Source organism: Cucumis sativus, chromosome 2, assembly GCF_000004075.3.
Source record: "Cucumis sativus cultivar 9930 chromosome 2, Cucumber_9930_V3, whole genome shotgun sequence".
NCBI lineage: Eukaryota > Viridiplantae > Streptophyta > Magnoliopsida > Cucurbitales > Cucurbitaceae > Cucumis > Cucumis sativus.
Window position 1 is genome coordinate 17,050,027 of NC_026656.2, and position 540,895 is coordinate 17,590,921.

Consider the following 540,895-nt stretch of genomic DNA (forward strand, 5'->3'; position numbering starts at 1 on the left):
TATCATTAAATGCCATTGCCATAAACATGAAATGATGGATGCAGAGCTTGGGTTGTGACCCAGTTGAAAAAGTTAGATGTTGTCTCAATTAATTTCTTAAAACTACTTTGAATGCTTTCATTTCCTAGGGAAGGAACAATAGCTATTTAACTACATTAAATTAATTGAAACAACGTGTTGAATTTGATTTGATTCCCCTTTTCAAAAACTCTACATTTATAATTATCTGAATAAGAAAAAAGACCAAAGTCAAATTATAATTATCTGAATTGGCACAATAACATAATGCACGTGATCTCACATGCCACACCCTCTCCCATTTTCGAGTGTAAACTAATGAACTTTAACCCCAATGAAAATTTGAACGATCCTGTTTTTTCACATTATTCCACCAACTAAAAGTCTCTAATAACAACGCCTCTCTTCAAAAAAAATTTCCCAGTCTGATCAGTCAGAGTGATTGTTTAAATAAATCCTTTCATTTTCATTTATTTGCTTCTCAATTACTATTATTATTATTAGAATAATTGTCAAAAATAACAAATTTGACAAAATATTTATAAGTTATAGTAAAATTTTACATTTTATCAATAATAAACATTTGTTGTATAGTGATATCCTTCAGCATTGATAGCTAGTGATATCACACTGATACTCCAAAACTTTTGTTATTTTTAAAATGTTTTTATTATTATTATTAAATAAAAACTTATTATTATTATTGAATAAAAAAAAGTAGGAAAAGAAAGAAAGAAATAAATATACAGTGTGCTGATGATAATGATCTGCTTTTTCATAAAACTGGTCGCTAACTATCATTGGATTTAATGATTCATCATGTGGGAGTCGTTGAATTCTTCATAAAGTTTCCGTCTTTGGATCCCAGCCAATTTTTCCTTTGCTTTCCAATGGATCAAAAGAAGTGCATTTTCAAAAAAGTTGTTCCCCAGTTGATAATAACGTTTCACCATATTTGATTCTATTTTATAATAATATGACACTGATAAGAAAATTTAAAAGGCATTTTGCATATGCCAATTGGTAAAATGACAAACAAAAAGTTTGTGGATCAACTTGGAGTCTTTGGATTACTTTTGTGTTTAGCATGTTGTTTATTGGTAGAATGATCATATTGAACTGAAAAACGTGGTGTTTCTTTACAGATGAAGTAAATAAAGCGGACAGCTGAGTAAGATAATGTATTTATTATGTGAATGAGTGCAATAGTAGAACCCGCCGAGAGCTTTCAAATCAAGTTTCCTGCATTCAGAAGCATGTCCAGCTTATGATTGTTGGGGGTAGCTTTAACTTTGTTACCACAAAAAAAACTTTAGCAAAGCATTCTTGCACATGCTTGAGCTTTTCGTTTTGACATAGCATTCATTACAGCTTGCCCGGATGGAGAATTATTTGTCGATGTACAATACGTCCAACAGTCTTACACAAATATCCTCTTCTGAGTAGAGAATTTATAAAATCTCTTTGGATTGATGTTCACATTCACATTAGTAAAATCAATTTGATCGAGGAAAAGATAACTCCACTTATTAAAGTGTTGCCAACCAACCATGTAACCAATAACAAAAGGGAAGAGAAGAGCACCCAAAGTGGATGGGATAGTGGGAACTTCAATCATGGCCGCACGACCTTTGCTTTCATTTTGAAAGAATAGAGCATGGCATACAAGTAATTTAGCTCATCCTCCACAGCCGTGAGATTCGTGGAAGGAGATCAGAGTAAGCCAATCAGGGCTTGGTATTAAACATTTCATAACACCTCCCAACTTCTAGTTAAGAATCCCATAGACACTACTACTAATAGAATTTACAAACATCAGGTCGACCAAAAATATAAAGACGAAACTACAAGTGCCCTGGTTTCGAGTAGAAACATGATCATAGCCAAAAGAAAGATTAAACTAATAGGGCAGGCAATACGTGGGTCAGCAGAAGGCCTCTAGCCGTCCAATCATTTGAATGCTTTATGGTGTTGGAGAACAGAGGTATTTTGAAATAGGGAAAAAAAAGAGATAGAGGTAAGTGACATGAGATATTAGGACTTCAAATGTACACACTTCATTTCAAATGATGAATGTGCATGACGTCAAAGAGACGCAATGCAATTAATTAAACAAATACATTCATATGATCGCCACTTTCCCGGAAGCCTTGCTGATTCTCTTGTGAATTTATGATGCCTTTTCCATTACTTCCACTGCTTTCCTGTCTCATTCCGGGGACTCCACATTAGAGGCAGTCATTCTAAATGAAACAGACAAGTTTAGAATATACTATTGTGGAGCAAACCACCGAAATTGATGATTAACAAGAAATATTTCCTTCCTTCACGAACATATAAACGAATTGCAACATACATTAGAGCTAGAGGCTTAGCCATGTTAATTCTGACAGTAGATCACTGTTCCTTCCAACCTCCAACAGTAAAACCATTTTTAAGTACAAAGATTCCAAATTTCTCAATTTGACACTAGATCAGTTATTCCCTAAACTATTGCACATGAAATCCACACATTTTTAGGTAATCAAAATCATTTGAGCATTAGATTCGACACTCCAAAGCAGTTAAGTTGGCATGGACCTTGAATTATAAAAATAAACATAAGTTTTAACGGAGCAAGGCCAGTGTTGTCTTCTGATGATTAGTTCAAGAACATCATAAACCGTGTTCACAAGCAATAAAATACTAGACAAAAGAAGAATAAAAAAGCCAGCTAAACCTTCTTCCATCAACTAAGCCATTACCCATCTGTTTGTAGATTCCAATAACGGTTCCACCAATAGGCTGCAGGAATGAAAATCAACTTTCGTACTACTGGCCTCCAGAATTCTATTCCCTAATAATGAACTTTTGCGAGCATTTTCAGTACCCCAACGGAAACTTGTGATTTTGAAGCTTGATTGTTTTATTTTTTGGTCAGGTTGCAGCAGGAAAATGAACACGATCACAAAAATTCACTCTTCCACAACATTCACGAGCTCATATTCAATGAGCGAAAGATTGTTATCTTCCTTAACAGTGAAATTGGCAGGCTCAGTAACTTCAACTCGACCCCACCTGTCTACAGCAAGCCTCATTGATCCTTTAAACATGTCTATCTTAGCATTGCGCAGGGTTATAGTAGCACCTTCTTTCATCAAATCCACTACATGAAAGATATCAAAGACATACGAGTAAATGAGTTATGGAAACTTTATGCCATTTAAAATATGTCCACCAACACATTCAACTCCAAGGACTGGTTAATCAAACAGTATAGGGATCACTTGGAGCTAAAATCGTGTACAATGAACTAATAAAATTTTCGTGACCTTTAAAGTGAGTTCAAGATGAGGTAATTTACTAATCTCATGAACAAAGATAGGGTATATGTAAAAGTTAAAAACGGATATATTTAACAACAATGAGTTTGATCTAAGAGAAAAACCATCTATATACAACTATCCCATTCCAGGACCACTCATTCTCCTCTGCCATACCATGAACCTAGCCTGAAAAAAATTCCATTCTTGTCCACCTCTTTCACCTGCCTATGTAAGAGGAATAGTTCTCTTTGCAACTAGAACTACAACGTTATGGTGTTATTAACCACTTTTCCATTCAACAATTCACAACTTTTATCTATTCTTGTTCAGGAGGAAAGAAACAAAACCACAACAACAGCTTCTTTTATTCTCATTCTTCTTTATTTTTGATAGCTTGGTAATAACCAAGTATAGCAATCTTCTACTCGAAGGATAATAAATGTAATGTCAAAAAAAGTGACAGAAAATGAAAATGAAAAATTAACACATGATTAAAAAAAACATAATTTAATACAATTTAAATAAGGTAATAAATATTATAGTAAAACAAGTTATAGAACATTGCACGTGGAAAACTCTAGGAAAATAATTATTAATATGATGTTTTTTTGGCACAAATGGGGAAAAAAGTGTAATAGAAAATGAAAAGGATTGACGCATGATGAGAAACCACTCAACTAATACAATTTAAATGAGGTTATGGATACTATCGTAAAATAAGTTTTAGAACATGGCAAGTGAATAATTGGAAGGAATCTATATATGAAAAAATGATAAGGTTGGTCAATATAACTAATAGACAATAAGCGTAATTGAAACAGGGGTTAGTTAAGATGCACTTGATAGACACTGTAACAAACATAACAATCACACAACGTATATTTCTAAGTGGAGCTGTCTAGAGTCCTAGGCGCTGACAGTTTCTCCAAAATTACTAAAGCATCTACATGTTCTTAGGAATTCAATTAACATCTATGAAGCACGGACATGAGATATCGACACAACATGGCGACGCAGCAATTTCTAAAAATGGACACGACACCCACACACTGTTTTTTTAATACACACCCATATATGTATGTATATCTATCTATATATACATATAAACATACACACACACATAATATATATAATACAAGTGTTATTGATTATTAAAAATAACTGACTTACTAAAAGACTACAAAAGAAAAATACAAGAGCATTAATTTTTTAAAAAAAGAAGGAAAAAAAATGAAATAAAAACCTGTTCATGAGAAATAAACCCACGACTTGGAATGGAAAAGCCCATTTAAGTTTTAAAAAGGGCCCCAAAGCCCATTTAAAATTTAAAACCCTAATCCTAATATTTCCCTTTCTATCCTTCACTGCTCTCCTCTTCTCCCACACAACCACTTTCTCCCCCGATTCTGCTCTTCCCCCTTCTCCCACACAGTCACGCATAGCCAATCACATGAAATGGATGTAATAAGGCTCTCCCTTCACCGCTCGATCTCAAACATGCCAATGCCGACCACCATCTCTCCGCCACCTACTGGTTTGAAAGGTTTGGGTTTCTTATGTGTCTATGTGTGTCTGATGCAGGGTCTTTGTGTGTCTTCACGTGTCGAAAATTGGAAAATAATAAATAAAAAGCAACATGAATTTCGTGGCATGGACGTGTTGGGACGTATCGATGTCGGACACATGTCCGGCACTGACACTTACATCATTTTGGACGTGTGCATGCTTCCTAGATTAACATACAGTATTGACAATAGTGCGCACTCAGTGACATGCAACAACCTAATCAGATCCTAACATGAAAATATACATATGAAACCAACAGATAAAATAAGTCAAGATAGAAATAACATTTACTACAATTGATGGATCTTCCAAAACCAAAATTTCCCTAATCTTAAATCACCAACTGACCCAAAAACTTAAGCTGATGGGTGAGTCCAAATTTAATATTATATCATTCAACTCCCCCTCACTTGTGGGCTTGATATATGAAAAAGACTCAACAAGTAGAAACCAATTTTAGTTAGGAAGGAAATAAAACCTCCTTGTAGTCCTAGATCACCTGCTCCGATATTAAATCACCAATTGACCCAAAAACTTAATTTGATAGATGCAAGGAAAAATAAATATTATATCATTCAACACCTAATAAGATCATAATCGAAGCAATACAAATGATTCCTCCAAAATCTATTATTCTCAAGACTCAGCAAAGAGCTTATTATTTCAAATGGGAGACATATACATTAATCCATCGCTATGTAACAGAACTATTGAAGTGATTATCCAACTATTATTATAAGCCATTACGCTAACTAATATATATAACAAACAAAGTAGGCACTCAGTTCTTTAGATGGTAATATTTGTATGGATGACTTATTTCAATTGGCTTAGTATCTCAGCCTCCATATGTGCCAGCATTTAGATAAAGTCTAGTTTCTTGTCTGAAAAGGAAAGGTCCACGATTTTATAACAATAAAATGTCTCCAACCTTTATGAAATATTGCTAGTAGGAAGTTGATATATCATAACAGCTTACAACTTTTTACAGTGAGATATGTAAATACATTGAGGACAGGGGGTGAGACAAATCAGTTATGAAAACTCTTGCATGCACCAGCAGCAGGTGGATATAAAGAACCTAACTAACGACAAATATTTAGTATTATGTACAGAAGTAAGCATAAAGAAGAAAGTTCGCATGCTTCATACAAGATACAAATAAACACAAATGGTGCAGGCTCCTCAAATATTGTGGAAATTTACCTTGATCATTTCTGGCGGTAAATATGATCATTCCAGTTTCATCACCCACTAAGCATTCGGCAATTCGCATCTGACGGGCTTGAGGACCATCAGGACGACCCTTCTGCAATACCATCTTCGTATTCACAACTTTGACTGTAAGAGTATGGCCACTGGTGCCTGGCCGAAGTTGGTCAACCTTGGTAAATACTGGTTTCCTTAGTCCTGGTTTTGATTCTGCCATTTCCCCGAATACGAATACCTAATCCCTAATTGTGCCAATAACAAACAATAAGAAAACAGTTAGACAACATGTAGTCTATAAGAATACAGTTAGATAACAGAATGAAGTTGTGATTTTTTTAAAAACGCACACACACACGCTATCAGTATATCATCGAGGTGGATGGAACGCCAGGGATTGATAAAATATTCATGACTGACAGAAAATAAATAGATAATGGACAAAAAATTCAAATTGTCGATTCAACGAAACACACAATAAGATTGAAAAGCAAAGTGCCAAATTATTATTTATATTTTGAATATCGTCAAATCTCCGAGCACCTCCGACTAATCTCGATGCTAATTATCACATCCAACGACATAAATAGTTTTTCATAACTTGTCTTTCCGAAAATTTTCGTGAATCAAATGAAAGATAATCAAACAACTAGAGGCTTAATGTGGGACTTAAGGAAATGGAGCGTACTAAAACGATGCTTATTAGCATCCTTAAACCTAAAAACAAAATATAGTATTAAGTCATCGAATTTGATTTTCAGCAAGTACCTCTCATCATTCTCTATATAAAATTTCACACTCGAATGTCGTAAATTAGTATTAAATGAGAATCATTAAAAGAATATGCAAAACAAACGATTACCACAAAATCGCAACCTGAGTGCCCATAAAATTAGAGAAGCGAGGAGAAATACAAATTAGAAAATAAAAGGTATAAGAATAAACGAAGCTGAAATTTTAGGGTTTAGAAATCACCTTTTACCAGTGGTGGACGGAGGCAAAGACGAAGGGGGAAAAGGGAAGCCGATCTGATTTGAGAAACGTAGCCGTCAAACTCAAGCTTCGAGGAAAGAAATAAAGTTGCTGTGAAAATATCAACCGTCGATTATTGATCGCCAGAGGACTTTAATCGTGATCGACCACGTGTCTGACCCGTAAATTTAACCTTCGATGCTGTAACTCGGGGTTTCAAAAAATAAAATTGGCAAAAGATTCAAGTCGTTTTAACTTTTATCGTTTAAAATAATGGGAAAATTATTTTTTTAGGGAACAACTGCAACCACAACTACCCACAACAAAAAAGAGAAGACAAAAGCGAAAATATCTTTCCCAAAAAAATGCGAAACTAGCTAACGTACGAACATTGCAAGAAAGATTTGAAGGTATTAGCTAACATACAAACATTACAAGAAAGATTCATAACACAAACAGATCATGATCCAGGTTCAACAAAGCATAAATAGTGTCGTATGAGCTAGATTTTTAGTCACCGATGGCACCAAAATACTCGAAATGCATCAACAAAGCTCCCACGTTTAGTGTTTATACAACTTTTGAAGTCCACTTCGATCAAGGACTCGAGCCCACGAATAATCTAGTTCGCACCATTCCACTCAACATTATCACACCAAGAAGCATCAACACTTAATTTTTAATTACGGGGAGGATGCACCCACAAATAGTAACTTGACATGCATTTCACGCATAATTAATACAAAATTCTAACTAGAAGAGGTTGTTCTCAAAACCCACCAATTTCAACCCAACCAAATTCACCCACCAAATAAAAAATAATCTTCTTAATATCATTCGTACAACAACAGAGGATCCTCACTATTTTTGCAATAAAAAATGGGCCACCATAAGGATGAAAAAATGATTCCAAATCTTTGAACCTCCTTTCCTTTGGACGTAGAAGGACTTGCACTTCTTCTCACAATTCTTGCAGAAGAGACAACAATGATCGCTAGAGATTCCCTTCCTCTATAAATTCAACTTGAAGGAAATAACATATTTTGAAATTCTCCATGCACAGATTTTTGTTTTAGGGAGGGCTCTGAATTCCAAAGAACTTTCCATCTCTTCTTTTGATTTTTCTGATTTGATGAAGAGGCCTCAAAAGAATCTCTAGCACCCATGCTAAGGTAATAAGCAATTTTCTTTAAAAAAAAACATGCCTTTAGAACTCAAAACCACCAAAAATTATATTCGAGATTCCTTAAAAAAATAATAATAATAGAAATGACATCCGTCTAGATGAAATAAGATTTTATTAAATGTTCATTTCAATTTCCACTTGAATCAATAGGCACAAAACTCTCTATCCCCTTAAAATCATCATTAACCAACATTGAACCTCCCGAATCTTCATGAAAAAGTCATTTATCTCATCTATGATGATGTGCCTACCATTACCAATTTTCCACCTTACGCATTTCTCAAAGAGACTTCTACCTCATAAAATGCTTCTCAAAGTGAATGAATGGTTCTTACCCAAAGAACCGTAAGAAATGACTTGCTGGGGAAGTACCACTCTTTTGGAACTTTGCCTGAGAGATTATCAACATTTCTGCACATATGCCAGCTTGGCTTCGCAGGCATAGCTTGATTGAAGTCTTCGAACCCCTTTCCATCTCCCTTGTTGCTTTTGCACTTCTTCTTCCAACTAACACAATTAATTACTCGAGTTGGGAATCCCACGAGAATTGAGCACAACTCTGGTTAAGATCCTTGCAAGTGGATATAGGAAGCATGAAACAACTCATCGTATAACTTGGGATAACATGGACTTCAATCTTTATAAAGATTCTCTTCTCCTTGCTGAAAAAAAGTAAGTGTTTTTTTTTTAAAAAAAAAAAAAAATTTAAGAATCAAAACAGAAGTCTTAAAAATTTTAGGAAGTAATATAGAGAATACAAAGTTGCTGAAAATTAATTAGAAGTGTGGACTGTGGATAAGACGTGTCGATGCCTACCGCGTTTTTGTGCTCCAAGTCGTGTTCTTATCTGACCACTAATTTTACAAACGGTATTTGACGGAGTTGGGTGCGGGGCATCTGGCCCTCCTTGTTCCTTCTACCATTCTCTCCCACCGGCAACCACAAGCGTAAGATGCAGTCGGCATCGCTCCGATTTTTGAGGAATGCGACGTTCGAGATTTGAGCTCAGCTGCGATGGTGGAATGAACGTGCAATTCCTTACACTTATTGAAGATTGAATTTCTTGTTTTCTCTATAGTTTTCACGACCCTTCTCTGTGCATAATCAGAGACTTGACGGAGTCTTCTTCGTCGTGGACTTTTGTTCTCCCGTTTTCACATCGTCGACTCCGTGACAGCCACTTTTAGCTGACACAGATATGTAGCAAATTCTGGCCAGTTTTACTTCTTAGCTTACCTGAATCTCAACTTGCTGTGTCTTTTATCAGAAATTTATAATCAAAATTTTCAACCCCAAAACTCCCGAAAGTCTGGGAATCTCAAAATCCATGTCATAATTGGGAAACTTCAGTTTAGTATGTTGATAGGCATGTATTTATGAAGTATATTTGACATTGAAAGAATTCGAGAGGGGGAGAGAAGGACACCAGATTGATCTGAAATCAAACGTGCTCCGGGATCTTACTGGAGAGCTAGTGATGACGAAAACAAGTACAGAAGTCTCCAAGAATGAGCGTAATGATGTTCTGGAGGCATTAAATCCTGCAATTTCTAATTTTCTTGGGCAGCTTTCTCAGAAACTTCAAAAGTCTCTCAAGGTTAGCCATCTCTGTGTGATCCTGAAAAATATAAGAAAATTTTTAACTTTCATTTGGAACGAATATTTACTTTAAAAAAAAAAAAAGGCCCGTTGGACAGAAATAAATAGAGAGGAAATCTGGAAATTTTAGACTGAGTTACAATTTTTTTACGTAGAGGTTGACTTGAAACAAAAAAGCAATTCATTATCAAATGTATTGTTGAAAGTTCTCTCTTTCCCGCTCTGTTTTCATTTTGTTTGTTCATTTATTTTCGGTTGCAACCTCAGCTTAAGAAATTGGCTAATGACGGTCAGAAGTTAATGTCAATGACAACGAGCCCTTTCACAAAAGGGGAAAAGAAGGGACCTTCTACATCCTGGGAGCTTGATGTGGAGAAGCAACTACAGGCATGGAGAGAGAACCCTTCATGGACCGACAAACCTCCACAAATAAAGGTGCACAATGACAATCATAATATCAAGATAGAAGGGCATGCTTTCCATTTTAGATATGATGTTCGATGAACAAGAAAATTGATTCTCCTATCATAACTTCTTGGAATTAATGAAATGCACAACTAATCAAGTGTTGTGTGTGGTGAATGCGGAAGGGGATGCGTTTTACTCTTTTAAGCTCTTCATCTGCTTTAATTAGGATTTCATTAAATTGATTATGATATATCCTCAATTACAGAACTCAAGTTTTGAAGTGCCACGTTTTCTTCCTGTAACTCTATAACTTTAACTTTAAGTCTCGTTCTTCCGGTCACACTTTCATCTTTATTTTTACATTTGATTCATTAAGGATGAAGTCTGTTGAACTTAATTCCTGCTTTACTATTTTAATCTATTGATGGCTTTTTAGCTAAAGTCAAAGATGAAAAAAGATGCACTCATTTTTAAATTATAGATTTTAAATATTGCCATCGACAAGTAAAGTTACAGTAGTTCGTTGGATGCGACGTGCCTATTTCCAACACGAATGTGATTGATGTAAAGAAGTAAAAGTTCAAGGACATGGTTAAAATTTTTATAAAAATATAAATTCTAGAAAATACGATTGATGGAAGATATGAAACAAAGTTCTTCGCCTATTTCAGCAGTAAATATGCACTTGGTTTCTGTATTTAGGCTTTTCGAAAATTAAGTTAAATGTATGCATTTCGCAGTAGTTGCTCATAAATACTTCTGAACACTTAAGCTTGAAGATTCATTGTTAGTGATGGTTAGTAAGAAATATATCAGGTCCCCGTATAAGATATTTTTCACCAGAGAAATATACTGAGGCTGATTGAGTTTAAACGGGACTCATTGTAGGTCAGTGTACCAAAAGATACCCTTAGCAGACTCAATGTAAAAGTTGATGTTGGTTTGCCACCAGACGCTGTATATAATATTGTGACAGACCCTGATAACAAGAGAGTCTTCAAGAATATCAAAGTAAGTGATTTCCTTTTATTTCAATTCCAAGCTTTTCACTCTGGCTATTAGTCACACTGATTTTCATTCAATATTTATTGATTGTCAGAATCAAATATTTATACCATCTTTCTTTAATACACATCAAAACAGTGTCTGCTTGATTAGTGCAATTGTTATTGCTCTGTTGCCATAACGAATAACCAAACCACTGATGTCAAGGAAGTGAGGGGAGACCTATGTTAATTGCTCCAAGTCCTAAACCTTTGTGGTTAACTAATAGCGCTGAAGCGGTGTTAAATTTTAGGATTGGTTGGGAGAAAATAAGTAAATTCTGAAAGCAGTTAGGAAGATGTCTTCTTAAAATATTCAAATTTTGTATGGTATAAGTTTAAGACTGTTATTTATAAACCTCAAAACAAAGAAATACGAGGTAGAGGCTAAAGGTGACTTTTGATGAATACACTAACACAAGGTCCATGCTAAACACAATCACAAAAACTATTTTGGAATTTCACAAAAAATACTTTGGTTTCTGTCTATTTAGATAAGAGCCGAGCTATATATCAACGTCAGCTACCGTTCTGCATCTTGCTGTAACTGTATCATCTGCTGAGTTTGGAAAATTTTTCGTTTCAGGAGGTAATATCCAGACGGGTTTTGATCGATGAAGGTTCGAGGCAGGTGGTTGAGCTGGAGCAAGCAGCTTTGTGGAGATTTCTTTGGTGGTCAGGGACAATTTCAGTCCATGTTCTAGTAGATCAAAACAGAGCAGATCACTCAGTAAGCACTGGACACTTTCTTCTTTTGTTCATTATTGTTCAGAACAATAAGAAGATTGTTTCTAGGATATTTTGTAGGAAAAAATCAGATTCTCGATTTCCTAGTATGTATGAAATTACATGTCTATTCACTTTTGGGAGTTATTTTATTTGAACATTTGCTAGTTCAATATGTGATATTAATGCTCCAATTTGAAAGTTTTATATCCAAGGTACACAAATAGTAATACTGCTCTATGGTCATATCTTGTTGTGACTTGGTTGATGATCATTGGCCTCACAATTGAAAGATTGGTGAGAAGAAATTTCTCGATTTTAATTATCGATTCGATGTTGTTAGATGATGTTCAAGCAACTGAACGCTGGATTTATGAAGAGATTTGAAGGGTGCTGGAGAGTGGAGCCTCTATTTGTTGATGAAAGAATGTGCTTCCCAGTAAAACCAAAGAACTTGGGAGATTATCATGCTTGCACGAAGGGCAAGGGAAGAGTAGGGTCAAGGGTGAGCCTGGAACAGCTAATTGAGCCAGCTATTGTTCCACCACCGCCCATCTCCTGGTATCTACGTGGAATTACTACGAGGACCACTGAGATGCTCATTCTTGATCTGCTTGCTGAGGCTGAAAGAATAAGGGGAGACGTGAAAGGCGAAGTCTTGAACAACGAGCTTGAAATTTCTCACGAAATGTCTGATAGCAACTTATTAGATAGTGTTCTTGATATTAAAGAAAGATGGGCAATGCGTAGAAGATATGCGAAGCAATGTCCTGGGGCAAGAAGGCGCTCTGCAGCCAAATGAATAGCCCCAGTCCCTTTAAAGCAGCACGTTGTATGTATTAACCGCTGATATTTCATTCTACTTTTTCCAGCTATTCATCACAAAGTAGATTACCCAGACATCTCTTTTGTCATCGTGATTTTGCATCAGTTTCTGTACTCTGAAGTCTGGAAGTAAGCCTCAGATTCTTGGTCACGCTTTCACAGGGAATGACAAAAGCCTTTTTTCTTTTTTGTTAGATTTGATGGCACATGAAAACTTGCTCAATTATGGCAAATGACTAATTTCTTTTCTTTATAATAATCTCTTAACATTCACTAACTAAATGTTTGGATGCCACTTCTTTGGAGGAAACCATAGATGTGAAGAGCATTATGCACTACGAAATTAGAACAAATTTCGAGTAATCTGAAAAGTAGAATCATCCTTGATAAGAAATTAAACAGAACATTATTTCTAAAGCATTTCTAATATTGACCTCAGTCCTACTTTCTTTAAGTATAAATATGAAATCTAGGAGTTTCTCTTGTCTTCATGCATTTCACTTTTACACGCTTAAAAAATGAATTGAAATATTTTAAAAAGTATGAATAATTTATAATTATCAAATTAAAAATTGAATTGTTTGTAATTATTATTGATATTTTTTAAACTGAAAAAGGGATGCATGAGATTTTGAGATTAGGTGATTGCTGCCAAAGAATAAAAAAAGTTTGTTCTTAAGCCAGGCTCAACTTGAAGCATATAAAAATGAGATTTGAATTGGAAACCGTCGTGCATGGTTTTATTTACGAGAGTGCGGGAGTTGGTTTTAGTGTTCTCTCAAATCTGCAATCATGGAGTTTGCTTCTCTTCAAGATCTCTACCTACATGTAAGATCAATCTTGTGGAACTGAGACCGATTTTTTTCTTTTTTCTCTCCCTGAGACTCAAAGCATGAGTATATTTTAAAGAAATCTCGTCCTGAGCTTACGAATTAGTGCAGCTAATTTCTTCGGCAATACGGAGGTGCATCTGTTCCGAACGACTTTGCAGACTCTCAGTTCTTCTTCAACGCTCTCCCGCTTCCGATCCTCCACTTGTTCGTATTTCCAGTAAGTGATCTCCCACGCTCTTTCTCGCCGGCGATTCCGGAAGTATTTCGTAAGCTCGTTAAGTCAGTTTCAATTTTGGTTTATCACACATTTTCACGATTTTCTTCTCAGTCCGTAGTTTGTTTCAACAAATTTGAATGAAGCACCAAAGCTTAAAAAATTACAATACAACTTAGAAGTAGAGTAAAACTCTTGATTATTATCATTATTATTATTTTAATGTAGTTTCAGATACCGGCCATGGAAACTGCATACAGGAGTTTCAGGATTTGAAGTGCCCCGTCGAAGGTATCCTTGCCGAAACGTGGGGTGAGTAATTGAAATTGCTCCTCTTGCACTCTGGCAGCACCTGATGAATAGTAAAATGCTTTGATTAATACCTTTACATTATTTAATTACCGTTCGTGTTATTGTTTTATTGATTTCTTAGCCTGCGTTATGTTCAATGCAGTAGCTCATGTATAGCAGTAGACAACTTTGTTGTTTTCCTGAATATACTTAACTTCTCTTACCGTTAGCTACCGATGGAATACCTTAAATTGTTATGTGGTGGTTCGAATGACTAAGTACGAAGGTGTCACTGTCGATTATTCTGTATTCTAGCCCTAGAGGCACCACGTAAATTTGTATGTGTGTCTATACTCTGTAGTTTATGTTTTCTATATTTGTTATTTGTCTATTTCATTATAGTTACCTTCTTACCTGTAAGGCAATTGGTGCGTACATTGTTCGACAAACGATTCCTTATATTTTCTCCTTAGTCAAATAAGCTAAGACAGTGAGTCTGACCATCGTCCTCTCAAAAAGCTGCATTCTGCAAACCTAACTTCATCAAAGTTTTATCTCCATTATGTATCTATCTTCATATTGAAAAATCTTTTAAATACTCTGCACTAGGGTTTGTTATATGGATTAATACATTTCCGGTGTATTATGCAGATGGAATTGTTTACGTGAGAACGACCAGTAAGTTCCATTTTCTCTAAATTACTTCAGTTTGAATTAATAGACTGGGGAAGAATGAAATTAACATCTGCATCGTCTCCAAGGGAGAGTCAATAACTTATAGCCGTATGCTGTATCCAAGAATTAGAGATTGTTCATAATCATTCAACACTTCCTGTACTCTTTTAAAGTAATAGAATTTCTATTTCACTTCCCATATGCCAGCAGAATAGGTGTAGGATAAGTTTGGTGGGAACGGAAGATTCAGAAAACAAGATGGAATTCTTTTGATGGGGAAAAAATTGATTTATCGACAATTTGCCAGCCCTTCTAGCACATTTTTATACATTTTCAGTTGCTTTGCCCCATAAAGTTGTATTCTGTTCTTTTAAATGTTGAGAGCATTGTATATATACTGACGGCCATTTAGAGATTGCAGATATTTCTGATCCTGAGATAAGTTGCTATCAGTTGAATCTGAAAGAGAATGTCACTACCAGGAAGCCAATTCGGCTACCATCAAACATTAAGCATGCTGTGAAATTCAGGTATGAAACCGTTATTAACTTGTTGGTCACTTCTCTTTATTTTTATTTGAATTAGGCAGTAATTGGGCTTTTTTTAAAATAAATTAACTAGTGGAACCGAAGTGTGTTTGTTTGTTTCTGAAAGTGTTGATGTTTTGCTGGCGGAGATCAACTGCTTATTTCATCAGGTCTCTTTCTTCTTTATTGCCGAACGTATTGCTAATTGCTATCTTAGGAAAAAAATTGATTGAATCTTAACTATTTTGTTTGCAGTATGCCTGCTATTTTACCGCTTTAATATTTTTCACACATCTTCTCGTCCTTGTCACCTTTGCTGGAATATACGGTCTTAGTTACTATTTGCACAAAATGATAAGTCAATATGCGCAATGCTTTCATGTGGGGCACTGGTCGGTTGCAATTTGCTAGAAAGCCTCTTTTATACAAAACAAAATGAATTAGTCCTCAGATGAAATATCAAGTTTGGAGTGGAGGGTAATTATGAATTTTGCTGCTCTTGCACTCCTATCATGGATATGTGACCATTACTCAAACCACTTGATGGCCAGCCATTACTCATAGTGAAAACGAAGAAAATGTAAATGAATAGAAGGGGGATTCATATGCAGTCAAACCAAGAAAATGTAAATGAACTGTTTGTTTCTCTGGCTTTCTTTTAAGCATTCAAAACAACAGGGTGGGTTCAATGAATAGAAAGTGAAAGTGAAAATGAAGCTTTTTATTGAAAAGATATTCTTTGCTCTTTTAAATTCTATAATGGAAGTTTACGAGGGCTTTAGGATACTCTCCTATATTCTCAAAATATGCACTGCATTCTCGACTCTCATCTTGGGGATAAGATTTCAAGAGACTAAAGCAAGGAGATCAGTTTTGTCATTAACTTGCCTTCTATTATTTCTGACACTAGTGATATTGAGAAGTTTAAAATCATCTCAAATCAACATCATTTGGTGTTTCAAATCAACTATGGAATTTATATTTCTCAACTTGTTTCTCTTTATTGAATTATAGTCACATCTTACCTGAGTGTATCTCGCTTTATTTTGCAGATCCTTATTCTAAAGGTCCCAGTAAGTTGAATCGCTGCTCTATTTACATTTCCAATAGCATATGCTGAAGACAAAATTCAGTAGAACTCTGCAAAACGAACTGCAATTTATTGCCCTCTTTATCTGGTTTTTGATCTACGTATTTCTAATTAGGACTGATTTGGTCAATATGGTCTATCTCATATTGCTATATACTTAATCGTGCATGACTTGACAAGGGTATCATATTTAGAAATAACAGATGGTATCATGTACAAGAAATATGCATCCAGAAACCTGAACTATAAGGGAACAAATAATCTACATGAACACACACACAAATAATTTTTTCAATTTACCTTAACTTTCTCTGGCGATGACTTAGAAATAAAGGAACTCATAAGCCTTTTTGAATTTCTCAAGAATATTGCAATGGAAGTTGTGGCCGATGGCCAGGATACCTCAGGGTCACTTAATGATGCTGTTTTCCTAGAAAACTTGTTCTCGGGTTCCTCTTTCACAGCCTCAACCCTTGATCTTTTGAAATTGGGCCTTGAGGATTTTGTATTAAGGCATGGATCTAGTTCGATGTGCAACTCTTGTTTCCCTAACAGGTGAGTTTGTGACTTCAGTTTACGCCAGTCGTTGTTAGAGTAAACTTCTTCGGATTTAGGTGGTTATAAAGAGAACAAATAATTTCTTATTGAGATGCAAAGATAATTCGTTCCACATTTTTGCCAGGTTTAGGGAAGCTTACCCCAACTCAGCACTCATGTATTTGTTTATTCTTTCTTCCAAATTTCGAACTTTAGGGATGAACTGAAGAGTGGGGGTGGAATGGTTTGTGAAGACAAGCATAAAATTACCAAACTGGTAGTGGAGGCAGCAGTTGTGATTGGTGAAATATCAAATCTGACCAATAATTGCTTTGGAGCAGGATGCTCTGATACAAAGGTTGTTTGAACTGTTACACCCCTTCCTTCCTGTTCTTTCCGCTTCAGAAAGTATAATGCAAGTTTTCCATATAAGAAGTTTATTTGAGGAAGTTTCCAGAAACAAGTGTTACATAAATGTTTCCCTGGTTTTTCTTTGATTGTTACAACTCTGGCTTAACTTAAATTACGGCACATGGTTATGTAGGTTCTTTGTTTTAAAGATTTTGCTCCTTGTTCGATCTCGGAGGCATTTCTAAAGGCATTAACATTCATTGACTGGAAACGTCATGGATTGACTTTGGAATGTGCTATCAATCAAAGAAGGCATGCACTATTAAAGTGGGAACAGACGCCCTTATCTTTTCATATTCATATTGTTGTCCACTACTATCATAAGGTAATATTCATTAAATCTTATGTTTAAAAGGTTAATAATGAACTTTTATTTTGTTATTTTATCCAAATAGTGGTTTAAAATCCGTTTTCCACGTTAGCTTGTTGCCAATGCCACACCAGTGGTGCAGCAGACTCGATTCGATAAAAAACTCATAAGCAAAGCAGTTCAACTTGCACTGGAAGACTTCAAGAATAAACATGCGGGATTTCTTCTCAGTGTTGATAACCTCAAGGTAGATCTCTATTTCATTGTCAGGAGTGCATAGACTAAATTAATCATGAAGCCGGTGCATTTTCTTTTAGTTTTTAAGTGAAAATCCTTCTTGAGGGCGTAACTAGGAATGCCACTACATATTCATCTTTGAAAAATGATTTTGTTACAACGAGTTATTATTTTCTTGGAAATGCAACAAATATTATACACATTTCCTTTTGCATGTGCACTTGTTTGCTGCAATGAATCTGAACCTTTTTCAAAGTCGCATAGGTATTTTAATTTTCTTTTTTTTTTAGGACATCAAGTTCGGTGAGTAATTTTCACTCTATTAGGATACAAATGTGATAGACCCTCTATTTTACACCAATATAGTAGGAGAGGGAAAAAGAAGTAACACGTGAGAATAATGGGGGGTTGGAAGTTAGTATAAATAAAAGTCAGTGGGAAGGCGGGAAAGTTAGATTTGAGAAGTAAGAAGTCTTTTATGTTCTTCCTTGAAAGATAGGTTAGCAAAAGAAGGAGAGTGTGTGAAGCATAGTTCTGATTTTCACTCTTGAGTAGAGATTGTAACGAGATTAGAGATTGTAACGAAGAATCATTCCTATATTGCTATCAAATAATACTAGAATTTCACTATCACATCCAATTTCCATCAAATTGGTATCAGAGCGTGTGATCTCGGGCAAGAAGGACGAAAATGGTGCAGACTCGGATCGAAGAGAAGATGGAAATGTTCATTCAGGAATTACATGGAATTAAAAAAGAAATCAACAAATTACCTACGATCGAGAAAACGTTGAATGTATTATCGAAGAATATGGAGACAAAATCAAATGATGTTGCGATTCATGGAATCGGCAGTGCAAGATAGATCGAAGCACAAAAAAAAACCGAGTTATCAATGCGGAATTTTCCGACGAAGAATGATAACGAAGACGAAGGATCTTCAAGACGTGAGAGCAAAACAAAGAAAGAAGAAAAGAAAGCGGACGAAGAAAGCAACAAGTTTAAGAAGGTGGAGATGCCGATATTCAATGGAGATGATCCTAATTCCTAGCTCTTCCGCGCTGAAAGGTACTTCCAAATCCATAAACTCATTGAATTTGAGAAAATGACTGTTGCTACCATTAGTTTCGAGGGACCAGCACTGAATTGGTATCGTTCCCAAGAGGAATGGGAGAAGTTTGTTAGTCCGATTTCGATCCATGAGGGAGGGATAGTTATATGGAGGATTTTTAGGTATACAACAGAAAACAACGGTGGAGGAATACCAAAATTTGTTCGACAAATGGGTACCACCTTTTCAGATTTACCAGAGAAAGTGGTGGAAGAAACGTTTATGTCTAGATTAATGCCATGGATTCAGGTTGAGATGGATTTCTAGGAACCGAAAGGATTGGCGCAAATGATGAGATTAGCACAAAAAGTGGAGAATAGGGAGGATATTTGGCACAAAGCAAATCTTTCCAGATATTGTGGGGGAAACTAACTAATTCGTATAATAGTACTAAGTCTAATACGAATGCGAACACCAGAGTAAATAAAGGGAGTACGAGTTGGCCGATGAGAACGATCACCCTACGGGGAACATCAACGAGAGAAGTTTGGAAAGAAGGATCAACGAAGCAGCTGTCTGATGCTGAGTTTCAGTCTCGAAAGGAGAAATGCATGTGTTTTCGTTGTAATGAGAAATACTCTCACAATCATAAGTGCAAGGCTAAAGAGCAGTATGTTTGTAATGCGGGGAGAAGACGAGGGGTTCGAAATTATTGAAGAAGGAAGTGTTCAGAAGGAATTGAATGTCATTGAGGTCGCAGGGGAAAACCAAACTGTAGTGGAACTATCTATCAATTCAGTGGTAGGCCTATCCAATCCAAGAACAATGAAGGTGAAAGGATTGATACAGGAGAAAGAAGTTATAGTGTTGATAGACTGCAGAGCGACACATAACTTCATCTCAGAAAAGTTGGTGAAGGAATTACAGTTGAATACGAAAGAGACATCAAATTATGGAGTCATATTAGGCTCAGGTATTGCGATTAAAGGAAAAGGTATTTGTGAGGCCGTAGAGTTGATGTTGGGGGAGTGGAAAGTGATTGATGAATTTTTACCCTTAGAATTGGGAGGCGTGGACGCTATATTAGGAATGCAATGACTGTATTCCTTAGGCACGACTGAGGTAGACTGGAAGAACCTGATACTGACATTTATGCATCGGGGGAAGAAGGTTATCATACAAGATGATCCAAGTCTGACCAAGTTTGATAATTTTGATGAAAACTTGGGGAAAAGAAGATCGGGGGTTCTTAGTGGAATGCAGAGCCTTGGGAAGGAGAGAATCATCTAAGAAAGAAGATTCGATAGGAATTAACTGTGGAGGAATCAGTAGCGGTAGTATTGAAGAGTTTTGAAGACGGTTTTTAGTGGCATGAGACACTACCTCCCTGGAGAACGATAGAACACCATATTCACTTAAAAAAAGGGTGGATCCAGTGAACATGAGGCCATATCGTTATGTGTATCAGCAGAAATCCGAGATGGAAAAACTGGTGGAGGAAATGTTGTCTTCAGGAATAATACGACTAAGTACGAGCCCCTACTCAAGTCATGTGTTGCTGGCAAGAAAGAAAGATGGAAGTTGGCAATTTTGTGTAGATTATCGAGCCTTAAACAACGTGACTATACCAGATAAATTTCCTATACCTATGATCGAGGAACTTTATGATGAATTAAATGGAGCTACCATGTTTACCAAGATTGATCTGAAGGCAGGTTATCACCGGATTAGAATGTGTGTAGAAGATGTTGAGAAGACAGCATTTAGGACTTATGAAGGCCATTACGAGTTCATGGAGATGCCATTTGGACTAACAAATGCATCATCTACATTTTAGTCATTGATGAATGTTGTATTTCGATCGTATCTTAGGTAGTTTGTCCTGGTACTTTTCGACGACATACTAATCTACCGCAGTGACTTAAAGGCTCATTTGAATCGTATGAAGGTAGTGCTCGAGGCGTTGAGAAAGAGTGAGTTGTATGCAAATAAGAAGAAATGCAGTTTTGCTAAGCCGAGAGTGGACTATTTAGGGCACATCATTTCCGGGCATGGAGTGGAGGTAGGTCTGGAGAAAATTCGAGCCATCAAGGAGTGGCCCATACCAACTAATGTGAGGGAAGTTCAGGGGTTCTTGGGCTTAATCGGTTATTACCGGAAGTTTGTGCAATGTTATGGTACGATTGCAGCTCCATGACACAACTACTGAAGATAGAAAGGTTTAAGTGGTCTGTGGAAGCTCAAGAAGCTTTTATCAAACTACAGCAGGCTATGATGTGTCTTCCTGTTTTAGCATTACCAAATTTCAGTATACCGTTTGAAATAGAGACAGATGCATCTGGGTCTGGATTGGAGGCAGTACTGGTGCAAAACAAGCGGCCAATTACCTATTACACCCATACTTTAGCAGTTAGAGATAGGGCTAAACCGATATACGAAAGAGAATCAATGGCAATGGTCATGGAAGTTCAGAGGTGGCGTCCCTATTTGCTTGGAAGAAACTTCATAGTGAAAACTTACCAATGGTCATTGAAGTTTTTGTTGGAGCAGCGGGTGATTCAACCCCAATATCAGAAGTGGATATCCAAACTCCTTGGTTATTCATTTGAAGAGGTATATAAACCAGGACTTTAGAACAAAGTTGTTGATGCCTTGTCTAGAATGCCCCCTACAATTCACTTAAACAATTTGAGAGCTCCAAATTTGATTGATGTGGCAGTCATAAAGGAAGAGGTAGAGAAAGATGAGTCGTTGCATAAAATCAAAGTAGAGTTAGAAGGAAAAGAGGAGGATCATAATAGTAAATATTTAGTAAAGTAGGGGATGTTGTTGTATAAGAATCGATTGGTGATATCCAAGTCATCCAAACTGATTCCTATGATTCTACATACTTACCATGACTCGGTATTCAGAGTACATTCAGGATTTTTGCGGACATACAAAAGATTAACTGGGGAGCTTTTTTGGGAAGGGATGAAATAGGAGGTAAAAAAATATTGTGAGAAGTGTATGATTTGTCAAAGGAATAAAACATTGGCACTATCTCTAGCTGGGTTACCGACACCTCTTGAAATTCCTAGTAGAGTATGAGAAGAAATTTCAATGGACCTTGTAGAAGGATTGCCGAAAGAAAACGGGTTCGAAGTCATCTTTGTTGTGGTTGATAGATTCAACAAATATGGGCACTTTCTACCGTTAAAACATCCATATACTGCAAAGACTCTCTGAATTGTTTGTTAAGGAAGTAGTACGGTTGCACGGCTTCCCTAAATCTTTAATCTCAAATAGGGATAAGGTGTTTTTAAGCCATTTTTGGAAGGAGTTGTTCAGATTGGCAGGTGCAAGATTGAACCACACTACCGCATACCACCCTCAATCTGATCGGCAAATGGAAGTAGTTAATCGTGGAGTGGAAAGTTACTTGCTTTGTTTTTGTGGTAAAAAACCAAAGGAGTGGATAAGGTGGTTGCATTGGGCGGAGTATTGGTATAATACCACGTACCAAAGATCACGTGGGGTCACCCCATTTCAAGCAGTTTATGGTTGGTTGCCCCCTTCATTGATATACTATGGGATAGAGATACACCGAACTCAACGTTGAATGAACAACTGAAGGAAAGAGATTTAGTGCTTGGGGCTTTGAAAGAGCATTTAAGAGTGGCACACGATAACATGAAGAAATATGTTGATTTAAAGAGGAGAGAAGTGTATTATCAGGTGGGAACTTGGTCTTTTTGAAAATAAGACCTTACCGGCAAGTATCCTTGAGAAAAAAGAGGAATAAAAAACTTTCTCCTAAATTCTTTGGGCCTTACAAGGTAGTAGAGAAGATTGGGCCAGTGGCATATAAGCTAGATTTGCCTAATAATGCTGCTATACATCCAGTTTTTTACGTATCTCAATTGAAGAAAGTAATGGGATAGCACAATGAGAACCAGCACGACATTCCCTATTTGACAAAAAATCACGAGCGGAGGCTGTACTTGAAGAAATCTATGGATATTTGAAGAACAAAGCTGGAGGGTGGGACGTGTTAGTGAGTTGGAAGGGACTGCCTCGGCATGAGGCGACATGGAAGCTGATTGAGGATATGCAACAACGTTTTCGAGATTTTTACCTTGCAATTTGGAGGAGTACAATGATAGACCTCCTATCTTACACCAATATAACCAATATAGTAGGAGAGGGAATAAGAAGTAACATGTGTATAAGTAACACGTGAGCATAATAGGGGGTTAGAAGTTAGTATAAATAAAAGTTAGTATAAATAAAAGTTAGTTAGATTTGAGAAGTAAGAAGTCTTTTTCTGTTCTTCCTTGAAAGATAGTTTAGCAGTAGAAGTGAGAGTGTGTGAAGCATAGTTCTGTTTTTCAATCTTGAGATTAGAGATTGTAACGAGGAATCATTCCTATATTGCTATCAATAATACTGTAATTTCACTATCACATCCGATTTCCATCAAAATGACCTGCCATGCACCAAGACCAGTGCTTTGACGCCAAAAGGATAAGAGCTTGCTTTCTGTAGATTTTAGGTGTTCATGATCAGTTCTTTGCATGTTTATTCATGGAACTGTCTTGTACGCTTCTCGTAGTAATTCAGTGTAACTTCCTAAACATACTTCTATGTTCATTTTCAGATCAGTAGGTTTGCCCCTGATTTAGCCAAAGCGATGGCTGGCCTAGTTTTATACTCCAACGACATGGATTTCAAAAAAGAATGCCTTGCAATTCTTGGATTGCAACCTCACCAATCAGGGGGCGAAGTTGTTGAAGAAACTATAAAGAAAAAAATAATTTCAGTGATAGAGAAGAATGATCAGAGGCCACAAGGAATTAAAGAAGTTGCCCATCTTTTGTTTAAGGATGGTCGCCAAAAATTACAGGTTGTGGACAATGACAACGAATATTGCATGGATGATTTTGATCCAATGAATTTGTAAGTATAAACTTTGTGTTGAATAAAAATGAAACTCATACTTTAGGTGAAAAGAGAACTTCATGTTGTGGCCACTTTAAGCCAAGATGAGGTAGATATTTTTCAAAAGAATGCAAGGATAAAATGAATTTCAGCTGAAGAAGTGAGGGGTTAAATTTTGAATTACATCAGCTCATTAAACACACACAAGCCCAGATGAGTACACGAACAACCATTACAATTATGACTGTAGATCCACACTACGAAAGATCAATCCCTAAAGAAAAGGCAAGAAATACTAAACAAGAAAAAGTAGATAACGTTCACCCCTGCATCCAGGATTGCCAGTCGATAAGACAACTCTTTTAACAGCTTTTACGCCTGCATTGCACACACAACATTCAACACATATGTCAGTGTTCAACAACTACCACACATAAATTCAAATTAATCGCAACTCATTACCTTTTTAGTGTTCTTTAGATGCATTGAGTCTTTTTTACTATTTAGACCATTCAGTGTATAATTATAGATATAATTTTTTTTTAAAGATATAAAACAATAGTAAGATAAGAAAAGTTACAATAATGTTTGTCCATGTTTCTTCTTCAATTACAATATAAATTCGTTTGAAGTTTCTCTGATTTAAACTGAGGAGAATGCAGAATCACAGTAACTAAATTTCAAAAGGCTAAATACTTGAAACCATATTGTTCTTTACTTTTAGGTTTAAGTGATGAAGTTCAATCCATAAACTTCTCTATACTCTTAAATCTATTTAATCGATCTGAAATATTTGATAAATGTTTACAATTTGATTAAATGTTTAATAAAACTTTTTTAGCTTTCACTTTTGTGTCAAATAGGTCTGACTTATTTAGCATTTATTTAAAATTTACAAACCTACCTGTTCTAAACTTGCATATCTTATGAGACAAAATGTTCAATTTTGTCTATTATTTTGTAAACTTCAAAAGTTAATCGTTCCACACAATTTAACCTTAGAAAGTTGATAATTACAAAATCAAGTTATCTATATCTTAAAGGTTTACAAACTTACTATTACTATATACTCTTTCAAGGTTCAAGAATCCTTTCAACACAAATAAAAAAATTTAAAAGCTATTAACCTTTTTATTTTGGAGCTTTTTCAAATATACCATAATGAATTAAAATATTTAAAAAAAAAAAAAAAAATTCTACCAAGATGGACAATAATAGATACCCATGTCTATAGATGTTACTATTAATAAAATTTGAAAATTTGCTATATTTGGTAAATATTTTCACCAATTTTATCCCTTACTAATTTTCTTTTATTCACTATTAATTTTGTGATTTAACTTTAAGTATAGAAAGCTTTCGACATTTTCTTAAAAATGTTATCCGGTCCTTGAAGAAAACTCAATTTCCCTTCCAATACCAGTATGCTTTTCTTAATCTCAATTAAATATTAAAAAGGAAAAAGAGTAACAAAATTATAATAATAAAACCCATAGGAAAAGGCTGAGTACCAAAGGAGACGGGGGGGCGGGGGGGGGGGGGGGGGGGGGGGGGGCGCACGTACCTTGTTAGCAATGTTGTTCGAAAGCCAATCTAATCCCTCATAAAGCCCTTCCCCGGAGGTCGCACAAGTGCTCTGGATATACCTATAAACATCACAGACGTTCATCCGACTTTAGAACAGTATTGCATGAAGCAAAAGTGGTAATGTATGGAAGAACACAAAGATTACCAGTGGCGCTGCCGAAGAGAGTGAAGACCAAGCTTGTCTGTAATCTCAGCGGCATTCATTGCATTGGGAAGATCTTGTTTATTAGCAAACACTAGTAGTACTGCATCTCGAAGCTCATCCTGTAGTCGGTGGAAAAAAATAAAAAAGCTTCAGTCGCAATTCAATCTTAACATATATGTATTTAACCCAATAAAATAATTGACCAATTCAATTCAAGGAGCAAACGAGTAAAATAAATGATCGGGAGAAATATAAAGGAATGACTTGTCTGGCTGGAAATGGGGTGGCAGTCCAAGCTGCATGAAATGTTAGTATCTTTAATCAAATGCCAACAAATTTCAGGTGCTATTACCCTTGCTCGATCCTTCTTTAAGTATCATTAAGTACTAAGCGTAGTTCTAACTTCTAACCAATGTCGTCTAAGAGGCATTAGAGAATTGTGACCTCCTCACAGTCATCTTGAATTATAAATTATCTATCCCATAGATTATTAGAAGAAAAAACCTACAAAGCACAAAGAAGCACAACTATTCGCTATAATTATGTACAAACCATTATTGTCTGGTTTTCACTGGACAGGGAAAAAAAAAAAGAATTTCATACGTCTGGCATTGCAATAAATATAATCACATCTAGCCACTAAAGTTCAAATTGTCGTATTTAACACTAAACTTGATAAGTCTATTGACAAAGTGGATAGCATGAAATCTACAATTCCAACAATTAAAGTTAATGAATGATGCAGACATTCAGCACACCTCATTCAACATTCTATGCAACTCATCTCTTGCCTCAACAACACGGTCTCTATCGTTACTGTCCACCACAAATATAAGACCTTGAGTGTTCTGGAAATAGTGCCTCCACAATGGACGAATCTGTGGAAAGACAAATTTCATTTTTTGGTTGTGCAAAAACAACAGTTGTTCATGAATGGATTATACTAGAGATAGAAAAATGCATCGAAAAGCTTGTACACAGCTAACAAAAGATAAAAAAAAAAAAAATATTGTAATTTCATACTTTGTCCTGACCACCGACATCCCAGACAGTGAAGCTGATGTTCTTATATTCCACAGTCTCCACGTTAAACCCTGCAAATAAAGATAAAAACCAATTATAATTTCAAATGACTTGTCATGGAATCCAACCACATCAATGAAAACATACTGAGCCTAGTAGCTCCTCTGGAATGATTACACAACCTATTAAGTTGCGTAAAAACAGGATTACACACAAAGAATGAAAGGAAGGGAGGGATAATACCGATGGTAGGAATAGTTGTAACGATCTCTCCAAGCTTGAGTTTATAGAGAATGGTCGTCTTACCAGCGGCATCAAGACCAACCATCAGAATTCTCATCTCTTTTTTAGCAAACAGCCGACTGAAGAGCTTTCCGAAGGTGAGCCCCATCTCTGTTCGTAACGCGGAAGTTCCTGCTAAAGCAAAAGTATTATACTCAAAGAGAAATGTCAATGATTACGAAACCGCACGATCGGTGAAATTATTTAGAACACTGATAATTCGAAAAAGTAAGTTTAAATCTACAGTAAAAAAGAGGCAGCATAAGAAATCCAGAGAAGTTTTACCATGCCCTTAATTGCACGGAGAAGAAAGCGAGTAAATGAACGACATAATGCATGTGACAAAGTGAGATCGCTATTGTGATCATCCGAAGCACCGGTTGACTCATACAGTACCTTTAAGTAACTAACATTTTATTACCAGGATCTATGAGAAGCAAACAATCAAGGCCCAAACAAAACAGATCGGAACCATAGATCCGCCAAACACGTCAAGAAGTTCGAAATCGAAAAAGAAATCCTTCAACAGAAGTAAAAGTGGTCGAAATTCTTATAAAAAAAAACGATTTAAACATCCTAAGAACCGATGGAAACATATCAGAAGTATCTTACTCCGACGTAAGATCAACAGTAGAGAGAGGGAGAAACACAAAAACGGAATGGAACGAATCTATCGCTATTATCTGAAGAAGTGTAACTCAGAAACAAGCAGATCGAGATTCGGAAGATTGGGATTACCTCTGAGAGCTGCACAGAGGTGTATTGAAGGGTATGAAGAGAGCAAGAGAAATGGACCTTCAGAGCGACGCGTAATATGGCGGTAGAGGTAGAATGTTTGCTAAGAATGGCCTAATAAAGAAGCGATCAAGTTAGCGCGGAAATACGATTTTACCCCTGAAATCTTTCTAGTGTCCGTAATTCTACCAATCAAAACCGCCCACGTCATGAAATCAGGTTACGCTATCTGTCCAACTAATAGGCGCCAAGTGTCCAGTAGTACTCATTTATTTTGATTTTTAGTTTTTGTCGACTCGGCCAAAGCTTTCCCACTCGCATGTGTTTGAACTTAAAAATACCATTTCCCCAAATGCAAAAGGGGAGAAGAATGAGATGGAAACCTTAAATCAACCACAATACAATCTGTATTTCTCATCCCTCCTATCAAATAATAAGAATTTGAAGGTGTTAGAGATGTGTTTTACAATTGGAGGATTAAACTCTCAAGCTTGAAATCTTTACAATTTAAACATGCTGCTATAACTCATTATTCACCAACAAAACTCAAATCACCTAAACACACTAAATCATTGTAGTTAAAACTTTTGATTAGTTTCAACTAAATTCAGGGTTTACATTCTATTACCTATGCAAAACTTGTCTTTTTCTTTAACCAAAAAGTTGTCTTATTTGGTAACAAAAGTACAAACCGTGAAATCTAAATTTTGTTGACTAAATAATAACCACAATGAGGCCAAACCTAAAACAGAGGGGATCTAGAAATTTTATTCACCCAACTTTATAGATTAGTCAAAATAAAAGAGATGAAAGACAATTTTACCATCAAACTAACTTTTGTAATTAATGTTATTTTAGTTTTTTATAATATAAAGAGCATCAAGTTAAGGGAGAACTTGAACCCTTAACTTGTGCTAAATTCATCGGTATGTCCACCATAATTGTAACATTATAGTGTTATGATCGTTCTTATAAGCAAGAAGTTGAAAGATGATTTGAGATTAACAATTAACCCTGTTGTATATTTACAGATGAAATAATCTGAAAAAGGTTTATTAGTCTCAATTATTATATTAATAAATAATATATTTTCTAAAAGTAACAATTTTTTTAAAATAATTATAAATATAAAAAATAGCACAAACTATTTATCTATAATAATCCACGAAAGTGTGATGTTTTGTAAATATTTTAATTTATTTTTCTATAATATATATAAAGTGTGTAAACTACTTTTCAATATATTAATTGATATCGATATCAACACTAATACGTTGGCGGTACGCTTTGATTTTTCTCATTCTTATATAGTCTCTTTAAAATTTGATATTGTTTGGATTTTTCTGTTTCTGAAGACATTTTTGGAAATTTTAGTTATATGTGAATAACTCCTCATTTCAAACGAATGTGGGTAAAAGTTAAGGTTCCATACACTACACATTTATGTTTCTATTTCCAATCTTTGAAGAGTAAGCTCATTTCTCTTCATTTCTTCTTAACATCTTATTTAGATACAATAATTGTATATTTAGTCAAATTTCAAAAATAAAAATGAAGTTTTTAGAAATTACAAACCCGTTTAGTTTTATAAACTTGCAATAATGGTCCTGTTGTTTTTTGTTTCTAAAACTGAAGTTTCATACATATGGTTGAATCACAACTATACATATATCACTTACACTTAAAAGTTGTCAAGTTGTATTGGGATAAAAGATGTTCACTGGTAAATTACATGAAAGAATACACCAAGTCTCTGGCACCTCAGGTTAAATTACTACCGTTAGATCTTGACCTATTTTATATGTAGTATAATACTCGTTTATTAAATTCGTTTCTCCTTAGTCCCTCTCCACTTCATAAATTATTAGAAAAAGCTAAAAGAATATATACCTAACAATTTTATATCATTAGATGCAATGCAACTGAGAAAAACTAATACACAATGTGTGGTTGCATCGAATAATTCTCCTATGGTCTCACTAATTACCCATCTCTTTCTACCCGCCTACTTCCAGATTTTCTTTCTTATAAAATCTTGCTCTTTAATTTCCATTCTTATTCTTTTAAGAGAAAATATATTTAATTGTTTAGATAAAAGTAATATACATACATATATGTGTCTTATATTTGTAAACATAAATACGTCCTTACCATACTCTCAAAATCAAAATGAAATACATATAACTATTCATCCATATATTTCACTTTAGTTTCTCTCTTTTGCTCTTTCAAGAATTAGAAGTTACGAAAATACATCTACTACATAATAAATGCGAAGTCCGACGGACTAGTTAAACAGAAAAAGAAGCTATGCGGCTACCAATCATGGTCCTTGTTCTTTAAATTTGAATATTTACAGTGTCATAATATAGAACCTCAGCCACTTTTCTGATGGAGAAGTTTTATTTTTCTATTTAGTAGGATGGGGAAGAAGAGGCTGAACATTGCTGGCAGAGAACTTCGAACAACTAAAAATATTTTTCAGAAAAAAAAGAAGGAAAAACGACTGTAAATAACTACCAAACTACTCTACTCTGACCTTGAAGTCCAACAGTTCGCTCACCGCCAGTATTGCGCCCAGCGATGAATTGTTTCAACCATTTGAGGAAATAGCGCACTAACGCTCTCGTTAATAAGACCTTGGAAGAAATGTACACATGCTTCATCATCTAAATCTAGGCGAAATTTCTCCTGAAGCTGTGCCACCACCATCTTTAAGATCAGATCAACAATAGAAATACTTTAGTTTAGGAGTCGAACCAAATGGAGCAAGAAACTCACCTTAAGAATGCCCTTTTCAGGATCAGAAGCAATGTCAGGAATATTGGAACCCGCCATTAGGTGAAATAAATTTAAGATAAGATTACTCGACTTTCGAAGAATATTGTATGCTTCGCAACAATACGATTTGAACCTTGTGTAGTATTGGCTGAAGGAAGAAATGGTTAGCAATTAGTTTCTCGTGCATGGACCAAGGACTTCAGGGAAAAGGAAAATCTACACATTTTTGCTAACTACTAAACACTTGTATACCTTTCAGCCCCGCCCATGGCCTCAACCATCTCCTTGCACAGCTTCATGGGAGGTGGAAATGGCTTGGGATCTTTGCCGAGGATAAAGCCAAAATCAACATGAAAAAGACGCCCATCATCCCTTAAGAGAAGATTGTCCAGATGCCTGTATAAAACCAAGATCAGTGTCCGAGTACAACCCTGGTGATAGGGGTGCGGATAATTTGAGCTTCAATCCAATTAAAGGCAAAGTTCTATGTTATGAATCAAATTACCAACACTAAAACAGATAAAAATCCTTAAAAAAGCTAGATGAGAGAATTTCTACTTAAGCTCATTCCGGAGGTGGCCTCCTTGTTGCTGCCACCCTCTTTAGTTCAAAGATACAGACACATCTACATGCTCAGCAATTTAAAATTTTATCAAGAAAATAATGAATTCTCAGCTATCTTCCTTGACGGAAACAATCGATTAAACGGGGATTTTAAGCTCTTCGTTGTTGGGTATTAAGTTACACAGCTCAAGAATAACCACCTATCTCCAATGCCCAATATGTACGTAATGACAGAATATCCAGCACAGCTTTTAATAAATGTTTCAAGACAGGTAGCTGTGATTCCAAAGGGCCCATGCTCATCAGGATGAAACTTCTGCAGATAGCTTATAATGCTCCGATGTTCTGAAAGTATCTAGAAACAAGAACAATACATCTTAATTGACCTATCACAAAATCATGCAAGCGGCAAGCAAGCTAAATATTGTTATAAGCCAAGTAAATAATACTAACCTAAAAGAATTGGCAGGGAAACTGTTTAAAATCAAAGATAGTATACATGTTTTAGTTTTTCTTTTTTTTATTTTTTAGTTCTTTTTAGGTACTACTAAAAGAATCCTGATTCCTCGAGGTTGTGTGCGTCAACCTTGCCCAGTATTGAGAACTAAGAAAGTTCTCCGAATAAGGTTGAAACAGTTTTCTAATTTCTTGCTGAGGATTTTTTAAAAGACTAAATATCTGCAAAGAAAAATGAACTGTTTTGGAGGTGCTTGGTACCTGTGCCAAAGATCGAGATGGGATGAATTCCAACATGCCTTCATCTTGTCCAGTTGCCAAAACTTTGTAAGGAGTCAAGTAAAGATCAAGATTTTCCAATTTAAGCAAGCGATCCATGAGCCAAACCATTTGAACGACCTATAGATACCAAAAATTCATGATGACAAATGAGGTTTGCAAGAGCCAGGAGAGGGAGGGAGGAGATCATTTAACTTTACCAATTGGTCTTGCCTAATATCATCTCCTTTCTTGAATATGATTTTGCAGCTTTCGCCATTTTCTGTTCGGAAAGTAAGACGCAAAGGATGCAGTGCACTTTTAAATATTGATGACTCTGCTGGCACAATCCCAACAATGAGCACACCTGGAGCCAATGGCGATCGTATGGGCTAGGAATGAGAAAAGCCCATGAAGTTAGTAATATAAACAACCAGAAACATCATGCAACTAAGAATGAACTTTGTTGAATCAAAATGTACACACAAGGCCCTGCAGGTTGCTCATAATTCTAAGATCCGCAGTAGGCACCATCCATTCTATAATGTACCTCATCAAAGTATGTAAGTTCGCTCAAAAGACCAGAAAGCAGCTGTCGAAGCTTCTCTGTCTTTTTTTGAGTATTGCCGCGTACATTTCTTACATCCTTCATTATTGAACACAATTGAGCTGTCAGTTCAGTTTGTCGCACCAAACCATGCCATAGCTTAAAACCATCTTCATCCCCATTGACACCAGCAGTCAACTGCAATGAACAGTTCTAATTATTTTTAATTGTGCATAATTAATCCACTCCCAGGGAACCATGTTACTGTCATCTGTATGCTCCAAAGAAAGGATAAGTTGCTTGGGAGATACAGATCCAAGCACAAATTTATCAAACTCCCACCATTATAACGCAATTAATAATTCTTCAATTTGCATCTTTGCATATTACATTTATATAACTGTACTTCATGAGACTACTATAATGCACCTTCATCATATTCTCTTCCAGGATCTCATAGGTACAATAGAAACGTTTTGCATATGCCGGATCATGAAGCTCAACGGCAACATACCAGCGGAGAAAGCTAGCCAACTCAATATTGCGAAGTGCTGCTAAGTTCAAAGGAATCTTGGGTAAAATATGGTAAAAGATAAAATTGGCTCTGAAATACATAGACATAGTTAACTAGAATGTAAACAAGCATTCACATACCACGCTGCACAAGAAAATGTGAAAGTCGAGATTTATCAGATCGCTCAAATCTAAGAGCCTGAACCAGTTGAAGCAAGTAACACTGGAGCTCCTCATCATCTGCTCTTTCAAGAACACTGACAGCATATGCACGAACCTGTTAAGGCGGCAATTATATATTTATCCAATTCATTTTGATTACTATACTACGATGCTCAGTGCAAATACAAGACACTTTCCAGATTTTCAGTTTCTTTCATAAAACTTGCAAGTAAAATGTCAGATAGAAGAATTCCTAACCGGAGTGAGATGATACTCACCACCTTACCGAGAATTTGATTAGAAAAATTCCTAATACCTCTTTAATTATGTATCACAATGATCCTCCCTCAAATGTGCAGGTGTACTCATATCTATTCGCACAGCCCTTAGGAGCAAAGAGTGGGCAAGAGGCAAGGGGCTTTCACTGACATTAAGGCACATGCCTCAGCCTTTCCTTAAGCTTTTTTTTTCCCTTCCTTTTTGAAATAAATAAGAAAGACACTACATTTAAGTCTATATCTTTGAACAATATCTTCTTTTAGATAAAAAATGATCATTATATTATTATTTATTATTCACAGTATCATACATTTATCTATAAATTTCCTTTTTATCATTCAATTGTAAAACTTTTTAAAAAAAAACTTACTTTGGTTTCTTTAGATATTGGGTGTTAATTAAAAATAGAGAATTTGACATATTTTTGGAACTTGTGCAACATGCTGCCTTCTCAAGCGAAATTACACATCTTCTTTTGATGCACCACTCAGTATCCATACATTCTTGGGAGGAGATGCCTCGTCTGCCTGCCTTGTCTGTGTAGTCTTTTGACATGGTACTAATAGAGGATGTATTGGAAACATTCGTAGGAGGAATTGGTTGTAACCAGGAGTTAGGAATCTTAGAAGAGATGATTATTCTACCTCAAAAGGTTATTGACGTAGTAACTTTCTCTTTGATAATTGCTATTAATTATTAGCTGTTTTTCTCGTAACAGAGAGATCCTAACATTTATCCTTTTTTATAATTTATAATGAAATTTTTGCCTCTTATACAATTTTTTAAAAAATAAAAATTAAAACAAAAAACAGAATTTTCCCTTGACATTTAAGCCCCCGATTGCTTGCACTATGTGTCTTAAAAACTTTATTCACATACATGTGAAAGAACAAGTAACAATGATTACAAGGTTAAAGAATGAAAATATTGACTTTTATTTTAATAAGTGAGTACCTCTTCACTTTCAAAAACAGGAGAGAGAAGCTCTAATGCATCACAGACATCAATTGTTTCCCATTTATGCATCAATTCTAATGCTTGTTTTGCCTCCTGCACTTGTAAATTCACAGAAACAATAATTTTATTTTGTCGTTTTTTCTTAGAAAAAGATGAATCAGGTTTTCTACTAACAAATTAGTGTATATTCAGGAAAGGAAGCCAAAATTTCTTTAGATTCAAATAACTAAGTAGATCAAGAATCCATGATGATGCGCTCAATCATCCAGGATATCAACAGAGATGATGGGAGTAGGGTTGAAAAATAGCTAACCTGAATATCACTCCACTCAACACATCGAAGAAACTTTGTGAGAGCTCTCTTCTCTGACATCAATGAAAAACGAAATTTCCAGAGGAGCTGTCTTTCATCTCCACTCAAACTTCTTGTAGGTGGGTACTTTAGTATCATTTGTATCGATCTACCAAAAATAAGAGAGCATATTCAACATAGTTCGATGATAAAAATTGCAGTGACATAGTAACCAAAAAAGATAATAAATATGCAATTGATCCACATAATTTATAGCACACCCAGGGGTAAGAGGGGTGGACAGAACAGCTTACCTTCAACTTAAAAAGTTGCAGTAACATGACAATGCAATGTAACTAAAAAAAGACATCCATTGAAAATAATTTGTAAATTGTAGAAATAAATATGTACAAAGCCTAAAACTCCAAACATCGTTGAAAGATAAGTGTGCTGTTAATTCCAAGGGATACAAATCTTCGACTCCAGTGAATCACAATCTAGTAGAAAAAGAACTACAACTCATAAAAACTCAGCATATAAAAAAACTAAACATAAACTTATTTTTGCTTGAGAACATAAAAGAATTATGCCATTATTCAATTAGGAAAATATAGAATACAATAATTCTATACCATGTGCAAATCATTAATTTGTACTTCTCAATGGTTTTCAATTTTCATTTTGTAGCTTATTTGGTCATATTATTCTTCAAGTTTTATTTTCATAAATTGGGATGTTTTTATTCATTCTTCCTAATTGTTCTTTTTTGGTTCAGCATGTTTTGTTCTGTTTTTCTCTTTTCCTTTACACTCTTTCAAGGGTTCACGTCCTTGAGCGTTTAAATTTCTTCTAATTAATTAATGAAAACTTTGTATCTTGCTTAAAAAAAGACTATACATTCATGGTTCAACCACAGCATTTGGGAGAATTCATCTCCCTACAAGATAAAACAGAACAGAAGTGCATGAAGCAGGTCCGGGTCATATTTATATAAAGGTTCAATTAATGCTAATATCTAGGAGACCTGCAAAACTGGTTCAATTAAATAAAGATAGCAAGACAATTTACAATTTACTGTTTGTTCACTGCGTTAGCCAATGAGGATCAAAATCATTGGTCGTTCACTTTTTCCATTGTCTCTACTCAATGATTTTTGTCAATATACGTTCAAAGAACTGTGATTCTAAACACAACATAACCTAGTTGCTTTATGAACCTTTTTTCTCTTTGGATATTTGTGAGAATTCAAGCTAGTTTTCCCACACCTCAACTATTCTCACAAGACAACTTGCTGACCCTACAACTTGTAGAATACTAAATCCTCAGTAAGTGGCCACCATGGCTCTAACCAGTACTATCTAACCCCTTTAATACTTATAGTGGCCCTTACTGACCCTGGGACAACTCATGGTGGTTCTTTATTAACCTTATCTTGGAACCTTAGGCTCAATTGATTTGGATTTATGTTGTCAAAGTAACCAATTTTAGACTTGGTATGAATGGAATCGAAAAACCTTTTTAAGACAAGCAGTTAGTTTCAGGAAAATGGTAACTAGGGGCTTTTAATTCTCCTCTTCTGGCTATTTCGTTTTATTGTTTCTTTCATCACTTCCAAAAAGAATTGGTATCCTTGAAATACTACTGCTCACAGCAGTGAACCACACAAAATGTAATAGCCAATTCACTGGTATAGGATCCTTCTTCAGAAACAATTTTTTATTTGAAGACTTCCAAAAGGAACCTTCTAAAAATGTATCTACAACATCAATTCCATCATCAAGAAAGGTCATCTTCTAACTTTTTATTTCAAGAGAACTTCATTTGATAAGAAAATTGTTAATTTGTCCTCTTGCTTAGACCAGTATTCAGAAGTCACTCTTCTTTCCAGTTAATCAAAGCCTTATTGTAAAAAGTATTTTTTGTTTTAAAAAATGATGATATGTCTTCTTCTACGACCTTAATAGAGGATTTCTGGTTCTTCATGTTCCAGGATGCAGGGATCATGTCTGAAATCTTATCATATAGCTCCTTCTGCAGAAGATGGTTAAGGTCTTCGTCCATCTTCCGAGAAAGGATACAACAGAAAGATCCGAGGTTCTCCTCCTAAAAAGCCTATCCACAATGTTCACATGATCAAGCAAAACTTGCCAAATAAAGAACCTAACTTTCTTAGGAATTTTAATCCTCTAAAACACATAAAAATAGACTCTCTAGTGGGAGAGGAATCCAACAAGGAGAACAAGGACTTGCATGAAAAACCCTGACTAGGGTTGGGACTCCAAATACAGACATCCTTTCCCCCTTCCCTGAACAGCCCACAAGCAGAGAAAGAAGAGATGCCACCTCCATTGTTTCCCTATTGTTTGGCTTCTCTGTTGCTTGTTTGAGGATTAAAATCTGTTAGACCACCAATCATACACACCTATGCAAGGAAGGGTAGAAATAAGACTTCAGCATATCCTGCAACAAACTAATGGGTGATTTCCGTTGTTTAATATTTTGCGGTAAATGTGCATTATCTACTGCATCAACCTAATGGCTTTTTTCAGTTGTTTAATATTTTGTGATAAACGTGCATTATCTACTGCACCAAGCTAATGGGTCTTTTGAGTTGTTTTATTGTTTTGAGTTAGGCGTGCAGCATCCCATCTCTTGTAAGGCAGTATATGGCACTATTTAATAAGTTAGGATGTTGTTTGTTAGGTGGGCTGAAGTTATCCTAGGTTAAGTATTTTGGAGAGACCATCCTCTTGAATGGTAAAAGTGTAATAGTTTCTACTAATCAATCTATCTATTTTCTTAGTGTTTTGGAGAGAGTATCTTACAAAATCACGGATACCACCTAGAGGAGTTACTTTTTGTTGCCTTCATCAGTATGACATATGTAGAAATGGCTTGAAGGATCAGAATCGTGGCCTTTGACTTTGTCCATTTTCGGTGAAGATTTGGTCCAGGCTTTCCTAATGATATGAGTTTCTGTTTTTTTTTTTTTTTTTTGTATGTGTGTGGCCTACATTTTCTCTGTGCTTCCTTTCTTCTTAGTCAAAGATAATTACCAGTAGAACACACGAATTATTTTGAAAAGGGAAAAACAAGAACAGCAAGAAGGACAGTCCCCTAAGAAAAGACTTGCTCAAAAGTCTGTATAAGAGAACCCAAACTTCAGTTGGGCCTGCTATGTTAGCTATCAAGAATAGTGGAATCTTTAAAATATAAATAGCTAAAGGCACAGCATGAAGTGATTAAGTGATCCAGACACCTTTTATCTTATTCATACCCTAAACAATTCAAGTAAAAATTCTCCATCTGGAATACAAGGTAACAGATGAAAACATGATGTAAAGGCTAAAAAGGTTAGCTTCGTGCTTTTATTTTCTACAGTTACTCTTAAGAAGAGTCTTTTTTAGTGACATGTAAGAATTAAAGTTGCTGAGAACTTGAAATTGTGATTCCCAGATCTGTAATTTTGGAAGGAAAACAACTTCCATTATTCTGAAAGATAAGTTATCTGTTATCAGTGAGAAAAACTAAAATAATATTTTACTGGTTACTTTCTCTCGTTGGAGCTCAGTTTTAGATAAGACATTTAGCAAACCTCAAATTCAAAAGGCAGTTCAACCACAACAATATTGAGTGGTTAACTGGTATCTTAATTTACTGCTTACTTTCTCTCGTTGGAGCTTGGTTTTAGATCCTTATCAATGATACCGCGAGTTAAGCTCCTAGCCAGCTTCAGCTGCTTGTGCTCGGAGGGATTGAACTTCCCTACTTCAGGGTCCCACACATTTACGATTTCATTTGTTGAAGCTATTGGAGAGGGTAACAGGAAATTTGCTCCAGATTCCTTCATATCATAAAACCTAGGATCAGCATAATGTATTCACAAATTAAATCATCCTACACTGACATTCAAGACCTTTGAAACCACACAAAAATACCACAAGCAATAAAGAAATTATCAGTACTATCAGATAAGAATGTGTGACCAACTATTATTTGTCCCTTTTTTTTTTTGTGTGTGTGGGTGTGGGTGGGGGGAGGCAAGCATCATGGTTGATCAAGATGTTATATGGAAACACACAACTTAAAATAAATCCACTGACAATAACTTGAGATCACCGATCTTCTACAATCATTCAATATCAAATACAATACTTAATCACTCAGATGGAGCACAAAGATTTGATAAAACTATATAATATAACAGATACAAATTTAGATATACATTACCTGAAAAACTACACGATGTTCAAACCCAGAGAAATCAACAATCAGATACAATTTAGAATTCCCATTTTTAGAGCTTTCTTGCTCCCTAATTTCCTCCAGGGCTTTAAATGTTATGCGGTCTAGCCAATCAACATGTAGAATCTGTCCCCTCTCGTACTTATTCACTACCTTTTCTAGACGTTCCAACTCACCCCGCTCAAGTCTAGGGACCTGTACACACACAGCTTTGGTTGAATAAAATGATCAATTCAAGAGCCACTTGAACATTTGAAAGTTTTCTTCTCACGATATGTAACAGTCTCAAACCTTTCCAGGAGTTGTTGTTGGGAATGATCCATCTGCTTCTCTTCCCAACCAAAGTCGAAGCTTCTGCTTTCCTGTTTTCAGTTGTTTCTTCCTATTAAACAGAAGGATTGTGGCTCCCCCAATCAGTTCCTCTTCTTTCCCACGTGACACATCCCAGACCTAAAAATGTATGAGAAACTGAGAAAACTTGAACAAAAAGTAGAATATTCACAATGTTCGTTGGTGATGACAATGAATATAGGAGTTCAATAGTCTAAATAGAGGGGAAATGCAACAAAAACAAAGATATCATAAAAAATTTGGCAAACCGTCAAGGCTAGTTGCGAGTGAGCAGTTAAGTCCCGATATTTGGTACTCAATGTGATGAGTTCACTCCAGGTATATGAAGGTCCTGATGACTCCAATCTAACACAATGCAATAAAATCCAGGTAAATATCTATAATCATTTTCAATCAGAAACAAAATGTAAAATAATAGTAGTAAATAAATAAGTCAAAAGGTGCTAAAACATAAAATGTACCATATGAAGTTAAGAAGGTATTCCATCCTACAAAATCCTTTTAAAGATTATATTCTTAATTTGAAATGAACACTTGATTGACATTCTAGTGTTTTTAAATGTGAAAATAACTACATTGGGAAATCCTAGGGATCTTGAAAGTTCGAAAAACAAGCTTGCAAAAGTCATCTTTAAAAGAACGGAGAGGAATATGAATACAAGGCGTGTCCATACAAGGAACCGTGAAATCAATAATAGTTATGGAGAAACCTTGTTCTGGTTGGGAGGCCAAACGGAGCACCGTCAATGTACAGAGCACACTCAACAAATAGCTCAGCTCTTCTCTCGTCGGATGCAGAATCAATATCTGAAGAAGTAAATGGAATACATCACGAGATAAGAAAAATTAGTAACTATAGTACAGCGTACACAAAATAATTCATGCTGCAATCCAGCACCCAATAAATCAATCGGCAGTCAAGTAGTCTTACGAGTTACCGAATAGGTATCCGAGGAGTCAAATTTGAAATATGGTGGCGGGTTATTTAGAGCGATAACTTGGAAAATAAAAAATATGGACGATCAAAAAATAAATTGAAAGAATTAAAAGGGCACCTGAATCAGAAGACTTAGCGGGAGGCAAATTACCCTCCAATCTTTCAACCCGAAAGGTGACGGGGAGATTGATGTCGCAGGACAAGAAGAATCGGAATTCGTTTCCACTCATCTCCGCTAAACGGCTTGGAAAATAAAGCTTCTCATAGTCAATTTCGTCTGGTGAATGAATGAAGTTCTGCGGATTAAGAGCTTAGCGAAAAACACAGCTAGGCTGGCTGAGAATTTTGCGCAAGGAAACATATGTTGCGGCATGGCATCACTCCCATCATATATCGGATTCTCTACAAACAAAGCATACCTCTTTTTTTCTAAGAACTAATTCAACTAATCAACATTTTAAAGCATAATAAAACGATATTTTAAAATAAAATAAAAACCGACGCATTTGCAAAATTGATAAAAATAGGTTTACTTTTTAAAAAATGTTAAAATATTGAAACTATTTCTAAAATATAGAAAGATGATTTTTTGTAAATAGTTTTTTTTTTTTTTTTTTTTTTGCTATTTATAACCATTCTTCATGAAAATAAAATCTTAAGAAAGCGAATGGACTATTTTGTTTGATAATTTTAATTCCTTTTGTAATTAGGCTAATGAAAAAAGAAAAACTTACCTCAATTATGGAACACTAGAACTACATAGAAACAATTATAAATGTGGCTGATTATTTGTCTTAGCCTTGAAATTTCTTTAAAGAAAATAGCCTTGAAATTGTTTCTTTCTCAATTTCATTGTCCATCTCTTTCTACATTTCAAAATATTTCTGTCTCTAGTCTCCCAAATTATTAATCTATCTCTCTTAATCTCTTTAACTCCCAATTTCTCTCTTTATTTTCCAGATTTTCTATCAATCTTTATTCGTAATCTTATTTTATCTCTCTTTCGCATTTCTATTTTCCAATGTTATCAATCATCAATGAAGTGGTTCTACGACGATGGCTTTACCAAACATTTTCCTTTTATCAGTTATCAACGAAAATTGCCCTTTGATGGTTTTATCAATTATCAATCAAGCGGTTCCTTGATTTAGATATCTCACCTTCTTTGCTGATTGTGAAGTAACTTCTCATGACGATGGTTGTAACAAATAAGAGAAGAAATTGAGAGAGGGGCAAAGGGGGGGAGACAAAAGGAACTCTAGTTTAACAAAAGAAAAATTAATTATCTATCAAATCACCATATCTACATAGTTGACTAACGGTCAATCGTTAAAAATAACTATTTTGCAAATTTGGAAGACTAAAAATTGTATTGCATTTTTACCTAATAGTCAGGTATCTTACAAGAGGTATGAGTCCTAGTTTTTTCAACTCTCAACATCTCACCAACTTGACAGCCACTTTGGGCGATTGGAGTTCTAGCAACATCAAACTTATTTGGCTTCAGATTTTTATGGAATTGATACTGATTTGGCTAGATCCTTTTTAGCGAACAACAATTTATCTGATTTGGGTACTTTTTGACTAATACGTTTTCTTCTTATTAATGTAAATAAAGTAGGCTTAGTTATTTTGGGTAATGATGTTAATGTAAATAAAGTAGGCTTAGTTTATTTGGGTAATTACCCTTGTATAAATACACTCCCTTTGGTCAATAAACATATTAAGAGAATATTCTTCAGAATATACTTTCACATGATACCAGAGCTAGGGTTTTCATCTTAGCCGCCGCCGCCGCCGCCGCCCACCCGTGAAAGTCTCCGTCTCCGTCATCCTCATCGCGCCTCGCAGTCGTTCCGTCATCGTCATCCTCATCGCGCCTCGCGTCTCGCAGACAGCTCCGATCTGTCTCCAGCCCTTCCGCGCGCCTCGCAGACAGCTCCGATCTGTCTCCAGCCATTCCACCACAACATCGGCGTCGCGCCGATCAGTCGCAGCCTCGGCATCGCAGGTGGCCGTTTCCGCTCCGATTCGTCTCCATCCGCGAGGCAGCCGCGCCGTTTCCGCTCCGATTCGTCTCCATTCGCGAGGCAGCCGTACGCGTCACCTTGCGGCCGCCGTCCAGATCTGTACCGCAAGACCTTCCGCCGCTGCCGCCATTGCTCTTCCGCCGCTGTCCAGCCGTCTCAGCCGGTTCTGTCTCCGTTGAAGCCAAGGCCGCCGCGTGAACTGACGAATCCTTCAGCCGTTTGTCTTCAGATCTGACGAATCTTTCAGCCGTTTGTCTTCAAGTTTTTTTTTTTTGTTTGTCTCCGTTCCCAGCCGTGCACCCCTGAATCCAGTCGCCGCAACCCAGCCGTGCACCCCTGAATCCAGTCGCCAAATACAGTGAAACCCATATCTGACAAATCCAGTCACGAATCAGTCAAAACTCGGCCGAAAATCCGCATTGTTAACCCCAAATCAAAATGGAGAGAGACCATATCTTTAGACCCATTTCTACCATACTTGATGGTACAAATTATATCACATGGGCAAATCAAATGAAAAGTTTTCTTATTGGAAGAAAACTATGGCGCATTGTAACTGGCGACATCACCAAACCAACTGCAAAGGAAGGGGATAACACATTCATTGAACGTCTCGAAGATTGGGACAGTAAAAATCATCAAATTATCACCTGGCTTGGTAACACCTCTATTCCCGCTATACATGCACAGTTTGATGCCTTTGATGATGCTAAAATATTATGGGATTTTTTGTCTACACGCTTCAAGTCTATTGGTTTAGCCCATTATTACCAACTGCACAGTACACTTGTAAATCTAAATCAAGATTCTGGTCAGTCTGTTAATGAATATTTGGCAGTTCTTCAACCCATTTGGACTCAACTTGACCAAGCGAACATCAGCAAAGATCATCTTCGCCTTATTAAAGTCCTTATGGGATTACGTCCAGAATATGAATCTGTTAGAGCTGCTTTACTACACCGGAATCCCTTACCCTCATTAGATGCAGCTATTCAAGAAATTCTGTTTGAAGAAAAGCGTCTTGGCATCAACTCTACTAAACAATCTGATGTTGTCCTTGCTAGCACATACACTCCCAACAGAGCCGCAAATATGTTTTGTAAGAATTGTAAGCTCTCTGGTCACAAATTTAGTAACTGTCCTAAAATAGAGTGCAGGTACTGCCATAAACATGGCCACATTCTGGATAACTAAGCCTACTTTATTTACATTAATAAATTAATGTAAATAAAGTAGGCTTAGTTATTTTGGGTAATGATGTTAATGTAAATAAAGTAGGCTTAGTTTATTTGGGTAATTAGCCTTGTATAAATACACTCCCTTTGGTCAATAAACATATTAAGAGAATATTCTTCGGAATATACTTTCACACTTCTAATGTGAACATGTATTATCTTCCCCTTAAGCTTTTAGTTTCTAGCTGACATGATGATGTTTGCGTTTCATGGCTAATGTTGTTTCATAGAGGCCCTATTTTCAATTCGCATGCTCTGCAATATCTCATCATAGTTTTAATTTCTAAAATTGGAGAGTAGCTACGCACCATTTTATCCATATTTTTTATAGTTCAATTATATAGTTTCGTTAGGCCAATATTCATATTATATAGACTATAATTGGTAGTAACACAACCACCTTTTTAGCATCTCGCACAATGGAAATCTGCATCATCAAACATCTGCTTTTTAATTACTAACTATAAAGTTCGAGGTAAACATTGACTCCTATATACTATATTATTCAGATATATTTAACCCTATATGGAAAGATTCCTGTGAACTAGATCTTTCCAGAATATATGCTTTATCTAACCATCTAGAAGTATAGAAAGGGGTCACAAATGCCGACCACACACGTAAACACTACTAAAAATCTATTATTATACTCTAGGCTTAACAAGAATCGTTTTCTTCATATTGAACTCTGTTGCTAGATGGCTTGCCAATTTGTAAGCATCCAATTGGAGGTGAAGTAGGAGTTCTCAATTCTCCAAAAGTTTGCCAGCAGAAAGGATCATATAAGTGATAGCGCTCTTGTAGTGGTTTTAGCTCTATAGTAGTCAGTGTTACATCTGTACATGGTAGGTTGTCGCTACAGGCAAAGTGTACAGGCTTGACTGTGTAAGTTCCTCTGATTCTTTCATAATTGATTCCTGATAGAGCCACGGCTGAAGTCTGGTTGCTGCATTTGGCTTTATCACAATAAAATTGGTCAATCACAATTGGCAATTGAACTTCAGACATTTGAATGTTTGAGAAGAGAACGTTTTGAACAGAGCCGGATCCACCCTGTAAAGATATCATTTGACATTCTATCAATACTCAAGGATATTCAATTCTTAACATTATAGATGACATGTGGGGACTCCCAAATTTGAAAAAGTACGACCATCCATGGACGGTGGTTAATTAAGAATTTGTTAAGATATTTGATTTTAGCATATGAGTATCAAGAGGACATCCAAATTGAAACTATAACAAATTGAAGGGTTGACAATATTGGCCTATACAGTTTTTCTTTTTTGTTATGATCTATTATTAGAGCTTGTTCATTTTTGAGCGACATGTTTTCCTTTAAATAGAAGTACCTGCCATGTTTTGATTCTAACGCCGTTCATCGTGTCATGCATTGTGACATCTCGAACTGTTATATTTGAAACACAAGCTTTAGTATGATCCTTTCCTAGACTTCCAATGCTGATTCCATGTCCTGGCCCACAGTTCACATTGTGTATGTATATGTTTGAGCATCCGGTTTGAATGGAAACACAATCATCTCCTGAAATGATCAGACTAAATATTATCAGTCACATGTTTAGTTCAACTTCCAACTTTTATCTAAAGATTTTCTCATGTGCTGAATAGTGTGGTTGGGGTCATACCAATGGGGCTGAATAGTGTGGTTGGGGTCATACCATGGAAAGGGGAATTATTGAATCAAAGAGAAAAGGAGAGTCTGGATTAACTTTAGGATCTATCTGATGACATTATTCAATATGAAGATCCTATGTCAGCACAACCAGACACAAGGAGGAGGGATAGAAACAAGTTACGTGCCCATAGAGACAATAAAAATTGGGCGATGCAAACAAAATAAGCATTATGGACACGGAACATATGATTGTAGTTCAACTTCGAATGGTTGCGAATTCCTGTAGTGAAAGACTCAAGTCTCTTGACAAGATAAGGTTGCATGTGTTCAGGACCCTCCACATTTAACGCAAATATTTATAATTTTATCCATCAAATTATCCTGTTAAGTGGCCATGGTGATTGAATGTTGACTACTGAGTTTGTCTCAACTCTCGAGAGTTAAGTCGTGCTCACTGTTAACCATTTAAGTAGATAATATTTAATAACAGGATCAGTTGATTAGAAGTGACGTAATTACCACAAGATAGACTGGTGCTATGGATTAGAACGTCTTTGGAGTTTTGCAAGTGAATTCCATCAGTATTGAGACTGTCTCCAGGAGATGAGACGCTGATATCATGCACCAGGACTCCCACACAGTTGTCAAACTTGAGGTGGCATTGGGGACTGTTTTGGATTGTTATGCCCGTGACCGTGGCATTGAAGCTTCCATAAAACCTAAGTGCCTGTGTAACATAACATTTCAATAATTCTACAGGATGAGAATGATAATGGCCATCATGAATTCAAATCATCTTAGAAGTTTTTAAGCAAGCGATTCTTACAGTTGGCTTGATACTTGGCATTTTCCCTTCTAGATTGCTTCCTATCTGCCAAATATTTTAGGAGTGAACTACGATCATTTCCCTTTTCCATTTTACAATAGATCAAAACTAGATATATTGAGGAAGAAAACCATACTATAGAATGGTATTCATTACCGGCGTTGGTTTTGTTTCATTTATGGTATTGTTTACGGGTATAATGAGTTTCATCTCATCGTCTATGGGCTCATCAAAAGAAGAATCTTGCCACCAAACGGATCCTCTTCCGTCAATTATGCCATTTCCTCGTATGGTAATCCCTACCAGCTTTGTAAATTGGATCCATTGTAAGAGTCCTTTCCCCCAGGTTTGGTGGTCAGTGGGTGCGATAATTGTTCCATCCAGCTGCAAATTAAGTTTAATTAGATTGTACAATAGCAGAGGGGGGATTGAAAGTTTCTCTAACTAGGTTGTTTATGCCCATTTAATAACCATTTGGTTTTTTCAATTGTGTTTATGTTTTTGCAATTTCTTCTTTGTCATGGTTTTCATATTTGGAAGTAACAGTTTGAATTTGTATCCAAATTCTAAAAGTAAAGATAACTGTTTTTCCCCCCCATGCTGTAAGAAAATATAAATTATAAAAGAAGAAAGAAATAAAAGACACTTTTATTAGAGATGAGTAAAAGATGCTTTTGTGGGGAAACCGAGCTTGTGGATTCGATAATGTTTACCTGAAATATAATGTCTGGCTGGCAATATGGGCCAGAGAAAGAAATGGGTCCTACGAAGAACACGTAATCTGCCGGAACCATGACCGTCGATCCCTCAACCTTACACGCTTCCGCCCAGGCGTCTTCAAATGCCTGAAATGGATGATACAAGTTTCAAAAACCAGCGTTTGATGGTTTCTTATTGGTTCTGCCCAAGCCCACATTACCTTATCATTGTTTCAAGAAAACTGCCATAACTAAATTATTTTCTATTCTTATCTGTGGGTCCCGCCTTCCCTGGTACTTGGTCCTCAAGTCCGCCTTACCACCACCTACCTTTTCTTTTTCTATGTATATCTACAGTTTTCTACACAACATGTTAATGGGTAGTAGAAAATTATTAAGAAATGTTACAGTTTTCATGCTCTACCGTATACTAATGTTTAAGTCAATTTGGAGATAAATTAAGAAGACCTAAAATATTAGATTCTCATGTTTACTATTATTTGTTAGTCTTGCTGCCATTATCTTGATTTTGCTTATTCCTTCACAATAGCTGCACTTTGTCCCTTGTGAGTTATTCCAAAAGTAAACAAAAAAGGGGGTGATTTAAGCTGGTCTTTCAACAAAAAGGATGATCAATGCAACTGTTATTACTTTCTTTACCAAGTTTCCTCATAATATTATTTTTAGCACCAAAGTTTGTCCATTTTCAGGTATGTAAGATATGTGCTTGAAGTTTCTGAAAGTTACAACTACTCAACAAGCAATATAAATTTATTTGTTTGTACAGTTGTTGGAAGCTTATTCTTTTTCAATGACTCGAATCATTGTATAGTAGGAAAAAAGGTTGAATATGGGGAGAATTGAAGGTACCTTAGTGTCATCAGTCTCTCCATTGCCTTTAGCACCAAAATCTAGAACGTTGAATATGGCAGAATCACCAGCACTGGGGCCTTTCTTGGGTGGAGTTTGAACGATCTCTTCTTTTGGTTTAGGAGGAAGTGGAGATGGAGGGGCACCAGAATGGTGATTCTTGCTACCGCCATGACTGCCTTTCTTTTTGGATAGAGAAGCAGAGGCATCCCTGTTCTGTCTCCAGTGTTTTCCTCTCCTTGCAATGCAGGCTTCAAAGTTTGAAGACCAAACGAGGAAAGCAATAAAAACCACAAGTGTTAAGCTTTTGGAACTCATTTTCAGTGGCAATGTGGAGAGAGAGAAAGAGCTAAGTGTGTTTGACATTGCCAAAGCAAGTGGATGCTGAAGCGCGGTTAAATAGGTAGAGACTCTAAAAGTTTCAGGAGACTGTGCAGACAAATGCTAACAAACATACTATTTTGATAATGTCCTGAGGCATATTTATTTTTTTCATTCCCAATCTCCCTGTTTTTCCTGCTCTCTTTTATTAATTAGGAAGCTTTCTTTTTTGTGAATTCTGGTAGGAATTGTTTAGCTGAAAAACAGCGACATAGCGTTTTGGCCACATGTTGATATGTCATTGCATGTGACTCATCCAGTTGCCTCTTAAAAACTCATCTTAAATCACTCATCTACCATCATCTACGTATGCTCCCCTCACCCTTACTCTCTATTCCCTCTTCTTTGCCTCATTTGAATGTGGACCTGCTAATTCATTCATTTGTTATTATTATTTATAAAATAAAAAATTACTTATATATATATATATATATATATATATATATATACATATCGTTTCTCACTCAGAATTATTTATAAATTTGCCTTTTCTTACATCACAAGAACACCACAAAATCTTTCTGTCCTGTAATTTTGTATACATTTTTACTACATTTATTTACCTCCAAATGTGAAGATTGAGAAATGGAAATGAAGCAAATTTTGTTCATCTTTGTTTGTGTTGGGCTATGTTTTCGGGGTTCAATCATTTGTATGGTTAAGAAGCGAAGTTGTGAATATTATTTTAGTAGGTGATGTAAAAGCAAAAAAGACACACGTGAGTAGTGGGTCTACAAGGTATCGAGGTCAGGCCAGCGCTGAATATAACAGCAGCTCTTTTTGGTCACATGCAATCTTCACGGGCCTAATCTTCTCATTTCTTCTTTCCTTTTTTTTTTCCCTTCCATTAACTACAAACATACAAAACCCCTCTGTTTGCTTGGATTTGCTATTTCCCTCCTCTTACAATAGGCACTTCAATTCATCTCTTATCATTACATTTTCTTTTTTTCAGAAGAAAAAAAAAAGGATGAAGAAAGAATCAAGTAAAAGAAAAGCTTTAAATTTACGGTTCCCACGACAAACTGGTTCTTCGTTTCAACTATTTTGGTGCTGTTTTGGCACTGTGTTTGTAATTCTTATCTTATCAGTTTATACTTTAATTTATTAAAAACGTACAAAAATGATAAAGGAGTGAAGATAGATAGAAAGCAACCCATCAAAAACTTCTTTCATCACCTCCCAAAAATAAAGTTAGCGCCCATTGTTTTCCGTCAATAATGTTTTTCTTTTTTTGAAAAAAGAAACCAGAAAAACGACTGTACCAGGCTACCAATAATTAAATCGCATAGTTAACACGTACACTAACTTATTATCAAATACCACTATCAGACTTCACGTGTGTAATCCTATACCAAAATATTTACAATAACAACAATACAGAATTAGAAAAAGAAGAAACTAAATCAAAGATGACACGAATCCATTGGTTACAAGATAAAAGGCATAGGCAGTTCCTTTTTCTTTTACTATGTATTCAAGTTTAATAACCATGGAAGATTTGAGCCTTTTATTTCAAAATCTGGAAATGGACATTGCGTCTCTCTGATCATGAGTGGTTTGGTCTGTGCTTTGAATAAATGAGTTCATTCTTTTCCTTGAGAAAAATAGGTTTTAGGAGGATGATAATATGAAGGTATAAAGGACCTTTTTTTTTCTTCCTTTCATCCTTTTAGTGTAGCGTAGATAACATCAAATATAATTGTAGAAGAGTACAAATGCCATGTGATTATAGAGAGAGATTATATATAATTGCAATAGAAGTAACTGCAGGAAGGTCCCCACACCTAGGGAGAGAAAATCTGACTGAAAACTCTCTTCATTTAATTATACTTAAAAAACCTAATACATTACTACTTTTGAGTCGTTATGATGAAGTAATATGATGATAAATTCCAATAAAATGGTTCTGACAGCGATGGGAATGCTGTAGAGTGCTAAAGCACGAGAAAGAAAGAGAGAATTTATTTATTTTTCTCTTGAAATGAATTTTGGAAAAAGTGGAATACATAAAAATACAAGTCGTTTAGGGAGTGAGAGATTATATAAGATGTGTGTGGCTGTTGAGGGCTCCCTTCCCCTTGAAAATTTGAATCAGACCAAAGCCACAACTTTTGTAAATACCTATCCAGAGAGGATTTAACCGGAAGGCGAGGGTAGCTTTTAACGTCTTCCACCTGTCATTTTCCGTCGTAATTGCTCACCAAGCAAACAGAATCTCCATCTCCCTTCCCATTTAATTCACAATGGACACCGATACTCTTTTTTTTTAATATATAAAAATAAATTGTCCATATTATATCAAAACTGCTGTTGTGGTTGCTGGATCATCTTCGTCTTCTTCATTGGCTCACCATCCAACATTCTCACTGCAAACAACAGACAACCAAACACTATAACCGACGCCAACGTTCCTCCCCCTGCCTCTGCCTCTGTCATCCAATCAAATTCCACTGCATTATGCCACCACTAACTCCACTCTCATTCCTTTTCAAACTATTGCTTCATCAAACTGAAAATAAACAATGTTGGATAACATCATGAATCCTTCAATTGACAAAATTCAAAGTGGAGATTCACCCATCAGTAAGCACAATAATGACACAAAAATGATTTTAATGCTCAATATTCTTATGGTAACCTTTGGAGCAGACAATTCAAAATGTACCTAATATATGTAATATATATTTTGTTGTGTTGTTGATTGATTGGTTGATTTAAAAGGCCCCCCCTTGTATGTACGAGCACCCAGAAGAAAGGAGAAAAAAAGGAAAAACAAATTTATTATTTGAGCCGTCTTTTTGTGCGCGTGAACTTTGGTTTGCAGGTGTTCTCCCGTGAACTCATTTAATTAATAGATATAATATAACTTTAAATAATTCTAGCTTCCATTGTTTTCTTCTGCTTTATTTTTTTAATTTATTAATTATGAATGAAATGGCCAACATCACCAATCGAGAAACCATAACTCTTCAGGCAAATCAGCTGCACATATACAATCAATCCATTTTTAAACATACATTTATCTCCGTGCATTTCACTCCTCCTCACATTCACACAAAATAGTAAATAAATATTCAAACACAGATCACTTGCCAAATTACCATTAAACAATTCAATAGGATCCACCCAATATATTGTAGCCACCTAACTATTTTGCTTTCATTTTCCCCATTATACCCAGAAACCATGGTGTGTGGTGTGGTGATTCTGGTGATGTGTTCGGTTAGGTTCACCAAATCACATTTTTGGACATAAAAAATAATAATAAACAATAAAATAAAATACAAACTGACCCAACTACCTGCTCACCTATAAACAATTGCACATTCCAGATGGCAAAATTTCATGAATATATTCTGTTGTTTCTGTAATTTGATTTTTTAAAGTGGGTTTTAGAGAGATCTCAAAAATTGCTCCTTTAGGAACAAGGGTGTTCACGGATCATTCTAGAATTTGAAGTCAGGACAAACCAAACACAAAAGTTTTGTCCATATCATTCACGAAGAATAAAGTAACTGATATGGAAAAATTCCCACCTTTTGAGGTTTTTACGGTTGTGGCTGAGGCTGGACTGCTGCTCCAGCGCCAATTCCGTCTTCTCTGTGGCTATTAAGTGCGAATTTACATTTCGGCCAAACCTTTGTCCTGCACGTGAATTCTTCAGCTATATGATCTTTCTTTTATTGCTACTTTTACTATATTATATTATTAACTCCAATGACGACTTAACATCTAAGATTATAAAGCATATAACTAATAACCATATGCTGCATAAAAAAATCGGAAAATTAATGACATAGACCAGAAAGAATCCTCGTTCTCCTTGGATTTAACTTTCTTTTCCGTCATTCTTCAGAAAAGAACAGTCCAGACTTTTACCGAGTAATATCGTTTCATTTTAATGTGAACTTTGTTGGATAAATATTGTGGCATTTGAGAAAGAATTAAAGTGAAAGGAAAAGCATTATCTTTTTGTGAAAACAAAAGAAAGTTATGATTTACTTGACTAAAAAAGTTGTGGTAGGAAGAGGTCAAGACACAGAACAGTTAGAAGAAGAAGAAAAGATCAATAGCTAGAAAATTTTAAAATTTGAAAGATTTGAGGAGGAAAATGGTTTGTCCCCACATGGTTGGTGTGTAAGAAGTGTGCAAGTTTTAAGCTTCCAATTCACAGTGTACATACAAAAAGCCATGCTGGCTAAAATTCACGGACGAGAGTTCCATTCCAACAGAGAGAGAGAGAGAGAGGTTTGTTTCTGTAGGACAAGATCTGAGGGCTAGGAAGAGACACAGAAGTGTGAATTAATAAATTTGTGGTGTGATCTCTCTAATGAGCAACACTTCAACAGGCCAAGCCATATGACCCATAAGCTATAGTCACATTCAATATTTTCATCATGTTCTTTTGTTTTTTCTCTCATCTCAATATTCACATCGCTCTAGAAACCAATCCTCCACTAATATAGTCACGTTCTCATTGTTATAAATTATAAAGTATATATGAAATGATTTGTCAAGTACTTAAAAATAAACCAAAACAACCACTCAAGCTATTGGATTGTGCAAAATTATAAATCTTAGTTACATGCAAAAGACAAGTTTATTTTATCAATGAAATGACTTGGGCGTCTGTAGGATTTGCTTTTAAAAAATTTCTTGTATTGGACAAACAGCACATCTATCATATAGAATTTGGTAGAAACTTTAGCTGAAGGGTTCACGAGACTTAAGCAGGAAGAAATTTGTGGGCAGCTGACTTTATACGTTTCTCACTATGTTAGGATACTAACAATAATTTAGACTGAAAGGACTGTATAAATGGCTTAAACAGAGGCGGTACTCTGGTTTACTTTATTTATATATAAAGCCAAATGATCCAGATTCACAAGATGAAAAGAAATAACAAGAAACAACAAGGAAAAATGCAGAAAAGATCATACCAGCCTCTTGGTTTTAAGAGACCCTGGTGGCTGCTGTAGCCCTACCTCCTAAAAGTTAAAAATACCCTAGCTACTCCAACCTAATAATCCTATTTATAGACTCACATATTCCTCAGCCCAGTGGGCCCTACCACTCAGAACGTCCTTCCAATCATTTCTCCATAATAATTCCCTGTGCAGTTACTTTTCTACCCTTCCTCCTATAAGTATGGATAATTGGGGGTCTTACAATACCCCTCGGTTCCAAGTTCACCTTGTCCTCAAGGTGGAAGGTGGGAAACTGTTGATTCATTTGGTACACTGCTTCCCAGGTAGCCTCGTTCTCCGGTAGTTCTTTCCATTTCACCAACCACTCGTTGGCCCCCAAGTCCTTATTCCATCGAATGCCCAGTACGGTTTCTGGTTGTAGCTGTAGTTCAAACTCTTCCGTTAGTACTGGTTGTTGGATTTGTACTACATGTGTTTTTCCCAATTTCAGTTTCAGTTGGGAAATATGGAAGACGTCATGAATGGAAGCTTCGGGCGGTAACTGCAGCCTATACGCCACTTCTCCAATTTCTTCAATTATGCGGTAAGGTCCATAGAATTTAGGGGCCAACTTCTCCGACCTCTTTCGTGCTAGAGAATGTTGCCTATAGGGTCGAAGCTTGAGATATACCTCATCTCCCACCTTGAACTTAAGTTCCCTCCTCTTAGAGTCTGCCATTTTCTTCATTCGGTTCTGCGCCACGTTCAGGTTCTCCTTTAGAGCAATCAGTGCTAAATCCCTCTCTTTCAGCATTAGTTCCACCTCATTGTGAGGAGTCTTGTGATTGCCGTATGATAGCAGCGGAGGAGGTGATCGTCCATATACAATCTGGAAGGGATTTGATCTTGAGGAGGCATGGAAAGTTGTATTATACCATAGTTCTGCCCAGGGAATGAACTTATTCCACTTTGTCGGCTGCTCATTACAAAAACACCTCAGATAAGTTTCTACACAACGGTTTACTCTTTCAGTTTGTCCGTCCGTTTGAGGGTGGAATGCCGTACTTCTTTTTAGAAGGGTTCCCATGCTAGCAAATATTTCTTTCCAAAAGTTGCTTATGAAAATTTTATCCCTATCGGAAATGATTGACTTAGGTATTCCATGTCTACTCACTACCCGGTCAATAAACACTTCAGCCACTTGCCTTGCATTGAAAGGATGCCTCATGGTGATAAAATAGGAGTATTTGCTCAGCCTGTCCACAATTACCATTATTACATTCATACCTCCTGCTTTAGGTAGCCCTTCAATGAAGTCCATGGACCAGTCTTCCAAGATTCTTTCTGGAATTGGAATTGGCTGCAGAACTCCAGCTGGTTTAGTTGCTTCCAACTTATTTCTCTGGCAAACCTCGCATTCTTGCACATATTTTTTTACATCCGCCTTCATACCCTTCCAATACAATTCCCCACACATCCTTTTATACGTCCTTAAGAACCCGGAATGGCCTCCCAAAATGGAGTCATGAAATGTATGTAGTAAGGTGGGGATCAGAGTGGATTCTTTTGACAACACAATCCGCTTCTTATACCATAGGTTTCCATTCACCCATTGGAATTTACTAGGCTCATCAGGATTCTGTTTTAATTCTTCAATGATTGCCTTAAGCTCTTCATCTAACTCAACCTCTTTCTCTACCACCTCCATGTTGACAATACCCGTGGTGGACATATTCTTCATTTCCACTGGTTGTTCTATTCGGGAGAGGGCATCGGCTGCTTTGTTTTGTAGTCCGGGTTGGTAAAGTATTTCGAAGTCATACCCGAGGAGTTTAGTCAGCCACTTCTGGAATTGGGGTTGCACTTCCCTTTGCTCTAAAAGGAACTTGAGGGCCCTCTGATCTGAGATGATTGTAAACTTCCTTCCCAAGAGGTAATGTCTCCACTTCTGTACTGACAGAACCACAGCCATCAATTCCCTCTCATATATGGACTTGGTTTTTGCTCGGTTTGATAGTTTTTGACTGAAAAAAGCTATGGGATGGCCATTTTGAGATAGAACTGCCCCTAAAGCAATCCCCGACGCATCTGTTTCAATGATGAAAGGCAGGTTCCAATCCGGTAGAGCTAGTACGGGTAGGGTTGTCATGGCTAATTTCAGCTTATCAAACGCCTCTGTTGCTTCTTCCCCCCATAGGAATGAGTTCTTTTGTAATAATTTGGTCAGCGGTTCTGCCATCTCCCCATACCCTTTGACGAATCTTCTGTAGTAACCTGTCAACCCTAAGAACCCCCTCAATCCGGTTACATCTTTGGGTTGGGGCCAATTTACCATGTCCTTGATCTTGTCTCCATCAGCTTCAACCCCTCTACTGGATATTAAATGCCCCAAATACTGAATCTGTGAATGGGCTATTACGCATTTTTTTTTGTTAGCAACTAACTGGTTATCCCGCATTACTGCAAAAACCATGGCCAAATGCTTTTCGTGTTCTGTGAGATTCGTGCTGTATATCAATATATCATCAAAAAATACCAGTACACATCTCCTGAGGAAGGGTTTAAAGACCAGATTCATTAAAGATTGGAAAGTAGCTGGTGCGTTAGTGAGGCCGAACGGCATGACCAGAAACTCGTAGTGTCCTTCATGGGTTCTGAATGCTGTCTTTTCCACATCCTCCTCCTTCATCCGTATCTGATGATATCCAGATTTGAGATCCAGTTTTGAAAAAACAGTGGCCCCATGCAGTTCGTCTAGCAATTCCTCTATCACGGGTATTGGAAATTTATCCGATATGGTTACTTGATTTAATTTTCTGTAATCAACACAGAATCTCCACCCTCCGTCTTTCTTTCTTACCAGCAACACAGGACTCGAGTAAGGGCTGTGACTGGGTCGTATTATCCCAACTTGGAGCATTTCAGATATTAACTTCTCGATTTCTTCTTTTTGTGTGTGGCCATATTTGTAAGGTCTCACATTGATAGGTTTCTGGCCGGTTACCAGCAAAATACGATGGTCACACTCCCTTTTTGGTGGTAATCCCTTCGGTTCTTCGAATAAATCCGTGTACTGCTGGAGTAAGACTTGAATCATTGGAGATTCTTCCTCATCCCCCTTTACTCTCTGTACTTCATCCAATTCCCCATCTTCCTCTGCCTCATAGTTCTGCATTTCGAGTAAGAAGCCTTGGTCGTCCTCTTCCCATGTTTTTTCAATAGTTTTCAGAGAGCACTCTGCCCTAATAAGTGAAGGATCTCCTTTTAAGATAAACTGTTTTTTTTCCCATCCGAAATGTCATGGTCAAGGATGGCCAGTGTATCTTCATGGTTCCCGTTGTGTTTAACCATTGCATCCCTAGAATCACATCTACACTCCCCAGTTCAATTGCTAAAAAATCAGCCACGATTGTGATCTCTTTAAGTTTTAGTTCTAACCTGTTACACACGCCTCTTCCTTGGCATCTTGTACCATCTCCGATAGTGACTCCAAACGGAGTATGATTCTCTAACTCCAGTCCCACTTCCTCCACAATTTTGTTGTGTATGAAATTGTGGGTGGCCCCACTGTCAATCAGTATCAATACTTCTTTCCCTTTAATTTCGCCTTTGATCTTCATCGTTCCTTTACTTGTTAGGCCATGTATTGCCTTTAACTCAATTTCGGTTCCCTCCTCCAGTGTAAGCTGATTCAACTCTAATACTTCTTCATTAGTTTCCTCTGTTCTGTCTTCGTCTTCCAGACTTTCTTCTTCATTCATGATAAACAGCATCAGCTCTCTTTTGTCCTTCATTTTGCATCGATGTCCAGGGGAGTACCTTTCATTGCATTTAAAACACAGACCCTTGTCAAGTCGTGCTCTGAATTCCGCATCCGATAAGCGTTTCACTGGTGGTTCACTCTTCTGGTAGTTGCCTTTAATGGGAATTGTCACCTGTTTCAAAGGAAACTCTGTTTTCCTGGTGATTCCCTTCTCCCCACCTTCTGGACCCTTGTTCGTGCTTCCTTCGCCTTTTTTGTAATTCCGTCCTCCCCCTTCTGCCTTGGACCATTGCAGGGCTAAATTTCTGTCGTTGACCAGCTGTGCCTCTCTCATACACTCCTCCAATGTTAGTGGATTGCGGCTCACGACTTCAGCTTGCAGGTTCGGCTCTAGCCCAGTCAGGAATGCATCCCTTAACACACTCTCTGTCATGTGGGGCAGGGGTGCTGAATAATTAACAAATTTCTTTACATAATCATTGTAGGAACCGTCTTGTTCAATCCTGATCAGTCTCGCCACTAAACTCTTCTGCCCTGTGTCTTTAAAAAAATCAAACATCCTTTCTTTTAGATCCTCCCACGACTCCACCTTCCTCCGATTGTGTGACCATCTGTACCAGTCTACCTCATCTTGTCCAAAGCTGACTACTGCTACCTTGACCTTTTCGGTCTCGGGTAGATTATTGATCTCAAAAAAATGCTCTGCCCTGTAAACCCAAGATTCCGGGTTTTCTCCCAAGAACATTGGCATCTCTAATTTCTTATATTTACTACGGTCACCCATGGTCAAGTTCCCTTCGTTATGAACATCGGTTTCCTCAGCTTTTCCCTTCAGTTTCATTACTGAACCGTCGGAGGTCCCAGATTCCTCCCTTCTTTTGTAGCTATGGTTCTCTCTTAGATCCTCAGCCATTCGTTCCATTGCTTTTTTCATTTCTAACAGCATCTCTTTCAGACCCATTATTTCCTTCTCAGTTCCATCCACTCTGTCTTCTATTTGTCTCTGCGCCATTAGTCTAGTAACCACCCCCAGTTTTTTCGGGCTCTGATACCAATTGTTAGGATACTAACAATAATTTAGACTGAAAGGACTGTATAAATGGCTTAAACAGAGGCGGTACTCTGGTTTACTTTATTTATATATAAAGCCAAATGATCCAGATTCACAAGATGAAAAGAAATAACAAGAAACAACAAGGAAAAATGCAGAAAAGATCATACCAGCCTCTTGGTTTTAAGAGACCCTGGTGGCTGCTGTAGCCCTACCTCCTAAAAGTTAAAAATACCCTAGCTACTCCAACCTAATAATCCTATTTATAGACTCACATATTCCTCAGCCCAGTGGGCCCTACCACTCAGAACGTCCTTCCAATCATTTCTCCATAATAATTCCCTGTGCAGTTACTTTTCTACCCTTCCTCCTATAAGTATGGATAATTGGGGGTCTTACACACTATCTCCCAAGTCTATTGAGTTCGTCAAAATCATGAAAAACTTGTATTAGTTCACTAGAAGAACTAACTCGAGAAAGTTTAGAGATACTCTGATGGAAGGAAAATAGACCAATTCTTCTTTGGAGATGTAGAGTCTAGTAAATCGATTGGACAAGCTAAAAAATCTTAGGCATTTCATTTGATGAGTCGCATCATAATAGGTAAAAAGATAATTTGTTTTAAAATTTAATTGTCTAATATGAATCAAAACAATAGTTATTTCAATGTCTAATATGAATCAAAACAACAGTTATTTCAATCTTTAATATGAATCAAAATAACCATTACATTCTAACTAAATCAGAGAATCAACACAACAGCTACTAGTTGGTACTACTCAAACCTCGTTATTTCAATCTTCTCTCTTTCTTAAGAACATGGATCGCACTGCAGTCCCAAAATCCTCTTCCCTTCTCATGGATTTTCCAAAATCCAATAAAAGAGTGGTCTACTTTTCACGATGATTATTCTCCCATTCTGTGTTCTTGAAAATAAAAAATAAAAAATAAACTCCCAATTTTATCCGATGATTCCACAAGGTTCACTTACTCTCTTCTAGGAATCTGCTTTTCATCTATCTTCATGTACAAGGATTCATTGTCCTTCAGCCTTAAAATTAAGTTTTACGGAGATGTTGTTCAAGTGTAAATTTAAGGAACTCGCATCTAGCCTTTATCATTGTTCACATCGATCATTGTGAAGTGAAGCCTATTTTGACAGTGTACGTAGTCTAAAATTTGCCTTCAAGACAATTTCAAAGTATGGTTATGACAGGGACGCCCACGATACTCTTCAAGCCCAATTCAAATTCTCTCACCTAGTCCATAGGCTCCTTGATAGTAATATGGTTTTATTAATACACTGTCTATTTCAATCGCCTCAGTCAAATGATTTTAACTTGAGTGCTTAGATTGTGCTTTGTTAACGACTGGTCCCTGGAGTTTTTCATTTCCATTTAGTTATGGCTAATTGTTTACAATATTCATATATTCTATAAGTGTGAATCGTATGATCAATCTTTCGGTTAATGAGTTAGTGATGTCAGTTGGTTAGCCTCATTAGACCGTCATTAGACAATTTTATGTTTATGCACTTTTCTAGTTGACCATTTATATTAGCAATCCTATGTCGTGTGACTTAATTTTACTCCAGTTGCAGAGTCTGCTTCATTTTAATTCCATTTTTCACCCCACCACAAAGCCAAACTAATAGACCACCAATTATTTTACAATATAGTAGGAGGAAAAAGGGAACAGTTGCACGTGCACAAGAGAAGGGAAATGAAGAAAGAAGTGGAAACCATCTTGGCAAGGACCACGGTTAGTTACATGGGAGGGAGTTAAAAGGGAAAGAAGGAAGGGAAGAGAGGGGCAGTTAATCAGTTTCTGGAAGTGGAGGGCTGTAATTTCCTGGAGAACAGGGAATGCAGAAAGTGTTCAGTTTTGGTAGTTTGTAGCAAATTATTTCCACTATCGTGAAGTATTTTTCTGTTTTGATGTTTTATGTTGAATTCAATTAATTTTTGTATTAGTTCTTGTGTTGTTCTTTGTTTTCAAGGTTGCGTTTGTACTGTTTTCTGTACCGATGTATTCTAAGAATCCGGTAACCTCGTTCCCTATTTTATCTTTTTACTATGTGAGTGAGAATGCTAGTCCAACCACACTTGGAGCTATTGTCCAATCAAGTATACCTCAGTCCTTTAGTCTCATTAGTATTGATGGTAAGAACCTTTGGATCTTGGACTCTGGTGCCACAAATCATTTAATCGGTTCCTCTGAACACTTTGTGTCCTACATTCCGTGTGTCGAAATAAGAAGATAAGAATTGCTGATGGCTCCTTGGCTCCCATTGCCAGGAAAGGGCATATTTCTCTTTTTGACGGGTTCTCATTACACAATATGTTGCATGTGCCACGAATTTCATATAATCTTCTGTCGATTAGCAAGATTACTCGTGAACTAAACTGTAAAGCAACATTCTTATCCGATTCAGTTTCTTTTCAGGACTTGAGCTCAGGAAGGATGATTGGCATCACCCGACACAATAGGGGTCTTTACTTACTTGATGATGATGCCCCCTTTAGTAGTATTTCTAGGAACAATCTTTTATCATCCTACTTTACAACTTCTGAAAAAGACCTTATGTTGTAGCATTTCCGTTTAGGTCATCCCAACTTTAAATATATGAAATATCTATTTTCTCATCTTTTCTCCAAAGTTGATGTTTCTTCTTTATCTTGTGATATATGCATACAAGCTAAACATCACCGAGTCTCGTTTCCTTTACAACCCTATAAGCCAACTCGACCTTTTACTCTTGTCCATAGTGATGTTTGGGGACCATCCAATGTCACTACCTCCTCTGGAAAACGATGGTTGGTGACCTTTATTGATGACCATACTCGTCTTACTTGGATTTTCCTGATCTCTGACAAATCTGAAGTTACCTCCACATTCCGAGACTTCTATCACATCATAGAAACGTAATTCAATATTAAGATTGCAATTCTGCGAAGTGATAATGGTCGTGAGTTTCAAAACCACTCTTTTAACGAGTTCTTATCCTCTAAAGGAATTGTTCACCAAAGTTCCTGTGCTTACACCCAAAAAAAAAAAAAGAGTTGCCGAACGAAAAAATCGTTACCTTTTGGAAGTTGCTTGTTCTCTTATGTTCTTCACTTCTCTTCCTTCCTATCTTTGGGGTGATGACATTCTTACTACCGCTCATCTCATAAATCGCATGTCTTCTCGTGTCCTTCACTTCCAGACACCGTTAGATTGCCTCAAAGAATCCTATCCCTCCACTTGTCTCATCCCTGATGTTGATGTTCCCCTTCGGTTGTTCGGCTGCACTAACTATGTCCATAGCCATGGTCCTACCCAAACTAACTTTACCCCTAGGGCTCAGGCTTGCGTGTTTGTTGGATATCCTCTACATCAATGAGGTTATAAATGCTTTCATCCATCTTTACGTAAGTACTTTGTTACCATGGATGTCACATTTATTGAAGATCATCCTTTTTTTGCCCGTTAGCCTACTTCAGGGAGAGAATGTGAGTGAAGAGTCTAACTATATACTTCCCTTAAAGTCTTCTTATCCTACTATGGTTACCTTACCAGACCCTAGCCCTCATAGTACAGTCCTACCAACAAATCAAGTTCCTTGGAAAACCTACTATAAGAGGAATCTCAAAACGAAAGCTAAGTCTCCTATTGTTCAGACGGCTCCGGTGTAGAATTCTGAACCAATAAGAGATCAAGGTATGACTGATTCAATTAATTCATATAGTAATAACAGAACATGTGAGAATGACGAGTCTGAGACAACTGTTATGAAAAATATGGGTGAGCAAGGCAGTATTGAGGAGGCCGTTATAGACAGAGAGGACATAATTATTGAGAACGAGGTTGTTGCTGAACATACTGAAAATAGTAGCAGGTATGATTCATCTTTTGATCTTCCTATTGCACTGAGGAAAGGTACAAGGTCATGCACAAAGCACTCCATATGTAATTATGTGTCATACAAGAATCTCTCACCACAGTTGAGAGTTTTTACTGCCAGCCTTGACTCTAGCACAATACCGAAAAATATTCACACTATTAAAGTCCAATCTATTGTTGTAAACAAAGATTGGCCTCTATGCCAGTTGGATGTTAAGAATGCTTTTTTGAATGAAGACCTTGTGGAAGAAGTCTACATGTGCCCTCGCCTGGATTTGAAGCCCAGTTTGGTCAGCAGGTGTGTAAACTCCAGAAATCCCTATATGATCTAAAACAGTCTCCTAAAACATGGTTTGACAGATTCACTACATTTGTCAAGTCCTAAGGGTATAGTCAGGGGCACTCTAATCATACTTTATTTACAAAGGTTTCCAAGACAAGAAAGATTGTTGTTCTAATAGTTTATGTGGATGACATTGTTTTGACTAGAGATGACCAAGCAAAAATCAGTCAACTAAAGTAGAGAATGGATGATGAATTTGAAATCAAGGATTTGGAAAATTTGAAATATTTTCTTGGAATGGAGGTGGCCAAATCTAAAAAAAGTATTTCCGTGTCTAAGAGGAAATACACCATTGATTTGCTAACCGAGACAGGTATGTAGGGATGTCGTCCCGCTGACAATCCTATTGAATTTAACTGCAAACTAGGAAACTCTGATGATCAATATCAGTGCCTTGTGGGTAAATTAATTTACTTATTTCATAATCGTCCTGATATTTCCTTTGTTGAGTATTGTCAGCTAGTTTATGCAGGCTCGATGCTCCTTATGAGGAACACATGGAAGCGGTCAACCGAATTTTGAGATATTTGAAATCAACACCTGGTAAAGTGTTGATATTTAGAAAGACCATTGAGGCATATACTGACTCGAATTGAGCAGGATCTGTTGTTGACAGAAAGTCTGCCTCCGGTTATTGTACCTTTGTTTGGGGCAATCTGGTAACTTGGAGAAGTAAGAAGCAAAGTGTTGTGGCCATTAATTTTCTTATTATAGAAATTTAAGCAGTATAGGGACCTGTTTGAATCTTGTTCTTCCTGTACAATTGCATTGGTTGATCCAGGGATGTGATTTTCGTCAGCTTTAAGTTGCAGCTGTGACTTGTACAGTTGAGAGAAATCCCAAGGTATCCAGACCTAGTGATGACAAATTGCAGATGATGCTTCTAGCTTTGAATTGGACATTGAACCCATGGCAGATACCTCGACGGAAGATCACATGAATTTGGTGTCCCAATTCTGCAATATTAGATCCATCGTTTTTCTTTGAACTGGTTGTTGCTGTACATGGTCCTCTGCCTAAAAGGGGAAGAGCGCTATCAAACATTCAGGCAAATGTTGAATGTATTTCTCTTTTATTTTATAGACAATGACGCTGCTCACCATTTGCTTCCTGAACCACCAATGACAACGAACCCTTCAATGCAAGGCCGTTAAGGAAACGTTCTGTCTCAGCCGGGGGAACCTGCAAATCGAGCTGAGAATCAATTGGTGCCACAAATTTTGTCCGTCGAGCTAATATTTGCACAGTGATGGAAATAAGAAAGAATACGTTGCATTAACAAAATAAAAAACTAAACAGATACAGTTTGTAGTAACTTCCAAATCAAATACATACTTGACCTGTCCATTACGACAACGAAAAAGATAAACCACTTACCACACAAACCTCTAACTGAGATGCAACTACTCATAATATCCAACATTGAGGAGAAAATTGTGTTCATCGGCTAAAAGTGATCCTATCTATAGTTATTAGCACAAGCACTTTTTCCTCAGTATCGAGTAACATCAGGCAACCCAGTCTCAATAAAATGGGTTAATATCAGCTCGAAAGAAATTGCAGATAAATTAAGCTTTTACTTACTGTCAGACTACTTGAGAGTAGATAAAATTTGCCTTAATCTCCGTTAATGAGAAATGGCAGTATAGATATCCAATGGGAGTTACAAAATGTGAGGTGGCAATGATTTAACCACCAATAACAGAATTAATATTCAACTGATTGACAATATCCTAAAAACTCCCCCTCAAGATGAACTTAATATATTCAAAATTCCCATCTTGGACAATACAAGTTTAAAAGAACATGAAGGTAATGCCTAGGTGAAAATGTCAGCAAGCTGGGAAGAACTTTGAATAGGCATCAGTCTGACGTCTCCTTTTGCTGTATGGTCACAGATAAAATGGCAATCAAGCTTGATGTGCATCGCTCTTCCATGAAAAGTTGGATTTGAAGCTATGTGAATAGCAGCAGAGCTATCACAAAACAACAAGGGAGGAGCTGGTATGCTGACTTGTAAGTCTTTAAGTGATCGAACAAGCCAAGAAACTTCACTGACAGTGGCTGCCAATGCCCTGTACTCAGCCTCAGCAGATGAACTTGAAACTGTCGTTTGCTTCTTTGACTTCCATGAGACCAAAAAATCACCAAGAAATACACAAAATCGGGGTGTACACTTGCGAGTATCAAGGCAAGAAGCCCAATCAGCATCACTAAAGGCACTAATCTGAAAGAAGCTTAAAGCTTATAGGAAAACCCCTTGTCCAGGAGTTCCTTTGAGATACCAAACAAAGTGCGAGCTGCTGCAAGTGTGACTGTCTTAGGTTTGCAACATATTGACTGAGCTTATGTACTGCAAACATGATGCCAGGGTGACTAACTATAAGATATAATAATCATCCAATGAGACGCCTACAGAAGGAAGGATCCTCGAGTGGTTTGCTATATTCAGCTCGTAGTTTTATGTATCCACAGGAAGAGATGCTGGTTCTGAGGCAAGAAAGCCACTGTCTTTTAGAGAATAACCAACAGTGAACTAATAATATTCAACTGAGTAACAATATCCTAAACTTACCTTCCAAAGATCCAAGAAAGAAACCTCCAGGTGGCAGGCAATGGCATCACTGTACTCAGTTGTAGCAGTCTGTCCGTGCTATTGATTCCACTATTCGGAAGTCCCAAGTTAACAGTGACTTTTTACTTCTATTAAACTGTGACCAATTTCTCTTACCACTTTTTTTGTCAATGCAATTTCTCTAAGTTGCTTTGAAGTTTCAAAATCTCCAATATCAGAATAGAAATTTGAAGCCTGCAAAAGAATGGCAGGATCTTCAGCTTCGAGGTCCACCAACCACTTTACAATTTTCCTTCCGATTGTTTCATTTCTATGGACTCTACAACTTCTTAACATGGAGCTCCAGATTACACCGTTGACCTTTTCAGGCACCTTTTGAATCAACTTTTCAGCCTCATCCAGTAGACCTGCACGACCAAGAAGATCAACCATACATGAATAGTGTTTCCAGTCTGGTTCAATTCCGTAAAGGGTTTTCATCAACTCAAACACAAATCTTCCTTCTTCGACCAGTCCTGAATGGTTGCACCCTATCAATGCACACAAGAAAGTCACTTTGTCAGGTTTCAGGCCTCTCTGGATCATCATCTTGAGTATTTCAACACCCTCCTTCCCGAGTCCATTTCGAGCATATCCATTGATGATCGAGGTGAAACAAATGACACCAGGGGAATAGATTTCCTCAAAAACTTTCCAAGAGAGCTCAACATGACCACATCTTGAATAAGAATCCATTAAAGAACAAGAAACCACGGAGCTAAATTCAAAGCCTGATTTTATGGCACAACAGTGGAGCAATCTACATCTGCTCAAGTCTGGTGAACATATTGATATTGCTTTTAATGTTGTAGATAGAGTAACCTCATCAAGTCCAATTCTCTCGTCAACCATCAATCCAAACATCTCGATCACATCTTCAATGACACCACAGTGTAACAAAGATGTCATTAAAGAGTTGCAACACTCCAAAGTTCTCACAGAAATACTTTCATAAACGGCCACTGAACTCTCAATATCAAGGCATCTTCCGTACATATTTATCAAGGCCGATTGAAGGTGGCTACTCTCATGACCAAAACCCAGTTTCAGAGCACAAGATTGAATCTGTTTCCCCAACTGGATATTCCTTGTCCGACTAGATAAATTCAAAAGAGCCATTAACGACCGAATTGAGGGCCTTTTCCCCCAAAACTGCATCCGAGAAAACAGCTCAAGTGATTCAGACAAGAAACCGACGTCTGCATAAACTGCAACAATAGAATTCCAGGAAATAACATTATCTAATGGAATACATTCAAATGCATTTTTTGCTTCTGTTAAACTTCTGCAATCAGCGTAGAAATCCACCAAAGCATTTTGAACAAAAATATTTGATTCTACCAATCCGATCTTAACAGCACGGTTATGTAGTTGCTTCCCTTCGTCTAAGAGCTTCTCGTTACCAAATCCTCGAAGCAAATAGGAAAAAGTAAGACCATTTGGCTCTAAGCCTTCCAACTGCATTTTCGAGAAAAATCCCTGAAGCTTTTCGAATTGCCTCAGTTCACAGCACCAACGAAGCAACAAGTTCCAAACAGCTATATTTCGCTGCGGCAACTCATCGAACAGCTTCAAAGCTACAGTATGAAGACCCATTCTCATATAGAAACCAATTAGCGAGCTGGCAATAAACAAATTCAAAGTAAATCCAAAAAGAACAACCCTGCAGTGAATTTGACTTCCTTCTTTGAAAAAATCCATGTTGCTACAAGTACCCAAGACTGAAGTAAATGTTGACGCACTTTCTCTAATACCTCGTAAAACCATTTGGCTGTATATACCAAATGCGCGCTGTGGATATCCATTGTGAAGACACCCAGAAATTAGCAAATTGTATGTAACAACGTCATGAAGAGGCATTTCATCGAACAATTTAATAGCAGAGTCGAGATGGCCCAGTTTTATGAGTTTATTGATTTGTCGATTCTTAAGGTATATAAGATCACGAGCATGGACATGCAGACCCAAAGGAGAGTATGGATGTGGTAAATGGATTGGTGATGTTGTGGCTACAAATTCGGATTTTACAGGAGTAATAGTTCTGACGAAGGAAGCGAATTTACTGACCATTCGCATCACAGTTTCAGCTTCTCCGAAAGCCGAACAAGGGCTCTAGCTCTACTATACAACTTAGAAAGGTTTGATGTGATCCGTGACCGAGAGGGACCAAAGAAATGGCGCTTAAATTGTTGTTCATAAACAACAGGATTGTCGTTGATATATTTTAAGTTTTAATTAAGAGATTATCAGTCCTTATCCACGTCCACAGAGTGAACAGAAGACGGCTTTCTAAATCTACACTGACAACAGAAAAAAATAATAACCCTACCACTTTATTTCTTCACAAATAGAAAATTTTACAAACAACATTGTAAATTTTATCAAGGATCAAACTTAAAAAATGTTGGTATAGTTTGTAAATATTTTAAATATTTATTATTTTTTTATCTTAACAAATTTATAAAATATTTTGAATTATATTGTTGATTTTATAATTATTTTTTAATTTATTGAAAATTTGATGGGGTAATTATAAGTATTACCCCACGGATAATTCTGCAATTTACCAAAAGAAAAACCAATTTAAAAAAAAATTAAGCTTATTTTTAAAAACTCAATAACTAAAAAAACCTACATTAAAAAAGAAAAAAAAAGGCGTACTTTTTGTTAAGCGTCCGATGGGAAGAAAATCCAACGGTGGGTGTTAGTATTGAAATACGCAGTTCTCTTGACTGAGCCTGGCTTAGATTTGGGAACAAGAGCCAACCCCTTTCGACCGAGAAGCCGTCGTCTTCACCATATTCGCCTGAGCCATTCGATAGCCACGTTTGAGGAAGAATTAGGACTGCCATGGGGAAGCAACCGGTTCGTATGAAGGCTGTGGTCTACGCTTTATCGCCATTCCAGCAGAAGATCATGTCAGGGTTATGGAATGACTTGTCCGGCAAGATTCACCATAAGATCTCCGAGAACTGGATCAGTGCCGCCCTTCTAATTACTCCTGTCGTCGGCTCCTACACGTATTCTTTTTTAAACTCCTTGTTCTTTTCCTTAATTTTCTTATTTTTTAAATTTAGAATTTAGGGTTTGCTTGTCGAATGGTTTCATCCTTTCATATTTCTAGCTGTTATCATTTAAAAATATGGAAAAATAAAATGAAATCATAACTTGTTTTTCGATGAGCTTGGTAGCTTTGTATTTTGATAACTCTTGGTTGGGTCCAATTTAGATAAGATTTTATTTCTTGATCAGATACAAACTGGAAAGGCATAATTCGGCGACGTAGAATTCCTGTAATGATTTGGTCTTTTCTGGACTTAGCCTTAGATCGAAAGTGAAATATTTCTCCCGAAGCTATCATATTTGAAATATTCGCCTATACGAATTTCTACTGAACTGAGGGCATTTTTTTTTATAGATTTCATCTTATTGAGCATACAGGTTTGATTGATTGTTTATTCTTTGGAATGGAATAGAAAGCTGTGTTGTTTTTTTTAAAAAAAAAGTATAGGCATTACTTTACCTTATTGAAATTGTTCCTAGGTCATGTCAATCAGATCTTTGATCACCCTTCTCGGGTATGTGTATAGTTTCAATTGCTTTAGTCTGTCTTTAATTAGCAAAACTAGTTCTGTATTTTGCATAGGTTGGAAGTAATAGTATTTTAGATATAGATTACAGAAAAGACATTAAGAAGTACCATCCCCTAATCCAAGATTGATCCGGGCAAGAGGTTTAAAAAAACAATCCCAAACTCGTGTTGGATGATAATCCATGTTATTTAAGTGGGGCGTAAGAATAATTTTTTTGGGCATTTCCATGCACGAGAAAAGGTATTTATATAAGAATTTTGAGCACTAGATGGAAATGGAATGGTTTGAATTTTTGTTTTGGTTTTGGTTTTATGTTTTTGAAAATTATTCTTGTTTCTAACAACTTTCTGAAAGCTTTTCACCTTTCTTGAAATGCCTAAAGTTTTCCTTTTTATCTAAAGCGTGCACATTGCATCAACAGATAAAAGATGTCTCTCATGCGGTGTTAGTGTTAGACAAGGCCTAATCTTTCATGGATGTTTTTTCCTTCTATTTTCTTGAATTTTGATTGAAGTATCGTTTGTGTATATATTACATATTACACGCATAGGATAGATGAGTTCATGAAAATGTTGAAGCATATCTTGATTTTGATCTCCACGCAATGAAGGCATGATCATGTCTGTAAATGGACGCAGGTACGTACAGCAGTACAAGGAGAAGGAGAAGTTGTCTCACAGGTACTGAGCGCCTGGTCCCTTGATGTGATATGCCATCCCTCTACCTTGAAGAACTTTTGATCTTTATCTATTTTTTTGTTATATGCAAATGGAGCTCTGGTTTGTTAGACTATGAGGATGTGCTTTTATTTTGAGGAACATTTTCTCTCTTGTTTGTTGGAATAAATTACAACATTTTTTTGTTGTCAATGTGAACTATTATATAAAGATCAGTGTTATATTCCGTGATATCAAAGTATGACAAAAGCAGGACAGGACCAACATATTCATCCTTTCGTCTACTGATTAACTTTGTTCTATTTATTGTTTTCCCAATTCCTGCAAATCGTTTATCTGGCTTGGCATACAGATGGAACAGATACACTAATAAATATGATAAGTTCTTATTACCTCTTTCGACTGGTTTTTTGGAGAAATCAATCAATTTTTTCTCTTGGCATGAACTAAAATTGATTAAGGAAAATCTAAAATCATTTTGAATTTATTTTGGTTTAATTAGTTGATTGGTGATTTTTGTGTAAAATATTGTTGGGTTGCTATTTGTGATTTTTTTTTTTAAATTCTAGATATTGAAATAAAAGGGGTATGTCATTAAGTTTTTAGTAAAACACACAATTATATATGTTTTGAATCTTTTTCATTATCTGTTGTAAACATTCACTCCACTCAAAATATCAATAATGTATAGAAGAGTTAAGCAACAAAATTAAAGGCAAATATCAAATTATACCTTTACACTTCAGTGTTGTATTAACTTTCACAAATACATCAAAACCATGTACATTCATACAATATAATTTAAACCTTCAATTTTAAAGGGTAAAAGATAATGTATGGTTTAAATAGGTATACAATTATCAATTATCAATTTAATTTGATATAAACTCTAAATTAAAAGTTTTCATAAAATAAATAGAAATAGATATTGGTTATATCGATTTTTTTTACCGTAAAGATTTGAGATATTACTTTGTTTTAATGTTACTGACTTCTATTTACTCTTGTTTCAAATATTTGATTATTTTTTATTTAGCATGCTATTCAACAGACAAACTGATATACTTTATCAATCGGCATACTTATTTTTATCATATTTGGCTTCTTCTTTTTTTCTTTCTTTTGTACTAAAAAACTTTCAACTAATCTCGATAGTATATACTAACTGCATGGTGTCAACTAATATGCCAATATGAGGTACGTTAATTGATTTTAAGTTTTGCTTAATTAGAAATTGGTTGGAGCCTGTGTGTTTATTTATAGTTTTGGAATTTTTTGTGTAGATGCCACAAATTCCACCTTCATCGATGGATCCCTTATTCCTTCAATCATCTCGAGTTGGACGCCGTAGCCTCAAGCCAAGCATCTGATCTGAATTTGACGACAAATCCGACCCACAGGTCTTGAGGAGTTCCACGAGCACAGCGACAACGACTATACAGCAACAACGACTGCAACTTAAAAAAAAAGGACGCTCGATCGGAAAGGCAAGCTAGGGCATTCGAATCAGTTGAGGGTTTTGCCGGAAGCCTCGTGTGCTTAATTTATGATTGTGCCAATTGAGGTAACTAAATGGTTTAACTTAAAAAATATTTTTTTAAAAAAAAACAATTTTTTTAAACAACTATGTACAAAATGTAGAAAAAGGGCGGAGTTAGATTAGATAACTGGAAATTGGAAATCGGAAGTCGAAATTGGGAGAAGACGGGTTGTTGGGGGATGCCTTGTTTTAGAGACGAGTCCCTTGCGGTTCGCGCCTATACAGTTTGCGATGAGTCAAGGTCCACTCCACCTCTGTTATTTCTTCTCCGCATGATCGAAGGAAGATCTATTTAGCTTGTTCATTTTGAAATTCAACAGGTATTTGATTGTGAGGAACGTCCCGGCATTGGGTTGTGGAGATGACTTGCACAAACTGTTCTCCTCCTACGGGAACCTTGAAGAGTAACTTCAATCCTCGTTTCCCCTTCTTAATTCCCGTACTTTCTTTTCTAATTCCTCAGATGGGATGATACTTTTTTACCGCTCCCTCGTCACATGCTTCCCCCATGTTTGATTGGATTAGCTTCTCATAATTTTAATAACTCACTCAGGTGTAAACCCATGGATGCAGAAGAATGTGATGAATTCACAGACGTTTATTTTGTCAAATTTCATTTGGTCACCAATGCCAGGTATTTGCACCTTTCTACTGGTTTTTCTTTTGTTTTAAAGAATGCGTTATTGTGCCCCTGAGTTTGGACCATAACAATTTAGCTTTCAGGTTTGCAAAAAGAAAATTGGATGAGTTTGTTTTCCTTGGTAATCGGCTCCAAGTCTCTTATGCGCCTGAGTTTGAAAGCTTGCTTGATACAAAGGAAAAGCTGGAAGTTAGGAGACGGGAAGTTTTAGCACGATTGGATTGTAAGTTATGCTTTGGCATATATATGTGTGTCTGTGTGTGTGTATGATAGGAAGTTGTTGCTTTGGGTACATTTGGAAGATAGTAACTTAAAAATCCAACAAAACCCACGTTATAGTTCAGAAATGCCGTTTCCTTCCAATAGTTCATTTTTTTTTTTTTTAAGCATGTAATAACTTTTGTATCAGCTGGCAGACCAAGAGGAACTGCAGTTAGTTCAACAACCGCAAAGCTTACAAATCAATCTCGCTCTCATTATACTCTTAAACAGAAGAACTCCCTTGAAAAGAGGTTTGAGCCAAATTAAAAAATTTGCAGTTCCTGCAAACTTGACAAGTTTGTTTAAACTCTCTCTCTCTCTCTAGTAGGAATTATGGAGACGCAGCACTCATTTCCAATCCCCATGTTTCTCAAATAACAAGAGTTTCCTCTGACCAGGTTTGTCACCATGGCTGTTTTCCTTCCCTTTTCATGTCATCTTTTATGTTACAGTAATTATTAACAATGCTAGCAAACAACTATTCTGTTTTCTTTTAGTTTAAGCTTCTCTTGTACACGTGATATTTGAACATAATTCTGTGCTGCAATATGGGTGCAAGTAGTTCAGTCCAACAGATTGCATGATTATGTCAAGTACTTAAGCACCTTGGAGAACCACACCCCAAAAGCTAGCTATTGGGGTGGGAGAGCCAAACCACTTAAGTGCCACATTGATCATTAGTAGATTTCTTTGAAAGGTCAATGCAATGTGATAGGTTGCAAGCACAAAATTAGGAAGCTAGATGATTTCTCTTTATTTGTTATGTTATTAGGCACAAAAATTCTGAGGCATTGGAGAAGTCTAGGTTCTCCCAACCATCTGTGAAAATACTAGTCGGGGATATATTAGGAATCTTAGTTAGGATAGTAGAACGGGGATAGTGGTATTTAATTGGTGGTGTCGTGGTTATCAGTAAGGAGAATTGGGGACCTTAGAGGGGAAATGATTTTGGTATTATCGAGTGTAGGACTTTAGAGAGAGACACGGTCCCTCGAAAGGCTATAAATATTGAAATTTCTTTTGATATTGCAATATATTCCTATCTTTGTGTTTTCTATTTTGTTCACCATTAGGAGAATCCTAACGCCATCTCCTGATTTTTCCTTTGTTTCCTTGTACTTTCCTTGCCCTTTTACTAGTCCGTTCAAATAAAATAGTGGAGTGATCTGCAATCAACCTAGTGGTATTTTATTTTATTCGACTCCTGTACACACCATATACACATACATGAAACAAGCACTTCTTGGTGTCTATAGTGCAACTGAATCACTAATGAGCCCGTGGATGGAAATTATGGGTAGGGGTCTTGATTTTCTTTAGATGAAGCTAGAGCTTCTTGGTGGCTACTGGCTAAATGGTGTGGTACGTTGTCTGAAGTGAAGTGCATAGACGTTTGAGAATGTGGTTTTGCATCCAAGTGTTGAGAAAAGAATTTTTTTGGTGACAGGTGAGCAAAAGCCAAAGATGGAGGTGATGGAAACAATATCTTAAGAAAGAGATTGTTGTAATCACTCCACCCCTAAACCCTAATCTCCATTCTTCGTCATTCCTCTTTAGGAACAACCAAGAGCTTTGGTTCCGGATTCGTGCAATAAGTTTTTGTGGTTTAAGTCAAATTTATCACAAGGGGAAACCATCAAACCTCTCTGAAGTTTAAATTCTTTAAATGTATAAAAGAATTCCACGATAAAGCAAGTATTGGGATTTAACTTGTATGAAAGATGAGAGTAACTTATAAATCTCAGTCTACGATTGGACTAATCAATAGAATTAACTAACTGGCATTAACAATTTGACTAATTATCTTAATCAAATTAGCTAATTAGACAAGTCATAGAATTATGTTTCCTGCGCTTGCTATCTCCGTTCTTTCTTGTCATAGTAGTTGATTACCTCTGTAGACATCTAACGAAGGGCTTAAGAATAATATATTTCTCTCATTATGTTCCTGCGATGTGTTTTTAAAAGGTAATATTGTTTTATCACATCTATGATAATTGCCTTGCACTATCCACTCAAGAAGTGCAAAGGTACGGTTTACCAAGTATTCTAGATCACCTATTCTAGGGGAGACCATTCTATATGCTACCTTTTGGTATACTTTCAATTTTTTTCAGTTTCAGGTTATTGACAATTTTCTTTTTTCCTTCGATTGTTTTGGAAGTTTTATTTCACTTTTGTTTGATACAGAGCAATGAAGTCTTTGGTTGTCTATAGTAAATTTTGTCTATCCTATTGAATTTTTTTTTTATGATGTACGTGTCTTAGTGATGTTGGTTGGCTCATTTTCACTAGGTTGGGCAAAAGGTAACGAAGGTTAAAGGAACATTCTTGATAATGGCTTTTGAACCTTCTTGTGCCTAGGTGTTCATATTTGCATGTTACTTCTTTTTCTATTTTTATTCTTGTCCTTGTTGCGTAGTCTCTCTCTCTCTCTCTTTTCCTTTTTTCTTTTTTTGTGGCGGAAAATGTCACTTTATTCTTGAGTACAGGATTACTTCGCATCTGAATCTATGAATCAAACTGTGCATCTCGTCAGGGAAAAGCTTGATAAGGTTATAAAACTTATATTCATATAATTTATTCTCTACATTTGAGCGCATTTGTTATTCATATATTGCTTCTTACCTTTGTGTTTTAGATTCAATCAAGCAGCGAACATCTGCAAGCTGGACCTGCGAGCAAGAAATCACGTATGGACAATAGGAGGAGAATCTAATGCTTGCCGACCTCTTTATAGAGACGGTTAATAGGTGTTTCAACGTTGTATCAAAAGTTATTATTTTGACATGTCGCATATAGGCAGATTTGCAGTGTACACAAATTAAACTGTTTGATCTTTTATTCCAAAGGTGGAAAAGGAATAGCGCATGCAACAAACTTCTGTAGAGGAGTGTTTTATTGTCATCACTATAGCACGCATTGCTATTAGCAGTTCTTCTCACACGAGGATCGTGATTGTAGATTTATAGAACAACTTTTTACCAAAATTTCATACCGACTTATTAATTACTCCGGGAAGATGGATGGAATGACCACTCCTAGAACATTAATAATAGTTTTAGAAAAAACGGTGGGTATTGTTAAAAAATTTTTAACGACAACAATGAGTAAAGAATCCATCAACCAGAAGAAGATCAGAGATGTGGGGCGTGAAAAGAGAATGTAATTGTTCTTCATGCTAAGACGAGTAAACTTTCAAATGAGCAACTTTAACGTTCACCTTAGTGATTAAAACAATGCAGGTATATATCATACAGACAGAAGGAAAACGTGATTTTGTTTTGCCCTTTGGTAAGATTCTTAATTTAGGACAAGTAGACTTGGATACCAGCCGTTTTGATCAAGTGACAGACAGGACAGACATTTACAAGTCCATCGCAATCTTTACACAAACATAAATGTCTACAAGGCATAAGTAGGATGGAAACCTCTTTTGCCTTGCATGCTCTGCAAATCATGTATTCTTTGCTGGTTGAAGGTTTTATTGTCCCACCTGGAACATTTACGTAATTGTTTGGATCGATGTTTGAGGCAGCATCATCCACTTCACTATCTCCAAACCCTTCCTTCGCTTGGTCAGCACCCTGCGAGATGGCATGCTGAAGATTGTTTTTCAGGACATTTACAACTGACTCGTTGTACTTTGCTCTGCAATGCCAATTTTGAGCTTCCGTGGCCACATGCTTTATTCTCTCCACTAGCTCTCTGTTTTTACGGTTCATGCTCTCAATTTCAACATCCTTTTCATGTAGTTTCTTTTCGATGCCTTTCTCAACCGCACTAAGAAAGGAAGCCATATGTCTTTGCTTCATGTCCCTAATTCCCTTTGCCAAATGTTCTTCCTGTTTGCCAGGCAGATGGAAAATCTAACACATTAGACGCAATTGAATCAACCGCATTGAAGGTTACTTAAACATGAGCACCCCATTTACAGGCATCACGTGCAAGTGATTGTAATTGCTATAGAGAGAAATAAGCTCTTAATGAACTAATTAGGCCACAATCGCAAACATCTTCAAGGAAATAATATCACAAACTATTTTAGTTTTATCCCTATGCAGCATGCACTCTTGTTAAAATCCAGAAGAGCAGAATGTCCTAGAAGCTCTGAGGAGATTAAAGTACCTGAATTTTAATATATTGATCAAATTCTTCCTTTTGTCTATCAACCTCAGTCCTGATATTATCACCAAGTGAAAAAATGATTGAAGGTGCAGCTGTTATACTTCCACTGGCAGTGGTAACAGAGGAATTGTGTTCATCATCATCATATGATAGTCTTAAGCCTGTTGATACAGCATTTGGGTTTCTAATGCTTGTTGAACGATTAGCGTCATCTTGACAAGCATAATTTAGGGAAATCTGAAGCTTCTGCTGTCTTGAGAAATCTTCTGTTTCCCTACTTCTTTTGTTAGGGCGAAGCATTGGAACCATTTGCTCGTTTCCAAAATAATTTACAGGCTCGATTCCACAACTAACGGGCACTACAACATAAATTGTGAATTCTATGAGACAGGACAACTGAAGAACATTTAACAAGATCTGATTAATCTTCCAAATACGGATCAGACTTGCATTGTTATTCAAATCATTTACTCTGGCTAGACATACTTATAAATAAAAAATTACGGAATGCAGTAAGTTGAAATCAGATATTTTAGAGACAAGAAACTCACAGTTCCCAAATAACTGCAGCTGACCAGAAGCATTATTTTGATACTGAGTTCGTTTTTCATCAAGGAAAACGGGAAGCAAACCATTTCCATTGTTGCCACCCAACATTTTCCAGAGAATTGAATCGATGACCTTCAGATAAAGAGAAAATTAAAATACGGACAGCACGGAAGGCTCACTGCCTGCAAAAGGAGACAGCAGTCTTAATCATTCTATTCACTGATGGGAAAAAAACAGCGAGGAAGAAAAAGGACAATAATATGAATTTTTAAGTACGAGTGGAGTATGGAGATATGAAGCTCCAACCTCAAATGAAAAAAATTCATATGTCAATTAACCTTGGGCTATGGTTACTTTGGCATTACATGTAGACAAGCAAGAAACAAGGCTTAGAGTATTCTGTGAGTCGGTTCTCAAAAATGCCAAAAATCTTGGATGGATTAAGTTATTGAACAGACATCGCATTGCCACAAAAGTTTCATTGTTAATAAAACAAAAGGGGGCTCATCTTCAACAGATCCTATTATGAAACATGGGTATGATATTCCAGGACTGAATTCAGTATTTGAAACCCCATAATGGGCAATCAATATTCCTACAGAATCCAGATATCCGTAGCATTTACTATGAATAACAACCCATCCAAATAGGTGAAAATACGAGAAACTAACCACCATCACGTTTTCGTTAGAAAGTCAAACCTAAACATAAACATAAAATTCAAGGGAAGCACGAATTCAGAAATAACAATAGAGGGAGATCAGATCAGAAGAAATAGCAGGAGTTGAATCAATCATAAAACCATGTAGCGATAGTCAGAAAAAACATCAACAGGGATGGGGACGCGGCAAAAGGAACGGGAAAAAGCTTAGTGTATCAGAAGTGGGGATATCTAAACGAGGAAAGTTAGGGAGATTGATGAGCAGGTTTGACCGGAATCGCATAATGAAGGAAGAGGCAATCAAACAATTTTGACAAGGAACAATGTTTAGTTGAGATCATGATTGGAAGTTTTCCTTATGAGGCACGACTTTAGCAACGATGCAAACATGAAAGTAGGGGAAGAAAAGGATTACCTTAAGAAGAAGTCATATGGGCAGTGCGAGATGAGAAGAAATATCATCTCCAGATCCTGCCATTCAACAATCCACACAGATTTATCTACATGATTCACAAGCAATACATATACACACATAGTAATAGCGAAAAGAAGAAGAAATATGTATAATATTATAAAAGATAGAAATACCTTGAAGATTGTATATGTAGAATCGAATGTTGAAGGAGGAGGAATAGGATCTAGAAATATGTGTGTGCGTGTGTGTGTGTGTGTGTGTATAGAGAGAGAGAGAGCGAGAGGAAAGGGAAAAGATTGATGGAGGGTTCTGGAGAGGTAAGGTAACCGACGAAAAGGATGAGGAAGAAGAAGAAGACGATGAAGATGAAGAATTATAGGAGAGAGAGGAAGAGGAATTGTAGGGAGGTGGTGCGGTGGGAGTGGAAAATTTATTAGAATGAAATGAATGAATCGGTGGTAGTGGTTACGCAAACGGATTTCCGTTCCCTTTATATATATATAATAATTTTATTATTTACGAAACACAAATTAATGAATTATGATGGAAGGGAAAGAAGAAGAAGAAGATGAAGAAGATGAAGAAGAAAAGAGAAGAGGGATGAAAGTTAATATCACATTTTCAACTCTGGACCCCACCCACTTTTTATTTCTCTTTTCTCTTTTTAAATTTCATTGCATTTCCATTTTTCCATTACAAATTTGGGTGCTTCGGTGGCAACACAACACGGTTTCTAATTCAAATTTAACTTCCTAAATAAAATCAATTTCTTAAGGCTTAAACTACACACTCTTCCAATTGGATTATCTATTTATTGATTTTAAAGATATGTTAATTATTGTTGGAATATGGAATATTGTGGTGTTTTTAAAACAATACTACCGTTACTTATGTTTTTGTCTTTTGATTTTGAATTTGTACAGGAATGGCCATTTCACGTAACTGCCCCTGCATCTTTATTTTAGAATATTTGGTAATATCATAATTTTTCAATCCATCCAAATATAATTAAAATGAAAATTGAAATGATGAGCGTAGCCCGTAGGATGTAGGATTAGGAGGTTGTGTAGGAGATAGGGAGAGTTAGGAGTGTGAGTGTGAGTGGGAGTGGGAGCATTATTATTCATTCATTTACCAATGACCATAAAAAATAAAAATAAAAATCATAAAAGGCGGGGGGTGGGGCGGGAAACAAGGCCTTGTGTTGCGTAATTACATTGCCTTAATGTGTTATTCAATATTCAACGTGCATCCTTCCCTCCCCTCGCTGCCTCGGCCCCACGTCTACTTTTTCTTTTCTTTTCTTTTTGGCGCGCAATTCCTTTGCATTTGTAGCGATGAACCCCCCCCCCCCCCCCCCCCCCCCCCCCCACACCAACCTGCCCTCCTCACGGATCTCCATTCCCCGATTTCCGGGTCACCATTTCTCCGTTTTTCCATTTTCTTTTCATCTCATTCCCATCTTTACTTTACTTCCCACCCTCACTTATCCTTTTCTTTTTCCCCCCCTCCCTTCTAAATTCAAATTTAACCCTCCATTTTCCTTCCTATTTTTAATACCCCTTCCTTTTCCAACAATCTCATCTTTTATTCCACTCTTTCAATTACTATTTCATCACAATATTAAATAAATAAATAAATAATTGTTACCAACATATATAGAAATGGAAATGGAATACACTTCTAAATTTATTACACCTTATGCTATATACAATAATAATTCTTAATGTAACAAGATTAATATCCACATGGAGATCTAATATGCATTTTAGAATAAATCTTGAAATGCTAAAGTTCGATACTTCTTTTTAGTTTGAACAAGTCAAATGAAAAAAAAAAAAAAAAAAAGAGGTTGACAAATAAGCAGTGGTTTAAATTTGAAAGATTTGTTTGTGAAGGTTGGAAAGGGCTTTGTGTGTCTTGCAGCATATGAAGAGAGGAAAGGTCAATTTTGTTGACCAACATGCGGAAGGAGAAGAGGACGAAAGGGGACGGCGAAGGCAACGCGGTGAGTGGGCCTCAAAATAGATAACCTCTCTCTCTCCCTATATCTATATTTCTTTGAAAATATTGTTCAATTTTTCTTTTTAAATTGAAAAAATAATAAACACGTTTTCTTCATTCCTTGTTAGCTCTGAGCCATTGACTAATCCAAACCCAAATACACCAACAATTCTAAAACTGCTTCCTTAACCTCCAATTCCATACTAACTATCTAAACCTTTATCCCCCATCCTCATTTGTATACTTATATATAATTCACGCATGGGTGGGTTGAAAAAAGTTGAAGAAGAATCAAACCAAACTTAGATCAATCATAATAGATATAATCTCATACACATACATATTTATATTTCCCATTTTAGGAACGTATCATAATTTTCCTATTATTTAAGACGTTGGGTCATGAAGGGAATGGGCATTGCGAAAAGGGCTGGTGTGGTAGGTCAAAGCCCAAAGTTTTCTTCTTCTTCTTCTTCTTCTTTTTTTAATTAAAATGGAAAAGAAATACCAAAGGGGTCAAACCCTGGTTGGGATCGAGGCACGTAGGGTTGTGCAGAAAGCAGAAAGCGAAGATGATCATCCCAGTGCGTTGCTTCACTTGCGGGAAGGTAAGCTATGGACAACCATATTCAACATTGAGTTAAAGTTTCTTCTCAGAATTCCATTTTCCTGTTTTCTCTATCCTTCTATGTCCCACTGTCTTTGGGTTCTTGCCTACCCACCACCCCCAAAGTTTTCAATTACTCTCAACTCAACTCACCTCTTAGAACCCTTCGGTTTATATTTTTTTTAGGTGATTGGAAACAAGTGGGATCATTACCTTGATCTTCTACAGGCCGATTATTCAGAAGGGCAAGTGAGTGCAACACGTCACTTCATTTACATTTTGATTTCCGTCTTGGTTTCTTACAACATCCAAAAGCATACCTGTTTTACCTTGCCTTTTAGAAGAGATCCTAATGCATTTACTTTTCCCGTATTAGGGATGCACTTGATGCACTGGGTCTGGTTCGCTACTGCTGTAGACGAATGCTCATGACTCATGTTGACCTTATGAAAAGCTTCTTAATTACAATAGTAATCCCTTTTCGCTTTCCTTCTCTTCCTTCATGCACGAGCTGTTTGCCTACTTCAGTTTTTCGCTGCCCTTTCACACATTTATCGCTTTCTGTTTCAGCTCTGGATAAGTCTGATACCAGTTAGGCGGGGGAAAAGTTTTCTGCTTGTTCATGTGCTGTGCTGTGCAGGAGTCAGTATTGGCGTTTACTTAAAGAGAAGATTCAGTGCATGACTCGAGTTGAGCTGTGTCTTGGTGTCCCGCTCTGTTTAATTGCTGATTTTATCAAGGGTTTACTAGCTTGTAGGAATTACATATCAGAACTGTGTACTATCATAATGTTGAAAGATGGTTAGAAAGAAAGGATGTAGTTAGTATGCTGGAAGGATTTCCCTTCTCTTAACTAACTGCCTTTGTGAAATGGTGTTTATACCTGGACTATCGCTAACAAATTAATACAACTATCATCAGATGTTTACACTGCGTCATTTGTTCAGTTCTAATTGCTTATGGTTTTCGGTTTCTCATTGTTGATTAATGGATGTGAAAGTCATTTGACAAAACCATAAGAATGCTTTGTAATCTTCCTAGATGCTTCAAGCACAAAAGTGCCTTAATTTGACCTGCATATTGTCTCCCCTATTCTTTTGACACCGAAATTATTATTTTGAACCTTTTCTTTGATCTGCAATATATTTCACTGGCTGTTTAGAAATATGAAACGAGTTTGTAAAGACCGACTTAGTCTTACAGCCATTTTTTTAGGTTTTGTTGTTCAATTTGATGTTTGACCTGGAAATTATTTCTAGACTACACTTTCAAGGATGTCTTCAGGAAAGACTTCTTTTTTTTTTTCTTTTAAAAAAATAGAAATGAATGGTGGGGATTTGAACTACAACTTGTTGGTCCTTAGGAAATACATACATTAGTTGAGTGAAGTTTTTGTTGGGAAAACTAATATTTTTATGTTTGACGTTCTATATATTGCATGTTTTGGGTCAGTATCATGTTTTGCACATTTGGTACAAGTCAAACTTAGAATAAATGGCAACAGCAAGGGTATAAGTGAAAATTTCTAAAACATGGTAGAACTATTTGAAAATTTCCAAACTTAACATTATGGACTAAAGCATATATTTAGCGAAAAAAATTATCTCACCCAGGATCTGGGCAAGTTCATATTGCCCTTCTGCTCAACATTCAATCAAAATGTTCATAATCCCAAATCCAGTTGACCCACTTCAAAATAACCAAAATGGTGAGATTTGGTGGTGTCCAGACTTCAGAGTTCATTAAGACGTGGATTTAGAGGAAGGGAGAGTGTATAGTCTTGAGATTCAAATTTGACGAGGATGTCCTGGGAACAACAAGAGAGAAGGTACTCCTTTGAAATCGTACGCCTAGCACCTGCTGCTGAGTACTTTAATTTGTCTATTGACTATGAGTGTGAGGAAAGGTTGGGCTTTGAAAGAAACGAGAAAATGCAAGTTACAGTCAAGAATGTGGTGTGGGTCGGATCATATAAAAATCACATCACCATTGGCATTCATTCAGCAATATAATCGAAGATTTCATCTCTAGTCCTTCGGGTCATGAGGTTTTCCAGTTCATTTCTCTGTTATTTCACGTTAACTACTGTCCTACAAAGAAAGTATGTTATACTTTCAGTACTCAATATGTTGATGGTTACTTATTGACCCTTCAAGTTATCCACCTATAGCATATAGCCTATAGCCTATACCTTGCTTTTCCTTTCCATAGTATTAAAAAAGGGAGAAAAAGATCAGCTCCATGCCATTCCTTTTCATATGTATGTTAAATTAGGAGACAACGTGGCATATGAGTGTACACTAAAAACTTTATTTATCGTAAGGCTCACAATTGAATCACCGCATGCATATGATTATGTTTCTGTATGTTACCTAGTGGAGCAGCTACCTTCTCTCTCTCAATATTATTGTGGGCAATTTATTTTGACATAAAATATAATAAATAATGGGATCTACAACATCACTTCAATTTCAATTTCACCTATCAATAATCTATAGTACTGTTGTAATTTGAATGCCACTTGGAATACAGTAGATGAATAATGAGTTATTGGCAGTGACATGAATTTAAAGAGGTTGTTCATTGTTGGGGCCAAAGCAAGGGGTGGAGAGATTTGTCAAAATCAGTCACACCGTTAGGAAAAATATACATATAAATATACCATATATGTGCAATAACCATCCATTCCATTCTGCTACTTTCTTATCTATTTAGAGATGGGTTTTGGATTGCTTGTGCTGTTTTGGCCCTTCACTTGGATATCTGTGGATAATATTTCTTCTTTCCTCTTCTTTCATTTGTTCCCCCTTTTTCTGCTATAAAAAAGCTCACAAATATCTTCTCCTGATCTTTGGCGCTTGTGAGGGCTTTTGATTTGTTCTCTTCTCTGTTTTTTCAGCAATATTTCGTCCTTGGGTTTTCGCTGAATGTACTTAACATTATTCCTGGGTTTTTGACCAAACACTATAGCTAATTTCTAAAAATAGATATACATAAAATAGATAAGTCATAGTATCAGTATGTACCGCCCCAACAGCCACCACTTTCTTCCTTGTTTTCATTGCCAACCCCATGCCTATATCCGGATGGTACTGCTTTTCTCTTTCTTTCACCAATTGTAACGGTTAAAATCTTGGATTTTTCTTTTTTATCATTTCAATTAATTTTGCAGGTCCAGCATCTGATAGAGAGATGCTTGCTGCTTCATATGAGTCGAGATGAGTGCGTGAAGGCATTGGCTGACCATGCAAATATCCGTCCTCTCATTACACTTACAGGTCCGTATATACAAATACTCCTTTTAAACTTTGTGAATCAAATTTTAATTTGTTATTCAATTATCTAAATTAAGCTATTCTGGGGCTTTTTTTTAATTAACCTGCCAGTGTGGAAGGAGCTCCAGAAAGAGAACTCTGACTTCTTCCGAGCATATTTCCATACCATTTCTCCCAATCCATTCCTCGGTATGATCCCTTATCTTATGGTCACTTCAAAATAAAATAATGTCATTTGATTGTGACGGCCTTTGCCTATATGATCATTTCATTTAGTTCCTATTTAGCTTGATTAATTATTCACCTTACACACAAACCTACAGCACTATTTTAAGTACTTCAACTCTTCAGTTTGGTACAAACAAACAAAAAAAAAAAAAAAAATGCAGTTGAATAGGTTTTAATTTTAAGAATCGACATCTATATATTTATTTGTTTAATTAGTTAAATATTTGGGTCCATTTACAGCCAAATTCACGGGGAGTGAGCGGTGCATCATGAGAAGACAATATCTCTACTGGAGGTGATCCATTAAGAATTTGTAATGCTAATATATATGACGACGGCGACGACGATTAATTAATTCGAACCCAGTTGTTTGTAGATCAAGTAAGCTCTTTTATTATTATTCTTAATTTGTTTTGGAATAAAAAAGAAAAAAGAGAGTGTGAATGCTAAATTTAAAGCCTGTTTACACAACGGATTACATTTTTTTATTTACCAAATTGATAAATGGGATACCCTTGAAGTGCAGTCTCCAATACCACCCTCTGATCCCTATGCTATATATATATATATATATAAAGAAATGTTAACAGAAGATCATATTTTCTCATAGCTTTTCAGTTTGGTTGCTGATCTTAAAAGGAGCTAAAATATATTGTTTAATGTTTATCCCGCGGTTGGACTTGGGGAACATTGTTCAATTGGTAAATCAATAGAGCGAGAGGGAGAGGGAGAGGGAGTGAAGCATTTTACGTGGACTGCAAACTTGGGCCCTTTTATTGGCCGCCTGAGAAAAGAAACTCCAGCCCATATATGTGTTTTGAAATGCTGGAGACTACTTAGAAGTAGAAGTAGAAGTACCCCAATGTCAACTACAAATACACACCAACTCAAATATTATAAACTTTTCAATATTTTAATGTCATTTATTTTAGTCTAACTTCAATATGGTACTCAGTGTTTTAAATCACTTCATTTATTACTTTTTATGATACATGCTTCTTTGTTACTCAATTTACTTTAACCCCACTCATGTTTTGTTTTATGTATCTCATTCCATCTTCAACTCTAATACAAACCATTATCCCCAACTTTTTAAATTATGAGTTAAATTTCTAATGTAATCCTCATTTTATTTATTTTTACCATTTTCTATATTTCATACTACTCAACAATTTTTTTCCTTCTGTATTATTTTTATATTCAAGGTTATTTTATATGAATTTAGTCTATTACGTTTTAATGATTACATCTAGGACAATATTTTATTTATGGTTCTAAAATTTTGATATTCTGAAACTTAGATCGTATAGGATGAGTTCTTTTTTTTTTTCTTTTTTTTCTTCAGAAAAGGAAGTTTATCTGTAGTGATGAAGGACAAAACAAAGCAGGCAATTGGACAAAATAAATATATAGTATTGGAAATACCCTATTTTGATCATACTAACATATCAAACCCATTTAATAACCCATGTTATTCTACTATCATATATTTATAGCTATTCATTTTATGATATTTTATTCCCATCGAAAAATAAAGAATTCTAAACCTTTTAGCTTTGGAATGGCGTTTTGCAATAATAATAATGGTAAGCATTGTTAATTAGATATAGGACATTTATTCCGATCCTCTTTAACATAATTGTGAAGTTTTTTAAAATTTTTAAATTTTAAAATGGTTGATAATTAAGGTTGATCAGTTTGGTTATGCATCTCATATAAGACAACAAAACTCAAGGAAAAAAGAATAGTAGTAGAGATAATTATGAGTAGGTAGTAGTTAGAGAAGTTATAAAATCTAAAATATGGTCACAGTAAGCATAATATAAATCACAATATATTATAGGTTGAATCGAAAAGGACGAAATAGAAAAAATGGTGATGAAAGAGTTTTAATGAAAGTTGTTTTGTATGTCGTGATGCCCTTTTAATTATATACACCAAGTTGTCAAGCTTTTTAATTAATGCACTCATTAAATAGAGAGTGCCCATGAATTTATTATTACTTTTTTAAATGGGTAATATAGATCTTCGATACCCTATTAAACAGCATCTTTTTTCAATTTTTCAAACTGGCTTTTCTTATCTCGTCTTAAATATTATTTATGATCAACCAATCTTTTCAAATTTCCTCTCTCTCTAAAAAAGTAATAACAACATTTTTTCTTTTAAAAAATAACAAATTATGTCCTCTAATTAACTTATAATGTATAATACCCTAGTTGAATAACTATTATCATTTATTAAGGAATTACAAACTTTACTTTTCTCTCCCACCTTTATTTTCTTCTTCTCTAATTAATATTGTCTCTAATAATATACACATCTTGTCTTTCAATTCTTCCCTCTCTAAATCATTTCCTTTTGTCTCTACTAAATCTATCTCTAGGGTCAAATATATATATATATATAATTTTATTTTCAAGCTTTAATTTAATTTCTTTCCATTGCTTCTTAGAAAACATCGACCAAAACACACTATGCTTCTAGCACGTCTCTTAATTTACTTTTTACTTCACTGCATCCTCACATTGATATTTAGTTAATACAACAATGGGAATTAATTAGAATCATTAAGTTTATAATTAGAAGACCACATCAACTGTTTTTTTGAGCTATAAAATCATTTTGGTATGGGACTGCATCTCTTATAATCCTTTTAGGGGGAAAAATTAGCAAAAAAAAAAAATTATTTTGGAAAATATTAACAAAATAAAATAAGTATTAATTGTTGTTATTGGATTAATTCTTCGAGTGCCGCCGTTAAGAAGGCTTTTGGAAACCCTTTTCTTCTTCTTCTCTTTATATCGTATTTCTTTCCTTCTTTACCTTTCGATTTTTTTTTTTAAAAAATTTTCAACCAGTTTTATTTATATTTTAAAAATACTAAATTAAGAATTAATGGTTTATAAATAAAATTGTTGATTTGTTTTAATGTAACATTTTCCTTTTTTTTCTTTTCAATTCAATTGTTGTCTTATTCTTTTAATTCTTGTTTCATTTAGGTGATACTTGTAAGCCAAGAAGAATGGAGGAGGATTAGTCAATTATGAGTCAAAAAATAAAGTCGTGACACCAACTATATTTCTATTGGTATGATGTGTTGTGATGGTGTATATATTAAAGTTAACAGTATTGTAGAAATATTAAAGGACTCGTTTTCTTAAAAAAAAAAAAAGAACACATTTGCAAATTTCACCACATATGTGTGTGTGTGTGTGTATATATGATGGGAAATTAAAAGTAGATTTAGTTTGGACATATATATATATATATATATATATATAATCTCTAAGCTTTGTTTCATTGAAAGCTAAAATTCATACAAAAAAATATAAATAAAAAATAGAGAAGAAGAGGGAGGGAAGGATGGAGGGGTAGGGCATTACATGAGTTTTATTATAATATATTAAATGAAAAGAAAAAAGTGATAGAGAAACGAGGGAGGGGAGGGGATCGGGGGGGGGGGTGTTGTTGTCTTTATGTCAGGATGGAATTAATATCTTTCATTGTCGTTGGGCGCAGATCCAAAGCACAGGCAGTAAGGGAGTTTTTCTTTTTTAACTTCTAAGAACCACACTTTGACCTCTGAAATCATAAATATAAAATAACAAGTAAGGATAAAGAAATAAAGGGAAAATTAAAATAAAAAAGGCATTATTGAGCTTTTAAAATTATCTAAAATCTCAATCTCAATCTCAGTGGCATCCGGGCATTCAATTACTGTAAACAATGAGAATAGAACTAATTATTCATAAATTCTGTATTTAAGTCTCATTCCATTTCAAGAAAATCGACTTGGATGTGGTCGTTGGCTTATTACCCCCCCCTACTTTCTATTTTATTTTTTTATTTACCCTTTAATTAAATTCTAAATCATCATAATACACACACACACACACATACACACCACCACCACCACACCAAACATAGTAGGGGACCGGAAATATATACTTGCCAATCCCATATATATTTACTCTCTCAAATTTATTATTCAACATTAATGTTTTGTCTACTCATATATAATATATGATTAATCAATGAAGGTAGCTAATTTTAAATATAATTACCTGATTTAAGTTAATTAATATGACGCTCTCCCTCCTTTGGCTACATTACGTTTTTCTTTCTCAGCATCATATGATCAGCTCCTTCAGCATTGACTGGCGGAAGATGAGCCCACTGCACCTCCCCAACACCAATAACAATCATACAATTTCTTTCCTTCATATTATACATCAAAACTAACTTACGCTTAAATGTAATAATAATATATAACCAAAACTCTCTCTCTCTCTCTCTCTCTCTCATCAATGTTATCATGAATCCAACGACGTAACACACATAAAGCTTACATTTTTTGCAGCTGTCTTGAATGCTTCTTTATGAGCCATCGCTGGATTCTCTGCCTTCAGCCTCCGAATCTCTTCCCTGCATATATACATATATATATATATATATTTAAAACTTTTAAATTTTAATACAAATTATAATGATTTGCATGTGAAACCCCAATTCACACCCTTTCTTAAACTCTCTCTCTCTCTCTCTCTTACGTAATTTGAATTTGAAGTTTAATTAATTATAAATATATATCTTACTTGATGAATTGGTTATAAGCTGATGGGGCTCGCTGTTTCTTCTCCGGGGCTAATTTTCACAGACAATATATTAGAAAATTTTAAAAAAGAAATTTCACATATACAATAATATGAAGAAAAAAAAGAAATTTATAGACATCATGAAAGGGCCAGATTACGCTTGTTAACAACTGGAGTGGGTGGAATAATGATGACGTCATCATCTTCATGATTTTGAATAATGTTATGGTACGAGGTTAGGAGGTCGGACGACGATGATGAATTGCTGAGGCTGTCCAAGCAGTAGTGTTTCTGGACGTTAAACTCTTGACCAAAACCCTCCTTTGGCTGACCAAAAAAGAAAAAAAGAAAAAAAAAAAGAACATTTTGTAATAATAATTTCTAGTTAGGATCAGTTCATGTACTGCTGACAGTGTGATTTCAAAACTAGAAATGTTAAGAGAGAAAAAAGAGAAAAATAGGTATAGATACCAAGTTATGAGAGAGGGAGGTGAGAAGATCAAAAGGGATAAAAGAGGGCTTAGCCATGTTGACAGAGAGAAGACCAGCACAGTTTCCGCATCTTACACTCACCACCATCGACAAGTTGCTGTATGGAACATTTACCTGTGCGTATAGAATAATACTTAACACTACTTGAATATATCTGAGTTATAAATTAAAATCATCATCAAACAAAACCATATAATAATAAGACATACACACACACACACACACATATATATATATTCTCACTAATTTAATTACTACTTAATAAGGCTTGCTGTTTTAATTATATGATATGATCTTAATTACGTACGTACCAATAATATGGTGCTACAAAGACCACATTGCACATAGCGAATCTGTTCAGAGGAATCGGCAAGGAGCTGCTCCACTGTCGACATATCAACACCTCCTTTTAATTTATTTCTAACACAAAACAGATAAAAGAGAGTGATGAATAAGACCTAATTATATATATATATTTGTCTCTCAGGCTCACACCAATTTATATGCAAGTCCAATTTATATATACCTCTTTTTGCTTCCCTTTATTATCAAATATAATATATCATACTTCCCTTTCAATTAATGATTTCCCTTCTGTCGTTTTCTCACACTAAGATTCTTTTATATATGATGTGGTATACTAAAATTATGCACAAATGTGCTTTTTACAAATTTATCTACTTACTTGGTTTAAAGTGCAATGATTAGATACATCATATCTCATTTTATATATTATGGAATGAGAATTTGAACCCGATACCTCTTGTCAGTTGAGCTAACCTCATGTTGGCTATATTAATTTTTTTAATGTTAACTGAAGACTGCACACTGATAATAATAAACTGCCATATTTATTTTTATTTATTTAGAACTTTTTGTTCCATTTGATCATTGACTATTAAAAGGTATATTTTAGATTTATATATTTTGGGCATTATTACAGCTTTCATCACGTCTCTAGGTATATTTGATATTATCACAATTTAAAACTACGTGGGCTTGTTGATATATCAAATGAAAAAAAAGGAATGCAACACTGATCGTTTTTGTAAATTATTTTAAAGAAATTAAAGGAGTAAAAGTAAAAGGAAAAGGAAAATTGAAAGTTTATGATGAATGTTAAGAGACGAAAAGGACTATATTAAAAGTCAAAGTAGCAAAATAAAACAACTTGAAAGTTGAATTAACTTTTGGTAGTGCATCCACAAGGGAAGTAAATGGTTACTATTTTTAACGCAACAAAAGAAAGAAAACCATGCACTTCTCGCCTCTTTTTTTCCCTATAATTTTTCATCTCATTTCCCAACATTTCATTTTAGTAGAATTCAGAACGTACATAAGATTATGTGAGGGTCTCTTAGGCTTAGTTAAAAGTGGCTGGTTAAATGTATATAGATTTACATATTGGGTGGAGCTGGTTGAGGGAAAATGAATTATAATTTAGGTTATCACACTCGGACAGGTTTCAAATGCCTTCTTAATTATCATTAGGAGACACATTCTGACTGTTGTATTCAGCAAACTGCATGATCTATCACTAAAATTAAAGAATTAACACTTATGATTGTGATCAATTCATAAAACATTTTCTACTCATTGGGTAAAAACAAGGTTAAAGTATAAATTCAATTATAAAGTATGTGTATTTGATCTAATTTCATCTTACAAAATTATAAGTTTAGTTTTCAATTCTTAAAGTTTCGTACAAAGTTGAAAATTTTGATTTATTAGGCATAAAGTTTAAACGATCGATTACTTAAAAAAAATTATTAAAAATGTCAAAAACCTATTAGACATGAAACAGGGGCATAATGTATTGAACACTTTTGAAGGTTGTGAATCAAATGAACACTAAGGAATATCTACTGCATCCGTCCATCTCAACAAAATTATATAAGGAAGCACCAAATAATAACATTTCATGAAAATTTGTCACTAGCATTCATTCTCTAAAAGTTATTACATAATATGGGGTATGGGTCTTGAACATTAGGCAGTTGTTGATGCATCATCCTATAAGAACATATGGGTTCTTCGATGGTGCAAACTCCCCTAATCTTCTTTTGGCCAGAGAAAATATCGAGTGCAAGTTTGAAACCAAAAGCTAATTGCTAGGAGAAATATCTAATTTGATAAACGGTAACAGGAATCAGCCTCACCAATTGCTCGAAAAAACATATCAGACATCAGAAACTCAAACCTAGTAAAAAAAAGAAAAAAACCTACCATTGTTGAAGTATCAACAATTGCCCAATGTCAGAGGACATTCCCAAACTTGATTGCCCAAGTCAGCAGTAGATAACTGCAATAAATCTTATTCACAGTATTTTCGCTTATCACTTATCAGTGACATGGAAAATGAAGAACCTAATAATAGTTGCATTGAGGTACAGCTAAACTAATAAGCGGTCCAAGACTAATTTCAAATCCATTATGGATAGGCCAAAAAAGCATAAATAGCAGGGTGCCAGTCCAAAGAATTGAAGATTTTTCAATGACGTAATTAGCACACTGATTCGAGAGTATGAAACTGCATAAAATTTCCAGCAAACAGGCAGTATATGAAAGATGCTTAAAAAATATTTAACCAAAATTGAGCATTGATTTGATTGTTTCCAAATGTAAAACAGTTCATGAAAATGGACCCATTTGACCATTTGTAATCCTAACAATTAATATTATCCCAAAATGATGATCATCATAAATAAAAAAAATCTCTATCAAAATGTAAATATAAAAAAAAAGACCTAATCACCGCCGGGCTTCTGATACACGTATGTCAAACCGCACTTGCCACAGTAATGACGATCAAAATGATTGGCCATAAATGTACCCGCTCCGCATTCAGCGTTAGGGCACTCCTTCCTGAGCCTCTGAACCTTTCCTGAATCGTCGACCTTGTAAAACTGAAGAACAGAGAGCTTGACCTTCTTCTTCTTGTGCTTGATCTTCTTAGGTTTGGTGTAGGTCTTCTTCTTGCGCTTCTTAGCACCACCACGGAGCCTTAAGACAAGATGGAGCGTAGATTCCTTCTGGATGTTGTAGTCGGCAAGTGTTCGACCATCCTCCAGCTGCTTACCGGCGAAGATGAGACGCTGCTGGTCAGGCGGTATTCCTTCCTTGTCCTGAATCTTTGCCTTGACATTATCGATGGTATCAGAACTCTCGACCTCGAGAGTTATGGTCTTCCCGGTAAGCGTTTTCACGAAGATCTGCATAGTGTGGGAGTGGAAGGTTTACGGAGTCGAGGAGAGTAGATTGACAGATTAGGGCTAACAATGGTTGCGAAAGTTTTATATTTGGGAATTAGGTTTGTTGGGCCAACCCAAGGCCCAATATATTCATGAATCAGGGCCCGTTTCACCGCTCATTTTATATACATCAAAACTTTAGGTTAAAGCTTAAAAACCAGAGGTAATAAATTGAAGTATAAGAAAAATCAACAATTAATTATGAGATTTCCAAAAAGTACAGATTGAACTAGTTTGAGACTGATGTTTCTTCTTCTTCTTCTTCTTCTTCTTGTTTTTATTATTATTACTATTATTATTTTGTTTTGGCCACTTGTGAGTTCAAAAGATAAATAAGAAAATTCACATAAATCTATCTGATTGTACAGGTGGGCATGAGAGTGGTAGGCTGTTCAGGTTTGAGTTTAACTAAATTTGTATCACGTGCAAACTTCTAAGCTTATGTTGATTTGTATACGTCTTTTTTTTGAAATTTCGTAAAGAAAAAACAAGAGATACGAAACCAACTCTAATTCATTTAAAAATCTATTTAATTTAGTTGATAACTACATTTTGTTTTGATTTATATTTTTACAAAACCTCGAAAAATAAAAAAGGAAATCTACTTTTAGGATCAGTTTTTATTTAAGCACATTTTAGGGTTAATCATGGTTAAAAAAAGAAAAAAAGAAAAAAAGAAAAAAAGAAAAGTGTATTTGTATTTATTAAAGGCAAGAATTGAGTTTTGGGAAAAGTGGGTACAGGTGGCGGGTAGATTGGGGTTGTGGTGTGGAGAAATTGGAAGTTATTAGACCAATCTCGTGTCATCCCAATCGAAAAAAATATCGATTTGATTCTGCAGCAGGAAGGGAGGGTGTGGACCCAAGAACAGAAGAGTCTTCTCCTTCCACCGGAAGGAAGGAAGGAAGGAAGGAAGTGTGATTTTGTGGAGTTGGAGGTACGGAGATTTTGCTTCTCATCAAATGGTCGTAGGAAGCAAAGAATTTTCCTTTTATTGAACTCTCCGTTTCCTTCCGACGCCTTCCATTTCTAATTGGTACCTACCAATTCTACTTTAGCTCTTTTCTTTTCTATTACTGATTTCATTGCATCCCTTTCCACTCCATTGGACCATTCTAGAGTAACGAATCTGGGAATCTCTCTCTCTCTCTCTATTTTTTTTTTTTAATGAAATGGTTGTCTTGCTTCTTGTTGAATTAGCTAGTTTTAGATGTTGGGATTTTGCATCCTTCTTCCTCTGCTCTTTATTGCATTTCAACTCCTCCTTCTCTCCTTATTTCTTCAATATATTATTGCTGAATACAAACTCATTTCCTCAGAATTTTTCTGCCTAATAATTTTATGTTCCCTCTCTTGCTTTCTTTCCTTTCTCACATTTTTTTTTTTAATTTTCCCATGACTGGACTTCATTTACTTGCTCTTCCTCCTCCTTTGGCCCTCATTTTTTCTTCCATGCTTGCTCATTGGAATCCATCATTCTACTTTCTGCTTTCCCTGCTCTAAAATGTTTTTTTCCTTCTTTTTCATAGACCATTCATTTAACTGATTTACTTCAAATTTAGACTATCTTTTCAGACACAGCTGATTTTTTTTTTTTTTTCGTTTAGTATATTATTATTAACTCGAAATGAGTTTCTTAGCAGGACTATCAGACTCCTGGAAGCCTGTCATGACTACCGATACTAATACTTTAAGCTATTGGCTGAACTGGAGATTTTTTCTATGTGCTTTGTTCCTATCAACTGTTATGATTGTGGCAGCCCTATTAATATGGAAATATGAAGGTTCTAAAAGATCGAAATCTGGTTCGAGAGACGATTCACAAGTTTCAGTTGGGTCATTGTACGAGGATGAACTCTGGCGGACGTGTCTAAAAGAAATACATCCACTTTGCCTCTTAGCTTACAGAATGCTTGCTTTTGCTCTGCTTTTTGGATTGATATTGAGTGAAGCTATTGTTTCAGGAGGCAGGATTTTTTTATTTTATACTCAGTAAGTCATTTATTTTGTATTGTCTCGCACTCTTCTATCACTCTAAACTGAATATTTTGTATTGTTCGTTTAAGTGAGGAGGACAGTAGCTCTTAACTCAATTGGGACCCTGTGAAACTATCTTGTTCTTCCCATTATTCCCATGCTTGTCAAAGCTTGGTAATGATTATAGTTCTGATGGTTCATTTTTGGTTCAAATCTAGAAATATTTACATTGTGGGGCGCTGGAGTTTGTTCAATTAGTAGTCCGATCATTGTATCAGTGCTTGCATCATTGCATAGGATAATTTTCATATTCTTCTTAAAGATCTACTGTTAAGGATTATAAATATTTCCTGATTCGGTTATGTAGCCTTTATATCACTCTTGCCTAGTATAACTTTGTGCCAGATGTGGGAGAAATGCCCCAAACTTGTTAATTATGGCCACTTTCTCATCTAACAGTCATATATTTAGGGAAATTTGCAATCATTGATTTAGATGGTATCTTTCCAAGGTATATCTCGTGTATTGCTAGAGAGAAGTTGTGAATTATGTAGTTTACTACGGATTATCAACCTACCGTTTCAGGTCATGTTTATCTATTAATCATCTTGACAGTGCAGAAAACAAGTTACAAACTACTTTGACAATTTAGGAAATAAAGTTATATCCCAGACTAACATACTTTTTTTGTGCAGGTGGACGTTCACATTGGTCACACTCTACTTTGGGGTATGTTTTATAACTTCAAAAAAACTGCTTGTTTGCCTGCTGATGTGGTTATACTTCGCTCACATTTGGTTGATCCAAAGTAGGATGGTGTATCCATGAATTTTGGTCCTGAGATATGGGGGTGACCCTAACAGGAAAATAGTAATCCAGAGTTTGATATATGTAGCAACATCTAGTTATATATAAAATATTTTTGGCTGTTGAGAACAAGGGTAACCAGGAATACAACCAAACTTACCTAACATTCAATGAATTATTAAAATTCATGGCTTTAGTTTCCCATTATCCGTAAGTTATTAACTAAGCTAAAATATTGCTATCTTGCAGCTTGCAACTTCATTCTCCATTTATGGTTGTTGTAGAAAACGTGATGATAATGGCAGCTCAACCGAGCATACAAGTTTAGATGCAGAGCGAGGCACTTATGTGCCCCCAACTCTTGGTGTGAACAGCCTCGATGTGGATAATTCAGCTAAGAGTTTGAGCTCCCGTGAAGGTTTTCATACTCGCAAAGCTGCTGGTGTGGGGGGATATGCATTTCAAATTATTTTTCAGGTGACTATTTTCCTCCTAAAACTGAGTAGAAACAGCTTTTATGTTGAAAGGTATGGATAGGCTTAGGTTGGCGAAGGCTATTACATGCTATTAGTTAACCTTCCTAGTACATTTTTGAGTTATGTTGTCAATTTTTTAGTGTTATATTTCTCTTAACATCTAGAAAATATCTTGCTCTGTTTTCTTTTCCTAGGTATCCGCAGGTGCTGTGGTGCTTACCGACATAGTATTTTGGTTCATTCTTTATCCATTTATTCTATCTCGAAGTCGTGGGCTAAGTTTTGTAAGTATTTGATTTTCTGCCCCCTCTCTATATGGCTAATATTAAGTCATTTACAATGCTTATTTTAGATTGGGGGGAGATGCATTTTGTTTTGTGTGATTGATGTTGTGATGTATTCATCATTTGGCCACAGTTTATTGTTACCATGCACTCGGTGAATGCTGTTTGTCTTCTTGGAGAAACAATCTTGAATGGTTTGGTAAGTTGGGAAGCTTCAATAGGCTTCTTTTCTTTTGGTATTCCATAGAGTATGGGCAATGATTTAAGATTGGTTTGAACTGCAGCGATATCCGTTCTTTCGGATTGGGTATTTTGTACTGTGGACAGGGATATTCGTCATTTTTCAATGGATTCTCCATGCTTGTGTTTCAATGCCGTAACTTTCTACTCTGCTCTATCACAATTTCTTGCAATGATTTTATATTGAACGTATATGAATAAGATTGTTAAAATTATTTTGGCCCGCTTCATTGTAGGTGGCCTTATCCATTTCTTGACTTGTCACCCCCATCCGCGCCATTATGGTAAAGTTTGAAGTCCCTGGCTTTGACTCCAATGCCTTTGTATTCTTGTTTTCGAATTTTCAGTGGTTATGGACATTCATTTTGCAGGTATGTTGGGGTTGGGTTGATGAATGTACCTTGTTTTGGTGTCTTCGCTCTACTGATCAAAATGAAGCAATCTCTGTTGCCAAAATTGTTCCCGAGGTCTTTTCAGGAGTTGAGCTAACAATCGAATCAGACGATCATCAAACCAGTGGGTTATGAAGCTGTGTTTTCCTGTGATCCCCATCATGTTTGCTTCAAATTATTCAGTGTTGAGAACGTAAATATTACACATATACAGAACATAAAGCATGATGACGCAGGCAGTTGGATGGAAACATTACCCTAACAAAGCTCAAATCTAGGCGGAGGATGCCAGATTCTGTAAGCCTGTTTTCATATTCAATGCTCCTTTGAGATTCTGGCATCTTCCGAATTACTTATTTTCATTTTCTTTTGTTCGAGTCACTTTGATTTTCTCCCAACTGCCCGTATAATTTATTTGAAGCATTTATGGTATGGAATGTACCTCCTGCAATGACTTGTGCATACTTTTTTTCAATTATTTGTTCCAATAAATTTAAAATCTTCTTGTGTTCTAAATTGTAATGTTCACTTTTAATCTTTCACAAAACGTGAACATTAACATTAGTATCCATAACATAATACTTAGAATGTTGACAATTTCTATAAAACCTTGTTAGGCTAATTACAAAATAAAATCAATTTTGTTTAATAAATTATGTTTCGGAACACTAAAATGTGTTTGGTAATGTGGTGTCTCATCTCAAGTAATAGATGAGTACAAATGTTCTGGAAAAGTTTGCGAGTATTAAGTACGTGTTTGTATATTATAAATTTCAAGTAAACTAACATGTACTGTGACTAGTAGACTCAGTTTTAGATATAGAGTAAGCAAACAAAATTGTTACTGAGATCACTTAAAATAACTTCTTTTTTTTTTTTTTACCTATTCAAACAATTAATTTAAACCTAAAATTAATTAAATAAATAATACTAATAATAAAAATGTACTCAAAATAATAATAATAAACAAATAAATGTCCAAGGGATGAGTGTCCTACGTGATTTTTAAACACGTTATTCATTTTGTTATATTTTCTATAAGGAGTGTACATTTAAACATGATAATTATTTATGTTCGATAACAATTTAAAAATTAATATCTGAGTATACGTAACATTTTCTTTTAAAAAGTTGTAAATATATATGGAGTCAATTTTTTACACTTGTGTGGTACTAAAAAAAATTGGTGGTTCTATGTATGTATAAATATTAAAATATTATAAATAGAAAGATTTGATGGGTGACCCTTTTGTTTATTAACCTAATTTGAGTAAGGTAGATGAGTTTACCCGTTATTAAAAGCATATAATTAATTAAGATTCAATAAATTAAAGTAGCACCTCGAAACCTTACCTAAATTTGTTGATTTGTTCCCATAAAAAAAAAAATAATGTACCTAAGTTGGTTGAACTGGTCTTCTTTTTGCTCTCTCATTTTTCTTCTTTTATTAATTAAAGTATTATTTGTTGGAAAATTCACAAAACTCTATTCATAACTATTCTAAAAGAAACCATACATGAAAAAACAAAATCTATCGTAGATTAAAATTACGTAGATGGACTTAGATTGATTCTAATGAAAAATAGAAGGCTAAGGCGACATAGTATGAATTGATTTTATGATTTTCCCTAATTGATCTCTAGAATCATCAAACTAGTTGGTTTCTATTGATGCTCGTGCCCAATATACTAATTAAATAGTTAAATTAATAATTAAAGAATTAGTTGGAAGGATGGTTGTTTTCATATCTAAATTATTGAAGCATCAAAGTTTAGGGGAGAGGTAATTGGTATGCATTTGTTGTTTGAAGTCAAATGTTGAACCTCCAATTCTATTATTTGCACACACACACACAACAAAAAGAAAAAGTCAACAAATTGGGTGTGTGTGTGTGTGGCCATGAATGGAATGGGATGTATTCCAACCAAAATAAATAAATATATAGTCCTCTACCTTATACGCCAACTCCTCCAGAGTTGTCCAAGGCTGTGTGCATCAAATTTTGTAAACACCATCTCCTAAACTTAACTTAGAGTTGTATTTGTAATGCACCCAACTCTTTTCCCAAACACATAGTTTATAGTTTGTGTGTATATATATATAGGTTTCAATTGATTTTATGTCCAACCTCATGAATTCGCTATCAAAAATTGATATAAATAATAACAGAAGGTATGAAAGTGAGAAGGGGGATGGTTTTTAAATTTTAATTGTGATTAAACAAAGGGCATTGAAAAAGCAGGCTGTCAGATTATTGTTTAAAATCTCACAACTTGCCTCCTTCACTATCATTTCATTTTATACACTTTTAAAATCCACCTCATAAAAACATTTTTAAAAAGCTTCGTCAACTGCTCTATTTTGATTTCAATATTTTAACCATTTGTAGGTAAAAATAAAAAATTGGTCGTTGGTACTACAAATACTCCTAAACCTGAATTATGCTAATTTAATTTTAGCAGCATTTTATTTTAATTAAAAAATCTTTTACGTAGTTAATAGTATTGGGAAAATAAAGTGACTGTGTTGGTTAATGGGTGGAATTAATTTTTTAAAAAATGGAGATGAAGTCACAAAAAGACAACCTAAACATCTTCTTCTTCCCTTTTGTTTTATTTGTTTCATTGAAATAAAAATAAAATGCCACGCGTATCACATGGTACACCAACGTGATTCATAATATATCATAAATAATCCATATTTTTTTATGTTTTTTAAGTTTTTATTACACTTTCCTCGTCTATGAATGATTTCTACTCCAAATTTTATCGAATCTGATTATTTGGATATTGAATTTTAAAGTTTGAGTTTTAGTTAGATTAAGTTTTCGAATTATTTTTTATTAATTTAAAATGTATAAATTGTCTACAACACATTCACGTAAAACTCAAGTGTTACATGATATCTATGGTAGACCATTGATCATAATATACCTATAAATTGATTAGGGTGAGTCAACAAATTTATTGAACGTGAGACCCAATCCAACTTTTATAATAAATAGTTTATGTTGTATCTTCAAATTGTTAGATGATTTAAATATAATATTAAATATTTGTAGGTAGGAATGTGGATGGAGAAAGAGAGTCAAAATTGGTAAATGTTGGATAGATAAGGAGGTTATAAAAAGAGTGATTTTGAGTTGAAAGAACATTGATTGTATTTACATTAGAAGGATGGCATTGGATGGTAGTATGGTGGAAACGGAGAGTAGCGGCAAAAACGTCCCACCGGTTGGTTGCCTACTCCTGCCCCCATTGTATTGTATTCTATTGTCCTTGGGATTAAAGCAAATTGAGGTTCCCGCCGTCTGAAGCCAACGAACCAAACTCATATTTTCTTTTTTATTTATCGCTAATTTTCTATATAAAAAAAGAAAGAAAGAAAATTATTTTAAAAACGTCGTGCAGCTATAAATACGAATAGGAAGTTGGTTGGGAAGGCATTTATTTTGTGCAGGCGAACCCAATTCCCCAACTTTCATCCTCCTCCTCCTCCTCCTTCTACTTCTAATCCAAAGGTAACAACTCAAACTACTTCTTTTTGCTTGCATTTCTCTGGAATCATTTTTTCTAGATCTGTCACTGTGACTGCCTCTTTGTTTCCATTATCAAATATGGAATGTTTTTAAACTTTCTCTTTCTTCTACCCACCAAATCTATGTGTCTGATCTGCCTCTCTTCTTTCAATCACTGCAGGCTTTACAAAAATGGCTCGCAAGAAGATCAGAGAATACGACTCTAAGAGATTGTTGAAGGAGCACTTCAAACGGATCTCTGGTAGACAACTCCCCATCCAATCCGCTCAAGTGAGTCCTGCTTCACTCTTCTTATAGATCTCCATATTCTTAACAATTTTCTTCTGCCTCATTACCATTATATTCACCTTCTTCTCTCTTGACGTTTCTTCTTCCCTTACACTCAACACATTCACTGATAATTGTTTTTCTTCCTTTCTTTTTTCCTCTGGACATTACCAAATCTGAAGCCACTTTTGTTCACCCGTTTGAATCCTTGGATATGTTAAAAGAAGTCTGATCTAACGTTGCTTTCCCTGTCTCTGCACCACCACTGACTTGAAATCTCTTTCTATGCCTTCGTTATTGATTTAATGACCATATTTAAAATCTGGCTCAGGTCACTGAATCAACTGATTTCAATGAGCTTGTTGAGAAGGAACCTTGGCTTTCTTCATCAAAATTGGTCGTGAAGCCCGACATGTTGTTTGGAAAGCGTGGCAAAAGTGGTTTAGTCGCCTTAAATCTTGATCTGGCTCAGGTTGCTGCATTTGTGAAAGAGCGCCTTGGGAAAGAGGTGTTGTTTTATTTTCTTTCGTCTTTTGGATCAATCTGCTTTTTATAATTGTTCGTTTTCTCATCATCCCATTCCATTTCCTTCTCTCGCTTATTGATCCTTTTACTATGCTATTATTCTCTTTCATGACCAGGTAACAATGGGTGGATGTAAGGGACCTATCACCACATTTATTGTGGAGCCCTTCATACCGCACAAGGAAGAATACTATCTCAATATTGTCTCAGAGAGACTTGGGTGCAGTATTAGCTTCTCGGAGTGTGGAGGAATTGAAATCGAAGAGAATTGGGATAAGGTATTTTTTCTCTTGATACTATTTGGTGTTTTTAATTAACAATCTGTTAGGTTCAGGAATTACTCTTTGTTTGAATTCTATCACCCCCAAATTTTACTAAGCTTCAATGGAATTCTCTTTTGAATCAGGTTAAAACCATATTTATCCCCACAGGAGTGTCCCTCACTTCAGAAACATGCGCCGAGCTGGTGGCAACCCTTCCTTTGGAGGTAAATTTTCATTGATGAAAATTGCTTTTCCTTTTTAGAGTTTTTTTCTCTGGTGATACCTATCACATAGTTTACACTGACTCAACCAAGAGGTTAGAGGTTCAAAACCTCATCGCCACATATTCTTCAACTAAAAAAAATGTATATTATAGTATTCTTGACTACATAATTTGTGGAAGCCTAAAACTGCTTAAGACCTTACATACACTATATACTTATGAGGCTTTAATTTATCTGAAATGGTTATCTGTCACGGAAAGTCAAGAAACCCTTTGCAAGATCAGATAGTTAACATAAATTTGTTCTTCAATCCAGATCAAAGGAGAAATCGAGGAGTTTATCAAGGCAGTTTATACCCTATTCCAAGGTATGCTATTTTTTTTGGATGTGAACTTAACTGCTAAATTATTGGTAGATTAAAAAACTGAAGTTGTTAGTTTAATATCAATATATTTCAATATCATTATTAGGCTTGTCTGTCTTGTCATCTTGCTAATCATCACTAGACTATAATCCTGAAGTCTAGTAGTCCTAAAAATATATGAAGTTAGGTTCGAGTAAATCTAATTACTTATTTTATTTCGTGAATGGATCAATTAAGTCAATTTTTTGTGAGACAGATCTGGACTTTACTTTCTTGGAAATGAATCCTTTTGCGCTTGTTGATGGGAAGCCCTATCCTTTGGATATGAGGGGTGAACTAGATGATACTGCTGCTTTCAAGAACTTCAAGAAGTATGTCTGACACCCTTGGTTATAAATTGCATTACATCCATTGCTCGCGCATCAAGTACAAGCGTAATAAATTATATTTTCTGATATGTTTTTGCCCTTGTAGGTGGGGAAGTATTGAATTTCCAATGCCATTTGGTAGGGTTATGAGTCCCACTGAGAGCTTTATCCATGGCCTAGATGAAAAGGTAATGAACCTATCTGTAGTTTTTTCTCCATATTTATGATGTCTTCCTTTAACAATTCTTTTCATTAGTCGACTGGTTTGTGTATATTCTTTTATTCTGGAAATTCATGGAAAATGTTTGAATTCGAAAACCCTTTTTGGCGTAGAGCTAATGAATAATGATATTTGAGGGTTTTCTGTTTTCTTACTGCAAGTTGTCTGTATGTTGTCAGTGTTAAGTCTTCCGGACTTGCAATTATGAAAATACGATGGGTTGAATTTTTCTTTTTTAATGAACAAAGGGAATGCTTGGGAAGTTGGAATGGAATCAGGATCACTAGAAATTAGAAGGGTGCTGAAATTCATGTCGAATAGAAGGCAGAACAAAAATAGGATCGTAAAGCGTAAACAAATGGAAAATAGGGTTTAATTGAAAACTATAGGAAGGAAATGAGTTTAGTATTACAATTTAGGCTCAAAACAGTCTATCCAAACCTGAATTTTGGATTTCATTCCAATGAATTCCAATTCCATTGCGGGTGCCCGAACACCCACTAGTCCCTTATTCTTGTATGGTAGTTAATTTTTTAGGGAAAATAGATAGAAAAAAGCAGCCCCAAAAGGGTATTCAGATAAGAAAAGGACTCCAATCAAGGAGAATTAAGACCTAGGGAATAATTAAAAAAAGACTTTGTCACCGAAGAAGCATAAAACCTATTGGGTGACCATATATCATAAGGCCCTCTCTCAACATGTGCAAAATGCATAAAATACCTAAATGCGAGTCCGTTTTCTAAGTATGTTAGTTATTTTATTCAACACGTGCAAATTGTGTTTTTTTTTTCTGAGGTTTGCATGTCCTTGCAAATCCGCTAGTTCAATGCTTATGTGACCATCCTAAACTAATTTCATTCCATTCATTTCATCAGCGAGTTTGCTGAAATTTTACTTCATACTGGATCTAATCTGCTGGAATAAAAATTTGTTATAAACTAATTGAATCAACTATTTTTATTTTCATCTATGCAGACCAGCGCATCTTTGAAATTCACAGTTTTGAACCCCAAGGGACGTATTTGGACCATGGTGGCTGGAGGTGGTGCAAGTGTCATATACGCAGACACGGTAAGCTTTAATTTGTCCACTCCAATACTTGAGTTTCGAGATTCAGCTTTCACTTCTATTATTTTGGTTTATTGATAGAAAAATTCGTTTTGTAAAGGTTGGAGATCTTGGTTATGCCTCTGAGCTCGGAAACTATGCAGAATATAGTGGAGCGCCTAATGAGGAAGAGGTGTTGCAGTATGCCAGAGTTGTTATTGATGTAAGCATTGTTTATTATCAAGTTACATGTGATCAACATAATTATCATATAGAATACAAATCATGAGCATGTCAAGATACTCGAATGTGTAATTGAACATCTTCTATTTATTGGATGTAGAGGATGATACTTTCACTTCTGTTTCCTGTAGTGTGCAACTGCAGATCCCGATGGCCAAAAGAGAGCACTCGTGATTGGAGGAGGAATAGCGAACTTTACTGATGTAGCTGCTACATTTAATGGCATAATTCGGGCCTTGAAGGAGAAGGTAAAGCAATCTCTGTCCAGTTTCAGGTAGTCCATTTTCCCGATATAAAGTATTTTTGTACTGATGGATAGGCACATATTGTTGTTATGACTCAGGAATCAAGGCTAAAAGCGGCTAGGATGAGTATTTATGTGAGGAGAGGAGGCCCCAACTACCAGAGAGGGCTTGCTAAGATGAGGGCAGTTGGTGAAGAACTTGGTGTTCCCATTGAGGTAGAGTGCAGACCAACTATATATTGTTAAAAGGGCTTCATAAAAACTGGTATTGAGAAACCTTGGCTTTGTAATACAGGTCTATGGGCCAGAGGCAACCATGACGGGCATATGCAAGCAAGCAATTGAGTGCATAACTGCAGCTGCATAAATCGGGATACACCATCCGCATCGTTCTTGTCATAGATATCTTATATTATGTGTAGTTTTATTCGCCTTTGACTGATTTGTGGTGATAGTTCGTCAAGTTTTTAATAAAAATCTCTATCTGTGATGTACCTTCGAACAAGGATTTGAGTGAATAATGATAAAGCAGAGGGGATGGTATGAATTGAATGTAGATGCAAGATGGGTGTAACGACTTGGGGCTATTTTGTTTCTTTATCAGTATAAGCTCACTGCTTTTGTTACATTTAAGATGGTAGCTATTCAATCGAGTTCGTCAATTTCTCGACACTCTTTCAACTATATTAATGTACTGGTACTTATCCCTGCTTCCATTCCAAGTGATATTATTTCTATCTTCTACAAGTGTTAATTTTTCCTTTTAAAACAAATCCCTCTTCCTTTTGTCTAGAGACCAAGAATTGTATAATTCACACTAATCACTACTTCTCTTCTTATCCTCCCACTCGGTATCCCTCACCTATGTTTGAGCTTGTGGAAAAGCTGAAGGCCGGGGAGAGCGGGTACCGTCTATTCTACATGCCCATGAATATAAACGGAAATTTTGTTTGTGTGGACAACCCCTAATTTAGAACAATGTAGAGACATCATTGAAGCAAGGCTAAGGAGAATGCCGCTTGGGTTGTCCAAAAAGTGTGGTTCAACTTCGATCGCAGTTGTGAAGATGATTAGATTGAGTTGGAGAACCCCAAGGCCCAAAGGCCATTAATAGTACATGACATGAATGACCCATCCCAAATCAAGTTTCCCACTTCTACGGCCCGCCCGCCCTTCCATTTCTCCCAACCCACCGAACCAACGGGTTTTATTATTGTTTTTCTCTTTCTTTTTAATTATGTGGAGTAAGCTCAACGAACATCTACAACTATTTTTCATAGAAATTTAAGCATGGTCTCCCTAGCAGTAGTATTAGTAAAATGAAATTATTATAAATTTGAGAATTTGAGATGGGTGAATCGGATCTTTCAAAGTATGCCCTAGAATGGGCCTACCACTGGCACTCCTTTCCAATTTCCATGGTTGATTACCTGCATTGAAATAAATAATTTTATTGATATTTTGGATAAGACGAAAGAATGTGAGGCGGTGGGTAATGGTAGAGATGGATGGTGATTGTTCATTGCATGACATGCTCATACATATCCCACCCCCATCTACTAATACTCTCATTTTCTTCACCCCCAGTACTTCCATTATTATTCTTTTTCTCTTTTAATTCTTCTCATCATTCTTATTACCATATTCCACCAATTATATTTATAACTGGTGAGAACAAACCAAGGGGAATTAATTAGGATGTGGCTTAGAAGATGATTGTTTGGGACATGGTGGACCAATCACGCCAGCAGCTTATTATCATGCTGTTCTGCGAGAGGGGATGGACTCGATCTTCAAAAGATGTTCTCCATTTGTCCAATTCAAAAGTAAATATGTAAAGTGTGTGTGTGTGTGTATATATAGTTTCAATCATGTTCTAAAATTGTATTTACTTTCAACTTGTTGGAATAGAAGTACTGTTTCTTTTTAATTAATATGGTTGATTCTACATATTATTGTAGAGGATATTTCAAAAAATTTAATTATAAACAATTTAGATTAAGTTTGTTGTAAGGAGATTAAAATAGGAGAGATGTTAGAAAGTTGTTTGTGTGATGACTACCATATATCATCATTGTATAACCAACCAATTTAAAAGAGGAAGATAGATTGATGAGGAAAGAAAGAAAAGAAAAGTCATAATCATTTTGATAAGAAGAAAAATAGAAACAAGTAGGAACCAGTAAAGTAGTAACACACTTAAACTTTCCCGTAAACAATCATGATTGGATATTGCAATAACGCTTCTCCCTATGAGTAAATAATTAAAAGTTGTAAGTTTGTATTATAGTTATGGGTTAGTAATAGTAGAAGAAAATGAAGAAGGTAGAGAATGAGGGAGGAAAAGAAAAGTAAAAGGAAGGTGTAGTTTTGAAAGAAGGAGAATGGAGTGAATGGGACAGGAAAAGGGAAGGCATGTGAGTGGAAATAATGGAATATATTAATAGAAATAGAATTTGGTAATTTGGATATTTTAATGGGAAAAATAAAAAAAATTAGAAAACCTGCAGCTGCAGTGTTTATAAGCATTATTATTATTCTACGGAATTGTGGTTTTCCCAAAGCAAACACCTCTGGCCTCTTCTCTTCACTCTTCACACCTTCCCTACACAATAATTCCCATTTTTTCTTTTTCTTTTTAATAAATAAATATAAAATTAAAAAAAGAAAAAGAAAAAAGGAGATGAATTTTTGAAAAGTGAGAGAGCATATTCAATTTTCCCAATGCGACAAAAATACCAAATGCATCGGGATTCTATTCCACTTTATGGCCTTTTAGTACCAAATTAAATATAATACACACTCTCTTCCTTATTAAATTAATACTTCGCTCCCCCCCCCCCTTTCTATTTATTTATTTATTAATAATTACAATTACAATTATTTATTAATTTATTACGGGGAGTTATCCTTTTATCTCAATTTCCCCACAAATCTTTGTCTATGCAAAAAACCCTTTCTCATTTTCAATTCCAGGATACTGTTTTACTTTCATAAAACTTGTTTATAATGCTACTAAGGAACTCTGTTTTCATTTTCAAAGTTATGCTAATAATATGACAACCAGTTCATACTAACACCTATTCTATATATATATATATTGCCATTTGCACTGTAGATAAAAGAAACCTGTGAACACCGGCCCCCACCACAAAAATAACATAACCAACTGTTTTTCTTTTCTTTAATTAATAAATTGAACGGAATTATTTCGCACTGTTTTCAAAGGGAATATACATGTGTATATATAAATATCAATTTATATGTTTATTAGTTTTTTTCTCAGTTTAATTTATAGGTATCTCTTTTCCTGTTGCCATATAACAATTAGTTTGGTTAGATGAATAAGTGATAGAGTTTAGGTGGGTGATTTGTGTCATTCATCTCATTGTATTTCCGAGTGTTTATGGAAGACGTAAATTAAAACAAGTAAGGTATGGTGTTGTTAATTAAAGGTTAATTTTCGAATAAAATGAGAGCACGTTTAATTTCTGTTGGGTTGCTAAAAATAGTATAAAATAATATGAAACACAGGGATGGGGATTGTACTTTTTAATTTGGAGGGGTGACCCACCCAAGAACCATGATTCTTATACGAAATTGAATAAGATTCTACTACATGTTGGATTATTAGTGATGACCCTCCCCCCTATATATATTATGAGATATGTATTTGGGCATTTGGTATTTGGATTGAAAGCTTCCTTAAATAGGGCTGGGTTCCAGAAAGAAAAAGAATTGAAAAAAGAGTTAGGTTTTGGTTTGGTTGGTTTGGTGTGGGCATCATAATAGAGAATAGAGATTCCCATCACAGCATCCAACCAACCAACTAAATGGAATAACACACAAAACACTCTCGCACGCACACCACAGCCTCACCGCTCCCTTTGGTTATAATATTGTTTTATATTTTTTCTAATTCCACAAGCAATAATAATAAATAAAATAAAGGAGAGAGAGGAATGAGTAAAATTACCAATGCTCCTTAGGGGGTGTAGTGTAGAAGGGACCCCCTGCTCTCTACCAATATTCCCTTTTTTTAACTGTAACTCTTTCTCTCTCTCTCTCTCTCTCTCTCTATTATGTAATATTAAACTAATCTGAAATTGATAGTTAGTTAGAAATATAATTTTAGATGGAAAAGAGGGAGAAATAAAAAAAAAAAAGAAAAAAGAAGAAGAAGAAGAAAAGAACATGTTTGAAATGGCCTGGAGAGAGGGAGTGAAGAAGAAGATGATGAACATCATAAGCATTATTTGTAAAAGTTGAAGAGAGAAGGAAACGAAAAGAAAGACAATGGGAGCACGTGACGTGAGCTGCCAAATACACACTTTGCTTCTGCACTCCCAGCCAACACATCGGACACCCAAATACCAATACCCATACCCATACTCTCTTTACCCACAATTCTTCTTCCCCTCCCCCACCTAAATCCCCAGTATCCATCCTTTCATTCCAATCCAAATCTTTCTTTCTTTCTTTCTTCCTTTTTTTCTTTCTTTTCCCCCCTTCATTTTCCCCTCTTTTTTTCTTTTTACCTTTTTCGAAAAAGCTGCCTGCCTGCCTGGGCCTGCCTCGTGCCTCCTATTATTTTCTTCTTTTCTTTTTTCAAATAAAATAAAAATAAAAAGAAAGAAAGAAAGAAAGAGGTTTGATGATATGTGTGTGTAACTGGGTTTACTTACATCTATGTATCTGTATTTGGGGCGAACCTCGGCTGTTTCTCGCGGACTCTGTTTATTTGTTCGGTTGTGGTGTGCGGAAGCGGAAGCAAAAGCAGCAGTAACAGAGCAAGAGTTGAGTGGGTTTTACTGAACCCCCCCAAGCCAAGGCGCCTTTTTCTTCTCAAGCAAGACTCACCAACAACAAACAAAAACTAGATTTCATCATGCCAATTCTGGCCTCCCCATTCTCAACTCCTATACTATCTATCATATTCCTCATCCTCAGATCTCTGGGATCTCACACTTTCAACTTCTACCTATTACCTCTCTTTTCCTAAACACCCAACTCCTCACCTTTCTGGAGACCCAATGTCTTCTCCACTTCTGCTTTTTCTTCATACATCCTCCCACCCGCTCCACTGACTCACTATTTACTCAACCCCTAATTACTTGTTAATGGAACCACATTTTCTGTTTTCCATACCCCTTTTTCTTCTTTTCCCACTCCTCCATCTTGCTTCTGCTACGCTGTCTCCTTCTGGTGTTAACTTTGAAGGTTAGTTTCTCCCTCCCCTTCTCCCTCCAATTCTTTTCTTTTTCTTTTTCTTTTTCTTTTTCATTCTCCAACTTTCAATTCTTTATGGGAATTTCAATTTCAATTTTAACAGTCGTAGCGTTGATGGCCATAAAATATGATTTATTAGATCCCCACAATGTTCTGGAGAACTGGGATTCTAATTCTGTGGATCCTTGCAGCTGGAGAATGGTCACCTGTTCTCCAGATGGATATGTTTCTGTTTTGTAAGTCTTCTTATTCCCATTATCTCCTTTTTCCACATTTTCTGTCACCACTTGTCATGTCAAAACTCCTATTTATTATTTTGGGTTTCTTTCTTTCTTCTTAATCTTATTTATGAACAGGGGGCTACCTAGCCAGAGTTTGTCCGGGGTCTTATCACCTGGGATTGGAAACCTCACCAAGTTGGAATCTGTGTAAGCTTCTCCATTCTGCTTACTCCCCACTTACTGTGTATACATTTTCTATCCAACCATAATAATTCCATTTGCTATTACAAAACATACGTAGGTTGCTTCAGAACAATGACATTTCAGGACCAATTCCTGCAACCATCGGAAAGTTAGAGAACCTCCAGACTCTTGATCTCTCCAACAATTTATTTAGTGGCCAAATACCCAGTTCCCTCGGAGACCTGAAGAAGCTGAATTATTTGTAAGTTTTGCACGCTTTCTTAGCTTTTGGTTGAATGATTCATTCTGATCTTTGTCAACTGCACATTATTTTTTGAGCAAGGCAGGCGACTGAATAACAACAGCCTAACTGGACCTTGTCCTGAATCTCTATCCAAAGTTGAAGGTCTCACGCTCGTGTATGTTCATTTACTTCTGTATACCACATCTCTATTTTGTGGTTTAATCCGGTTAATGCTATTTGGAAGAAATATATATTCACGTTTTTAGTTGAACTAATAGGGACCTTTCATACAACAACTTGAGTGGCTCCTTACCCAAAATATCAGCAAGAACATTCAAGTAAGTTATTTTCTTTCTTGTATTTTCAAATTCATATCATTTTGATTAAGTGAAAAAAAAATCTCAAAGTCTCAAAACCTCAAGTACTGTGTCTTTTGTTCAGGATTGTTGGTAACCCTCTGATCTGTGGTCCAAACAACTGTTCTGCTATCTTTCCAGAGCCATTGTCGTTTGCCCCAGATGCTCTTGAAGGTATAGGTCTCATGACATCTATTTGTATTTGTATTTGTATTTATTTTGATTTGTTACCGTAACTTACTGGAACATGTTTTTGATTGCTTGGGTTCTTTCTCCTCAGAAAATCTGGGGTTTGGTAAGAGCCACCGCAAGGCAATTGCTTTTGGGGCAAGTTTTAGTGCTGCATTTATTGTTTTAGTCCTTATTGGACTACTTGTCTGGTGGAGATACAGACACAACCAGCAGATTTTCTTTGATGTAAATGGTAAATCTCCTCTCTACTCCTTATTATTGGCATTTTGGTTTGTGACGGATTAAGTAATATTTTATCAAGCAGGAAACGATCTTGTTTGCTTCTCGTGTAATACGTTTGAAATTCTTATTGGACTAATATAACATTAATGGAAAACAGATCAATATGACCCAGAGGTACGGTTGGGTCATTTGAGAAGGTACACATTCAAGGAACTTAGGGCAGCAACTGATCACTTTAACCCTAAGAATATCTTGGGAAGAGGTGGGTTTGGAATTGTGTACAAGGGATGCTTAAATGATGGGAGTCTGGTAGCGGTTAAAAGGCTGAAGGATTATAACACAGCTGGTGGGGAGATCCAATTTCAGACTGAAGTAGAGATGATAAGCTTAGCTGTACACCGAAATCTCCTCAAGCTTTTTGGCTTTTGTTCTACTGAGAGCGAAAGACTTCTGGTTTACCCTTTCATGCCCAACGGCAGCGTTGGATCTCGTCTAAGAGGTTTGTTGCTTTCGTAGGTTTGATTTTGATAGAAAAGATGAATTGATATTTCTATTACATCTTACGAAAATAAACACATGTTTATTTATTTATAATTTTTCTAAAAATTTGCATTGACATTGCAACTTCACTGAAATTAAGACTTTGATATATCAATTAATATCCATATTTTAAATCTCAGTTAAAACATGAAATTCCACCAAATTTCACAAACTTCCAAAGTAAAATACCAAAGCAAATCACTACTAAAAAAAGCTCACATTTATAAATTCATCCAATTATCAGCTTGCGTTAATAGTTAAATACAATTTTTATTTGTCAATTAACTATATGTTAATTACAACAATAACTACATAAATAGGTTGTGGTTAATAGTCAAATAAATTAAGACTGTGGTTTTACTAAGTTTAGGTTTTAATTTTGGTTTGTGAGAAATTGGTGTAAAATTTGGATAAACTTTTTCAATAGTTTGGGGTATTTTTGAAACAGCTTCGTCCAAAACTTTAAATCTTTTTAAAAGTATTTTTTTTTGGTTAAGTTTAGGGATATTTTTTTTACACAAACTACAAAGTTGAAGACATTTTTTTGTGATTTAATGTATTTAATAGTAGCAAATTTCATAGTATTAAACCAACGTGGTAATCCCCAGTTACAAATGATGCTAAACTGGAAGGTTTCAAGATTTGTATGTTTTCTTAGAAAGGGGAATTTAGTATTGGTGGATGTTTCATAATTTTCAAATCCTTTGTTTATCAGATCGTATCCATGGGCAGCCGGCTCTAGATTGGGCAATGAGAAAGAGAATAGCCTTGGGCACAGCTAGGGGATTGGTATACTTGCACGAGCAGTGTGACCCCAAAATTATTCATCGTGATGTCAAGGCCGCCAACATTCTCCTTGATGAAGACTTCGAGGCCGTCGTAGGAGACTTTGGGTTGGCCAAACTTTTGGATCACAGGGATTCTCATGTTACTACAGCGGTGCGTGGCACTGTTGGCCATATTGCCCCAGAATACTTATCAACGGGCCAATCCTCAGAAAAGACTGATGTTTTTGGGTTTGGAATCTTGCTTTTGGAGTTGATTACTGGTCAGAAGGCTCTGGATTTTGGTCGAGGAGCAAACCAGAAAGGCGTGATGCTCGATTGGGTAACTATTCTTTAATGCTATACTCGTCTTAACTCAACAAATTCAAGGGAAATATTGTCTTATACAATTCATTCCACTATTTCAATGGATAAATCTAATCTTATGCACTAGACACCCGCATGTTTGGCTTCTTGGCTCTTGTATTGTTTTTGATTAAACAAAGCAATATATTTCTGGTGGAATGGAGTTTTTTTTATCTGAATCTTTCTTTTTTATTTTAATATATAGGTGAAAAAGTTGCATCAGGAAGGGAAGCTGAATATGATGGTGGATAAAGATCTAAAGGGTAACTTCGACAGAGTTGAGTTAGAGGAAATGGTCCAGGTTGCCCTGTTGTGCACTCAATTCAATCCTTCTCACCGACCCAAAATGTCTGAAGTGTTAAAAATGTTGGAAGGCGATGGTTTAGCTGAGAAATGGGAAGCATCACAGCACATTGAAACGCCAAGATGTCGACCGTGTGAGAATCCACCTCAACGGTACTCAGATTATATAGAAGAATCTTCTCTTATTGTAGAAGCGATGGAGCTTTCAGGCCCCAGATGACAGCCATCATTTTTCTTTCCTTTGTAATTCCCTCTTACAACATTAACTTGCAGTTGAAGAGAAAAGAGTGAGTGGGCGTTGATAGCGTTGGTGTAATTCTTCTGTAAAAAAGAAACAAGAGAAAGAGTAATGCTAAGCTGTTTGTTGAAGCCTACGCTTAGAGGTTAACTTCTTAGTTCTGGCTTATGGAACGACATGTCCTTTGTCCAATTATTTAGTGTCCACTCAATCAATTTATTCAGCCAAACCCCAGCTGGTGTGTATGTTAAAAGAAAAATAAAGCTCATTGAGACGTCCAACCTGCTTGTAGATACGAAAATTTCTAAAGTGATAGACTTTTATCATCGATAAATTTTTAAAGTATACTTGAAGTCATATTGGCATTATTCACATTTTTGTTTAGTTTCAATAAATAATAAAAATAGATTCTTGATGCTTATGTCAGTAGTGACATGCTGCTTTCACAATGGATAGTCTTGCAATGGATAGTCTTTTATCATTTGAATGATTGTGAAATGGTATAGGTTAAGATGTTTATTGAATTTTAAAGAAGTTGCAGCGTGGAGATATATTTGTTTAATTCAATGTATTAAATGATTGTAATTAAATATATGAAGATTTTGTTAAAATTTGAATTGCATTCCCACTCTAACGTTTTTGTTAACCTCTAAACTCTTGTTCATCACCTACTTCACTCCCTACTTTCTTGGATCCCTATGATTTTTAATGTCAAAGGCTGTGAGGAATATTTCTGTTTGTGGTCTTCATCATTTTCCTCCATCTCTTTTTGGACTTAACTCCCTCTATTCTTCCTCTTGGCATGTCCTTAAATTCCCAATGCTATTGTATTTGTATATAATTCCCTCACGTTCCATTTTAACTTTGGATTCATCGTTTCGTTTTGTTTCATTTCTTTTATGGCATCTATATATATATATTGATTTGTATTTGGTTTGGCATTGAAGTTATCATTTTTGTTTTGATGCATATGTTATTTTAAAAAATGTTAAATAATGATTATAATTTATATATATATATAGGGGGATGGATATGTTAATGCATTTTCTATTAATAAGAAAGAGAGAAAGAGAGAAAGAGAGAAAGAGAAAAAGAAAAAGAAGGGTTAATAAATTAAATGGGTTTGGAAGTGTGGTGTTATGAATGTGTGTCTCCGGTGTGGGATCTCCCTGTTTTGGCGTTGTTAAAAAAGTACTAAAATAGAAAGCAAAAAAATTTCTCTGACTTCGTGATGAACCACAACCACCTTTAAAACTCATATTCCCTCCCCCTCCCCTTTCCATTCCAATTTTAATAAAGAAAAGGTTTTGTAATTTTAAAGGCATTCCTCCCTTCCTTTCTGTTTATGCCATGGACCCCAGGAAACTTGGATTCCCCGAGCAGATTCTATCTCCGAGGAGAAGAGTTGTTCCTGGATTTGGTCTTGGCATTTCCCTTTCTCTTATTGTTCTTAGCTTTCTTTTGCTCTACACTTCTTCTCACGGCAAATTTTTCTTCTCTCTTTATGATCAACCCCCTTCCGTTGATTCTCTCTTTTCTTCTTGGTCTTTCTCTTTCTCTTCTCCTTCCTTCTCTCCTTTCACTCCTAATTCCTCCAACTTGCCCACCTATGATGATCCTTCCCTCCCTTCCCAATTCCCCCCATTTCCCAATCACACTCATCGTCACAACAATGCCACCCTTCAACTCAATCCCCATTCCCCCAATGCCTCTCTGTTTCCTCCAAATGCAACTCTTTTCGACATCCCAGAGTTGGACACCCAACACAATTTCCCCCCCTCTAACTCCACTTCTTTGAACACCAATACTACTCGATATCCTAAGGACACCAATCATTCTTCCAATGCTCAGGGCAATATGCCATCACAACCCAATGGTGGTGCCACAAATTCAAGCCACACAATTGAAATTTCCAACAACACTCAGCCCCTGCTAACATCTGATGACAGTTTTTACGAGGATTGTGATATCTTCGATGGTGAATGGGTGAGGGATGATTCAAAGCCATATTATCCTTTAGGTTCTTGCCCTTTCATTGATAGGGACTTCGATTGTGATCTTAATAAAAGGCCAGACGATGGATATGTGAAATGGAAATGGCAGCCATATGGGTGTAACATTCCAAGGTATTACATTAACCTGATCCCAAACCACCCCCCCCGATCCTTAATTTACATGCATCATTAGGTTTGCTCCATGTGATATTCCTATTTCATAATGCATGCAACATATATGAGATGCATTTTGAGGTTACGAACCACTGTCCTAATACCTCTTTTGAACACTGCTTCTTTTACAGTCTGAATGCAACACATTTTCTAGAGGTGTTGAGAGGAAGGAGTCTGGTGTTTGTTGGGGATTCATTGAATAGGAACATGTGGGAGTCTCTCGTCTGCATTCTTCGTCATAGTGTAAGCGACAAGAAAAAAGTGTATGAGATATCCGGAAGGACAGAGTTCAAGAAGAAGGGCTTCTACGCCTTCCGTTTCGAGGCAGGATTTCCTTGGATGTTTGTTTATTTATTCTCTCCATTGTCCAAAGTTTTAAACACATGTTTGTTATTTTTGGAACGTTTTCAACTCATCTTTCCGTTTTGTTGTATCTGCAGGACTACAATTGTTCCGTGGATTTTGTTAGTTCTCCATTCCTAGTTAGGGAGTCTTCGTTCAAAAGAAAGAATGGAACCATCGAGACATTAAGATTGGATCTAATGGACCCAACAACCGAAATGTATCGGGATTCCGATGTTTTGGTCTTTAATACAGGCCATTGGTGGACTCATGATAAAACATCGAGGGGGTATGTATTGTACTCATCATTTTTTTTCAATCCAACCTCTTGGGGAGATTGTGCTCCATTACATTTCTCTTTAGCTTGAAATTCATCTGGACTTACCTCGCATAATATCTTGCCATGATGCATCACCATTTGTAGCAGTTTTCGGTTGTTGAAGCTGTTTTTGTTTTCGCTTCTATTTCAGAGAAGACTATTACCAAGAAGGTAACCATGTGCACTCAAAACTCAAGGTGTTGGAAGCGTTTAAGAGGGCTCTCACCACTTGGGGTCGATGGATCGACAACAATGTTGATAAAAATCGAACTCTGGTTTTCTTCAGAGGGTATTCATATTCTCATTTCAGGTATACAAATTTCTCTTGTTTTCTTGCTTCCAAACTAAATATTGTTATAGATATATGATTTAACATGGAGAATATGCTACTAGTCCAAAATGAACGAACAATATTATTAATTTATTGGTTATTATTATTTTAATGAATTCATCACGTTCAGTGCAAAACATCACATTGAAAAGGGTCTGTCTATTCTCGTTCTAGTAAAAACTAAATGAATGAAGATGAACTTGAACTCCCAACTTTTTTTTTCCATTAATGCTTCCAGTGGTGGCGAGTGGAACTCTGGAGGGCAATGCAACATTGAAACGGAACCAATTTATAACAAAACACACTTGGGCAAATACCCTAAGAAAATGAGGGCTCTGGAATATGTGATTCAGGAGATGAAAACGCCAGTGTCATACTTAAACATAACCAGGCTCACTCACTATCGGAAGGACGCACACCCTTCAATTTATAGAATGGAGTACAAGACAGAAGCAGAAAAACGTGCAGGCCTGCGAGTTCAAGATTGTAGCCATTGGTGCTTGCCCGGGGTACCTGATACTTGGAACGAGCTGCTTTATGCATCTGTTTTAAGGATGGCAAAGAGATATTGGAACAACTAAGGAAGATTTGTACATCACCATGTGATGTGAAATGATCGCATAACCTTTTTTCCATATCTTTTTTTTTTGTAATTTGTTCTTTTTGTTGGGTTTTGGGGTAAAGATATATATCAATTCTTGTTTAATCGCTTAGGTCCCGAGCAGCAGCATGGTGCATGCTCATGTGGAGGAAACTACATGTTGCTGACTTATAGATTGCCTGAGTTGTGCAAATGTAGAGCCAACAATGATCATATGTGTATGTGTATTCTGTTAATCCAATTTATTTAGAAATAGAAATATTTTTTTGGGTATAAACTTGCAGTTCTAGTGGATGTTTGGCATAAGTAATTGCGACATCTAACAAAAGAAAGAGAAAGAGATAAGAAAGTTTCATTTCATTTTTATTGAATTGTAGTGATCGTAGTTGTTGCAAAGAAACATAGTAAGATAGGAAGACGACCCTATAAACTGGACTCAGAAGAGTCCACGCCGTTTCGTGACTTGCCGGTTTGCCAAAGCAGAATCCAAAAGCCAAGCAGAGAGTAAGGCATGGCTGACGGGTTAAGCCCAGGAATATGAGGAGGAAGGTGAGAGATTGGCATTGGCATTGTATTCTTTCACCTGATCTCCATTAGCTTTTCTTCAAGGCCTGTGGTGGTGGTCCATAAACCACAGCCCCACAGCCTCTCTCTCATTCAACACTTGAGCTCTCAAAAAAGCTAGAGGGAGAAGCTGCCTTCTTCATTCTGGGCTTTAAATACACAACCCAACTGTTACCCCCACTGCCATTATAATACTCTCACCACCCATCTGTTGCTATTCCAAGCTGGATAAGCTTCAAGTTTAAGGATTTGGAAGTGGAAGTGGAAGGGGATTCAATTTTTGGTGGAACTTCCAATTCCAATTCACACATCACAAAAATTAATGCTTGACTCAGCTTTACATTAACAAACACCTCTCTTCAATAGACAATACTTGTTTGAAGATTCCCCTCTTTAGTTGACTATCTTGTTTGAGTTAAACAATAATTATAAAGTGGAGAATCAAATGGTTGATTTGACCACAAACACATATATATATATGTAGACAATAGAAAAAGGGTAAAATATGAAATTTGGGTGGAAGAAGGTTTAAGTATATTGTACGAAAAAGAATTTTGAAGGAGGAAAGAAAAATGAAAGAAGAGGAAATGGGGCGTAGTTGATTATATAAGAAGATTGATGTAGGAGAGGATGTTGAGAAAAGTGAAAAAGACAAAAGAGATGCATCTCAGAATCGCACCTACTAACACAAGAAGTATCCACTATTCTATTATTTATGCGCATTGCTTTTGATAATGGCGTGTCTATCCATTCCCTATGTAAGTTCCCAACGAGAGAGAGAGAGAGAGAGTTATTGAAATGAACATTGGAGTGGGCTGGATTAGATTGGGCCTGGGTTGAGTCCTCCCAGGGCCCAGCAAGGTAATAAGAGAGAGATAACGGTGAAATGGGGAAGGGGAAGTGGAAGTGGAAGCGGAAGGGAGAGGCATTGAACAAATGAAATAGATTTGAATGAGTGGTCAATTATTAAAGTAGATTAAAAAAGAAAAAAAAAAAGAAAGAAAGAAGAACGTGTTAAGCTATCGCTTTCAAAATAGACAAACGGCACCTCATCCCACGACACGAACTCCACCCTTTTTAACTCGCCTTTCCCTACTCATCATTCCTCTTGTGATTATATATTATACTGAAGCCTAGATGACCTAAATAGAAATTCACAATTTTTACTACGTCTAAATTAAAATATTATGATTGTTTCAATTATTGGTCCGCCTGTGTAAATTAAGAAACAAACAAGCAAATATATATATATATGCATCCATTGTGGTATTTGTTTTGATGTTGACCAGAAACAGAGGGGGTTGTAATTATTTATTTGTAAGTTAGCTTTGGATAGGTGGCCTGCAAGAAGGGATAGGGGATGTTTCTTCCACCTTCTGTCTACCCTTTTCTATTCTTCTTTTGGTTGCTTCTCCATCCATTACATCTTCTCTTTACTTTCTATCTATCACCTTCTTCTAATAATTCATCTTTTCAACACTTTTTAACTCTCTCTCCCTCTCCTTCCAATGTTTTCAATTAAGTTAACTAATTAGGAGGTTGGAATGGGAAACTTATAATTAATTTACACTTATACTTACGGGGGACACACAACACATCTCATGTTCTTCATTTGACTCTAGTCAATCCCACTGGGCTCCACTCTCTCCATCAACAATTCCAATTATATTCTACAGTACCTTTTCAGTTTTCACCCTTCCAAATTAGTTCTCTTCTAATTTACATTCACCTTTTCTTTCTTCTTCTTATTTTACACTCATTTCTTTTCTCCTTTACCACCATTGCTTTCAATTTTCCTTTTTTTTAACATTCATATCCCTTTCTATAAATCAATGCACACCTTCTTAAATCATCCACTGCCTATCTATATTTCTTACTTTTTTCCTTCTCAATATCCCTTCCATCTTTCTCTTTTCTTTCTTAAATCCTTCTACACTCCAACTTAATTAACTCTTCAACTTACTACATCTTTTCAATTACTTACGATACCAACAATTCTTGAAAATTTTCTATTATTTTAATATTTTAAATAAACGTAGATGACAACCTTCACCTTTCAAGGCCGTTATAAATTCCTATGTAAAATAAGAATATTCATATTTTGTCTTAGATAACGTTAATTTGCATTTGAAACGTACATCATTTTAAATTTAAGTTATGAAAGGAGACGGACTACAAAAACACCATTTTCAATTATTCTAAATAGTTTACAAAAACGGGACTTTAAAAGCTCACATTAACGTATTTAGAAAATTTTAGTTTAAGTTGATACCTTAGTATAATTTGGACTATTCTTTTTGCCATGACTTTAGTTATTTCTTCCAAAAAAAGAAAAAAACAAAAAGAAAGAAAGAAAATTTGTACTGTAATTAATTAAATGCTAAATTTAAGTAATAATTTGCATAGTAAAACACATTTCATCAACCAGCATACACAGTAAAATTTCAGATCGTATTTGTTGGTGTATGTTATAATGCAATTTAAATTTTTGTTATATATTAAAAATATTTTCAATAAATTTGTCATAACCCAAATAATTATAACTTTGCTGTTCACAATAAATTTGTTGAATCAAAGTGATTGTAATTGTTTTATAACCCTAAATTATTGTAATTTAAATTGTGATATTACTAATCAATTATCTTGTTTTAGGCTATCCCAATAAATATATATAGAGAGAGAGTGTTATATTTTGGTTTAATCACGGGGGATGAGGATGGTTGCATATTTTTACATTATTCGAATGTTGCAGTAGTACACAATTTAAATTAGAATGGCATCATAGATTAATCATATTAGGTTCATAATTAGTTTAGATAGAAATGTTATATTTAATAACAATAACAATAAATAATAATAATAATAATAAAAGAAATAGGTAGGATGGTTATTGTTAGTAAGGTGAACATATATATATATATATACGATGAGGAAAGCAGAATGGGGCCAGAAGAGAATATGGAAACTGGGGGGAGAGAGTACAGAAGGGGAAGGGGAAGGGGAAGGAGAATAGAGTAGCGGTGGCCGTGGCTGAAATGTTGCAGTGAAAAGGGAGGACGATGATTGATTTGCATTGGCATTGGCATTGGCATTGGATAAGTAAATTAATAGTAATATAAATAAGAACAAATATTTCCTCACTTCTCTTCCACCGCTGTTGTGTAGTAACAATTAACAAACAACATGAAAATGAAACCCCCATCCCCATTCCCATCCCCATCTCCCCATCCCCACACCCCTCCACTGCGCCTTCTCCGACAATCCTTCAACCACATTACTATTTCAAATCAAATTCAAGTCCTTTTATATAAATGGGGTTCCCTTTACCTCTTCTTTCCTTTTTTTTTTTTTTTATCTCTCTCTCTCTCTCTCTCTCTCTCTCTCTCTCTCTCTCTCCCGCCGAACCCACCCCCCCCTACCTATCTTGTTTTCCTCATCTACCCCTTTTCCTTCCTTCCTTCCTTCAAATTAAATGGAGGATAATATGTATGGCATGCCTAAGTCCTTCCTTCCACCCGACAATCTTATCCTTCCCCTCGATTACCAATCCTTGCTTTCTTCCTCCAACTACCGCCGCGATCCTATTCCTATGTTCGGATCTCATCAATTGCTTTCCCGCCCTACTTCCGCCATATCCCAAGCTGAACCACCTTCTACTACTACTCCCGATTTTCCGATCCCTCGAGAAGACCTTCTCAGCGTCACCAAGGCCAAAATTGTCTCTCATCCTACCTATCCTCGCCTGCTTCATGCTTATATTGACTGCCAGAAGGTGATCCCAACCCTCTTTTTCTCAGTTTCAAATTCAATTGCCTTGCCTCCAACTACTGTGCTTTACTTCCATTTAAATACTTTCTTCTTTTCATTTTCAAATTCTCACTCTTCTGTCAAATACTCTATTGTTTGAAGACCATAAACAAATGACGCTAAATATAATTGTTTTGCGATTGCCGATCTTTTACGTTCTTTCTTTTTCCATTCCAAGAACCGAGGCTTTTTTTCCCCCAGGAAGAAACGAAGATGGTGGCTTCTGACAATTTATTGCGCAAGTAGAAATTGCTATAGTTTGTTTGTTTGTTTGTTTTTTTTTAATTCTCTTATGTTCCCTTTTACTATCAATGAACCCTAGAAATTAAAAAAAAAAAAAAAAAAAAGGAAAATCAGCAGGTGTGATTTTCAGTTAGATGGTTTAAACAAAATGAAAAAGATTGTGTGTTTCTGGTGAATGGTAAAGTAAGAGGGTAGAGAATGAATTGAAGTAGATGGTTTATTAATTGACTTAATATTGGGGTCAGGTTGGAGCTCCTCCGGAGGTAGCGTGCTTGTTGGAGGAAATCAGGCGAGAAAACGACAGTCAAGAACAAAACGGGATCTCCACGTGCTTCGGAGCCGATCCCGAGCTCGATGAGTTCATGGTAATGGTCCCCCACACGCAAACTTCTTCGTGATTCTAACCCCCAATTTGGCCATGGCTCCTTTTTATTCTATAAATATATATTTCAGTCTAACTGGAAACTCTTTTATTGTCTCTCCGGATAGGAAGCGTACTGTGACATGCTGGTGAAGTACAAATCAGATCTCTCAAGGCCCTTTCATGAAGCTTTCTCCTTCTTAAACAACATCCAACTGCAACTTTGCAACCTTGGCGCTCCTGCCTCCACTTCAACTCCTTCCAGTCAGTCTCTCTCTCTCTCTCTCTCACCCCCTCCATTCTTTCAATAATTGCTTCACTTCCCACTCTTTTTCCATTTATTATTTCCATTCCCTCTTCATATTATTGCATCCTTTTTTTCTGCCAGCTACATTGTTTTGCCTTTTATCTCTATCTCTATCTCTATCTTTTTTTCTTATAACTTGGAAGAAAATAAAAAATACTAAAGCAATCCCACCTTCTCTGTCAATCCTTTTGATTTAACAAAAACGAAAACAATTAAAAACTTGGAAGAATAATTAAAACACGAGCAAACAGCACAGCGAACCCTAGTACAGAGAGACCCACGCCTTTGATTGCCCACGATTCTCGCGGTTTTTGCCGGTGATTATTGCTTCCTCAGTGTTTTCAGTTTTGTACAATGGACGTATCATTATTTAAGCTTGGGGACTTTAAATGGAACAGCAACTACTCAAGTCTGGACCTTAGTCCCTTCCCTATAGTGACCTAAACATTTTCCCTTCCCTTGCTTCTGTCTGGACTGCTGATCATTTGTTTTGATTTCATTTCTCGGTCAGTTTCTTTTGTTTCAAAATTCATTTTCCTTTTCTGTCTTTTCTTATCCTTTTCGATGGTAAGCCGGATAAAAACAGCTTTCCGTACTAGAGATGCAGTCTTTGACTATTGGATATTGGGGATGACTTTCGCGTATGGTAATTAATTAAATGGTATAGACTTATGGTCGGCCTGGTTGGTCACAATGATTAAATATGGAGGAAGCCTACACAAATGGAGTTCAGAGGCTTTTTTTTTTTTTTTTTCTTTCTTTGGGTTTAAACGCCTCTTCTTCTCATCAAAATATGAAACGGGTTGTTTTACTAGGTAAATTTAAGATAGCACAGAACTTACACAATTTTCATCTTTCCTCCTCTGGGCTCTGGCATCTATAAATGGGTGGGAGGGAGAGGCCCTCCTCCTAGTGCATGTTTGTTTAGTTGAGTAAGTCACGTAGCACGAGTGTGGCAGGTGGCGTAGATTGTTGTTATCCTTTTCATATGTAGCTGGTTTTTTATTTTTTTCGGTCACCTATTGCCTTTGATAGCGGGTGGTGTAGATTTTTGTTATCTTTGTTTACATGCTATGTGTGTTTTTTTTTTTTAGAAAAAAGGGTTTGAGAAAAATATTTGCAAACACCTATTTTTGTATCTCACAAAATTGTTCATTTATTTCTTTAATATGTGTGATAATAGGGGAATGCATAGACTTAATGTATCTTGAGAAGAGATGCATCTAAATAGGTCTGCACAATACAATATCATCTATTTATTTCTCCTCAACTTTCCCTTTTTCACTGTTGTTTTATCACTTGAACATTTCCATACTTGAGATGTTTGTAGGACTGTGTCGAACAGTTCTCTCATCTTATTAGACTAGACCCTACGAATACATACTTGAAATGAACCACAGTAAAAATTTCTTTTCCTTTGTTTTTTTTCTTAAAGAAAGATACGGACCAACATAGTAAGATGAGCTTGGTATTCATAAGATGCAAATAGGCCGGGGAGAAAAACAAGAAAGATTGGAAGATGTTTAATCTATTAATTTCCTCAAGCAAGGACTAAATAGTCCTTTTTATAACTTAGGTTAAAAAATCTCTATGTGGTTTTTCTATCAATAAAGGTAATGTTCCCTTGGGTAACACTTTTATGCAAGTTTAGCAACATTTTAAAGAATTGTAAATATACACTTTTATGCAAGTTTAGCAACATTTTAAACAATTGTAAATATACTCCAAGTCCAAGTAACAAACTTTTAAAGATGGACTTAAATTTGGTTATATCTACCATTTTTATTCTCTTGTGTTTTATGGTTAAATCTGTTTGGCTGATATACCCAATAAAAAAAAAGTAAATTTGTCAAATTATTTACTAATATACAGTCAATTTTTTAAATTCTATCAATAATAGATATTGATAGCCATTGGTGATGATTAACATTGATAAAATTTAATTTTGTTACAGCAAGTATTTTAATTTATTTTGCTATTCACTATCATTAACAAAATTTAGAATTTTGCTGGTAAGTATTTTAATTTATTTTATTATTTTAAAAAATGTTCCTATTTCCCACTATAGTTTTTAAATTCACCTTATGCTCAAAACAGTGGGTAAGCCTTTCATTACTCTATTTTTTATGTCTTAAGAATTTTCAATTTAAGGAACTATTTATTTGGGTTGAGAATATTCTTAATTTGCAGTTTAAAAAAAAAGCTTATTCTTAATTTGCACTTAAAAAAAGCTATTTTTAAGTGTTAAATAAGCTTTTATTTTCTACTAAAGCAGAAAATATCTTTGAGAATGAATGTTACTATAAATTTTTAGAACATTCAACATAGTTTTAGACGATGTAGGGAAACCTTTATAAATGCATATTGATGTAAAAAGGGGGTGAGTGGATTATGAATACGAACCGTATAAAACTTTCTGAAGAAAGAAAATATTTTCGTCTGAAATTTAATTATTCAAAATTTCAAAGAATGTAATATTAATGCTCATGATTCAGTTGTTTATCCTAACGATAAGAAAAAAAAAAAAAAAAAAGGTTGTAGAGCGATTCTCAAGGTAATACCTGCAAAAGTCTGTAAAATAACCTACATAGCTGCATAGCTACGGTTCCCAATGCCAATTATCATTTCCCATAAACTAATAGTCTTCGTTTCCGGTAATCTAGAATCTAGAGTTTAGTTGCTCTTTGTTTTTCTTTTTCGTATATTCATGTATCTCTTGTCTTACAACCGCTATATACATATTGTGATATTCAGTTTGTTTTCTTCCCCTTGCAAATCTGTTAATTATTTTATGTTTTAGAATTTAGCGAATAGAATTGTGCCTTGGGTGGGCATATTGGTTTGAAAATGCTCCTTGAATTGGATAGTATTTTTCTTTTATCTTATTTGTTTTCTATCTTTGAAATTGAATGTGGGTTAATATTTTGTTTGTGTTTCAAATCTTTTTGGTAAGTTTCTCCTGGTGCTGATAGTATTGATCTATAATGTTATAATGAAAGCCTATATTCATGTGACTGAGGTTGACTAACCGTTGACTTCGTTTGTTGAGTAAGTGATAGAAGTTATGGAATATGAATATAATATTTTCATTAGAGAAGTGATTATGATTATATCACTTCCTTCATCCTTTTTGCTTTTTCCAAAAAATACCTTTTTATCTCTGCTCATACTATTGCATTTGTAATATTTAGATTTGAAATAAACGCATCATCAAGGGTTTATACACGAGGAAGAATGCTTCCTCCCCACGCACACACACGCCGACCTTTTCCGCCATTTGCGAAATCTGCAAGTGCAAATGAATGAATATGGCAGCTTTATATGTTCACATCATCTTTGATTAAAGATTTAGCTTTGCGAAAGGGTCGTCTAGATCATGGAATAGCAATCTCATAGGTCGTAGTCGGAAACTAATATTATTTATTGAGAAGGTACATTTGCCTTTTTTGGTATGTTGTCTTGTCGTCATCTTTAAAATATTTTTTCACTTTGGGCTGCCTATCTTCAACGCTTTCATTGGGGGTGTGCACTAGGTCTAATTTGTCTCTTATGAACAACTTATGTGAACTATGACTTAAATGTTAAAGAGCAGCAAAAAATAATCTATTATAATTAAGCTATTTTATTGAACTTATTTGTGTCTAATATTTAGGGTTTTGTTGTTTAGACAACTATGTGATTTCATATAATTGAGTTTTTTTTTTTTTTTTTTTTTTTTCCATTCGACTGGACACTATTTGTTTGTATTTAGTGATTTACAAAACAATATCCACGGTATTATTTTCTTCCTATTATTTTTCGGACTTGGCGTAATAGCCAGCGGCAATGGTGTTTGTAATGTGGTATTTGTGAAATTTACTGGTTTATACGATGAATAATTGTGGTTTATTTAATAATTAACTTTGATATGGTATGATATGTTCATACAGATTATTTTATTCTCAACTCCTAAGACTTTAGCGTGGTTTTTGTGCAATAAGATTTATACCAATATATAGTCTCCATCCATCTTCTTTTTACTCTTAATCTGTTTGAAATTGTGTATGAGCTTCGTTTTTAATAATGTTTCCTGTTAATATTTTTTGATCAAATTCTCTCCCCTCCTGCCAAGCCAATTCACAACCTTTCCTTACAAGGATAGCTATAGTTTCAAATATATAACCATTAGATTCAAATGATTAATTATTTATATATATATATAGTAAAATTTATAAGAGTTTATAAATCCATCATGGATAGTTGATAGTACTAGTTATATTTATAATTTTTTTAAAAATCCTCCCATACCATTTATAATTATATCCAAAATTGGTGTATGTTATAATTATCATCCCATAGTAGCGGTTGAGTTTTTGTGTTTTTTTGTAACACATCTCATTAGGATCAGAAGACTGTAGATTCTTTGGTTCGTCAATTTTCATTGTCCTATATTCATGAGCACGCATATATAAAAAGAAATTTTCACAATTTTAATTTATTTAATACAATAAAATTACATAATCAAAACTACAAATCTCAGTCACTAACACATTATAAGGTGTTATTTGTTTCCAGTTATAGTTAACAGTGGATGAAATAATTTTAAAATAAGTGAACCCTAAACCAAAAGGGTGATCTTTCAGTCCACTAATGTTTTACGGTGTTTGCAAGTATTTTTAAAATTTTAAAATAATTTTTTGAATGATTAGACAGAATGTTATAAAGTGCAATTCTTTAGAAATTAATTGAAGATAATTTTTTTTTATAAAAAAAGTCAGACATACCACTCTATCATAATTGGGTTTGCTACATCTCCATCCCAATATTTTAAAATTGATAAATCACCCCTTTAACTACTTAATTTCCTACGGATGTATCGACAAAAATCAATTAATTTTGGGTAGTTTATTAATTTTTGTTCTTAGCCTCTATGTTTGAAACATATATTATTTATTTATTTTTATAATTAATTGCCCTTTTTTCGAAATCCCTTAAGAGTGATTATTTGTATCTGAAGTTTAATATCTATTAGTGTTTTTAAAGCATGTTAGATTAAAGCATGTGTACTTTTGACAAGTAGGGTAAGTATGTTTTTAAACATTTCCATCATAGGGAAGATATCAGATTATTTTTTTTGTTTAAGATGATGATCTACCAGTTGAGCATGGTGTTACTTGTTTGGAGATATAGTTTCCACCTCAGCACAATAATACTGTTTAGTCTTATATATATATATTTTAAATTATTATGTTATATGTTAAAATCACGGGTGGATTTAGTGCTATCAATATTATTAGTTGGTTCAAGGATAAATTACTCTTTCCATTCCTTCTTGATTTAGTTTTAAGTTTCACACTATTTTTGGATCAGTCACTCGTTAAAATCCTTTTCATTAAAAACATATACTGAATTGATGGAAAGTAAGAAAATAATTGTTGGGGAATAGAATGTGAGATGTTTTAGTGAATCAACACAAGTGTAATATAAATATGAATAATGGATGGTTTGAATTGGAAGTAAATGAATGGCGATTGGTAAAAGGAATATGAAAAATATGTAATACTCCATTCTGTATACTGTGATTTAGGTGGGTCAGGGTGAAAAAAAGAAAAAGAAAACTCGGGGCGTCGGAAAAGTGGTGGGTGGAGGAGAGAAGGGTGTGAAGGTTTAGTGTAGGTTTCAGTCTCGGATCACATGGACTCCCGTGGTTGGCGCTGGGAAGCAGCTTTAAGGCCTTTCGCTCTCTCTCACACACGCACTGTCTCTTCAGTCTTGGGTGTTGGTTAGTGCTTACCACTTTCTGTTTACAAATAGTCTGTTGTGGGTCTTTAAGCTTCAGTTTCATAATGTGTCTTACACGTGTGACCTGCCTGCTTCATATCTGTATCTTCCCATTCCCACGTTCGGATCTATTTCTTTTAATTACAAAAATATAATGGTGCTCTGTGATCATTCTTGAGGGCCCTTTACTGCCAATTCCGTGTGCCCTTGTCTCTCCTGTGACTCTCCAATTGCTCTCCTCGTTTTGACCACTGGTGTTTCTACTCACCCAGAACCCTCCCAGGATACGGACTTCAATTATTTTTGGACTAAAAACTTGGTTTCCCGTCCCGTTTCGTCTTTTGTCAGTATAATACATGTCCTACTAGACTACGAGTACCCTCAAGAACTGCTATAAATTTTCATCCATGGTTTCATTAGTCGATCGTATCGTACTTTTACCTTTAATCTGGTGTGGTGTACGCATCTTCTCCCTTTCCGAGACAAGTTTTGATTACCACGCCCAATTTGTCTTCTTGGACCGAGAGCCTGCATTTTCACTCTCTCTGACAAGCTAGTCAACTAGATTCTTAAAATGTAACTTTGTTTGAACCATTTACTTTGCTTTATTTGCTTTGCTTTCTACCCTTCAACCTCTTTTCTATTGTTGTCGGAGATGCTTATGTAATTGTCTCATTTCTTTTCTAAAACACACATATTTAGCTCTGAGATTTTCCATCTTAGCTGCATTTTTAGTCTTCTCATTGTTGTAACTGTGGTTGCTTTTTAGGTTTATTCGGTTTCATCGTTCAGCATTATAATGATAGCTCCGCGTTATATAATCATAGTTTTTAGTTGTATGACTGGTTAGTTATCTGATGGTCAGTTAGTTAAACATATGAATTTAAAACTTGGCTTGAGGAGAATGATAACATATACTGGTACTCTAAAGGAAAAGAAAAGATAGAATAATACTATACATTTCCATCAGTTTTTCCTCAAATTTAGTTCTCTCTTTAACTTAAAAGGGGTCAGATAAATGATGTCGTATCCAGTTCAAGGTCTTTTTTTTTTTTTTTTTTTTTTTTTTTTTTTTTTTTTTATAATAATGAAAATGGAAGTGTTGATTTCTGTTTTAACTAGTTTCTTAATTTTAAATAATACTATAAAATAACGAAATGTACCATTTTCTTTTTCTCAAGTACCTTTAGCACAAACAAGTACAAGAATCATTTCTATGTTAAATTACACGTTTAACCTTTCAACCTTTTGGTTTGTATATATATATTTTTTTAACATTCTAACATATCAAATGAGTCTTTGAATTCTCAATTTCATGTCAAGTGCTAATTTTCTAGTTTCTGTTCAATAAATTCTCTACCTTTCAATTTTGTATTTGATATGAGTTCGATTATTAACCTATTAGATTTAAAATTCTATTGGGTTCAATCCTCGGTGAGGGTACCTAATAATTAATTTTCTACGAATCCCCTTGACATTCAAATATTGTGGGTGATGAGAGTTGTTTCGTGATATTAGTAGCATGTAGAAAGTTACATATATAAAAAAAATGTATTTTATGTCCAAAGGAACCTTGAAATATCACATTCTATATGTAATCTATATTTGATTGATAGATATATAGAAGGTGTAAAATCTCAAATATTTGATGGTTTGGTGTATTCTCTTCTAAAGTAGACTTGCCCTAAGAGCTTTATAGCTTGTTCATAATAACCTAGAAAGCCCTCAAGGAAGATTTACATTCAGTAACAAGTTATCAAGCTTCTAATTTTTATGTGAGTTATACTCTTCATAGTTTCATAGCTACAATCTTTGTGACTTCACATCTTCAGGGCTTCAACCTCTGGAACTTTTGATCTTAGGAGCGTTAGCCTTCGGTTCTTCCCTTCTCAGGTGGAGCTTTAGATTTTCATGTGGCTTACAGCGTTGGGCTCAGTCGCTTTAGGCTCAAAGATTGGGCTTGTACACCTAATTATTCGTTTGGCCCAAAATTCCTCCATGAACTTGAATTGAGTTAGACTTTTGACCTGAGCTACTTCATTTCCTCAGTCCGACCCGTTTTATAATTTCAGGCTTAATCCAGTCTCTAAATATTTGTTGAGAGCACACAAAGATTGGAATTTTTTAGAGAATATTTTCCCTCTTTCTTAAAACTCATCCCCTCAGTTTTCACTCTTAAGTTTGTCTAGCTTCCTTACTTTGCTTCTTTCATCATTTCTTTTCTTGCTTTACAACTCCTATTTGTAGGTCAGATATCTTTAAACTTTAGCTTGAGTATTATTCTAGACTTCTCTTGGATCTAAACTATTTTACATATTTCTGCGACATTATCCCCATTTAGAAATTCTCCTTGGATCCCAAATAAAGAGTAATTATTTCTAGATCTTTCTTCGTGCATATTTACATGCATCTTCAACATAATTATGGAGAAGTGTATTACAGATACTTCTGCTTCTACTTTCACATGCTTTTGTTTATTGTATGTATGGCTGATAATCCAGTTTTGTTTACGTGCTCATTTATGCAGACGAGGATGCCATGTCATCAGATGATGAGCTTAACTGTGGTGAGAGAGAATTGCAAGATGGTCAAATGAGGTTAGAAGACAAAGGTCTCAAAGACATGCTCTTAAGTAGATTTGGCGGTCACATTGGTACCTTAAAGCTGGAATTTTCAAAGAAGAAGAAGAAAGGAAAACTACCTAAAGAAGGAAGGAAAGTACTGCTTGAGTGGTGGGATGTTCACTATAAATGGCCCTATCCCACGGTATATTTTCTCTCGATCAGCAAATATACGAAGTGATGTTTTTAGTACTCCTGATCTCAGTAACTAATATTAATGTAGGTTGTCATGTTATTTTATTTTTTTTGCAATAGTGAAGTTTTAGGCTATTGTGATTGATGAATGGTAGTATGGAGCGTTGCTGGTCATGATTTGTTGCAAGAGAAGCAAGGTGTATTTCGTTGGTCGTGTTGAGGCCCCATGGAACTGAATTTTTATCTTAAACTTGCTGATTGAAACACATTTACATTGAAATTTTGTCCTAGAAAGAGTTCAGTTAAGCAATGTAATAGCAATGAAGATTATTTTATTGACGGAGTTTTTTCTCAAACATCCAGGAAGCTGATAAGGTCGCGCTGGCAGAGACAACAGGACTTGATCCCAAGCAAATTAACAATTGGTTTATTAATCAACGAAAGCGGCACTGGAAACCTTCTGAGAGTATGCAATTTGGAAATATGGACAATGCGGGTGAACAATTTTACGCTAGGCTTGACTCTTAAGAATGAGGTGTACATCATCGTCCAAATGGGTATATATTACATGCTTTGAAATCACTCACCATCCTAAGCCAGTAGTCTAGCATATATATATATATTATATATTCAAGAACAAACAATTGTGTTCGTTACATTGGTGGGAAAGTATCAAAATGGCTTCCATACTTTTGTCTTGTAAATTTGTGAAAGATACATTGATTATGGAAATGTTAATCAAAGTTTGGTTGATTTCTCCGTCTGTATGTGTATAAGTAATTAGTATATGTAATCAATGTTTGGAGGAAGTAGCTTTCTCGCATTTATTTAATTTTCAGAAGTAAAAGAACCTATAGTATCAAAATGACTTCCGTACTTTTCTCTTCTTATAGTTGTTGAAAGACGGATATCCAATCCAGCACCGCACTTATAAAGATTTGTCTTAATCTTTTAAAACAAACTCCAATGTTTTAATCAATAATATAATTGCCAGTTAAAATTTAGGTAAAAAAGAAATTATTTTAAAAACATTTTAGTTTTATTTGACAATATTAATATGTTATATTTTGATTCATGATTATATATGTTAAAATATTATTAAGTACATAGATATATCACAGTGATTTTAAGATTATATATTTTTAAGTAGAAGATTGAGATTATAATGAATTGGTGTTGAGAGGCACATAAGAATGTAGTTGTGGTTAAGTAAGGCCCAATTAATTTGATCTTCATAACTTGTATTGTTGGTAAAGGTTAAAGTTGATAAAGTTGGATTGTTGGTTGGGAAAGATGGCAATAGGGATGTCATAAGGCATAAGCTCCGAAGTGAAATCTGATGCGCTTTTGTCCATTCCACTGGGAATCTCCCTATCCATACTTCTCCCACTGCGTTTCCAATGTCTTCTTACCTTCAATTCCAACTCCCTCTTCCTCTTCTGCGTCACCGCCCCATTCAATGCGCTTCCGACCGCCAGGCATTGTTCAACCGTATTGCGCCTGTTTATGATACTGTGCGCTTACTTTTACTTTCTTTTACTTTCCTTCTCCATTCTTTCCTATTTCCCTTTCCCATCTTCAATTTTTCCTTTCCTCTCTCCTTCCGTTTTAGTTGAATGACTTCCTCAGCTTGGGCCAGCATCGTATTTGGAAACGGATGGCCGTCTCCTGGACCTGGTATCTCACACCTCTTCTCCTTTTCTCATCATCACTTGTTCATTTTTCTTTATCCAACCCTTCCTAACATTTTTCTAACAGTGCAAAGCCAGGAGACTGCGTCTTGGACATATGCTGTGGAAGCGGCGATTTGGCCTTCCTTTTATCTCAGAAAGTTGGATCCACCGGCAAGGTAACCCGACGCCCAATCTCCACTTTGTTTCTGTATCTATGTTGATTATCCTAATTCTAATTGTGATCATTCTCAGGTGACGGGTCTTGATTTCTCATGGGAGCAGCTAAGTATTGCTTCTTCGCGCCAACGTTCCCTCTCCAAACCCTGCTATGAGAACATTGAGTGAGCATTGGTAAACTTGAACAATTAATTAACATGTTGGCCTATACTATTTGGAAAATATTGAAGTAATCCACTTGGTATTTATCGATACAGTTTTGCTGCACTGAGAATTGTGATTGGTAATTGTTTGTGAAATTAACTACCTATTACTGCTTCTGTTGAAATGAAGGTGGGTGGAGGGTGATGCACTCAATTTGCCATTTCCTGACTGCTCTTTTGATGCCATTACAATGGGCTATGGCCTACGAAATGTGGTGGATAAACGGAAAGCACTAGGGGAAATACTTAGAGTACTCAAAGAAGGTTTTTTTTTCTTTTTTTTCTTTTTTAGGAGAGGGGGGGAGGTGTATGGTATGAGTATTTTCTGATATTGGATTGTGAATTTATCGTGGTAGAAATCAGTTACAAACTTTACGTACATGTTCTTGATTAAAATGTCATGTGGTCTTTCCAGGTAGTAAGGCATCAATTCTCGATTTTAACAAGACTACACAACCCACTATTGCTGCTATTCAGGTACTTTTATGTGAAGGCCTAAACTTTTGCTGTGTGGTCCACACTTCAAATTTTGCCGAGTCTCTTCTCAGTTTGTATCTCTAGATCTCCAACTTGTTTTGTTTACTATGCAAGGAATGGATGATCAACAACATTGTTGTCCCTGTGGCATCTAGTTATGGCCTTGCTGATGATTATAGATATTTGTCTAAATCCATCAGTGAATTTTCAACAGGCAGACTCTCTCTCTAGACAGGAAAACTCCTGTTATATTTGTTATGTATTTGGGATCTTCTTTTAGTATAATCTGCTGACAAAATTTGTTATTATACAGGAAAGGAATTGGAAGAACTTGCTTTAGAAGTAGGGTTCTCGACCTCTATACATTATGAACTTAGTGGAGGCCTTATGGGAAATCTGGTGGCATCTCGTTAAATGGGATTCATGTTTCTCTTGGTTCAGAGCTTTGAACTAGAGTACTCTGAGAATTTGATATTTGGCTTCATGTCTTTGATGCATTAAGTTCTGTGACATTTTCAACTGTGCTCTATTTCATGTAAGTTTAAGCAACAAAAAATATGTAGTTGCCGTAGACGTTCCATGTTTCGTTTGGAATTATCGCTTAAGGTTTTTCTGGTCCCTTCCGATGCTATTGAGTTGTCAGTTTGTGGATTGTATACGGGGAATGTTATAAGTTTTCAGCCTCATTATAAAATCATCCAAATTCTTATACGTTCTTAATGTGGTAATGATAGACATTATAACTCAACATATTTTCCAATTCTGGGTAATGAACATTGAAGCTTAATTAAGTGGATGGTATACATAATGGAGTTTGAGAATTTAAATATTGGAGAACACGAAATCACTATATGTACAGATGTCAGTTTGCCTGATAGCTTCATGGTGGCTACCTTCTGGCTAACGAATCCTTTGTCTTAATGGTGTCAGGAGACTGGCAACTTTTGCGAGGAATGCAATGCCACTTTCCATTCTTGGGAATGTTTTAGGGCTTTAGGTAAGAGAGATGGAAGGGTTCTCCGGTTTATGGTAGTTATCTGGGATAAAACGAACTATGGCCGATTGTGGCAGTAGAAGATCCCTCCGTATTCGAATAACATCGTGAGTACTTGCATGAATCATCAAGTTCCATGGTCATCTCATCCATGAAAGGTGGTTTGGTGGGTGGAGGAAGATGCTCTTCCTCCATGGTCAGCATTCGTAGTACCTTTGACATTGTTGGTCGTAGAGATGGAATCTCCTGGATGCATAAGAGCCCTATGTGAACCACTCTCACTACCTCGTCCTGTACTTTCTTGTTATAGTGATTCTGAAGATTGAGACTTGGATCAAATAATCTCTCAATTGTGCCTGCTTGGAAATGTCTCCAAATCTATTTTACCATGTAGAAACACAAGGGAGAAGGGAGATGTCATACTACTGTTCGTAGAATTTTGCATTCATAGAAATATATGTAACGGTTTCACAGAACTTACAACAGTGACCAGACTTTCAATGTTTCCTGAGACTTGAATGCCGCTATATTGCCATCCTGTAACAATTTCTAACAAAAGCACTCCAAAACTATAGACATCAGCCTTCTCTGATAACTGACCATAAGCTAGATACTCCGGAGCCATATATCCTCTGTAGATACATACGGTAGAAAGAGGGAACATTAGTAGCTCTACAAATCTTCTATTAGCTTTCATCTAATTCAATGCATTTCAAACTGACTGAAATAGTACTTGTTCATGAGAAAACATACAGGGTTCCTGCAACAGCCGTGCTAATATGGCTCTTGCTATCTTGGAAAGACCGTGCCAATCCAAAATCCGCTATTTTCGCTTGATGCTTTTGGTCCAGCAAGATATTACTGGCCTTTATATCTCTGTGTATGATTTTGAACTTTGAATTTTCATGTAGGTATATTAAACCTTCAACCGTTCCAGTGATGATGTTATATCTCTTATCCCAATCTAGAGCTCTACTGTTACTGGTATCTGTGTAATTTTTTGAACAAGTGAACGTACAATCTTTGAATTACTATAATCAATGTATTTAATAGTGATAGCTGCAGTACGTACCAAAAATGAAGCGATCGAGACTCTTGTTTGGTAGGAATTCATAAACAAGAAGGCTTTCAGGTCCAGAACAACTGCATCCAAGCAACCTTACCAGATTTTTATGTTCAACACTGCTGATCATGTTTACTTCATTGTAGAAATCTGCTGCTCTATGTCTGTTATCAAAGAAGAATCTCTTGACAGCAATCTCTCTTCCATCGGATAGGGTACCCTGTGAGGAATGAGAATGAAAAATGAACGGATTGTTTTCGGTTAAAATTGAAGATTGTAGGTCCTGCTCAGATAGAGAGGAAGAATAACTACCTTATAAACAGAGCCAAACCCCCCCTGTCCAATCTTGTTATCTAGGCTGAAATTGTTTGTTGCTTTTTCAAGGGTTGAGTACTTGAATTCCAAGTTACTATCTTGAAGAGTTTTTGCCAACTTCTTCACATCAGTTGAACCTCCTGAAGTGTAAATTATATCATTTTAAGAGAAGAATGTCAATAAATCTCCCTCGAAGAGTTCCTCACCATGAAACTTGCAGCTTTATATTTTACCTTTCCTCTTCTTTTGAATATATCTGCGCTTCCAGATATAAGTGCCAATCGCCAGACCAATTATCAAAACAACAACAGAACTCAAGACTGAAACTATCAATTCAGTTCTCATGCCACCTCCTGACAAGGCATCGTTTCAAACATTGTGAGAGTGGAATAGTTGGTTAGCATACACTAAACTTGTGTCATAGGATCAGTGTTACCTCTGGAACTATTTTTAATGTCCTGATTGAGGAAGTCTGTATTTGAATATCTCATGAAGCAGCCTGTGTTCAATGCTCGCGCTTCCGATCGTGGTAAACATCTTAACATTGAAGCAGAAGCAATTTGCAAACATGTGCTGCAAGAGCTGCGGTTCAAACTTCTCCAGCACTGACCCAGAGCATAAGCGGCAGATTCATTTGCCATCCCGGCCACAGCCATTCGAGCTTTCGCAAAGCCTCTGTTGTCTGGTGCACCATCGACCACTTGCATCACTGCCTCCTTGGCTGCTTGCCTATAGTTGGGGTCATTTTGGGTAAAGTTCCCGCAAATTGCAGTGTCTTCAGGCCCTTTATATTCATCAAAGAAGCTATAGTTTTCGAACCTCAGGAAGCAGCCATCGATGAAAGCTCGACCGCCGTTGAAAGGGAAGCATTGGGGAAGCATTGTACGTGCTTGAGAATGACAGAGCACACATTCAAGGGATGAGAGATCTCCATGGCATTGAGCAAGCCCATAGCTGGCATCAGGTCCTGTCCCTGTACCGGCGGTTCCAAATCCTGAAGTTCCGATTTGTTGTCTAACTTTTTCCATGGAACCAAAAAAATTTGGGACGTATGCGGTGGTGTTGTGCTCCAGTTCTTTCCCGCAAATCACTCTCACAGTTTGATCTCTTGGCTTCCCTAGAGTCGAAGTTGCTTGCAGCAGAAGAAAAGTGATGACCGAAAATAGGATATATTTGGAAGCATAAACAAGCTGTATCCCCATCCCCATGGAATCTGGGGTTCAGTTGGGTCTAGAGGAAGCGGAAGAAGAAGAAGAAGAAGAAAATTGGATGACAGTTTCTGCGGACGGTGCTATTTGAAAATGAGAGGGTGATGTAATGGGAGTAGATGGTTCTAATCGCCACGAAGTCAAGTCCACGAAGGAGAAGGAGAAGGAGAAGGAGAAGGAGAGGGAGAGAACGAGACCTCTCCATTCAGTCAACAACGGCGGCTTCCTCTCTTTTCTTGCAAGCAATTATTTTGTCTTAACTAATGAAAATGTGGTGAAAGAATACCACCTGGCCCTCGATTTTCCATTCCTCAATATCTTATAGTTGTTAAAACATTTGGAAATAGTTCTTATTAAAATTCTACGTATGGACTCGTTATCACTGTCTTTTATTAATAAATAGCAGCGAAAGATTATTCTCAAGATTATTTCATGCTTACCAACTATGTAGGGCACTTGGCGGTCAATAAAGGGAAAAAAAGGTTGAAACCAAAATTCTGCGGATGTTGTAGAAAAAAAGGACAAGAAAAGAACCTAACCCAATCTCAACAGGCCCATTTTCTTGTATATTTTATTTATTTCTTTTGAATTGGGGGTACCAGGGTTTCAACAAATCCATGACCTTGTATCTTCGCCCGATTGAATAGAAGAGAAAAATCTAGTATTCATTTTTATAAGCCTCAAATTTAATTAGTTGAGCCTACTTTGAATTTGTGCTGCAGATTGGTTAACTTTTCTTCTTCTTTTTCCATAGAAAAAGGAAAAAGCAGTTACAAAATTTCCACGAGGAAGCAAAAAGGAATTTGGATGACACCTCCTGCTCCTCGTGGAAACGGAAATGTGGCCCATTGCAATTTACAACTGGGAACGAGTGTACATTAGAGAGTTACACTCACGTTATATATTACTTAATACTTCAAATTACAGTATTGCTGATTGACACAATTATATTTATTGCGAATATACCTTCTCTTCTCCACCATATCCACAAAAATCCTCCTGAGGTGATACTCCAAACTATATTACAATTACCTGGGATGAAATGAACTATGGGTGACGGTAGCAGCTGAGGAAGAAGCTTCGGTGAGGTTGAAGCATGATGGGTCCTCACTGCTGTCGTTTAATTCCATTGTCCTCTCATCCATGAACGGTGGGTTTGTTGGCGTCGGAAGTTCCTCTTCCTTCTTCATCAGCATCTGCAGTACCTTCGACATTGCGGGTCGGAGAGATGCACTCTCCTGTGTGCAAAGAAGCCCTATCTGCACCACTCTCAATATTTCCTCTTTTGTGCTCCTATCTTCCTCAACCATAAGGTTCGCATCCAATATACTTTCAATTGTTCCTGATTGAAAATGCCTCCATACCTGTTTTGTATTTTTATTATTCATTATTATTAGCTCCATTTTTAACTTCCAATTACAAAGTAACAACAAAAGATACAGCCTTACAATTAGTACTATGCTTTCCAAGTAGTCTGAGGTTTTGCTTCTACTGTTTTGTATGCCAGTCACAGTCTCCAGCAAAACCACACCAAAACTATACACATCTGCTTTGTCTGTTAGCTGCCCATGAGCTAAGTACTCTGGTGCCATGTATCCCCTGTGGATTCACAAATCACTCTTTAATCGAATCTTCACTAAAACAATACGATCAATATCAATACAAGAATATAATACACACAATGTTCCTGCAATGGCAGTGCTGATGTGACTCTCGTCTTCTTCAAATGATCTAGCTAATCCAAAATCAGCTATTTTGGCTCGAAGCTTGGAGTCTAGCAGGATGTTGCTAGCCTTGATGTCTCTGTGAATGATCTTGTTTTTCGAGTTCTCATGAAGGTAAGCCAGACCTTCAACTGTTCCTACAATAATATCATATCTCTTCTCCCAATTGAGTGCTTTACCTCTATCCCGATCTGCATGTAGTTTTAATCTTTTAAAACTAATCAGAATAAATGTTTCTAAATCATTCTATTGAAATGATGATGTCAACATTTACCGAAAATGAAGCGGTCCAGACTCTTGTTGGCAAGGTATTCATAGACAAGCAGACTTTCAGGTCCCGAACAACTACAACCAAGCAAGCGTACTAAATTTTTGTGCTCTACACTACTGATTATGTTTACTTCATTGTAAAAATCTGCTGCTCTATGTTTGTTATTGAAGAAAAGCCTCTTCACAGCTATCTCTCTTCCATCCGACAGAACTCCCTATATCAACATGGTAAAAACCTCAGAGTTCTAGCTATATTAATTCAAATGCATGTTCGAACTGAAGCAAACAAAACAAGACTTACCTTATAAACAGTGCCAAATCCTCCTTGTCCAAGCTTGTTAGCCTCAGCAAAGGATCCCGTTGCCTTTTCAAGGGTAGAGTACTTGAAATTCAAGCTACTATTGTTTAGTGTTTTTGCCATCTTGTTTGCATCGTTTGAACCTTTGGATTGGATATATAAATAAATGGTAATCAGGTGAACAAGCTTAGAGATCTCGAAGAATGCATACTCCTGTCTAGCTAGGAGTAATTAATTTTTTCCTTCTTTTTTTTCAAGTTCTTGGTACTTAAACCAACAACAAATAGAAAGGCAGTGTTTTAAAGTTACCTCTTCGTTTCTTCTTTACATATCTGTTATTCCAGACATAGATTCCAATTAACACTCCAACGACTAAAACAGCAACAGAGCTCACCAGTGAGACTACAATTTCTATAATAGTACCTGCACAGATGGTGAATTGAAATTTCATGGTAAGCTCTAACAAGCTTAAGATGTGATGCAGGTTAAAAACTTGCAATGGAATATAGCTTATAGAACATAATTTGGATTCATACCCCTTGACCTTGAAGCTGAAGCTTCCGCATTTAAGAAATCAAGATTAGAGTATCTCATGAAGCAACCTGTGTTGAGGGCTCTTGCTTCGGATCGAGGCAAGCATTTCAAGATAGAAGCAGAGGCGTTTTGCAAACAGGAAGTGCAGGAGGTGCGATTCAAATTCCTCCAGCACTGAGCCAACAGGTAAACGGAGGCATTGGAGGTTCCAGGTGGAGCCACTTGAATTCTGGCATACCCGCCATTGCTGGGTGCAGTTTCAATTGCTCGAGCCACAGCTTGCCTGGCCGACTGTCGAAAAATGGAGTTGGTGATGGAGTTGTTACCACACTCAGCCCTGTCAAGAGGCCCTGCAAATTCTTCATAAAAGCTGTAGTTCTCAGCCCTCATGAAGCAGCCATCCAGGAAAATCCGGCCGCCGTTGTAAGGGAAGCATTGAGGAAGAACAGTACGGGCTTCCGCATAACACAACACGCAATCCATCAGCGACAAATCTCCGTAACATTGAGCGAGTCCGTAGTTAGCGTCCGGCCCCTTACCCGCAACTGCCACTCCAAACCCACCAGTTCGCATTTGGTCACTTATTAGTTGCATTGTTCTCACGAAATTGGGCACGAAGGCAGTTGTGTTGTGCTCTAGCACTGTCGAACATAGTATCTTCACGGTTCGGGATCTGGGGTCTGCCAAGGTGGATGAATCAAGTAACAGAAGAGCAGCAATCGAAATCAAAAACCTAAGTGGGGATCCAGTCTTCATGATCACCTCCCTTATTCCGATTCAAGGGTTAATCTAACTTGGTGTGTGTCTGCAATAAGAGAAAACGCAACAGACATGTGAATTTGAAAACAGAAACAGAGTGATTGGATTGGGTTGTGGGAGGGAGCAGCAGCAGTTAAGATTTAGACAGATGAAGGTAGAGGATTATGAGAATAACATGGGTAGAAGGATTGCAGAATGAAAGTGAGAGAAGATGAATTTTGAGATTGGATTATTAGGTGGAGGAGTTTCGATCTTAAAGATTGAGAGAGAGAGAGAGAGTTGAAGTTGAAGTTGAAGGTTGAAGGTTGAATACACAAAAGTCAAAGGGATAGGTTTGAATTAGAGGGAAGGCAAGAGGTGGTGGGTGGCCCAATGTTAGTTTGCCGGTGGAGGCAATTAGCCGCATTCCACATAGTTCTCTCTGCTTTCATACCATTGGCTGATGGTGGGGAATGGGAAATACTGATATCCTTATTAGCCTCAACAACAAAAACAAACAAACAAACAAAATGAACATTTAAGTTGACTCAACTCAGCGCCTCCACGTTGGACTAAAACCAAAAAGTGGAGATCTCAAATCTCAACTATCAGCACTAAGATTAGAAGCTTTCCCCCCTTAACTACATTTTCCTTCCCTATTTTCCCAACTTCATAAAAAATCAACTAAATATACTTACTTCCCCTTTTCCTACTATATTCCACATCTAAACTACTTAAAATCATTGGAGTGAGTATTTGAACCTAAAATCTCTTGTCCACAGGAACATACAAGTATCAGTTGAGCTAAGTTCATGAGTTCATGTTGGCAATTCTTATTTTCTAACTAAAAGAAAAAAAAAACTAGTTTTCAAAAATGAACTCTATTTAGACCAATGGCAACTTAGTTTAGCTGTTATTTTAGTTTTCAATTATTGTAGTAGCATCATTTTTGTACTAATATAATATAATGTATCATGATGAGAAAAAGACTAATTTGGAACTACTAAATTACATTACATACAACTAGCAAATCATTCAAAATTAAATGCTAAACCGAATCATAAAAGTACTCAATTTAGCTAAGAGAAATAAAGTAAATATCCAATTTGAATCTAGTTCCAAAAGTTCAGATCAAGTAAAAGAAATAAAACTAAGAGGACTAATTGAGTACAAGTTAGAAGAAGATAAGGTTATTAGCATAGCAGGGGTAGTTAATTAAATCAAAATAGGTACTTAATCTGAAGAAAAAAAGAAGAAGTGAATATAAGTTGAGAGGTTATGGAGAATAAATAAAAGTAGAGGAGAGGTGTTGTGTGTGATATAAATAAGAAAAGGACAACTTTAAATTGAATGAAAAAGGTGTAGAAATGAAATAATGATTTTTGATGGATCATTGAATCCACCGCAATAAATGCCTAAACATGAAATTTACATACACTTGCCTCATTAATTATATAGGATCATCATCTCCACTACAACTACATACCAATCTTTTAAATTACTAAGTCTGGATCAGAAAGGCAAACTTATTTATCTTGGATCAGAAAGGCAGGCAGGCAGGCAAAATTTATTTGATAAACATAAACAAAGAAAAAGAAAAGGTGATGATGACTGATGAGAAAAATAGTTAAGTAGAATGAGAAAAATATTTATTTGATAAACATAAACAAAGAAAAAAGAAAGAGATATATATTTAGTTTTGGTGGGATTTGACCACTTCCTCACATCACAACTATGAAGTATAAACCATATTCTTAATATTCCACTCTCTAATCAACTTTCTTCAGCAAAACAATGAGTTCTACATTGAAATCTCCAAACCACGTACGCGTTTTTAGCACTAACAATAATACCTCAATTTCAAACCTTTCTCTATATATATACACATGTATGGTATGTATGCACTTTCTTTTTATTCCTTTCTTACACTCAATTAAAATTCCAACATCATCCAAATAACAAAATAAATTAAACCTCAAATCAATAGTGAATTTTCAAATAATTTAACATAGTTTGTGTCCTAAATTATTGGGATTGAAAACATAAACAAGTATGATGGGTAGGGTTGAATCAAACTAATTATATACTATAGTTTCAATTAAATGTTATTGTTTGCCTTAGATTCCAATTAAACCCAAAAAAATGTTTAGTTTAGCTCAAATGCTAAATAATGTCCAAATCCAACTAATTGAGTTTAGAAGTTAATTAGATGACCAACCACAAATCTAAGCTCCTAAAATCTATCATAAAGCTCTACAAATAGAGGAGTTTCTTTGGGAGAAGTCAAAAAATAATATGAAAATATATGAATACATTTGATTAATACTTTTGATTTTATTTGGTAAAAAATAATTGATGAATTTTGAATTGATGATACTGAGATATGAATATATAAATAGATATGAATTGTGTAAGAAAGGGTTTGAGGATGCATGTTTTGATCACAAATGGATTGATAGGAGAGGAGAGTGAGGCGGAGAGGATATGGTTAGAAGAAAAAGGGTAAAAGGAACGGTAAAAGAGGGGAGAGAATAGAGCACGCAACCAATGGGTTGCCCTTCAATTCCTAAAATGAAGGACCCATTAATTAACATATATATATATATGAATGAATCAATAGGGGTTTGTAATATAATTGAGATGTAAATAGTTAATAAGTAAAGAAGAAAAAAGAATCAATCCCATCTTTTTCCCTTTTTTTTCTTTCCATTGCAAGCAGAACCTCCCCTGTGTCTTGTCTAGCCCTAAGGAATTGAGGCGCAGAGAGAGACAGGCCGCCTCCGATTGCACGGATTGAAATTTCTATTTTTATTCATTTATACACATAGCCTTCTTCAACTTCAACAATTTTACAACAAAAGAAAAAACAAGAGATCATAAAATAATAATGGCCGCTTCCTATAATAGATCAACAATTTCTTCATGCAGTAATTTCTACTTATTAATGTTGTTGGTGGTGGCCAATATGTTGTGGAGCAGCTGGGGATCAGAAGCAGCATTGACCTTGAATCTAAACCTTTCATTGGACCTTTGCAAGAAAGCAGACTACCCAGCATTGTGTCGGTCGGTGGTGAAAGGCCTGGTGGACCCATCGACCGCCATGGAAACCTCAATTAAGCAATTGATGGTTGAGACGAAGCAGGCGATGAGTGTGGCTAAAAGGCAGAAGTCGTCGGCCATGGATGTGTGCATAGAGGTTTACGATGACGCATATAGCAACCTGGAGACATGCCTTTCGAGTCTAAAATCTCACGACAAGGGAACCCTCAACATCAACCTCTCAGCGGCATTGACCGATTACGTCACCTGCCAAGATGCGATTGCGGAGAAAGGTTTAAGTTCTCCGATTACCCGAAACAATAACCTCCTCAGTCAAATGACCACCAATTGCTTGTATTTATCTGGTTTGATTCGTCTTCACTGATTAATTAAAATCCACTCCCTAATTCCCCCCTCCTTTCTTTTTTTTTTTTTTTTTTTTGTAATTTGGTGATTTGATATATTTGGGTATGAAGTGGCAGCTCATTATGTGTTTGTGTGTATGTGTTTTAGTTCACACTACACATTTGACGAAGAAGATGAGTTAACTTTTCTTCTTCTCTTTTTTGTTTTGTTTGTATGACTATGTATAGGAGAAGAGATGGGAAAGAGCATAGAGAGATCAGAAGTGGGGGTTGGAAATTACAATTCATCTCTGTTGATTAAATCTTTATATATATATATATAAATCCCTCTTTCTGTCTTTTATTATCTTCTTTTATTTCTTCTATATCCATCCTCCTTATTGATCTGCTAACACCCCCATGTACCATATGGCTTAAAGATCATTTATTCATATACACACACAAAAATTCCTTTAATTTGGGAATGGGTGGGGGGTTGACAGAAAATATTGGTTACGTTAGAATATATGATAGAAATACATGTGACTGAAGCATGATTAATAATGATAATGTGTTGGGTAAGCTTTACATATAAATTATACCCTTTTTTTAAAAATATATATATATATAAAAATTCTGAAATGCCATTATGTGTATTGTTGTATAATTTGGTGCAGGCTTTTCCATGAGATCATCATCAACATCATCAATAATAATCCCTCCATCTCCCCCATTATATTACATCTTATATTCCTTTCCGCATTCTTCTCTTCAAAATTCAAACTCCACTTTCTTCTTTTCCCATTTCTTTCTCAATTACATCAATTATTAACCCTAATCCCCCACCTATATAATAATCTATTCCTTTTTCTAATACCACCAACATCTACTTTTTTTTTCTTTTTTTCTTTTTTGTGTTTCATTCAATTATACGCATTTACTCTACAACTTTTAAAATTACCAGCTCTCAATTTTATGATGTTTTACTTTATTAGCAATTAAGTTGTAATAAAAATTAAAAAGGTAAATAAAAGAAAGCTACACCGGAATTGAATTTGTAAACAAATTATTAAAATTGAGCTGCAATATGTAAGGTAGAAAAATTGAAAGAAAAGAAAAAATAATAGTGTTTCCAAGGTTAGCCCTGGAGGATTGAAGAGAGGCACGCCGGCCTGTTTAATAGACAAAATCATTGTTCTAACATACATATATATCCTTCCTTCCACTTCCACTTCCACTTTCACGCTTCCTTTTCTTTTCTCTTTCTTTTCTTTTCTTTTCTTTTCTTATTCTTCCAATGCACCTTTTTCCATCCTCAATCACCACATTTTTTTAAAAAAAATTCTACCTTCAAATATATATAATTCCTTTCCTCCACCTTACTAATTAATTAATATCATTATTTGCCTACACACTGTAATATATTCGATGTTCTACGTTTTGGTGATTGCTTTCCTATACTATTTATACACACACCCCAGCAATTAGCTAATAAAATACCACTCAAATAGTTATATATACTATGCACCAAACAAAATGATGGACTACTTCTAAACTTTCAAACCTTCATTTAATTTTCTTCTTCTTTTTTAATTACCCTATAAGATATATGAATTATTAACCCTCAAATTGTCGACAAAACCACAATTATATTTACTCTATAGCAGTTCAACCAAGTATTACTTCATCTCTAATTTCTACCCAACCTTAATTAATTATTAACCGCTTACCTTTTTCTTTCTCATCAACCTTCTTCTCTTGTTTTTTTTTCTTTTCCAAAACCCATTTATTTAGTAAAACTAAAGTTAGCAACTGTGAATAAAAGTTGAGAGATGGTGAGATCCCACATCAAATTCCCCAAATGGAAGACAAGAAGAAATGAATGTGGATGGAGAATTAGATGGTTTTGAGTTTGAATAAAAAGATAATGTAATATGTAATATAAAGACAAAGGATTTAAGTAGAGAGGAGGTTGAAGGTAGGATTGTAAATGTAAATGTAAGAGAAGGAGAGGATGGGAAAAGATGAGAGAAAGAACATCTAGAAAAGTGTGAAAGAGAAGCAAAGTAAAGCAAAGCAAACAACTTTTGGAACCCCTCCCCCCCAGAGTGGACAATGGGGACTTGGGACTTGGGAGTGTATAATTCCCTCCACAGCTCTCAAAGTAAAAGAATAAAAGAAAGAAACATATGTTATGTTTCACTCCCCATATTGCCCTCTTTAATCTTACTCTCTTACTTACAAAGTTACAATACACACAAAAGCTAAAGTTTGCAGTCCTTGTATTGGAGACTGGGAACACACTCACCCTCTCTCTCTCTCTCTCTCTCTCTCTCTAAAGGGAAAAAGGAGAATCCAACATGATTTCCATCACTACCCAACTACTTATAGCACTCACCCCCACATACACACACAATTACACATTACCTATAACAAATTTTAAGCCTTCTTCTTTTTTCTTTTTTATAATTTTGCTTTGTAATCAACTTCACGCCTCCAACCTCCCCTCCTTAACACTACTCATCATCTTTCAAAATTATGGTAAAAGGATGGTCCTTTTGGTTTCTCAAAACATTAACAATAATGCTCCAAATTTCCTTGCTTTCACATGGTGCCCGCTTCATTTCTATGGAGGAAAAACACTCCCCATTGTGATCCATCAACACTTGGACACCGCCTGAGCATGGCCTCTGCTTTATGCTTCATCAACATCACTCCAACAATTCTCATTTTTGTGCTGCTTTTTTCCCTTCTTGCTTCCACAATAACTCCAGTGCACTCTTTGCAACAACGCCCCACAAATCAAACTGATTTCCATCCTCAACAGGAATTAAACAAGTTGAAGATGATAAGGGCTCATTTGGACAAGATCAACAAGCCTGCTATCCACACAATTCAGGTTACTATACTCAATTCCAGTTCTCTACTCTGTTTCTAGAATAAACGAAGCCAATTTGTTTATTTGTTTGTTTCCCATGAATCCAGAGTCCTGATGGAGACATCATAGATTGTGTTTTATCTCACCACCAACCAGCATTTGACCATCCAAAGTTGCAAGGCCAAAAACCTTTGGTAACCAATTGCAGTTTACTTCCACTGCACCTAAGTTCAAGGGTAACCCAGAAAGGAAAGTAAATCTAAAAAAAATAAAAACTGTGTGAATTTGCAGGATCCGCCAGAGAGACCACAAGGACATAAGCCGCCTAGGACGGAGACAGAGAGCTTCCAATTATGGAGTACGAGCGGGGAAAATTGTCCAGAAGGAACCGTGCCCATTAGAAGAACAACTGAGGAAGACATACTAAGAGCTACCTCTTTTCAGATGTTTGGAAGAAAAGTAAGAAAATGGGTTAGGAGAGAAACAAGCAGCGATGGGCATGAGGTACGAATTCCAAGAAAAGAGAGTAGAGAATCCAACCCAATTGCTTTATTAGTTTGACGATGAAATGCTTTTTTTTTTTTTTCTTTTCCTTTTTCCAACAGCACGCTGTGGGGTATGTTACCGGCGAACACTACTTCGGTGCAAAAGCAAGCATCAATGTGTGGGCACCTCGAGTCGCCGATCAATATGAATTCAGCTTATCGCAAATGTGGGTCATCTCCGGCTCCTTCGGTGACGACCTGAACACCATTGAAGCTGGTTGGCAGGCATGTCTGTCTCTATGTTACATAATCCTCGTTTTTTAGCTTTGTCTCCATTCAAAAAATAAAAAAGCTAAAGATTTAGGCCGACAAAGCATTAGAGTAAAGTGAATTTCAACAGAGGCCACACTCTGCGCTTTTTCCAATTAAAGGATTGACGCCAATGCTTTTTCAAAATTTGGATCCGCAGGTCAGTCCAGAACTGTATGGAGACAATTACCCAAGATTCTTTACCTACTGGACCGTGAGTTACCCTTCAAAACGCTTTCTTGTTTAAGCATATATATATTGGAATTATGGGGTAGTCTAATATTGAGTTTAATTATGGCAGTCGGATGCATACCAAGCAACCGGGTGTTACAATTTGCTATGCTCTGGGTTCGTTCAGACAAATAACAAAATTGCAATTGGAGCAGCAATTTCTCCGACGTCTTCATTTGAGGGTGGTCAATTCGACATCAGCTTGTTGGTTTGGAAGGTGGTGGAAGCTTCTTCTATCTATGTTTAACAACTTATCCTGGCCAATTGTTAATGGTGGTTTTGAAACAGAACTAAGTAACGTGGATTTTTGGGTTGTATAGGATCCGAAGCATGGAAATTGGTGGCTGGAATTCGGGTCGGGGGTATTGGTGGGGTATTGGCCGTCGTTCTTGTTCACCCATTTACAAGACCATGCAACAATGGTGCAGTTCGGAGGAGAGGTGGTGAATTCAAGTCCGTCGGGATTGCACACGACGACAGAGATGGGGAGTGGGCATTTCGCGGGGGAGGGATTCGGAAAAGCATCATATTTTCGGAACCTGCAAGTGGTGGATTGGGATAACAGCTTGGTTCCATTATCAAACCTGGTGGTTTTGGCGGATCATCCCAACTGTTATGACATTGAAGGTGGGATCAACACCGTTTGGGGTAACTACTTTTACTACGGAGGACCTGGACGAAACGACAGGTGTCCTTAAGAGACTTCACTTCACGGGGTTAAAAGGGTAAATACACTTTTTTTTTTTTTTTCATTTTCTCTCTCCCTAAATCATTCAAATTTATTTGTGATACCGATTTTGATAAAAAGGAAAGGGGTGTTGGAATGTTTTTGGAACTTTTTCCTCTAATTTCGCTCATTTTTTTATTTTTCAATTTTCGACATTAATACAAACAATTCAGTAATGTAATGGGTGATGAATATTATATCACCTTATTTAGGGACTTTATATTTGTAAATTCCCCCCCCCAAAAAATATCCATATTAATTAATTTAATTTCTCTATTTGCTACTTGCTTTTACAAAAATAATCAAATTCAGAACTATCATCTTTACTTCTCTTACCATTTTTTGCTCTCTATTATATGTTTCATCCACACTTCCTTCCTCATGCTAATCTTGTCTTTATTACGTATCTGACCCTAACCATATCTCTCCAATCTAATATTTTTGCAAATTCCAAAGAAAATAATTGACTTACACAACTCCTATGAACAAACATGACAGTACTTTTATGAAACTATACTTTGATGCCCTATATATTTTACCTGTATTACCAACATACAGTTTGTTGATGATATATATATATATATATATATCACTAATTAAATAGAGACATTATAGTTTTGGGCAACCACTATTTTGTCTATCAATAGATAGGAGCATATGACAGCTCAATAGCCCATTTCTATATTTATTATTGGATATATATGCCTATCTCTTATATATAGATTAATAAGCATCAATAATTGATAGATGTAAAAATGCCTAAATAAGCAAACTACTAACCATCCTACAAAATCAAGTGTATCAACCATAAATTAAACCAAATACTGAATTAATTAGGTGTGAAACTAATTATTGTTGAATTGATAATAATATAAATAAGCATGAAAACGATAATATATAATAGAAGACAAAAGTAAATACCACATAATTTTCATTTTTCATTTGTTTTTTTTTTTTTAGTATATTGAAATGGTATATCAGTAATATATTCAATAAAAACAAGCATATCTAAATAACAGTTGAATACTTTATTCAACTCGAAGATCTCAACAAGTTTTAAATTTAAGTATCCATGTATTTTATACTAAAGAAAAATTTAAAAACAAAGACACCATCTATACTTTAATGCTTTCCACGAAAAGGTATATTATATTAAAGTTGAAAATGATGAATGCTTGATGTAGAATCTCTAATATCTTTGTCTCAAAGATAACACAATAGAGAAGTGCATGCCTATGTATATAAGATATCAGAAGACATATATCATAATTGTTAGACTTGGACTTAATAATTTTCATCCTGCTTTGAATCTTATATCTTTGGGATTTTATTTATTATTTTATATTTTTTTGAAAAGAGAATAGAACAAGATAAAGAAGAGAAAGTTGAGAGTAAGAAGGAGTGGGAGAAGTTTTTTAATTCAATTTAATTTATGGACATCAATTAACACCATGATTGTGTGTTATTAGTTAAATGAATGTGTGGTCATAGGGAAATAGGGAATAGGTTAGGCAAATTATTCAATTTAACTTTAACGTATAAGATATGGTCTTTAATGCAAATATAAATGAATAATTAAAGAGAATTTTGAAAGAAGAGAAAAATGCTTGAAGAGAAAGATTAGCTTGTCATGCAAGTGGGGTGCACTCTATTGGTTGGGTATCATTCTTCTTTCTTTTGTCAAGTCTCAAAGGAATTCTCATTTTTATTTTTTGAAAGTTTTGTGGAAGAAAAATAAAAAAAATAAATGAAAGGGTATTTGGTTCAATAGGCCATTTGTAAATGCAGAGTAAGAAGGATTGCAAAGTTTTGTGCATTGTTGCACCTCACTTCTCTCACTTCTCAATTTTGTGGAATGAAGTGTTATGGGCCGAACCCATCGATTTTGGACCGAGCTAGAGGCAAGGTTCAGACATGGGCCTTAGGCCTTCACTTCTAGCTACCTACTCTAGCCAATAGTGGTGCATTCATGATTTTATTGGTATATTTAATTCACAATTGAAAGGAAAATAAACTTGATGAAATGAAAGTAATGTTTATGCGTAATTAAGAAAAGAAAGAGAGAAAGAAAAATGTGGTAAGAAAATGAATAGTATTTATTGAAAACAAAGGTAATTAAGTATAGTATGTGTATGGGTAAGGTGGCGTGAGAAATATGGTTGAAAATAATAATGGTGAAGAAAATCTAGAAGTTTCATGGGTTTTGCCATTATATGCAAATTGGCTAAATCTTCTCAACACCTAATTTTTTGGCCACCCAACCCCCACGTGCCTTCTGATCTCTCAACTACACATTTTCCCATCTCAACCCTCTATTCTATTTGTTTACATTATCTAATCAAATACAATACCTGCCACCTCACCCTCTTTCCAATTCCCAATTCCCAAATCAAATCTGGGATCCATTTTTTTCTTTTTAATTCTATACCCAATAGTATTTCTTCTTTAACAAAATTCATCTAACATGAATAACACAGTAGCAACTGTAGTAAACTACCCATAGCCTTACTTAAAAGTGTTCTACCTAAAAGTTAGGAAGTTTGGTTGACATGTTTTAATATGCAGATGCAAAATAAGAATGAATGATAAAGAGAGAAAAAGAATGTAAAAGGGGAGAGTGGGAAGAGAGAGTTGGGGTATGAGAACCTTCCAGGTAGGATCCAGCGAGGCAGAGTATTTATTATTGTAAACCCAAAATCGTAATCTTTGAAAATCTATTTTATGTATGATGATGTATGTATGGTTAATTTTCTTCTCTTCTTTACCGCACACTCCCACCTACTTTGTTTCCTTTGGTCACGAAACGAGGAGAGTAAAAGGGCAATGGGCATCCCCCCATTTTTCTATTTATTTCTTGTTTTTTTTGTTTCTCTTTTGGACGGAGACGGAACCTCACCGCTGATTGGTTCATTATATACATTCTCAGAGCGCTGTGTTTAAAAGAAAAGTCAGAATCTTTGGGCATAACCATTCCCTTTCCAATTTTATTCATTTTCTTTTTTTAGACACCAAAAATTAAAAGAAAAAGAAAAATAAATTTTTGTAGTTTGTAGATTATCAAGAGGGTGTCTGTCGTCCCCTCCCTTTCGACTTTCGATTCTCCCCTTCCTTCCACTTTTGCTTTGGTGGTTCATTCAACAATTTGAACCATCTTTTCCTTCCTTCCTTCCTTCCCCATTTTCCATTTTGCGGAAGAGCCTTCTTTTTTGGGGTTGAACAACAACAACAACAAGAAGGCTCTCCTGCTTTCCCTTGAATATGTTTAGACTCTGGATTGATGCTCTGCAATTGACCGAATTATTTCTCAGCTCTTTCGTTCATTTGGTGTATGCGTTTTACATTTTTAGCTCTGCCGTCGCTGGGGATATCTCTCAATCCCTAAACCAATGGCTTTTCTCTCCTTCCTCCAAACTTCATCTCAACAACCATCATCTTTCTTCCCTCCCATCAACACCCATTCATCATACTCTCCCTCCAATTGTCTTAGTCCATGGAATTTTTGGTTTTGGCCAAGGGGTAACAACCCTCCCCCCCCTCTTTCCTTCCTTTCCTTTATCCTATTCCCATTCGTTTCCCTCCTCCTAACGCCTAACCTTTTGTTCTTTCATTTCCGCAGAGATTGGGAGGTTTGTCCTACTTTGCCGGTGCCGAGAAGAAAGACGATAGGGTGCTCGTGCCTGATCTAGGTTCCTTAACCAGCATTTATGACAGGTTGCAGTTCAATTTAATCTTCTTTCTTTCTTTCTTTCCTTCACTTGATGCCTCCCTTCTGTTCCTTCACGCTTTTTCGTTTTCCTTTCTCAGGGCTCGGGAATTGTTCTATTATCTGAAGGGCGGGCGAGTCGATTATGGGGAAGAACACAGCAACACCTACGGCCACTCCCAATTTGGCCGAGTTTATGAACTAGGTTTGCCAATAACTACTTGTATAGCAGACCGCTTCTTGTTACCCATCTTCTTATTGCAATTCTTTTTTGCAGGTCACTATCCTCAATGGGACGAAGATCATCCTATACACTTTGTGGGTCATTCTGCCGGAGCTCAGGTCGTTCGAGTACTCCAACAAATGCTCGCCGACAAGGTTTCAGAAACTTAGAGTTAAATCTTTGTGGCTAAGACGTATCTGAAAGATTCTGATGTTGACATATTCTCATTGGTTCAGGCATTCAAGGGGTATGAAAATACCACGGAAAACTGGATAATTAGCATCACGTCCTTATCGGGAGTGTTCAATGGGACTACCAGGACCTACTTGGACGGGATGCAGTAAGTTTCTTTATTGATTGATCTTCTGCGGGAACATACCTTCTAGTTGATATTATAAGTCCTACCTTCTAGAAGCGTGTGAGCCAAATATTGCAATATGCTTATACCTGACTCTAATCAATTAACAATTACACGCTTTGAACTGAATGGTGATCCCATGGTAGCTGCTATTTTGTCATTATTCTTTTCGCATAGAGTTTCTAATTAGTATGACTTTTTAAATCACTTGCAATCAGCAATTTGACCTAATATTTTGATTTGTATTAACAACCAATATGATCAAATCGCTTTAGTTCATTGAGTTCCAATTGGATTAAAGAAGCAACTGATTTTTGCCCTAAACTTGTTCCAGGCCCGAAGATGGGAGATCAATGAAGACTGTATCCCTGCTACAGTTGTGCCGCCTGGGTGTTATAGTATATGATTGGATTAACATTCCCTGGTTGAAAGAATATTATAGCTTTGGGTTCGATCACTTCAACATGTCGTGGAAAAAAATGGGTATTTGGGGCCTTCTTGATTGTCTCATGGGAAATTCAGGTCCGTTTGCCACTGGAGATTGGATCCTCCCTGATCTTACCATACAGGGCTCTATTAGTCTAAACACCCACTTGCAGACCTTTCCTAATACATACTATTTTAACTATGTAACCAAGTGTACTAGGAAATTTTTTGGGGTCACAGTTCCATCAAGCATATTTAGAATCCATCCCTTGTTTTTTCTTAGAGTACTGCAGATGAGTCAATGGCGCCATCCTTCAGATCTCACTCCACCTTACAAAGGCTACAGGTGAGTAAAGAACTAGCAAGAAATTCCTTCAACTTTGGTTTTAATTTCTGAAAAAGAAAACGAATGCACCATGCTATCAGAATATAATGGCAATGCTTGTGCAGAGATGAAGATTGGCAGGACAATGATGGTGCACTAAACACCATATCCATGACTCACCCACGTTTTCCAGTCGAGCATCCAAATCTTCATGTAGTAAATGACTCAGATTGCAAACCCCTCGAACCTGGTATCTGGTTAGTAAGAGAAACATCTCAAATTCCAAGTGTTTTGTTGTTTTTATAGTCTCGTTTAGGCGCAATATTAATGCGAGGTTTTGACTAAAATTTCAGGTATTACAAGGTAATTGAAGGTGATCACATAATGTTCATAGTGAATAGGGAGAGAGCAGGAGTTCAATTCGATCTCATATATGATGGCATTTTTGAACGTTGTAGAAAACATGTGTTCAGGAAGAATCCCCCAACCTTGCCAAACCAACCTCACCCATAGGCGCTTTTATTGTTCCTCACAATAGCTCTACAACTAGGGAATTGAAACAAAACTAATTGCCTCTGCTATGGCATACGACCTTTCGTTACACCATTCGTGTAAATAAAAGAGATTATATCTTTTTTTTTTTTCCTGCACGTTCTTCACTGTTCATCAATTTGTTGTACCAATCAGCATATCTCACGAATGTAGATTTACATAACCACGGCACTATACCGAAAAGATGCGAATGGACAAACAAAAGTAAAAGAGAACGAGTTCATATGAGCAGGTCGTATATTTATAGGACGAAAGGTATATGAAACGGAGGTGGAGCTTAATGAGTAAGCTCATGAAATAGCAGTTCGAAACAGATTTGACGGACAAAAGAGTTGAGTCGGTTGAAATTTGGACCATTTCTTGATTTGGGCATTGTCATTCTTGCAGAGTCATGCTAATCTTTTATTCTACAAGTTTGGCTTGAAATGGGAACACTTTGTTGGGTAACATTGGATGGACCGTTGCCGTTAATATTATATGTCTAAGCTAAGGCAGATTGGAAAGGTTTGTTGAGAGGAGAGAAATTAAGAGGGCACGTAGTATTGTTGAAGGATAGGTTCATGATTGGATTTGCACATGGCATCTCATATCATCGCCACTTTGCTCGATCAAGCTATTTGTTGTCGCCATTGTTACATCATTCGCACCCACTTTGCTTCGGTTCCACAGAACATATATATTTTTCCTCTACAACACCCAAATGGGGTTTGCTTTAGTATCCTAAACGATTAAAGAAAGCATTCTAAAAAATCACTTCAAAAGTCTTTAGTACCAATCATGTAGCACCGAGTTTAACGAAAAGACCCAGAAAGTTTGGCGATTTGATTTGCTTATTTTGTGGAGCTATTGAGACAGTCAAATCGAGAACACAGCGCAATAACACCCGATTTGATTCAGTAATTCCAATTTCAATTCAAATTATATATTTTAATAATACAATAAGAGGTAAATGAAGAGACGTATAATGTATTGTCCAAATAATCTAATCATCATTTTAGTTTCAAATAATGAGTCATAAATTATAACTGATCATTCCCCAACAATCTTTCAATCTAATCTTAAACCCAAAAAAAGGGGGTGTAAATAGAATACAACTAATTTAATGGCCTTGATGAAAGTTTGTATAAATAGGAGACAAAACCAGAAATAGACAGACCCAAAAGTTGGAGCACCACTTTGGTTAAGTTGTTTGTGGCCACTCCATTTTGATTTGCTTTCTTCATAGAGAAGAAGGAAAGAAAGAAGGATTATTTAGAATGGCTGTGATCCCTTTCTACCCCTTGTTCCCTCAAATCCACTCATGTGGTTTCTGCTGATCCTTACTACTCGGTTAGAGGCTTACCATACAATATACGAACACACATTTTGATAATTAAAATCAAACCATGAAGATGAGATCGTTTTATATAATTATGTATTTTGTTTGTGTGTTTTGAAGTAGGGCACTTGTTAAGGAGAGAGAGAGAGGTGGCAGTGAAAGAGTTGTAATTGGATAGAGAGATGGTTTTAGTGTTCCCACCTTTGAGGGGCAGTACTGCTGTGCTGTCTGCTTGGACGCCATATCCCGGTTCTTGCTTGGATTTAATTCCTGATAGTCTCAATCAATGTGTTAGGGTTTAGATATAGAGGAGCAAAACGCTTGAGAATAAGTATGCCAAGTGGCGACTATGTTTATGAATTCTGACCACTCTATTTTTATTTTCCTCCTCTTCCATTATATGGGTTTGGTCCGTACATATTAATGAATAAATCATCTCCTTTTAACTAATATCAATCCATTCAAGTTCTACTCATCTCCCGTTCGTTCCAACCTTATGAACATAAGCTTCCTTTTAAAAACATAATGGATTTCTCATTTTATGTCATAAACTCAATTCATCTACAATTCAACTAATAACGATCAAAGTTTCCTTAAAGGCATTTCAGGGATGTATGGCTGCAGGAAGTAAAAGACATCAAATCTCTCTATCTATCACTATACAAGCATAGTGATGAATTAAATTATTAGAGAATCTTCATTCACCCATCTGACGGTCTGAAGATAATAATTTAGCAAATCAGAGACGTAAAGTTGCAGCTTATCGGCTGTATGTCACTTACTTCTTTTGACATTTGCTGAGCCAGAAGAATAGCATAACAGCCACAAAAAAACTTGGGAAATTGGAATGGATAACCATTTCAACAATAATAATTAAGGATATAGCAAAATTTTAAAAAAATTGCAAATATAGCAAAACTATCACTGATAGACTTATCGCTGATACACTTCGTATGGTCTATCAGTGATAGACCAATATTTGCAACATGATCTATCGTTGATAGACTTATATCATTAATATAATTTGACAAATTTTGCTATATTTGCAAATTTTTTAAAATGTTGCTATATACTTAATTATTTTGAATCTAATTGCTAAATTTGTAATTACCCAAAAAACTTTCAGAATAGAAACAGATTCCATTAAGCCTCAACATAAAAGGAACTCATATTAAATACCTTGAGAATGCTCACAAGCGGTTCAATTTCCTTACACGTTGAAAATCTGCCAAGAAACAAACAGTGCCCTCGTGACTTGTGAGGTTCAACAATTCAAACTCATCCTCAGAAAACTACATTTCAAATCCCATTGCACCACATGAATAGACAAGATCTTATGAATATATTGCGAATTACCTGACTAGTTGAATCTAACAATAGTTTTGGTGCCTCCTGCTAGAAAACCGGAGATACAGGACACCTAAGGCCATAAGAAATCCAGCTTGGAAAAGATAGAGCTGTTCCGACATCAGTATTCAAAGAAACGTAAGACATGCTTCTTCTAGTGCAATTAACGCATTCAATAATAGAAACAGAAACGTGGTTTACATTGGTATTTTGATAGAATAATATTGTATGATTCCACTGAACTCAATAAAAGGTGCTGCACTTGAACTATAGATTAAAGCATATACAAGAGACCAACTCCTGCTAGAGTCTAACATATGATCTGGATGAATTCAGGGGAATTGATAAGAAAACACATAAATTTTGAAGAAATGAAATGAGCAATATATGCATGAAGGACAGAATTCTTGATATCCAAAGAAGCAAATGTATGTATTAAGCGGAAAAAACATTTCGTACCTGGCAAATTTGTTGTTACATACAGATGTATTTCCCACTGGTTGGAGCTGGTGGAGCTGCTACTTGGATAACAAACAAAGCGATAGAATTGTATTTCCCAACGGTCTTAATGGCAGCCAATCACATCTCTGCACACTAATTGATCTGCACCGAGCTTTCAAATTCCGCCATTCTTCCCTCTTCCAACAACCCTTCTCCTGCTTTATACAATAACCTGCCCTTACACCTATTTATATTAGCACAATAAAAAAAAAATGGATTCGGAACTCGAACCTCTACCCTGGGAAAATAAGTTTGAAATCTTAAAATTATATAGCAAACATAAACAGTTTTCAAGATTTCAAGGCTTTTTCAGTAAACAAGCGGAAGCAATAGGAAACCTGGAAAATATGGTAAATATTTGTAAACGAGCAAATCCCTGCTGTCATCTAGAGAAAAGAAGCATAATAATAAAACAAAAAGCAAGGGGGAATGAAAAGGGAAAATACAAGAATCAATACCAGTGACAATTACATGGTTAATATATACTTTTCCTTTCAATACATCAATCTCCCGCCATTGAAAATTACATCAAATAAAGGAATCTAACCGAGGAAGTGGAAATATGTCCCCAACAAAAGGTTGATGCTCAATGCCATAATTACAATATACAAACAGTCAACTGTACATGAGAATGTCGTCCAGTAGAATGTTAATCAACTGGTTCAATAAATCAAGATCTTTGTCTCCTTTTGCCTTCAGGAATCCACTTTATGCCACCCACCTTCCCTCCCTACTTTCATCCCTTCTTGTCTCTCACACTAGATTCGACAGTATTAGTTTTACCTGGGGACAGAAACCTCTTTCTTGAGGATTGATGTGTTTTATCAACCTGTTTCTCGTGGCGAACAAGCCTAATGTGGAAGGGATTCACATTAGTATAGCAAATCGACTCCCCATCAACCCCATTCTTTTCCAGCTCCACATCTCCATTGTTCACCTGAAAATGACTTGTCAATTCCAATTTTCATCCATAAAAAATAAATTTTAAGAAATCATTTGCATAGAATCACAAGCTTTCAGTCCCTAAATTTCACCAATCTCGGTACTTCTATAATGTACGTTCAGTACCTTACCAACTGAAGTAGAGCGGAAAAGCTTCGTGCCACAGTGTAAGTTTCCTGCCCTTTAACAACGGCAGAGAAAGGCATGAGACCTCCTATGTCAGGATCACTAGATAATTTTTCAAGAATCGCTTGACCGTATTCATGAATATCAAATGAATGGTGTTTGTCCTATCACAAAAAAAAAAAAAAAAAAACTTCTCAAACCCAGAAAAAAGAAGAAATAACCATCAGTCATACCATACAGACAACAAAAGTGAAACTGAGGTATAGTAACATTAAATTGAATTACTTGCTCTTCCAAATTGTGTTCAATATTTTGTTTCCATGTAGAGACTCGAGTGGCCATTTCTGTCTGCTTCTCAGTCTCAGCAATGCTTGCAAGGAGTGCATCCTTTAAAGAAACAATTGTAGGTGACCATCTACCATTGTAAATATGATAAAAAGAACAAAAAAAAAACAAAAAACTAGGCATGATTTGCATCTGTGGATGCCATGTTCCAGGTTTTGCAGTTTTGTTGCAATAATTTCCAAAAGCTCCTGTAAATCTATCAACTAAAATCATGGGCTAATGTTTTGATTTTGAAGGACATTTAAGTGCACAAGTCTGCATAACTTCACCATGTGCCATGCATTTTTTCAAACACGAATACCAAGAGCCCCATATATTCTCAGGATGATAGGCAGAGTGCTAAGAACTTGAACAAGTTATATTTCCGTTGATCAGTAATGAGAATATGTTCCACATCCATCCATAACCAAGCAAGATGTTCTAGATCAGTAAAAATGTAAATGTGTGTATCCTAGTGAAAAAAATCAGACACAAGAGCAATTCACTCAATAGAAAGCAAAAATAATAATAATACAAACAAATAATTAAAAAGTGGGCTGTCAATTATTGATAGATTCTGAAACTTTTTTATATTTGTAATATTTTCAACAGTTATGACATTTAAAATAATTTTCCTTAAAAAATTAAGAGCCAGACAGATTGCAAATAGGTAAAGTCAAGTGACAAATCCACAGATATCACTTACAAGATGAGAGCGACAAAGATCTTCTAGACTTGAACGAGAATCTGGAAATTCAGGTTCGTACGCTTCACCATTATCAAAATGAGCCGCAGCATCATGCTGCATAAAACCCATGACTTAACAGTCAATAGTAATTCAAAAGAAAAATTAGCCTACAATAAGAATGTGCCGCACAGTTGACTCAACCTTTTCATTCTCAAAACACGTAGCCTCATCCATAAAATGATTGTTGGGATCACCAATATCTGGCTGATTGACATCAGGCATTGCGTCTTCAAAACCATTATCAATATTGTCATCTTCCATATCAGAAAGGGAATCACAACTTTTATGATCTTCATTGATGAGTGAATTTCGCAGCTGTAGTCACAACAGTTAGTCTGTCATCTATAAGAAATATTTTATTAGTAAAAACATACACAAAACAAAACTGTACCTTCTCATATAATCAAACAGATTTGAATTCTTTGTGTGCTTTGGATTCGTGGTTCTGCTCTTCCCAAATATGTGCAAACTCTTGACTAACGGGGCCATGTAGTTTTTCCATTGGAAACAAAGCTGTTAGAGACTCATGCTTACCAGATTTCTTGTAGTTCTGTTTAAAAGCTTTAACTGACATGAGGGCAAGAAGAGAGAGAAAGTTAAAAATAATAATTAAAAAAGAGTTTACTTTTAAACAAAAATTGAAAGGAAATGAATGTAAATCAGTGCGTAAACAACCTTTTTTAAATGGTTTTATTTTTAAATTTCCTGATTCATGAGGATTCAAAGGCTTCCAAAGATCATCATCTTCTTCCGAACCATTTGAGTCCTCTGGTTCAGAATTTCCAACATCCATATGACAGACAGGAGGATCATGCACAAAGCTATAGTTGACAATGGGTGATTGAGTTGCATGATCACCCTCAGTCTTGCTAAACAATGATCTTCGCATGTTTCCTCCAGAACGTCTGGTTGATGGAGACCTGTTGGTTGAACTTTCAAGTGTTTTGACGTCACACAAGTCTAAAATGATAAAATCTTGAAAAATATTGCTAGCAGTGGCCAACTACATAATTAAAAGAAGTTATTATTAACGGTCAAATGATATAAAACGTAAAAGAACAAAGAAGGCAATTAATCATAGCAACCAATTACCAAGTATGAATCTAATTCTCCATTGTCAGATGGATCCAAGCAATCACCCTCAAGAATGACCAAATTTGTAGGAGCCTTTACCGTTTGATTCAACTGTACATCTTCCTTGGTACTCTCCAAGGTATTCTTTGGATCAACTGCAAGATTTGAATCATAAATAGAAATGTTATTTTACCTAAGTATTTCACAAGTTTCATTGTGACATAAAATAGATAAGCTACCTGGTACATCTCCTGAAACCCAGTATAAATTATTCTCGTGCTCATCAATTTTACGAGAACCATTTTGTTCCGCCTCAATAGAAGTCCCTTCCAAGTGATCCGGCTGTCTGTTGGAATAAAAACTTATAAAAATATTTATTAAAGAATAAATAAATAAATAAATATTAAAAAAACACATGATAAACAATAATTTGCTCCCGTCGAATAAGATTCTTAGTCATTTCTTAGTTTGGGAAGTTTGTTAAGAATGAAATGCCAAATTATAATTTTTCACATGTCTAGAAGTAACTAACAACTAACAGAATTAAATAAAATAATCCCACCTTCTTTCGGAAATGAACTCCAATGCTCGCAAGACTAATGAATAAAGATATTCAACCTTGCGGCTATAAACTTGAATCGAGCCCTGAAGAAGGAGAGCAGCTACGCCTCGACAACAAAAAAAAAACCCAAAACACGCAACTCAATCAGAAATATTCAATTTCTTTTCACAATTCAAAACTCCGATTACAGTAAAAGTGAAACCTCACCTTCAGCAAAATTGACCGTGTTCTCATCCTCGCACTGAAACTCACCTGAGCAAATCTGCAAAAGATACCTCTCGAGGTTCTGGGCGAGGTCGACTTCCCAATTCAACCGAAGGTCACGCTCCGGTTGCAGCATGTCAAAAGCAGCCTCTTCTCCGGTACCGTCGGTTTTAGTAGTCATCTTCAGATTGAAAATTGAAAGATATCAACTCCAAGAAAACTTTTCAGCTTGAAATTTGCATTATCAAACTAATTAGATACTTCAATTGCTCAGAATTTACACACCTAATTTCCAACTTATTTTATACAAACTAATTAGATGGTTTTAACTTCAATTTTCAATTTTCAGAATGGAATTTCTAAACCTAATAACAATCGACATTTGAAAGAAAGAAACAAAAAAATTAGGGGTTAAGGAAGTACATTTGATGATATTGGTAGCGCCGAAGATGCCGAAGATGCGGATGATACAGTGAGCAGGGGAACTTGAGAGACTCAGAGGGAGGAAAATAGGGCGCCAATACGATTTCTCGGTGCAGAATCTTGCACGCTGCACATGTACTGACCACCACAGCGTCCTGAACAGTCGGCGACGGTGAAAGAGAGGCGACGGCGAGTGAGAAAGGAGACGAGTGAAAGTCGGGTTGCACTTTGCCTTAGTAGAAGAGAAAGTGAGGGAGAAGGAGAAAGCCAGGCAAGAAGAGAACACGCGGGAGAAGGAAATGTAGACTTTATTTCAACTTATTAGTCCTAATAATCTCAAAATCCTTTGTTCCCTTTCAGGCTTTCCGGATCAAATATTGGGCCGTAACTCTTATATACCCTAATAAATTGAGATTTTTGTTCAAAGAAAAAAAAAAAACATTTTCTTACAAAAGATTTAAACTTCAGTTTTATTTCATTTTATTTATATTTGAAAAGAGCCTAAATTAAGTTTATTTTTAATTTATGAAAGTTAATAGTTTGTATTTTTATTTTTTTATTCTATAAAATAGTATTTATGAAATCCTGTTACTTGGGCACAGTGCCATTGTTTTTGGAGTCAATGTCAATGCTATAATGTTGAGGTGAAAAGTTTGCATAAATACAACATTCTATAAATTAATGAATCAAATCAGTAGAATATTACCTCCTTCGGCTTCAGCTAACAAATATTTGCATCCCTTACACTTTGCTGCATTGGATTGGAAACAAATTCGGCGTTTCGGTGAGGGATTAGTTTGTTGCATTGCAGCATCCCACTAACAGTAACCACAACCCAATTCTCACATCTGCTGACCACGCTTCCTTTGTCCATTGTGTTGCTCAATTCCACACAAAGAAGACCATATGGTCACCTTTCCATTTTTCTTTATTTGATAAAATACTGACATCCAAGAACGTGGAGGTGCTTAGTGTCCACATTTTACATCAGGAGTGCATGTCCCAAGCCGACTAGTGGCTCAAGTATTTGAAAAACCAAAGGGATCAATAAAGAATTCCTCCATCGAAGCTTTTTTTTTTTTTTTTATTGTTGAACTCGTAGAAGAAGAAGAAAACTGGGAGTTCTTTTTTAGTATCTGAAAATGGGTCTGAAAGCATTAGATTATGAGTCTATAAATGAGAACATGAAGAAGGTAGAGTATGCAGTTAGAGGAGAATTATATCTTCGAGCATCCCAGCTTCAGAAAGAAGGAAAAAAGGTTTTCATTCCTAATTTATTTTTTCTTCAAATTCCTTCTAATCCCACATGGTCTTCGGTGGTATCTCTGTTTTCACTCTTATAATTTTCAGATTATCTTTACAAATGTTGGGAATCCTCACGCTCTTGGCCAAATGCCTTTGACCTTTCCTCGTCAGGTTCACTTCAACTTCCCTCTTTTGTGGTGATTTTATACTAACTGCTATTGAATGATTCTTAAGTTGCTTAGCATGAGCTTTTTGTTTCTTACGTGTTATTCTTAACCAGGTAATTGCTCTTTGCCAAGCCCCATTTCTTCTAGATGATCCTAATGTAGGACAATTATTCCCTCCTGATGCAATTGTCAGGGCCAAACATTATCTTTCAATGATTGGGGGTGGTTTAGGTATGTATGTGCAAGTTTGTGCGACAGAATTTATTCATTAAATGAAGCAATTTCCACACAAGCCCTTTTTTTATAGCCTCTGATGTTCTGCCGATCATATATTATTTATTTTTTATCATGCCCGTATTGTTATAGTTCTATCAACAAAAATATAGTAGATACCCAAGGCTTTCTTGACCATTTGATGTTTAATACTCCGTTATCGCTCCTAGATTAGTATATTACCTTGATGTTCTTGTGCTATCTGGGAACCCATTGCTTGTATTCTACTTATCATCAAAACCTAAAAGTACCACTTGAGTTCGGAATTATTCAATTACGGTGCCAAAGATAAGAGTTCAGGCATGCCATCCGATAACCAAATAATTAATGGCTGAGCTACTCTTTCAGGTGCTTACAGTGATTCCCGAGGAAATCCAGGAGTAAGAAAGGAGGTGGCAGAGTTCATAGAAAGGCGTGATGGCTATCCGAGGTATAACAGTGCTAGCTAAACATTTAAGAAGTTATGGATTTTTCCTGACCCCGGTATTGACTTGATGACAAGCCAATAAATTTCTACATTTGTCATCAAGTGAAAGCTCACTACAACATGTTTAAATGACAGTGATCCAGAACTGATATATCTCACGGATGGGGCCAGCAAAGGTGTGATGCAAATACTGAATACTATAATCCGTGGTGAAGGTGATGGGGTAATGCATCTTCTTCGATCCTTTCAGCGTATTTATTTATTTATTGGTATGTTGCCTTACTTTTCTCTCTTTTCAGATTCTTGTTCCGGTCCCTCAGTATCCACTTTACTCTGCAGCAATTGCTCTGTTTGGTGGTTCCTTGGTTCCATATTATTTAGATGAGAGCTCCAACTGGGGTCTTGATCTCAATGATCTTCGTCAGTCAGTTGCACGAGCTCGCTCTCAGGGAATCATGGTTGACATATCTCTCTTTCTATACTTTTTGATAATCGAGAATTGTGCTTAATGTTGGGTGTTGATATTTGTATGTAATATGAGATAGGCGACAGTGATACCTTTATTGCACCCTCTGACGAGTCTGTATCTGAGTTTTAATCACAACAATGCAAAAACTAAGATTTATTTTTTTGCTTCTTTAGCTCTTGTTCTTCACATATGAACTTTTCTCAGGTCTATATTGTTACACTATCCCATTCATCAAAATATATTTGGATAGTTTTATTTTTACTGTGAGATAATTCTATGTAATTGTATTATTTATGTTCACGACCTAATCACTCTTACATTCTGTCAAACAAACCAGGTAAAAGCAATGGTAATCATAAACCCCGGTAACCCAACTGGTCAATGCCTTAGTGAAGCAAATTTAAGAGAAATATTGAACTTCTGTTTTCAAGAAAATCTAGCACTACTTGGTGATGAAGTTTATCAGCAAAACATCTATCAGGATGAAAGACCTTTCATTAGTTCTAAAAAGGTTCGGTGACAATGCCATTAGAGCATACCAAACACATTCCTCTCTACTTGTGTATTTGTATTAAGTTGCATGTACTATAAAATTGGAAGGTATTAATGGATATGGGGCCTCCCATCAGCAAGGAACTTCAGCTCATATCATTCCACACTGTGTCAAAGGGATATTGGGGAGAGTGTGGACAACGTGGTGGATACTTTGAGATGACAAACATTCCTCCTCAGGTCCTCTCTTATAGTTTAGCTATTGAATTTTCTTTGTATCCATGTAGTACCTCACCAGAGTTGAATCTTTGGTTCTGTCACGCTCTGAAGGCCGATCCTCTCCCTTGTTTAACTTCTTTTCTTTTTGTGATGTATAAAGGAGAAGTCATCTAATTTTTTCTGCATATGTGCTATTAATGATGCAGACAGTGGATGAGATATACAAAATTGCATCAATATCTCTCAGTCCAAATGTTCCTGCACAAGTGTTTGTAAGACATGCAATGACTCCTTTTTTTAATACTCTTTGTTATGTTTGAGAGACAACGAGTGGAATCTGGGGTCTGGATGTAAATTCATCTAGTATCTTTTTAGTAAAATGACTTCTTTTGTCAATGCAGATGGGACTCATGGTCAATCCCCTCAAACCTGGTGATGTTTCCTATGAGCAATATCATCGTGAAAGGTATGCTTCAGCCTAACTTCTTTGAAACTTGTTGGACTATGGTTTTTGAAAATTTGTCCATTTGTATTTCTGTTAATATCTTTAAAAAAGAGGTTTTCTTAAAAGGCAAATGATACTAATAATCAAATGTGAACCATGAGAATGTAGCAAAGGGATCCTTGACTCACTGAGAAGAAGGGCAAGGATTATGACAGATGGTTTTAACAGCTGCAAAAATGTAGTCTGCAACTTCACTGAAGGTAAAAATTTGTCTGTTGTTTAATAATTAGAAACTACCTAGTGTTTAGCTGAGCTTCTGCTATTTTTTCCATGTCCAATCACATGGTGCCACATTTCAAACTGATTTTTCCTATTGTGGTTGAATTGGGCTGAAAAAAAAAAGGTTGTAAACAAGCTGCACAACGAAGTATAAGTATTAATTATAAATATATAACAAAAAAATTGGGAGTTTAGGTGCCATGTATTCATTCCCTCAAATCCAGTTGCCTCCTAAAGCAATAGAGACAGCAAAAAGAGCAGGAAAAGAAGCTGACGTCTTCTACTGTCTTAAGCTTTTGGAAGCCACTGGAATCTCCACCGTCCCAGGCTCAGGATTTGGACAGAAAGAAGGGTAATCTCTCTTATTTTAGACATCATTTTAATCGATCTCTGTTTTTCCTTCAAACTGATTGGTGGCAGTTGTTTTGGGGGCGAGAGGAATAGATGTTATATTCTTTTTGTTCTTTTTTTATCTTATTTTTGCAGGGTCTTCCATTTGCGAACAACCATATTACCGCCAGAGGAGGAGATGCCAGCGATCATGGCAAGTTTTAAAAAGTTCAATGATGAGTTCATGGAACAATATGCATAGAGGAACATCGTCGGTAACTGTTTTTGCAAACCCATATCTCGTGGTTTCCTTCAATAAAATTTGCTCATCTATGTAATTTAAACTACTTAATTGGTGTGAGCCAATGATAAGTTTTCTAGTGTGGAATCCAGGAACAAAAGTAACATTTAAGTACTACGTGTTGTTCAATTCACGAAATAAAGGGTGTGTCAAATAATTAGTAAGTTTTTTGTGAGACAATGGGACACACTATGTAATTGTTTTCAAGTCTATAAAGAAAAGTGGGAGTTTGTAAGTATGGTGAGAGAATATGTTCTTAAGGTGGTGAAAGAGGACCTAACAAGTTTGTTCATGAATTGATGAGATGAGAGAATAATAAAGTAGTGAAGTAGTAGGAATAAAAAGAGAAGTGACAGTTCGGAACTGGAATTATTGACGAGTAGGGAACACGTGACATCATCATCATTAATGCGTTAGCTGTTTGGATTCATGCATTCTAATTGAGACTCCCCCTTAAGTAACGTTGGCACCACCATATTCTCTCTCCTAGTAATAATAATCTGAGAGTGAGAGTGAGAGTGATATTTAAATTCAGTCTGCTTATGTCACGAGTTGCATGGAGTGAGTGGTTTCTGTGTTTGTATTGATTTTAAAGATCAGGAGTTTATCTATCTAGTGTGAGGGAATAGGGGACTCACAATTCAGAAATTGATATTCTATTCAATTACACAACAGTACAACCAATGAATGCACACTCTTTTCGTTCACCCTCATTTATTAAACCCTTTGTTTCCACACCCTGATCCTCTTCTTAAGTTCCACATTCCTCCGGCTCCCTCCCTCCATTCATTTTTACTTGCTGCTTTCCAACTCTTTAATTTATTTCGTTATGATGGTGATATCTGAAGATGAGCGCTGTCGCTGTTTGTTAATGAAAGTGAAGCCAAAGGTGGCGGATCTGGAGGAGATGGAACAACCAACTACTCCAACCAGTGAAGAGTTCAGAATTGGGCGAGTGCATAATTATTTGGCATGCCCTCCACCGCCGAGGAAGCCTAAATCACTCCCCGGCCCCATCACCATGAGTTTTACTACTGTCCACAATAATAATAATAATGGCGCCAAATACTTCACTTCTTACTCGGAACTCCAGGCCTTCTTCTTCGCCTCCACTTCACCATTTCCCTCTACCCAACAAAATCATTCTTCCTTTTACCGCTCTGCCACCCAACACTAATGTCCTCAAATCTCCACAACTACTACCCTTTGTATTGCATTGATCGTTAAACAGGCCACTCTCTACCAACTGTTTGTGTAGTAATAGTAATAATACATACTGATCAATAGAAAAGAGAAGGAAAAAAAAAAAATTCAATTGTCAAGTGAGCATAACTACTTTGCTGTTCCCTAGACCCTATCTAAAGAAGTTGATGGGCATGGGTTGGATTATTTTGTGGTGCTTTGGGTTGTATTTCTTCTTCCCTCTATGAAGAGGTTGGTGAGTCGGATTTTATTATTCCCTATTTGTGGGTTTTGAAATTGTAGGCCTTCATCTTCCAAGACAAATTTCTATTTTTGAACTTTCATGTTTTTGTTTAAAATATAAATTCTTGAAGTATAGAAATTTTAGATACAAATTCCTCTAATTATTGGGGAATATATCCCCAGTAGATAGCTCACCGGTTGGATTCAGATTTTATAATTATTGAAACAAAACCCCAAGTAAACAGCTGAAGAGATTAAAACTAAAATAATTAATTGAAAAAAAATATTTTGAATTAATTGAAAAGCGAAAGCAATGAATGGGGTGGATTGAAACCATTGGATTTGGGCTTTTTGTATGGGACCAGGCTATACGAGGCCCATCTGAATTATTTTGGGCTTGTACTTTGGATGCCAGCACAAATTCAGACGGAAAGTTTTATTATTTTTATTAAAAGAAAAAGGGATTATTGTTGGAGGGAAATAGTGTGGGTGTGGGTGTGGGTGTGGGTGTGGGTGTGGGGTTAGAGCGATGATAATTAAAATGAAAAGAAGAAATGGTGGAGCACAGGAGGAGGAGGAGGACGGAAGGAAGATTGCACAGTTAAGAGCTGGGAGACAGAGGAAATCGGTGGTTGGTCATTGAAATTCATAAAAATTATTTGGACTACAACTCTACCAATTGCTATTTGGGCAATTTTTAGTCAAAAAGCATTTGTTTGTCTACCACCAAACCCCCGCTATCCTTGTCGCTTTCTTTACTCTTCTCCTTCTCTTCTGCAGTTGTGCCGACGACTTGGACTGAACCGTAACTATGTGGCAAAGAACCTGGCCAGATCGCTCCGATGCCTCTCCTTTCTCTTCCTTTTCTCTCTCCAAACTCAAGGCCAAATCTGCGATTCACATGGACGACCACCACCACAACCTTGATGCTTATCACACCTCTCGCCATACCCTCTCCACTTCCAAGTCCACTAACTTCACCCCCACGGTCCACCCCTCTCCATCTACCTCTTCCTCCTCTCAAACGCCTTTCTGGGTGCGACCCTCCTCATTACCTTCCCACGATTTCTCTGCCTTGCCTTACGACGTTCTCATCAAAATCGCCGCCTCTTTCAACCTCCCTAATCTACGTGCTGCCTCTTTTGTTTGCAAGGCTTGGTTCGACGCCTTCAGACCTTTGAGGGAGGCTATGCTATTTCTCCGATGGGGAAAGCGCTTTAAGCATGGCCGAGGTGGGGTTCGACCCAATTCTGACAAGGCTCTTAATTCCTTTCTTAAGGGTGCAGCTCGTGGCTCCACCCTTGCTATGGTTGATGCCGGACTTCTCTACTGGGAGATGGGCAACAAAAACGATGCTATTGCCTTGTACCAGAAGGCTGCCGACCTAGGCGATCCTTCTGCCAAGTGCAATTTAGGAATCTCCTTTTTGCACGGTATGTATAATCAATTTTATTCCACTTCATCCTCCCTATTATGTTTCAAAGTAAATGGGGACCAATATTTACAGTAGTTGCTGCCGGCCTTCGATTACTGCAACGGCTAATTCTGTAGATTTCCCCTGTGTTTGTTTTGATAATCTGTGGATTCTTTATTACTTTGTAAGTAGATAACTGATTGAATGGTACTGGTAGTGATACTGTAGACCAAATTCATCGCTTTCAACCTTTCCATAATTTCGTTTTATCGATTGTGCAGCAAAACCGCCAAATCCAACTGAAGCTGTAAAATGGTTGCGACAAGCATCCGTGGTTGGCAACATTCGAGCTCAATACCAACTTGCTCTGTGTCTACAGCAGGGTCATGGGGTGGATCGGAATGTACAGGAAGCTGTATGTTATTTCCTCCTTCCTATCTCTTTTGCTTATGAGGGAGAATTATGTTTATGTTTATGTTTAGGGTTAGTGTTTGAATTAGTTGCCCTTTAATCCCTTTGTTGATGTTCGGTTAACTTGTATTGCTGTGTATTCTTTCGACCTAGCCAACTTTTATGAACGTTCCTCTTATTTCTTTCAGATTGTGAACTAGTCATTCATCAGTTTGCAGTGCAAGTTAAAATTTTCCTTCTTTTTGCCTCTCTCATTTTTCCCCCTTTCATGAAAAAGGCTAGGTGGTTTATCAAAGCCGCTGAAGGGGGATATGTGCGTGCCATGTACAATCTCTCTCTGTGCTATTCTTGCGGGGAAGGCTTGGTACACAACCATCAGCAGGCTAAGAAGTGGATGAAGCGGGCAGCTGATCGTGGTCATTGTAAAGCTCAATTTGAGCACGGACTCCATCTCTTTTCTGTACGTTTCTTTCTTTTACAATGATGTTTGTTGCTTGGCCAATTGGTGTGCCCCCCCCCCCCCCCCCCCCCAAATGCCTTGTTTCATTAATCGAAGTGTTCAAATCGAGATTTGTTGGAATGGTTTGGGCGTTGTAGTACGAATGGAAAAAAATGTTAAATGTGAAATTAAAGGGCCCTGATTGTTTAGGTGATTAATCCTCCATCAAAAGAGTGGAAGAAGTCTTGAAATATAGAAATTGATGTGGGTACTGATTTAAGTACTTGGGCAGGAAAGAGACATGATGAAAGCTGTAGTCTACTTGGAACTTGCAACTCGCTCTGGTGAAAGAGCTGCTGGTCATGTCAAGAATGTAATTCTCCAACAACTTTCGCAAAGTTCACGAGATCGTGTCATGTCTGTTGCTGATAACTGGCGTCCATTGCCTTCGTCTCATTGACGTCATTTTTTTCGCATACAAATGAAGTAACCTTTTTACAAAAAGTACACTGGGTGCTCTTTGTTGTAGTCATTGCATCCAAAAATACTAATAGCCATTCACTAGGAAAGTTGCCTTAATACTTGTAATTTACTGTTCCACTTATTATATGGTTGTTTTTTTCTCATTCAGAAAATCAGATTGTTCCTTCTTTTTATGCCTTATTCAGGGAATTCTTTAATAATGATTGTCTTCTAAATCTCCTTCTCATCTTCCAAATAATATCACTCCCTAGATTGCAAGTTTCTGTGGGTTCAAGTTCTGCTGAATATGATTCTTGGTTGGTATGTAATAGTAATACTTGTGGTCTATTTGTATTTCCATTCCCATTTCTCTGTGGTTATGTACTTAATCATGTCATTCAAGGGATTATTTATGGCGAATTTTTGGCCAGAACATACCTCTCAGATTCAAATCCCGACCATCACAATTGTATTGTTATATGTAAACATAGAGAGAAAAACAATGTTTAAGTAAAGATGTCCACTGGATGGTGACCGTTCATCATAGGGAAACATGTTTTGAATATTAATTATGTCTTTGTGTTAACTCTTAATATTCCTTTTGTTGGCCACATGTTCATGGTTATACAATACCTTAACTACGAATATCATCAATATTTGTAGGATGTGCCCATGATTAAGGCAGAGGTGAATACAAGGTTCAGGAATAGGAACCATCTAAATACTAGTTCTATTCATGGAACTAAGCACTCCCACAATCCGGACTGTTCGACGTATGTGATGGGAAACATACAATTCATATGTTCCCATGGGTGTTAAATTTCTATATGATAACCCATTCTAACTTAATCGGGAGTTGCGTATAACCATTTATGATGCTTTTAAGAAGTTGAAAGAATGAAATATTAAATTAATAAGAACCAAACTGACATGTACAGTCAATGAGAATAAAATTAAGAGCAATGGATACTTTAGTATACTCCATGGGTCATTCTGAGTCTCACAGTAAATGTAGATAATTTTTTATTCACCGGCTGGTCATGGAGGCTGCGGAGTATGTAGACATAATATACCAAATTCAGAATTACCATCTCGAAGGAAATTAGCATAAACAAGTGTTGTTGAAACAATTTTGAAACATAGGTTTGATTTATTTTTTTTAGTCTTTATACAGATGCATTCAACTCTATTTTCCCATGTCCTGCAGAATCAGAAGGCAATAACATTCAAACAGGAACATGAGAAACCACAAAAACCAATTCAAGGCAAGGCAAGCACCATAAGATAGAGGAGAAAAGGTATTCCACTATGTAATATTTTTTTATTATTCCATTCATGTCAACTCGACCACATTGGAAGTTAAAAATGTATAAGCTTTATTTACACACCTCTATCTAAAATTTTGTTCAGAGGATATAGATATGCCATAGCCATACCCTCTTTTTCACCGATGCTTTAAGGCAACCCCAAGTGCCCCTTAGAATGGATTCCCATTCCTGCATGATAGAGATTGAGGTGACTTATTGCCTTTCCCACCAACTCTTTCAACTCTGGATGTAGGGTAATCATGGTGCGATCCGCCCCTTCCAGTACTGTCAAAACCCTGGCCTGATCCACAATCTCACTGCTCCCTGCGTGAAGTGCAAGATAACACAACAGAATCACTCCATACATTTGACTCTTCTCGTTCTCCCTTAGTAACTTCAGAACGAGTGGCACTCCATTGAACTCTATTACTGTCCTCGAATGCTCCATGCATAGAAAATTCTCTGGACAAACAAACTTCCCCAACGAAATGGCAGCTTCTGCAGCCACATCTACATGCCTACTCCCAAGTTTCACAACCAGAGGACCGATCACTCGTGTCTCTCTCGCGGGAAATGTTCTAGCCAATGATCCTATGGATCTTATGGCAGGAATTTGCAGAGCTGGGTCGTCCAAATCATTTATCAATCTCAACATCTGATCCACCACAGCCTTGGCTGCAGGAGAATTTGTCTTGAACGCTGCACGCCTCAAGTCTGCATTGGATTCTGCCGCAGCTGTTATCTCCGTTATACACATCAGACAATTCATCTGCAATTCCCCTTCTTCTTTCTCCACCATTTTTGCCATACAAAGCAATCCTTTTGTTTCACAAATCCTTCTACTATTCGACACGCTCCCTTTTGCAAGCAACCACAAAGCCTCAGCACAAGTTATTTTCAGCTTATGCTTTACTTCAGGTCTCTCATTTCCCCTCTCTTTCCGGGAGTTCCCTGCCCTAATACCCCCTTCCATATTACTCAAAGCATTTGTCTTCGCATTCGGGTTTTGTTCCATTGTTTTGTCTAGTGTCTTCTTCTCGAGGTTCCTATTGATCTGAACAATGGAATGAATGCTTTGCCTACACATTTCATCCATAAAAGTCTCAAATGATAGAAGAGTAACGACGAGGGGTCTAATTACGTTCTCCCGTGCAAAATCTTCTTGAGCTAGGGGATCATGCATTGTCATCCTCGCCACCAAACTTGCCGCTTGTGTCTGCACCAGCATCGGCGAATTTGCAAGAGCCTGCACTATTATCGGAACTCCGTGCTCTTGAACAATAGTGCTCACTCTGTTCGTATCATTTGCGAGCGTATAAAGTGCCTTGATGGCCGCAATTTTAGCCTCCGGCGAGGGGCCTTCCTTCAAAAGCTTGAGAAGAGGAGGAATTCCCCCTTCCTCAACAATAATGTTTTTGTTTCTCTCATTATCAGCGGCAAGGGAAGCGAGTTCGTTGGTCCCTTCGATACGATCGGGCAATTGACCCATCTGAATCGAGGCAATGGAAGACCAAACCCAAGCAATAATGGGGTCATTGCTCGCAATTGGGGGAAGCGAAAGCACGATACCGCCACCATTGCATTCGAAAATAGTGAGAAGCCATTTCATATCCCCAACAGAAGCGTCTAGAAGGTTGAATAGTTTACGAAAATCAGTAACGCTGGTGATGGCCATTACGCGGCGAAGCGCACTCTGGTGCTTGCATTTGCGTACTAGGGTTAGGGCACGTTCGAAATTCTTAGAAACCTCGGCAACAACACGGCGGATGGGACGCTCATAGACGGCGGGAGTTGCGGTGGCGAATCGAACAGCAATTCGGAGCATTTGGGCGAGGCGATCAACTTGCTTGGCCACTTCAGCACACTCAGTTTTGAAGGAGTGGGCTTCGAGGACGGCGGAGCGAAGACGGTCGGATAGTAGAATAGGGTGGGAGAGTTGGTCTTCAATCCGTTTGTCATCGGAATCCATTGAGATACGTTAAAAGTCCGTATTGAATAAGGGATTGGTGTTGGTAGTGAGAGAGAGAGAGAGAGAGATGGTGGATTTTGCAATAAAAGCTTTTGGATACGAGTGAGAATGAGAGGAATATAAAAAGAAGAAAGAAGAAAAGAAGGATGTCTGGAATTTTGGTATTTGAGGGGGTTGGTGGGAGTGTGTTTGTGTAATAGTGAATGGGGTGATTGGGCCTGCTGTCGTAGTTTTGACAGCACCTGGGAGCGCGTGACTGAAGTGAGAAACAATCACTAATCTAAATCTAAAACTAAAACTGTTTAAAACACTTCATTCATTCATTCATTCATTATTACGTTACTTCTATCATTACGTATTTACCTTACTCATTCCCTTCCCCCAAACGAAGGAAGCAACCACTAGGACTTCAAACTGGACGCAACTTCCAACTTTCCTTTCTGTTTCTGTTGAGTTAAGTTAAATTCCAAATATATACTTTTATTTCCCCAATCTCGTACGTCAATATTAGGTACGTCTTATTGCTTCCCATATCCTCTCTTCTGCAAACTCCAAACCTCCCTCCTCACCCCCTTTCCAACTATAATATTACTTTATAACAAAATAAAATCTATTTCATCACTCCCTAACTCCAAATCTTTCAAACCCCTATTCCTATATCAGGTTGGTTTATCATGTCTACCTATTCTTCTCTCTCTCTCCTCTCATTTTCAACACAAAAATTTGCATTAAAAATGTCCGCTAGAAGGAGGGCTTGAACCTCCGACCTTGTGGTTAACAGCCACACGCTCTAACCAACTGAGCTATTCCAGCTGCTTGTCTATTAACTTTCTCAGTTTAATATGTGTTTCTTAGTTTGCATTCACATTCAAAGATTCCATTCCCTAATAATAATAGTGTAACGTTGATTAATGGTAAACTTTACATGATCTAAAAGATCATAAGAAAAATAGTGAATAAATTAATGGTAAAGAAACATGCAGTGGAGTTCATGGATTGTTTCTGTCTTTAACAGTCCAAAAAAACCAATCCCAACTGGAAAAGTTTTCTTTTCTGTTATCATATAGTTTGACTAGGTGCAAGAGATTTGAGCCACCAACTTGACTATTTACAAAGCTACATAGATAGTCACTTAAGCTTTGACTCTGACCAATTAACTAATTACTTTGGTCCTCTTTTCCACGACTTCTAAATTGGTATGGGTGTTATTTAATATTTAGGTGTGGCCTAGTGCTATATGTAATTAAAATCAGGATATAGACAACCTTAAAGGGTTGAAGTTTATTTATACATTTGAATTAAATAATGTGAGATGATAAATCTAAATCCATTGTGTGTCAGACAAACGTAGCAAACCAAACCAATAATGATCATAGAGGATAACATATACGTACGCGTGCATGTGTTCATAAGATAAAAAATTTCTTATAAAAAATGTGGAATTTACATTGGAATGTACGCTATATATAATTGGTGAACCTCGTTTGCATCACCACATTCTTGTCACCTTATTTTATAAGAAGATGATCATCATCACAAGAAACGGAGCACCATCATCGGAGATTCATTATTATCATTAAATTCAGTAGTCTGTAATATGTTAAGGAGCTGTTTACCCTATTTAGGGTCACCCCATTGTGTTAACAACATCAATGATGAGTCCAAAAGCAGAGAGTTGGAGGAAGCTGGTAGGCATCATGGCCACAACAACAACAATAATCAGAATAATAATTCACCTTCTTCATTCGTATCCTCCATTAATTCCAAGCACATTTTCGTGAGAGTAGTCCATGCCGGTGGCAAAGTAGACCATTATCCTAATGCTGTTCTCGCCTCTAAAATCCTTCAAACCCTCCCCGGAAAATGGCTCACTCACCCTCAAGTATTCAAGCAACCACATCAGTCTATCATTTACCCTCAAGAACACCTTCTTCCTGGCCACAAATATTACGTACTTCCTCTTTCAACCATTGACAAGCTCATGAGAAAGCATAGCAGCAACAACAACAACACCACCACCGCCATTAGATTCATAATTCCCCAAAATAATACTACTGGTACCAACCAACAAATCGAAACCGCTGATTCCGAAGCTAATATAGATCATCGTGACGGCCATACTCTAGAATCCACGGATCAAGAGGATTTTTCCTTCTATTCTGCAAGAGAATTTTATGCCAACAAAAACAAACGCTCTGCCTCGTCTGCTATGAATGGATCCGGCCGAGGATCGAGAAAGCCTCGGGTTTTGGTGCCATTGCCCAAACCAAAGCCAAAGCCTAAGCCAAAGCCAGTCTCTGCCTATGCCTGGGAGCCTGGCCTTACTTCTATACAAGAGCTTTCTCCATGACACTCCCACATGCAATTTCTGATCTTCTCTAATTATTCCTTTAACAAATCTTACTAAGCTTGCAATATAATAAGCTTTCCAGGCAATTCCATTGATCTCTTCATCGTCTAGCACTGTACTGTACTGTACGCTATATAATTTTGATTTTCTTACAGTTCGGATGAGGATTTCCATTTATTTTACCTCTACAATAAAAATCAAATAAGATTGAGTTTATGTTTTTAATTCTTTTGAGTTTGATTTTCAATTTTTATGTCCAATGTTTATCAGTACATGGTAATTTAAGACAATCCCATTCCTGGCGAGGAAATTATTTTAATAAAATGATTACTACGACAATGGGATGTAGCTACAGCTAGATGTTTAATTTTCTTAAAAAAAATTTATCTGTTTCTTAGTTTTTGATATTTGAAAGTTGTAACTGAAATTCAATTACTCATGATGAATAAGATTTTAGGTAGATCACTTGAAGGTATATAAAGTATCTTAATCATCTAACTAATGTGCATTTTAGAGAAATTGAACGTAGTTTTAACTCACTAACTTAGAAGCAACAGGTCTCAAATCCCTCCAACACTCTATATTATGTTATTTACTTCTATGTTCTAACAAACATATTATTCTACCTCTATAACTTAGTTCCTTCTTTTTTTTAATTAATATATCTTTACTTTTCTGGTTAAAATTAAATTAGTAGTAGTACGTAGGGATAGGTATTAATTAGTTAGAAACCCAACACAAATGAGAAGAAAGCTAAAAACTTGGAAAAGGGAAATAGCAAGTAAGGGGGTTTTCTTCCTCAAAATTTTGTATGAATTTTTTTTTGTATATAGATATAAAAAAATCAACTAATAGCCAACGAGAGATTAGAAGTATAAACAAGAAAGAAAGAAAGAGAGAAAAACAAAGTGATAGGAGCTTGACTTGAAAGTGGAAAATATCGGATTGTCCTAAAAAGTGATGATAAGTTAGAATAGATTTGTTAAAAATATCTTGACGATAAAAATTGGAAAAGAGAGGAAAAACAATAAAAGAAGGGTATGAGAGAAGCATTAGAAAAGCTTGCATTGAAGTTGGGTATCAAAATCAAAGCAATTAAGTAGGGAAAGTGCAACCAAATTCTGGATAAGAAGAAAAAAGGGCGACGATGATATGTCTTCCTCTTTTCTTTCTTTCTTTCCATTTTTTATTTTTCTGAAGAAATATATGAAAACTACGTGTCTGATATGCTTTTTGGAATCTCCCGACCCGATAGGTTTCTCTTTTCTTGGTTTTGTTTAGAGTGAGCTAGAAATGCACATGGCAGCAACATAGGGGACCCCAACCACTTGATCATGCACCCATCAGTCATCACATTGTTACCCAATAAGCGAAATTAAAACCCTAAACTCATTATTTGTTATACGACTAATTTTTGTTAAACATATAAATCATAGTAGACACTTTGTAGCTCCTTGGTTAGTCTAACAACAATCTCTCCTTACATATTCGTTAACCAGCTGGTTGTTTAGGCAACAGCAGGTACTGCACAAAATATATGAAAATATCACCCTTCATTAATAAATGTTGGTAATTGATGGATTGAGACCTTAACTGCGTATGCCCAATCATATGTGTCCGCGTGGTACAACCATTTCAAAGTCCCAATCCACCCTTCTCAATGAATCTCCAATATTGACCTAATTATTTATTAAAATTTCAAAAGAAAAACAAAAAAGAAGAAAAAAGAAAAAAAGGGAAAGGAAAGGCTTGTATGTGAATAGGACCCGTCGTGATGACAGCCGACGTGTTAATCGGACCCCCATCCTGTTGGTGATGTTGATGCCCAACTCCGGCCTCCTCTTTCAACAATCAATATCCCCTTCCTTTTTTTTTTCTTTATATATATATAAATATTAATAGTATGGGTTAAACTAATTATGATGATAGATGATGATGGTATATGCATGAAAGTCACATATGAGAAAATAAAATCTCTGGATCAAAATTGATGCACATGATATGGTTATGGTATCTCATCTTCCTTTTCTTTTTACTTGTCTTCGCTTGTCCAGACAGTATTACTTACGCACCATTCTACTGTGCTTTTCTTTTTTTAATTATTCACCAAAACATAATATTTTTATTCGGATTTCCCTTTTTCCTTTCCTTTTCTTTTTTGCTTAATAAAAAATATATATATATGAATGGATAATATTATGAAGCAAGATTAGAAAAAAGCAAATGAGACGGAGTATTAATGTCTTTGTCACACCCACAAAAGTATTGATGTTATCGTAAACTTGAATGTCGCATCAAAGTTAATTTGGTTAATTGTATGTGAGTGGGGGGCGAGGGACGTGGAACAATTTGAGCGGCTTAGAGTTTCCTTATATTTCATAATTGAGGTTTATTAAATTAATTTAATTAATTAAGGTTTAGGGTTGAGAGGGAAAAAAGTGTATTATTATAAATAAGGGAAAGCGTGTGCGGTTGATTGGGTTGAGGAAGAAGTAGAAGCAAAACTACCAAAGCCAAGTGGGTGTGCGCCAAAGCCCACCAAGCCTCTCCTCTCTTATCTTCAATTTGAATACTCAAAACAATTGTATTGGTGATACGACGACTACACGCATGGGCAGACCTCCCCTCCACCGCAACGCAATCACCTTCAGACCTACTCCCACCATCAAGTTCCTCTGCAGCTACGGCGGCAAGATCCTCCCTCGTTATCCCGACGGCAAACTCCGTTATCACGGTGGCGAAACTCGCCTTCTTTCTGTCAACCGCTCCATTTCCTTCTCTGGTAACCCCTTTCACTCTCTCACTATACCCCCATCATATCCATTGGATTTCTTTTCTTAACTCTCAATTTTCTTCCTCCTGTTCAACAGAACTGCTGTTGAAGTTCGGGGAGCTCTGCGGAACCTCAACTTCTGTGAGCTTCCGTTGCCAGTTGCCTAGAGAAGACCTCGATGCTCTAGTTTCCGTTACTTCCGATGAAGATCTCGCGAATCTCATCGAGGAATACGATCGAGCGGCTTCTCCTTCCTCATCGATGAAGATCAGAGCATTCCTTTCCCCTCCCAAATATGCCAAAAGAATATCGCCTCCTTCTTCAATGACTTCCTTCTCCTCCTCGGTGGCTCACCGTTGTTTTCGTCGGATGTCACCACCAAGTCCTTCCTACTTGGAGAGATCTTCATCTGCGGTTCCTTTCAGTGTATATAATATTCAGGGAAGTTGTGCCTCTAGTCACATGTTCCTTCACAGTGGTAACAGCTGGGAATAACACCAACTCTTACAACAGAAGAGCTACCGGATTTGTCAAACCCAATACCAAATCACTTGAACTATACATATTATTCACAAAAAAAAGAGAATTAAAATTGGAAGTACTCGAAGAGAGGCCAATACAATGTAATTGCCCTGTATATTGCTGCTTTGCTAATTTGATTGCGTTTCCATTCAATGAATTTTAGTTCAATTTGGGTATGGATTCCAACTGAATACTGTGGTGAGTTGAGTTGGTTTCGTGCGTCTTGAATCTACCAGCAAATTTTCTTTGTTATAATTTCCCCCGCCGTCGTTAAACCTGCTTTCTTATGAGCAAAAGTTCAACTTTTCTTCTAGCATGCTGTCGGTTTTGTGTAACTGGGAAAGAAACAAATCTTATTTGCCAACAAAAACATCTTTCCAATTTCCAAAATTCTTTCTGCCATTCAAAGTTTATTCTCTGTTTGTAATTGGGTCTCTGTTTTTTTTTTTTTTTTTTTTTTGTTTTCTCTCCAGGATTAAAGATTTTCAAGGTTGGACTCGGAGATTAAAGCTGCGGTAGACAAATGAGTAAGCTTCCTTACTTAAATGCAGTCTCTGTAACAGTAATTTAATTTTGGTTACATCTAAACCATGTTTTGTTTGTTATCAAGTTTTCTAAGTCATTGCTGCGGCCGGAGAAGAAGCTGAAACACACAAGAGAGGGTCCATATCCCATGGTGGGAGTGATATCTTAATCAACTGGAGTACATAGATTTACTCAAGATTTGAAATAAAATCATCCAACCAGACAAAATGGAGAATGAACGCGGGTGGTGCATGGGATCAAAGTAGAATTTAATTGCAATCTTTTAAAACGCTGATGAACAAGAATAAATTAATAAATAAATGAAGAGTAGTAGATATTTGAATGGGATGAAGGGTATGGGCTGCCTGGCTTCCACACAAATGGAGATCTCTGTTGGAAAGAGACTTGCATGGCCTCTCTGTATATACATACACCACGCCAGAAAAGAAATACAAAACTAATCCAAACAGTAAAGGGGAATCAATCTATTTGGATTAAAACCCAAGAATTTTCAGTCCTTCCTTCACATCACAAAAATGGAACACACTTGTAATTTTTGTAAGGATTTCTTCTCTCTTCTCTCTTCTCTCTTCAAACCACACAAAAAGTTGTAGTATACTAATATTAATATATATTACGACATGAAGCAACAAAAACAGGTAATTTAAGGTACTTGCAGTATAATATGGAGATTAAACTGAACTTGGGGAACTACAAATCCAACAATATTCTCTAATTAAAATGAGGATCATCTGGAGAGAAGACGGAGTGAGACAAGGAAGGGGATGTTAAGTTGTGGGCATGTGTAAGAGTTAAGACCATCGTTATATAATGATAGCCCAGCCCAAGTAGGACGATGGGTTTTGTATGTATGTTAGGGATGTGGAGCCAAATCTAACCCTACAAAGTACAAATATTATATTGAAGATCTATCACATAATTACATAAATGCATATATAGATGTGAATTTATTTATTTATGAGATAAATGGGTGGAGGAAGCCATGCATTCTTGATTCACACATATATTTATATATGTATAATTTCCATCATTCGAGGTTAAGAAAAATCCCAACTTATATATCAACCATATCTTAATTATTATTTGTTACTTCATACTACTTGGTTTTAAGTTTAATACACGTAGTGACTAATTCAACTTACTATAAAAGAAAAAGTAAGATTAGACATACTTGTCGTCCAATTTCAAGTATAAACGTCCAATTTTGAACACGTATCACAACCATACCAAACTAATATCTTCAATAAAAAGGGAAGGATGAGATTTTTTAAAAATATAATTAGCTTACAAAACTCGAATCATAATTAATTGTTTATATGAAAAACATCGAGATAATAAGGTTTAAATATTACTTATTTGATGGTCCACGTGATGTTAATTTTGGTTTATTTTGATCTTGCATTTTCTAAAGATTTGTTTTGGACAAAATCACCCGAATACTTCAAATAGATTAACACATTTTTAACATAGTCATCGTATACCCAAATCCAACCATCTCATTCATGTAAAAAAGTTGAGAAAAGTAGAAAGAAAGATGATAAAGAAATAAAAAGTAGCATTTTCAAAATATATTCATTATGGTTTACAGCATCTACTTCTATCTTATTTTGAATTGATTTTGGTTACATTTAATATTATGTGATGGATGTGTGTTTTGAAATTGGATGAGATTTGGTAAATTGACATTTGTGAATGTGGTGTGCTTTTCCTTTTTTTTTTTTTTTTTTCTTCTCTTAAATTAAATGTCATTATTTCTTGCAGACTATGAATTTAGGGAAGAAACGACCTTGTTTCTTTTAACGCGTCTTTTGCCCTATAAGACCAATAGCCCATCTACACTATTTTCAAATTCTCCATTTTCCAATCTTCAATTTTCTTTAAAAAAAACAAAAAACAAATAATGCTATTTAGATCATTGTGGTAAAAAATAGTATTGTTGTTAAATTTAAAAAATCAATAATTAAAAACAACCACTAATATAAAAATCGTAATAACTTGAAATTAGGAATCATTTTTAGGTTGAGAGCATCCCTAATTATCAATTAGTGCTAACTATTAAAATCTTAAAGAGAATTAATACAAATCTTGAAACTAAAGTCATTATCTTCCAACCAAGCTCACACGGTAGAATCAATAATCCATGCACAACACCATGTCCAAGGCCAATCAAAACGTGGCCTAAAGAAGCAGGTTAATACGCCAACTGATATGCAAATTTGCGATCCCCCATGTTGGACGATCTAATGAATAAAATGGATTGGATTAGGGTTGATTGTAAGTCGAGCTTGAATTGAGTACTGTGTAGACTTGAAGAACTTAAAGCTAAACCTGTGGATGAGAATGATAAAACTTAATTATTTATTAAATATAATTTGGAACTCGGCTGATACACGTTGAACCACACACATATAATAATCACACACACACACACAGTTGGAGAATAGAAAAGGAGGCAATGGTTATTAAATTAAAGGAAAGGAAAATGAATGGAGACAGATAGGAGAGTGGGGGGGTTAAAATTAAAAGAAAGAAAATTGGGAATTGGGAATTATGGGAATTATGGGAATTATGGGAATTTGGTGTTGGGATGTTCCCATTTATTTCAGATTTTATTAAACATAAATATTTTTAATAAAAGAAAAAACAAAATATAAAAAGGGAAGGGAAAATATTAAATGTAGTACAGGTTATATAAATTTAAATCTTATTAATTATTAAATGTAACATTGAATATAATTAAAAAGGAGGAAAGAGAAGAATTGAAAGCATTAGATAAATTGGTGGTAGGAGTAGGACCAAGTTGTGAATGCCAATTGCCATGCATGGGGATGCATCAGTAACACATTGCCACCTCAACCATCCATTACTACTCCTAAATATATCTTCGTACCCTTTGTCCTCCAACCCTAAATTTTTTGTTCCTTTTTCATTTCTATTTAACTTATTTCTCCTATCTCAATATATATATATATACTACAAATAATAATGTAGTATTTATTAAATATCTAAAAAGGAAAAAAAAAAAAAAGAAGAAGTTTTATATATGCATGTGTGAGAATTGAATGTTTGCATTATTATTATTAAAGGAAAATATTCATACACGGGTTGCATAATTATATAGTGAATATGCAGAAAAGGGCATTTAAAGGCATACAAGATTCATATCACTTTCCTCTTAACTTCAACATATAATATACATATATGTCTCTATATATATATCATGTACTTTATTTGTTGCACCCTGTAGCTGTAGGGTACCATAAATAATATTTTCTCTCTTTTTCTCTGCAAACCCAAAAATCTCCATTTTTATATAAGATAACACCTGATTCCTTCCAAGGAGACAATGCTTCAGCTTTCCCCTGCATTCTACACTTTTAACAAATGTACTTTCTTCCAACTTACATATCTATCTCTCTCTCTATATATATATAAAAGAAATAAGAATATAACGAATATATTGTTTATCTTTTTAAGTCCTACAAATCTCAGTTTGTGAAAATATGAAGGCTGGTCTCTTGTAATTATTTTGTAATATATGCTATTCTCTGCCATATATACATGTACTATATAGTTAGATTTTGGAGGTTGAAAATTAGATTAAAAGGATATATTGTAATTAATTTCCTAACAGGAAAGGAATTGGAATAGTGATCGTAAAACATGAAATATAATATATCCACCCACACACACATTTAATAATTCTAATTCAATTCAGACACGAACATTTAATTTGAAACATTATGTTGTATCTAAAAGGAATGACAAACAAATGGCATACCAATTATAAGTGGATATCTATATATCTTTAGAAGATTTCTTTTTCTTTTTCTTTTTAATTAAAAATAATTATGTGGTTCTGATATTTCATCCAACAATGTGTTGGTGAATAATTGGTCTTGTTACCTTTATTTAATTAGCTTTACATGTAACTTTGTTATACAATAATACAAAGACGAACCTTTATAGAGTGTTAAATTTAACATTTATAATCAGTTTATTTTTACGTTATGAAAAATAACTAATAGAGACCAAATTTGAGAGATTTGTTTTGAACCCTCAAAGAATTAAATGGATTAAAATACTAAGAAATATTAATAATTGAAAAAAAAAATTAAATTGCATAATTGTGTGTAGGAAGTAATGAATAGTTTTTGAACTTTAGAGTAGAGGTATAATTAATACTTATACGTACTAATATTATTTCATTAGGAAGGGTGGCCAAATTAGATTATAAAGCTTTTCGTAGCCTTCACTAATTGCTTTCGCGTACCTATTGATTTTTCATTAATAATCCTCATTTATCACATCTAAAAGGTTATTGTAAATATCCCATCTCATCCACATACATTGATACATACATCACATCACCAACCATATACTTATAGGAATGATATATTGAATTACTTTTTTCTTCTGCAATCATAATGCCTTTCCTTGGCAATTTTTATAATTGCTCCATCTTTTTCATTGAGAAGTGGAAAATATCGTTGCCCTTAGGATATATACTTTCATTTCATTGTTATTTATTACTTATTATTATTTTGCATGAAGGTGTAATTTAATTTAGTAATTGGGAATGCATATTATTAATTGTGAATATATATAGAATACGACCCAACCCAGCTATTATATATATGTGTGTGTATACATGATTGTACGTACAGTCATTTAATTCATATTTACCACCCATTATGTATAATATACATAATTCAAAATAATATAGGTATATATATATATATATAAATCTACGAAAATATATACTTTTATTACCCATTTGTATGTAATGAGAAGTTAATACCGCCAACCTCTATAATTCCAATAATTGTTTCCTTTGTTTGGATGAAGAAACGAGTGCATTATTGAAATAAATACACAATAATTTGCAACTGTGAGAAAGGTGGCAATTGTAATTAAATTTACAATGAATTTGGGCAACTATTATATGACTTGCTACTCTAGAGAAAAAAAGATATACCCAAAAATATTATTCAATCCGTAGGGGAATTTATAATACAAAATTCAACCTTAAAGTTCAAACATGATATAACATCTCTGTTTTAATTTGGAATATAATTACTATTAACTAACAAGTATATAATAGTAGAATTAATTTGGTTAAGAATGGTTTTATATATATAGAAAAAGAATAACAATGGATGAGAGAAAAGGGGGGGAGTGAAATTTGAGAGAATTTAAAGTAAGGAAAAAGGAAAAGAGAGAGAGAGAGAGAAAGAGAGCATTAAATGGAGTGAAAGAGATGATTTGAGAAGAAGGAAATGAGTAATGAGAGAGACAAAGGTTCATAAATATAATAAATATTCATTTAGTAAGATTAGTTAGTTTTATATGCAACCATTGTACCAAAAATCATTCTCCATTACAATTTGCTTACATCAAATAATACTCTCTCACATCATTTCCTCTTCCTTCTCTTCCAAAATTGTAATTCCATCATATATTTTTTTATTCATCCTCTTTTAATTTTCCTTCTTTTTCTTTCTTTCGCTTTCAATTCTCCTCTGCCTCTCTATTTATTTAACCTACTTTTATTATTAACAATATTTATTTATGAATTACTCACTACTGTTGAACTCTTTACTAATATTAAATATATTTTATATTAATTTTGGAAACATTTTCCCCTAATTTCTTATTATAAAAAGTAGAAAAAGATTGTCTCTTCTAATTTATTTCTAATGTATCTCGAGGATGAGAGGGTGTTGAACCCTAAACAACAAGTAGCTTGAGGATGAGGGTGGGTACATTACATGATCTCATTTTGGTTTAAGCTCGTTTATGTAAGAATGCAATACATTATCCCATAAGATCATGCGTGACATCAATAATCTTAAAAGCTACAACAAAATCATTCAAGGTCTTATATTCTCGTATACTTCATTGAAGATCAAGGTGGTTGAATTTTTTATTAAGTAAGTAAAGACAATTCGTGATTTAAGATAACATTGATTTAGAGAAAATTTAAGATATTACAATTTTTATTTTATTTCTATACGGAAGATTCGAAGAGAAAAGGGGATCATTGAAAATTTGTTTTTAAAATGATGGGATTCAAAATAGCGTAATTAAGTAGGTGCATAATTCTTAATTGCCCTTTTAAGTCTTAGGTGTTTGAATATTTGAACGTTATCTACCTCGTTGTCAAAAAAAGAGAAGAAAACATAAGATCATATGAATTACAACCCCACAGATGTCACAGAAATCCCTACAAATTTCGACACAAATTATATGGCTCTCTTTCTTTATACCCTCTTTTTGACGTTTCAACGTTACATTCCAAAATTAAATAAAAGTGTCAATGCACGCTACATATTCAACTACCAAATTTTTCTCTCATTGAGATACGTATTAAAAAATATATATTTTAGAAGTTTTGAATTGAACAAAATCCAAATTAGATGTATGATTCTAATTGGAATGTCTTAATATATTTATAGTAATTCTTCCTAAATTTTAAAATCTGGATTGTATCGTGTTAAATTTTCTTTTTAAAATCCTACAACTTTGGTATATATGGAAAAAGAAATCTAAGAAGAGAGAAAACCCACAGAAAAATATAGGTTATACTCATTTTTGATTAACTTCTCCTTGTTGTGGTTGTTATTATTTAAGAGATTTTTGTGTCTATTTAAATGTTATTTTGTAGAAACTAAATTTATAATATTACTTTTTGAATATTTTTTGTTTTCGTACAGACTACACAGTTTATGTATACGCGTTTTCTATCACACCCTCATACAACACAAACACAAACACACACACACACACACACACAACCCAACGTCCAATGGGTTAATATTATTTTACAACAAAAAGAAAAAAGAGTTCTTATTGCAATAATTTTTGGTGAAAATTAAAATTGGTTACTGTGGGATGAATGAGAGAATGATGATTCGTTTGGGCGACCCCACATTAGTCTTCCCCCCACATGCTCTCCTCTCCTTCTATATAAATATAAGCACCCCACAGCCGCAGCCACACCAATCTCAATCCCTCAAATTAAACTTATACCATTCCAAACAATCACATCCCCCTTCTTTTTTTAAAAAAAATGGAAGCTGACTCCTTCAGGCGTGTAAACGGTTTAGCCATCGACAATAATAATAATACTAATAACCCCTTCCTCGACTACCAAATTAAGTGCAACAACCCCACCACTCCCACTCCCACCGCTGCCACCACTACAACCACCACCACCACCACCACCGCCACCGCCGGTACTAGTCTCAAGCGAACTCTCCGAGATCACAACTCCTCCAGTGGCACAATGAGGTACCGTGGCGTCCGTCGCAGGCCTTGGGGCCGTTATGCAGCCGAGATTAGAGACCCTCAGTCTAAAGAAAGAAGATGGCTTGGAACTTTCGATACTGCTGAAGAAGCTGCACGTGCTTACGACTGCGCTGCACGGTCCATGCGTGGCCTCAAAGCTCGCACCAATTTCGTTTACCCTTCTTCTCCACCCGCCCCTCATTCCCTCTCCTCCGACGATTACTTAATCCCTCGCTTCAATTTCCCTCCTAAACACTCTCTCCCACGCCTTAACTCTTCTAATTGGCCCCTTTTTTCAACTCCAAATCGTGGGCCTGACTTCTTATGGTCCGGTCATGCACAGAGGATCAACACCGCTTCTCCCACTCTCGACATGCTTCTCCTTCGTGATTTCCTCAATTTCCCTTCTTCCAATTATAATCATTCCTCCAAACCCTCTTATTCTATTAATACTACTACTAATAATAATAGCACTACCAAAATAACTCCTCCTCCCCCTCCTCCTGAAAATTACTCCTCTGAATTTCTCCCCAAGGACTCCCCCGATTCCGGTTTATTGGAAGAGGTAATTCACGGCTTCTTCCCCAAATCACATGATTCCAACACCAACAACTCTGACGATTATTTCAACAATAACGACGAAAACAAGAACGCCAATCTCAGTGGTCAACATTTGGATTTATTGGATTACCAATTGGCCGACGACAGCTTCAACAACAACAACAACACCACCTTAATTAATCAAGATATTCCCGATCATGGCCGTCTCTTTGGCGACGCTCACAACTTGATTCTGGATGATATTTTCCAATGTCCGGAGCTTTTAAACCCTTTTCCTCCTAAGCTCCAAAATGCTTAACCTCACATCGATCATCATCAACTTCTCCTCTCTCGAATGATGTTTTTATATTTTATTTTATTATCACTACTTACAAAGTCTTCTCATTTTAATTTCTATTATTTATTTTCATCAGTATAAGTATAAGAAAAAGAAATATATATATATATATATCAAAATAATTCCCTCCAAATAATTACTTACTTGCTGTTCTACCCTCCATATATACATATTCCTTTGTATTACTTAATTAATTAGTTTAATACAATAATAACCATCCATATATCATCGCACCAACTACAACGATCTATCTGATCCTTACTACATAGATTTGGTATATATACTATGTGCATGAATGTGATGTGATTCCTTCATTAATTATTTCTTTTCCTTTTTAAAAAATGACCTCATTAGGTTTATTAGGGTTTGGTAGAGAGGGTTTGTGCAGTCCAAAAAGTAAATTGCCAAACGAACACGACTTTTACTTCTTCTTCTTCTTTTTTTGCGCATGGAAATTATATTGGTATATATGCATCAATGCCATATAATATAGTCATATGTTCGGAGACATATGCTATATTCTTTTTCAACTTAAATCAATATTATACCATTTAATTAACTTGCAGTTCTTCTAATTACTAATTTAATTTCTTCAATATACATAATAACGATGCTCCCCTACATCGCCATTCAGTTTTTACTTCTCACCTTTACAAATTTACATTTCTTTATAACTATCTGTCTGTAATTAAGAAGATTTTACTCTTTATGCATGGGATGGGAGGTTTGTGTATAAGTGAGTTTATTCTAATTAACATATATGGATCTAATTATGTTTTGGATTATTCTTTTATCACTTGATTTATTCTTTATATAATATATAGCTGCATGCATGCTAATTAACATCATACTTAATCTACAAACTTGTAATTTATTGATCGAATTAGAACAAAAATATATTATAATCATTTCAAAAGGAAGTAAAGTATTTCTGAGAACAAATATATTTTAAAATTAAAACTAACAAAACACGTCTTCCATTAAATATAGTTCGTTTTAAGCATTTTAAGGCTGATGAAGTTTCCCTTAAAGTTTGCAACTACAAGGGATTGATAAAGATGGACGATGAGTAGTTTCAAGTTTCAATTAATATTTTTTTACAATGGGGCTGGTTTATTATTTATAAAAGAATAATTTTTTTTTTGTTTGATATCTTTATCGAAGGAAGATTAGAAAGGAATTAAGATGTAGATATGTAGTGTCAAAATGTGGAGGTAATTACAATGATCATAAAAAGAAAAACGGTGAATATATAAATAAAAGTTGTAATTAACTTCATATACATTCCCCATTCCATTTTAACCCTCATTGTGGTTATGGTATATAATACCCTATTAAATAAAACAGATTTACAAAGTTTCATCTCTCCTTCGTGTTTTCAATATGAGATTCTAAACATGAATTAAAACGGACAAATAAAAAGATAAACAAAAAACAAAGTATTAATAATTAGAAGAGGAAAAAGGATGGAAATAATGGAGAGATGGAGTTGTTGGTAGGGGAGATGTTGCATTGATGGGAAAATAAAGGTAGAAGTTATATATACATATATATATATATGCATGGAAGCGTATGAAAGATAAGAGTACATTTAATAGTAAATTAAAATTAGATTTATGAATATTATGATGATATTGCATTAATTCCCTACAAAATTCCATAATATAATATGGACCACACAAATTTTGATGTTGCATTTATTATGTAATAATTCATGGCTTCTTGCGCACGTGAGAGACACCCCTCCCTTCCCCTCCCCCCTTTCTTATAATAATAGTAATGCTACTTTTTTAATTTGATCTAAGTACTCAAAACAAAATTAAAGCTCCTTTTTAAGTATTCCACTGCTATACTTTACTTTACTTTACTTTACTTTACTTTACCAACCCATCTTATTAATTAACAAGAATTTCAAATTTGATTTGTAGCACACCATACCCATGGGATATGATGAACATGCATCGCAATTCGCATACTATGTATCCAATCTTTAAGTAACTCCATATTTAATTTTATCTTTATGCAAAATTTACACCCACGTGTGTCTACATAACTCTCTTTTTAATTTGCTTTTCCTTCTTAAATCTTCGCCTTCTCTCATGGCCGCCCTACTATTATTTAATGCCCCCTCCCTCCCTCCCTCCCTCCCTCCTTCCCCTCCACTTTTATTTATCAAAATTGATCACTTTTATGTGTCTACACATAATTTCAAACTCTCTTCTAGTACTCAATGAAAACAACTTGCATTTCTCCTTCTTTTCTCTCTGATTTTCATCTCTATGTAATTGTTAGAGTATTTGATTAATAGCATGTAATACCATTTTATCTCATCTTAATTAGTTTATATGTTTATGTCCGAGTACTCAACATTATGTAATGACATTTTATGTTATCTTATTTAGTTTAGGTTTATATGTAAGATATATATTTAAGTATGTGTTTCTAATTGTCACTGGAAGTATAGACTGGAAAATCTACTAGAAAATCTCCAAATTTCTCTCTTTAATTTCTCTCAATTCTCTCTAGGAGTTTTCAATAATAATACTTTTTTTTTAAAAAAAATAAGTAGAAAGATATATTAAGTAGCCAAATAATAATAATAAAAAGTTGAATATATTTCAAAAGAATGTTGATAAAATAAATAGTATGGGATATAGGTGGGAAGGTGAGAGAGCGACTCCCACATGCTATCTATAATGTAAACAAATTAAAACATACAAAATCTATCTCCTTTATTTGTTTATATATATATTACAATATAAAATAAAAATGTGTATAATAAAATCACACTTATCCTTTATTAATTATTTTATTTTAAAGAAATTATTAATATTTGTAATAAGTCATGATACATCGTTACGAGATAAAGATAAACAGTAGTCTAACACACGATCCATCCATCGTAAATGGACGGTGACATTTTACTATATTTTTATTATTTTACTATATTAAAATAGAGTCCTTTAATTTGTGATCAAATTAAGTATACCTCTAATTCTTATGAAAATAATGGTGCATTATTTAGAAGCATTTAATATCAAAATAATGTATTCATACTTTTGAAATAGGTATAACTTATTCATTTATAAAAAGTACATAAAACTGCATACTATTTAATTCATGACCTTGAATTTTTATTTTTATTTTGTCAATATATATATATGTAGATAGAACTGAAATCAAAAGACAGAAACTAAACAAGAAACTAAGAAAAGCATTATGATTTTACAGACAAGAGGACCATCAAACAAAGAGATACTTGTCAACAACATAACTCAGTCTACATTTTAATTAATATCAAAATCATGTTTTGATGATTCTTTTAGAAAAAAATATAAAACTGCAGAAGACACCATTATCATAAGCTTTGTGATTCTATCAAAACAAAATGGAGAGTTTGAAATGTGTCTTCAATGGAGAATATGAAGCAGATAGCCAAAATTATATTCTCATAAAGCAGAGAAAGATTCAATTATATATCAACCATCAACTACCTTACCACCGACCACCTATGCCGGCTTGTCCTGGTGCGGGCTTCATGTCCGCAAGTTGAAATTCTGACTGCAGCCATCGCCAAGTTATTTGCTTTGTCAATCACACCACTCATTTTTTATGGTGATCATCCTACAGTACTGTATTTTCACACCACCGTTTCCATGTTTTAGTCTCACATTGAAGTTTAAGGTACCAAAACAAACAATAATCTCATTGAGTCATTTAAATCAGAATTGAAAGGCGATTCAAGTTTTCTGCTGTTGGCTATTCTAACTATCAGGTTGGTTACAGCAAGGTTTCAAATACAAGCAGCCTTTGAGAGTTGTATTCTTAGTGACCATGTTACAAAATGAAGGAGTTCGAATATTGAATTGTACAAATAAAAAATTGATGAAGTGATCACTTCAGAGCTTGGCTCTCTCATGTCACCTTACGAAGTTAAACCTTGGCTTAGTATACATGTACTATAGTACAAATCAAAGAGTACTAGCTCTATTCTCTAATGCATTACTGAATGCGAAGGGATGACCCCATCCTCAACATCATTTAAGTAAGCGTTCTCGGCAATTGTCCACCGACTCTGAAGAATCGTCCATTCTCTTCTACACCGTTCACTCACCTAACAAATTTTCCATAAGATATCAGTAGATACATAGAATAGTAAACAATCAATATAATGATTATATTTCTTTGGTTGACATGACACAAACAACTATTAAGAAAAACAAGAGAGTTTCGGCCTTATAATGAGACTCGCAGAGAACTTCACATACCCCTACCCATGGTGCCTTTCCATTTTGTGATTCTCCCTGCCGGAAAAGGAAAATGAGGAGGTAATTACCAATTAAATTTTCTACTCACCAATATGGAAAACTGTTATTTACAAGGAAAATGGGGGAGGAAATATATCCAATTATTTTCCTTTTACCTGGCTTCCAAGTGAAGGCAAACCTTGGTGAACAATCCACTGTGCATCAACAACTCCTATCTTTTCATGTGCAGGCTGTTCAGAAAAAAATAAATTTTAGTGGAAGTGCCACTTGAATCTCCGAATAGCGATATTTGAATCAAAGAAGAAAGTGAGACGAAGTTTGGCCCTCACATCCACACATCGTCTGAGTAGGAAGTCAAGACCCCAACCATGGACCAGATCATTCTAATGGAAAAACCAAAAACTGTAAGATATCAGACAAATTACAATGGAAAAGAATGCAGGAGGGATTTTAAAATGGGGAATGAGGGGATAACCAACAGAAACCTGTAACATATGCCAAACACAACGCCATGCCTCTCGGGAGAAAACTGGAGCCATGATCTCAACAAAACTGCATGAAGTAAATGTTGAATATATAACTTATAAGAAGGCTACAACTTCTAGAATCGAATCAGTGAAAATAGAGAATGACAATGAATGTGAACAAGCAACACTCTAGAGCATATCTTACGCAGCACAGGGAGGCAAAAAAGGATCAATGCACCATCCTGGTCTTTCGTCCGTATCTCTGGAGAAAGTTCAGTGAAATAAGTGAAGGATACAGCCAATATCATCATTCTGAACCGAAGGAAAAAAGTTTAATCTCAAAGTCTTGCCACTCTTACTTGTGAACTTCACTCCCATCTCTTCTCCTTGTCATTCGCCAAGTTAAACCTTTACTTGGTTGCAAACCTGGCTGTGAAATCTCTAAGCCGTACTTCCTTACCAACTTCATATATCTGTGTTGAATTATCTGTGTTAGTTAATAGACAAAGTAGAAGTAGAACACAAAGAACATTATCAATTCTGAGTGTAGCAAACTCACTCGTCTGCATCAAAATGATCCAATCCAAGGTCTTCATCCCAAATAAAAATGTAGTCAAATGGCGCAACAATGTCAGGATGCAAAAATCGTTTGGCATACCACCTTGGCAGAATTACAGAAAACTAAAATCAAAACATGATTTGAACATGGTCCAGAACATGAATTAAATTCCCCCAAAACCCAGGGTCAAAAAGAATATTGGCAATAGTTTACCACTTGGCCTGCTTACGAGCACTAACATGAATAGCTCGCTTTGACCATTCAAATTCATCCCATTCTGATGTTCGTCCATCATAATGAAAGAGAAGGATAACGAAATTATCTGAAAACTGTTGAGAAGCATAATCAATCTCTCAAATACATGAACACGTACAAAGATACACATATACGGACCTTTCTGACTGCTCTATCAATATTGTATCTTTGGTTGTAACCAACTGTAAAAGCGACAAGATACTGCGGCTTGGTGGTCAGGTCCTGCAAAGGTCGTTTTGATCAATCTTTATCTTTATGTTAAGACTCTGCTAAAGTATGTTTATCAATAATCTAACTTAACATTACAGCTCTTCCACAATTCCCAGTATGTAATTCTAATAATAGTAAGACATTGCTTGCACAAAGGAAATTATTACCAAATTTAGACTTATATGATATATCCAGTGGTAGTTGAGGAGAAGTTGAATTCATACAAACATCATAATTCGCAGGTATACACACCTCACTAGGATTGCCCCACAGTCTACGTACATACAAATCTGATTCAGAAGAAATAATTTTTGGAGGAAGAGTTTCTGCACCTCTAGGATTTGATGGGACCCAAATCTGCACAAAAATTGAACACGAGATGCAAATCAATAAAAATGTAGACAGCGATCACATTGAAAATGGTTTAGGCATAAGAATGCTAATCAATTAGCATCTAAAACTCCATGCTAAGCAAATATACAATTGAAACGACAAAACAGTATTTAAACCACATAGATCTGTGGTGATCTATTAGATCTATTCTACCTAATTTACTAAACTGGTCTGTAACACTCGGGAATCTATATATATATATATATATAGACACATAAAAACTGCAAAATACAGAAACCAGACAAGGCATTCATTAAGGAAAAGCATTCAACTGTAAAATATCGGAAATTGATATCTGTCATAATTGGAAAACCACTTTGTCTGGTCGAGTGAAAACCGTGATTCAATTTTTCAGGCGCTTTATCATTTGCTTTAACATTTCTAGTTTATTTCTTTTACACCACAATTTACTCCAACGACCACATCTTTTGGAGCCTCCTATCAGTAAACGAAAAATGAACACTACACAATGTGTCACATAATATTTTTTTTGACAAAGCATGAAAAGGAAGAAAATGTTCAATGAGCACGTGAATCTACTTCCCATCTGCAATTGAAACCAGACATGAACATGTTAAGGTCCCTAATTGCAGCTAATTTTTTTAAGCAAGCAGTCATGGACAGTTTGTTAGAGTTATGGAAATGACCACTGATGTTTCGTTCGAAGTCTGAGTTTGGTTTGAGTTGCTATTATTATTCTTCACAGAGGACCGAACATCGAGAAATAACTCCTTGGAGCGGTCTGAGCTTCTTCTTCCATCAATATAGGCGAGACCAACAGTTGGAAAAATATTGGATGGGAGATTTAGCTGTGAAATTAAGAACAATAAAACAAAAAATTATACAAAAGAATCCAGAAAAGGAAAAAAAGTAAGAATTTCCAAAATGTATGAATTCGGAGGTAAAGCAGTAGAAATTAGAAAAGGCTTTCCAATCCAAGAGAGGAGGAAAGGGTGGAAAGCCAAGTGTTCATACTCTAGTTAATGATAACACTGGAAATGACAGTCCAATGCAGAAGCCAACTACTGCTCCCACAAATGCACCTACGATAAGCTTCGACTTCAAGGCGTCATTGGGTACTCTACTGACGGGACTACAAACCAAAAAAGGTGAGATTTCATACAGCTTCATACTCTTATACAACATAATTTATCTCCAAGAGGAAAAGACAAATTTCTGGACCTGCGTGACGAATTGCCCATATTAACATCCAAACCTCCGCCGTGATTTAGAGTGTAGCAGTGCAAGCCAAATTCACATAAAGTCTATCTGCAAAACTGAAGAAGGACTTCAATCAAAATCCAATTCTTGGAAGCAAAAGAAAATTTCAATTTTTTAAAAAAAAAACTGGAAACAGCCCCTTCCCCCCCCCCCCCCCCCCCCCCCAAAAAAAAAAACGAAAAAACTTACAGAAATAAACTGAAAATTGAAAACTCGTAAATGGGACTAGAGAATTGGAAGCAATAAACTAAAGAGCCCCATGGTTCAGCTCACCGAAGACTTCACAATTACGAAAAAAGTAGTGGAAAAATCGTAATTTGAAAGCAGAAGCATAGATATAGAAAGACATTTAAAGGAGCTGAAAAGAAAAAAGAATTAAAGATCAAAGAGAGAAATAAACTAACCGAGGGAGACTAAGAAACGAGAAAATGGAGCAACAAGTAAGATCTGGAAGAAGAAAGAAGTGGATCAAGTTGAAATCTCAAAGAAAACAAATTCTAATTCTTTTCCATGGAAAGGATGAGCTTTCTTCCAAGGTCCGTCGCTGGTGTGGTAAACTCAGTCAACCACGTCTTCAAACTTAACTGCGACCCATCGTAATTAATTTTTCACTCAAATATTCAAACATCACGGATGCTTCCTTAACTAATTGAATGAATTCACTTCTTAAATTATAAATAACTCTCCTTTTCTTTTTCTTTTTCATTTTTAAATTGTAAATTCAGTCACCTTATCTGTCATTAGAATCTAAACCAAGTAAAAAACCTGAGTGATTTATATGAACATAAACTTCCAAAATCTGTAATCAAATTATTAAAATTGAAAAGGAAGAAAAGTTGCTTTTTTTCTTTTAATGACCGTTGAGTTGATAGTTGAGACCATAATATTATTCGTCCCAATGGGCAAGGCGTGAGGTTTGTGTTAAAAAGTTCCGCTCAAATTTTTCATAGCCGTTGGACAAAGAAGAAGATGAGTGGAATTGATCTTCGATTTAGCCTCTCCTCTTGTTGCCTGAAGAGGAAAAGACCCGCCAACATTCAGATCCCTACCCTGTTGCAGCCTCAGGAGATTCATCCCCACAAACTTGATCAAGATGCCACTCCCCCAACTCATTCCTTCTCTTCCACTGGTAATTGTGAACTTCAATTACTCTACTCTCCTTAACTTCTTCTTTTACTCCTCATTGTGGCCTTTACCTTTGCCTTTGCAGATTTTGCAGATCATGTGGGGGTTTTCTCCGTCAAGGGCAAGAAGAGGTTCATGGAAGATACTCACAAGATCATTCCTTGCTTGAAAGGCCACTTAAATAATGTTATTGAACTTCCATTTCTTTTTAAATTCTAGCAGCTTGGTTTAATTTAGGTCTATCCTGACTTGTCTTTTCTTTCTAGGCCTTTTTTGGCGTTTATGATGGCCATGGAGGTAGGAAGGCAGCGACATTTGTTGCAGATAATTTGCACAATAACATACTTGAAGTGGTGGCCAATTGCATGGGATCTGCAAATAAGGAGGATGCTGTTAAAGCTGCTTTCTTGAAAACGGACCAAAACTTCTTGAATCTGGTAATTTCAAATGCAGCTATATTTTCTCCTTACATTGCAATTTTCTTGTCTAACTTGAATTACTGTCTTATAAGAATTAAAATTCCCATAATTTTGTAGGGTTTAGGCAGTGGTGTCTGCTGTGTCACAGCTCTGATACAAGGAGAAGAAGTTATTATTTCCAATTTGGGAGATTGTAGGGCTGTTCTTTCTAGAGGTGGAGTAGCTGAAGCAGTAACTAAAGACCATAGAGTTGAACAGGAGGATGAGCGTAAAAGAATAGAAAACAAGGTACTAAGTTTTCACTGTTATACAGTGTGTAAAAGCAAGGTTATACAATGAACTTGAACTCGAAATTGTGATGTAGGGTGGATATGTTGAGATTCATAGGGGGGCATGGAGAGTTCATGGAGTTCTTTCTGTCTCTAGAAGCATTGGTGATGCTCATTTGAAGGACTGGGTGATTGCAGAGCCTGATTCAAAGATCCTGCTTATTAGTGAAGACATGGAATTTCTAGTTCTGGCCACTGATGGGCTATGGGAAAAGGTATGGATGAATTCTCATATACATATGCATGGGAGTGTATTTTTTATATATAAATTTTATGTTCTTAAAGAGATTGTTTGCAAACAAATTTGTACGTGTCAATTGAAAAGGTGAAAAACGGCTCAACTAGTATATAGTATGTGTTTCAATTCTTCCACTTCGATTGTACTAAAAAAATGTGAAGCCTTTTGTAATCCCTTGGGATAACTCATCTCCCTTGTTTTGTAAATGGCTTCTTCATAGGAATAGATTTTCAGTTTACTAAATTAAGAACTTTTAAAAATGAAAATTATGAAAGTTCTAAATGAGATCACTTTTAAAAATTGTTCTCGTTTTGAGTGAAGAGTAGGAAAGTTTCGTTTCAATGATGATGAGTGAGAATACAACCTGAAAGAAACAAGCTCAAACCAGCTCTTCCAAAGACGATGTATATCTGACATGTTGTAATAAAATCATCTTTATTAAGACATATATTTGGAACTAAGTTTGTTAACTGTCTCATTTCCAAAATAGCTTTTCTTATAATAGGAAACAAAAACTATTTCATTGATTGATAAAATAGATTACAAAAGAAAGCCCCTCTGTGTGAATAGCTACAAAAGTATTTCCAAAATAACTTTTTAAAAATGAATATTAAAAGATAATATAGACCCTCACATTTATACATCTGTACTTGGTCACCTTATCTTTTACTAATATTCAGCAAAATGCATCATGTTCACGTGAGAGTACTCTCTGTGGACCATGTGTTGAAATGGGTTGAATTATGAGGATACCATAGTGAATTTTTGTCCTGAGATGAGATTTCTATATTCGGAGAGCAGTTGATTGACCTTCGAGTTTAGTTACCAGAAATAATACCTGATTTCCTACGACATCAACAGGGAATAAACTTCAACAAAATATGAAGTCCTAAGAAATCTGTTTAGTTATTCAATCACTTCATGATACCTGGGGGGAGTTTTTCAGTAATGTTTAACTGCTTAAGAAGGAAACTAATTTGTGAATATCAATCAATCAGAGGATAAATGATTGTGTTGTTTATTGGCAATTGATGTTTAACTTTGAAGTTACAAAATTTCATAGGTGGAAAACCAAGAGGCTATTGATGTTGTGACGCGATCGCGATTGATGGATCAAAGTTTTGGGCTATCAAAAGGTTCCTTGAGAAGCATTAGTCATAATTGTTGCTCTGTAAATCCAAGTGCATCAAAAGTACGGAAAGTTTCATTAGTCACGCAACCAAAAGTGGGGGTGGGCCAATCTTCAATCTGTGAGAAGCCAATGGAAAGCTGTGAAGAAGGTGAATATGACTATGCTTGCGAAATTGAAAGTCCTGGATCGAAATCAAGGAGAATATCATTGGTCAGACATAAAAAGATGAAGGTAGAATTTTCACCTAAGGAGAATAAGGATTGTTATAGGAAGATACCAACCTCCAGTAGACTTGTGGCTGCTTGTAAGGAACTTGTAAATCTAGCTCTGAGTAGGGGTAGTCTGGATGACATTACTGTAATGGTAATCGACTTGAAATACTTTAGGTGCAAGAGTCGATCTGAGAGTTCTTGTAACCTGTAAGTTTGTTTGAAACTGGCATTAGCTATGGAAAAAAAAAAAAGAAGAAAAAAGTGAAACTTTCACCATTGTGTATTGATAACTGAAAAGACGTGTACAAAAAGCAGATTTGATTATTTCATTTTTGGTTTGCAAAGTAAGAACCAGCCGGGTAGATTCTGATTCTTCCTACTACGAATCAAATGCTGAACTTTTTCTTGAATTATTCTTCTCTTTTAGGTTCTGTAGACATTTATTTTCTTTTTTTTAAAAAAAAACTATATATTTATCAATATTTTGAAATTGGTTTCATGATGAGGGTGGCAAGTTTGTAGTGATTGACTATGTGTTTCTTGATTGATATTGCCAATAATTTAAGAAAAAGAAACTTCTTTATTCAGTGTTTGGTGCTTTTGAACGTCTACACCAATTAGCATTTCATCCCACCAGCCCCTTTTCAGTAATGCTCCATCCTTTTCATCTCCATTTTGTTGTACAATGCGAAATTATTTGCTCACAGCAAATCTATTACTGATGTGTTAAGTTTTGAAGAAGATAAATGTTTAACTCAGGACTAAACAGCTGTTGCTTTAAGTGATTATTGTTGCAGAACTGTGTTGGGTCAATCACAGTGGACTAAAATACAGGATTGTGAAGCTGAATATTGACCCAATTCAAATGGAGGCGATGGTCGAGGGGAGTACACTAAATAATTTAAAGAATTTTCGTGGATTAGCCCCATCCCCATCTTTCATTAGCTCTTATTGAACATAATAATTATAACCTTGGAGCGGTCACATACAATGACTCACAAGTCATTCGGATATAGGGAAGTTGAAGATGTGTCTGATATTTTTTTGGTTCTTCTCTATATGTTTCATGTTCAACGGCAGACAAGTGGGGTTATGGTTTATTGTTCTCTACTTTCAAAGTAATCCTACTTCTTGTTACTCATACAGTGAATACTGAAGCTGGACCATTTTCTCTGTTACCTAAACTACAGTTCTTTTTACATTTCTACATTATCTATCTTTCAGATTCCTTACCAAGTCACTTTTCCCAACAGTTCCACTCCAAAGTTCAAACAGGGGAGGAGAAACCCAGGTGAAAAATACAAATCTCGATCTCATTATATTATTAGAATAGCATCTGCCGCATAGTAATTCCAAATGATTTTCAGATTTTAATGAAGTTCCTTTTTCTTTTCTTTTTCTTTTTTCTTTTTTCTTTTTTTCTCTTAGTCACACTCACTCACATGCTTGTGTACCTCCAAGACTGCCTAAAATCTTTCCTCTTCTATCAATTCTTTTTCCTCCCTTTTTTGAGGGATTTTCACATTAGATGAAATGGGGTTTGTCTGCTTTTTACCGTGCATGAAAAAAGCTAAGTTTTATGGAGATGGGAGGCGTTAATACCCATTATTGAGGCCAAATCACTTATACAGCAGAAGAAATAGTTTTATTTCCGTAGTCTCTTTTTTCTTTTTTCCTTTTTTTTTTTAGGAACATGGAAATGCTCAACACAGCTTGCAGAAGGTGTTTTCCATTATAAAATGTGTCCAGTTCTTTCTTCCTCGTCCCTCCTTTTCCACATTCCAGAGCTGCCAGTTCAGATAATGGGTTCTTTCCTCTTCCTATGCACATACTGCCAAGAAGTTGTCTGTCAGCATCCATGAAATAGATCTCTGGGACAAGGGTAATGATATTCTAGCCCAGATCCTCTCTCTCTCTATCTCTCTCTCTCTCTCTCTCAGCCTCCTCCTTTCTGCTTTCTACTGTCATCATTTCCATCTTCTAAACACAATTAGGTTTGTAAGCCATGCACGATTCAATTGGAATTCCTGCTTGTTTCTCATTTGGGGAGAGGGCAAGTAATGATCCAGGTTCAGTAATCCGATCAGGCCAAAGCGTGTTTATGTCAGTGTATCAAACAAAGATCGTTGGTCAGTGTCGTCTAATCACAGTGACTTGGTGTAAGAATCTGTTACTCCATGGTCTTTCCATCTGTGTTCAAGGACCAGAAGGAAACGAGCAATATCAATGTAAGGTTGAGATGAAGCCATGGTACTTCTGGAGAAAACAAGGTTCTAAGCATTTTGAAGTTGAAGGAAGAGCTGTGGATGTGGTTTGGGACCTCAAGAGTGCTAAATTCAATGGAGAGACAGAACCACAGTCAGATTACTATGTAGCAGTTGTCTGCGAAGAGGAAGTTGTTTTGCTTATTGGGGATCTCAAGAAAGATGCTTTCAGAAAGACAGGTTGTCGGCCAGCTTTGATTGAGCCAACTCTTGTTTCAAAGAAAGAACATGTATTTGGGAAGAAAATGTTCTCCACCAGAATTCAGTTCCATGAGAAAGGCAAGCTCCACACCATCTCAATTGAGTTCATCAATGTCAACAATACAAATCCCAGTTTATCCGATTCATTCGACCCAGAACTAGAGATGAGGATCGATGGCCAACCAGCAATCAAGATCAAACACCTTCATTGGAAATTCAGAGGCAATGAATCTATATTAATCAGCAGAACAAGATTAGAAGTTTACTGGGATGTTCATGATTGGCTGTTTGGTTCTGGTCCAAGATACGGGCTTTTCATATTCAGGCCAATCTCATCATGGTCTGAATCTCCATCATCATCACTTCCATCAACATCACCTACTCCTCCACCAACATCTTCTTTAACATCAACTACAGGAATGTCCATTAGAGAAGTTATTTCTACTTCTGGAGAGGTTGAACATGCTGCTGGATCATCCAAATTTTGCTTATTTCTCTATGCTTGGAAGATTGAATGAAGAATGCTGGATAATGCAAACCCAAAGATATGGTAAAAACAAAACTGGGTTATCTGCAAGTTTACAAATTTAGAATTGATGAACAAGATTTAGCTCCCAATTCCAATTCCCCAGAAGAAGAAAAAATCAAAGAATACAACAACAGAGAAAAGAGAGAGAAAGAGAGAAAAAAAAAAGAATATTTTAGAAAATTGATGAACAACAAAATGGACCCATCAAGAGAGAGAAAGAAGAGGTAAGAATAGAGGGATTGAATTATAAAAGGACAGGATTAGACATGCCAGATAGGAAATCATCTTCATCCCCAATTATCAATCCCTATCCTCATTGCCCATCACCAGTCCATTATAATCTCACAGTCACCGGTTTGTGCTCTCTCTCTCTCTCTCTCTCTCTCCCCTTTATTTTTTTATTTTTATTTGTGTTTTTCTTAGTTTTCTGTTTGGTTATAAGCCTAAATATTATAAGCTTTCATTGCACTGTCTACGCTACCATATGAATATATCTCCATGAATATCATAACATCTATATTTACATTCTCTACATTCTTTTCACCACTCTACTTTATCCTTTTTTCTATCACTTTCTTTGGCCTTTTTTTCTTTTCTCTTTTATATTAATTCCTATTCCTAACTACAGTTATACAATATTTTTGTGAGAGAATTTCTAATCGATTGGATTAACATTGTGTAACGTTTTTCCTATCCTTTGAAACATATATATAATGACACCAAAAAAAGGAGAAAAATTAAGGCACAGTTTTAGTCAAACTTTCACTTCTTTATTGAAAGCATCTTTGGCTTAGCGAATGACTTTCATTGAAAACAGTTCCTTTGAGATCTTTTATTACTATTTTAATCTTTTTTGGTACGTACACATAGACAGAGGTAAAAGTATTCAATTTATAACTCTTAGAATTAAAAACCTTTGAACTTGTGAGATTTGAGAGATGTATTCCTAACATCTATGAAACTAAATTAGTATAAAATACACTTTAAATTGATTCTAATTAAATCTCCATCTCCTCAACAGTTTATGCTTATCCATGTCAGCTTAACTTTCTCCAGCATAATATATGTTCATTCAAATTTAACAGTAATCCATACCAACAATTTTTTCTTTTTTGCATCTCTCAACTATTTTTGCAACCTAACTTTATAAAATTTTGTACGAGATCATCTGCAGTTTATGATCACTCATTTCTTTGTGTTTCAAAGATTTCACATTATGTTGACTGATATCTAACATCTTCCACATAAGGCAATTGTTTCTGTATAGCTAGTTAGATAGCTGAGCCTTCTTCCACCTTAACAATATTAGAAGTTATGTTATTTAAAGAGCATGGATTGAAATTCATCTTTATAGGAAGAAGAAAAAATCTAGATGAAGCTTACTGGTTGGTAGCCATGGTTTGTTCTTTTCCTGACCAAGTTGCCAACAACTCTCATTCATATTGATATTTAAGTCATTATTTCACTAAACTAAGTGCTAAAACTTCTCAACTCCATGATTAACATAAACTTTATTGGATTATCTCATTGTTAACTCTTTTTTAAGTTAACTTTCTAATAGATATGTTCCACCAACCGAAATAAACAATTTAATACTCCAATATTTTTTATAGTTTAGATTCTCTTACTCATGTCGTCTGGTCACATTTTATCTTTCTTCTTAAACAATCTTATTACATTATTTCTTTCACCTAAAAGAGATGCTCTGTTATTTCAATTCCAACATGACTTCTGATTTTGATTAAGTAATGCTTTCTTCCTAAAAAGAAGATATTAAAATTATATCATATTCGAAAATATAGTAAATACCAATATTAAAATATGCCATTTTCATTCGTGGTTACTCAAATTTGAGTCCTGTTAAACAATGTTTTAGGTAATGAAGTAACCAAAACCAATGTGCACCAAAAGCATGTTTGAAAATACATATTATTCCTTAAAACAAGTTTTATGTTATATTATGTATAAAACCAGTTTTATAAAACCAGTTTTCCATAAAAAGTCAAAGAAGCAAGCAAGCAAGCCAAAAGATGAATGGTAATTGGTACCTACCCCCCCCTTAGGTTAGGTTTCATAATATCCAATGATTGAAACAACAATTTTGACCATTTTGTTCCTAAGAATGAGGCAAGAAAAGCAGCAGCTCATAACATCTTCCACGTGCAAATGAATCAACTTAGATTGACATGTCCATGAGCTTAAAATGAACCAAATTAGTAGCTGTATAACACAGAATGACTGTTACAAGATAAGGAAGAAGAAGAAAAAAAATAAACTAGTGAATCCCAAGTGTCTGGTTATATTCGAGTCCTAACCATAATACAGGCTCTTCAATTTCAACAAAATTAAGAAATAGCAATTTTACATCGTTTGAAAGGGTAACAAAAGTTTGGCACCAGACAACTAGTACTCTCGCTCCAATTTCCAGAGCTCAGGGAACAAAAAAAAAAAAAAAAAAAGAAAGAACCATCGTAAAAAGTGAGACCAATGTATTATTAGCTTCCAATACTCAAAAGTAGATCGTAAATCAATGGTATCCACAAGGCAGCTTACCATCTATCCCTCGACCTGGAATAAGAACAAAAATGCAACATTTGAGAGATTCAAAACGATAAATTTCGCAAAACAGAATCACTTGGAACAAATAGACAAATCAAATAAGGTGGTCGATGAACAAGCCCAAAATTTCAAAAATATCCCCCCGCCCTTGAGCTACTTAGTAATGTTTTGCCCTTGCACCTGTTAGAAGATGCGTTTTATCCCAAGTACGAAAATTTAGTTAAACATTTTCAGCTATATGCAATTGGTATTTCTGGCGGATGAAATAAAACATTTAAAATGTTTTAAGAACCAAGAATCAACAGAGAAGAACAAAATGATTAGCAAATCCAAACCTCTCCATGTCTCTGTTGCCCAAAAACCCTCTATCTCTGGCACCTTGAATTGGTTTTCTATCATCAGCGGGTCTACTCCATACATCTGCGGTGCCACGTGATCGAGGTCTATCTACAGATTCAAAACTTCTGGACTCGTCAAAGGATCCTTGAGAAGGCGGTCTTTCTGGAAAGACAGTGGCCCTACCTGCTCCAGAGCCAGGTCTTTCTGGAAAGACGGCAGCCCTGCCCGCTCCAGAGCCGGGTCTTTCAGTGGCTTTCTTTCCAAAGCGAACTTTGTCATCCAAATCAAGGACCAGCGTCTCCAGTTCATGTTCTTTTTTATTAATTCTGTCACGCAGATTTTGCATCTCTCCAGCAGATTCTTGCACTGATTCTTTGTTAGCATTCAGAGATAACCCTTCCTCAAGTTCCTTTCTTAGGACATCAATTTCCTCTTTCAACATCTTTTCCTCTTCTGTTTCAGGCCTGTGGTAAAAGAGTAAGACACAGTTAAGAGACAAACCACCTCGATGACTAGAAAATCAAGCAATTCAAAGTATAATAATAAATATACTCCTATGGTGTTTTCACCTATGTCAACTGAGGTGATAAAGTAAGCTTCCAACTTTAAACAAAATCTTTTCATCTTTCTTTTGCTTAAAAAAAATAAAAATGCATTCCATAAACTTAAGTGCACGTGCTAGAAAGAAAATTCTCTCCAAGATTCCTGGAACAAAAAAGAAAAATAATACACTAGAAGAAAAACCAGATGTTATAATTTTATTTTGTATTGGTTCAATTTCTAGTACCTGCATTCAAATAATAATCAATAAAACATACATTTTCTAAAATGTAGTCGTCAACATATAATGAATTTCTAAAGAGGTTAAGAAAACCACTTTCTGATGGACCGGTTGATTATTGGCGTCCAATTCATTTGAAAGTAAATGTGATCTAATGATTTAACCACTTCACAGCTTAGCATTTGTGCTGGGCTTTTCCCAAGAGTTGTTTGGAGACATTTTACCAGCTTACACAAGGGACTTTCTTTGGAGGCTTAGCTAGAATTCTGTTTGGAAGCATTTTAATCTCCTAAGTCCTATCCCTATAAGAATAAAGTTCTTTGAGAACTTAGTCACTCGTGAATTAATACTTATGATAGATTATAGAGAAGGTGTTCTTGTCCCACCCTATCTCCAAACCGGTGCTCTGTGTAAAGAAGCAAATGAATCACAAAGGCACTTCTATCCGCTGCCTTTCCATATCAATTTATGTCTTTTATATATGCCCCCTGAAATATTTGGGCCGGACTATTTACCGTCTTTAATTGGAGTACGGTTCTCCTCTTCGAAGTCTTCTGGATGAATTTACTTCTCAAAGGCATACATTCAGATAGTCCAAGATTTTCTTCATGTCCCAAGAACAATCATGTGGTTGATTTGGAATGACAGAAATATCAGACTATTCCAAGGTAATGACCAAAGTCCAGAAGAAGTTTCGGAGTCTCCGCTCCTCATGGCCTAGTGGTGGCTGCTTTGTACAGTCTTTGGTAAATACGATAAGGGACAAAATAGACTATTTATGAGAGCTCCTGCGGTAAATTGGATATAAACCAGAATTCTAAACCCTAAACCAAAAGTTATTAGAAAATCACATTCCGTCAATTCTTGGTTTGTTGTTCCCTGATGATAAGTGATAACCAATTCTTAAGCAACGACCCCAACAGCAAAGTAAGACATATATGATCACTCAAGTTCTAATTCTCACGTTATAGCTAGGTCATCATCTCTTGTTCATCATACATGCTAATTTGTTCCGTAGGTCCTAGCAACGCCTTTGTATCATAAGTATAAATTATTAGGAAGGTTACCCCAAAAATTACTCTACTCAGCTGATGACATAGGCAGCTAGCTGTCAGAACCTTTGCAAAGTGAAAAATCAAGTAAAAACTAATTCTCAATAGAACAGCTCCAGCTAGCTAGCTTCATGTCGGAAAATAACCAAATGACAATCAGAAAACCAATCAATTGTACCCTGCACTGAACAATAACAGATAGATATAGAGATTAACACTTTTAAAAGTGAAATTAGGACCTGTCAACAGCACGATGCTCGAGTTGCAGATCTATCTTTCGCCAGTCCTTGCCACGTTCCTCCAGCAGAACTTCCCTAGGTTTGGCATCCCCAAATGGATTGACTTTTGGCCTCGGCTTCGCCACATTTTCTAGGCCCTGTAATCCTGGACCCTCCGAACGGCTGGATTGAGCACTCGAAGGCCTGCTAGAGTGAGCACTGGTTGGCCTACTGGTTCTTTTGGCCTCAATTTCTGTATCCAACTTCTTCCAATCCAACCCTTTCTCAGCCAAAACCTCCTCTCTCGGCCTTGCTGCTCCAAAAGGACTTGGCTTGTTTGTCCTGGTTGCTTCATTTGTAGCGACATTGCCTTTGGGTGGATCCAATACTAATCGGGGTCGTTCTGTGTCACTATCACGCGAACGGCCTCTACCCCAGCGATCAGGCTCGTTCGCCTCACGATAACCAGAACCAAATGTGGAGGATCTCGATGGGATAGGCTTTTTGACACTCGCCCAGTTATCGACCTCGTCTGCCCTAGATGCAATCCCACCCACGCCACCGCCTAACGACCCATACCTATTCTGTCGACCCGAATCCAATGTGGGAGATTTCTTCGTCATTGCCCAATTATCCACCTCGTCAGCCCTGGAAGGTTGATCAAAATTAGAAGCCCTAGAAGATGGACCTCTGCGTTCCTCGTCGAAGCCACCATACGACCGTCGACCACCACCCCAGGAGCCATCGCCTTCATCACGGTCTCGAAATCGGCCAGCAGACATACCTTGGCGATCATAAGTAGGAAATCCCCCACCGAGGCGGCCAGAACGCACTTCCTCACCAGAGCGGTCTTTAGGACCAGTTGGAAGGCGAATCATTTCCTCCGGAGTCAAGCCCTGGGTGTCCGTTAGCCTACCTCCGGTGCCAGGACCGGTGAGGGTTCCCATAGTGAATTCCGAGAGAGACATCTTCTTCTTCTTGGGCTTGGTGCTAACAGCTTCCCTAAGGCTAGGGAAATTCTTGGATTCAGATTGGGAGGCAGCCGCAGCAGCTTGTGCCTCCCGTTCCTCAGCCTCAGCACGCTCGGCATCAGCGGCCCAGGCTCCGATTCCACCCCAGGGTTTTGACATTTTATGTGTGGTTTGGGTTTGGGTTTGGATTAAAGGTGAAGATCGAGGAATCGAAATAGAGGGAGAAGAGAGATCTAAAGGAAGGAAGAAAAGGAGTTTGGGGGGAATGAGCTAGGCTCCTTTAATGGAGCCGGAGCTCAGAGAACATGCGATTGAAATAGGAAAGGGAAACGGTCGCTGTGAGGGGAGGGAGAAGGATTTTTTTTTTTTATACAAATCTCTCTTCCCTTTTTATGGTTCCCTATTGGAATTGTAGAGGAGGAAGGAGTGTGTGTGTGAGTGGGGAGTCGTGGAGAATGCAGATTATTGGACTTTGCCTTTCACGCGCTCACCACCACACGATCATCTCCACTCTCTCTTGACTTCAACCTATTGGACGGTCGCGATTTTTATTTACTATCAACAGCCAAGTGGTGCGGGTGGTGCGGGTGCGGGTGTACTTCTAACTTCTAAACCAACCCAATCCCTTCTACAAAATCAAATCAATCTATCAATTTCTCAATTACTTTTCGTTAATCTATCAATTTTGTATAAACATTATTGTCCTTTTTCTGGTAATTTCTATAACCTTCATTAGTTTTGAGGTTTCGTTCATACACTTAAATACTTGCTTCTTACATGCTTTGGTTACATACACTATTTACTCATTACATACATAAACAAGTTTCTTAACCTATAAATTTCTTTATTACCTGTGAATAATCTGTCAGCTTTCTTTTTATCTTTTCGAGAAACTGTTATCAGTTTATTTCATCCCATTTTATAATAATAATCCACTTCACTTCAATTTACTTGCACGATCGTAATAAATAATAACAATAACAATTCATTATAATTTATACTAAACTTCCGTTCACTGCTGTCTTCCATTTTTGTTTTCTTCTTATTAAATCCCTTTCTTCTTTGCTTTTCATCAGTCCAATAATGACCTTTTAGATACAACACTCTGTCCACTTAGTGCACCTATTGTTCTTTTTTTTTTAAAGAGTAAGAATTTTATTTACCAAAAAACAAAAAGTTAAGAAATCAGCCAATACAGAACACAAACACATAAAAGAGAAATAAATAAGGGTGTGGTTCACTATTAGCTAAATCGCAGGCAAAACAATTTATATCTTCAACCTTAGGTTTGACTCTTTTTTCTTTTTTATTAAAGAGGTTTCTTTCTATAGGACTAAAGCTACCCGCGATAAGACCTCCTTTGTTTCCCTCTTTTCAATCACCTTTCCAACTTATTAGCTTCTAAACTCATAATATTCACCTTTATGTCTAATATCAACAGATCGTAAGTTATATATATATAGTTTATGCTACTTTCTTTTCGTGAAATTAGGCTATGTTATTTCTTAAAATAAGTTGTAAGATAGTTATTTTAAAAGAAAAAAGCTATGTTAAAGACCAATGATAAGTTGATTTGAAGAGTTTTATTGTGTTTTTAAATGGAAGACTTTTTTATTTGTGAGTTGGTTTTTTACACGTCATTATGCATCTATCAAAGGATTAATTCAATCATATCAACTTGTTAATTAATCCCTAAGTATGTTAGTATTTTCACTTCATTTCATTTAAAATTTAAAATCAACTAAAAGAACATAAATGAATTTATTCTGTCTTAAAATTTTATGAAATTATCATCAAGAAAAATAGAAAGATGAAGAAAAGCCACCCGTTAATAATTTATAGTTTATTTAAAAGGTGTGATTTGAGTTAGATAGATTATTTGATAACATTTTAAAGTTATCAATTGGTTTTTGCAAGGTGAGATTTTCTAACATAAACGTGAAATTCTCAACATAGATGAGAGGATGTGTTGCACAACTGAACTTGGGTCTTAAGGTTAATGGATGATGTTGAAGTTAATACAGAAAAACTCTTCCAACCTAATGGAAAACTTAATCCAATATCATGAGGTATTAGTACATAATGATTTTATGTTACAATCAAAAGATACCTGTTTCAGTGTTGGTATGGCATGATTACAATACAAGCTTTTCTCATTTCAGATCATATGAAATTTTGATTCATTTCATCTACCCTGTTGCTTTCTCAATTTGTTATGATGAACGACCAGCTCCTGAAGATTAAATCCTCCAATTCAGGCTTCGTTTCATCCATGGAGGCGACGATGAACAGTACGGGAGGTAAACGGCTCCAATGGCGGTTTCATTTCACTGTTTGAAACCAAAGTGTTGGTCCTCATTTGCATACTCATCAACACATTTTGCCATGTATTAACCCTAGATGTCGCTTTTCCGTGCAATCCAACGTTCACAGCCTCCAAATCATCGCTCCTCACCTTCAAAACCTCCCACGGCTCCGCACCTTCCAGCATCCAAATCAAACACGAACAATATCCTTTCGCGATCTCTGAATCACTGTCCGCTTTGAATCTCATCCGGCCGAACTCGTCAACGTTCACATCCAACCACACCTGCGCCGCGCATCCCTTCACTCGATTCTCCGGTAGTCGAATGGCTTCGTCCGAAGAGTCCAGAATGGCCGCGTAATGCAACAGTCGTTTAACCCGATCAATCGGCTCTAGGAGAGACTCGAATTCCAAAACAAGCCGACGAAGTTTATCGGCCACTGATTCAGACGTATAAACCGGAAGTGCAATGGAATGGAGATCGCAGTTAGGGCGTGGACTACATAATTTGTTAGAGGAAGTGAGATTAAGATGATGAGATATGGAGGCCGCAAGTGTGCGGTTGAGCAGACGAGGAAAGCGAAACTGTTGAAAATGGAGGTTGGAGGAAGCTGAAAACTGAGGGAAGAAGCCAAGTGGAGAAGAAGCAGTCACAGGGATTATTGAAGACATGTTTGGATGGGAAGAAAGGAAGAAGGAGGAAGAAAGTGAGAAAGTATAGAAAGTTTAGAACGTAGAAAGGGAGGCATGTTTGAGGAAGGAAGAATAAGAGGGTGGGAATCGGCCCTCGGTGTGTGCTGGTATCCTTACCGGGTCCATCACTCCCATAAGACAATTCAGGTACTCTTTCTTATTTATAAAGGAAACCGAGGAGGTTTGGGAGAAGAGGAAGCGAGGTTGATGATGGATGGGCCCTCCACTAGATATCCAAAGGGATCCTGTGGCCCACGAAAGGGCATCGATTTGAAAGCCCAAAAAGGTGGGGGGGGGGGGGCATTACATTTCTCTCTTATAATAAATATTATTATCAAATAACGCAACTTGCACTTATAAATAATCCAAATGAATAGTTTTCATAGGTCATCACTTACGAGGGAGTGAAAGTGTTATTACTTATATGAATCAAAGTTGAGTAAGAAAACATTGAAAATGATCTTCTTACAACTTACATTATCCAATTGTTAGTTCTAAAACTAAAATAGAGCTACAAAACTTGAATTTTACTTCACCAAAAATACCACTCAAAACTTGGGTGGCCCCGGCGGCTGCTTTCTTTGTAATTAACAACCAACTATATTGTTTCAAATTCAAATGTCTATATATTGTACTTGTCTTGTCCACTACATTTACTCTTTCTCTTTCCATTCAATGGGGACTATTTTATCATATCATTTTAAATACAAACATTCTTTTACCAACTAGCAAGATGCCAAAAGGATTGGATTAAAAATGTCACAAGCTATGAATAACAAAAATATTTAGAAAGGTAATAAGTTATAATTTAAAAAATGGGGTGAGATAGACGAAAGATTTAATTGTAAATTTAAAATATTGGAGTTTGATGAGATGGACATAACAAAGTTTAATTGATAAAAACTTATTTTCCAATAATATCTTATCAATTGAAAAACTAATTAGAAACCAAAGTTTTGTTGGCCCCATGGGAAGACCCTCTGAAAAGCATTTCACCATGTTATGGAGAGGCATGCAGACAAAGAGAAAGCAGCCACCCCACCATTGAAAGTTTTACATAGGGAGAAGAGAAGTTGGATTGATGTTAAAAAGTCTTTAGTACAGATTTATGAGAGCCCCAGGAATTTGCTTCAATGAAGACTTTGACTGATACATCGCACTATGTATTTTCCCGCCATACATATCGAGACTCGATAAGAAAATGTAAGCAAATTCCAGAGGGATTAACTGCTTTGATGACGCGGTTGGACTAGTTACAATTGATGATAAATAGTGCAGAACCATGGCTTTCAACTGGTGCAGCTATTAAATCTGAGACTAGTCCAAAGTCTTTTCCAGACCATTCCTCTCTGCATTTACAAGAATTCGAACCCAATTTCTTGCCTGGGAGTGCCTGGGCAAGGTCTGAAATCTTCACAGATATAACAGTCTTCGCATTGTTTAGATTGAAGAAAGCAACATATACCTCACCTAAATTAGATCAAAATGTTATTCAGTAATATGTTAACAGAAGAATGCTTCATTTCATCTATGAGAAAATCCATCTAGAATCTCAGAGATACACTAACCTCCCCTTCCTGCTGCGACCCAAGAGCGAGCTCCTGTTGGAATAGATTTGGCTGCAGGAACAATTTTTATAAATGATCATGATGCTCAAAAACTTAACTCTCATCTTAATAATGCAATTCAATCTCGGATTCATTACCTTTATTATACTTCACAATTGCACAATGCCCTGAATAATGGTTTGCCAACGTCCCATTAGCGTATAAATCCCACTTCTGTTATTATCAGAGTGAGCATTCCAGGAAGAAAATAAGAGGATCAGAAAGATGAAAGTAGTAAGAAAAAGAATATGCATATACAGATCTGAAGTCCACTATTTTCTTCATCCTCTCCAAAACAAAGATATAATATTTAGCAGGATGGTTAACCTGGTAATTCCGAATACTTAGCTATGCACACTGATTCTGATTATAAATTGGAAAACGACATTAAACAAACAAGAGCCAAAGATGAACCTGATTCTCATGCCCTTTACAGGGGAAAAATGAGCCCCTCATGATCGCTTCAGAACTATGCTTTCTTTTGGGAGTGGCATCCAGGCAAACATCCACCGAGCTAGTTGGAAATGATAGAAGTTCCACTTGATCACGGCGAGTAGCTGCCTCTTTATCTCTGCAACAGAACATAATATTTTGAGACACTGCTCAAAATCAAAATTTTACACAGCCAAATAAATGCAAAGTATCAAAAAATTACATTGCAACTCGGGATCCTCGTTTATATAGACAAAAAGGTGTTTGAGATTCATGTTCAGGATTTTCCTTCCAACATATTTTTTCGAGACCTTCATTGAGACTTTCAGTAATCCAACCAGTCGTGTCTGAATATGCACATTTGGTGAGACCCAATATACGCGAAGCTGATGTCTCCAAACCTCTGGAATGCCATTTCACAATTCGCTTTCTAAAGTTTGTTGAAGCAATTTTAAGAAACTGTAAAGGCAACAAAAACAAAAGGTAAAAATGTTGATATCAAGAAATTTTTTCTCCTAACTTCTAAATTTTAAAAAATGGAAAAAAGCTCAACTTGCCTCCATATTATTTGAGCTAAAGGCGTTGATCTCTAATAGGGTTGGATTGGTGATGATACTAAAGGTGGTATTGTCTATATTCCTCAAATCTCCTCCAAACATAATTGGAGACTTGGATATAGACCATAAAGTCATCTGGAAAAAAAAAAAGAAGGAAAAGCAACACTTCTATGTCAGATGAGAGTTCCTGAGATAATTTCTCTCTTTAAAATACAAAAAAAAAGAGAGGTACCTGAGTTCTTTGTTCATTTATGTTGAGGTTGGTTGTCCTATGCGGCCCATTATTTGAACCTAAACATTTTATTTCACATTATTAATAACATTTACACATGCTTAATTTGAAATATTATTTCGACAAAGTGCCCAAAAAATTATTTGCCCAATCCCATTAATCTGTATTCAGTCTCCTCATACAGACCATTTATTGGAATATAATTTAATGATTAGTTCATATCTAACTAGGCATCACATATATATTACTTGAAGAAAAATGATTCATAAAAGACAGTTGCATGTAATTCTTTTATCGAATCTAGTAAGGATGCTTTCCAAATAACAAGGAACAATAATTTGTTACCAAACTCCTTAAGATTGTTACTCAACCTGATTGTACAATCATTTTTCATTTGTTCAGTCTTATTGCAATCTTACCCCTCAGCTCCCAGAGAGGAATATGAAAAAAAAAATTATAAAATTGTATAACCTGGATCGGTAAGCCACCCCAGTGGAAGCATATCTAAATCAGGCCATGATTTGCCCAGCAAGCCTGCGGTACCTATCATATTAGCTGTAGCAAAATCCCTGAAGAAGAGATGAAACAGATTGTGTAAGTAGAGTACAAGTAGAGATGATATCAATGTCAAATGATATGAATTTGAATCTCTTGAATTGAAACATAACAACTTCATTTACCTGGTGACGTCGAAGTGAGAAACGATGTCGTTCCAAGAATCCCAATCATCACCTGTTATTCTATACATATTAGCCAGCCCACTCACAGCCTTGGCCATGGCTGGCGTTGCACTTGTTCCAGGGGACAGAGAATATACTATTGTGCTGTTAAGTTGTTTAAGAACCTGTGCATACTCAAGGAACTAGCATTTAGCAAAGGAGTAACAGTTGTGTATGTGCGTGTGTGTGAGAGAGAGAGAGAGAAACATACATCAGAGACAAAGGTTATTTCATCTAAATCCAAATCATCGCCAAAGACACAATCATGTTTCACTGCCAGAAAAATAAGGTTATAAAGAATGATAATTTCAGGTTAGTACACAGGTTCCAGGAAATAGTGGGAGCAAAAATAAATTAACATCATTTCACAGGCAAATTAAAGATTTATTATCTATATATTGCTATAGTCAGTATCTATATTTCTAAGTATGAGGTACATTTTCTTTGGAGTTATGGTGTTTTTGAAATCTATGATCATGATTAACACACTACTAGACTTCTTATCAATAAATAGTGCGTTTTTCCACAGAAAACTACAAGAGATGGCTAGATTTATTCCTATCAAACTACTGATTGAAAAAAAGCATTTACATCAGATTTTTCGGGGCATCTTAAGTGTTCTAAGGATAATCGGTTAAAATGTTAAAGTTGAAGATTAAGAAGAAATTCTTTACAAATTGATAACAGTCTATCTAATACTTTTACAGTAGGAAGCAACCTTACTTTTTGTTAATGACAGTAAAACTTACCAAAATCAACACCCCAATCAGCATATTGTTGATAAAGGGACCTTAAGAAGGCTTTTCCAGCTCCCGATTTAACGTTTACACTCATGAAACCATTATGCATCCATCCACAAGCCCTCGACTTGATCCCTATATCACTTGCAAGCCACTTTTTCCCGGATTCTACATAGGCATCTCCCTAAGAAGCAATTGAGAAAATTTAAGCATAAACTCCCTATCTTTCATCCAAGAGAGGAAAAAAAGGATTTACAATTAACACTTCTCCTGTGTTATAGTGCCGATTATTTATCAATGCTCACAGTATACAGAATAAGGGAACTTGCCCAAGTTACCTTTGAAATATCCAATATAGGAGTATTGGCATTTACTGCCTGTGTACTTATTCCTCTCATAACATGAATTCCAAATTTCAAACCCATATCATGAACTTTCTTAGCTACTTCAGAGAATCCCTTGCCACCTTGAGAGGAAGGCCACCGAACTGGGTCTGGGGCCATCCTCCCCCAGTCATCAATCACATCAAATCCAAGAGAGTCAGTGTATGCCCCAGGAACCAATTTTCTATACCAGAGGTAATCCACAATCACGTACTGCATCAAGTAAAAGAAACAAGTCTTACATTTTACTGCATTAGATTACAATAAAGCTAAAGGAATTCAAACATTAGATTATAAAAATGGGCAATGTTACAAACAAAATTTGTCAGCCATTTACCAAATTCCTACCTCGTATCCCTTAGATTTAAGTTGATTGGCAACAATCTCAGCATTTTTTAGGAATTCTTCTTCGGAAATAATCCAGGAAAATGAGTCATAGGAGTTCCAACCTCTCGGTGGGAGGGCAGCGCGCTCTGGTCCGGTTTGTGAGGAGACCCTGAACCAGATTAGAGTTCGTATACACCAAATGATTAGCAAGCCAGTGGCTTTATTGAAACCATAGCCTTAGATTATCTGGACTCCCAAACTAAGCATATTCCTAAATTTGCAACAGGAATAAAGAGGAAGAAATAGAATCCATTAACAATGGAATGCAAAACTTGAAAACAAATGAAGTGGGTTTTGGTTCAATCAATAAGAATCCAAGTTTATAAATGAAGTAGAATTTTTTAAACCAAATATGGAAACCCAGTTCTTAAAATATCCCAGAATTAACAACCATAGAAGAAAATTAAACTAAAAGTGAGAAAGAGGAGAGAATCACAGACCAATTAAAGAGAAGTCCGAAAGAGAAGAAGAGGGAAAAGCAGATGTTTTTCATGATGTGTGTTGTCAACGGCAGTGGCGGTTCTCAACGATCAAATTCAGAGTAAGACAAGACCATAAAACAGGATTCTGCTATGTGTTTGATGTGTTTTGATACCTTCAACTTCAACACTGAAAATCCACAATTAGAAAAACGAATTAAGAAAAGGATAAAAACCCGTTTGGATAGTAGAATTCAACTGCATAGGACGGCAGTATATTGACTCACATCCTTGGTGGGGGCGGGGAATGTGACCCTTTAGGTGGATCAACCACTGTTCATTAATGAAATCAGAGATTAATCTCTTTTATAATTCTAAGGCAAGACGTGTGTGTGAATGGCAATTTATAATAAAAGGCTAATTATTTAACACACAGACCAAAGATATGATATCTTATTCTTCTTCTTCCTTTGCTTTTTGGCTAAACTAAGTAAGTTGAGTTCATGCAGAGAAAACCAACAAAAATTAATTACAAAGTAAGGAAGCTTTGTTATCTAAAAAGGAAAAAATAAAAAGATCTGATTTACATCAAAACAAGAGTATGCCTGTTATAGATTAAATGAAAATACAAGGAGTGGGATTGGAATATATATATATATACACATACTTTTTTTAAGCAAACACAGAAAAAGTAAAAGGAAAATGGTTTAGTTTATATGAACACAGGGCAAACAATTTGGGAAACTTGAAGTGAAAAATTCTGTAGACTGTGGGAGTATACAAAATTTATGCCTAAAATGGTACATTCGTGAATTTTATCGTCTTCTAAGCTATTAAAATATATTTACTGGGACGAATCTTATTAATTTGATATGGGTGTCAAACAAAAATTTGTGTATGGTGAAAACTTGGGTAGAGCAATCTCTACATCCACCATCAAACAAGGCAATAAATTGTAAATAGAAAAATAGTTCAACCATGAAAGGACTAAATACTCCTTATGCATATACAATTCAAAAAAATTATTTAAATAGGCTTTTAATTACAAAATTGTTGTTTATTAATAACTTTTTTACCGTACAAACTTAATATACTTTTACATGTTTGTTTAGTGTATAACTGTGAGTCAGGTTATGACAAACTCTTAAAATAAAATTTTAAATACTATTGATATACAAAAATATAAAAAAGAATAGAAAGATGAGTAATGATTAGAAAATAATTAATGTAATAGTTTAGTGGTAATTGAGGTATAATCAGAGATGAGTTAATTAAAGTTGGCAGTCCAATTTAGGAGACAACACAGTGAAATTTGGATACATATGGAAAGTGTTTAAACAGATGACAACACAGCGGTATTAGGAGGTTTGGTTGAAAGCTTTTAAATTTATGAACAACAATAATCTTTGAGAAAATAATTATAATGAGAAAACAGGGGTTATTTTAAAAGAAAAATAGAAAAAAACTGATATTTCCAAAACTATTTTGATAAAATTGTGGTTTTTTTTTTTTTTTTTTTTTGCATGATTAGAATACGTCTATTCAAGTTATTTTTCTTTAATTAGAAAAAATGGTTTGGCAGAATGAGAAGGAAAAGAATGGTTAATAGGATTTACCAGGAGATGAGAGAAATGAGATGGAAGTGAAGAAGAGAGCTGGTGGGTGCAGGTTTAAATAGTAGAAATTTAGGCCAAAGGGGGCGGCCAAGGGGAAATGAGATTCAAGTAGGACTGAAGATGACTCTATATATACTTGACTCACTACACACCAGCTTACCCATTTTGTAACAACACTATATAATATACATATGAAGACAAGAATCTTGCATGGTGTTTAAGTTGAAACAACAGAGTCCCCAGTGTGGACATTGGTTTTCAAATTCAAAATTGACTACCCTTTTGCATGCTTATGTCATATCCACCACCTCTTTCTTCCATTATATTTTCATTTTTTCTTCTAATTAAGTGGACCAAGGAAAGAAGGAAACCAAAATTCCATGCCATGCCGAGGATGCAGCATCTCTCTACTCCAACCACTACCCAAGTTTGACCACTTTCTTCTGGGATGATTCACACCTGTTATCCCAAACGTCTGCTTTCTTTCTTCAAGTGTTTTCTATGAGAGGTATCTCCTCGTGGCTTCTATTTTAGTCCAAAAAGCGATAACTCTATTTTGATTGTCCACAATTTTATCTACCTATATTAAACTTTCCTGCTGTAGTCAAAGTAAAAATTGCGAAATTAACCATGGCATAGGAATGAATATCTTCTTCTTCTTCATTATGTCCCACTAGTTCCATTAAGGCTGATATAGTGGAGTTGCTTTATTATGTTTTGTTTCCCACTAGCTCAACACAAGTGCAATGTAGGCTGCTGCTTTATACAAATTACCCTCACCACCCACAAATCTTGCCCGTCCTTTTCTCCCCTTCTTTTCCATGAAAACATAATATCACATGAACCAAGTTCAGTAGTATTACCCTCTCGCTTCGCGTCTGTGCTTTATTTTCAATATTTTGAGCCTTTAGTTTCATCCTAATCATGGATAGATCACCTATGTTCGAATCCATTAAGCACTTAAAATTGCTCCATGAGAACTTACTTTCGCTTTCACTTCGACATTCGTGGATTTGTCCAATATGGTATGTAAATTGTTTTTGATTAGTCCAATTTGAATAATAAAAATATTTTCTTTTTTTTTTGAAAAAAAAGAGCTTTTTTCGTTCCTCCAGAGTCCAAAATAAGATTGAAAGGATTATTTTTAATGAAAGTTAAAAGGAATTATATTTTAAAAGAAAGGTTAATCAATAAGTGTTCACTCTCAAACATATTGAAGCTTTAAATCTCCGCAATGAAGCGACTTGAAGTATAGTTTTAAAGATTCCATTTGTTTGCAAAATTTGGAATCAGTCTTAGTTGCTTTGCTGCTGGAGGATTCTTCGGATGATCAATGAATTCGGGGACTGTGAGAATACGTTTGCTTTTCGAACAGGGGCAGCTACTGAGCAAGTCTCACAGGAAAAATGGACTCAAACGGAGTTGGATTCTTCTCAAATCTCATCTCCCTACCATTTCCGACTTCTCTTCCTATCTTCTTGATTACTTCTTCCTTCGTACTGCTTGCCCACATGGCCTCATTCTTTCTGTAAGTTCGTCTCTCAACTTGTCTGGCTGTCCAATGTGGGGGTCTCATTTTTACATGCACTTTATGTTAGAGAGGAGAGGGAGGACTTTGGAATTCATCAAACAATCTTGGGTCTTTCAGATAGATTAACTTCCCTTCTCCTGAATGCACTTCACTGTGAATGTCATGTATGCATGCTTAACTTGTCTTTTCCCTCTCACAGATGGATGGCTTTGTTCTACCTCCTTTTGAACCTACTTCTATTTTGAAGGATAAAGATATTGTTAGGTCAGTTTGTGGGCCGCATTTCCTCTTTCAATACTTCCTCTCTATAAGACCAGGTGTCCCAGTTTGCCGCATTGTTCTTCTAACAGGGTTAAGAAGAATGTGGACAATGTGACTGCGGCTGACAAGATGGAAGAGCTTGTGAACAAGTGCACTGACTACAAAAATGAAGCAGATGCAGTTGATGAACCTTATGAACTTCTGCGTCAGTTGGAAGACACTTTGGATGCGGGAAGCGTCAAGAAAACACTTTCCAGCAAGAGGAAGGCACTGAAAACACTTCACAGTTCAAAGTACGTAGCACCAATATCTGTCATTGCAGATGCTTAAGAATCGCATAGCGTTAATTTTTATGAGCAGACAACATTTCAATGTTCAAACACCATGTTCTTGAAGGGACTTGAAACCTAATGGTCCCTTGGTGCTTATATGTTGCTTTTGTTTATGGCAGTTGCTTCAATGTGAATGGTACCAGTTTATAAAATGCCATTTATGGTTCCAGTAGGATTCGGAAGTGATTTTAAATTTCTATATTATTCGATACCTTTGTAAACAAGATTCTGAAGTTGGTAAAAGAAGAACCAGGATGTAAGTGTCACGTACTTGTTAGTTCTTGCTGTTTAAGGGTTAGTTATCGTAACTATATACTTAAGTTTGAATAAGTTGCGTTGAAAACGTGGTTCTGACTCACTGGTAACATCACACCTCGACCATGCGAGGTTTGTGAACTAATACAAGTCAGAATGATGTTGAATTTTATTTTATTCCCAATCCATGGTTTTCAGGTGACACCATCTCTTTCTAGTCTCCATATCAGGTATATATATGGTCGGTATCCACATACTAGTTTTAGGACAATTTTCATTTTGTTTGACGAAGTTTCATTTCATATTGCATGGTTGTACCTTGTAAGAATTGTCATGCGTATTCATGTTTCTTATTATTCTGTCCAACTTGTAGGATGAAGAAAAAAAGAGTTGTTCCAACTTCCAAATATTTGAAGTTTCGTACAGAGCATAATGGTAGATTCCAGCACAAAGTTCTTTCTGAAAAGAGTCTGGTCGAGAAGCACAAATCATCCAGCGGTCATACCGATACAAGTATCTCCAACGAGCAAAAGGCTAGTGAAGTTTATTTGGCCAGCGTAGTTCAATTAATAGAAGGGTCTTTGTTTTATTAATTTTTGGAGATGAAGTATGGAAAGATCGATCCTTGTCTCAACCCCAACTATATGAATCTCTGACAATGTCCTCATTCCCATAATCAATCTTTATTTAAACTTTTAGAGATTTAGTTTGTAGAAATTGATTTCCTATGATATTACTTAATAAGATCACATGAAATTAGTCTTTTAAACTATTATGGAAACCAGGAATTGATTCGATTTTCTTCAGTTTATAGGATGTTAACTCTCTAAGTCATTTAGCCTTGTGTAGAAAAGTAATTAACTCATTGTAATTTTTCATCTTTTTCAGCTTCAAAAGTTTTCTTCTCCGGACAAGGATAAAAGGAAAATGATGAGGAAACAGGTCAAAACTAAGAAGAAAAAGGTACTCGGTGCTCTTGGTGCCTCCTCCTGAGATGGTTTATCTTTCTTATATACTAGTGGAGTTGACATCCTGTTTCAACGTCAACTCTACTTTCTATTGGATGTGACCTATATCTTTAACCACCTACATGGGTAAAATTGATTAACTATTGTATCTTTTAGGTACTGGGTTGTTAGATTGGAAAAACATATGGCATACACTTTTAGCCATCTAAAAATGAGACTGCGTCAATTCCATCCTTGAGTTATTATTATTCCTTGATCATTCTGCAGGTACAGCAACAAAGAGTTGAAAAGAGTAACCGTAAGTTACCTGATGAGAATTACATTGAGGACTCTGAACAGCTAGCTGGCAGTAGTGATGATAAAGAAATTGTACCGGTGGTAATTAGACCCGGCCATGTTCGTTTTCTGCCTCTTGGTCAAGGTCTGTCTGTGTTTCTTATTATTTGAAAATGCATGTTATTACTTTATGCTGCTTGGTCCAAGTACTAACAAGTTTATTTAAATTTGAGTTCCAGCAGAGGCAAACCAGATTGTCCATCCAGGTCAAGCTTCAATGGTATTATCCCTGTGCTTAGATCTCTTTTCTGTTGTGTGTGGTCCTTGCAAGTGAAACCAAGTTCTTCGACAATGGAATTGACTGTTTCAGGACATCATACGGTTGAATGGGATGGCAGTTAAGAATGTAAGAAACAGGGGTCAAAGGAAGTCCTCATCTTGGACGAGTAATTGCAAGAACTGTGAAGGACAAAGTTCTAAGCCGCAAGCTAAAAAAGGTTTATCAACTATGAACCCCCCGATTGACTTCGATAAGCTCAAACCTTGTGCTAGCTTGCCCGAGGTTTGTTTTGATAATTTTTACATGCTTATGAATATTGCATGTCCTCTCCTACTCTGGAATTAGCTTCTGTCGCTAACATATGTTTATATTGGCTCTTGTTTGGAATTGGATTCATCTCTTCCATGAACTTGTATATTGCAGAGAGGTGATATAATTGCATATCGTTTAATAGAATTATCATCAACCTGGACTCCGGAACTTTCCTCCTTCAGAGTAATAATTCTGTTGGCTCCCTTATGATATAAAATTATAAATATTTTAGATGATGCGACATAGTTATACCTTGCTCAATGTCTGCTAGGTTGGAAAGGTATTGTGGTGTAAACCTGAAGCAAATAAGATTATGGTGATTCCTGTTCCAGAATATCCATTTGTTTATAAGGCGGCAATGAATGATGAATCAATTAAACATCCATATGCAGAGGATGGATCTTTAAAGGTACTCAAATTAGCCATCATTTTTTCTGTTTAGGTATTGCTAGTACTCATGGTCTTAAACAAGCACCAACCACTATTGGTGGCTCAGTAGTCCTTTGCTATCCAATATAGTTTTAATTGTTCTTGCTTTATGAGAAAAGGTCCCGGATAGTTGGGCTTCTATCTCTCCGGTGTTGATATAGATTTAAGATTCAGCTGTTTGTAAACCATGAAGCTAATAGATAGTTAATAGTCTATTTATCTTGTTCACTTTGAGTTAATCAGATAATGTAAGAAGCATGTCACCAGGGACGATCAAATTTAGAGCATCTTAAACTTAATTAAATTGTACTAGCCAACTGCCTGTTTTCCGCTGTCAGGTCAGGCTCAGCTTCCTGATCGATATTTTGCCAAGATAGAAAATTATGTTCCCATTTAGTTCCTAGGTTTAGAGGCTATCAAGCATAAGGCCTCATAGCAGCTGCTAATTGCTATTTGAAAGAGATTAACAAGTGGCGCTTTAATTTATACAGACAGATTACTCCTCACTCATTGACATCAAAATCGTTGAGCATAAAAATTCAGTAGGTTTTGAAGCAACTGCTGGTAATATCAGAGAAGCATCTGGTACAAAACAAAGTTGGAACAAGTGGGAGAACCATTCCACTGCACCGAAACAAAGCTGGAACAAATTGGGGGAGAACCACCCCAAGCCACCAAAACAAAGCTGGAAAAAGTGGGAAGACCGTACCAGTGTACGAGGTATAGAAGCTACTTGTGTTATGTGTTAGGATTAAGTAAATGTAATGCTACAACAATCTTATTTGCTGAATTCTGTGTGTTGTCTCTAGTCATTTCAGGAAATGGAAAGGAAAATGGATGGGATGAAATTCTCCAGGCTTTCGGGGCAAAGAAAGCTAAATTGTGCAATGAAGTTCGATGGAGAACAGGGGAGAATAAAGCTTGGGAAGGAGCTCATGATCCATGAGAATCACTCTAGTGGGGTACATTTGCTAGCATGTAAAGTCGTCAAGCATCTCAAGGACAAGTTGTCTACTTTTCAATTTATGCAATTTTGTACAAAATTTAGTTACATTCTCTGTAAAAGGCGGGAAGGCTATGGAAATTAGGCATTTTGTTTGAGTGTTTAGGCTCAACAATTTCATTTTGTTGTAAAGAACTTTTGTATTTCTATCATGGTGGAAGCAAAATGGGGAATGCTGCTTCGCTTCCATCTCAAGATAGAATATTTTCAGCTACAGTAGTGTATTGTTTTTGCCTGCTGGAGAAACTTTAATGTAACAACTACACTTCAGGAATTTTGGTCACATATATCAACTAAGCAAAGAAATTTCACGTCCTCGGACACACTTTGCACAAACATAAACTGACATAAATCTGTCTTCAACTTTCCATTGAATCATACCAAAAAGAAAAAGAACATATTTCTTTTCTACCTAAATATCATATTGGTCCTTGTTCTTTAACATATCTTAAATTTTGTCCAAAAGCAACTATTTTGATCCTGTAAAAATGAAGGGGACTCCAATGACCAAAATGTTTAGTTTTAAATTACAATAATAAAATTTAATTAAAGTTGAAAACCCTAAATCAAATAATATTTACAAGACCAAGATTAACCTTATGTAAATATAGACATAAATCCATTATGCACTCATCCAGTAATCTTTCTAATAATACCCATTAATCACCGCCAATCTCACCTTAGCTTACTTATCCTCTTTGCTACCTATCAACAGTTAAACCATTGCTTGGCTTTCTTAGCACATTTCGTCTCTCTTCAAGCCCTCCATATAACTCTACTTGATTCAAATCATTAATAGGTCATTTTGCTGAATTGATTTACCAAACTTTAACTTTTACACTTTAACTTTCGAGCTTAGTCCCAGAGTACTCTTTCAGCAAAGGCAAACGCGATACACAAATCAATTTTGTACTTCAAAAACTGATGCTCTTAAATGGAAACTGTAATTGGAAGATCCTTTTTTCACCGAACACTTGCACACTGTATAAACTACATGCATGTGCTGCAATTTTGCTACAACTTTGGCTTTATAAAGTGACATTCTCTTTGTCTGATGTCTGAGTTAACATCCAAAGTAATGATGTCTGTCTCCAGCCATTCTAAATGTCGCTTCCTTCTTTCCTTTTCTTTTTTCTTCTTTCTAATAATCTTCCAGACTCTTATTTGGCTATGATTTTGAATTTGTACTTCCAAAAAGTTGTCCAGAGATACTGACACAAGGCACCCTTGAATCTAGATCCCCCAGTCGGCAGCTGCTTTTGTAACAGAATTAGATCAAAAACTTCATTTTTCCACTCTTAAAGAAAAAGCATACTTCTTATAACTCATAGACACATACCTTATCGTAAACCTCTCTTTTCACTTTTATAGTAATTTAAACCCCCTTGGAAGCAAGGTAGAAATTCATCAAAACTTTTGACCTTTAATCCCCTTTTATGATAGTATATAAGGGCTTCAACTCAAAACCAAAATCACCATTAATAAGCATATAACCCAACTTTCCTCCTTTCTGCTCACTCTCCACTCTTATCTTCCCTATCAAAATATATATAGAGAGATAAATCCATGGCTGTTGCAGCACCACGTAAGTTGAGTCTCATCAAACCAGACCGTCAGCTTTTCGCAGGAGGCGACGAAAATGCCTTGACAAAGCAAGTTTTGGCCACTCATTCTGAAGAACCACTTGAGTTTCCTGTCACCCCTTTGCTCAGCCTTGTTGAACAAATTTTCCTTCGAGCTAAACTCAATACTCTCCAGGCATATACATGTGCTTTTAATAAGTGTTTTCTCACTTTAAATCATACCAAATCACTGTTTGGTTTAAAAGAATATTCAAACTTTTCGTGTAAACTTGGCTCATTGGTTGGTTTTGTTTCCAGGGAACAACTCGAGCTCAGCTGGAGGCAATCGAAGACAAATCCCCAAGCCCAACAGACTTATTAGACTTATTGGATTTTGTATCATTCACTATCAATAGAGTTTCTAATGAGGTTGTGTAGTTTAGAGGTTTTTCTTTCTTTTGGGTATACAAAAAGGTCCATGTCTTTTCAGAGATTCATTTTCTTTGTTTGTTTTGAATGATCACAGATACAGTACAAGTGTTCAGGAGCTGGGGATCCTCATACCGTGACTATGGAAGTCTTCAATTTGTTATCAAGTTGGCCGTGGGATGCTAAGGTGGTGCTGGCCTTGGCTGCATTTGCTATCAACTATGGAGAGTTTTGGCTATTGGTTCAACAGTCCTCAACCGACTTACTTGCCAAAGACATCTCGCTCCTCAAAAAACTCCCGGAAATATTCGAGAGAGTCGACATAGTGAAGCAAAAATTTGAAGCCCTCGACAAACTCATCAAGTCACTCGTGGATGTGGCGAAGTGCATTGTTGACTTCAAGATGCTTCCTCCCCATTATATTACTCCAGACACGCCTGAAATGAAGAGTGCAACCACTCTTATTCCAACAGCTATTTATTGGACAATCAGAAGCATCGTTGCCTGCGCTGCACAGAATGCGGGCCTTATTGGAGTTGGTCATGAGTATGCCACTGTCTCCCACTTTTGATAATCTAACTTACCTAAATAGTTTACCATTCTTAAATTTTTTTCTCTGCATCATTTCATAAGGTATTTGGCATCAGCATCTGAGACATGGGAGCTGTCTAGTTTGGCCCATAAGATCGACAACATCCGCAAGCACCTCGAACAACTGCTTCTTGCTTGTCATCATTACATAAGTGAGTCTTCTGTTGCTCTCTAAACTTCAATATAAGCAGGCACTTGAGACTGAGTATTTTTTCCTGTGTGTGTGTATACAGATGAGAAGATGCATCATGAGGCATATATGAACCTGGTCCGCCTTTTTGAGATACCCCACATTGACAACAACAAGATTCTGAGGGCTTTGATTTACTCCAAGGATGATAAGCCACCCCTGCTCGATGGTTTAAGCAAAGAAAAGGTCAGCACTTTCTCCTTTCTACCAAACCCTCTACACAAAATACAATGAGAGGGAATGTAACAGTTTCTAAACTTCCCATATATTCTATGTCGGTTTTGAAACGATTCTTCAAGTACCCTCTATCAAACACTACTTGAGCATTTTTTAATCACTTCACAGGCTACTCTCGAAGTGCTGAGAAAGAAAAATGTGCTACTTCTCATCTCTGACCTGGACCTGTCCATAGTGGAGCTTTCAATGCTAGACCAAATCTACAGAGAATCGAGACAGAACAAAACAAGATCAGAAAGCGATTACGAGGTGGTGTGGATGCCAATTGTGGAGTCCCCATGGACAGAAGATAAACAGGTGAAATTCGAGGCGTTGTTGGGGTTGATGCCATGGTACTCAGTGGCACATCCTTCACTAATCGAATCCGCCGTCATTAAGTATGTAAGACAAGTATGGAACTTCATCAAAAAGCCTTTATTGGTGGTTCTGGACCCGCAAGGCAAAGTGGTTAATACCAACGCCGTCCATATGCTCTGGATTTGGGGAAGTTTGGCTTATCCTTTCACCAGCGCTCGAGAGGAATCACTTTGGAAAGAAGAAACTTGGCGACTAGAGCTCTTAGTCGATTCGGTCGAACCCCTCATCTTCCAATGGGTAATAAACCTCAACTTCCACCCACTTTTCCAAAGTTGATTGATATTCTCATTTAACTCACTTTCTTTCTGTAATGTGGTAAATTTTCAGATGGAGGCAGGGAAATACATTTGCATACTTGGAGGGGAAGATTTGGCATGGATAAGAGGCTTCAGTGCAAAGGCATTAGGAGTAGCTAAGGATGCTGGGATAAATTTGGAGATACTGTACGTGGGAAAGAGCAACCCGGGGGAGAAAATAAAGAAGAACATAGCTGGAATCTTAGCAGATAAAATGATCCGCACACTTGTAGATCCAACCCTGATTTGGTTCTTCTGGGTTAGGCTAGAAAGCATGTGGTATTCAAAAACACAAAGGGGAAACACAATTGAAGACGACCCCGTAATGCAAGAGACGATGACGATGTTGAGTTTTGACAGTGGCGACCAGGGATGGGCCTTGTTCTGCAAAGGCTCAACCGATATCCTTCGTGCCAAAGCCGAGACTATAACCAATGTGGTGGACGGTTATGAAGAGCGTTGGAAAGTGCATGTGAAGGAAGAAGGTTTTATACCTGCTATGACCAAAGACCTCCAAGACATCCACACTCCGGAGCATTGTAACCGTCTGATTCTTCCTTCTTCCAATGGCACCATTCCAGAGAAGGTGGTTTGTTCAGAATGTGGTAGTGCCATGGAAAAATTCATCATGTATCGCTGTTGCAACGACTAAAGATTGCAAAGCTTCTTCCCTTCCAATAACACAGCTTTCCTTTCAACTTATGTGACATTGCCGAGAGTTTCCTTCAAAGTTATGAGTGTGAGTTTGTTAGTTGTTTGCAGCGTGGTTTCTTCTTCTGAAATAAAAGTTGTAACTCCATGGATGCATGGAAGTGAACTTTGTTTTGTAATTTCTTGTCATATTTATATCTTCCACCAAAGGTAATTATAATCATGGCTTCATTTTAAAATACTTTTCCCTCTCGCTACTGGGTGACAAACAAAATTATTACTTGATTTACTCAATGACCAAATTAGTATTATTGCCAAGTACTTGCTTCTTCATCAAATTTCAAAGTTAACATTAAGAATCAGCTTTTATGAAATACTTTCCTTTTCATCGTCTCTCCTTTCTTTCTTTGCAGTATATCCTTTTCTTCATTGAAAAGCTTACATTTGGATAAGACGTACACAAATGATAAATAATGCTTTACATGAACACGATTGTGTTAGCTTATATTTAAATGTCCATTTATAGAATAAACGACTACTTATCAACAACGGTTTATCGTCAGATTCCTCCAAAAGACTTCTTCTTTTACTTTATTTTTTACGAAATTTCGTCTCTTAAATCAATCATATTTTAAATTATAATTTATTTTTCTCCCATTAGCTACAGCAAAAAATTATGCTTTCTTTGTCTTTTTCTTCTTTCCATTTACATTATAATTGAGCTTTTTCATCAAAATTCAACACGTTATACAAAAAATATTAATCAATTCTCCATCCCACAACTTTAACCTTAATGCTTGGAGTCTCCGTTTGTACATATAATTTTTCATTTCTATGGAAATAATTTCAATGCAGATTTGAGAGTGATCGTTCAATACAAATGCCACCAATGAAGACCCTTTTGCATCCCCATATGCTGGCCATCTCCAACTATTCAAACATCGAAAATTCGAAAACAACAAAATTTGGATGATGCAAACTCCTATATTCCACTCTTCTATAAGTTATGACAAATACAGAATGAACAGCTAGCAATAATGATATTTTGCAAACGAGATTTTTCACAGGTTCGATGAAAATCAATGTTTGAATCAATCCCATCTTTAAAATAAAGGTGTAAAAGGAATGTACCAGGAGACAGGTAGCTGAGTGCAAAATAAAATTACACGGAGCTGTTTAATACTGGCAGATTTCAAAATCAATTTATGCTTCGGAAACATGAACATCCATCATTATAATCTGAGAGAGTTCACCAGTAAGAAGCAACAATTTTATTAAATAATTTCAGGAGCGACTAGAAGGTAAAACCCTAGGTTTTGAAAACAAAATGAAATGGCACAACGTCAAACCAGTAAAGCCACGAGTCACAAAACGACTCATACCTTGCCTCCGAATGAAACGAAGACGATTAGGTTTGAAGAGTTGCAGTTAGTTTACGCCTCCGTTGACGCGTCCATCTGGATCTAAAACCCACCGATGAACGCAACGCCTATCGAAGGCGATATCAAAACAAATAAAATTTAGGGGACAATGCAGACAAAAGAAAGAGAAAAACACAGGAAAATGAAGAAAGAAGACGAGATGAATCAAGCAGGGCGGCCGTCGAGAGCGATAGTGGTTTAGGGTTTAGGTGCTTTATTTATAGGCAATCAAGGACCATTCTTGGAGGTTAACGAACTTTGTTTAACTTTTGGGCTTTTCTTGCTTTTCTAACCACAATCCGGATCCAGCCCAATTCACTCCGCCACAAAAATAGAATTAAAATTTTATATAATAAAAGCAAAAGTAGATGCCCCCATGCAGGATCGAACTACAGACCTTCAGTTTACAAGACTGACGCTCTACCACTGAGCTATAGGGGCCATTTGATCATCTACTTCTTTTTTTGTTATTAAACTTTTAATTTGAAGTTTCGTAGAATCAGAATATTTCTGGAGGAGAGATCTCTTTTCTCTCTTCTCTCTTCTCTCTTCTCATCGCATCGAACCACCATCTCCACCTCCCTTCTTCTCCTCGTCACTTTTTTCATCCATCATTCTGCCCAATTACAATCTGTACACACACTCCATTTTCTCAACAAGATGGTGAAAGTAGCGACCTTCTTTGCAATGTCCTTGGGTGCTTTCGTTTTCTGGCAGTCAATGGATAAACTCCATGTTTGGATCGCTCTCCGTCAAGACGAAAAGGTTCTTGTTCAATTTCCCTTCTTCCATGTCTCTAATTCTATCATTCTTTTCTTTTCTTTTCATAGTCCTTAATACTTTTTTCTTCAATCCATTCCGCTACTTCTCCTGTGGGAAAAAGGAAAACCCTAGGTGGAAACCTTTTCTCAGCTTATTCATTGATTTCTTTAGCTTTGAATGCGATATCTTATGTAAATTTCTGTATGTTAATTGTAATTGTTTATAAGGCATCTCTGTGTTCCGCTTTTTGCTGTTTCAGAAAGAGAGGTTGGAAAAGGAAGCAGAGATCAGAAGAGTTAGAGAAGAGCTATTGCAACAAGCGAAGCAGAACGACTCTCTTGCTTAACTCTTCTCTTTTCTTCACCCGGTGCCCTTCTGTTGCTGCTATCGGTTTTGAATCGATAAGTTTAGATTGACATTTTATTACAAGTTTCCTTTGTCTGTTCTAGAACAATGATACTTGGGTGGCCTATAAATGGTTGATTGCTCATTTATGCAATTGTCGTGGTTATCAAATGGTAAACAATGCTCATTTCATTTTGGAGCTTTGCTTTTTGAATAATTGAATTTGACTCACGATTCAGTTTGTTAAAACTTGACTCAATGTTGTGTTCTTACCTTGTCTTTGCGATGAGAAACCCTTTGCTGTATCTCGAATTCATATGTTCAGACTCCATGGGGTTGCGGAGTCATCAATATAGGTTGCTTTTGTTGAGTTTTCTCCTGTGAAGGAATTTCATTTTCCTTCCTTGCAGAAAAATTGCATCTGCATCTTTATTAACCTGAAAAAGTTCTATTTAATCTTCTGCTCCTTTTTAGTTACTTATTGACATAAACTAATGCTAAGGCTGCATGCTTATTTTGACCCGGTCGTGGTGTCGAAATTCATGCAAAGCTTTTGTGTTCTGCATTTGACATCAGATCAGTTCCTGTTTTATCTATCCATGTTCGATGTTAGTTTCTTGTTTCTTCATATCTTTTCAAGTAGAGTGGCTTCAGAAAAACATTACCCTTATCAAGTTGAAATTGTTTGGCCTCTTTTATTGAAAAAGGATCATCAACAACTCTACAAGATTCATTATTACTAGGTTGAGCTCAGGCTTCCTATACTGCTGTGGTTATTAGCACAAGACTTCCTCAAGGCGTTTCCACAGCTCCTATCTGTAAGATGTTTTCTCGGTTCTGTTAATGACTAAGATTTGAAAATAACTATCTAGTTTGTTGATCTCAGATGTTTATTGCACATCAGTTGTTGCTTGCCCTTGGAGTGTTGTGTCATCAAAGCCTTCTTATAATCCTTCCTGTATGTTATATGTTGTTTTCTATATTCGAAAACCTTAATCGTTGTCTCTCTTACGATGGATGGATTTATAAGCATACCATAGAAATTGTACCTGTTGTATTGAAGTGAACTCGTCAAGTTAAGTTTTTGGGATGATAGGTGATGAACCCGATCATAACAAAATGTCTCGTTTCAAACTTATGTAATCTTTTTTCTTCCTCATTAGTATTGCTTTCCACTTGATGTAACTTTTACAAATTTTTTGGTACGCAAGTGAAGGAGGGTGTTGATATGACTAAATTTACCATAACCCTAATCCATTGTCTTAAGCTCTTGTATATTTGTCATTTTGAAATTCGTTGGTGCATATATACAGAAGGATCTACTTGACCATTCCCTGAAAATGGATGCTATGTCCTCCTGTTTATTGTCGTTACAATATGGAGGAGGAAAGACTCTGGATCTTCGCACTTTGGAGGGAAGTTTACCATTTTTTTCTAAATGCAAAGCCAATGAAATAAACTCTGGAAGATTCTTAAATGATCATCAAACAGTGACATATTTGTAAGATTAAACACTTACAAGTTAAATCAAACACACTGAAAGCTTTCTAAATCCAAGAATAATTGGTGTCCACAATTTTTAGATGAAAATTGAATCATTGCTTTTGAAATGATATTTTATTTTTTATCTACTGAATTGGTAAATTACACTTACAAGATTGGCTTTCAATGTGTATTTGTTTGACTAGTAAGGTGTGTTGTAACACAACGGATGGATAGTGTCAAAGAGAACAATTATTATTTCCCACGTTTCAACGTTCTCTTCTATTTTCTTCTAGGTTGCATCATTAATAGCATAACATCGATTGAGCTCATCTAAATTTAGACACAGTTATTTCTCTGTTAGTATGGATTCCTGATATGCATCACACTTTGAGTTCATAATTTAGGGATTTTCTATTCATTCATTTTATTGATTAATTATTCATCATGTTTAACTCTTTTTTTTTTTTAATTTCAAACGTAACTTTCCGTAAGTGGGAACGCCGATTCAATATTCATCATCTTTGAGGAACCCCATTTCTGAGGCTTCGAAAAACAATTGTTGTTTTCTGTACTAATTTTTTGTTTTAAAAAAACCGTTAAACAGTATCTTAACACTCCAATTTTAAGGTTAAAATGCTTTCCAAAATCAAACTAAAATTGGGAAAAACTTGATTGTGTTTTCTCATATTTGAGTTAGAACCTTGAATGTGTGTTCCGTAAAGGAGATGAGACTTACTATCAATCATTTGTCAACAAATTGAAAATAAGAAGAATAATAATATAAGGTTAGCTTTCTTGATACTTTAGTTTTCTCTTTGAGTCAATTTCATATACTATGTATGATTTATAATTCACTGAACTCACTGAACTCACTGAACGTATACAATTAATTTTCATAAAATTATTTGAAGTAACAACTTACTAGATAATTAAAAACTGCAACATGTATCTAAATTTGAAGAGAAGTATGACGAATATTGATACAACTAGACAAATTGATGGGCTAAGATCGATATGTTCTCCTTATAAAATATATATATATATATATATATATCCAGCCTAGCATAAAAGGTGAGAGAAATATGGGGTATTGCAAAAGGCAATGATTCATCTATTTCGCCGTTTTCTGAAAAAGATTTCTGTTTTGCATTAATAGGAACTCACAAGTGAAAGAAGGATTCATTATCCAACTCCACAATGCTTCATAACTTCGGGATGGGAATACGACTTAATGTTTCCTATGCATAACACATTAAACAGAACCATGAACATTAACAAACCCAACCGCCTTCCCTTCTTCCATATTTCATGCATCCTCTTGCTTCTACGTTAATCTTTCTACTTTCAATAAGTTTTAAATTCTTATTTCTATCTCTTTTAAAAAAAAAGAGTTACCTATATAGGTAAATTTTGAAGAGATATTCACATAGTATAGTTTACTATAATTAAATAATTAAATTTTAGACATTGTTAGTATAGGATTATTTGTTTTTTTAAAAAAAGACCAAGAATATTATTCAACTTTTAAAATTGCAGTTTAAAATTGAACAAATTTGAAAGGATTGACACAAAAATGTTATTTTAACATATTTGTATTAAAGTCGATTCTTCTCAATTCCCAATGCAAAGTTCACATTTTTAAGATATACAACTATCAGAGTCACCTTTCCACATTTTCTGGCTAAAAGTTCGAACTGTTTTGAAATCAAAGTTGCTTTACTCCCAATCATCTCAAACCCATCACCACCACGAATGTATATTCAAATCTTTCACTGATTGTCAAATATGATATTCTATTGATTTTGTTTTATGAGATAAGTTGATTGCATCAGATTTGAGATTAGGCCAAATCCATGGCCATTGGCCAACCAAATAATAATAATAATGATATTGAAAAGCTCTATTACCACCAGTAAAATAAACAAATAATTAAACCCAAACTACAAATATGAGACACTAATTAATTTCAATCTACCCACTAAAATATACTAATTCTACCTAACATTCCACACTGCATCAAATAAGGCGAATTAGCACAATAATAAACACCCAGCACCTTATACATAACAATTGAATGGGATAAATGCTAGCCAAATTCTAGCGCTAAATTCAAGAAAACTGTATCACCATATCATTACTAGCAGAAAAGGTGATCAAGTTGGTTTGGTTGGGTGCAAATTGCTCCAGTTCAAATTCTTGCACCAACACAATGTCTATATAAACTACTAAGACATGCATTGTCAAATCAATTCAAGCATCATCTTGCTTATCCATCATATTAACTCATACCCCATTGAACTAGTTTTTCTAAATCAATATGGCCATTGGCAAATTTCTTCTTGTTCCTCTTCTTTTGATTGTTTTAGTTTCAGGATTGGCTGAAAGCTTTGAATTCGATGAGAAGGAGTTAGCAACAGAGGAAAGTCTATGGCAGTTATATGAGAGATGGGGTAAGCATCACACGATTTCAAGGAACCTAAAGGAAAAGCATAAACGTTTCAGCGTGTTTAAAGAGAATGTGAACCATGTGTTCACAGTGAACCAAATGGACAAACCATACAAGCTAAAGCTGAACAAGTTCGCAGATATGTCGAATTACGAGTTTGTGAACTTCTATGCTCGCTCTAATATTAGCCACTACAGAAAGTTACATGAAAGAAGAAGAGGAGCCGGTGGATTCATGTATGAGCAGGATACAGATCTTCCATCATCCGTTGATTGGAGAGAAAGAGGAGCTGTCAATGCAGTCAAAGAGCAAGGCAGATGTGGTATAATTTCTAATTCGTAATTTTGGGTTTGTATATTGTTTGAGGGGGAAAGAAGATAGAGTGCTAAAAACATCTGAGTGTTGTCTCAATAAGGTTTATGAAATTGAAATGCTAATAATTCCAAATAATGAATGATTTTGAAAATATATTTGCAGGTAGCTGTTGGGCATTTTCAAGTGTGGCTGCAGTTGAAGGAATCAACAAAATCAAAACCAACCAGCTATTATCTCTATCAGAGCAAGAGCTGCTTGATTGCAATTACAGGAACAAAGGTTGCAACGGAGGATTCATGGAAATAGCTTTCGATTTCATAAAGAGAAATGGTGGAATCGCCACTGAGAACAGCTATCCCTACCATGGATCAAGAGGACTCTGTCGCTCATCCAGAGTAAGTTCTATAATTAAGGAACCAAACCAAAACTAAAATATCGTTCGTTCATCCTTTCAAAAATTGTCAAACTAAAGCATATATGATCTGTTTGGTTAAACCAGATATCTTCACCGATAGTCAAAATTGATGGATACGAAAGCGTACCGGAAAACGAGGATGCTTTGATGCAAGCCGTTGCAAATCAACCAGTCTCAGTCGCCATCGACGCTGCGGGAAGAGATTTCCAATTTTACTCGCAGGCAAGTTCCTATTTCACTCCACCAATCCATCGAATCATTGTAAACTTGTATCTATCATCTCATAATCAACAATAACTTCAGCCATTGCTACAACTAATCGAGAAAAAAAAAAATGATACAAAATTACAGGGAGTATTCGATGGATACTGCGGAACAGAGCTGAACCACGGAGTGGTGGCGATTGGGTACGGAACGACGGAAGACGGAACAGATTACTGGCTTGTGCGGAACTCATGGGGAGTTGGATGGGGAGAAGATGGTTACGTAAGGATGAAGCGAGGAGTGGAGCAGGCAGAAGGTCTGTGTGGAATAGCCATGGAAGCTTCTTATCCCATCAAGTATTAATTACAAGATTTCAAGACAGTTAGTAAAATGGGATTTAGAAGCATTAAGATCCCTTTAATTATGTTTAATGAATTGCTAAAAATAAGAATTTAGTATTTATTGTACTTTGTTTCATTCATTAAGTTTGCAATATTATGATCATATAATATATAGTTACAATATTTTATCACTTTCTTTTTTCTCTATACACTATTTTGGCAGCAAAAATATTGGTTTGAAATCAATAATACATCCCAAGTGCTTATTGTAACTCATATCTATTATATAAATTATAAAATTACATGACAATAAAAGTTTCCAACTATTTTTCACACATTATTTAAGTTAAATTGTTTTTTTTACACGGAAGAAATAAATTATTATTTATACATACATACATATATAATTAATCTTTAAAATACTGCTCAATAATCTATCTCATATATTATTATAAAATGAAACTATAAAAAATCCAATCTTTAAACATGTTTATATCCATGACAATATGATACATTATACACAAATCCAACAAATTTAGAAACACCATATTATAAAAACTAAAATACGAAAATCTCAACATAAAAAATATTAAGAAAGTGATAATTGTAACAATAATAATACTTTTAAATAAAGAGGAATGAAAATATTAACTATTGTACTTTTAAAAATATATATCAGAAGTTTTTTATGTTATGGTAATTGTTATTTTTATAAGGAAGTAAAACAAACTACCCATTTGAATAATTAAAATAAAATCCTACATATATTTCAACTTATTTGTTAATGGAGAAAAATAAAAATTAATGAGTTAAATCTTAACAAAGTATCCTATTAATCAAGATTAAAATTCTATAACCACACCCATTTTAAGAGTCCTGCTTTGGCAAAAATCAACTCAACCAAAACCCACTATGACCCTCATGAAATCTCTTGCTGTTGTCATTATTATGTGAAAAGGAGTATTTTTATTAATTCATTACTATAATATAATATATTTATTGATGTGTAAAACTATAATAACTATCGATTCAATTGTTTATTTGCTATTTAAAAAAATTAATCACAACCACATCTAATTTTAAAAGAAAATTTAAATAATAAGCATACATATAATAATGATTAAGATGGAGAAAAAAAAATCTTATAAATTTTTTAATTTAGTAAAACGTATAATTATTACGATCGCACCATTTAGAATAAAATTAATGATAAACTTGGTAACTTATCATAACTATACTAAATAAAATAAAATTATAATAATATTAAAATGAATTGTTTGTAAATTTGTCAAATCATCAATTCTGGTTTAACATTTGTTTATTAACCATTAGTCAAAACCCCATAATCACATTAACAATGGCCATCATATTAAAATTTAAACATGTGGTTGACATCGAGTTTTTGTGGCATGCTACCAAAGCAAATCTCATTTTAGAATTAGAGAATATAAGAAGATGGAAAACCATGTAATTGAAGAGTTGAGGAAAGATTATAGGGAGGTGGTCATTGAGTTACTTTTCATGACAAGTAAACATACCCTTACAACTATTCATTATTGTTCCTAAATATGGGGTATATAAGCTTGTTTTTGTGGGTTTTAACTTTTTAATAATTCTGTATGTAAAATTGTGTTGACAGCATTGCAATAAAAAAAAAGAGAGCAAAGTCGAACCAAAACTTAAAAGAAACATGCTGGGATTAACATGATGAACAAAACGTATTGAAACGTCCTCTAAAATGGATCAAATCTCATTAGGTCATCTAAGTCTTTCTCGCCTAATATTAACATAAAAAACAAAGAGTGTTGTTACGTCTTCCCAAGTTGCCTGCCTCCGTTTCCATTCGTTGTTGATTATATTATAATATGAACAAATAAGATAGAATGAAAAAAGATGTTTTGTAATGCCAACATACTATAAAAAACAAAATTAATAACATATGATAAACATATTAGAAAACATTATATTTTAAGGACCCACATAATTGAAAGAGACATGGACATGGACAGTTCCACCTACACGATCTTCTAGACTACCATCGAAATATGAACAAAACCTCAACTGGGTAAAGCTGAAATAGAGCATAGAATATCAAAGAAACCCCTAGGAAGTGATGGATAGTCAGTTAAACAAGGTGGATGATCTGAGATGAGCCCTTGTACGACGACATAAAGACTGCTCCCAACCTCCAACGCAACACCCGTCATCATTTTGAGTTCTGTTTCTGATTTTTTGTACAGTTTGGTGCGGCGGTGTGTTGATCACCCATCTTCTGATCTCTTGCTGTCTCCTTCCTCATCACCATTATCACCACCGCCACACGGCACTAGCTCCAACGATTGATCAGCGGCTGTGGTATCACCCAGCCGATCTTCATGGCCACCAATTTCACCTGTTGATGTATGTGCACCAACAACATGAACGTTACCGGCGACGGGGAGCGGCTCTGTTAGTTGAATACCATCACGAGGAGGCGAAAACACCACCGGCAACTCATACTCATCCATTTCGCTCGGAAATTTAGAGTTCTTAAAATGTTCCTTGAGTGCTTCTAACCCCTATTAAACACAAAAACCAAAACAGTTTTTATAAGATCGATAACTTTGATAATTAATGGGGCAAACGAATCATATACCTATGACCCACCCACCACACACCTGAAGTCTAGCGTAGGTAACTTGGCAGATTTTCCTGGAGTTGAAGACTTGCCATGCTTGAAGATGGAAAGCTTTGTACAGTCTCCAAGCTCCTTGGGGGGAGGTCATATTCACAAACCCATATCCAACGTTGCATTTATTGCTGCAGTTTGAAAGAGGGAAAAAAAAAAAAAACAAGAAATTTGTATTAATCATTAAATAAACATGTATTCTATGAAAGTCAGACCAAAAAATGACAAATGAAGAAAGAAAGATAATCACATGAAGTCAATTGGAAGATATACGAAATCATAGGAGGACAAAGGCAGTCCTTTGCCATCGTTGTTTATCTCCTCGTTGCACTCCATGCAGTGCTTGTCCAGAGTCTTCAACAATAACTTCAGACTGCCAATTTTATGTTCATTTCCATTAGTCCATGACTTACATTTATAATTTCTTGAAAGAAATATAACTTTTAGGCCAGTTCAGAAATCCTTCTGTCGTTTGCTTCAAAATGGAAACGTGTTTTTTTTTAGTCCCTAGAGTTTGACTAGGTTTGAAAACGTTTTTCAAGAAAATTATTGAGCTCGTTTCTTAGAAATAGAAATATACATAAAGAATGGAAAAAGAAAACTCACTTGTACTTGTTGGGTATGTTCTTAATCATAACAGTGGTTCTGCAATCTCTGCAATCCGATGCTTCTGGTTCCATGGTGTTTTCGCTTATTAAGAAACACGGGTCAGATTTCCTCAAGAAACTATTTTTCCTCAACCTAATACTAATCCTGGGTTGAGGAGACACTTCTTGTTTTGAGCTGGTTACCGATTTCCTATTGATGATCTTCTTTGAATTCATCCTCCTCCAAGTGCCAACGGAACCTCTTCTTTCAATTTCATTTACAATATTTCCACTGCAATTCAATGGATGTAACTTATCCACTAGTGTATCCGCGTAAGTTAATCTCCGGGCATTCATACATTGCACCTTCTTGGGAGAAAGTTGAGATTCCGAATAGGATGAGCGATGTGGGGGGTCGTTGAAACGACCAGATAGCTTCCAAGGCCGAGCCGGAAGAGGCTGCTGGTGTTGTCTAGCGCCTAATTTTCCGGAGGCGATCATGGGGTTGAAGAATTTTCGGCCACTTCCACCGGGACGGCTGAACTCAACGACGACCGGTTTGCCATGAATTTCCTTACCGTTCATCTCTTTAACAGCCATCGCGGCATCTCTGACATCAAAAAACTCAACGAACCGTTGATGCTTCTTCAATGGCGTCTCCCTAACGTCCTTTACAGGGCCTTGCTCCAAAGAAAAAGGAATCAGAAAAGCGAAGCAGGAAAAGAAAATACAAAAAAAAAAAAAACCCTCCCCCCTCGCACACTAAAAAAAACAACAAAAGAATTACTGTATAATCATCAAAAGGCATCTGACAGAGACCATAAAGTAAGAAAAGAGTTGGCATCGGATTTAATAACATGAGCCCCACAAGCGTCCCCACCGAAACGAGAAAGAAAATTACCAAAACGCTCGAAGATTTCCTTAAGAGTAGAAGCGCAGACACCCAAATCTAAGTTGAAAACAACGATCGTGCCCTGGTTGTTCCCGTCCGGTACGGCGGCGTTACTCGTCGGAATAACAAATTCAGCCCACACATCACAGCCACCGATTAGGGCACGAGCCAACCGTGGCGGTGTGTCGAAATTGTTCTGCAAAAACCTAGAATGTTGATTACGAAATTGTTTTCGACGCATCAAATTTTGGCTCCTCATCTTACGAAAAGCTTTTTCTGCATGCCTCAGATCATAATAATGCACCGTCAAGATTCCATTCCTGATTCTCTCCATCTGAACCCCTCTAACATCCCCAAAGCATTCCAAATCCCTTCGCACAACCGACTCGCTGACGTCACTCGGTACCGCACTCAGTAACAGCGACCGAGTCGGAGAGGACGACAGAGGCTGAACCTCCGGCACCGCAATATCCTCCACTGGATTAACAAACGCCGTATTAAAATCAATCGGAAAATTAGGAGAACGCGTTAACACCGAATTACAAAACGGTTCCACTTGCAGTTCATTAGTCGACGGTGGAAACGGAGTTCCGAACGAATAGTAAACATGACGGACCGGCGGCCCGAACAAAGCGGGCAGGTTAGTAACGTATCCTGGTCTGAACTCTTGAGCAGCCGGGTCCAAACTTTTCTGAAGGCGGATTACACCAGTTTCTCCCATGACCGACGTAATCGCTTAAAACGAACGCCGGCTGAAAAACCCGGCGGATAAAACCTGGGGTCAGACAAGTCGTATTCCGACGAAAAGATTATCTCCAGAGAAAAGAATAAACCCTAAATAATTCCGATGAACAAAATAAGAAAAAAAATAAGAAGAAGATGGGTTTGTTTGGGTGTTTGCTGAATGAGCACACATCCGTTTTGAAGTAGCAGAAGGGTTGCTCAAAGAGAGCGATATGGAATGAAAGTGACCTTAAAGTGTAATTACAAAATTACCCTTGAGAGGTAATGGGAAAGAAAGAAAAAAAAAAAAAAAAAGAACCGTACGAATGTTTGGGAAGGGCAAGGAAAGGGACAAAAAGGTAGAACCGCCACGTATCTCCGTCGCGCGTTTGCCCAATGTCAAATAATATAATATAATACTTTATATGTATTTCATTTCCCTCTTTCCTTTTATTTCCCTTTATATATTTTTTGTATCTTTTTTCCCTAATTGCTTTGTTTTTCCTTTTTCTTTCTTCTTTTTCTTCATACATTTATTTCATTTGTCCGACTCCTCGTTTTTCTTCCCTCTTCTCTTCAACTTTCAAGGCACCCCTTCTTATTGTTATCTTTACTTAATCCTTCTTTTTCAATATATTATATTTATTATTTACCCCTTTTCTTTTTTACTATTTACACTATATAAATAAACTTTAATATCGGTTTTTTTAACATGATTCATACTTCACAACAACTACCTACAGGGAGAATACAATACTTAATACTACACTTACTTCTAGTTCTTTGTTATCGATGCAATTATGGGAAATGTGTAGATTCAACGAAATGAATGGCTAAATGTTTATGGGAAAAAAGAGGGAAGAGAGAGAGAGAAAGAACTGTATTGTTTAAGCAAATATAGTATAGAGGTGAGGAAAAGAGAAATGTAAAAGGGGTGTTGTGTTGAGTGAGAAGCTTGTTGGAGGGTACATAGCCCTAGGAATGTAGGGGACTTTTGTGGAGAGTATAGGGGAAGGGCAGCTATGGCATTCCATTGCTACTGAAAAGGGTCAGATATAGCCTACCAAATCCCTCTCTCCCTCCCTTCCATTCCATTCCATTCCATTGCTTTATTTTCTCTTTTCCTTTTTCCTTTTTCTGGATCCTCTCTCTCTCTCTCTCCCAACTTGGAATTGGAATTTCGATGGACTTCCCAACCTATCACTCTCCTTTCACCCTTCACTTTATTGTTTTCTTTTTTCTTCCCTAATCTCAAATATTATTTACTTCTATCAGATGAAAAAATGTGGGAATAGTATAAGTTATAGTGCAAACTCATGCCTACTCTATTATATTTTATTTTACTTTCTAAAGATACATAAAGTGAACCAAAAATATATTTTGTTTTTTGAAAAATAGTTACCCAATAAGTATTAGTTGCTTTTCTGTATTTCTTATTTATCAAAATTTGTATGTAAAGAAAAATGTGTTTATTAAAATGTATTAGGTTGAATATTTATTATGAGGTCGCCCCAGGTTTATTAGTGAAGGCTTATTAGAAGACATATGGTACAAGACACGTGTACACCAAAATAATATATTGTTAAATCCACAGGTAGTACACTCTTAACCAAACAAATTTAAAAAAAAAGCAAGTGTTCTTTTTAAGAAGAATTCCCTCAATTTTACCACAAATAATTTGTCCACCTCGATATTTTTTTAGAATATGGTTATAAAAATATTCCTATGTTCATCCACCAATTATCAAACTAAAACAATTATGAGTCTTTTTTAGAATATGCGGACTCGTGTCTAAAAATAGATATATCATTAGGTATGGTTTAATTTTAGGCAAAGGTGATTATTCGATCATCAATACTTCCAAACAGCCCGTTATTAATTCTCTGACAATGGGAAGTAATTAAAAAACAATTTGTCATTCGAATTTTTGCATTATAATATCAAAGCAGAAAAAAGAAAAAGTAATTAATTAACTAATTTGGGTTAATTAGAATGTAATTAAGGAGGGAAACGAGGGAAAATATAAAAAGGAAAGGTGGGTAGCAATTTAGGATGGTGTGTCTGTATTTGTGTTCCCCATTGACACTATGAACGATAATTAATTAGGTGATGGGCCACGTACTATCTCTCTCTCTCTAAAAAGCTACGTTGCTTTTGTTCTCCACCCACACCCTGTTTTCTGGAGCTTCATGCCCAACATTACAACTATACGACAATTTTAATATTTAATTATCACTATGTCCCACTTCAAACCAGCATTATTTTTTAAAAAATAAAGTAGCACATTGATTGATAAACAAAATATTTCATATACTATATGCAATCGATCTTATAGAACTGATCAAATTATATTCCGCCTGCCTGCCATGCCCATGCATCCATCGCTGCTTACACCCTCTTTTTTAAATCTGTCGCTCGTCCCACCTCTCTTGAATCCGTCCAAGCTTTCAAATTCGTCTAACACTGAGTTTGTGGTTATGTGTAACTCTCATGATCTCAAGGTAGTGGAGCATTTTTGTTAGCTTAACTGGTAACCATAAAATATGGGAATATGGGTTTTTCTTTCTTGGGCTACGTTTGAGTCACCGTCATCGTGGAAGAAAAGAAGAGTAAAAATCGATGAGAAGCTTTGAAGGATAAAACGACGTGTACATGCACACAGAAAAACACGTATTGAATATGCTAGTAGTAGTAATATATGTACTAAAAAATATATAAATATGCATTGCATGTATTGTCAAGTATGTAATATACGATTTGTCTTGTTCATGTAGTACTTATCAAATATAACTACATTGTTTTTATTAAAAATATTTAATATCTTTATCAAATATATTGTTATGCATATCAACCATATATGTGGGATATATGTTATTAATTAACATTTCTATGTATATTCGACAGCAATGAAGAAATTAGAAGGGAAGGGGGTGGTAGCAACAAACCTTGATAATTTGTGAAGTGAAGTGTGCAAGATTTAAAGTTGTATTTCACCTTGTGAAATTGGATTGGACTTGTGTGTTTTACCATTTTTGCAAAACTCTCAAAATATAACTTTTTAGGCCTAATTCGGTAGAATATTCTCGTAGAATCCTTTCATTTCAAACAATATATATGTACATAGAAAATCTCTAGATTAGATTTATTTGCTAGATATAGAGATATCCATCTTTCCTCTGGAATCCCAAATACATATAATTAGACGATTTCATACCACATTTTATTTTGTTTCATTAAGAAGTTTAAGATTATGTACAATCATATGTAACTGAAGTGAGATTCATGGTCATGGTGGAGAACCATTAAAGTCTTTAATTGAAATCTTTCTTAAAATATATTTAACTTATTTTTTTGTAAATATCAAAGACATTACTCCAAAACGAGCATAAAAAATACTAAAAGGAAGAAGAATATTCTGGGTGTGAAAGAATTATAAATGGAATAATGAGAAATGAGATGACCCATGCATGCAAGCTGGCTCATGCATGTAGGCTTTAGCTGCTGCCTAGTTGCAACCATATATTATAATGTATAATAATAAGTCGACTGGGGAGTGCGTAAAACAGAAGGGACTGAGGCAGACTCATCGCCAAAACTCATCTTACACACATACAATCAAATCCTATATGTAGAGGCTACGCTGCTGCTGCACATTTTGAATTTTATGACTCATTTCCTCTGAACTCACTCCTTACTGGCATTAATATTAATATTATTATAATTATGTTGGGATCAGGTTTACCCATGCTAAAGTTATTAAACAGCATATAATTACATTTTGGAGCACACTGCAGTTAGCAAAATAAAGTCCAGATAGACCTCCACCTATCTAACATTTAAAGGAAGGCCTACTCCTACTCCTACTCTATACTCTCATACATACATACATATATATATATATATATATGTATGTATGTATATAGCTGCACAAATGCCAATTCTATTATAAACCCTCAGTTCCAAATCAACTGATCATCATTCATTTCTAATGTTACTATATTTGTATGCCATAACAACATAAGAAACAGACCATAAAATATCACTTTTTAGCTTCAAAACCACACTCTAATAGAACGATCATCAACCTCAGAAACATTAAAAATGCACAAATCCAAAGATTAATATCTGTTGGTTACTGCAATCTTGGTATAATTGAAATTAATATGCGGTAATTTTTTTGTCGTTTAATAATTGATTATGTTAAAGCCATATTATTAATCTTAGAGGTTTAAATTTAATAGTGAATCCAATTGGTGGTTTATGAAGAGGGAAAAGGGTAAGAAGAAAAGAGAAATAAAAGAGAAAAAAAGTGCAAATTTTACTAACCCTCACTTATTTTAATTTCTTTTATTCAAATTTCCAATTGAGAAACAATGGTAAATCATTAAAAATATGAAAGCACGCGACGAGAATCAAATGAAATCTGTCGTCCACTTAATTAGAAGAAGAAGAAAAATCCTGCAACGGCGGTAACGGCAGCAGCGGCAGAGAATTCGAGGGCAGAGGCAGCACTGGGAGCTGGAGCAGGGACAAATCCACCTGCTGTAGCACCAGGTCCGCCCACAGGGGCTTCAACCACATCCTCGCTGCCGGCGGGTGCATCAGCCCCCTCGGTGTTTCCAATCTCGTTTTCGGCTCCTGGAGCCAATTGAGCTCCAACTCCAGCGGTGTCAGCAGAGCCCTTGGGAGCTTCGGCAGGTGTGGCTGCGCAGGTGAAGCCGATGACGGCGAAGAGGACCAAAGCAAAGACAACAAATTGGCGTGCCATTTTTTTGGGTTTTGTTTTGTTTTATGTTGTTTTTGTTTTTGGGTTATTGAAGGAACGTGCAGTTCTTTGAATGAATGTGAAGAACTGCTAAGGAATTGTGAAGGTGTGATTTGAAAGTGGGGAGGAGAGGCGTTTATATATCTATTGATTGACGATAATCTCGCTTGGGAGTTGAGGATTTTGTTAGCGTTTTGCGGGAAACCTAAGGCTGTGCGTATTGTGAGCGAAAAGCCATTGAATCCAACTGTTTCTTAAAAATAGGATTTACATAAAAAGGGAAAGTGTTTGTTCAAAATATTTGTTAGTTTTAAAAATAGGATTAATATATATAACGGTGTTTTGTGATCACGATATATCAAATTTATCATTGCTATTTGATTTGGGGTTGATGGTTGTTTATGAAAATTAATCTTATAACGTTGCATTTTGTCCATAATTTGTGCAATATTAATAGTGTTGTAATACGTGTGGCTATGAGTGCTAAAAGAAAACACTAGTGTCTAGTTGTTCACAATCATTTTCTTTTTTCAATGCCATGAAACTCCACAAGCTTAATTGATCGACCTTAAATGGTAGGATTTGATTTTTCTTTTTGAAACACTAGAAACCCCATGAAAACTTTTCTGTTTTATGTTTAGGGTTTGGACCATGCCTTAAGTAACATTAATTGATTTTTTCTCTTTTTTGTATTGACTAATAATTCAAATAGCAATAGTTGCATTTGATTGTGTACATGTCACTCTAAGCACCCAAATGCAAATGCAAAAAAAAAAAAAAAAAAAAATAGCAATATAAAATAGATTAAGATTTTTTGAAAAACAAGCCTCACCTCTCATTTTTTTCATTACATGTTTTTTATCAATAGTTTAAAACAACAAAGGAAAGGTATGGAATATTGAAAAAGTAAATTTGAATAATATAATTTTTACTTTTGAATTAGCTACTGGCACATTGTTTAGTAATGCTTTATTTTTTAAAATTAACTCAATAAACATTTCTAAACTTTAAAAACTAAAAACACCAACATCAAGAAACTATAATTAAGTATATAACACCATTTTAAAAATATTGTAAATATAACTAAATTGGTAAAAGTTTATCGGCAAGAATATCATATAAATTTGTGATATATTTACAATTTTTTTAAAATGTTGTTATATTAATTATTATTGATTAAATTAAGTTAATTATAATTGATGATCATTTTATGAATAATAATTAATTAATAATATAATAACATTTTTTTTTGTAAATATAGCAAGGTTATTGCTGATAAACTTGTATCACTAATAGATTTGTATGATCTATCCGTTATAGTTCAATATTTACAATAGGGTCGGTCTATGAGTGATATAATTATATTATTGATAAAATTAGATAAATTTTGCTATATTTGCAATTTTTTTAAAAATTTGTTGTATCCTTAATTGTTATTGATTTGTATGATCTATCAATTATAGTTCAATATTTACAATAGGGTCGGTCTATTAGTGATGGACTTCTATTATTGATAGAATTAGATAAATTTTGTTATATTTGCAATTTTTTTAAAATGTTGTTATATACTTAATTATTTTGCTAAATTTGCAACTATCCATTATATAATTAGAGAAATTGCAATTGATAACCATTTCAGCAATAAAAATTAAGGATACAACAAAATTTTAAAAAACTGCAAATATAGCAAAACTATCACTGATAAACTTCGTATGGTTTATCAGTGATAGAGTAATATTTGTAGCATAGTCTATCGATAATATACTTATATCATTGATAGAATTTTGTTATATTTACAAATTTTTTAAAATGTTGATATATACTTAATTATTTTAAATCTAATCGCTAATTAGCAGTTATCCCTTATAATTAACCTTTTCAAAAGGGTAATTATAATGAATGGACATTTGAGAAATAATAATTAAGAATATAGGAACATTTAAAAAAAATTGCAAATATAGCAAAACTATCGCCGATAGACTTATATTACTGATAGACTATATCATTGATATGATTTGACAAATTTTACTATATTTGCAATTTTTTTAAAATGTTGCTATATACTTAATTATTTTGAATTTAATTGTTAAATTTGCAACTATCCATTTTTAAAAAACCACGTAACCGGGCGTAATGGCCCAGAACCGCAGCCCAAAACAAGAGGGAGGCCCATAAAGAGGGAGATGGATTCAATTAGGGCTTTCTGGAAGGAGGGAAACTCTAAAACCCTCCCGCTACTGTCTCTCCACCAGTTCCATTCCCAATAGCTTCTCTCTGTTCTCTAATTCACGGTCGGAGATCCATTTCATAGATATAAACGATCTGGAACTCCTTAATCCTCCCAGAGTTAACCTCTTCTCCACTCAGTCATGGCGCTCGCTTTTGATGAGTATGGAAGGCCTTTTATAATCTTGAAGGAGCAGGAGCAGAAGACCAGGTTGAGGGGTCTCGATGCCCAGAAGGCTAACATTGCTTCTGGTAAAGCTGTTGCTCGTATCCTCAGGACCTCTCTTGGTCCTAAGGGTATGGACAAGATGCTCCAGAGCCCCGATGGGGACGTTACAATAAGTTAGTCTCCCTCATTTCCTCTACTTCTCACTTCTAATCTCTCTCTCTTTTTTTTTTTTTTTTTTTTTAATTCTTGCTTTCTTTTATTGGATTTTAGAACGAAATGTGTTGTTCTTTACTCCTTTCTTTGAATCTGGACATTGCATCTTTATGGGTTACTGGCACTTGAACGTGAGCATGCTATTATACTCGGCGTTTAAATAAAATCGTTGATCTTTTATTGGTTTTTATTTTTATACTCGCTCTTGCTGGTCTGTAACTTTGGGAAGTAGTATGTCTGAATTTGAGTGGTTATAGTTAGCTAATAATGTAGTTAACTAGGGCTTTGTTGATAATAAATGTAGCTTTGATGACCAAGAAACAAGTTACACCGTGTAAACGAGTTAATGATCACTAGCAGAAGGGTAATATTTCATAAAGGGCCGTGATTTTGATCACTGTCTCGTGTTCATTCCGTAGTGTTCAGTTTGAGTTCGTACATCGCATCCCCTTTGATACTTGAAATGGATACTATTCTTCTTTCGGAGAAATAATAAAGGTCGAAAAAGTTCAGGCCAAACTTAAGGATAGCACTATGTCCTCTTAAGGGCAGGAGCCTGGACATTATATCAAGGCATTTTTTTTTCCTTCCCTTTTGGTGGTTTTATTTTGAGCCATAGGAGAATTCATAAGTAGTCGTTTTGGTTTTTGTTTATATTTATTAATTAATTTATTTTTTATAGTTTGAGATTTGAAGTTTTGGGCTTAGCATGTGACTTCATTCATTATCTTTATAGATTTTGAATACCTGAAATCATGTCCAAACATTTGCCCAATATGTTAATTTTTGGCATTCGTCGGAGATGTAGCTGGAAACAATACACTTCTACATTGTAGTCAATAATATTTTCTTTAAATATGTTTGATGTCTTGTTAGTTCTGTTCATAAGAAAATTCCAGTTGTTGTAAGTTTGTTTCATTTATGTTATCAAAGTTTAATGTCGTAGAAGTTTGAACTATTTTCTTTTGTTGGTTTATTTTCCAGTAAATTCCACTTGTTATGTCTTTTTCAGCAAATGATGGTGCAACAATCTTGGAGCAGATGGATGTTGACAATCAAATTGCCAAATTGATGGTTGAGTTGTCTCGAAGTCAGGATTATGAGATTGGTGATGGCACTACTGGGGTGGTTGTAATGGCTGGTGCACTCTTGGAACAGGCTGAGCGATTATTAGAACGTGGAATTCATCCCATTCGAGTTGCGGAGGGTTATGAGCTGGCCTCCAGGATAGCTGTTGACCATCTGGAGCATATTGCACAAAAGTTTGATTTTGGAGAGAAAAACTTAGAGCCTTTGATTCAAACTTGCATGACCACTTTATCATCAAAGATGTACGGTGATGTGATTCTATTCTTTCATTTTTATCTTAATGAAAGTCATTTCTTATAAGGGAGCCAAAAAAAAAAAAAGAAAAAAAAAACGAGTCCAGTATACTTTGCTGGTTCATTATGGCATCAACATTCTTGATTTTTAAATGATGTTGCACAGACTACAGTCATGGATGCATGTTATGTTTATTGTAACAGTTGTTTGATAATAGTTTTTAACCTTGCTTTTCTCGTATGTTAGTCTTGTGCTCTCATACATGCAATCAAGTATCATTAATTCAGTTATCATAAATTGTAATTTAATTAATGGTCAAGTGTATTGGTTCGGTTGTGTAACATGAACAGATGAAAGCTTTCAACACCATGGTTTTCTCCTAATTTGGAAGTATTATTAATGTTGCACCAGTGATCATATTATGAAAATAGAAAGCTCTAGTAATTTAGCTTTTTGTTTACGGGCAGTCAAATGATCTTACGATATAATTTTGCAGGCTAAAGATAGATGGTTGATGAATATTATTATGATGTATTGTGACTTCGATGCCTCTTATAGCCTTTTTCCTATCTTGCAGTGTGAATCGTTGTAAGCGTAGTTTAGCAGAAATTGCTGTTAAAGCAGTTGTTGCTGTGGCAGATCTCGAAAGAAGGGATGTTAACCTAGACTTGATTAAAGTCGAGGGGAAAGTAGGGGGAAAGTTAGAAGATACTGAACTTGTATATGGTATTATTGTTGACAAGGACATGAGTCACCCTCAGATGCCTAAGCAAATTGAAGATGCTAAGATTGCCATATTGACTTGCCCGTTTGAGCCTCCTAAGCCCAAGACAAAGCATAAGGTTGATATTGATACAGTGGAGAAGTTTCAGACATTGAGACTACAGGAACAGAAGTACTTCGATGACATGGTGCAGAAATGCAAGGTAGAACATTAAATGCTAAATCTGGTTCTATGAAATTTTCTGATAATGTAATACTATAATCTACTTTGTTGTCTTTTTGGCTTGGGATATAGCTTAGTAGAGAATAGAAAGGTTTCATGGAAGAGGGAGTTCTTCCCTACAATTTCAATGATTTTTTTGGACTTGTACTACTTATATTTCAAGAGATATTCCCCTCGGGTTCTTTTAATAATTTTCCTTTGCATTGTCTTATTCTTTTATTTTTTCTTTTGGTGTTCCCACTGGTAACAATGAGAATTAGGTTTTCTTTCTTTCTTCTCACAAAAGATTTATTTTATGGTTTTGCTAATACATTTTTGTTTCAGGATGTTGGTGCTACATTAGTTATTTGTCAATGGGGATTTGATGATGAGGCAAATCATCTTCTCATGCACCGAAATTTGCCAGCTGTGAGATGGGTTGGTGGTGTGGAGCTAGAGTTGATAGCGATAGCCACAGGTTTGTCTCAATTAGTTTATCAGCATATGAGATTACTCATGTGGGGACCCTTGGGGTTGGGCTCTCTGAGAACCCTTAGATGCAACTTAGCAGCCTTTGGTTTTAACCCCTGATAATGTTTCCTTCTTGGGATTCCCATTTTCTCGAGTTTTGTGACGAAACATTTTGAGTTTTTTGACTTTTTGTTTGAAAAAGGAGCATTTTGTTTTTTAATTGTCACAAGTGACACCTCATCCTTGACTAATTTGTTGATTGAATGGCAAGGCAAAAATTCGAAATTCTTTTAATTTTTAATTGGATCGCGAATTAGTTGATGTCTTAATCATTGTTTTCAATCCAAATTGCTTGCCAAGAAAATGAATTAAGCTAAAGTTAATCCTCATTTTTAAAGTATTGTTCACTGTGGGTAATGTGTTTTACTTATTTGTTCAAATTGTTGTATTATTTACTTTGTAGGTGGGAGGATAGTCCCTAGGTTCCAAGAATTGACATCAGAGAAACTTGGAAAGGTATCCTGATTCTAATCACTTTTCATTTGTCTTTAGAATATTTTTTGGTCATTTTAAGCATTACATAATTTCTTTTTTTGAATTTCATTCTTGCTAGCAACTTAGCATGTGTGCTTAACTTGTTAAATGTAGAATATACATGTATACTTCATGGTCGATAGGCAGGGATTTGCTGTGCAAACCATATGGAATTTATTTGGATGAAATATATATTTATGTTGATCTTATGTTTTAATCAGCCAATTCCTCTTTTGTGACTTATTTGGATTATGAAATAATCAAATATTCGTTGTAGCTTATGTTTGTCTGAATTTAAGCAACTTTTTTTTTTATCTGAGCTTATTCTATATTACAAGCTATTCTCTAACTCACAACAATATCTTTTTCTTCTCCTATTTTAAAGGCTGGCTTGGTTCGAGAAAAATCATTTGGTACAACAAAAGATCGGATGCTATACATTGAACATTGTGCAAATTCAAGGGCCGTGACTATTTTTATCCGTGGAGGTTGGTAGATTCTTTGTTATTCTGTTTATTCTTCAAGTAATTTATTTTAGCTTTTTTATGCTGACTGATAAATGATAGATTAGGCTGTAGAGTTTGACAACTAGTTAGAGAAATGATGGTTAGTTGGATACAATTGAGTTTGGCCTAGTAGTTCAGACTACTCACTTCTAGTGGTGCTCAGTTTAAAGCATTATGGTTAAAAGTGAACCGGGCTCTTGACTGTATGTGCTTAATATATGTAGCAGTAATGCAGTATCCAGTTTAACACAAGTTGACCAGCTGTTGTACTTATATATTAAAAGGCAGGAAAGATGGAAAAAAATGTAAAATATGAGAGAATAAAAATTAAATGATGGAAACGAATGAACACAAGTTAAAATCTTGGTTCAAGACCTTTGATGATCATAAACTCATGAGCTGTATCATTGATGGTTTGTTGTAGGTAACAAAATGATGATAGAAGAGACAAAACGCAGTATCCATGATGCTTTATGTGTGGCTAGAAATCTCATTCGCAATAACTCCATAGTATACGGTGGTGGCTCAGCTGAGATTTCTTGTTCAGTTGCTGTTGAGACAGCTGCTGATAAATACCCTGGAGTTGAGCAGGTATGAGGCTTCTGTCTTGTCCGTAGCCTGTCTTAATGGACAAATGATGCTGAATATTTTCTCCCTTTGTTTTTGCAGTATGCTATTAGGGCATTTGCTGATGCTCTGGACGCTGTTCCAATGGCACTTGCGGAGAACAGTGGATTACAACCCATTGAAACACTTTCGGCTGTAAAATCTCAGCAAATTAAGGTTAGTGTGAACAATAACCATCTCAAATCACTGACTCAAACTTAATATTTGTGATTTTAAGCATCAACTTCGCGCAAAGGGTTCATCATTAACTTGGATTTAATATTCAGGAGAACAATCCTTATTGTGGAATTGACTGCAATGATATTGGCACAAATGACATGAGGGAGCAAAACGTATTTGAGACTTTGATCGGTAAGCAACAACAGATTTTACTGGCAACTCAGGTCGTGAAGATGATTCTGAAGATTGATGATGTCATTTCTCCTTCGGACTATTAACGCATTTGTGGTTTTTGCTGTCTTCACTTGTTGGCCATGGCTTTCTAATGGCATGCATGGCACAGTTGTCAGTGACGTGAGACTCCTTTTTACTCTTAGTTATAGTAGGGTAATGTTGTGTACCTTAGAATTTTGGCTGCCATTATTTAAAATTTCAGAGTGTATGGTTTTTTGGGAATGATAGATTATTATTATTTGTGTGAATGTAAAGGACGAGCTCGACATAAGCCTAAGCCTTCTCTTGGTTAGTCTGGTTTATACATGAGCAAAGTGACATCGTTCACCAACTGTTTTGGTGCTATCTTCCATTTTCTCGGATTTGGTATATTTATTATCAATGGATGGAGGAATGCTTTGTATGAACCGTCTTCATCGGCCGTTCCCTTTGCTCTGTTCCCTTTAATCTCTATCTCTATCTCTAACTCTTAGGCGAGAGTTTATATTAGGTTAAAGAGGTTCGGTTGGTTGGTTCTTTTGAAAGAACACAATGGTGTTTTGGGTATTTGAATAGTAATTATTTTGTATGGTTAGACGTTCTCGTTTATTAATTTTAAAATGTGAATAATATAATTCTGCTCAAAAAGAATTTGGTGGGATCTTATTATAAAGTCTGTTTCCCCATGTTCCTTGCCCCAGGGAAATACAAATGCATTCAAATGGTGTCATGGAAGTCTATTATAAATTCGTATATACTTCTCATCAAAGGAAAAGAAAATAAGATTTATTATATAGAAATGGTGTTAGGATAAATTTTGGAAAGGTAGGCCATTGGAAAAGACAAGGATCTCATCTGTATGCAAGTTCTACGGTTCAGATTTACCCCAAACAAATTATTTGAATTCTCTTCTCTGTCCTCCATTACTAATATTATTGTTTTCTTTGTTATATAATATATGAATCTTTCTAAGACTAACTCATTTTGAAATAGACATAGATGAAAGACGTAGTGACTAAAAGAACTCAGAAGTTGATATGAAATCATTAAATAGAATTGAATGGAAAATGAAGATGGTAAGGTAATAAACAATAAATGAGGGTGTGACAGTGATTTATGGGTCGTTTGCATTTGCCTCAAAAGTCCACAGCGCAATGTGTATTTGCTCTGACAGGGAACAACTTCTATCTATCTCCATTCATTGTGTTTCTCTCTTCTCTATTACTTCTCTATTCCTTTCCCCCTTCTCTTTTGTTATCAGTCATCCAAACCTTACTTTTATCTTCCCACTTTTATTAATTTATCTTATTGTTTCCATTGGTGTTAGTTTTATCGTATTGAACACCTTTTTCATTGCACTTTTATATGCTTCTGGGTGGCCTGTAACTTCACTGTTTTATTTATTAGTTGGATTTTAGATTGTTTTTAGTTCTGATTCTAAACAAACATATTAAATTTACCATTATTAGTTATAACATGGTTTGATTAACAAAAAACAATTCACCTTAGTCTATGCATCAATAACATTTTTTGAATCTAATCTTTATACTTTTAAATACATCAACTTCTAATAAATCTTAATTCTTCTAATCCAAGTTGGTTAAATAATAATAATAAACAATAATTTTCATGAAAGAAAAAGACAAACATATATATATATATATATTTTAAAGAACATTCAATAAAATAACAAAGTAGAAACAATAAGGTTTAAGTTACAGATTTGTTTAGAGTACAAGAAATGTTAGGTTAGGTTAAGTTATGCTTTACAACTAAATTTGTTCATTAAATGTGCTTTTTTTTTTTAAAGTGTATGAACAAAAATGCTTTTATAACCTTTCTTTCTTTTTTCTTTCAATGCTTTCCCTAGCGGATGTCCCTTTTGTGTACTTTATTTGGTACCACACAATTGAATCAAAAGGTTCATAATTGCATCCTTGATTTCATGATTTGGATTGTGGCCTTTATCTTATAATTATTGAAGAGTTCCTGTTTTGAAAAGAGAGTACAAAGTTTCTTTTTGCATAATAATATTTATCTTAATATTGTAATTAGACGGAATTACAAATGTTGGGTCACTCACTCTGAAATATGACTTTTTCTTAAAGCCTTTTAGTTGTGACCAATCAAATTAAAATTATACTATACAAGAAGATTCTCAAATCTCTCCTTGCTGATTTATCTTTTAATATAATGTCATATTGGTTCATAATATGTATATATATCACCAACAGTGGTTGGACTAGCATCGAGACCCTTTTCGACATTTCAACACTCCAGCTCCTGCCGTGATCGAATTGATTAGCGAGGAGGACTTAGCACTCAAGCTGGATGCTCTTGCATAGCTAGACGATGCTCCAGCCCCGGACCTTACGAAGAATGCTCCATTCAACATCAAATCTCCATCTGATCTCCAATTCCAATTCTTCCACCTGCTTTGGGGTGTATCCTCTCGTTTTGTCACCTAAAAGGCCAACCACCAACTTAAGTTAATTTAACAAATATAACCTATTTGAATGGAAACGATAACTTCTTAACTTAATTGATTCAATTCTCTCACCTCTTTGCTATTTTGGTTATTAGGAGCAAGGTATCTATTTCCTTGGCTATTGATAGTAGGAGATGCACTTCCACCAATGGCATACATTATCCAATGAGTATAGTCATTATTTACCACATGGAAATATCCGTGGCGACACCTGTCCATCAATACAAAAAATGTCAAATTGATTTAGAGGACTTGTTGACTTCTCAACAAAGTATAGCTACCCTTACATTCTCAAACTTTGATTATAAAAATAGAACTTACCGTGGCATTCTTTGAACAAGGCCTTCACCGAAATGGTTAAAAGCAATGGTGACTTGCATGTTCTTATCTTGAGTATAGGAATCACTGTGTCCTAAAAGCATAACTTTGTTATGATGAGTCATGTAATTGTTTGAAACAGTAATAGCCGTCGATCCATGAATCGCATCAATCAACCCATCTCGGCAATTCGACAAAGAGCAATGGTCAATCCAAACATGGCTTCCTCCAAATATAGATATCCCATCCCCGTCTGACACCGTCCTCCAACCGTAATGCTCCGGCGAGTCTCTCACGTAAGTGTTCCCACCTTGCTTGCAATCGTGAATGTTAATGCCGTGGATTATAATGTTGGTCACAAATTGAATGGTAATGCAAGGCCCTCCGGCGATGTGGACGGAGACGCCACGCCCGTCGATGGTTTTGAAAGAGTTCATCAGAAGCTCTGCTTTTAATTTGATGACCATGTCGCGCTTGAAGGTGATCCATAAGGGTTCTTTTTGGATTACGGCGTGCCGGAGTGTGCCCGGTTTTGGGTTCACCACGTCATTGTCGGATGGGTCAGTCACGATGTAGTATTTGCCGTTTTTGCCGCCGATGGCTCGTTTTCCAAACCCAATGGCGCAGTCGGCTAGCTTCTTTCGGTTCTTTTCCCAATTGGCATCGCAACGCCAGCAGTCGTCTATCGGGTTGCCAGTTTTACAGGATAGGAACCCCAAATTCCTTCTTGTTATTGTTGCATTGTTGATGCTCCTGCAAATCCATCACCCATAAAACATAAACATCCAACACAAATTTAGGCCTAAAATCTTGACTATCCAAAGGTAGCTTTTCAATTTTTAGTTTTTGAAAATTAAGTTCAAAAACTACATTTTTATACATCTCTTTCAAATTATAGTAAGAAATTGAGATAAATAAACTTGATTGTGAAATGAACAAATTCTCTAAACTTTACTTATTTAACATTTGAATATATTTGTTAGGAAAACAAAAGGTACAATTTTACTGTCATTCAATATTAACGAAATATAATTTTGAAAAAGTAGTTAAAAAGAAAAAAAAAGTAACTACAATGTGAATTAATTATAAATGTAGAAGAAGTAATAAAATTGATGTGGGGTGGACTTACGTAAGAACTTCTTGGGCGACTAAATCAGGATCGGGGACTGGAGAAGACGATGACATGGAGCTCATTTGGAGCATAACAATACTCAATACTAATAACTTTATACTCATCATAATCACAACAGAATTGGAATTTTCCATAGCTCTCTCTCTCTTTCTTTCTTTCTTTCTTTCTTTCTTTCTTTCTTGTGTGAATATTAGCAGAGAAAAGGATTGATTGAGATTTGGGAGAGTTTGGTGATGGTGTAGAAAAGGCTTAAAGAATGCTGGTTTTTATAAACCTTCACAATTGATGTCTAGTTTATTATTATTATTTTTTATATAATTAAAATAAAAATGCAAAAGATTGTTTTTTTAAAAGAAACCCCCCCCCAAAATCTAAGGTCACATTGATCCATGATTTCAGTTGGGCACAAAGTAGTTGGCCGTTAACTTTGGCCTTCTCTACCAAAGTCAATTTGAATTACTCATTTCTCAATAACTAATGTGTGTTTAGCTTTTCTTTTGTTTTGGGACTATGCAATTAACAAGCATATTAATATTAATGCAGTGATTAGAGAAATAATCATAGTATAAAATCTACAAATTATATACTTAACTCAACTTAAATTTAAGTGTTTCTTTAACCTCATGATATCCAAGATAGACTCTCTTGCAAGAAAGAAAGTTACTGCAAAATCTGCCGACACTTTCCAAAAAATTTCAAAATGGATGTCGGCGTCATCATCCTCCCTCTATAAATCCAAATCCAAATTATCTCTTCTTTGTTTTTTCCTTTCCTCTTTTAAATTCATCCCATAAATCACAAATTCATCCTCTAAAGTGATTAAATAATATTATGTAAACAACAACGTACATTTTGATTATTAACCATTTGGTTTGAATAATTTTGTTAATTGGATCTGATTTAAAAGAAAGAAAGAAAAAAAAAAAGAAAAAGAAAAGATGAAATGCCACATGGGAGGTTCGTACAATCCGTCAAGAAGGTGACGTGGTCATGTTTATTGTTTGAAAGCCACGTTCTCCCATGTGCCCTTTTGTTAAATCTCAGCCATCCGATGCTTTGACCTTTTGAATTCACATTTTGTTCTCATCAATGATGTAAGCTCTCAGATTCCATTCCATCATTATTTCTCATTCTCACCCAAAACCAAACACTATAAACTCAGAATTATTATAAACCCAGACGTGGATAAGATACTACAATTAAGTATATAATCAATACATGCAAAAACTAAACTATAATTAATTAAAAACGTAGGTTTTAATTAATTATAGTTTGGTAGTACGAACACAATATTGCGTGTGGATTAGGGCCTTAAACTCCTGCTTGGGTTCCGGGAACTTCAATTATCCCAACTTGGCTTTACATTATAATTTCAATCCAAATATCCCTTTTCATACTCATCATATTATTATTCCAAAAACATTCTTTATAATTTCCACCGACGCCTTCCTTACTACATTCATATCTTAATTCTAATATTGATATATGAGTCCATTTTTAATTAGACTTTATAGCGTATTATAGATTGTGATTTAATTAATTATTAAAAAGAAGAGGGAAAAAAAGAGAGTGGAATATGGAGGGCTGCGCTCATTGAGGCTTATGAAGCAAACCCCAATGTGCATTATTGATATCGCATTTATCATAGCTGTAGGGCACCGCAGATAATTGCCCTAATCAACAACGTATATCCTCTCTCTCTCTCTTTTTTATTCTTTTCCATACATATTAAATCATTGATTTGTTTTCATATTTGATCTCTTTGTGTTTAAATACATTTAATTAGAAGAGAATTTGATTTATTAGAAAAATGTATTGAAAGTTATTTAGTTTAAATATATATAAGAATGAAGTCAAAGTACAAAATAATATTGACTGATCTTCTCTCCTCCCCACATGGCATCTAGAAGGGGTAGGGAAACACTCCTAATTTTGGTTCACATGCCCTCATCTCAATGCTTAATACCAAATCCCAAATGCTCTCTTAATTGGCCTTCTTCTTTTTAAATATTTCACTTATCTAGAAGTGAAATGTTCAAACAATTAAACACATGATCATTCAAATACGAGTAATTTAGGAATATGTTGTTATTAAAAAACTGAGCACATACACCTTTAAAATATTGTTTCTAGGTAGATTAGTATTGTATGTTAAATTGTAAGGGTTAATTAAGACAAAATAAAAAGAAAGAGAGAAGTGAGATAGTTGAAAAAGAATATTCCAAAACATTCACATGGGAATATTGAGAGAGAGAGGCCATGTGGATCCAATTTAAATCAATGATGAATCATAAATTCCTTATGGTAGTGGTCAGTGGGACTTACCTTCATTATCATTTCCCCCCCACACTCCTAATCTCTTCTTAACTTCCTCTTTTAATTTGTTAACTACAATTTAAACTTTTTTTTTATCTCTCTCTCTCTTAATCAATAGGTTGATTTATAATATGACAATATATATATATATATATATATAACAAATTTCAATAATAAAAAAAAGCCTCACTTGATTAGAATAATAATGTACATATTATTTTTAAGTGTAGGTTTAAATTAAATGAACCAATTATTTGACCATATTATAAACTAATTTCCACTTCAACATATACATATCCATTCTTTATATTCAACAAATAATATTCTAATTTGACTTCTATAATTAATTAATCACCTAATATACAAATCTTATTTTTTTGCTTCCCATAAGTTAACTTGCAACTCTCATAATTTAAAACTAGAGGAGAATGATTTTTATATTTTCAACTACCTATTAAAAAAATATTTTAAAGTAGAGCAACAAAAAAACCATCTTATGTATTTTCATTGTTATTTTGAAAACATATCTTAACTTTAATTTATATCTTTTACTTCAATATTATATGAATACCAAATTTATAAAACTTAAAACAAAATAAATTAGAGAATGTGTGTATTTTATTAAGAAAATGAGAAGTTGGAAACAAGAATTATTGTATCTTTATTGGGAAGTTTACTAACATCAACAAGAACAAATAAATTAATAAGAAATGGTAAAGGATTGAGAAATGCAATGTAGTTATTGCATGTGCTCCATCGTTATACCTCTACTTCATAAGTTTGCTAATTAAAAAGAAAAAAGAAACAAATTAGGAATTAACCAATGGATGAAAATTTGCATTTAATGAGATGTGGAAGAGGCAAGTGATGAAGAAAATGCCAGAATTTCTTTAATGATAATAATATGTAAAGAAAAAAAGTTAAAAAAGAATGTGTTAATGATTGAATCATGTGCTTGGAAAGATGTGAGAAATAAGAAATAGAATGATAAATCAAATTTCAAAATAAGTTAAAAGGAAAAGGAAAAGAAAAGAAAAGGAGAAATATTTAAAAAGTATATCTTTATATTTTATAATATAAACTTTAATTTTCCCACCTTATCGAAATGGACCAAAAAGTCCAACTTCCATTATTATCACGTGGCTCTCTCTCTCTCTCTCTCTCTTTTCATGCAGAGTTTGCTTTTGTTTCTTGGGGATCACAGCAATTCTTTTATTTATTTATTTATGTTTAACATAAAATAATACATATTCAATCATTTTTTAGATTTGTATATATATATATATGAAAAAATACATAATAAATGATTACAAAGTAGAGATTTTTCTTGTCGTTATAGAAACTGAGGTAGCAAACTAATTCTACTGCTCCCCTGAATCAAACAGCAATACCTATTGGCCCATTTGTCTGCTCACCCGCCCTATAGACGAAGGCTAAGCCCACTATGTTATTGGTTCCTGGGCTCTCCTGGTAAAGAAGTCATGGTTGGATTCAGTTTCATTACTAATATCAACGACTGATAATTAGGTAGCTAAACTAAGAACAAAAGGTCGTTAGTAGCTTTCATGATACATGTTACAAATCTTAAAATCCAGGCTTCCAATCCTCGACTCAAAGTGAGGAAAACCAATAAATAGTAATTTCTTATTTTATTGTGATTAAGATCTAAGAAAAAATCCAAGTACCCGGCTATATTGTACAGATTACAGATTACATTTAAAAGTATGCCAAAAATCCAGATCCCGCACCCTAATCTATCATGGATGAGTGAAACTCTTAAGACTGAAGCGACCACCAGGAGAAAGTTCAACTTCAGTATTCGTGATACCTCCGATGGAATTTTTCACGGTATCGAGCTATGCAAAACAATTGGCTTTAGTGCCATATCAACCATGTGAACTATCCTGCTGGCTTCTATAATCGAAACAACACTATCTCTATCTTCCATCAACCAGTTACTCTCTTTGTTCTTCTCCGTTTAGTTTGGCATCCTTGGCCACCCTAGTGTATGTCTCGAGCACTCCCTGAAAATGTGTGTTTGGCATTTACTGATAGAATTTCAAACAATTACAATTGGAGAAATTATTTGATGAGCTCGCCACATTGTTTTGTCAGTTCTGCATTGTTAGATGTATGAGAAAAACTGTAGAAATACAACATATTTATATCTAATGGTTATTAGGAGCATGTAGATCCAAGACAACCCCCATCTTGACGGTCTCATTGTACAATTGATATCTTACAAGGAAAGAAATGCAAAGCTAGAGATTTACCTCTCCCTGAGTTGCACTTGGCTCACTATCCACATCGACTCTTTGCATAGTAGTCGTGGGTATGGAGTTCTGATCCTCCTTTACATCCTGCCTGGAAAGACTACCATTGACAACAACTCCAACAGTTGCGCTCTTGTCGCCGTCATTTACAGTCAGAGATTCAGCCTTGGCAGACTCTTCCGCTTTCCTTTCTTCTTCCTCTCTTTGCTGTCTTAACCTAGCCTCTTGCTCCTTTAACCGTTTAAATCTGAAAATGATCAACACATTAAAAACCACGAAGTTCTAACCTGTTTTTGGTAAGAAATGACTTCTAAGTTCTAACCTTTCACCAGGCTTTAGCCCTTCTGCTGTCGGCTTCTCCTCTTGACGAGCTACGGTGCTACTTGATATTGAGTTTAACTTGGGCGCTTCACTCTGGACTCGGACTTGTTTTTCTTCTTGTTTCATGATTTCATCAATGAACTGTTTGTCCAGGGTTTTTGCGCCACCTGCCTTTTGAAGCCATGCTTGCTGAGCTGTGCTCAAGATGTTATTGGTAAGCCTGAGTTACAACATCTGAGAGATATAAGAGATGCCAAAATTCTCAAGGAGACTACAGTAAAACTAGTAGAACCAGAAATGACAAAACGGTTTTGTCTATGGCTGGTTCTGATTAGAAAAATTGCTTACCAATAAAGACTTAGACCAGAAGGAACTGAAAGTGCAAAATATCCAATCATTAACAGTAGGAACTGCGTTATGGCTTGAGAACTCTTCATGCTCGGATCATTATTCTGGATGTCACGAATGTAAGATACATTAGATAACCCAAAATGAATCTATAGATTTTCCTTAAGACTGAAGTTAACTGTGATATAATGACCTTAGGCATTAGAGATTAAAAACAGGAAGAATTCATGGGAGTTACAGCTGCAGATTTGATACAGTAATACTGGCCGTAAAAGAAAACTGATCGTCACCATTAAAAATTAGTTGAATTTCTTATTCGATTGTTTTTAATGTTAAATATTCTGAAAGAGGATTATGGTGTGATCTAAGAAGATTTGAGAATTAACATAAATGCCTAGGTAGACAGTGACACGTCAACAAATATTGAGAAAATTACTGACCTGCGACGATTGCATAATTTGAACAGAGATGTACTGCGAAACGACCAGCAACACAGGCAAAACAAGATACGCAAAGGTATCTGACCACCCAAGTGGAGGATGACCATCCTGCTCAGTAGTCAATGCAACCATAATATAAGAATTGGCACATATCAAGTATTAGTCATTACTCATCCTCCTTGATCAAACATCTCTCACACATCAAGAATTGCACTCAAGATGAAAGAGAAATCATGTAAACCAGCATCAGGCAGTGTAGCTGAAAACTCATAAATTCATTAATGACGTTCTACAAGTATCTAAGATTGCTACCAAGGACATAACCAGGAACAAAATTCCAACAAAATGGTTTTTGGTACTCCTACCAGGAAAAATTACTTTTACAAGACAGAATGCCATGTGATTAAAGTACTTACAACAAATGGAAAGAGCCAAGAAATACCACTCCCATTTTGTCGGGAGGCAATCGTAGTTGGACCAGCCAGAGAGGGTATCCAGAAAAAACCTTCCGTGAGGAGACCCTAAAATTTAGGCAATCAAATCAAATTAGGGATATAGATTAGTGAGAAATCAAAAACTCCAAAAAAATTCGAAGGTAATAATATAGCACCTCATTGGCCACATTTGAAAGAGCTCTGTATAGTCCAATCCATACAGGAATTGTTGCCAACGTGGGTAGGCATCCTGAAACCCATAACAACGGTGACATGTGAGATATCAAGATTGACAAGTTTATACAAATAACTACGTTGAATTAAAATATTGCAACCCTCAGAAGAGTTTTAGTCTTTAAATGACAGACTTGTATAAATAACTATATTGACATATAAACTTGAATACGTTTTTAGGCAAAATCCAAAAAGTAATTGATGCACGAGTTGAAACTAATATCTAGATTTCTTAGTAGCTTTGCATCACTTCCATGGGCATATCAGCATTAACTGTGTGAAGGACCCAATGAGAAAAATCTTATTTGTGTAACAAGAAGCGAGCTGCAAGCATGAGCAAAATAAATCCACACAAATGCAAGAACAAGGAGGCTGTGTCTAACTACTAATCATTTCAGAGTAACTACTGCTCTAAAAACAGGCACAATTTGAATACCTGCTAGTGGGTTTATGCCTGCTAATTTGTACAGTCGAGCAGTCTCAAGTTGAATCCTCTCCTGCAGACAGATTAACAAGTCCAATTTGATCATAAATTGTAGATATTTTAATTCAATAGTACTTAAATTCCTGATGTTAAACTGATTTCCCAGTGTACTGGTAGCCACGGTTCAAATCCCCTGTCCCAATCATTGTAAAAAAAAGATTGCTGCTGTTAAAAGGGAGATATTTTTAGAAGTGTCCTACCACTCTCTCATGACCATAAGATGCCTGGTAAAAATTATTTTTCCGATTAGGTAGGTTACAACACAATTGATTACGAACTATCATAATCATGATGCCACAATTCCAGAAGACAATTCTAGCTTACGGTAAGCATAGTACATTGGTACTAAAAATAGCTATTATGAGTGAACTCCCTCCCTGACATTCCAGAGATACATCCTATACAGCAAGATAGAAGTTTCAACCTGATCCCCAGCATAGCGTTGTTGAACAGCCTTCACTTGGGGTTGCAAAGAACGCATCGCCATTGCAGATTCTACCTGAGTTCACCAAGAGAGTCAAGAAGTTATTAGACATGCTAAACGAATTAATGACAAATATTCACCTAAACTCCACATTACTGATTCGGCAAAAGAACCTGCTTCTTTGTCAAAGGAAACGTAGCAGCCTTAACAAGAACTGTAAGAAGTATAATGGCAAAGCCATAGGCATAAGGAACATGTAAAGTAGAAAGTCCATCCTTAAGAATCTGCAACAAAAATTCAACAAGATTAAAATATAAGTTCAATAGCGTTTCAACAACTTTATGTGAATCTAACCCAAAAACGAGGTCACTTTTCTCTCCATGCTTTCCAGTTCCAAGGAAAATAAAAATCAACAATGAATATTCATACGTGATAATTAGCTAAACACAACATACTTTAAGGACGCTCTCCATATAATTGGTAATCCCCGTAAACCAATCATCCGTCTGCTTGACGGTAGTAACATTATCCGGCGAAGCAGACACGGCGGCGTCGGCAATCGTGTAAAGAAAGCTCTCAGCTTTGCCAAACAAATCTCTAACAAAGCCCTCGGCGTTATCCGGGTCAGGCAAGAACTCGGGTTTAAACCCAAATCTCGCCACAGCAAGAGAACCGCGAAGGAAAGGCTTATGATGGGATAAGCCTCGGAATTGGACTCCATGAAATAGAGGATTTGAGTTGGGAACACGACTAGGAAATGAAGAGAACACAAAGTTTGGGCGGTAAGGTGAAATGGAAGCCATTTTTATGGAGTAAACAAAAAGAAATAAAGCTCCAAATTGAAAAAGGAAGAGAAAGGGGTTTATGGGGTTATGGGTTAAACTTCAAGAAGAAAAGCAGTGAATTTGCGGAGGTCCCATTAGAGCAACAGCTCAATTGAACAATGAATGGAGGATTTCAGCGATGAAAGCTGAACATTTTCCAGTGGGGTTCATGAAATTGATAGCCTTAGTTGCTTGTTTGGTAAAAATTTCAAGTATGTACAGTGAAAATCGAAACCAGAGTTCGTTTTGGGCAAGTTTTCTTCTCCCCCTTTTAATGTATTTATCGCGTGATTAATGGCGCTAGGCAAAACGTGGAGGGCTGCCATAAGGTTGGAAAGTTTAGGACGGTGAAGTGATTTTTAAAGTCCCATTCATCGCCGTTGGATCAAACACCCAAGATTGCAATGAGAAATTGATGAACTCATGAAACTTACAAGATTTTCTGCCAATAATTCATACATATAGATTTGGATATTCCATTATTTCTCATTATGTTTGTTTTGTCTTTGCTTTGGAAAAGGCTTTTATTTATAGTGGCTTTCTAAACTTGCCGTTACTGTACATGTTATACCATATGTCATGTTTGTGGTTACATTTACTGGAGTAAAAGGCTATTGTAAGTAACTATTTAAGTGGTTTCTTAAATTTCATTTATCTATTAATTTATGTAAAACTATTGTTTAAGGGAGTGCTGCTAGTTGATTAATCAGCAAGCCAACAAAATGCCACGAGGGATGACACTCATATGATGAGAATTTTGTAGAATAATAAACCATCGTGGGAGATTTCAAACCATACATCTTCTAATCAATTAAAATGGGTAATTAAAAATGTTTCAAAATTAATGACAACTAATTAAATTATGCGCAACTTAGTTCCACTTGTGAGATTACGGTTTAAATCTCTTACCCTTTGTAGATCAAATGTCAAATATTACTTTCTCTAGGTTCAAATATCTTGATTGTTGATGTTCTTTTAGAAGTTGGGACAATTTTTTTTTTTTTTGAAAAAAGGAACTTATTCAAGTGATAAGAAAACTAAAGTGGGGTAGGAAATAGGAAATCTATGACTCACAATCTCACCCATGGATAAGGAGAGAATCCACTCAGCACAATTTTATTGGTTGGCATTTCCATGACTTGGCTTTACCTGTGTCTTTCATCTCCTCATCTCATCACTCCTAACATTGTTTTGCCAAAACCCAACCTTTTCTACTTCATTCTGCATCTCTCCTCTACCTGCCAAAGCCCAGAGCTTAGTTCAACCGTAACAAGCAAGTCAACTTCAATGGCAGCAACCATGGCTACAATGGCGGTGCTCAGTGTCAAGTGCACAAGCATCAACTCCACCAAAACCCACAACACCCAAAAGATAATCCCCAAACCTATCTCCCTTCTCTCTCTCCAAAACCTTCCAAAAGGCCTAATCTCATCAAAATCTAATCAAAATTCCAACTTATCAACCTTCCTCTCCAGCACCGCCATCGCCGGAGCTGTCTTTGCAACCTTGGGATCATCGGATCCTGCATTTGCAGCCCAACAAATTGCAGAGATAGCAGCAGACGGTGACAACCGTGGTTTAGCCCTTCTGCTACCTCTTATTCCGGCCGTAGCATGGGTTCTGTTCAACATATTACAGCCAGCACTCAACCAGATCAACAGAATGCGCAGTGACAAGGGTGTGATAATTGGGTTAGGATTAGGTGGATTGACTGCATCAGGGTTTATGTACGCACCTGATGCTTCGGCCAGCGAGATTGCCATGATTGCCGATGCTTCTTCAAGTGATAGCAGGGGCCAGCTTCTTCTGTTTGTCGTAGCACCCGCCATTCTCTGGGTGTTGTACAACATTCTACAGCCGGCTTTGAATCAGCTCAACAGGATGAGGTCCGAGTGATTCCAATTTTTTGAGAAATGTGATAGCAAACAAATCACCTGTAATTGCAGATTATGTCAATGAATCTATTTTTAATAGCAATTATTATTTCTTCTGTCATCGGAGCCACTGGCTGTATCTTTCCATGTCTATGTCTACGAAGTTGGAGTCTCTTTCATCTTCGTGTTGGCTACCAGAGAGAGAGCTAACTACTTAACATTTTCAACTTCATTAAATATCATGCTGTACGTAATAGGTCTAACCTCTAACACAACTTAACGTTAAAAAATTCTAAAGGAAGTTTTCGTAAACTATAGTTCAACTGATCCTTAACTTCAAAATAAGATTCGTGCTTACTACAAAACAGCCCAGCATGAAATATCATGCAAGCATCCAAAAGATGCCCAAGGATTTCATTTCCTTCCAAATTTATCTGATATCGTGACAATTCCCATTAACAAATTTAGACAAGCACAATAACGTTTGACGATGCAATCTGGAATATTGGTCCTGGAGGAGGTACATGACAATAACGAACTAAGTATTAGTCTGACTGTCTGGAACAAAATCAACAGGCTGGCTTTCAGTATCATCTTGTTGTAATTGGGAGGCTGTCATCTTTGCCTTCTTATATCTACTTGAACTTCGAAGGATCGTGTCAAGGGTCAAATTCTCAGGGCTTGAAGGGCTGTACAAGATCACCAAACGGTTACAGGTGCAGAATATAAACTATACTATAAAAGGCAAAAATATTGCACTACATAGAAACTCTGAAAGAAAACCTTTTTTTTTTTCTTTTGTTGGAAGTCGACAAGAAAAAACGAGGGGAAACTGAATATATTGGAACCAAAATTACAAACAAAACATATTGAAATGAGGAAGAAGCAATTGGCATTCATAATTTCCATTTTAGCATCTGTACAAGTGAGAACACTAAATGTATGCAAACAGATGCTAATATCATATTTAAGATATCATCAATCGGGAAAGACAAGTACCGTCATTTTTATCATTAACTTACTCGTTCTTTCTCCTACTTCTACGAATGTTTGTTCTTTCCAAGTCAACAGATTCTGGAAAAAGTCGTTCAAAAGCAGAATATTAGAAATAAGAAGCCAATAACATGATTGCATAAAACAACGAGAGAGGGAAAAAGAATGAAAGACAAGAAGCCCAAAGGTTTGATAGACTTGTCCGGTTATCTAAAAAGCAGCAAGAACGACAGAAATGCAATACAATATAATCTTGGAGTGGCATGATGATGAATTGATGTTACCATTGCTTTCACCATCTGAGAAGTCGGATATTTGTGAATTATCTGGAGATTTGGTACTGGCATCTGAATCAACAATTCCTGCTTCATCCTCAGAACTATCGCTGCTAGCATCCTTAAATATGCCTCCTGAAGTAAGCAACACGTTCCTTCGCTGCGATTGAGTAACATCTTTCTTTCCAGTCTGAGAAGATTTTCGTCCACCCTCAGGACGACCAATACCGGTAGATTGATGCCCCTTGCGCTTTTGATCATGGTAAACCATATTTGCCGACTTTTTCATCTTTGGTTTTGTTTTTGGTAAAGAAGAAGTTTCACTGTATATCTCAGTACTGTCTCGAGAAGAATCAACAACTTTTCCCCTCACCCCATCTGCTTGATTAGAGTCAGAAGTTTTCTGTTTAGGCTCATTAGAAGGCAGGGATTTTACCCCACCTCTTGAAATTTTCTTTAACTTATTGTCAACATGAAGCATTGCATCACATTTATCCTTTGACGAAGATCCACGAAGTTGAAGAGCGCTAGAGTTGCTAGTTAGGCAATGTCCCTCATTCTCCGTGTTTTCATCTGACTTCTGTGCGTTCTGCATGCTTAAGGAGGCCGCAGAAGAGCAGGCACTTGGATCCTTCTTTTTTCTTTTAGCTTTGAGCAAAGTATTCACACTTTTCTCTCTACTCAAATTGTCAACCTGCAATTTAACAGACTCGTGTTGGAATCTGTCAGCATTTTCCTCGATGCCAACTTTATTGCTTTCAGAAGGGACTTCAACATCATCGACCTTACCAGTATTACAATCTTCAGTGGTGTTGCTAAATCTATTTGCTTCTACATACCTATCTTCATAGCCTTCAGAAATGTGAGATGGATTTAGGGAGGACCTAACGGTCTTAGATTTCTTGCAATAACTGGGACTGATTTCAACCTCTGAAAACCGCGTAGAGTCCAAATTTTCTTCTTCTTCAATCTCATTTCTGAAATTAGATTTTGAAAACTTAGTTTTCTTTGCCGCTATAGACACAGGTTTTACTTCCCTGTCATTTCTCTTTGAAGAGAATGAATCCTCATTACCGATACTTTCTGCCTGAAGGTCAGGTGTACTTTTCATTGATGCCACAGGTCTCTTCTTAGTTTTCTTTCTCACCTGCCCATCCATGTCTTTTGCTACAGCTTGAGTTTTGTTGATTTGCAGCAAAGGTTCCACCTTACTTGTATTTGGTTTATCTAAATCTATGTTCCTCACATCAGGCAATATAGAAGTATTAGTTGTGTTTTCTCCTTTCATTAGAGAAACGTTCCTTTCTCCAATCTCAGCTTTACTACAGGAATTATCACCTAAAGTACAACTTTGCATCTCAGTTGAAATGTCTTGTGCGGAATCTCTAGCACCTGCTGTGACTAAATTAATCTGCCTTTCTTCTGCTGACTCCCTAGACTTTTTAATCTTCTTTTTCTTACCATGCTTGGTCTTTTCAGCAGTTCCCTTTAAATGAACTAATTTAGAAATTTCCATAGCTTTAGAGTTAGTGTCAGCATTGGTACCATCCCAGCTTGATGAGTGGCAGTTCTCTACCATTGAGGCTTTTGCATCAGCAATCTGCAGGGAATCTCTTTCCTCTAGAACTGCAACAAACTTTTCAGTTTTGTGCGTAAGATGATTCCTTTGTACATTATTGGCATCCTCGGATGTACCAATACTTTTCTGGAGATCAGTGGGGTCCTTGCTTTTAGAGGCAAGATCCTCTGAACCTACCATTCCTCCTAACACCGGTTTATCAGATGCATCCATTATACTTTGGACATTAGGAAGTTCAATGTTGTTCTTATCACCATCTACAAGAAGAATATGAATCAATATCAGAACCCAACATTTGTTGGACTAGTTCATGAAGCTGTAAACATGATCTTTCATTTAACACACAACTACATTTTTCTAGGAAGACATACAAACCACATGGAAATACAAATTATGCTAAAAAATGTTTGAAGAGAAACTTACGGGACTCTCCAACCAGGGGCGGTGCGTAACTTTCTGCAGTTTTATCGATAGATTCATACTGCACTTCCCTTGTAGATGTTTCGAGGAGGTCGGGAATTGATTTCTCCTCAACATCTCGACTGGGGACAGTTGCTATATCAGATTCTCGACTTGCATCCTGTTGATCCCCTACTCTAGATGAAATCAAATCAACAACCTGATTTGGACAACCTGACAACTCAGATTTGCTTTTCTTTTTCCTCTTCTTCACACCACTTGAAGCAGACTTGAGCAAATGAGCGTAAGGTTCAGTAGACAAACTACCTATGACAACTTGTGGAGTTTGTTTCTCATCTGGCAAGTATTCGGAAGTAACCTTAGATGTAGATGTCGCATTCCTAGATTCAGAAACCAGATCCCTGTTTCCTTCCACCCCATTCATTACTCTAATTGTCATTTCAGTCTTGTGGATTTTTTCCACGATGGACTCAGCCTGTGCAGCTACTTTGAATGCAGTATTGTCAATCAGATATTTGGATTTATCATTTTTGCCAGAAATTTCAGCTTCATCGGGTAAATTATACTTTCGCTTCCTTTCATTTTCAGATTCAGATACATTGCCTGTATCAGAAGATGAAATCTGACCATGTTCATCTACATTGGATTTGCTTTCCATCATTGGATGATCGGAAACTTCATTATGTGCATATTCCTTGGATTTTTCATTAGATCCAACGACTTGCTGCAGTGGATTTTGATCATTATCATCACTAGTATGATTAGCAAATTTGTGTTCATTAATCAATATTGTTTTGCTTTTCTTACTTCTATGATTCTGCTTCACAGCCGGCAGAGATTCCAATTTTTCATTGAAGCCTTCACAGTCATTCATTGTCCTGCTCGATTGATGTTTGCTGCGATTTTTGACAGAATGAGTAACTTCTGCCTTCTCGATCATTAAATCTCTTTTACTAGAATGACATGAATCAGGGGCTTCTTCATTGACATATTGTTGAGCCACAATGTCTTTCAATTTTTGAGCATCATAATTAGGTAGATGTCCACTATGATTATTTCTAGCAACACTGCCAGTATTAGGGTCAGTTGAGTGACCATCAACAGTAGAAGCATCAATAGAAAGAAACCAACTGTCGTCGTAGCCAACAAATGCACTTTTCAAATACATGGAATCAGAAAGGTGATAGAAGTACCCTCTGCGCGTAACCTGTCAGTTTATATCCCGTAGTTGTAAATAAAAGAGATATATATAACTGATTTTGCCAGGCATACAGAGAAATAATTAAGCACCTTAATTGCATGAATTTTTATGGCCCCGAGATGAGGAAAACACAGTGGATGTTCCTTCTCTATCTTTTCTGCAAGCAAAAGCATCAAGGTATCCGTTCAAATGTAAAGGTATAACTAAAAACCATCGTAACATTCAGGCCCATTTGTTAACTACGGTGGTTCATCATTTCTTTATAGTGGATTTTATCTTTTCTAGGAAATATTTGAATTCATAGCTGAGTTTTGAAAACAAAGATTTTCAAACCATTTTACTAAGTTTTCAAACTTAGTTTAGATTTAAAAAATCTACACAGACAACAAAAGAAAGAATCATATAGTGGAAGAAATATTATTTAAAAAATTAATTTTCAAAAGCCATAAACCGAAAACTAACGGTTATCAAACAACTTAATAATTAAACAACGAACTTTTCAAAACAAGAATGATAACAAAGACAGCTAGAATTTCGACTTAATTTCACTTTGAACTTAGAAAATAGGAAAAACACTAGAGAAGAAGAATTAGTATAGAACTGTTGACACAGAATGATAGAGTCAGACACAGAAATAAACTCCATTAACCAAAGTAAGAAAATATAAGCTCGCAACGGTCAGACGCGAAAACATAGTTCCCATGCTTCTAAAACAGAAGTTTCAAAACACCAAAATCTTCGTAACCCAAAAACTTTCTACTCATTCAAATTAATTACTACGCTCGTGCATCAGCTTCACCCCAAAATCAATTAACCTCTGATGAATTCAGTGATAAGCTCTACAACAGTACACAGGCGGAGATAGCAGAAGTTTACCTTTAACATCGAAGACAGTATCACCGTCAGAGACGGCCATCGCCAAGTGAGTGCCAAGACTAGTATCGACAAAAACAGTATTGTTAGACGCCGCAGCTTCGACGAAACAAGTGGGATAATCCGGTATCGTCATTGTATTCAATCAATGATAAACTGGAAGGGAAAAACGATGAAGCGTTCTTCTAAAATCTAAAGGTTGATGTCCAATCCTCCTCTGCCGCAGGTTAAAACTAGAACAGAATCAGTGAAGCAAAACCCAAGAGGAGAGCCGCAATGAAGCGGCGAGAAAATGTGTGGAAGCAAGAAAGAAAAGTTTGAGAGAAACTGATTGCCGGCACAACGTACAAGTACAAGCCACCCCTCGCATACGAAGCGCGAAAGTTGCTGCCTGCAGGAAGCAAACAGTTTTGGTACCAAACTTTTCCGACGGCCCAACTTGGCTTAGTAAGCTTTATATTTTATATGGGCCGAAACGAATTCAACCCAATTTGAATCTTGATAATGGGTAATTATTGCAAATTTAGATTAATCAAGCATATACCACAATTTTAAAAAAAAATTCAAATTTTATCGATGATGTAAGTCTATCACTGATAGACTATATTGTAAATATTGGTCATCACTCATATGACAAATCTATCAGTGATAGTTTTTCTATATTTGCAATTTTTTTAAGATGTTGCTATATCCTTAATTATTATTGCTAAAATAGTCATTTATTGCAATTTCCCTAATTATAACTGTACCATTACAAAAATAATAATTAAGAATATAACTATTTAAATTTTTTTGTAAATATAGCAAAATTATAATTGATAGACCTATATATTTTGCAACATAATCAATTGATGATAAACTTCTATCATTAATAAAATTTGACAAATTTGTATTTCTTTAAAATGTTGACAAATTTAACTATATTTGGAATTTTTTTAGAATGTTGTTGTATATTTAATTATTTTGCATCTAATGGTTAAATTTCAAACTATTCCGTTTATAGAATTTTTGATTTACTTATTTATATTTCTTTTTCTTCTATTTTTTAAGCAAAGTTTTCAATGTTTATAGGATGTGAACTTTAATTTCACATCGGTAATTGTCACATATACTCAGAGAGAAGAAGAGTGCAACAAGTAAGAGTCTGGCTGGGGGAGTTGAAGTTCATTCATGGATTAGATTAACATACGAACTTTGGAGGCGTGCAAAAGACAATCCCCATAACTTGATTACGGGCTTCTCTGCCTTGAAATGAGCGACGGTCAAGAAGTTGGATGGAGTTCGATTTTCTTCTTCTCATGACCCAGTTGATTTTAGTCGTTTGAGACTACGTCTCAATTTAGCTGATCTAAAATGGAAAATTTGAGCACATAATTGCCCAGCATTCTTCCATTCTCAAGAGAAAATATGAAAAAAGGCTGATATAAAATGAAAAAAAATATATTGGAACGTCATCAAAGAACAATCAAACTGAAAACATACAAATCTAGACGCTTGTGTTGTTCCAAATTTCAAAAAAGTAGCTGACACTAAGGAGAAATGTTATTCTTCTCTGCAAATTGGAACTACGTATCTTTAATTTTCCTACTCTTTTTTCCTGGAGTCTTTCAGCTGTCCTCTCTTTCTGATGCCAAGACAAAAGTTCAGGCGCCAACCATCGACAACGGACTCCGGCAACAAGGACACCAAACCCCATAAAAGTTGGTGGGGCCAATACGGTGTGCAGCGCGGTTCGTAACCGATCCAGCGTAGACCTGCTGCTGCATATCCATTGGTTGAGGGAACGAAGAAGGATGATCTTCGAATTGACGCCATTTTGGTAGCAACATATAGCGGAACCTGCGCAACCAAGTTCGTCAAATGAAGGGCTTGACAGATTTTTCATATTTTCCTTTTGTGGTTTAAAAGCCACTCTAATAATAAACAAAACTTGAGATAAGACAAATCTATCATCTGCAGAATAAAGCTACTAGGATTTCACGTATCATAAACTTGTGTGGACTGAATTAAGGTACGAATGACTTAGAAATCATCCTCTGTGAGAGGATAAACCTGTCTACTTTCATTGGGCTACAAATTGACGAGCTAAATTGAATACTAAGCTTATATATTTATTGCTATGTTTACTGGTAAATTTACCCACTAATTCTAACAAAGAGTTAAATACAATCTCTTGAGACTTGCTATTTTCAACAAAAATCAAGTCTTGTAGAGCAATTGAATAAATCTTTCAAAACCCAAAATTTCAACAAAAAAAATCAGTTCGAGTGCTGTTTTTCTTCCAAGTTTCATAAAGACACTAGGATGTTTTGCATTCTTTAAATGCAAATGAGAATACTTTCATCGAATTGATACTTTGGGAAGTTTTTAATATGTTTCTGCAACTTTTATAACCATTTTAGAGCTTTGCAAAACTATAGAATATAGATAGAGACACAGAAGAAGTCATCCAACAACTACAAGATAGATGTTAAAAAACTGGCTTTCACCATTGATACGGAGTTACAGACTGATAAGCAAAAGAAAGACGGCCTTGTTTCACCATTGTTTTGAACCATCGACCAAGTGAGTTCGGATGATCATTTAGAATAGTGTTTAGGACACTTTTTCAGTAAGCCCATTGGAAAAGAACCACACAATATGTGCTTCTTCTAATAGCAGGACAAAGTGTTTTTAAAATTTCAGAAGTATGTCTGGTATATCTTGTGAGAAAATTTTCTTAAAGTGAACTACTTTCCTAACTTAACACTATTAGCAACAACACTAATTAAGTGTTGTAAGCCAAGAATTCAAAACTAACAAAGTTAAAAGAATTTAATTTAAACATTTTTTTCTCTCTTTCTAATCTTCCAAACGTATTCTTAAATCTCAACCAAATAGGATAACAAGTTAGAAAAGCAGTTTTAATAAGTTAGAGACCTTTTATAACATCAGGTCATGTCAAGCTCACACTAAAGGTTATTTGAACAAAACAACCTTTTCTTCCTTTCTTTTAGTTCAACAACTTTCGGGACATGTCAACGAGGTCGATTCGAACTTCAAATCACTTAGTCGAGGGGTTATATGTTTTAACCGGTTGAACTTGCACTAGATTATTTTGACAACAGATCTGACCCAGAAACCAACAACAAGAGATATTACCTGACATTGCACATCAATTCCACTCTTCTTGTACTCCACATACAAGCATCTCGAGAATTGATCGATGTACCTGAAAATTATTGCAACGTTGATCATTCTTCCAGAAAGAGGAAATATACATGAGCTATAGTGAAACAAAGATACAAAATATCAGTAAAACGAAGAAATGAATAAAAGGGGTCTTACGATTTGGTGGCAGCATAAACAGTATACAGGGGATCTGAAGGAATAACAATGGCAGCACCAGAACCAATATTAACAATGGCACCTCTCTTCCTCTTCAACATTCCAGGCAAAACAGCATGAGTCACCTTAGTGGTGCCTTCAACATTGACCTTAATTAAGTTATTCAGAAGCTCCTCATCCACTTCATGAAAAAACCTTCCATACGGATACGAAACCCCAACGTTATTAATCAAAACCCCAACATCCAAACCTTCAATCGCTTCAGTGATTCTCTTAATCCCCTCTGAAAGATCACCGGAGAAATCAACGACAACGCTCTTAATCTGGATACTACCGTACTTAGCAACAATAGAATCAGAAACATCTTTGAGTTTCTCAGGGTTCCGACCCACCAAAACGAGATTTAGCCCTTTACGAGCCAATTGAAAAGCGAAACTCTTTCCGATACCATCAGTGGGTCCAGTGACGAGTGCCCATGAACCGTATTTCTTGAGATTCTTTGAGGGTCGGAGGAAATTGACATAGATCCAATTGAGAATGATTAGTATGAATTTGAGAGCTGAGAGAGAACCCAATGCTAAAAGAAAGAAAACCCAGATGGGCTGAGATTTAAGATGTTCAACACAACTGAGCTGCATATTTGGATTGGGGGAAATTCGGGAGTAGAAATGTGAGATTAAAAGGAAGGTCTGTGAGGAAATGGAAAGGAAGATGAAGGAGAAGAAAATGGAGGTTGGGTTACATTTATGGAAAGGGATGATGGGTTGCTGAAGTAGATGAGCAAACCGGCCAATTAAAAATCTCACCACTTTCAATCGGGGGTTTTGCGTTTCCAGCTTTTAGTTGAGAACTGCAAACTTAAAATGAAAAAATGGAAAGTTTTACATTTTTATACATTAACCTATGCTATTCCAAAACTAAGAATTATTTTATTTTAAATTAAGAATTTTGGATTTTACAAAACTAATTATCTATCCAACCATATCACTCTTTATTATTCATACAATCAGAAATTTTTGTTATTTTATCAAATTTGTTACTTTTTACTGTTCCCTTTTTAAAACTTCATTCATTCTATTCAGAATTTGGTATTATAAAACAAACCACGCTTGAAAAAGAAAGCTACCAAGAAACCCTAAACCCATGCTTATTTATTTCCCAAAAAGGTAGGTGAAAGTTAGGAAATTAATTTCTTAAAAAAAATTACAAATCAAATTTACCAAGAAAATCTGGATATGTAATTTTGTATTTTGTCGACGTTAACCAAGAACAACCCTCCAACTTTATTAACACTAATGAAGAAAGAAATAGAATGCTATCCAGTAAAACATATGTTTCTAAATCAAAGAAGTGTCAAAATAATTATGACATATGAACAAAATTATTCTTACTAAAGATGCTTACTTTATAAATTATTATTATTTAGCAATAGGATTAGGATCATCTCATTTCAAGTTTGTTAGCATCGACTTTCATTTTAAATATTTGTAGAACACTATGATATTTTATCAAAGAAGATTAGGAACTAAAAAAGGAAAATTGCTTGAAAATAAAATAAATAAATAAGTTAAGAGATGTGGGAATATTTAATAACTTCCATATCTCATAATTTTGGGCAGAATCAATAGCCATCACTTGGGTAGGTGAGGCACTGGCCAACTAATTACCAAAATGAATGTGTATAACAATAAATTAGCTAACCAAGTGAAAATCAACGTCCTTATTCCTTGACCTTCAGCTGTCACTTGTGCTGCTCCTCTCAAATTACAAGCAACCAACTGCCCCCCCACATTTTTACCAAACTAAAGACTGAAACATATACTTCATTACATACCTCAAACCATTTTGATTTAATAAATTGGCATTATCAGAATAAATGTTCCGCTACCCTACAAATAGGGATATGTTATGTGAACTATTGTATAGATTTCATAAATATGGTTTAAGCATCTGTTACTTCAGTTTTTCTGTACATTATCAAATTTTAAAACTAAAAAAAAAAAAAAGTTATTTAGATGCAGGTTACTAAAGTTTAAGTTGGAAACCCTCTAGGTAGAGATACCACATGCTAGTAGTAACCATGAAGTTTTAGGTTAAATTAAAATTATGAGTTTTGTTTCATGAAGGGCGTTTCTAAAGTATTTTCTAAATGAAATCCATAAAGCGCGTGTAATTCTTTTATTAGTCTTTTGAGAATCCACTGTTTAAAGATTCAAACGAATAATACTTACCAACTAATTGAAAAGCTAGATAGTAATGACATAGGTACCTCTCATTCCAAAGAATAGAATTGTAAACCTTTTTTTCGACGACAGAGATAAAAAGTTTAGAAATAAAATATCTGTTATTGATGAATAGTTATTATATACACAATGTATTTACTCACTTAAATTTGAATCGCACATCTCGGGACTGCTAATACATGTATATGTTTTAGTTAAACTATGTTTATTTTAGATCCTATGAGTGCGTACACACATTCGAGGAGACCAATCAGCAGCTTTCAGTTCGTTTACATCGTTTTCAATCCTCAAGATTCTCTAAAGACCTTGATTCGTAGGTCCACAGAATTCCTCCAACCAGATTATTCAATGCATGAGAAGCCATCGGCACAACGATACTGGAGGACTCTATGGTCGCATAGCCATATGCAAGCCCAACAAAAGTTGCCCTGCTCAACAAAAATGGATGGAACTTTCAGAGTAGGATTAATCATAATTTTGTTTTGAACAATCCAAAATAGTTTTTTCTACAGCATTTACAGACACACTGATTTTTCACAGGTAGTTTCTATAATTTTACCCATCAGCATATTGTAAGAGCGAAGGCATATGAACTGTGCAGTTAAGTGGATCTGATAAATGATCTATTGCTGAGGATAGAGTTTCTACATCGGGCATATCATAAGAAATTCACATAAGAGATATGGAATACCATATAGCAAACGAATACTTCCGGCCACCACCCAAGTGTAGAATGCCAAAAATGGCAGCTGTCACGACGACACTTGCCCAGTTGAATCCCAAGAGCGGTATCAATGCACCACGGAAAAGCAATTCCTTACACCCAGAGACATACATGTTACTCGGAATGATAAAGGATAAATGGATGACAAAACAAATAAATGGAGAAGCGAGGATTTGTTCTGGATTTTATTGATTTATTTACATATTTTGAGTGAGAACAACAATAGATAGATGAAGTATGTGAGATAAGAGTTGATGTACTTTGCTCACCTCGCTAATCCCAGGCAAAAAGGCAACTACCGCATAATCTAAAGGTTGAAGAGAAGTGAGCACCTGCACTAGGAGTTATGGAGTACTTTCAAATGATTGAAATCATCAATAATATGTCGGTGGCCAATAAAATTTTGAGCTCTCGCTGCCTCTAGATTTACAGATAAAAACTAACTAGCCAGGTACCTGCCGATTAGCTGCTTCACTGGATTCAGCAAAGTCTGGCCACGTTTTCAACAGGAAAAAGCGGGATGAAGATATTAGAACAACCAGTCCTATGATCAACTGAAGTTGCCACACCTCAAAACTAACTGCCAGAGTGCAAACGTTAAATATTACAGCATCTAGCCCATAACTACAAAGTTTTAAAAAAATTAAAGAAAAAGGACACAGTGGTCACACATTCACAGCCATGCTTCCAAAGCGCACAAAATGGTCTGTGTTCAATAGAAACGAAACCTAGTATCTTTTCACATAGTAACACTTCTTAGCAATCAACTAGATGATAAAAATAAACTTGTGCATGGTACAGCTCTTAATATCAGAACCAACCATGATTTATAGTTATACAGAGATGAGAAGTACAAACTTGATTGCCATGATGATTAAAGAGCATCAAAAGTGTAGTGTGAACAATAAGTTAGCTCATGAATTTTTTTATAACTAACCTACAATCAATATCAGCTAGAAGTTGTTTTGCTTCAGCAGTCTTGTGAGATAACACTCTCTCTTCAAGAAGAATAGTAAATTAGCAAGAAGGGAGAAATGAACTTGGAAGTCCTACATGATACTTCCGAAGTGCAGTCAATCACTGGCAATCCCTCTATCGATGCAACATGAGATACCTACAACAAATGCCATTGAAACATATTTTAAAAAGTCATTGATAGTCTTTCCAATACGTTAAGAAACTAATTATCTTCATAAAGGCCAGTGATCAGTCACAGAAGAATCTAAACCTAAAGCATAAGGGATAGGTCTTAACTCTTCATTTTCTTTTCCTCCAAATTAGTGGGTAACAACATATCATTCACAAATGGATTTCGGATGGGCAAATCTTTCATGCCACGATGAAACTAAAGAACAAAACTGATGACCCTGAGTTTACTTTCACTTTGCAAGTGTAAGTGCTGTCCATGAACTTATGTTCCACTTTCCCTACGTGATTAGAACGACCGTCCCAAATCAAGTAATGAACAACAATGAAGGAACATGCGATCGAAAAAATAGAAGTTCCAGTTTGCCTTAAAATGCATCACCTGTCGAATTATTACACCCAAAGCAGCAATCAAACCAGAAGTAATAATGCAAGCCTGAAGCACAGAACTTCTTGAGGAGATATTAATTAAGTAGTTCTTTGGTGAACTATCAGAAGAGTTCATCTTCACTTCTTGAGCATTGTCATCAGCAGAAGAGGACGTTATAGAAACTTCCTCACGATTTCTTTCCAATCTCCTCGCGGATTTCCGCTTTGCACAAACTTTTGTCTTTACATTTGATCTCTACACCCAAAAGAAATGGCTACAAACATAAAGGGCGAAAGACAATATAATGAGCTAAAACGAACACTGTAAACCAAAAGTGCAAGTCTTACACAAGATAATCCAGCTGGGAGAACCCTTCGTAAATTGCAGAGGCCAATACCCTTCCTACCTAACGGACACAGCCATTAACGGTTTAAAAGAAGTATATAATCTTTACAAGAACAAACAAGGGAAAAGAGGCTTACCCATGAAAATAGAATTCCGCCATGTGAATAGATTGAAGGTGGAACCGGCGTCCGTTGATGTGCATCGATAGTTTATAGCGAGCAAATTCATAACGGATTTACGGTTGTCCCAATTCCGGTTGAGCTTCAACTGGACTCGGTTTAGGATAAAATGATCCCAAAGAGGAAAGGGAAGGATTACGAAAATTTACAAAAATATACCACTTCTCTTCATATTTGAAAATTGACCCATCTTTTAAAAAATCGTTTTTGGGGTCCATAACGACATCACTAAATTATACAAATAACTCACATCATCCAAAATTGTATAAATCTTTGTAAAACTCACAAATTCCCACAAAAACAATCTTAGTATAAGATGATTTTGTTTAGATATTAGTCCTTAGTTTGTACAATCGTTAAATTGTTTCATACTAATGATGTTATAATACAATATTTAATAATTAAACTACAATAATATTATAAGTATAATACAAAAAAAAAAGTTATCTATTGACCAAGTATGATAAGTTAGGTGATATTTATAAATTTATACATCAAATAATTTTATTTAATAAACCAAAGGAAAGAATGAAACCAAGTAGGTTATGGAAATTAGAGGTTATAAAATTAGAATTAAACTACAAATTAGGTGGGAAGGGGATGGGCAAATGCTTGACTTTTCTTCTCTCTATTTGTGGTCATTTTCAACTTTTTGTTGGGGTGCCCCTCCATGGCTCCATGGAAGGATAATAATTATCATATACAATTCTAAAGTAAAAGCAATAACAATACCAAAATAAACCAAACAAAACAACATTAATTGCTTAGCACAATGGAGCCAACAACCCCATTTGGTTTTAGCTTTAATTATCTATGATAGATTTTAAGCCACCTTTCATTCTTAGCTTTAGTTTTTGAAAATTAAGTAATTTTTTTTTTCTACCCATAATTTAGATAACAATAGTTAAATTAACTCAGGGAAAAACAATTTTTTTTAAAGATTATTAGTTTTCAAATTTTAAAATACGGCACATAAAACAAAATAATATTGAGCTATAAAGAACGTTTATATGATTAAGTTTTATAAAAATGATTATCAAGCATAACCAAACAAAGGTGTGTTTAGTTTTCAAATATTGAGTAATTAGTTTTAAATATTCTAAAAATGGAAATTGTAAGGTAAAATTCAAACATTAAATGATTAAATTACAAACGTAGTCCCTAACTACTTGGCCTATGGATTGTTTATTTAGATGTGTTTTAAAATTTAAAATTTTGTAATATTTGAAAGTTTTAAAAACAAGAACAGTTTTAAAAAATGTTTGTTTTATTACAAAAAGAAAATTATCTCAATCGTGAATTTATGGCATCCACATTATATTAATTATTTCAAAACACTTCTAAAAGAATTGTATCAAAACTGTATATCGAAGATAAAAACAGATTTCTGTCCCAATGGCTACAGTTTGATTCACAATTTCACATTGTTTAATTTAAGAAGAAAACATAAATACAGACAATGATGGCTTTTCATTATCTTTTGAAGAAGAAAAAAAAAAACCAACTGCTGTAGTTGAAGTAGTGGAAGGATTAAGCAACTGAAAATTTTCACATAAATTAGGAAAAGAAGAAGAAGAAGAATAAGAAATCATCTTCCCACTCTCAGACGGCGTTGCCCCCTTTCTTATAGGTTATCGCCGGAAGCATAAAACGCCCTTTCTTTATACTTCTACAATGTCTTTTCCCCATTCGCAAAAGTCGCTACCAAAAGCGCTTTTGATTAAAGGAAACCCCAAAAGAGCTTCTTCCTCTTCCTCTAACTCTTCTTCTTCTAATGAAAGCTGAAGAATCCATTCTTTGTAGTTTTCTTTCTGTATAGTTCTTTTGTTGAAAACAACTTCGTGGGGGATTCGAAGAAACCCCAACAACCAAATTTCTCTTCTGGGTTTTCTTTTGTAAGCACCTTCTAGAAGAAAAGAATTTTGTGGGTATTGTTATTTTTGGGATTTCTGATTGAAGAAGGAGAGAACCAATTTGCTGGATTATGTATTATCGGCTAGCGATGTCTTCTTGTTCGGATTCTCTGAAGGTCCTGGAAGAAGATGTACGGCGCGCCAATACTTTGTAAGTATTCACTATTTATCTTATAAAATTCGATGGGTTTGCTGGTTTTTGTGATGCATTTAGGTTTATGGATATGGTTGATTTTGATCACCTGTGCGTTGGGTTGTTTGTGTGATGTCTGATTTTCCCAATTTTGGTTTTTGGGTTTTGCAGGGCGGCTGCAATTCCAAGAGCCAAACATGGTTCCTATCTTCAAATGAAGTTGGTTTACAATCAATTGGCACCCTTCTTTCTGTTTTTGATGCAATGGCTGGATTGCTCATGCACTTGTATACTTCCCAGATACCTAAATTTCTTCCACATACTTGTTTACAAGGCTGGTGTCTCTGTTCTTGACTTGTGTAATATTGGGAAATTTCTTGGATACGTGGCTTTGTTCTGCTGTTTATATGTCTGAGTTTTTGCTCTTTCATGCTTTGTCTAGGTTTACACTGATGGAAGACCTAACATATCAGCACATGGAAGAAAGGCAACTGTCAAGGATTTTTATGGTACTTTTTTGTCTACCAAGAGCCTGTTTTGTATTCTGGTTTATCAAATTAGTTCTCTGGTGCCATATGGAAAAACTGTCAAGGTTTTAGTGCAGTTAAAAAACTTTACACATATCCCATGATTGTAGGAAGAAGAACATGAGTTGTGCTATAAACAGGGAGTTAAGTAATTGTATGGTTATTTGAAGAGTTCTTTGCTGAATCTTTGTTCTGAAAATAAATGAGCCTTTTTTGAAATTCCAACCCATCCCTATGCCTCTTGTATGAAATCATTACCTTTGGTTTGTCGTGGTATTTGTTAAAGTCTAGATGTAATTTTACAGTACTAATATTATGATTTGAGTTGTGATGTTGTTTGCTACAAATTTCCTACTTCAGCTGTCATATTGCCATCCCTTCAACGGCTCCAAGCAGACATCGAGGAGTTCGACAGTGCTAAAAAGAAGCATGCCAAGTCCGATAATTCTAGCGAGAGAAGAATCCAAGGAGATGGAAAACTCTCCAACGGTGATTTAGAAAGAGAAGATGAGTGTGGGATTTGCTTAGAACCTTCAACAAAAATGGTGTTGCCAAACTGCTGCCATTCAATGTGCATCAAATGTTACCACAATTGGTAACTAGCAAACCTTCTTAGATGATCTCTTTCCCCTCTACGAATCCAATTGCTTCAATGTCTTTACTTGTGAATGATTTGTAGGAACATGAGATCAGAATCGTGCCCATTTTGCCGGGGAAGCTTGAAAAGGATCAAATCAGAGGACTTGTGGGTGCTAACTTGCAATGAAGATGTGGTTGATGCTGAAAAGGTTTCGAAGGAAGATCTCTCACGGTTCTATCTATATATAAGCAGTCTACCAAAGGAATATCCTGATGCCCTTTTCTTAGTTTATTATGAATACTTGATCTGAATAAAAAATAAGCCAATTTCTGTACAGATACATGAAAGCCGACCGTTAAATGTAAACAGAGTTCGGTAAGAAAAATTATCTGGTTTTATGAAAATGAAATGGTTCATCCTCTTTACATCAAATTCACAATCTTGTAAGACTAAAATTATGGTGGAGGGACTACGGTGGTTTTTCTTCTCCATAATTTTACTCATTTTTTCCCCTGAATAAAGTATGATTTCCATGTATCAATTACGCAATTCAAATTGTTTTAGTATGAACTCATTTTTTGACGCATTTTTCTTGGAACTTAACAATGTGATCTAGTATTATTTATATTGTTTCTTCTTCATTTGTATTCTCAACCATTTAACCACATTTTAATTTTGTAAAAGTAATTAATATTTTGAGATAAAAGCAAATTGTGAACTTGCTTTTGTATGCCAAAACCAACCCGTGAATCGTACAAACAAAGACGTGGCATGTATTCCCAACAAATCTCCTATTGCAATTCATAGCTCACCACGTCATCTCCAAATTCGAACCTCTACTGACGTGGCATCTTCCTCCTCGTTGTCACTGAGGCCACGTGTGGAAAAGTTTCATTAGATATTTCTGTTTTGTTTTACAGTTAATGGTAGGGGTTGCAGCAGATTATTTTCGGTTATCTATATAAACAATATTCCATTTTCTTTTGAGGTACATTGTTTGTTCATGAAATTAGGAATGATTTTGAAGAAACCCTAAATCGAGAATGAGTCCTCAACAACAGCAACAAATTCATGGAAAGAGGGATAATCAAACCAACAACAATGCCAATAAACCATTGTCTCCACCGCCGTTATTGAAGATCAATAAGGATTCTCATTTGATTCGGAAATCTTCTTCTTCTTCCAATACTTCTTCTCCATCTTCCTCTTCCTCTTCCACTACCTCTCTTCTCAATGGCGTTATTCCCACCGCTGCCGCTAAGCCGCCTCAACGACATCCAGTGATTATATACACACATTCTCCCAAAATCATTCATACACATCCTCGAGATTTCATGGCCTTGGTTCAAAAGCTAACCGGAATGTCTCGATCTGATGATGAAGCTTCTACGAAAGCAACGGCGAAATCCGTCGTCGATGAGAATAATAAAGCATCTAAAGTTGTGAATGATGATAATGAATCGTCGTCTGTTGTGACGACGGATGAAAATTGCTGTGGTGGTAGCGGATCAAGCGGTGCGGTGGAAGGTGGTCAAGTTAATTCGTGTTTTGGTCCGGCGATTTTTGAGCCACCGCCACCACCACCTCCGCCACAACTGGCGAGTTCTTACCTATCGAATATCCCGGTTTATGGGCCGAATTCGACGGAGTTTTTGTGCGGTAATCAACCGATTTTTAACTATGATGATTCTTTGCTTTTTGGTTCCAATATTCCTTCTCTTTCGTCCAACGGCGTTAGTGATTTTAGCGAATTTTAGAATGATTTTTTTTGAATTATTATCTTAAATAGTTGAGTTTGAGAAGGAATTAATTATTTAATTCAATTTGATTTGAATGCAATAAAAGGTACAAAATAAATTACTATTCCTCCTCCTTGAATTCATTCTCTCATATTTCAAACAAAAAACTATTAATATGTATGGAAATTAAAATGAATGCTTTTATCCCCATTCATTTCTTCTTTCACAATTTTGATTGAAATGGTATAGATATGTTAGATCTCATCTTCAGTTTTGGTTTTAAAGAATAGTGATTGTTTTTTTTACCACTCATCTGTTTTTAACCAAAACATATTGAATTCTTGAAAAGAAAAAAAAAATGGTCTTTCATACCTTTAATAATATAATTTTTTAAAGTTACAGAATCAAATACGAATAGTTTTGGGTGATAATCAGCAACTTTCGCCATTGATTTTTCAGTTTATTATACTCAAACATACTCATGTTTTTGGTCACTATGAAAAGGATGGCATTAGAAAGAAGAAGATACGTATGATAATCTAGTTGGTTTCATTAATATGACTATAAAAGTATAGAAAAGAAAAAAAAAAAAAAAGAGGGTTTGTTTAGTGAGAAAAGATGTATAGTTGTTGTCCGAAGGCAGGGAAGAAGATTCTGACCTCTAATAAAATTCAACTAAATAATTATGGCTTGGCTTGGGTGACCAAACCTTGATGCCTTTTGGTTGAATGTATTATGGGAATGTTACTTTTTTTTCTAATGGTTTGACTATTTATGCTTTTCATAATTAGCCCAACTAAAAATAGCAGCTCTTCATTAATACATAAATTTATGGAATTCAAGACTAACATTCTCTTCAACCTTTCCTTTTACTCTACTCAACTTTCTTTTTTTACTTATTATGTCTATTTACAATTTACGTCTTTAACTTCAAATACATTCATATTACAACATTAGGAATATATTATCATCAAGTTTACAAATAAACTAAAAAAAAAAAAAACTAATAATGTGATTTCTCTTTCCAATTTGATAAATAAAAGGTAAAGGGTAAAATAGATGTGTAAAATGAAAGTGAGATGGTTATGGGCCTGTGAATGCATTAGAGCCCATTTATCATAAAATATGGATCATTAGAGGTGAAATTAGGCTGTTGGGCTTTACACATGTCATAATTACGCTTTTATCCTTTATTTATTTTCTTCTATTTCAATCCCACGTTTCTCTCTTGAAAAAGGAAAAGTTTTAATTTACCACTCTTTGTTTTTCAAATCCGAGATAAGCTATGTGTCTTCTCATCTTCACTGTTATTAATTTTGTATATTTCGATTAACTACTTTAATTTATTATGTGATAGAGATTTAAACCTCTAACTTCAAGAGAATGAGTACATGTCAATTATTGTTGAACTATGTTCGTTATATGTTAAAGTAAAAAAAAGTTCACTAAGACACACGTAGGATTAGAAATAAGATGACAACTTTCACTCATATTTTATGATACAAATAAATTGGAGTTAACGTAAAAAGTAAAAAGAATCATGGTTAATAAATTTAGAAGGAAAATATATCTTGTTTTGTTACTATATGTCGAAATGGATCAAATTGGAAAGAAAAAAGGGTAACAAATAGTGTAGAAAGATAAAATGTAAATCACCTTTTAATTATGTTTGTATATTCTTTCATAAATATAATCTTGCAATCATATACTATAAATCTTCTAATAATTTATGGAGAACCATGTGTTGACTTGATTTTATATTATGCATCTTGTTGTTATATGTTGAATGGAAAAATTATAATTAATTGTGATAGTATTGTTAAATTTGTAGATTAAAAAATAAAAATGAAAGGAATAAGAAGAAAAAGAGAAGAGAAGGGGTAAAGAAGAAAAAACAGGGGAAAGGCATATGGAGAGAAGAGCATTAGGCAAAACCCCATATTCCAACTTTAGATAAACTAATATAAAGGTGACTCCACTTGGAGGAAGTTGCATTAAGTTCATCCTCACAATTCTCTCTTTCTTTCTTTCTTTCTTTCTTTCTTTCTTCTTCTTCTTCTTCTTCTATTAAGTATATATTTATATTTTATTTGACATAAAGAATTTGTTAGTGGGCATTTCCTTTTTAGAGCCATTAAAAGAGTTTTTCTTTCTTTCTTTCTTTCTTTTTGGGTTTGTCTCAGTACTTCCACTATCACAAAAAGGTAAAACTTTGAACTCTCTCTTTCTGTTGTGGAACTTGAAATTTCACTTAAATTAACACTCTCTTTTTTATATATTTATCATAACATTAGTGGGGTTATTGCATTGCAACACATTGCTTTGCGTTAGGTTTCTGTACTTAGTTTATCATCTTATCTTATTCACTCCCCCAAGGAGAGAAATCAAATTAGGATTACATTACACCCCTCGTTTTCTTCACTCTTAAAAATTCCAGAGTATAATTGTAACTTGATTTTTTATGTTACATAAATGTGATATTTATAAGCCTAAGAAATAAACAGTATTAACCTTAATTAATTATAATTTCTCCAACTTTTGCACCTTTTTGACTACCTTAGTGAAAATGATATATGTGTGTGTATAAAGAGATTGGGTTAATTTGGTTCATTTGCAACCATTATTAGTAGGATAATTTTGTTCCTATTTGTCAAATAATTTAATTTGCTAACTTTATGGGAGGTTAATTTGTGTAATTAAAAAAAGGAGAGCTTTTGCCTCTTTTACGCATTGAATATAGAAAAGAAGAGTAGCTAAAATTATAAGAAATTAAAGATACTAATATTGAATTAATAGTACTTATGCGAGGGATTAGTTTGAATGTCATATGATTAGAGGCTCCTTGAAAATGAGAGTTATTAATTTTAATTTTGTAGTTAATTAGTTTTAATTAATTGGTTTTTAGTGGGGGATCAGTACTTTGAACCACATGACTTTTTGATCATTAATTTTTTCATATTAATCATCCAACACAATCATAATGTCCACACCAATCTAATCTCAAATCAAGTTTTGTTAATTTCCACTAAACACACAACTTGGTTACATTAATTAATTTTTTTCACTTCAAAAAACTCTTTTCATCTGACACTGAATAAACCTTGATCCAATGGCTTCAAGACAGCACATAACACAAACATACTTTTCTTTAATTAATTAGATGAGCTTCTTTAATCTCTCCATCTTTTTGTGTTAATATTTAATAATTAAGTTACTAAACAAAACATGAAAGGGGTTTTTGATGATATTGATATTAATATGGACAAAGATATTGTTGATAACTTAGCTGCTAAACTCGATTTAATTACGTGATATTAATGAAAATAATGATAGTTAATTAAGAGTAGTTTTAATTAAGTATTTGATGAAGTACATAAAGAAGAGAATTAATAATAAAAAGGTGAATTATTGGGCATCCATACAAAGAGACAAGAGAAGCAATGGGGCTGTCTTAAAATGCTTCCACTTTAAATATTTAATGAGTTTCTTAAAAGAGAGAGTCTGTGATAAGAAGCAATGTAGAGGGAAGGGAGTTTGACTACATGTGAAATTTCAATTGGGTATCTACAAAAATGGTCAACAAAACAAAACAAAATGTCTTGACTTTATGACCTTAATATTATTGCAAATAACTAAAATGTTTTTGAGTTCAAAGTTCAAACTCTCAGGTGATCTTCTGCTTGGCCACTTCAATTTTCCTTCTTTTGGCCTCTCACCACCTCTTCTCTTTAAAACTTTAAAGCCTAACTTTTTGTCTTTCCTCTCTTCAAATGGAATCCACGTGCCTAAGTCTACTTTTTCATCTATCAATCGTATTGAACCTTAGAGTAATACTGTTTTCTCCATTTACTTACTTTGTTCTTTTCTTTCATAATACATGACCACTTAAAATGTCATTCCAAACAAGTTCGAATAAAGAAACAAGTGACATTTAACAAAGTCATTTCAAGGATGTTTGAAGAAAATGGAACTTGAAAATGGGTACTTAAAAAGTCATTCAGAAAACACTTGAATAAAAAAAATGACTAGCCCTTGGATAGTCCTTCTCATACAAGTAAGCACTTAAAAAGTCATTTTAAACGAAAATAAAAAAAAAAAGGACTAACTAGACTACTATCTAGAAAATCATTCTAAATATGTTAAAAAAGAGAGACAAGTAGCACTTAGAAGGAAAGTTGTTTTCATATGAGTTAAGTAATTTGAAAGTCATTCCAAACCTACATGAAAAAAAGATGAACAAAGAGTTAACTAGCTAGCACTCAGAAAATCATTTGAAACAGGTTCAAAGAAATTGAGAACTTCTTCATTGTTTCTTTCTTCACCATGTGTTCTTGCTTTTGATTCATCTCCAAAAAGATGAGGCAAGAAATTGATTCTGAACCAAGTCATATGCCATTGTTATTGCCTTTTAGCTCATCTGTGAAAGGCATTTTTACCAGGTTTTAAGCTTCCATGGCTATCTCAATGGAGCTATGGAGGGAAGTTTTTCCATATATGGAAAAGACTAAAAAAAGTACAAAAAGTGGCTGGAGCTGGTGGCCTAAGTCTATATGCCTTTGCCTTTGATAGCTGATGATGAGGAAGAAGTTTATTTGTTCTCTTTCTTCCATATTCAATAATAATATTGGATTAAAAAATCATTCAATGACAGTACAGAACAATGCAAAAATTTATGGTTCATTTCAAGCATGGAAAAATCCCAGCAGATGACTTGAAGGGGAAAAGAAAGTTGGATTTCCCACTTGGAATGCAAATGTGCAAAAGGGAATTTAAGTTGAGCAGATAAAAAGGCTTCCCCACCTTCATTTGTTGGATTGTTGCTCATACTGTACATTATAACTGCTCCCTCCCTATGCTTCCTAATATTATTTCATTTCTATATACTTTTATTCCTTTTTCTGCACTGTCTTTGATTAATTATTATATAGTCATTTCAATGCTTTTTTATGGAAAAAAAAAATAATATATATGGAAGTTGTGCTTCAACTAAGCAGGTCCCTTGTAAAGATGCCTTTTTCTCCTATCTGATATTCTTTCACCTCTTTCATTTTTTGCTAAGGGAGTTACCTTTCCCTTATTTTATTTTTCTCTGTTTTCTTCTTGTAAATATATAACATTCTATGAATCTTTTGAAGGGAACAGTTAGGCTCTTGTATTAATTGGTTCTTCTTTCTACCTCTCTAAACTTGGGCCATTTTTAAAACCCAGAGAGTTTTGAAGTTTTTAAGGCTCTTTCCTCAATAACTGTTGCAAACTCACTGTTCATTTTCTCCTTTCTGATCTCTACCAGCTTCATCCTCATGGAAAATGGCTTCTCTTCTCCTCGAAGCGATGTGTTTCCTATCGGTCTTCGTGTTCTTGTTGTTGATGATGATCCAACATGGCTGAAAATCTTGGAAAAGATGCTCAAGAAGTGCTCTTACGAAGGTTAATTTACAAAAAAAAGAAGTCTCTTTTTTGTGTTCAATTGTTGCTTGATTTCAAGCTCTAAGTACTACTACTACTACTACTACTACTACTACAATTTTTGTGGCTGTGAATTGTCTTGGCTTTTTGCAATATAGTACTGAAAATGATACAGCCCATCTGACAAAAAATCAAAGCTTTTCATTCGTATTACAGTTGTTTTGGCAGATTAATCAAAAGTTCATCTGTAACTGCAACATATCTCATGGTTCTATGGTTTCTTCACCTTTTCCTTCCATATGTCATAAAGCCAAGGCTTGATTTCTTATAGTAACTATGGAGGAGGGAAGAAGAAGGTTGAATGGAAAGTTCGCTAAATTTGGAAAATACCCAACATGCCCTCTTTCTCAGTGGCTTTATGCTGCACATTCACTGGCTTTGTATTTGGCTCCTCTCCGTAATTAAGATTAGAGCTCAATGATGAACATTGAAATTAGCAAGAAATAGGATCTTAAACACTGTTTCTCAAGCCAAACCAAGATTTGTTTCTGTTTAATATGTTTTCTTTCTTCATTCACTCAAGTAACCAGTCATAGCTGAAGCACTTTGGGTTTCTGAAGAAGGAATTTAGTTATAAAAACACCTTGAACTTAGTCACTTTTATGAGATCTATTCCAGCTAAAGGTTGTAAATGAAACTGAAATTGATCACTGTTTAAGGCTAGTTTAGATCCCATGACCTTTTTCAAATCAGGCTGAAACATTTTACATCCTGTGTTGCAGTGACTACATGTTGTTTGGCAAGGGAGGCTCTGAGCTTGCTTAGGGAGAGAAAAGATGGATATGATATTGTAATCAGCGACGTCAACATGCCCGATATGGATGGTTTTAAACTCCTTGAGCATGTGGGATTGGAAATGGACCTGCCAGTTATCAGTTAGTGCTCTGCCTCTCTACCTTCAAGATTGTTTTAAATGCATTGAATGTTACTTTTAGCAGAGTCCTAACTTCTAATTTCTGAATCTTAACTTATACATAAGTTCATCCTCTGTGCAGTGATGTCGGTTGACGGAGAAACAAGTAGAGTGATGAAAGGGGTTCAACACGGTGCTTGTGATTATCTTCTAAAGCCGATACGAATGAAAGAACTTAGGAATATATGGCAACACGTATTGCGAAAGAAGATACAAGAGGGAAGAGATATTGAAGGGCATGATGTTATTGAAGGGATCCACATACTAAGAAATGTGGCAGATAGATACGATGATAGCCAGTTCCTCAGGGGAGAGGAACCGTTTTCAGTGAGGAAACGAAAAGATATTGATAAGCATGAGGACAAAGACTTTTGTGACACTTCTTCCACAAAGAAAGCAAGGGTTGTTTGGTCAGTTGAATTGCACCAGAAATTTGTAAAAGCAGTAAACCAGATAGGCTTTGACAGTAAGTATAAAATATATCAACATTCCCTCCTAAAACTTTTGTAATTATTCTTTCACAAAAAAATGATTTTCAATGTCTAATTTGGCAGAAGTTGGTCCTAAAAAGATACTTGATCTCATGAATGTCCCTTGGCTAACTAGGGAAAATGTAGCTAGCCACTTGCAGGTTTGGCACATCTTTCTTCATTCTGGGTACTGATCTAGCTACGTATAACTTTGGGTTTCTGATTGACAACTCTTTTTGTGTGTGCAGAAATACCGCCTCTATTTGAGTCGGCTGCAGAAAGAAAATGATCCAAAAGCTTGCTTTGTTGTTGGGATGAAACCTAAAGATTCGTGTTCGAAGGATGGAGATGGAAACTTCGGCCTTCGTAGTTCCTTAGCCGTGCCACAAAATGATGTCACAAACAGCAGCTTTAGCTTTTCAGGTGATAACTTCCTGCTACAGAATGTAGATTCCATAGGCTGTGAAGTTGATAGGAAAAGGATTGTTCAAGAGCATACAACAGAGCCAAAAAGAGCTGCTAGTAGGAGTGTTCCTGAACCAATAAAGACGCGGTGTCCGCAGATGAAATTCAACAACACTATTCACATTGTTGAACCTGAAGGGAAGTTTGCAGCATTTGATCCAAGCAACCGAAGCTGTTACCCTTGGGTTGAAGCTCCCGAAATCAAGTTCAAACAAGAAAGCAAGCCAATCGTGCATTTAGAAGGAGTCAATCAATTCCCTCCAACGGTTCCACCACGCCAAGTTCAAATGGACCAACTACAATCGATTTCGTCCATTAGTTCTGGAAGGTCAGCAACAGAGAAAGATATAGCAAGCTCCATTGAAAGTAAGCCTCCATATTCTGAAAACTGTAGCCAACAGAGGGTCCATTTAAATCTACCAAAAACACCAACTGATTCATTTGCTGGGAAGGCAAAGAGTTTCAACGAGATGAATGATCATTTTGATCCCAATTCAACTACAACAACTCCATTGGGCAAAAACCAGAATTTCAATCCTAGCTGCATTTCAACTGGTTTAGGAAGCGGGTTACCTTTTGCAACCATTGATGAAGACTTGCAGGGCTTTTTGCTTCAAGATGGATGCTACCCAAAGAACCTTGAACATCAGATTATAGAGTTTCCAGATTATGGTGATCCAGGCATCTTCACTGAAGTTCCTACTCACCTTTACGATGCAATGAGGTTTGGCTACGATTATTCCTATGACCCAACTGAGTATCCGGTGATAGATGAAGGCCTATTTATTGCATGATTATGCTATTTTACATACTCCCTGTACGCAAGGAAAAATGATGTCTTGCTAATAAGTGAGTTCCTTAACTTAATGGATTGAATATTACCTTCCCAACCTATTGGGATTTGGATTTTGAAATGTGTAAATAGAAGTAGTAATGAAAACCTTCCTCAGCTATATTAATAAAACAACTTCACATCTTCATCAACCAAATAAGCACTAAATTTACTGAAGTTCCTATACGTGTTACATCTAACACTTGCGTATATTGATATCTCATTCAGTCAATTAGAAATGATGTGGAGATTAATGACTTAAAGAATGTGATCAAACTCAAGGTGTGATGATTTAGGGTACTTTTTGTTGGGTAACTGATCTGTTTTTTAGGTTTTGAGCAGCACGACGATGTTTTTACCACAACATTTTTACATGAACATATAATTTTAAACTTGTACAAAACCTAGCAAGCCAGGTAATATTTCTCATTTGACTACAAAATTTCTGCATACTATATAAGTACCCCACAAACAATCAGAAAGTGGCCTACACAAAAGCCAACTTTTTGGTAATTTGAAACAGCATCTCTCCTCATGACAAATATAGACAACTTACTTTCTAACAACTTTCTTTCGTTTCATGATGTGTAAACTATGTAAGTGCATCCCAGCTATGGAGGGAGATTGATCAAGTTTGGATATTTGGAGAAAAATTTTCACAGCCATTCGTTTTCTTCCCAAAAGAAGTGACTGATTGAGTGGTGCCTCCGTACCTCTTTCTTACAACACTCTTGGAATCATTGGAAGTGACTGATGGCCTCTTTGGAGGCAGAGAGCTTACACTCTGTACCGCACTGCTGCTTGCTGATTTCCTCCCCAGCTTGAGTGATCGAGGTCTCGTGACAGGGATCTGTAACATGAGATCAATATTTGAATTAATATTAGGAAAATGTTAATAACATAAGCAGAACTCAAGATCACCAGCCACCTAGTTATTCCTGCAGATACAATTGCAAGATGTATAAAATACCATTTTAATGTGATCAGTAGGTGGTTTTGATCCCTGGTTAGATTCTTGATTTGCCTTGGCCTCAAAATTCCTGCTTTGACGTAATTTGGTAATGTCATTCTTCTTTCTTTCCTGTACACAATAGAGGATGACTTAAGTGGTTTTACAATACAAGCTAGACCATGTTTGGTTACTGCTACCATAAAGTAGTAGAAACTATATAAATTGCCACTTGAAATAACTTGAAGTTCTGTCACTTCGAATTCGTGCAGAAAATTTCTTTATTTTGAGGGAGTTGAAGGCACTGTTTTTTTTAATGGTAGGGTATCAAATCCGTACGTGCCAACAAGATAAGACTTGAGAACTAAAAACGATATAAGAGATCAACCTGACATCTTGCCTGCAGTTGCTTTTGCTCCATCTCTTTGGAATTAGCTTTTTCTTCGAGCTTTTGAAAGAACTGAAACAACAAATGAGAAAAAAATTGACAATGGAAATTTTTTTAACTCGTGTAATATGAAAATAAACAAATTGAGCATAGTATTTGCCTCTCTCCGTTTTGCCACTCTTTCTTCACTCCTGAAGCTGAAAGGAGAGCATATAAGAGGAGGCCGTTCTTTGCTTCCAGTTCCACTTGCATTTGAAGACTTCAAGCATCTGGAACACAATATACTTCAATTAGAAACTTGAAGACTTTGTCAATTTGAGCTTCTCGAATATTCTACATATACAAGGATATTCAGAAGCTATCTTTACCTTTTATTTTCTAGTGGGGGTTTGATCAAAGGTTGCTTTAACAATCCATTAACAGATGACTGCAATTACAGTAAACAAATCATCTTAAACGTATTTAAGAAAATCTTGATACTGAGATGTTTAGTGAGGACATTACAATTAGAAGTACCTACCGCTACCCTACTGACAAACTTCTGAGGAGGTGTTGAAGTTTCTTTTGATGGTGCAAGTGAACTCATATGTGTCCTTTTTCTTCCAATTTGTGGAAGTTTTGGACTTGTTTTACCTATTTCTTTCGGTCCGGAATTAAAATTCATCGACATGTGGACGGATTTCATACTCAATTTCTCAACAATAGTCCCTACATGTTTCTTACTCTTTGGAGTTGCATTACCCTTGTGCATGAACTGTTGACTAGGGGTTGTTGCTTTTTTGGCAGGAGAGGATTGAGACTTCGATGACCAACTTCGAGTCAACAATTTGGAGTAATTCCTTAATCTTTTCAAGCTCCCCCCTGAAGATATGATCTCCTTTTCAGCAGGTGGCTGCAGTATTGATAAGATAACACACATTGAGCTTAATGAGAAAAAGTGGCTAAGGTTTTTGTATTGCAATGATTAAAGCGAAAAATACCATCACACTCACGTTCTCGGCTGGAGTTTTCACTTCTTCAGCAATCACAGTTTTGACGTGGTCTTCATCCTTCTCATTCTGGTTTTCATTTTCAATATTAGGAGCAGTCTCCATGGAATTGTTTTTGTCAAGAACTTCTTCCACATTGTCTGTTATTAGTGTTTCCACCATACTCTCCTCATTCATAGAATCATGAACATCAGCATCAGTGGGAGATATAGACTCAGCATTCTGAACAACATTATGTTGTTCATTACTTTCAATCACTTGGAAGGTTGGTGATCTCAAAGGCTCTGACTCTACACAAGAGCTGGTGCAAACTTCCGTTTCCTCTGTTTTGACTTGATTCATCGTTCCCTCGGTGTCTGCTTCCTCGAGCTCAGCTGCTGCTTTTTGTGCAGCTTTCCTCTTGTAATGAGCCTCAAAATATGCCTTCTTCTGAGCAACAGAACCCGGTTTGGAGAATCTTTCAAGCTCTTCCTGGTAACGGTTATGAGAGAATGCAGACCATTTCTCCCAAGCAAGAGACTCTGACATAAACCTTCCGAAGGAAATGGATTCTCCAAGAGCTCGAATTGGATCTCCCTGTTCAAAACCCACATTCCAGTAAACAAAGTAAAGGCTTTATAAGATAAAGAAAAATAAAATCACAACAACCCATCAAACCATTTACCATCAATTAAAGAAGACATTGTTTCATATCAAGATTTATAACAGTGAACAATCCATTACCCATCAATTCTTAGCTTACAAAAGAAAAATCAAGCAAATACAAAAAGTTACAATTAAAGAAACCCAATACAATAAGAAAAGCATTTCCTCGAACCTACCTCTTTAGCCTCCCGTGAAGCATCAGAAGGATGAGAGAAAGATCTGAGAAGGCAAGCCGATTCACCCATGTCGCCAAACTCCAAAAGAAGAACAATTTTCCTAAAAAGAAAAGAAAACCCAACTCTCTAAACTCTTTCAAGTAACCTCTAAGCTTGAAAACTGAATCCACTGGCTTTCTAAGTGCTGAAAAAGAAGAAGAAGAAGAAGAAGATTATGAGTAATGAAGAAATGTCAAAGAAGGAAGAAGAGGGGATATTCTTGTGTTCTTTAAAGCCCACCAAGAATTTTGTCTGAAAGAATATGCAAAATTTGTGAGTGAGTGTGTTACGCGGCTCTAATCTAGCGGGGTCTTGTTTGTATGTGTTTGAGGAGATTGAAGAGAGAAACTGGGCCCAACAAGATGATTGATGAAATCAGGGAAGCTTTTTCTAACGTCTAGTTTTTATTTTTCAAAATTTTCAAAGCAGAAGGATGAGGACGATAACTTTATTAATTGTCGACACATTTTCTAGTGCTTAACGGTAGTAATATTAAGGGGATATGTCAAATGCATATGCCACATTCATTCAACCAAAAAATATAAATCTCCACATATTTTAATTCCTTTGAATTTGGTCAGATATGGAATAAATGCTCCATTTTTGCTATACGTTATATAATACCCAAAATTCTTTTCTAATTAAGGAATATATGTAAACTCAAAAATTTATTCACTAAATTTGTAATGTAGCTCCCAAAATTAAACCCTTATACGATTCTATTATATAAGTTTAAGGATTCAATTTTTCAATTAATTCTAACACTTTTAAAAGTTTAGAAGATTTATTACTGTTATCGAAAGTTTAATTTTTTCTTCAATATATTGATTTATTGCGTGTAATGTTCTAGAAAAATTGTAAAAAACAACAAATTTGACAAATATTGACCGCATATAGTAAGATTTTTAAATTATATCAATAATAGACATTCATATGCTTTTACCAGTAGCATTGATAGACAGTGATAGGAGTATAATTTCTATCATCCATAGAATTCAAAACTTATAAATATTTTAATTTATTTTTAGTAGGGTAAAGTAAGTGGTTTCATTTTTATTTTTAGAAAATTTGTCCAACGTTTATATTTATTTAAAATTGAGGAATATATATTGTATTTAAAATAAAAGGGGAAAAATAAAAAATGGTTGATTAGGTAAGTAATTTAAAAAGAAAAGAAAGATTGGTGAGTGGGCAAGTGGCAGATAAAGGACGAAAAGGCTGTATCCACATCAGCAATAATGGAAACAATTGCAACGGCTAACTCATGAAGTCCTCCGCTTCGGCTTCATCCTTCCGCTCCACACCATAATTTTAATATATTTTCTTTTTGATAAAACAAAAGACGATTTCGGTGTTCTTCAATACTTATTTATTTGACAAAGATTACAATAATAAGGGGGCCAATCACATTACTCTTGCTTTAAACAATTACATCAAGTCTTTTCTCTTTCTTATTTTCTATGCGTATGCATGTTGATATGAACATCAAATAATCAACTAATACTCAACATAATTCAATAATAACTTACCTTTTTAATGGAAGATTCATATCTAATTCCCTTGTGAGGGGCTAAAGTTAATTATGAACCATTTTCAATACATAATTTTTATTAAAAGAAAAGCAATTGCTATAGAAAAATTGTTTTAAACCACAACACATGTAAAAGTATTTATAAATATAATAAAATTTCACATTATAGATGAAAATTTTTCTTTAAGAAATTTCACAAAAATTAGGGACAAAATTGTATATAATGACATATAGGGTCCTTTTGAAAAATGACCCAAAAGTTTTTTTTAATGAAAAATGGCCAAAGTAATTCACTGTACTTTTTCCTCTAAAATAGAATAACTGTTTTAGTTGAGAAAATAGTACTTCAGACTTTCGAGGCACTCTCAAGCGGAAGCTTCAGCCAGTGCTCAGTGCTTACAAATGTAGAAGAACGTTTGAGGATTTAGTCAGTCTCCTCCATTGCAAGACAAGATCAAGGTCATTGCAATATGTGAAAGAATGAAGAGTGTCTTTCCATTCAAATCAATGAAAGCAGATCAGGGAAAAGGAAAACAAGATTTGTGAACAAAAACCATCAGTGAAACTTGTGTACAATACCCTGCCGTATCTTCATCGAAAATAACGTGTAAAGCTCCCTAATTTTTCAGCTACGTACATTTTGGATACCAAAAAAAACCTTGCCAGTCCAACCTTCTATGTACCTTTCAAAGCTCGAGTTTAAATGTTCTCTGTGCTGCTGCACTTTCCGGTAAAATGACCACTTCACTCTCAAGTTTTAACCCTGTAAATGTGGATTGAATAATCAATCTACCCATCTGAAACTCATTTCTGAAGATACAAAATATTGATGCCAGCCATGACCAAGCTATTTGTTAAAAAGATGGGGAAGGAACCATACTATTCTTCTCTCTCAATGTCATGTTAATGGCAGAAAAGGGAAGAGGGGCATGTAAGCAAAATTATACTCACTTGGCCTTCTCTGTAGAGTTCTCATCTGACTCTTCGCCTTCGGGGGAGCCTAGTGCAGTGAGTTTGCCAAATGAATCCTTTGCATCTCCAAAGAAGTCTTTAACTTTATCGAGAACTGTCTTCAGCTGGTCTTGAGTTGGAAGCTAGTATTGAATCAGAAGTAAACAAGGTAAGCAAACTGTTAGGTCACCAATTCTACTGAAATATTCTAAAATGGGTAAAAGGGGAATACAAATGAAGTTAGTTAATGGGGAGAGAACCACTAGTTTGTGAGGAGAGGGTCGGTCATCTATAAACAGAAAATGTTTTTAGTACTGGTCAGTAGTCTGGGGAAAGAGAGGTTAAGCTCTCTGTACTCGAGGTATTTTGATTCTACTAAATAAAGGAGTCTACTAAAGTAAAATGAGATCTAAAGGACAATTACCAAAAGAATTTGACACCAATGTCTAAAGAGAAACATAAAATCTAGCCAAGGTTCAAACATACATATTGTCCCACTCCACCGCTCCAAAAATCCTTCCACATTCCTCACTCTCCACATCCCCCATGACAAAGTTGGTGCCATTGTGCCATAAAAATCTTCCCCTTTAAACGGCAGACAGAGAAAGAACTCATCTATCATCTAACTACAATCTGTCAGTCTCTATGATGGCCAACAAACTAAAAGCCAAATCACTAAAAAAAATTCAAAGAATACAATCTAGGTTTTCCTCTCATTTGACAAAAAATGCAAAAGACTACATGATCTATCTAGTCGGAAATCTTACTGACCGCAACACAAAGTTCCTATGAAGATAGGTTTCAAAGTTCAGGGATTATTTTTTCAATCCTGTAACCATAATATAATATCTAAAGCAAGCCAGAATAGAGCAAGTTCAGAACTTGAAAATGCATTCTTACCTCAATTACATCTGTGGTAGAAAGTGCGGATCTCAAATTGCCATTTTCCTGCATTAAAGCAAATAATTAAAAATACGTAAAACAGTTGTTCATCAGTCAGGCAGAACAACTTAAAATATTGGCCTCATGAATCATAAGTAAGGATGTGAAGACATTACAACAAGCTTGTAGCCATATCTGAACTCTGTCGCTGTCCGCAACACACGAAACTGTTTAAATGCCGTCTTTTGTATCTCCTTTTCATCCTATCGATTGGTAGATCGAGTGTTAGTATCTCAAATAAAGTTTAGAATAAATTGTTGCTCAGGAAAATGGACTGATTATGCAAAAAAATAAAGTGACAAGAAATTGTAAAATACTGGCAACTGTTTCCTAAATTATCAATCCACGCTAAGTCAAAAATTAAACATTGCATAAGATGTCAGATTTTCAATCAGAGGTGCACAGTGTGATGCGCTCATAACAAATTTTAGATATGTAATGCATTGCGTTTTTCAAATAACCAATAATAAACCAATAGATTTATTTTTTCACAAAAAAAATTCCAAATTTTACTAATTGCAATTTGCAACTTCCTCCAGACCTGCTAGAACTCCCAAACATTCAACAATCCCATACGATCTGATATCAACAAAATATAAAGACGCAGACCCTTCCCTTTATATCTAAAAAACACATTCGCTTATCATAACACAAGCTTTAACTATTCATTTATCAAGAATATAAAGTTTTTGATAGAAAAATATAATTATACTCACTTGTGACAGAAGAAGGTTTAATTTTCATTTCATTCACTATAAATGAATGGCAATTTATGGGTACGACACGACATCAAAAACAAGATAGTGGAGAAAAATATCTTCAATAATGATTAAACCTTACACGGTAAATAACAGCGGCAAGGTTCCTAGCCAGAGTATCTTTATAGATATATTTCCCAACAAAATTATCTTTAGCAGCAACCATGATTTTGGCGGTTGTACCACCATTTATAAGACTCAGCGGGTACCATAAATAAACCTGCATAGTAAACGCAAAAGAGACCATGAGAAAGATATGATAATTCCAGCAATTTCCTGCTATACATTGAGTTAATAAAAGAAAACTTGTTTTGATGGCATATCATGTAACAATATAACTAAAAAGAGATATTATATAAATAAATAAATAAACTTATTATTCAACATATGTTAGCTATTCAATTAATGCCCAATAACATGATCTTTGTAGCTCCTAATTCTCACGAGCAGTTGGAAGTTTTTGAGTGGTGAGAAGTTATGTGCACTAGTTAAGTTAACACTGGAATTGTGCTTTAGTAGGTTTCTATATTTATAGAATTGTTTCTCCCTTCTTCTAATCAAATAAGCACTGCTTCCATTTCACTTCACATAGAAGCTCGAGTAACAGTATAGAGCCTACAGATAGTTTCTCAGCAACAACTCACATAAATAAGAAAAAAATGATTGAAGAGAAAGAAAGCAAAGTGAAAAGGTAAAAACAAAGGTGTAATAAAAAGGATATAGAACAAACATTGGCCATACGGATGAAGATAACGAATTTAGGGTTGCCGTCGTCTTCAATCTTGGGCAAAGGTGGAGGGCCAGGTCTTTGGGAGAGACGAGATTGCATCCCTTTTTTGCCCTTGGCTTCGACGAGTAAAGGCCGGCGATAAGTGTGGTGAGGCTTGTGCATCGTCCTTGCAGAGAAGAGGGAGTGGCGGACAACCCCATCTTCGAGTAGCTTTGAATTGGAAAGGGGAAGTCGAACCAGAGCGTTGAGAGACATGGCGACCTCCATTTTTGGGATGGGATTTGATGGGAGTTAAGTTAGAAGTGGATATGAGCATTGTAATTGGTATTGAGAAGATGATTCTTCTTTCTTTCTCCTTAAATCTTATCCACCAGATTCGTAGTGGGGACACCAATCTCCGCCCATACGCTTGGCACATCCTCACGCATGTAAATTTATATATATATATATTTATAGATGTTTAGAGTATAAATTAATATTTGCATTTTTTATAAAATATAACACTATATTTCATTATTATTTATGGATCAATTTTTTGTTGTTTTAAATAATTATATTACATTTGTAATTAGAAATCTAAAGTTTATGAATAATTTTAGAGAGAAAACAATTCAAACAAAAGAAGAAAAATATATTATTCTCATTTTCTAAATATTTTCAGATTATCTACTTTTGTTTCTAGAAGTGCATCTAATCCATTATTAATTATTTGATAAATTGATTTAGTCTTCGTTATTGTTAGAAGAAATAATTAATTAAAAGAAATCCTATTACATACTCCCAGTTTATGAACACTTGGATACTCATCAATCATCGTTATGAAATCGGCAATAAGATTATATATAATTTGAACTGTGACGATATTTGCCGACTCCCTCCTTTTCTTTATAAAAATGTTTCAAATCTCTCCCTCAATCTATCAAACTCATCATTTTGTTTTCCTAACAGACTGAAAATGAAGCTTGAATTTGAAGTAATTTCAAAGGAATTGGTCAAGCCTTCTTCTCCCACGCCGCCCAATCTCCGCCGTTACAAATTCTCATTTCTCGATCAAGTCACCGCCGATGTCTACAATCCCATGGTCTATTTCTTCCAACTAAACGGAGATTCAAACTTCACTGAAATCGAAATTAAAACCCACCTCAAAACTTCACTCTCCGCCGTTTTGTCCGACTACTATCCCCTCGCCGGCCGAGTCAATTACGCCGATTTCGAAATCGATTGCAACGACCACGGCGTTCCTTTCTTAGAAACTCGCATCAAATCCACACTCCACGACGTCTTTTCCATGTCCTTTCCGGAGGATCTCAACTGCCTTGTACCCTTCGAATTGGATCGACTCAACGAAACTTCCATGGGAGTTCAACTCAACTTCTTCGAATGCGGCGGCATCGGCCTCGGCGTTTGCGTTTCGCATAAAATCGCTGATGCTCTGTCGTTCTTCTCTGTTGTGAACATCTGGGCGAGAGCCGCGCGCGGCGAGGCGGAGGCTCTCGGCCGGGCGCATCTGGTGGCTGCGAAGCTGTTTCCGCCGAGGAATGCAGGTGTTTATAACACTGGGAACAGCATCGTGAGAGACAGAGTTGCGAGGAGATTTGTTGTAGAAGGTCCAAAGGTGGAAGCCATTAGAGAACAATATGCAGAGAGGGCAGCCATGGAAGGGCAGAGGCGCCCAACGAGAGTCGAGGCCTTATCGGCTTTCATATATGGTCGTTTCCTTGCCGCCATTAATGACGAATCCTCTGCTCAAACTGATCGGTAACCTCTAAACCGTTGGTCGAACTTTTGTTAGCACCCATCCCCTAATAAATAAATAAATTAAAATTAATTTACTAAACTTTTTTACTGATTATTATTTTTTTAAAAAGAATCTTTTGTAATTAATATAATGGAAAAAAATATACACACAGAAATAAAAACAAAGAAATAAACAACTAACTAACAAGAGCATAGTCATCTAGCATTGAATATATCTAAAATTATAGGTTATTAAAGGGTTCAAATCCAAGACGTTAAACTTTAAAGGGCATACCCACTCAAACAAAGTCAAAATTTAATAACAATAAAGTATTATTTAATATACATTTGTAATTTAACATTTCAAAATTAATATTAAAATAAAAAAAACGAGAAGGTGGAGAGTACGTGCCCCTAGCCCTATAAGAAATCCGCCCCTTGATTTTTGGTTCAAATTGTCTACCTAATTTATTCTAAAAGAAGACACACACTCGTAGATATTTCATTTTTAAAAAAGAAGTCCGCGAAGGGTTACGTTAATATGAAATTGTTAAAAATAGCAAATTTGACAAAATACTTGAAACATATAACAAAATTTTCATATTATATCAATAATAATATATATTGATAGTCATTAATATGTTTCCGTTGGTGACACTAATAGATAAGAATATAATCCAGAAAATTTGTACTTTATGTAAATATTTATATTTATTTTACATTTTTTAAAAATGTCCCTTAAGGTAATACTACTTTTTATATTAGGCTTGAAAATAGTTTGTGTTTAAAAAGTTATTAGAAGGAATTTAAATTAAATATATTTTATTTAACTACATGTATAAAGATTTAAGATTTTGTGAACGAAAATAACAGAGATATTATTTTACATCTTTCCACCGGGCAAAAATAAAATTATAAAATATTATTTTTAATTATTTTAGCATAGTGAGGTGACAATCACATTTCCAAGCACATTTGAGATAGGTGCATCAGATGCACTTACTCATTGTCATTCTATCTAAAATTGCTTCTATCTTTTTCAATTCAAAATTCGTTTTCTTTTTCAATCACTTCTATCTTCTCCGATTCAAAACACACCCTAAATTAATACAAATTTGCCAAACCAGTTAGAATTCTTTCTCAATTGAAAATTAAAAGGAAATAACTTAAATAAATATTCTCACACGGTAGAAAACATGTAAAAGTTACAAATTTTGGAATAAATACAATACTTATGATGTTGAAACTGAAAAATTGATGGAAAATTAAATTCAAATTTTAGGTTCCTTGCACAAATCTATATATACTCAAAATTTTAGACGGACTATTCTTCATTAATTAATCAATGAACTGTAACTACAATTGAACAGATTGTCCTTAGTATGTCATACGGTGAATATACGCCAAAAGTTATATCCACCGCTTCCACAAAATGCGTTTGGAAATTACTACAGAATCACCATGACTCTCCCTTCCGCCGCAACACTCACCGATGCCAACTGCTCCGCCTTGGTCAATCAGGTCAGGCTTCAGATCGCCAAAATCAACCCTGAGTTTCTGAGACAATTCCAAGAAGAAAACGCGCAATTGGAGATCATCAAAGCCACGTCAGCCAAATTCCACAAAGGCGACATCGTGTCCTGTGCCTTCACCAGCCTCTGCCGACTTCCTCTTTATGACGCTGATTTCGGTTGGGGACCGCCTGACTGGGCCGGCTCGCCGGCGCTGCCTTTCAAAAACCTTTTCGTTCTTATGGACGGGAAGTTCGGTGACGGCGCCGTAGATGTTCTCGTGCATTTGAAAGAATCGCACATGGAGAGGCTTAAAGTAGATCGGGAGTTTCTCAAGTTTGCTTCTCCAACTGCTTCTTCTTAAGATTAAAGTATTTTTATTCGTGGAGTGTGATTTATGGGTTGTTTTTTGTTTTCGTTAAAATCCAAAGTGTTTCGTTGATTCTGTAGTGTGTGTGTTTTCATTTTTCGCTTTTTAGCATAAACAGTGTAGAACAATAGATTCAACTCTACTGAAGGCATCCATGCAATTACGAGTTGAGTTTACCATTCGGAATACTTTTTAATTATTGAACTCCAAAAGAAAAAAAAAAAAAAGAGGAATCATACATTTGATCAGTTTGAAGATATTAATTAATTCCTTTGGCCGTAGCTTGTTAGTTTGTGTATAGTACGACACTTATAAATGGATCATCATAACAGCTTTCCCAATGGATCAAGTTTGCTGACATTATATATTCATTATTAAAGTATATTTTAAATAGAAATCAAAAGGAAAATAAACTACTTTTTGGTCGTAATAAGTAGTAAAAAGCTTTTCCTTACTAACATCTAAGTAATAGTTCTTGATTATTATTTCATTCTAATATGTATGGAACGTAATTTAGCCCAATGTTTTAATACAACACTTGAGAATTATTTGAATTTTTAAACTTAAGTCACATAAAAATGTTCACTTTGATCATGTGATCTAGATTTTGATAGCTACATCCAGTGAGTTGATTTCAACAATAGGTAAATTATTTTCCAAGAGTTGATTTAGTCCCACAACGGAATGTGAGGGAGGATGACATAATACTCATAAATATGGTATTGTTCATATCCTTCTTCTTCAACCATGCATTGCATGTATGTAACTACATTCTTACCAAATCTCTATAAATAAAATCCAAACACATTCTCATTTTCCATTCAAACTAACACCATCAATTCTTCGCTTTACTCTTTCCCTCCATCAATTCTTCTTATCAGCCATGAAGCTCGAAGTTGACATTATCTCCGAAGAGTTGATCAAACCTTCTACCCCAACTCCTCCCCATCTCCGCCATTACTCCCTCTCTTTCATTGATCAAATCACCGTTCACATCTACGCACCCGCCCTCTACTTCTATCAGTCCACCGACACTGGCGTGGGTGGCGAGGATCTCGATTTTGCTCTCGCCTTCAAAAACCGTCTTCGAAGCACCCTCCCGGACGTCCTATCTCACTACCCGCCACTCGCTGGCCGTCCAAATTACGCCTCTTCCTTCATCGACTGCAACGATACCGGCGTCCCATTCCGAGAAGCGCTAGTTAACTCGCAACTCGCCGACGTGATCCAATTCGCGCAGCCGGACGATCTCAACCGACTATTCCCGGTGGAGTTGGACAGGTTCAATGAAGAATTAATGGCGGTTCAGTTCACGGAATTCGCTTGCGGGGGAGTTGCGGTTGCGTCGTGCATTTCGCACAAGATAGCCGACGCGATGACGCTTTTTTCGTTGAACAACAACTGGGCCGCCATGGCTCGTGGCGTGAAAGGTGTTTTCAAGCCCCACATGGAAGGCGCCAAAATCTTCCCTCCCAAACCGATGTCGTACGATTCGGCGATGACGATCGTGAGAAACAGAGTCTCGAGAAGATTTGTTTTCAAGCAATCGAAAGTGGAAGCCATTAGAACCAAATACACAGAAAACCAAACTATGATTAACCAGAATCATCAACCTTCACGAATTGAATCCTTAACAGCTTTTGTTTACAGCCGATTCCTCGCAGCCTTTAAACACGATTCTGAAATTCGAAACGACATGTCGTTTTTAGTAAACTACACAGTAAATCTCCGTCCAAAAATGAATCCACCACTCCCACATGACGCATTCGGGAATTACTATTTCAACGTCATGATTTTCCCTTCTCCGGAAACGCTCAACGACGATGAAAATTGCTACGGTTTGGTGAAGCAACTGAGAGAAGAAACGAACAAAATCGATGGAGAAATGGCGAAGAAATTTCTGAATGAAGACAAGGAACTGATGAAAACTGTGAAGGAAGTTGCTTCGAAAGTGGTTAGTGGAGAGATAGTTTCGTGTGCTTTCAGTAGTATTTGTAGATTTCCGCTTTATGATGTGGATTTCGGATGGGGAAGGCCGGTTTGGGTTACTTTTCCGGCGCTGTGGTTCAAGAATCTGGTGGCGTTTTTGGACTCGAAAGATGGAGAAGGCATCGATGCAATCGTTCACTTGGAAGAACGATACATGAACAAGCTTGAAGGTGATGAAGTGTTCATGAAATATGCTACTCCTATTCCTACCCCTTCTTCCCGAGTCGCCTGAAAATCAAAACCCCTTTGATCTCTACATATTTGTTACTATTTTCCTTGTGCTTTGTTCTTGTCTTTGCTTGTTTAATATCTTTGTGTTTCTCGTGAAGTGATCATATGCCATATGTATGTGATTTGGTATTATATATTTAATTTATGTGTGTTTGTAACGTTGTATAATTAGTAAAGATGAAAGAAAATGTTAAATTACCAAGTTTATAATTGATATAAGATTAATTAGCAGTGTTAATGCAATCTTTATTCATCATTCATTTAGTACATTCTATAATGAATATGTCTTAAATGTTTCTCATCTCTTCACCATTAAAAAATAAAAAATTTAAAGAAATATTTAATAACGATATCTTTTTTTTATGGTGGAGAGATGGAGAGCATAAAAAATTAGAGCATCCAAGTTTTTTTTTCAAAAAGTTTATGATGTACTTTGGATTTTTTTCCTTGTTAGAAGAGTACTTGAAAAACGTTATGTATATTAATAGTTTCCCATTAAAAAAATAGGTTAGAGGGCTAACAATAAATGATATTCATTTTTCAAGGTTTAAAGACATTATTGAAAAATTTGAAAGTTTGTGAATTATTTTTAAACAAAATATCATAACTAAAAGGTAAATTTCTATAATTTAGCTATCTCTTAATTTAAAAAATGTTAAATTATAAGGGTAGTATCTCAAATCCTCGTCGTCTATGTATTTATTTGTCTTTTAAACTATTTACAAGTGTGTGAGAAATTTTAACAAAAGTTAAAATCACTTTTATCATTTTCAAAATTACGTCAAGACACGTATTAAATAATTGATACTTAATTTTATAATTTCAAATACAATTCTCAGTTCATAAAAAATGATTTTAAACCATTAAAAACGTGTTTAATAATCATTTTAAAAATAACAAAAATACTTTTTAAATATTTTAGAGTCGTTTAAGCAATTGTTTAGTGGGAGTTTGGCCCAATGTCAAAATTGAATCATGAACTATATTATTTGATTGTTTAAAAGAGTGTTAGGATCTCAAATTTCATATACTTGGAGTTCAAATCTCTACTCTTTCCTCTAAAACATTTGATTCTATCTATTATGCATGAATTTTTTTGTGGGAGATATTTTATACGAGGTAAATTTCATATGGGGTTATAATAACACTGTTAAGACAAATTGTAAAATCTAACCTTGAATGATAATTGAATTCGTAGATTGGAGGGATGGATACCCTATAAATCAAATTAAAACAATAAGGTTAATTTTATCCAAAAAAAAAATTAGGCCAAAATGTATAAAGTATATTATAGTTTGATAATATTTTGTGAAATATCCTTCATATCAACGTGACTTATGGACCAACATAGGGAAGTGGGCTTTGTCTTACAAATTCAACTTTGGGCTGGAATGGACGGGGCAATCGAGTCCAAAACGACATCGCACAGTGTCATTTAAACAGCTTTTTCTTTTTGGAAGCACGGAAAATGACAGGGGTAAAAAGGGGAATTCGACACAATGCGCGCGCGCGCTAAAGAACATATCAGAGAAACCAAAGCAATGCCTTACAATTAGGGTTGTTGCTTGGGACTGAAGAAAATGGAGAAACACGGAACCAAGGTTCCGATTTCGATATTGCTCAGAGGATTTGAATCCCCATTGTTCAGCTGCTAGATTTTTTTCTCCGTCATCAACTTCGTTTCGAAGGTACTTTTCCTCTCCTTGCAATCTATAATGTTAGTTTTCTTGTTGCACTATTCCGTCGTTCGCTCTGTGGATAGTACTATAGTTCTTTGTTTGAGCACAATCTTGAGTGATTTTATTTTCATTTAGCATTGTGAATGATCTTTATTTCGATGTAGTCCATTCGAAGTCTTTTTTTGGATTTATCTGGAATTTTACCTTAATTGTTTTTCTTCCTTCGATTTCCAAATCGAGCGCGGTTTTAAGTTGGGGTGTTAAACAAAACCTTGAAGCATGTTTCTCTTTATTACTTATATTGACTGTATTTTAAAGTATATTGAATTGGTTTTTGGCATTTTTAAATTATCCAGCAATGACTATGAGAATCGGTCGTATATTGAAAGGATTTGTATGGAGGCGTTGGTTGGATTTTGGTTTCTTGGTTCAGGAAAGTTTTCCTTGGAAGAGGATGGACTTAACGATACCAAATTTGTCTTTAGAAATGTTTTAAAGCAAATGAATTCATTTTTTCAATTTATCCTATTTTTGTACATAAGAGTTCGAAGGAATGTATTTCCTTATTGGACACCATCCCTAACATCTAATTATGTTACAATAACTGTTTAACTCACTCTTCAAATGATTGAATTATATGTTGTCAAAAATTGGAAACATTTGATGGGTTGATTTTTTAGTTGATTATGTTCACTCCTGTTCAAAGTGCATTTTCTTGAATAGGATAAATCATTTGATAACACTAAAATATTTTAAAATTTGTGGAAAAAGGAGCGACTTTCTATTGAATTATTTTTAACTTATCATATTTAATTTTCTTATTTTAAAGTAGTTTGAAATGCATTTTTGAATAGGATAGATTTGAAGACACCAAAATATTTTGAAATCTTCAAAGGAAGCATACTCTATTTGATTATTTTCAGTTTATCTTATTTTTTAAAATTAGAGTTTAAATAAATGTTTTTTTAGTTAAACACGATCACCAACATTCAATCCTATCACAACAAGTATTTGACTGTTTGATGGTTGGATTATAAGTTGCCAAGGATTGGAAACAATTGATGTGCTAGATTTTTCAGTGTTGATCATACTTATCTCTCTTCGAGATGGATTCTTGAATAAGATAGATTTGAAGACACCTAAAAATTTTGAAATCTTTGAATGAAGTGGACTCATTTAATTATTTTACATTTATCCTATTTCCTAACTTTATATGGCCGCGGAGTTGATATATTCTCGTTCTCTTTTGTTCAAATTAATATTTATTGTTTAGTAGGACAGAATCAGAACTTCATAAGGGATGGTGGCTATTGTAATATAAATACATTTCACTCTTTCATGGTTAGGTTATATAGGTCAAGGAGATGTTTATTGGATTCTGAGCATAGTTGTGTCATTAGTTAAAAATCATTAGTCAATAAGTATATGAAATTTCTCAAAAGAAACCATACTTTAATAGTTTATCTAATTTATAAAGTTAAAATTAATACTTTTAGTTTTCATTATACAAATTTCAAAGATTTAGGGGGTAAATTGATATTTTATTTTATACGAAAAAACAAAATTGAAGTTTTGAAATTGGCATAAATTTGAAAGTTGACTAAACTGCTTATGCCTATTAATTTAACCTATTATCTATCTATATATATATGAATAAACTAATGACAACCTGTGGTCCTCTAAATATTTTTGTGACAAAAAAGAAACCTCTACTTTTATTTCATCTTTTCATTATATCTAACCTATTATATTTTTTATAAAGTAATTATTATTATTCTTATTATTATTTAATCATACATCAAAGGGCTTTATCTCAAACTTTATATATAATATATTTTTAATCCTATAAAAATATTTTTATTTTCAATACCATTACGATAAAACCGACCCCTAAAGGACCACTTTCAAAAATAATATTATTTTCCCAACTTATAATATATGGAAAATGAGATGTCGATTTACAATATTAAAACAAGAGGCTCTATTATGCTACGTCATAGCGTATCGTGGTGACAAATTTAGATTTTCTATAAAATCAATGCTTTTGTACCTATATATATATTGGTTAATATGAAACCTATTTCTCATAATTAATTAATTAATTATCATAAATTTCCATCTCCCAACAAAAGTTGAGATTTAATTATTTGCAAATTGGAGAACAACATTTAATGTGATCAAGGTTCCATCGTCCATGGACCACTATTTCTCTATTTCTTACTTAGAAAATCAATTCTTCGTAAGCTAATAATTGTACGGTTTTTACATTCTTTATTATTGCTTAATTAACTCTTCGATAGCTTGTTTTTAACTTACATTTCCTATATTTTAATCTGTCCCTCTATTAAGAAAATCATATTAGGGTTGACCCTATTTTTACATGTATACTCCGTATTCTTTGCATGCATATTTGGACATATTACTCAATCACCTCTTTCTTTTTACATATACATGAAAGAAAACTATTCGATTTTACCACATATAAACGCCATTATGTCTCATATTTAATGTTATTTTATTTCTAATTAATATTGCATAATCAAATAATTAGCTTAACAAAATGATAATTTCTTTAAAGCAAAATGTTTGTATGGTGGAGTGGAAGGTCACAAAGTTACACAATTATTATTTTCTTAGATACTCAAACTCACCGACTCATTTTCATTTAATATCATCATGTATGAATATCATACACATGCATCATATTAATATTTCTATCAACTCTTTCTGCTATTAGTTGTAATGTCAAATCATAAGCATAAAATATTGCTAATACTAATTAACATATATATTATCATTTTTATTGTCTTTCTCTCAGTACCTTTTTCTCAGTATAATCTATTAACTTTTGACCTTTAGTAAAATAAATTTGTATTTTGCATTTTTTTTTGTCAACTTTACCGTGAATGAACATAGTGATCTTGAAGGTTTTCTCCAACCACTCTCTTGACCAATACCATTTCCATCTTTCAAAAATCAACTTTTCATACTCAACAAGAGGGATACTACAGTTGTGATAGCGTGAACAACTTTATTCTCTTTCCGAATGATCAAACAAAAACTCTCTCGAATTAACACTTCAAAAACTAGAAGATTTATGTTCAGATCTATTCAATAATAGACATATAATACTTTACCTATTAGTTACCTCAAATTAACATATCGAAAACAATCTTATTTCATTAAAACAATTGGTCCTCCAACACACAAAACAAATTCAACCACCAAACTATCCAAAACCAATTGAAAGACAATAACCAAACACCAACATTTATTGACAACTGGTTTTTCTTAGAGATTTGATCTCTATAATTTAGAAGAAAAAAATTAAAACTTTAACACAGATAATTTATAATTACAATTTAATCATTTTGGTTCCACGTATAAAATCTTCTCAAATAGTTCTTATTGATGGAGATTTTAGCCAACCTTTGTTCAAATCACATCGACCAAATTTAGAATTTAACCTACAATCAATGGACACTTGGGTTCAAAGAAGCAAAAGCAAGAAGCTCCTCATTGTCCTGAAAGGCAGCCATTTCCCCGTCCTGTAAACTGACCAAAGCTTCAATTCCGCGGCCATTTTTGGCGTCCAACATCATTACAGTGTTCTTCATCTTAAACGCCGGCATAGTAATCCAATCCGCCGCTCCCCACCCAAAATCCACTTCATAAATTGGAAAATTGCAACCACTACTACATCTATAAACCAATTGATTATTCCCATTTTTGCTCAAAATTTCTCTCGATTCGTTTAATCGTTTTTTTATCAATTCAAGCCACTCCTTTGTTCTGTATTTTTTCGCATATTTTTCACAAAACTCTCCCATTTCTTTTCTCATTGTGCCCACCAGCTCGTGCAGCTCTACTACTTCTCTTTCTCCGTCCACACCCACCGGAAAGAACGACACTAAACTTCCGACTAAAGTATCCGGCAGCGGTGGCGCCACTCTTTTACGTAAATTTAGTGTTTGTAACAATAGTGTGGCTGGGTGGTTTTGGGAATTATTATTAGTTCTGGATGCTGAAATGATGGCTTTGTATATTAATGCTGACACAACTTCAACCCGAGATGGATTCTGTACCTTCTCTGAAATCCTGTTTTTGAGAGATTCTATCTTTGAGCCTTCGAACACGAACCTGTTTGATTAAGAATAATACAAACCCATGATTATGCAATTAAATTTAGGTTTAATTTTAAATTTAGCCAATTCCTCTGGTAGTTTAAGTGAAGTATATACCTTTTGCACGTGAAGTTTCCTTCTTCAATCACGGCGCCGGACATGGCGGGTAAGTCGCCGTGAGGGAACAAATCCCCGGAGAAAAAAAGCGGGTTTATTATTTCTTCTTCATCACAAAAACCGTTATTTCGTGTAATCACACCCCAATCTTGTATGAACTTCACTAAAGTCGCCAAATCCCCAAGCTTGTGTGACAACAACACTCCAATGCTCAATCCTCCACATTCAAACAACGTTATTTGAACCTTCAACAAACTCCCCATTTTCGAATCTTTCCATTGCAACCCATCAACAAATAGCTTCTCCACGATCTCACTTCGTGGGTTTTCCAAAATCTTCGATACCGTCACTCCCTCCAGCCGAGCCTCCACAAAAGTCACCCCCTCGTCGTTACAATCAATCGAGACTTTGTCTTTGATCCTACCCGCAAGAGGGTAGTACCTGTTAATTAGAATCAATGAATATGGTTCAATAGGTAAGAGGATTTTTTAGTTGAACAATACTTTTCGTATTGGCCGGTTGAATACTAAAATACTTTTAACAGATCTAACAATATTTAAATCGAACTGCACCAAAAGAACTTAATCTAGCTGAGTAAAGACAAATTCAATAGCATATCATCCAACAAACTATACATATATACATCTTTTAAGTAATTAAATACTTTTTCTATCCATCTTTTAACTTTTTTTAGAAACATAATAGAGAAAACACAACAAATTATGAGAGCTATAGATCACAAGAGCAGAACCAAAAGAAAAATCATGGTATTAGGGTAAACACAGTTGTAATATATATATAGTTGTTACCGAGATAGAGTTGTGGAAAGAGATTGTCGAAGCAATTCAACAGTGGTGTGGTCGTAATAAGTACCCGAACTGGGACCATGGTGTGAGAAAAAGAACAGGAGAGGCACAAAAGTATGGGGGGCGAGCTGATCGAAGAGGGAGAGGGTATGAATGTTGAGATTGGGAGGAGTTGGAGAAGAAGGCTTAATGATTTGAGTTGAAACAATTTGAAGGTGTTGTAAGCTCATCATCGCCATTACCCCTTCTTAATTGTTCAGTACACACAGAATCTGTGTTTTCTGTATTTTCATGAATGAAGTTCTATTTCTTCATCTCTTTATAATGTGGATGGGGCGCTGCAAAAGAAATAAAATAGAATGAAGGACGATAGTGATGATATTGCGTTAGAGATGACAAAAGAGAGTGTGTGTGATGTGTAGTGGTGTGTGGGGGACCAAAGATTGGCGCCATGCTATTGCTTAGGCCCTTATGGTGTCTACCTCCCTACTTTCCATTATTTTATTTCTTTTTCATACTTTTCTTTTTTATATCTTAAAATATCTTTTTATTCCTATTTTTTTTATTATTTGTGGACACATTTTTTTAAATAATCAAATAAACTAAATTATTTTGCTATATTTTTTAAATATTTTATTAAATTTATCATTTTTTACATTTTGCCCTAAAATTTAGTTATTTTTGTGAAGGAAATTGTTATTTTATTAGGTGGGAAATTACGGAAAGAGGCTTAAAGCGGAGAGGAATAAGAAAACTTAAGGGAAGGGGTAAAGGCAAAAAAAAGTGAACCTGACGTGAATCGAACACGCAACCTTCTGATCTGGAGTCAGACGCGCTACCATTGCGCCACAGATCCTTTCATGCATATAAAGGTATTAAATTAATAATAACTAATTATATACAATTTAATCTTTCAAACTTTGAGCTTAATTTTAGAAATATTTCTAAAAGGTAGATAAAAGTAAAAACTAATTTTTGAAAACTGTTTTCTTTTTACTCTTAAAAACTTGGTTTTTGAAATTAATTTTATACGTTTCTTCTCTTCCTCTCTTCTTCACCTTCACTTATTTTTGTTTGACTTTGATTTAGAAAATATCAGGTATGTGGTTAGTTTTGATATAGTAAATCTTTATAATTATTTGTTGATTGTAGCGATTAATTTAAAAAGGTAAAACATACCCAACTTTAATTAGGAGAAGATACAAGAAGTTAATATAGTTTAGTTCATCGATGGCTAATAGAGTTATTATCAGTTAGTATAGAGTTATGCACAAAAGTATCCTTTTTTATATCATGTTGCAGTTGTTGATTGAGTCTTTTCAGTTGAGTGAATTACCTAATATGTTTTATTCAACGTTTAATGTGATGTCTACGTGCTGCAAATGAGTTTTCTCATCACGTGGGGTAGGCCACCCTCGTTCATGGTAATTGGAGTTTGTTTGTTTTCCCCCCTCTAAAGTGGTAGGTGAATATATGTTATTTTGTTGTTGGAAGATTTGTGATTTTGTTTGAAAGAAAAGAAAAAAAAAGTTTGATGTGTTATTTCTCACAAATAAACAAGGATTTTGCTTTCAACAAAATTGTTCCACAAGCTCTAATACAAATCTTATTAAACAAACGAGAAGAGTAGATGAACAAAAATGCTCAATTAATCATATCTTCTCTTTCCCTTTTTTGAATATATGAAAGAGCAAACCTCTAATTTTAAAATAAAATGAACACATGCCAATTATCACAAAGCCAAGTCATTAACTTTAGAATTTAAGGAATTAGCTATGTCATATAGAGTATTTATGAATATGAAAAGTGTAGCTATAAAATCTATCTCCCTAAACAACAATACTTTGTGTTAAATAACTCATATCTTTTTATAGCTCACTCCCGTACATGGATATAAAAGATATTATTTTTTTCAAATAAATAAACAAAGCAGAAAATGTAAAATTTAACCAAGTATTTATTAGCAAAATTAAGAAATTAGAAATTAATCAAATGGGATTAGAGAACAATAGAATCATAGAAGCTCGGGGGCAAAAAGTTAATTAGAAAATAGGAGAAAAAATGAACCTGACGTGAATCGAACACGCAACCTTCTGATCTGGAGTCAGACGCGCTACCATTGCGCCACAGATCCTTATATGCTAACAATCAAAGAATTATATTCATATACATTTATGATGAAAGATGGTTGAAGTCCTTTCATTTGATGTTACTTTGGATTTTCCTAGAAGGATATGAGTTTTTTTTTTTTTTTTTTCTAAAGTGAGTATTATAACAAACAAATACATGTCAATTGGCTGAAGAATAAAGTAATATTGAGTGTGAGAATTCCGATATAATGTTTATGTTGTTGATCATGTATAAAAAAATATGAGTAAAAGATTATTTAGGATTTTTTTTTTTCATTTGAACCCATGCAATTTCAAATGTCCAGATTTAGTTTTTAGTTTGTTGTTAACATTTTGAAAGGAAAAGAAAAGTTAAATATCAAAATTAATTATGAAAATGATTTTAACATAGGAATAAAATAAATAGTAAAAGTGTAGTTTCAGGTAAATAGGATAATGCACACTGTCTAACTAGTATGTATTCTTTGTCATGTCAATCTTTTATCATTTATTATAATGTAAAAGAAAATAGAAAATAGTTTCAAAGTTCAAAAGGTTTTATTTCTTTCTTTTTGTTTTTTGGAAAAGATTGAAAAGTCCTAGTTTTTTGGAAAAGATTGAAAAGTCCTAGAGTAAAGATAACAATGAGAGTATTTTGCATTTTGTAGAAAATTAACCAAATGTTGGGTTTGGTAGGTGACTTTTGGTAGGATGTCCGTTCCTGTTAAGGAAGGAGATATGTAGGAGACTAAGCTGTTCAAAATGACTTTTCTATCTTTTGCTCGCTTCCTTATTTCAGTTAGGTCTTTTATGTTACTGGCCAAAGATAATCCTTGTGAGAAAGCAAGTGGAGCGGACCAGCAGTTGTTACTGTCATCCTAATTCCAAGGCATAACTCAGCTCGAAAAAGATATGGTAATACCAAAGACGACAGTTTATAAACATGGCAAATTGCTTATAAAATGTCTATCGAGACTTCAGAGAAGAGGGGAGATGCAAAGCTCAGTGAGCTTTATAAGACTAACCAGATTAGTTGACTTTATCATCCTAACAGTAATGTTGCTAAGTAAGAGTGTTGTCCTACACAAGTACCAAACTGAAGTTTCCTAGTTCATCGTTATACATAAGAGGGTACCCTCTCAAAAGTCTCAGTATTCGTCTTTTGAATGATATCCTATCAAATTACTATTGCTACTATTGGAAGATCAGCGATCTGATTTATAAGTTTGACATGTAGACATAAACAGATGAGTGATTACTGTATAATGCAATGCTTGTCAAACAGGTATATCTAAAAGCAATATTTTATGTGCAGGCTACCAAAATATCTAGAATAACATATTAGTTCAATAATCTGTAGGGTAAGGACTGGCTACATAAAGGATTTAAGAATAGCACTCAGAAAAAGTTAAGAATATGCATACTGGGACTATGGTTATTTGACAGAAAAGAACCCCACAAGATATTATCATATAGCAGGTAACAAATCAACGGTCCATGGAAATTTGACCTAAACTATATGCTACTACAGCATACTACACCCCCCAATCAACAAGGTCGAGTAAATGGAAGTAAATATGTCTTACTCTCACACTAAACCGATGCTGTCCGAGTAGGTAATTTATGAGAAACAAGCACGGCTTCGTTACTTGCAGCTTTCTTTGCAGCAAGCTCTTCTAAACGATTCCATGTAGCCTCACGTCTTGCTTTCAGCTCATTTTCTTTCAATTCGTCCTCCTGAAACTTGACTAAGCATTCTTTGAGCAGATCGGGATCAAGATCATAGAATATTTTTCGAACGTTCAAAGTCAAGCTATGGACAGCCTGGTTCCAATGACTCCTGGCATTCTTTTCCAGAGCTGGAAAGATTATGGGCAGTATGACCTTGCGATTTTCTTTTATCAAGTTTTCAATGTGGTCATTATTCCACAAGAACAATGCCCTTTCTGCTACCTAGGAAATCAAAATGCAGCATCAGGTTAGGTTTCGAAAACAAGTGCAAGTAACACTACTAGGTAACATCTCTAAATCAAATATTTCATTCCCCTCCACGAGCCAAATACTTGGGAGTTCTAATGCTACTACTCCCTAGAGTGAGTTATAACTTTCTAGAGGGAAAAAACTATTAAACCATTAGGAATAATACAAAAATTTGAAAAGAGATGATCTTCCCTCATTAGTATTACCTAATTTATAATCTTCAAGCATTCAAACACAAGCTTACACATATAATCTCAAATTTTCACTTGCCTAGTCTGCCTAGAACTATTGACAGTCAAACCTAAATGGAAAACAAAAGGTAACACCATAGCTTATGACCGCCCAACAACCAAACAAAAACTTTTCAAACTATCCACAGGTGAGTCCAAGCAATTGTGAAAAACAATTAATACCTGAAAATGTGAACTATTTAGGCACCGGGCAATCTGGCGAAACAGGGGTACCATGCAGCGCTGGAACTCTGGAAGTTGAGTTGCTTCTAGTACTTCTTCCAACTCACTAAGAAACATTACTTCTTTCGAACTATTTGTAACCGGCCAATACTTCAATAAACCTCTTATGACTGTATCAGCAAGCTTGCAATCTTTCTCGACAAATTGCGTGATGCAGTATGATAACTGCTGGTGGTACATAGCTAGGCATTTTGGTTTATGCAAAGGGATCAGTGCACGCACAAGGAATAACTTGTGCTCTTCTTTCAGAGGGAGAGCAAACCCATTGATGATACTTCCCAAAATTTCTAAAAGTTCAGCAATCCCATTATGCTTTTCAGTCTCAAATATAAATCGATAAAATATGTTATTTATAGCTTTTCTAATGAATGGCCGATGTACCATAAATTTCCCATAGATACGGTGCAGAATTGTTTTCAAGTATTCTCTTTCTCTAGGATCTTCAGAGTCGAACAAATCCAGCAGTTTCAGAATGAAGGAATGATCAATATATCTTTTAGCCAATTTTGCATCCATCTCAGGCGAGGCCACAAATCTGAGAAAGAATTCGTACACAATTTGCAAATGAGGCCATGCGGGATCCATTGAAGGCTCCTCCTCTTCCAAATCAAAACCTTCCACAATTTTGTTCTCACGTGGTTGAGGACTCATTGTTCTAAATAAATTTATGGAGACCATTTTTATAACTTCCTGAATAACAGTCTCAGTAAATTTACTATTAACAGAAGTTACATAATCCACAATCTCCAACAAAGTCTGTCGCTTGATCTCCTTCTCTTTAAGGTGCTTTGTTGGGTCAGTGAAGTCAAACAAAAAGCAGCACAGATTTAGCTTCTTAACAAACAAATTCTGCTTTTCAGAGCTTGGAACTTCCCTAAACCCAGGCAATGGTTCATATGAAGACGTGGGAATTCCATTCAGTTTCGCGTTCCCACCTTTATTAGCCTTGGTGCCATGATTTTGACCCACATCTTGAACAGAGTTGGTCGCCGCAAATGACGAAACCAAATTTGCCGACTTGCCAGAAGCTAAATCATTACCTCTCGAACTGGCAGAAGCATAAGCAGTTGATGGTGCCATATGGCTTCCACCATGTTCCCTACTCTCCCCACCCTTCGATGATTTCCGGGGAAGCTTACTAAATATCTGCTTGATCATAATTCATATAAAACCGATAAAGTAACACTCCCAAATTGGTAAAACACCCTTTTCCTTAGCCTCCAGAAACCTGTTGAAAGCTACCAGCTACACTACAAATCCATCAGCTCAGTAAAAACTCCATTTTTCCTCGAGGAGGTAGCAGCCAGCAATCATAGCAGACACTTTACTAGCATCAACTCAAATGAACAAAGCAAACCAAAGCTACCCTTTTCATCCAAAAAGTAAGCAGATTCACTCCTAGAACAGATCAGACAAAATCGCTGTCTTGAACCCATAACCGAAATCGAACATATCACCCGCTATTCCAGAAAACCTAGCTAGAATCGTATTCAAACACCCAGACGACTGAAACACTCAATACCAAAGATCTGAAATCCCACTCCAAGTTCGATTCTAAGAACTTCCCAGATACAAAAATAGAGAATTAAGTAAGAATCAACAGATATTCCGTCCGAATTCTTCGACCCACCCAAATCAGTCTTAGGGTTCAATTTCAAATTGGGAAAAGAAGAACAGAAAAAGAAAACAAAAAAAGAAGAGTGAAGGATTTGAATGTGGAAGAGAAACCAAAGAACACATGCGATAATACAGAAACAGAGAGTCCGAGAATCCAAAAAAAAAAAGAAAGAAGGATTTTGAAGGGGAAAAATTGGCTTTCGTATTACTTACAGAGAGAGAGAGATTACTCGGTCTCTGCTTTGCTTTTTCTCCTTTGTGGCTTCCCCTCTGTTGACTCATATTTCGAATCAATAAATAAACCCTTTTTATTTGTTTATTATTATTATTATTATTTTCATTTCAAGTTGGTGATGCCCAATGCCAATCCTTCCTATTAAATCAAATTAACACTTTCCTGTATATTCCCTTTATATGTTTTTGCTTTTTTTCTAATTTTATTACCAAATATTGATTTTTCATAACTCAGAGATGCCTCAATTTTACCAAACTGTGGATTTGAAGTATTGATGTTTATCAATATTTCATATTTCAAAATACATATATAAACAAATAATTAAAAATATATATAGAAATATTTTGTGTTTTTTAAAATCGTTAGAATATCTATTGTTTCTATTTACGGATTTTCTTTTATTCCTCGTATTATATAAAGAAAAGTAACGAAAATATAGAAAAAGTGAAAAACATCATATTTAGATGGAGATTTAATTCTATTTTGATTTTAAAACTTTTGAATTTTCTATTTTCATTATGAAATTTGTTGTTTTAAGTTTTGATTTCAACAAATTAACAACATACTTATTTGTTAACATGAGCATGATGATTCCAAGCATTTAGTAGTTTGATGTTAAATGAATTGAGTTTAATTGTTAATGTAATTTGATGTTCTGAAATGTCAAAATTGAAATATTTAATTGTTTGAAAGATTACTTGAAAATGATAATTAAGATGGCCAAGTAAAACGTTGAAAATCAAGGATAGATCGTTAATTCATATGACATTGTTGGCAGCCAGTTTTATTATTATTTTTTTTTTATACACAATTCCTTATTTATTTATTAATTTCTTACACTTTTCCTGCAAAAATCAAACGGATTAAATTCCAACTTGTAATTATAAAATGCATTAATTAACATACGTGTTGATTAGTTAGAGGGTTTGAATTCTTATCAAATTCAACCCACCGAAGAAGATTGGACTTTGTTTATTCAATTTATTTGGACTATTCAACAATAAACATACAAAATTTGTTTAATAAAAGTTAAATATGCCCATCATAGCTTAAATGATCGGTTGATATATGAAATGAAATTGTTCTATATATAAACTTGGTTTTAGAACAATATTAGTTGATGTTAAGATTGAATTAAACAGTAATATATTGATGGAAAATGATACTGATATCTCATTTGAGCTTCTTCTTCTTCTTCTTCTTTTTTTTTTTTTTTGTTGACGTTTTCATTTGAGTTTCAATATGACATGAGCAAATAATTAATGGATATGGACCATTTGTAATTTTTGAAACATAAAAGGGTTAAAGTAGAAAAGGGGAAATTAAAAGGAAAAAAATAACATAAAACTGAAGATGGCTCAGTGAGTTGATGTGAAGTTTACTTGCAAGTTGCTAATGAAATAAATTGGTGGGGTTTCATTTTTGTCATGAACAATTTGGTGACTAGAGATAATATATTTTTTGGTTAAGTATAAATTGACCAACCCTGTGATTTGCCGGCAAAAACTACCCAGCTCGAGTACGGTAGGGGCGGTGAAATGCGTAGAGATCGGAAAGAACACGATATTTTTTATATATATATTTTATTTTGGGAAATTTACAAACGTGAAGAAAAAGAGCATACTTTATTGTACTTGTACTTCTCAAATTTTTGTGATTTTTATGCCTCGACCTTAATAATATGGCATAAAAATGATCTTGAAGTAATGGCAGAGAAAACGTGGCAATTAATATTGAGAAAATAAATACAAGCTAACTCGACCTGTGTTTTGTGTTGCCGTGAAAGTTGAAACTAAATTGGCATTGTGCACTTTTGCAAACTTTTTCAACTTAAGGCTTCTTTTGCAATTGGTTAATATATATACATAAAAGTTACTTTTGTACATATGTCCAAAATAGATGTCAAAAATGGAAGACACAGAAATGAAGTAAAACCCAAAACATATAAAAAGGAATTAGAAACAATTTTTAATACCCCAAAAGTAAACCCAGTCACGATTTGACAAAGCAAGAATTGGATTTTTCGGGTTGAAAGAAAAAAAAGTGTTGAATATGCAAAGTCTTATATCCCAACTAACAAACCTTATTGGAACCGGCAGATTGCTACAGATGTTATGTGAACTACTCACTAAGCTATTATTACTACGTATATTCATGTGAGTTACTACTCAACTATGAGGGATAAGTGGGTATCTATTTTCCTTATAATTTTGTATAAATAAAAGAATAAGGGACAGGGTCATGGCATTCTTCACTACTTATCTTTAAAAAAAAAAAGAAAAAAAAAAAGAAACAGAGAAAATGACAGGTAAAGAAATGATTGAAGGAAGGAACCAAATTAAGGGAGGGGCTGCAAAGGGGCAAGGGATGCCATCTTTTGTTAGCAATTAACTTTGGAGTTTTGTCATACCCTTTTGGCTTTCTTCCTTCCCCAAGCATTTATTGAATAAGGGGTTTTCTGGCTTTTATCTCTAGGATTTTTATGCAACGTGTCAACTAAGGAAGACCTGGGCATCTCATTTCGTGAACCAATTTTTTTGAGAATGTGAAAGTTTTGGATAATGAGTTTTCATTATTTGTAAACCAACGTGTTTTTGTTTTTGCCTAGAACATTACAAACATGGAGGGAAGATTTTAGCATGCATTATTTAGAATGCACCTCATCCAATAATATCATTCATAGCATTTGAAAGTGAATATGGAATATCAAAATAAGTTATTAACCAGAGAGAAAAATAAACTATTTACAAAATATAGCAAAAAGATAAAAAATAAAAAATTCAAATGAGTTGTAGAAAATTGGATGGTTTTGCTATAATCTGAAAACAGACTCAATTCCTTTGCTATAAAGAATAGTATATCTATACATATCTCTATAATAATATAAAACTATCCACTTTGTTCAAAGTGTTCATGATCTTGCTTTTAATTTCACCGAAATGGTCTTGTCTCCACAAAAATAGTTGTCTTCATGATCTCTCGTCTAAAAAATGTATAACTAAATTGCAAGATTCAACCCTTATTTTTTTAATGAATAATAATAAAATTAAATAGTTGTTAAATCCACCCTTTTAAGACATTTTAATCTTTTTTTTTTTTAGGAAATATTTTAATCAACTACAGACGGTGATGACAAATTCAATTTTCTTAAAAAAAAAAAGTATTGACTGACATGACAAAAGGTTATTTTCATTGATAAATAACTGAAATAAAAAGAATGATAGTAATAATGATGATGATAGAAAAATAGCCCACAAAGTATCCATCTTACACACTAACGGGAAGGGGTCAAAAACCAAGAAATAAATTGGAAGTCAACTGAAATGGCTGTCGGTTCTGACTGATTATACGATTTATGGAAATGGGAACCAAATACAATTGGGTCTGTTCCCACTAATTTCCACAAAAATGTAAAATGTTACAATCAGCTCATAAGGGTGCCAGGAAATTGTTATACGGTTTCTTCATGAAACCTAATATATAGGAGCCAATGAAATCTGACTAATACCATAAACAATCACTTCAGATTTCACATTAAGGAAATTTCGAAAAAGCAGATACAGCTAAACTCTTAACTTTGACCACGTGCTGCTGCTAAAGTGACAGGAAAGTGGAAAAGGATGTCCTAATAAGAAAACCTCTAGACGGCCAACGATCTGAAGGCTAGGGAAATACTCCTAATTCGTTTTCTTAGTAAAACGGAGTGGTTATATAGAAAATTAAGCCCATAAATAAAAGTTTTACCTATTGGTTTTTGTTTGGTTGTCATTTTATGAGTGTTTTTTTAAAATTTAAGCAAAGTACTTTAAAAAAAAAAACAAAAAATTTGACTAAGAACTCAAATGGGTGCTTTATAATATGAATTCTATCCACCTAAACTAATACCTACTCACACTGATGAAACATCAAGGGATTAAATAAGTAAAGAGAGATCATGATTTGGTTAAAATATGTGTCCATGATAAACAAACAAAATTGCAGAACGCTGAGTGAACTTTCTGTTGTGAAAAGAAAGTAAGGAAAGATGTTACCAAAATTCCTCCTATCTCACAAGCTATATTCAGCCTTAGAGTCGATAAAAGCTTGAATCGATGGTTCTCGCCCAAGAAAGTCCGATAGAACATCAATTGGTTCTTTTGCACCTCCTGGAGCCAAAACCTGCCACATTAGATAGGTAAAAGTTTATTCAATCCCTTATGGATACAATGTACAGACCTTTAGGATAGCGTGTTAGGTAATGCGATACGATTATGCTCGTCAGTATTAGTTAGCAATAACTAATATGAGAAGGTAAGAGTATGTTGAGTTGTTAGAGACAGAGAGAATTAGTGATCAGCTGCTATAAACAAAACTACAGAGCCGATTGGCTCGGTCCATTTGGCATAAAGAGATGAAGTGACCCCCTAAAGTGGTAGTAATAGGCGTAGAGAGGGTTGTGGATAATCCGATCACCGATAAAATTTTTCCTTTTTTTTTTTTCAGTTAAATTCGATCCAAAATCTACATTTTAAATATTTCCCAAGCAGCCTCCGCTCCCGGCAATTCCATGGAAACACATATTTGGCTCATTCCGGTGGCTACTATTGTCGAGTGCATTACATGCTTTACAAACCCTCACAGAAACCAGTATATTTTAGTGAAGGAATACGTGCCAAGGGGGAGGTGGGGTGTTAATGGAGGAACAATTGGTATTTAGATTCCAATATATCCTGGAGTCGAAGGAATATATGAACCAGGACTCCTTTTGAGCTAGAACTTTAAAAATAATGATGGAAGAATGATTCCAACTCTTATTAGAGGATTATCCAAATTTTGAACGATTGCTGGAGATGATTCCAACTATTTTCAGAGGATGATCCAAATTCCCTCCAATATATCCTGGAGTAAAATCCATTACCACCCTTCACCAAGGTTAAGGAGAAGGGGGTAAAGGGAAGGAAGAATGGGAAAAATTACCACCCTTCACCACCCTTCACATAAAATAGATAAATGTTGTTAAGCCATTAAAGAATTACTATTACCACATCACTTTTTCGTTCGTCAATTAACGGTCTATTCAACACTATTTTTAAAAATTTAGACACTAAAGTATCCTTTTTGAGACTTCTAGGACCAAATCTCATAAACTTAAAAGTGTATTAATTACCCTAGTCCAAATAGTTTGAAACTCGGAGAAGAAAAAGCCTCCTGAATTTCTTCCCAATTTTACATTCTGTTTCATTTAATAACAAATATCAATCAAGATATGTTGAACAATTAAAACAAAAAAAACCTAGATATTACTTTGAATTTAGGAAGACGAGCAAAAAAACAGGTATATCAACCAAAATATGAAGAGGACACCAAGATATTTCTATTCTAGTTACAATGGTTTCACTAATTTGAACTGAATGGTGATATAAAATTGGTCCAAATGAAAAATCAAAGTTTGGAAGCATGATGCAAATTTATTACCTTGTTTCTGAACTGCAAGCCAATATGTTGGTTCAAAAGATTACCACGAAATTTTGAGACGAAAATATCAGCGGAGAAAACCTGCAGAAGTTAGATTGCTGCTTATGTTATATTTAAACAAAGCTAACCAATGCCCGGTACATAAATGTTCATGAACACCTTATTACGTCGGTTTTTTTCAATGAGAAACATTGATCAAATTTCACTGATGGAATGAAATTAGAACATGTTAAGCATATATACATGAGTAGTAAAGCAAACTCCAACACGGATTTGCGTGCTTGAAGGGTAATAATGTTTACCTCACTCCATACACGACTGTAGCAGGCAGCTTCATAACCAATAGCACTACATGGAAAGCATGAAGCAGGATTGGTTCCTTCCAGCATGGGCAAACCTAGCATTACCTGGGAAAATGCTGTAACATGACAATCTAGTGTGCAAAACTCAAGTGAATAAATAAGTACTTCAAAATATACCTTTGAATGGAGATGCTTGAATAATTCAATGATGTCGACATTTTCAGCACAATGTATAATTTGATCAAAAAGACCTACATACAGACATTTCCCAAGTTACACAATGAAAACGAACACATGCAACTGATGAAGTTCAAGAAGAATGTAGCTGGCATGTTGGGATGCAAACATGAAAGATCTAATGTCTTACTGTGGATGCCCTTTAGGAGGTGGCAAAGAATTTGATACTTTGTGATACAGTTCTCGCATGTATTTCAACATATTACATGTCCTTGTTTCTTTTACCAAGGAAGGAAGCTCTTATTAAAAATTAAAAATAAAAAACCAACGTAGCTTAAAATTAGAAAGAAAGAAAAGGAACTTTGTTTCCAAAGGAAAATGCGAAGAGAGACTGAGGCATTTGATCGGATGGCATATTGCGATAAGATAAGACCAAACCTCTTGAATGTGGAAGGTTGAGCACAGGAAATTCAATGAAAGAATGAAATCTTATTGCCAAAATGGTTGTTCAGAAGTCCAAAAGAAACTAGTGGTGGCACCAGGTAATGATGTATTTTCAAGAAAAAGATATGAATGGACTATGAAAAACAACAAACCAGGCAGCAACATGCACTTGAGAAAAATATCAAAATTTTGGTGTCAAGCGTTATTAACCATGACTTGGAGAAGGAAGGAAGCAAAGTCTTCCCTTGTAATGACATTTGGATTGGAAATCAACAATTTCTACCTCTTTCGTTAAAATTTCCACGGTTCTATGCAATCTCAAAACAGATAAATGCTTTGGCATTATGATTGAGACAAAAAAAAACTCACTCTTGAACATGGCCAATAGAGTACAAAATGTGACATGATAATGTTTTAGGTCATAATTGTTGAGTGCCAATCATTAAGGCAGGGGTGTTCATCTTTTTGCGTTTTAGTTGTCTTTGTGCTTTTAATTCATCTCCTAAGGACAATATTAGTTAGTTGCTTGGCGGTCATCGAAAATTTCTTTGGGTCACTGCTGCTAACAAAGCAATCATTTTGGGTCGTTGGAGTGAAGGATTCAAAATAATTTACCAAAAGGTAAGAAATAATACTTGAAGTAAAATGCAATTAACAAAAAATCTTGCTTCAATTTCAGCGCAGAAAAGAATAAGTAGAAGAAAGTAGGCAGAGTAAAAGAAATGTCATACAATAAAGAATTTCTTGTTTCAATTTCAGCGCAGAAAAAGAATGTCGCCATTTTTTCAGTGATTCACATACTTCATCCTTGATGGGTACTGTAATATCCTAAACATTGCACAAACAGAAAATATGGCTTCATATTCACATTAATAAATACTATGAAAACTTGACTTGGGTAAAATTCGTGCATCACAAATGGCCTGAGCCATCTTATGATAACAGAAATTTATAGTTTCAAACCAAAACTTCTACAATATTAAAGCTGAATACATTAAGATGCACCAGACTTCCAACTAAAGAGATATTAAAAAGGTGTTAATATAAATGCATTACCTGATGGAAGCCAGATAACAACTTCAAAGAAACACTTTCATAGCACCTATAACATAAAAACAAGCATTAACAGGCGGGTGTGGTTTTCAAATCAAACTAATGGATATAACAATGTGTCAGCTACCAGTTTTCTAGAATCTGAGCAGGGATCTCAACGAAGTCAGGATCAAGACGCAGCCCCGAGATCCTAGTAAATGGTGCACGATTGCAGACATGTTGAACCTAAAAATTCAGTTATGAAGTTGAGGAAAATCAATTAAAAACACGTAAATAAAAAATGCTTACAGTTTAGAATATTGTACATTTTGTATCACGAAAACAAAACAAAACAAGACTACTGTACATTTTACTTCTAGAGTCAATTTTCTATAATACTGACAAAAAGACTAATGTAGCATGGCAACATTACATGCCGATTAATATAAAAGGGTGATTGGACAAGCACTGAAATTTGAACTGAACTGTTAAGGTAGTTTGTCCCAGAGCCACACAAGACCATAGTGGTCATCATTTAGTTTGGATGCCATCAAGCGTCCAGAAGCAAACATTATAACTGTGAGTGATATATAATTAAATTTGCCTTCAACAACTAGGTTAAGCTTTTGGGTGAATTGTTGATTTAAGATAGTATCAGAGCAAGTGGTCCAAGGAAGTCATGTGTTCAAGTCTCTTACTTGTTGTTTCCTCTCCAATTAAAATTGATTGTCACTTGTTGGGCCTTTCAAATATTGTAACCCCACAAGTGAGTGGAAGTGTTAGTGATATATAATTAAATTTTCCTTGAATCACTAGTTTAAGTTTTTGGGTGAATTAGTGATTTAAGAATAACTTCCATCACAAACTTACCCACACTTGTGATAGATTTTGCTTACCCACACTTGTGATAAATCTTTCACTTGTCTAAGATGTAGGTAGAGCGGAAGCAAGATAGATGTCTTGTTCTAGTTGGAGGCTGGCCAAGGTTGATAGCCATAATACATATTTATCACAAATCAAATTCTAGAAGTTAAGGAACTTCACTCAAGTATTCTCATTCTAACCATCTTCCAGTGTTAAACTACAATAAATTATCATCTTCTAAGTTCTAGCCATTTGATCAAATCAGTTATGGTCTGAAAGAAAGTACACAAAATATATACCACATGGCCAAACTCATGAAAAAGATTAACCACTTCAGTGAATCGCATCAACCCGGCATGACCATCAACATCGTTCTGTAGTTGAGATAACAGTAATGCCACCGGTATCTACTCAAACAAAAGAAAGAGAATTTATGATGATACAATTTGTATATAGAGTTATCATATAAAGAACTAACTAAACATCTCAACTTCTTGTTCCAAGTACAGTTTTCTTCATACATCATATGTGGTAAAGTGCATGTGATTATAGTGAGATTTTCATGATAAACAATACAAATATATTCTAGATATATGATAGCACATGTATCGTGTAAGTATATAACAAATATTACCTGCCGTGTACCATTGGATAGCAATGCACTGCTTTGAAGGGCCACCACACATGTGTGAATGTATTTTTCCTCCCTAACCAAGTACAAAACACAATTTCACTCACAGATGAAGAAATAATGTCAAGGTCAATTTTGTAGAAGTTTGAAGTTCTGATCAAACCTTGTGTATAGATCAAGGAAGAAGTAACCAATAAGTTCACCAGAGTTTAGATCAAAAACTGAGTATAACTTAACGTCATAATGCCAGACCTCAGCATCTATCACTTCCTCAAACCTTAATCCTGGTGAAGCAAAAAATCAAGTACTAAATTGCAACTGTAGTACTAAATTCTTAGGGCAAGAAGAAAACAATAAGAAAACCAGATTCGTGAGTAAAGGTGGAACGATCATGCCCACCAAATTTTTTTAATGGAAATGATTACCGAAGAGGTCTTGCATTATCTTGAAGATCCCAGACAAAACCAAAGAGACTGGAAAGTATTGCTTAACAGTCACAAAGTCCAGGTTGAATTCTTGATCTTCTGCCCTTTTGACATAGTATAATAGATCCTCGATACCAAAAGGACTTTCCCCTTCCTCTTGCTTCTGATGATCTCATAAGTCATAAGACCCAAAGTAAGTTACATGAAACCAGGTTATCGACAAACATTTGATGGATTGAACTAACCTTTAGGTTCTTTAAGCTGGCCAGTTCCTTGGCAGCTAAATCTGTTATACTATCAGAGATGTTCTCCAAGAATTCAAATACCTGGATAAACATTCAAGTAATTACCAGCCTAAAACTCGGCAAATAAATTGACATTAAATAAAGAATTAACAAAACTAATTGGTGGTTCTTTTTATGCTAAGGTTCAACCAAGGCTTAGCAAAACCTTGTACCAAATTTTTGGAATACCCACGTGCAAGTCAATGTTCTTGGGACGCTACAGGATAACTTCTAACCGAACAGATAACCTTGACGTACATCCAGAACTTCAACAAGAATCCATTTCTTCTTTGTAAACTGTAACTAATTGCTTCGCAGTTTCTAAAAGTGTTATTCATATGGTCTTAGCATTTTGAGCCAGTAATTTAAACTTGAAAACTGGTTTCGAGGCTATTAATTGAAACCTAGAGATACAAAGGCGGCAGTAAGCTTTATGTAATTTTTTCCATTTACGAAGATAGCCCTTTATTTTGGTTTACCAGGATAAATAGCACGAAGAAATAGAAATGTGAAATTAAACACAAACTAACCACTCCAACTACCCTCACCACCGCAGCCAGCCTGAGGCATCATTCAACTAGTTCAAGCATTATAACCTCAACCAAAAAGCCAAAGGTTCAAATACCCACCCTACATATCATGAATCCAAAATAAATAAATAAAACTTCACCACCAAAACCAAAACATGCAATATCGCAAAACCTATAGAATTTGATTGGGTGATGTCATGCCTTAATGGTGGTGAATTGAAGAAGAGAAAATGAATTGAATTGAAAAATAGTTCAAATAAAATACTAACAAATAAATTAAAGTATTAATAAATTAATAATATACTTGCATATAAAGTATTCCAAAATTAAATTGCAAGAAAAATGCAATTATAATTTTATTTTCAGATAGTGCAAAAAAATCTAAATCTAAAAGTGAAGTGTTTTGTGAAAAACCATTCTTTTAGTCCCGTCTTAATTTTCTACTTTCTAAAAAGTCATGTGGGTATTTAATAAACGAAGAGAACTGGCATCTTTGAATAACCTTAGCAGATGATCTTGCCATTCTATAATGAACAGCATAGTCTGCATAATTTGAATACCCTTGTAAGCGGGCAAATTTGTGTCGCAGATGAACCTGAAATTAAGAAAGAATGTTAACTGTCTAGAAGTTTTTACACTAGCAAGAATAGTCAATGCTCGGTCATCACATTTAAGTTCTCCACTAGAAAATTTGGAAGCGTATCTATTTCTTACTGCGGGAATCCAAACTTTGGTTTCACCAACAAAAATACCATATTTCAAATTTTCAATCCAATCCCTATTTTGATGCAGATGTGGAAGCCATTTGAAATGTCAGCAACTTTTCGTGGAACATCAATTACCATGAAGAATCATTGTCGTGTTAACTTATATTATTTTAAAATATCAATTTTCCATCTTTTAGCAATATTTAATCCTTTCGTATTGAACCATTGATCATATCACTACAACAAGCGTGAAAAATCTTAGGAAACAAGAATATATTTGTTTACAAACATAGTTGTTAGAAACAGAAAATATTAATTTGCAAAGTAGATTATGGACCACCAAATCAAAACTTGCTCAGTTAAACCGTTTTTAGAGAGGAGAAAATCAGAAATTATGATAGGTTGCCCACTAATCTATACATTAATATTTTATTATTTCATAAAGAAGAAATTATCCATATAAAACCATTTTAAGAAAGAAATTGATGAAAAATTAAAATGTTGGCTTCCCTTGTGATCTGTGTTTTGTATATCAGATTACGTTAATACCAAGCTCAGAACCTAGTAATCTTTGAGGTTTAAATTAGTTCACAAGGGATAGATAATCAAGTTAATTACCAAATTTTCAAGAATAGAAAGATTCACTTCTCCACACCTCTTTCCATATGCCATTGCCACCATCCTCCTTGTCGTGCCTACCTTAAAACAGGCAGTGTTACCATTGTCAGTACTCAGTACATATTCCTCCTCTGAATCGATGATATGAACTTCCCAGATAGTACCCTACTTAAAAACTTCTGCCTAGTTTATAAGCAGAAAGTTGACTGATATGACTTTCAATCAGAGCTAGAAGTTTGCCCTAAGCTTTCTACGTGAGCTCTGTATATGATTTTCAATAAATCATGCAATATCCCAAAACTAATATTTAAATATCTTGGCTAATTGTTTTCAAAGAATTCAAATATCATGTTCAGTAAAGGACTAAAGTTCCTAGACTTTACTGATTCCTTCTATTACAGGACAACTAATATCATGTACTAAAGGAAGTTTACATATTGATAGTATGCATGAAGTTCTCGAAGGTTACATGGATATGAGTAGTTCAAATTAAGAACAGATAAGATATAAGATAAACTACCGAGATAAAAGTTAATACAAAATAAAAATGAAAGAAACAAAATATAGTACCATGCAGGACTCATCTGACAAAGGCATTAGATTTGGGGAAAAAAATACAATAAATAAATAGGTTGAATCAAAATTTGAAATAGTTGGACAGTATTCCAAAAAGCTTCTGGTTCTTGAGAACATACCTTGCAATGTTCTAATACCACCGCAGTGTGATGGCTTCTCATGACCACCTTAAACTTACCATTTTCAGTTTTATCAAGACTCTGCGTGGAGAAGAGATAAGATAAGTACATTACTCAATGGTAATGGTATGTGGGAATAAATCGATCAAAAATAGTATTTTGATAAGAATTTTTTTCCTTTTTTTTTTGTTTTTTTTTTTTTTTTTGTGAATTCAAGAAGATTCTCATTCGTTAATTTAAATTTTCTTCTACTATTTTTTCCTAAATATCCATCAAAATCAGCATTTTGTCGATTTTTTTATCAAAATTCCTTAAAGTTGAGACATCTACGTTTTCTTCAACTTCAACCACTCAACAAAGCAAAAAGGTTATTGATGGAGCTAGTTTGGAAAATAAAGCATATCTTATAACAAATAATTAGCTTGGAACACCCACTCACCCTTAGATCTACAAATACAATACACCATAAAGACTTCAAATGAAATACAAGTTATCAAATAAATTATCTTAAGCTATGATGAGAAAAAGTCTTTTCAAACATATACAGCCGAATGGTAACAAAAAGACAAGGTGATATAATCCCACGGAAAGGAATTCTAACAAAAAGGACTTTTATAGGTCAGTATCTGATTTATGCGAGTGAATTAGCGTAAGACAATTAAAATACATGATACGGGAAGAGCCCAAACCTCAAAAAATTCTTTTGGTAAACCATCCAATTCAGCTTCACTAAAAGGGATGAATGTACCATCATCATTCAGATTTTGAATATATCGCAGGCTTAGCTCTTCAATTTGCACCCTCAATCGCAGCAATTCTTTCCTTTTTGATGTAGTAAGGTTTAAGCCATTCCGCTCAAAGTCTCTAACCTGTCACTGATTGAAAAGAATCAGCGCATGTTTCAAGCATTGGAGCAAGGTAAAGTTTAAATATCATCAAAAAGAGCTAAAGTTGACTAAAGTAGGTCAAATTTTCTATATTTCAGTTGCAGATTGTGGCGATTAGATTGTCAAAATATGGATCATCAAAACCAATTTGGGGGGAAGGGAGAAGTTGGGAATGACATATACAAAAAGAAAATTCGATAATCTTGCCTCGACAAAATCAGTTTGCTTGACCTCCTGTGCAGTTTGGAAAGTTCTCAAGAACACTTTATAGAGCTGTTTTTTAAATTGATCGGGTTTCCTTTAAATAATGGTGTTGCAATACATTTGTGATCAGGCTATACTTCAAAGTAATAACAACTTTAGTTGTTCTTGAAATTGGCCATCTATGGAAATGACGTTTGGGAAAACAAGTTGCAAGGAACAAATATCTGAATATGCTTTCACCTACACACACGGTGCATGCAAAGAAAACAACAGAAAACATATTTTTAGTTTAGCAGAGTGGGGTTGGGGAACTAAACCTTATTGAAGGTCTAGGTGCCTTAATCACCAGACCTCGGATTGGCAACAAAAACAATTTTTAATTACAAATAACCAACCTCTTTAAGTTCAACACCCAATTAGAGTCTGCCCATCATGGCCTTTTGTAATTTAAATTATAGAATACGTCGTATTTAATGCAGAATTGTCTTAATAGTTAAATTTAGTAGTTATCTTTCCTATTTGAAGAGATTGTACACATCAATCTGTACTCATGAAAAGAGAGAAGAACAATCTTTTGATATTGCAGTCTACTAGGAGTCCATACCAAGCATTGAATAAAGCACTTCTGTTCAGCACTTGTCTGCTCCCCTCTGGCAGAAAATGCTTTGACAACTCGATAAACATCTTCACGTTTGCTGTTCCGCCCACAGAGAAAGAACGATGAGTTCTGTAATTGACAAAGGCATGCAAATCTATCGTGCTCTGAAGTTTGCTCGAAGGTTAAGAAAATGAGAGAAAAAAAACAGTTCGGAAGGGACATGTTCTTAAGCCTTCACTTTGAATATATTATGTGTGTGTACACTTACAGCACTAATTAAGAACCCAGATACAGAATTTGTTTCATTTTTCCCTAGCCTATTATAGCAAATAAATTGCATTCCGAAACATGGATATGCATGTAGATCATATTGACAAAGGAGAGGGAAAGGGGGCAATAAGTTTAAGCTGTCAATCGTGCCCTGCTGCATGATCTACGAAAGCCAACAAATGTAACCTTCCATGAAAAGATAGCAATGAGTGATACCTGCACATTTGAGCATGAGCATCTATTCTCCGCTCTGCTTCAGCACTTGCTGCGCGCACATCGTCTGAAGTAGATATTAGTTTCGGAAATACGCATGATTGTACTAGTGGAAATTGTTCAGCCTCTAAATCAGCCAGTGGTGAAATTACATTCGAATATGTAACCTGCAAGCTTCAGTTAACGAGTTATAAAGAGCAACTACGACCATATTATAAATAAAATTCAAGTTATGAAGAAAATAAGTATTTGTGATATGAACACTAGACACGTGCAGCCTTATTTCTATCTCTACTTCCAAATGTTCGTTGGCCAATTCCACGACGATGTGGCGACATCTATGCAGACATCTATTAGTTACGTATGTAAAACTAATTCCATGACAATTAACCACTTATAATGAGTCCAGAATTTCACTGAAACATAGCTAGTTATCGAAAACCACATCAAGAACGTTGTTCGACTGGAAGACTCTCACCTTCACCATATGAAATGTTCCTAATTGTGGATTCATGACTTCTGTGAAGGAAGAATATAAATAAATAGAAAATAGAAAAATCGAGTACAGATGAATGGAGCAAGATAGTCGACACCTTGTTAGGGGGAACCGATGCAACAGCATCGTGAACCTTCTTCGACTTCGCAATAATTTTATCTGCCAGATTCAAAATCTCAGATGCCGAAAGATTGGGGCGTAGCTCAAATCCTGGAAGTTCTGTTAATCATGAAAATAAAACAAGCATATCAACAGTACGACAATGCTACCGACCCAAGCTACATACAATATTCATCTCGTTAGCATGCAGGAACGTGCTACAGCAAACTCTGAAAAGTAAGACAGCTCAAAGTGAAGTGATGAAGCAAAATGGAACTGTGCGATGTACCTTTCTTCTTCTTCCGTTTGCAGATGGCAACGATTGCAAGATTCACGGCTACGGCGAGAAGAGCAGCGCCTCCGGTGAAGACTAATAGCTTACTTTGGGTCTTCCGTTTGTACATTTTCTGGGTGTTCCCCTGAATCTCTGTCATTTTCTTCCGCCTTTCTGTCTGGCCAAGCGGAAATTGCGATGGAGGGAAATTTTGTGCGCGCCTGTTTGGATGGGATCTATGTAATTGGGATGGAAATAAATTCTTTTGTATTTCAATTCTAAAATTATAATTTTCTTTTAAATAATAATATTAACTTTTGTTAGTTTTCTTTTATACCCTACTTCTTACGTTAGTTTCTAAAATAATATTTATGTATAAATAATAAACGTAGCTTAAGTTTTTTAGACAAATTAATTTTTTAACGTCAAATAATAGTATTAATCTCTACACTATTATTGGTAAAATTAGTAATTTTATATGATAATTGGACAAATGTTATGATATATTAATCAATAATAAACAAATTTAAAAACTATTAAGAAATAAATTTATATTATATTGATCATGACATGATCATTAACTAACTACGCATACAATTAACTAATTTTATAAACAAAAAATGCAATTTCATGTAATTAATTTAAATTTATTGATTTTAATAATATACAAAATAAAATAAAGGGAATTGTCAAAAACACCGAATCTGATAAAATATTTACTTATAATAAAATGTTTAGATTATATTAATAGATATTGATAACCATTCATTTTATCGGTGACATTGATTGATAGAAGTCAATGAGTGACTATCACTTATATAACTCAAAATGTTGTTATATAGCTGATAAATATTTTAGTTTATATTGTTGTTTTAAAAAACACCCCATAAAATAACGTAATAAAAGAGAATGGACAAATAAGAAAATTATCACTATGTATGGGTGTAATTCGTAGACATGAATGATGCATAAAAATAACATAGGCTAAGCTACAAATCAAGTATGGGCATGTTTATCTCATACTCGTTCTCCCCCTTATTTTAATCATAGTTTATTCAATCCAATTTAAATCTCCAAACAAATACTAGGATAAAATTCAATTTTTGCTTGGGTTGAATTATAAGTTTTGAATCAAATACATATCTTAAGACCGCTTCCCAAATTAATAAAAAAATACAAGTAGCTGAATTTGAAACTAATTAAAGGTTGACATGTGTCCCAAATGAAAATAGTTTAACTCAAATAGCAAATAATACACTAATCTAATTAGTTATGTTCGCGGTCAAGTCTATAGACCAATCAATTTTAAACTATGAGTTATTGTTCACATATGTTATGAACATTTGGAGATACAAATATTAAAAATTAGTAGGTAGTTAGTTTACTATTAAATATTTTAAATAAATCATTTCAAAACGTCGGCAAAAGTATTTACAAACTGACGGAAAAAATAAAGTGAATTACTACGTTTCTTTACCTTTGGTATATTATTCCCTTTTAATCGTAGAATCAAATTGTGCGATTAAAAATGTAGGAAAGGAACAGTTTAAAATTCAAAGATAATGAACAATATTTTAAATAAATTCGACCATATCCATTTTAACCATAATCTCCCAATTTATCTGTTTTGATACTTAACATCCTTCCATATCTACTGCAATATAAAAATATATTATATATCAAACTTTGTTACGACCAAAATAACACTTAATTACATAAAAAATATGATATCTAATGTATGTATCAAACTTTTATTATCGATGGTGTCAACGACATATCTATATCAGTTTGTGTCATTGGTAGATGTTGATAAATTTTATCATCAAAATATCAACATCCCGTTCACAATCATATCAATTTAAAAAGGTTTAAAACGTGGAGTAAACATATCCAAGGAACTGTTTCAATCGCATTTATTGTTTCATTTGTATAACTATTAAACATGTTAAATTTAAATGTTTAAGATAATAAATGTATGTGTTTCGACATGCAAGACGATTATCCTATGGAAGTTAAATAAACATGTTTGATTTACCAACTTTGTTTATAAAACAAACACTAAAAGTGTGTTTGGATTAATTTTTGAAGTATTTGATTTTTAAAACAATTCATTTAAGGATAAATTGAGGTGTTTGGTATTTGCTTAAAATAATTTTTGAAAAAAATGAGATTATGAAATAAATCATTTTATAGAAAATACATTTAACCAAATTTTAGAATAAATGTTTATTTGGTGTTTAATGAGAAACTCATTCCAAGTATGTATTTGTCTCCCTCTATTTATTCTTTTCCTTTTTACGGTCTATTTCTCACTCTGTTGCTTTTTTATTTTATTTTTTTAAATACTTGAATATCTTTTCAACGTGTGTTCATATACATTTAAATATAGAGATTTGCAAATGTTATTATTTCAGCCAAATCTACTTCGCCTTAACATATATGAAAGAAATCATGAGGACGTCAATGAAGAACATGTCGTGAACGTTATTTATCTTATTTATATTTTATTGTTGAAAATCAATTTTGTTTCATATATAGTTATGTTTTTACATTTTAAGATATTTGTGCTTTTAAAATTGAATTGTCCAAGATAATAATAATAATAATAATGAAATTTATATTTAGTTTCAAGTATTTAAAAAAATACATAATTTCAAGATAACGTGCAGTTAGTTTTAAAAAAGATTTTTGAAAAAAATATTTAAAATGTGTGTATTTTGTTATAAAATTAATTTACAATGTTTAATAGTCTTTTATGGTAATTTAATATACGTATAGAACAAACAAAACACACTTTTGCATATAAACGTTTATAAATATATCAAACTAAACATGTAGCTGTTTATATTTTAAACTCGTTTTACAAAAAATGTGTTATTAAAAAAAACATTTTTTTTCAAAGACAATCCAAACAAGCAAACTCAACATAACTATCACTGATTGAAGGAAATTTAGACTACAGTTCTATCAATTTATATGGCAACTCAATAATTATATCAAAATAAACCTTCAAATTTCATAAACATGTCAATTTAAACCAATTTAGATATTTACTGTATTTCCTTTTATATATTCGTAAAAGTCGGTGATTTAAATTGATATGTTTACGTAATTCAATATATGTGTTTAGGAAAATTAGTACTTACCATAAATTTAATTATTTATTCATTTAAAACAATAAATGACTGGTTTTAAATTAAACATCCTATAAATGATCTTATCGAAAATTACAAACAATAAGTAAATATAAATTAATAAAAATATTAATAATCAGTAATGAAATCTTATATTAAATATTAAGACAACACAATAGTTAAACGACAATTTAATTTTATAAATGGTAAATAACATACTTATATTTAATAATTAACTAAAAGATTAACAAATGATAAAAGGAATATAATATTTGTTAAAATATTTGCATTATATAGAAAACTAAATATAATGATTTAAGCGATTTTGTGGTAAATAGTTTGGACCCTAAAATAATTAGTAATAATTAATTGACATTAAAATGATTTTGAAAAATAATTGACAATAATTTATTAGTTAATAGAAGTCGTAGTCATCCTTTCCATATGAAATTTGGAGCGTATTAAAAATGAATGTAAAAAAAGATGATCAACGTTGGCCTGAAATTTCAGGGTAATATCTATCGAAACAAATAAATCCGTAAGGAAAGTATTTTCTCAAAAGAAATATTGATAAGAACAATATTCGCTTGAAGCGGGAAGTCAAGCTGGCGATATCTATCTTAATCGAAGTCATCATCCTCTCTGGACCGTCCGATCAAACTTCAAAACCCACCCATCAAATCTAAAGGGCCCACGCCACATGCCAACGGTAATCTTACGCGTTTGATGATGATCCAACGGCTACAAAAGCTTCGTCGTCGAAATCGAAGCTGCAACGTATTAGATTCCCGCTCCCGCCACAACACAGTCAGTAACTCGCATTCAACCTACACGTGTCATTTTATCCTTCAATTTCTCTTCCAATTTAGACAAATTCAAGCTTCTCCCTCTCGTATTTATCTTTTCCTAATTGTTAGTTTTTCTTAATTAGGTATGTGTTAAATTTGTTTTTATCGTGGTAATTCTGTTTTAGTTTTTCGCACTTTCCTGCTCTCTCTATTCTCTCTCCCCTCCTCGCGCTCTGAACTCGATCGGCAGGTTCCTTACATCTCCCTTCTCTCCTTCTCACTCTCTTGGAGTCGAATTTCCTCTCGAGGAAGATAATCTTTCTTCTCAAATTTCGTGTTTAGTTTCTACCTGGAGGAAGAAAAAGCTTCATATTCGAGGATTCGATTCCAAGAGATCCATTGTTTTGTTTTTTGGTTACTCCATTTTGCTTCGTAGGGTTTCGTTGTTCATCGAGATCACTTTGATCTTTTTTATTTGATTTCCTGTCATCACAGTCTCAGGTCTTCATTTTTGCACTCTCTCCGTCGACGTTTCTGCTTAAGTTTGCTTTTTTTGTTTCTGTCTTTTTTCCTGGTATTTGTGCTTGACTCTGCTGAGTTCGGATTGTGTTTTTGTAGGTGAAACTATAGAAAAATCGAGAACGGTGTATAGCGGGATTAGTTTTAATTGATTTAAAAGAAAACAAAAAATAGTTGTTGTTTCCTATTATGTAGATAATTTCGATGCGATCGATGATCGTTTTTTGTGTTTCCCCGTTTTGTCTAAGCTAAAAAAGCTTTTTCCTTTTATTTTTTTTGGAAGAAGCTCTAAAATTCTGGTGCGTTTTTAGTTTCGATCCGAAATTGAGGGTTTCTTGTAATTATTCCTCTTGAATTTTCTTTTTTCTTCTGTTTCACTCTCGTTTCTCACGTCTTTCACCTTTTTTCATAGTTTTTTTTGGGAGAATATTGGGAATTTAGGGCTATAGATTTAGGTTGGGGTAGGTAGGATCCTTGATGGCTCTTAATTTTTCTTGTCGTCCATTAATCCCTCTGCACCTTTCCGAGGACAATTTAGTTTCTCCAATGAGGATTGCCAATGGTTATATTGTGGAGGGCATCCCTGAGAATAATGCCGAAGGCTGTAGAAAGCCATGGCATCGTGGCCGGGAGGTGGATGATTGTTTTGACCATGGAAAGGATAGTTGTTCAGATAGCTCACAGGATCCTGTCTCTAAGGACATTCTTCATATTCTGCCTGCGGATCCATTTGGCATGGATATAAGTACCACTTTTACAGCAATTACGGGATGGCTTGAGGACATGGAAGTGGACTATGACGAGTGTTTCAGCAACAGGGCTGGCACTGGCGCTGGTGCTGGTGCTGGTGCTGGTGCTGGCGGGAAGGATATCGAGTTCTTTGCATGTATGAATTTTATTTGGAACAACGCTTTGAAGTTCCAAACGTTCCCTGAGACTAAAAGTACTGTTCAGAAACCTTATCCGATTTATAGCTGTGATAGGTGTCTGGATGGAAAGGTAACTGGCGACGTGGCCTGCTGTTGTGATTTTGGATCCATTTGCAGCATGGATGAAGCCTTTTTTGCTAATGACGACGCTCCTAGCTGTTGTGGGCAGCTGGATATAGAATGTCAGGAGCAGAATTATACCTATACGGAGATTGATGGAGGAGCCCCTCATGCAGCCTTAAGCTTTGCCCTTTGTTATTTGGGTGTCCAGGATCTACTCTCTGTTGGAAGGGTTTGCAGATCTCTGCATTCGGTGGTACAGGATGACCCCCTTTTATGGAGGAACATTCACATAGGTCAACCATTGAACGAGAAGATCACTGATAACATTCTATTGCAATTAACTAATAGGGCTCGAGGTAACCTGCAATGCTTGAGTCTGGTAGAATGCCCAAGAATCACAGACGAGGGTCTGAAGCGCGTGCTTGAAAGCAATCCTAGGCTTACGAAAGTAAGTGTAACTTACTCCAGTTTTGCCCTGTCATAATTAGCTGTCTGTCTTGTTTGATTACTTAATTTTGTCTATATTTGTTTCGTTCATTTTCATTGGGTTAAACAGTTTATTCTTCTTTATAGGCACTTGAAAATGTTACCTTGTTGACCTCCTTGGTGCTTTTGAAGACACACACAAACAAGCTTGATGTTTTTAATCATACGATGCCTAGAGAGCCTTGTGCATACATTTTGCTTTCTGTTATCTAACCTTCCTTCGTAAATTTGAACGTTGTCCGAGTTCGTATCTATATATTTTACAAACACACAATACATAATTTTATTGATATGTTGAACAGTAATACAAATATTGGGATACATTTATTACTATTAGAATTGGAAGTACTAATGCTACGTTACTGTAGTTAGGATGTCTTATGCTAATAACCACAAAGTAGCTCATTCCTGAGAAGCATAGACGTATGCCCATCAACTTTCCGTTTAAAAAAAAAATTAGAACGTGGATATTATTGGGACATTTTTGACGGAGTGTTTCTTGACGTGGGTTTGACCCTAACACCTGTGTCCAGCAAGGACACTATTTTGTGCATAGCGTGAATATGCAATTTCCTTCCTAACAATACATCATACTTATCACTTACTAACTTGGCATGTTACTAAATATGTGTCCACTGCCATGCAGTTGTCTGTTCCTGGATGTACCAGACTCAGTATTGAAGGCGTTGTTAGCAGCTTGAGGGCTTTCAAGTTGACTAGTACTCAAGGTGTGAAACATCTACGAATTGGTGGATTGTACGGGGTGACACAAGAGCATTTCGAAGAGTTGAACTTCTTACTGGGAATTGACAGCAGCCTTACACAGAAAAATTCTTATAAGCAGCATTTTTATTTCAGGGGAAACTTTTATGTGTCTTGTGATGATAAACGTGCTATGGATATTGAAAAATGTCCAAGATGCCAAAACCCGAGGATTGTCTATGATTGCCCTGTAGATGGTTGTCAGGGAAAAGAACATGCTACCCAAGCATGTAGAGCATGCACCCTTTGTATACCACGATGTATCCAGTGTGGTCGATGCATTAATGAGAGTAGCGAGTATGTGGAAACATTTAGCTTGGAATTGCTCTGCTCAGATTGTTGGAAGCCATTACTGACGTGTCAAGAGAAAAGTAATGGGAGGGAACAGGAAAATGGTTTTGTCCGCCACGCTTAAGGAGCAACATGGACCGACTTCTAATCAATTCTTGGCATGGACGTGAGTTGCTCAATTGGCTTCATTTAAAAAAGAAAAAAAGAAAAGGAAAAGGAAAAAAAAAGGAAAAAAAAAAAAAAGGAAAGAAAAAACTAGAATCATTTATACAGTTCCTGTTATTTTAATATTAAGCTCTAGAGTTGGCTGCCTTCAGGTTCTATGAATTGTAGCTGCCATGTTAATTCTCCATCGTTGAAGTTTCCTTAAGAAAATAAGTAGTAAATGCAAAATAGTGAGTTTATGAATAAGAAGAATCTCTTGCGCTGCCAGAAGGCTTCTTACTATCATTGTTTGAGGTACATCAGTTGATCAAGGTTGGAAGATGATCTCTGTGTAGGATCTCGGATGTACTGTTAATGAAATGGGCAGATATTGGAATTCTCAGCTCCATTTGTATCATCCTTACCTCTTGGTCGAGATTCTTCAAAAGCAAGATGGGGAAGTTTTTTTCCAACATTGTCTACTGTACCAGGATGCGCTCTGCCCTGTGTAAGCGGCAGCTCTGCGATTATGAAAAGGAGAGCACAAACTTGATCAATCTGTGTAGTGTTGGAAGTTTGGTGTCTCTGTTATAGCCCCTGATATCTTCATGAATAAAGCTATTGTTGGCCTGTGATGTTCTTTCAAAGGCCACGTGCATTCTCAGGGATAGCTCGAATCTCTTGGGGATTTGTCCAGTATCCCTGTACTTTATGCGGTCTACCAAAAGTTTGTTGTCTTCAACATTTCTGCATTCTTGTTTCTTCATCTAGCAGTAAGTTTGCTTGTTCTTAATACCTGTGAACGGGGAATCAAATAAACAATAAATGTGTTATTGTATCTTTGGAAGTAGTCGTGTACTTCCTCTTGCTGGACTAGTTACTGTCATTTCCACCACGAAACTTGCTCCTTCATGGTTCTTATTGTTATGAATTTGATTTATGATATGGGAATATGTTTGCAATGGTGTTTTTCTATGTTAAGGATATTAAACCTGTCATCCTCTTAAGCTTCTTCTAGTTTGTTCATCATATTATGATATACGGACACTCAGTTTAGACACTTGTTAGCATAGTAGACTTGCTAACCTGTAGCGATTCAGGATGTTCTCATCATATACAGATTGATCTGCTCTACCACAAGAGTACACTTCCATGTTTTGCTGAACCTGAGTATTGGTTTTGAGTCCATGCTCGAAAAAAAAAAGGAAAGAACTTCCATTTGTATGTTGAGAACTGAGTAGGGGTTGATAGGGTTTGAGTTCAGAAACTTCCTTTTTTTTTATTTTCGAAATTCAACCTATATTGAACTGGCTGTACGAATACTTAGCCGCACGGCAAAATCTCAATATGGATGTTTTAATAATCAAATTTTAGTCTGAATTTCTTTTATATGTTCTTTTAGTATAAGAATGACATGTAATCAAATAGTATGAATCTGAAAATTATGGAACAAAATATGTGGGGGCAAAAGTAATTCCAAGGCAAAAACAGCCAATACACCCAAACCAAAAATTATCTGTAAAATTCAACATGCCCAGCAATTTCCCTACAGAACAATTTGGCTTCGCTTGCTAATTTAATGCTCTTAGCAATTGCTAGTCCAGTTTGCTTGTGCGTGGACGTTGGCTTATATGACTTCGCCTTTTCCTCACTTCCCAACAATAAAGCCTCTTTTGCAGGAACAACGTTTTCCCACCAAAATTCCCTCAATATTTCACGTATCAAATCCCAATAACCACGTTCCCTACACACACGAAATATGGTGCTTCCATTTGGTGTCCAGCAATATAGATCCGCCCATTCTCTGCCCATTATCTCCATTTGACCCTGTACTTGTGGCATGTAATAGAAAGGTATGGTCGACCAAGGCAGTCCCTTCTCAGGCTTTCCCTTGTTGTATGGACATTTTACTTCCAAGATTCCACCACCTTGAAAGCATTCCAATAGGCCGTCCGGGGAGGCTCCGAGCCAGTCAAATTGCTGTTCTGAGTGAGTTGCAAACCCTAACAAGCTTACATCTCGACCTGTTATGCCTTTATATCGATCAATGGCGTTTACTTCATTGAGCACACCCCACTCCATGGCATTTTGTTGTGGTGCTTCTGTTTTTTGAATCTCTGAAGGGAATACTTTCTCATGCCATAGCTCAATGCGTCGGTTTCCTTTCCAGAAGCCTAAGGCTGTGCTGAATGTGCTTGTTGTCAGCTTGTCTCTCCTTAGTGCAAACCATTCTTCTGAACGCTGAGGGGCAACTGATTGGTTGGCCTGGGAAGCCAAAACCAAAGGTGAGGGTAACCAGATGACCAGAGGATTTTTTGTGGAACTAGATGGCGAGACACAAGTTGAAAAGGGTCTTGAAGCAATCTCATGATTTCGTTTTAAGTACAGTCTTGCATTTTTTCTAGAGTGTCTGCAGCATATTCTAGCAATGGAGATGTTGTTCATTGTTGACATAATGGCAGTTTCAACCAAAGAACTACTCTGACGAAGCGTTCTGCACAACCCACACACTGCTAAAAGTTAAGCCAAAGGTTATGCGTAGATGAAGTGAAAAGCAAAATAGACCTAGACAGTTATTGCTGGTACAGCATTGAAAGAAATCATACAAACAATTGATGTAGCGATAGTGTTGATGAGCTTGTTACCCACTATCAAAGAAAACAATAAATTACAACCCTTTTTATACCATATGTGACTTTGTAAATCGGATGCCGTAAGCAATGAACTTAAAATCAGATGTGTGAAATCCTCCCAAGTATAATGGTGAGCTTATAAATCCATTTCACAAATGATAATTCAAGATATGTATTCTTCTTTTTCCATCCTGAACAGAGTTCGAAGAATCTGTATCTTATTTCCAAGAAGATGTGGAATGGGACTTTGATCATATTTCAAAATTGTGGCATTGATTGCTTTCCATAGCTTCTCAATCTACATGAACTTCAGTTGCATCAAGCAATCAACGCCTCACAAATCCACAGAAACATACCCAGAAAAAACCGAAGAACAATATCTTTAGTTCAGCTCGACTTAGCACAATGGCAACTTGTAAGTTGAAAACTGTAATCTTTTTAATTCAGCTTGACTTAGCATCAAGCAATGAACGCCTCACAAATCCATAGAAATAGTTTTAGCCTCCAGTTCACTCTTTCCAAGAAATTAACTATATGCTTAGCACTTTCTGTTTCTACAACAATTTGAGAGCTTTGAGAATGATTTTAGGCATAGAATCGAAAGGAACAGACAATTGATAACAAGATTAACTTTAAAAAACAGAAGATTAAACGGGAAATTGATTGTCACAAAGACGCTATAAGTAACAATGTCCAGCAGAAAAGCTCATTTCCTGTCTCCAAAAGGAAAATAATAACAATAATACTCTAAAAGCACGAAGAAGACTGGACATTGAATAGGAACCCAAGCCAAATCCCGAAATTGAAACAAAAAAAGAAAAAAAAACCTCGTAACGACAGAAAACAAGTAGCAATAATGGTATATGAGGAAGTACCCAAAAGAGAATTGGAGTTGAATGAACCAAATTGGCGAGCTGAAATTGAAGCAACGGGCAGCAATTGATTGAAAGATGAACCTCCGTGCAAAAGACTTCGAGACGCTCCGGACTGAGAGAAAGAGACCGCAGCGAACTTCATCGTGTTATTAGAACTTTCACAGAAAAGATGAGAGATGCGCCATGGAAATTAAGCTTGAAGTTCGAGCTGCCGATTGCGTCAATGGTGGCAATCCAATAGGTTCGATTGAGGGTTTATCTCGCCGGTGCAGTGGAAATAGTTCCAGAGGTAAAGAAGAAGGAGAAGAGGGAGCCTTTGGAAGAGAGGAAGGTAAGAGGTGATGAGACTTTTGGGCCGTTGGGCCGCTCACTTCTCACGTTATTTAAGTCTAAGTATATGGATTGAATTAAAAAAATGTAAAATATTCTTATCTTAAAGAAAGAAATACTTTATGAGTAATGTAATTTATAATAGGAAGATCCAAGGTCAAAATTGAGGTTTTAGAGTGATTTCTACACTTTTCAGGTCACGTGGAGTTAAATAAAAACACTTATTTTCAAATAACAACTTACTTAAAATAAAATTGGCTACTTTTTGCAATTTAGAAAATGAAATTAAACTAGTAATTTGCTTTAATCCAAAAATGTAAAATTTCATAATAGATTCCAAAAGAGTCACAAAAAATTCACAAATTTCCTAATTTTCCCACAAAATTTATCCGTACAATTATTCCCTGTTTCTCCGGCATCACACGCGACCTTCGTCTTTGAGTGCACTGGCGCTTTGGCTTGAGCCCTCGGAGACTTTACGGACCATTTCGGGAAAAAGAAGCTCAACAGAGTCAGAAATGAAAATTTGAAGCTGGTCGCCTCATCGTTCCCTTCATCCACCCCACGCTCGACCTCTCTTCTCTCCAAATTTCACTCAATTCCTTCAATCAGAGACTATGTACCTGTCTGATAAGCCTCGCCCAATTGATATTTACAAGGAAGAAGGTAGCAGAGATATGTTGATCGAGGTAGCCTCCAATGGCGACCACCATATTCAACCTCATCAGCCACAGCCACAGCCACAACAGACTCATCAGCAGCACCAAATGATGCTTGGTGATAGCAGTGGTGAGGATCATGAAGTCAAGGCTCCTAAGAAGCGAGCGGAGACTTGGGTTCAAGACGAGACTCGAAGCTTAATTGCTCTACGTAGGGAGATGGATGGTTTGTTTAATACCTCGAAATCCAACAAGCATTTGTGGGAGCAGATATCGACTAAGATGAGGGAAAGGGGATTTGATCGCTCCCCGACTATGTGTACTGATAAGTGGAGGAACTTGCTTAAGGAGTTCAAGAAAGCAAAGCACCATGACAGGGGAAGTGGCTCTGCTAAGATGTCGTGTTACAAGGAGATTGAAGAAATATTGAAGGAAAGAAGCAAGAGTACGCAGTACAAAAGCCCCACGCCACCCAAGATTGATTCATATATGCAATTCTCAGATAAAGGTAACTTTTGGTTCTTGGTTTTGGGAGAGTCAATGGGGTAGTCTAATATCCCTCTCTAAGAAGAAGAAGAAGAAGAAAAAAGAAGCAATTGCCACAAAAAGTGAGAAAACTGATTGCAAAATTTTAAATTTCTGGAGAATTCATTAGCCACAATTTTTAGGTCTTCATTCATTGTATATCAATAGTTCGCTGTCATGATTCTTGGCGAACTTATTCTTTTAAGCCTGCAGTGTCCTGATAAGTGAACTATAGTAGTACTGGGCTATCAATCCTAAAGGTTTCAGCTGTATGAATGGAGATATCTGGATAAGGAAATGATATATATATCCATCTGAAGTTAGTACAATATAAAATTAAAACTGGTTACTTATTTGGCTGCTTTTACTCTTCTTGGGGGGTGGGGAATCATCTTTGTTTTCTGTATTTGTCCCTAAACTGGTAAAAAAATTGGAATTGTTTTCTTTGTTGTCTGCATTCTTGAAGTCTGTTAGGTAAGATGATGTACAAATAGTAGGTGCAATAGGGTATTGATTAGTCTGGCTCTAGGGTTACAAGAGGATTGTCATGAGCATTGTAATTTTATCCCAATGCAGGAATAGAGGATAATGGTCTATCGTTCGGACCTGTTGAAGGTACGACATACTTATTATTTGTTGTTATTGCAATTCTACTTTTTCTTGATAAAATATTTGCCCCTCTTGATGAAAACTCGAGTTTTCTTTTCGTGATCAATGATTGCTTCTATCATTTATCCTTCAATTTTGCTCTTCTCATGTTGTTTAATTTATCGTTTGTGCACCTAGTGGATTTTATGTTTAATTGTGGAGGGAGATTTTTTAAAAATCACCACATATAATTATGAAATTGCTCGTGAAAACCTGGGTTTGTTAGTTTTCTGTTTTCTTTTCTTAATCATGTCGTTATGCAAACACTGAATTCCTGACGTGCTAGTAAGAAAGTACTGAATTGATTGCACACGAAGAATCATATTAGTGGCTGTAAAACATACAAAGCTGGTGGATGTGGATCTATAACAAAATATAGTTATATTCTGATTCTGATTCCTAGAGTTCGAATGGATAATGAATAAACTCCATTAGCAGCTTTAGAACGTGACTTGATTGAACAAGTCACATGTGATGCAATTGATTTCCTGTGAAATTATCAATTGGTTCCTAGCTCCAGACATAATCCTAGTTTATAACCATATGTTCAAAACATCTTTTTGTGGAGCCTGCTGACTGGGGCAGCTGTGTGGGAAATGCCAATTAAGTCTTTACCTCACCGCTGTCTAATTGAGACTCCATACAGGACCGGAAGTCTTACTCCAGTTATAAACAAACCATTGTCTTACCAGTGAAAATATTATATTAATACTCCTTTGGCTTAATTAATGATTTTAAGATTAGTGAACCGTCAAGTTGCAATTTCATCTGAGTTTCTTTTCTTGTATTTCCCGTTCACCTGGTAGATTCAGTTCTGTCTCTTCTTGGTGCAACCACATCATTTATCTTGTCTAAATAACCCTGCCCTCTGATAAGATGTGTTGTAAATATTTTGCACTGCAAAAGTATAATATTGACGAGTTAAGTGTAACCTCTAGTATGAGTTTATTTTTATGTAATTCACAATTTCCAATTATGTAATAGTAAATAAGTATTCCTTTTTTTTTATTTATGTATATGTTTCTTTTATAGTGGCTATTCACTTTTGTACCACGTTCTAACTTGATGTAAAGAAGAAGAAGAAAAAAAACCGTCTTTAAGTTTCCATTCATGTAGCAGGTGGCAGGCCTTCACTCAATCTTGAAAGACAACTAGATCACGATGGACATCCCCTTGCCATCACAGCAGCCGATGCAGTTGCTGCAACAGGCATTCCACCTTGGAATTGGAGAGAGGCACCTGGAAATGGTAGTACTGTGGATCCAGAATTTGACATTTTTGAATATTTTGGAAAAGATATTGACATGGTTTTCTAGATTATGAGCTATAATCTTGTTTGTAGGGTTTAGGCCCTGCGTTTATGCATTATCAATCTTGGTATTGGGATTCGACTTTGTGCATTCCGGTCAAATGATTTTTATTTGAAAGCCGACCTCACTTATGTTTTTTTAGATTCTCCTCACGATTCACCCATTCAAAGCCTGTAGTATTTGGGAGACAATCATTTTGATCAAATTGGAACAGGTCCCCTTTATATGAGGACAATATAAATTTGTAATTGATATAGCAACCATTTCTATCTTTGTTTGTAATGCATGTGGCTTCTGAATCTTTAATAGTTTCAATTTGTCTATTTACCTCCTTGGCAGGTGGGGAGAGTCAGGCATTTGGAGGGAGAGTAATATCAGTGAAGTGGGGGGATTACACCAGAAGAATTGGTGTTGATGGCACCGCAGAGGCAATCAAGGAGGCAATCAAGTCTGCATTCGGGTTGAGAACTAAACGTGCATTTTGGTTAGAGGATGAGGACCAGGTTGTCAGAAGTCTGGACAGGGACATGCCTTTAGGAAACTACACTCTTCACCTTGACGAAGGTACCTCTCTCTGTGTTTGTATTGACGGTTATGATTCTTGTAAAAATTGTAGCACTAAGCTGTCACATTTTGGGCAAAGTACATCATGTAAGATCAGTGAACTTCTGATTTCAGGTGTGGCTGTTAAAATCTGCCTCTATGATGAATCTAACCACTTACCAGTACATTCTGAAGACAAAGTTTTTTACATTGAAGAAGATTATCGAGATTTTTTAGCTCGTCGAGGCTGGACAAGCCTACGGGAGTTTGATGGGTATAGAAACATCGATAATATGGATGATCTTCGTTCTGGTGCATTATACCGTAGAAACATCGATAACATGGATGATCTCCGTCCTGGTGCAATATACCGTGGTGTAAGCTGAGCAAGTGCACAATAATGGCAACATAAAGAAGAATTTTGGCTTTAGTCCCCTTGGTAATGAGACTTGGTTTTAGTACTCGCTCTTTACTTGTAATCCATACTCTAAATCCAACCATGTAAACAAGTAAGCCTTTGTGCGCAGACTCTGCTTATGCATTTTTGACAGGTTGTCCTCCCTCTGTATATATCAATATGAATTATTGGCAGTATTGTCTCATCTGTATAGTGAGTATTGGATGTTTATGAAGATGCTTATGAAACATATAAATGTAAAAAGTGATGCCATTGTCGCTATTTCAAAAGTGAATCAGCAGTTTCTTACTTTTTCCGTATAACATTTGAGTACCTATCTTTGGAACTAACAGCTTATTAGCAGATCATTATGTTAGCCTGTTGAAACAGCCATTTGGGTAAGGTGCTTATTTATCTTTGAGAGACTGTTTGCAGGGAATTTAGATCCCCTCAACATTCAGATGTTTGAAATCTTGAATGTTCACTATTTTTCTCAGATGAAAGAAGTTCGGGATCGGCTTTGGTTTCCTTCTCAAAAACAAGGATAGATCATTCCATGATTTAAAAAAGTTGAGCTTACATCTCAGATATGCTAGATGAGTGGTGCTTCATATGTTTTACTTCCAGCCATAACAGAAGAAGCCTATATACCATCAATTTAAATAGCACTTCATTATTTGGAAAGACTCAACTTACACATGGACACCAAATTCATCAGGCGATCTACAACTAATTTCAAAGGTGAGTAACAAAATTTGATTTAGTTTGGATCTGAGAAGAACTTGTTGATGGAAGGCATAATCTGAGGAGGTCTTGTTCTGAGGAACTTCCTAAGGCCATGCTCTGCATACTTCTCACCTTCTTCAAAGTTATCAAGCACTCCAGCAGCTCTCCTCTCTTTGATAACCCTGTCATGTTCCATTCAGAACAAATCAGGACACCACTTTTCTTCTCTTCCCTTGATCGCAATATTTCCGTTCCATTATATATATATTTGTCCCTACAACTTGAAATATTTACCTGACTTCAGGATTGGTGGTTATGTTTCTAACAAGCTGCATCGCACAGATACCAACAGCCACACCAACAGAAGCAAAGAGAGGATACACCTGCAAACATATATATATTCAAGGAATTTATCAAGCTTTGAACGGTAAAGTTCTTATTTTCTTCACGTTTTCTCTCAGCAGCCAAACAGAAAGTAATAGAAAATGAAAGGAAAAAAAAAAAAGAGGGAAAACCTCAGGCTTTAACCATCTGTTGGCGGTGGCCATGGGAATATAGAGAAAAGAGAATCTGTGTTGTTATTGTTAGGAAGAAGGATTCAGAAAGGTGCAGCGGTGGAGGGGAATGTTTTGATGTGAAAATTTATAAGGAAAGGGAAAGAAAAAAAGAAAAAAGGTTGAGAAAAGGAAGGATCATAAATTAGGGGCAGCCACAACCATAACCATTGGCGTCTTAAGTTGGCCAACTTATTTCCTTCCTTATTTGGCGTCTCATTGCCTTAGTATTCCTTTTGACCTTTTTTTTTCCTGCCATTCACACCTTTTTTTCAAACACAAACCATGACCCTTTCTTTTAGGCACAAACATGGTAAATTTGACCAATGTTTGAAAACAATTTTATTTTTATTACATTGTAAACTAAAAAAATTTATAACATAGTTTAGTTACCACTAACATAACATTTGTTGTACTAACATGACTCAGAAAAATATTTATCATAAATAAAAGATTGGAAATTTAAACATACATTTATGTTAATAGAACGGATACTAATAGAGAATTAAGATTCTATTTAAGGTGTATCGGTTTCTTCTCATTCCTTAAATGGCTTGGTTTACCTTTTTTTTTCTTCTAGTAATTAAAATCATGTGATAAGTCTCTAGTAGTCTGTTTAAATATGTATATATATGTTTTAAAAATGTTATTATTATTTTAGTTTAAATGAAAGAACTCAGCAAAAGACATAGAAAGTGTGTCAAAGCTCTGGATCGAATGCCGCAGAAATCAACTCAGCCATGTGCTACACTTACCCCTCTCTTTATCATATGTTTTCCTTTCAAAAAAAGTAAGACAAAAAATTCACGTGATGAATCTAAATGAAAAGCTTATATATATATATATATATAAATACATATATGAATGAGAACAAAAAATTTTAGATTACTAAAACGTTTACTCAGTTGCTTGAGATTTGATTATTGTGTTTTCACTATAATATGGTACAAAGTGAAAGGGTCATTACATTAACATATTTATAGTACTCAATACATTCATATTTATAGTACTCAATAATTGGATAGTGAACCAAAATTGAAATCAAACTTGGATGATGTTAGTTGAGTTAAGCTTATTTCAATTAAATTATATATAAAACTTATTTATAAGTTAATATTTTCCAAAACTGTTATCATTTGTGGGTGAGAAGGAATCATATTTTACATAAACTTTTGGGTAAGATTGTGAGAATCAAATAATTGCAGAGTGGGACTGAATACCTTTTTTGTTTCTTTTTTCCCTTCTTTTTCTTTTTTGCTATTTTACCTCTACGGATATCAATAATCAAAATATAGACAGCTTTTGTAAAGTAAACATACACACACAATCATAAAGCTCAATCCTGAATTCTTGCAGTTCTTTTCTTTAAAAAAAAAACAAAAAAAAGAACAAATTGGTTTTCACTTTTAATTACATTACAAAAAGAGAGACAGTAATAATAATAATTAGCACATGCTTAGGAGCTTGTAGGTGTATGTAACTTCTGATTTGTGACTTCTATTTTAACACTGTTTTTAATTCAAGAAAAAACTATGGTTCTGATCTCAAATGCTAAAAATTTCATTGAGTTTGTTGAACTAACACTCTCTTAAACGATGTTCTTATTGTTGAGAAGCAAGTATTTATCCTTTTTAGATTGAAATAAATTGGGTTGACTCTTAGAATCTTCATTTGAAGGCCAGAACTGTTTTAAAAGTTCATGCCTTATTTTTTTCTTCATAATATTCGAACTATCTATCATTCTACTGTTTTTCTTTTATCTTGAAAATTGTTAAAAGTCTTCCATCGATGGTCTAACTTGTGACAATCGAAGAACCCACGTTTCGTGTTTGACTAAAAAATCACCGACTATGAATCGATGAACACCCTTTATTACTCACAGGGTCCCTTTATTTATTTTTCTTTTACAAATCATGAAAATAGCTGCGAACCATTCTTCTTCTCATCACAATGAAATGCCATTAGAGTGAGATCTCATCCTAGCAGGGAGCTAAGAACATAGCTGACCCACCCTACTCCTCCATCTGTCTCTACTGAAACTTAAATTAGCACGACTCACAAGCTTCTGATTTAAATTCTCTTCCCAAAACATGCATGAATGATTCAACAACACCCAGAGGAAAAAGACCCAACAAATTAAAAGAAAAGATTGTTCTTAATCCTTTTGAATGATTGTTGGTTTCTGGTAGCTGTCTGTTTGTCTTCATCAACACAGGCCGTTGAACAGTTGAAACCTTTTACTTTATTTTGTGTTTAATTTACTGCTCACCGTCACGAGACAGGGGAATCTTCAAAGGAATTCGAGGCATTATTTTCTTTATTCTTCAATTTCCTACCAAAATAAACTCTCACATTCACTTCTTTTTGTTTGTTAGTCTCTTTCTACACACTGCGAAATTCTCCTATCTTCGTCATTTCTTAAGCTTCTTGGATTCATCCTTTTCTCCGTCAAATGATCCATTCCCTTTGTTTTACTTGCTATTTTAATGGGTCGTTTCTTTTTCATCTTCTTCTTGATGCTTATTTAAGTTTGATTCACTTTTCCCAAGATTGCTACTGATTCAGATATCTTTCTCCCCTTTTGGAAAGAGATTCCATATTTGGGTCTTTTTTGTGTTCATCTGAAAATTTCACTTTCTGGGTCTGTTTCTTTTTTCGATTTTACTTTGTATCTCACAAATTTGCAGGTGGGTTTTCAGTAAAAATGCCTCCCTTGTTCTTCCCTCTTCGGTGGGAGAGTACAGGGGAGCAATGGTGGTATGCTACACCGATTGATTGGGCGGCCGCCAATGGATTTTACGACGTCGTTAGAGAGCTTCTTCATTTAGACACAAATCTCCTTATTAAACTCACATCTCTCCGCCGTATTCGCCGCCTTGAAATTGTGTGGGATGATGAAGCTCAGTTTGATGATGTAGCAAAATGCCGTTCTTATGTTGCTAAGAAACTTCTCCTAGAAGGAGAATTGAAAGGGGGTAGAAATTCTCTTATTCGTGCTGGCTATGGCGGTTGGCTTTTGTACACAGCTGCTTCAGCTGGGGATTTAGATTTTGTAATGGAATTACTGGAGAAAGACCCTCTTCTTGTTTTTGGAGAAGGAGAGTACGGAGTTACTGACGTTTTGTATGCTGCAGCTAGGAGCAAGAACTGTGAGGTTTTTAGGCTTTTGCTTGATTTTGCTCTTTCTTTAAGGTGTTGGCCAAGCAGTGAAGAGGGGACAATGGAGGAAGCATTGGATGAAAGTGAAATGGAAATGCCTTTGACCTTCAGATGGGAAATGATCAATAGGGCTATTCATTGTGCTGCCAGAGGAGGCAATTTGGTGATGATGAGAGAGTTAATTGGGGATTGTCCTGATGTTCTGATTTACAGGGATTCTCAAGGATCTACCATTCTCCATACAGCTGCTGGAAGAGGACAGATTGAGGTAAGATCTTGGGTTTTTATATGCTTCTTTTCTTGTCATTTCCATACATTTTCTGAAAAATCTTCTCCTTTTTGTTCTTTTCGTGTCATTTCCATGGATGGTTGATTTTCTTTGTTTGAAATTTCTATATGATTGTGTTGGATTGCCCAAATCTCTTACTGGCACTTCTTCTGACCAAGTATGAGATTTGGAGGTGCTTCGTGATCTGCAAACTAATTCTTTTCTCCCTTACAAAACTTCCATCTCATTCTGCCCGTGGACCTAGTTAACAAAATGTTAGCGAACCACATGAATTTGTTTGTTGATTCTCTATTGCTTTACATATTTTGTCTCGGTTTCTTATCAGATTGGATTTTCATCTCCTTTCTAGTTGACAATTGGCATAGATTGTCTAGTTAGTTATGAAGAAACATGTTTTTGAATTGTCTTTCTAGTTGATATGTTTTGGACTTTACTTTTAACTGCATTGTGCTTGCAGGTAGTGAAGAATCTTGTTCATTCCTTTGATATCATCACAAACACTGATGGCCAAGGAAACACTTCGTTGCATGTGGCTGCATACAGAGGTCACCTAGATGTGGTGGAGTTTCTGATCAATGAATCCCCCTCCCTAACATCTATGTCAAACTATTATGGAGACACTTTTCTTCATTTGGCTGTGGCTGGTTTCAAAACCCCTGGGTTTAGAAGATTAGACAGGCAGATTGAGCTCATGAAGCGTCTGTTACATGGCAAGTTGTTGAATGTGCAGGAGATCATCAACCTCAGGAACAATGATGGAAAAACTGCACTTCATTTGGCGGTGACTGAGAATGTTCAGTGTGACCTTGTAGAGCTGCTTATGACTGTGCCATCAATAAACTTGAACATTACTGATGAGGATGGCTTCACCCCACTTGAACTTCTCAAACAACAGCCAAAATCGCCGTCTTTAGATATTCTTATTAAGCAATTTGTCTCAGCTGGAGGGATCTCGAATCATAGTGATCATATGGCAACAAATGCTTTATTTTGCCATATGAAAACGCAAGGCATTGGAAGCAGTCCTGGAACTTCCTTCAGAGTTCCAGATGCAGAGATATTCTTATACACAGGTATTGAAAATGTATCTGATGTTACTCGTAGTCAAGTGGATGAGGACTTCGATTTACGCTCGGTTGACAATGGCGAGTGTGATTCAGTGGATTCATCAGATAACAAGTCAATCTCTACAGTGAAACGCCTAAAGTTCTTCCTACAATGGGCTAAGAGTAAAGAGAAAAGGCCAACCAGAACAGATTGGATAGATGATTATAGTTCAGGAATGTTTGATATATCAAGAACTTCACAACCCAAATCAGTCTCACTTAGACATCAATATTCAACCAATTCATGCCTTCCACACAACAGAAGAACAATTGCAGCTCCAGTCATGAACATTCCTCCAAGCCCATCAACCAAGAAAAGGTTTGCTGCTGGATTGATGCACGGTGTAATCCAAGCAACGCCGAAGTTAGCCAATCCAGCCCGATCACCTTTGAGCCCCTTTTCGGGGTCACCCATGTCTTCTCCAATGTCAATGCAGGATTACCAAGAAACAACTGGCATTGGTGGAGTCTCTTGCTCAAACAAGAAAGTGCCAATCACAAAATTCAGACAAGATTCCTTCAACAGAAAGATGTTGATGAACCAATACTTCTGTTTTGGAGCACAAGGTCTCGCCGTTGAAGATCCAATCGGCTGCAAGAGGGCAAGTCAGAAGAACAAATCTTTTGGTTCTCTAGTCACTTGATGTTAACAGAGTGTACATAGAACTTGCATCAATAAGCAAAACACAAAAGGACAAGTTTTTTCTGATTCTGGGTATCAATTGTATTACTCAATTCATTCAACTAAACCTACAAGTCTTTTAATGTTTTGCTTCATTTATTTGTTTCTTGGGGTTGAATTGTCTGTTCCCTTTATCCTGTAATTAGTTTCATTTACATTTACTGTCATGGACGAGAACTTGAAGAACAATATGAGAATGCGATTCAATGGAATCTATTACTCATCCCAAGGACAAGACAAAAGCCACCATAACTACTAATTAATGGCTGAGATTGCAAATTGGTTGTTCCTTTTTCAATTGTATTTCCATCTCTTTTAACTATCCGATGTTGATTGGGCTCTGATTTCCTTTTAGTGAAGGGAGAAAACAACTTTTTGTACCAACTCAAACTTCAAAGCTCCTTTTCATGAACCATGACATGTCTGATGTGACTTTTTATGTGATATGCCACTTTAAATAATAAGACTTTACCTACATTAGACATTAGCATTTAGCATTTTAACTTAGGTTATATATTTTGTTTTCAAAACTAACTTCAAAGTTTGAGTTTGTTTATCTTAACCATTTTATTATTATTTTTTGGGATTCAAACATCAAAGACGAAATGTGTTGAAACCTCAGTCATAAAATATAGGAACTAAATTAAATATTAAGAATAAAAAAGGATCAAAATAAAGATTGGGTTTGAAATATTAGAGAGAAAAGTGTATAATATTGTATTAGGGTAGAATACAAATAGGTAAGTAGCCAACCCCACAAAAAGTGGATAGAGAATCTACTGTCCATCTCTACAGCTGGGGACTGACTTATTAGGTGAGATTGGAAATAGTATTGTGTTATAGGGTTATCTTAAGAACAAATGATGAACTCAAAGAACAATTAAATATGAAAATAAATAAAATATATTCTAGAATATCATGAGAAAGTAATAATGTATATCCTAGGCTTCAGGGAGGGCTAGACTCTCAATGTCCCTTACAAGAAAGTCCTTTTACAAAAATCTTCACACCTCTCACCAACCCTTCTCCTACTATTTATAATAAAAAAAACCTAACTAACTTACCAACTATTTATTAATATGCTCCACTAATAAAATCTTCATTTTCTACTAGTAATCCACTATTTTTCTATCTTGGATCCTTACAGATTGTTGTATTTATTTAAAAAGGATACAATTCAATTAGCCCCCACTCCTCACGTGACTACAATGAAATTGCAGATTTGGAACAAAAAAAAAAAAAGTACCATAGCTACATAATAATAATATTAATATCAATACCTGATGATGACATATGTGCATAAAATGAATTAAGAAAATGCCGATATTAGCTGGGGGCACTGCTGACGTGTCATTCAAGAAGCACAACCTAAAGGGAATTTTGTTTCCACTAATGGATCGATTTAGAGATTTATCGAATCCAAACTAATGAAACACATCACCACTTCAGTCTCTCTCTCTCTATATATATTCTTGGTTTGATACTAACCCACACCCATCTAAAACAAAATTGTCAAAATAACAAATAACAAAATATTTATCACTTATAACAAAATTTTCAAATTCTATAATAATAAACCTTTAGAATCCAAAATTTTATTTGTAAATAATTTCATCTGCTATTTTAAAAAATTGACCCTAAACCCTTTTAAAAAAAGTACAATAGTATTCTATTTTTAAAAAATTACAATATTATATTCTTGCTATAACTTTTATAGTTAATATTGGCGTTAGGTCGATAATCCCAAGCCTACACCTAAAGTTCGAGGGACTAAATCTAAAATTTAAATACAGTTGGCGGGAAAGAAAAAAAAAAACTACGTTTGGAAAGGCTTAAAAACGTGAGTTTAAGAGGTTTGGATTACCCCACCCACCTTCCTTTTTGAAGTCTCAAATTCCTACCAAAATTTCTAATCAATTATCCTCCAAGAGAATTGTTTTGCAACCATAAATATAATTGGAACTCGAAAAATGGGCAAAAAGTGGGAAGACAATAACATGTATCGTTTGACATAGTAAATAAGTATATGGTCATATCTGGTGAAAGTAAAAAAACCGCAATCCCACGGCCACTTATATTATAAACTCTGAACTATCTCTCTCTTATGAGCAGCCCTCCTACATAACCATCCCACCATCGATGGTAAGAACCTGCAGAAGAAACGAACAAACAAACAAGCATCGAGATGAAATGAAGAAGGAAGTTGCACTTTGTGGATTCATAAAGGAAATGGATATTATTATTGCTAGAGCAACTAGTTTAGGAAAAGAAGAAAAAAGAAATGGAACTTTCTGGACCTGTCCTGTAATGTAACTAGCAGCAGGGTTGAGTGCCAAGAATTCAACGAGTCCAGCAACTTCTTCAGGTTGGCCATATCTTGCTGAAACAATGGGGGAATTGAATAAAAAAATGTTGCCATGAATCAACAGAATCAACACACACAATCAAATATTTGTTCCCTAGACTCTTACCCAAGGGGATGGTGCTCAGAATTTTCTTCTCAATCTCTGCCCCAAGCTTGGCAGTCATGTCCGACGCAATAAACCCAGGAGCAATAGCATTAACCTGGAACAACGTTACCGTTATGATGGCTCGGATTGTCAATTGGCAGTTATGCATGAGAAATCATTGTTATTAAAGAAGTTGGAAATTGCGGAACCCACGTTGATGTTTCTGCTTGCATATTCCTTGGCAACGGACTTTGTAAAACCAATCACCCCTGCCTTTGCAGCACTGTAGTTCGCTTGCCCAACATTTCCAACGAGGCCAACAACTGATGCTATATTGATTATTCTACCCTGTATAAAACTCTCTCAAAATGATTAGGACATTTCCATTTCTCCCTTCTCGCTTTTTAAGTGAGGGTTTATGATTGGACAGAAGAAAATATCTGAATTTCAGCAAGATGTGCAATGTCACCTCAAAACTGATTAAAATTGATCAAAGAATTGGGAATGTATTTCTTAAAAAAAAAAGTTGAGTGTCTAAGACTCTTAGTTCTGTGGAGGTACTCGTAGCTATGGCTGTAAATATTTACTGATATTATGAGGAAAAGTTAAAAGTGTACTGCATGCATCTTAAGTTGGGGAAGATTTATTGGCTCGTCTGCCTATAGAAAATTTGGAGAACACAAAGTGTGAGGTTACCTTCTTCTTTTTCATCATAATTTTGGATGCTGCCTGCAAAAAGAAATAAACTCTATTTCAGGAACAATATGCTTCAACTACAAATTCTTTGTTAAGGCAAAAGTTTCAATGCAATCGTACCTGAGTGCAGAGATATACACCGGTGAGATTCAGGTCAATCACCTCCTGCCATTGAGATGTCTTCATCCTCATCAACAAGCCATCACGAGTAATTCCTGAATTCCATGGAAATATAGGGTAAACGTAAAAGTAACCAAGTTAAATAGCCAAGAAGCTGGACAGCGTTAAAGAATCTATACGCACCTGCATTGTTGATCAATATATCAACAGTTCCCCAAGTATCAATGGCCTGTAAAAATGAGAATCATGCAAATGAGTAACAAGTAAATGCATAAACAAGTTAAACCAGAAAAAAGAAGTTGCTTACTGTCTTCATCATTGAATCCACATCAGCTTCCTTTGACATGTCTCCACCAAAAGTAATAGCTTGCCCACCAAAACCCTCAATCTGCGATTACGAGACAATTTTAGTCATCTTTTCAAAATGAATCATTAGTCACCATTATCATCAGACAAAATTTGGTGGCAATATCGCAGGTTAGTGAAATAGAATCATTGCACAATATGGATGTCAAAATATCATTCATTGACACTTTATTATTTCCAGAACAATGAGTAGAAAGGCCATGACTAAATGGTTCGGAAAGTAGAATGATCTTACATATCAGCCTAACTAAACTGAAGGCAGAAGTACATCGTTAAAAAAAATCCAAAAAAAAATCCAAAAAACAAAAACTTGGTCAAACAAGAAGAATTAAGTCAGTGAAAAATAATAGCCAGCTGAATGATGCCCAGTCATAAGAGAACTGTTTCGTGTGTGGATAGTGAAATCTAAAGAACCTTGCAATAGGACTTGAAGAGTAAATAAAAGAACTGTTTCATGTGTGGATAGTGAAATCTAGAGAACCTTGCAATGGGACTTGAAGAGTAAATAAAAGAACTGTTTCATGTGCGGATAGTGAAATCTAGAGAGCCTTGCAATAGGACTTGAAGAGTAAATAAGTATTAGGCCTTAATTAATATATAGGCTAATTAATATTTTTTTATAATGAACCATGCTTTCATTATCAATGTATATGTTAATTATTATATAGGTTAATTAATTTGTCACTAAATAAGTATTGGGGCTTCAATTAGTAAATAGGTTGTAATTTGTCATTAAAAAGTATTCTTAAAAGGCTACTGACTTTAACCTTTCACCCTTTTCTATAGTCAAATTTAGTGGTTCCTATCCTTTATATAAGAAAGGAAAAGAACTGATAACTTCTCAAAACTGTGTTGAACCTTGTTACAGAATCAATAGAATGAAAATAGTTGAACCAAGACATGACATGAGCTAAGCTTTATAACTGAACATAAAGTGTAATATGCTTAACTCATTGATGTTACCAGATTTTCCAACAATCTAATTACTGTGCAAAAATTTCCAAGTCGTTTCAGCATCTTTTGAGCATTCTTCCAGATAAACAGTCTCCTAAGGGTCTATCGGGCTTTACAACATTTGCGGAACACCTAAATGCAGTTTAAGATATGAGACTTGCAATACATGAATTATTTACCTCTTTAGAAACTTCCTCAGCCTCCTTTGACGATCTAGCATAATTAACCAGGACCTACAAATTTTTATTTGATTGAAAATTCAGAATTAATAGTTTTAACAGATAAAATAATGCTTCAGCTTATGCAGCGAAAAATAAAAAACTCCATGAAACAGGGGGATGTAATCAGAGAAACATTTTCCATATTTCATCTCCAATGTCAATGCTAGTAGAAGAACTCCGAGGAGGCAACGATTGTGTTTTCAAGTCCGATTTTATTCAACATATAAAACCAGAAATAAGTAATAGAGCTTTATACGCAAACAGAAAAGAGATGTACCTTACAACCCGCCTTTCCCAAGCTCAATGCGATGGCTTTTCCAATTCCTCTCGAGGCTCCTGTCACAATAGCCACAGGAGCTTCTACTTGCTGGACTTCCTTAATGCTTGCTTGTTCAGCTGTAGCAACCTGAGCTTTAATTCCTGCGTGTTCATTATGAATACAAGATCGTAATTCCACAGGCATTATCCACAGTTCCTTAGAGGAATAACTTCACAAAGTATAGTTCGTCGACATCAAAGACTAATGATAACATAAAAACACGAACAATTAAGAGTGCGACATCTAATAGTATCAACACGTAAGCAATGGCACTCACTAACCATGAAAAAAAAAAACTAACGAATGCACCTTCTCTCATCTCTAGTCCCTCAAGCAATCATACCTGTAGAAGCAAAAGAGCTCTTCGATCTTAACTGTAAGCCAAAACAACCTCGAAGCTGATTCGATCCAGCTCCGTTACAAATCGGTGACCATTGCTGAACAGAACTAGCTCTCCGATCAACACCGCCTTCAAATTTACCAACAATTCCAACCTTACTAAAAGCAACAGCGCTCGAACCGGTAACAGCCGCCATGAAAGCTCGGGGAGGTCTCGGCACAAAGAAAATCACAGAAGCCGAACGAAATAGCGAAATCGCAGCCAGAAATGAAAGCAAGGAAAGGATTCAGTTCTTATAGAGATGAAAGAATGAGAAAGCTTTGGGATCTCCGAAGGAAATGTGTATGGAATGGACCGGTGATGAAACCAAAGTGAGGTAGAGATAGTCAGTGGAAGAACTATGCGCAGGAGAGTTCAGTTTCCATGGAGGGTTAAAAATGTAAATTCGCTTCGTGTTAATTACTATAATGTCCCTCTAAGATTAATGGATCTTACGAAACGGGCGTCTTTTGGAGATAGGTTAAATGGTAATTGTGCGGGTTTTTTTCTTTGTTGGATTAATTAATTTGACCCTAATGCTTTTTGTTTGGAAAAAAATGAGAGTTCGCTTCACCTAAATCACCATTTTCTCCCTTGCTTTTCTAATTGCTACGATTAATAATGTTGAATTATAAATAATGAAAAGGAAATATTATTAAGCTTTACTTTCCCAAGTGTACACGTGTAATATATTTATAATTTTAATATAATTTATAAATATTTTAATTTATTTTACTATTTTAAAAATACTTCTTTAAAATATTATTATATAACTTTTTTTAATATTTTAAAAAATGTCCTTTAAAAATATTTCTATATAATTTCTTTTACCACCCATAAAAGATTTCTTTTACCACCCATAAAAGTTTATCAATAATAGAAAAGTTTATCAATAATAGATTTTAGTATATGTGATAACTATTTTATAAAGATTTTAGTATATGTAATAACTATTTTATAAAATTTGTTATTTTTTACCATGCCCCTTATTATTATTATCCAAATAGAAATGTAATAATTCATAAAGTTGTTTCCTTAAAAAATGAATATATATATATAAAAAAAGGTGATTTCATTTGAACAAATATAAATTCACAAACGAGGTTGGTGACGTCGGGGTATTGTATTCTATCTATCATACTTCAATATTAATACTCAAAATTGGACTAGTCATAAATTTAGATTTTAAAATATATAATAGAAAAGAAATCATGTCCATCAAAACCTAAGATGTAAAGTCAATTAATTGATTATATTATTTGACAGTCGAATTATGATAAAAACTAGATATTACGTATTAATTCTTCTCATTCTTTTCAAAATATTGTTAAATTCCAAGATTTTGTTAATATGTAGTAACAGAAGGGGAAAAAACATTCATTTTAGAGGTACTAAACATCAATGAAAAAAACAATTTAGTATTCGAATATACAATACTATGAATAATATAATTCAAAAAACAAGAAATTTCATTAAACTTTTAACAATATTTTTCGTTAGAAGAAACTAAACTATAACCATTCTAAAGTACTAAAATATAATTGTTGAAGTTAAAGATCTGTAACTCATGGAAAAATAGAAAGACTAAATTGTTAGTTGAACTCAAAAGAAAATTTTTGTTTTCATTTTCAAAACTTTCACACACTAAATTAATTTGTTTGTAAAAAACATATATATATATATATATATATATATATATATATATATATATATATATATATATATATTTTTAAAGAGAGAGAGAGAGAGAGTAAATAAGCTCACATAATTTCATGGATGAAGATGAAAATGGATAATTCCCAGAAAACAGTGAAGCATCTGCATCGTTCCTTCTTTCTTACACTCTCAAGTCTACATTATGAAAAAAGGGGACAATGAGATGATCATTGAAGAGAGAATTTTCAGTTGTTAAGGAGTTTTTTGTGTTGGTTTCTTCTTGGAGTTGTTCTTCGGCCGTATCTTCACTAAAGCTCTGTCCAGATCCTGCACAAAGAACAGAATAAGACATTGGTTAAGACCAAGGGAGTTAGGTCATACTCTTATTTGGTTCAGTTCATTCCGATTCAGTAAAGAATTTTTTCAATATAAAAGCATAGCAGCAGTTTATTGCAATATGATGATAGAAATGGGTACAATATCTCTGATCATGGTCTCCCAGAAACTAATTGTAGAGTGATAGCTTGGGTAGGAGTACCGCGTATGATTACAATCATTTGTCACATTCAAGAACACTCTCTAACAAGCCTCTAGTCATTCATAACCAGCTTGGGTAGGAGTACCGCGTATGATTACAATCATTTGTCACATTCAAAAACACTCTCTAACAAGCCTCTAGTCATTCATAACCAATCTTTGAGACATGATTTTCATATTATTAAAATTGATTTTGGATAATTAAGGTCTGTTTCAAAGTGATTTCAATACCACATCACTCTCCATCCCCAAACATGCCTGGCAAAACTTCTAGAAATGGATGGAATGAAGGATCCCCCAACATTAACCTCTTTATCCCTATGAATGTTGGAGAAATTTCACATGTTTAAAGGAACAACACAGACTTCATTCGTGAGAGTATGGCTGTAGTCTTTACTTAACACAGTGCTAAATATCGTGAGTGTTTGTAGATCCCTATAAGTCTGACTGTCTGTATGTATAACTGATACCTTGAGCCCCCTTTCACAATTCCAACCTTTGATTAAACCCCAAGCCATAGCAGGGGTTCAGAAACTAAAAAAAGGAAATCCAGCCAAGACCATCCAAAATGCTGGGAAAAAGAAGAAAATGGTCTACTTCACCAAGTTCGTTGCTCTAGACTAGGTCAACATTTCTTTTCCAATCACAAACAACTTCATTGATGGAATGAAATTACAAAAGGGAAACCCGTGTAAATTGTGGTGATTACAAAAGACCTCTTCAACTGGAGAGGAGAGAGGAATAACGGATTAGGTCAACATTTCACTCCATAATAACAATATATGCAAAAGAGCATCAATGCTCACCAATTCTAACCATTCCTCAACGGGTAAGACTACTTTTAAATTCATTTTTCAACAAAAGGTCTTATAAATCAATATTTGGGTTTCTATATTAATATTGTAAACTTCGAAATATTTTTATGAAAAATGAACTATTTTGAAACTTTTCACATTCAAGCGTGATTTAACATTTCATCACAAACGTATCTCAAGTGTGATTTTACTGACCACAATCTTGTCTGTGCCTCTAGAGGGAAATTAGCAGTGTAAATTTATCACATCTAAGTTAGCCTACGCCTACCTACCTACCGTTTCAACCAACTATCTGAGCCTTAAAATGCGAAGGTGCCACGAGAAAGCGTAAATCGTGTACCTCTGGTTTAAACATTTAAACAGAAGAAGGTTGAAAAGAAGCGCAAAAAAAATCATGCCCAAGTATGTTCTTCCCCTTTGTATTAATAAAGGGCAAAAGAGAAAAGCAACAAGAATTCACCTGAGCTGAATCATCTGGTGGTGTCTCGGTGGACCAAAGGCTCTCCAGATTGTAATAACTCCTGGCATTCTCGTCGAGGGCGTGAACTACTACTTTACCTAAAAGAAAACGTAAGAAAACGTAAAAAAACAAATTGTTCTTTTAGTACAACAAATTCAGGTTGTGGGTATAATATAACCCCTGGCTTCAAGAGAAGGAGTAAATCATGTTGGCTGCTAAAAGATAAACTGTAAAAGCATTGGCCGGAAACAATAAGAATGTATACATTATAAACTTTCATAGGACATAGCAAATATATAGATGAATAAATCTTAAAACAACACTATGATACAATCTTTGTTAATCCAATAGTACCATAATTTTCATTTTCATCATCATTTCTAGAAAATCCTAAGGAGGGATGATTAATTTGACGAACAATAACTAATTTTATACGTAGCAGAATGCATCAATCATAGTATAAACTCTGTTGCAGCTTGCTAGGTCGCGTGCAGAGTGTTACGGTGCAGAAGAATTGACAATTCAAAGCATGTGGAATCGAATTAGTTCGTAATATTTCGTTTATGGGTATCCTAGAAAATAGAGACGATTGGTTTATCTGCAATACAAATTCCTACAGAGTCCAAGAACAAGAACGTGCAGAATACTCGTTAAAGAGAGTAACACGGACCAGAGTCGATGACAATCCATTTTCCTTCCTCTTGCCCTTCCACACTAGGAAGTACTAACTGTCTAGCACCTTTCTGCTTTTGCTTTATCTGTAGATTCAAATAAAACGAGATAAAAAATTAAGCCACACTAATCAGCAACATCTCTTCTTCAAATTCATTTTCTCGGAAATATAATTGAAACGTCGGAACAATAAAATCAGAAAGAAATGCAGAAGAAGAAACTTACCTGGTAAATTAGGGCTTGAGCGATGTTCTTAACATGCCAGGTAGACCTACCAGTGGCGAACACCATGTAATCAGCCCAATCACAGTCTTTACGGACTGGTATCACTTTGACATCGTCCGCCTTCACCTTATTCAGAATCGTCTCGACCTCCTTAAGATCAAGTAAGCTTTTGTCGGGAGAGCCAGCGGTGGAAGAAGATAGAGCATGGCCGTGAACAAAGACGCCTCTATTCCATAGTTGAAGAAAACGAATCGTGGAAGAGAAAGCAGATGAAGATCGAATTCTTTGCGCCGCCAACATGTGATCTCTCCGGTGCGGTGTATCCCAATAGGCCGCCGTGAAAAATAGAGTTCCCGATTGGAGCTTGAAATTCCCGGTTGGCGCGACGAGCTGATTGCTTGGTCTGTGGATCAGCCCAACGCTTTGGGCTATTTTCAATTGCTTTGGTTTTTAATTTGAGGAATTGGATGAGAATAGTTAAGTTTTAGGTTTTTTTAAAAAAAAATATTTAAAAAAAAAGTATAGTAATGTTTCTCAAACATGAGAAATATAGAAAGTTTCTCTTAGAGATAGAAATATTGGACATAATTTGTTATATTTGTGATTTTCTAAATGCTATTATGCACGTGTAATAATGTTTTGATTCTAATTACTATATTTGCAATTGTTTATATTATTAATATACGATATCTAATTTAATGATTGATTGGTAAAGGTAATATTAATTTTTTCAGTCCAATTCCAAAAATTTCAATAACTTTTAAAAATTTATAGTTAAGTTTAGAATGTGTGATATGTTCAGTTGTATATTGAATATGTTATTCAATCACTTAATTTATTTAAAACATACCATTTAACACAATTTGAAGTTTAGCCTTATAATATCTAGTTTATTGATCTCTTTTTAAGGGTAAGAAATTTGTATGTATTTTGTAAGAAATACTTTTTTAGTACAATAATTACGTGAAGTTAATATCCAACCTTACACTTGTGAGTGAAATCACTTTGACTAGTAAGAAGTAATTGATAAAACCATAAAAAATAATTCATTTTGTAAAATGAAATTTATAAAAAAACATTAAAATATGGAAAAATTGCATCAAATAATAAAAACATCTAGAGAAAAATAAAACAACCTATAATACATTAAAATTAGTGATATGATAAGATAATCATAGGTCTATCGACTTCGACTTGTATAATTTATAAAATGCAGTAACATAAATTATATTATCGTAAACTTTTTTGTTATTTTATCTAAAGATCCATAAATATAAATAAAGAGGGTTGTCCAAAGGATGGTCAAATTCACTCCCCACCCATTCCATTTGTTTGTATAATGCTTTATTGTATTGCCAAATATTCGTTAATCATGCCCCACTTGTACTAATCATTGATAATATCCCCATAAATTATTGGTCAAGCATTATTTAAGAACATAATTATCCAACTAATATATATATTTATACACACTAATTAAACATCGTCCCATTACTAAACATCCATAATATAAATTTATAATTATGCCGAGGGGACGACATTTAATGTTTTCTATAAATATACTAACTTCCAATTAAACAAATACACTATAAGACAATGTTTCTGTTCACCACTTTTTTGTTTCTTTCTTTTTCCTTTCTCCTTTCTCCTTTTTGCCAATTTTAATATTATATGAAGCTCTCATACAATAATTTTCTGGAGTCTACTGCTTTTTAGCATTATATCATGATTATCATTTCTAATCTATGTTAGATATAAATTTTAGTGATGGGCTAACAAAAATTGGAGTGTTTCATCTTATTATTACTTGTGTATATTCGTATAAATTGATGTAAATCAATTTAATATATACATTTCAAAATAAGTATGTGTGTTGTTAGCTATTTGGTCGTATACATACATATATTTTCTTCTTTAAGTAATAATTCTTAGTAGTTATTAGCTATAGGTCGTATATATGAGACGTGGGTAGTTAGAAGTTTGACGATTTTGATTTGATCAACCTATTAATAATGTATTTGTTTTTTTTCAAAGTTTTCCAATGGGCTAGTAATAGAGTTTAATCATGAAATGTACATTTAACAATAAAATATGATACTTTAGTGATGTTGTTATGTGTCGACTTCTTGAGATGAACTTTTTGATTATAGCTTTTGAAAACAAACGCAATTCAATATTAATTGGCGTAGATTTTAACACTTCGTGTTTATAACGTTCAACATTTCATCTTACATTTGTTTTTATTTAAAAACAAAACACTTGGTTAATGTATAAACTTGTGCTAATAAGTGGATAATTAACAATTTCAAATGTTATGATTTTTAAGAGTTTGAACATGTATTTAGTAATCAACAAATTCTAAACACCATTCAATAGCACGTGAAAGTGAAAAGTTGTGTTTCAAATATGTTCCATTGTTGTAAATGCACTCGTTTTTTAACTTAAAATTGTCTTGGTGCTATTTATAGTATAATAACTACGTAGAACGCTTGTATTGCATATAAACGAGATATCATGTATTCGTCTCTAAGTTTTAAAGAATACACGCATTTGGTTTACAATGTTTTAAACTAGTCATTTTAATCGTTTGATATAGTGATAAAATTCTCTTTCAATTCAACTATACTCGGGTTCAAGCCTCATCCACGTATATATATATACTAACCAGGCACAAATATATTTATCGATTAAACAACATTTGGATTAACTAAATGAAACATTTTTGAAATAACAAAATAAATTAAAATATTTACAAACTATAGAAAAAATTTAGATTATACTATTGATAGTTTTCTATCAATATAACATATCAATTATTACCGGTGATAAAATTTGCTATAAGTTATAAATATTTCGTAAAATTTGTTATTTTTGAAAATTCTCATAACTAAATTTATATATCAATTAATTTAGTGGAATTGTAAAAAATAGCAAAATATTTACGAGCTATAACAAAATTTCATATTATATCTATAACAAATATTTGTTAGTAAATAATATTCTTCTATGGGTAACATTTACTAATAATCAATATACCTTATAAATATTTTATTTTAATTTATTTGGCTATTATTAAAGAAAAAGATGCTCTGTTAATTTATTCATATCCGAGACTAGAAAAATAAGATTTCAATTACATATAATTTTATGGAAGGAAGAGATAAAAGAAATATAGAATTAGTTGGGGGGATGGATGAAAATCTACTTTTTGTACTTTTAAGTTTTTAACCCCCAGCTTTCTACCTAATCACACAAAATGCACGCTGAGGGCACTGACTCTCTAGAATTGAGTGTCAACGGGCTGAAAAAACGGGCCACACGTGTGAACTGGAAAAGGCGGGCAATCTGTCGCGTTCCGTTCCCCAACCCCAACACCGTTATTATTATTGTTATTTTCTTTTTCCTTTTCTCTTTTTTAATGAAATTCGGCACATTTGAGGTTGAGGAGTGGCCGTCGTTGTTTCTCTACCCAATTCTTTGAACTGTCTTTTCATTGCATTTATGACGTCTTAACTCTTTACTTCCATTACGTATTTCTTCTCCAATTATATTTTCCATTTTCTTCTTCTTCTGCGTTTTCTCTCTTTATTTTTTTGTTCTTTAGAGCTTCATATCATTTCATAAAATTGCATTTCTTTCCTATGGACATCAAATTAAATGAATGTGTTGACTTTTGGTTTTGTATTATTTATTCCTCCTCTAATATTATTTCATTAATTGTAATTTTAAAGCTTCATAATTCCATTCTTCAAACTAACTATTATATATATATACTTTTAAGAAGGGTATAATGTAGAATATATTAAATGTAACATTCAATCAATTTTTTTTAATCACGATACGTTTAGCTTTACAATCACAAAATTATCATCGTTTTTTTTATACATATCCGATAGAGAAATAAACTCCTACGTTAAAATTTAGCAATGTGAAAGATCAAATACCTAATAATTAAAATTTGTTCAAATACCTAACCAAATAGTTTATCTTTTAACATAAAAAAAATGAATATCCAAAATTCGTTGTAAATTTCATTTAAAAGAACGCAACATAATCGTAAATCAAAAGTTGTAATTAATATATATTTGACACTACTTTTCATATAAAAAAAGCTTAATTGTTTTTCTTAAGATAAATTGTAAAAAATAGCAAATTTGACAAAATATTTTCAATTCATAAAAGTCAATCATTAACTATCATTGATAGAATCTAACATTTCGTAAATATTTCAAATTATTTTGCTATTTTTAAAAATGTTCATTGTTTTAATACCCATAAATGTTTGAACCAACTTACACACGTTAACTAATTTCTTACGACAACCTGTTTGACCTTACAATATTTAGATGCAATAGAAGTTGGTAGTACGAGGGGATGTAAATATTATAAAATGTGAGGGTAGATGTGGGGAGAAAGAGAGTATACATGCAAACATTCAATAAAATATCAACAAGAATCTATTTATAAAAAATAAAATAAAAGAGGTATTTAAATATACACATTTGACGTTAGATGGGAATTGGGAAAGCAACAGTTGGATTGATGATTGCAATGAAATCTTTACTACAACTCTTTGAGAGAGCACCTACCAAATAAAACGACATTATTTGTACCTTTTTTTTTTTTTCTCCTTCTTCTTTCAATTATTGTATTTTGTAAGTGAAATTAATTTTAATTTGCATCTACTAATTGATTAGTTGTTAATCCTAATCTAGTTGGTTGTGTTGACCCTATTAGTTCTCTAATCCCTTTCCAATACCCTACTTCCCCACACCCTTCAAATCAAATTAAAGCTTGCTTAAACTATACAAATATTATATATATTACTTAATTAATCCACTTTTTTTTTTTTTTTTTTGTCTTAACATCGTTACTTTCTCAGTCTTCTTATTTATAATAACAATAACTGGTTATTGAAGTCGGCACATTTATCTGGAAACCTTATATTAGTCTTTTTTTTTTTGTTTTGTTTTACACATCTAAACTAAGTATCTCAAACAATACGAGTCCCATAAATCACTAATACATTAGAAGGTTTGTTATTACGATTAAACACTACAAAACAGTATAATAATATGTCCTGTTTATAACTTGATTTTTAAATACTTAAAACATCAATACCGACCATTTAAAATAAATAAATTGTCATATTGACGTTGAGTTGTTGTTTAAATATGTAAATTGTGAATTATTCACCTGTTATAATATTTACAAATATACCAAAACAAAATAATGTCTACGACAAACTATTATATGCACAACACATATACATTTAGTTTTGGTCTACTGCGGTCTGTAAGAGATATAATCCGTGCTGTTTTGCTGTTTTTGTAAATATTTTGGTTCATTTTGCTAATTTTGAAAATGCTATTGCAAAAACAGCAAAGAAAATTATGACCATAAAACTCATGTCACTATATTTTATAAATTGCAAAAATAACAATTTTAAAAGTTGATAACTCTATCATTACCGTATGATAACCCTGTGAATAACGAACGATACCACGAATTTTGTCATGTTCGCAATAGTTTTTTTGTTTCTAAATATTTTTGTCCTTTTTAATGCCATTTTTTTCAAATTTGAAAGAAGGCATAAGAATAATCATAGAAAAATGTTAAAAGATAAACATTAAACATTTTTTTTTGTTCTTTAATAAATGGTATCTTATATTGAGTAATTATAAAATACAATAATTGCACATGAAAAGGCATAAGAAAAACCTGTCATTTCATAAGGTGGCTGGATTAATGTATAGGTGTAAAGTTTAAAGAATAGAGCAAAAAAAGGTGAGATGGATTGAAATTGAAGCCTTGTATTGTATTGCCATTTTAAAAGTGCAATGATGATCTATTGCTAAATCCCTACTCTCCACATTTTGTTTTTTATTTCATACAAGTTCACACCAACTCAAGTTTATGTAAATTAGGGTATTTGTTGTGAACACGTTTATTTCTTTTTATTTGTAAACACTAAATTAACAAACACCCCAACTCTCTCAAATTTAGTTTTAATATCCATTTAAATCACTAATGCTTAATTAACATCGTTAAGCAAAAACAAAAATCTATATCTTAATAATACCCATCCTTTATATAAATACAACATCATTCATTAAGAGTTTAAATGTGTGTTTTTTTTATTAACGTTAATTATAGTAAGTAATCATTTATTAGATAAAAATATATATTATTTAAAGATATATTAGTAGTTTTTAGGGTTGTTTTGAATAGAAAAAAACAAACTAATTAAAACTATGGTTTGTTTGACTAGTTTTAATTCTTTATCATGTTATTATATCAATAATTGAGTATCTAATTAAAACTTAACAAAAAAAATAACAATATCATGTTAATTATGCAAAGTAATACGTAAAAATTGAAAGTTCTCTCTCAAAACACAACATTGTTTTATTTACTTAATGATTTTTGTCGCACGTTACATATTAACATTATATTATTTACCTAATGGTGAATGATTTTTGTCCCACATTACATATTACAAGAAGGGAATGATATTATAAGCCATATCATATAGATTTTTACATTTTTTTTAAAAAGGTCGAGAGTGTTATATATTTTTTTCTCAAAATATAAATACAAAATATTATGGTTTAATTTGAAGTAAAAAAAATTGACCATTCCCAGAAGGCCAGAAGACCACAATTACAAAACTATATTGTATAAAAATATCTTTCAATGTCCTTAAATTTTAATTATTGGTATTGGGAGGCAGAGGGATATTGGGAATTTAGAAAGAGTGACAATGGCATTATCGTAAAAATGAAGAATTCAGGGAAAGGAAAAAAGGAAGAAAAACGAAAGAAGAGGAGAAAAAGAAAAAAAAAAAAAGAAAAAAAGAAAAGAAAAGAAAAGAAAATGTGGGAGCAGCAAAAAGAGTAACTGAGAAAGCAAAAGGAAAATGAAAGCTTGCAGCTGAGGAAAGAAAGAAAGAAAGAAGGAAGGAAGGCTAATCTAAACAAGATTACGGAGGTTAGTTGCTCTCAAAAAATTTCACTCTCTACTCTCTTCGTTTCTCAGAGAATGCCGGAATATCAGTTTTAGGTCTCCTTGATTCTTGCCCGATCTCTTTCTTCTCCGATCTGTATCGTCACCGATGCTGTAGATCCGGCCGTCAACAGTCCCTATATCTTCCAATTGCCTTTTCAGCTTCACACGGCTGAATTTTGAGATCTTAAACTCCCTCAGCTGTCTACTTCACTATCTTCATGCTCCTTCTTGACTTGGAGAATTTCAGTAAGTTGTCCACTTCCAATTTCTATTTTAGACGATGAATTATTGCTTTTAATTCGAACTTCGTTTGGTTTTTTTGTTGGGTATGGAGGGTGGATTTTTTGAGTAGTTTTTTTAAATTTTTATTTATACTTTGTTGTGCCTTTTATTGAGACTAGGGTTTAAAAGTCGCATTACATTACATGGCAAGGATCTCAATTTGTTGGCTTATTAGTTCAACTGGGCTTTACTGTTTTTTTTTTTTTTTTATCTCTCCGTATTTTTTAGTGTATACATTCGAGCATTCGTTCAGGGAGATTTGGTCTTAGTTTGACTTGGCCGGTTTGGGTGGAATTATGTTAATTACGTGTATTTAAAATGATGGGTATTCGTTGCTCGTTTTAGATGGAACGTATAATCGGCTGACAATACACATGTTTTCCTTGGGTGTACAGGAAATAGTGTATGTTTCTGATTTGGGTTATGGATTGTTGTTCATTTGAGCCATGTGGATAAATTGAAGCTACAAGATTAGATTATTGTTGGGTGGATGATAATGCCTCCTTCTCCAGCACTGCGGAGCTCTCCTGGTAGAGAGTCCAGAGGCAGTAATCATAAGCGAGGCCACAGCTTTGAGAGTGCTGTGCGCATAAGGGAGAAAGATGACGATCTTGCTTTGTTCAATGAAATGCAGACTCGAGAAAGAGAGGGTTTCCTGCTTCAGTCGGCAGAGGACTTAGAGGACTCATTTTGTAATTACGAGCTTACCTTATTTTATTATTTATGCATTTTCTGCTGCCAAATATAAAAGCCAGCCAGTTATTTTGGCTGTCAATCCTCCACTTTTCATAAACTATTCAATTGTTTCTGCAGCTACAAAATTGAGGCACTTTTCAGATCTGAAGCTTGGTATCTCCATTCCTGTTCGTGGAGAGAATAGTGATTTGCTTAATAATGTAGAAGCGGAGAAAAATGACTACGACTGGTTAGTGGCATTATTCCTGTTTCTGGTGACTTACTGTTAACCCCATTGCTTATGTTGTTCGGAATGCTTGCATGTTTAGTCCATGTAAATTCTTACTAATTTATACCTATTTACTTATTTTACCAAACTTGCTTTTAAGAATTTTTTAATGGTCGAAATAAGTACTCATTTTAACGGTACTGCTGCTCCTTATATAGCATACTGTTGTTTGAAGCTGAATAATTTATTCCCCTTCGCTATGTTCTGACAAAACGTTCTATACTATCAATTTCAAGGTTGTTAACACCTCCCGACACCCCTCTTTTCCCTTCATTGGACGATGAGCCACCTTCAGTTGCTATTGCAAGCAGGGGGAGACCTCGCAGTCAACCCATTTCCATATCGAGATCATCCACGGTACGTGTGATGGTTTATATGGTGTAATAATTGAGCTTTGATCATGTTGAATATAGTGTAAGAGCTATTTTACGTTCTGTAATTCTTTGCTGAAACACTGAAGAGTATTGTTTTCATAGATGGAAAAAAGTCACAGAAGCAGTACGAGTAGGGGTAGTCCGAGTCCTAATCGTTTAAGCCCATCTCCTAGGTCAGCAAACAGCGTGCCTCAATTACGGGGAAGGCAACTGTCGGCCCCACATTCCAGCCCAACTCCAAGTCTGCGCCATGCTACACCATCCAGAAGATCGACTACCCCAACAAGAAGATCTCCTCCTCCTCCAAGTACGCCATCAACATCTGTGCCAAGGTCTTCCACCCCAACTCCCAGGAGGTTGAGCACAGGGTCTAGCGGAACTGCTGGAATCTCTGGGGCAAGGGGAACTTCACCCATAAAGTCAGTCAGAGGGAATTCTGCCTCACCTAAAATAAGAGCATGGCAAACCAATATTCCTGGTTTCTCTTCTGACCCTCCCCCTAACCTTCGAACATCTTTGGATGACCGGCCAGCATCGTATGTGAGAGGGTCCTCACCAGCTTCCCGAAACAGTAGGGACCTTGCCCACAAATATGGTAGGCAGTCAATGTCTCCAACTGCTTCTAGGAGCATCAGCTCATCTCATAGTCATGATCGAGATCGGTATAGCTCTTACAGCAGAGGTTCTATAGCCTCATCTGGTGATGATGATTTAGACTCCTTGCAGTCAATTCCTATCAGCAGTTTAGACAATTCATTGTCAAAAGGAGGGATTTCATTTTCGAATAACAAAGCTCTGGCCTTCTCCAAGAAACACAGAATAGTTTCTAGTTCTGCTCCCAAGAGATCTCTTGATTCCACGATTCGACATTTGGTATGCATTTTGTTCTTTTAGTTTCTGAATGATATTATTTCATATGCCTGGAAGTCACATTTTGGTATAAATAAGCTGTAAATTTGCTTTTGTTTTCTCATATTAGTTTTTTACATTCAACCAATATGCTTTTATTGGGACTGTTTTGGTATTAATATTTGAACTTTGACATGGTAATCATATCAACAGTTTGAGAAACTGGAAAAAATGAAAAAACTTTCAACTCTATAAATGTCTCAGTGTGAAGATTTACAGCAAGTGCAATTGTTTGTTAGTCAAAGAAAGATTTGGAATTTGGAAGTAAATTAAAATATATTTCAGTTCCAATTTACATTGGTGACTTGCTTAAATTATCCCATTTCTTCTCGGGCTTTTGTAGTTCACATGTCATCTAATGGTATTAATGGACTTGTTTTTCTTCAGGATCGAAAAAGCCCAAATATGTTTAGGCCACTTTTATCAAGTGTACCTAGCACCACTTTTTACACGGGCAAGGCAAGTTCTGCACATCGTTCTCTGATTTCCAGGAACTCCTCGGTCACAACCAGCAGTAATGCAAGTTCTGATCATGGTACATGTATTGCACTTGATACAGAAGGGAGTGACCAAAATCAGGATGATATGGTCAATGAATGTGAGAAAATACAATATCATAACAGTCATGAAGAAATATTTGCATTTGATAAGATGGATATTGTTGATGAAGATCCCATCCATGATATTAAATCACTTGATAGTGGTCCTGCACTTGGCTGTGATCCGGTTGTCACTGGAGATAGCAGTTACGAAGCTGTTGTCCCAGATATAAGTTCCACCTCTGACTCTTCTCATGTCCAGGGGGCTGATTTTTCGGAGATTGTTTGCCTTGAAGATACAGTTGTGTGTTCCAGATGTGGTTGCAGGTATCGTGTTACTGACACAGAGGAAAATGATGCTAATCTTTGTCCAGAATGCAGCAGGGAAGAAAAATGTCTTAGTTTGGCCATCTCCGAAAATATGACTGCAGTCACTGAAAGCTTATCAGGGCTGTCTTCAGTAAAATATGAAGATAAGCCATTCGATAAGGTGGAGTTGGTGGTGATTTCTCCAGACTCTGCCTTAGCAAATGATTTGGGTGAATCTAGGATTTCTATGTTTGTGGGCAATGTTGAGCAAGATCAAGCATCTTATCCTGAACAAGGCCCAAGTTACGTAGAAAACTTCCCCGCAGAAACCCCATCGGAGGAAAGTCAGCATAGCCTTATTAACCATTTGGAGATTGGCCAATCAGCTGTTAGTGGGAACCAGCCCGATACTGGGTCTGGATACCAGCAACCTCTTCAGCGTAACGACTATCAAAGCTTGAGATTTGATTCACCAGAAGGTGCAGGAATTTCTATATTGTTAAAGAGGTCAAGCAGCAGTAAGGGCCCTGTTGTCCAAGGAAGAACTTTTACTGCAAGTACCATATCTTACGATGATCTATCTTTTGCAAGGGATAGCATGAGCAGTTTGAGAAGCTCTATTGGACACAGCAGTTTTTCCGCATCATCATCAGCTGATTTTAGCTCAGCCAGACAGATTGAAGCGCGAATGCAACGACAGTTAAGTTTAAGTTCAAGGAAAGGGGAGTTGGAGAACAAAAAAGGTGAAATTAGCGTGAAATCACATTGCGCTGAGATAGCTTCCAGCGGAATACCAGCCAGTGCCCATCCTATATCAGGCTTTGAAACTTGTAAGCAAGATGAAAATGTGGATTTTTATGTGGCCAATTTAGAGTGTTCCTCGTGCCAGGGAACTACTACGTCTTCTCAGAAAGCCGAACTAGCTTCTGAAAATGGGAAGTCAGATGATACCTCTTCAATTTCAGTAGCTGTTGTAGAGGAGGATAAATTTGAATACGACACGTGTAGGATATTGGACACGTGTACCTCAGAATTGTCAAGGTATGCCGTCAGCATCATTTTGAAATTTTCTTGGGGACATGTTATCCAAAATGGTTAATTATGTTTTGCATGTAAACAGGGAGGACTCATCAGGCGGTAGGAGTGTCTCGGATAAGGACGCATCGGTTACAAATTCCGACTGTTCCAAATTGGAGGGACACAACATGCTTGGTGATGTGTTTGAAGATGAACGTTCAGAGGTTTCCACTCATCCAATGATAACAATATCGGAAACAGAAGCCACCCAAATAGCCGAGGTGGTAGCTTCAGGTTCACAGGATGATATATCAACAATATCAATGATTCCACTGGAAGAGGAATCTGTGGTTCTTAGCGGGCCTGACCAGGATCTAACACCTTCTATTATTAATGCCGAAAAATCTGATGGCATCCTAGGTATGAAAGTTTCTTAGATGGTAAATTATATGCTATTCTTTCAGTTCTCTCCTTGCAGCTCTTTTAAGTTCCTAAATTTCTCTTTAATACGGCGATCTTGAATTTATTTGAGACCAATCCTGGTTTTTAATCATGTCCTCGGCTTAAATTACTTCTAAACTGCTTTTGATGAATTTTGAATCTGGCTCCTTTCCCTGATAAAACTTTATGTTTGGCAGAAGAATCGACAGTCATTGTTGATTATCAGGGCAAAACAAAGGTGGTAAGAAGCTTGACACTTGAAGAGGCAACAGATACAATACTTTTCTGTAGCTCCATTGTTCATGATCTAGCCTACTCAGCTGCTACCATAGCAATCGAGAAGGAAAAAGAAAAAGAAAAGGAAAAGGAAAATGAGGTTACATTGGAAGCCTCACGACCAATGGTTACCATTTTGGGGAAATCTAACACTAACAGAAGTGATCTGCGCCATAGAACAGGAGGCAAACGGGTTATGAAATCACAAAAACCTAGACAACGCCGTGTCGAAATGAGTACAAAGCCCCCTATTGCTTATACTGAAAATGATGAGAACACCGACGAGTCCACCATTCGAAATGTAGGCCTTCCTAATCAAGTGGACACCGCGAAACCTCCAAAGCTGGAATCGAAATGCAACTGCAGTATAATGTGATTCTAACGAATAGTGCCCTTGCTTGTCCATCCTTCCCATCTTCTTCCTCAGACAACGAAAGCTCACTACCACACATATTTAACCAAAAGACCTCTCGTGTTCTGCGGGGGCTTGTCTGGGTAATTGCCACATGATTTCATTCAAATCCAGTTTAATGTATAAGAAATGCCACGACATGTTGGTGATGTAAATGTAAAGTTTTTTTTTTCTCCTTTTGTTTTTTGATTGCTATTTAGGGCTGATATTTACTCGAGAGGTCGTAGGGATTTCATTTCTTCACAGATAGTTTGCTCCCGTTGCCACATTCTTGTTGATTATTCTTATTTGATTCAAGTGCTCAGAAGCAGTGTTAAATATAAAGCCTCTCATTCATATTCATTATTTCCATATTGTAAAGTATTACCCCTATTCAAAAGTAACCTCTGATTTGGCTTGTTCTATTCATTCTCAATCTCATTTGATATTAACTGATGTCACAAATAACACTATTCTTCTTATGCTAACATTTGTTTCTCTTCCTCTATGTCTCTTATGTTTTTCAGGTTTCAATTATTGACAGAAATTTTTTGTACAATTGAGAGATATTTGACTCAGTCAAGCTGGTGCAGCAGTGCTGTCTGGTTGCTGATGCTGCTGCCCTGCTCCAACAGTTTGTAAAACTGGGTCAAGTATGTCTCACAATTTCACAATATCATTTATTAGTCATAACCTAATTGAAGTACAAACATCCAATGTGAGCCCATCTTCCCCATGTGGAAAAGGGAAATAATGAAAAAAAAAAGGAAAAGAAAAAGGCCATAACTCAAATACCCCACCTTCAATCTACTCTCAATTATCATTTTTGGCACTCAGACTGCCTAACTTGCTGGCCACTTTTCCTTTTGAGAAAATTTAAATAGCAGTAGGTGGCGATTTTGGATTCGCCCTGGTTATTGATAATACTAAGAAGATTAGTTTAATTATTGCCAGTTTTGATAACCTTTTAGTTTTTGGTATTTAGTTTTGAAAATTAAATTTATAGGCACTATTTCTTAGGAAATTTTTTGATTGTGAAGTAAGGACATAGTTTTCAAAAAACTAAACTGTTATCGGTCCTATATTTCTGGTGTCGCTCACACAACTCTTCTGCACCCCCACAACTACTTGTGGCCCACTGGTAGTCTTTTCTAAGTTTCTTTGACAACATGTATAGGGAGAGGATTAAACCTTTGACAAATACCATCCCAATGCTCATTTTGGCTGAATTTTTGTAGTTGATTGGAATTGTTCAGTAATATCTAACCAAGCAGCTTTCATTTCTTGGATTAATCGGGTCAGTATGACTATCTATTTATGATCGAAAGAGACAAAATTTGATCAAACGGGTCTAGGCAAGCTCTTGCTCAGGCCTCAAGTTCAGGCCCATGCCCCTTGTTGGATCATTCTTTGGAACATACTATGTTTTGGTTTGCTTGTTGTATCATGTTTTGAAACACGTTTTCAATTACACCAAAATTTTCTTGATTCTTGGGGATATTTTTTTGTCCTTTTAAAAATATTTTGGTTTACCTATTTGATATTTTCTTTAATTAAAAAATATTTACAAAGTTAATGTCAAAATTCAGAGACTTTAGTCCATTTGGTTCAATACAAATTTAGTAATCATCACTTGGTAAGAACTATGTATGAGGTTTAGTAGAAACTACGGAAATCCAATTCTATAGTTATAACTTCTTTTCAAATCATATTGATCTAAATTTACAATTTAACATAGCATTTTATTTATTTTTCAAAATAATGCACCAAGGATAAACCTCCCCAGAAAAAAACTTGTTGTATTGAATCCTATGGTAGTCTTTTCTTTTAACATAAAAAGACAAAATTTAAAACTAAGTTTTATCACTTTCAAGAATTCTTTTATGGGAGTGGGATAGATTCTGACTGCTTTGCACCCCATGTGAATTGCTCAGTGTAAAAAGTCCATCAATTCCCATGCAATTAATTTTCTTTTCGCTTAAAATACTATTTTTATCCCATTTCTCGATTTTTGATGTATTTTTAATTATCTAATTTTATCTATAGTGTTTTTTTTATATATAAAATTTTAGACATATATTTTCATGTTTTATTTTTTATATTAAAATTATTGTTGGTTTAAATTAACTTTGATCAAACTAAGTTTAAGATCTATTGAAGTACGGACACTAAAATTAGAGTAATTAAAATGATATTTTGACCTAATTTTGCCTTCGTCTTAATCACACGCTTCTCCAAACTAGCTCTTATACTCTCACTTAATGTTTGATACTAACTTTTATTGTATAAAATATGCCAACGTGAAAATATAATTACTCAATTCATGGGAGGTTTAATGTTGTTGATCATTAAATCTTTATCATTATTTCATTTTAATCCTTAAAGTTTAAAATTAAGTTTTCTAATTCGGTGTACATGAATTGGATTGAAGTTTTTAGGCCAATTTCATAGATCCGAAAATGGACTCAATCCAACGTTTTAAAATATGGGCGTGGGTATATGGGTTGGGTTGATTGAATTTTGATGATACTTTTTTTCTATATTGGTGAGGTTATCATAATATTATGCATACATTAACATTATAGCACCCATATAGATATCATCCTATCTCTAAGAAAATATGGTAACTTTTAATTCTATTTTTTGTGCAGTAAAGTTTAATAGTTTGGGTCAATACTATTTTTAGCGTTAGATGTTTTTGTTGCAATGGAATAATAATTATACTGATTTATTCATAAATCATACCGAAAGGACTAAAGTGGTATTTTAAACTAATTATGTTATGAGTATTCAGTTATTCTTTTGGAATTACTTGCCAAGTTGCCACATGTATGCTGCTTTGTCTCCATTCCCAACCATCTCCTCTTTTCTTTGCTTTTTTTAATTCCCTCCATAACAGATCTGCTGCAGTTTCTCAGCTTTTCAATGCTTTAATTTTACCGTTCACCATAGATTTGAGCTCTATCATATTCATACCAAACCCATCATCCCCCTTTTGATTCTCTCTTCAATGTTTTGAAGTTAATCTGATCATAGCCTTCATTTCCTTCCACCCCTTCTTCTACTACTTCTACAAATCATTACATTTGTACCCACTTCTACTAATTTTGCCTGCTATTCTGAGCTTCCCTGCTATGGAAATTACACATTTCTTTACTCTTGTGTTAATTTCGAAATCTACATCCCTTTACTGCTTCAAATGGGTCCCTTATCTCCTTCAGTGACGTAAATTTTAGCATTCAGACATGGTGAGGTTCTACTTCTTGTCGGGTTTTATTGTTTTCATTTCCTCATTCGTCTTCTGAATGCGAAACGAAACTTTTCTTTTTCTTTTTCTTCTTTTTTCAATTCTGTGGGCTTTCGGATGTCTCTTTTCGGTCTCTTTTTTTATCTTTTCCAATGATGCTGAAATCTAGATCTTTTTTTTGGTTTGCATTTGAAGTTGGGGTCCAGTGTTTTCTAGTGATCTTTGAAGTATGCACGCCATCTGTTTGATAATATGTCTGTGAGAGTGTGAGAGAGGTTTCTTGTGATCAAAATGAGGGGGAGAGAGGAGAATGGGTATGACAACAATGGATCAAAGCATGAAAAGGCTATGGGTTTTGATTTTCATAGAGGAAATGGAATTAATGGCGGTTTTCATCGCCGGGTAGTCACTGCGAAATCAACTCCATCGAAGTGGGACGATGCACAGAAGTGGATATTTGGGTTGCCAAGAGGAGGAGAAAAAGGGGAGTCTAAAGTCAAGCATAGAAACTCGAATGCTGATGACTTGCGGCTTATAGCTGCTGTGCCACAACAAGAGCATGAGTATTTGAGCATTGGAGAAAAAAGGATCGAAGGGGAAGAAGAAAATGGAGGATTTGCTTCTGCTATGACTAGTCGAAGTGAAGCAGAAACAAAGAAGATGGAATGCGGTGAACCCATTTGGAGAGTCAATAAGCCATTGGAAAGCTGCAAGACGATGGTTAGATCTGTATGTGTGAGGGACATGGGAACAGATATGACTCCCATAGCGAGTCAGGAGCCTTCAAGGACGGCTACTCCAGTTAGAGCCACAACCCCTGTTCTTCAGAGTCCTATAACTTCTGGATCTTCCACTCCAGCAAGGCCTCACCATGAGATGCAAACCATCGAAGATCGTCAAGCAGGTTTTGCTTCTACCGCCATGGTGGTGAAAAACCAGAGCCAGAGCTCTGATCAGACTCTACAGATGGACTCTATGGAAACTAGAGCAATGGCTTGGGATGAAGCAGAACGAGCCAAGCATATGGCAAGGTAACTATTTGATCCCTTTTCATTTCTTTTTAGTTCTGCCTTTGCCTTTCAAGTTCTGAACAGCGATCACTTTGGCCCGATTGATAACTTCTGTTTTATTCCGAAGTTCAAGAAACTAGTTGTAAGTTTTGAAAGCATCCCATTTTGTGGGTCTTTTTCGTTTTTTCATTAAACAAAAAGGAAAAAATGGAGGATATCAGACTCATCCTTTCAGACTGAAATCCTGATGATTGAATGTCCTCTCCTTCTTTGCAATCCTTCTTTAGGATGCTGCATCGGGAGGACTTAAAATGCTAGATTTAACACTTGGATGTTCATGATATGCTGATTGTTCTGCATTTCAAGGTATAAACGTGAAGAAGTGAGGATACAAGCATGGGAAACCAGCGAGAAGAAGAAAGCAGAGTCAAAAATGAGAAAAATGGAGGTACTTTCTTCTAAACTTGAATGTCTAGTTGAACTTTGATCCAAATCATTTCTTCGTTATAGTATAGTTTCTGTAGTTTGGCTAGATCTCCTAAATTGTATCTGTCATTAGTTTTCTTCCACAGCAGCTTTTCTTTTGATGCGCCAAAGAGAAAAAATGGAAAGATTGGATTTGAAAGGGTGCTGTAGCTCACCTGTCTTATGTCTAGCTAGATTTCGAAAAACTCAGACGAATTTTCTCTTTTTTATATAGCTCAAATCGTAATACAATTGTTCATAGCTTGTATATATTATATCAATGTGTTAGCCTATCCAAGGTAAAAAACAGTCAACGTTCTAATAACTATAAACGTTTAGCGATATTTTTTAACCAACCCATTAAAACTATAAGATAATATTTAAAATTACTCAAATTACTCAATTTAAGTAGGAGTAAACTTGAACTAAAAGGACTCAAATAGCATTTTATCTACTCATCTTTTGTTGAGAATCCCTTCTCCAAGGGACCTACAAGGTCTATAAAATTAGATGAGTTATATACCACACAAATTAATTTTAAGATGGAACTCCATGTTATCAAATATAGTCTCAGACATCATGAAGCACCCCAACAAGTGTTTGACAAGAGCAAAAAAATTGAGATTCGATTAAAAAATGGTAAACTTGAAGATGCTCCATCTCTTGAAAGACATGTTGAGAATCCCACGTTGGAAAAATCAAAGGACTCACAATCTTTATAAGATAGATAACATATTTAATTGCCAATTGTTTTTGTATTGAAACCCTATGTTATCTAATATATTTCTTTTTGCAATTCATTTCTTCCTTGAAGTTGTAGTGATCATGAAATCCACAAAACATCTTTCAACATAGAATCCAATGAACAGTTCTGGTGTCTTTATTTATTTATTTTAATTATATATGAACAGAAAAGGGCAGAGAAAATGAAAGCTGGTGCACAAGAGACGCTGGCAGATAAACTAGCAGCCACAAGAAGAATAGCTGAAGAGAAACGTGCAAATGCAGAGGCAAAACTAAATAAGAAATCTGTAAGAACTTCTGAAAAGGCTGATTATATTAGGAGGACTGGTCATTTGCCTTCTTATTTCTCCTTCAAGTTGCCTTCTCTCTGCTGCTGGTAGATTCAATATTTCCCTTTTCAGGCACCTGCCTCTTTATTAAGTTTAATCAGCCCTTGTCCACCACCTTTTCAATGCCACTTGCTTTTTCTCCATGAATATCTGTAAAATGCATTTTACCTCAGAATTGTTACAAAATATTGAAATTTTGAAGTGAAATATCGTCTGTTCTGGTTTTTAGTTGCTTCTTGTGTTCTATTGTCTTTGTGCTGCTTTCTAGTATTATTTCATGGAGGGGCCAACTTTTGGAACTTGCCTCAAAATTGTTGTCAAACAAATTAATTGGTTTACTATTTATGACCAATTAATTTGGGAATATTAATACTCATATCCACATTATTGACCGTTTTTAATAGCTAGTTTGAGAATATTCTCTCTATATAAAATAAGTTCCGTCCAAATAATAGTAAGGATAATAATAATATCGATATGATTAGAGTTTGATTTAGATTTGTATTACAAGTTCACATGTTCATGTGATTTTTTTTAAAAAGCCCGTTGAGCATTTGTTTAACCACTTTTGTTTAGATTTGTATTACAAGTTCACATGTTCATGTAATTTTTTTTAAAAAGCCCATTGAGCATTTGTTTAACCACTTTTGTTTTTTGTCTTAACATAGGACAAATTTTAAGACAAATTTAGCAATTAGATTCAAAATAATTAAGTATATAAACATATTTTAAAAAATTTGCAAATATAACAAAATTTGTCCAATTAGTTTATCACTTATAGACAACGTTGCAGATATTGGTCTATCACTTATAGATCATAACAAATAGATAAATATTGGTTTTAATTGTAATAATTAAATTATTAGCTAAATTTTAAAAACATAAAAAAAAATACTTAATACTTGTTTTATTCAACATTGGCAGGGTGCGAAAAAAATATACAAAAATCAAAAGAAATACTTAATACTTGTTTTATTCAACATTGGCAGGGTGCGAAAAAAATATACAAAAATCAAAAGATTATCAAGTTACGTAAATAATTATTTTGTTTTTATATTTATAAGTGTTGGGCCAGCTTTTTGTTTTCAAAATTTAGTAAAAGTCGAGAATTACTTATAGGTCTATCCATCTAATAGTCGTTTGAATATGCGTTCACCACCCTCTATCTAATAGTCGTTTGAATATACGTTATGAACGTTTTTTTTTTAATTTGTCAACACAATTTAATTAGAAAACACATAAAATACAAAATTTAACAATCATATTTTCGGAATCTGAATGGGAAAAGATATTAAAATTAAGATACGATTTAAAATTGAAACAAAAGGAAAACCCTAAAGTTGATAGGAAATCCGCATTTTAATTGAATTTAAATCAGTGTTTTTAATATGGTTGAGATACCGCTTTTGCCCTATCACTTCAACGCAATTACAAAGAAAAAAAAGTGGCACATATAAAATAGAGGAGCCATACAATTTTTCGTCCTCTTTCCGCGTAGCGATCGCGTTGTCTTCGATTGAGCGAGGGATTTTCTTTCCCCTCCTGAAGAAGCAGCGTTTCGCCCCGTCTTTTATCGTCTTCAACCTCAACCCTCCATCGGAAAACCCTTTCTCCGAGTCAGAGATCGGGTGTTTACACTGTTTGTATTTTCTCCCCGGTTCTTGTTTAGGGTTGTTTTTGTGTTAAGTTTTCTTTCGCCATATTTTCCGTCCGAGGGAAACGGAAGTTCTAGGTTTCAGTTCAGATTTTCTGCAGAATTTCAATTTTGTAATTTTGTTTGAAGGGGTTGAGTCAAATTTTGAACTGAATTTTGACTTCTTAAGTTTGAATTATTTATCAAGTGTGTTTGCGGTTTCGTCTGTGTAACTATGGCGGCTGGGCGACATGGAGGTTACCGTGAGAACGAGTTCAGGGACCGGGAGACTAATTTTCATGTGTCGAGGAGGTCGTTTGGGAGTGCTAGGCAAGAGTTTGGAAGAGTTAAGATCAGCAATGGTGATCATGGTGTTCGGCGGAGTCTAGCGCGGGACGTCAAAGACAAGTTTAGGGTTAGGCATGAAGATATGAAAGAGAACGCGGTTATGAATGGTCATTATCATTCGTCTTCTACCAGGAGCAATTCAAGTAATAGTGATGGCGTTAGTGGTAGTGATTATGGCCTGATTGAAAATAGGGTTAAAAGTATCATCGACAGGGAGCCGGGTGAGCTATCCAGTGGGAGTGGATCTGATGATGCAATTGAATCTGGCTTGGGGGTCAGAGATAGAGAGGTTTCGAAAGTAGCAAACAATGGGAAACTATCTTCTATGGAGAAGAAAAGAAAATTTTCACCTATAGTTTGGGATAGGGACGACAACAAATTGAGCCACCCATCCCGTAATGGGACTGTCACAACAGTGATGGGTCTTCCCCGGCCCCAGAAGTTGACTCGCCAGTCTCCTAATATCATCTCAGACCGAGGTGAACATACATCTTCAGTTAGGAATAGTGATAACCATAATGTTGCATCTTCTTCTGTATTTAAATCTCCTTTAGCCTCTGGACTTGAGATGTCTGAGTCATTAGCCTCTCCTGTTTTACCAAAGCATTTACACCATAATGTAGAAGTAGAATTGTTAGATAATGAAGATAATGGCCCAGCAAGGAATATCTCATTTTCACGATGGGCAGGTGGAAATACCTCGCCAGCTAATGAAGGTGAGATTTTAGGTAAGAAAGAAATACTAAGACAACAGAAGATCCCAATTACTGAAATTTGGGAATCTGAGCTATATGGCAAGACCCCGGGTGAATCATTTTCTGAGACTGGGGACTGCAAAAGCAATGGTTTCAAGACAAATGGGACTAGAGAGAGGTCGTCGGAATCTAATGAACAAGGTACCTACTGTAGATTTTTGAGAGTGAATGCGAATTCTGATAGTGGTGTGGAAAAGGGTGACAGCATGGAGGTTGATGAAAGACATAATATTAGTGATGTTAGCTGTAGTCCATCAGATACTGAATCTGATGAAGATAATGATGTTTGCTCCCCGCAGGAGCCTCCAACAACCACTCAACGTGGTGTAAACATGCTTCAGGGATGCAGAAGTGTTGATGAGTTTGAGAGACTAAACAAGATCGACGAAGGCACCTATGGCATTGTGTTTAGAGCTAGAGACAAGAAGACTGGGGAAATTGTGGCCTTGAAGAAAGTAAAAATGGAGAAGGAGCGGGAAGGGTTTCCGCTGACTGCTTTGAGAGAAATAAATATTCTTCTTTCATTCCATCACCCATCCATTGTTGATGTGAAGGAAGTTGTGGTGGGGAATAGTCTTGATAGCATTTTTATGGCCATGGAGTACATGGATCACGATCTTAAAGGACTTATGGAGACCATGAAACATCCTTTTACTCAGAGTGAAGTAAAATGTCTAATGATTCAGCTATTAGAGGGTGTTAGGTATCTCCATAGTAACTGGGTGCTTCATAGAGATTTGAAGACGTCTAATTTGCTCTTGAACAACCAGGGTGAACTGAAGATTTGCGACTTTGGATTGGCTCGTCAGTATGGAAGCCCTTTGAAGCCGTATACACATTTAGTTGTTACACTTTGGTACAGGTGACTACTTCTTTCTTTTGACTCCTTTCTCTTTTCATTCAAATAAATATTAACGCAGAGGACACAAAGATCTTGTCATCACTATCAAGAACTTGGTGTCATTTTCGCTTAATCCATTCTTCTTGCACTTCCAGTTTGTTCATCTTGCGAGCCATGTGATTTTCTGTTTGATGGGCTATTGAGCATTTTGCGAATATTTGTGAGTATGTGATTGCAAGTGTCACCTTGGTGTCTAGCTTATATTGTTATGGTACTGTTATCTGTTATCTCAGATAGTTTTATTCATAATTGTATCTAGTTTTTGTGAAGACATTCGAGTTATTTATAAGATTCATCTATGCATAACCATTTACTGTTTACATATAAGAATGTTTTGGGACAAAGTATAACAGTGTTCTGATCTCATTACATGGCAGGGCACCTGAACTACTGTTGGGAACAAAACAGTATTCAACCGCCATTGATATGTGGTCATTGGGTTGTATCATGGCCGAACTTTTATCCAAGGAACCTCTTTTTAATGGCAAAACTGAAGTTGAGCAACTAGATAAGGTAATATGTTGTACTGTGGTTTTTTCTATTGTTGGTATTTTATTTTATTAATAGTTAAAACTCTTGTATTATAATAATGAGCTGCTCCTTTTTCTTATTCTTCTTATTGGTATGACTTGACAGATTTTTAGAACTCTAGGCACTCCAAATGAGACTATTTGGCCTGGATACTCCAAGCTACCTGGCGTTAGAGCCAACTTTGTCAAGCATCAGTAAGCATTAAGTGCTTTTTTTTTTTATTTATAAAATTTAGCTTTCAATATTCTAGATTTCTTATTAGTTCGCTATTTTCCTGGGCTTCCAGCTTTGGGTGAGTCTGTTTTGACTAGCTGGCCTTTGTTATCTTAGGTTTATTTTAATATAAACTTCTACCTTTCAGGTTCAATCAGCTTCGTAAGAAATTCCCTGCCACATCATTTACTGGATCTCCAGTTCTATCTGAATCTGGGTTCGATCTGTTGAGCAAACTTCTAGCCTATGATCCTCAAAAGGTAACTATCAGCTTGTCAATTAGCTCAAGTGAGTTCTATATTATTTTCATTTGCTTATTTGAATTTCACTATCTTTTTTTACAGAGAATATCAGCTGAAGAAGCCCTTGATCATGAGTGGTTCCGTGAAGTGCCTCTCCCAAAGTCTAAGGAGTTTATGCCTACCTTCCCTGCACAGCATGCTCGAGACAGGTAGCTAAATATTTCTCTGTGGATTTCATGGCTGCTTATATTTGATTCATGTGCACAACAAGCAAAAATTGGTAGTTGAACTAAGTCATTTTTTATCGTTTAAGCAAATATGTTAAGTTCTGGTTTTATAGAATATAAAATATAAAATATTAAAGGCTAAATCACAATTTTGGTTTTTGTGGTTTGAAGAAAGTTAGAATAGATTCCCAATAGTAAACTTGTAAATGGTCCTTATTGTTTGATATAATCTTCATAAATAGTCTCTTTATTGATAAAATTCTCAATGATGTCCTCTGGCTGTCTTATGATTAGGAGAATGAGAAGAATATTACGGAGTCCAGACCCCCTTGAAGAGCAACGTATAAAGGAATTGCAGCAGCAGGAGTTAGGAACTACTGGTCTCTTTGGTGAGAGATGAGTTGTCAAGTTATGGCTGAGGCTCTGTATACCATTTATTATTTAGATTTGGTTTTCATGAAATTTGTGCGGGAGAGAGTTGAATTGAATAAGTGGAAGATAGCACTGCTTTTCACAATATAATTGGTGCTGGTTGGTCTTGGACCATGTCCTGGTAGTTAGTGAAAATATGTATATTGTGTGTGCTTTCAGGTGAACTTTGTGTTCAAGGCATCTGAAAATGAATGCATGTCTAGCACTTACGTCATTAGTTTTAGCATAGATGCTTTTGCTGTAAAATATTCATGTAGAAAATGGAAAATCATTGAATTTGAATTTGAATTTGGCTTCACTGTTGAGTTATAATTGCAGTTGAACTTTACATTTAGACTACAAGAAACAATTGGGTGTGTAGGAGGAGGATGCTTATCTTTCCTGTTGTACACTTTAGTTTGGCTAATGTGTTCGTGTCCGACAGGTGTTGGATATTGGAACGCTAATGTGTTCGTGTCCGACAGGTGTTGGATATTGGAACATGTATCAGAGGCTTGTTGTTTACAATTCCACCGATATTTTGAAGCTGACCGCCATTCAACACCTAGACTGGGTTTTCTTTCTAATTCGCAGATGGAGTGGTTACAATATCTTGTTCTTGTTCTTGCATCACTTTTTGCTCCACTTTGATCAAAGAGCACGGGAAGTACTTGAAACAAGGGTGCTGAAGAAACAATTGGCTATGAGAAGAGTAATAGTTAATAAATGTACTAATCTTATCAAGAGTATGAAATCCTTTGGTTTTTTGAATATATCTTCAACATTGTCCCCCTTGCTTATTTGAGTTTATCGTTCTTGGATCAGATTTCAATTCTTATTTTTTATAACCAAATGCTTGTTTAGACACATGTTTAATTTCAAGACCAATTTACCTCAAGATACCTCAAGATAGAAGATGAAGTTCCTCGAGTTTTTTAAAGGCAGCAAAATTGCGTAACTTTTTACCCAAAGGATTTGCACATGAAACACTCTTTGTTCCACCAACCAAACAAATAATCCCTCTTTCTATAATAATCTTCCTCTCCAAAGAAGATGTATAAGAATCCTGAAATTTGCCAACACACAAAAACAAAGAACTAAAGCTGGTAAATGGTCTTGTATGTATCTTTCAGAAGCTATAGTTTATAATTAAATATTATGTTTGCTTTTGATAGTCTTATTTACAAATTTCTTCAAGTAGGTGAATGTGTTGTCACGTCGCTTGTGGTAAATATTAATTTCATCTAGTTGGAGTCTTGTGTTTGTTGGATGATGTCAATACATGTTTCTTCACGTAAAGTAATTAACATCCAACATTTTCTTATAGAAGTAGGTGGGCAGTTCAGCTTTTAGAAGATCTTTATTTCTGTTTCATGAATTTTCAATCATATTTCTCAACTTTATTTTTCTTCCACGTAATCTTTACATTCACCTTATTCACATTAGTCAGTTTTTTTTATTTACTTTCAAGGTTTCAACACATTGACAGGCAATGAGTTCAATGAGTTCCAAAATATTACTTAAACTTTTAACTTATAAATCTATATAATAAATCCTAATATTTTATATTATTTATACATCTGTAGAGTTAACTCAATCAATCTTGATATCATTAGTTCGATCTTCCTGCCCAATATATTATCTAAATAATAATAATAATAATTTGAAAACTAGCCAACTATGAAGTTGTAGATTTGTTGATTACTCTCTTAGGTGTTGACATCAGTAGCTTTCAGATGTTCTGATTTCTTAGTTGCATATTCATTGACATGGAAGCAGGTTCTCACTGCTGATTCATCCCTCAATCACCTTTTCACAGGTCAAAGCCCTTAGTGGTGCTCTCAACGTCATAGTTATTCCAATGACTGATACCTTTATTCATCAGCCGTTGAAGATTTCACGTTGAAAAAATCCTTATAATATTAACAAAATGAACGGTCCTTTCAACAATAAGATCCTTTGATTGGTTATGGTTGACTAAAGTGATAGACATCGACTAGAGTTTATCATAAATATTTTCAACATTTTTGTCATTTAAACCAATTTTTCTTATGAAAACTTCAATTGTATTTGATATAGTGCAACGGTATTTTTACCTTCTTTGATTGTTCAAACGTGGAAGAAATTATGACAGGAGAACTTGTCAAGAAATGAGGAAATGAGAAGTTTATTTGAACAACATTTGTTTTATACATGAAGACTCTCAACTGCCCGGATCCAGAGGAGGATATGAAAATAACCCCCAACAATTTGGATCGACCACCGGCCAAAAAGAAAGAAAGAAAAAACACGACCAGGAACAAAATTTCTCAGGACAATGATTAATTTTACATGTATGAAATGTGGCTTTTGAAGGATTTTACAAACAAGACCGATTAGGCAGCCATTGAAATTTCTGATGCTTCACTTCTTTAGGTAAAAACTAAAGTCTTTCCAAGCACAAAGGTGACCAATGTGAGTTCAAGAAAGAATATAGTGTTCAGCAGAGCTCTGTTAACTGTCCACCCAAAAATGGTGATTCCACCAGGATTCATCTGCAAATACATCACTGCACCATACAGAGTAAGTTACAAAGTTCTACCGACAGCATTAAACACAAATAACAGCTTCGTAGAGCCATGTCGATTTTGAGCATTTGAAAATTTGAGTTTCATTTTGAATGCACAAAAAAAGTTATGCAATATTGAGGTTCCTATAGAGTTTTGAAGATCCCATTGAGCAAAATATTGATTGAGTTAAGAAATTGTATATAACGCAAGTTGAATTCTGAAGATATCTGAGGTTCTTACCAAAAGCTTCTCTTTTATGATAGGAGGACATATAAGAAGCTAACTGTGTGGTTGTAGGCATTGTGACAATATCCAAAGACTCCAAATCACTTTCAGAGTAGGTGCATGTCATTGATTTCAGTCTATCAGGAGATTCCGAGTTCCCGTTACCATTAGGATATCGAGGCTGAGAAACTTCACCTGGACCACAAGTGACTAAAGCATGCCATCTACTAGCTACTGATGCAATTCCTTCGGCTCTGTGGGAAATCTTTGTTGCTCCATGCAAGCAAAGAATCACTCCAACCACTTGAACAATTGCAGAAACCTAAAAGTTAACAAGAAAAAGCAAGGAAAATCTAGCTTTAGAGATCGAAACTTATTGCTGACAAATAAACATGAAGCCTTGGATTTATAACAATGTCCCCAAGCCTTGAACTCATAAAACGATCAACATGTATCTAAGAAAATGTAGATACATAAAAATTGTTGAACTTACTGCAAAATCGCCACCATTTATGAGGGTAACCCTTGTAGTATATCTCGTCGTCTGGAATAGAGTCATAAATTGGCTGGCAGATACAACAAAGAAGTCGAGAAGAAGAAAGATTCGGAATCTGTGGCTTATCTTGGACAAATGATAGCGTAGGAAAATATGATCCTCTATTAATACTAATACTTCAGACTCAGTTTGCAAGAGTTTCGCATAGTTATCAAAGTGGGTAACTTGCAAATTACACATCAAATGAAACACAATGGCGGCTGATAGAGAGATCAAGGTCAGGTAAGTCCAGGATATGATCATAGCCAGTAAGGTGGCAACTGACAGCCCCCACGATACACGTTCCGCATATAGTATTCGAATTACCTCTCGAGCAGTCTTCAAAAGGAAACATGGTAATGCCCAGAAGACGAGCAACCGTATTGAACCCTGTGGAGATATAGATAATCAAACCGAGATCTTTCTAATGCCACAGTTCAAAGTTACATGACCAAGACATTCAAAAGAAGTGAAAATGAGCAATTTTGAACTTTGAAACCCTCTGTCAAGACTCACATACCAAACCCATAGACATTCAGAATCATAAATGAGAAAAATAAATTTATATCATCAGATTTTCAAGAAGCAACGAGATCTAAGGTTTCTATTTAAGTTTGAGTAGAAGCTGACCCGTATCTTCTTGACATATTCTTTTCGAAACCGAGCCAAAGAGGTGATTTGTCTATCAACACTAAGGAACCTCTTTATGCCATATTTTCTGAGGTTGTGAGAAAGACAGAGCAAAGAGACAGCTGCAAGACAAGCTTGAGAGGCAACTACATCAAGCTCAAAACCCTTAATCTGGTACTTCTCGTAGGCGGCACAATCCGAAAGCTGCAGCACTACAACAGGCAGAACAATACCAACAAGAACAAAAACAGACCAAGACAAGACACAGCTGAAAACAGAGGATTGATGGAAGCCCAAAAGGCCAAGTAATGTATCGAACAGTTTGAAGGCACTGTCCAAATGGGCTTCTTCGTCGTCTTCTTCCTTTGTCGGTTGTGAACTCTGATTGTGATTTGAGTCAAGAAGTGGAATATGGGCTTGAGGGTCTTCAATATCGACTTGATCACGAAGCTCAGCCATTGAAGTTGAAGATCAAAACAACACAAAACTTGGAACTTCTCTTCTTTGTTGGTTTAACGGGTTTTTGGAAATTAGGGGTTTCCATAAAAGATGGATCAAAGTCAATATCTTATACGAAACATCAAAATCAGTTCCATTAAAATAAACATGTCTCGAATCACAGACCCATTTCAGGAAAATTATAAAAAGAATTCAAAATTCGTTCACAGTGGGAGACAATTACTACGAATATCTAGGGCCTTGAGTTTTAGACGTTGGGTGGAGTCAAAACTGTTCTTCAAATGAAGGATTTTGAAAATCAGAACCGTTCAAATACGAAGGAACATAAATTATATTACAAATGGAGTCATAGCAGATTTCCTTTCGTTGGATCTTCGGGTCATTTGAACATAAAAAAATGCGACATTTCGAAAAAAAAGCTTCGAAATTTTGCTTTTTTGATTTTGTTATATATCTCTTTACTCTTTATTCTTACGAAAATAAATTACAAAACCTTTACTTCACATCTCCGCAAAAGACATTTTCATTACATCTCATTATAATTTTCCCAAAAACAAACCAACATTCCTTCATCATTTTTGAGTCCTTAACTTCTACATTTTTAGCTTTGAATTTTATTTTATTTGGTACCAAGTAGAAGAATTTGAACTCGAAATTTCTTATTCTCAATTAGATACAAACAAGTAAATTCTAAAAAATAACCAAATAAATCAAAATACAATACAATTGTAGGGCTAGAATTTATTTCTATTACATTTTATGAATACTTTCGTTATTTTTCATTTATAATAATATTCTTAATGGGTTATTTTTAAAAATAAAGTTAATGTCAATTATTGATAAAAATTGAAAATTTTGTTATATGTTGTTAATTTGTGTTTTTCTTCTTCTTAATTTTATAAAATAATTTAAAATTTTGTTTTATAAAGTATGAAGTTTGAAATTTGTATGAAAAAATATTCTTATAAATTGTTTCTAATGGATAAATCTTTTAATTTCTATCTAATAAATTATTTTAAAGGAAATAATGTTAAAATTTAAACCAACATTTTTCTTAATTCATATAAACAAAAAATTACTATTAGTTTTGAGAATAATATTGTCATTTTTTTTTGACATTATACATAAAACTTATTATTTTATGAAAAGTTGGTTTAGAATTATATTAAAAAAAAAAAAAGAATGATGCACAATTATTTCATAGCTTAGCACGTTTTCATCAACACTTGATTTTATGATTAATACTTGACAGGTTGCTTTGTTATGAAAATGACCTTAAATCATTTTTTATAAAATTATATACATACATACACACACATATATACAAAACTTCTTATCACAACTTGTGATTTATTTAATATTTCTAATTAAGAGATAATACCCAAAACTGAATGTTATATATATATATATATATATATATATATATTAAACTATGACATTTAAAATCAAATTTATAATCAAACACGATTTAATTATAGGCCTAATTTGACAATCATTTTACACATACTGTTAACTAATGTGCAATTACTATCAGTAGGTTGTGGCTAAGTGGTAGATTTTAATTAGCCAAACTTTGGTTGAAAAGTAAAATTAATTAATAAGATAATTAATTTTAGATTACTTAACCAAACATAAGTTCAATCCTCCACGAAACAACATAAATCATTAAATAATTTACCAAATACTCAAATAAATAAAAATATAGAGATGTTAATTGTAATTTGAAAGATACTATAAGCCTACCAAACCTATCACCAAATGTATATATTCAAATTTGATCATACTCAAATAAAACAATTCAACCAAATAACAAAAATTTTATATATGTCATATGAAATATCATCGTGTATGCATTCATAGATATACTTTCAAAGAGTTAACTCTAAAACACAGCATAAGTGTAGTCTAAAAAATCTTCTGTTCAACGAGAGTTCGAAAGGCTTCTTTATGTATGAATACACCTTGAAAACACATTCACGTTGCGTACAAAAGTATCATTATAGATATACATATCTAGTAATTTAAAACTTCACTTTCATGATGTTAAACGTATAAGTTATCAAATTATTATGAATATCATATTTTATCTAAATCAACGTATGTATTTGATAGCCCTCAAACATTTTTCAATAACCAGGAACACACATTTTTCTAAAACAATAACGTCCCATGGTGTTGTAAAATGAGTAAAATCACTAAAAGTTCATAATGATTACCTATACTTGATTTTAAAAAATAAAAAGTAATAAAATAAAATAAAATAGTTACCAAATTAGAATAAATTTCTATTTTTATCCATATAATTCTTTTATCTCGTCCTATTTTAAAATTTTAATAACCAAAACATAATTTTGTACCAAATAAGAAATCAAAATAAAAGAAGACACAAAATTTAGAAAGAAAATAAAATTTAAACCTATTTTAATAATAAAAAGTATGGAATATATTGATGTTTGATAAAATTTTGAATTTAATTTATGGAAGACCACAATCTTTTGTCCATCTCTTTCTCTCATAAACAGATCTGATCATTTATTTGTAAAATAAATAAATCTCATTAAACTACCACTCCCACCTCACGTGCAAGATTCTTTTAAAATAAATGTAAACACGTTTCCTAAATTTATTGTTAAAATGTGAATAGATGATAGAAAAAATTGTTAGACTAGAAGTAGGAAGTTTAGGAACCAAATTAAGATTGAATATTTGAATACACATAGATTAAAAGAAATATATTGATTAGTACTTAAAAAAATAATAAATTATATCTTGAAATTGTTCCCATAAATCTTTTCAAATCTTATAGAGTATATCAATCTTCCTATTATATTGTTTTGAACATTGGTTTCCCTCCACAACCATATTTTAAAAATCCAACTTTAAAATTGTTATTTTTTTTTAGAAAAAAATTGACCAACTATAATTGATATTTACAAAGTTCAATGTTAAGAATATTCAATCAATTGAGTAATATGCTTTAATTTTAAATTAATTTGACGTTCAAACTTTAAAAACAAACAAACAAACAAAGTTGATTAGGCCAGGTGTTCCATCTAAATCCCCACTATTTGATTAAACTTTAAAAAAAGGACGTTTTGTATAAAAAAAAATCACGTGAATGAGTAAAATAAAATAAATAAAAAAATAATGAAAGCAGATTCTATTATTTTTCATGAAATAATAATTTGTTTTTCTACCTTTCAACGTTCGAACTCTGCTCCCTCCATTTTATTGTTCTCATATTCTGTCACCAATCAGATCTATGAAATTATTGGTATTATAATTATTATGATGCAACAAGAAGTAGCTTAAAAAGCACTGCATTAGAAATAAATAAATAAGCTTCAAATGCACTGCAAAACACATATAAAATTTGGTAATGGGTCCTATGTTCCTCGTGCTTCTAACTATCTTCAAATCAAATCCACAACAAATTGGACTTTAACAATGTCTGAAATCTCTGAAATATCTGAAATATAAATCAGTTCTCAAATTTTAAATTGATTAAATGAAGGGAACAAATGGCAAAAAACCACATTGTAATTGCAATTATACCCTCAAACTTTTATTTATAAAAAACAGGTCCTCAACTTTTGACAATTGCAAAAACCACACTTCATAGCTACTCGTTGAAATGAAAAGCTAAGAACATCAATTTTTAGAAAATCCTATATTTAGTCATTTCTTTAACATTTATAGCTTTCTTTCGAGAGCAATCAATCATGTTCATACAATACATTAAACTATTATCGTCAGACGTTAAACCTCTTAGAATGGTTGCGAACCTAAACATACTTAAACTAGTCAAAACATATGGCTCAACTAAGAGGTTTGAGGTTATTATGGTCTGTGGAAACAATGCACTTGCACTTACCTGTCTTCCACATGCTTTGAAGAAACTACGGGAAACCGGTGGGTGAACCTGAAAAGGGAGCAACAGGAAGAAGCAGCCACAAGTGCAGTCAATTTGCTCAGGTTTCCCATGTTCCATAATACATGGCCATCAAGAGTCAATTTGTTTGATCACGGTGTCACTTCTTCCCTCTTCGTGCAAGAAACCGTTCTCGAGCAGCTAGAATTTTGTTTTCATGGCCATCAAGAGTCAATTTAGTGTTAGCATCCTCTTTCTTTAGAGAGTTCTTAACGTTGCCCTCTATTGTCCCACTCGTAAAATCAGCACTGCTACCACTGTTAAGGGGAGAAGAAAACTACTGAGCTCGTCTACGAGCAAACTTCAATTTATTAAAAAACAATTGCTTGACAAAAGATGGAATCAAGTGAAAATAGCTTACCTTAATTTGTTTACATTTAGATTCTTAACCTTGTTTAATATCGGCATTACCCAATCAACCTGTACTGCACAGATGTTGCGCATATAAGGTCGAGATGTTGTAATGAGCTCATGGTACACAACATAGTCGGCAAATTTCCCCTCTTCATCTGGCTTCATAACAGACGAGGGATGCACCTGTGGTAAAGACATTCAGTTCAGATAACTTGCAAACAATGAAGCTGGAATTGGTTGAGCGTTCAGCAAAAAAGAATATTTGAACCACATAAAGAATTTACCTCTTGATGCCAAGCCTAGTTTAGAAAACATATACTGTATTACAAAAGCGCACTTCAACATTGTACCTGAACGACTTGAGGCTTAAAACTAAGAGTTCGATAGCCATTGTGATGAATCATTCTCTCTGCAAGTTGATTGGCATAGCCTACACATAAAGCCTTCCTCAAGTTCCAGTATTCTGCTTGACTCTCCCTTTGGTTTCTGAATGACCATACGTCCAATGATCCTGTGTTTCACTAGAACAATTAGGAAACTAGAGGGAAAAATCTTAATAGACCTCTGGAAGAAAATAAAAGAATAACTAAATAAAATTAGAAAAAAAAAAACCAGATATCACGTCATTTTCGGATATCCTTAAACAGCCACCAAAATTATGTGTGGATTACGAGAATTTCAATACGTTAAACCAAGACTCAGGTTTGGCTGGTTCCCATGCTTTGGAAATTGAGGTAGGCACCTTAAAATTGAAGATAACAATTAAGTTGAACCGACTACTTGAGACATTATAACATCAAACTTTTCTGAGATAATAGCCAAGGCAAAGGCAACAAGTTTCTCGATTGATGTATTAATCCATCATTTCAGGCTTCATGAACTTGGAAAGGTGGTCGGGTGCTTAGAACATTGGAGTTAAAAAAACGACAAAGATTAATCGATAGCACAAATGTTTGTCAGATATATATATATATATATATATATATATATATATAGGAAAGGAAACGTGTCACAAACCCAAGTTACAAACAAACTTCACAAGTTGTTAGGTGATATAATTGCTGTTTTTTATTGCTTTGCTAAGTACAAGGAGGGTCTTTATATCTAGTTGTTTGGGTAAATGATCTGTTTAGTTGCTTTGGGATCTTCTTGGTTTACTGTTAGTGTTAGTCTCGTGTTGCTTATTGGTCCTTTTTCCATACAAGCTCTCATAACTTATTTGTAATTTTTTATTTCATGAAGGAATTTTTTTCTCTTTAAATAAAACACACGCACACACACAAACTTGACATATTTAAATGTTCTGCTTCTGCGTGGTGAAAAGCTCAATAATTCCCCTCTGACCCATTCAGGCATAAGATCTTGGCTCTTCTCAAAAGATGGCCTCTTGGCTGTTAGCCTGTCAACATTAGCATAAAAACGGTCCTTCGTACTCCCAAGTCCCAGGGAAGACAATCCGTAGCTTGAAAAAGTTGAGAATTTTCTTGAACAGATAACTAGCTAAAGAACACATAAAAAACATAATCCGGAGCCTTCATGATTGTCTTTACAGTTTTTACCAAAGGATTTCTTGATTAAACTTCATAATATATTAAATTTAATAATTCAAGTAGCCATCCGGGACATCCATCATTATGATTGCTGAACTCAAAACTAGTGGACTCCAAATATTAAAAATAAATAAAATTTCATTTTCCAAACCAAACTAGGTTTAAGACGTCACGTTTCACACCATCCTTTGTGCCATCTTTCCTAAACGAGAAACTGGGAGCCAATATTTCCATATTAATTTTTGAAACAAAAACCAGAAATAATACCAACCTTTGGCTATTTTCTGCATTATTTGACACAGTTGTTTCCGTACGTCTTTGACAAACAACATCCCTCTTACCTGCAATAGTAAGTTTTGACAGTTAATTTCTGACCATTAATTATTTATTTACTTTCAAAAGAAATGAGGTTGGTTCCCAACTATTTATTTACTTTCATTCCACTTTGTTTTGTTTTGTTTTTATTCATAGGGAACACGAAAATCATTAGTAAGAGAAGCCATTAAAAGAAGAAAGGTAAGCACTCATGATTTTGAACATATAATTCTCCTTTTTCATCCTTTTCTTTTCTAATTAGATGACCACAGGAAAGTAGGGAAACGACCAGTCATCGCATTATAAAAATAGATAAGTTTTATCTATCCTATTTTTGCAGGCAAACGAAGCATGCCGAAAAGTAAACTAACCTGTTTTAAAATGCTACGAAAAACTCCATAGGATTTCAAAGTGGCATGATCTAATTTAAAATTTTCACCTAATGGTATAGTCCTTAAAATTTTCACTCCCATAGCACGTACAAGCCATATGGTTTGGTTATTAATTTCTATCTTACAGAATACTTAGTATGAATACGATTTCAGAATCAGAATATTTGAACTTGCCTGCAAATCATGGTCTTTGCACCAGTTAACATCATAATTCTTTTGATCCCAGAGCTCAAAGATCTGTAGCAACTGGATGTGGTCACCCCATCCTGAGCCATCAGGAAGGTTCAAGGACCTGTTCTTCCTCTTCTTATCAGCACTCTTTCTACAGGAAAAAGCAGGTATATCATCACTGAGAGAATCAAAGACCAGACATGCTCACTTCATTAATGCCATGTAACAAACGGTCATAAGAATATGACATGAGGCTGAATATAACTCATAAATTCTATTGTTAATGTGTAGGTTTTATTCTATATATTTAATGAAAAAAAAAATGTAGGGATCAGCACCTATCTTAATATTAAGGATGGTACTTCAAGAAAACCGAAAAGTTAATGGTCTCACACAATTTTATGAGATGTTCACAAATAATGACACTTGAAAACAGCGATGGACCCTTCATAACAGTGAGACGGCTAAGAATTTAGTGGCCAAACAGGACTATCGGAAACTGAGCAGTGTACATGAACATATGTAGTTCCGTACAATTATAGTTATTGTTCTAAGTTGTGATGAGTGGCCGTAAGACAAATTCCGAGGTTGTATAATTATTTTGTTGACACTACAAAGTACGAACTAATTTGTATAAAAATGGCTCACTGGATTCTAACAATTTGAGAACAAAGCAAGTTAAAATTAGGTGGAATGAGAAAATAAAAAATATGAGGATACATTTGCTCCTAAATAAACTATGAAATAAAGATGAATTACGCCACAGAAGTTGGGGACCTCAAAGCAAATTAGATCAACCGGTGGTAGATAGCCTGTGTAATAACTAAGAGATCTACAGAAGGACAGAATTCAAATTAATTTTGTACTGACAATATACCTGTGACCAGGAAGCAAGGTCGTTTCGGCAGATAACATTGCAACAACAGTCAAAGCCTGGGATATACAGCCAAACTCATTTGCCTCTATCAAGGTTCGTGAGAGTGAAGGTTCTAATGGAAGCTCTACACAAGAGATCATAAAAAGTAGCACCAAAACTGATTAATTGTTTGCCCTACATTTAGATATCCAAATAGAGTTAAATAAGAAAGAGAAATATTCGCAGTACAGCTATGATTCTCTTTTATCCTGTACATCAATTAGTTATTAAACAAAAAGAGCTTCTACACCAAAAATCCAACATAAAGCACTGAAGCTTGCACAGAATCTTAATCCAACAATGATAGAAATAGATACAACATCAGTACACTGTCATCCATTTTACAAAATACACACATCTAAGTTACAGGACTCTGCTGTAACCATAATCATGAATACATTATAAGAATGTACCTGTATGACTTCATAAGCACAAAATGAACTAATTAGATAGAAGTAGTTTAGGGTGGTACCAGCCATTGTTTTCCCAATTCTAGTAATCGATCCATTTTCATCAATAGCATCAATAAGATATAGTTGCTTCAATGCATCTTCTAAAGATTCGGCTGCCAAAAGCAGTTAGATTTAGTTATCATATTTAGCTGCGCTCAAGAAACATTGTGAGCTCATATCAATACCAATACTTACAAGTTGGTGGATCAAGAAAATCAAATCTGAGAATATCAATATCTGGAAGGTCCAATGATTTCAAATAAAGAACGCTACCAGCAAGAGAAGATCGTTGTATCTCAGGAACTGTTACATCCAACAACTCCTCTTGATAATCCATGGAAGTGTACATCCTATAGCACTTCCCTGGACGTGTTCTTCCAGCTCGCCCAGCACGTTGATTTGCTTGCACTCTATGTCCAAGACATAAAACTTAAGATGAGGAAACCAATACATGGTCATGTACACAAATTCAACAAATACAAATTGTACAAAGTCTACCACTGGCAACCCTCATTTCAAGTTAGGGAAATACAAAAAGGGTTCCAACCAGAGATAATTGAATATAAGATATAGTTCCAAAAAGAACTGTCGAGCCTACACTAAGTAGCAGGTACAAGACCAGTTACTACAGACAAAAAAAATAGAGATGCAGAGGAGCTTTCCGCATAGAGAAAAGCTTTGTTAGCCAAAGTAACTTAGCTCTGTCCAAAATGAATGATGTCCTCTTGAGAGAGTGGCCCCCTTGGTTGTAATGTAATTAGGAACAGGAGCAAAACAACAAATCACCTAGAAGGGAATTCTCAAAGTTGAGGGCCATGGGCAGATAAAAGGTAGATAAGATCAAGTTCACGCTTTTACATATATCAATAAGTGTGTAGAAATTCAATGGGATGCCCTATCACACCCGTTTGCAAAGATACTTTCTTGTCCTTGATGTCTTAAAAAGTAAACTTGAAACATAAGGAACTAGAGGTGTCAGAATTCCAACTTCATTTGGTTTTCCACGGGCATTAATCCCAAAGAGAGGCCTTTGGAGAAACCCAAAAGTAGCAAAAAGAGATTTGGAGGGACTTAACATTTGGCGGATCATTAGACTTTCACTGTTGGATATTGCATTTAGATCAGGGAAAGCAGAAGAAAAAGATTCATAATTAGGTACGTTCACCATTCCCCAGCGTGATCTTGATACCATATGGCAAACCTGCTCACAGTTACAAGAGAATTCCCAGAGGCTTTGGGAACCAATTATTACCCAAAGAGGCACCAAATTTTGCCACCAGTCTTCTAATATATAAATAAATTAATAAGAGGGAATTTTAAATGAATAATTCTAGGATGATCATATATACAGCCAAAGGCTAGCATGGCACAGAGTATAGAAAGGCAAAAAAAATGACAACCATCTTTTTTCTTTACGAGAAACATAACTTCCATTAAGAGCTAACTTTAAAACATTCCAATGAGAGAGCTTAATAGTCAGTGAAGTGGAATACGTACTTGCTAATTTGTACAACATCGAGGGAGTACATGCCAGTTGATGGGTTGTATTGCCGTTGCTTGACATAACCAGAATCAATGACATACCTATGTGTACATGCTTATCGTTGGGATGCAGCTTAATATGAAAGAAAAATAAAAAACTTCCAAAGAGATTTACCTAATTTACTTACACAACACCATCAACAGTCAAAGAAGTTTCAGCAATATTGGTTGCTGCAATAAATCTCCTACAATTTGGAGGTGGACGACTGAATACCCGCACCTGGGTGGTAAAGATGATGCGTCAGACAGAATGTACCAGGCAAAATGAATGCATGTAGCATCTACATCACTTCTTCTGATGCCTCTCTTACTTTTAAATAAAAATTACTAAGATCGAATTTGGTAAAAGTTTGTATGATATAAAAAATGTTGTAGGATCAACTATGAAGTAAACCCCAGGGAGGAGAATAATAAGATGAGATAGTTGCAAATTTAGCAATTAGATTCAAAATAATTAAGTATATAGCAACATTTCAAAAAATTTGCAAATATAGCAAAATTTATCAAATTCTATCAATGATATAAGTCTATCAGTGATAGACCATGATACACATATTGGTCTATCACTGATAGACCATACGAAGTTTATCAGCGATACAAATCTATCAGCGATGCAAGTCTATCAGTGATAGTTTTGCTATATTTGCAATTTTTTTAAAATGTTGTTATATCCTTAATTATTATTCCTAAAATGGTCATCAATTCCAATTTTCTTAATAAGAAATCCAAGAATGATGAAGGTAAATGCTAGCAGTGGAGGCACAATCACACGTGATAAACTAAGGTCCAAAAAGTGAAGGCACAATCAATCTCCTACTCTTCTCCCTAAACCAAGGTTAAGGATATAAAATAAAATATTATATCAATTAATGGATATTCACAACAATGCAAGAGAAAACGAGATTCTAATTGAAAGTTCAAATTACACAGTAACTGCCCAATAGAAAGTACCAAAATTTGTGTATGCCTGGGAGATTTTTTTCAAATTATTTTACATTTTTATTTAAGAACATATTAAAAATAGGTGGTTTGTAAACATTCTGCCTAGCATTTTTATTTACAAGTTTTGAGAACAACTCTACAATATCCCATACTTTATGTTTTTAGACCAGTAATAAATAAAGAATTCAACATTGCCTCAACCAATTTTCTAGGTGAAATAAAATAGTTTATATTGAAAGGAGAGACAACGAGTTCACACCAATTTACGTGGAAACCCGAGTACCGGGAGAAAAACCACGATTGTTTGTTGTTATTATTTTCTAATGAATAAAACAATAGGTACAAGGGAGAACAAATAGAGTATACAATGGAATAAAAAAGGAAAAGATTTAGGAAAATAAGGAAAACATTCCCATAATCTTTCCAGAATTATTCTAGAATTCTAACAAGGAAAATGCCTAGAAAAAAGGAAAGAATTCCAACAGTTTACTTGCCTGCAGTTCTGGTGGCAATGAACCGTGAAGAGGAAGAATTATAGCATCCATGCAAGATCCTTCTTCCAGACTATAAACTTTTTCCTCCAACTTTGATACTAACTTCTCTATATCATCCTTCAAAAATGAATTGTTTTAATGAAAGAAACAATTAGCTAAGAATAAATGCCCTACAGAGTTTCAAGAATATAAATTAGTTTTATCCTGCTCAATTGGAGGCCTTTCATTTAGGTTGTCTCTATCTTTTGTGGGCCCTCTTTCTTGTATGCGTATGCCCCTTATTCTTAAAAGCTTGGTTATTTACTTGAGCGAGAGAACAAAAAGAAAACAAATTATTGAAACAAAAGTACCTGTCCAGTCAAGAAAATGAGAACGTCCCCTTCTGGTTCTTTGGTGTGTATATCTAGCAAGTAGTCAATCCAACTTCTTCAGTATTTAACTAAGAAACTCTAAAAGTGGATATAAATGCTTGATACATGGGAATATTAAACCTACAGCCCTTCTAGAGCTTTTTATTAAGTGAATGTGATGAGGAAAAAAGCTCTAGAGAGGATGTCAAAAATAATTAGACCACAAAAAGCCTAGATGATTATTGTGAGAAACCAACCACTTTTATAGATAAGATTTAAAATCACGATATAAATTAGATGAAAATTGCAATCATACCAATAGCCGTTTTTAGACATGATTCAATGTAGCTCTTTGGACGTTCATTGCTATACAATATCTCAACAGGATGCAACTTTCCAGGAACTGTCAACACAGGGCAATCAAAAAAGAACTTTGATACTTTGTCCCCGTCAAGGGTTGCTGAAGTGATAAGAACCTTCAAGTGGGAATTACGCATTCTAATTAAACGTTTCATCAGCCCCATCAATGTGTCTCTGAAAAGATCATCAAAAAGTTGTGATCATTGTTTAATGTTTAGGTACACGTGTGAGAGAACAAATGAAAGGTGCCACAAACAGCAAAAGAACATAAAATCAATTTTGTTGGACGAACAAGAAGGAAATGCCAAATAATGAGGTATAAAATGGAGTTTTTGTAGGATGGCCCATTCTCAGCCCTCCTAAATGATTAATCACCCGCCCCTCATAAACCAATGAAATAGCATTTTGCTTACATTGTCTCTTGCGATCTTCATTTTTCTCCACTCCACCACAATATCTATGGTCTTCACTCGTCCCTAACACAATACGATAGTGTGTGATTTGGATATAATGTTAGATTTCATTTGTTTGTGAGGGGCGGATCATTAATCATTTATGTGTCTAAGAATGGGTCGTCCGTACACAAAAAAACACAAAAACTCTATAAGATGCGACTGGGCACGATTATTCACGAGATGCAACTCACGTATTTAAGCTTCTCTCGTGAGCCTCATCCAAAATGATAACTGAATATTGACCAAGCTCAGGATCAGAAAGACTTTCGCGGAGGAGGACTCCATCAGTGAGGTATCTGAGCAGTTTACAATCCTACAGTCAGTTGCAAGAAACTCGGAATCAAACAAAACAACAGAGTAGTACACTGACTTCAACGCACAGAAGAACATTTCACTTACTTGATTCGAGTTCTTTCTGAGGTTCTGTCTTCAAAACGAATGGCATATCCTACTTCCTCACCAAGATGAACACCCAGCTCCTCAGCAACTCGTCTGCCAGTTTAGGTAGTCCACGAATTAACTATCTAATCAATTACATTCAGGATTTCCATACATATGACCTCCATTTCTTCCACACAAAACACAATTAGTTAAATCATTCACAGCAGCACCCAATACCCAATACCCACGCGGTTTGCAATAAAGTAAATGAATTAGGAGTGTACCGAGCAACAGAAACGGCGGCAACTCGGCGAGGCTGAGTAACGCCGATAATACCAGACTTTGTGTATCCTCTGCGGTGGAGCATTTGAGAGAGCTGAGTACTCTTCCCTGAGCCTGTCTCTCCAATTATGACAACCACTTGATTCTGCTCCACTGTCTCGATGATTTTCTCCTCGAATTGGAGAATTGGGAGCTGCGCCATTGATAAATCCAACTTGAACTTTGTAAGAAGTTGTAAAATTGCAAGAGCGGAAGCAGATTACAGATTAGAGTTTCTGCTAACTTTGTTCCTTGAAAAGTATGCTTAGGGGGGCGCCTTGGACGCGATGAGCTGACCATATATTCCTATTGAATTTCCCTCTCTTTTTTTCTTTTTTACGGCAATTTTATATGTTTACGATCGATCATTTTTTAGCGATTTTAATGGATAGTGTTTGAAATTAAAAATAAATAATAAACAAGTTATAGGATTTTTATTTAAATAGTTGAATATATATATCTATATATATATATATATATATATGATATTTTTAAATATATCTAGCGCTTATTGATAAAACAATATGTATACGAATTTTAATTATGCTTATTGATAAAACAATATGTATACAAATTTTAATGCTGATTAGATTGTGTTTAAGACCCGACTTGAGTTCAGTTTCGTTTACGTTCACAAACTTGTTGAACTAAACAAAAATTAAATTTATAACTCTATGCTTGTATCTACTCATGTTTCTTGTGAACCAAATTGATACGATTTTATAAATTTAATAGTTAAGGTTTCATTTGACTTTTTTTTTTACTCAGAAAAAAGAATCGACTTTAAGAGTCTTGTAAGTTCTAAAACAACTACAAACTTGCAGTTGTGCTTCTAGCAAAATCAACTAACACTTGAAAAAGTAAATCTTAAAAGTTGAAACCAAATCATAAACAAATGATCAAAATATTTACGGCTTGTATCATAAATTGAAAAAAAATCATAAAAGTTAACATATTTTTTATTCTTCTCTTCTCTTTTTTTTATTCTTCTCTTCTCTTTTTTTGGTGCAATATTTTTTATTTTCATACGTGTCAAATATAAAAGATGTTCCTTTACAAATTAATGGAGATTTTAAACTATAATGTGTAAATATATGGAGATTTTAAACTAACTTTGTTTTATTTCTTAATAGACATGAAAATATATATATTTTTAATTTTAAGTGACATTATTTCAAAATATATTTACTTAAAAAAAGAAAAAACTAAGGATATTATTTATTTAACCCACCACATGAAGAAAAACAAGTTATTTAAATAAATTAGGGTATTTAAGCTAAACCATATATAAAGGCTCCTAAAACCCTACTGCAGCCGTCGTCATTTTCCCTGGGCTCTTCCGACTGTGGATGCAGCTAGGTATTCTCTTCCCTTCTTCACTCTCTACGATTCTTTCAACCCACTCATAAATCCGTCGAACCAATTCCTCTTCCGTTACGTCTCTCTCTTTTTGTCTCTAATTTCCAGTTCTTTTCGGTTGTGTTTTGTTGTGTTTGCAGGGAAGGATATCGAGTCTACCATTTGAGTTTTCTGACATATTAATCGCGAAAGAAGAAAACAAGGTTTGTTTGTGGTTTTCTGGATTATGATTTATGTTATTTTCTGGTGTTCTTACGATGCTTATAAGATTAGCTAATAATGCAATTGCCGGGAATTTTTTTTCGCGGGTATAGGAATAATTTTACGCTCTTTGTTGTGAATGTAATCCTTTTTGTTTTGATGATTATGTTTCTGTTGGGTAATAATTCTGAATGATTAGGCTTTAGTGTTTTGATTTTGCGTTGTTCACTTTTCATTATGTTGGTTTTGACAAATTTCTTGCTGGTTGGGAATCTCAGTATTCCAATCTTACATTGCTTTTGCGATTTCTATGGAAATTTAAATCAGCTCCAATTTATAAACTATCCCCAATGATTTCTTAATAGTCTGTTGTCGGCATCTTTCAGTTGTGGAGGCTTTAAGTTTTTGTGTGGCAATATTTGTATATTGATACTTTTATTTATTTTCTCAATTTCATGTTAACTACTGGATTGCTTGTTGCAGGCTAAAAAATGGTGCAGTATAACTTCAAGAAGATTACTGTGGTACCTAATGGCAAGGATTTTATTGATATTATTCTGTCCCGTACTCAGCGACAAACCCCCACTGTTGTCCACAAGGGTTATGCCATTTCTCGCTTGCGCCAGTTTTATATGAGGAAAGTAAAATACACTCAGACGAACTTCCATGAAAAGCTCTCTACTATCATCGATGAATTCCCTCGGCTAGATGACATTCATCCTTTTTACGGTGATCTTCTTCATGTTCTGTATAATAAAGATCATTACAAGCTTGCTCTTGGACAGGTTAACACCGCAAGGAACCTCATTAGCAAAATTGCTAAAGACTATGTGAAACTGTTGAAATATGGTGATTCACTCTACCGTTGCAAGTGTTTGAAGGTTGCTGCTCTTGGAAGGATGTGTACTGTGATCAAGAGAATTGGGCCTAGTTTGGCTTACTTGGAGCAGATTAGACAGCACATGGCTAGACTTCCATCAATTGATCCAAATACTAGAACAATCTTAATTTGTGGGTATCCTAACGTTGGTAAGAGCTCATTTATTAACAAGATTACCAGGGCCGATGTTGATGTTCAGCCCTATGCCTTCACAACAAAGTCGCTCTTTGTGGGTCACACTGACTATAAGTACTTGAGGTACCAAGTGATTGATACACCTGGGATTTTGGATAGGCCATTTGAAGACCGTAACATCATTGAGATGTGTAGCATTACTGCTTTGGCTCATCTGAGAGCTGCCGTGCTGTTTTTCTTAGACATATCAGGGTCTTGTGGGTATACAATTGCTCAGCAGGCGGCTCTCTTTCATAGTATAAAGTCTCTGTTTATGAACAAACCATTGATTATTGTCTGCAATAAAACTGATTTGCAGCCGCTGGATGGTATATCAGAGGAAGATATGAAATTGGTCAAGGAGATGAAGACTGAAGCTATGAAAACTGTAATGGGTCAAGGAGGTGAGGCTACAGGTGAAGAGGGAGTGTTGCTTACTATGAGCACTTTGACAGAGGAAGGTGTTATTGCTGTTAAGAATGCTGCCTGCCAGAGATTATTAAATCAAAGGGTAGAATTGAAGATAAAGTCAAAAAGGATGGATGATTGCTTGAACCGGCTTCATGTGGCAATGCCAAAGCCTCGGGACCAGAAGGAAAGACCAATATGCATACCTGCAGCTGTGTTGGAAGCCAGGGAAAAACAAGATGGAGAGAAGCAAATTAGGAAAACCGAGAAGGATTTGGAAGAAGAGAATGGTGGTGCTGGTGTCTATTCTGCCAGTTTAAAGAAGAATTATATCTTAGCCAATGATGAATGGAAAGAAGACATTATGCCTGAAATTATGGATGGACATAATGTGGCTGACTTCATGGATCCTGATATTTTATTTAGACTTGAAGAGTTGGAAAGAGAAGAAGGATTTCGTCAAGCAGAGGAATCTAAGGATGATTTTGAGATGGATGGTGCTGAATTGACTCCCGAGGAACAAGAAGCTTTAGCTGCAATCAGAAGAAAGAAAAGTGTGCTTATTCAACAACATAGGATCAAGAAAAGTACTGCAGAAAGCCGACCCACTGTACCAAGGAAATTTGATAAAGACCGAGAATACACAACAAAGAGAATGGGGCGACAGCTATCAGTCTTGGGTCTGGATCCTAGTTTGGCAATTAACCGAGCACGCAGTAAATCACGAGGTCGCAAGAGGGAGAGATCTCCTGACAGAGGAGATGCTACTGGCGGTACTATGGATGTGGACGACGAAACACCAAGTAAGAAGTTGCGAATGAGGTCTATGTCCATGTCAAGATCTAGGTCTAGGTCTCGTCCACCAAGTGAGGTTACCCCTGGGGATGGATTCAAAGACTCAGTCCAAAAGGTCAAGGCATTAAAGATTGCAAAGAAATCTGTGAAAAAGAGGAATAAGGATGCTCGCCGTGGTGAGGCAGATAGGGTAATCCCAACATTGAAACCAAAACACTTGTATTCAGGAAAACGCTCTACTGGAAAAACGGACAGACGTTAGAAATGTTTGAGGTAAGTCTTATGCTTTGCTTCATTAAATTTGACTGTTTAGATCATGAATCACTCTTATTCTAGATTTTCTCTTATATCATTGCAACAACTTAAACTCACCTCATGATTTTTCCATGGATACACAGTACAGAAGAAAATTGTCTTATGTTCAGGTTCTGATATTCCTAATCCTCCATGGTTAGGGTAGATTCCTAAAGCGAATTCTTTCATGAAATTACATTTCTTTCTTCTTCTTATCTTACCGGTCACTGAGTGCCCATCTTCTTTATTATTATTATTATACAATCACAAACACACATATATAGTTCTAAGTTCAGTATATGTTTTTTTCTTTTTGCAGGAACACATTTATTTTCAACCTTTTAGGTGTTTTCTTGTTGTAAAAGGGTCTGATGAAGATGTAGATTCCTGCATTGGGCAACAGAGTTATATCTTTATTTTATAGCTTAAGTTTTTGTGCAATTTGGAATGATGGTTATATTCATTCTCCTTTGGGACTTGGGTGTATTGTGTGCTGTATTTCACATGATACCAGAAAATTTTTGACCCCTTATTGTTAAAATTCTATTTTCGCTTCCCTTGTTTTCATGGTTATATCTATGTGTCGAGGTGTGATATTTTACCTCATTTTTGTCATTTAAAATAAACTTTCACAAGTAAATTTATCAACTTGTTAGAAAATAAACCTAACAAATATTCATAAAAAGATGTTCCTTTGTTTGTAGGCATGATTATAAAACCTCATGCATGGTAGCTTTTCCATCGTCATCCAACCACTTTTAAATGCAATATTTTATTTTATTTTTATTTTTATTATTTTTGTGAATTTCATATTTATATATATTAGGAGAAGCCAGGAATTGTGAAAAAAAAAAAAAGCAATCAAATGTTATTGTAAATATAACATAAACGAACATTTAACTAGAAAAGTAACAATAATTTAATTTCTTTTTCTAATATTTTCCTAAAAAGGACAATAATTTGTCATGGAACAAACTTTAACTGTTCAATTTGCTAAATTGCATAGCACCATCCTTTTATTTTCAGGAAGATTTATGAATCAAATATCTTTCTTATTATTTAAAGAAAAACCTAAAAAAAAAAACTAACTGAGGAAATCTATTCTACAAATTCTTTTATGCATCATATGTGATATAACAATTGCTATATAATCTATAAAATTTTGAACGAAGTAGTAAACACAATTATTTGGCCAAATATAAAAGTGACAACAAAGGGAAGACAATATAAAAATGTTCTGTCCTCATATAATGATTGACAAAATTTTGAAGATATGAAAGGGAAAGGAGAATATTTCTTTTCTTTATTTATACAAATAAAATGTCAATGACACCAATATCAAGTCTCAGTTCATCTCAAATAAATAAAACTAAAAGATTCTACATACTTAGTTTATTTGATTTAATTATCTAAAAAAAATTCTTATTTTTTATACACAATGATTGAAAGAGGAGTATTTGAACTGTTGACTTCTGATATGAAAATACAAATTTTTACTCAAATTTAAATATTAAAAATTAGTAAATCACGTTTCACATTCACGTATTTAACTATAAAATATTAATTTAAAATTTTATAAAGTATTACAAAATTAAATATCAAATAAGCACAATGCTAAGCATTAAAGTTTTCTCATATAACTATATGACTTTGAAAGATTAAACTTATTGAATATTATTGATAATGTTGTAATGTGATAAACATTTGAATTTTTTTATTGGCATATTTTCAAATATAAGAACGAAAATATTTACGAAGAAAAAAAAAGGCCATAATTTCTTCGTGCAAAAAAGAGAGAAAAACATTGAATAGGGAAAAGTGGGGAAAATGGGAACAACGAAGAAGAGAGAGTTTCGGTGAGAGACGGTTTCTTCCGCTTAAATGGTGAATCCGCCATTTCATCTACTCGCCAGAAGCGTTTCTTCGTATTATTGGTTGCAAATTCATGTTACAATAACACACCCGCATTCTCATCGCCTTTGAATTCTCCTCTGTTGGCGCGCCTTCAAGCTTAGGTAACTCTTCTGCCATTCAACACTCTTTTGGTACTATAATCAATCCTCTCAGATTTTGAGTTTCAATTCTTCATTTGATTTGATCCGAAGTGATTTCGACGAACTCTTGATCGGTTATATTTGCGAGATTTCGGCGGAGCTTCTTGTGAGTTGAAGGTAAGATATCTTCTACCTCAAACGCGAATTGTGATTCTTTTTTTAAAGTGATGAAGAGTAATTGAATTGACTGAATCGATGAAAAGCTCCGTTTCCTGTTCGAGCATTCGAATAGATTTTGTTTTGTTTGAAGTACATGTGGACTTAATTTCGCGGAATCGGTTAAAATCGACAAAATTCCTTTGTCTTTTAGTTTGAGTCTCACCTAACGAATCTTCTTATACGGTGATTATTATTAACAAAACCAACATGTTTTTTATCTTCTATGCAAAATTTCTGGCCGCTTTCACAAAAGCTTAATGATCGATGTTAATTTTGTTTAATAGTATTGAATAATTTGGTGAATAGACGAATAGATAGAGACTAACTAGAACAGGAAAAATTCTATAAGGAAAAATATTAGAAAAGGAAAATACTAATTAGGAAAAACCATCAATCATAATTTTCTTTAACAATAGGAAATTTCAGGAATTATCTTCGAAATTTTCTTTCCTAACGATTATGTTTTTCATTGCATAGCAAAAAGATCATTATTGTTCACAGAAAAGATAGATGAGAGTAAAATTAGTTTGAAGACTATCAAATCTTTCTCACTCTTTCCAACAGATCATTTGACTTATTTATATATAGATATCTTATGCATACTTCAACTAATCTCAAGAAAAAAGTTGGATAATAAGAAAACTCCAAGGAAAGTAACTCTAGGTAGGTTGCCACAGAGTTAATCTCTATCTGCTTGACATTAATCCCCATCTGTTTACTCTCTTGATATGGGCATAACTTTTGTTTGTGTTTTTCTTTAATCTACAGGATGAGTTCTAGACGACGGCCGTTGCAAACCTGTGGAGTTTCATTTCTTGCTGTAGCCCACAGCACCTGCTCAAGAGCTCAGAATCTTGATGGACGGTTGGGTTCAATAACAAGAAAAATGGTTTGGATTGCCAAGCTTATGAACCCTTTGATTTTTCTCCTGAAATATCAGAGCTTGTTGGTCCTCTGCTTTATTGATGATCGTTTACTAGCAATCGCAAACACTCTAGAGAAGATCTTTCCTCCATCCAAACTCGTTTTCGATAAGATTGACGTTCTTCTTCATCTGATTGAAACTTTTCCATCAAAATTTGACGATGCTGTTGACAAGATTCCCTGTTTCAACCAAGAAGTTCTGTTACTAGATTGGACAGTGACCCACGTCATATCTTTACTCAATTTCATGATAACCATACTAATGAACTGGGGGAGAGATGTAGCAAGAGAGAAGGAAATTTTGGTTGATATGAACTACAAAGAGAGTTGTAATGGATCTAAATCAATTGATAAATCTAAATGTTGCTCAGAAGGAATTGTTTCATCTCTTTCTGAGATACAACGAACTTCCATGAATGAGAAAATGAAATCCAACCCCATGAAGGGAAGTTATGCAGAAATTTTGAAAATGGGAACAAAAGGGGTACTGAAAGATGATGAAGGTTGCAAAGAGAATGAAAAGAAGGGAACAAGAGACGAAATCAACGAGAAAGAAGACTGCAAAAAGGACGAGAAGGGCAATTCTAATAGAGTGGAGAAGGGAATAGAAGTAATGGAAGATAAAGAAAGTTACAAAAAGGACGAGAATAATGAGATCCATAACGCTAAAATGGAAGAATCTGTGGGAAAAGCAAAAGGAAACGAAGAAATTCGAGATGATCAAAGCCATAAAAGGATCATAAATAATGAAGAGAAATCAAAAGAAGAAGAAGAAGAAGAAGAAGAAGAAGAAGAAGAAGGGGTGATGGATAATGAAAGTGAAAAGGGAAACAAAGGAAGCAAAGAGAATGCTGAGGATGAGATATTGGAATTGTTTGAGAGTGCTTGGCTTATGAAACCAACAATAAAGGGGAAAGGAAACGTGATGCAACGTTCATCTTCACTTTTCTGAAGAACTCTCGAGAGTTTGAAGTTTGCGGTCTTTGCAAAACTTGGTTTTTTGTATATTTTGTACAAAGAAATCTTGAATTTAATGCTGTACAAATGGAATTGTTTTTGTTCTTTTTAATTTACACAAAAGTCTTGAAGGTTTTGTTTTGTTTTTAATCATAATATACTTAAAATAAGCTCTTTGTTTCATTTTGATTGGGAATAATAATAAGATTTGTTACCCAACTTGAAGTTTAAACCTCTATTTCAAAATAGTTAAAATTATTTTTGTAATGTTTAAAATTATTCATAATAATCCAACCTTATGTGAAACTAATTTTGAATGATTAAAAATATATTCTAGATAATTTTGAAAATGATATTAAATGATTAAAAATATATTCAAGATAATTTTAAAAATGATAAATTCGATTTTAATTATTTTAGAACAAAATTTAGTAAGTTCAGTTCTATGAATTAAAAAAAAAAAAAAAGAGTTTTTGAATTTAAGATTAAAATTTTTTAAGACAATATTAATAAATCTCATCAAAATTAAAGATAGTATGTTACGTATTGGAATAAAATCGAACCCTAACCATCAACCAATCTATTCTATCATATATTCCGACAATATTAATAACTAAAAGCAGTTTTAAATCATTTTTCTTAATATTAATAACTAAAAGCAGTTTTAAATCATTTTTTTTAAATTACGCATCAAAGGATATTTTTTAGGGCAATAAATGATAGAGTAGTTTGTATTGTTAGTTTGGAATTATTTCGTTACCAAACTTGATAAAAATAACAAGAATAAACATGCTTTAAATGTATAGAGTTGGCAATATAAACCTTTTAAAACTCAATCGGCAACAAAACTTACCCAAAAAAAGAAAAATTAAACGCCCACCGTGGGGCTCGAACCCACGACCACAAGGTTAAGAGCCTTGCGCTCTACCAACTGAGCTAGACGGGCTTGTTGATAGAAATTTGCTAATTATTTTTTTGTTTAATGCCTAATTATTATAGTTCTTAAAATTAAAAGATCGTAATGTCAATTTCCCATATTTATTTATGATTTTGTGAATATTATGTTAGTGTTTTGTTTGATATTATTCTCGTTGTGGGTTTAGATTAAATTGAGGGGTGAAATTTGTGCTTTTAATTTGTATTTCTTCTATCGCAAAACAAAACGAGTATGGGAATTAGAAGCCAAAACCTCCATGAATTAATTACATCTGGCCTGTACATCTCATCTTCCTTTCAGATTAAACGAAACCCCCAAAAAGAAAAAAAAAATTAATAAAGAAAAAGAAAATCAAATTTACATCACCAATGAGCCTTTTAATCAGCATTGGTACACTGAATAGCTTTTGCTTTTCCACAAAAAGCTCAAAGCTTTTCCTGGTTTTCTTCTTGAGATTGACTTGCACAGTGGCTTTGATTCTGCCACATCCATAGATGTCCCGCCGCTCTCCGATTGGTCCGTCGGTATCGGTGTTGGTATTAGTGTCGGTGCTGTTGGTGGTGCTGGTGGTGATTCCCGTTGCCGTTGCTCTCTAAACAACATCAGAAGCTTTTGAGCCTTTTCCTTACCTCTTGCTGTCCCATTCACAGACATCGATACCAAGCCAGGAATTACGCCTTCCTGAAGGACCATCTCACTGCACCTCTCGTTCCCATTGCACAAAATCAAGAGACAAGCCACTGCCTGTTCCTGCTCAATGGGTTCGCCATTGTCTAATATTGCAGCCAACCCACTGATGAGTTCTGGAGTGGATGACATTTGATCTCTACCTGATTCAGTTGAAGCCAAATTTATCAAGATGGCTATGCACTTTTCGGTCCATGTTCGATCGAGCCGGGCTGCAAGGAGGGCTTGAAGTCCCTTGATGATTCCAGAAGAAATCAGGTTGGGAATATTGGAGGGTACAGTTGAGAGATTGTAAAGTGTGTGAAGTGCATCGAGCTTGCATAGTGTTTCGGTATTGGCGTGGAGGAGTTGAGTTAAGAAAGGGACCGCACAACTTGAGCCGATAATAGATTTTGCTTCTTCCAGACAGGAGACGTTGAGATAGAGGGCCGTTGCATATCCATGCGAATTTGGGTTCATAATCATATCCTCCAACAGTGAAATTACCCCTTCTGCCAGCATTATTTCCTTGTTCCTGAGAAAATATACTCCCAGACATCATATATACAATACATAATATAATTTTAGATCAAAAGGAATGCATTTGCTAAGAAAAAGGACGTTATGCAAGCAAGTCCAAATAAAAATGTATGAAGGTTTCAGCTTCAATAATTGGCATTACTTTTGTCGAATTAATTGAAGGGACTTTTTCATTTCAACCTTTTATGCTAAAAGACAATATCTATTAGTTGATTAGCAACAGTGGAACTGTGGAAGTACACAAAAGTACAGAACCAAGCTAAAATACAATGAACAGTTAAAGACCAACAACCATCTGAGGCATTTCTATGTCCCCCATCATTTTCCTTTCATTCCAATCATTACTTGTTAATGATGTTAAAATATATTTAGCTTTACACATTTTCTAAATCGAGGAAGGCAATGGAACAAGGATAGAATTATGCTCATGAAGAAACTATAAAAGGCAAAGGTAATTGAACTTTTTTAATTATTGAACTGCATGATTTTTAATTAAGAATTGTCATGGCTCAAAAAGTAAAGGTAATTATTACCAAATAAAAAGAAGCATAAGTGAAAATCATTGTACTACTCCAATACATGCAAACTTATGACATGCTATGTAATATATAAATATATATAGCAATGAAAATTTATCCGTAGTCTGTAAAATTGAGGCAAAAGGATTGAGAAAGCTACATACCTATCGTTGTTGACAGCAAGATTGAAAAGAGCCATTGCTCCACTTTCTTGAGCCTTGGTATTTTGTTCTTGCACAGCTATCTCTAAGTACCGTAGAAGTCCCTGGACAAACCCATTAGCTCCCATAGATATCCTCGCCTCTTCATCATCCTTGAGCAACAGCCTAATTTGCTCCACCATCGCCGACTTTTTCTTCATGTCAACTTCGTCATTTAAGACTTTCAAATACTGTTCATGCCTAGCGAGCATATTCACGTTGGACTCTTCGTCTTCAGCAGAGTTGTCATCCACCTCATTTCCTTTGATCTCCTCAGTTACACTATTTTCATCTACTGGAACAACTTTAACATCTTTCAACTTACATGAACCAACAGAGTCCACAGGTGACAAATCTAGAGACTCTTCAGATAATGCGAGCCTCCAGTAATTGAGGTCAAGACTATCTGGAGGTCCATCAGGAACAGGCACTCCATACTGTTCACACCAGTTTGCAATCAGGCCCTTGACACAGAAATTCGGTGTCAATGAAAGATGAGAGAGTTTCTGTTGAGTTTTCGGGCAGGTGTTATGGCCATCATTTAACCACTTCTCAATGCAAATCCTTTCATATGTTTGCCCAGAAGCAATTATGACCGGATCATACATAAGTTGCAATGATATAGGACACCTCAACTCATCAGGTGGAAGGGGAATCTGCTCCAATTTGCGAATTTTTGGCTTCAAAGTAAAAGAACCAATCTTTGTTAGTTGCCTTTCAAAGGCTTGACCATTTCCACCAGCTCCACTGTCATCAAGAGAGCCCTGAACAGTGGGTGAACAAGGTCCAGAACCCTGTGAATCATTGTCATCCGATACTTCGGTTCTAAATAACTTGGAATACTTCCTCATGAGATGCAAAAGATAAGCTACGATTGATTCCTTCCTCTTGTCGTCTTCAGTGCGAGACCGGTCAATTAGTTTCTTTAGTGCTCTTCTTTCTGCAAGAGCTGCTCTTGAGGAGTTTATTCCAAGTTTAGTAGCAGCTTGGTGAAAAGCCTCAAGCTCATTGTTGTCAACGGCGTTGTTAAATGTTCGTCCCTGTTGGAGCAATAAAATAATGTCATCACCAACTTGCTTCTCTAAAGGATCGAGGAAAAATTGAGTGCTCCCCAGCTCCTTCATAATCTCCTGAACCTGGCATACAAGTTAGAAGGGTTTCAATAAAGCACAATATTTCGTAACAATCTTACTCAGAAAAACTCGAGGTTATGATACCTGATAGCCAATTGACTGTGGAACAATATCTTCGACACGTTTAAGGCTATCTTGTAGAGCACTTTTTACCTTCTCAAACTTTAACAGGACAGAGTCCCCGGTTATAGCCTATGACATTCAAGAGATATGTTAAGAACCAGAAATTTTTCGGTGCTGAAAACCATCGTAAAGTAGTAACAGAAAAGCTCCATGACAACTTCATCATCAATAGGGTTGAAAGTTAATGCTTCATATGGAATTAGTGGCTCTAAACAACCATAAAGACAGCTATCCTAAACAGGAAAGTTCGATGGATACAATCGTCATACCAAGTAAAGTTTGCTGCTCTCTGTACAATGTTGGAGAGTATTCTTGGCCTTTTCAAGTGCTACATGCAAAGAACATAATGCCTGGATACCAGACTTGCTCCGAGGTCGTGCAGCTTCCAATGAAGGGAAAATTGATAATACTTTACAATATAGTGCAGAAAGAGTCTTGCACATTCCTCGATGTAGCTACAATAAAGGACAAAACTAGATTACTTACGTTGTGCCATACTATCAATATTGATTGAAGTATTAGCTTCTAATAAGAACAAGCCAAAAAGCCAATTCTCATTGAACAACTTGAAAAATCATTCTAGAACACACTACACGTTTGCCCCCCAGCTGCCCAACCACGCACTTTTTGAAAATAGTGCAAGAAATTTCACGTCAACGCGAACACAACCCATACAACAAATGATACATGTAAATATGTATTCAACAAAAACCAACTCCAACCAGCTCCTGATTCCTAAAGATATATTTACGAAACCCCAAACACCACCATGGATTAACAAAATCTTACAGGAGCAAATAGAGAATAAACTGCATAATCACAGGGTCGACAAAACGATATAGACGGTTTGTGAAAACAGAAGAGAAGATAAAATCATGCTGTCAGAACTTAGAAAGGTTCAAGCAATTCATAGTAGCTTAAGAGGAGGCAAACCTTTTTAGAAGAAAATTACCATGGACCAAAGGAAATGAAGAGAAAAATCACAACATATTAACTTATTTTCTCTGGTTGAATGAAATGAAGATTTTATAGCACAATACAACTTTAAAGTTTGTCCATTCTACAAACCTTGGCATCACTCGCAGCAAAAAGATTTTCTTCAACCTCGGAAATATCCATTATTGTTCAAAAGCTCACTGTTAAAATCAATACTGAACGCTTATGTCATCTGCATTGGGAGAATTATAAAACAATTTTAGAAAAGGCAAAATGAAATTCTCCAACGATAACAAACACAGAAGAAAAAAGAAATATTATAATAAAAGACACTATTATTGATTGAAGCCAACAAAACCATCCATAATTTTTATCCACGCGCAAATTAGAAAGCCTATGAGTCAACCTAAACCCTTTTAATAATTGAAATCAAGAATCCACAAAAGACAACTTAGGCGCATCAAATTTGTCCTAAACCTCAATTTTCTGAGCTAAGTTGCGAGAACGAGAGGCACAGAACACCAATATGAAGATAGAACGAAAAATAAATAAAAAGAAACAGGATAAAATAGCGAATCAATAATCCCTCAAACGACGACTAGTTAGGGAACCACTGATTGATTTAGACATTTCATCGAACGCTAAAGGAGACAAAATTTGAGAGGGAAACATTAAACATAAATTAACAAACAACTGGAGAGTGCGATAATAGACAAACAAATTCTGATTTAGACATATTTTCAATCATCTCGAATTGAAGGTTCACAAAACGGTATCTATCTGCACCTCAAAAACGTATTTCCGCACAGTAAAAGTTTCAGAATCGGAAAAAAGAATATCTCCAAACAAGAATTCCACAAACGACTTCCTAAACGAAGATCTTAGCAGAAACAATAAGCATAGCACCAAAATCATTCAAAATAACGAAGAAAGTAGAAAATCCAATCCAAACCTGGATTACATGAACCAATACCAAAAAAAAAAAAAAAAAAAAATATCGATGAAGCTGAAAATCTTCAGGAAAATGAACTCAAGGAATTGGAAAAATTGAAAAGGGAAAAGAATCAAGAATCAAGAATCGAATGGGGAAAAACAGGAGTTGGAAAGGAAAGGAAAGAAAAGTAGATTTGAAACGGAAAAAACGTACCAGAAAAAACAGAACCAACGAAGGGAGGATTCATAAAATAGTATTGATCACAAAAATTGTGAAGAAACAAACAGAATCAGAAGCAGACTATGATCGGCATATTTTGGTTCAATTAATCGTCATCTTCATCGCCACAACAACAAGCAAATAATTTTTTTAATAAAAAAAATATATATTAAAAATAGGTAAGCAGATTTCTCGGAACGGAGAGAGAAAGAGAAAGGAAAAGAGGATTTATGCTTTTTACTTCCCAATGCCAAAACACGGTTGAAAAAAAACAAAAATAACAATAATAAAATACATCATTCTTTTTTTTTTAATTATACCCTATTTTTGCTTCATACTAATAATTCTTTGTACTTTTCTCATTATTTTATATTTTTTGAGGCATTTTATTTTGAGTCCATTTTTTAAATAATAACAGAATTTAAAGTATTTACCCCCAAAATTATATATCAATAATAAAAATTAATAGATTTTTATCACTATTCGTCAATATTTATTATTAATATAATCTAAAATTAATTTTGTCATACGTCGTAAATATTATCAAATTTGTTCTTGAATCTTTAACTTTTAAGTTGCACATGCCAATTTAAATTTTGATATTTTTAGTTTTATATTATGAGGGAAAAATTCGAATGGTCTATTTTTAGATGCTTTATGTTTTTTTCTAAAGATAATTAAGACTTAAATTTTGGAGTTAATATAGTATTTCTTAAGTTATGCTTTGCTATTTTTAATCATACATGAATTAACATTTTTTTTTATTTTAAGATAAGTGTCTCAATTATAAGTTATATGTTCGGGTGTTATTTATTTCTTTAAATAAAACTAGGAAGAATTGTTTTATTTTTGGTTGTTATTTTGTTAACTAATTAAAAAAATCACTTAAAAAATATAAAAACAGTAAATTTGATAAAATTATAGTAGAAATTTCACCTTCTATCCATGATAGTTGGTAAATATTTTAATTAATTTTTCTATTTTAAAAATACCTCTTAAAAATGAATTTTGATATTTGTTAATTAGGAGAAGTTGCACAAAAAGAAAATAGAACAATACCGTTAATAGCACATTTTTTTTTTGCATATTACAAATATGATCATATAACTTTTAAATTTGTTACTTTTACGAACGTATTTGTATTAATACATGAATTAGAGTCATATAAGTTGATTGAGGCATACATACTGAGGAAATGAATTTTAAGTAGCAAAACAATACCAATTAAATAAAAAGGTTTGAAGCAATGGATGCCAATAATAATAATAAGAATAAGAAATATCTGTGGAGTTTTGTTTTATGAGACGGCATTTTTTTTATTAAATTATTTTGAAAAGTCAGGTGGCCTTAAGAAAATATACAAAAAAAAATAGTCCTAAGAAAAAAACAGAAAGGAAAAGAGAAAACGAGCGGGACGAAAATTTTGTCCAGCGTGTCACGTCTCCCTTTCTTCACAGGCCGACAGTTGCGTTGCCGACCACCTCCTTTGTCGGTTAGCAGATCCGTAATAAATGATACGAATTGACCTTTCTGTCCCTTAAATCATTTTTCCATTTTAAATTACCCTATTTTTTTATTATCTTCTTCGTTTCATTTTACTCCTTTTTTTAAAAAAGATAAATTTTTTATTATTTGTTATTGCTAATTTAATTATTTTAATTTTTCCATTTTTTAAAATATATTCACACTATAAAATTTCTTGTTATTATGAATTAACCCTTTTCAGTAAAAAAAATTAACTTACATGAACTAAATTTAAAATTAATAATGAAAATGTTGACAAAATTGATAAAATATTGAAAGATTTTAAAAAATTAATGAAAATTTGTATTAGATGACAAAAAAAAATACCATAAAACATATTTTTTTGCATATTGCAAATTTGACAAATATGACCGTAATTTACTTTTAAATTTATTATTTTTACAATTTAAAAAATGTGAGTGTACATGGGTTCTATTATTTTTTTTTTTTGTTATTTTTGCAAACTTTCTAAAATTAATATTTAAAATATATAATTATTTTAAAGAAAAATAACTAAAGTGTTTGAAAGACACTCAAAATGATTTTTAAGTATATTTTAAACAATTTTTATGAAAAAAATTAAACAAAAATGAGTTTCTTGAAAAACAATTTTTTCTTCGATCAATCTAAACGGACTCTTAGACAATTTAAAGTATACGACATACACTTTGATTTCTTAGACAAATTAAAATATACGGCATACACTTTGATTTTAATTATATTATATATCTACTAAGATCGATAGAATCTTAAAGTATACCAATCAAATCATTCAAATATTGTTTTAACTTGTTTATAGTTATTCGGGTCTATCTTTAAGTTTATGTTCAAGTACTTATATTATTGGTATTTACAAATAAGATTAATCAATAAATTTAGCAATACTCTAATAATAGTTGATGTAGTCATGGGTTTAGGCGATTAGGCCAAATTAAGAAAGAGCTCTTTTAAAGAACAAACGTTCTAAATGTAATATTGATAATAATAATAAAAAAAAACCTTAATTTGGCTATTTATAATAATATTACAAAAAATTACTTAATTAGCTAACTAATTATAATCGGACACTAATTTAATCCAAATTAACAGCTTAAATTAAATATATTACTTGTAATATAATTACACTCATCAACAGCTGTGATAAGATATTGTGGTGATCATTATTGATTGTTTTTTAAAAATGTTTAATTTTAGTTTTATAAACTTTTAAGAAGGTATTGGCTATTTAAATTATAATTTGCTAAAAAGAAAAAGAAGGTATTATTAGCTAATTAACTGTGTTTATATAAAGAAAAAAAAGGATGGAAAGGGGGTATTATAGTAAAGTTGGTGATCCGGTCGAACCGAGTGGCGAATAAGAGAAGAAAAGGGTGGGCTTATAAGTAGCCACGTGGTGATGTTTGGATCCTGTGGTTTCAACCGGCCAAGCCGGTTTCCAGTTCAGCAACTCCCGTCTTCCTCTCTTCTTTTCTTACCGCAAAAGAAAAAAGGAATATTTGCCTCTTATCGAGCCACGTCAGCTCAGAAGTCCAATTACTGCGGTCAACGATTTGGTTTGACTCTTCCCAAAGGATTTTCATCAACGCGATTCCCACTTGGCTTCTTCAAGTGGTTGAGAAATTACTTTCAATCCTCATATCAAGTTTATATATTAAATATATATATATATATTTTTGTTTTCTTTATTTTGTAGAAGAGAAGGAAATGTACACCATTAAATAATGTTGGTGAAAACTTGCATAGTGTCGATCCTATGAGCAAGTGTTGTGTATGTGAAGTATTTAGCTCAATTAATTACAAATAGGGTGTTCATAAAATATTTGAAAATCGAACTGTTTTGATAAATCGAATTGAAATATAATTGAAACTGATTATATGCGATTTGGTGTGGTTTGTGTTATGTTGAAACCGCTTCTTATGCGATTCAGTTCGATTTAAAACATTAAAAAATCGAACCGAACTATTTCATTATTTCTTAAAGAAAAAAAAATTAAAAGGTAAATAAATTTAAAGAAATGTTCATGAAGCTTTTGTTTATAAAACTCAGTTAAATATGTTGATTAGAGATCCATTAAGATCTAAAATAGAAAGATAAATTTTGTAGAATTTGATGCTTTGGTAGCTCGAGATTGTTCGAACTTGATGCTTCGATGGCCTAAGATTTTATTGGATTTAAACCGAACTGAAATCGAACCTCATATGCGTTCGGTTTTGGTTTGGTTTGACACAAACGTGCGATTCAATTTGGTTTTGTTTTTTTTTTTTCATTTTGCGATTCGATGTGGATTTTGCTTGAAATCAAACCGAATCGCACCGTAAACACCCCTAACACAAAGGAAAGAAGTATGATAGTTTTTTATTTTTTTTTAGGGTTATTGAAATGTTACTCTTTATAAGGTTTTTTTTTTTCACAATTCTTGAGATCGTAGAGAGTTAGTGGCGAGTTCAACTCTACCGTTTCACATTTGCTAAAGATTCCATGATCAAGCTCGTTGGTTGGCAGGAATATGATAGGGTAATTTTTTCCTTTTGGACATACATAACCGTTTGTTTCCCTTGGGTTTGAGTCATTATGTAAGGACAATCCTTGACATAAAGAAAAATTCATCAAGAAAAATACATCAAATTTATATTTGTTACTTAGAAGATGTTTCAATTTTGTAACGAATGCATAATTGTTATTCAGATTTAGTGAAATGCAATCACATTTATTTTTTAAAAAGATTAATAATTCATAAACAACAGGAAAAATATGTCACGCTAAAATAACGTGTCGTTCAAAATAGAATTAAAGTTTTACTAATAGATAAAACAGGTTGGATTGATTTCAAGCCAAATAAACGACACGAGAATTACAATTTAATTAGTAAACGAGTTTATATTATATGAAATTAAACAATTAATATTTATACACATGGTAGTCTTATGAGCCGAAACATCCTCGAATCAAACACATATATAGCTAATTATTATTAAATCAAACATGCTAAAAAGTTGATGTTAACTACACTTATGTATTAATATGCATGATAATTTCCAACTATACATTAAATTTTCTCAAACAATCAACACATACACATCAAATTATCACACCCATTATCCTCAAAAACTAGTCAAAGTGTAGACAATTTGTATGAAATAGACCTTTTTTTTTTAATATATAGTACTTAATCAAAAGTCTAAATATTATATTGAAGGGTTTAAATGTTGAGATCATAGTGTTTTGAAACCACAATCAAAAGTGTACACAATTATATTATATATGCCCACTTGCAACAATTCCAAAACAATGCAACCTATAATATAGAAATACCCTAAATCAAGATATATATATAACAAAAGATGGATGGTATTAGTAAGTTATGTTATACAAAAACAAACATATCAAATCCTTGTAGGGTTTAAAAGAGAATATTTTAATCTATTTAGCATTTATTTTGTCTCTCTGCGTAAGTCTGTATCTAGACTTTTAATATATAGTTCAATTATTAAATGCTACACATGTCAAGTTTATCATTTTACAAAATTATATTCAAACACAAGAATCTTTTAACTTTATGTTTTCAATCTTTTTTATTCTCTCACTATTGTTACTAAACATTTCACACCCTTTTGATTTAAAACAAATCCAAATTTCAAATTTTGTATTGGATTTGAAAAATGTTTATAAAGTATATGGTTGTCTGCTTAGTTTTCATAAATAACAAGGGGAGATAGATACATGGTTTGGGGTAGACAAAATACTTTTAAAATATTAAATAAAAATAATTTAATAAATTATTTTGCTATTATTAGTAATTAGTTTTGATTTTTTTTTCTATATTTAAAAATGTTTTTAATGAGTGAAAAATTAATGATTACTAAGAGGTTATTAACATATTTTATATTAAATGCTATCGCATAGATAATAACTAACATCACACATGAGATGCCTCTTAATCTTAATTTGATGGTTCAATTTCATATTTATTTATATAATTTAAAATTGTGAGTACGTTGTTATTTGTGGAACAATCAACTTAGTTGACAAATAAATAAATCTAACCTATGTTTGTGTATGTGCATAAAGTTGAATCCATATATTAATTCGTAAGTTTGAAACTCCGATCTATTTCAATATATTATAAATTTACAATTTAATTAATATTCTTTGAAAAAAAACTCACTTTAGCGATGATTTACGTAAAAAAAATCATCCTCAAGTGGTTGAACAAGAATAATTTCATTACTAGTTTCACCATATGAAACTCATATTATATCAAAACATAGATTAATAATTTTGTAAACTATAAATTAACAAAATTGGACCGGTGAAGAACTACTAACAAAAGACATGAGCATGATGATGCTTGAAAACCATTTTCTCATTATTTTTTTTCAAATTTAATTAATTAATTAATCAAGGAAGGTTTGGGTGTTTGAGAACACAATCCAACCACACATAAAATAGAGACCCTACTTAAACAAAGAAAACAAAATAATTAAGAATACTAATGATGATGATTAAAAGAAATATATGGAGTGTGGTTGGGGAGCAGTAAACCCCAGAGGGAGGGGTCACGTCATGTGTAAATAACAAATAATTAAGAGCCAAAACAATATGATTAAAATTTGATTAGTGCATTTAATATAGATAGGAAGTCAATAATGATGTCGTGATCATGAATACGTGGCATCCTTCAACGGGCAAAATTTGAGTATTATTTTAAAATTATTTGGTCGCTATCATAGCAATTAATATCTCTCAATAATCAGCCTGCAGCCTTATAGGGGATGTTTGGCTTCCTCCTTTTATTTCATTAGCCCACAAATTTAATTTAATTTAAGCAATGTGTTTATTTTTAAATTGTGTCCTTAATTGTCACTTAATTAAATAATGATGTACCATTTTTAAAATAGAAAATTGAACAAACAATTACTTTTCACTTTGTTTGTTTCTGCTTTATTTTAGAACTTTTAAAATAAAATTCACTTTGTTTTTGCTTAATTTGCTGCCTTTTAAAGTTACTATTGAAATTAATTAATTAGTTAATTGTATGAAAGTTTTAATAAAATGCTCCATTTTTTAAAAATTTAAGTCTATTTCGTTTTTTTAATTTTATCCAAATTGTTATGTCTTGATTTGTTTATTTTTAAACATAATTTCACTTCTAAGTCAGAATGTTTCTTTAAAATATTTTCCTAAATTAAGCATAAGTTTTGAAAAATAAAAAAAGCTAACAACAAAATTGATTTTAGTTAATTTAAATATAGTGTGAAACGAATGGTTAGATAATAACATTTTCTTTATATAGTTTAATGACATCACTATTTATTCGTACAAGCTATTTATTGATTAATCAAAACCACTTCTTTGGAGAGTCTTATTAGCCGGCCGTTTCTTTTCAAGACAAATCCATTAGTTTTAAATAGACAAATGATCAACGATACGAATATTTACGTTATTTACTAAATCATTCAAACAATATGTTACCTACATTTATGTTAGAAATATAAAACGGTGTTTGTGGCTTAAGTTTAAACCACTGTATTTAGATTCAATATAAACACGCTCCACGTTAATATAACATTCTTTAATATTTTGATGAACAATAAATCTATAACTATTGAGAAATTATAAAATTGGGAAATAAAAGATAAAGCTTAGAATTATATTTAAAGATATAAAATATATAATATCGAGTGGTTTCATAATGATATGTGATGATGGATGTCCTCCCACCAAACTAATTTAAATAACATTATGAAATTTAACTAACACGTGTCATTATGAGATTGTATTTTTCTTCTTATTTTTTTGACATTTTCGTGTGTTTGATAATCCAACTACACATCATCTTAGGTTGTCCATATTTTTATTTGAATTTAATACTTTCTTGGTTTTGTCAGTTTGGAAATTGATTGATTTTTTCCTTCATTTTGTTCTTTAGCAATGTTTAATTTTATTTTCTATAAAGTCAATTTTAATCCTTTTAAGTTCTTATACTAAGCATTTAAAAAGAAAATTGGGCCTAACTTAAATGGCATTTTCGGGACGTGACAAAATTTAATTAGTTATAAAACGATAGACTATTAATAGAAAAAGAAAAACAAGTCAATTAACGCTAAAATTATTTTTTTTCTTCAAAAAGAAATTTAGTCATAGATTTATTTATTTATGCTATAAGTGTCAATTCGTCTCGAGAAAATGACATTAACCTTTACTTTTTGAAAAAGGAATGTTTTAATTAAAAAAAAATTGCAATATTATAAAAACATTTAGAAAAAAATAGCCTATGATATCGTTTTTTTACGCATCAAAATATTATTGGCTTTTAGATTTGTTGTTTTTGCAATTTAAAAAATGGAGCGACGTTAATCATATTATCATAAATTTTTAGCTATTTTTTCTATCGTGTGTCGTTTTAAAAACCCAATTGAATTTTTAAAATTGTTTTTAAATTTCTTAGGGAACATCTCAAGTATGGCAATCCAATCAACTAGAAAGGTTTGTCAAATCACTTGAAAGTGTTATTTGATTACACGTGGGTGGTTAAAACCATGTCTTTAAAGGAGATTGCTTTAAAATTATGTTTTAATTCCAAATCTTATCTTAAATTCACTATTAATAAAAAGTTATGTTTTAAAGTTGCTTCCAATAATTGAATCATACATGCATGTCAAATAAATTAGAATACATACTAACACACCATTATAACTATAAAATTGCAAACAACAAAACATAGACCATAATGTTAATCAATGGAATCTTATAAATATCTCATACCACGTGACAATTTAACTTAGTCTACATTTTAAAAATAAATAATTAAAAATTCAAACATACTCTATAAAACAAAATTACTAAAACATAAAATTTATTATATTTTATCTTTTAAAAGATGTGAGTAAATTGTAAATGGCGGTGGAAGGGCAAAAGAGGAAATATAGAAGAAGTAATTTAATTCGCAGCTTGGGGCACGATTTATTAATGAGCTTTGTAAAGTACGGGCGGGAGTGTATATATATTGCTTATTTATGTTATTATAATAATTATTATCGTTCATAAATGTGGTTCTTACTTCTTCGTACTTCTTGTCTTCTTTGTATTTACTATGTTACATCAATTTTGTATTATGTGTGTGCATATATTGGTCTACATACACATTCTCTCTTTTTTAATTTTTTTTTTGTTATACTATTTAAAAAATTGCAATAATACATATGATTTTTTTCGTTTAAATTATAGGTAAAACTTTAGTTTTTTTATTAATAAATAAATATAACAAAATTTGTCGTAATTTATTAATAATAGAAATGTATGATGATAGATTATGTTACACACAAGTCTAATTTGATTATATTTGTAATTATTTTTTTAATAAAATTTGAATGAAAAAGTTGGGCTAAACTTGGGCTATAAAGACCCGGGGCTCAATACTTACAACCAACAAAGTTAGCCCAAATCAAAGCCTTGCCCAAGCCTACTAAGCTTTTTTATGGGCTTTGTATCCCCACAGCCCAATTAAACTCACTCAATAACGAAAATGGCTTAAACTACTATGTATATTGTGGCAATTTAAGAAGTATTAATTAAGGGCTAACATGAACAATGGTAAATGATGGGGTTTACTTCCGAAAAATAGCAAATTTATTCTTAAAACGTTAGAATAGCAAAATTGAAAAATCTGAAAATAAATAAATGGAACAATGTTTCAAATATTTCTACCCAATTCAAAATCAATTCTAAATACAATTGTTCACTTAAAACCCAAATACCTGTAATAATTAAATAACACACCATGGTTGAAATTGTGCATGTTTAGATATTAAAGAATCAAGCTTCACTACCTTCTACTTTTGTAGATTCACCAAATCTTCAAAGTCTTCGATCATTTGCAAAAAATATTGGAGCTTCAAGTTTCGTCCTCCTCGAAACCTTCCAAGTCTTCATACATTCCGTGCAAATCAAAGAATTTTCTTCTTGTCAACCATCTTCTTCATCAAATCGATTATAGATTATTTTTCGTTTCGCGCAAAGGTAAGCTTCTTCAACGATTTTTCTTTTTTATTCTTCGCTCGTTTAAATTACAACAATAATATATCCACTTGATTTTTAGAAAAGATACAATGTATGTCACAAAACCCAAACAACAAAGTCACTAAAATCCGCGCGACTGGCGGTGGCTAGAAGTTTTGGCATAATTGGTGAACGAATGAGACTGGCGCGACTGGGCATGCGACGCGCGAAGGAACAACCGGCGCAAAGGTGCTATACTTCGAATGAAGTAAACATGCGACTAGCGGCGTGCAGCGGAGGAGATGTTTTTTTGCGGCTTAGTTCTCGATCAACGTAATGGAGAAGGTGGCTACAAAAGTGGAGATCTCGATTGGACGAAGAACACTCAAACGAAGATGGAGATGTCGGCGGCGGCTAGGGTTTGGCGAGAGTGAAGAAGATGATGAATAGTAATAATAATATTATTATATTATTATTTTCCCTTAAATATCTTCCTTTTCCTTTTTTGTCTTTTCCAATTTAAATAAAACAAATATTTTCTTCTCAATTAATTTCTTCCAAAAATAAAATTTTCATTTTTTATAAATATTTTGAAATATAAATAATTAAAAAATGTTAAATTCATGTTCGCTATTATTTTGGAGATATAAAGATAATCATAGCATGATTTTAGGGATGATAAATTTTTAAATTTAAATTATTATTAACATAACTATTTTATAAATTTTTAAATCAATTTTAATATTTTGGCGGTTTCAAATCAAAATTTAAAATCTATTTTTAAATAACAATTGTGAAAAATAGATAAAGGATATTAACAAGATAATCCTAAAATTTTGAAATTATATTTGACATTATTTTAGGAAATCAATCAACTACAACGATTATAGGGGAATATCAAAATTTTCTTAGAATAATCATATATACATTAAGTGCATCATAATTATAGGGGTAAAATACAATTTTAATTTTAACCACAACTAAATAAATGGTTAATTACTTGATTTGAAACCTACAAACAATAAAATATGGAATAAATTGTAGGCTTAAATCTAGGGGACGTTGATTCAATCAATTTCATTTCGAAAATAATTATTCGTTTAATACTTTTACACAACTCAATAATTTGAAAATACGATGTATTTGTGATTCTGGCCATCATTTTAACCTACACAACTACAATATATCTATCAGATAAGAATTTTCCTCCATACTAGTAAAACCTAAAAGTATATAAAAAAAAAAGTAAAATTAATGTATTTATATTTGACATAATTTTAGGGAATGATCTAAAATTTAAATTCAAATTGTTATTAAAACTGTATCATGTTTTATTTAATAAATTGTACAAAATAACATATTTAGTTAAGATTTACCAAATTTGAAGGTTAATTACAAAATACAGTGAATTTGTGCTATTTTCAATATCATGTGTCGTTTTTTTTACCTATTGAAATAAATTGTATTTGGAACATGTGAAATCAAGATTGGTAATGATACTACATCTTGACGACCAAATATATATATATTTTTTTTTGTGTCAGAAATCTGTTGATTGAAATATGTTTGTATAATAGATGACTATAAGATTTTAAAGATTGTGGATCACAATTATGATGTGCTTGAGACTTTTACTAGATGAAAATAGACGTAGATATTAACGTAGTTTAAAACACGTTTCAAAATAATTATTCCTACCATTGGCACAATAAAACAATTTTTAAAAGATAAAAATAAACCAATTAGCACAATCTTACGGGAAGATAAAATTTTAAATTCAATTTGCTACGAGCAATACTTATTTTGGAGGTATTTAAATACAAAATTTAAATTCAATAATCTTATAAATATTTTGGAATATAATCCAAAAATGTTAAATTCATGGTTGCCATTATGTTAGGGATATCAATCCAATAACACGATTTTAACATAATTTACAAGAATTTAAAATTAATTTTTAAATGGTAGTAAATAATATCTAAACAAAATGTTTATAGTTTAATAATAATTACATAACAAAATTGCATTGACCTTATGTTACCATTTATTCCCAAATAATTATTAACAATTTATTATTATTAATATGGTCGATCTCAATATGAAATAATTGATATATCCATAATTACAGGGAAGATACAAAGTTGTGATTATATAAAATGCATAATTTTAGATAAAAGATATTATTTTAAATTTAAATTTTTGAATATTCCAACGAAACCTACAATAATCGATTATAAATTGAAGATATGAATCTAGAATTTAGTTAAATGAGATCTAATAGATAAAATAAATATTTATTTAGTTAAATAATATCAAAATACAACGTAATCGTAATTAATAAAATGATATTGTAATTAATAAAATTGGATTTTATTTTTTTACGGTTCACAAATACATTGTAATTAATAAAATGATATTCATTATATCAAGGGTAAAGTCGGTTGAAAAATTATAAAAAATTATATATCTTTTGCAATTTTGTTAAAAATCAAATTAATTTTTAAATTTGCTATTATCCAAAGTGCACTATCTTATTTTATCATTATCACAAATTTCTAATATAGTAATATTTTATATTTTAGAAAAATTATAAATATAACAAAATTTATGTTTTTATGGCGGATAGAAATTTTACCATATTTGTAATATGATTTTGGTTAGACCAATATTTACAATATTATTTTGGTCTATGGGTGATAGAGTTTTATAAATTTTACTATACTTTTATAATTTTTTTAAAATATTATTATATTTGCCACCATGTAGTTGAAAATCATAATATAATGAAATATTTACATAAAAGTTTTAGCCTAAGTGCCTATCACTCACCACAAAATCCAAACATTTGAAAAATCAAGCATATTTATAAGAAAGAGAGACTACAAGTAAATATCAGGACGAAGTTAGTGATATGAACAACCTATTGCAAGTCCTACTCTTTTGAAAAAAATCTAATAAAACCCATTAACTATTTAAACTATTTTTATCAAGTCCTTGATAATTTTTTTTTAAGAAGAATAAAGTTCATAAGTTTCTTTTTCCTCATTTTTGTATCTACTAATCTTGTGAATTTTATTGCCACTTAGCATTTGTATTTCTAAAGAAAAGGGGGAGAAAACAAAAGAAAAAAAACTACGCATTTATGTTGGCTTACCAAATATTATTGGAGTATTATCCATACGAAAACAAATCTTATCCGAAAAGGAAAAATCCAAAGAAGATGAAACGATGTTTACCAAATGATTAGATTGTTTTTACATAAAGTTAAAAGCCAAGAATTTGTCTAACATTTCTAAACAAGTTTATAGATTTGACATAGATTTTATAGAGAAATGTGAGTGTAATCTTGGAGTGAGAGGCAATAATGAGAAGTAAAATCTGAGGCAGTGATGAAAACCACATAAAATGAAGAACAAGATTTGTCTCACCCCACCAATGCCCAAACGAGAGGCAAAGACGAATGGAAGGAGATGAAGTTTCAACCCATCGGCTTCATTAAGCCACACGATTCTATATCCCCTTCTATCTTCTTCCTTCTTTAATTTCATTTTTCCCCCTCTGTGCATCTTTAGATTCTCCATGTAAGTTCGTCTAACCTTCAGATTTCCCTTCTATTGTTTTTGCTGCTTCATGAATGATTTTACCCCATTGGCTTATTCATATGTGATTCTCCCACGGTTGGGCAGTGATGGGCAGTGCTTTTTTTTGCTTACTTTTGTTCTGAATTCGTCAGTTTTTTTGTTTCTATCTTTTGATCGATATTTCTTTCATTTGGGTGCAGGATGAAAGGCTTTTGAAGTGTTTTCCCCCCCTTATTAGTGTTATTAACTAGGATTCAATTCACAATGTTGTCGGTTTGCTCGGTGACCCCTAGCTGTTCTTCTCAATCTAAGGTGGGAACTGAGTTTAATCTTCTGCTTTTGATTTCAAGATTGATGATAGTGTTCAGTTGGAGAATGAATCAGTGATCTTTTAGTTTACAATCACTGTAACTGTATGCATAAGTAACCATTATGATGTGGAATAATAAACCTGCAGATTACTTTCCACGGTGGCCTGAGACCCTTTCTGCCATTCCCAAAGGATTTTCAAGTTGGCAGCCATGTTACAGCAGATGGGAGCTTCACTGGCTTGCTTCGAGGAACTCAATTCCATGGAGGTTTTCCTAAAGCTTTCACCACAAGATCCTCGCTTTCTAATTTGACTATGAATGCTCAACACCCATTATCTACAGGTAACAAAAATCTAAACTCTAGAAACTTTGCTAGTCGTACAGTTGTAATTCCAGTTTATCTGCAGGAGAAGGGACACTCCTTGATGTTTCTGGACTACGCAGTGAAATTACGTCTGCTCAAGTTTTACCTATACAGCACGAAACTGGGCTAGGCGATAAAATTGCATCAGAGAAAATGCTCTTTCTGTCCGACTCCCTAAATGTCGATAATAGTTCAGTTTCTAATTTGAAAGCAAGCACGGAGGATTTTTTGGATCGCGTCAGCGAGTCCTTTAATGCCTCTATACAACAAGGGGAAAACACTATTGAGAAATCATTGGATACAATTAACTCATTCGTATCATCTTTGATTAAACGGGGCAATCAAAGTGTAGATGATGCCGTCAGTAGTATATTTTCATCTGTTGATCAGATTGGGGAACAAGGTAGTAATAAAGTCACCAACTTTTCATCTGGGCTCAAGGAAGGATCAATTAAAGCTTCTATTGCTGCAATCGACTTACTGAGACATGCAGTTGTTGCAATTGAGGATTCTCTGATAAATGCAACTTCATTTGTTGTCTACTCCTATGGGTCTGCCAAGGAACTCTTTCCTCCTGAGATCAGAATTGCTCTGAGTTCGTCCGAGCAAAAAGTAGCTGAAATCTTGAGTCCTGTCAAGACTGGTTTTCAACAGGTATTAATTGATGATTTAAGATGTCATTCAGGTCTTTTCTGATTTTCTAAAAGATGTATGTTAACATGTTTCGAGGATCCAAATTGTGTTAAATTATACATTGAATGTATTTTTTTGAAATCAGATTTACCCTACTGTTGAGAGTTTGGAGAAAATCGTTGGCTTAGATCCTAGTGATCCGCTGGTTCCATTTTTTCTCCTCGTTGGAAGCTCTGTCACTCTGTGGTATGATTATTCTTTATGTTCGAGTATAACTTCATTATGCCGTACTATGGAGAACATAGAATCCGTTGCTTGAGGTTTAAAATTTTAATCAGATCTGTGCAGGATTTTCTACTGGACAAATACATATGGTGGTTATTCTGGAGATTTATCCCCTGAAGCAACTTTGGAGCTTCTGAAAGGATCTGATAATGCTGTTCTTATTGATGTCCGGCCAGAGGCAAGAGACTGTAAAATTTCATGGCCTTTTGTATTCACATGACTGAGCATGTTTAAGTCCTCATATCTTCACAAAATAATTGTGTTGGACGTTTCATTCGAGCCCTACTCTTCTACTGTTCAATGAAATATGTAGTGTAAAGTTATTGAAAAATGAAATTCCATCGTGCTCCGAGATCAAAGACAAGGGTTAATAGGAGGGAAAGAGAGCAGTCACTTCTTCAGTTAAAACCAAGTATTTTGGCTACTGTTTTGAATTTTACTATTTTTTGACTTTTCCCGGATGCAATCTGGCAGTAACAAAATATAGACAGTTCTAAAATGAAGTCATTAAAATTTGTAATAGCAAAGTATAGAATTTAAAATATGTTGTTTTCTCCTTTCTTTCTACAGGATTTGAGAGAAAAAGATGGCATTCCTGATCTTAGGCGTGGAGCACGAGCTCGCTATACAAGTGTAACTCTACCAGAGGTAGGCTTGTGTGCATTATTATAATTTGAAAGTATGTAAATTAGATAAACTATATGTTTTTAGTAGCCAGCAAAAACAAGCACTGTACTCAGCTTCAAGCTTCTTAAAGCTTAAATTTCTGTACTTTAATTTTCAGGTTGATGGCTCTATACGGAAGTTAGTCACGAATGGAAGAGACCTCGATGACACTTTACTTGCTTCTGTCATCCGGAACCTAAAGATTGTTCAGGTAGTTGGCCTCTTTACAAAATATAGACGGAAGTAGTAAAAGTTACCATGGAGCTCAAGAACAATTTGCTTACTGTTCTTATGCTTGAAACTGTAAACTTTTATTTCTTTAGTTTCTTCAGTTGTTGCTGATAGTTGTCTGTTACAGGTATTTTTCTTTCCTTTTATTTTCTTAAAAAAATTATTTTCAAATAAATATGCCAATGGCCAAGTTGCACAAAATAAATGTGCCAATTTCTGCAGTTGCCAATATCTATCTTGGGAGATGTCACTTTGACTTGTGTCTGTATTAGAATATTGTTGACTTGTGTCTGTATTAGAATATTGTTGACTTGTGTCTGTATCTGAACTTTCTCATGATTATACAATTCTTAGAAATAGGATTTGGTTTGATTAATGATGTGATTATTGGCTTGTGCTCTCTGTAGGACAGGTCCAAGGTTATCGTCATGGATGCCAATGGTACAGGTTCTAAAAACGTTGCTAGATCATTGAGAAAACTTGGGGTCAAGGTAAGTATTCTGCAGTTCGAACACTCTCTTTTAGGAATTTAGAAACATTTTCTGACATCGTTTGATCTTGGAGATTTTAATACGTGCCATTGACAGGGTAATGAGCTGTAGGTTTCTAATACTAACTCATCTAATTTTTTTCTCATCTCAAAGATGGTTATATTATACGATTATCTGGAATGAAAGACTCTTCAAGTTCTTTCAGGACAAAGAAAGATCTTCTCTAGCAGTCACTAACCATGGCTTAAATCCCTTAACCAACCATGGCTTAAATCCTCTCATATCTAATTGGAGAAGTTTTTTGTAATCTCTTGCATGGTTTTCCCATTTTGTATAATTTCATTTGATCAATGAAAAATTGTTTCCTATCCAATTTCCTCCCCACTAATTTTCTGTTGAATCACTTACCTATATATTAGTATTAAAACATTATTATTTCTTCTTCTTCGTCGTCTTCTTCTTATTATTATTTTGAGAAATTTGTGTAAATAATTCTCCTGTTATAGGATGTTCTTTACATTCAAAATTACCAAATCTCAATTTCTTTGGATGTTTACGTGACAGAAACCATACTTGATCCAAGGGGGATATCAGTCCTGGGTGAAACAGGGCCTCCGCATCAAGGAGCTCAAACCTGAAACACCACTCAGCATACTTAACGAGGTATCTAACATTTTTGCTGTGTAATCAAGCACATGCAAATGTCTGGAAGAAAAATCTAGTTTTCATATACCCAGCTGTTTGTGCATGCTGCAAAATATGCGGGAAAAGTTAAAGTAATTGTAAATGTAATAATCATCGTTGTGTGACAGAAGTGAACAAATTTTCATCTTGACCTGATCTAGGACAGGATCGTTAAAAATTTACAATTGATTGATAAAATAAAATGAAATTTTCGTAGCCTGCATTTTAGTGGGATGCATTTATCAACTAAGGCAAGCTAATCAGTTGTAAACGATGAGATGTTCAGCTCAGTTTGGAAGGGAACTTCTACTTGTTCTTCATTCTACAGTAATTTTTTACTTTCTCACAGAAGAAATGCTGCTTTTCCATTCCAACCACGATGTATGTTTAATTTGAGCCTCGGTGGACAAAATACAATCTCTTCCATCTGTTTTGACTTGAACACTTAGTTTTCGTTTCTTTGTATTTGTTATATTGATGAATTATGAAAATGATTGAATATGCTCGTTAAAAATTCTTTCAATGATCTGAATTTTCCTTTTTTGCATTTCTGAACCAAACTGCAATCATTTCAGGAAGCTGAGGCAATCCTGGAGGAAATAAATCCGTCTCCTGTGCAAGTTCTTAGTTATGGTTTGGTAAGGTTAAATTTACATACAAAATATTTCAGCAAGAAATTGCTGACAATTGAATTGATTTTTGTTCATGGCTTCTGCTCCTGATAATTAATTCCACCGAGGGATGGACTAAATATTTCATTTTTTGTTCATGGTTTGTTCTTCTGATGTGTATCATTCTCTAATCTATGTTCTTCATTTTGTGCAGGGTCTAGCTGCAACTTTGTACGCTTTACTAGGTAATTCAAGTTTCATTTATTATTTACTGTTTGCATAAAGCCTCAGTTGGGTTTAATAGAGCTGAACTTCAATACTCCATCGTTTCATAAACAATTATGACAAGTTGGTTCCTTTGAATTAAAATGTACAGTAATCGGTGTGTTTTTGTTGTCTTCCAACATCATTTAGCAACTTTTATGTATCTGTTCTCTTCTGAAACCCTGCACTTCCTCGTTGATTTCAGTCATCAAATAGACGCTGATTTGTTTAAAACTTTTAATCTTAACCACTGGTTGTTAAAGTTGGTACACTACGTCTCGTTTGTTTCGATGATAAGGTCATATGTGATACCCTGAGGGGCCCATGTAATCTTTTTCTAACCCATACAATTCTTGTCTATCAGAGTGGGAGACGTCACTACAAATAATTGCTATCCTTGGCATCGGTCAGGTACTTCTTGTGTTCTACAAGTTGAACTAATCAAAATTCATAGTTATGCTGCCTACTTTGGAACTACTATTTCTCTACTGTTAAATTGATATGGTATGGCAACTTCACCAGACAATTTATCGGCGAGTTACATCTTATGAAGATGCTGAAGATTTGAACAAAGATGTCAGGTGAAGTCTAACTACCTAATATCTGTCCTATTTGATCATTTTCACTTGCTTTTCTAGCCATTTATGCACCAAAGTCTCTGACCATTCCATCTTGTGGATTCTTGTAGGCTGTTACTTACTCCAGTCAGTCTTGGAGCTCAGGCATTATCATGGGCTGCTGAGAAACTGGAAACGAACGGCAATGGATTACCGACATCTCCTTCCTCCTTGGATGTTCAAAACAGGGTGTTGCAAGCTGCTGCAAAGCACGAATCTCAGCCTTCAGTCGATGAAGGTATCCAGAACAGACCGCCCGAGGCAGCAATTCCAGTCAGTGAGGGTATAGATCTTTCTGAGGCATAGAACAACATTTTTCTGGCAGTACATATTGCTTGTTAATGAAATCCCCTTCTTCTAAACTTGGTTGTTTGATCCAACTATACTAACAGTATAACAAGTTGAAATGGATTGCTGCTTTGTTCAGCTGCTCAAGAAAAATGTGTGAGCTGATTCCTTTACCCTGATACCTTCTCTTTTCTCTCATAAAAGATGTAGTGTAGAGTCCTTTGCATATACACAATCAATCTTGGCTTGCTGTATATTTAAATACTAAATCTAATTTTTCTTTTCTGTATTCTAAAATTGTTTGATACTAAAAACTTATACAACATAACCATGGGTGAACTGGGGAACTTCAATGGAGAAACGTGTCATTTAAAAGAAAATTTTTGAACCGTTCTTCAAAATCTATCGAGGATAGATGTCACATATTTTTATCTTGTGTTCATAAGTATTTATCATGGATGAATTCTATATTTTGTTGTATTTATAAATATTTTCAACAAATTTAGCATTCATTGATCGTGAAGGACCAAATTGAAAAGTGTTCCAATTGTTACGGTTACTTACAAAGTCACCAAATACGGACTATTAGATTTTTTAATGCAAATAATAATAACAATAAGTAAAGGGTTTTTCAAAAATAGAAAAATTTGACCAAAGTCATTATATAAATATTTTATTCTTGGCAAACTTCCAATGAAAAATATAAAGAATATAATCTTTTTAACAAAGTTATAGAAAACAAAATTTCTTTCGAGCTATAAATTTGTTTGGGCCGGATCGGGTCGGAATATGAAATTATTTACGTTGGGCCAAAAAGCCCAATAAAATGGAGAGCGTTTAAAAAAGAGGCCCAGCTGCTGGGTGAGTTGACCGAGTTCTACGGAATGGCTCTTTTGTAATTTGATAAGTAATGCAAATGCGATTAGGGTTTTAGTTCATCTTCTTCACAGCCTATAAAATGCCGCCCCCGACCTCAGTATTGTTCGTACTCTTCGCTTACTGAACTCCCCATCTCTACATTTTAGTGTTTTTGTTAGGGTTTCTTCTTTCGTTATTTGTATGTTCAATTCCTTCGTATTTCATTTACTGAATGGAAGAAGGTAAATGGAGTGAATGCCAATTTGCAGAGCAAGGGCGTCTTTGATTTAATGGCGTGAATTGCATTGAAGGTTGGCAATACTAACGTTTAGCGATTCTCCGTGCCTGGCAAATCTTTTGGTTTTGATCATGGCCTCGAACAAGTCGCTACATTCATTCAATCTCCTTTTCCTTTTCCTCTTTGTTTTTAAGAAATACATTTTGTGTTAGTAAAGTATTTTATCCATCTATTGTTTTAACAAAACCTTTTACTCTCTGCTGCTTTGATTCAAAAGTTTTTGTAACCAAACCTAGAAGATTGAATCTGAATTCGTTCAGTTGTGGATCTAATCTCATTTGTAGTATCATAATCTCTTGTAAAACTCATCCGTAAGGATGTTTTTGTTATACCTATTTTTTACTGTTCCAAGTATTTTTTGCTAGACTTATCTCTCGTAGATTCCCACTTCAAATTCGACTTCTCATCCATAACCTCTTGATTTATAACCATCTGATTTTTGGAATTCGTTCCTTTATCGTAGTGTTTTCCTAGTATTCCTTCCTTTCTTCTGGTGCTGATTCATGCTCGATGTCTCTATCGTAGGGTTTCTATAGTTGCATTGAATTTAGAAACGAGATGGATTAGTGGACGAAAGCGAATATGTGGATTTTCTCTTTATCAAGACTCATATCATGATGATCGTCTAATTATACTCAAATGATCTCTTCATTGTGGAGGATGTGGAAGAAAATGACGTGCGAAAGAAGTGGTCTTTTTGAAATGCAAACAGACAATTGAAATTGAAATTTGTATATAGATTCAGAATACATTTCATAAATTGCAAAATGGAGATCTAACAAAAATATGAGTAGTAAATCAATCTGAAAGGGTATGGTTTCGTACGTGAGATCTTGACAAGAATCCATCGAAATAACAAAAGAAATTAATAGTCATAAGGATTGAAAATCATGACTCGGTGAAAAGGTATGAATACTGATAAAAACAAGAGATCGAAAAACCCTTTCACTAAAATAACGAAGCTAAATATGAAATTTTATATAGGCGTGCGTATAAAGGAAAAATTATCCCAAAGTTTAAAATAATTTTAAATGACATTGCCGTTGCTAATAATGTAATGTACAAACTTTGTGGAAATAATTTCAGTTCTGGTTCTTGTATATTAAATTTAATGATTCAAAGCTAGAGTAACTTCAAATTGAAAACAGTGCTAATATCAATGAAACTAAAAGTGAAAGGAAATGGAGGAGTTGTAAAAAACCTTCACCTTAATAGAGAGGGAGAAGTTGGGATTTCTAAAACTTCTCTTTTTTAAAACGAGGAAAAACGTGTCTTTGGAGCGAGAGATGGAAAGAATTGATGATCAAAATTGTAGATTGTTCTGATACACCAAGGAAACAGATTTTACATTATGAAGTAAAAGTGACAAAAACTAAAGCACACAACACACACAAACAACACTGCCATTACCTTCCTACCATCTATCACACCTAAACCAAACAGATCGACGCATAAAATACTGTATCTACACTGCAATACACACAATTTTTTTCCCTTTTTTTTTTTTGATGAGAGAGAGAGAGAAAGAGAGAAGGAATGGACAAAACAGAGCAAAGAAGATGATACTGACCATTATTGTTCTTCAACACATTAAAAAGACAAAGTACACCAAATGATGATTTCTGCTTTTTTTTTTTTCTTTTTCCCTTACCCCATCAACTCCTCTTCTACACATTCTCTTCCTTCCTACTCCATTCAACCTTCTACAGCTTAACCTGTCGATCGAAAATCCAACTGAAAGGAATGGTAGGACCTTCTTTTGCCCGTCCCTGAGCTCTTTCTTCTAGCTTTCTAATTCTTGCAGGCAATGCGCACACATAATCCTGAGCCTTCTGCCCCTCGCCTGACAGTCCAGTCAAACTTTCCACCTTCCATCTCCCAACTAAAAACTCCAATATGTCTGCGTAGTCTTTTGCTGTGTAAACTCCAAGCCTCTGTGCAACTGCTGAGAAGTGATGGAACAAGTTGTCGTCGCGGCCATCGTACATCAGATGAGCAGGCATTGAGACTTTCTTCCTCATCATGTCTTCAAAAGCTATGACCGTTCCTTCAGGGTCTATCTCAAAGAGCTTTTCGACAATTTTTGTATATGCAGTCTCGTGTCGCTTCTCATCTGCAGCGATTGTTCCACATATTTGAGCTAACTTTATGTCTCCGTGCTCTTTTGCTAGTCTGGCAGTGTTCCCATGGGAGATGAAGGTTGCCCTTTCTTGAAATGAGGTGTATATAAATCCTAGGTAAGGATTGTTTTCAGTCCTTGGGTCCTATAACACAATCCATAAGAATTATAAAAATGAGAAGGGATTAAAATATATTGAAGAGCCTACCACCTAAAGATCAACCTAAAGGCTAAAAGGTTCATAAATACTCATAGCATCTCCAATGATAATTACTTTAATATACCAACTAATTTTACAACATACATAAGTTGTTGAACATATGGGAATTCTGATGTCCAGCTAAAGAGAGAATTCTGCCAAAAAAAATCTTTATGAAGAACAAACTTGACTCAATATAATTTAAACTGGTTTATCAGTTATCAGACAGAATGCATGCAAGACTCATGCTGCAGAAACAGCAGAGAATGGAAGGAATTAAATACTCAAGGGAGTGTGGACAATCGTGCACTCATCAGCCTTTTTGTGCATAGTGTATTTATGGGGTTCAAGGTAATTTTTTAAATCGAAATATAGCTATAAGGAAAAAGAAAATTTGATGGTTTAGACGGATCTCACCATTCCCGATCCAATCAAATACTGAATTGTTTTCTCAACCTGCCTCATGTCCACTCGTCCAGATAGGTAAAGATATTTATTCAGAAGGTCACCATGTCTGTTCTCTTCAGCAGTCCAAGCCCTTGTCCAAATTGCCCAAGGGGTGGGGCTTGCTCCTGTTTCGTCCCTGACTCCATCCAAAGTATTCAGCATTGTCTGGTAAGTAGGAAGGGCTTCTTCTGTAATCATGTCTCCAACTAAAACAACAAAGTACTCATCAGGGAGTTCCTTTGCCCTCTCTCTAAGCTCCACGACCTGCTCGTGAAATCCCTCAAATGCCGAGTCTGGCAGAAAGTCCTGTGGTTGCCAACACCTCTCCACTGGTTTCAAATGAACCAAAAGGTTTTCTTCAGCCCAGTCCTCCAAAGATTTAAATATCTCCATCTTTTGGGGTGGCATTGAGTGAGTTACTTGAAGATGCACTTCCCTTGGAGGCATAAAGGGTTTCTTAAGCGTCTCAACCTCCCTGGAATTTTACAAAACACACAGTTAAAAAAGTTAATGAACAGAGATATCACATCACTGAATAGGCAGATTATATGGTAGCTTTCTAGAACTTCTATTCAATTAAGCGTTTTCTCAATGCAAATGGTAAGTCTCAGAATTAAAATGCTGTCCAGAGGCATTCTGTGCAAAAGACCTCATGGATCGAGAAGAGAGCTGCACAACAAAATGGCCACATCATACGTCATAAAGACATTAAGTATATGTTTCCAATATGTCAGATTTTTACCAGGTAGCTAAATGTTTAATCCTTCAGGTACTTCAAACGAATGGTTGTTTTGAAAGTCGTGACAAGTAAAAGATTGGATTAAAATAAAGATTTACACCCAAAAGAAATTTGGTCTCTTAAAGGTTTTAAACATATAAGCAGAGACAGCACAGGATATGGAATAAATGAGCAGCGGAAGATCAGAATCCTCATAAATGAGCTGGGACATCAAGAGCCGATGATGATGCCACATAATAAAGAAAAGCAATCAAGTTAAGACCGAAAAATTCCAAGGACAGACCTGCACCAAGAAGCCTCCAAAACAAGACAGAACACTGAACACAACGCTGCCTAATACACCAAAGAATACCGAATGGACAGTCATGCAACCACACAATTAACTACAGTTCGAATTCACTGTCAAAGAAAAATAAAATTGAACATCTAATTTCATTTCGAAGAGCTAAAACGGAATAAGCCTGTTCGTTCTAGCAGGAATGATCCATAATCACTCAGTCGAGGTGATATGTAATAGAAAACGAAGACGGAGACAGAAACAAAAATAATACAACTGAAAAACCTCCATGCTCATCACCATTCAATGCAAACTCCATTTGAAAAAAAGAGATCAGACGCAATCGTCAAAAAATATGACGACATGAAGAAAAATCATGAAATTCCAATGGAACCACAAAACTAACTGAAAATCAAATTCATGGAAGGAACCGCATCAAGAAGATAAAATGCGCGGAGAATCACGCAGAGGAGCAACACATGGAAGCAGAAAATCAACAGAACAAAACGCGCCAACCATGCAACTAAATGTCAATCCGAGGTAATGATAAATCGAATAAATTCATTAGCAACAAAACATCAGTCCTCGAAATGAACGGAAACAACGATATACAAGAGAACGAAAACAGAAGTTAACAGAATGATAAGCAATGCAAAACAAGGGAACACATAACCAAAAGATTCACAAAGATCTGAAAAGCATTAAAAAAAAAGAAGAAGAATGAGGAAAAAGAAAAGGAAGTTACCTGGAGGTGGAGCGGAGAGTGGAGGCCATAACAAACTTAGGAGATCTGAGACTTGCAAGCTGCGGCATCGCAAAGGACGGCAACTTAGGAGATTGAGAGGTGAGAGGATGGAATTTGAGCGCCATTTTCAGAGTAGCTCCGTAATCAACGTTGAATATTCAGGTGAGTTAGTCGGAAAAACAGTACGTGAAGGAAAGAGGAAGAAGAATACCGGAGCCGGAGTTGAAGAAACCGAGGCCACTTTACGTATGTGAATGAATGTGATGCTAAGACTACCTGCCGGCAATGGCCACTTTCGACCTCAATTCCTCTCTTTCTCTTTCTTTTTCTCTTTTTCCTTCTCTCTCTATAAAATGGGCTTTTTGTGTGCCACAAATGAAAAAAAGGCCCAGCTTTACCTTCTCTAAACTCTATATTGCAAAGTGGTATTTATACAAAAACCCTCTTTTGAAAAATAGCTTTCAACAAAAATCACAATTTTCAAATAACTATAAACGTGTGATATTTTTTGGTTTTTTAAGTTTAAAAATCTCATTGTTTTAGTTTCAATTTAGTTTCCATATTTTTAAAACCTTACACAATTAGATTTTAAATTTTCATATGGATACAAAAATTCGAATAAACTAAAATTGATTATCTGTTATGGAGTATAATTAAATGGTTAAGATATATCTATTTTAGTAAGACGATTTATTTCTAGTAGATGAAGAGTTGGATGTCGCGCTAACAGTCGATGCGCTATTTTAGAATAAAAGAAGTGAACAAATATTCCTCTCTAGGATAGTGAAGGAGATTGAGAATGATAAAGTTTTCTCTCTTATCTAACTTAAATTTTTAAAGTTGATCGATTTCATAACATAGGGGCTCAATCCACTGACCGATTTATCGGTCTTTGTATTTTAATATTAATTTTGAAATGTTAGATTACAATATATATTCGATAATGTTTTATTTTAAACAAAATATGGTTATAGTGTAGTGGTAGTGCTACCACTATTATAACAATCGGGTTGTGGCCCCATATAAAAATTTTGTATTCGTCTCCGATTCAATCAATAGATCAATTTTATTTACTTTTATTCTCGACAATGACAAAAAACTTCCAAGCTTTTTTAGGTCACGATAACTTAAGTGCTACCTAAATATGCATCACTTGTGATTGCATTTATTAAATACAATTGTTGAATTATTAACCATTTTTTTAAAAAAAAAATTGTAAGTTATTATTTACCGTTATCAAAATTTATGTTTGTTTTTTAAACCATTGGTAGAATGTGAACAATAACGAAAGAAAGTTGAAGGTAAAAATAGTGTTTACTAAAAAAGAAAAAGATTACCAAAGGAGACCTATATAATTCAAATTCATTGATGACAATTAATACTTTTAATTAAAAAGGGAAAAAAATGTGATCCAAAGTTCGAACATGTCGTATAGAATTCAAACACCGTTTTAAAAAATGAAATTTAATTAATATTTTCTAAGATATATAAAAGAAGTGAAGTATGGTGACGTATGCGAATAAGTCAATAATAGGATATCCACACGGAACTCAATTTCAAATTTAACGTTAAACTAAACCAATTTTCACTAAACATAGTTTTCTTTTGATGATAAATTCCCAATTTTGGAAATTGCAAATTTGTTCCTCCAAATTTCACTTTCGTATACTGTCTTTATATCATTAAAAGCATAATAAATTTCTTAAATTGAAAACAAAATGTTTAAAAGCTTCTTTTAACTCGATTGTTCATTTTCTTGAGTAAGGCTATGTCGAGTATAAATTATATACATATACACGTGTGAGACACAAAATTAAAAGTTTGAGAACAATAATTTTTAAAATAATAGCAAAATTCACATTTAAGGTAGGAATAGTTGCAAATTTAACAATTAAATTTAAATTAATTAAATATATAGTACAATTTTAAAAAATTTGCAAATATAACAAAATTTGTCAAATTCTATCAATGATATAAGTCTATCACTGATAGACCATGTTGCAAATATTGGTCTATCACTGATATACCATATGAAGTCTATCAGTGATAGTTTTGCTATATTTGCAAATTTTTTAAAATGTTGCTAAATAGTCATCCATTGCAATTTTCCTTTAAAGTATGTTAGTAATTGCAATTATACTATCAACTGTAAAAATCAAGTCGTTAAACTTCTACGAGTGTTAAATTGGTTGGAAATGACTTGTATACCTAAGTCCATGAGCAAAGAGGATAGAAATACATTTAGAAAATCTATAAGAGATGAAAGGTATGCCAAATAACTTTTAGTGGAAGTCAAAGTATGTTGGTGGTGATAGCATAATGACTCTGTCCCCACATATGTACATTGCTTAATTTTCGAATGACTTGGTCTTTGTTATTTTCATCATCAGAGGATAACCATCTATATCCTTGTTTCTGTTTCAATACTGTTTCAAGTATCTTTGTTTTGTTCCTATTCCTTATTCCAACGAGTGCATGTTTGTGTTAATCTTGAGGAGAAACCGACAACACGATTATCACCTTGATCAACTGTAACTGTTTTTAGGGTCGTGGTTTGTTATGACACAATAATCTATTTTGTTCAACAACGTGTGATCTTATTTTCCTATAAAAATTAGATCATCAAAAGTATAATCGTGAGGGGAGTTTTTTTGATAAATTACATACAAATATTTTTGAAAACACATTATATATTGTTTAATTTCATGGTGGGAAAAGTTTGAGAACAACACATTGATGGATTTGAAAATAAATGAATATAATGGACTACACATCCGTTGGCCCACAAAACTCCCAATTCAAGCCCAACTACTTAAGCAGTTTTGAACTTCACGGCATTCAACGTTGTTACGTTAAAATGTAGATTAAAATAAATTAACAACAAACTATAATATCAAAAATAGATTATAGATCTTAGTTTAATTTTAATTTCAATGATTTTATCCTTCATTTTTATCATCATCCTTCTTACTTATCCATCACGCATAGCTATACAAGAGTGACTTTATGATATTTATGTGTAACTCAGACTACACTCATCTCCATGCATTTTCTTCAATTATAAATAAAATAAAATATTTTTTTGTAGAACGGTTTATGATTGAACCCTTTAATATAATGCACAAAAATTCGTAGATTCGAATACACTATTGAAAATATTTATGAACTACAAAAACTAAATTCTAACTTTTTCTAAAATGTAGGAATCAAATCTATAATTTAATTTTGTCGTGTATCCTTGTCAATAGGTTAACTAGTAAAGACTCATAAAACAAAGTAGAGTAATTTTATAGTTTATGAGACGTTTTTAAAATTTGTAATAGTTTTTAGTAACAAAACAACAATAAAAAAAATATCAAAACCAGCAACAAGATAAGATGATCTTAAAGCCGAATAATCATTCAAAGCCTATGACTACGAATATGAAAGTCGTGGGTTGAATTCCAATACAACAAATGACAAATGGAATCAACACAAAGCTAAAACTTGGTTAGCAAATTTTCACTTTCATTTTTCAATATATATAAAGTATTAAACTTAATTTAGTTTAATTTGGTGATCATCATTCTAGAAAAAAAGAGGCGACCAAAGATTCTTCTCAAGGAGGACGAAGGAGATAAAGAAGACAAAAGTAAACTTTTATGAAGTTTATCTCTTCTATAACTTAAAACTTTAAAATCGAACCGATCCATTTCATAACATATAGGTTCGCTTAATAGATCAATGACAAGAAAATTTTCGAGACTTTTTAGGTGACAATAACTCGAGGATCTTGATGCTTTTACACTTGACTTTTTATTTGCATATTTATTAAATATAATCGTTGAATTCTTAACCAAATTTTTTTAAAAAAAATTGTAAGATATTTTTTACGGTTATTAAAATTTAGCTTGATTTTTTAAAACCATTGAAAAAATGTGAATAATATAATAAAGATTACCAAATGAGAGCTGTATAATTCAAATTCATCAATAACAATTAATATTTTAATTAAAAAGAAAAAAAAATGTGATCTAAAGTTTGACACGTCATAAAACATCATTTTTGAGATCGATTCAATTAACCACTTTAAAAAAGTTAAAGACACATAAAAGAAGTGAACTATGGCTACGTATGCGAATAAGTCAACAATAAGATTTTCAAACGGAACTCAATTTTAAATTTAACATTAAACAAAACTAGTTTTCATTAAACATGATTTCCTTTTAATGATAAATTTCCAATTTTGGGAATTGCAATTTTGTTCCTCAAAATTTCAATTTCGTATATACTCTTGAACGCGTAATAAATTTGTTAGTTTTAAAAGTTTCTTACTTAGATTGCTCATTTTCTTGTACATTTAAAAGTTTCTTTAACTTAGATGGCTTGTACACATTTACACATATACGTGTATGTATATAAATGATAGACTTTTCTATATTTACAATATTTTAAAATGGTTGCTGTATATACTTAATTATTATTTATAAAATTGTCAACCAGAAATTATACTATCAACTTTGGTTAGCAACTTTTTAATCACCAGCAAATAAAGTATTATCAAATAAGCTGGATCACTCTCACTTTTGAAAATAAGTAAACTATTAAACTTGATTTAGTTTAATTTGGTGATCATCTTAATTAAAATTTACTAATCACAATGGGAGCCATCTACTTTCACTTGACTAATCTTCATTAGAAAATCACGTTGCGTCATCACCGGCCACCGCCGACCGCCGACGTCCGAAGTCGGCTCCGTCTTCTCAGCCGGATTCGTAAAATACAAAAAATATTCTAAGCCTTCAAAATTGACTTCATTTTGGCCACGTGATTCAAAATATCCTCTTTCTTTCTTTTATTTTATGTTTTGGTCAGTGTGTTTCTGGAAACCGTCAATTCAACTAAAAATTGGGGTTTCCATTTCTAAAGGAAAATCTAACGAAGTAACCAATTTTGTATTCCTCTTTCCCCCACTTCCATTTTCACTTTCTTCTTACTTTTTCTTTTTGTTTATTTAAACCCCAAATCCAATTTCCCTCATTCATCCTCTTTCTTCTCTAATTTCAATGGATCAGATTGCTCTGTCTCAGCTTGCCACCGGCCTGAGTGTGCTGGCCGGCGCCGTGGTCGTGAAATCAGTAATCGAACAGAAGCTACCGATGGCTGGGTCGATGCCGAGGTGTCCGACTTGTAAAGGGTCGGGTCGGGTCACGTGTATATGCGTCCGGTGGTCAGATGGAGATGTTGGGTGCCGTTCGTGTTCAGGGTCAGGTCGGATGTCGTGTAGAAGTTGCGGTGGCGGTGGGAGAGGACGACCGATCACCGTACAATTATCGATGAGCCAATCCAACCGCTGATTTTGAACGTTCTTTTTCTTTCTTATTTGAATTTGGATGCAGTTGAATTGTGTTTATGTGGATCATTTAATGTAAAGAAAAGATACATTTATTTGTTTATAACAAAAAATGTTGAAGTAAATTTTTTTGGTTTTAGGGTCTTACTAACATGTACGATGCTACAAGTGAAATTACTATGAAATTGTTGAAAATTCTTATCAAATAAGAAACATTGTTTTATGAAGAAAGAACAACTTAAATACATTAATTTTATGGTACATTTATTTCTTTGTGTTGTGATCCACCCCCTAGTTCTTAGTGTTAGTTTCAAGATTCAAAACCTAAAAAGTACCACTGGATTATCAAATGTGAAGTCTACAAAACTTGAATAAATTGGATTGGTTTGGCTCCGTGAATTTCCTTCAAAATAAAGTACAGGTAGATTGGATTATTTAGGTTCCATTGGATCAATTTTTTTTCTTAGTTTTAAATATTTGAAATGTATGCTTGTTTTCTTTCCATTCCTTTATTTTGATTTTCATCTATCTTAAAGAATTCAAAACATGTCACTTGGGTGGAAGTGAGTATATTATAAACTAAATTTATGGTATGAAACGTTACATTTTAGTTAGCCAAGTTTTGGGCTTAATGATGAAGGATATATTCATTTTTTTCATACCTCAGTCCATTACAAAAACCATAAGAATCATAAAAAGTTAATTAGTATATAAAATCCTTTGTTGTCTTCTCTCATTTACTGTTACAAATTCGAACATGCTTAATTCAAACTCAACTACATAATCATAAACTAAATGAACTCCCAATTAATTATCAAGGAGGGTGGATTCATTGATTTCACAAAAGATTTAGATTTAGCTAATGATTAAGCAACAGAACACAAGGATTAGAGGGTTTTCAAAGGAAGAAGACACCAACCAAAAAACCCCCCAAAAATGGTGGGATTTAAGGAAGCAAAACTGTAGTTTTAGCGCCTACAAATCATAGCATTATCATTCAATCAGATGACTTCTCTACACAAATCTACACCAAATATCAAAAAACTAAAAGCTGGGTTTGGTAAGATAACACTAATAATTAACAAACAAATCTTGAAAAGAGAGGAAGAAAAAAAAGAGTGCAATTTGAGCATGAGACATGTTTTACTTTCTGTTGATGCAGCCATGTGGGCAATCATGCATGGGGTTAAAGAGCAAGACTTTTGATTGAGGACTTTTCACAAACACCTTGAAAGCATTTTGAGGGATTAGATATGTGTGTGTATTGGAAAAAGTGAAGCAACCAGTTGGCATCCATTTGGGGACAGAAATGAGCCAAGTTTCCTTTGAGAAGAAGCAAAAGAATCAAAAGAATGGAACAGGGGGAAAAAAATAGATTTGAAAAGGGAATGATGAGATTATGGGATCTTATAATGAGAACTGGATCAAAATGGTTTTTTTTCTTTCTTTTTGTAGTGACATTTTTTGTGGTTATTATTACCACAAAATACCCAAAATTCATAGTAAACAATTTGGAAGCCAGAAGACAAAGCAAAGGGGGATTTGGTGTTGGTTCCCCTCAAAAGAATTATTAGGTCTCTATCTCTTTGTATGTAAATCTTCCTTTTGGTTCAGATTTTGGCAGCGTTTCTTCTTTTCATTATTGATTGTTCACATGGCTGGTTGCACTCTGCAGAACAACCAAGAATAAAATGTGCAACCAAGCCCAAAAAGCCATCTTCAACGTCTCTATAGACATTCAACTATATATGTTTTGATATCATACCAAATGACATATGGTCATGTCTAAAACTTAATTGATAACAATGAGTAGCTCCATCAATTAAAACATATTTCGTTAGTTCACACTCACTAGCTAGTATATATATTCACAAGATTATAATACTAAACACAAAAAGATGAAGAAAGAAAGTAAGAAAGAAAAGTGGATTTGTGTTGGCCCGAATCGAGAGGTTAATTATGAACAAAATCTTGAAGTTTTGGGAAACAAAATGGGATGTTTATGTTATTGATTTATTTATTTATGAAGGGAATAATTTGGCCCACACACACTGACTTAAAGTAATTCAACTGTGAGATGCAGAGGCATGCATTAGCATTAGCATTGGCATTAGCCTTTAGGCCACACTCTTTGTTGCCCAATCATTTTCCTCTCTCTTTCATTGACTTTCTTCATTGAATGCCTTTCATTTTTTTCTTTTTGTAGTTGTTGGTAGGCCTTATAGCTTGAATTATTCAAATAATATTATGTGCTTACGTGTCATCTAGCCACGTCGCGTGCAAGTGATCTCATAAATTTAATATAAAACAATAATAGTCGATTGTATTTACATCTTTCATATCGACATGAGTCGTATGACGATGCTCTCTAAGTATTTTTTATCTTAGCTCGTTCGGTTAGTTTCGTTCTTAAATTATATATATACCAAAAGGGTTATTACATTCGATGTTATATTTTTACTTTTTCATATATTTAAGTAATTTTTTAATAATTTTTAATCATGTTTTTTACTTGTTAGAGAAATAATAAACAAAGAAAAAACAAATTCTTTTATCAAACTAAGACTATATTATATTTTATCTTAATGCATTGTTTCATTAGGTAGTTAACTAAAACAAACTATAAAGAATGAGGGTGTGTTGAATTTGGTGGAACGCCACCGAACTTAATCATTTTAAGAAAGTATAATAAATCATGGAATAAGAAATCATGTAATGAAAAAGAAAAACGAACTAAGTCAATTTGGTAGAACGAAATGTGGTCAAAATATTATTTTCGTTCTGTATACTTTAAAATTTAAAATTTATTTAATCTATTTTAAGTACTTTTTAATAAATCTTAAAATTTATTTTAGAAATATATTAATAGATAAATGAATGCATAATAATTAATTAATTAATTAGAAAAATATTTGCATTTATTTCAAAAAAAAGAAAGAAAGAAAGAAAGAAAGAAAAGGAGAGTGTAAAATGTGATATATATAATTAAAAATGTTGAAGGAGTCATAATCATAAATAAAGAGATTAGATGCCGACTCTTTTAAATTAATGTGATTTAATGAATGATGCATCTATCCATCTATCTCTATTACTTGCCTTTGCTTCACCATAAATACCTAATCTCATTACTCTTACAATCCCTTCAAAAGCCAATTTATTTTTTCTTCTGTTTTTTTAGAACAAATTCAAAAAAAAAGAAAATGCTACATCATTTTTTTTGTTCAAGCAGTAAGAATTATCTTAATTAGGTGAGAGTTATCTTTTGGCTAGATATCACAAGCGTTGTTTATTAAGATATGTTACAAAGTTAGACTATAATCAGCATACTTAGAACTACTATGTCGAAGACAAAAAGAAAACCCTAAACGAATTTCTCTCTAATGGAAAGCTTAAAGCAAATCAATCTCAAAAAATTATAGTGCTTTCAATATTGGTCACTAAACTACTTAGACGGCTAATATTTCATCATCGTAAAAACATTTTTACATTTATATGAGTTGGATATCATATGAAATATAGTAAATAGTTTTATTCATTCAATTTTTTTTATATTTGTCGATTGCGACATTTCTATAGACATTGATATTTAGAAACGTAGGTTAGAGTTGAAAGAAAGGAAGGAAATATTATTAAAAGAAAGAAAAGGGTTGGAAGTGAATAGCCGTGGCCGTACCTCTCATCTCCCTCAACTTTTCTGTTCCAATTTATAACATTCATTGGTCAACTTTCTCTCATTTTCATCATAAAAACAATAATAATAAATTTTTTATTATTGTTATTATCGTTATTATTATTATTATAGAAAGAGTTTTTTTTTCTCTTTTTTTCCTTTTTCTAATTGCTTGCTGTTGAAGATATGTACGTTATCGATTGATGATGGACATGTATTTTTAAGTTTTAAGTATGAAATTTTGTATCAAATTTAAAAGTAATGATCATTTAATAGTCGTATGATTATCATTTGATAGTCTTTTAATAACCTTATGATTTGTCATTTGATAGTATTAATTTTGTCATATCCGCACTAGGTAGAAAGTTTGTGTCATGAATTGTTTTTTTTTTTCTTTCTAAATGCTTTTATTATTTGATGCATGTTTTTTTAAAAAATACAAGTTATCTGATATTTTATTAATCCATATGTATTGGTGTGGCTAACAATAATATTTGATACATATGAGATTTGTTAGAACTTGTTTGGTACATAAATTAATTTTAGTTAGAAAGTTTTTTTCTTCTAAACATATCACCAAATAAATGAATATCGTATGTATGATTCGTGTCTCTGTCAGACAAATTGTATAAAAATTGCACCAAATGATAATATTAATATGTATTCTTAAATAATTTGTCATACATGTTTGTATTTTCATTTCTCTTAAAGTTAAAAATTACGTTATATTATATGATTAACGAATTAGTTATGCATCGATGAACTTAATTTATTTACAGGGATACATCATTTAAAATCTAGTGTTCATATTTGTAAGTGTAATTTTCACATGTATTTTGGATGTTGAAATTTTCACATCCTAGATTTGTTTTGTACTAGCTAAAAGGATCGTATCAATATTTGAGACGAATTAAATTATTTTTTCTTTGTTTCTATCTTTAGGTAAACGAATCTATCTATAAAGATTCTCTATCCTAATATTAGTTGACGTTATGTTTTTATATTTTTGGTGACTTTTATAATGTTCAAGGAAATAGACATATATTTACAACAAGTTAGTACTGTAAGCTTAATATAATATTCATTTGAATACAAACCATATACTTGCAAATGAGCATCATCAACCACTCAATATTTATATGAAATAGTCTTGATTGATTGAGAGTCTGAGAAATATATATCTCTTCTATACAGAGAGATCTGGAGTTTCTATAAATTTTACATTTTTGTTTGCTCTTTAAATCTTTGAATTTTTTTTATCAATAATTCAAAAACTATAGATTATGTCATTCATGAAAAAATATGTCTCAAGGGAGGTTCTAAAGTTTTTCAATTGCATGGAAAAGTCTAATTTTGTATTAGTTGTAAATTAACATTTACTATATAGTTTGATGGGTCATTGTTTCTTTTGTTATTTTGATGATCTAAATTAAATTAATAGAATATAAATTCATTTATTATTGAAAATTTATCAACAAAATTGATATTCTAAATATTGTTTTAAAAAAATTCAGGAACAAATGCTTCTAATTAACTTTGCAAGTTGGAATCTCATTACAAACTATACCCATAGTTAAATTATATCTTGTGTTTTAAAAATAACTATTATTAAAACTTATCATATTAATTAAAAAAAGTGAGTTTCTTTGTGTACTATTTGATCAATTTGATGTATATTCTTTTTAAAGGAATGTATGGTCATTATTGGCCTTTCTTACCTAACAAAAGGGATTATTTTTAATTAGAAGCCATTTAATGAAGTGATTATATATATATATATATATAGCAAACAAACATATGCATTATTTGCGAATTGATTATGTATTAATCGCTAACACATCAAATGCCAACTTGGTTTATAAGTTAAAGAGATTCAATAATAATAATAATTATATTAACAAAAACTTAAATCAAACTTATCCTTTAACTCATAAACTATGAATATTTGTCAATTGAAAGATTCGATCTACACTCAATAGTTGTTAATTAAAAAAAAAAATCGGATGAATCTTAATTTATATAAACCATCTAAATGTCTGATGATCACAAGTTGCCACGTGACAATTATATTTTTCTTAAAGAGTACTTTTTAAACATTTATTTTTCTTGTACTTGTGATTCAATCGATTTAATGGATGCGTGAAGATAACTGCATTAAAGTATTACTTATATTTTCTTTTAAAAAAATGACGAACCGCAAATTAGACACTTTAGGTATAACGACATAACGTAATTAATTTAATTAAATTCATTTTCATAAGTATATAAGTGATAAATTATAGAAAATTTGCATCAAATAACAAAAACATTTAGAAAAAAAAAAAAAACAACTCATGATATCTATTTTTTGCATATTACGAATATATATGGTAAAATCAATGATATTAGACCGTTATCAAACAGTAATCATCGAGTTATTAAAAGGCTATCAAATAGTAATCATAAAATTATCGGCTTTTAAATTTGTTATTTTTCAATTTAGAAAATATAATGACATGAATCTTATTATCATAACCTTTTTTTTACTATTTTTGCAAGGATTCCTAAGTTGTATTAAGGTAGAGCATATCGCTAGTAGAAATTTATATACGATTGGTTAGTAGAAATTGATAAATGTATAGAAAAAGGATTTAATTAATGAAAGAGGGAGGGAGTTGATGTGTGATAATATAATTACACCAAATACGACATAAAGTGATAGTATTAAAGACAAGTATAGAGGGCGAGAACGACGACGTAAATTAGCTTAACTACTTCCATTAATAATTACAAGTGGTCTTCTTCTTCTTCTTCTTCTTCTTCTTCTTCTTCTTCTTCTTCTTCACACATTTCATTTTACTTCAATTTCTCCACTTTCTTTCTTTCTATTTTTGGTGTTTATGAGACAATAATGAAAGCTACTTATTTGTGTAACCTAATTAATTATCAAGATTGACAAAGAGCACAAAACATAAATAATAGAATACACATTATTAATCCAATTTTGTTGAGACAATGGCTTCCATAAGCATTTTGCTTCTTATTTTCTATTTTTGAAATTTATTTTTAGTCAAATTTAAAAATTAAAACATTTCTTTTCTAAATTTTCATTTAAATATTCACAACGTTTTTAAGAAAGTAGATAAAACTCGAAATTAGATTGCTATTGAATCCTATTTTTTTAAAAAATAAAAAATTGTAATGAGAGATTTGTGAAAGTTAGAGGTTAATTGACAATCTTTATTTTGTTTTTTTTACTTTATTTATGGAGAAGAGAATAAATTAAGAGAAAAAAAAGGGAAAGAAATATATATAATGTTTTATTTTGTTCTGAAAAATAATTTAATTCAAAGTCATCTAAAAAAATTAAAATTTTCAAACAAAAATTCTACATTAAACTGTTTTGAATTTCCTTTTTAGTCTCTATCACCATAGAGTTTCTTCTCTGCTTGAAAACAATATATATAATTCAAGTATTCAAACAAGTTGTCCATATTAATCTTTTTGAAAAGGACCATTTTCTGACTATACATGAAAGTGTAAAAAAACAAAGTTGAAATTAGCTATTGAGTTTGCAAATGTTACTAATTTTCTTTGGCGAACAAATTTATCTAAAATATATTAGCGAGAAAGTTATGAACATCACCATTCTTTGAGTGACGATTCTTGGCTGAGAATTTTGAGTCTCCATGGCAAGTAAACATTATACTAAATTCACATGCTCAATTTCACTCTTTTTTTGTTCGACATTATTTTAATTAAAAGCAATGGTGTGTTCAAACATAACACGACACCATATCGATATAAATTTTTTTCATATTAATTCCTGTTAGTAGTTAATTAACTAATTCATTTCACCTCACTTAAACTCATCGTCAATACCATTAACTTTTGTTATAATCACGACTCAACTAATAGGTTAATCAATGACGTGTTTTAACAATGATAAAACGATTAATGACTAAAGGATATATTTAGCAAAAATGAATATAATTGAGATGTGATGTTCTAGAACGACCCTAAGTAGAGTAGCGGAGGAGTGGTTGAGAGGATATGAGAAATTTACTCAGCCGGCGGTGCTTCGGTTAGAGTTAGACGCCGACCGAACCCATGCTGACAAATACTTAGGCATTTCCAGCCATTTATTTCGGTTTAATTCTTTTTTTTTTTTTGGAAATATATATATATATGTTATTGTTATTATTATTATTAGTTGCACTTTTTAAAATCTTTAAATTAAGTTTTTTCTTTCCTTCTCTAACTGCTGCTTATGCCATTAAGCTTGTTGGTTTTCTAATAAATTTTGGTTTGTTATATTTGTCTATTTGTTCATTAATCACAACTATACAAATGTGTGTGTTTATATTTATATAATACAAAGTTATTCCTTTTCTTATTGTAAGATTATAAATGTGAAGCTTCAAGAGACGAGCATATGGTCCAAATTTACATGATGAGAAGTTGGTGAAGTCCGAGATTTTTATCTAAGTTGGCTCTTTTTGAATATCGTTGCTTAATACATTATTATTATTTAATGTGTACTATCGTATATATTTTAATCCAAACTCACAAGTTAAGTCAAGAAAAGTTACTCTACATTTCACGTGTTTGGTTGTGGAACTTTCAAAATTTTACAAAGGGTTAATCTCTTTGTTTTCCAAATGAAAATTATTGTAATTATTAAACTAATTTTAACATTTTTTTAATCGTTGGTGAAGTTTTGAAAACCGAACCTCTGACTTCAAGGTTAATAGTAAGCTTTATACCCATTGAACTATTCATCGTATTGACATTGAACATATATTAAAAAGATAACTATAATGGACAACAATTTTATGAATAATAATTAAGTATATAATAACATATTTTTTTAAAAAATTGCAAATACAACAAAGTCTAGTCTTATCTCATACCAACGAGTTACAAGATATTATAATGTTGTTGTTTCTTATTGCTTATAGCCTTATAATGTTATCTTTTTTCTCAAACATGCTTTCAAACGTTTGTGAAAACCTTTTCCTCTAAACTTGTTTTTTCAAAACATTTTTCTTAAGAACGAGATGGAGGTCGTAGAATATTGTCACCGATTATTTGGATTCAAATTGGTTAACTTGTCATCAAAAGAGAACAAGTGCCACATGATCTGCCTTGTGAAACTTCCAAAGGTGCAACCATGATAGTTGGTAGTTTTATCATCGATAGACACTTATAGTCTTTTAGTAGTAATAGACAAATATTCTACAATATGGTCTATCAATGATAAACTTTTATCATAGATCTAATAGATTTATCAACATTTGTAATTTTTTAAACATATATATATATATAGTTAATATTTTGAATTTAATAATTATATTTACATTGTTCTAACATCAAACTGATATAAAAATAGAAAATTGCATCAAATAACAAAAATATTTTTTTTAAAAAAATAGTTCATGACACATACTTTTTTGCATATTCCGAATGTGATAAAATTAGTGATATCAGATTATGATTATCGACTTTTAAATTATAATTTTTTTTTGCTACTTTTGCAAAAATCCCTATAAAAATTATCGACATATATTAAGATCATAACATATATTTTTCGCATATTACAAACGTGGTAAAATTATTGATATCAAACGATATCGACTTTTAAATTATAATTTTTTTTTGCTACTTATGCAAGAACTCGTATAAAAATTATACTATTGATATGTAGATTAGAGGATAAATTCCCATTTCCACAAACGTTGTTATTATTTTTTCTTTTAAAAAAAAGAGATATATTAAATGAGACTACAAAATTAAAAAGAAAAAAAAAGAAAAATTGAAATTATAGAAAGATAAGTTCAAAGTTGGGGCAATTTGAAGAAAAAGGGGGGAGAAATAAATAAGATGGCTGAAATGGGAAGTAAATTGGTTTTGTTTGTGATAGCAACCAGTTACAATTAACCGCATTTGAAAACAAAAACAGACCCCTAAAAAGCGCTTTTATGGAAATCAACAAAAGTAAGTAAATAAAGAAGGAAAAATACAAAAGCATAATACATACATACATTGATACATACCTGAAACGCCCCTTTCTCCACTCTCATATCCTATCTGTCTCCCAACAAACCATTATTAATTTTCGAACTGAAACCGTAACGGAAGCCCAAAACCGAAACCCCCCCTTTTCCCTTCCCTCTATTCCTCTCTCCTTAATTACTAATTTACTAACTTCAAAGAAATTTACAAACTTTACTATTCAATTTTCAATTTTCTATCTAACTAGTTCCTAACTTTTAAAAAGTGTTCAATTAGATAAGTTTTTAAGAGTGTTAAATTACATAGGTTTTGAAACTTGAGTTGACGTGGGAATTTCAAAACAAATGTGCCGGTAAGTTAATAATGTAGTGGATACGATCGTACGTTAATAATGTAGTAGATACGATCGTACGTTAATTATGAAATAGATACGATCTTATGTCAATGACGTAGTGGATACGATCGTACATTAATGACGTAGTAGATACGATCATACGTTAATAATAAAGTAGATACGGTCGTACGTTAATGACGTAGTAGATACGGTCGTACGTTAATGACGTAGTAGATACGGTCGTACGTTAATGACGTAGTAGATACGACCGTACGTTAATTACGTAGTAGATACGGAATTGAACAATTAAGTAATTTTAAAACTAACGGTTTGTTTTTTGTTTTTTGTTTTGTTTTAATTTATTACAGAAAGGTTTTCGATTTTTTAGGTAAATGGGGTTGACGTTTAAACTAAAGTCATCAAACAAAATAAATTTTTAAATATTACTATTTCAACTTTCAAAACTTAGAATTAGACTTTTTAAATAGGGCAATCACAAGGATAGTAATTTTAGTCGTAATAATTAAGTATATAACAATATTTTTTAAAAACATTACAAATATAGTAAAGCCAATCAGTGATAAACTTTTATGATTTATGAAATATTAACCAATATTTACAACATAGTCTATTAGTGATGAACCTCTATCATTGACTGATTTTGCTATATTTACAACTTTTATAAAATGTAGCTATATACTTAATTATTTTGAATATAATTGTTATTTGTAACTATTATCGGTGGAAAAAATATAAAAAACAGTAGAAAATAGATGGAAAGAGTATTATTTTTTAAAATTAAAATTAAAAAATCAAATAAGTTCAAATTCTACCAACCTATTAAATGCTTAATGAAATTTCATAAAGTTATGTAAATAAAATAAAATGTTGGCAAAATTTAAAGATACAAATTTGTTTACCAAATAGATAAAAGATTTTTTTTTTTATATGTATAAAATTGAGAGAATAATTGAAAAAAGAAATAAAGAGAACATGATTATTTTGGAAGAGAGAAACCCACACACAAACACAAAAAAATAAAATGAAATAATTAAAAGAGAAGAAAGAAAAAAGAAGAAAGAAAAAAGAAGAAAGAAAAAAGGTAATTTAATTTTTGGTTATGTAGTAGTACAGAAGAGAGAGAGGAGGGAGCAGTTCAAAAAGCTGCCTCTTCTCCTGACGACCCTTGCGGGCATTTCGGTCAACTTAATTTTGACCTTTGAATACGACAACAACCCCAAAAGGGTTAATTTGGTAAATTCAAAAACCCCTCCTATTTTCTTTTTAATTTTCTTGGGATTCTTGGATTGTTGTTTAAAATGAGGTCCTCTTTGTCACTTCTTTTTTCCTTGTGCGTTTGACTGTGTCAGGTCAGGCCCCCATGAGAACCCCAACCCCAACTACTATCACCATGAACAACAACAACAAAAGAAATCGCTTCTACCCCAAATTTGATTTCTTTGACTCTTTACCTGATGATCTTCTCATTTCTATTCTCTCTAAACTTGTTTCTTCTGCTTCCTCACCTTCCCATTTCATCAACGCTCTCATTACGTAAGTGTTTCTGATTTTCTTTATTGTTAATTCTTATTCTTTCTCCTCAATCAAAGCTTAACAATTTTAATTTTGGTGTTTTCAGCTGCAAGAGATTCAACCATTTAGGCCGTCATTCCCTTGTTTTGTCCAAAGCTTCTCAAAGAACTTTGGGAATTAGTGCTAAAAACTGGTCGGAATCCGCTCACAGGTTCCTCAAACAGTGCGTTGACGCTGGCAACGTTGAGGCTTGTTATATTCTCGGCATGGTAAATCGATTATAAGGAAATTTTAAACTTTTGAGAAATTTCCCTTTTTTTTTTTTTTGGTTTGGGTTTTCTCTGAATTGTTTTTTTTTCTTTTTTTCTTTTAGATTCGATTTTACTGTCTGCAAAACAGAGGGAGTGGAGCTTCTTTAATGGCGAAAGCGGCGATTAGCTCCTACGCGCCGGCGCTATACTCACTCGCCGTCATACAGTTCAACGGGAGCGGTGGCTCAAAGAACGATAAGGATTTAAGAGCGGGTGTGGCGCTTTGTGCCAGAGCTGCTTTTTTGGGTCATGTTGACGCTTTAAGGGAGCTTGGACATTGTCTTCAAGATGGCTATGGGGTTTGTCAGAACATTATGGAAGGCCGTCGGTTTTTAGTTCAAGCCAACGCAAGGGAACTCGCCGCCGTGTTGTCGTCGCCCTCGTCGGCGGCTTCACGTTCTTTGGTCACGTGCAATCCACACGCTATCCACCGCACGGCGGTTGGATCGTCTTCCGACTGCCCGTTGTTGAGCGATTTTGGATGTAATGTTCCGGCGCCGGAAGCCCATCCGGCGAGTAGGTTTATGGCGGAGTGGTTTGCCTTACGCGGTGGCGCGCCGGGGCCGGGGCTGAGGCTGTGTTCACATGTAGGGTGTGGGCGGCCGGAGACACGGAGGCACGAGTTTCGTCGGTGTTCGGTTTGTGGGATTGTTAACTACTGCTCACGTGCTTGTCAGGCGCTTGATTGGAAGCTGCAACATAAAGCGGAATGTGCGCCGTTGGAGATTTGGCCGGAAAATGACGGTGACGACGTTGAAGTCGACGGCGACGGTGGAATTCTAAATGAGAATGAGGAGGATGATGATGAGGATGATGATGATGATGTAATTGAGGAAAGTTAAATTAAACGGAGATGAAGACTGAATCTCCTTGACGGTTTTACGGAATTTAAACGGCGAGTAACGGTTATTGTAACGGAAGAGGAAAAGAGGGACTACCTAACAAAGCAAAGGCCCATCCTCCTCCTAAAAGGCTCAAATCTCTAATTCTATCTCTCCCCAACCTTTTTTCTTTTTTCTTTTTTCTTTTTTTCTTTTTTTCTTTTTCAAACTTTTTGTTAATATAATTTTTGTAGAGTACAGTTAAAAAATTGTCAACTTCCGACTTTAGGAAATTAAAGTTCTATTTTTTTTTTAGATTTTCAGAATCTTTAAAATTTCTTACCTGTATTCTATTCCTCATGCTAGGAGTTATTACATTCTGTTTGCTTTACTGTTTGATTAAAAATTCGTTTATAAACTTATAAACTAGGATTAAAAATATCGATCACAGTATCGATATCGAGATTTTAATTCGATTTATCGATAAAATATCGATATTGTTGAATATTTTTCAAAGTTTATTTGAATTTCTCAAGGATTATTTGAATTGTAATAACATTTTTAAATATAGAAGAAAATAAATATATTTACAAAATATAGGAAAATCAAATTCATTTAAGTTTTTCTTTTTTTTCTATACTATGCAGATAGTTTTTTTTTATCCATGAAATTTTATTTAAAATTGTTTTATTTTCAAACTAAATTAAGAGTATAGTTATTAGTATTTTATTCCTACATATTAAACGGAAGAGTTCTGTATGTTTTACCGATATTTATTAAACATCTTGAAAATATTCATATTGGAAACAATAGCAATTAAAAAGGGTCTAAAACCGACCGAGGGATCTTAGGAGAGATTATGTAATATTTGAGAATATTGAAAATGAATGGTGAAGAAAAAGGGGTTGGCAAATGGCAATAATTTTCAAAATGCATAGCGTGTGAGTTAATGAGAGTAAGAAAATGCATCTTCCACGAAATTCAAACAAAGACTTGTAATAATTTTGAAACGAACAGCAGGAAGGAATTACACAAATGGGAAAACATTAAATACACTGTTACATCATTTTAAATTAACAAAATATACAAGTAAAACCTAACTATAAAATCTTACGTCATACCCAATAAAATGAAAAATCCCACAAATATGTCATTTCGGTAAAAATATTAAAAAGTATGACGAACTATTTCTAATAAAATTATTCCATTTTTTCAATTGAGTTAAAAATATTTTAAAACCATAAAATTAGGTTTGGGTTGGGTCTTGGGAGCGGAATTTTTAAGTGAAGTAGGTATAAAAGCACTTTAATTTTGAAATAAGGCTTTTTAATTTCATTAGTTCAAAAGTATTTTTAAAATATGTAATAAACAGAATTTGTAGAATGTAAAAGGCAAATAGAAATAAAAAAGTTTATCCAAATAAGGGTCAAATCAAGGGAGTAAGAGTAATGTGGAGGGAAAGATTTAAGAATTGGAAGGCGGAGCATGTGAGGGAAGAAAATAGAGGGGGAGCCACATATGACAAACAAAAAAGCAATTATTCTAACATTCTTTTTTTGAAGCTTTTGAGATCATGGTGGTTGTTCTATTTTTCTATAGAGGGTCAAATGCATTTAAGTGATTCAAGTAAAAGGGGGGGAGGGAAAAATAAAATAAAATAAAATAAAGTAAAAAAGGGAATGAAGAAAAAAGAGAAAGGAAAAAAATAAAGTAGTGGGAAGACACACACAGAAACACTTGCAAGTGGAGGACCTAGTCCTCTGCTAATCTTTTGCTTTTTTCATCCTCAAAATCAATTATAATAAAGAAAAAAGCATTATAAAAAAAACAAATAATAAGCAAATAAATAAATATTAGATACATAGACATGGGGGTGCACTTATTCTGTCTTTTTCACAATCAATTATTCCCACTTTTTTTTCTCTCTCTCCATTTAATTTGGATATGTACTTTTTAGGTATGGCTAATTTTACTGGGTAACATTTGGGCTGGAATTTAGTGTGAGTACCCTACTACCCATCTCTATATAATACACAAATTTAATACCATTCAATTCTTCTCATTAATTTTTTTTCCTTTTTGATTTGGTTAAAAATTGAACGTTGGACATTTTAGTTGGTAAAATACACTTTCAATTGAGTTGGGTTAGAAAATTGAACACAGACATTTTAATTGATAAAATACACTTTCAATTAGGTCATGTTCACTCTAACTAAGATTATAGAAATTCTTAATAGAGTGCACTTTTTTTTATAAGTAGAAATCTTTTTCTTCTAGTGCTCTGGTAGATATTAAAGCTTCGTGAAGAATAAAATCCAAAATGAAGAAAAGAAAAATCTCATTTCAAGTGAGAAAGGGAATTGGGAATCCTTCCGTCTTCCACTTGGGTCTCCAAGTACAAAATTTATAAAAGCACAAATGATTAAAGGATAATAGAAAGAGATATTTTTAAAATAGTAAAATAAATTAAAATATTTTGCATATTAAAATATTTTAAATCAAATAAAAAAATATTGAATTAAAATATTTAAAATAAATTAAACAATTCCTGATTGAATTCAAATAGAACAAAAAAACTGTTAAAAGTTAAAATCTTGTAATTAAAGTTTGAAGGAAAATAAAAACAAGTGAATGTAACATAGAACAAAATAATGATATTCTAGTCTTAATTTTCATTTTGGGTGCTAACAAACTGTTTTCCTACCATTTTTCATCAAATATTCTAAGCATTTTTTATATAGTAATAAAACATCGAAATGTGACAAGGTAACTTTCGAAATATATTTTTTTAAAAAAATAGAGTAAGGTTGCTTTTAAATATAGTTAACCGTAAATATTTTACCATCAGTATTAAATTGACTTTATTTACGATTATACTTTTAAATTTTTAAAATTTAAAATTAAGTCTTCCAACTTTATTCAAATTCTAAAATTAGACTTTTAAACTAAGATAATTGTATAAATTATATTGATTATATAAGTTTAAGAAGAAAGACATTAAGAAGCCTAAGAATGACAGTATTCGTTAATAGATGATTAGAATTGGATGGGAACTATGACCTAGTCTATTAGAGAATACCAATAAACTCTCTAATAACTACTCTATAGGATAGTTGCGTCCAATAATTCCTTGAAATCAGCTGAATCAATCAGTTGGTCTATTAGTTTCTTTATTTTTTCTTTCTTGACTTCTTTCTGCACACCTAACCATGGTCTACGATAGAGTTGGAACATAAGAACGACATTGTCTCAGATTCACAAAATAGAATATAGAAATGTAAATTTGGTACTTTTTTAAAACTACCTTTGGTTAATATTTTAAAATTTGCAAGATTAAATGAATAAAAAGTTTGAACATCTTTCTGCACTCAAAAAGATTTCTAGATCTAGTTCTCCTTCCTCGTAATTAGCAGTGAAGCAGAAGGAAAAGGAAGAAAGAGAACGGAGGAATTCTTGGAAGAAGGGCAGTCGGGAAGGATTTGGGGCCAGGGGTGAGGATTTGTTGGGCTACATAGGAGTGGGTCGAGTTAAGTAGAGGTAGGCCCATTCCCGGGCCTATGATCAGGAACCATATATCAGAGGGTCGGTCTTAGTTTGAATTCAACGTCACGTAGGAATTCGAATTTCTTATTGAATGAAATTTTAACCTCACCATCTTATATGGGACTATACAAAATATAGGTCTCAAACAATGTAATCTTCTTACCATTAATGTTTTGAAGGGATAGTTACAAATTTAGCAATTAAATTTAAATTAATTAAGTATATTACACAATTTCAAAAAATTTGTAAATATAGTAAAAATTTGTCAAATTCTATCAATGATATAAATCTATCACTAATAGATCATGTTACAAATATTGGTTATCACTAATATATCATATGAAATCTATCACTAATAGATCATGTTACAAATATTGGTTATCACTAATATATCATATGAAATCTATCAGTGATAGTTTTGTTATATTTGCAATTTTTTAAAAATATTGATATATTATTAATTCTTAATTATTATTGCTAAAATAGTAATTCATTGCAATTTTTTTTTTTTTTTAAGAAAACCTTAGTCAGCTTCAATTTTTGCTCAATCAATGTGCTGGTATTGTTAATTTTTCTTTAAAGAATCTTAATTAGCATCAATTTTTGGAGTAAATAAATTTCTAGTACTACTTAGGTTGAAAAATTATTTGACACAAAAGTACGATATAAAATATGGGTGGGCTCTATATAACTAATAAATAATAAATTACATGTTAGTATGTATTGTAGTACTATATTTTTTTTTCTCATATTTAACACATTTATCATGCCATGTAAACAATAATATGTCCCATCATTTTTCTGTTTTTATTTAACCTTTTTGTAGTGGAAGAGATCTTTTAAAATTATCTTTAAAAAATCAAGCTAAAAAGTTACATTTTCAAAACTTAGGAATTAAAATGAACCATTATAAAACTTAGGGAACAAAAAAATTATTTTTCTTTTTTTTTTTAAAAAAATAACTTTTCCAAAACTAATCTTGAAGAAAGTAAATCACACACCCAACATGAGACCTTTCACTCGGAACTGCCCAACTCAACGAGTCCCTCAGGTGAGTCGAAGAACCACCAAGGAGAGTCGTAGAAGCAGGCAGGTACACTACCAAGCACTTCATACGCTAAAGTATGTCCCACTTCAACTCCTTTCATCCCAGCATCTATTTACTTAATTATATTTCAGTCTAATCCATTATTTTGTTTTATTTCTTCACGACAAATTTTCAGATCCTTCGTTTATTTATATTTATGTCTCTCTCTTTCTCTTCTGAAGTTGGTTTTTTTAGTTTTGAAGTTAAAATAAGATCAGGAAGAGAGAAGAAGATAAAGTTCGTAGAAAATTTAATACCGAGAGTATGATGGAAGATTTAGAGAGCAATTGAAGACCAAAGAGATATGGAGTTACCCGCTGCGACCTTATGGGTTCTGGACCTTCAAGCCACAACTCACAGCTCCATTTGGATGCTCAAATCAGCCAGGCGCCTGGTCGCAGGGACTCCTATCATGATCTCCTCCAGCAAAAGCTAAGACAATTCCAAATTATTTATTGAATGTTAATTGTAAGTTTTTCCTCCAGCAAATCTATCACATTTCCAAAGTATTAATTTTCAGCTTATGCTTATTTTTCAATGCTTTCCTCATCTTTGGTTAGCTTTTCTTCATCAGAATGGTTCTTTTCAGTAATTTCTTCAGAGGTGGTTGCTTTTTGTTGCTAGTTTTATATTCCTTCTCACTTGAAGGAAGGTCTAGAAAAAACTGTTTCTAATGTGCATTGACATTAAGGGATACAAACAGCATATGAACAAAATGTTGAAAGATTTTGTTGTAAATTCTTGATTGCCATGAACAAAGGGAGCGAATTATAATGAAATGTCAAATGTTCAAACTGTATGATATGAAAATTTTCTAACACTAACATTCAATTACTAAGACGGAACAAATCAAAGTTCATAGATTCTGTGTCTATTTCTTCGTCTACCTGAAAACGTCGGGTTGTTGCAAAATAAGAATCTTGGAATTGTATTCCACATTCCACAACATAACCTAAGAGAGCAAGGGAAAATTAATAATCCAAGGATAATGATACGTTCATCAAGGTGTAGAAAGTTATTATGATATTGATCCATTTCAAGAATTACCGGTTGAATAAAGAGAATACGGTCGAACAAGTCAGATATTTAAAGCCAGGCTTTTCACTGGTCTTGAGATTTCTGTCGCTTTATGTACTGAAGGATGGGATCTTTAACCTTCAAGAACAACAAGATTTTTTTTTTTTTTCTCATTCACGTCTCATATCGGATATTCCTTTTGAATTAATAAATTAGGAAGTACCGTGCTTGTCTTTCTAGATCGTTTATCTTGAGTAGATTTTTCCAAGTCCATCTCATCAAGGTGGTTTGCAATTCCATTCACTCTAATATTATCATTTCCTGGCACAAAACTTTCTCTGGACGCAGCTGGCTGCAAGATTAGTAATATCAGAAAAAAAATTGTAGTACACGTTCAGTTCATATTTAACAGGCCATCGGTCCCACATTATTTGTCGAATATGGACGGAAACGAATGGGAAAAGTCAGTAGAGTAGTTGGGTAAAAGCTTCAGAAGCACTTACCACAGGCGTGCTTGTGGGAGTGTTTCCAAGGTCCTTAGATTTCGAACCATATTGGTTTGTGTCTGATGTCACCCTCATGCGCGTTAAATCTGATCCAATTGAACGGAGGATACCGCAAGTGGACATGTCCTTGTGGTTGATATCTGAGAAAACAGAAACTTTGTTACCGTAAAAGCACTGATAGAGATGGGACCATTTTTGGTGGAATCGGATTTCAAGAATTCAAAAGTTTACAGTCACCAACCCATCTTGTTGTTGGACTTTTCATATGGTCCATACGAATCGATTTCCTGTGGGAAAAAAAATAAAAAAATTAGTGTTGAAAAGTAGAAAACACGAAATGCGTACGTGAGGAGTGGTCGAAAGAGGTTTTGAATTGTTACCATGTCTTCATAGTTCAGTATTTTCTTTACTTCTTTCAACTTTTTTTCAGCCAAATCTGAGTGAATCACACGTTTGCCTGATTGTGAAAATAGGGATAATGATTTGCTCATTAGTAAGGCAAGTGTTGAGATACTTTAAAATAAAGCTAATACTACTGAATTTTCAAGATGGTGAATATGTACCCAGTCTTCGGCTCCCTTTGGCTTCAACAAAACCATCGCGAATCATCTCATCGATTAATTTACGAACTTTGCTTAGACTGGCCTCTCCTTCAAGCTTGTTTTGAAGTTTTGCAACCGTCACATAACTCATTTGAAGAGTGTGATATAAAGCCTGAAAATAAAGAAATCAAAGAGTCAAAAATAAAATGTGGATTATTGAGCGTATTCAAATTCCACTGATTCAGCTCAGGAGTATGCAAAAAAACGAGAGTAGAGTTGTAAAGAACGAATATATGATAAATAAAATCATGATTTTTATTCAGTGACATAGAAGATGTAGCTATACTGAAATAGATTCTTGCAGAGAATGGTTGAATGAAATAAGTTTGACTACCTTCACATACAGGAGATCGTGGGCTGTGGTATTGATACCAACTTTGTCAATTTGACCATCATGTTCTTCTTTCACCAAGTCGAATTCATAGTCAAATGCCTGATTCAATTGATGTTTCCAACAGATTGAGCATAAAAAAAATAACATTCAGTCATCAATTATGCACACGAGTTTATCATAAAGACTGACTGATGAACAAATAAAACAGGATGATAACAACCTTCTGCCTGTCGATGTTGTAAGAATCCCTTCCAGTTTTGGTTAAAACACCTTCGTTAACAAGTTTTCCCATAATTTCTGTAATCCAATCAAAAGATTTAGTTGTCTTAAGAAATCTATAATAATAATAATAATACATGATCTAGCACATCCGTGGATTTAACCATCAAGTAAACTTAGCTCTCTCCATTTATAAATTTAACAAGGGAAGATTCCTATACCTTCGGTTAAAACCTGCACCCAAATGAAAAATAGATCAATTTCATTTTTAAGTAAATAACAGTTATTGAGCAGACAGTTTGAGCAACAAGGTCCCTACAACCGAAATATCCGGAAAATTTGAAAGAACATCAGTAATTTCTAATTTGTCGTATTGGTAACCATTGATCCAGTCCTTCACCCTCGTTAACTGCTGTTCATCTTCCTCTGGGTCCTGAGTATCATCTGCACAAAATACGACTTCTCAACTAAAAATTCTTCTGGAGAAAGGCCAATAAACTGGGAAATACCGCATTGTTGGAAGGTTCTATTGCCAAAGTAATTGTTGCAAATGCAGAAAACGTGAAGAGTTATAGGAAATACGTCGAAAAACAATTTGTGGATTTTCTTAAATTCGTATCAAATATTACAATATCATTCTGCTTCTCGTTTCTAGCTGCTGATCTCACTGAAAATGTAGAAGTTTATACCAAAAGATAAGAACACGCATTCATTACATTCTACCTTCATCAACTTTGCTAGTATTATCTTGTTCTTGTTGTTCTAGCTTTTCTGTGAAGAATATGTTAGTTATTTACAGTGACAACTAGAATGAACGTAGATATATTATGAAAAACTTTTGTAACAGCGGACAACCTCTTGGTACAACAATATAATCGCCTTCTGGGGAAGGGTCAACCTGTTTATGGAAGAGAAACATTGTCACGTGCTTTAGGGCATCTTGAAGTTAAGTTGACAAAACTTAGCTCTGAAAACAGCCATTTAGGTTGGACTAGGATTATTTCACCTCACTGTCAGTGTCAGAAAACCCGTTCCTTTGTTCTGAGTCAGCTCCTAAGCTAACTTCAATCTCATCATTATCATCATTTTCATCCTCACATGGATCAAGCACGCTCTTTACCTGTAAATTTGACAAGCAATAAAAAATAAGTCATCTATCGATCATGTGCATTAGCAATTGTTTCATCTCAATAAATTTGAATTCCTTACTTTGAGAGCTAAAACAAAATGCTTGCTGTTTACGTTTCCAACCTCCATTCTTAATGGACTTTTAGTCCAGGGATGATGTCCCTCTTCCTCGGTGCAACTCCTGAAGAATGGAGGCTCATAATCGACTGGCTGCAATAATATAATCATAATTACTAATTTCACAGAACGGGGATTTTGTTCTGAAGGAGAGAATATCAAACTGTCAAAAGAAAGTGAACGAGCGAGCCTTGTCTGTATGTAGCACTACAAATTAACAATTGATTGGCCAGTATAACGCGGTTGAACTATCAGCAAGAAAAATAAGTCACGATAGCGTGTGAACTACAAATGTCGTTCCCAACGATTGAATGAAACAAACGTTGAATAATTTGGAAAAGAGCATGTCAAGAAACATACCGTAACATCATCATAGTAGAGGAGTTTCATCAATATGGTGCGCTGAGATGAAGTATCAATCAAGTTTATGACAAACATGGTGTCTTGTAATACTTACATTATAGAAACTTCAATGCTCTCATTAAATTATGATTTCTTTAGGCCTTTACCTCATCGGGCATCTTATCCAATGTTCTCATCAGTTGAACCAATGTGCGGACCATCTTACAGGCAGAACTCCTGAAGTTCAAGTTATTGTCACATATCCCACCGCCAATATTAAAAAAAAATGTAAGGGAAAGATATATTGCAACATTTAACCTTCGATTAGATCAATACCTCATCTGGTTGGGAGTTATTTCGGCCGTGGAGTTGCACTTGAACGTTCCTCCCAGTTTCTTATTTCCAGTGCGAGTGACATTCATTGATACCTCTTGACTATCAGAACTGGAGTAGCTGAAAGAAACTGTAGGCAAGGACTTAATAAGTATCGAACTGAAGAATTGCTAGAAATATATTAACTCACTGGAACAACGGTAAATTTTCAACGTCAAAGAACTAAACATATCATTTTGCCAAACAAATCACCATCTCTTTTGGCAGGATAAAACAGAATATTGAAGAGATGTGAAGAGAAAAAAATCGAGAGAGCTTACAAGCATATTCCTCAATCATTGGCCCTTCCACCGCCTCGCATACGCAGAAGAGAAGCGTTTTAAGGTATTTCCGCTGCAGCGCATCATATACACCTGAAGAGACGTAAAAAAATAATTATAACTTGGAAACATAAAATATATATAATAAGGCTAAACTTGGCATGCCTTTTTCCATCCAGTCAATCAATCTCCGAGACTCTGCATCCATCGGCATAAGCTTCTTGATCTTCATCTCTGTCAACAAATCGAATTCATTATCAAATGAATAGTTGCTCTTATAGGAACTGAAGAAACCTGTTGGTAAAAATCAGCGTACCTAAAGCAGGAACTGACTTATCGTTGAAATACTTTTCTGGAAAAAGACCTCTAATGTAACTGATATTGAATATAGCGATGCGCAGTAAATTCCTCGTCTGAAGCCAGGAAACACAAACAAGGTCCATCAAATCCAATTTCTTACAATTATCGATGTTAAAATATTTGAATTACATAATGAGAGTGCTCGTATCTTGTTAATTTTTGGCCACGAAAAACAGAGCATCGATTGGAAGTTAAGAAGTTAAATACTACGGAAGAAATTTTCGCACGTCGAAAATAAAAGATTTAAAAAGATTCGAGTAATTTTCTTCATCGTGTGTGATTTCGATCCGATCAGCCACCAAAATTGATTATGCATTGCAGTCTTAAGCAATTCACTGAAATAGGACGTGTAGTTCCTTTTCTATAACAACACTCATCTTCATTTCCGACTTATACAAGTAACCAGTCTACAGAAAATTCTCTATGAGACTATAATCTAAACATAGTTTAAACGGACATTCATGTTTGTAAGTATGACTAAAATAGTGAAATAACTGCTATCTCAGTCTAGCAGGAGTTGAGAAATTACGAAATAAAAAATGCATCAGATTAACGCGAGGATAGCAAGCTACATTCGATAACAAGCCAAACAAACAGATTCGAGTTCAGGTATAAGTTCCATGATAATCCGCGAAGAAAACTTCAAATACATTTCCAGAACACAAGATAACGAATCAACGAAACAAAGCAGGTTTCGAAGGAACTGACCAGGAGTAGAGAATCCTGCTCCGTGATCTCTGCTTCCTTCAACTTCTGTGCAACAACCTGGAAGAACTCATTCGTTTGTGTAAGAGGTAAGAAAATAAGTTAAGCAGATATATAATTCCAATCAAGCAAGAAAAAGTATATATGTATATTCATAGAGAGCTTGTTGAAATCACCATGTTTTTCAGTAATTGAAAGGAAATGAAGAAGCGGAGGGGGAGAGATGTCTTCCAGAGATGGGATTCCAATTTTTGAAATAGTAGAAAATGAAATTGTGCTGATAAAGTGTTGGCGGGAGATGAAGAAGTGAAAGGTACCGTTTTATAGAAAGATTAAAAATCTTAACCATGGTTACGAAATTAACCGGCATTGGTTTACCGAGGGCTTAAGAGGAGGGGGAGAGATGCCTTCAGTTTTTAGTAATTACTCAATTATTATCACAACTTTTATCTATACACTTGCTTTAAAGGATTTTTCAAAAATAAAAAAAAAAAAAAATGGACAAAACCACAAAATTCATTACCCAATAACTATTACTATTAGTTAGGTTACGTGGTTTCAAATATTTACATTTTACATTCGTAACAAAAAGAAATAAAACTGTAATAAATTTTATTCGTACACCGTAAATAATTTGTCAAATTTTTTATTTTTGAAAAAAATCCTTCTTTTTTATCTTTTCAAAACGTATTTTCCAAATTTAAGTTATAGTTTTAGGTTTACCGCTTTGCTGATTAATTATAATTTGTTGTCAATTTACAATATTCATGGCCATTATTTTGCTTTCTATTCTTAAGATAAAAGCTCGGTTTTTAAGTATAAGAAGAAAACTATTTACTCCTTATGGTAAAAATTACTAAAGAACCAAACCTCCACTTTGTAATTTAAATATTTTTACCAACCATCATTTTTGACAATTCTCCTTTTTCTTTTTAACAAATTTGTGTCCATCAACTTATTTTTTGTTTAGAATGGTTTATGGATCTAAATAAAATTGAAAACAGTTAATGAGAACATTAGCAAGCAATTCAAGGAATCATCTTGATGACAAAGAAGCCGTAAAGCCAAGGGCAATTTAAATTCACCAAGTGAAAACATTCTTCAATCCAGCTACTGAACACATGAAAGAAATATACATTTATATATTCTCCCAAAAACTCACCTATCCAAGTATTTGGAGGAATATGGCAGCATCTCTCAAATCGAACACTGGCACCTGATATTATGAATTCCTTTTTCTTTTTCTTTTTTGCTCCAATTGAACTAAGAAACTTCCTTTTCCTTGTCGATTGGGAAAAATAAATAAATCTAAAAATACTCTAAGAAGAAAGCGAATGAGTTAAATAGGGAGAATATTGTTAGTTCTTATTCCAACAACCTTCACAAAATCTTAATACATATTAGAGGCTTGCATTTCAAAGGGGTCTCTATTTGAATTCAGTGAAGGATAAACGGCAGCAGCAATCTTTTGTCTAAGGTTGAACTTTTTAGCAATAAGTGGTCTGACGTCTTCAACTCCCACCAGTGTTTCCAAAAATGGAAGTAGTAAAAGCAACTCTTTATCTGATCTATCATCAAACCAGCTCTCTATTGGTATTCCATTGTCCACTTGAAACCCAAACGCCTGAAAATAAAATACATCAATATAGAATACTTCTAGCTTCAGCCAAGAAAATATAAGAAAGATAGTTGCAGTTACCTGTGGAGAATTATCGACAATAATAACACGTGCCAGATCACGCCCAAGAACGGATAAATCTTTGAGGTAATTTCCATCCACGAAAACACATGATTCGCGGAAAACACGATGTCGGAATATTTTCCTCTTTGGATCAAGAACATTCAGGAGCTGCTCTGCATAAATACTCTGACTAGCTGTAAATATGATAATCTCGAAATGTCGGGCAACCGCTTCCATGAAATCTCTGAGATAAGGCCGGCATCGAACGTAAACTGTATGCTCCTGGAGGTTGAAATTTACAGGAAATGTAAAATCAGCATCGACACATGGCTCAAGTGTAGAATGCACCAGAGTTTCTGCAAAATGAATGTTGCATAGTGGGTTATTATTAAATTCTAGAACATGTAAATTTAACAGGCTCCAAGCTGAGGAACAACTGATAAAATAATGAAAATTGGCATCAGCACAAGAGAATAGGATGGATTAATTAATCCACGAAGTTATATAGTAAACTTCAACTACCCACCACTCATGTTGCATGGTAAAAAATGGTAAATGTTAAAGTAAAAAGTGAGCATATTTAAGAAAAATCTACGCAATAACCAGTCTACACGCATCAAATGTAACAAGCAGCATATCGGTTGTAAGACTTGTTACCATCCAAGTCCAAAACAAGAGTCGTGGGAGGACAACTCCGAGTCTGTTTTGGTAGTAGCATAGGTCGATAAGTGGGGACAACTGCTGATAAAGCAGGTAGATTCTTGATGAAGAAGTAAGGATCAAAATCATCTATTTCTTCATATTCATCATCTTGAACATGAACTTCAGCTGCCATAGTATCATGGGCATGTTCATCGACACACTCCAGCTTAGAGTTCTTCATGGCAAGATATATAGCTGATACTTCAGATGATAGACCAGCATCCCCTAGATCTGCATTATGGAAACAAATTCCTTGAACCTAACAGTTATACACAACTAAATTTCATACATATAAAAAAAAAAAAAGGTGTGGCCTTACTGTAATTCTTATCTTGATCACCATGAACTATGTATTCTGAGTTATTTAGTTTGGTATCAGAATGGAACCCTTGATCTTCACCTTGAAAGAATTTAATAAACTCAACTGGAAAGAAATTGAAAAAGTAAATTAAATAAAAAAATCCACGCATGTCAAGGAATAATTTTAACTCCAACGGAAAATATGTCCTCCATGAAATAATTCATTGTCTACCTCCATTATGGGCTTCTCCTCCATCATGAGCAGATACATGAAATGAAGGAGAAAATATGGTTTCCGATGCACAGTTCTCAATGCCATCATTATAAGCCTGCCAAATGAATTACAGATGTAATGCCATCAATAAAAAATAGTGAATCAATCCCTCCCGCCATAACCAATTAAGAAAGAAGAGTATACTCATGAATAAGTTACCTTGAAGCCCAAGGTAGAACCATCAGTTGCATCATGATCCAAACAAGCACCAGAAGTCTCATTGCGTAGAAAATCATATTTAATGTTTAAATCTGTTAGAACATCTTCTTCGTTCTTTTTTGATGGAAAGCAACCTGAAAACGAGACAAATTCTTAACAAAATTGGCAGTAATATCTCTTCGGGAGTAAACTGAATTTGAATTAGATTCATTCTTCCAGTGGGCTAAGGATAGTAATTTTATAAATAAAAACCATGGTTGTGTGAAATCTAAATGAGATCTGTTTTAATTATATTTACATATCAACTACATTGGACAAGATGTGAAATAATAAACATATTCAAAATTGATATAGACAACATAAAGAAACTTCATCCATTACTAAATGACACGAGAATAGATTGTTCAAGAGCAGTAAATACAAGTCAGAAATGAAGAGTGAGAGATGCAAACTCAATTGAGACTAGATGCTCAAGACATACATAGATTTCCACCTACCAAAGAAAAGAGAAACTCTTGTAAAAAACTTTAGTTAATAGGCAGAAATTAGTAGCTTACCAACAGTGCGTTTTCTAGCAGAGGATGTTATTAGTTCACTTATATTCTTCTCTACAACTTGCAACGTTTCTGAATATTTTCTCTGAGATCGTAAGACCTTGGGACTGACAAGCTCTCGACCAGTATTTCTCCCATGACTTTTTTTCTTCGTCTGCATTTTTGAAATTGATGGGAAGAAGTTCCTATCTCAAGAAGTCACTCGATATGTGTGCCCACTTGATTTTGGGAGCAATCAATAAATTAGCTAATGAATGATCATAAAAAATAAGTAAAGATTGATACAGGCTGTTATAATGAAATTCAGATAACTAATGACTTGCTCTTTCAACAAAGAAGAATATAATTATAATTAATTCTAAAAAGATCATATTATGTAGGAACAAGAAGACTGTCACCTCGTTCCATTTTAAACAAAAAACAAATACAAAGATCATATTGTAAGCTAATTAAGTATCAGCTTACAATAGATCCCGAGCCCTATAGAACAAGCACGTGTTAACATTCTAAACGTGAAAAAAATGATATTTATCATTGCATAAAAATCGAAGTTTCAAGCACAGAGCATATATCCACTAGTAAGTAGTACAAATGACATCCAGTTAAAATCTAGCAGCCCTCAGCTCTGTACACATCTATCTAAAGAATAATATTTGAAAAGAGACCTCTGAGTGGAGCTGCTTTAGAAACTTATAACTGTAATTGATAGCACTAAAGCTGGTAATGATCTAAGTTCTAAGAAAAATCCCACCCAGTTATACACCGTGTACCATGTAATAATTAAATCACCAACGCAATTGCAGACTTGCAAATTTGAAAATGAAGCACTCAATACATAGGACACACTAATTGAGAGCATTAAAGCTGTTAGAGCAAAATCGAAGAAATTTAAATTCAAAACTGTTTTAGGGTTTACAACAAGAACTTTCAAATACGACTAACCCTCGGTACAATCAGCAATTGAAATATCCGAAATAAATAAATATAATCACTAAAAACGCAGCATCTAATAATGAGTAAAACCCACAATCCATTATCTGAAAAAACAAAGTACGACACAGAGAAATAGAGATCATTAAAATCAATAAATGATACCAAAATTGGGGTTGAAGGAATCTAAATAGAGTACACAGAATCAACATATAACAACGCTGAAAGCCACTAAATCAAAGTTAAAGAGCACCTGAAGCAAAAATTGAAGCAGGAAGAAGATCAGAAAGCGGGGGAAGCAGCTTACTTAGTTTGACTGAAAATGAAATCGAATGAGGAAAAAGAAGGATAATATTAGCTCAAAAAAGACATTGAAGGAGAGATCGAGCTGAAGCTCGAGCAATCAGAAGAAACCCTAGTCTGGTTTAAGCAGAGAGCAAAAACAGAGGTTTGGATTTTGGAAGTTTGGAGGTTTTCCCTCCAATGAAAGCGAAAAGAGAGAGGGAAAGCAGAGGGATCGAAAATTATTTTCGTTCGGACAAAAGGATGAGAAGATAAATAAGTATAATTATTTTTATTTTAAAGACTCTTGTAGCTCGTCCTTTGCCTACTCGCGGTTTACGTCAAAAGTACGATACTCGCTTTCTTTTTCTGCCACGTAATGCTAAAGATGAATTGGATCCACAACTTCATTAATGGACCTCGATTGCCATTTTTCTTATTTGACTTTTGTACACTTTGATATTGATAGGTACCCTCTATTTTCTAAATATTTAAGACAACCTCTAATTACTCTTTTTTTTTTTTTAAACTATTGTTTTGTGGAATTATATTTATTTACTGATATGTTTTTGTGTTGTGTATGGGTCTTTAAAATGTTAATTTATGACTTTATGTGGGGTTTTTTTTTGGGTGTGGAGGCATATGGGAATAAAGAGAAAATGTTGGGGAGGTATTTGGGAAAATAGAAAAGTAAGGGGGGCTGGAGGTGAAAATTTCAAAATTGGTTGCAACCAATGCCTCGTTGGAGGAATCTTTTTTGAAATTTCAAAAATTGAGCGCCGCACAAAAACACACAGCTGCTCTGCCGTACCTTCTCAGCCGTTCGCTCATGAACTTTTGAACTCAAGTTACTCGACGTGGCAATGTGGATTATTGCCACGTGTAGGGATCAGATCGCTTTTTTTAAAAAAATCGATATGGGCAGTTTTTGGTAGGACGGTGTTGTTGGGCCAAATCATGTATACCAGTACGTCATATTTTTCTTTTTTTAGTTAGTCTATTCCCAAAAAAATTGAAAATTAAATATAAGAATTAGGGTTTTGGGAAAATTCCAACCTCTGAGATGTGAATTATGAATTACCATCCTATGTTGGTATTGGCATGGACGTTTCTTTTATTGTTTATAGTTTTGAAAAATTTTGGCTTTAGTCATTCACTTCCTATGAAAACTTATTGACCAACGTTCTAATTCTCCTATATCTTTTGCAGCTTTCACTTCTTCAAACTACGATTTCTATTGTTGATAGAGAAATCTTTGATCAATGATAGAAGAATATCCATTTTGTATCATATCGAAGAAATTTATGGGTTCGGATCGAAGAAACAATATCACTTATCATTATCAAATGAGATAGTTACAAATTTAGCAATTAAATTCAAAATAATTGAGTATATAACAACATTTTTAAAAAATTGCAAATATAGCAAAATTTGTGATCATACGAGTGTAATAGTTTTACTATATTTGTATTTTTTTTTTAAATGTCATCTATTGCAATTACCCTTATCAAAATTAATTGCAAATCATTTTCTATCCACGAGGATCCAAAACATAGCACCTTCTACTTCTAATGGGTCATGAACTAGATCAAAATCATTATCAACGAGTTCATAAAAATTGATCCCATTTTTTTTCATCGAATCCGGATAGAGGTATTGAACCCGGCAAAACAACTCAAAAGACGAAGAAGTATCGTTAATTTCTTTATAATCATTTCAAGTTTGAAGTACCAGTTGTACAAATAAGAACGTGATTGTCAAATTTTAATATTTTCCAAACATAGACTAAGAACGTGATTGTCAAATTTTAATATTTTCCAAACATAGACGATGACATACACGCAGAATAAGTAAACATCAACGGATTATTTTTCTAAACTTTAATTGTAATCATTTCTAAACTTTAATTGTAATCAATTTTGCACCCCTCGTCCGAACTTATTTTGTACAAAAATTGGGAAGTCTACATAAAATCTTCCAAGTTTTGAAAATTAAAATTAAAATTAAAAATTACACTACTTAGGAACAAACCTATAATAAAATATTGAAATATAAAAATTCATCTTTTTACGACTTATTCCAAAACCCTAAAATACACAATTATATAATATTGCTACTAATATCTTGAAAGAGTCGAGATTGAAAATTTCTTCAACCTTTGATATTTTAAATCAATTTCCAGAGCTAATAATTATTCCTAACTTGAATATAACTGATTTGGTTACATTATTCCTCTACCAAAAAAGTGGAAATGGGCCAACTAAGTATACCTTCCAAAATTCAAGTCTACACATTCACGGATCGTTTTATTATGCTATTCATGAAATGTCTATACTAAAATGAGTTTTATTCTTTCTTTCCATAGTTGTTTACATAAAAAATTTAAGATGCCTACCTGACATGAGAAAGTTCTGTTCTTTTTTAAATCATCATTAACACTGAAACAACTGATCTGATACATCAAGTTTATAATGGAATTTCCACAAACTTTCTCAAAGGGTTAACCATTACAATAACTTTCTCTATTCTTTGGGACAAAGATGCTACTAAGATTGGGTAGATTTCAATTTCGAGACTATAAATTTAGGTGAATACATGCGTTCAGTTCATGGTCTTTTAACATCAAGTTCAGACTAAAACCAACCGAATCTAGCCATCAAAATGCAAGTTCTAAAACTACAAAAACCAGTGAACATTCTCACAGCTGAAATTCTTCATATGATAAGGATGCTTGTTACCAAAGGAATACCAAAAAGCAAAAGGCTAAAAAGTGAATGAATCGACATAGAAACACTACTCAACCAATTACAAAAACGAATAAACATTCTCCCAGTTGAAATTCTTCATATAATCAGGCTGCTTGTTACCACAGGAATACCAAAAGGCAAAAGTCTAAAAATGGAATGATTAATATCATTCAACTAAACCAACTACAAGTTCAAATATTTTATATCTTTGATAAAAGAAAAAAAATGATACAGCAAATTTGAGATTTTGGCTAATTATCAACTAAACAAAAATGATCTCAAAGCTAAACCAGGTACACTAGAAATGAGAAACACTTTTACGAGTTAAATACCAGGAAGAAGGCAGGTATTCTGCATCACAATGAAGAGATTCTTTTTCATTGTAGCCTGTTGGGCACTTCCATGAGGGGCAGGGCATACCCTCAAAGAGACTTTAAGGAAGAGTAGGTTTGCAGTTCCAGAATCTAAAAGTTTCACCTCGAAGGAGGAGGTGGAACATGAGATTTTGTCATTCCAACCCATGCAACGATTCCAACAGCAAGGATGACCCATCCAAATATGTCATACTTTAGATCGCTGCTCTTCTTCTTGGAACTCTGGTGTTTATGAATTGAACCACAACAAAGAAAACAACAAACAAACTTCATTAGCAGATGGACCATATGCTTTGCCAAAAGAGGAGAAAAAGCTCCATGACTAGTAACCTTTGGGTTTGAAGCAGCAGTAGCTCCCCCGCCTGAAGACCCTGCACTCTGTTGACTGGTACCATGCTTGTGGATCTCCGAATGGAACCCCGGTGCCTGAGGCAACATAACATCAGATAATGACAATACTTTCAGTTTCTACATCCCTGTAGGAACTTATCAGTCATTAATTCAGTAAAACATGAGATAAGATATGACAACTCCTCCATCCTATATGGGATTAATATCTATGTCTCATTCCCATTCCTCATCTCCATTCAATGTCATTTTTTTTCTGTGGAGCACCATCACCATCTAGAACCCAAAAGAGAAAAATAAAGGATTCAACAGTACCTTCCAATACTAGTCAAATTTTCATCAAACATTAACCCATATCTAACCAACCAGAGCACCCAAAATATAGTAACAAAAGCATTGACCCTAAAGTTTTTCAACCTTCTCTGCAAAGACAGTGAGCAGAAATATTTGAAGGAAACATGACAGAAAAACACTCGCTTGTATTGAACATAATTATATCCCCACTGATCTTTCGAATAATATATATAATTATATGATGGAATCCAGAAACTAAGAGAATTCTACTTTTATTGATAATAGATTCAAACAGAATCTAGGTTACACACACTAAAGCTGTAAATCCTCTCCTGTTATCCTATCTCTCAAGGAAGAACAGAAATCTACTCCTTCAAAGTTTCTAACTCCCTTTTCCCTCCCAACATTTTTTCTTTATTTATACTAACCTAACTCACACGTGTCACTCTACACACGTGCCGTGCCACTACCCTTCTTCCCTCTCCTACTATATTGATATAGTATCGGAGGTCTATCATTATACCAATACACTATATTAACAGTGACAATGCTTAAGAATATTCTGAACTTCCTAGACAAATTGATTAAATTACTTTCCAGAAAGTTACGATGGCACTATGATGATCGAAATTTTTCTTAGACTCTATCAACAATGACATGAAAATTTAGGTGGATAGAGGAAGAGGATTTTACCACATAAGCACAACCTACCCCGCTTTAATGGGTCATCCCCAATCCAATCTAAACTCTATTATGCATGTGGCTTAAAAAACCCAAAGATTAAAACCAAGTAAAACTAACAGTAAGAAATGGACCCCATAGTTACTAATACCACACTGTCCTAGAGCACCAACTACCGAACCTACAAAGTATAGAGAAACAAAAAGGCGCTGCACTGTAGATTTTATCTCTGAAGTAAATCACTTCCAAGAAATTCAATGCAAACTGAAAATCAAATGACAGAGTTATATTATATCCTCACCTTTGCAGCGACTTCCAGGGACTTGTGATATAGTTCATTACCAGGATCCTGAGGAAAAAAATCTCAACTATTTAGAATCAATTAATGTTTAATGAATTCAAAAGTCAGACTAATTCAATCAAATCCACATATATCACCTCATCTAGTGCCTTCTGAAAACACTCCTGTGCTTTATCGAAATAGACTTGGGCCTCATCCCTATCGGGAGTCAGAAAAGCTTGTGAAGTGTGAGCATTTCCAATACACCAAAGAGCATCATGCTTCGTGGGATTAATAGTCAAAGCTTCCTCCAGCTTCTCAACAGCGTCTGCAATATCAAATTGAGTTTGTTCTCGTTCGTATTCGTTAGTTCATCATTGAATATTACAGCCAATCCATATTCTTAAACATTTAGTAGGGCAATGAAAATACCTTTGATCATATTTTTGGAATCAGAAACACTCTGAAATTGAGATAACTCAAGCAATGCTCCTCCCCACTTGGTCAAATTCTGGAAAAAAAAAACACATAAAAGGAACGATAAGACGACAGGATACCATTTCCAACAGCTTAAGTTACCCTTCCCGGAAAACAGTAATTCAGCACATACACACAACGAAAATTGGTGATGGATATCAAGTTCAACGATAAGTAAAAGCAGATAAAGATATAATAAAAAACACGAAACGAGATAATAGATGAGGGATGAAAGAAAGAAAGAAGGAAATACATCGGCATCAAGTGGGTTGGCGGCGTAGTTAGCTTCGGCGGTTTTTCGAGTGTGCTCGAAGAGAAGAAGACGATCAAAATCATCCTGAGAAAACTCCATGGTTGAGGACTGGATTCCGACGACAAGCTAGGAAGTAAGATTTGAGCTCCGAGCAGAGAAACAGAGCTTCTCAATGGCGATTTCGGAACGAATGACTACACAACCGGTAGGGTTCCGAGTCATAGAGATTTTGTTTTGGGCCAAATTTCGTCTGAAGAGGCCCATTTCGATAATTGTGGTTGAAAAAATATCTTTTATTCCCTCTTTATATAATTCTTAAGCTTAAGTCATAAAATTGCTTGGTAAACATCAAATTTAAACTATATATTTAATTTCATTATCATATTTCCATGATAAAAGTAAATCGAGGGTGCAGATAGATATGGGATGGTTAAAAATATATTTAAAATTGATTTTATTGTCTGTTAAAACAAATTCTTGCTAAATATTTTTAAACTTTTGGTAAAACGCAATCTAATTTACTTTGAATTCCACTGACGAATGTAAAGTTGGCCACGTAGTCATGATTAAGAAAAGAAGGGAAAAACAGGTCCGTTTGATTCGGTCAACAGTGAACGTGGCAGACACGTGGACAACCGAAGTTGGGGGCCCAGGGAAGGTCTGACTATAGCCGATTCTCCAACGCATCACGTTTCCGAGAAGAAATAGGGAAAAACAAATTTTTAAATCCCATTAAGAAACGCATCGAAAGAACAAACCAATCCAGATTCAAGAGAGAGGAAGATCCAGAGAGAGGCGACGGAGTAGACGGGGGATTCGGCGTAGCCGCTAGGAAAGATTTCCTTTCCCCTTGCGGTGAAGAAGAACGGTTTCTGATTATATATATGGTAGTTTTACTAAGATTTTCACAAGGAACTGCGATTTGTACTGCCCCTTCTCCCGTCACCATTCAGTCAAATCACGAGTGAGTTCTTCCCGTTTTCTTGTTGTTTGTTTTTTCATCCTTTGTGCTTGATTGGATTTTCTCTTTTCGATGTATTTCATTGTTTTGATTGGTTCTTCCTGGGGGGTTTTGGGTAGTTTGTAATTTCAATTCGCAAAATTTTTCTGCAAATGGGTTTTTGTTTTTATCGAAATATCTTAATTAGGGGTTCAAAAGGTTTTGATTGGGTGGGATTTGTATTGGGTTGCGGGAGTTTTTCGTGTTGCTTTTCTTTCCTGTACGAGTTTGTTGTGATGAATAATTCTTTACGATTATGGTGATCGATTTCTGATGGGGGATTTGTATCTCTTTGATAGATTGATGGGGGCTTTGTTATAATTGAAGCGGTTTGGAATATATTTGGTCTGCAGGCTCAGCTTCATTGTTCCTGTGGATGTATCTTGTCGTCTTTCAAGAAGAAGATTGGCTTGTGAATTTGCCCGAATCCTTACTGGGTATTCTCAGGCCGCCTTGTCCATCTATTGAGAGAAAGGCTTTCTCACATTGTGTTCAAAGAGATAGATGGGATAAAGAGTTCTTTAAACTGCAGAGCGGATAATATCAATTTGTTGCTGTGAGATCGCTTTTTAAGTTGTTTTGGTTTTGAGCAGTTGTAAGATTTTGGCTTGTCCAAAATGAATCCCTCTCAAGGGTCTACTTTGTCCGCAAATGTTGCGGGGTTCGTTGATGGTTCGTCTGCAAAAAGAGAAGTCTCGTACATCGATAGTCTACCCATTTACGTTAAAGAGCTGATAGCTGGTGGTGCTGCTGGTGCCTTTGCCAAGACTGCTGTTGCACCCTTAGAACGGATTAAGATACTCTTGCAGGTGATTTTCCTGTTGGTTACTTTAGACACTTTATTTAATTATACTGCTAATTTTCTTTTATATGCATGCTCCTTAGAATTCAAAGACACAGTTATAGAACCTATTTTCTTTCATCTGTATGGATGAAAATCTTGCAAGACTCTGGGATGGGTATGAAGAATGAGGAACCAATTCTTGAACTACGCCTATTGACCACTTTTTTCAACCTCTAGAGGGCTTTGCATATCTCAAGGTCATTTCAGACAAAAAGGGTTTTAAGTTATTAAGTTTTCAACTTGAAGCTAAAATCGAATCTTTGTAGGCTCATAATCGGGCCATACTTGGGTAGTGATGAATTTGTTTTTCCAAGAAGTACAGTTCGTTTTTTTAAGTTATTGTTCGCACTTTGACATAAGTGAGCCTATGATCCAATACCAAATGGTTTTAGGATACCAACCCCAGTGTTTAGGTTATGTGGCTAACATGAAAATGATCAAGTCTTGATAGGTTTTTTAAATTTGATCAGTAGACAACATGTTCGAGTTTCAACCTAGATAAAATATTTTTGGCTTTCTGTTCTGACCTCTGTGTTGTGAACATTGACAGACTAGAACTGAAGGATTTCATTCTCTTGGTGTCTTTCAATCTTTGAAGAAGGTGCTGAAGCATGAGGGTGTTCGTGGATTCTATAAGTAAGTTCAGAAGTTTGTCCAGTTTCGCCTTTACTTTGTTTAAACCTATTTCCTTTGAAAATAAGTTATCTACTTTTTATGCTTTAGGGGAAATGGAGCTAGCGTTGTTCGGATTATTCCTTATGCAGCTCTTCATTTCATGACGTATGAGCAGTATAGATGTTGGATCTTGAATAACTACCCAGGCTTAGGTGTTGGGCCTCATATTGATCTTTTAGCTGGTTCAGTAGCTGGAGGAACAGCTGTTTTATGTACATATCCCTTGGACCTGGCACGAACAAAACTGGCTTACCAGGTATATGATGTTTTCAGTGTCCTTTTTATGAAAAATAAATACCCTCCCCCTTTTTGTGTCCCCATTTGTAGTAATCTTTCAGTTCATGCATATTACCTCTTACACATACATTCAAGGTATAATCAGTTTCTTGTTCAACAGATTTATTCTGTCAAGCACTCTGAAGTAGACTGGTTGTATCTTTTTTTGGATCTTTTTTATACATCTAACTGTTTGTCTTTTTGTGATACAGACTACTGACACAAGAATGAGGAACTCTGGTTTAAGAAGTTATCACTCTCAACCTGCCTACAATGGCATCAAGGACGTTCTAGTGCGTGTTTATAGCGCTGGTGGAGCACGTGGCCTCTATCGTGGTGTAGGTGTGTCTCCGATGTCACCACTTCAGTTTATGCTATAACTTGATTTTTTTTTTCTTTTTGAAAATTGAGCTTACCATGTATCCAACAGGTCCAACACTAACTGGAATCCTTCCTTATGCTGGCTTGAAGTTTTACGTTTACGAGAAACTGAAAAGTCATGTTCCTGAGGAGCATCAGAGTTCCATTGTGATGCGACTATCTTGTGGAGCTCTAGCTGGATTATTGGGGCAAACGTTCACGTATCCCTTGGACGTCGTTAGAAGACAAATGCAGGTACTATTCTTGATCATTTTCAAACAGCTTTGTTTTAAGAGTTTTTATCTTCATGTCAATTTCTTTGGAAACTGAACTGAACAAATCCAATTTGGTGTGCCATAAAAGGTTGGAGATATGCCATCTTCACTTAACGGTCAAGTCAGATTTAGGAATTCGATAGAAGGTCTTAAGATGATCGTCCGTAACCAAGGATGGAGACAATTGTTCGCTGGATTGAGCATTAACTATATTAAGGTAACAGTTAAGATTGAAACATCAAAATCTAAATTTTAATAGTATTAAGATTGAAACATCAAAATCTAGATTTTAATAGTATTAAGATTGAAACATCAAAATCTAAATTTTAATAGTATTAAGATTGAAACATCAAAATCTAAATTTTAATAGTATTAAGATTGAAACATCAAAATCTAAATTTTAATAGCAGATAAGAACAGTGTAACTTTTATCTATGGATGTAACTGCTAACTGTACGTATAATTCTTCCATTTTATGGATTGGCAGATTGTTCCTTCTGTGGCCATTGGGTTTGCAGCATATGATAGCATGAAGATATGGCTCCGAATCCCGCCTCGGCAGAAGACGCAGTCCATTTCTTCTGCTTCATAAAACAAAGCTCTCTAATGTTGAGCCCTCTTTAGATTTCCCTTGTAACTGGTCTACTGTTGCGTACGGTTGTGACTTTCACATGTTCTTGAATCTATAACGGGATTTAGTCTTAATTCTGTGTGGGCATTCTGTGCTTAGATTTTGTTTTCTCTTGCAATTGGGAAGCTCTGAATTTTGGATATTCGTTTCTAAAATTTTTGCTTTTGAATTTTTAATATCGATTTGATTTTCTTGAGTGAGTGGCTTTTATTACATCAAGTCTCTTGATAGATTTAAGAATAAAAATAAATTTAGCTTAATCAGCAAGCATGAATGTATTTCTGGTTACTTCTTACGATTAATTACTACTTTTTTGTCATCCATGATTTTGAAACTTCAAATTCATAACACATTTTAATTCTAAATAAATCTAGTTGATTGTTTCTAAAGATTTCTTAAGATTTGAAAGCAAAATTATTTATTTAACTTTATCATATTATTATTTTCAATTAAAACAACAAATGGTTACATGTCTATATTTATAAATTCTTATTCTTAACTTTCTTTTCTACTTTGATATCATAAGATTCTTTTATTAAATATATTCATTTCAATTTTTTGTTTCATTAATTTTTAAAATCATTTCTCAAATTCCAAGATTTAAAATCAATCTTGACACATTCTTAAACGAATAATTATACACGAGGTGTCCGAATGGATTTGAAGACTTTTTCAAAAACTATAAACAGCTTCAACAATGGCAGCCTATATATTTATATGTAGAAATTGGTTTTATGATGGTTCAACTGCCTTCTGAAAGAGGTTGGTAGAAAAGATATTTAACTTCAATAATGCTTGACAGTACAACAAGATGGAACCATGCAAATTCATCGCTCGGCTGCCATGGCTGGCTTTTCTTGTCGGATATTATTAAATATCCAGTGTTTCATTTCATCAATTAACAAATCAACTACTTGCTATTATTTACCTTTTTCTAAGGCAATATCGTGTAGATTAACATATTAGATTAATGCATCACTTTCTGTCTTCGACTGCGATTCTCCAGTTTGAAAACGACTGTTGCCCCACAAAACGAAAAACAGCATTAAAAAATACACCCTCAACTTTTGCATTAAATACATCCAAATTTCCCTTGAAAAGCACGGTTCATCTTCCATTGGATCATGAACAGAAAGTCCTTGGAGTTCATTTCGGGTTTGGAACTCATTTCCTCATCTGGGTTTGAAATGGTCAAAACGTTTCGGTTTCTTTTTCCTTTTCTCTTGTCAATGAATGCATAGAAACATTCCTTTGTCTTCAGATTTGCAGAGCAGAGAGATGAATGTTCAAAAGTCTTGCTTGAAAGAGGAAGAAGGAAGGGGTGATAGAGTCGGAGAAAAAGACCTACCGAAATTAAACAGGTTGCAACTAAAACAAGTCTCTGATTCTTTTCACCATGTAGTCGTTGACCACAAAAGTTTCTCCTCAGAGAGAAAAATTCGACAACCCGAAAATAGGAAAAAACCAAGTATTTCACTTCCCAAGCCGGTTGCTATTTCTTCTAATAATCCAGTCAGTGAATTGGATTCGGCAGCAACTAAGCTACAAAAGGTCTACAAAAGCTATAGAACAAGAAGGAATCTGGCAGATTGCGCTGTTGTGGTTGAGGAGTTATGGTTTGTGAAAGAATTCTCTCTTTTTTTCAATTTTTTTGGTTTAAGTAAGTTGAATGCTTTGTTTCTCACTCTTCTCGATGAATTTTGAAGGTGGAAAGCTTTAGACTTTGCCGCTCTCAAGGTAAGCTCGGTGTCATTCTTCGACGATGAAAAGACAGAAACCGCTACCTCCCGTTGGTCCCGGGCTAGGACGAGAGCTGCAAAGGTAAATTCTTGGTATTAGTATGCTTCATTAGTTGTGGTTTAGAACAATAATGATGTTCTCTAACTTGTTCAGCTTGGGAAAGGTTTATCAAAGGATGAGAATGCTCAAAAATTAGCTCTTCAACACTGGCTTGAAGCAGTAAGTTCATATAGTTCAAACTTTTAGAGGTTAGAGAAGAGGATGTTGACCGTTTTATTGAACTTCTTTTGGCCAGATTGATCCCCGCCACCGCTATGGACATAACTTGCATTTTTACTATGATGTTTGGTTTGATAGCAAGAGCACACAACCTTTCTTCTACTGGTAATTTCCCCAATCACATTGCTGGTATCATTACACCGAAAGCTTTCATTCTTATCCTTCAAGCTTCCTTTTAAAAGGTTGGATATTGGTGATGGGAAGAGGGTTAATCTTGAGAAGTGCCGTAGATCAGTTCTGTATAAGCAATGCATCAAGTACCTTGGACCGGTAAGTCGCCTGATTAGATTGTAGTTTCTACTCCATTACGAGCAGTAAGCAATTGTTTCTATTCATTTCTGTTGCAGAAAGAAAGGGAGGAGTACCTGGTGATTGTGGAGAATGGGAGGCTTGTTTACAAGCAAAGCAGAATACCCATCACCACAGTTGAAGATTCCAAGTGGATTTTTGTACTCAGCACGTCAAGAGATCTGTATGTGGGACAGAAGAAGAAAGGTCGCTTTCAACACTCCAGCTTCCTGTCTGGAGGAGCTATAACGGCTGCAGGAAGATTAGTTGCCATTGATGGAATTCTCAAGGTGCATAATTGAATGCTTGAGCATATGAGTGTTTTGTAGGATAATCATTCTGTAGAGCGTGTAATTCATAGAGGATGATGTTTTCATTTGAATTTTCTTTAGGCTATATGGCCATACAGTGGTCATTACCTCCCAACAGAGAACAATTTTAAGGAGTTCATTAGTTTCCTTGAAGAACATACAGTGGACTTGACCAACGTTAAGGTAAGAAATTAGATATATAACTACATGGATGTAGTTTTCTATATCAGCTTCTTTTCAGATTGCACAACTTGTTTTCTTGAATTTTCTCAATGGGGATTCCTGCGTTATTATACAGAGATGTTCGGTAGATGATGACAACTACTCACTTAACAACACGAGCGAGGAAACAACGGAAACAACTTCAGAAGACATGGTTGCAGATGATGTTGATTTGGCAGTACCCGTCAAGTTGGTCACAACTAATGAGCGGCAAGAGGATCAGGGTAGCAGCAGAGAGGCACCGTTGATAGACATACCAAAGCGCTTGCTGTGCAGATGGAGCAGTGGAGTTGGCCCTAGAATAGGGTGTGTGAAGGAGTATCCAGCAGAGTTGCAAGCACGAGCACTGGAGCAAGTGAACTTGTCACCAAGACCGTCACCAGGTTTCTTCGGAGGCTCGCTTCCAATACCTTCACCACGGCCGAGCCCAAAAATCAGGATGTCTCCTAGGCTCTCATATATGGGGATCCCCAGCCCCAGGGTGCCTGTGTGTCTGACAGCGCCCATCTAAAGCTTCTGCCTCTTGTGCCCCTAACAAAACCTCTGATTTGTCGCATTTTCATGTACATGGAACTCATCCTTCTTTCTGCCTGGAATGATTCGAGTAGTACATATCTTGTTTCACTGGATCATTGACTTCCCTGGAATAAAGAACCAATATTTTATTTACCAATCCCCTAAATGCGAGGGAAAAGGAAAACAATTCTATAGTTCAGGGGCCCATGTTATTTTGGCTGCGTGTTCAATCCCAGCAAAGCAATAAATGCAAGAGATCTCAAATGTGTGCCTCCGGAGCCCTTCCATACAAAATAACTTGTGAGATGCTTTTTCATGCCATGGAAAATTGCAAACAAACCATGAACTTGAAAAACCCCATCCACTGACATTGACCAAAACCTCTCGCCCTGTAAGGAGCATTCTAAAGTGAGAAAGAGAGAGCAGCTACCTCTAGGTATATTAATTTCCTTTCTCTTGAGAAAACAACCGTGCGGATTTTATCTTCTTCTGCCACCAAAGGATATCCATCAACCAACAGTACAGAAAATCATAAAAGAATTCTACTCAGTTAATGAAGCCTGAATTTCTAAACTTGTGTTTGTTCCATTTTACATAGCTGAGCTTAACATCATTAAGCTCAAACAAGAACTATCAACCAAGGACCAATAGCCTTTCAAGATCTAATACAATTTTATCAGGAATCTATTCCCTGAGTTATGATATAGCTGCGTTTTGTTATCCTCCACAAAAAGTAGTGAGCATCAAACATACTTTAAGGGAAAAGATTTGGCAGACTCGTACATTTCAAATGAATAACAGTTATTGGGTTCCAATTAATGAATGGAATAATTAGTCTTACGTTAATGGTAAAGAAATAAGAATATGACTGAATCTTCTCGCAGGTTTCCTTTCTCTGAACATGCCTGCAAATAAAACCATGGATGAACAAAAAAAAAAACCACAAACCAATTGAACACAACCAAGAATATTAAGTACATAATATTGAAAAAGCCAATGAGTTTCAAAGGATATAAGGAAACAGGAACAATCTGTGGCTCCCCTGCAACATCCACGGTTCCTTCCTACACGAGCCAGCTGAAACCTATTCCACACGAAGAGAAGCAAAATGGCAAACATATTAACTACACTGTTATATCTATGGCTTTGACCGGAGAAACCCCATTTGATCAACGAGTTCCTGCAAGTCCTCAGTCCAATCTAGGGGTTCAGCAATCAGATCCTCCACTTCCACATCAATGTCTGATTGATTAACAATGATTGTGGGTTCTTCTGGATGTCCAGCCACAAGATCTTCAACCCAAAGGTGACTGAAAATCCCCGATTCTTCGTGGACAGAATGACCCAAGTCGGAAACAGGGTCCGCGATCTCAATGCTTGACTCGTCTTCAAAGTTGACTGTTAAGAGCGTCTCTATATCTGGTTCAGAAGTTTCTAGCTCTTCTTGTTTAAGAGCTACAGGTACATTCTCATCCAGGAGATTCTCTACACTTGGGCTGGCAGTTAGTCTTCTTTTTCTTCCAATTTCTACACCTCTCAATTCCCTTCCCTGATTACTATTAATAAATTTCTGAATGAATGAAGGATTCTTGAGGGCTTTGCTGAGGAATGTCATGATCTGCTTCTGTTTACTCTCAGCTTTCTCTAACCTATCCTCCATGGTCATTATTTTATCTCTTGAGCTCTGGTGTTGCTGCCTCAATCTCACTAATTCCGCCATTAACGTGCTTCTGTCCCTTCTCAACCTCTCAAGGTCAGCTTCCAGTCCAAATTGCCCTAATTCAACACATGTTCCTCCATGGTGCTGAATGCTTTGTTGTGAATGTCTTCTCCTCTTTATGGTTCTTAGCAGATTCCGTTGTCCTCCCAGAAACCCCTCATTCGCAAACTCCCATCGATCAGGATCGACTTTACGAAAACCCTTAATTGAAGAATTTCAACATCAACGAGATTAGGTTATGAAATTTTCAAACATACTTCAGAAACAAAAACCCACAACACTGTGGACGTTGTATCAATTAAAACTCCAAACTAATTCGTTGCGTTCATAATTCCTACCCATTTCAATTAGCTCCATTCAAAATCAGTTTAAATTCACATACGTGAAATTATATCTCTACCAAAATACTATCAAAATATGAAGAAAATCGATACGTCAACAAGTAAAGAAAACGGAGAGAAAGACAACGAATATCAATTTCAGTGAAAAACTTACATAAGTATTGAGTTGACGAATGAAACTAGAGAAGTTGGAGTGTTTGAAGTAACGAGGCAGCAAGGTACTAGAGAATTTGTGATAATCCCAAACGATGAAACTATTACGAGCTCTACTCCATGAAACAATAGAGTCCGTCAATGGATCTTCGACCATTTCAAAGGTCTTGGTCAGAAATGGAGGTGGACCAACGTCGTGTAAGCCTTCAATCGGCTGGGGAGTAACGGATGAAGAGGAAGAAGAAAAAGAAGAAGAAGACGCGGTAGCGGTGGCCACAAGTGATTCCTCGGGTTTCACTTTCAGTTCATCCATTACAGATTTGATCGTAAGCGAAGTTAGTCAAAGATTGAGAAGCTAATGGGCTTGATTAGTTGAAGAAGAAATGAGTTTAGAGATTGATTGATTGATAAATGGATGGAAGAAACTGAATTTTAATGGCGTCGGAGTGGAATGTTCTAGGACTCAGCAATGTCTTTTTCAGGTGTTTGTCAGAAGCTTCTTCCCCCTTGTCCACCTCACCAAAAATATCTAATCGAAACTTCTCGTTTCTTCCAGGTCTTTTTTTTAATATCAGTCCTTTAAAATTTTCATAAACAAAAATATTTATGATTGCCTAACAAAATCAAAATCAAGATGTTGAGGAAGTCGGACAGTTTTTCAAAAATATTTTAAGTTTACCTTCCTTTCTATCTTTTTTCTTCACCAATTTTTTTTTTTTTTCTTTTCTCAATTTGTTACTTGTTTGTTTCTAACGTATCAAAAATGGTAAAAGCTAAACGACAAATATATTATGCATTGGGTGTCAATTTATTGAAATACTTTGTATAGTTGGCCTCTGAACTCTTTTCGTTTTCAAAATTATTCTACATATAAATATCTTATCTTTTTGTTATGTTTTAAAAAATATTGTTTATTTTATAAAATTAAGATCGTTTTAGTATAGTAACCAAAATCACATATTTAGTCTTTAAAATTTAAAATTTTGAAATACTTTGAGTGTCAAAGTAAAATGATGTTTTTCATTCCAACAAAATACTCAAATGCTAAAAGATAGATGACTAAAGATTTTAATAGACATTTTTATACCCATGTTTTGCACAATATTAAAAAATGGTCCATTCCTTTTAACAAAACCTTAGATTGTCTTCCTTTATTATCAATATTTGAAACTATAAAATAATTTGTTAGGAAATAAGTAAAAAAGAAAGTAAGAAATGAGAAATAATGTAATGATTATATTTGCACTAATCAATCAATAAAAAAAGTTTAATTTTGTTAAGAAGCATTTTTTTAAATAACAAAATAAATTAAAATATCAAAATTTTGAATTATGTCACTCATACTGTTATATCATTCTAACACATTAATAGTTATTCGTGATAAAACTTGTTATAGACGGTAAATATTTTATAAAATCTATTGTTTTCTAAAATTCTCTTTTTCTTAATTATAATAACAATCATTGTTTTTAGTAAATATTAATTTATTAATCAACTTAAACATCATCTCAGGTATAATTGAACAAAGAGCTGAGGCCTCCATTTGTTGGATTGTAAATTGGGCTCTAAAAGCCCACAAAAAAGGATTTTCCTTTCATGATTGAAATCCAAGGGATGGATGAATTTTAACCTACCAAATAATTGTAGTCTTCATCCTAAACTCATCTATTTATATCCATTGGGTCACTTGCAAAAAAAATGGAAAAAGTTACCGTCCACATATTTTATTATTTACAAAAGAATCATAAAATAAAATAATTATAAAAATATGAATTTGAAATTTTTTTATTTATATTTGCAAAATCACAAACGTTACATAGACCGCTAAATTAATTTGTCATCCAATACAATTTTCCATATCCATTTACATAGGAAGCTTTTAATTTCATCAAATTAATTTAAAATAATTTACCCGTGTTGTTGTAGCTTTTTAATTAATGTTTATTGAGCAAATCTTAGAACAATAGACATACAATTTCATGTCGATTCATAAATTTTATATAGCTAGACACTATATAATAAACATGTTTTTTTCTTTTTTTTTTTTTGTAAACGTAGGACTTGAACTCTTGGACACGACCACAACATTACAACAACATTTTGTAAAGAATAAAGCATTATTTAATATATATTATAATTTGACAACTACAAAATATTATTAAAATATAAAAACCAATGAAAGGGCACATGTCCTCACTGGCTCCTACATAAATTTCTTAGTGCTCATGTCGACAAGGCACAGTTCATTGGATGCAAGTAGTTTACTCTGCATCAAATGACTTTATTAGGTGAGATACGGGTTGACATCGAATAAAACATTTATAGATAGAATAGTTGTCTATATAAATTTATTATTATTATTTTTCTTAACAAAATATCATTTTAAAGATGTGAAATGAAATATTAACCTTAGGGTCGACAGAATTATGTTTAATATTTGGCATAGTAAAAGATTTTAAATACAATCTTCGTGTAACGTTGGAATTCAAAAGTTTAAAAAATAAATCAACAACCAAACTTCATGTAGAAAAAGAAGAATCGTGAATGGGTCGTCGTCATCGCTTATTATTAATTGAGAGAGAGATTCACCTCCAGAATCTTAACGGTGGAGAATTAAATTAATTAATTAACTAAAAATAAACCTTTTTAGTTAAAAATTAGATATTTAAACAACTTGCTAACTCATATGACTCATCACACAATATAAAACACACAAAGCCATCTTAATCATAATTATAATAATAATCATAAAAGTAGTTAAATCACACCCCATTTTAAAATGTTATAATAATTTTATTTATAGAAATTTGAATTTATTTTTTAACGATGTGATTTACACCTCCATATCATTACAATTCTATTAGCTTAATGTCTATCGATTAACTTGAAGCGATAATGATTTAATACAAAACAATTAGCGTAAGAATTTTTAAATTTATAAACTACGTTAAAATAGTATTTAAATAATACTTAAAAATATAATAACCAGATTCAAAATATTAGCCTACACATACACGTAAAACAATATTTTAAATAAAATTATAAATATATAATAAAATCTATCAATAATAAAAATTTATCATTAATAGACAATTTTTTAAATATTAACGAAATTATATATTATATAAGTTCATAATTTTGTTATTGTATGCTTAATTATTATTTATAAATTTGATATCTATTATAATTATGGTCGAAAGTACTTAACAACAAAAAGGTGTAATATTTAAAAAAATAGGTTTAAATTATTTTTAAAATCATATGCATCACATGTGAATTATATATATATATATATATATTAGAATTAACTTGTTTTTTTTTTTTTCCGTTTCTTGAGAATTAACTTAGCATTTAACCCTTCTTCAAGTTGAAGAGGCCTCTCTTCTATTTTTTTTCGCCAAGTCGCATGAAAAAGAAACGTCTCACCCACAAAACGACATGTCGCTTTCCAACCTTTACATTTTTTTTATTTCTTTTGAAGAGAACTTTTACTTTATTTATTTTCATGTTCTCTTTAATTTTTTTTTTTTTTTTTTTGTAAGGAATTAGAGGTTCATCAAATCCTAAATCTAATCATTCATCGCATTTTTTATTAAGAAAGTTTTTTTCTAATGTAGTCTTTAATTTTGTGTATTTTCTATTCCACTTACTCTATATTAGTCCACCAACCAAACTAATTAATATATCTAATTAAGAATTATTTGATTGTCTTCATATTTTTATAATTTGTAAGAGTGATTATTTTCTCTTTTATTTATTTTTACATTAATTTCTAACCTTCCAAAATAATCATGGTGGCTCTAAATATATCACGTTTATGCTTAGTATTTATCTATTTAGTATGTAACTCTAACGTACATAGTTTGAATAGCCCATGTGTTATTTCTATTATTTCTATTATGTTATTATCACTATTTAAAAAAAAGAACTAAACACATTAATCAAAATAGTTGTTTTTCTTTAAATTTATGGACCAAAATTTATATTTTGAAAATTCATGTACTATATTTAAAAAAAACATGAATTTCATGGACTAAAATAGAGAATTAGAAAATAAAAAACTAGGAATTTCTTTTAACAGTCTTCTTATTCAAACAAAGGGCCTTTAAACTCAAGTGAATGACAAATATTAATTTAGTTAATACTTTTATGGCTAAGAAATGTTAGGTTGAATGCAGTGACTTGAAGTCCAACGACCCAAACTCAAGAATTGAGGAGAAGAAATTTTGTGTATTAGAACACACACATATATATATATATACTTTTTGTTATGAGTACATAGAAGACTGGGAATTTAGATCATGGTTTAAGAAAATGTGAGATATTTGATTGCTAAAAATTTATTTTAAAAAGATAAGAATGTAACATTTTGACATGTGGGGAAGGAAAGTTAAGTTTTATAGTAGAAGAATTAAATTGAAATTATATTTAAAATTGTAGAGTAGAAAATGTGGGAATTTGAGATCATATTTAAATCACTTCATGATAAAGAAAAATAATTGTAATGATTTGTTATCGAAAAGGCATGGGAGCAGAAGGAGAAGGAGAAAGAGTTCACCACGCCCCAACTACGTTCCGTAAGAGCTGACGTAAGTAGCTGTGGTTTCAGCCTAACTTTCAACTAAAATAATCATTGTTTATCTAAAATACTAATTTATATATCTTTTTTTAACAAAGATAATAATTTATATTGAATAAAAGTTTGAAATTAAAAGTTTAACTTATCCAAACCACCGGTCAAATCGTCTTTTCATCTATTTTCATGTAAGTTGAACTATACCCGTTTAGGCCTTTAATAAGTATTTTCTTTTATTTTTTGTATTCTAATATTTTATGATTTTTTGTCTGTGTTTTAAAAATAAAATTAATTAAATTGAATTTGTAGACTAAATAATTTTTAACTCCATTGAGATTTAAATCATGGTTAAATTTGATAGTAAAATTTTAATAACAACGTTTAAAAAATAAATTAATTGAATGCTAATTTGAACTACCAACAAGTTAATAAGTGCAAATTCACAAATAAATTTTATGAAGAAAAAGGATTGCAATTGTGCCCTTCCTCTTTCTATAATTGCACAATTCACTCATGAAAATTAAAAGAAAAAAAAAAGTACTATAGAATGTACGAAAATACTGAATCACATCATCATTTTAATTATTTGATAATTCAAAGGGAAGGGGACAGAATTATGGCAAAGAAATTTCAATCTACTCATCAATTATTAATGGCGTGGCAGACAGACGCCGTACTCGGTGGCATCGGCCACGTCTTCCATTTTCACATAAATATGAGATGGAATCATCTTATTGGTCCACGTCATCTCCTTCATCGTCATTTTCCCAAACCCGTGCGGGGAACGAAAAGGAAAAAAAAAGGAAAGTAAAGAACACGAGAGTGCGGACGACGTGTCGTTTCAGTAATGTGAGGATGAATTGGAAAGTGTGGGGTTTTCATTACGGGAAAACTCATAAGGCTCCCACCTCAACAAATCAATGTTATATTACGCCACGTCATCGAGTTTTTGATTGATTGTTTTGTTTTGTTATGTGTATTATTATTAGGTTTTCATCTTAAAAGTAAAAGGTAAATTCCTTCCTTTTTTCACCTTCCACTTTCCCCACCACGTGGAGCCCAATGTCGTGTCAATGAGTTGCCTTCATATTGCCTTACCCTCATCTTAACCACATGTCCACTTCGCTATAACTTTTTACCACCCAAAGCCCCTTTCCTTTTCCTTTTCTCTCACCCTATAATTTTGCGTTACCTTCACGAACCAAACATCGCTTAATTGGTATAATTATAAAGGAAACAAAACAACGAGAATAACCCAATAATAAAGCTTTGGATGGTGCCAAAGTAAATACGTCCAACATTTCAACTCACGTCATTTCTACAATGCAAACAAAAATAATACAATAGATGAATAAACAGTCAACGACAACCTAACAAACATGCAACACAAGATCAATAATTGAAGAACAATAGAGTGATCCGAATAGATTGGTACATAGCATATATGTAGTATAAAGTAGAGTGCTAGTACATATTATTGGTCATATACCTGTAAAATGTCTCTTTACAATTTAATATACACTTACTATAAAAGCATATATACAAGAAAAGTTTAAATTAAATGGTACAGAACACCCTTTTTCAAACTTGGAATGATAATGTAAAAACTAATTTCAGTTTGTAAAGTAACGTAATGAATGAATATGTCGGTTAGTTACTACGTAGTGGTGATAAATCGTAAGAGAAAAACGATGTTACGTTATATCACACTTTAAAGAAAACAAAGAATAAAATTACCATAGATCATCAACAAACACCCACATCACTGATGAGCCAATAGAGCTAACTCAAAAACAGTATTAGCAATAACAATATTAGATTTTACGTTGAATTGCATTTATTTACTGCAATAATAAATAAAGTTTATAAAAGCATATATAAAAATTACATTTAATTTTTCTACTTGTTTAAATAAAGAACTCAATCTAACCAAACTAAAATCAATGGATGTGAAAATTTTCTTCCCTAATTTTTCTTTCCTCACTATTTAATTTCCACGTTTTATGGACGGTGCACGTATTAAAAATTGATATTTTAATAAAGTCACATGATCATTAACAATTGAACTTAATTTATATTTAAGAGTATCGTTTGCGTGCAAGATTAGAATTTAGTTAACATTAATTAATTATTAGAGTTGATTAACAACTTTTATACCACTGGAGTACCCTATCAGATGGTATGTTTTTATATGGTTAGTCTCATTGGATGGTTTACGTTCAATTTATGAAAAAAAAAAAAAACATTATGATGTTTAAATTATAATTAATAGGAGAATTTTTAAAACACTATTGTTATGTCCAAAATCTAACCTTACATATATTTGTTTGAATTTTATAAAAAAAATAAAAATTATTATTGGAATTTTAGAAAAGTTGAGAATATTTTTAAAATATTCATGCTTATAATAAGTTCAGAATAACTTTCAACATTAATTAAATGAAAAAAAAGCACTAATAAAATTAGGGCTTTTTATTTTTAATTTATTTTTTGTTGGGTCCAAAATACCAATTTGATACTAAAAATCAAATGACGTAAGCCACCCATTTTCACTCCAAAAGGTTTTTTTTTATTAAAAAATTATAAATAATAAAGTTGTGATTTAAAAAATAAGAAGAAAAAAAAAACTATATATAAACTACTTAAGGATTCCCCTGCCCCTTCCCTAATTTAACAATTCCCCTTTTTCACTCCCGCCCTGACCTATATTTTCTCTCTCCCGTCTCTCCCAATTATCCGGCGATGCACCGCAGCACAAACGACGCCGTATCCTTCGAATTTCCTCCTTCTCCGACCTCCTCCTCCTCCCTATCCATCGACGTGGATGAGTCGTCGGAAACTCGGATCCGGCGGCTGATTACAGACCATCCGGTGATCATATTCAGCCGTTCCTCTTGCAGCATGTGCCACGTCATGAAGACTCTCCTCGCCATCATCGGTGTCCATCCTACTGTCATCGAAGTTGACGATCACGATGAAATCGCCGCTGTTCCTTCTTCGTCTTTCGTTCGAGACAGTTCTGCGCCGGCGGTTTTCATCGGTGGCGCGAGCTTCGGCGGCTTGGAATCTCTTGTTGCTCTGCATCTTAGCGGCCATCTCGTCCCTAAACTTATCGAAGTTGGAGCTCTCCCGGTATGTCTTATTAATTTATTCAAAATTCGAAAATATTAACAATGAAAATTCATTTCCCCTTTTTCTTTTCAACTATTACTAATAAACCAAACTATTTACAACACGTAACAAACAAAATTTATATATGTTAATATAAAATTTGATAAATTTTACTATAAAGTTTTTGAAAACAAACCTTAGATCATCCTTTCTATTTTCTACTCACATTGAAGTAGTCTACACCATAACCAACTATTATAACCCACTTAATGTATATACTTAATAGCTATCAACTACAAGAGCCAATCTATGTATGAAACACCTTCGTAATTTCTTGCTTTTCAAAATTAAGGTCATAAGCACAACTTCCAACAATATAAGTTAATTTCTTTTTGTTTTAGCTGCTCAAATCCACCAATTTTATATATATATATATAAACAAAGTTGAAAGTTGAAAATTCAAACTCACTTCTGGAATATAGTGTTAAAATATTAATTGGAAATTAAGAATTCAAAATGCCCTAATGCTCATGGAATTTCCGAAACTAAAATGAAAAAAAAAATGTGTAGCATTTGATAGAGAAGGATATTCTGATTTGGAAAATGAAACAGGTGGGACACGTGCAGTGTTGAGAGTGGGAGATCACCACAGTTTCCATGCAGGTGCGATACAGAGGATTCATGCCTTAGGTATTTTTGTAAATATTGGGAAAGTCTTTCGTCGCCACTGTGAATCTGTGTGCGTCATCGTAGCCTAAACATTCTCCCCAAAACCAATGGAGTATTTTTCCCTTTTTTGTTTTCAACTTTCTATTGTGTAATATATTCTTTTTTAAGAAAAAGAAATATATGAATTTGGTTTTGATATTACTTTTCTTTGCACAATTCGACCTTCTCTTAATTACTATATACAAAAAATAAACGTAATTTCTAATTACGATCACGTTTATTTTAAGAAACAAAAAATTGGAACCACAATTAATGCCATTTAGTTTGTTAAATTTTAGATATGGCAATCCGACAAAATTTCGATTTAATTATTTGTGTATCGAAGAATAGTTATATGTTATGTGCTATTAAATGCAATTAGTTTATTGTTGTAAACAAAGAGGAAAATGTATTGTTTCATTATTGTTATGATTGTTATTTTAATGTTGACTGTGCTTCTAATTAAAACAATTACTCATTCTTTTAGAGAAAAAAAAAAGTGATAAGGAAAACGAAAAGTTCATTGTTGTAAAACGCTATACTAACTCTTAATTTTTAATTTGGTGTGTTAGACGCTTAAACCATTCATTAATCTTTTAACTTTAAGTAAAAGGATCTGTAGATATTTGTAAAGTTAGAGAACTACTATATGCTTTTAAAAGATGAAGCAAAATAGACATAAATCTCAAATTTCATGGAGTAACGGTCAAATTAATTTAACAAAACTACCTTATACTGCTTTTTATTTATTTTCAATTTATAAGGAAAGGGCGAAAGAATAAAGGGTTTCTCAATGCAAAAGCAATCAACATATTCCCTTACACAAAAACCTCTATTTTGCATCAACAAAGATAAAGAAAGAAAGAAATATATGTAAAGAGACAGAGTCCCACTTATCTAGTATGTATGTCAGTAAAGCATTCTCTAAAGAAGCTTTGTAAAAGGAAAGAAACAAAGGAAAAAGGTTTGCAGAAGAAACTGTAATTTCTCTTCATATCAGAATCTTTTCTTTTATTATTGTTTTTTCTGTTGCTGATGTTGTGTTGTTATTTGACATATAACAAAAAAGGAAAAGAAAAAAAAATCAATGTTCATGTGATTACCTCGAGAGAGAGAGAACGAGGCAAATGAATGATTTAGGAACACTGTTACGAGATCAAGCTCGTTTCTGGACTCACTCTACAAGATTTTTCTTTCTCCTGTTGAAGTATTGTGTTCTTTTAGATCATACTATTTTCTAAACGCTACAAAGATGTCATCAATGTCAGACAAAGAGTTTCCTTCTAACTACAACCCACCCCATTTCATGAACTTCTTCACCTCGTCATACAAAACTAGGATAGCAGCTGCACCTGTACTCCTGAACATGTTTGAAACAGCACCTCGATAGAAAGAGCTAACCCCTTCCATTCGATAAATCTTCCTCCAACAGTCCAGGGTGCCATTGTACATTGGCTTATCCAAACCAGATTGCATCATCATCCGCCTCCTAACTGTATCAAAAGGATATGACAGCAATCCAGCTGAGGTTGTGACCACTTGAGCCACTCCCCAACGCTTCCATAGTGCCAACTCTGATTGAGACTGTTCTACCAAAATCTCTTTCACAGTGTCGAAGCCGCCAAAATAAAGGCCTCTGTGTATGATCATTCCTTGTAAAGAGGCTGGAAGTCCCCTGTAAATCCCTCGAATTCCATCCTTTTTGCGTATCGTAGAAAGGAAATGGCAGATTCCTCGAAACTGACGGACATCAGTTCTTCCAATGTCAGCAGCAAGGCGTGTGTGTGCAATATCTAAAGGGTATATTAAAACCAACGTTGAACAACCAGCAGCCGCCCCGGCAATAAAATTGGCTGATGGACCAGAAAGAAAGTGACCATCTACAAAGCTATTCCTCAACATTTCTTTATATAGATCCTGTATATGGAAATAATATTTAGAAACCATGAACTCAAGTCATGAATCAATTTCCAAAACTAAAAAAAAAAACCAATTCCCCATCAAAAAGATCCAAAACATTCTATTTGGTGCATCCTCAAGTCTACAAAAAAAGCGACGTCTCCACCCTAATTTGGTGCATCCCAAGTTCTACATTGAAAATAAATGGCATACAAAACAGAAAGAATTCTGACACTAAATGTAGAAAATTTGACAGAAAACCTTAACAATCTTTATTAATTTTCCCGTTTTTCCACACAGCAATTTCTGGCCAGATAAGATTGCAACTAAGATTTTAAGACATGTCTCGGTTAAATCATAATAAAAGAAGTATGTGCATATGTATTCTATTCTCCATTTCTATAATTTTCCCTCTTCACCAACTGATAGTTTATGGCATAGAACAAGCATATTAATGTACAATCATCAGCCATTCATTCTCTTGATTTCTCATGTCCTATCATAATCAGAATTTGGAAAATCTGAACAAAACTAAAATTCACTAACATTTGATTTCTTTCCTCACAGCATTACTAATTTATAACTTCTAGCATGAACTGATTCATCAATTCTTACAGGCAATGAAAAACTACAACACTCCCAAGTTAACAGTAGAGGTTGTGTTCATCACATTTCCTATCAGGTAAAAAACGGGGGTTGCCACTAGCCATTACTTCATCTCATTCTCTCAAGACTTTTGGCATATAAAATTCGATAAAAAGAACATTAGCCAAGAAACAAATTAACCCCCCTTTCACATTCACCAGACATTCAGAAAGAACCCGATTGTCTAAATACCGAACCTAATGGCAAATAAAATCAGAAAACAAGAACAAGAAACTCCCAAAATGAAAAGAAATTGATGATACCTTGAGAGAAAAATTGAGAGCAACTGAAGGATAATAACGAATAACGCTGCTTCCATTGCCTCTCCATAAAGAAAGAATGCCCTCTTCCCTAACGGTGCGAAAAATACAATCAAACATACCCTTGAATCTCCTTCGACCAACCCCAACAATGGCAAGATTGCTCTCTTGGGTTTGTAACAAAAGCTTCGCCCTCTCAATTGGAGCAACGATAGTGTGTACAAGTCCGCCCATGAAAGCCCCCGCCAACAAATCACGGTGGAAATTCGTCAGCCAATTGTAAGTCCGTGGTGAAACCGGTATTGATCTTGAATCCCCCATTTCAAGATCATCAGCATCTTCTACACGCATTCCTCGAAACCCCTCTCCCTTTCTCTCTAGTATACGCAAAACCAAAGATGCAGGAGGAAAAAGAATACCCAATTAATGGGTTCCTCTTCTTCTTCTTCTTTTTCTTCCCTGGTAACTGATACCAAACAAAACAACCCTTTATTTTTCTCTAATCTTGAAACTTGAAAAAGGAAAATTTCCCTTGTTTTCTTGCAGACTCCTCTGCTCTGAGAACTTGGAACGAAGAAGAAGAAGAAGAAGAATAAGAAACAGCGCTACGATTCCCGAAAAGAAAAAGGGTACTTGAAATGGCAGCCAAAGGTTGAACTTGATGGGATGGTAATGAAAACCGACGGTTCTGATTGGTTGTGATCAGGTTGAGGCATGGAAATACACGCGAAGAGGGATCGATTTTATATCCTTCTTATCTCTCTACGTAATTCCCTTTTCCAAATCCAAACTCACTAATCGTTGCTTAAAGATGAACTCGTTTGTTTCTATCAAATTTGATCATTTCATAACGTGTTCGTTTAGCCGATTTTTGGCGGACCCATCTACCAAACTTCTTTCCTTTGTAAATCTCCAATAATTTAATTTAAGTTTCACTAATGTTAAATATATTTTAATTTTTTTTTGTCAACTTTTTTATAAAATATGAAAATAAATGTGTGGCAATGATATGGAGTCAACCAGAACGAACACATATATACAATACTCTCTTCTAAAAAAGTATGGTATAGATTATGAATGGTGTCTTAGAAAAAATATTGAACTTCAGTTACATTAAAAATATAGTTTTGGGAGAAGAAGAAAAAAAATCAATTTTTATTAACCAACTTTGACAAGTTTCAATCTTTTACCTAACATGTAGGATTCATCAAATTGGAGCATTCTTTACCATTTAATTGATTTTCTCTAATTCACTAACAATTGCCAAAATAATGCACAAAATGGACTATGCAATAATACGCCCAAACTCAGCAATGTCAGCAAAATTTCAAATCCTAAATTTAGGAAAAAAGCCAATATTTTTCTCTTTTTAATTCAATGACATAAGATAACATTTCTGCGTAGAAGAGGAAGACGACGATTGATGAAAAAGATGTAAGAGAGGATGCCCAAAGAAAGCACAATACAAAGTTTCTTAAAAAGCATTTGGCGGTAATGACCTAAATAAACGGCAGTGGAAGGTCAGAAGTACAAATGCATAGCTCTTTTAAGTCTAACTTATGATTGCTGATCAAATAAGCAATAATTATAGTGAATTAATCCATTTTTGGTTCAGATATAGAAAATTACAAACAAATTTCATCCCTTAGTAGCTTCTTTATTTTGATAAGAAAAAGGGACATGGCGGCTGCAGAAACTCATTTGATTTCTGCATTTGACATGTTCCAAGCCTTCAAACTGGAAATCACTACAGTTTGAGTTCCATTGTTGAATGCGTATAAACGAGCATTGTTATTGACAGCCAAAGTCGGATATACTCGGGATGTGATGCATGTTTTTCCTTTTCCTCCAAAGCTTTCGACTATAGAGTGGTCTACCTGCAAAGTTTGATGGCAAAAAATGAGAAACGAAAGCAACCTAAGCGAATGAAAAACAAACACAAACTAATAGGGAAATACCAGTGTTCTCAGTGATATCTTTTTGTAGCATGGGTCTATGTCTACAAACGCCCCATGAGCGGTTTTATCTACCTCCTTTCTGAAAGAAGACCTATCAGTGTAAGAGAAACAGCCAATCAGTTGGGTTTGCATTCTGAAAAAAGAACTTAAAAAATGCTTGTAAATAGAAAGCCATGGGCATGGATTTAACCTGCTTTGATCACTGCACATAAGCACTACATATCTGTTATGAGCTTTGAGAATATGAAAATATATTGCAGTGTGTTCAGATAAGTCATTGGAGGCCAAAACCAACAAGCCAAAGGGTCCAACTCTGCCATTTACTGATGCATCTCTTTTGCTACACAGCACTTGAGGATCAAGAACACCCCATCTCGTGTCCACTGACTCTGCCTCCTCTAAGTATGGAAGCTCAAAGGAAACCTCCACGTCCACCTTGAACCATTTGATCAATCATACAATCAAATCAAGAAAAATCTCGATAATGAACAATAGTTGAGTCTAATAGGATGACACCTAACAAGAATGCCAAGAACAACAATGGGCGGGCACAAAGAACACTCAAAGAAAGAAGTATACATTGCAATATCAATGAAGAAAATTAGAAACTACGATACACAGTAGCCTTTAGAGAGGGTTCTGCTCTCCCAAATTCACCAATGAAAGTTCCACAGAATTCTCACGCCTTCCTCACAACCAAACTAAAAGCTCTAGCAAATTTACTGTCTATATCCTAATATCCCCCTTTTAACAAACGCACTAATTTTCTACTGATAATGTCTACTATATCTCCAAATAGGGCTTCCACAGAAACTATTGATCACACGGTGTCAAATACGAACCTGGGAAGCTGAGCCACCAAGAACTTCCATTGTTGATCTCCCTCTAAGTTCTTTATGATGCAAGCTAAAATGGTTCCTGCGTAACATCTTAATTTCCTTGACTGGCCATTGTATCAACTGCCTTCCCGTCTTGGATAGCCAAATCTTTCGAGGAATCGCCTGCATTTCGAAAATTAAGAACCAAGATTCATTCCAATTCCTACTTCCATAATCTAAGACATGAAAATGGATCATAATTTACAAACATTCCAAAATTTACCTGAAGTCCAGACCATCCCTTATTGATATCATCTTGTCTGCTATCAGATTCATTAACCCAACCCCACAATATCCTCCTCTTTTGGGAACTATCATAAAACGTCTTGGAAGCATAAAACTTTCCATAATCATATCTCAACCCTAAATTTATTCCTTTAAAGTCAAACCCAGGACCATAATCAGAAGTGAACTTCTCTTTCTCAGGGACATAACTTCCCAATGTATAATGATCACTAGAATTAAAGCTAGCTTTCATCACATACTTAACACCAACCCCAAATCCACTAGAGAAACCAATCCCATTCGTTCCATTAAGCATCACAGGGTAAAAATCAGGACATTCCCAAGTTCCAGAATCTTGAGAAGAATAAAGAGGAAACCTGAACTGATGCCAGCGAACGAAGTCCTCACTTCTGTAAAGCATCGCTGCTCCTCCATAGCTCGTCTGCCCTCCAATGGCGACCCTCCATTCTCCATCTGGGCCCTGCCAAGCTGTAGTTGGGTCTCTAAATCTGTTTCTTTCCAACCCATCGGGAGGAGCAATAATTGGATTTTGGGAGAATTTTCTCCACTTTTCAAGAAAAGGGTCTGAATAATTGGCGGGTATTGCTAAATTCTGAACCTGCTGGGAACTGGAATCAATTCCAGTGTAGAGAATGCGGGGTTTGTTCTCGGGGAGGAAGGAGACTGAGCCGGACCAGCAACCATTGATATCAAATGGATCAGTGGGCTCAAGGGCATGATTCAAATGGACCCAATTGATTAGATCGTATGATATTGAATGAGCCCACACCATTTTGCTATTGAAAACAGCTCCATTGGGATTGTGTTGATAGAAAAAGTGGTAAATTCCCTTGTAGAACATTGGTCCTTTCAATCAACAAATTGCAAAAAAATCATACTTTTTAACGAATAATTAGGCAAATTTATTGTATTTTATTTCATGGTTTCTACTCATTCATCAGATGTTTTTTTTAGTTTCATTATCATAGCCTATACTACTCACCTAATATTGATAACCGTTTCTCTTTGTAAGTTTGAATTTCATATCGAAGGATCAAATGTAATTTGAATCAACACTCTTATTATATTATTGTCGATAAACTTATATTAGAAAGAGATACCTAAAGTTTAATTATTATACATATAGCTATAAAGCTTTAAACAATTCTTACCATTTGGGTCTTTACGATATCGTAAAGCATATTGATGATTCATCCATCAAATGAAATTTCGATCAAGGGAGAAAAAAAAAATACAAATAACAAAGTTAGAATATGTAATAAAGTAGAGATCGATATTCAAACGATTTTTTTTTTGAGAAAAAATAGCGAAACAAATAGGAAGAATATATACATTGTATGTATATATGTATTACCATTCATCCAATTTTTGAGGGGTTGGAAGTGATAAGATGTCCTTTGAACTTGTGGAGTATGAACTTCATTGGCATATTCATGAGAAACCACAAATCCAATTCTATTGCATGTAAGCAAAATAACAAATGATACAACTAAACCATACTTGCCTATTTCTAACCTTTTTGGTGGCATTTTATCAAACAAAAGATTAGTAGTATTCATTTCAAAAAACATGCATACAATTCTAGCTTCCATTACGTTTATATATATACACACACGATAGTTCATCTTGTCTAATCTAAATATAGTTTAATCATTCTAATATCATAATTTCAAATAAAAGACTAGAGATTCAAATCTTCCTTACGGAAAAATTAACATAAAACTTAAGAAAACATTATCATTAACATTTTTTTTTTCTAATTGATTAGATTTTCAAAATATAAAAAAGTTGAAAAAACCTTACTTTTATTTTTAAAATTTGTTTGGTAAGTTAGTTTCGTCGAGAACAATCATCTCAAATACCCAATAAATCTCAACATTTCCGTGAACAATCATATCAAATACCCATATCTAACTTTTGTAATTCAACTATGAATGCGAACAAATAAATATATATACACTCGTGTTAAAAGCAATTAGAGAAAATCATTGAGATAACCTAACATGTTAAGTTTGTTACATTGATACAAAAGGTAATGCAAAAAAGTTGCAACTTTTATCATCCAATACATACTTACATTATATTGCCAACTAAGTCATTTCATAGAATAGGCAAAATTATTGCTCACAAACACTCATCACCCCAACCCACAAAATTGTGACTACAAAATGTCTATGCAAACACATTTATAAGAAAACCTTACTTCTTTTTTTTAATTATATCAACTTTTAACTTTAGCTTGAATTTATTATTATTTTATACTATTTATGTGTATCAATTAATCCTTTAATGATATGTATCATTTAAGTGTGCTCTAATGTTGTATATGAAAAAAATGTTTTTCAAAAATACATTATGTAATTTTACCACTTCCTTAGATCGGTTAATTTATTTGATAAATCTTTATATACACATAATTTTGTTTAAAAGATAAAACGATCAAATATTTGTTATATTATAATCGAATATATTATGGACTCACAATTAATAGCATTTTTTTCTAAATAAATTGTTTTTGGAAAATAGAAAATTAAAATTTAACCTAATTGTTTTATTATATATTATTTTAAAGTTAAGAAGCGGAAAATATTTTAAAAAATACCTAATAAGTTGCGATCGCAAAGGAAAAAATCCACTAAGGAAAGTGGTTCAGTTACGTTCTTTCTCTCCTTCTCAGTTTTTTCTTCTCCGACTTTTCATCTGCCATGAATATTCTACAAGATTGCACCGAAACCGTCGCCGACGGAGCCGAAGTCATGGACATCAATTTCCCAACAACCACTCAGGCGCCTGCTTGTGCTGCCTGCAAATTCCATAGAAGAAAATGCTCTGTCGAATGTCCCTTGGCTCCCTATTTTCCTGCTAATCGTCTTCAAGATTTCGAAAACGTACGCAAATTGTTCGGCGTAAAAAACGTCCTCAAAACCCTAGCCGGTTTGGATTCTTATAACAGATTTAAAGCGGCGGAGTGTATGATTTTTGAAGCCAATTGTCGCGCCCTTGATCTCGTCGGTGGTTGTTGCCAAATCATCCCTAGATTGCAGAATGAAATTGCACTTCTAGAGGCTCAGCATCGTCACATTCTCCGTCAGCTCCAAATCTCCCGACAGACGGCGGCGGCTATTTCGCAACTAGGTGCGATTCCTTCGGAATTCGATTCTGATTGTAAGCACGGACTAACTCCTCTTTTGCTTGATTGCGATTATTCTGAAGATTGGATACGAAAAGAACATTGCGACATGAATAATGAAGCTTCTTTTTCCAAAGCCCTAACTAATTAGGGCATTCTTAGTTTTAGATTATAATGTTTCTTTCTTCTTTAGTTTCGATCTTGAAACACAGATAAGATTATGATTTCAATACGTTGCAAACAAAAAAATCTTTAACTTATTTACTTTTGATTTTCTATACTGATTTGTTCATGTTTGGTATGTGTGTTATTATTATTATTCTTTTTATGAAAAACAGAACAAAGAACTACACAATTACGATCATAGAAAATCATACGAAATGAGGAGCAACAAAGACGGAAAGACTCACGCTCTCCACTACTACTACAACTCTATACCTAAAGGTGCATATATGAATATTATTACTATATCATCTATAAACAATTGTTATCCTCCTTGTAGTCTGATGCTTTTCTGATCAAATCATACGTTCGTATAACTCCGTCATTTACTCTCTCCCTCTCTCTCTTTTTTATTTCAATTTCAAAATCTTCCATTAAACCTTCTTCGTATGAATAAAGAAATCATGTGATACTTGCAAAGAAATTTTTTGTCTTTGTTACCATAACTCCAAGACCCACGTACCATCCGATGCTTTGAATCTCCAGACAAGGCCCCCACTTACTTCTTTCCGAAATTCTTGTTCGTAGTTATTTCCTATATGAACAAATTCTATTTGGTAGTAGCTGAGTCCAACTCCAAAGTACAAAAACTTTTAATTCGAAAACATAAATGTTTCTTCATTGTTTTCTCTTAATGCAACATTCTACTAAGATTTATCAATGAGAATATAAAGAGTAGAATATGTAACCCACTATTAAATGTGACCCATTACAAAAGAAGAGTACCCCACGAGATTTAAGTGGGTCACGATGAAACTAAATCAATAGGTCAATTTGCTAGTTCTTGTTTGCTACACTTTAAATTAAACAAAATAATGCCAATTTAATACTATGTACTCAATAATAATAATAAAAAAAAAAAAAAACTTGTAGAATTAGATTATTGTATGATCTATTTGGTAATTATTTTATTTTTTATTTTTAAAATTTAATATGTTTTATCCTTTTTTTTTTCCCCTTCCATATCTAATTTATGAGGTTTTTTGTTATCTAATTTTTAATACGAGGTTTTTTTTTAAAAAATAAAGAAACAAACCATCTATTTACCCTATAAGATAAATTTCTTTTTAAGATTTTTTATTTATTTTTGACCATTCTCCTTTTTAGATTTTAAAATTCAAGTTAAAATTAGAAAATTAGAAAGAACAAAACATTTTAGGAAGAAATTTCATAACTTAAAATTTAAATAAAGATTCAATTTGTAGTTAATGAAAAAATATTAAAGATTCGTTTATTGCTAAATATGTAATAAAACTATGAAAAAATTTAAAAATAGAGAATTTGTAAACTATTTACGGCTCAAAAGTTCAAAATATTAATTTCTTTTTTAATACTTTCTATTTTCTTCTATGTAAATTTCTTTAAAGCTATCCTATAAATAATAGAGAGAAAACCATATAATATCATACGCGGCAGAATACTTTAATGATTTAATTAAGGAAACCATATAATATCATACGCGGCAGAATACTTTATATGCTTTTTTTCCTTTTTTTCTTCTTGTATTTAAGAAAATTATATTAATAATTTACCTTTAGATTCATAGATTTAATCAAAATATTATACTTATGGAAAAAGAAAAAACAATTTTTATTGTCTCATTATTATGTATCTTAAAACAAATGGTAACCGTTACACTTGTATTATTAATAAAATAAAAACAACAATAATAAAATGTTCAATTCCATATACTCGTAAATCTAAAAGGATCGATGTGGATGATAAATATTCGTGATTTTTGTTTTTCAATCTTAGTTAATCTCAACTTATGAACTAAGTTAATAATATTTAGATTTAATTGAAGGGAGTGACGAAGTTTTATAAGTTATTTGAAAATTTTAATTGAATGTACATTGAAACCTACATGTCACCAACCCTATATTGTTTGTATTTCGTACATTAATGTGACATTGACTTTTCTTTTTAATGGATTTATAGTTTTCTTTTTCCAACTAAAACAAAGGTTGGGTACGTAACACATTACCCAAATTTCTACTCAAAAAGAGAGATGAAATTGTTTGAAAGTCTCAGTTTTATTCGTTTGGACAATTTATTTACCAAGTAAATAATTTTGATTCTATAAGTTTTTAAACCTAATAATTATATTCTTAGACTTATTTAAATTATACGGTATGAATTATGAATGTTATTATCACGTTGTTATTTTATTAAATTAGATATATTATGTGATTTATTTAATTAAAACCAAGATTTCTAATTGAGATTTAGGGTTATGGTTCCAATATACCAATAAGCACTTGATCTTATATTCCATCAAGATAAATATTTCACTAAGGTTATTAAGTGTTTTGGTTGAGAGATACAATAATCATTTTATAGTCATCATTATAATTTGATATGTAACTTATTATTGACAATTTAGTATGAATGATCTTTTATTATATAGATTAAAAATATTTACGCAACATATACTAGTAACGTCTAATCTCCCTCTTTCAATTAATAAAATCATTTTTTTTTATTAAAATAACTCTCTAAAAATTAACACAAACACCTAGACCATCAAATAGTATTAGAAACCTTAACTCTAAATCAAATTTCACTAATCCATCACTCAACATTCTTTTAAATTGTCAAATATGATAACATTTTTATCATTAAGAAATATTTATTACTAACCAACGTTACCGTCAATAGACTCATATCATCAAATTTGTCTATCACTTGCTAAGTTTATAAATATTTTAGCCTCCATGGCTACTATTTTAAGTTGGGTAGCTAGTACTTTACCTTTAGGTATAAATGTCCTATAAATGTCCTTTTTTTTAAAGTAATAAATGGTTTGAAACTACAATATTTATAACTCTCTCGTCATATGGGTGAAAAAATTGTTACTTTCCTTTGTTTTACTCAAATTGAAATTCTATTGGCACAATACCTAATGCAATAAACCAAATTCAAGAAAAACACACTAGTTTCGTGTCGTATATTCAATATATTAGGTAACTTAGTTTGAAACATTAATTTAAATTAAAAGTAGGATACATTTATTCCTAAATTTATAGGGAATTCATTATAATAAACCCAAAAGGACTTTTTATTTATTTATTTATAATTATTTTGAAATGGGAAGGGCAAAGGAGGAATAGAAATTAGGAATTTAAAAGAAGGGCATAATGAGTGTCGACACTATCGCCCTCATTCTGATGCAAAAAGTCATAACTGTTAGCTTATTCCTCTGTTTTTCCCCTTCCTTTCTTTCCATTATGTCGACACTCTCCTTCTTCTTCTCCTTCTTCTTCTTCCCCACTCCCGTCTTCTTCCCTCTCTCTCTCTCTCTATCTTCACTTTTTCTTGCTTTTTTAATACCCAAAATAACCCCCCATCTTCTCTCCACTGCTTCTCCGATTCCATTACAGGCAGCAGCTTCCTCTTTTCGAAGATCCCTGACTTGGGTTCTTCGAATCTCTAATTGGGTTTTAATTCCCCACTCTTCCTTACTTCGTCTCTCATGTTCTTCTTTGAGGTTCGTTGGGTTACAACCCCTTTTTCTCTTTTGTTTCTTTCTTCATTTCTCTCAATTTTCTTTTCTTTTTCAGGATTTGTTGCAGATGCTCTGTATTCGAGGTTTTCAGGATAAAACTCGACTTCTTTCTGGTAATTTCATTTTCCCTCTTTATTAATTTGTTGAATTGAACTGGGCCAATTCTGGAATTTTGTGGGTTGTTGCTTGATTCTGGTAATCGTTTGGTTTGTTGATTGATTGTGATTTCTGGGCTTTAATTGTGTTGGGTTTATTTGAGAAATTCTGTGGATGAATGAGATTTCTAATCTGGATACTTTCTTGTTTTTTCTAATTGATGATTGAAACAGAGTCTTTTATACGGACCGTATCTGAATCCATGGCCAATTCTGCTTGTGGGGTTTCGGAGTTAGAACTCTGTAGAAACGATTCGGCTGCGCTTCATTTTAAATTAATCGCCATCGCGTCAATTTTAACAGCCGGAGTCATCGGGATCGCTCTTCCGTTGTTTGGTAAACAGCGTCGGTTTCTCAAAACAGACGGCAACCTATTCGTGGCGGCAAAGGCGTTTGCCGCTGGTGTGATTCTAGCCACCGCCTTCGTCCATATGCTTCCGGATGGATCGAAAGCTCTCTCGGATCCGTGCTTGCCGGAATTTCCATGGTCGAAATTCCCCTTCTCTGGGTTCTTCGCGATGATGGCGTCGCTCTTGACGCTGCTCGTGGACTTCGTCGGAACTCAGTACTACGAGCGGAAACAGGGAATAATTCGGTCGAAAGAGGAGGCGAATCGAGTCGGGTCATTGATGGATACCGGGTTGGAATCCGGCATTGTTCCGGCTGGAGATTTGAACGTGAAAGTGTTTGGGGAAGAGGAGGGCGGCGGGATGCACATCGTGGGAATGCACGCCCACGCCGCCCACCACCGGCACAATCATCCACAAGGGAAGGAGGCATGTGACGGGCACATGGGAGTTCATGATCATGGGCATGGACATGCCCATGGACACGGCCATTCTCATGGGCTGGACGGAGATGATGACGAAAGCGGTGTGCGACATGTCGTTGTTTCCCAGGTAACTTTCTTTTCCTATTTCGAGTTTCTGCCCTCCACGTGTCAATGTCGCTTAAATTTCTGACTGTCGTTTCTTCCTTTTCCCTTTCTTGCCCTTACGAGGACGGTAATTTCTTTAAGTCCAAGTCAACCATCCTAATTTGTTTCCAAATTCTAGTAACTCAAATCATCAGTTCTTTTTCTTCTTTTCGAACTAAATTAATTACAACTTTAATTAGGAGAGCATTTTTGTATTCTATATCAATAGCTACCAATCTTACTCTAAGAAAGATATCAATGTTTGTTAGTGATAACATTTGAAATTTTGCTATTAACTTTTTAATAAATTTTTTAAAATTAGTTCATAGAAAATTCTCAATATTTCACCTCTAAAATTTTAATTGTGAATCTAAGTAGGATCATGCTATTTTATTTTTTTTTTATAAGAAATGAAATAATATATATTCATTAGATTTGAAATTGTTTTTTAAAATGCAATTCTAAATCTCAATTTATATGGTAAATTTCATAAGAATTAAGTTGATTTATTGGAAATCTAAATTGAAAATTAGTTTATCAATAGCCTTTTTGATTATTTTTTGGACTCTTACATAATTAGAATGGATAACAATTCTTTATTATTAAAATAATTATTAAGTATATTTTTAAAAAATTGCTTTTGATCGTTGATAGATTTAGATTACAGTTTTTTAAAATATGGTTGTATAGTTAATTATTTTGAATTGCAATTATTTCGTATTTTTCTACCAACAATTTTTATTGTGCACAGATCTTTTTAAATTAAAAATTTACATTATTTAAATAAAAAATTCACAGATCTAATAAAAGTGAATAAAAAATTGTAAGTTTCAGTATACATAAAATTAAAATTAATTATGTCTAGAGTTTAATTAATTCATACAATGTAGTAGGCACATTTAAAAATCAAGATACAAAATAGGCACACAGCTCGAGGTTTTGAGTACAAAAGTGACCACTAATATCTATTAAACATTTTTCCTTTCGCAAGTTCTAATTGCATTATCTTAGAATTACTTTAGGGTGTATTAGACATTTTCAGATCTACTACTTTAAGGGTGTTTTTTTACAGTTAATGGCCTTTAAAACTTAGATTAATTTGATCTAAACTTGAGGAAATTACAAATGAGAGGATGTGATGGGAGAGTGGAGTTGTAAATTATTGTTATTATTATTTTATTTGAGTCAAATTTTAAAGGAAAAAAATATAGATGTAGGGTCCATTTGATGGTATTGTATATGATTTACAATGTACAAAGATGACAAATTTTGAGAAGAAACAACCAAATCAGTTGACAAGACGATAACAAAAACATAATATTCCATATATACAATGAAGATATGTTATCATTTTTATAGTTTGAAGAATTAATCCCAATATATTATGTAATTATTTGGGCAGATTTTGGAGCTTGGAATAGTGTCACATTCAGTGATAATTGGGCTATCTCTTGGAGTGTCCCACAGCCCATGCACCATTAGACCCTTAATTGCAGCCCTTTCCTTCCACCAGTTCTTTGAAGGCTTTGCCCTTGGTGGCTGCATTTCCCAGGCTCAATTCAACACACTCTCTACCTCCCTCATGGCTGTCTTCTTTGCCATCACCACACCCCTCGGGATCGCTGTTGGCGCTGCCGTTGCCTCCACCTATAACCCCAACAGCACGGGGGCGTTGGTTGCTGAAGGCATTTTGGACTCTCTATCAGCTGGAATTCTGGTGTACATGGCTCTTGTTGATTTGATTGCGGCTGACTTTCTTAGCAAGAGAATGAGCTGCAATTTTAGACTCCAACTTGTTTCGTATTGTACTCTCTTTCTCGGCGCTGGGTTGATGTCTTCGCTCGCACTCTGGGCTTGACCTAAAATTCATTTAGTTTACAAATTGCTTTTGGTTGATTTATTTATTTCTTTTTGAAGTTGTGTTAGAGGGAAAAGGTAAGAGGGTAGGGATAATGGTTTTCAGAAGGGTTTGGAATGACCCAATGCATTAGATTAGATTAGATTATGTATACTTAAGATCTCTTGTGTACTTACACCAAAAAGGAAAAAAAAATGCCTCAACCAAGAAAAAGAAAAAAAATATTGATTTTAATTTTCCTTTTAACAACCATCAAGTTAGTTTTATTGCTATGTAATACTAGTTTCATATTTGGGCATTGAATGCAGTTCAAAAGTAGTTGGTTCTTCATAAATATATGCAACTTTATGGCTGGCCTCAGTGGTCTTCAAAAGACGACTTGATGACATGGTATAACGTTGCCAACCAAATCAAATTGATGTATGAAAATATGGATAGAGAAATGAGTTCTTTACATCATTGTTACAATTATTTATGAACGTAACCACTCGTGGACCATAGAAGATCAACAATGGGAAATACTCATACAACAACTTCAAGGGGCCAACACAATGCAATTCCTCTCTACCTCTTCTAACAAAACGAAACTCACATAGTTGAAAAGCAAAAATTAAAGTAGCCTTACTGCTTCAGCACTATCACAAATGGGACAAGAAATATGTATACTCTTGAATCTATACTAAAATTATCATAATTTATACCTAAATGTCCAAATTTTCAAAAATGACTTTTTCCTATTGTTTTTATTTTAATCTCACTTCTTTAATTAAAATTTAATTAGCACAACAAACCATTAATAAAATTATAATTTTCATTGTAAAATAAATAAAACTTTAAATTGCGTAAATATAAATTAAAAAAATGTAACGACCTTAATCAAACATTTTTAAAAGTTTATAAACTAAAAAGGTACATCGTGGAGATTAAAAAGATTCTTTTCCATAAATATTATTTAGCCACCAAATAATTTTTTATTTAATAATAGAAAATAATTATTAGGTAAATAAATAGTTATAAAATTTCCAACAAGTTGTGTATAAAAATAAAATATATAAAAATGAGGAGTTTGTTTTTGCTTTTGGATGTGAAAGGGCACGTGAGGTGCAGTATTTTAATGGCTCATCATTGATTCTCTTTTATTTTTTATTTCTTCAACTCTTACTTTAAAATTTTTAATATATATATATATATATATATATATATATATGTAAATAATGTGTGCGACGAATTAAATAAAAATCAGAGCTACCAAACATTATAGGGAATATATCATTGCCAAATAAAGGAATATGAATACACTTTTTTTATAAAAATTGTTTGGTTTGTATTATGTGGATTCAAACTCATTTACGTCTTCAATTAATTTTTTCTATATTTATTCTCGTTTATTTGTGGATGTATACTCCATCACGATTTATATAAATCTCAAACTTAAACTTTTAAAGAAAATTTGTGGTAGTTACCATTAGGAGAATATTATATATCAAATATAACATATTCCTTTAAAGAAAATTGTTGTTATTTTCAAATTTTCAATGATTTATTTTAATTTGAAGTGTATCAAAAGTTATTGAATGCACACCGTTTAAAGGGTCTAAAAAATTATGAAACATATATTAAGTGTATCAAAGAGTATTAGTTGTATCAAATGTATGACAATAATGAAAACATTTGTGACATTTTACATTTTATATATGTGATTGAGTTTTGTTTATGTCATTTTTGCAAACAGTAAACGTGCGTGTTATGAACTTAATTATTATAACTTGTTTTGACTTTTTTGCAAGTGATTCATTTTTAAAACTCGAGACCAAATACATTTATTCTTTAAAATTTTAAGAATTAAAAAAGTACTTTTAACGTAGAGAAATTTGAATTATAACCTGATTTTTTTTATTGTCAAGAAAGAGATAAAAAGATTGAATTCCTTAATTTTTCTTTTACATATAAATGCATTATTAGAACTTTTAAGGTTGATGAAATATTAGGTTAAATGTATGAGTTTTGTTTGATGATATCGTACGGTTGTGTCTCTTCGATCTTTTTTTTGTGTTCATTGAGTTTCTAAATTTCAAATTTCTAATATATTAATGAATCATTGACATATTTGGCCTCTTTCAAAAGCTCTAAGTTAGGCACAAAATGGAAAGATCATCAAGTCTTTATATAGTTTGCATAAATTTCAATTTAAAATCTGAACACTTAAGCCAATTCTTAATTTCAAATATATGTGGATGATTGATTAGATAAGAAATTAAAAGTTATAAAACTCATTAAACATTTTTTAAATTTAGAAACCTTTTATATTACCTATTCTCTCCAAAGTTAGAAAGACCAAATAAGTATAAGACATTTATTCATCATTACATTTATTACTCATTTCATGAATTTTTATCTACGGTCTTATATGTTCAACTCCTCAAATTGAAAAATGCAAGGCTTTGTTGTTCTTGTTCTTGTTCATATATATCTTCATGGAAGATAAGGTTTTGCAAATAGTGGCTAAAAAAGAATATCCCATCTCATTTTGGACTCATTACAATATTTTTATTAAACAAATTCTACCAATTTTCAAACACAAACTTTCCCACCATTTAATTTAAATATATGTATTTATGTATGTACATAATCATAACTTTAAGATATAGTCCCCACACCCTCTTGCTTCAATTCCACCCATGAATTCTACTTCACTTCAAACCATTCAAACTTATTATCTTCTTCCTTTAATTAATAAACCCTTGATTTTTAATCTATTTCAATAGAGTAAGATTTAGTCTACCATACTTTATTGCTTTGTAGAAATGATAATGTTTTAAGGCCAACGAAAGAGAGCAAATGAAACTTAGTTCATGTGAATTGTATCAATCAAAGGACAGAATTTATTCGGTTTTAAAAACGAAAGAAATTATGAAATAAGAATATTAGGAAGGAATTAAATGTTGGCTATGTGAAAAGACAAATTTCTTTTATAAAAAATCATGAGTGAATGGTTCCCACATCTGAGCAAGATTATAATGGTTGTGAAGATGAACCAAAAGCATCTGAGTCAGCTCCAATTCATGTATTTGCACACAATGCTTTTGTTTGTATTTCTATGAGGTGGGATTTCAAGATGAGCCAATTGAGAAGGAGATTCTGCCAACAAAATCAAACTTTAGAAATTTTAAATTTAAAACACACCTTTTTTATTAAAAAAAGAAAAAAAGGAAAGAGAGATTTTTTACACCTACCCTAATTTAGAAATTATTTACTAAAATTCGTATTAGTTTCTAAAATTTATGGCTTAAGCTAGTGTTTATAAACTTAAGTTTTAAGCAGTAGAAGAGTCTTAATTAATATTTTTTGGTTGCAATATATAAAATATTGATAGCATTTTGATGAAAAATATAGATCCACTGAAACATAATCTCTTGTAGAATTCAATTTCTTCCATTCATTCATGAGCAAGATCCTATTTGGGAGTTGGTTGGCTGTGATTCCTTGTAATAGAAACTGGCCTTTGTCTTTTTCAAACCTAGTTGAGCCTTCACCCACCACTTACCTTCTCCACCATATCTCATCCTCTCATATTTTCATCTTCACCTTTTTTTTTTTTCTCATCTAAATACAAATAAATAAATACCTCACTCTTTCAACAAAAGGACCCAATTTTTTGTATTAATTTCCATATTCTCTTTTTCTAAGTTTCTGGAAAAGAGTGAACTTTTGCTATATTATCCTATTGCTCCCATGGTGTAATCTACAGCCATAGCCATTAAAAATATAAGCTTTTGAACAAAAGGGCATTCCCTCATTTTCATTTTCACCAATTCCCCATTTGGGTTCTCTTTTTTTCTTCCTTTTTTTCTCTCTATGGAGCGGGCACGGCGGTTGGCGGCCAACAAGTCTGCGTTGAGACGCCTTGTTTCTGCGTCCAACCACCACCGTCAAATCGACCCTCCCTTTTTCAATTCTTCCCCTGTTTCATTTACTCCTTCTAGGTATGTTTCGTCACTTTCTAATTCGTTCTTGTTTAGAAGTGTAAGATCCGATTCATTTCTTCATCGGAATGGAATCGGAATTGGGTCTCGTTCGATTTCCGTTGAGGCTTTGAAACCTAGCGATACTTTTCCCCGCCGTCATAACTCTGCGACACCTGAAGAACAGAGCAAAATGGCAGAGGTTTGTGGATTTGATAGCCTCGATTCGCTTGTTGATGCCACTGTTCCTAAATCGATTAGGCTTCAATCGATGAAATTCTCTAAGTTTGATGAAGGGTTAACGGAGAGCCAAATGATTGAACACATGCAGAATTTGGCTGCTAAGAACAAGATTTTCAAATCTTATATTGGGATGGGGTATTATAATACCTTTGTTCCTCCTGTAATTTTGAGGAACATTATGGAGAATCCTGCTTGGTATACTCAGTATACTCCATATCAAGCTGAGATTTCACAAGGTCGTCTTGAATCTTTGCTTAATTATCAAACTTTAATCACAGATCTTACTGGTCTCCCTATGTCCAATGCTTCATTGCTTGATGAAGGAACTGCAGCTGCTGAAGCCATGGCAATGTGTAATAATATACTTAAGGGGAAGAAGAAAACGTTTGTTATTTCAAATAATTGCCACCCGCAAACTATTGATATTTGTGTTACTCGTGCGGCGGGTTTCGATCTTAAAGTAGTGACTGCCGATCTTAAGGATATTGATTATAAATCAGGTGATGTTTGTGGTGTTCTTGTTCAATATCCTGGCACTGAAGGTGAGGTGTTGGACTATGGGGAGTTTATTAAGAATGCTCATGCTAATGGGGTTAAGGTTGTGATGGCGACCGATCTTTTGGCATTGACGGCGTTGAAGCCACCGGGTGAACTGGGGGCTGATATTGTCGTTGGATCTGCACAGAGGTTTGGTGTTCCAATGGGGTATGGAGGTCCTCATGCTGCTTTTTTGGCCACCTCTCAAGAATATAAGAGGATGATGCCAGGAAGAATCATTGGTGTCAGTGTCGATTCGTCAGGTAAACCTGCCCTGCGTATGGCGATGCAGACGAGAGAGCAACATATTAGGAGGGACAAGGCTACCAGCAACATTTGTACTGCTCAGGTATTATGATTATATTTCATAGGATGATTTTGTGATGCGTAGATTAGTTAAAACAAATGTATTATTGAGTTGGTTTGGCTTTGAATATGTGCTCGTTTCTTTAGGCGTTGCTGGCGAACATGGCTGCCATGTACGCTGTGTATCACGGGCCAAAGGGTCTCAAGGCAATTGCAGATAGAGTTCATGGCCTTGCCGGCGTTTTTGCTGCTGGACTGAAGAAACTAGGCACAGCAGAAGTCCAAGGTCTCCCCTTTTTCGACACTGTAAAGGTTAAGGTTGCTGATGCACATGCAATTGCAGATGCTGCTTACAAGAGTGGTATCAACCTGCGAATTGTCGACAAGCAGACGGTAGCCAAAAATTCTATATTTTGCAAATCGAATATTTCACCGTTGTGTGATTAACTGTCAATGAATTTCCTTCCAGCTAACTGCTGCTTTCGATGAAACAACAACCTTAGAAGATGTTGATGATCTTTTTTCAGTTTTCTCTGGTGGAAAGCCAGTAAGTAATAGATATGTGATGATGGTCGTCTTTCTGTTGGTCTCATTTTTCATGTCTGACAGTATCTTGTTGTTGTATAGGTTCCATTTACTGCCGCATCTCTTGCTCCCGAGGTCAAGAGTCCAATTCCTTCAGGGCTAGTAAGGGAAAGCCCATACTTAACCCATCCGATCTTCAACACGTATGCATTCTAAACTGATGTAACTAAAACTATGGGAAGTTTAATTCCATGACTAATATGTTCTGCTTTGCATCAGTTACCATACAGAGCATGAATTGCTGAGGTACCTCCAGAAACTGCAATCAAAGGACCTTTCGCTTTGCCACAGTATGATTCCATTGGGGTCTTGCACAATGAAGCTAAACGCAACAACAGAAATGATGCCCGTAACGTGGCCTGCTTTCACAAACCTTCACCCTTTTGCTCCAGTTGAGCAGTCTCAGGGGTATCAGGTAAGTTGGCCTTTACATTTTTGTTCTGGTGTGAGAACAATGGCCCAAAAGGGTCAGTTGGAACGAACATCATGTTATTTTGTCAAACGTCGAACTGTTTGATTGTGTAGGAGATGTTCGATGATTTAGGAGACTTGTTATGTTCAATAACTGGATTTGATTCATTCTCATTGCAACCAAATGCTGGTGCGGCTGGAGAATATGCTGGCCTCATGGTTATCCGTGCTTACCATATGGTACGTTCTTTCCTCCAATTATCGGATTTTTTTTTATTTGCAATTTTTTAAAATTATGTTTAGTAATAAAATATTTGCATTATGTTATTAAGTTAAGGGGTTACCTAAATTTAATTAGTACGAATATATATTTTTTAAAAAAATGAATGGGTGATGGGATTTTAAGAAAAAATTGAGAATTTAGAAGTCATTGATATATATGGTAAGCTTTTTGAAGAAAAGTTAGTTTAAGCTAAGTTTAGAAAATATGTATAAAATAAATTAATTTAAGCTAAGTTTTTTATTTTATTACAAAATGAAAAAAATATTTAAATATTGCTTGGAACTATAATTATAAACTCAAAAGAGATGGAGAATTATGGGTACCCAACTTTATATTATATAAAATCAGTAAGGGTTTTGAAAATTGAAAGTCAACCTTAAATCAAATAACAGTGTGATGAGCTCAAGCCTCAAATTCTATTTTTGGAATATTTTCTAAACGCTATGTGCTAAAATTGATCGTTTCAAAATTTCAAGAATGAAATTTATTTTACTCGGAAAAATAAAATAAAAGAAAATTGATCACAACATGTGAAGTTAAAATTTAAATTTTACAAAAATGGCATGTGCTGACCACAAGAATGAGTATTCTACACTACGACGGTGAGGATACGGAATAGAGATGCCCACTTTCACATTTTCTTCACAACAAAACTCATGTTCCAAAAGATGGAGCTGAACTAGCATATTTTGATTTTTTTTTAAAAAAAATAAATAAAGAAGGTTAGTTTTCAAAGTTTGTAATTGATTTAACTCAAAATTTCACAGGCAAGGGGAGACCACCACCGGGACGTGTGCATCATTCCACTCTCAGCACACGGGACGAACCCTGCGAGTGCAGCCATGTGTGGAATGAAGATTGTATCTGTTGGAACCGATTCGAAAGGAAACATCAACATTCCAGAGCTGAAGAAGGCTGCAGAAGCCAACAAGGAGAATCTCTCAGCACTCATGGTTAGATCAGATATAGCCTTCTTTGATAGTGGGAGAGAATTAGAACTATAGTAGCTTAAAACTTGATTGTTATATGAGTTTATTTCCTTGAAATGATGATAGGTTACGTATCCTTCCACTCATGGAGTGTATGAAGAAGGCATTGATGAGATCTGTAAGATAATTCATGAGAATGGAGGTCAAGTTTATATGGATGGAGCCAACATGAATGCTCAGGTAGGTGATATCGTCTCTCTCTTTCAAACTTTAAAACTCAAAGATACTATTGTACAATCTATATAACAAATCACGTTCAAGTGAAGTCTTACACTGTCCTTAGCAGATACTTGTTCATTTTGGTAGCATATAAACACAAACTTCACACTATAATTTTGGTGTCTTCAGGTGGGTCTTACAAGCCCTGGTTGGATTGGAGCTGATGTTTGCCATCTCAATCTCCACAAAACATTTTGCATTCCACATGGAGGAGGTGGCCCTGGCATGGGCCCTATTGGTGTCAAGAAGCACTTAGCACCATTTTTGCCTTCACATCCTGTGGTAAAAATGGATCTTACTTGAATATGATTGCTATATTTATTCCAAAAGACAATTTTGTAATAGATTTAATCTGGTATTTGTCAATTTGATTTCTGAAGGTACCAACTGGAGGCATTCCTGCTCCTGACAAAGCACAGCCTCTTGGCACCATTGCCGCTGCACCATGGGGGTCTGCTCTTATTCTCCCGATATCTTACACTTACATAGCCATGATGGGTTCTGAGGGTCTAACCAATGCGTCTAAGATTGCCATTCTGAACGCAAACTACATGGCCAAACGTTTAGAGGTTCCTAATTATTATGCTTGTTCCTTTCACCCTTTGGGTATCCATTATGCACGGTTCAGAATAGATGCCTGATTCTGCACTTTTCTTCTTTCTAATTCTCACTCTCATCTTTATATTTGCTTTGAAAACTGCAGAATCATTACCCTGTTCTCTTCCGTGGAGTCAATGGAACGGTTGCCCATGAATTCATCATTGACTTGAGAGGCTTCAAGGTAATTTCTTGCTCAAGAAGAATGTTGTTATGTCCAACTGTTGGTGCTCATATTTGTTGTATTTGTGGCAGCAAACTGCTGGAATAGAGCCTGAAGATGTTGCTAAACGTCTAATGGATTATGGTTTCCATGCACCTACCATGTCATGGCCTGTCCCCGGCACACTCATGATTGAACCCACAGAAAGTGAAAGCAAGGTACCCTTCACTTTCACATATGCTCTTGCTCGATCCCAATAACTTCTTTTTTCTTCACACCCTGCTAAAGTAAATATGAACACATTTCACAGGCGGAGTTGGATAGATTCTGTGACGCCCTTATTTCGATCAGAGAAGAAATCGCCCAGATTGAGAAAGGAAAAGCTGATATCAATAACAATGTCCTAAAGGTGAGGCCTCTTCACCAGAGTTTAACAACTTTATCATTTTTCACCGAATAGATCCTCACAAGAATTATCCTGGCCTACACATTAATGCAGGGTGCACCTCATCCACCATCTTTGCTAATGGGAGATGCATGGACAAAGCCATACTCTAGGGAATATGCAGCTTTTCCAGCTTCCTGGCTCAGGGCCTCCAAGTTCTGGCCATCGACAGGTACATACAAGTGACTTAGTTCAAACTGCCTGATTTGTGTTAACATTAACTTTAACTCTCTTATTGAATGAAATTTCGGGGTCGTTTCAGGACGTGTTGACAATGTGTATGGAGATCGCAACCTGATTTGCACCCTACAGCCAGCGAACCAGGTTGTTGAGGAAGCAGCAGCAGCCACTGCTTAGTTTCCTATTCACTTCAGCTTCCTGCAAAACTCTCAATGATATTATATCCTCTCTGTTTCACCCCTCTAGTTTCACTGTACATACGTTACCAATATTCATATTTGTCATTTTCACTTTCCTGATATGTTGAAAATTACAAGTTGCTGCAATATAACACTTGTTGCTGATCGCAACGTTATTGTAGTAATTGTTGCCTTCGCTCCTTTTTCTCTCTTCATGTTCTCTTTTCTTTAATATACAAATTCTTCATCTTAAAAAGCAAAATGTATTTCCATTAAGTTTACAAATTGAAACTGGAGTTTTCATTACAATGCAATTCTTATAAACGGAAGCCGTTCTCTACTAAAATTGCAGCACTCAAATGATTTGCTTTTCCCAAGCATCAGATTATAAGCAAAAATATTTGGAATCCATATAGTGCTTCGGGCAATTTGTTCCCAAGCGAAACTTGTGCTTCGAGGGACTTATTCTCATTTTGAAATAGTCTTGAGGGGTTGTCCATCTCAAGCTCCATACTTGGGGGCCTTCCAAAGCTTAAACGCCACCTCATGTATAAATCTGTCTGCTGGTATTACTAGGTTGCTACCATGCTGAAAAAGAAAGAATTCACTAATAAATGCCACACCGTCAAATCAAAGAGGTATCCTTTCAAGTACAGGCCAGGAAAGCCAGATTTGAAGAGTAGAAGCTTTACATTTTTAATCACATCAAGACATGAGGAACCCCGGGGTTAGGGAAGCAAGACATGAGCAATCATAGAAGTTCATATTCATTATGAGGATATACATATCATGCAAGCTACATAATAACGATGTAAGATGATTGAATCTCCATGTAATTCCAGCATTCAAGATGATAATACAACATAAACGATTGTAATATGTTAGAAGTAGAACTTTATCAAGACTAAGAGACCATCCTATTTATTTACGGCAGAAAAGCGTTAGTAATTTGAAGATCAACCAAGATTTTACAAATTTCCAAGGATAAATGCATGAAACAAATAAAAGAAAAGCGTGAAAGTAATAGGATAAAAGTATTGAACGTCACCTCTTTAAATTCCTTGAAAGAAAATGTTTCTGCTTTATCTTTGCGGGTTACTCCGTATTGCCACTGAGCAGCTAACATGGGTGAATGGTGCCTTGTCCATGACAGAACATTTTATGGTGCACGAAATATCAGACAGTGAAATTTTGGAGAGAAAAAAATCAATCCAAAGAAAACCATAAATTTTGGCTCACCGAATATCATTCCGCTGGACTTCCCCCATCATTGTGTAACTTTGACGAGGAAAGAGCACTGACAAATCAGAATTTTTCCCACAGTTGGAAGTCAAAACAGATAAGCTGTTTTCATCATCCTCAAAAACATCTCCATAGCTCATCAGAAGGGACAAGTGCAAACGGGAACCAATTTCTGACCCAGGTTGAGTCTTTTGCAATATATCACCAACCAAAGCATCAATATATTTCATTTCATCAGAAGCTGTTCTGTCCTTCTCACCATTAACTTTGTCACCAACCCCTATATGCACAAACAATAAATCAAACTCACTTGCATCCTGTATCTTCCCATCTTGAAAGCCAAGCCTCTTCAGCAATTCAGAGGCTAGAAAGTCAACCGGTGGCAACCCGAGATGGTTCATTTGCATCAACTCATCCAATCGCAACAAAGAGATGCCAAGTTCAGAGCCCAAAGATTGCACGACTGAATTATTTGTCAGTAATGCAGCTCTCATTCCCATGAACCTAAAGTAGCAAGCAACACAAAAGCCACCAGCCAATTTGTTCATAAACCAACCACAGAGATTTTATCCTACACGTGACATCAACTGAACAGATAACAGAAGGATAAACTACCTTTCAGGTATGGACTTTTTCTGACTGCTTCCTTCGCAACCGCCCCCATTCTGAGAAACCAAATATTATCTTTCGTTGTAAAATTAGTCCTTGGCACTCAAAGAGCAAAAAGATCATACCTTACTGACGTCTGAGTCGGATGCATCAAATAGAAGCTCAAGCTCTCGAATCATCCGCTTTTCCTCACTCTCTGCAATCTAAAACATCAAATAAATCCCAATACCATGTAGATATAAGGAAAAGTCAACAAAATTCTTAATGAGTTCAGATACGAATGATCTAACGAGTTCACTCAAGTTTTAGAGCCTGAGAATGCCTAATAACCATCATTCTCATTGAAATGACAACATAAGCCTGAGAAAACACGGAAGCCACTGAACAAAAGAAGAAAATATCATATTCAACCCAAATGATGGAATCAAGTAATTAGAATTGGGTCGTGAAACATATCGCCCCCAATCTTCAAAAACGAACTCCCGTCCCTAATGGGTGAATTAACCAACGGCAATCAAAATCCAGTATCGAATTCATTGAAAATGGCTTTTCGAGTAAAACTTTCTCAGGCACCAAGAAGCTAGAGAAAGAAAAGCATAAGCAAGGGAGAGGAGGGTGATAGAACCTGAAGGAGGAGCATTGGGAAGTGACAAAAACCCACAAGAAGCTAGGGATGCGAGAGCATGTAGATTGGAGTGAGAATGATCTAGAAAGCGAGCCAACCCATCACCGAAAACAGCCAGAGCTCGACTGGGCTTATCCGCCATTGCTGAAAATTAGAGCCGATTGGAACGGGCAGGGAAGAGATGATGAGTAGCTTAGAGAGAACGCGGAGGCTGTAATTGGAAAGTTGGATTTGGGGTCTGATGCCAAATAAAGATATATACACACAAATTATTCGGGTAAATCGCAAAAACCAACGATGGTTGCAATTATACAAACTTTCAAAATTTGACCCCTCAAAGGTGTAGGAACCTTTACATTTCTTAACTTCAATAATGGTATAAATTGTAACACGGTAACATTTATATAAGAATTCGATAGTTCAATTTTCTCATTTATAGAATTCTCAATTCAAAATTTGAGCTTAAAATTGTAATCGTATATTGCTTTAGTTATTGTTATTGTTAGGAAATGGTGGCAATAACATAAAGTATTATCTTTATTGCTAAAAGTTATAAGTTCAGTTTTCCTACTCTATTTATTATATTCTGTTGTCCCTATACCATACAATAGACATTCTTTTGTCCCTATACCATACATTTGTAGGTCCGATTCTTGTTCTCGATGCTTTTGAAAATGGTTTTTTAAAAAAAAATGCAGAAACAATAAGGTGAAATGGTTAAACCACTTTTATATGCAACAGTTACATGTGGACTTTTTCACCTTCATGGGAAAGCAGACAAATTTTGTTATGTTTTTCTTTTTTCTGGGGCAAAATATATTTGTCGTTAAATTAGATATTGGAATTTATAACGGGACAAAGATTAGAAATGATGTGCGAATCTGCTGACATAATCTTTTGAAGATGATTTTTTTTTTCAAAAGATAATTGGACAAGAGGATACTTAAGTACTTAAAAGTCAATCTAAACCAGATTCTTAGAAAACCGCTAGTTAAAACAAGAAAGAAGACAAAGTTGAAGTCAGAAATATATTGAAAGTGCAGATTCAATACATTGATAAGTAATTTCAGCTTCATGTTCCTGTTCTAGAAAATTAACCCACCCATACAAAAAAGAATAAAAGTGGTAGAGTGCTGGCTAGAACAAATACACAAAGCCAGGAAAATGTGACTAACTACTGTACAAATTACAATGCAGTCTTCCAATAGTTTGGATCCTCGAAGAATGCATGCTTCCTCATTTATAATCGACATTGGCCAGCCACATTTTGTAGCTTCTCATAAAGCTAATTCAACCGATTTCCATTCAACATTGCAAAAGTGGCTCCCTCGACATCAAGGTGATGAAATTTCTAATCTTCAACCTCAGTGTTGAAAACGAAACTAGGAAATACTGTCGTTATGTCTCTGTATGATTGGATGGCATTTAACAGAATATGATTAGGTTTCTTTCTTTTTATGATCATGAAAATAGTTGATAATCTGAGGATAATATGTTTTAGAGGTATAAGAGATGTTGCTTACTTTAAATAAGGAAGAGTCATATTTTTCAAGAGAGATGGATGTTTATTCACAAAAACCTTCCATTCTTCCTTGCTGATTCTTCCATCCTTATCGGTATCAGCATCAGCAAATGTCTGCAGGAACTACAGGATTAGAAACTTCGAAAAGCTCATAAAGAAATAAAGCAGCATGTTGCAATCCATGCCTTGTCGAGAATCGCTTCGAGAAGTTCATCCGGTAACCTCATGTCAGATTCCATTAAGATTGCAATAACCATTTGCTTAACCTGAATCCAGCAAAATTCTTCGTTAGTAGAAGCCCAAGTGTTTTCTCCAACATAAGAACTATCTTCTACCTTTGAAACCCGTCTTAAATAATCGTTGACCAATAATAATAAAGGATAACTATGCAAATAATACTCACTTCTTCACGTTCGATGAACCCAGTTTGCCTCAAATCATACAGCTTAAACACAACTACAAAAAGTTAAGCATAGGCAAAAGATCAATATATATACAAGATGATAGAAACCAAGCAGACATTTTCTTCTACACTTACAATCACGTTTCTCCTCCATAGGTGCATGGGGATGGAAGATGCTAAGAGCATGAACAAATTCATCAAACTCAATCACTCCATTTCTCTTTTCATCAAAAAGATCAAAAACCTAAGCACAAAGTAGTGAAATGTCAAGTGACAAAGTAAGAAAACTGTAATTTAGAGATCGGGAAAATGACATGGTTAATCTAATTGACCACTAAGAATCCTTTTGACCCATAAAACCTTTTTTTTTCGTCTTTTCATTTGGTGGATAGAAGAGAAATTTCTCAAAATTGTTTAAATATGTAGTGATTTTGTACGTTCAATTTACTATGTAAGGAGAGGAACGCAGGGAATTTGAATTTGAACCTAATCAAATAAGAAATTAAAATTTTTCTGAAAGTATTAGCATCACTGATTACACAGAAGTATCAATACTGTCATTAGAACTTCTATAGCATTATACATCTGTTCTTCAAACAGTAAATGAGAAAAAAATAAGGCATCAGTTACTAAGAACATTAAGGACACATTTTCTGGGATTGAATTAACTAAATGATAAGATCATTTTAACATAAAGTAGCCATATTCATACATTGCTTTGATCAAAAACATTGAAGCTACCAAATCAGGCAAGTTAGGGTTTGATTTCCATTTGGTATATCACTCTTGAATATGTGTCTTTTGCCCATGCCATTGCCAAAATAAACTTAATGATGAAAAGTGGCTTTCATAAATTGATTTTATTGCATTACCCGGTCCAGAAAGAGGTTCTCGCCATATGGACTTTTAAGAAGTGCCAACTGAAGCTCCTCCTACAGCATGAAGCCAGACATAATCAGAACCCAAGATGGTTGTTATTGTACGTGGCAACAAGTTCCCTATCCAAGAACATGGAACAGAAACACAATACAAATATTTGAACATACATAAATGACAATTAGAAAGCCCCATCACACTTGAACATACATAAATTTGAATTTGATTTTATGGGTTGAACTAGTGGTAAAAAAAAGAATGTGGCCTTGATAAAGAGCTTAGAATGCTCCCAATCCAAAATGTAATACCAAAGGAGTTTTCTTGACACTCAAACGTTAGTCCCGACAAGGTGCATGCAAATTAATATACACACACAAACTATTTGAGCTTCATTACATTTATATGATATGAAACAGAACTTTTAAGTGTGTGTGTGTGTGGGGTGGGGGTGGGGGAAGCTTCTCAAATAAGTCAAAGGAAACCACATAACAGAAGAAGAAACCAGAAACCTTATAGCCACTACCTTGTGAATCAATCCATCGTCAATAATCGAACTACTCAACTTCTTGAAAAGCTCATGCAACGCTTCCACTTCATTTATAGAAACTGCATCACACAGACAATAGCTAAAATTTAAAACCCCTTCAGTGTACGAACAATAAATCAGATTACTCCAGCAGTCTAGTTTCCTAAATAGGATAACAAAACAGAGAAGTAAAAACAAATCCTAATGCAACATCGAGAGAAACCTTACATCTAGTTTCACTAGCCAGTAGGGAAAGATCATCGTAGCGACGGAGACCCTTCTGACTCTCAGTAGAACAATCGAAGCACCTAGTCATCGCCAGAATCAAAGCCTCTACAACCGCAATTAGTGGTATAAATGCGGCACAGATCCGTTCACTCACCGTGAAAAAACTCGAGCTCTGTCCAACAACTCAATAAATTACAAAAGAAAGAAATGCAAGTTTTCAAATCTATCGATGAAATAGTTGAAAGCGTCGTGTATTTACCGATAAATCCATAACAGTCCGTTCTCAATCTTCAAAACAATTTACAAAAGCATGGCCACCATCATCTTCTCCCTCCATGTCCGGCTTCTGAAAACAGAGATCGAAGCGTAACTTTTCCCATCACTCTCAAACTACTTGTCATTATAGGTAAGGGGCTCAATCAGGACACGGATGTTCCACTTCTATGTTAAAGCGGTAAGGACGATTCTCATCATCCAGACTCGTGGGTTCGTCGTCGTAGATTAGATGCGATGCCAAAATGAATGCGACAGATAATTCTATTAAATGACCCACCGGAAAAACTAGGTAACCTAGTACGTATTCGTTTTGTTTGGGAAAAATGCTATTTCCTTCTACAATTTTGCTGTTTCTTACTATCAAATTCGACCTTTCTTAATCAATTCATATTTTTAAGCTTAAAACAAATGTATAATCCACATTAATCAACAAAAATGAAATGAGATGATATCTTAAAATTAAAATAAAGTTTAGATTGGACATGATATACCATGTATCTCTATCTAAATCGTTATCCCAAAATCATAATGGACTTAGAAGATGATGGATTAAAATGGGGCTATGATGGATCACGATCGACACATATCTCTATCTAAAGGACCATCTAAGATAAAGTAATCAACCCCTGGACGAAAATGATATGTCAAGTCATCTACCCTTGTAAGTATATAGTTTATTGGTATCATATTCATTTATTTGTTAAAATAAACATTATTAAGTTAGGTTATAGAATTTCAAACGTCGTTGAAAAAAGATATTCATAAACTAATGATAAAAGCTTAGACATTCGAGTGTGATTATTACTTATTTTAAAAATAAAGCTTGTTTGGTCGGGTCATGTTGAATGTCCTCGATTGAAAGTGGCCCTCCCTTTTTCCTTTCTTTTTTCAAAACTTGGTGTTTAATCAACTATACTAAAAAAATGTGGTATGTTGCTGTGTGTTTGGACTATTTGGGGGGAAGTGTTTTTAAAAAGTAGTTTATCTCTAAAACACTTTATGCCAAAAGTACTTTTATTAATAGTTTTAAGGCCACGAGCTTGTCTTTTTCTTTTATTTTATCCTTATCTATTTGAATTTTAACAGTATATGGACAATGAAAAATCGCAATCAATTTTAAGAATGGATAAATTTGATGTTGGTTCAATTAACTTATTTCACTAAACTTTAATTTAAGTTGCACTTACATGCTTTGTATTTTAAATTAAAACAGAAGGAAAACAAGACCACTCTTTTTACTTTTATAATTATAGTGTTTAATCGCTTTCTGCCTCGTATTAATTGTATGTTTAAATTAATTGGTTAAAATATTGTTATGGTTCTTTCATTTCAAGTTACAATCAATAAATCTTAAATTTAATTATTTGAAGTTGATTTTGTTTATAAATAAATTAAATAATAAGCATAGTTTTGTTAAATAAAGCACGCTCGTAAATATAATATAGTAAACAAAGTTATTTTATAATAAAGAACTTCAATATCTTACTAAAATAATAAACTAATAATGATATTAATCTAAACTTTGAATTTTCACAAACTTATCAATTTGCATTGGTATATATATTTCATTTAATCAGTAAATTATAATACGAGTCAATTAAACTATTAGTTTTATAAATCAATACTCGATTGTGACATTTGATTACAGTTACTTTTGATAATTATCTATGCATCGATTCTCCAATGTGCATACTTCGAGTTTAAAAAACATCGACTGTAAAAAAAAGTATTGTATACAAATTTAAATTATTTATAAATTTTATTAATAATAACGGTAAACTTTAACTGGAATGTAACCAACTAAAATATATATATGAGTTTAAATGTATATTCTCTTGAATTTTATGGTATAACTTATATGAAAATTGCATTAATGATAAAAAAAAAAAATTTAAAAATGGTTCGTAATTCATTTTGTTGTATATTAAAAAATTAACAAATATGAAAATAATCTGCTTTTGAATTTTTATTTTTACAATTTAAAAAATGTAACTGACATAGTGTCTTATGGCGGTGGTTTTTATTTTTTGTAAACTTCCGTAATTATATTTAGAAAAAAAAGAAAGGAAAAAAAATCTTAGAACCGGGTTCAGCCCAACCATTCGAGAATTGGTCCACAAATTGACGACACGTCGTATGCCGCAAATGGACGTTATTGATTGTTGAATGCGCCTCGTGCTCTCGCTCGATCTGTCGTACATGATCTTGAAGTGAGAATGCCACTTTCAATAATCCAGGTGGCAAAATCCAAAATCAAATTGCTCACGTGGGTAGGGGCCCATCCCCACTGTCTCCCTTTCCCAATAAATGTTTAGATTTGTTTCTATCTATTTCCAACTTTAGAAAATATATATTAACATCGTTTCCAAATTAAAACAACCATGCTAATAATAAATATTTATTTTATTATTTATCAAATATATACACCTTTGTCAAAATTAAGACGTAATTTATATATTAACAATTAAACGGTAATAATAGATCGTTAAACCTTTAGTTTTACGAACAGATTTACTAAGGAGCCAAGAACACGTGTTCCTCTCATACTATCATTTTTTGTATTTTGATTTTAACTATATTATGGTGCAGTGGTTATGCCTCAATTGCAAAAATCTCTTGCGTTCAATTCTTATTTAGAAAAAAGCAACAAAGACAATGAAGCCCTAAAATTTAATTATTCAATTCTTATTTTTTCAACAAAGTCAATTAAGACTTACACTTTCTCAACAATATTCCATAAAAAAAAACGTATTATTCTTTTATTTTTTATCAGTTTTTAAATTCACATATTTATATTAAAAAAAAATCAGTAGTTCTCTATTGCTATAGTTAATGTTATTGTAGTATCAATGAAACGTCGTGATATTTTTTTAACATTTTTTAGTATGTTTATTATATAGTATCTTATGTCTCTTATATAAAATCGATGGATCCACTATCGTTTAGTTTAATACTTTATTTGACAAATAGCCAAGTGATCATGACATTGGTTTAGCTATGCTGTCCATATGTAACGTCATAGCATAGCACAAATGCAATTTTTGCACTTTTAATTTAATATTTTATTTGATAAATACACATATATATATGAGATTTTAATAATTAACTGTAAAGATTAGACGTATGGTATGATTTTTTCATTTTAATTAAAAAATAAAACATTTCATATGGTAGTTGTTGATCTCAATCAAATAAATCCGTAGGTTACATATTTGTTTATAATTTTATAAAATAAAGTATTTGTTATTGCAAAATTCCAAAAGACAAATGCACATGCAGGGCAGGTGCAAAAGACCATCCCCTCTCCATTATTCTCCTAAACATTTTGTTACTTTTTTTTTTTTTTATAAATATTTTGAGAGAGATTGTTTTAAACATTCAACACGTATGAAATATAGTCAACATTTAGTAATTCAATTTCACACTATTAAAGTAATAATAAACAGTGGTCTCTGTGAATAAATAAATATAGTTTTAAATTAGTAAATAAACGTTTCAATACTTGTAAATAAGCTAACATATTTTATATTCATATAGTTTTTTTTTCTTAATTTTAAAGTTGATTACAATCTTTTTTTAATAATTTAAAGTCAAATTAAAGTATTATAACATTTGTATTTAAAAAGTTTTCAAGTGATTTTGGACACATATAATGTAAAAATGATTTGTAATCATAGATTAGAGATGCATACAAGCACAACTTACCGAATTTAACATTTATTGACTTTTAATTTCATGTTATATATTTAAGATTAAAAGCATTTAATGGCTTTCAAACCTATTCTGTATGCCTGATATGTATAATAAACAGTATAAAACTGTCTATATTAAGTATTGGATTTTTTTCAAAAGTATTTAAGTTTTTAAGTTCGTGATAATTCAATTATTTTTAGGTTGTAACAAAAATAACAAAGTATGTCGTTTAATTTGAAAAAATAGTAAAAATAATTTTAAATTGTTATAATAGTAAAACATAAAAATTACAAAAAAAAAAAAAAAAACAATCTCTCAAATACCCCAACCCAATATAAAAATTACAATTATTTAACTAAACTTAAAATATATTGTAATTGAAATAACACATGCTAATTAGAAAATCTGTCATTAATGAAAAGTTTCACCTCATATCTGCAAAATTTAAAATTTATTTAAATGTCTACAAGACCCAATTCATTCGAAATGAGTAGTTGCAAAGTCGAGACACATTCAATCAAAGGGTTTGGCTCTACACGTGTCGAACAACCATAGTTGAAAGCTTCAAATTAAAAATGGGAGCATTGTTGATATTACGATAAAGATTAAATCATTAAATTATACCATAGAATTAAAAACTTATATACAAGATACGCATCGGTGAGTTCTTCATACATTCGAGATTCATTTGAGTTATTTTCTCTTGTTTGCAATAAAAAAATTATCTTTCACATTATGTTTATCTCTTGTTGGCTGTCTCTCTCCCTCCCTTTATTTTTTTTTATCTAATAAAACCTAAAAGAAAACTATTCAAATAATTTAAAAAATGTGATTGATGCATAAATAAATCCTAAAATTTAAATTCAATTTTTTATTAAAAGCTACATATTACGTGTTATTTAATAAATTGTTTAAAATATAACAAATTTGAAGATAGTCATTAGCACAAATATAATCCAGCAACAAAATAACAAATTTAGGTACAATAATTTTTTTTATAATAAAAATCAATCAAAATATGTGTATAATAATAATTAGCACAAATGTAGTGATGATAAAACTTTGTTTTTAAATTACTATTAACCATACGTAACATGTATTATCTGATAATTTTTTTTTAAATAACTTCAAATATAAATAATACGAAATGCTTAATTTATGTTTGCTATTAAGGATATGATGTAGTATTTAAAATCAAAATATAATGATTTGGAAATGATTCAAATTCTCATAATCATTTTTTATTAACCATAGGTATTATGTACTATCATATGAAAATAATGAAGTAGTGATTGTCATTGTTTTAGGGATTAGATTTCATAATATTTGAATTAAAAATATTATGAAATGTAATGAATGGAGAACGATTGAAATTCTTTTAACAATTTTGTAGGGAAAATTTTATTAAACATTAATTAAATAAATAAATGTTAATTAATTTGATTTAAATACTAAAAATTCGAAAATTTGTTATGAATTATAGAGATATATTTAGGGTATATAGAGAAAATCTTGTTAGCCCAAATTAGTTAATATTTTTCCAAACTAATAGTAGTTTGCAAATACACTTTATATGTGATTGTGTGTTATTTGACAAATACATTGTATCTGAAAACACCTATAGTAACTACCAGTTTTGTCAAAATTCTTAATATTTTTCAAACTTTCTATTTTTAAACTTGTTATGTTAAATTTTGCTATTCACCGTTATCTCTTATTTTTATATTTTTTAAAAACCAAGCCACTAACTTGTTAAACACAAAATTAAAAATTAATATCTTATATTCACTATTAAAAAAAACACATACATGCACACGAACATACAAAAATATCTTAAACATAAAAGTTATTAAATATACTCTTAATTAAAAAAAAAAAAAACGAAGAATGATATAACTATAAAAAAAACTCTAAGAAAAGACCATCTCAAACATTTGATGTGTTGGTTTGATAACAAAAATAACATCAACTTAAAACTCCCTCACTTCATCATCAATCCTTCAAAACTTTTGAAAAGTTTGATCCTTGACTCTTATACACTAAAGCTCTATTTGGGATAGAGTTTGAAATGGTTGAAAGGGATTGTGAAAAAATCTTAATATTTAGATCTAATATCATTTTAATAAGAAATCTTGTAATTTCTCAACCACACATATATATTAGTGAAATTTTAAAAAATAAAAATTTTTATCAAATGTTTACGGTCTATATAGCATTCTAAATATTTGAATTTATTTTGTTATTTTAAAAAATGCTAGTATATATTACAATAATAGTTTTCATATTGGTATATTTTTCAAATTTGAATAGATTCAATTTAATTATTTTCTCAAACCTTTATCAAATATTTTAAAACAAATTATTATTTAATTATCAACGAGAATATAATGAAAATAATAAATCAATTTATTATTAATTTATCTAACGATTTAAATGAATACATACCCAAAACTAATTTATTTATTTACATAGTCGAGGAAACAAAGGCGACATCTATTATTCTAAAAGCAATAGCAACTCCGAAGTCGGAAAAAGGAACCATATAAAAGGGGGACACCCACGAGTACCGCCAGAAGTCGGCCATGCGTGTAGCTTCGCGGCATACAACAACGATTCGTATTTCATAGATAGACTTAGACTACACATTGACCCTTTAACTCTGGTCTGGTTAGCCACTGACTCCCCCCATCTCCTTCAAACGCTCTCTCCCTTCTTCCATCCTTCCTTTATTTATTTATTTATTATTATTATTATTCATTTTCTTAATCTCCTCCCGAATCCTTGTCTTCTCCTCTCCCATGGTGTCCAACTAGCCGGCAACATCACCCTTTCACCTCTCTGCAATGTTGAACCTCTTCTCTTTGTCTCACCGCATTTTCATTTCCATCTTCATCTTCCTCTTCCTCGTCTCTCCGCCGTTGCTTCCTTCCTCCGCTCTTCCTCTCTCCGACTCCGATCAACCGCTTCTCGCTAATACTACGCTCCAGTCCAATAATGTTTCCGTTCCGAGGAATAAGGAAGGTAGTTTTGCTGACATCATTGATCGTGCTTTGGAGAATGAGTTCAAGGAGAATGACCAGAATGAAGGTTAGTAGATCTTTAGATCTCGGCTTCTCACTTGTTTTTTGTTAGGGTTTTTATTACTTTGGTGTAGCTAACTGCGGTTTTAGTGGTGAATCTATGTTAATTGTGGTATGCGGGTGTGTTGAAACGGTTTTTTTTTTTTTTTGTTTGCTACTATGGCTCTAGGAGTAGGATAAGGTAGATGACTAGTTTTTGATCTTGTGTGGTTTAATTCTTTTGTAGTTATTGGATACGGAATTCCTTTTCTTAGTAAGAGGATGGTATTGCGAAATTTGTCTGGAATTATGGTTCCTGTATGAATTTGAGCTTTTCATTTTTATCGTTTAGATCAATACCTACCGATCCCGTTTGTTATTTCTACTATTCTATTGCTTGTGTTTCTTACTTGTTTTCTTTTAAATGTTCGATTATTTTGAGTAAATTGTCCAATACGATTGCTGGTGGTGTTGTTATTGCAGCTCGTATGATGTTAATATATTCTATCTTCTGTTTGAGTAATATGAGGACATTTCTCTCTCTTGCGTTTCAGCAATTGATTCAGGAAGCTTCAACAACAGTGTAGCAGAGCAGCAGGTTGGTAGTGATATGTTTTGTCAATGTAGTAATCATTATTTTCAAAAAACTTTTGAGCACAACTTGTGAGAATTATGGATTTTACTCTGATTTTGAACGAGCAAAATAATCTGTTCCAAACATACGGGCACAAAAATGTGCTGATTTGGCCCTCATTGATTGGCGTTGTTGATTAGGCAACTCTGGAGACTGTGGCAAGGGTGAAGTCAAAGAAAAATGATACGAAAGAGGAAAAGTATATGCTTCTTACTTTAGTATTACATTTCACTTTCAGGCCATGCTATACTGGATTAAGCGTGCACTTCCTTAAACACTTGTGTTTCTACTTTAGGTTTCAGCTTCAAAACGTTTTCAATTTGGACAGTGATAATAGAGCTGAAGATACCCCTACATTGATTGATCGAAAGGTATGGGTATTTCATTTTCCGTATTTTTTCTGTGTCAGATCGTCATTTTGTGCTCAAGGTTGGTAAAACATTTTTCTTTTCTCAGGACAATGTCTTTATCATATCCAACTTTAAGTCTAAATATCCAGTGCTACAATTAGACTTGAGGTATGTTTTTATTTTATGCAATTGTTCCTCAAGTAATGACTGATATTAACTTCTAATTTTATGAGTTGGCAGATTGATATCTGATTTGGTTATCGTAATTGTCTCTGCAACTTGTGGCGGCATTGCCTTTGCCTGTGCTG

The 540,895-nt window shown here is 34.5% G+C and overlaps 90 protein-coding genes, 11 long non-coding RNA genes and 7 other non-coding genes across 164 annotated transcripts in view; 56 read left to right on the forward strand and 52 right to left on the reverse strand.

The window, feature by feature from the left end:
* Positions 1 to 2,564: 2,564 nt before the first annotated feature.
* On the reverse strand, positions 2,565 to 7,225 carry LOC101212074 (uncharacterized protein At4g28440). 2 transcript variants are annotated; one of them, XM_004142936.3, is made up of 3 exons: positions 7,074 to 7,225; positions 6,096 to 6,343; positions 2,565 to 3,163 (listed from the first exon to the last, which is right to left on the reverse strand). In XM_004142936.3, exons 2-3 carry the CDS (start codon positions 6,316 to 6,318, stop codon positions 2,973 to 2,975), a joined length of 414 nt encoding a protein of 137 aa, XP_004142984.1. In that variant the 5' UTR covers positions 6,319 to 6,343; positions 7,074 to 7,225; the 3' UTR covers positions 2,565 to 2,972. The 2 variants fall into 2 exon arrangements, with proteins under 2 accessions (XP_004142984.1, XP_011649474.1); XM_011651172.2 differs by lacking the exon at positions 7,074 to 7,225 and adding an exon at positions 6,961 to 7,058.
* A 1,786-nt stretch (positions 7,226 to 9,011) lies between these two features.
* LOC101212235 lies at positions 9,012 to 13,134 on the forward strand. Its single transcript, XM_004143023.3, has 5 exons — positions 9,012 to 9,853; positions 10,123 to 10,290; positions 11,152 to 11,274; positions 11,893 to 12,036; positions 12,376 to 13,134. Exons 1-5 carry the CDS (start codon positions 9,734 to 9,736, stop codon positions 12,832 to 12,834), a joined length of 1,014 nt encoding a protein of 337 aa, XP_004143071.1. The 5' UTR covers positions 9,012 to 9,733; the 3' UTR covers positions 12,835 to 13,134.
* Positions 13,135 to 13,520: 386 nt separating this feature from the next.
* Positions 13,521 to 24,024, forward strand: LOC101211595 (type 2 DNA topoisomerase 6 subunit B-like). Of its 5 annotated transcripts, none has more exons than XM_011651177.2 (12): positions 13,521 to 13,685; positions 13,794 to 13,907; positions 14,133 to 14,216; positions 14,847 to 14,873; positions 15,283 to 15,400; positions 15,492 to 15,567; positions 16,450 to 16,470; positions 16,852 to 17,042; positions 17,241 to 17,382; positions 17,569 to 17,760; positions 17,858 to 17,992; positions 18,644 to 18,733. In XM_011651177.2, the coding sequence occupies exons 1-12, from the start codon at positions 13,592 to 13,594 to the stop codon at positions 18,650 to 18,652; spliced, it is 1,203 nt and encodes a 400-aa protein (XP_011649479.1). In that variant the 5' UTR covers positions 13,521 to 13,591; the 3' UTR covers positions 18,653 to 18,733. The 5 variants fall into 5 exon arrangements, with proteins under 5 accessions (XP_011649479.1, XP_004142982.2, XP_011649475.1 ...); XM_004142934.3 differs by lacking the exon at positions 18,644 to 18,733 and adding an exon at positions 23,673 to 24,024 and having other exon boundaries at positions 13,527 to 13,685; XM_011651173.2 differs by lacking the exon at positions 18,644 to 18,733 and adding an exon at positions 23,673 to 24,024 and having other exon boundaries at positions 13,527 to 13,685; positions 16,450 to 16,464.
* A 12-nt stretch (positions 24,025 to 24,036) lies between these two features.
* LOC101211832 (ADP-ribosylation factor 1) lies at positions 24,037 to 27,877 on the reverse strand. 2 transcript variants are annotated; one of them, XM_011651179.2, is made up of 7 exons: positions 27,729 to 27,877; positions 26,952 to 27,122; positions 26,709 to 26,779; positions 26,444 to 26,563; positions 25,686 to 25,804; positions 25,518 to 25,599; positions 24,037 to 24,331 (listed from the first exon to the last, which is right to left on the reverse strand). In XM_011651179.2, the coding sequence occupies exons 2-7, from the start codon at positions 27,097 to 27,099 to the stop codon at positions 24,326 to 24,328; spliced, it is 546 nt and encodes a 181-aa protein (XP_011649481.1). In that variant the 5' UTR covers positions 27,100 to 27,122; positions 27,729 to 27,877; the 3' UTR covers positions 24,037 to 24,325. The 2 variants fall into 2 exon arrangements, with proteins under 2 accessions (XP_011649481.1, XP_011649482.1); XM_011651180.2 differs by having other exon boundaries at positions 26,952 to 27,125; positions 27,729 to 27,823.
* A 2,023-nt stretch (positions 27,878 to 29,900) lies between these two features.
* LOC101210847 (phosphatidylinositol 3-kinase, root isoform) lies at positions 29,901 to 40,297 on the reverse strand. The gene is made up of 17 exons (XM_004142931.3): positions 40,186 to 40,297; positions 39,841 to 39,937; positions 39,379 to 39,475; positions 39,071 to 39,229; positions 38,765 to 38,974; positions 38,200 to 38,378; positions 34,556 to 34,703; positions 34,240 to 34,335; positions 32,986 to 33,121; positions 32,761 to 32,882; positions 32,335 to 32,529; positions 32,006 to 32,176; positions 31,788 to 31,925; positions 31,271 to 31,425; positions 30,759 to 30,902; positions 30,507 to 30,654; positions 29,901 to 30,422 (listed from the first exon to the last, which is right to left on the reverse strand). Exons 1-17 carry the CDS (start codon positions 40,295 to 40,297, stop codon positions 30,285 to 30,287), a joined length of 2,445 nt encoding a protein of 814 aa, XP_004142979.1. The 3' UTR covers positions 29,901 to 30,284.
* Positions 40,298 to 43,758: 3,461 nt separating this feature from the next.
* Positions 43,759 to 48,015, reverse strand: LOC101211096 (polygalacturonase At1g48100). Its single transcript, XM_004142932.3, has 7 exons — positions 47,363 to 48,015; positions 46,508 to 46,639; positions 45,951 to 46,178; positions 45,795 to 45,839; positions 45,488 to 45,695; positions 44,685 to 44,875; positions 43,759 to 44,385 (listed from the first exon to the last, which is right to left on the reverse strand). Exons 1-7 carry the CDS (start codon positions 47,726 to 47,728, stop codon positions 43,990 to 43,992), a joined length of 1,566 nt encoding a protein of 521 aa, XP_004142980.2. The 5' UTR covers positions 47,729 to 48,015; the 3' UTR covers positions 43,759 to 43,989.
* Positions 48,016 to 49,546: 1,531 nt separating this feature from the next.
* Positions 49,547 to 51,275, reverse strand: LOC116402189. Its single transcript, XR_004214640.1, has 2 exons — positions 51,056 to 51,275; positions 49,547 to 50,255 (listed from the first exon to the last, which is right to left on the reverse strand). It is a non-coding gene; the product is annotated as an uncharacterized LOC116402189 (long non-coding RNA).
* An 11,977-nt stretch (positions 51,276 to 63,252) lies between these two features.
* Positions 63,253 to 66,596, reverse strand: LOC105434631 (pentatricopeptide repeat-containing protein At4g39530). Its single transcript, XM_011651182.2, has 2 exons — positions 64,271 to 66,596; positions 63,253 to 64,185 (listed from the first exon to the last, which is right to left on the reverse strand). The coding sequence occupies exon 1, from the start codon at positions 66,383 to 66,385 to the stop codon at positions 64,379 to 64,381; it is 2,007 nt and encodes a 668-aa protein (XP_011649484.1). The 5' UTR covers positions 66,386 to 66,596; the 3' UTR covers positions 63,253 to 64,185; positions 64,271 to 64,378.
* Positions 66,597 to 67,006: 410 nt separating this feature from the next.
* LOC101210607 (cytochrome b-c1 complex subunit 8) lies at positions 67,007 to 68,857 on the forward strand. Its single transcript, XM_004142930.3, has 2 exons — positions 67,007 to 67,329; positions 68,541 to 68,857. The coding sequence occupies exons 1-2, from the start codon at positions 67,160 to 67,162 to the stop codon at positions 68,587 to 68,589; spliced, it is 219 nt and encodes a 72-aa protein (XP_004142978.1). The 5' UTR covers positions 67,007 to 67,159; the 3' UTR covers positions 68,590 to 68,857.
* Positions 68,858 to 69,646: 789 nt separating this feature from the next.
* On the forward strand, positions 69,647 to 74,010 carry LOC101209620 (RNA-binding protein 48). 4 transcript variants are annotated; one of them, XM_011651183.2, is made up of 10 exons: positions 69,647 to 69,776; positions 69,863 to 70,143; positions 70,221 to 70,360; positions 70,440 to 70,523; positions 70,673 to 70,753; positions 70,843 to 70,982; positions 71,169 to 71,271; positions 71,346 to 71,418; positions 73,513 to 73,575; positions 73,662 to 74,010. In XM_011651183.2, the coding sequence occupies exons 2-10, from the start codon at positions 70,126 to 70,128 to the stop codon at positions 73,737 to 73,739; spliced, it is 780 nt and encodes a 259-aa protein (XP_011649485.1). In that variant the 5' UTR covers positions 69,647 to 69,776; positions 69,863 to 70,125; the 3' UTR covers positions 73,740 to 74,010. The 4 variants fall into 4 exon arrangements, with proteins under 4 accessions (XP_011649485.1, XP_031736618.1, XP_031736619.1 ...); XM_031880758.1 differs by having other exon boundaries at positions 73,560 to 73,575; XM_031880759.1 differs by having other exon boundaries at positions 69,648 to 69,776; positions 71,349 to 71,418; positions 73,560 to 73,575.
* A 160-nt stretch (positions 74,011 to 74,170) lies between these two features.
* LOC101209865 (BOI-related E3 ubiquitin-protein ligase 1) lies at positions 74,171 to 77,332 on the reverse strand. 2 transcript variants are annotated; one of them, XM_011651185.2, is made up of 5 exons: positions 76,947 to 77,332; positions 76,774 to 76,829; positions 75,700 to 75,829; positions 75,149 to 75,507; positions 74,171 to 74,865 (listed from the first exon to the last, which is right to left on the reverse strand). In XM_011651185.2, exons 3-5 carry the CDS (start codon positions 75,803 to 75,805, stop codon positions 74,329 to 74,331), a joined length of 1,002 nt encoding a protein of 333 aa, XP_011649487.1. In that variant the 5' UTR covers positions 75,806 to 75,829; positions 76,774 to 76,829; positions 76,947 to 77,332; the 3' UTR covers positions 74,171 to 74,328. The 2 variants fall into 2 exon arrangements, with proteins under 2 accessions (XP_011649487.1, XP_011649486.1); XM_011651184.2 differs by having other exon boundaries at positions 75,700 to 75,879.
* Positions 77,333 to 78,999: 1,667 nt separating this feature from the next.
* LOC101210361 lies at positions 79,000 to 80,322 on the forward strand. Its single transcript, XR_004214762.1, has 4 exons — positions 79,000 to 79,385; positions 79,571 to 79,633; positions 79,761 to 79,854; positions 79,955 to 80,322. It is a non-coding gene; the product is annotated as an uncharacterized LOC101210361 (long non-coding RNA).
* Positions 80,323 to 82,055: 1,733 nt separating this feature from the next.
* On the forward strand, positions 82,056 to 83,880 carry LOC101211262. 2 transcript variants are annotated; one of them, XR_004214761.1, is made up of 5 exons: positions 82,056 to 82,473; positions 82,557 to 82,662; positions 82,771 to 82,848; positions 83,128 to 83,268; positions 83,498 to 83,880. XR_004214761.1 is itself a non-coding variant. In XM_004143019.3 (4 exons), exons 1-4 carry the CDS (start codon positions 82,405 to 82,407, stop codon positions 83,184 to 83,186), a joined length of 312 nt encoding a protein of 103 aa, XP_004143067.2. In that variant the 5' UTR covers positions 82,056 to 82,404; the 3' UTR covers positions 83,187 to 83,809. The 2 variants fall into 2 exon arrangements, 1 of the variants encoding a protein (XP_004143067.2); XM_004143019.3 differs by having other exon boundaries at positions 83,128 to 83,809.
* A 2,285-nt stretch (positions 83,881 to 86,165) lies between these two features.
* On the reverse strand, positions 86,166 to 88,453 carry LOC101211011 (axial regulator YABBY 4). The gene is made up of 7 exons (XM_004143018.3): positions 88,289 to 88,453; positions 87,957 to 88,091; positions 87,644 to 87,812; positions 87,486 to 87,534; positions 87,240 to 87,315; positions 86,955 to 87,066; positions 86,166 to 86,472 (listed from the first exon to the last, which is right to left on the reverse strand). The coding sequence occupies exons 1-6, from the start codon at positions 88,370 to 88,372 to the stop codon at positions 86,995 to 86,997; spliced, it is 585 nt and encodes a 194-aa protein (XP_004143066.2). The 5' UTR covers positions 88,373 to 88,453; the 3' UTR covers positions 86,166 to 86,472; positions 86,955 to 86,994.
* A 2,086-nt stretch (positions 88,454 to 90,539) lies between these two features.
* On the reverse strand, positions 90,540 to 91,259 carry LOC101210110 (ubiquitin-40S ribosomal protein S27a). The gene has a single exon (XM_004142929.3). The coding sequence runs from the start codon at positions 91,193 to 91,195 to the stop codon at positions 90,725 to 90,727; it is 471 nt and encodes a 156-aa protein (XP_004142977.1). The 5' UTR covers positions 91,196 to 91,259; the 3' UTR covers positions 90,540 to 90,724.
* Positions 91,260 to 91,945: 686 nt separating this feature from the next.
* LOC101209375 (hypothetical protein) lies at positions 91,946 to 95,920 on the forward strand. 4 transcript variants are annotated; one of them, XM_011651187.2, is made up of 9 exons: positions 91,946 to 92,264; positions 92,869 to 93,220; positions 93,901 to 93,934; positions 94,262 to 94,489; positions 94,683 to 94,772; positions 94,906 to 94,971; positions 95,057 to 95,148; positions 95,249 to 95,296; positions 95,384 to 95,920. In XM_011651187.2, exons 2-9 carry the CDS (start codon positions 92,898 to 92,900, stop codon positions 95,499 to 95,501), a joined length of 999 nt encoding a protein of 332 aa, XP_011649489.1. In that variant the 5' UTR covers positions 91,946 to 92,264; positions 92,869 to 92,897; the 3' UTR covers positions 95,502 to 95,920. The 4 variants fall into 4 exon arrangements, with proteins under 4 accessions (XP_011649489.1, XP_004142974.1, XP_031736970.1 ...); XM_004142926.3 differs by having other exon boundaries at positions 91,961 to 92,264; positions 92,872 to 93,220; XM_031881110.1 differs by having other exon boundaries at positions 91,961 to 92,165; positions 92,872 to 93,220.
* Positions 95,921 to 98,770: 2,850 nt separating this feature from the next.
* Positions 98,771 to 103,423, forward strand: LOC101209126 (ATP-citrate synthase alpha chain protein 1). 2 transcript variants are annotated; one of them, XM_004142925.3, is made up of 13 exons: positions 98,771 to 98,924; positions 99,103 to 99,212; positions 99,541 to 99,717; positions 99,851 to 100,012; positions 100,141 to 100,221; positions 100,537 to 100,588; positions 100,842 to 100,956; positions 101,060 to 101,141; positions 102,149 to 102,244; positions 102,342 to 102,443; positions 102,595 to 102,711; positions 102,807 to 102,923; positions 103,003 to 103,423. In XM_004142925.3, the coding sequence occupies exons 2-13, from the start codon at positions 99,114 to 99,116 to the stop codon at positions 103,072 to 103,074; spliced, it is 1,272 nt and encodes a 423-aa protein (XP_004142973.1). In that variant the 5' UTR covers positions 98,771 to 98,924; positions 99,103 to 99,113; the 3' UTR covers positions 103,075 to 103,423. The 2 variants fall into 2 exon arrangements, with proteins under 2 accessions (XP_004142973.1, XP_031737136.1); XM_031881276.1 differs by lacking the exon at positions 98,771 to 98,924 and adding an exon at positions 98,953 to 99,023.
* Positions 103,424 to 106,947: 3,524 nt separating this feature from the next.
* On the forward strand, positions 106,948 to 111,922 carry LOC101208885 (protein NSP-INTERACTING KINASE 3). Of its 2 annotated transcripts, none has more exons than XM_004142924.3 (11): positions 106,948 to 107,927; positions 108,040 to 108,172; positions 108,293 to 108,364; positions 108,459 to 108,602; positions 108,688 to 108,759; positions 108,863 to 108,922; positions 109,026 to 109,114; positions 109,221 to 109,364; positions 109,512 to 109,853; positions 110,610 to 111,001; positions 111,230 to 111,922. In XM_004142924.3, exons 1-11 carry the CDS (start codon positions 107,828 to 107,830, stop codon positions 111,545 to 111,547), a joined length of 1,866 nt encoding a protein of 621 aa, XP_004142972.1. In that variant the 5' UTR covers positions 106,948 to 107,827; the 3' UTR covers positions 111,548 to 111,922. The 2 variants fall into 2 exon arrangements, with proteins under 2 accessions (XP_004142972.1, XP_011649490.1); XM_011651188.2 differs by having other exon boundaries at positions 108,076 to 108,172.
* A 775-nt stretch (positions 111,923 to 112,697) lies between these two features.
* LOC101210768 (protein trichome birefringence-like 2) lies at positions 112,698 to 115,603 on the forward strand. The gene is made up of 5 exons (XM_004143017.3): positions 112,698 to 113,691; positions 113,865 to 114,057; positions 114,174 to 114,364; positions 114,546 to 114,704; positions 114,964 to 115,603. The coding sequence occupies exons 1-5, from the start codon at positions 112,916 to 112,918 to the stop codon at positions 115,304 to 115,306; spliced, it is 1,662 nt and encodes a 553-aa protein (XP_004143065.1). The 5' UTR covers positions 112,698 to 112,915; the 3' UTR covers positions 115,307 to 115,603.
* Positions 115,604 to 118,929: 3,326 nt separating this feature from the next.
* LOC101210523 (homeobox protein knotted-1-like 6) lies at positions 118,930 to 129,933 on the forward strand. Its single transcript, XM_004143016.3, has 5 exons — positions 118,930 to 119,662; positions 120,186 to 120,305; positions 120,430 to 120,565; positions 128,896 to 129,134; positions 129,488 to 129,933. The coding sequence occupies exons 1-5, from the start codon at positions 119,363 to 119,365 to the stop codon at positions 129,650 to 129,652; spliced, it is 960 nt and encodes a 319-aa protein (XP_004143064.1). The 5' UTR covers positions 118,930 to 119,362; the 3' UTR covers positions 129,653 to 129,933.
* A 421-nt stretch (positions 129,934 to 130,354) lies between these two features.
* Positions 130,355 to 132,365, forward strand: LOC101208642 (2-phytyl-1,4-beta-naphthoquinone methyltransferase, chloroplastic). 2 transcript variants are annotated; one of them, XM_031880804.1, is made up of 8 exons: positions 130,355 to 130,638; positions 130,737 to 130,801; positions 130,883 to 130,973; positions 131,050 to 131,138; positions 131,308 to 131,441; positions 131,593 to 131,654; positions 131,769 to 131,889; positions 131,968 to 132,365. In XM_031880804.1, the coding sequence occupies exons 1-7, from the start codon at positions 130,525 to 130,527 to the stop codon at positions 131,883 to 131,885; spliced, it is 672 nt and encodes a 223-aa protein (XP_031736664.1). In that variant the 5' UTR covers positions 130,355 to 130,524; the 3' UTR covers positions 131,886 to 131,889; positions 131,968 to 132,365. The 2 variants fall into 2 exon arrangements, with proteins under 2 accessions (XP_031736664.1, XP_004142971.1); XM_004142923.3 differs by having other exon boundaries at positions 130,358 to 130,638; positions 131,769 to 131,868.
* Positions 132,366 to 132,406: 41 nt separating this feature from the next.
* On the reverse strand, positions 132,407 to 135,792 carry LOC105434632 (cysteine-rich receptor-like protein kinase 2). The gene is made up of 7 exons (XM_011651190.2): positions 134,463 to 135,792; positions 134,260 to 134,379; positions 134,024 to 134,166; positions 133,721 to 133,931; positions 133,402 to 133,636; positions 133,130 to 133,280; positions 132,407 to 133,026 (listed from the first exon to the last, which is right to left on the reverse strand). The coding sequence occupies exons 1-7, from the start codon at positions 135,232 to 135,234 to the stop codon at positions 132,688 to 132,690; spliced, it is 1,971 nt and encodes a 656-aa protein (XP_011649492.1). The 5' UTR covers positions 135,235 to 135,792; the 3' UTR covers positions 132,407 to 132,687.
* Positions 133,636 to 134,239, forward strand: LOC116402055. The gene is made up of 2 exons (XR_004214408.1): positions 133,636 to 133,780; positions 133,858 to 134,239. It is a non-coding gene; the product is annotated as an uncharacterized LOC116402055 (long non-coding RNA).
* A 165-nt stretch (positions 135,793 to 135,957) lies between the features above and the next one.
* Positions 135,958 to 139,661, reverse strand: LOC101210276 (cysteine-rich receptor-like protein kinase 2). The gene is made up of 7 exons (XM_011651189.2): positions 138,063 to 139,661; positions 137,836 to 137,949; positions 137,530 to 137,669; positions 137,233 to 137,443; positions 136,915 to 137,149; positions 136,683 to 136,833; positions 135,958 to 136,598 (listed from the first exon to the last, which is right to left on the reverse strand). Exons 1-7 carry the CDS (start codon positions 138,814 to 138,816, stop codon positions 136,263 to 136,265), a joined length of 1,941 nt encoding a protein of 646 aa, XP_011649491.1. The 5' UTR covers positions 138,817 to 139,661; the 3' UTR covers positions 135,958 to 136,262.
* LOC116402054 lies at positions 136,930 to 137,830 on the forward strand. The gene is made up of 2 exons (XR_004214407.1): positions 136,930 to 137,072; positions 137,244 to 137,830. It is a non-coding gene; the product is annotated as an uncharacterized LOC116402054 (long non-coding RNA).
* A 1,665-nt stretch (positions 139,662 to 141,326) lies between the features above and the next one.
* LOC101210026 (pectinesterase inhibitor 12) lies at positions 141,327 to 142,548 on the forward strand. The gene has a single exon (XM_004143014.3). It carries the CDS (start codon positions 141,686 to 141,688, stop codon positions 142,220 to 142,222), a length of 537 nt encoding a protein of 178 aa, XP_004143062.2. The 5' UTR covers positions 141,327 to 141,685; the 3' UTR covers positions 142,223 to 142,548.
* Positions 142,549 to 144,383: 1,835 nt separating this feature from the next.
* LOC101208399 lies at positions 144,384 to 147,094 on the forward strand. The gene is made up of 7 exons (XM_004142922.3): positions 144,384 to 145,080; positions 145,167 to 145,253; positions 145,351 to 145,563; positions 145,665 to 145,829; positions 146,014 to 146,067; positions 146,155 to 146,301; positions 146,405 to 147,094. The coding sequence occupies exons 1-7, from the start codon at positions 144,790 to 144,792 to the stop codon at positions 146,780 to 146,782; spliced, it is 1,335 nt and encodes a 444-aa protein (XP_004142970.2). The 5' UTR covers positions 144,384 to 144,789; the 3' UTR covers positions 146,783 to 147,094.
* A 2,488-nt stretch (positions 147,095 to 149,582) lies between these two features.
* LOC101208155 (lipase) lies at positions 149,583 to 152,496 on the forward strand. Its single transcript, XM_004142921.3, has 8 exons — positions 149,583 to 150,327; positions 150,428 to 150,522; positions 150,616 to 150,719; positions 150,792 to 150,892; positions 150,974 to 151,077; positions 151,430 to 151,867; positions 151,972 to 152,103; positions 152,200 to 152,496. The coding sequence occupies exons 1-8, from the start codon at positions 150,070 to 150,072 to the stop codon at positions 152,357 to 152,359; spliced, it is 1,392 nt and encodes a 463-aa protein (XP_004142969.1). The 5' UTR covers positions 149,583 to 150,069; the 3' UTR covers positions 152,360 to 152,496.
* Positions 152,497 to 155,991: 3,495 nt separating this feature from the next.
* LOC101209778 (condensin-2 complex subunit H2) lies at positions 155,992 to 160,317 on the reverse strand. The gene is made up of 12 exons (XM_031881189.1): positions 159,968 to 160,317; positions 159,548 to 159,725; positions 159,341 to 159,440; positions 159,018 to 159,124; positions 158,797 to 158,933; positions 158,380 to 158,707; positions 158,111 to 158,271; positions 157,846 to 158,019; positions 157,663 to 157,758; positions 156,918 to 157,019; positions 156,638 to 156,796; positions 155,992 to 156,501 (listed from the first exon to the last, which is right to left on the reverse strand). The coding sequence occupies exons 2-12, from the start codon at positions 159,723 to 159,725 to the stop codon at positions 156,301 to 156,303; spliced, it is 1,743 nt and encodes a 580-aa protein (XP_031737049.1). The 5' UTR covers positions 159,968 to 160,317; the 3' UTR covers positions 155,992 to 156,300.
* Positions 160,318 to 160,670: 353 nt separating this feature from the next.
* LOC101207914 (glutamate--glyoxylate aminotransferase 2) lies at positions 160,671 to 164,849 on the forward strand. 2 transcript variants are annotated; one of them, XM_004142920.3, is made up of 13 exons: positions 160,677 to 161,226; positions 161,318 to 161,383; positions 161,493 to 161,610; positions 162,001 to 162,082; positions 162,215 to 162,302; positions 162,379 to 162,537; positions 162,886 to 163,059; positions 163,149 to 163,280; positions 163,466 to 163,531; positions 163,661 to 163,725; positions 163,873 to 163,964; positions 164,179 to 164,335; positions 164,470 to 164,849. In XM_004142920.3, exons 1-13 carry the CDS (start codon positions 161,110 to 161,112, stop codon positions 164,573 to 164,575), a joined length of 1,422 nt encoding a protein of 473 aa, XP_004142968.1. In that variant the 5' UTR covers positions 160,677 to 161,109; the 3' UTR covers positions 164,576 to 164,849. The 2 variants fall into 2 exon arrangements, with proteins under 2 accessions (XP_031737159.1, XP_004142968.1); XM_031881299.1 differs by lacking the exon at positions 164,470 to 164,849 and having other exon boundaries at positions 160,671 to 161,226; positions 164,108 to 164,193.
* Positions 164,850 to 166,554: 1,705 nt separating this feature from the next.
* LOC101207501 (F-box protein At1g70590) lies at positions 166,555 to 169,047 on the forward strand. The gene is made up of 5 exons (XM_031881300.1): positions 166,555 to 166,670; positions 166,820 to 167,472; positions 167,735 to 167,868; positions 168,142 to 168,324; positions 168,596 to 169,047. Exons 2-5 carry the CDS (start codon positions 166,851 to 166,853, stop codon positions 168,761 to 168,763), a joined length of 1,107 nt encoding a protein of 368 aa, XP_031737160.1. The 5' UTR covers positions 166,555 to 166,670; positions 166,820 to 166,850; the 3' UTR covers positions 168,764 to 169,047.
* Positions 169,048 to 170,050: 1,003 nt separating this feature from the next.
* On the reverse strand, positions 170,051 to 172,337 carry LOC101207247 (ARM REPEAT PROTEIN INTERACTING WITH ABF2). Its single transcript, XM_004142917.3, has one exon. The coding sequence runs from the start codon at positions 172,039 to 172,041 to the stop codon at positions 170,221 to 170,223; it is 1,821 nt and encodes a 606-aa protein (XP_004142965.1). The 5' UTR covers positions 172,042 to 172,337; the 3' UTR covers positions 170,051 to 170,220.
* Positions 172,338 to 172,780: 443 nt separating this feature from the next.
* TRNAN-GUU lies at positions 172,781 to 172,854 on the reverse strand. Its single transcript has one exon. It is a non-coding gene; the product is annotated as a tRNA-Asn (tRNA).
* Positions 172,855 to 176,850: 3,996 nt separating this feature from the next.
* Positions 176,851 to 179,230, forward strand: LOC101207008. Of its 2 annotated transcripts, none has more exons than XM_031880524.1 (4): positions 176,851 to 177,173; positions 177,262 to 177,787; positions 178,160 to 178,213; positions 178,297 to 179,230. In XM_031880524.1, the coding sequence occupies exons 1-2, from the start codon at positions 177,002 to 177,004 to the stop codon at positions 177,657 to 177,659; spliced, it is 570 nt and encodes a 189-aa protein (XP_031736384.1). In that variant the 5' UTR covers positions 176,851 to 177,001; the 3' UTR covers positions 177,660 to 177,787; positions 178,160 to 178,213; positions 178,297 to 179,230. The 2 variants fall into 2 exon arrangements, with proteins under 2 accessions (XP_031736384.1, XP_004142964.1); XM_004142916.3 differs by having other exon boundaries at positions 177,262 to 177,884; positions 178,297 to 179,140.
* Positions 179,231 to 180,209: 979 nt separating this feature from the next.
* On the reverse strand, positions 180,210 to 181,161 carry LOC116402236. Its single transcript, XR_004214702.1, has 2 exons — positions 181,029 to 181,161; positions 180,210 to 180,560 (listed from the first exon to the last, which is right to left on the reverse strand). It is a non-coding gene; the product is annotated as an uncharacterized LOC116402236 (long non-coding RNA).
* A 4,057-nt stretch (positions 181,162 to 185,218) lies between these two features.
* LOC101209535 (ethylene-responsive transcription factor ESR2) lies at positions 185,219 to 186,582 on the forward strand. The gene has a single exon (XM_004143012.3). The coding sequence runs from the start codon at positions 185,305 to 185,307 to the stop codon at positions 186,379 to 186,381; it is 1,077 nt and encodes a 358-aa protein (XP_004143060.1). The 5' UTR covers positions 185,219 to 185,304; the 3' UTR covers positions 186,382 to 186,582.
* Positions 186,583 to 190,105: 3,523 nt separating this feature from the next.
* On the reverse strand, positions 190,106 to 194,350 carry LOC101206771. 6 transcript variants are annotated; one of them, XM_031881217.1, is made up of 15 exons: positions 194,198 to 194,350; positions 193,755 to 193,849; positions 193,548 to 193,653; positions 193,220 to 193,381; positions 192,432 to 192,536; positions 192,108 to 192,191; positions 191,928 to 192,043; positions 191,715 to 191,816; positions 191,515 to 191,628; positions 191,361 to 191,417; positions 191,174 to 191,240; positions 191,018 to 191,071; positions 190,844 to 190,918; positions 190,689 to 190,724; positions 190,106 to 190,534 (listed from the first exon to the last, which is right to left on the reverse strand). In XM_031881217.1, the coding sequence occupies exons 2-15, from the start codon at positions 193,772 to 193,774 to the stop codon at positions 190,415 to 190,417; spliced, it is 1,218 nt and encodes a 405-aa protein (XP_031737077.1). In that variant the 5' UTR covers positions 193,775 to 193,849; positions 194,198 to 194,350; the 3' UTR covers positions 190,106 to 190,414. The 6 variants fall into 6 exon arrangements, with proteins under 6 accessions (XP_031737077.1, XP_011649494.1, XP_031737078.1 ...); XM_011651192.2 differs by having other exon boundaries at positions 193,548 to 193,665; XM_031881218.1 differs by having other exon boundaries at positions 193,755 to 193,841; positions 194,198 to 194,343.
* A 277-nt stretch (positions 194,351 to 194,627) lies between these two features.
* On the forward strand, positions 194,628 to 200,774 carry LOC101209288. Its single transcript, XM_011651194.2, has 7 exons — positions 194,628 to 194,922; positions 195,004 to 195,104; positions 195,185 to 195,355; positions 195,455 to 195,625; positions 195,702 to 195,881; positions 196,968 to 197,430; positions 199,252 to 200,774. Exons 1-7 carry the CDS (start codon positions 194,763 to 194,765, stop codon positions 200,229 to 200,231), a joined length of 2,226 nt encoding a protein of 741 aa, XP_011649496.1. The 5' UTR covers positions 194,628 to 194,762; the 3' UTR covers positions 200,232 to 200,774.
* A 1,629-nt stretch (positions 200,775 to 202,403) lies between these two features.
* On the reverse strand, positions 202,404 to 206,566 carry LOC101206526 (eukaryotic translation initiation factor 4B2). Its single transcript, XM_011651195.2, has 3 exons — positions 205,213 to 206,566; positions 203,137 to 203,604; positions 202,404 to 202,810 (listed from the first exon to the last, which is right to left on the reverse strand). The coding sequence occupies exons 1-3, from the start codon at positions 206,319 to 206,321 to the stop codon at positions 202,792 to 202,794; spliced, it is 1,596 nt and encodes a 531-aa protein (XP_011649497.1). The 5' UTR covers positions 206,322 to 206,566; the 3' UTR covers positions 202,404 to 202,791.
* Positions 206,567 to 208,131: 1,565 nt separating this feature from the next.
* On the reverse strand, positions 208,132 to 209,312 carry LOC101209043 (sufE-like protein 2, chloroplastic). Its single transcript, XM_004143010.3, has one exon. The coding sequence runs from the start codon at positions 209,137 to 209,139 to the stop codon at positions 208,429 to 208,431; it is 711 nt and encodes a 236-aa protein (XP_004143058.1). The 5' UTR covers positions 209,140 to 209,312; the 3' UTR covers positions 208,132 to 208,428.
* A 741-nt stretch (positions 209,313 to 210,053) lies between these two features.
* On the reverse strand, positions 210,054 to 215,072 carry LOC101206292 (hypothetical protein). Of its 2 annotated transcripts, XM_031880832.1 has the most exons (15): positions 214,924 to 215,072; positions 214,658 to 214,826; positions 214,179 to 214,326; positions 213,786 to 214,043; positions 213,457 to 213,631; positions 212,919 to 212,980; positions 212,669 to 212,832; positions 212,460 to 212,557; positions 211,989 to 212,047; positions 211,757 to 211,891; positions 211,423 to 211,658; positions 211,182 to 211,338; positions 210,866 to 210,941; positions 210,729 to 210,779; positions 210,054 to 210,630 (listed from the first exon to the last, which is right to left on the reverse strand). In XM_031880832.1, exons 2-15 carry the CDS (start codon positions 214,708 to 214,710, stop codon positions 210,410 to 210,412), a joined length of 1,893 nt encoding a protein of 630 aa, XP_031736692.1. In that variant the 5' UTR covers positions 214,711 to 214,826; positions 214,924 to 215,072; the 3' UTR covers positions 210,054 to 210,409. The 2 variants fall into 2 exon arrangements, with proteins under 2 accessions (XP_031736692.1, XP_011649499.1); XM_011651197.2 differs by lacking the exon at positions 214,924 to 215,072 and having other exon boundaries at positions 214,658 to 214,881.
* Positions 215,073 to 216,615: 1,543 nt separating this feature from the next.
* Positions 216,616 to 222,220, forward strand: LOC101208799 (coilin). Of its 6 annotated transcripts, none has more exons than XM_031880834.1 (13): positions 216,616 to 216,760; positions 217,546 to 217,780; positions 217,983 to 218,047; positions 218,134 to 218,337; positions 219,005 to 219,164; positions 219,520 to 219,594; positions 219,867 to 220,020; positions 220,115 to 220,155; positions 220,246 to 220,437; positions 220,579 to 220,650; positions 220,739 to 220,876; positions 221,388 to 221,616; positions 221,706 to 222,220. In XM_031880834.1, the coding sequence occupies exons 2-13, from the start codon at positions 217,586 to 217,588 to the stop codon at positions 221,840 to 221,842; spliced, it is 1,662 nt and encodes a 553-aa protein (XP_031736694.1). In that variant the 5' UTR covers positions 216,616 to 216,760; positions 217,546 to 217,585; the 3' UTR covers positions 221,843 to 222,220. The 6 variants fall into 6 exon arrangements, with proteins under 6 accessions (XP_031736694.1, XP_031736695.1, XP_004143057.1 ...); XM_004143009.3 differs by lacking the exon at positions 216,616 to 216,760 and adding an exon at positions 217,020 to 217,277 and having other exon boundaries at positions 221,715 to 222,220; XM_011651199.2 differs by lacking the exon at positions 216,616 to 216,760 and adding an exon at positions 217,031 to 217,277 and having other exon boundaries at positions 220,118 to 220,155.
* A 308-nt stretch (positions 222,221 to 222,528) lies between these two features.
* Positions 222,529 to 223,375, reverse strand: LOC116402068. Its single transcript, XR_004214438.1, has 2 exons — positions 223,239 to 223,375; positions 222,529 to 223,152 (listed from the first exon to the last, which is right to left on the reverse strand). It is a non-coding gene; the product is annotated as an uncharacterized LOC116402068 (long non-coding RNA).
* Positions 223,283 to 226,453, forward strand: LOC101208559 (protein SIEVE ELEMENT OCCLUSION B). Its single transcript, XM_004143008.3, has 7 exons — positions 223,283 to 223,657; positions 223,780 to 223,890; positions 223,988 to 224,436; positions 224,524 to 224,633; positions 224,715 to 224,857; positions 225,017 to 225,502; positions 225,593 to 226,453. Exons 1-7 carry the CDS (start codon positions 223,466 to 223,468, stop codon positions 226,211 to 226,213), a joined length of 2,112 nt encoding a protein of 703 aa, XP_004143056.1. The 5' UTR covers positions 223,283 to 223,465; the 3' UTR covers positions 226,214 to 226,453.
* Positions 226,454 to 227,335: 882 nt separating this feature from the next.
* LOC116402274 lies at positions 227,336 to 227,479 on the reverse strand. Its single transcript, XR_004214788.1, has one exon. It is a non-coding gene; the product is annotated as a small nucleolar RNA snoR137 (small nucleolar RNA).
* A 523-nt stretch (positions 227,480 to 228,002) lies between these two features.
* On the reverse strand, positions 228,003 to 228,074 carry TRNAT-UGU. The gene has a single exon. It is a non-coding gene; the product is annotated as a tRNA-Thr (tRNA).
* Positions 228,075 to 228,137: 63 nt separating this feature from the next.
* LOC101206049 lies at positions 228,138 to 229,019 on the forward strand. The gene is made up of 2 exons (XR_180812.3): positions 228,138 to 228,398; positions 228,655 to 229,019. It is a non-coding gene; the product is annotated as an uncharacterized LOC101206049 (long non-coding RNA).
* Positions 229,020 to 232,352: 3,333 nt separating this feature from the next.
* LOC101205816 (vignain) lies at positions 232,353 to 234,139 on the forward strand. Its single transcript, XM_004142912.3, has 4 exons — positions 232,353 to 232,993; positions 233,149 to 233,381; positions 233,486 to 233,623; positions 233,753 to 234,139. Exons 1-4 carry the CDS (start codon positions 232,543 to 232,545, stop codon positions 233,966 to 233,968), a joined length of 1,038 nt encoding a protein of 345 aa, XP_004142960.1. The 5' UTR covers positions 232,353 to 232,542; the 3' UTR covers positions 233,969 to 234,139.
* Positions 234,140 to 235,827: 1,688 nt separating this feature from the next.
* On the reverse strand, positions 235,828 to 239,021 carry LOC101208321 (protein terminal ear1). Its single transcript, XM_011651201.2, has 5 exons — positions 238,103 to 239,021; positions 237,221 to 237,881; positions 236,865 to 236,987; positions 236,604 to 236,745; positions 235,828 to 236,504 (listed from the first exon to the last, which is right to left on the reverse strand). The coding sequence occupies exons 1-5, from the start codon at positions 238,812 to 238,814 to the stop codon at positions 236,208 to 236,210; spliced, it is 1,935 nt and encodes a 644-aa protein (XP_011649503.1). The 5' UTR covers positions 238,815 to 239,021; the 3' UTR covers positions 235,828 to 236,207.
* Positions 239,022 to 245,792: 6,771 nt separating this feature from the next.
* TCP-1 (T-complex protein 1 subunit epsilon) lies at positions 245,793 to 251,375 on the forward strand. Its single transcript, XM_004142909.3, has 9 exons — positions 245,793 to 246,149; positions 247,202 to 247,520; positions 248,090 to 248,438; positions 248,783 to 248,915; positions 249,372 to 249,424; positions 249,828 to 249,930; positions 250,373 to 250,539; positions 250,618 to 250,731; positions 250,842 to 251,375. Exons 1-9 carry the CDS (start codon positions 245,951 to 245,953, stop codon positions 251,010 to 251,012), a joined length of 1,608 nt encoding a protein of 535 aa, XP_004142957.2. The 5' UTR covers positions 245,793 to 245,950; the 3' UTR covers positions 251,013 to 251,375.
* A 1,564-nt stretch (positions 251,376 to 252,939) lies between these two features.
* On the reverse strand, positions 252,940 to 255,139 carry LOC101208076 (probable pectate lyase 5). Its single transcript, XM_004143006.3, has 4 exons — positions 254,883 to 255,139; positions 253,757 to 254,506; positions 253,508 to 253,646; positions 252,940 to 253,411 (listed from the first exon to the last, which is right to left on the reverse strand). Exons 1-4 carry the CDS (start codon positions 255,017 to 255,019, stop codon positions 253,190 to 253,192), a joined length of 1,248 nt encoding a protein of 415 aa, XP_004143054.1. The 5' UTR covers positions 255,020 to 255,139; the 3' UTR covers positions 252,940 to 253,189.
* A 3,679-nt stretch (positions 255,140 to 258,818) lies between these two features.
* On the reverse strand, positions 258,819 to 263,285 carry LOC101205346 (ALBINO3-like protein 1, chloroplastic). Of its 2 annotated transcripts, none has more exons than XM_004142910.3 (11): positions 262,615 to 263,278; positions 262,333 to 262,443; positions 262,160 to 262,234; positions 261,688 to 261,748; positions 261,194 to 261,267; positions 261,000 to 261,104; positions 260,584 to 260,691; positions 260,144 to 260,247; positions 259,797 to 260,015; positions 259,475 to 259,721; positions 258,819 to 259,225 (listed from the first exon to the last, which is right to left on the reverse strand). In XM_004142910.3, exons 1-11 carry the CDS (start codon positions 262,960 to 262,962, stop codon positions 259,157 to 259,159), a joined length of 1,521 nt encoding a protein of 506 aa, XP_004142958.1. In that variant the 5' UTR covers positions 262,963 to 263,278; the 3' UTR covers positions 258,819 to 259,156. The 2 variants fall into 2 exon arrangements, with proteins under 2 accessions (XP_004142958.1, XP_031736414.1); XM_031880554.1 differs by having other exon boundaries at positions 259,176 to 259,318; positions 262,615 to 263,285.
* An 827-nt stretch (positions 263,286 to 264,112) lies between these two features.
* On the forward strand, positions 264,113 to 264,978 carry LOC101205582 (photosystem II core complex proteins psbY, chloroplastic). The gene has a single exon (XM_004142911.3). It carries the CDS (start codon positions 264,118 to 264,120, stop codon positions 264,877 to 264,879), a length of 762 nt encoding a protein of 253 aa, XP_004142959.3. The 5' UTR covers positions 264,113 to 264,117; the 3' UTR covers positions 264,880 to 264,978.
* A 181-nt stretch (positions 264,979 to 265,159) lies between these two features.
* On the reverse strand, positions 265,160 to 270,580 carry LOC101207835 (dentin sialophosphoprotein). Of its 3 annotated transcripts, none has more exons than XM_011651203.2 (6): positions 270,202 to 270,577; positions 269,415 to 269,482; positions 268,128 to 269,331; positions 266,135 to 267,961; positions 265,880 to 265,931; positions 265,160 to 265,546 (listed from the first exon to the last, which is right to left on the reverse strand). In XM_011651203.2, exons 1-6 carry the CDS (start codon positions 270,332 to 270,334, stop codon positions 265,396 to 265,398), a joined length of 3,435 nt encoding a protein of 1,144 aa, XP_011649505.1. In that variant the 5' UTR covers positions 270,335 to 270,577; the 3' UTR covers positions 265,160 to 265,395. The 3 variants fall into 3 exon arrangements, with proteins under 3 accessions (XP_011649505.1, XP_031736413.1, XP_031736412.1); XM_031880552.1 differs by having other exon boundaries at positions 265,409 to 265,546; positions 265,857 to 265,931; positions 270,202 to 270,579; XM_031880553.1 differs by lacking the exon at positions 265,880 to 265,931 and having other exon boundaries at positions 270,202 to 270,580.
* Positions 270,581 to 271,604: 1,024 nt separating this feature from the next.
* Positions 271,605 to 274,418, reverse strand: LOC101204853 (very-long-chain 3-oxoacyl-CoA reductase 1). The gene is made up of 3 exons (XM_004142908.3): positions 273,526 to 274,418; positions 273,340 to 273,409; positions 271,605 to 272,037 (listed from the first exon to the last, which is right to left on the reverse strand). Exons 1-3 carry the CDS (start codon positions 274,161 to 274,163, stop codon positions 271,783 to 271,785), a joined length of 963 nt encoding a protein of 320 aa, XP_004142956.1. The 5' UTR covers positions 274,164 to 274,418; the 3' UTR covers positions 271,605 to 271,782.
* A 1,425-nt stretch (positions 274,419 to 275,843) lies between these two features.
* On the reverse strand, positions 275,844 to 278,660 carry LOC101207590 (hypothetical protein). Of its 2 annotated transcripts, none has more exons than XM_004143004.3 (8): positions 278,491 to 278,660; positions 278,356 to 278,414; positions 278,021 to 278,263; positions 277,546 to 277,606; positions 276,948 to 277,072; positions 276,762 to 276,824; positions 276,460 to 276,584; positions 275,844 to 276,196 (listed from the first exon to the last, which is right to left on the reverse strand). In XM_004143004.3, the coding sequence occupies exons 1-8, from the start codon at positions 278,579 to 278,581 to the stop codon at positions 276,049 to 276,051; spliced, it is 915 nt and encodes a 304-aa protein (XP_004143052.1). In that variant the 5' UTR covers positions 278,582 to 278,660; the 3' UTR covers positions 275,844 to 276,048. The 2 variants fall into 2 exon arrangements, with proteins under 2 accessions (XP_004143052.1, XP_011649506.1); XM_011651204.2 differs by having other exon boundaries at positions 278,356 to 278,410; positions 278,491 to 278,640.
* A 1,345-nt stretch (positions 278,661 to 280,005) lies between these two features.
* Positions 280,006 to 282,234, forward strand: LOC101204614 (E3 ubiquitin-protein ligase AIRP2). The gene is made up of 5 exons (XM_004142907.3): positions 280,006 to 280,596; positions 280,750 to 280,912; positions 281,021 to 281,087; positions 281,466 to 281,700; positions 281,785 to 282,234. The coding sequence occupies exons 1-5, from the start codon at positions 280,517 to 280,519 to the stop codon at positions 281,993 to 281,995; spliced, it is 756 nt and encodes a 251-aa protein (XP_004142955.1). The 5' UTR covers positions 280,006 to 280,516; the 3' UTR covers positions 281,996 to 282,234.
* A 785-nt stretch (positions 282,235 to 283,019) lies between these two features.
* Positions 283,020 to 283,442, forward strand: LOC101207340 (VQ motif-containing protein 20). The gene has a single exon (XM_031881190.1). The coding sequence runs from the start codon at positions 283,020 to 283,022 to the stop codon at positions 283,440 to 283,442; it is 423 nt and encodes a 140-aa protein (XP_031737050.1).
* A 4,823-nt stretch (positions 283,443 to 288,265) lies between these two features.
* On the forward strand, positions 288,266 to 291,727 carry LOC101204370 (two-component response regulator ARR11). Its single transcript, XM_004142906.3, has 5 exons — positions 288,266 to 288,851; positions 289,613 to 289,765; positions 289,886 to 290,269; positions 290,358 to 290,434; positions 290,522 to 291,727. The coding sequence occupies exons 1-5, from the start codon at positions 288,725 to 288,727 to the stop codon at positions 291,530 to 291,532; spliced, it is 1,752 nt and encodes a 583-aa protein (XP_004142954.1). The 5' UTR covers positions 288,266 to 288,724; the 3' UTR covers positions 291,533 to 291,727.
* A 144-nt stretch (positions 291,728 to 291,871) lies between these two features.
* LOC101204130 (protein WVD2-like 7) lies at positions 291,872 to 295,150 on the reverse strand. Of its 2 annotated transcripts, XM_031880967.1 has the most exons (9): positions 294,997 to 295,150; positions 294,718 to 294,901; positions 293,900 to 294,472; positions 293,428 to 293,799; positions 293,276 to 293,334; positions 293,068 to 293,176; positions 292,908 to 292,979; positions 292,541 to 292,651; positions 291,872 to 292,420 (listed from the first exon to the last, which is right to left on the reverse strand). In XM_031880967.1, the coding sequence occupies exons 2-9, from the start codon at positions 294,784 to 294,786 to the stop codon at positions 292,199 to 292,201; spliced, it is 1,587 nt and encodes a 528-aa protein (XP_031736827.1). In that variant the 5' UTR covers positions 294,787 to 294,901; positions 294,997 to 295,150; the 3' UTR covers positions 291,872 to 292,198. The 2 variants fall into 2 exon arrangements, with proteins under 2 accessions (XP_031736827.1, XP_011649507.1); XM_011651205.2 differs by having other exon boundaries at positions 294,718 to 295,129.
* A 1,436-nt stretch (positions 295,151 to 296,586) lies between these two features.
* Positions 296,587 to 300,006, reverse strand: LOC101203734 (protein HHL1, chloroplastic). Of its 2 annotated transcripts, XM_004142903.3 has the most exons (6): positions 299,669 to 300,005; positions 299,021 to 299,158; positions 298,297 to 298,383; positions 298,139 to 298,186; positions 297,239 to 297,381; positions 296,587 to 297,050 (listed from the first exon to the last, which is right to left on the reverse strand). In XM_004142903.3, the coding sequence occupies exons 1-6, from the start codon at positions 299,933 to 299,935 to the stop codon at positions 297,038 to 297,040; spliced, it is 696 nt and encodes a 231-aa protein (XP_004142951.1). In that variant the 5' UTR covers positions 299,936 to 300,005; the 3' UTR covers positions 296,587 to 297,037. The 2 variants fall into 2 exon arrangements, with proteins under 2 accessions (XP_004142951.1, XP_004142952.1); XM_004142904.3 differs by lacking the exon at positions 296,587 to 297,050 and having other exon boundaries at positions 297,235 to 297,381; positions 299,669 to 300,006.
* Positions 300,007 to 300,478: 472 nt separating this feature from the next.
* On the forward strand, positions 300,479 to 303,629 carry LOC101207100 (stemmadenine O-acetyltransferase). Its single transcript, XM_004143002.3, has 2 exons — positions 300,479 to 301,426; positions 302,776 to 303,629. The coding sequence occupies exons 1-2, from the start codon at positions 300,624 to 300,626 to the stop codon at positions 303,278 to 303,280; spliced, it is 1,308 nt and encodes a 435-aa protein (XP_004143050.2). The 5' UTR covers positions 300,479 to 300,623; the 3' UTR covers positions 303,281 to 303,629.
* A 500-nt stretch (positions 303,630 to 304,129) lies between these two features.
* On the forward strand, positions 304,130 to 305,718 carry LOC101206618 (stemmadenine O-acetyltransferase). The gene has a single exon (XM_004143000.3). It carries the CDS (start codon positions 304,170 to 304,172, stop codon positions 305,505 to 305,507), a length of 1,338 nt encoding a protein of 445 aa, XP_004143048.1. The 5' UTR covers positions 304,130 to 304,169; the 3' UTR covers positions 305,508 to 305,718.
* A 1,324-nt stretch (positions 305,719 to 307,042) lies between these two features.
* LOC105434634 lies at positions 307,043 to 315,637 on the forward strand. Its single transcript, XR_004214453.1, has 3 exons — positions 307,043 to 307,194; positions 312,922 to 313,104; positions 315,140 to 315,637. It is a non-coding gene; the product is annotated as an uncharacterized LOC105434634 (long non-coding RNA).
* On the reverse strand, positions 310,340 to 312,579 carry LOC101206382 (stemmadenine O-acetyltransferase). The gene is made up of 3 exons (XM_004142999.3): positions 312,236 to 312,579; positions 311,427 to 311,867; positions 310,340 to 311,325 (listed from the first exon to the last, which is right to left on the reverse strand). The coding sequence occupies exons 1-3, from the start codon at positions 312,469 to 312,471 to the stop codon at positions 310,659 to 310,661; spliced, it is 1,344 nt and encodes a 447-aa protein (XP_004143047.1). The 5' UTR covers positions 312,472 to 312,579; the 3' UTR covers positions 310,340 to 310,658.
* TRNAW-CCA lies at positions 313,017 to 313,088 on the reverse strand. The gene has a single exon. It is a non-coding gene; the product is annotated as a tRNA-Trp (tRNA).
* TRNAW-CCA lies at positions 314,295 to 314,366 on the reverse strand. The gene has a single exon. It is a non-coding gene; the product is annotated as a tRNA-Trp (tRNA).
* A 28-nt stretch (positions 315,638 to 315,665) lies between the features above and the next one.
* LOC101203485 (serine/threonine protein phosphatase 2A 57 kDa regulatory subunit B' theta isoform) lies at positions 315,666 to 318,691 on the reverse strand. Its single transcript, XM_004142902.3, has 2 exons — positions 316,734 to 318,691; positions 315,666 to 316,293 (listed from the first exon to the last, which is right to left on the reverse strand). The coding sequence occupies exons 1-2, from the start codon at positions 317,949 to 317,951 to the stop codon at positions 315,934 to 315,936; spliced, it is 1,578 nt and encodes a 525-aa protein (XP_004142950.1). The 5' UTR covers positions 317,952 to 318,691; the 3' UTR covers positions 315,666 to 315,933.
* Positions 318,692 to 321,948: 3,257 nt separating this feature from the next.
* Positions 321,949 to 334,099, reverse strand: LOC101203244 (probable thimet oligopeptidase). 4 transcript variants are annotated; one of them, XM_004142901.3, is made up of 20 exons: positions 333,865 to 334,098; positions 333,574 to 333,695; positions 332,984 to 333,147; positions 332,504 to 332,594; positions 331,498 to 331,677; positions 330,809 to 330,889; positions 330,114 to 330,194; positions 329,291 to 329,383; positions 328,220 to 328,300; positions 327,975 to 328,137; positions 327,713 to 327,833; positions 327,553 to 327,625; positions 327,218 to 327,325; positions 326,203 to 326,300; positions 326,079 to 326,124; positions 325,754 to 325,850; positions 324,579 to 324,652; positions 324,402 to 324,506; positions 324,100 to 324,180; positions 321,949 to 322,803 (listed from the first exon to the last, which is right to left on the reverse strand). In XM_004142901.3, exons 1-20 carry the CDS (start codon positions 334,007 to 334,009, stop codon positions 322,693 to 322,695), a joined length of 2,115 nt encoding a protein of 704 aa, XP_004142949.1. In that variant the 5' UTR covers positions 334,010 to 334,098; the 3' UTR covers positions 321,949 to 322,692. The 4 variants fall into 4 exon arrangements, 3 of the variants coding, with proteins under 3 accessions (XP_004142949.1, XP_031737244.1, XP_031737243.1); XM_031881384.1 differs by lacking the exons at positions 321,949 to 322,803; positions 325,754 to 325,850 and having other exon boundaries at positions 324,095 to 324,180; positions 324,402 to 324,517; positions 333,865 to 334,099; XR_004214648.1 differs by lacking the exons at positions 321,949 to 322,803; positions 325,754 to 325,850 and having other exon boundaries at positions 324,143 to 324,180; positions 333,865 to 334,099.
* A 3,841-nt stretch (positions 334,100 to 337,940) lies between these two features.
* On the forward strand, positions 337,941 to 341,940 carry LOC101203009 (F-box protein SKIP14). Its single transcript, XM_004142900.3, has 2 exons — positions 337,941 to 339,730; positions 340,415 to 341,940. Exons 1-2 carry the CDS (start codon positions 338,768 to 338,770, stop codon positions 340,943 to 340,945), a joined length of 1,494 nt encoding a protein of 497 aa, XP_004142948.1. The 5' UTR covers positions 337,941 to 338,767; the 3' UTR covers positions 340,946 to 341,940.
* Positions 341,941 to 342,375: 435 nt separating this feature from the next.
* Positions 342,376 to 344,840, reverse strand: LOC101223120. 2 transcript variants are annotated; one of them, XM_004142899.3, is made up of 2 exons: positions 344,474 to 344,840; positions 342,376 to 343,459 (listed from the first exon to the last, which is right to left on the reverse strand). In XM_004142899.3, the coding sequence occupies exon 2, from the start codon at positions 343,417 to 343,419 to the stop codon at positions 342,478 to 342,480; it is 942 nt and encodes a 313-aa protein (XP_004142947.1). In that variant the 5' UTR covers positions 343,420 to 343,459; positions 344,474 to 344,840; the 3' UTR covers positions 342,376 to 342,477. The 2 variants fall into 2 exon arrangements, with proteins under 2 accessions (XP_004142947.1, XP_004142946.1); XM_004142898.3 differs by having other exon boundaries at positions 342,376 to 343,475; positions 344,474 to 344,839.
* A 326-nt stretch (positions 344,841 to 345,166) lies between these two features.
* Positions 345,167 to 349,205, forward strand: LOC101222888 (trihelix transcription factor GT-1). Of its 2 annotated transcripts, none has more exons than XM_011651209.2 (5): positions 345,167 to 345,970; positions 346,564 to 346,602; positions 347,752 to 347,883; positions 348,285 to 348,509; positions 348,624 to 349,205. In XM_011651209.2, the coding sequence occupies exons 1-5, from the start codon at positions 345,421 to 345,423 to the stop codon at positions 348,872 to 348,874; spliced, it is 1,197 nt and encodes a 398-aa protein (XP_011649511.1). In that variant the 5' UTR covers positions 345,167 to 345,420; the 3' UTR covers positions 348,875 to 349,205. The 2 variants fall into 2 exon arrangements, with proteins under 2 accessions (XP_011649511.1, XP_011649512.1); XM_011651210.2 differs by having other exon boundaries at positions 345,169 to 345,970; positions 347,755 to 347,883.
* Positions 349,206 to 349,409: 204 nt separating this feature from the next.
* Positions 349,410 to 350,560, reverse strand: LOC101222643. Its single transcript, XM_004142896.3, has 3 exons — positions 350,127 to 350,560; positions 349,906 to 349,994; positions 349,410 to 349,793 (listed from the first exon to the last, which is right to left on the reverse strand). Exons 1-3 carry the CDS (start codon positions 350,157 to 350,159, stop codon positions 349,646 to 349,648), a joined length of 270 nt encoding a protein of 89 aa, XP_004142944.1. The 5' UTR covers positions 350,160 to 350,560; the 3' UTR covers positions 349,410 to 349,645.
* A 1,410-nt stretch (positions 350,561 to 351,970) lies between these two features.
* Positions 351,971 to 355,699, forward strand: LOC101222406 (Ankyrin repeat-containing protein). The gene is made up of 2 exons (XM_004142895.3): positions 351,971 to 353,592; positions 354,071 to 355,699. The coding sequence occupies exons 1-2, from the start codon at positions 352,870 to 352,872 to the stop codon at positions 355,361 to 355,363; spliced, it is 2,016 nt and encodes a 671-aa protein (XP_004142943.1). The 5' UTR covers positions 351,971 to 352,869; the 3' UTR covers positions 355,364 to 355,699.
* Positions 355,700 to 357,242: 1,543 nt separating this feature from the next.
* On the reverse strand, positions 357,243 to 361,292 carry LOC101221932 (3-oxoacyl-[acyl-carrier-protein] reductase 4). The gene is made up of 11 exons (XM_004142893.3): positions 360,871 to 361,292; positions 360,486 to 360,628; positions 360,167 to 360,220; positions 358,975 to 359,055; positions 358,851 to 358,896; positions 358,668 to 358,762; positions 358,548 to 358,580; positions 358,065 to 358,199; positions 357,873 to 357,966; positions 357,699 to 357,781; positions 357,243 to 357,551 (listed from the first exon to the last, which is right to left on the reverse strand). Exons 1-11 carry the CDS (start codon positions 361,061 to 361,063, stop codon positions 357,519 to 357,521), a joined length of 990 nt encoding a protein of 329 aa, XP_004142941.1. The 5' UTR covers positions 361,064 to 361,292; the 3' UTR covers positions 357,243 to 357,518.
* Positions 361,293 to 362,654: 1,362 nt separating this feature from the next.
* LOC101206146 (protein Iojap-related, mitochondrial) lies at positions 362,655 to 365,709 on the reverse strand. Its single transcript, XM_011651214.2, has 4 exons — positions 365,272 to 365,709; positions 365,045 to 365,132; positions 364,375 to 364,472; positions 362,655 to 362,889 (listed from the first exon to the last, which is right to left on the reverse strand). The coding sequence occupies exons 1-4, from the start codon at positions 365,569 to 365,571 to the stop codon at positions 362,815 to 362,817; spliced, it is 561 nt and encodes a 186-aa protein (XP_011649516.1). The 5' UTR covers positions 365,572 to 365,709; the 3' UTR covers positions 362,655 to 362,814.
* Positions 365,710 to 372,013: 6,304 nt separating this feature from the next.
* LOC101205907 (serine/arginine repetitive matrix protein 2) lies at positions 372,014 to 378,210 on the forward strand. 2 transcript variants are annotated; one of them, XM_031881463.1, is made up of 9 exons: positions 372,019 to 372,261; positions 372,328 to 372,525; positions 372,957 to 373,253; positions 373,375 to 373,486; positions 373,762 to 373,882; positions 374,002 to 374,772; positions 375,196 to 376,697; positions 376,777 to 377,093; positions 377,312 to 378,210. In XM_031881463.1, exons 3-9 carry the CDS (start codon positions 373,052 to 373,054, stop codon positions 377,764 to 377,766), a joined length of 3,480 nt encoding a protein of 1,159 aa, XP_031737323.1. In that variant the 5' UTR covers positions 372,019 to 372,261; positions 372,328 to 372,525; positions 372,957 to 373,051; the 3' UTR covers positions 377,767 to 378,210. The 2 variants fall into 2 exon arrangements, with proteins under 2 accessions (XP_031737324.1, XP_031737323.1); XM_031881464.1 differs by having other exon boundaries at positions 372,014 to 372,525; positions 377,315 to 378,210.
* Positions 378,211 to 380,630: 2,420 nt separating this feature from the next.
* On the forward strand, positions 380,631 to 383,887 carry LOC101222169. Its single transcript, XM_004142894.3, has 4 exons — positions 380,631 to 381,029; positions 381,224 to 382,059; positions 382,405 to 382,486; positions 383,415 to 383,887. Exons 2-4 carry the CDS (start codon positions 381,320 to 381,322, stop codon positions 383,625 to 383,627), a joined length of 1,035 nt encoding a protein of 344 aa, XP_004142942.1. The 5' UTR covers positions 380,631 to 381,029; positions 381,224 to 381,319; the 3' UTR covers positions 383,628 to 383,887.
* Positions 383,888 to 385,048: 1,161 nt separating this feature from the next.
* On the forward strand, positions 385,049 to 389,669 carry LOC101221702 (cyclin-dependent kinase G-2). 2 transcript variants are annotated; one of them, XM_004142892.3, is made up of 7 exons: positions 385,049 to 387,174; positions 387,591 to 387,726; positions 387,850 to 387,938; positions 388,106 to 388,217; positions 388,302 to 388,408; positions 388,721 to 388,815; positions 389,323 to 389,669. In XM_004142892.3, the coding sequence occupies exons 1-7, from the start codon at positions 385,445 to 385,447 to the stop codon at positions 389,640 to 389,642; spliced, it is 2,589 nt and encodes an 862-aa protein (XP_004142940.2). In that variant the 5' UTR covers positions 385,049 to 385,444; the 3' UTR covers positions 389,643 to 389,669. The 2 variants fall into 2 exon arrangements, with proteins under 2 accessions (XP_004142940.2, XP_031737297.1); XM_031881437.1 differs by having other exon boundaries at positions 385,445 to 387,174; positions 389,283 to 389,612.
* Positions 389,670 to 390,977: 1,308 nt separating this feature from the next.
* LOC101221462 lies at positions 390,978 to 393,652 on the reverse strand. Its single transcript, XM_004142891.3, has 4 exons — positions 392,777 to 393,652; positions 392,105 to 392,536; positions 391,627 to 391,933; positions 390,978 to 391,385 (listed from the first exon to the last, which is right to left on the reverse strand). Exons 1-4 carry the CDS (start codon positions 393,233 to 393,235, stop codon positions 391,249 to 391,251), a joined length of 1,335 nt encoding a protein of 444 aa, XP_004142939.1. The 5' UTR covers positions 393,236 to 393,652; the 3' UTR covers positions 390,978 to 391,248.
* A 3,123-nt stretch (positions 393,653 to 396,775) lies between these two features.
* Positions 396,776 to 406,480, reverse strand: LOC101205678 (probable pre-mRNA-splicing factor ATP-dependent RNA helicase DEAH4). 3 transcript variants are annotated; one of them, XM_031881462.1, is made up of 17 exons: positions 406,125 to 406,472; positions 405,859 to 405,951; positions 405,651 to 405,772; positions 405,418 to 405,480; positions 404,961 to 405,178; positions 404,645 to 404,697; positions 404,295 to 404,411; positions 402,987 to 403,078; positions 402,814 to 402,900; positions 401,512 to 401,726; positions 401,337 to 401,429; positions 400,826 to 400,949; positions 399,952 to 400,099; positions 399,342 to 399,411; positions 397,871 to 398,031; positions 397,528 to 397,703; positions 396,776 to 397,423 (listed from the first exon to the last, which is right to left on the reverse strand). In XM_031881462.1, exons 5-17 carry the CDS (start codon positions 405,166 to 405,168, stop codon positions 397,267 to 397,269), a joined length of 1,701 nt encoding a protein of 566 aa, XP_031737322.1. In that variant the 5' UTR covers positions 405,169 to 405,178; positions 405,418 to 405,480; positions 405,651 to 405,772; positions 405,859 to 405,951; positions 406,125 to 406,472; the 3' UTR covers positions 396,776 to 397,266. The 3 variants fall into 3 exon arrangements, with proteins under 3 accessions (XP_031737322.1, XP_004143044.1, XP_011649518.1); XM_004142996.3 differs by lacking the exon at positions 405,418 to 405,480 and having other exon boundaries at positions 405,651 to 405,755; positions 406,125 to 406,480; XM_011651216.2 differs by lacking the exon at positions 405,418 to 405,480.
* Positions 406,481 to 407,418: 938 nt separating this feature from the next.
* On the forward strand, positions 407,419 to 410,878 carry LOC101221227 (nucleolar GTP-binding protein 1). Its single transcript, XM_004142890.3, has 4 exons — positions 407,419 to 407,520; positions 407,661 to 407,723; positions 408,205 to 410,251; positions 410,592 to 410,878. Exon 3 carries the CDS (start codon positions 408,213 to 408,215, stop codon positions 410,238 to 410,240), a length of 2,028 nt encoding a protein of 675 aa, XP_004142938.1. The 5' UTR covers positions 407,419 to 407,520; positions 407,661 to 407,723; positions 408,205 to 408,212; the 3' UTR covers positions 410,241 to 410,251; positions 410,592 to 410,878.
* Positions 410,879 to 412,010: 1,132 nt separating this feature from the next.
* Positions 412,011 to 414,516, forward strand: LOC101205443 (gelsolin-related protein of 125 kDa). The gene is made up of 3 exons (XM_031880595.1): positions 412,011 to 412,287; positions 412,378 to 412,443; positions 413,254 to 414,516. Exon 3 carries the CDS (start codon positions 413,255 to 413,257, stop codon positions 414,359 to 414,361), a length of 1,107 nt encoding a protein of 368 aa, XP_031736455.1. The 5' UTR covers positions 412,011 to 412,287; positions 412,378 to 412,443; position 413,254; the 3' UTR covers positions 414,362 to 414,516.
* A 723-nt stretch (positions 414,517 to 415,239) lies between these two features.
* Positions 415,240 to 415,312, reverse strand: TRNAK-CUU. The gene has a single exon. It is a non-coding gene; the product is annotated as a tRNA-Lys (tRNA).
* A 163-nt stretch (positions 415,313 to 415,475) lies between these two features.
* Positions 415,476 to 420,821, reverse strand: LOC101220593 (U-box domain-containing protein 45). The gene is made up of 6 exons (XM_004142888.3): positions 420,567 to 420,821; positions 419,552 to 419,651; positions 418,753 to 418,938; positions 418,445 to 418,552; positions 417,192 to 418,363; positions 415,476 to 416,504 (listed from the first exon to the last, which is right to left on the reverse strand). Exons 2-6 carry the CDS (start codon positions 419,600 to 419,602, stop codon positions 415,685 to 415,687), a joined length of 2,337 nt encoding a protein of 778 aa, XP_004142936.1. The 5' UTR covers positions 419,603 to 419,651; positions 420,567 to 420,821; the 3' UTR covers positions 415,476 to 415,684.
* Positions 420,822 to 429,902: 9,081 nt separating this feature from the next.
* Positions 429,903 to 430,584, forward strand: LOC116402174. The gene is made up of 2 exons (XR_004214623.1): positions 429,903 to 430,116; positions 430,196 to 430,584. It is a non-coding gene; the product is annotated as an uncharacterized LOC116402174 (long non-coding RNA).
* A 2,803-nt stretch (positions 430,585 to 433,387) lies between these two features.
* Positions 433,388 to 439,410, forward strand: LOC101220363 (hypothetical protein). The gene is made up of 15 exons (XM_004142887.3): positions 433,388 to 433,676; positions 433,877 to 433,988; positions 434,134 to 434,329; positions 434,395 to 435,005; positions 435,130 to 435,230; positions 435,333 to 435,447; positions 435,840 to 435,917; positions 436,054 to 436,146; positions 436,574 to 436,657; positions 437,222 to 437,320; positions 437,917 to 437,979; positions 438,167 to 438,197; positions 438,581 to 438,627; positions 438,739 to 438,797; positions 438,905 to 439,410. The coding sequence occupies exons 2-15, from the start codon at positions 433,941 to 433,943 to the stop codon at positions 439,137 to 439,139; spliced, it is 1,860 nt and encodes a 619-aa protein (XP_004142935.1). The 5' UTR covers positions 433,388 to 433,676; positions 433,877 to 433,940; the 3' UTR covers positions 439,140 to 439,410.
* Positions 439,411 to 440,085: 675 nt separating this feature from the next.
* LOC105434635 lies at positions 440,086 to 441,101 on the forward strand. Its single transcript, XR_968739.2, has 2 exons — positions 440,086 to 440,290; positions 440,803 to 441,101. It is a non-coding gene; the product is annotated as an uncharacterized LOC105434635 (long non-coding RNA).
* Positions 440,248 to 440,373, forward strand: LOC116402308. The gene has a single exon (XR_004214820.1). It is a non-coding gene; the product is annotated as a small nucleolar RNA snoR86 (small nucleolar RNA).
* An 810-nt stretch (positions 441,102 to 441,911) lies between the features above and the next one.
* On the reverse strand, positions 441,912 to 445,053 carry LOC101220831 (acyl-[acyl-carrier-protein] desaturase, chloroplastic-like; the record flags this gene model as incomplete). The annotated part of the gene is given in 3 exon segments (NM_001280780.1): positions 441,912 to 442,541; positions 443,013 to 443,517; positions 444,804 to 445,053. Coding segments are annotated over 3 exon segments (1,191 nt in total). The 5' UTR covers positions 444,929 to 445,053.
* A 4,609-nt stretch (positions 445,054 to 449,662) lies between these two features.
* LOC101220122 lies at positions 449,663 to 450,396 on the forward strand. The gene has a single exon (XM_004142886.3). The coding sequence runs from the start codon at positions 449,849 to 449,851 to the stop codon at positions 450,137 to 450,139; it is 291 nt and encodes a 96-aa protein (XP_004142934.1). The 5' UTR covers positions 449,663 to 449,848; the 3' UTR covers positions 450,140 to 450,396.
* Positions 450,397 to 461,446: 11,050 nt separating this feature from the next.
* Positions 461,447 to 463,115, forward strand: LOC101205201 (F-box protein At1g67340). The gene is made up of 3 exons (XM_004142994.3): positions 461,447 to 461,687; positions 461,773 to 461,935; positions 462,040 to 463,115. Exons 1-3 carry the CDS (start codon positions 461,515 to 461,517, stop codon positions 462,817 to 462,819), a joined length of 1,116 nt encoding a protein of 371 aa, XP_004143042.1. The 5' UTR covers positions 461,447 to 461,514; the 3' UTR covers positions 462,820 to 463,115.
* Positions 463,116 to 467,274: 4,159 nt separating this feature from the next.
* On the forward strand, positions 467,275 to 468,166 carry LOC105434636. Its single transcript, XR_968740.2, has 2 exons — positions 467,275 to 467,463; positions 467,624 to 468,166. It is a non-coding gene; the product is annotated as an uncharacterized LOC105434636 (long non-coding RNA).
* LOC101204959 (meiosis-specific protein ASY1) lies at positions 468,145 to 473,831 on the reverse strand. 3 transcript variants are annotated; one of them, XR_004214297.1, is made up of 23 exons: positions 473,588 to 473,829; positions 473,415 to 473,471; positions 472,663 to 472,759; positions 472,512 to 472,580; positions 472,347 to 472,439; positions 472,030 to 472,156; positions 471,861 to 471,930; positions 471,712 to 471,753; positions 471,316 to 471,444; positions 471,113 to 471,226; positions 470,962 to 471,004; positions 470,830 to 470,877; positions 470,426 to 470,550; positions 470,328 to 470,340; positions 470,108 to 470,184; positions 469,888 to 469,986; positions 469,515 to 469,665; positions 469,332 to 469,408; positions 469,193 to 469,238; positions 468,949 to 469,091; positions 468,669 to 468,797; positions 468,476 to 468,583; positions 468,145 to 468,380 (listed from the first exon to the last, which is right to left on the reverse strand). XR_004214297.1 is itself a non-coding variant. In XM_031880537.1 (22 exons), exons 1-22 carry the CDS (start codon positions 473,588 to 473,590, stop codon positions 468,530 to 468,532), a joined length of 1,806 nt encoding a protein of 601 aa, XP_031736397.1. In that variant the 5' UTR covers positions 473,591 to 473,830; the 3' UTR covers positions 468,400 to 468,529. The 3 variants fall into 3 exon arrangements, 1 of the variants encoding a protein (XP_031736397.1); XR_004214298.1 differs by lacking the exon at positions 470,830 to 470,877 and having other exon boundaries at positions 473,588 to 473,831; XM_031880537.1 differs by lacking the exon at positions 468,145 to 468,380 and having other exon boundaries at positions 468,400 to 468,583; positions 473,588 to 473,830.
* A 625-nt stretch (positions 473,832 to 474,456) lies between these two features.
* LOC105434637 (CTD small phosphatase-like protein 2) lies at positions 474,457 to 478,582 on the reverse strand. Of its 3 annotated transcripts, none has more exons than XM_011651223.2 (8): positions 478,265 to 478,582; positions 477,085 to 477,299; positions 476,528 to 476,661; positions 476,327 to 476,423; positions 476,114 to 476,218; positions 475,750 to 476,025; positions 475,111 to 475,448; positions 474,457 to 475,035 (listed from the first exon to the last, which is right to left on the reverse strand). In XM_011651223.2, the coding sequence occupies exons 2-8, from the start codon at positions 477,239 to 477,241 to the stop codon at positions 474,802 to 474,804; spliced, it is 1,341 nt and encodes a 446-aa protein (XP_011649525.1). In that variant the 5' UTR covers positions 477,242 to 477,299; positions 478,265 to 478,582; the 3' UTR covers positions 474,457 to 474,801. The 3 variants fall into 3 exon arrangements, with proteins under 3 accessions (XP_011649525.1, XP_011649526.1, XP_031737238.1); XM_011651224.2 differs by having other exon boundaries at positions 478,319 to 478,573; XM_031881378.1 differs by having other exon boundaries at positions 477,085 to 477,328; positions 478,265 to 478,558.
* A 2,482-nt stretch (positions 478,583 to 481,064) lies between these two features.
* On the reverse strand, positions 481,065 to 484,021 carry LOC101219886 (mitochondrial import receptor subunit TOM20). Its single transcript, XM_004142885.3, has 6 exons — positions 483,748 to 484,021; positions 483,450 to 483,528; positions 483,176 to 483,345; positions 483,039 to 483,086; positions 481,745 to 481,840; positions 481,065 to 481,636 (listed from the first exon to the last, which is right to left on the reverse strand). The coding sequence occupies exons 1-6, from the start codon at positions 483,844 to 483,846 to the stop codon at positions 481,514 to 481,516; spliced, it is 615 nt and encodes a 204-aa protein (XP_004142933.1). The 5' UTR covers positions 483,847 to 484,021; the 3' UTR covers positions 481,065 to 481,513.
* Positions 484,022 to 484,462: 441 nt separating this feature from the next.
* LOC101219645 (mitochondrial carrier protein CoAc1) lies at positions 484,463 to 488,004 on the forward strand. 2 transcript variants are annotated; one of them, XM_011651225.2, is made up of 8 exons: positions 484,463 to 484,711; positions 485,101 to 485,556; positions 486,142 to 486,227; positions 486,315 to 486,522; positions 486,755 to 486,884; positions 486,973 to 487,157; positions 487,266 to 487,394; positions 487,665 to 488,004. In XM_011651225.2, the coding sequence occupies exons 2-8, from the start codon at positions 485,365 to 485,367 to the stop codon at positions 487,767 to 487,769; spliced, it is 1,035 nt and encodes a 344-aa protein (XP_011649527.1). In that variant the 5' UTR covers positions 484,463 to 484,711; positions 485,101 to 485,364; the 3' UTR covers positions 487,770 to 488,004. The 2 variants fall into 2 exon arrangements, with proteins under 2 accessions (XP_011649527.1, XP_004142932.1); XM_004142884.3 differs by having other exon boundaries at positions 484,464 to 484,711; positions 485,047 to 485,556.
* A 556-nt stretch (positions 488,005 to 488,560) lies between these two features.
* On the forward strand, positions 488,561 to 491,866 carry LOC101218931 (IQ domain-containing protein IQM1). 2 transcript variants are annotated; one of them, XM_004142882.3, is made up of 8 exons: positions 488,561 to 489,424; positions 489,515 to 489,629; positions 489,702 to 489,767; positions 489,844 to 489,932; positions 490,010 to 490,097; positions 490,175 to 490,405; positions 490,508 to 490,609; positions 490,725 to 491,866. In XM_004142882.3, the coding sequence occupies exons 1-8, from the start codon at positions 489,042 to 489,044 to the stop codon at positions 491,157 to 491,159; spliced, it is 1,509 nt and encodes a 502-aa protein (XP_004142930.1). In that variant the 5' UTR covers positions 488,561 to 489,041; the 3' UTR covers positions 491,160 to 491,866. The 2 variants fall into 2 exon arrangements, with proteins under 2 accessions (XP_004142930.1, XP_031736390.1); XM_031880530.1 differs by lacking the exon at positions 489,702 to 489,767.
* LOC101219171 (heat stress transcription factor A-2) lies at positions 490,611 to 493,868 on the reverse strand. Of its 2 annotated transcripts, none has more exons than XM_031880532.1 (4): positions 493,380 to 493,868; positions 492,006 to 493,085; positions 491,595 to 491,653; positions 490,611 to 491,289 (listed from the first exon to the last, which is right to left on the reverse strand). In XM_031880532.1, the coding sequence occupies exons 1-2, from the start codon at positions 493,689 to 493,691 to the stop codon at positions 492,303 to 492,305; spliced, it is 1,095 nt and encodes a 364-aa protein (XP_031736392.1). In that variant the 5' UTR covers positions 493,692 to 493,868; the 3' UTR covers positions 490,611 to 491,289; positions 491,595 to 491,653; positions 492,006 to 492,302. The 2 variants fall into 2 exon arrangements, with proteins under 2 accessions (XP_031736392.1, XP_031736391.1); XM_031880531.1 differs by having other exon boundaries at positions 490,611 to 491,445; positions 493,380 to 493,867.
* A 6,743-nt stretch (positions 493,869 to 500,611) lies between these two features.
* LOC101218698 (glutaredoxin-C6) lies at positions 500,612 to 501,947 on the forward strand. The gene is made up of 2 exons (XM_004142881.2): positions 500,612 to 501,086; positions 501,678 to 501,947. The coding sequence occupies exons 1-2, from the start codon at positions 500,697 to 500,699 to the stop codon at positions 501,696 to 501,698; spliced, it is 411 nt and encodes a 136-aa protein (XP_004142929.1). The 5' UTR covers positions 500,612 to 500,696; the 3' UTR covers positions 501,699 to 501,947.
* Positions 501,948 to 502,738: 791 nt separating this feature from the next.
* Positions 502,739 to 505,403, reverse strand: LOC101204717 (probable ADP,ATP carrier protein At5g56450). The gene is made up of 2 exons (XM_004142992.3): positions 504,581 to 505,403; positions 502,739 to 503,690 (listed from the first exon to the last, which is right to left on the reverse strand). The coding sequence occupies exons 1-2, from the start codon at positions 504,926 to 504,928 to the stop codon at positions 503,061 to 503,063; spliced, it is 978 nt and encodes a 325-aa protein (XP_004143040.1). The 5' UTR covers positions 504,929 to 505,403; the 3' UTR covers positions 502,739 to 503,060.
* Positions 505,404 to 506,047: 644 nt separating this feature from the next.
* On the reverse strand, positions 506,048 to 509,352 carry LOC101218463 (beta-fructofuranosidase, insoluble isoenzyme CWINV3). 2 transcript variants are annotated; one of them, XM_004142880.3, is made up of 7 exons: positions 509,014 to 509,347; positions 508,811 to 508,819; positions 507,637 to 508,505; positions 507,378 to 507,536; positions 506,726 to 506,970; positions 506,536 to 506,626; positions 506,048 to 506,454 (listed from the first exon to the last, which is right to left on the reverse strand). In XM_004142880.3, the coding sequence occupies exons 1-7, from the start codon at positions 509,282 to 509,284 to the stop codon at positions 506,275 to 506,277; spliced, it is 1,824 nt and encodes a 607-aa protein (XP_004142928.3). In that variant the 5' UTR covers positions 509,285 to 509,347; the 3' UTR covers positions 506,048 to 506,274. The 2 variants fall into 2 exon arrangements, with proteins under 2 accessions (XP_004142928.3, XP_011649529.2); XM_011651227.2 differs by lacking the exon at positions 508,811 to 508,819 and having other exon boundaries at positions 509,014 to 509,352.
* Positions 509,353 to 510,364: 1,012 nt separating this feature from the next.
* On the forward strand, positions 510,365 to 510,940 carry LOC105434748 (LOB domain-containing protein 22). Its single transcript, XM_011651876.1, has one exon. The coding sequence runs from the start codon at positions 510,365 to 510,367 to the stop codon at positions 510,938 to 510,940; it is 576 nt and encodes a 191-aa protein (XP_011650178.1).
* On the forward strand, positions 510,659 to 517,779 carry LOC101218224 (zinc transporter 4, chloroplastic). 2 transcript variants are annotated; one of them, XM_031881273.1, is made up of 5 exons: positions 510,659 to 510,824; positions 511,128 to 511,233; positions 514,572 to 514,629; positions 514,846 to 515,570; positions 516,990 to 517,775. In XM_031881273.1, exons 3-5 carry the CDS (start codon positions 514,584 to 514,586, stop codon positions 517,443 to 517,445), a joined length of 1,227 nt encoding a protein of 408 aa, XP_031737133.1. In that variant the 5' UTR covers positions 510,659 to 510,824; positions 511,128 to 511,233; positions 514,572 to 514,583; the 3' UTR covers positions 517,446 to 517,775. The 2 variants fall into 2 exon arrangements, with proteins under 2 accessions (XP_031737133.1, XP_004142927.1); XM_004142879.3 differs by lacking the exons at positions 510,659 to 510,824; positions 511,128 to 511,233 and adding an exon at positions 514,169 to 514,498 and having other exon boundaries at positions 516,990 to 517,779.
* A 3,253-nt stretch (positions 517,780 to 521,032) lies between these two features.
* LOC101217746 (glycine dehydrogenase (decarboxylating), mitochondrial) lies at positions 521,033 to 526,745 on the forward strand. The gene is made up of 15 exons (XM_004142877.3): positions 521,033 to 522,536; positions 522,641 to 522,886; positions 522,963 to 523,040; positions 523,121 to 523,221; positions 523,298 to 523,493; positions 523,604 to 523,729; positions 524,540 to 524,725; positions 524,828 to 524,941; positions 525,110 to 525,262; positions 525,361 to 525,549; positions 525,684 to 525,761; positions 525,833 to 525,958; positions 526,051 to 526,149; positions 526,240 to 526,357; positions 526,448 to 526,745. The coding sequence occupies exons 1-15, from the start codon at positions 521,301 to 521,303 to the stop codon at positions 526,540 to 526,542; spliced, it is 3,141 nt and encodes a 1,046-aa protein (XP_004142925.1). The 5' UTR covers positions 521,033 to 521,300; the 3' UTR covers positions 526,543 to 526,745.
* A 48-nt stretch (positions 526,746 to 526,793) lies between these two features.
* On the reverse strand, positions 526,794 to 529,375 carry LOC101217985. Of its 2 annotated transcripts, none has more exons than XM_004142878.3 (6): positions 529,021 to 529,375; positions 528,521 to 528,591; positions 528,402 to 528,451; positions 527,784 to 528,290; positions 527,593 to 527,683; positions 526,794 to 527,132 (listed from the first exon to the last, which is right to left on the reverse strand). In XM_004142878.3, the coding sequence occupies exons 1-6, from the start codon at positions 529,160 to 529,162 to the stop codon at positions 527,046 to 527,048; spliced, it is 948 nt and encodes a 315-aa protein (XP_004142926.1). In that variant the 5' UTR covers positions 529,163 to 529,375; the 3' UTR covers positions 526,794 to 527,045. The 2 variants fall into 2 exon arrangements, with proteins under 2 accessions (XP_004142926.1, XP_011649532.1); XM_011651230.2 differs by having other exon boundaries at positions 528,521 to 528,598; positions 529,021 to 529,170.
* Positions 529,376 to 530,024: 649 nt separating this feature from the next.
* LOC101217513 (calcineurin B-like protein 10) lies at positions 530,025 to 533,178 on the reverse strand. The gene is made up of 9 exons (XM_004142876.3): positions 532,835 to 533,178; positions 532,576 to 532,747; positions 532,345 to 532,427; positions 531,818 to 531,877; positions 531,081 to 531,189; positions 530,946 to 530,998; positions 530,728 to 530,808; positions 530,544 to 530,656; positions 530,025 to 530,426 (listed from the first exon to the last, which is right to left on the reverse strand). The coding sequence occupies exons 1-9, from the start codon at positions 532,844 to 532,846 to the stop codon at positions 530,372 to 530,374; spliced, it is 738 nt and encodes a 245-aa protein (XP_004142924.1). The 5' UTR covers positions 532,847 to 533,178; the 3' UTR covers positions 530,025 to 530,371.
* A 5,927-nt stretch (positions 533,179 to 539,105) lies between these two features.
* LOC101217282 (K(+) efflux antiporter 6) overlaps positions 539,106 to 540,895 on the forward strand; it is an 8,350-nt gene continuing 6,560 nt past the window's right edge. The window contains exons 1-6 of one of the 2 annotated variants that reach the window (XR_968742.2): positions 539,106 to 539,631; positions 540,158 to 540,201; positions 540,378 to 540,436; positions 540,533 to 540,608; positions 540,694 to 540,755; positions 540,828 to 540,895. The exon at positions 540,828 to 540,895 is cut by the window's right edge and continues 8 nt beyond it. Coding sequence is in view for 1 of the 2 variants with exons in the window: in XM_011651231.2 (XP_011649533.1) it covers positions 539,388 to 539,631; positions 540,158 to 540,201; positions 540,378 to 540,436; positions 540,533 to 540,608; positions 540,694 to 540,755; positions 540,828 to 540,895 (553 nt within the window). In the remaining variant the exon portion in view is untranslated. The remainder of the gene's footprint in view (positions 539,632 to 540,157; positions 540,202 to 540,377; positions 540,437 to 540,532; positions 540,609 to 540,693; positions 540,756 to 540,827) is intronic. The other variant, XM_011651231.2, reaches the window with a different exon arrangement.

Bases quoted from the DNA above. Each gene is read 5' to 3' on its own strand.
- LOC101212074 (XM_004142936.3), bottom strand. From the start codon at position 6,318: ATGGCAGAATCAAAACCAGGACTAAGGAAACCAGTATTTACCAAGGTT. The intron at 3,164-6,095 runs GTAAATTTCCAC...TCTTTCATGTAG, and splicing joins TACCGCCAGAAATGATCAAG to TGGATTTGATGAAAGAAGGT.
- LOC101212235 (XM_004143023.3), top strand. From the start codon at position 9,734: ATGACGAAAACAAGTACAGAAGTCTCCAAGAATGAGCGTAATGATGTT. The intron at 9,854-10,122 runs GTTAGCCATCTC...TTGCAACCTCAG, and splicing joins AACTTCAAAAGTCTCTCAAG to CTTAAGAAATTGGCTAATGA. The intron at 11,275-11,892 runs GTAAGTGATTTC...TTTTCGTTTCAG, and splicing joins GAGTCTTCAAGAATATCAAA to GAGGTAATATCCAGACGGGT.
- LOC101211595 (XM_004142934.3), top strand. From the start codon at position 13,592: ATGGTTTTATTTACGAGAGTGCGGGAGTTGGTTTTAGTGTTCTCTCAA. The intron at 13,908-14,132 runs GTAAGTGATCTC...ATTTTAATGTAG, and splicing joins TCCACTTGTTCGTATTTCCA to TTTCAGATACCGGCCATGGA. The intron at 16,471-16,851 runs GTAAGTTGAATC...GAATTTCTCAAG, and splicing joins TCCTTATTCTAAAGGTCCCA to AATATTGCAATGGAAGTTGT.
- LOC101211832 (XM_011651179.2), bottom strand. From the start codon at position 27,099: ATGGGGCTCACCTTCGGAAAGCTCTTCAGTCGGCTGTTTGCTAAAAAA. The intron at 26,780-26,951 runs GTATTATCCCTC...CTTTATTTGCAG, and splicing joins TACAACTATTCCTACCATCG to GGTTTAACGTGGAGACTGTG. The intron at 26,564-26,708 runs GTATGAAATTAC...GTCTTTCCACAG, and splicing joins ATGTCGGTGGTCAGGACAAA to ATTCGTCCATTGTGGAGGCA.
- LOC101210847 (XM_004142931.3), bottom strand. From the start codon at position 40,297: ATGAGTGGAAACGAATTCCGATTCTTCTTGTCCTGCGACATCAATCTC. The intron at 31,926-32,005 runs GTAAAGTTAAAT...TGGTATCTATAG, and splicing joins ATATTAGGCAAGACCAATTG to GTCGTTCAAATGGTTTGGCT. The intron at 30,655-30,758 runs GTATACAAGTGT...TTCTTCCTTCAG, and splicing joins GCCATGGGCGGGGCTGAAAG to CCAATACTACACAAGGTTCA.
- LOC101211096 (XM_004142932.3), bottom strand. From the start codon at position 47,728: ATGTCAAACACACTTAGCTCTTTCTCTCTCTCCACATTGCCACTGAAA. The intron at 46,179-46,507 runs GTAAACATTATC...CTTAATTTGCAG, and splicing joins AGCCAGACATTATATTTCAG to CTGGATGGAACAATTATCGC. The intron at 44,876-45,487 runs GTAATTACGTCA...TGATCATTTCAG, and splicing joins TAGCACCAGTCTATCTTGTG to GAGATGATTGTGTTTCCATT.
- LOC105434631 (XM_011651182.2), bottom strand. From the start codon at position 66,385: ATGCGAATGGTCAGTAAATTCGCTTCCTTCGTCAGAACTATTACTCCT.
- LOC101210607 (XM_004142930.3), top strand. From the start codon at position 67,160: ATGGGGAAGCAACCGGTTCGTATGAAGGCTGTGGTCTACGCTTTATCG. The intron at 67,330-68,540 runs GTATTCTTTTTT...AAATGGACGCAG, and splicing joins CCTGTCGTCGGCTCCTACAC to GTACGTACAGCAGTACAAGG.
- LOC101209620 (XM_011651183.2), top strand. The intron at 70,983-71,168 runs GTAAGTTATGCT...CTTTTGTATCAG, and splicing joins AGTTTTAGCACGATTGGATT to CTGGCAGACCAAGAGGAACT. The intron at 71,419-73,512 runs GTTTGTCACCAT...TCTTGAGTACAG, and splicing joins CAAGAGTTTCCTCTGACCAG to GATTACTTCGCATCTGAATC.
- LOC101209865 (XM_011651185.2), bottom strand. From the start codon at position 75,805: ATGTTGGGTGGCAACAATGGAAATGGTTTGCTTCCCGTTTTCCTTGAT. The intron at 75,508-75,699 runs GTGAGTTTCTTG...TTTATGTTGTAG, and splicing joins GCTGCAGTTATTTGGGAACT to TGCCCGTTAGTTGTGGAATC. The intron at 74,866-75,148 runs GTACTTTAATCT...CCTGGCAAACAG, and splicing joins ATCAATATATTAAAATTCAG to GAAGAACATTTGGCAAAGGG.
- LOC101211262 (XM_004143019.3), top strand. From the start codon at position 82,405: ATGTACCGCCCCAACAGCCACCACTTTCTTCCTTGTTTTCATTGCCAA. The intron at 82,474-82,556 runs GTACTGCTTTTC...TTAATTTTGCAG, and splicing joins CCCATGCCTATATCCGGATG to GTCCAGCATCTGATAGAGAG. The intron at 82,663-82,770 runs GTCCGTATATAC...TTAACCTGCCAG, and splicing joins TCCTCTCATTACACTTACAG to TGTGGAAGGAGCTCCAGAAA.
- LOC101211011 (XM_004143018.3), bottom strand. From the start codon at position 88,372: ATGTCGACAGTGGAGCAGCTCCTTGCCGATTCCTCTGAACAGATTCGC. The intron at 88,092-88,288 runs GTACGTACGTAA...CTATACGCACAG, and splicing joins TTTGTAGCACCATATTATTG to GTAAATGTTCCATACAGCAA. The intron at 87,316-87,485 runs GTAAGATATATA...GTATATATGCAG, and splicing joins GCTTATAACCAATTCATCAA to GGAAGAGATTCGGAGGCTGA.
- LOC101210110 (XM_004142929.3), bottom strand. From the start codon at position 91,195: ATGCAGATCTTCGTGAAAACGCTTACCGGGAAGACCATAACTCTCGAG.
- LOC101209375 (XM_031881109.1), top strand. From the start codon at position 92,856: ATGAGTTTCTTAGCAGGACTATCAGACTCCTGGAAGCCTGTCATGACT. The intron at 95,149-95,248 runs GTAACTTTCTAC...GCTTCATTGTAG, and splicing joins CATGCTTGTGTTTCAATGCC to GTGGCCTTATCCATTTCTTG. The intron at 95,297-95,383 runs GTAAAGTTTGAA...TTCATTTTGCAG, and splicing joins CCCCCATCCGCGCCATTATG to GTATGTTGGGGTTGGGTTGA.
- LOC101209126 (XM_004142925.3), top strand. From the start codon at position 99,114: ATGGCTCGCAAGAAGATCAGAGAATACGACTCTAAGAGATTGTTGAAG. The intron at 100,013-100,140 runs GTATTTTTTCTC...CTTTTGAATCAG, and splicing joins TCGAAGAGAATTGGGATAAG to GTTAAAACCATATTTATCCC. The intron at 100,222-100,536 runs GTAAATTTTCAT...TCTTCAATCCAG, and splicing joins TGGCAACCCTTCCTTTGGAG to ATCAAAGGAGAAATCGAGGA.
- LOC101208885 (XM_004142924.3), top strand. From the start codon at position 107,828: ATGGAACCACATTTTCTGTTTTCCATACCCCTTTTTCTTCTTTTCCCA. The intron at 108,365-108,458 runs GTAAGCTTCTCC...AAACATACGTAG, and splicing joins CTCACCAAGTTGGAATCTGT to GTTGCTTCAGAACAATGACA. The intron at 111,002-111,229 runs GTAACTATTCTT...TTTAATATATAG, and splicing joins AAGGCGTGATGCTCGATTGG to GTGAAAAAGTTGCATCAGGA.
- LOC101210768 (XM_004143017.3), top strand. From the start codon at position 112,916: ATGGACCCCAGGAAACTTGGATTCCCCGAGCAGATTCTATCTCCGAGG. The intron at 113,692-113,864 runs GTATTACATTAA...CTTCTTTTACAG, and splicing joins TATGGGTGTAACATTCCAAG to TCTGAATGCAACACATTTTC. The intron at 114,365-114,545 runs GTATGTATTGTA...CTTCTATTTCAG, and splicing joins CATGATAAAACATCGAGGGG to AGAAGACTATTACCAAGAAG.
- LOC101210523 (XM_004143016.3), top strand. From the start codon at position 119,363: ATGGAGGATAATATGTATGGCATGCCTAAGTCCTTCCTTCCACCCGAC. The intron at 119,663-120,185 runs GTGATCCCAACC...TATTGGGGTCAG, and splicing joins CTTATATTGACTGCCAGAAG to GTTGGAGCTCCTCCGGAGGT. The intron at 120,566-128,895 runs GTCAGTCTCTCT...TCATTTATGCAG, and splicing joins CTCCACTTCAACTCCTTCCA to ACGAGGATGCCATGTCATCA.
- LOC101208642 (XM_004142923.3), top strand. From the start codon at position 130,525: ATGTCTTCTTACCTTCAATTCCAACTCCCTCTTCCTCTTCTGCGTCAC. The intron at 130,802-130,882 runs GTATCTCACACC...TTTTTCTAACAG, and splicing joins ATGGCCGTCTCCTGGACCTG to TGCAAAGCCAGGAGACTGCG. The intron at 131,869-131,967 runs GCAGACTCTCTC...GTTATTATACAG, and splicing joins CATCAGTGAATTTTCAACAG to GAAAGGAATTGGAAGAACTT.
- LOC105434632 (XM_011651190.2), bottom strand. From the start codon at position 135,234: ATGGGGATGGGGATACAGCTTGTTTATGCTTCCAAATATATCCTATTT. The intron at 133,637-133,720 runs GTACGTACTGCA...AAAATTACACAG, and splicing joins TCTCGATCGCTTCATTTTTG to ATACCAGTAACAGTAGAGCT. The intron at 133,281-133,401 runs GTATGTTTTCTC...ATGTATCTACAG, and splicing joins ACGGCTGTTGCAGGAACCCT to AGGATATATGGCTCCGGAGT.
- LOC101210276 (XM_011651189.2), bottom strand. From the start codon at position 138,816: ATGAAGACTGGATCCCCACTTAGGTTTTTGATTTCGATTGCTGCTCTT. The intron at 137,670-137,835 runs GTAACTTTAAAA...TCCAATCCAAAG, and splicing joins TGTAAAGAAGAAACGAAGAG to GTTCAAACGATGCAAACAAG. The intron at 136,834-136,914 runs GTGTGTATTATA...GTGAATCCACAG, and splicing joins ACTGCCATTGCAGGAACATT to GGGATACATGGCACCAGAGT.
- LOC101210026 (XM_004143014.3), top strand. From the start codon at position 141,686: ATGGCCGCTTCCTATAATAGATCAACAATTTCTTCATGCAGTAATTTC.
- LOC101208399 (XM_004142922.3), top strand. From the start codon at position 144,790: ATGGTGCCCGCTTCATTTCTATGGAGGAAAAACACTCCCCATTGTGAT. The intron at 145,564-145,664 runs GTACGAATTCCA...TTTTTCCAACAG, and splicing joins CAAGCAGCGATGGGCATGAG to CACGCTGTGGGGTATGTTAC. The intron at 146,068-146,154 runs GTGAGTTACCCT...TAATTATGGCAG, and splicing joins GATTCTTTACCTACTGGACC to TCGGATGCATACCAAGCAAC.
- LOC101208155 (XM_004142921.3), top strand. From the start codon at position 150,070: ATGTTTAGACTCTGGATTGATGCTCTGCAATTGACCGAATTATTTCTC. The intron at 150,893-150,973 runs GTTTCAGAAACT...TCATTGGTTCAG, and splicing joins AACAAATGCTCGCCGACAAG to GCATTCAAGGGGTATGAAAA. The intron at 151,078-151,429 runs GTAAGTTTCTTT...AACTTGTTCCAG, and splicing joins ACCTACTTGGACGGGATGCA to GCCCGAAGATGGGAGATCAA.
- LOC101209778 (XM_031881189.1), bottom strand. From the start codon at position 159,725: ATGACTACTAAAACCGACGGTACCGGAGAAGAGGCTGCTTTTGACATG. The intron at 159,441-159,547 runs GTGAGGTTTCAC...GTCGAGGCGTAG, and splicing joins CACGGTCAATTTTGCTGAAG to CTGCTCTCCTTCTTCAGGGC. The intron at 156,502-156,637 runs GTAAGGTACTGA...AGTCATTTTCAG, and splicing joins TTTCCGCTCTACTTCAGTTG to GTGAACAATGGAGATGTGGA.
- LOC101207914 (XM_004142920.3), top strand. From the start codon at position 161,110: ATGGGTCTGAAAGCATTAGATTATGAGTCTATAAATGAGAACATGAAG. The intron at 162,538-162,885 runs GTTGACATATCT...CAAACAAACCAG, and splicing joins CTCGCTCTCAGGGAATCATG to GTAAAAGCAATGGTAATCAT. The intron at 163,965-164,178 runs GTAAAAATTTGT...TTGGGAGTTTAG, and splicing joins AGTCTGCAACTTCACTGAAG to GTGCCATGTATTCATTCCCT.
- LOC101207501 (XM_031881300.1), top strand. From the start codon at position 166,851: ATGTGGCAAAGAACCTGGCCAGATCGCTCCGATGCCTCTCCTTTCTCT. The intron at 167,473-167,734 runs GTATGTATAATC...TCGATTGTGCAG, and splicing joins AGGAATCTCCTTTTTGCACG to CAAAACCGCCAAATCCAACT. The intron at 168,325-168,595 runs GTACGTTTCTTT...GTACTTGGGCAG, and splicing joins ACGGACTCCATCTCTTTTCT to GAAAGAGACATGATGAAAGC.
- LOC101207247 (XM_004142917.3), bottom strand. From the start codon at position 172,041: ATGGATTCCGATGACAAACGGATTGAAGACCAACTCTCCCACCCTATT.
- LOC101207008 (XM_031880524.1), top strand. From the start codon at position 177,002: ATGGGCAGACCTCCCCTCCACCGCAACGCAATCACCTTCAGACCTACT. The intron at 177,174-177,261 runs GTAACCCCTTTC...CCTGTTCAACAG, and splicing joins CCGCTCCATTTCCTTCTCTG to AACTGCTGTTGAAGTTCGGG.
- LOC101209535 (XM_004143012.3), top strand. From the start codon at position 185,305: ATGGAAGCTGACTCCTTCAGGCGTGTAAACGGTTTAGCCATCGACAAT.
- LOC101206771 (XM_011651192.2), bottom strand. From the start codon at position 193,774: ATGGGCAATTCGTCACGCAG. The intron at 192,537-193,219 runs GTCATTTCCATA...ATTTTTGTGCAG, and splicing joins CTTCGAACGAAACATCAGTG to ATTTGGGTCCCATCAAATCC. The intron at 191,817-191,927 runs GTAAACTATTGC...AATTCTGCCAAG, and splicing joins GCTCGTAAGCAGGCCAAGTG to GTGGTATGCCAAACGATTTT.
- LOC101209288 (XM_011651194.2), top strand. From the start codon at position 194,763: ATGAGTGGAATTGATCTTCGATTTAGCCTCTCCTCTTGTTGCCTGAAG. The intron at 195,356-195,454 runs GTAATTTCAAAT...ATAATTTTGTAG, and splicing joins ACCAAAACTTCTTGAATCTG to GGTTTAGGCAGTGGTGTCTG. The intron at 197,431-199,251 runs GTCGATCTGAGA...TAGGTTTGTAAG, and splicing joins GAAATACTTTAGGTGCAAGA to CCATGCACGATTCAATTGGA.
- LOC101206526 (XM_011651195.2), bottom strand. From the start codon at position 206,321: ATGTCAAAACCCTGGGGTGGAATCGGAGCCTGGGCCGCTGATGCCGAG. The intron at 203,605-205,212 runs GTCCTAATTTCA...CTTTTACCACAG, and splicing joins GAGCATCGTGCTGTTGACAG to GCCTGAAACAGAAGAGGAAA.
- LOC101209043 (XM_004143010.3), bottom strand. From the start codon at position 209,139: ATGTCTTCAATAATCCCTGTGACTGCTTCTTCTCCACTTGGCTTCTTC.
- LOC101206292 (XM_031880832.1), bottom strand. From the start codon at position 214,710: ATGAAAAACATCTGCTTTTCCCTCTTCTTCTCTTTCGGACTTCTCTTT. The intron at 214,327-214,657 runs GTCTGTGATTCT...AATCTGGTTCAG, and splicing joins TTCGGACTTCTCTTTAATTG to GGTCTCCTCACAAACCGGAC. The intron at 210,631-210,728 runs GTTAGTGTATCT...GATCTAATTTAG, and splicing joins GGTCGCAGCAGGAAGGGGAG to GTGAGGTATATGTTGCTTTC.
- LOC101208799 (XM_031880834.1), top strand. From the start codon at position 217,586: ATGAATTCGGGGACTGTGAGAATACGTTTGCTTTTCGAACAGGGGCAG. The intron at 220,156-220,245 runs GTATTATCCCTG...TGACTGTTTCAG, and splicing joins ATCCAGGTCAAGCTTCAATG to GACATCATACGGTTGAATGG. The intron at 220,877-221,387 runs GTACTCAAATTA...TAATTTATACAG, and splicing joins CAGAGGATGGATCTTTAAAG to ACAGATTACTCCTCACTCAT.
- LOC101208559 (XM_004143008.3), top strand. From the start codon at position 223,466: ATGGCTGTTGCAGCACCACGTAAGTTGAGTCTCATCAAACCAGACCGT. The intron at 224,437-224,523 runs GTATGCCACTGT...TCATTTCATAAG, and splicing joins CTTATTGGAGTTGGTCATGA to GTATTTGGCATCAGCATCTG. The intron at 224,858-225,016 runs GTCAGCACTTTC...ATCACTTCACAG, and splicing joins ATGGTTTAAGCAAAGAAAAG to GCTACTCTCGAAGTGCTGAG.
- LOC101205816 (XM_004142912.3), top strand. From the start codon at position 232,543: ATGGCCATTGGCAAATTTCTTCTTGTTCCTCTTCTTTTGATTGTTTTA. The intron at 233,382-233,485 runs GTAAGTTCTATA...TGGTTAAACCAG, and splicing joins GACTCTGTCGCTCATCCAGA to ATATCTTCACCGATAGTCAA. The intron at 233,624-233,752 runs GCAAGTTCCTAT...ACAAAATTACAG, and splicing joins ATTTCCAATTTTACTCGCAG to GGAGTATTCGATGGATACTG.
- LOC101208321 (XM_011651201.2), bottom strand. From the start codon at position 238,814: ATGGGAGAAACTGGTGTAATCCGCCTTCAGAAAAGTTTGGACCCGGCT. The intron at 237,882-238,102 runs GTAATTTTCTTT...CTTTGGAGCAAG, and splicing joins GGAAATCTTCGAGCGTTTTG to GCCCTGTAAAGGACGTTAGG. The intron at 236,746-236,864 runs GTGATTATCTTT...TTCAAACTGCAG, and splicing joins TATCTTCCAATTGACTTCAT to CAATAAATGCAACGTTGGAT.
- TCP-1 (XM_004142909.3), top strand. From the start codon at position 245,951: ATGGCGCTCGCTTTTGATGAGTATGGAAGGCCTTTTATAATCTTGAAG. The intron at 246,150-247,201 runs GTTAGTCTCCCT...TGTCTTTTTCAG, and splicing joins CGATGGGGACGTTACAATAA to CAAATGATGGTGCAACAATC. The intron at 250,540-250,617 runs GTATGAGGCTTC...TTGTTTTTGCAG, and splicing joins AATACCCTGGAGTTGAGCAG to TATGCTATTAGGGCATTTGC.
- LOC101208076 (XM_004143006.3), bottom strand. From the start codon at position 255,019: ATGGAAAATTCCAATTCTGTTGTGATTATGATGAGTATAAAGTTATTA. The intron at 253,647-253,756 runs GTAAGTTCTATT...ATTGATGGACAG, and splicing joins CTTGTTCAAAGAATGCCACG to GTGTCGCCACGGATATTTCC. The intron at 253,412-253,507 runs GTGAGAGAATTG...TTGGCCTTTTAG, and splicing joins ATAACCAAAATAGCAAAGAG to GTGACAAAACGAGAGGATAC.
- LOC101205346 (XM_004142910.3), bottom strand. From the start codon at position 262,962: ATGGCTTCCATTTCACCTTACCGCCCAAACTTTGTGTTCTCTTCATTT. The intron at 262,235-262,332 runs GTTCTTTTGCCG...TGGTGAACTCAG, and splicing joins TTCCTTTGACAAAGAAGCAG to GTAGAATCTGCAATGGCGAT. The intron at 260,248-260,583 runs GTCAGTAATTTT...CGTGACATCCAG, and splicing joins AAATTATGCAATCGTCGCAG to AATAATGATCCGAGCATGAA.
- LOC101205582 (XM_004142911.3), top strand. From the start codon at position 264,118: ATGACTTGGCTTTACCTGTGTCTTTCATCTCCTCATCTCATCACTCCT.
- LOC101207835 (XM_011651203.2), bottom strand. From the start codon at position 270,334: ATGACGATACCGGATTATCCCACTTGTTTCGTCGAAGCTGCGGCGTCT. The intron at 265,932-266,134 runs GTAACATCAATT...GACTTTTTCCAG, and splicing joins CTCAGATGGTGAAAGCAATG to AATCTGTTGACTTGGAAAGA. The intron at 265,547-265,879 runs GTAAGTTAATGA...GATCTTGTACAG, and splicing joins AGAAGTAGGAGAAAGAACGA to CCCTTCAAGCCCTGAGAATT.
- LOC101204853 (XM_004142908.3), bottom strand. From the start codon at position 274,163: ATGCAGCTCAGTTGTGTTGAACATCTTAAATCTCAGCCCATCTGGGTT. The intron at 273,410-273,525 runs GTAAGACCCCTT...AATAATTTTCAG, and splicing joins GTTTATGCTGCCACCAAATC to GTACATCGATCAATTCTCGA. The intron at 272,038-273,339 runs GTAATATCTCTT...TTGGTTGCGCAG, and splicing joins GAATTGATGTGCAATGTCAG to GTTCCGCTATATGTTGCTAC.
- LOC101207590 (XM_004143004.3), bottom strand. From the start codon at position 278,581: ATGAATTTGCTCGCTATAAACTATCGATGCACATCAACGGACGCCGGT. The intron at 278,415-278,490 runs GTAAGCCTCTTT...TGTGTCCGTTAG, and splicing joins GCGGAATTCTATTTTCATGG to GTAGGAAGGGTATTGGCCTC. The intron at 277,607-278,020 runs GTGATGCATTTT...CATTTGTTGTAG, and splicing joins TGGGTGTAATAATTCGACAG to GTATCTCATGTTGCATCGAT.
- LOC101204614 (XM_004142907.3), top strand. From the start codon at position 280,517: ATGTATTATCGGCTAGCGATGTCTTCTTGTTCGGATTCTCTGAAGGTC. The intron at 280,597-280,749 runs GTAAGTATTCAC...TGGGTTTTGCAG, and splicing joins GTACGGCGCGCCAATACTTT to GGCGGCTGCAATTCCAAGAG. The intron at 280,913-281,020 runs GCTGGTGTCTCT...TGCTTTGTCTAG, and splicing joins TCCACATACTTGTTTACAAG to GTTTACACTGATGGAAGACC.
- LOC101207340 (XM_031881190.1), top strand. From the start codon at position 283,020: ATGGCCTTGGTTCAAAAGCTAACCGGAATGTCTCGATCTGATGATGAA.
- LOC101204370 (XM_004142906.3), top strand. From the start codon at position 288,725: ATGGAAAATGGCTTCTCTTCTCCTCGAAGCGATGTGTTTCCTATCGGT. The intron at 290,270-290,357 runs GTAAGTATAAAA...CTAATTTGGCAG, and splicing joins AAACCAGATAGGCTTTGACA to AAGTTGGTCCTAAAAAGATA. The intron at 290,435-290,521 runs GTTTGGCACATC...TTGTGTGTGCAG, and splicing joins ATGTAGCTAGCCACTTGCAG to AAATACCGCCTCTATTTGAG.
- LOC101204130 (XM_031880967.1), bottom strand. From the start codon at position 294,786: ATGGGTGAATCGGCTTGCCTTCTCAGATCTTTCTCTCATCCTTCTGAT. The intron at 294,473-294,717 runs GTAGGTTCGAGG...GGTTTTGAACAG, and splicing joins CTTCACGGGAGGCTAAAGAG to GGAGATCCAATTCGAGCTCT. The intron at 293,800-293,899 runs GTGAGTGTGATG...TCAATACTGCAG, and splicing joins TGAAAACTCCAGCCGAGAAC to CCACCTGCTGAAAAGGAGAT.
- LOC101203734 (XM_004142903.3), bottom strand. From the start codon at position 299,935: ATGGAGGTCGCCATGTCTCTCAACGCTCTGGTTCGACTTCCCCTTTCC. The intron at 298,187-298,296 runs GTAATGTCTTCA...GCTTTAATGCAG, and splicing joins GATATGGCTACAAGCTTGTT to GAAAATGGCAATTTGAGATC. The intron at 297,382-298,138 runs GTAAGAATGCAT...ATTCAATACTAG, and splicing joins CTACCACAGATGTAATTGAG to CTTCCAACTCAAGACCAGCT.
- LOC101207100 (XM_004143002.3), top strand. From the start codon at position 300,624: ATGAAGCTTGAATTTGAAGTAATTTCAAAGGAATTGGTCAAGCCTTCT. The intron at 301,427-302,775 runs GTAACCTCTAAA...ACAATTGAACAG, and splicing joins TCCTCTGCTCAAACTGATCG to ATTGTCCTTAGTATGTCATA.
- LOC101206618 (XM_004143000.3), top strand. From the start codon at position 304,170: ATGAAGCTCGAAGTTGACATTATCTCCGAAGAGTTGATCAAACCTTCT.
- LOC101206382 (XM_004142999.3), bottom strand. From the start codon at position 312,471: ATGGCGATGATGAGCTTACAACACCTTCAAATTGTTTCAACTCAAATC. The intron at 311,868-312,235 runs GTAACAACTATA...TCTAATTAACAG, and splicing joins CTTTCCACAACTCTATCTCG to GTACTACCCTCTTGCGGGTA. The intron at 311,326-311,426 runs GTATATACTTCA...TTAATCAAACAG, and splicing joins GGAAACTTCACGTGCAAAAG to GTTCGTGTTCGAAGGCTCAA.
- LOC101203485 (XM_004142902.3), bottom strand. From the start codon at position 317,951: ATGATCAAGCAGATATTTAGTAAGCTTCCCCGGAAATCATCGAAGGGT. The intron at 316,294-316,733 runs GTATTAATTGTT...TTGATTTCCTAG, and splicing joins TAAATAGTTCACATTTTCAG to GTAGCAGAAAGGGCATTGTT.
- LOC101203244 (XM_004142901.3), bottom strand. From the start codon at position 334,009: ATGACAGAGATTCAGGGGAACACCCAGAAAATGTACAAACGGAAGACC. The intron at 327,326-327,552 runs GTAATATTTGTT...TTGTTTGAGTAG, and splicing joins TATCCAATGGTACACGGCAG to ATACCGGTGGCATTACTGTT. The intron at 326,125-326,202 runs GTAGCTGACACA...TTTATGTTATAG, and splicing joins GCTCAGATTCTAGAAAACTG to GTGCTATGAAAGTGTTTCTT.
- LOC101203009 (XM_004142900.3), top strand. From the start codon at position 338,768: ATGGCTCTTAATTTTTCTTGTCGTCCATTAATCCCTCTGCACCTTTCC. The intron at 339,731-340,414 runs GTAAGTGTAACT...ACTGCCATGCAG, and splicing joins GCAATCCTAGGCTTACGAAA to TTGTCTGTTCCTGGATGTAC.
- LOC101223120 (XM_004142898.3), bottom strand. From the start codon at position 344,615: ATGAAGTTCGCTGCGGTCTCTTTCTCTCAGTCCGGAGCGTCTCGAAGT. The intron at 343,476-344,473 runs GTACTTCCTCAT...AACTTTTAGCAG, and splicing joins CAACTCCAATTCTCTTTTGG to TGTGTGGGTTGTGCAGAACG.
- LOC101222888 (XM_011651209.2), top strand. From the start codon at position 345,421: ATGTACCTGTCTGATAAGCCTCGCCCAATTGATATTTACAAGGAAGAA. The intron at 347,884-348,284 runs GTAGTACTGTGG...CCTCCTTGGCAG, and splicing joins GAGAGAGGCACCTGGAAATG to GTGGGGAGAGTCAGGCATTT. The intron at 348,510-348,623 runs GTACCTCTCTCT...TTCTGATTTCAG, and splicing joins CACTCTTCACCTTGACGAAG to GTGTGGCTGTTAAAATCTGC.
- LOC101222643 (XM_004142896.3), bottom strand. From the start codon at position 350,159: ATGGCCACCGCCAACAGATGGTTAAAGCCTGAG. The intron at 349,995-350,126 runs GTTTTCCCTCTT...ATATGTTTGCAG, and splicing joins ACAGATGGTTAAAGCCTGAG to GTGTATCCTCTCTTTGCTTC. The intron at 349,794-349,905 runs GTAAATATTTCA...GGAACATGACAG, and splicing joins ACCACCAATCCTGAAGTCAG to GGTTATCAAAGAGAGGAGAG.
- LOC101222406 (XM_004142895.3), top strand. From the start codon at position 352,870: ATGCCTCCCTTGTTCTTCCCTCTTCGGTGGGAGAGTACAGGGGAGCAA. The intron at 353,593-354,070 runs GTAAGATCTTGG...TTGTGCTTGCAG, and splicing joins CTGGAAGAGGACAGATTGAG to GTAGTGAAGAATCTTGTTCA.
- LOC101221932 (XM_004142893.3), bottom strand. From the start codon at position 361,063: ATGGCGGCTGTTACCGGTTCGAGCGCTGTTGCTTTTAGTAAGGTTGGA. The intron at 358,581-358,667 runs GTACGATTGCAT...TTCTTTTTGCAG, and splicing joins GTGTATATCTCTGCACTCAG to GCAGCATCCAAAATTATGAT. The intron at 358,200-358,547 runs GTAACCTCACAC...AGTTTTATACAG, and splicing joins TTATGATGAAAAAGAAGAAG to GGTAGAATAATCAATATAGC.
- LOC101206146 (XM_011651214.2), bottom strand. From the start codon at position 365,571: ATGTTGGCGGCGCAAAGAATTCGATCTTCATCTGCTTTCTCTTCCACG. The intron at 365,133-365,271 runs GTAAGTTTCTTC...TTGAATCTACAG, and splicing joins CTCAAGCCCTAATTTACCAG to ATAAAGCAAAAGCAGAAAGG. The intron at 362,890-364,374 runs GTGAATTCTTGT...TTCTTTGTGCAG, and splicing joins CACCAGATGATTCAGCTCAG to GATCTGGACAGAGCTTTAGT.
- LOC101205907 (XM_031881463.1), top strand. From the start codon at position 373,052: ATGATAATGCCTCCTTCTCCAGCACTGCGGAGCTCTCCTGGTAGAGAG. The intron at 373,883-374,001 runs GTACGTGTGATG...TTGTTTTCATAG, and splicing joins CCATATCGAGATCATCCACG to ATGGAAAAAAGTCACAGAAG. The intron at 377,094-377,311 runs GTATGAAAGTTT...TATGTTTGGCAG, and splicing joins AAAATCTGATGGCATCCTAG to AAGAATCGACAGTCATTGTT.
- LOC101222169 (XM_004142894.3), top strand. From the start codon at position 381,320: ATGAGGGGGAGAGAGGAGAATGGGTATGACAACAATGGATCAAAGCAT. The intron at 382,060-382,404 runs GTAACTATTTGA...CTGCATTTCAAG, and splicing joins CGAGCCAAGCATATGGCAAG to GTATAAACGTGAAGAAGTGA. The intron at 382,487-383,414 runs GTACTTTCTTCT...ATATATGAACAG, and splicing joins CAAAAATGAGAAAAATGGAG to AAAAGGGCAGAGAAAATGAA.
- LOC101221702 (XM_004142892.3), top strand. From the start codon at position 385,445: ATGGCGGCTGGGCGACATGGAGGTTACCGTGAGAACGAGTTCAGGGAC. The intron at 387,727-387,849 runs GTAATATGTTGT...ATGACTTGACAG, and splicing joins AAGTTGAGCAACTAGATAAG to ATTTTTAGAACTCTAGGCAC. The intron at 388,409-388,720 runs GTAGCTAAATAT...TCTTATGATTAG, and splicing joins GCACAGCATGCTCGAGACAG to GAGAATGAGAAGAATATTAC.
- LOC101221462 (XM_004142891.3), bottom strand. From the start codon at position 393,235: ATGGCTGAGCTTCGTGATCAAGTCGATATTGAAGACCCTCAAGCCCAT. The intron at 392,537-392,776 runs GTCAGCTTCTAC...ATATCTCCACAG, and splicing joins AATATGTCAAGAAGATACGG to GGTTCAATACGGTTGCTCGT. The intron at 391,386-391,626 runs GTAAGAACCTCA...TGTATGGTGCAG, and splicing joins TCATAAAAGAGAAGCTTTTG to TGATGTATTTGCAGATGAAT.
- LOC101205678 (XM_004142996.3), bottom strand. From the start codon at position 406,324: ATGGCGCAGCTCCCAATTCTCCAATTCGAGGAGAAAATCATCGAGACA. The intron at 404,412-404,644 runs GTACTTTTGTTT...TCATTTTTGAAG, and splicing joins TCATTTTCTTGACTGGACAG to GATGATATAGAGAAGTTAGT. The intron at 400,100-400,825 runs GTATATTGTCAG...TTTTTCCTGTAG, and splicing joins ACCTTGCTTCCTGGTCACAG to AAAGAGTGCTGATAAGAAGA.
- LOC101221227 (XM_004142890.3), top strand. From the start codon at position 408,213: ATGGTGCAGTATAACTTCAAGAAGATTACTGTGGTACCTAATGGCAAG.
- LOC101205443 (XM_031880595.1), top strand. From the start codon at position 413,255: ATGAGTTCTAGACGACGGCCGTTGCAAACCTGTGGAGTTTCATTTCTT.
- LOC101220593 (XM_004142888.3), bottom strand. From the start codon at position 419,602: ATGGATATTTCCGAGGTTGAAGAAAATCTTTTTGCTGCGAGTGATGCC. The intron at 418,939-419,551 runs GTTTGTAGAATG...CCTTTATTGTAG, and splicing joins TTGCTGCGAGTGATGCCAAG to CTACATCGAGGAATGTGCAA. The intron at 418,553-418,752 runs GTATGACGATTG...TGAATGTCATAG, and splicing joins AGAGCAGCAAACTTTACTTG to GCTATAACCGGGGACTCTGT.
- LOC101220363 (XM_004142887.3), top strand. From the start codon at position 433,941: ATGTTGTCGGTTTGCTCGGTGACCCCTAGCTGTTCTTCTCAATCTAAG. The intron at 435,006-435,129 runs GTATTAATTGAT...TTTTGAAATCAG, and splicing joins TCAAGACTGGTTTTCAACAG to ATTTACCCTACTGTTGAGAG. The intron at 437,980-438,166 runs GTAAGGTTAAAT...CATTTTGTGCAG, and splicing joins AAGTTCTTAGTTATGGTTTG to GGTCTAGCTGCAACTTTGTA.
- LOC101220122 (XM_004142886.3), top strand. From the start codon at position 449,849: ATGGATCAGATTGCTCTGTCTCAGCTTGCCACCGGCCTGAGTGTGCTG.
- LOC101205201 (XM_004142994.3), top strand. From the start codon at position 461,515: ATGAGAACCCCAACCCCAACTACTATCACCATGAACAACAACAACAAA. The intron at 461,688-461,772 runs GTAAGTGTTTCT...TGGTGTTTTCAG, and splicing joins TTCATCAACGCTCTCATTAC to CTGCAAGAGATTCAACCATT. The intron at 461,936-462,039 runs GTAAATCGATTA...TTTTTCTTTTAG, and splicing joins CTTGTTATATTCTCGGCATG to ATTCGATTTTACTGTCTGCA.
- LOC101204959 (XM_031880537.1), bottom strand. The intron at 471,227-471,315 runs GTAAGGAATTCA...TCAAATTTACAG, and splicing joins ATTTTGTTTTAGCTCTCAAA to GTAAAGAGCGTGCTTGATCC. The intron at 468,584-468,668 runs GTACTTCCTAAT...TTGTTCTTGAAG, and splicing joins GATCTAGAAAGACAAGCACG to GTTAAAGATCCCATCCTTCA.
- LOC105434637 (XM_011651223.2), bottom strand. From the start codon at position 477,241: ATGCAGACGAAGAAAAAAAGTCATGGGAGAAATACTGGTCGAGAGCTT. The intron at 476,424-476,527 runs GTAACTTATTCA...TTCATTTGGCAG, and splicing joins GTTCTACCTTGGGCTTCAAG to GCTTATAATGATGGCATTGA. The intron at 475,449-475,749 runs GTAACAAGTCTT...TTCATTTTGCAG, and splicing joins TCTTGTTTTGGACTTGGATG to AAACTCTGGTGCATTCTACA.
- LOC101219886 (XM_004142885.3), bottom strand. From the start codon at position 483,846: ATGGAGTTTTCTCAGGATGATTTTGATCGTCTTCTTCTCTTCGAGCAC. The intron at 483,087-483,175 runs GTGATATATGTG...TTTTTTCCTCAG, and splicing joins TTCAGAAGGCACTAGATGAG to GATCCTGGTAATGAACTATA. The intron at 481,841-483,038 runs GTGAGGATATAA...ATGTTGCCTCAG, and splicing joins CCCTGGAAGTCGCTGCAAAG to GCACCGGGGTTCCATTCGGA.
- LOC101219645 (XM_011651225.2), top strand. From the start codon at position 485,365: ATGAATCCCTCTCAAGGGTCTACTTTGTCCGCAAATGTTGCGGGGTTC. The intron at 486,523-486,754 runs GTATATGATGTT...TTTGTGATACAG, and splicing joins GAACAAAACTGGCTTACCAG to ACTACTGACACAAGAATGAG. The intron at 487,158-487,265 runs GTACTATTCTTG...GTGCCATAAAAG, and splicing joins TCGTTAGAAGACAAATGCAG to GTTGGAGATATGCCATCTTC.
- LOC101218931 (XM_004142882.3), top strand. From the start codon at position 489,042: ATGCATAGAAACATTCCTTTGTCTTCAGATTTGCAGAGCAGAGAGATG. The intron at 489,630-489,701 runs GTAAATTCTTGG...TAACTTGTTCAG, and splicing joins CTAGGACGAGAGCTGCAAAG to CTTGGGAAAGGTTTATCAAA. The intron at 489,933-490,009 runs GTAATTTCCCCA...TCCTTTTAAAAG, and splicing joins ACACAACCTTTCTTCTACTG to GTTGGATATTGGTGATGGGA.
- LOC101219171 (XM_031880532.1), bottom strand. From the start codon at position 493,691: ATGGATGAACTGAAAGTGAAACCCGAGGAATCACTTGTGGCCACCGCT. The intron at 493,086-493,379 runs GTAAGTTTTTCA...TCTTCAATTAAG, and splicing joins TTCGTCAACTCAATACTTAT to GGTTTTCGTAAAGTCGATCC.
- LOC101218698 (XM_004142881.2), top strand. From the start codon at position 500,697: ATGCACCGCAGCACAAACGACGCCGTATCCTTCGAATTTCCTCCTTCT. The intron at 501,087-501,677 runs GTATGTCTTATT...AAAATGAAACAG, and splicing joins TCGAAGTTGGAGCTCTCCCG to GTGGGACACGTGCAGTGTTG.
- LOC101204717 (XM_004142992.3), bottom strand. From the start codon at position 504,928: ATGCGTGTAGAAGATGCTGATGATCTTGAAATGGGGGATTCAAGATCA. The intron at 503,691-504,580 runs GTATCATCAATT...TTCCATATACAG, and splicing joins CTCTCAATTTTTCTCTCAAG to GATCTATATAAAGAAATGTT.
- LOC101218463 (XM_004142880.3), bottom strand. From the start codon at position 509,284: ATGAACTATCGTGTGTGTATATATATAAACGTAATGGAAGCTAGAATT. The intron at 506,971-507,377 runs GTTCGTATTTGA...AAATGGTTCAAG, and splicing joins TTGGTGGCTCAGCTTCCCAG to GTGGACGTGGAGGTTTCCTT. The intron at 506,627-506,725 runs GTTAAATCCATG...TTACACTGATAG, and splicing joins ATGTGCAGTGATCAAAGCAG to GTCTTCTTTCAGAAAGGAGG.
- LOC105434748 (XM_011651876.1), top strand. From the start codon at position 510,365: ATGAATATTCTACAAGATTGCACCGAAACCGTCGCCGACGGAGCCGAA.
- LOC101218224 (XM_004142879.3), top strand. The intron at 514,630-514,845 runs GTAATTTCATTT...TGATTGAAACAG, and splicing joins TAAAACTCGACTTCTTTCTG to AGTCTTTTATACGGACCGTA. The intron at 515,571-516,989 runs GTAACTTTCTTT...TTATTTGGGCAG, and splicing joins GACATGTCGTTGTTTCCCAG to ATTTTGGAGCTTGGAATAGT.
- LOC101217746 (XM_004142877.3), top strand. From the start codon at position 521,301: ATGGAGCGGGCACGGCGGTTGGCGGCCAACAAGTCTGCGTTGAGACGC. The intron at 524,726-524,827 runs GTTAGATCAGAT...AAATGATGATAG, and splicing joins AGAATCTCTCAGCACTCATG to GTTACGTATCCTTCCACTCA. The intron at 525,959-526,050 runs GTACCCTTCACT...CACATTTCACAG, and splicing joins CCACAGAAAGTGAAAGCAAG to GCGGAGTTGGATAGATTCTG.
- LOC101217985 (XM_004142878.3), bottom strand. From the start codon at position 529,162: ATGGCGGATAAGCCCAGTCGAGCTCTGGCTGTTTTCGGTGATGGGTTG. The intron at 528,592-529,020 runs GTTCTATCACCC...TTTAGATTGCAG, and splicing joins TCCCAATGCTCCTCCTTCAG to AGAGTGAGGAAAAGCGGATG. The intron at 528,291-528,401 runs GTAGTTTATCCT...TTGCTACTTTAG, and splicing joins AAAAAGTCCATACCTGAAAG to GTTCATGGGAATGAGAGCTG.
- LOC101217513 (XM_004142876.3), bottom strand. The intron at 530,657-530,727 runs GCATGGATTGCA...TAGTTCCTGCAG, and splicing joins TCGAAGCGATTCTCGACAAG to ACATTTGCTGATGCTGATAC. The intron at 530,427-530,543 runs GTAAGCAACATC...CCAATCATACAG, and splicing joins ATGACTCTTCCTTATTTAAA to AGACATAACGACAGTATTTC.